We start from the raw sequence: 576,716 nt of genomic DNA, 5'->3' as shown, positions 1-576,716 counted from the left end.
CTGGCCTCTTCTCCTTTGGGGGTCAGACTCCCCACCTGAATTTCTTCTCTCATGAGGTACAATGGCCATGTGACTCCCATGATACACGATGTCCCCTCACCAAGAAGGAAGACAGTGGATGGTACATGGGAGATGCAGGCTGACAAGAGAGCCTGGTCTGTGGAGAATAAAGGGAGCATGAGGCTCTCAAACTACAACTTCTATGAGGCACTATGGCAGCATTTTGGAATATAGGTAATTCGGTTGACTGAATCTAAATATTTTGCCCCAAAGTTTGAAGTTTTCCATCGATCCTTCCCCTATCTTCTGCCCAGCTCTAGTGAACATTAAAGGCTCCAAAGCCAGAAGTAAAATAAAGTGAGTTCCAAATCTATTTTAAAAATCTTATGCCACTTCTCAGGCCTGACTCCTGACTTTTTCAATAATTGGGTTTGGCAACGTTGCCTTCTGGCCCTTCGGTCCTGATCTGAAAAGCTACAGACAGTCAATGTACCTCTGTATGGGTGCAGGATTCTGCATGTGCAGTGCAGCTTGCAGCATTGGGGCATAAGTATGCAAAATGCCTTCTTGCTAGGCAAGGAGCACAGAATGGGGAAAAATATACCAGTAAAACTGCCTGCTGCAAACTCTCACTGAAAATGTCAGCACTGCAGGACATGCCTAGTTGATGATATAACTGGTTACACTGATTTGTGCCGCCACATACAGATTTTAAATACTATTTCATGACTGGTTTTGGATATACAGCATTTTGATACCCAATAATTTCTTCCCCCCAAATCTTTCAAATTTAGACAGCATTTACAACTTCCTTGTTGTCTCTGCCCCTGCACTCCTGTTACTTACTGTCTGTTCCCTTCACTCTCAGACAGGTAACTCCTCAGCACTGTCACATGGCTTTCATTATACTAAGCTTGGCTTGTACAGTTGGGCCTGGGAGTTAACCCCTTCCTGTTCAGCTGCTCTGCAACACAAAGGAACTACTCCAGGGGTTCTCAAAGGTCGCGACGAGGTTATTACTTGTGGGGTTGCGAGCTGTCACCCTCCACCCCAAACCCTGCTTTGCCTCCAGCATTTATAATGGTGTTAAATATATTAAAAAGTGTTTTTTAATGTATAAGGGGGGTCGCACTTAGAGTCTTGCTGTATGAAAGGGGTCACCAGTACAAAAGTCTGAGAATTCCTGAACTACTCGAAGGTTCAGCTGTAACAAACATCACTGAAGCCAGCTTCCCAGTCATGTAGTGAAGGGTAACATGGGTAAATGGAGCTTAATCACATCTCCTTTTAGGAATAAGTTATTTACTCACTCCTGCTCTCCTGTGATAAGCAAATCCTGGATGCACAACCACCACAAATGAAATGCATGATATCTAGTGGCTGGTTATACTCTAACACATTAGTCGCAGAACTGGGATGTCATCCTAGCCTAAGCCCAATTCAAAATAAGGACATCTCTATTCATGCATCTTGCAACTTCCTTTTCACTCCATGCAGATAAGTGCTCACTCCCAAACAATTCCTGAAATGACGTCTGGGTGTGGTTGCTTTAGCTAATTCTTATGGAATCCTTTGGACAAGATTCTCTGGACAAGATTTTCAGATTCTAGGGCTGCTTTGTGACACTGTGGCAGCACAAAGCAGACAACAATGTTCAGCAAATGCTATGGGCACTTCCATAGTCTAAAAATATCATCACCTCGTGTAAGAGTGAGAAATATGAAAACAGAAGGGGGTAAAGAAAAAAGTACCCATCAATTGATCTGTCATTTGGTAATTGAAAGCAACAGTGTATTAAAAACAAACAAAATAGCACAATTAAATCAGTGCTATAAAAAGTATGGACAGATGAAACAAAAGCAAAAATAACTCAATGCATTTTGTAACATCTTGGGATGTCCAGAAGGCAGCAAGGGCCTTTATTCTCTCAGTTATTACAGCATGGTAGAAAACATGCTTCAATGACTGCTGTTTAAGAGGCTTATTGAGCAGATCTCAATGTATCCATCCCACCTAGGGTTTGCTAAAGCTGTGAAGGATATGCAAAGCAATACAGAAGATCCCATCCTTCGTATGTCATGGAACAAGTGAGAAGGACTTCAAGACATATCACGGACCTAGAAGAGAGGAAATGGAGTAAGAAAGGGCAGTGAGCCACATATGCATTAGTTTGCGGCTTACTACCACAGACTACACTGGATGTGAGAATGCAGTGGGGATGTGCTACACTGGGGCACCCAGGAAGGAGTTCTGGTTGACTGAACCAGTAGTCCTCTGGGGACTCTAGCATGCTTTGCAGTGACAGCTACACCATCCTGTGAGAAGGTGCAGTTTGTCCTTTGCTTTGTGGGTCACCTGCCCTGTGAAGTCTTTTCTGGATTAATGCTGACACTAACCATGTTATACTCATCTGTGCAGATGGGTAAAGGCCATAACCTGGCCCAAAACGCAGGGTCAGCTGGTCATCAGAACCTGATTGGCTAAGCCCCAGCTGTCTGTCACACTGTTGATTTTTCTATTGACCTGCATCTTGTGGAGTCATTTACACCTGTGTCAACTGAGTGTAACTCTCTGCCAAATCAGAATGGTAACATTTTACTGTCACTTGGCACAGATGAACAAGACTCAACGAGGTTTAAGGAAGTAGAGAATAGGGCCCATAATGTGGTATGATGTACTGTAACATGCAGTACCACCTATTACCATCAGGGGACTCTCTGGAGGATACAGTATTGGTTTCAGAATTTGGCTAGTGATGTCATCTATCTCTCAACACCTGGCTAATGTATGAGTCACTGAAATGAGTGTCAGCTTTTCTCTCTAGATAAAAAATGTTTATTCCCAAAAGTTCTTCACTTTTGTAATTGAATGGAGATGGTGCTGATACAAAGCAATTTCTACCACTTCAACATATCAATCTTGAAAGTGGAACTTAAGAGCCTTATCTTCTCCTGATCAGTCTCCTTGGACTATGTTCAACTTTAGAGCATTTTATAGTCTTTGTAGTCCAGTATATTGATGAAAACCCATGTAGGAAATATCAGTCAGATTCTGGTGGTAACTTGTTTTTGTACTGCTGCTATATAACTTAAAACACTTGACCCAAAATGCTAATTATAGGACACTGACAACTAATGTATGTGAGATTACCACTCTGATTTCCAGTGCACACTATTGCCAAGCAGCCCACATATTAAAAGGGTGCAGGTGTGCAATACATCTTGTTCTAATTTTGTTTTGGGTTCATCAAAACATTTATCTCTCTTTGAGACTGATATGCACAAATAGGAAAGATAGTGCTAGTAAAGTCACTTAAACTTTAAAAACTGGATGAAATGCAGATGCAGGTTTCACTACTGAGATTATGACATAGGAAGTGGGTTGGGTGCTGTAGGCAAGCAGGAATCAAATCAAATAACTTACATAACTCCATGGCTGGTGATTTCCCATGTTAAAACCATTTTTGTCAGGATGCAAAGGCAGTTGGGTAAGCCCCGCAGGCAAAAGTCTTAAAGAAGCAATCCCTGTCATTTTCCATAGTCTCCAAAAAGGGACTTATCATGAATTTTTAACAGTGTTCCAAAAGGAAGAACAATGGGCTAAATCTGGTAAAACATCGATCAATTCATGTATCCTTACTACAAGAGATATTGGGATGATTTTAAATTAGGGCAGTGAAGAACAACTGAATTAAAAATTGTGCCATTTCTTGAGCTTCTAAACAGTTAGAAAAAGATACAGTAGATTCAAAAAGAAAAAGGGAGAGGCATTTGTGAAAGACATTTTGCAGTATATAACATCTCTAGATTGGGAAGTCCTAAACTACCATTAGATTTATGACCTTCTGTTTGAACTATTGGTCTTTTCCCTTCTGATAAAAATGTTTTGATGATATGTCCATTAAAGTAACTGCATAGAATAACATTTGGCAATGACCTAAATAAGTAATTTAGTTATGGTCCTGGTATCACTGTTATTATTTCATTTTGACAAGGCAACACAACTTCACTAATTTGCTCTAATTCATAAACTGAGTTTTTAAGGATTATACTGCTGAACTGATATTCTCATTATATTTTTCTAATACTCTGGTTTAACAGTATGTTCAATTACTTCATGCTTTTTTAAGCCACTAGAAATTTCATTTAGTTAGTAGGTTAACATGGCAGAATAGGGACAAGGGGAGCACTTAAATATTTTGCCAATTTATTTTACACCTTGAGAAAATCCATTAATAAGTTTTATCAGAAGTGCTATGGGTTTCTCTGGTTTAATTAATGTTATAAAGATGAAGTTCTGATTCAGTAGGAAGTGAGCTCATCAACTGAACAAGAAATAAATTCAGCAGGAAGTAGGTTAGTTTAAACTGAATTGGTTAATTATATTCTGCACTTTGAACACCCTTTCATTTGAGGATCATAAAACAATTTACTAGCATTAATGAATGTCTATCAAACATATTTATAGGGCACCAGATCTTCACAACTCTATACAAAGTAGGCAAGTATTGTTAGAGTAGAGTAAATACTGAAAACTGCTAGTGTTTTAAAACTGCTTCAGCCACACTCATAATCCTGTTGTGTGATTTTTCTGTGAATATCTGAGCAATCAAGTTTGAATGAAACAATGTTATTAGACAGTAAAGCTTGTCAGCTTTTTTTATTTCCCATGGAAAATTTCAGTGAAAATGGGAAAAAATCATTTTCAACAACATCTTTCACAGAAAACTTTTATTTTTCAAAATAAAATAAACCCCCGAAACATTTAAAACTAAAATCCAAAATATTTTGCTTTGGAAATGCCACTGTGATGCCTCATAGGTGGTGTAATTTGGGTGCTTTGTACTCCGGTTTTCCTCTATAAACCAAGCTTGGTCGTTGGACTACATCTCCCATGATGCACCACAGTATCCCTTCTTGGTGGGGGATGCAGTGTGTCACGTAAGTCCCATGGGAGTGTATCATGGGAGACGAAGTCTGTCTGGAGGACCTGGTCCATAAAGGAGAATCTAACTAAAATTCCCATGCAGTACTATAGCAGCATATCCAAATTAAAATGTTTTGGTTTTGGCAAAATGTTTTTAGTTTGGCCAAAACCAAAGACTTGGGTTTTGGGTCTGATGTTTTTTGATGAATAATTGAAACTTTTTCACAGTGACATTCTCACTCAATGAAATTTTTGTCAAAAACCCAACTTTGCATCAAAATGAGTTTCAATGGAAACTTTTCAACTAGCCCTTGTAGAAAGCAAATTTCAAAGTCACATATGTGAAGTTCTGAAACCACATTTTAAATTCATATTTCTGAGTAGTCACATCAAAAATGACTTGCTAAGGTCACTGAGGGACTAAGTGCCAAAGCTGGAAACAGAATCCAAGACTCCTTGACTCCTAGTTCCCTTCTCTAACCACAAAGTAGGCTCTTTAAGAAAGACATGGTAATTATAGAACTACTTAAAAAAATAAAATAAAGTACCACGGCTATAATCATTTGAAACTATATCAATATGCTCTTCCTATACTTTTGTAAGGTTTTAACACCTCAAATATCAGAAAGAAGTATTACAACATACGCTGTATGTAATAGAAATGATTAAGAATGAAAGCAGAATAAAGGCAAAAGTATTCCTGCAAGCTGCAAAGTTCACACTCTAGATTTCTGGTAGTTGGGCACAATCATAAATGTTGTTTTTATATTTGACATGCTGATTTATGGAGAGAAAGAGAAAACTATATAAACTAAAATCAATAGACTTGGATATGCAGAGTAGCACTAGACAATTTTAGGTGTGCACTGTGACTTGCAATAGCAGAAGCATTGATTTGGTAACTTAGAAAGCAAAACCTTGTAAAAACCAGTTGAGGCAGAAACTTTAAAATCTGTATATCTTCAGAGAGTGCTACCTCAACCTGTATAAAAACTAGGCCATTACCACAACTTTGATGGATGGAATTTCAGATTATTTTAAATGTCATCCAACTTGTGCTAAGATTGCTAAATAGCATTCTTAATGCTGGTTACACTCTACTGATGGAGAATGCAGGTATCATGCATTTGTCTCTGGCATATCTTAATTGGCAATATTTTTCTGTTAGCTTTCCTATCTTTTTTCTTAGATATTTTCTTCAACGAAGAAAACACTTTAGTAAAATAATTATACCAAAAAAGTAACAAATGTCAAAATAAAGACAACAGAAAATACATGTAACTTGTAGTTTATAGCTTTTGAAGTGCAGAAGAAACTGGTTTTTGAGAAACTGACAAAATACTGCCAATCTACAATGAACAAACCCAACTTTATTATTAAAATATTTTTTTAAAATGTGACATTTTCCAAAGAATGTACATAACTCTAGGCAAACTCGTTGTGTAGGGCCACCTTATTAAGGTGCTTTTCAGTATGATCCCTTTAAAGACATCTACAGTGACTGGAGCCGCTGGCATACACAGAGTGAAAAAGCTGGCTGTGAGAAAGCTACCAATCAGCTAGTTGGTATTCAGAAGATCAACTGGAAGTCACCTACTGAATGGAATAACCAACCCCTAAATAGCTGGATCTAATCCATTTTACTGACAAATATATTATTAAACAATCTACAAAAATCTCTATCTAGTATGAACAGATAAACTGCCAGTGGCTGTTCATAACTGGTGTTAAATAGCGTCTCAATTTGCCAGTTGTGTATTTGCACTCAAACAGAAAACAAATTAACAAAACATGATTTTTTTTTAAATACCGCACTCCAGATATGAGCATATGTTTCTTGTATCTTATTACCTTAGTTCTACACAGTGTTGCAAGTAGAAATCATTTCTTGCCAGTATGCTGCACTCGTGGGAGGGACACAAATTGGGGGCACATGAACCCCCCATGTGACTCCTCCCCACCCTGCCCCCCATGCCCTCCCTGTCCCCTCCCCATGATCCATATCCATACCACGTTACCTGGGCGGGGGGAGGAGGAAGCTCAGTCCTCCTCCTGCTGTGCCGGAGACTTCTGCTGTACAGACCTCAGGCAGGAGGACTCAAGAGATGCAGCTGCGTGGAAGGGCTGGGTGTCAGGCTGGGTGTGGGCTCCTTCTGTCTTTCCAGTATGCTGTACCAGCAACAAATATCTTACTGGTACGGCATACCGGACTGTACCACCGTACTTGCACCACTGGTTTTACATCTGGGCTCTCTACTTAAAGTTTGTTTTTTATCAATGACTCGCACATTCAAAACAGTGCAAAGATATTTCACTTTAAATACGTTTATTTACATATATTATTTGTTGGACTTCTAGGGCCTCTCCATTTCTGCACTCTATCTTTTGATTATTACTAACTGCCTTAATGCTGGACAAATGTAAAAGTGGGAGGATTTGTCCTTGGGTACTATGTGCTGTGGTTTGCCTGTTACACGCTGAGGGTGTGTCTACACTGCAATTGGACACCCACAGTCAGCCCATGCCAACTGACTCAGACTTGCAGGGCTCAGGCTAAAGGGCTGTTTAACTACAATGTAGACATTTGGGCATGGGCTGCAGCCTGAGCTCTGGGAGCCTCCCTCCTTACAGGGTCCTAGAGCCCAGACTCCAGCCTGAGCCCAACCATCTACACCACAGTTAAACTGCCCTTAGCCTGAGCCCCACCAGCCCAAGTCAGCTGGCATGGACCAGTCATGGATTTTTAAGTCATGGGCAGCATAGACATTCCTTTAGCAGGAGTGGCATGTGTCTTCACTGAGAGAAAAAAATGGACATCAGTGCTTGCTGAAGAACTGACAGAGCTACTGGTAGAGGGAGAAATTATGTCCCACTCTTCAAATTGGCAGAAAGGAGGACGGGGACTTAAGGTGCTCCTTACACCAGTGTGCCATACTTTCACTTCATGTTCACAATGGAGAGCAGGCTCCACATAGCCATTATGCCCAATACCTTATGAAGGCGGGTGGAGACTTGACATGACCCCACTGCACCTGGGAGTGAAGCTACATGAGCCTGTTGGGAGCACATACTGAGCTGGGTATAGACCTTCATACCCAGAATCTGAGTCACAGTCTCCCTCCCCGGCTGCTGCAGGGGCAGTGCACGGGGGGCATGGATCAGTGTTCATGTTGCCCTCCCCCCTTCAGTATCTGGCCTGGGCCGGAGAAGCAAATTATCCAACCAGTGGACCAAATTCGGTGATGAATTCTGGTCACACGGCGCCTGAGACACATTGTGCATACACTAAGGAGAAGTGTAGCAACACACTGTCCCTTGCCTGGGGCTAGAATGTAGTGCATGGATTACACTACATTAGTGATTGGATTACACTAATCCTAATCATCTCACTGTTACCTTGTGCTTCTCTGTCTGTTGTGCTCACCTGTTGTCTCTCATCTTCTACTTAGACTGTGAGCTCTTTGGGGCAGAGGCCAACTTTTCATTATATGTGTGGACAGTGCCTACCACCAGTGGGGGTGTCTTGATCCCGACTGGGGTCTTTAGTTCCTATTGCAGTGCAGATAACAATGAAGAATGTGTCAAATGAAGAGGGGATGGTAGGGAGGAGGGACTAAAAGGAAAAGAACCAGAAACATGATTCGTGACCTTTAAACAGCCACATTGGAGTGGATTGTTGACAGTGAAATAATTGGACATCCTAGGCCTCCAGTGAGCAGAGGCTACCAGTTACTGTTAAACCTGCTGTGCCAGGGGATTGCATTATTTTCACATTAAAATACCGGTCACTTTAGTTGGATATTTAATTTCTTATCCTGCCCTAAAAAAATGTCTGTTGTTGACGGTTGCCATGTAAAACATCTAGGGCTATACATCTTCACTGTTGTCAGGCTACTGCACTCAGAGCTATCTGAATCTTTACATCGGAGCCTTTCTCCACCATGACACCTGCACTTTTGGACCCCTCTATCTGATAATTGGCTACAGTCTTACAAAGGGCATCAACTGAACTTTTCTGTCTGGCTACTTCAAAGGGCATTTATTACATTCAAACAAGTCTCTTCCTAATTGACAGCCTGTGTAAATGAACTGTCAGCCATGCAAGGGAGACAACTAGGGATCAGAGTGGATTCTGACAGAAGGGGTGCCCCTTGCTGAAGTAAAACCCTGCCCTATTCCTTGAGGTTAACCCCATATTCAATGGTATCCATATCTAGATTAGCTATGTGTTAAGATTAATTAGCTCCAAATTTGGGTTTTTGCCTGGAGATTTGTGTTCAAAATGTATTTAAGTTCATTATTTAATGTTTATGACTAAATCCATTGTATTTTCTAACTTGATAGCTATTGTTTTGTATGCCTACCTTGCATTCCTTTCTATTTCATGTTGCAAGATCTGTCTGATCTCTCAGGCTTCGAGAAGAAAAAAGGCTAAAGATGATGTAAATGGGCTAAGAGTGGTGGTGGCAATTAGTAGTCTTGATAAGTCTATTGGAAAGGAAACGTTTGTTTGTTTCGTACTATATTTTGTGTATTTATTGTGTCCATGCACAGGGGGAGAGGAAAAGGTGTATTCTGTGTGTCTGTTTGAACAGATGAAACCTGTGCACTCCAATCTGCACAGGCTGCATATTGGTTTCTGGGTTGATTTTAAAATGTTGATTTTTGATATATAAATGGCCTTGAGACTTCTAAGACTTCCTCTCTTCCTGTGACCTACTACTACAGCTGTGGTCAGCAGAGGTGCCTGAGCTGAAACCCAATTGGGATAAGAGAAGGCAGCTAGTTGAGTGTTCGCCATTAGGGATCTATGTTTTGGAACTTGTTTGTCAGCAACAGCCCTTGTTTGTTAACCTTGAGGGTGCACTTCAGGGCCTGCCTTTTTCCCCATGTCCCATGAGATGGCTGTCTAGTAGTGGTGGTGTGAGGATTCTTTGGGGAGTTGGATTTTCTTTTTTATGTATGTTGTTGCTAGGCTATTTGATGTGATTGGGGGTAACTGATGGGTCTGTTTTAGTGATTGTCAAAGGCTCCCAGAGCATGAGATGGGTGCATTTTGATTGCAGAGCTGTAAAAAAACAAAATAAATGTTTAAACACTGTACTATGGAATGTTTTCATCCCAGCATTGCAAAGACAGATGCCACATGGGCTGTGCAATGGCCAGATGGCAAGAATGCAATGATTTCTGTCTAAATATCAAGTGTCATGAAAGGCAACAAATACAGGGAATAAAACCTGGCCTGCTTTTTTCCCTTTTGACACAGTGTTTGTCTTGCTGTCTGGTTAAGGCTGAGTTGAGTTTTGCACTTATCACAGGAATTCAGCCTTTTTGTTTTGGTGGAAAAATACACCATTTCCTATTGCTGTCAATGTGACCAGGGCCACAGCCTACCCTCAACTGAAGGTAATCTGTAGCCTCAGTCATTTAGAAACTTTCAGATTAGAAGACAAGGCCAGGAAGTGAGAGGCTTTACGTCCTGTTGCCAGTTCAAAGAGCCTTCACAAGCAATGGACTGTCAGGCCTTCCTGTCCACATATCTAGATATTTAAGGACTCCGTTAGGGTCACTGATTTTATATTTTTGTTTTAGCTTTTCAAGACAGATATTCATTCTCTTTCCCTCTCGTCACCATGATTCTCTTTTGTGCCATGGTGAGTCTGAAAAAGCCATCCTTCACCATCTAATGCTTCAGAGATAGTGGAGTCACACATGATTTTTAAATCACCAAGATGCCAAAAGGAAAATTGCAAGGCAAAGTTTCCTGTATTAACTTGTCTAAGATTCTTCAATGCCTGGAGGAAAGAATTATACTGATGGTCTTCAGGGGATCTCCACTTCAGCTAGCTCTAGTTTGTGGTTTCAGGTTAAAGGGGCTAGCAAATCTCTGTAGAGTTATTATTTAGAGAGAGAAGCAAGAAAGAGAAATGTGCTGGGGTAGCTGATAAAAAGGTCAGGTTGCATCACACAGGGAAAGCAAAAAAGGAATTAGAGTGTAAAAAAAGAAAATTAATAGATCTAAGGGTAAATAGCTAAATTCTGAAATAAAGGAGATAATGTAGGCAGCTGGGGAGAGTCTAAAAATAGAAATGTGATAATAGTGTGAATAGAGAAAATATAAAACAGGGCAGAAATAAAAAATAAGGAAATTAAAAATGAAAAGTGAACATGTGATAAAAGAATCTAGAGGAGGGCAGGTTCAGTATGTGCATTTTAAATGACCAGGTGGGAAGTCAGGTAAATAACACCTTTGTCACTAACAACAAAGCATAGGAAACTTAAAAAAATAAACCCTGAGTATGACAGTATAACACTGTAGAGGAAAAGGTTTAAATAGCCATTTTGGATTTCAGTCTATATGCTCTTCTGAGCCAATAGCCTCATTGCTTATACTTTCCTGTAAGCTCTTCCTGTTTAATGCGACGTTACTTACAATTCACTGAAAGAAAGATGCCTCATTTTGTTACATATTATATACATTCTATAGTTTCCTTGTAATTGCAAGTTTTTTTCTTTGTGGATTGCTTTTGTATTTACTAAATATAGCTTTGCTTTTCCTAAACTTACATTGCTAGGCTGACACACTATCAATAGTAACAAATATATTGGTACAAAGAGAAACCATAAAGACTCATAAAACCACTAATGAGCCTATTTCCTGGCTTAAATGTGATGCAATGAAGGTACTGAAAGAACAAATGATTCAGTTTTTTAAAAATATTTTGCTTTTAGTAATCCATTTTGCCTTTGTGTTCCTAAAAACATTTAGTGTATGCTTAATTTGGTTTCAAAGGCCTGTCACCGCAGTCTTTATTTCACTATATAAACTGCTATGATTCATCACTTCAGGTGAAATATTTCCCCTCTGTACAAAACAAGGGATTTCATTTAATGAGTCCAAATTAAAAGTTAGCAACAGAATTAATATATTTTAAATTTACATCTCGTTTATATTCTACGTGTAGAGAAGATCCAAAGATTTTTTATTAATTAAAGGTTGGCTAGTTATGAAAGTGGCAATGTACATATAATGTCCTGTTACGAATTGTGCTTGGAGTGAGGGGTTCTTGGTTTGTTTTGATTTTTATATCAGAGATCCAATTTCATTGAAATCAAACAGTCTTTGGTGGAACATCTTAATTTGGATAACTCCATTTTAAACTCAGTTGAAGAATTTTTGATCAGATCAGAGAAGGAATAAAACACTGTCTCCAATGTGATGTTACCTTGTCAGTAATTTTCTCCACAATTTCTCCATATACATGAAAACTGATGAAAACATATTTCTATCAATAATAATCAAAATTTATGGATAGTCAAAATCAGAAAAATGCTGTTTGAGAATTTATTAGAGTTTAACTTGAGGATGTTTACTCGGTATATTTTGACACGTGAAAGTGCACATCTTGGCGCTCTCAGTGTTTAAGGGCACCTACCAAAATCCAGCCAATGCATCTAATTGCTGAAGAATTTGGATCCTGCCATCGCAGACAACAGTTCACTTTGTGTGAGCAAGTGGAAGTATTCTCTGTATATTTTATGTTTTAACAATTATAAAGCTTTAACTTTTGGAATCTGAACATCTGTCATTAAATAATTGTCCCAGTATTTGGTTTGCCCTGTCATAATTGCCTGCAACTGCGAAAATTTAAATAGATAAAAAAAGCTTAAAAATAAACATTGATAGAATCTGTCAAAATTATATATATAAAAAATTGAATTCTGCCAAGCTTACTCTTAGTGATGAATGCAAAAGTAGTGGTGAGGTGTGCTGTAAATAAAGAAAAGACTACCATAGCTCATGGTGTGAATCCAGACCCTCGCTCAAACCAGCTGGGAATTGCTTTAGCTGTCTCTCTGGCCTGGTTTTACTAGTGTTCAAGCACTGGTGGTCGATTCCCATATTGGGCTACTGAATGTCTGGCTGCATGTAGCAATATTCAGAGCAATGGTAGGCTCTCAGATCTGGAGGTTTAAATGAAATGGGGCTTCTGAATCTGAAATGATGCCTTCCCCTCTAGTTTTGGCTTTGTAAAATTAAAATGTGACTGAGATCTTGCAAACCTAAATCCACCCTCAGTTTTGCCTTCAGCACCAGGAGATTTTAAGCCTGCTTGTCTACCACTCTTTCCTTCTTGTTGACTTCAATAGGCTTTGGATCAAGCCCTGAAAGCATTTTCTTTGTTTGAGGACTAAAACCTCGGCCTCTTGCCAAGATTGCTAATTAAAACTCTTCATCAGATATATGTATTTTCTTAGGAAAATATCATCATGAGGCAGGTCAACGACAACAACATTCTTGCTATTGGCAGGATGCACTTCAACAGGGTAAATAGCTCAGATGCACTTTAAATTTAATTACGAAATTTTCCTACAAACTTCCTGCTGTAGCTTAATTTTTACTGACAGCTAATAACTGTAATGATCTCAGAACATTGCCTGCTTTGATTTTTGTTAACTTGCAGCAGATAAGAAGAGGGGGCATATCATTACAACATCGCAAATATCTGAAGTAAAGCAGTCTTCATAAAAATACTACAGCATGCTACAGGAATGGTCCAACCCACTGCTACTTATAGTAGTGAGTCTGTGTTTTGGCTCAACATGTTTTTAATGAAAATGCACATATCTTGCTCAGCAATCTGTCTGAAAATTGAAAGAGCATTTCTGTGCTAACCTGTGGAAAAAATTTGACATGTCATTTAGATTGAGACCTTAAAGTCTATGAATCTGAGTCTATTAGCTCAAGCTGGAATGATTGGAACTAGATTCAGATCACCCCAAAGTCTGAAGATGTTCTTATTTGTGGATTTGGCTTGGCTCATTAGAGATGGATTAGCTGTGAGATTTGGATCTGGCTCCAGATTTCCTCAGAACATAGGTATTTGGCTCCCAGTATTTGGTTTGAGCCCATTTCTACAGTTAGTGTTTCTGAGCCTCGTCCCAATGTCAGCCATCTTGCTGCAAAGAGTGCGGTCATTTGTGACCCTGACAGTAGGGAAGCCCAAAGAACAGCAAGGGCCTAATTTTTTGGAAGTGCTAACTACACAAATCCAGTTAACAACATCAGTGGAATCTGAGAATAGTCAGCATCTCTGAAAATCTGGCCCCATGAGACTGAAATAAATTTCCCTTCTACTTCATATTGGTTGAGCAAACACTTCCGGTGTACTCTAGACACACTTTTTGCTGGGGCAGAAACAAAGAAGCCAAGGACAGGGCAATCACAGGCTGCAGCTATACAGAGGAGAAGAAAGTTTATCTAATTTCTGTACATAGTTCTGTTCATAATAATAGTTTATCTTGACACCAGTCTGCTGAACAGTAAGATACCACATGGCACCAGAAGTGGAAAGCATAGGGTGCTGGAAGACTAAAGTAAGTAAGGGAGTAAGGGAGGTAAGGAAGTAAGGGAGGGTAACTTTGATATGGCTGCTACAGAGCTTCTGTAATTGCAAGTAACTCCCCCATCAGCCCTGAAAATAAGGGGAAATGCTGGATGTACCTGGAAAAGGTTCAAACAGCAATTTGAGCTGTATATGAAAGCTACAGGGACAAATAAGTTGGAGGATGAACAAAAGATTGCTCTGCTCTTAGCAGTGGGAGACACAGAAGCTCTAGATATATACAAAACATTCCATACAGATGGTAGTGGGGGGGGGGGGAGGAAGAGGGGGAGAGAGAGTAAAACTTTGAAGACATAATGAAAATGTTTGAGGATCACTGTGTCCTTAGGGGAGGAAAAGTTACCAGAGAGAGAGGCTCAGGATGAGACTGCAGAATGAAGGGGAAATAATAGAAGAGTTTGTCACAGATTTAAAACTAAAAAGTCAGTCCTGTGAATATGCAATATTAAAAAACATCCTCAGAACAATCTGGTTTTTAGAGTGGTAACAATAAAAAAAGTCAGTGAACGGTTACTAAGGGAGATGGATCTGACACTAAAGGGCAATTTGTGGAACATGCTACAGTAAAAGTTCCACAAGCCTTAAGAAAGAGGCTAGAAGAAGAGCGGCAAAACTTGACAGCAAATGACTTCATCTGGAGAATAGCAAAATCACAACTGATTGGGTTTACTCCTTAATAATTGTAGAGAAAAAAAGAAAAGAGGGGGAGGGGAGACTACTCTTGTGTATGGACCCTAAGGAGCTGAACAAACACATAAAAGGAGAACACTTCCACTTGCTAACACAAAGTGAACTGTTGTCTGCGATGGCAGGATCCAAATTCTTCAGCAATTAGATGCATTGGCTGGATTTTGGCAGGTGCCCTTAAACACTGAGAGCGCCAAGATGTGCACTTTCACCACACCATTTGGCAGATACTGTTTCCTAAGACTGCATTTCAGAATGTTCAGCTCCAGAAGTCTTTCTTTGTACAATGAGCCAGATGCTTGAGGGTCTAGCAGGTGTGAAAGTGTGCATTTATGACATAGTAATCTGAGTCACCACTGGCACTGACCATCAGGAATGACTGAAGAGAGTACTGGAAATCACGAGAGCTAATAACCTTAAACTGAATAAGCAATGTCGATTTCAAACAATAGAAATAACATACTTGGGAGAGAGACTGACCTCCAAGGGGAATCTTGCCTAATGAATCAAAGGTTCAAGCAATACTGAATATGTCAAGACCTGAAGATAAAAAGGGAACTCAAAGGCTGCCAGACATGTGGAATTATGTCTGCAAATTCAGACCTGACTATACATCTTGCACAACTCAGTTAAAACATCTCATCCACAAGTGACCAAATGGACATGGACACCAGAGCCTGAAAGAGCGTTCCATGGTTTAAAGCACATTCTGACATCAGCTCCAGTGCTGCAATCTTTTGACCCATTGAAAGACATCAGACTCTGCACAAATGCCTCATCATGAAGGCTGAAAGCAGTGCTATTACAGAGTCATGGAACTGACTGGGTGCCAGTCTCATATGCATCTAGGGCACTATGATAGCTGCAGAAAGGATGTACGCAGAAATTGAAAGACACTAGGTCTGGTGTATGGATGTACAAGATTTCATGACTTTCTCTATGGGGTGTAGCTGAACTTAGGGAATATATAGTGAAGAACTTGCTAAAAAAAGCAATAAATGCAACAGATCATATTTAGCACTACTCAACTATAGAGTTTACATGGCTGCAATGTGGAAAATCAGGTGATGAACTTATTTATAACAGACCTATAAATACTTTATTACTAGATGTGGGACAAAACCAAAGGATGACTGTCTGTGTTAGTGAAGAAAAGACTGGGAAAGTACAAATCAGAAAAAATAACACAATAAAGGAGCAAGACCTTTTCCACAGTTAAAAAACAAAGACTTTGTGAGAATTTGGCAAGATGGGCACAGGACACAAAGTTGCAATGACCAAAGAAGAGTTACCTCAGTCATTTTCAGTGATCACAGACGAAGAAATCATAAGCATCTGCTCAAGATACCTGACAACTTGCCTGAGACAAGGGAAATGAGATCAAACATACAAGTTGAAAATAATTCACAAACTGACCCTGTTATTGACCATGAGACTGAACAGTCTGTTACCGAGAAGAATTTGACTAAAGAGTGTTTGCAATATAGCAGGTTGGGAAAATTACTGAAACACCCTCTGAGACTGACTGAGGCATGTTAGGGTTGTGTTTAAGCAACCTGAAGAGTTAATTCATATTTAAAATATTTTAAAAAGGGAATGTAGACTAGGTCCTGCAGGAAATGTATAGATACCATATTTCCTCTACACTCTAGATGCAGTCTTTGGTTTTCTTGTGACATGCTTCCTGCTGGGCAGAAACAGGGAAGCCCAGGACAGGGCAGTCACAGGCTGCAGCTACACAGAATAGTAGAAAGCTTTGTTACCTAATTTTTGTACATAGTTTCTGTTCATAATAAAGGCTTTATCTTGACAATGATCTGCTCATCAGTAAAATATTTCAAGGTCGACGAGGACACTGCTGTCCTAGCAAAATGGCCACCACCAGAAGGATCCTCTGAAATTCTACCTGTAATTATATGATAGTTTTCCATTTTTTATGATGAAAAGTGTTCCTTAATGTTTGCTCTTTCCAAATGCTGAGCTGAGTGAAATGGGCATAATTTTGTTAAAAGAAAATAAACTTTAATTTTTCTCTAACTTTTTCATACCATGAGCTTCTATTGGATATCCTATTTAAAAAAAAATTGAATTCTGAACAACTTCCTATCAAAACATTGAGCAACAAAATTAAAGGTTTTAGAGTTTGATAATTTTAGAAAAGTTTTTGTGAAACCTAGAAATGTTAACTTTTATCCCCATATACATTCTATATTGCAAAAATGGTGAATAAATACTAACAGCTTTTCTTCCAGTTGTCAAGGTATTGGAACATCCTAAATGGCATTATGATAAAAACATTTATTTCCAGTTTAAACTCCACTAAGGGATCAAAAATGACTTAAAGTGCAGTCCTGCTTTGAAAAGTGACTCTATCAAATGGCATTGCATGTGTGCTATGTTTGTGTCTCAATGACTGCCAATACTTTATAACTAAAATATGACTTTAGTATCTGCCAGCCCTGCAAAACTCAGCCTGAGATCTGAAAGTGAAGCTGGGATCTTTCCAGTGCACCATTGCTATTAATAAATGTCAAATTGGGGTGTTAGTTATACCTTTGCTAAAACAGTGGCCTTCCCTTGATTTGGCATATGTATAACAGATTCCATTCCTTCTTGTGCATCATCAATGGAACTGTATACTAAGGCCACGTCTACACTCTGCGGCTAAATCGGCGCCACTGTGATCAATGCAGTGGCATCAATTTAGCGGGTCTAGTGAAGGCACGCTAAGTTGATGTGAGAGCGCTCTCCCATTTACGTCTGTAATCCAATTCAATGAGAGGCAGAAGCTATGTCATCGGGAGAGCGTCTTCTGTTGACACAGTATAGTGTGGACATTGCTGTAAGTCTATCTAAGATACGTCGACTTACGTTACTTACGTAACTTAACTAATGTAACTTAGACCAACTACAGCAGGGGTCGGCAACCTTCGGCATGCGGTCCATCGGGGTAATCTGCTGGCGGGCCGCAAGACGTTTTGTTTACATTGACTGTTCGCAGGCACATCCTCCCCGCAGCTCCCAGTGGCCGTGGTTCGCTCTTCCTGGCCAATGGGAGTTGTGAGAAGCAGCGACCAGCACATCCCTGTGGCCCGCGGCTTCCTGCAGCTCCCATTGGCTGGGAATGGTGAACTGCGGCCACTGGGAGCTGTGGATGGTCAACAAAAACAAAATGTCTCGCAGCCCGCCAGTGGATTACCCTGATGGGCTGCGTGCTAAAGGTTGCTGACCCCAGACTACAGCATTAGCATAGACCAGACCTAAGAGCCAATCAATATCCCTCTTTTAGCTGTGTTGCCTCGGAAGTGCAAATAGACATATAAAGTAGTAAAAATAGGTTTTGTTTGTTTGTTTGTTTTCCAGGTAACATCAGCAGAGATGACTCTGAATATCCACTCAAAACAGATCTGCGGAATAAGAGGTGCCATATTTACAAAGTCGCTTTTAAGTGTAGCACAACATTTTAATGCAAAACTACTGTGTATATATTGTCATGTATCTATGTTTTGTTTTGGTTTGTCTTCTTATTGCTAATTAAATAATTACACAGATTTCCTTTCTTGCAACAGGAATTAAATAGAACTTAAAGCAAAATATCAGACGTCTGCAAATTGAAATGGGTACTCAAACTAGCATAAGTTTTTCCTCCAATAAAGAATAAAGCTCTTGTCTTCCCTTAGTGCACTGCAAAGCTGTTACGAACATAATAAAGTATTTTAAATTTCTACAGCATTTTATGAGCTGCATCCATTATTCAGAGTGGTAAAATGAATAAATAATATCTTATGCCAACAGATTGTACTTTTTTGCTGGCAAAGAGACTATGCTAATGGGGATTGCTGTTAGCATATGTTATGAAAACAAGTATGGCAACTTGAGTTGTGAATTAAAACTCAAGCACAAAGATGCTCTGAAGGAAAGCAGCCTGAAAATTCTTTGAAATGACTTATTTAGGGCTGAGAGACAAAGTGGGCGAGGTAATATCTTTTATTGGACCAACTTCTGTTGGTGAGAGAAACAAGCTTTCGAGCTTAAACAGTTCTTCTTCAGCTCTGGTTATTCAGGTCAGCTTGTTCAGGTTATTTAGGACTGCACACTTTTTTCCCCTTTGAAGACTTGTTACCATAGTAACTCTATTTTAGACAATCAATTATTATTGTTTTGATCTAAATCAGTGTTTGACACCCAGTTTCTTTGTTATTATTATTAATATTATTTATTTCCCACTCCTTTGTGTATTCTACAGTACATTGTTGAACACAGAATTTTCACTCTTGGAGCATTTTACAATTTCTCTGGGGTTTCTGAAATAACTCAGAGCAATACTCTGGAAAAGTGTACAGGAATCTGCTCATTTAAAGGGCATATATATGGTTTTACCTTTATAATTTTCTAACTATCAATGAGATATGCCCAAGCAAATTTAAAGAGTGTTAGTTGCTTTAAACATTTGAGCAATCCTAGATTCCTCAAGCATGAATGTCTTTTACACACAAAGATGCCAGTTGCTGAAAAAACCTATTGTATACACCTCTACCCCGATATAACGCGACCCGATATAACACAAATTCGGATATAACGCGGTAAAGCAGTGCTCCAGGGGGGCGGGGCTGCGCACTCCAGTGGATCAAAGGAAGTTCGATATAATGCGGTTTCACCTATAACACGGTAAGATTTTTTGGCTCCCGAGGACAGCATTATATCGAGGTAGAGGTGTATAATAATGCAGATGAGATAGGAGCAGACCATGCTGATAAAAGGTTTAGAAAACCTGATCTATGAGGAAAGGTTAAAAAAACTGGGCATGTTTAGTCTTCAGAAAAGAAGACTGACCGAGGACCTCTTGGTAGTCTTCAAATATGTAAAGGGCTGATATAAAGAGGATAGTGATCAATTGTTCTCCATGTCCACTGAAGGTAGGACATGAAGTAATTGGCTTAATTTGCAGCAATCGAGATTTAGGTTTGATATTAAGAAAAACTTTATAACTATACAGGCAGCTAAGCTCTGGAATAGGCTTCCAAGGGAGGTTGTGGAATCCCCATCATTGGAGGTTTTTAAGAACAGGTTGGACAAATACCTGTCAGGGATGGTCTAGGTTTATTTGGTTCTGTCTCAGCGCAGTGGGGCTGGACTAGATGATCTCTCAAGGTCCATTGCAGCCGGACATATCTATAATTCTATTTTTCACTGCCCAATGTGAGTGGAACGCACACAGCAAACTGTTATAAATGCTAGAAAATACAAGAGATGTTAAACATTAATTCAATTTTTATTATTCAAAGCACTGGCGGATTACTGTAGAGGTCCACAGGGTCCATGCCCAGGGGTCCCGACCAATTGGGGGGCCCCCGCAGGCTGGAACTCTGGCCCGCCCCCTGCTCCTCCTCTTCCTCCCTCCATCCGAGACCCTGCTGCCCTGCTTCTCCTCTTTCCCCTTGAGGCCCCGCCCCCTTGCCAGGCTGGATGCAGGAGCTGTGTAGGATGAGTACTGAGCATATTTCCCCGGTGCGGAGCTGGCTCCCCCCAAGTCCCTCTCCTTCCCCGCACCCTCCCACGCAGAGGCTGTCCCCCCCGCCTCCCTCTCCTTCCCTCCTCCTCCCTCCCGTGTGGATCTGCCTCCTTCAGCCCCTCTTCTTCCCTCCACTTTACACATGGGTATGGTGAAACACACAGAGGTTAGGTGAATTGCCTACACTCAAGCACAAAGTGAATCAAGCATCACTGCTAGTTAGAGAACTCAAGAGTCCTGACTCCCAGTCTCCAACACTTACCAAAGATATTGTTTTTTTTTTTTTAAAAAACCCTCATGTCTCAGCTATTACAATATTTAGCACTTAGGCAGAGTTCTCTGGCACAATGCTGTATTATGTGTACAGACAGCTGTAGCTGTCCACACTCACTCACCTGAAACTACAGGCTCCAAAACTAGTGTCACAAGTATCAGCAGGGTTATTAATTCAAACCCAAAATTCAAAGCCAAACAATTTATTGACAAGATGATAAATTTAAGATAGCCACATTTTTAGTGCATTGAACCATTTATTTTCATTCATATTTATTTCTATGCTGCCTATTTTATATTAGTGTTTTGATTCTTTGACATGTAAAGAGACAAGGCTCCTGCCCTGAGTAGCTTACAATCTAGTATTTTTCCAATAAATATGTAGCTTATATTTAGTGTTTTTAAACTTCAAGCTGCTTTATAAAAGCTAAATAATTAATCCTCACTCCTGCTGGGAGGTAAGTAAGTAAAAATCATGTTATGATGTGGAAACTCAGACAGTGCAAAGTTGTGCAATTAGCAAAGATCACCTAGCAAGGAAGAGGACTCATTTTTCTGGCTCCACAGCCTATGCTCAGATGCTCTGACTACATCAGCTTCTCAAACCACTTAAAAAGGAAAATGTACATATCGTATCTAAGTTAAACAGGAATAATTGAAATATTTTAAATCATTACATGTTTTTCTTTATTAAACCAGTTGCAATAAGATAGGCAGTTCTAACTCATTTAAAACAATAAAGGCAGTAAAATAAAGTGCAGCAACTGTACAAGGTTCCTTTGTTGTCTTCAATAAATAGCTGTTTTATTCCAGCTCCCCGTATTTGTAAACAGACTTTTCCTTCTAGGGCCACCCCGAACCTATTCCCCTCCCCCCACGTGGAGCTGCCCCCGCCCTGAGTCCCTTTTTGGCAAAACTGGACATTTGTCTCGTTTGCTCTTGTCAACTGATGATGGACAAATGTCCAGTTTTCCCAAAAAAGTCGGGATGTCTGGGACAGGGCTTAAAAAGGGGCCTGTCCTGGCCAAAACAGGATGTATGGTCACTCTAGACTGTAGTAAGAGCCTTCCAGGCAGCTGTGGGGAGCACCGGACCCTCCACCTGTCCTGGGTGAGGAGCCGGGGTGCCCGAGAGAAGCCCCTGGCCTGTGTCTCTGCCCCCCCAGGGCATGCCGTCCAGGACAGGTGGAGGGTCCAGAGCTCCCCACAGCAGCCCAGGCTCCCTGGGCAGCTCTTACCATGGCCTGACTTCTGTCCAGGCCAGGAGGCAGGGCCATGGGAGAAAGCGGGGGAGCAGGGGGTGAGGCCCCATGGTGTGTGTGTGTGCATGTGTGTGTGGGGGGGCAATGTTCTTTGTGCCCAGGGCTGCAATAAATCTTAATCTGCCTCTGATTCTAAGCATTATTGTGAACACAGGGCAAAATCCCTATGTTTAATTTCAATAATTCTGCTCTCAGTGACAATCCTAGCAACCAATAGCCATCAGCGGGAGTTTTCCCTAAGTGAGGACTGAATAAGAATTTGAGATAATTTGTTCGTATTGAATGAATGTAACATAGAAAAGAATGAATTTCCTTTTCAACCTTAAGATCCTGAACTTACCCTCACAATAATAATATTACAGTGGTGTGTTCACCCTCATGAATAGCACCCAATTCATAAGCCAGCATACCAGGGTTTTAGTTTTAGAAATGCTCTTTTATAGAGACACGAGCTTTCATTTAGGCCTTAATTCCGCATCATTAAAGTTAATGGGAGCTAATGAGTGTAGGATAAAACCTGAAATCATGTTAAGTGTGCTAGTAAAAGATGTCACTAGTTGTAGGGTATAAGTTACTGTTTGTTTATTTTTTACTCAAACCTGTGAATATATATAAGTCCTCAGACTTTTCTCCTGGTATGGTACACTTTGAAGCTGATCTAGCTATGAATGGATAATGCATTTTTGTACAGGGTAACTAATGTAAATCAAATGATGTTCCACAAACAATGTAAAATAAATAAGAGTGGAATGCAAGACACTACCACTCTCAGCATAATTTAATAGTGCTGTAAATGTCTGAACAGCTAAATATAATGAATGAGTGAAGCACATGTGTTGATTTGACAGCATTAAGACAGTTATTGATGCAGTAATGCTGGTAATATTTCTTAAGTTTGGCATTTATAAGCTCTGGACTTTAAATCACAGCAAGATAAATAAAACATGTGATGCAATTAGATATCAGTAACAAAGTCTAATACCATCCAGTCAGCCCAGCCACTCAGTGCCTTAATGAAACCTTTGGGGAAGATAACATTTCTTTAATTATTTTCTATCAAGTTTATATATCTATATCTTGTAATGCAGTTTTGCCCTTTCTTGTAAGAGAGAGAAACAAACTTGTTTTCTTCAGTTAAGTGTTGTGTATTCACAGTAGTATTTAGGTACTATAGTGCTGAGTGCTGTAGTAAACCATAAAATACATAAACTGATACTCCAGTTCTAGTCCAACCACTGACTTTGCTCTGAAAAACTCATGTTACTTTGTATTCACTTGATCAGAATGTTTTTTCCTATTCTCTTTTCTGGATTTTAAGAAACAAATGTTTGTATTTTTTAAAAGAAATTGTAACATTTATTTACAGAAAACTGATTTTTTAAAATTTAATGTGAAGAATAACTGCTCAGAACAGCCTTGCCAGCTGGAACAGCAGGATGGGTCTGGGGTAGGTTATTATTCAGGATTAGTTGGTCCCAGATACAGTGATGGTAGGCATGTTAGAAATACATAGATAGAACAGACAGATTAGAGAGGAAGGAGATTGTGCTTCATTTGCTGTATACTGCAGTAGCATTTAGCCACACAGTTTTGAAGAAAAGGGGATATAATAATCATTTGGTTCCATATGAGGACAGAAGTAGAAAAAAAGCCAGTTACTGAAACCAGGGAAAAATCACATTTGTCTGAGTCCAGAACACACTATGGGACAAATTGTGTCCTTATTTACCATGCATAAGCCCCTCATATTCTCCCATGTGTAGTTAGTGTACTGGTAAGTATTGCTCTCACACAATCATTAGCAATCTTTCTGGACAAATCTTGAGGTGCAGGATGACTGGAAGAGGGAAAATCTGGCTCCAAATAATTTTTAAAAAGAGACAAGAAACTTGTTGCAAATACCCAGAGGATCAATATGTAAGTATTTAGGGGTGTATTAAATATGAATATGTTTTGATAGCCACTGGTCCAACTTTCCTTGGCTTTGCAGTAAAAGACAATATTTTATATTTCAAATTAAAAATGTCCCATTCTGGCTGTCATGGAGTTCTGCATGTTACCTACTGTAGCTGCCACCTCTCAAGATGGTATTTGACTCTGTCTACCCATAATCACAATCATGGCAATCATCATGTTCATGAGAATGATGCCAATAAGTCAATGAGTATATGCGGATAACCTAACACAAGGATGGTTTCTTCCCTTACTGACTATTAAGAAGAAGTGAAGCTACATCAATAAAGTGCAGTCCCGCCTAACACAATTCTTGTCTCTGTCTAGCAAGATGCTGTGATCTATTTATCAAAAGCCGTAGTCAGATAGAACAGAATGTCAGACAGTATCAATCAATTAACAACCCTGAATAAATCTCTGTAAGTGTTGTGAAAATGTCTGATGTCATCCTGACAGTCTTCAGAAACTTGTTTCCAGCCATTACAATTAAGCCAAGATAATAGCAACTTTCAGTGCTCCTGCATATCACCGGCTGTCTGGCCATTACAGAGCTGAAATAACACTACTGTGCACTTACAGCACTTTTCATCCAAGACTCTCAAAGTGCCTTACAAATGTAAATTAAACCTCACAATTCCCCAAAGGGTACCATAGAAAATGTTGTTATGCCAGTTATGGTAAACCAAGCACAGAGAAATGATATTAGCAACTTGGCCATGGTCACAGGGCATGTCAGTAAAAAAGCTAAGAATATCAGGAGTTCTGACTCCTGTTCCTCTGTTCTTTCCACAGGCTCTGAATGAAGTATCAGAAAGACACTACACTGTCTGCTAGTAAACTGCTGATAAATTCTCACACAGCAGTTCTGCTAGGGAAGATTGCATATCGTCTGTTTGATTGCTATGACTCGTCTGCCTAGGACATTATCAATCAAAGTTTAATCATCTAAGAGAGCTTATAAAGGCTAAATAATATATTTTAGATTTAGGTAAGACTAATATCAACTTTATTTTTAAAGGAAAGTTGTGCTTCTGAGTAAGTAAGTTTATTACACCTAGAAATCATGCATCACTAGACTATACGAAAATATCCTATTATCACTGCTACCTTGTCCCACCCCATCTTGCTGACCATTTGTTTGTTTCACCCACCTGGTACATCTTGTCTTTTAAACTGTAAGCTCTTTGATTCAGGTGCTGCCTGACTATATACTGTTCAAAGTCTAGCAGCATGGGAACCTGGTCTGGTTGATGCTACTAGTCCCGGCTGAAACAAAAAGAATAATAAAGTTAGTCTCTATTTCAACTTTGACCTGTGGCATATATGAGTTAAATATACTGCTGTAAAAACAAAATAAAAGTAGAGGTGGGCTGGAACCATAACCTTGATTTCAAACATCCCCAATTTGGAGATGTTTGAAATCCATATTCCAGATAAATTCTGCAGCTCTGGATTGTCTGTAGCAGTGCCTTGAAGGCCCAAATTGCTATGTACAAATGTATATTCTCCTGAAGAGATTAAAATCTAAGTAGATGTGTCTCTCGATGCTTAGGAGAAAGGAAGTACTATTAGCCCCATTTTACACATGGGGAGCTGAAGCATAAGGAGTCTATGGCAGAGCTGGGAACTGAATAGAGATCACCAAAATCCCAGTCCAGTCCCTTAACTACAAGACCATAATTCTTTTCCACTGCACTTTCTATATAATTAATCTGAAAATGTTTTTTAGCGAAAAAAAATTGATAGTTCATTTTTGTTGAAATTTTCAGCAAAAGAAATAGATTTCTCCTGGGGAAAAGCAAAACCAAAATCATTTGAAAACTGAAAACAGGTAATAGAATTTGCTTTTATCTTTTTCCATTAAAAACGGAGGCAATAATATTTTTATGTAGTTTTTTGAAAATGTAATTTAGGTTGCAATGCCAGACTTATAGTTGCCAATACAACTTCAATTATGCACCCTTGTGTATATGCTTTATGTATATTTCATGATCATTTACATTTTATTACATGATCATATACAATTTTTTCCACTGGGCCATTGCAAGATTGTGAAGTGAAGTCATTGGTCCAGAGATTGAGGCTGAAGGAGGTGAGCAACAGGTGCTGAGAGGGCAGTAATGGCAGATTGATTGTTGATGTAGGGATTCAAATATCCAAGGATAAAAGTGGGAGACTGTGAGGAGATCCATGTGTCAAAGGTGAACGTGGAGGAAAAGCAGGGGTCAGATGATGATCACCTTTAAGGAGAAGAAACAAACAACATATACAGTACTATTATTAGTTTCCCAGACACCCTTCTCCTGACGTGCTAACAGGAAGCAGGTTTTAGCTCTCTGATATGCTGTCTTACCCTGGCCCAAGCTGCAGGTTAGAGCATAAGCTGTGGGGCTGCTCTAATATGTGTCATTTGGCAACAGTCCCCAAAAGTCCATCTGCCAGCTGAGGCTAGCTGGAGGCATGCTTTCTCCCCACTTCCAACATTCCCCTGCACTAGGGCTTGTGGGGAAGGTGGCATGGGACCTGACTCTGCCAGCTCTATGGCTGCTGGGGTCTCTTCAACACTTTGGGATACAGGTGCCGCCAGTCTCCTCTTCCTTTACAGGGCCCACGTGCCACAAAGGGACTTGAAGGAGGGGTGGAGAAACTGCACAAGTTATCTTTAATAAAATGCACCTCGTGTTCCTTTGTACAGGGGAAGTGTGGGAGGGGAAGAAGATTGAAATGAGGCAAGTGGGTAAAGAAATTTAAAAAACCAGGACTATTAAAGCGTTCTCCTACTCCTGATGAAGTTAATAGCAAAACTTCCATGACTTCAATACAGCAGAAGCAGGCATAGGAAACAGTATCCTTTTAAAATGTTTTACATGGTTTGAACAACCTTTTTTTTTTTTAAACTGCTAGAATTGTTCAAGCTCTGACCTTACAGATTCAATAGTGGTCTCCCATATTCTGTCTAGACATTTACAATCCTGACATTTAAAAGAAAAAAGACACAGAAGGGAATGACTTTGAAAGTATACCAGAAATATAGAGACATGAGTCCAGACTCTGACTAGGAATCCCACAGAGTACAGAAATTCTGAAGCCATTTCTATGGTATTTCTTTGTTCCAAGTTTTTTTTAATTCACAAGTGCAGAGGCAGATTCACACTCTGAAGAGTAACTGTTTGATTTCCACACTGTGCTGTTGTAAAACATCAAATTTCAAGGACACGTATGTAGATCCCCATGAGCCCTTGTAATAGAATCAGAAGGTACAGTGGGTGTAGTGTGTGGGAACCCGGATTGTTACAGATCTCATTCCTGAGAATTTCATTTTGTTGTTGTTATACCTTTAATACATTTCATAGATGCAAAATACAGTTTTCTCACCAATTAATTTTGCCATATTCAGTTTTCCCATTTGTATCCAAGTAATGTACATTACTGAAGTGTGGCAGTCTGTGAAATCTCTTCGTGTCATCTGCTGCTCTTGATTATGGACAGATGAGAAACTTCCTAATCTGCTTTTGTGCTCTTCTGACTTAGTTTCTGTTGCTGTTCATTCTGATTTGAATTTTGTGGGTCAGAAATAACTCCTGAAAAGAATAAGTTGTCAGAACCTCTCCAGCAGAAGCCACGAGTAGCCTCTCTTAACTTCACACATATGGTATAGTCCTGTGGTTCTCAAACTGTGGTCAGTGGACCGCTAATGGGTCTATCTGGTCACATAGAGAGCTGTATTTCTAGTTTGCTATGTATTTGTATATGCTAGTTTGCCATAAAAGATCACTAAAATAGAGAAACACTTTTCCATTTAAGCAATTACTGTGGTTTTATTTTACAGGGGTGTTATTCAATAGCAAATGGAAAATAAGGCGAGGCACATGATTGTAAATTGGAGGAATGATGCTTTATATAACAACAATCTGTCTAAGTTGTGGTCCATGCTATAAAAATGTTTATGAACTCCTGATATAGGAGGTACTTGGGAGAGAGCAAGTGAAAAATTACATTTTACCTGCTTGTCACTTTCCTGTTATCAGCCATACTGATAAGATATAAGATCCCAATTTAGGGAGAGGGGTTTTGGCTGAGATTATCAAAGGCCAAACCTTTTGGGTATTTGGTTTGCAAGAGAGATCTGAAGACCTGGATTTAACTAATAACACTCTCAAGCTCTTTTAGAAACTCTTCCAGGAACAAAATTCAACCTACCATTATTGGTGAAGAAAGTCTCTCTTCGCTTGGGCCCAGCTACATGGTCATTTCCATGATCATGATCCTTTACAGTTAATTACATGATCACATGCCATTGTTTCCACAGGACTCCCGTCTTGTTCAGTGCAGGTTGTTGTTGTTGTTGGTGGTGGTGGGGTGGTCATTAGTCCAGAGTTCCAGGTGCTCTTGCTGAGCCAGAATTGTCCTTTGTAGTATGTGACCCAGCAACTTCTTGGTGCCAAGCTGGAGAGGCAGAGCTGTAACTAGGCATTTTAACGCCTGGGGTGAGCAAGCATGTTTGTGCCCCCTACTATTTTTTAAATTATTTTTCTGCCCTAGTGGCTTTGCACCCTGGGCGGCTGCCCCACTCACCCCACCCTGGTTACGACCCTGGACAGAGGGTACCAGGGATGCATAGAGTTTTTAAAGGATTCCCTGGGTCATATATGTGCATAATAATTCACTAAAGGGTGGCATGTGACTTCTCTGATGAAAGCCAGTAGCCCACTGGTGATCATAATCATTGTGATGTGTGTACGGATAATTTTTAAGGAATTGTGTCTACTAAAAATACATTTTTAAGGCAGGTAACTTTTAGGAGATGACGGGTATTGGACAAGTTCCCTTCAGGCAGGGAGTAATGGGGATCTCCCTGTGTAGTCATATGTAAAGTGGGTATTGTCTGCTTCAAAATGTATGCCTATTTGCATACTTAGCCTGAGGCAAATCAACAAGAGAGGAAAGCCACAGGAAAAAACAACCAGAAAGGGAGATCCTGTTTATGAATAAGAACATTGTTTGCACCCCCAGATATATCAGAACAGTCCAGACTCCCTGACTCCGCCACAGAAGAGGCAAGATGACAATATGACTTGTCTCATGAATGGAAGATCATAGCCAAGCTTGGCTGTAAAACTCTGGAAGGACTTTGGGTGAGCATAGCTTTATAAAACATGCAAATTGGAGGGTGCCTACAGCTAACCTGTAGAGAGAGAATGGGGCCTGTGAGGCCTAGAGGTGAGTGCATCTGTTGCCCATGGTGGGTGGAGTTGGGGAGATGACCCCTGGCAGGCACACACAAGGCTTCCTCATGCTAAGGACAGGTGGTAGTGAGGTGCCTCATAACTCAGGGTACCTCAGGAAAGCATCACATTATGTTTTACACTTATTTATTTGATATCTATTATTGATAGAGATGTGTAGTGACTCAAAAGAAAACTAAGAAAAAAGTCACTTATAAACAGAAACACATACATGTGTGTCCAACAGGCTATTGCATAGCTCAGTTCTAACACACAAAAAATTGGTTTTCTGTTGTTTTGACTGACAATTGATCTATTTTCTTTGACTACAATGAAGCCAAGATATTTGTGGATCTGAACATTTTAGCCTCTTGGGAACAAGAAGTTGATGAGAAATCTGGGGCCAACTCTTCAGATTGTATCCTAAGAAATGTATGTTTCTGGAATTTTGGTGTGTAATGCCTGGTATTTTTTTAGTATAACTTTCTCTCTTGGGCCTGGTCTACACTAGGAGCTTATATCGAATTTAGCGCCGTTACATCGAATTAACCCTGCACCCGTCCACACCAGGAAGCTACTTAGTTCGAAATAGAGCTCTTTTAAATTCGACTTCTGTAATCCTCGAAAACGAGAGGAGTAGCGCTAAATTCGAAATGGCAATATCGAATTAGGCTAGGTGTGGATGGAAATCGACGGTAATAGCTCCGGGAGCTATCCCACAGTGCACCACTCTGTTGACGCTCTGGACAGCACTTCGAGCTCGGATGCTCTGACCAGCCACACAGGAAAAGCCCCGGGAAAATTTGAATTCCTTTTCCTGTCTGGCCAGTTTGAATCTCATTTTCTGTTTGGACAGCGTGGAGAGCTCAGCAGCACTGGCAACGATGCAGAGCTCTCCAGCAGAGTTGGCCGTGCAATCTAATAGAAAGAGGGCCCCAGCATGGACTGATCGGGAAGTCTTGGATCTCATCGCTGTGTGGGGCGATGAGTCCGTGCTTTCAGAGCTGCGCTCCAAAAGAAGGAATGCAAAGATCTACGAGAAGATCTCTAAAGCCATGGCAGAGAGAGGATACAGCCGGGATGCAACGCAGTGCCGCGTGAAAATCAAGGAGCTGAGACAAGGCTACCAAAAAACCAAAGAGGCAAACGGACGCTCCGGATCCCAGCCCCACACATCCCGTTTCTACGAGGCACTGCATTCCATCCTAGGTGCGGCCGCCACCACTACCCCACCAGTGACCGTGGACTCCGAGGATGGGATATTGTCCACGGCCGGTTCCTCGTCGGAAATGTTAGGTGACGGGGAAGATGAGGAAGGAGATGAGGAGGACGAGGCAGTCGACAGCGCTTGCACCGCTGATTTCAACGACAGCCAGGAGCTCTTCATCACCCTTACCGAGATCCCCTACCAACCGTCCACAGCCCTTACCCCGGACACCGAATCAGGGGAAGGATCAAGCAGTGAGTGCTTTAAACATCTAAACATTTCATTTTAACATAAGTGGAATATTTATATTGTTAAGAATGGGCTTTTCAGTCACTCATTTAAACATAGAAACTTTTATTTATAACAAAACAGGAATATTAACTATATTAGTAATTTGTTGTTCATGATTTAGTTGGCTTAGTGAACTATTTACTCCTAACTATGTATAGAAAATCAAGTACTGTCCGGATATTCATGATTAGTCCACCACAGGACGCTCCACTCTGTAGTCCGTAATGCTGAACTTAAATGAAAAGGCGGTCAATGTGCCCGGGAATGGACAGACAGTCCTCCTGGGATAGCTCGGCATAGCTCTCCTGCAGGTACCGCTCCAGCATGCGCACGAGGTTCAACGGCAGGGCGATCTTGTTTGGTCCCCCGTGGTAACACACGTTCCCACGCCATGAGTCCATCAGGTAGTCGGGGATCAGTGCTCGGCACAGCATGGCAGCATACGGCCCAGGCCTCTGCATGCTTTCACGCAGCATCCTTCCCCTCTCGGTCTCCGAGATCCTCATGAGTGTTATGTCACACATGACGCCCTGCTTTAAATTAGGGAGGGGAATGTTAGTATTGGGACTGCTTTACAGCCACACTGTGGAGGCGGCAGAGGGGCAGCATACAGGGATCTTTCCCGGGGACAGCCGCGAGGTGGTGGGACAGGGGCAGAGCTCATGCTTCCCTGATTGCTGCCAGCAGAGAGTGGCCTTGCATTCAGTGCGAAAGGAGCCCAGTGCTACTATTACATGTTTAAGCTGCCACAAGTCTACGGCTTACCATGTTTTCCTGCAGCAGAAGTAGAGGTGTCCTGCAACGCTTCGCTGATCGCAACTGCAGGACCCCAGACACATAAGGCGAGGGCCGAAAATTCGACCTTGTCCTGAGTGCGCATGTGAAAGGTGCAGTGCATGGTGTTGTTCACAGAGAAAGACTATGCTCTTTGTTAGCAACTTCATTTATCTGTCTCAGGAATTTACTCCCTTTTTCCCATTCCCACAGACACATCTGCGACTGTCTCCCAACCCAGCCTGGCATCACACTCCCAGAGGCTAGCGCAGATTAGAAGAAGGAAGAGAAAAACTCGTGAAGACATGTTTTATGAACTTATGGAGTGCTCACGAGAGCAGGCAGCCCAGACGACACAGTGGAGGGAGAACTTGTCACAAATGCACAGAGCAGTCATGGAACGGGAGGAGAGGTGGCGCCAGGAGGACCAGCAGGCTACTCAAACCCTGCTTGGACTAATGAGGGAGCAAACGGAGACGCTCCGGCGCCTAGTGGATGTTCTGCAAGACCGGAGGCAGGAGGACAGAGCCCTGCTGCTGTCTATCTCTAACCGCCCTCCCCCGCCACCAAGTCCCACACCCCCCTCACCAAAAGTACAAAGAAGGAGGGGCGGCAAGGTCCGTTAAAACTGTCAGTCGGCCACTGCACACTGCTGCAGCAATGGAAGGCTCTCGTTCCAAAGTTTGAAAAGTCCTTTCCTACCCATCTCACACTAGCCCATGTCCAAGTTTCCTCCCCCCCCCCCTTTTCATGTGCGGTTCATAATAAAACATCTGTTTCTGTTAAGTACTGTTTCCGAGAGTGTCTTTTGGAGGGGATTCTGTCTGAAGGGGGGGAAGGGGTTTGTTACTTGGACAGGACAGTCACCTGTAGCAGGCTACAGAGGCGGGGGCAGGTCCAGCATGAGGACACATACACAGCACAGTCACCAGTTACCCTGGTCAGTCTGGGAGGCGGTTTTCTTGTTCTGGGGTGCGAGGGGGTTGATCTGTGACTTTGTGGCGGGGGAGGGCAGTTGTTGCCGCGGTCCTTATCCTGGATCACAGAGCCACGCAGCAGGGGATCTGTTACCCTCCGCCCCCTGCCAGAAAGTCACTTGGCCGACACATACATCCAGTCCCGCCCAGGACTGCTGGCAGGCTGCGTTGAAACAACCAATCCAGCACTGCGGAGCCTGTCATTCCCGGACTTTAGAAGCATCATTTGCATCAAAACACTAAGCCCGCCCCCCACCACAGTCTGCGTCCCCGGTTTAAAACATTCCCGCGAAAACAGTAAAAAAGAGAACCTTGTTCATTAACAGAACAGATTTTATTTGTTGGGAAGGTGGGGAAGGGGGTATGTAACTTGGAAGGATAGTCAACAGTAACTGGGTAAAGAAACGGGGGCAGGTTCAGCATCTGTGTCCACAAAGTAAAAAGTCACTGGAGACCCTGTTCAGTCAGGAACCTGGCTTTCAAAGCCTCCCTGATGCACAGCGCGTCCCGCTGTGATCTTCTAATCGCCCTGCTGTCTGGCTGGACGTAATCAGAAGCCAGGCTATTTGCCTCAACCTCCCACCCCGACATATAGGTCTCCCCCTTGCTCTCACACAAATTGTGGAGCACACAGCAAGCAGCTATCACAATCGGGATATTGGTCTCGCTGAGATCACAGCGAGTGAGTAGGCTTCTCCATCTCCCCTTGAGACGGCCAAAAGCACACTCCACCACCATTCTGCACTTGCTGAGCCGGTAGTTGAATAGTTCTTTCCCTGAGTCCAGTGCGCCAGTGTAGGGCTTCATGAGCCAGGGCATTAGCGGGTATGCAGGGTCCCCGAGGATGACTGTTGGCATCTCCACATCCCCAACAGTTACTTTGTGGTCCGGGAAGTAAAGACCTTCCTGCAGCCGTCTACAGAGACCAGAGTTCCTGAACACCCTAGCGTCATGAACCTTGCCAGGCCATCCAACGTAGATATTGGTAAAACGTCCCCGATGGTCCACCAGTGCTTACAGCACCATGGAAAAGTAGCCCTTCCGGTTGATGTACTGGCTAGCCTGGTGGTCCGGTGCCAGGATAGGGATGTGAGTCCCATCTATAGCCCCACCGCAGTTTGGGAATCCCATCTCGGCAAAGCCGTCTCTGATGAGCTCCACGTTTCCCAGGGTCACTACCTTAGATAGCAGTAGCTTGACGATTGCCCTGGCTACTTGCATAACAGCAACCCCCACGGTAGACTTGCCCACGCCAAACTGGTTAGCGACGGACCGGTAGCTGTCCGGCGTTGCGAGCTTCCAGAGGGCTATGGCCACTCGCTTCTGGACAGTCAGGGCTGCCCGCATCCGGGTGTCCTTTCGCTTCAGGGAAGGGGACAGCAACTCACACAGTTCGAGGAAAGTCCCCTTCCGCATGCGAAAGTTGCGCAGCCACTGGGATTCATCCCAGACCTGCAGCACTATGCGGTCCCACCATTCCGTGCTGGTTTCACGGGCCCAGAATCGCCGTTCAACAGTATCAACAAGACCCAGTGACAGCGAGATGTCCTGGGCGCTGGGTCTCATGTTCTCAGAGAGGTCGGAGCTAGTGTCCGACTTCATGCCGTCACGGTAGTGTCGTAGCCTCCTCTCATGATTGATCTGCAGCTGCCTCTGGTACAGGTGGAGGAGAAGCTGCGAGGCGTTGAGAACTGCCACAACTGCAGCGATGGTCGCAGCGGGATCCATGCTCGCACTGCTGTGGCGTCCGCGCTGTCAGTAATCAGAAAAGCGCGCGAACTGATTTCCCGCCGGTGCTTTCAGGGAGGGAGGGAGGGAGGGCTTGAGTGACGGACGGATGACGACAGGCGCCCAAAAGCACCCTCGACACATTTTTTTACCCAGAAGGCATTTGGGGCTCGACCCAGAATTCCAATGGGCAGGGGGGACTGCGGGAACTGTGGGATAGCTGCCCACAGTGCACCGCTTCCAATGTCGACGCTTGCCCCGTTAGTGTGGACTCACAAAGTCTCACAAAGTCGAATTACTGTCCTTAGTGTGGACACACACGTTCGACTTAGTAATATCGATTCCACATAGTCGAATTAACTAAAATCGAAGTACTCTCGTAGTGTAGACAAGGCCTTGGTAACGTTTGCATGTTCAGGTTCTGATTAATCACTCAGTTTCTCCAGTTTTATGCCAGTGTAAGTTAATTGACTTAATTGGAAACTGAGGTACACCAGTTTTATACCAGAGTAAGAGAATGGAAAATATAAAATATATTGTTAGGACATGCTTTGAATTGTTTTTTTTACAACAATTGCATCATAATTGAGAATGTTTGAAATGTTACTGAAATTATTTGAAAATTCTCCAGTTTTTGTTGTTTTTTGAAAATTATAATATTTTCCTGCACCTACAATAGAAAACTGAAGGCCACAAATTGGTGAGGGATTGAGACTATTTATGATATTAATTTTGTTCAGTGCAAGTTATATTTCTGTGCACAGGATTATTACTCTTATAATTGTATTTATTTATTCATTTGCAACCCGAAATAAGAAAAACAGCAGCGAGAACAAAAATAACAGGCAAGATGATGTAATGGTTTTGGTTCATTTCCCAGACACTTTCTGCAATCCTGCAGCTGCCCTCTAGTATATTATTAATGAGCTTCACAAACAAGAGGCAATGGTTACAATCAAATTGCTGAGAGTTGCACTTTGGTTACGAATTTACAAATAGTCCAGACCAAAATGGCTGTGTGTTTATTCCTTATTCAATCTGTTCTAAGGGCCTGATCCTATAATATGCTCAGTTATCATCATCATCATCATCATTGTCATCATGGCAAATCCCAAAGGGACATGGCTTCTTTGCATATTGAGTACCACGTGGATCAATCTCTGTCTTCATCCTTAAGGTTATATCTGGCTGGATATTTAATATGCTCAGTAGAGCATCTTAATTCCCATTTACTGCAATGTGTTATGTTTCATGGTATACAAACAGAGAGGTAGACAAAAACAAGATTGCAACATAATGCTGCTTCATTTCTGAGAATTCAGACCAACAACACAGTGAGAGAAACAGACTGCTCCCTGAAACAGAGGCACAATCACCACACCTTGCTTTAAATTGGCAGTCTGCTAACTGACTGTAATTGATTACTTTGTTACAGAGCCACCTTGTCTGCAAGCAGGACCAAGGAACACCCCAACCTTCTTATAAAGTGATAGTTTGCAATTCCATGTAGTCCTCGATACACCACACAATGTTTGAGCCAAACCTCTCATCTGAGAATTTGACAATGCCCCAGTGAGGCACAATTATTCCCATTTTACAGGTGGGAACCGAGCCAGAGAGGATAAAGGACTTGCCGAAGTCTGTGGCAGTGAAGAAAATTGAAACCAGGTTTCCAGAATGCCAGGCTTGTACTCTAACTAGCAGACCTTCCTCCCTAATATAATATAAACAAACATAAGCCTTCCTTGGCTGAGCCAGAATGAACTATGGTAAGCTTGTTCAGCTGGAAGTTGTTTGTGACATAAATTGTTCACTTGTGTTAAACAGACATTAATTATACTTTTCCATATTAATGTTTAATAAATGTCACTACTTTAAAAGTAAGGATGAAAGTTATAGTCAAGCACATTTAGAGAAGTATGGTTGTACATGCTTGCTATCCAATGAAATTGTAAATTACAGCAGTTCTATGGCAATATGGATTTACGTCTTCTGTTCAGATGAATGAAGCAGGACTTAGCCCTGAAGGAGGAGTCACCCTATGCAAAATAACACAATCAGCCATAATTCCAAACTTCAGTGCTGGGAAGGGAGAAGATGTGCTACTCTGACTGTACAACGTGCTGCTTCGGTCTGCTGAAATACTAAGAACAGCAAACAGAAAGTGTACGACTGCAGTGTTCTGAACTCCTGCAGTTTTATGGAGTTTCTTAAATCCCTAGCTTCTGGAGTCATGTGATTAAAGACTCTCATTTTTCATTTAAAATAAACAGTTAGTTTCTAGAGCTTCTGATTATGGAGAAAAGTTCAAACTCTAAAGGCCCAGAAAGAAAGCAAATAAAAACAATTAAAAAAAAAAGAATCTTATGATTTTTTTAATGTTTGGAGATGGCAATACTGCTCTTGGGAGTCCAATTTACTCATCATCTATGAAAGTAACTTTATTTTAACCATATAGTCTATGTGATTTACTACAGTTATTTAAAGTCATTATACTACCCTTTATGTTCTTGAAATCACTGGCAAAATTTACAGTAAAGATGCAATGCAAAAGCAAATGTTGATTATGTTATCCAAGAAAATAACCCACAGCGGAGAATGTGGATTCTGAGCCAACACTGTTCCATGGAAAGGCTATATACTAAAAGCAGATCATTTTTTACCTCATGCTAGGTTAATATAATGGGATATGCAGTCATCAGCAGGAAGGCCCTCTAAAATTATTCACCAGTTTCTGATCTAAGTTTGGCTAAAAATGTACTCATTATTCATTATTATTATTACCTGATCACTTATTTGTTTAATTCTGACAATGTGCTTCACACTACAGAAAAACACACACACACACACCTGCCACAAAATACAAACAGTCCCAGTACTGAAGAGTTTACTATCTAAATAAGATGGAATAGACAGGAATGAAAAGTCCAAAGGAGAAAGCAGCAGTTTAAAATATGTGCAGACAGTTGATCACTAGATTATATAGTTTTTTACAAAGGTGTGCAAGTTTCATCACTATGAAGCGTATATGTGTGTGTATATACATATAATATGTGTATATGTATATACACTTAACCAAAACCAACCAACCAAAACCCCCTACTCCTACAAGGTTTTACTGAGGGTAGGGGTCCTGTGGGGAAAAAATAGTATGTGACAGTGTAATTAAAAACTGTATCATAATTAGGGTTGGCAGAATTTCATTTTTATTTTTTACAATTTTGATGGATAATAGCAATGTATATTTTTAAGCATTTATTTGTATTGGTTTTAGTTTTCACAGTTGGGAGAAATTATGATGGGTGGGTAGGGTATAGCAAATAAGGTTGAGATTCAAAAAGTTAAAGCTTAACTGTGAAAACACACATTATCGACATCACATGTCCAAACATATAAAGTAAATATCCTTAAATCAAACTCTACTAAGTTGGTGAGAGAGAGAGAGAGAGAGAGAGAGAGAGAAGCTTTTGAGCTACACAGAGCTCTTCTTCGGGTCTGGGGCAGGTACTCCGAATGGCACTGCTAAATTAGGGCCTGCAGCAGAGCTGGTCCCCAGATAGCCTCATCAGTACAGCTGGCCTGCAACAGGGGGCCTGATTGGCCATACCACCAGAGTCCTCAACAAAATAGTTATAAGAATTTTATTAACATGGGTGAAACAATGCATTTCCCCAAACCTCTTTTTCAGAAATAGCCGAACCATTTTTGCTGAAAATTTCCAAAAATATTCTGCCTGAGGCAGGAACCTGGCATGGAAAATTAAGCCAGACAATTAAAATGTAGCAAAGTTGTAAGACCCTGCTTTCAGTGGCTTATTAAACAGGAAGTGTCAGATAATCTTAACTATAAGCAGTGCTACCAGCTCTGCCTATAATATATGGTGAATTTGTTTATCCTATTGAAGTCAATAGCAAAATTCCTGAAAACTTAAATGGGGCCAGAATTTCACTCACCATATTTAAAACAGAACAAAATCTAATTGGTACAAAACCTAATGTTGTATCTTAGATATTTATATGCCTCCACCCCCTTATTGTAGTATTTGAGCTCCTCACAATCTTTATATCCCTGTGAGGTAGGGATGTATTGCTATCCCTATTTTACAGATAAGAAACTGAGGCGCAAAGACTAAATTGATTTGCACGAGGTGTCAGAGGAAGTATATATGGCAGAGCAGGAATTCAGGTTCACTGAATCCTGGGCTAGCTCCCTAACTAATGGACCCTTCTTCCTGCTCTGTAGCCTGTGAACATCCCTTCGGAAGCGTGGCATCTCTCACTCCAGTTAGCTAGACCCCAAACATGATAGTTTTAACTTCTGATGATGATTCAGGGTACTTACTGAGTATGCAGTTCTTCTGACCAATGTTGACAGCAGCAACTGCAGCTCTTATTCTTTTGCTTTTTTGTAGCAGGCGGAACTTCCCCTTGAAGCTATCTGACTGCCACAGAGGCAGTATTCAGGGCCCTCTCTAGCTTGTTCTGTTACAGTGCCACAGAGCTGTTCTGTTGGGTCAGGCCTGAATCAAAAGACCAGCATGACCTGAATTTTATTCCAAGTGACGTTGGCTTTGTGGAGGAAGGGTTATGCACGTGGCATATGTTGTGCTGCTCTTGTTCAGTGGCAAGGTTTTTCGTCCTGAAGGCATTGTTGGAGCTTCCAAAGGGATCAGGCCAGAGACAAAGAATCCAACTGGCAAACGAAAGAGGATGTAAATGACAGGAACACAATTTTTGTTTTCAACCTCTCATTTTCCAAAATAAACCACAGACATATGGGAATAAGGCAAATAAATACAATTATATAAAAGTATCAGGATGTGGCTTACTAATGAGGTTCCAGAGAGATGTCTTGTCTTCCTGAAGAGTATTCTGTAATCTGTTATACATTTGACTTCTGTGCTCCAGAAGGAATTTGACAGATGGCTGCATTCATGTCAGGGGAATAAGTTGGTATTAAATGTGTCTAAAAATAGTGCAATGGTTTGGGATTCCTCTAAAAGTTTAGAGCTGAACTGTAATTCATTTAAAATGAAGAATCTCTTAGGACAGTACAGATGCATATACAGGCTAGTATAGATGCATATAAATACTTAAGTTTATGGACGGTCTTAAATTTGAGAAATATCGGCTGTTTGTTATGCAGGGATCACCAGATGACACTAATACGCATTGTCTTGCAATTTCTGCTTCTTATTGTGCAAGTGAGTTTTTAGTCTTGGAAGAGATGCTGTGATCCTGATTATACTATTGCAGTCTCTTTGTGGGAGATGTGCCTAGCAACGAGGGAGTTTGCTGTCTATCTTATCTAACTAGAGCCAATTCTTGAGGCAGAGTTGCTGCCTGAGGGTCACACACGAGTGTTTGGCTTAGATCCCTGAAAGAGGGATGACCTGCCTATCGTCTCATGCTTCAGTACTTTGCTAAAGCAGGGTCTAGGATTGCAGAGGCAGGAAAATCACACACAAGACAGGGTGATAACAATAGACTGAGTCACACTGAAAAGGTTCAGAAGCATGGGACCCAGTCCTGGAAAGTCTTATCCAAAGGCTTACATTTAAGCTTGTGAGTAGTCTTGTTGACTTCAGTGAAACTACTTGCTAGCTTACTGTTTACTGGTCTTTGCAGGATCAGGACCCTTTTAAAATGAAAGCTTAAGTTCTGAAGAATCTGGGAGTATCAGAAGGCTTAGAAGAAACAACCAGTTTTACTCTTGCAAAAATGTTGAATTATATTGATTTCCTTTGTTCTTGTTTCCCTTCGTGAAGAAAATCATGGATTAAAACAAATACAGGGAACCAATTTTCTAGTGCTAACCTTTGTTATTGAACTACATGGACTATCCATCAGGTGTATTCCAGACCCATTACACTAAGTCTTTCACACTAATTGACAATGTTCCATTAATTTCTGCTGCTGAAAGGGATTGCAGCATTCCTTAATGGTGATATTTTCCTTTGCAACTCATCCATCACTGCATCCCTCTCATTGCTGGTTTTGGTTCATTCTCTTCCAATTTTAGGAAACATACATCACAGGGTAGTAATTTATCATTTATTAGCTACCTGCCTGCATCAGGACATCTAGTTTTACTCTGATCAGAGCAATATCTTGGGTTATTTCTTCCATTAGCGCTATACCACAAAACCAATGTGTCGTCTTTTCATATTTCTGAAGCTGAAGGTTATGACATTATCAGTTGTATAATATCTGCTTGGTTGATAACACCTGCCAACTTTGTGTGTGTGCAGAACACCCTCCATGCATGAGTCTTCACTTGCTGTGTGGAATGGTGTCAACTACGTCTTTTTTCATTACTATGATCCTGAAATTCTGTTCTGCCTAAGAATGGCTATTTCTGGGAACACTATATTGTAGAAAGTAAAGGCTAAAGGGAAACTGCCTGGATGTTTGGAGCAGAGGGGTGCTAGGCTGGACAGAGGGAGGATGATCTGCCAAAAAGAGATGAGTATTCATAGAAATCATCTTTTTAAGTTTTCTGGTAACACTTCTTTCTTATGTAAAACCATAGGCAGGAAGCATCTTTTCCTGAAACACTGCTCTTTGTAAACAAAAATAGAAAATTGTTAAACAAGGCTGAAGACAGACATTTGAATCCTGAGGTTTGGTATGTAAGAGAGATACAAGTGCAAGTCTAATAGCTGTCACATGACTTATGAGTTCTCAACTATGCCACCTAAAACTTGAACGTTAATTTAGTTTCTTGAACAGTTTGGAAAACTCCCAGATTTCAATTTGCTGTTGAGCTCTAAGGAAAGTTACAAGAAAAACTATAATAGCTTCATTTGGAGTCTGCCAGGGCTTTGACTGATGCCTTAGGAATACAGCATAAACATTTATAAAATGTCTCCCTGCCTTCACACACTTCATAGCCAGCCACCCAAAGACATAGTGTATCAGTTAGCGGTATCCACTAATCCCATAAAACACAATGGCAGCTTGATGTACTGTAAATAGAATATTTGGTTATCAACAGTGAAAATACTTGTAATCTGGGGGTGAGGGAGAAGAAACCTCCACTCATGTATGGAAATTGAGTTTTGTTAGGCTCCAAAGTAATTTGGCTATCAAACTTAATTTGTAATCAATTGTTAGTGTTATTTAAAACTCATCACTAGAGAAGCCTGCTGGGGCAATAATCACAGTTGAGCAGATAATTCATAATTTGTATTTTATGTGGCATATTTTCTTCCTCCCTGTTTGCAAATGTCTGTGGGCAGATGGCAATTTTATTTATTCACTAAACTTTATTTTTCTTAGAGTAACTGAAATTCAAGTCTGGCTATTTGATACTTAACATTAGAGCTGTGTGTCTTATCATAGAACCATAGGGTTAGAAGGGATAGCAAGGATCATCTAGTCTAACCCCCTGCCAAGATACAGGATTTTCTGGATCTAAACCAGCGGTTCTCAAACTGTGGGTTGGGACCCCAAAGTGGGTCGCGACCCTTTTTAATGGGATCACCAGGGCTGGTATTAGGCTTGAGGGAGCCCGGGGCCAAAGCCCGAGCTCAACTGCCCAGGGCCAGGGCTGAAGCCCTTGGGTTTTCGCCCCCCTGCCCAGGGCAGCGGGGCTTGGTCTTGGGCTTTGGGCTCCCCCCCCCACGCGGGGCAGTGGGGCTTGGACAGGCTCAGGCTTTGTTCCCCCTCCCGCCTCCCCAGGGGTCGTGTAATAATTTTTGTTGTCAGAAGTGGGTCGTGGTGCAATGAAGTTTGAGTACCCCGGTCTAAACCATCCAAGACAGATGGCTATCCAGCCTCCTTCTGAAAACCTCCAGTGAAGGAGCTTCCACAACCACCCTAGGCAGCCTCTTCCATTGTCCTACTGTTCTTACAGTTAGGAAATTTTTCCTGAGATTCAATCTAAATCTGTTATGCATTGCCTCTTGTCCCGCCCTCTGTGGCAAGAGAACAACTTTTCTCCATCTTTTTTACGGCAGCCTTTCAAGTATTTAAAGACCACTATCATGTCCCTCCTTCATCTCCTCTTTTCCAAACTAAACACACCCAGTTCTTTCAGCCTTTGCTCATATGGCTTGCATTCCATCTCTTTGATCATCTTTGTTGCTTGCCTCTGGATCCTTTCCAGTTTATCCACATCCTTTCTATACATTGGTGAACAAAATTGGACACAGTACTCCAGCTGAGGCCTAACCAGTGCCAGGTAGAGTGGTACTATCACTTCCCATAACTTGCAGGCTATGCCTCTGTTAATGCACCCGAAAATTGCATTTGTTTGTTTTGGGGTTTTTTTTGCAATGGCATCACATTGCTGACTTATGTTGAGGCTGTGATCCACCACAACTCTTATATCCTTCTCAGCAGTGCGGCTGCCAAGCCACTTATCTCTCATTCTGTATTTGTGCATTTGTTTTTTCTTCCCCAAGTATAGCACCTTATATTTGTCTTTGTTGAATTTCATTTTGTTGTCTATAGCCCAGTTCCCCAATCTATCAAGATCCCCCTGAATTTTAGCTCTATCTTCACTTAGCTTTGTTTCTGTTCCCTTTATTGGGTGAACGTAACTCTTTAATTATGTTTCTGATGTGAATGGTTATGGAAAGGAAAACTTAAAATTCTCTTTTTGTATTTGAGACCGAAAGCTTATTTATTTATTTATTTTTAGTACTGATTGCAAATAAATAAATAAATAAATATAAAAAACCCAACCAACACCTAGGGGTGTGAACATGGCTAATGAAACATTTAAACTTATACTAATCATTGGATTGTGTTTTGCACTATTTCCCACCTCTGCTAATTCAGACACCAGAGCTGTTTTTAAGAATCAGAAATTAAGTCGATGATGTCCGGTGATAAGGGTGAAATATCACAAGGAGTCTCTTAACACTGAGCAAGGAACCCTGTTTCACTGTAGATTCTGCCTAGAACCTTCCCCTGCTGCCTGGCTTCGGACTGCCAGATTTTAAGAAACACACACATTCCTCTCATTTCACTAGCCCCCAGTTCATACACCTGTAGGGTAACAAGACAGCAAATGTGAAAAATCGGGACGGGGGTGGAGGGTAATAGGTAAAATCAGGACATCTGGTCACCCTATACACCTATCTTCCATAGAAACAGCCTTTAACAAAACTTAATATGTAACCACAAACTGTAGATTCAGATGAGTTCCTGGCTTTAGTACATTTTAAAGAAAGAGGTGGGGAATTTGATCCCTATTTCTGTCTATTTTAATCTCTATTTAGATGCTTCTACGGTGATCATCTCTGAGCACTGGTCAGTAGTTTGATATATATTTGTTAAGGTTAATAATGGGAATCTGTTACTGATGGGTTTTAAAAAGGTTTTGAGGGGTTATTTCCATTTTAATTCTATCCTTTTTTCTTTAAAATGTGAATTGAAACAAAACACCCCCTAAAAAGCTGCTTTTTAAAGGAAAACCCTTTCCTTCAAAAAATGATTCCCCCCCCTCCCCCAACAAACAACCCTTACACAGTTAGTGAAAGAATGAGGCAGAGGGGATCCTGTCACCTAGTGCTGAAGCACTAAGCCATTAGTGCCATGTTGCTGTTGTCAATCCTATCCATCCAGCACAGGCAGAAACACACCCAATGATAACTTGCTCAGTGCTAATATTAGAGAGGAAGAGAAGTATGTCATAATAGAACTGGAAGAATGAATGCTGCCAAAACCACCATAGTGATATATATGAGGCTAACCGAGTTTCAGCTAGCTGATTGGTTTAATATGAGGCAGCTGCTATGGCTAAACAATTTTAGTGAGTTGCCTGTGCCCTACAAAACAAAATGAATCTTTCCCCCCCTTAGTGACATAGTGGTAGGTATTTTGTCAAAGGGCATGCTAGGTAGTGTTGTTTTTTTAATGAGGGGCCACAGGCAGAAATACTATGTAGTTTGTCCCATATGATCTTTCTCAATTATCACAGTCTGAAAAGCTGTCTCAAAATACTCATAGATTTCCAGGTATGGTGCTACCTCAAATTAACTAAACGCGGTGAGAGACATTGAATAAGACTGGATAACTAAGGGACTCTTCAATGTAATTGATAGACATAAATCATAACAGACATGACCCTATTTCAGATGGCAGGGAATTTGGGTTAACAGAGGCTTGGATAATTGGGGTTATAGTTATTTATATTACAGCAGTGCAGCAGACTCCAATTAAGTTGAAGATTTGGGAATATTACAAAACAGCGTTACAAGGTTTAATCCTAGAATAGTTTGTTCTCAATCTATCAACTGTGGCCTCCCTATTTGGTCTGAAAAACAGCATAAGATAAGCGACAACAGTCCTGATTCTCATACTTATCCATGTTGAGTAGTACTACAGTAGTCCCATAGCTGCCAGATGAGACTACTTGCAGAGTAAGGCACTACTCCACATGTGTAAACACAGCAGACTTTGAGCCAGAAGGTATATCTCAAAGCTTTAGTTTATAATGAGTGGAACATGAATTTCTGAAATAATACTGAATGTTGCAAGATGTATGAACCAAAGCCTGAACTCCCCCATTGAAGACTGATTAAGGACTCCAGGATTTAACCATATATATGGCTAATGCTTTCTGCCATTTTACTTAAAATGATTTCTACAAAGCACAGTAACTCTATTTTTGTGTAAGAATTGGCAGGAAAATTTAAACTGCTTTAATTTAGGGCTGCATTCTAACTCTTATGTTGACTAGTACTTTACTCCACAAGTGGTCCCATTGACATCAGAGTAAGGGTATGTGAATGAAGATGTTGGAATCTGCTTTTTAAACTATTCAGTATGCAAGTAATCACATCTCTTAGTGTAAATTAGCTTTTAGAGGATGGGATTCTCCAGACTATTGATATCTTTTGTGAGAGTGGATTTCAGTCCTTTTCCCCCCCGCCCCGCTTTACAAATAAATCTTCATAATAAGCTTAAACTTTCAAAAATGATTTAGGGATAGATTTAAGGGACTCCAGACAAGCAGATTAACATCTTTGCATTAGAGGCTAGCTGAGCAACTCAAAGCCACATTCAATGGTACAAAACCAAAATTTATTCTTGTTTGTGCTAAGGTACACAGATCCCTTCCAGAGGTGCCTCAGCCTGCTTGCAGCTTGGAGGGCAGAATCAGACCTGTCAGTAGCTAGCAACAGGGGAATGCCCCACTGCCTGAAGTTCCCTCCAATTTTCTTCTGCCTCCCCAGCAGTCAGTGGCTCAAGCAGCCCTCTCTCCTGCAAAGCTTCTCTGATGAAAATTCCAAACTTTAGTTCCTATTTTTATGTAGCCCTTCTGCCCCATGTTGTGGACACCAACAACAGCTGGGTTCAACTGTCTAGGGCTTCCTCTTAAAATTAACCAACACCACCAGCTCCAGTCCCCATCCAGAAACCTGGGGAAATGAAATACCTTCCCTGGGTGCCTTTATGTTCCATGTTCTCAAGCACTGAGTCTGCATATAAAACAAAGGAAAGGCCTTATTAGTGGACACAGTGCCATCTTGGGAAAACGCAACAACTATATATATATATATATATATATATATATATATATATATATATATATATATATATATATATATATATATATATATATATATATATATATATATATATATATATAATACAGGGCCACCCGGGGGGCAAGTGGGGCAATTTGCCCCAGGCCCACAGGGGCCCCCACGAGAATATAGTATTCTATAGTATTGCAACTTTTTTTTTATGGAAGGGGCCCCCGAAATTGCATTGCTCCAGGCCCCCTGAATCCTCTGGGCGGCCCTGATATAATATAAGATGAATAATAAGTAAAACATGGTATCTTTGGTAACAGTCCTTTAACTTGGGACTCAACCACCCCCAACTCAATTTGGGACTCAACCACCCCCACAATTGACCCTCTGAAGGAGGTGTCATTATACTTCCTTTATTAGAGTAGGCTGCCCAATGGCTACTATCTGCAATAGAATGAATTTTATTTGAAGTTAAGAGTTTTCTCTTATGAGACCCATATTACACGTGTAATGACAGACAGCTAAAAGGAGATAAGTTTTTCAAGTGCTTATATACCAATGCTAGAAGTCTAAATAATAAAATGGGTGAACTAGAGTGCCTCGTATTAAATGAGGATATTGATATAATAGGCATCAGAGAAACTTGGTGAAATGAGAATAATCAATGGGATACAGTAATACCAGGGTACAAAATATATCGGAAGGACAGAACAGGTCATGCTGGTGGAGGGGTGGCATTATATGTGAAAGAAAGCGTAGAATCAAATGAAGTAAAAATCCTAAATGAATCAAACTGTACCATAGAATCTCTATGGATAGTAATTCCATGCTCTAATAATAAGAATATAACGGTAGGGATGTATTACCGACCAGGATGGTGATAGTGTCTGTGAAATGCTCAGGGAGATTAGAGAGGCTATTAAAATAAAAAACTCAATAATAATAATAATAATAATGGGGGAATTCAATTATCCCCATATTGACGGGGTACTTGTCACCTCAGGATGGGATGCAGAGATAAAGTTTCTTGACACCTTAAATGACTGCTTCTTGGAGCAGCTGATCCTGGAACCCACCAGAGGAGAGGCAATTCTTGATTTAGTCCTAAGTGGAGCACAGGATCTGGTCCAAGACGTGAATATAGCTGGACCGCTTGGTAATAGTGACCATAATATAATTAAATTTAATATTCCTGTGGCAGGAAAAACACCACAGTGGCTCAACACTGTAGCATTTAATTTCAGAAAAGGGAACTACACAAAAATGAGGAGGTTAGTTAAACAGAAATTAAAGGGTACAGTGCCAAAAGTGAAATCTCTGCAGAGTCTGTGCGCAGAAAGCATCTGAAAACAACACAGAGCTTCAAAAACTACAGTTGAAGATTCCCTCTCAGAAGATGGTCCAAGCTAGCATAACGCCATGGGACACTGTAAAATCCAGCAGTTTGCTTTGCAGATTTTTAAAATGAGCTCACACTGTTTAACAGACTAAGAAGAAATAAGCTCAGGATCAGGTTGTGCAATGTATGATTATGTGGTGATAACACCCACTTTTCATGATATTATATATGGAGAAGGCACACATACCCTTACACATTCAAAACAACTCCTTATTCTAATTCATAGATATTGCTTCAGATGCTTAAGAAATATTGGAACATGGAAGTATTAATTCCAAGAGAATGCTATCCTTGGTATCAGGCTTATGTCAAAGTCCTAATTTTTGTATGATGACTATTTTACCCTTCCATTATCTCGTTTCTGTATACTTATGCACAAACACATGGTGCCACCACTGTATCAGCTTCAGTGTTCTCCCTTCCTTTGCAACCCTTGTCTATTGATTGGTATTCTTTGTGCCTTGACTACCATGCCATACAACTGTCTGTCCTCCTGATTCTTACCTCATCTAGGACCAGTCCATCCAGAATACAGCTGCTAAAACAATTTCTCTCTCCAATTACCCTGGCTAAGTTGCTCTCCTTTTCAAAATTCTTTATTAGCTGTGCAGTGCCTTCTGCATCAAATTCAGGTTTGTGGTCTGTGACAGGTGTATAAACTCTATCCTGCCTCAGTCACTAAGGGGGTAAGATACAGAGTAGATACCTCCTCAGCTATGGCTAATTGGGCAAACCATGTACAGCTGGGTTAAGAGCCTGCAGAGCAGGCAGATGGGCTGTTCTGACAGGGGACTCTGTATCAGCTACAAACTGATAGAAAGTGGGTCAAAGGAGCTGGAACTACGAGGGACAAAGCACTGGAATGGGTTGTTGTGTTAAAGGAGCCTGGAAGCAGATGGAGGTAGGAAGTGGCACAGAGAAGCAGCAGCATGTCTGACAAAGCAGACTGTAGCTGCTGAGTTCCTATTGTGGTAGCTGGGAAAAGGGTGGGCCTGGATTCTCCTACTGGCCCACCAAGAAAAGGGTTGTAAAAGCTCTGATGAAAGCAGGCAAGGACTCTTGAGCCCAGGGAAGGGCTGGAGTCTTTAGGTGCTTTTTGGACTCTTTATTACCCTGGGAGGGGTGGGAACTATAAATGAGTCATGACAAGGGGCAAACCATGTCAGGGTCTGAGTGGCTGTTGAAAGGGGGTGCTTGAGCGGATGAAGCTGCCACACATGGCCACAAGGGCAGTGCCTGTGGCCAATGAATGACCCCCTCACCCCCTTCTTCCCATCCTTATCTTCAAGGCACTGTGTAAACCTGCTTATGCCTAAATTTTTAATTGCTACTATTCTTTTTTTACATGTAAGGCTGAGAGTCTAACTCAGGGGTGGCCAGCCTGAACCTGAGAAGGAGCCAGAATTTATCAATGTACATTGTGAAAGAGCTACAGTAATATGTCAGCAACCCCCCCCCTTAGCTCCCCCCCCACCCCGGCTCCCAGCAGCTCCCATCCACCGGTAGCTCCACCGATCAGTGCCTCCCTCTCCCTCCCAGCACCTCCTGATCAGCTGTTTCATGGCATGCAGGAGGCTCTGGTGGGGATGAGGGAGGAGCGAGGGCACGGCACGCTCAGGGAAAGGGGTGGGAAGGGGTGGAGTGGGGGCAGGGCCTGTGGCAGAGTCAGGGGTTGAGCAGTGAGCACCCCCTGGCACATTGGAAAGTTGGCACCTGTAGCTCCAACCCCAAAGTCAGTGCCTATACAAGGAGCTGCATATTAACATCTGAAGAGCCGCATGTGGCTCCGGAGCCACAGGTTGGCCACTCCTGGTCTAACTTGTCCTATTCTCCCTTAGTCCCCCTGCTTGTTACCTGTATTGTGTGTATATAGGGTGACCAGATAGCAAGTGTAAAAAAACGGGATGGGGGTAATAGGTGCCTATATAAGAGAAAGCCCCCAAAATCAGGACTGTCCCTATAAAATCAAGACATCTGGTCACCCTAATTGCATATAGCAGCATGGAGGGAAGAGTGGGAGGGCACTTGCTCCAAGTGATACTTGGACTACACTCAGGCTATGCCTGAGCCTTAAATAACAATACAAACATGTGAACAAAGGAAAATTCCAGAAGAAAGTGTTTGCAGTCTGTTACCTTCTATTAGTGCCTCCGTGTTATATAAAATCTAGAGATTATAACCAAGCTACACATTCCAAAAATAAAGAACAGAGCTGCAGCATAATCAAGGTTACTTTTTGTAACCTGCTTTGCTTCACATTCTTCCCTCTGTGCAGCTGCATCTGTTTGTCACTCGAATCCTGTAATCGCAAGGCTCACAAGCATCAGACCAAGCCATCATTCAGCAAGAGTTAATGTCAAGAGTGTGCTGGGTGTGTTTCACATAAATAATTTCTCTCTGTTATCAAATGATCCCAATACATTACCCACAACACTTTATTATGGACATATATTGTCATGTTGCTCAGCTGTTACATGGGTATAGTAAAACTTAGTTGAATTACAGGAGTGTTCTGAAGATGTTTTTCTTGCTTGTTTGCAAATGTTTTGAGAGCTTCACATAAAATGCTATATGTAAATGAGGAGTATTGTAAATAAGGGTAGTATTTAAAGGGATTAAATGAATCCTTCTTCCATTGAAGTCAGTGTACAAATTCTTTAATTGGGAGCTGGATTGAGCTCTTCCATAAGAAAAATTCTCAAGGAATAGAAATACATTGTGCTCATGGGCAAATCTAATAATTTTGTATGCGCTAATCAGATCATGTCTCAGAGGTATTTATCCCCAAGTGAGGGCTAATATTTACATAATTGTAATTTATTGCTTAAAGAGTCTCTAAAGGCACAGAAAAATATCAAAGAACTTCATATCCTCAGGTCACTGAATAATCTCTGCTTCACATACCAATGCACGGTGGAAGCATTTTTTGTCACCAATTAGGGGAAAACTGAGCAAACAATATTTAAAATTTTATAGCCAGTGTTAGTGACTTTTAGTGCATGCAATTAACATTTTATGACTAGGACTTATTAATGCTATTGCTGGGCACAATATGCAAGTTTTCTGGAGTTTCTGGTTCAATGAACTTGATGTGATTAAAGTAATTGGTTACATGTTTGAGCAGGTTGTTTCTTCTAGTATTTTATTCAAAAAGTTACTCTTATGCTGTGCTGTTTTCCTCAATGTTTTACTTCAATGAATAAGCCAGTGTGCCATAATATCAATAACCAAACCACAGAGGCAGCTAGATTGTTTGTATCCTTAAGCTATTTAACTTGTAGCAAGGCATTTTTCTTCATTTTTTTTTAGAAATATTTCTCTTGTGAGTACACACACTGCATCCACTGTAAATTAATCTACTTTTTTCAGTCTGACTCATACAGTGGTTTAATTTGAATACATATGCTTAGATGTAAGTACAATTATACTTCACATTTATATAGAGTCTGTTATCTAAGGGTCTCAGAGTAATTTAAGGCTTAAATGAATTAACTTCTCTATAGCACTGTGGTCAGGTAGAGAACTATTATCTTCACTTGAGGTATGGAAAGACTAAGGGAATTGCCTAAACTCATAAAATGAATCCGTGGAAAAGCCTGAAAGAGAACCCAGGAGTTCTGATTCCCAGTCCCCTGATAGCCATTAGACGAGTTCTCAAATGTTTTTTTCCATAGTGTGTGAGCCTCATCTTAATAAAGAGAGTGTCTCATGGACCCACGTCCCCTCCTGTTTTACAATTACATGACATCCTGTGGTAACTACAGGAACTGCTTATCTGAAAAAGTTTTATATAGGAAAGTATGTCAGGAATAGTATTTTCAGTTGTCTTATAATGGCATAGCCGGTGGATGTTAGAAAGAAACCCAGCATTATGAGGTGACCCAATTCCTGACAATTGCCAGCAAGTGTTCTGCACCCTGCTGCTGACCTACATATCAGGCTGGGACCCTCTGCACTAGGCCATTTTTAATAGAGTTCTTGTTAAACACCTCTCCAAGAAGGCTGACAGTTGACATTTTACTTTTAACTCAAATAGACATTAAAGTATCATTAGACCAATCCTCCTGTGCTTACCTGGTCCTTACTCAAGTAAGTCTCACAGTGACTTTAGTGGCTTTGACAGAGGGCAATGTAAACTAAGGGCTGTGGGATTTTGGCCTGTTGTATGTAACACATGAATATTAATAAATCTAGAATTAGGCCCCAGGTCAGGAAAGCACTTAAGCATACATCAAATCTGTCCTTGTTCAGAAAATCACTTAAACACATGTTTAAATCCTATTGACTTCAGATTAACATTAGAACACGCTTAAGTGCTTTCCTAAGTGCAGGAGTGGTGTCTTGAATCTGAATCTCAGACATTACTGAAATTGACAAGTTGAGTCCCCCAAAGAATTAGCTACCATCTTTATGATTTTTCACCTTCATACACTCAACTGCACTTTGAGAACGTAACAAACTAGTTTTTGCAGATGAAATTGCTAATGGAAAAATATTACTGCAGAACAAATACTGCCAAATTTGTGCACCAGAGACCCTGATTATTAAAATTCTGCTCTTCCAGTCAAGGAGCAGAAACACTACTATTGACTGACTGACTTGGGTTTGGTTGGCAATATATCACCAGTTAAAATGTCAAATTCTGAAGAGAAAGCTTTAGAGAAAATGTAAAATAATAGATCACATGTGTCCTCAGATGAATTTCTTTTCTGACAATCTATGAACAGAAAAACTGAATTAAGTATTAATTTCTCAATCAAGCTAAATAAAAATACTGTACATACAAGATGGCTTTTTCTGAAGTTTGAGTCCAGTGTCTTAAAGTCAACGTCAAAAGTCTTAATGGTTTTAATGGGAATAGATTTAACTCTATATTATTATTGTCAGTAACAAAGTTCTATGCAAGGAACATCAGTCAGATGCTTTCAAAGAACATCTGTCAGGTGGATTCCTTTAACCAGTATAGTCACTGATGCTGCAAAAGTTACTAACACAAAACTGCTGAAAGTGATAAAAGGCTCACCTGAACTAGCTCAGAGCAAGGGGCAGTACATTGTTACTCTGCCTTATGAGCAGCTTGGAAGGGAGATTGTGATTCAGAGAGATTAATCTCTCTATCAGTTACCCTCCCTCGCTGGGAAGGAAGTAAACTTGGTTTACACCCAGCACAGCTACCCTGGGCAGTTCTCACCCCAGTTCACGCCTTCCTACCCATCTGCAAAAAGGAGGGGATGTTGCAGCTTTGCAGCATTTACTTTCCTCCTGTGATGCTGGCAAAGGGATCATAGGGACGCCTTGTTACCACTTATTCCACTGTGCTATTTGGGCCAGAATTTGGTCCTAAACATTCACAGTGAAATTCTCGTTCTATTGATGTTAATGGGAGTCTTGCCACTGACTTTATTAGGGCCAGAATTGCACCCTCTATTATGTTCATTGCCTTTGAAGAGAAGTCAATAAGCAGACTAGATATGGTGAGGATTTGTTGTATAAAATTAAATATGTGCATAGTAAGATCAAGATCTTTGCTTATAGACGGAGTATATTTCCCCCTTTGTTTCTGTTTATTAATGTAGGCATGTTGTGGAGAATGACTACAACCCCAAAATGGTCTGGTTGTGTTTTGTTTTGACGATTTATATTCGTACTCTCAATGAATTTAATATTGCAGTAATCACTTCCCAGGGCTGAAATTTTTACACAGATTTAGTATCTAAAAAATTAACTTCCTGTGACCCATCCTTAGACTACGTCCCAAATATCTACTGAAGCATCTAGCTTTCAAAATTTAATTATTTCTGTAAAATACTGTAACTTCCATTTTTAAAAAAAGTGAAAATACTATATGCAAATTTCCTATTAGCATGCATGTCACTGTAATTGTAAATAACCAAATTCGTTATGTGTCTGATAACTCCTATTGAAGTCAATGGAAAGAGATCCTTTGATTTCAATGCATGGTGGATTTGGGCCTAAAATGTCTCTCGTTACTAATTTTGGCATATATGTTTTACTCCTGGGAGGATTCTGCACCAAAAAATTGCTTTTTTTTGGTCAAAATAATGCAATATAATCTCACCAGTTTCAATTGTTTTGGTAATTTATTTAAACTACAATACAGAAAAAAGTCACAATAACTATTCAGCATTTCCTAAACATATGAAAGTTAAGTTACAAACACTTGGTAGCTAATACCCTGCATTCCAGTTATAATCCTGGATTTTCGTTTAGATTACATTACAGAACACCAAACAGCAAAAATAAAAAATAAAAAAAATGTCATTTTAAATTGCTCAGACTTTCACACATGAAAGTTTTACAGTTAATCTTTGTTCTGGACCGGGCTGGGTACTTTGGGATATGATTGTCCTGACATTTTATTGACTGCTTGGCAAATGTTTTATTTGCCCTCAGTCTTTTTTTTTTTTTCTTTTTTTTTTTTTAAGGGGTAAGTAAAATAAATCCTGAGCTGCAATCTAACCCCATTGTGCCACTTTGGCACAGGAAAAAAGTGAGAAATCACATAGATCTTCCTAGCTCAGGGGTTCTCAAACTTCATTGTACCACAGCCCCCTTCTGACAACAAAGTTCCTATATGACCCCGGGGATGAGGGGACCACAGCCCAAGCCCCGGGTGAGGGTGGAGCAAGTCTACTGCTGGCCCTGGCAATCCCCTTAAAATTAGGTCGCAACCCACTTTGGGATCCCAACCCACAGTTTGAGAACCGCTGTCCTAGCTGATTTCCTTACTGTCATTTATAAGGCTTTACTTCACTCTGGTAATGGAGGGGCCTTAAAACTTTTACAGGTGTTATTCTCCTGGGGGAATTGACTGAGAATGGGAACAGTTAACTAACAATAGGAACATTAACAATGTTACTACTCAGGCAGGCTGCTACATTTCTACCTCAGAGAATAAGATAAATTAACTAGCAGGCAGGTGCTACATTTCTGCCTGGGGGAACAAAGCCTTCCTCGTGCATAATAAAAAGACCTCCTCCTCCACGAGTCTCTCTCGCTTGTTTGCAGGCACGCACACCCAGCCCCAAGACTGTGATCAACGTCTCTCCCGCAGGCACGCATGCCCAGCCCCTCTCCCACTGCAGTGATTTGTATCTCTGAGACTACTCCAGGCACGCTGGAACAGATGCGCTACCTGGGCTGCCGGGGAAGAGGTGTGTTCCCCCACCCCTGCAGATTTTTTTTGTATTTTTCTGTACGGGAGGGGGGAACAAAAATATGCGGGCCATATGTATTCTGCAGCCCCACAGGAGCGCAGAATTCTGTCAGGAGTAAAGTTTGTTTATAGATCTACTAGACTATACTGCAACTGTTCAAATTCTGCATTAGCAAACAGGAATTATGAACAACAACTTACAAAGTATCCCAGAACTTACCCAAGTAGAAAGGAGCCAACAATTGTGAGGCATCAAAAACCTGAGAACAGTATCTAGCTTTTATGGCCAAATCTTGGGGAAAGAGGCCCCAACTCAGGTAAATAGCCTGAGCACTCAGAAGTAATGGGAATGAGGGGCAGCATATGATGTGAGGTTTGGGTCCATGGTAGCTAGTGTGTCCCATAGGCAAAGCTGTTGCTATATGGTGCTGAGAGAATAGCAGATGCAGCATGTTATGTTTCCCGCTTCCCTCCCCCAGTGCAGAGGTATGAATCAATGGAGCTGTGCTGTTCATTCACTCACTAGTCACACATGCTAACACACTCCTGGCCTTCTCACAATTCCCCCACTGGGGCTCAGAGTTTGGCTGTGCGCTGCACACATGGGTTGAAACTCACTCCTGTACAGAGGGCCAGCACAGGGCCTATGTATCACTTAGTTACTGCTAGTTGAAACTTTCTCTTCCCCCCACCCCTCAATTTCAAAAGCTTTACCTGGAAACAGAGTTTTAAAAAAATGGAAAAGAAAATTTTAGCCAAGCTTTTGTTCCCACTTTCTGACTAACTCTGTGCTTCAGTGCTAATATGATGATGTGAGTGGTGCCTAGATCATGTGCAGGAGGTGAATTTCACCCAGGCAGCCATGGCTGTTCTCTAACTGATCACCCCACACACCATGCAGACATGTCCACTGCATTTTAGCCCTGAAGTTTCCCTACGTATAGGAGGGCAGATGGGATGTGGGAACCTGTGGGGGGATTTTCCCTTCTATTCTCAAGATATATGATTATTTCAGTCTCTCTTTTTTGCTTTTAACATCTATTTTTGCTGGTCCACTATTTGCCACTTATATCTTTGTCTCCTGACTCTTTCCATTTACCATAAGCTCTACTGAATATGATTTTTTTTTCTAATTAGAACTAAGGCAGTGCAACCCTGTTGGTTTTAGAAACCATGTTACTGTTGTGTTTTTCCCACCTACTGTACTTCCTTGCTTTGTGTCAACACTTTAAGGGTGTTTTTCAGTAAGCCCACTATGTGAGATGTGGCTGCCATGGATACGAGGAACAGAAGCTGGGAAGAAAATTGAATAATTCTGGATTTAAGCAACAGAAATAATAGGTGGATGTCCTATTTAGCTGGAGCAGGAACTGTAATGGTGAAGCTTATGTAGACCAGGCAGACATCAGCAATTAATTTTCAAGGTCCCCCAGCTGTAGTTTTATGTATATGCCATTGAATAACCTGGTTTGTTATTCATGGGAAGTAGAAATGTTTCAAGTAATTGTTCTCTTTGACACTAATTTGCTTCAGAAACTATAGAACTGGTAAGTCATTGAGAATAAAGACTTTGAATCAACAGTGGCGCCGGTTAGTTTATGAATAATGTACTTAATTGATGAACTGTGGAACATATAATATTCAGTTTCTAGGAAAGGAACAAGTAAACAGGCAAATGCATTTTTAAGTGGAATAAAAAGATCAGTATTTTGGGCAACATTGTTAAAAGTACAAGTTGTACAATATACCAGTGCTGTGCTAGGTGATGAAGGAGTCAACACAATTAATTGCTGAGTCCATGGCTGAAAACAACAGCAACAGGATTACTGTGGCAATATGCCACATGCCCACAGCAGCATGCCTGATTTCCTTTGCAAACACACATCAATAAGAGAGTAACTAGACTCTATCCTAAGGTGATGGGAGGGAAAAGGAAAATATCTGTGAACAATCCATCAGGATAGTACATTCTGTAAGATAAATCAGAGTGAGATAAAAATAATCTGATTTACCTCAATCCATTCTCATAATAGAAGTAATATTCCAAGATCCAAATTCTGCCAACTTTTCTCATTTGGAGTAGTCCTTTGCTCCGAATTGTCCATTGGTTTCAGTGTGGTTCTAAGGTATTACTCAGAATGCATAAAGGTTCTGGCTTTAAATGTGTCCCATGTTCTTCTATTTTTTTTTAAATAATGGTAGTTTATGTAGTAAAATAGACTTGACCTTCTCAGGCAATAGGTTCATTAGCACTTAGGCATTTTGTTTTGTATTTGTTCCCTTTAGGCATGCTCTCATTACTATTTATTTTTAATGGCTTATGGCTTGCCTGACAAATTTGTACTGAATGGGTCTGCAGCACTCTGCCAAGCATATCAGTACGACCGTGTGAAACTACTCATTTTGGCTTTGCAATTATTTGTAAGCCAAAACCCCCTGAAGTTTCAGTGGAGAATTCACATGAATTTGAACATTTGATCCAAGGAGAAATATAATTATTTCTGCCAGCACACAGAGCTCTTGAAAATTGCTAATTTTCCCAAGAGAGAAATTACATTATTTTTTTTCAAAGAAATTCTGACATTTCACAGCAAAATAGGGTCTTTGCTTGGCAGGCTGAAGCTTTTCTTTTGTCAAAACTGTCTCTTATTTTTTCAGAAACCAAGGAAAATTCCAGGCAAGACCATAAATGTTCTGTGATTTTTCTCAGTGATGAAAGATTATTTTTTGACATAGCGCTTATGTCTGGGACCAGCTAAAGTTCCTGTCCCATCTTCAATGAATCTCAAAGAAACTGTCATATCGGTAATTTTCAGTAGCAGTGGTTTTGCTCCATGAAAATTTGGTTGTACTAAATCAGAGGGTCTTCTGCACTGAGGCCCTGATTCAGGAAAGCATCTCTATCCATGACACTTAAAGTGAAGTACGTGTTTAAGTGTTTTCCTGAATTGAGGCCTCTTTGAGGCAGGGGTCCTGTGGGGGGAAAATATGTGACCATAGAACCATAGGGTTAGATGGGACCTCAAAGGTTATCTAGTCTAATCCCCAGTTCCCTCATAGTGTGTATGTACAAGAGGGCAGAATTAAAGTCAGAGGCCATCAAATCCATCAATTCCTAAATTTTGAGTGCTTGAACTTAAGGTTGAAAAGTTCTTTTTAAACTTGATTAAAAGTTGATTATGATTGTTGATTATTTATGGAATCTCTATCCGCATCTCACACCAATATACTGTGTTCTCATAATGCCACGAGAGATGGATGTTCACAGGAAAACCTCACTGTTAAACAGTAGCATGCTGTTACCCATACAATGCAAGCTGAATGTCAGAAAAAAATACCAAGTTCTATTAGACTGTGGAATGCCCTGCCAAGGGATGTGATAGAAGCCTCCCCATTTCTCATTTTATAAATAAATTAGCCAAAGTACTAAATATTGCTGTAGGTAACATTGCAGAAGTGACAGTGAACTGGACAAGATGGATCTAACACTGCCTCTTTCATTTTTGGCTTCTGCTAGGGGCTTTGCCACTGTTTGAATAATGTTTTCCTGATCTATGAAGAAAATATTTAGTTTAAATATCGGAAGGAATTCAAACATTGCAGTATTCAGATAAAATCTTGTGCATGATGTAGTTGGTATAAATGGTAATGCTAGTTGGCAATCTAGGTCCACAGAGATTAATGGGCATGTTTTTAATCTTCCTTGCCTTTGCTTATATTTGAATTCAGAATCACTTCTAAAGCAAGATTCCCAGCAGCATGAGCAGGGAGAGTTTGGAGGTTCAGATTCTGTGGTCTGGCTAAGAGATTCTGAGGGGAGAGGTCTGCGTTCCCTTGATCCTGGGTTCAGTACCTTAGGCAACCAGATACAATTTAGCTGCATATGGCCCCCCTGGGCCATTTTGTCAGCTGGAGATTGCATGGCATAGAGATGCCCTAATCACTCTCCCTTTCACCCAAGAATGCCCTTTACACTGTGAAGAATGCCCCTATGTGGGGGTGGGAATTCTGAGGATGCTGTTTAAGCTAGCTTTACAGTCCCTCTGTAATGTTTGTTTTACAGTGCTATGTGGCCATAGCAGAGCCAAGAATCTGACTCCATAATGGCTTTGGGTCGTTATCCTGTGAAAATAATTTCCTTTTTACTTGTGCCAACTCTGAAAACCTGAGTGCCTTAAATTAGGCATCTAAATCTAAATTCAGATACCTAAATAAGTAGACTTCCCATTAATCACTTATTTAAGTGCCCAAATGTGGATTTAGATGCCTAATGTAACAAGTAGATGATCCTAAAGATCAGGATTTATTTAAATTGTTCCTGGATGCATAAGCTTTGTCCTTATAAAGTCAAAAATGGGTGTAACCCCCATTTCCTCAAATGTGATGACATGGCTTTTGCATAATGTTTCTTATGCAAGACCATTTCTACAGTTCGTATAACTCCCCCTGAATTGTGAGATGGATCTTGACCACTCCAGCACTGAACCGGGACTCAGCAAACCTGAGTTCTACTCCTGTCTTTTCCACTGACCTACTATTATGACCTGGGGCAAGTCCATTTCAGATCTCCGTGCCTCAGTTTCCCCTCCTACCTTTCATCTGTGTTGTCAATTTATACTATAAACTCTCTGGGACAGAGGCTGCCTCTTATGTGTTCATACAATATTTAGCACAACTGGAGCCCAGTCTCAGTGGGGACTTGTAGGCTCAACTGTAATACCAATAATAATCTGTTGGAGAAGCACTTCACAGTTTCACAAGGTTAGGTCCTACGTGTGTATTGAAGAGAGATGCAGCAACATCTGTTGGATTGTAAGTAATGGGTCAGTGGGAAATTTTTAAACCTTATTGAATTGCTACAAGAATGCTTTCAGAAACCCTAAGGCTCAGTGCACCCTGAAATATCCGAAAAACACACTCATATGCTTTAATCTGAAATGGAGTCCAATAGAAATCCAATGACAATTTTTTCCTATACCTTCATATTAAAGACCTACAATTGGCTGAGCAGACAGGTAATGGGATAAAGAGTCTTTCCCAGATATATTGCTGGTTCCATTCCAGTCTAGGATGTTAGTGACAAGGGCCCACAATTATACATCCAACAATGCGTCTCCATAACTTGTACATTAGGTTACTGTGATTGCACGTGCAATTACATTAATTACACATGCAAGTGACCAGTTTGTCTAATTTGTCATTTGCATGCACGACTGCAATAAGTGGGTGCAGTAAGCGTGATCTCAATACCAGGATTGAAATGGCCTGGATGATGAACCACCTTCTCACTCCGTTGTGTCCTTTCAAGTCAGGACTGAGGTGAACTGTGGGAAAGCTTGCTCTGCCGCCTGTGCTAGTCAGGATGATATGACCATAATCTCTACGTTTTCAGAGTGACTGATGGGGTTTCAGCATGTGACTCCCCTTAAAGGGCTCCATTGTAATGTTACAGTCTGCCCCAAGTAAAGAGCAGCATGTAGCTGTACTGCCCTGAGAGGACACTAGAAACTATGTTGTGACTCAGAGCCACAGTTCAGTCCCTTGTTTCCCTTTGCTCCAGAGGGCAAGTAATCTGTGCCAGCACTTTTTCAAGGTACAGATTATTTTCAACCGCTGTAACTTCTAAACTGTGCTAGCTAGTGCACTGGGTGAGGGGAATTGGCACAGTAGAATCAAAGCTACCCATTTCCCACCACTCACTTCCCACACATTTGCACAGCAAGTCACTACCCTACTACTACTATGACAAGTGAGCCTGTACAGGAGAGTAAGGGAGCATCTGACAAATGACAAAAACTTGCCACGTGTGAATAGAAGCAGTGTGGTTAACATCCAATCTGCCACTTTGAGAAATAGGGGAAATGTTTTCCTGGTAGATCAAAGTAAATATATCAAAGCCATAGTCTATTTTCTTAAGCATTGTACTCAACAGCTTTAATGTTATTGGGTAAAACCCACAATAGCCTGTATATTGTGTAACTCTGTCCTTTACATGGCAGCCTCGGCATTTAGAGCAATGCAAATAGCAATAAACAAGTTATTTTATTGCATGTGTCCTTAGTCTGTGTAAAACTTTTTGACCATATTATTTTAATACTATTTCCATACTTCTAAGTTTTATGTAGAGTAAAAGAGTATCCAAGAATACACATGAATTTTTAATGGGAAAGAAGCATACAGGGAAGCTGCTGCAGAAATGGATTAGTATAATTTGCTAGCCTATATAGATATGATTTGGACCATAGTAGTTTTCTTTTCATTTTCTGGCTCACTTTCCTATTTGCAAGAACTGTGCCATCTAAACATCTGGCTTTGTATTTTAAAGCACAGTACTTTGCTAATATGACACTGATAACAAGTGGTCTTTGCCATTGAAAGGAAAGCCTCCTGTCAGGAAATTTAGTATGAAGAGAATTCGTTTAATAAACTTGAAACATACTAGCTCACTGTGCTGTAGCCATGATATTAAACAGTATGTAGTGAACATTGTTTCATTTCCGTACAGTTGAACATACTTCCCAGTTGCTTGTATTCTCTCTCTCCCCATTGCTCACAGTTCCGCCAGTAGATCTGAAAGATGAATACAGAGAAGTGGCTCACAATTTACTGGTAAAACAAGATGCACAATAATCTTCTAGAGCAGGGGTCAGCAATCTTTCCGAAGTGGTGTGCTGAGTCTTCATTTAGTCACTCTAACTTAAGGTTTCACGTGCCAGTAATACATTTTAACGTTTTTAGAAGGTCTCTTACTATAAGTCTACAATATATAACTAAACTATTGTTGTATGTAAAGTAAATAAGGTTTTTAAAAGGTTTAAGAAGCTTCATTTAAAATTAAATTAAAATGCAGAGCTCCCCAGACTGGTGGCCAGGACCCGGGCAGTGTGAGTGCCACTGAAAATCAGCTTGCATGCCGCCTTTGGTTGCCTACCCCTGTGCTAGAGAACTGAAGAGGGCCAGAGCCACTAACTGTGTTCAGAATGGTGGCTGCAAGAAAACGGCCAAAAAATACTTAGTATCATGTAACTGTCAAGCTCATTATGCATTTCCATGTGTATTGTTAAATGACCAGGTAGAGAAGCTGCAGCTGGGTTTTGTGCAAGAACCTTGGATGTGTGTGTGTGTGGTAAGTATGACACAATGAAATTGCTGAGAAAATGGAGCAGCGAATAGTTTATTTTAAACAAATAGGGCCTGATGCTCAGCTGGTGTGAGATTCAATGGAGCTATGCCAGTTTACACTAGTTGAGGGCTGAAACTGTTATGTAAAACTCTTTGATATGCAGACTAAATCAGCTGATGCACTGGTGGGCAAATTTACCCAGAAGTGTGCTTTCCACAATTAGCACATTTTCTTGGTTTGCATATAAATACTTTGTGTTCTATCAAGTGTGACATTGAAATAACTCTGAATTTTCTTATGCAAAAATCATGTTGCATAAAGCTGAAATTAGAGAAGGAATGAATGTGTGATGGGTTGGATCCCTTGGGAAGCCACCTGATGGGCTGAGATATCACTGAGTCTACCTGTTCTGCCAGCATGGGCCCCCTTTAACCTGTCTTGCTGAGCCAGGCTCTGAAAACCTCCTCTAAGACACACACACACACACACAGGCAGGGCCACCCAGCTTCAGATCAGCTCTGGGAAGACTCAGTTTAAGGGATTTGCTCCAGCACTCAGATGTCCACCTCCCTTGCAGTGCAGACCCAAAGATATATTATGAAATTTGCCCCCTCCCTCAATGTGGAGAGGGGTGTGCACACTTCTTGCCCTCCCCCCAGTTAGAAATTACAGAAACTGGGTTTAATAATAAATAAAACCGATTTTATTAACTATAAAAGGCAGATTTTAAGTGGTAAAAGGGGTAACAAACAGAACAAAGCAGATTACTAAGCAAATGAAATCAAACATGCAAACTAAGCTAGTTTCACTAAAGAAATTGGTTACAAATAGTATTTCTCACCCTAGATATTGTTGCAGGCAGTTTGCAAAGCTTCTGTGGTGCAGAGTTTCAGTTATATTCCTTTTCAGACTGGACCCCTGTCTCAATCTGGACTCCCCCCTTGCCTTCCCTTTTTCAGTCTTTCCTCTTCGGCAGACAGGCCATGGAGAGGAGGAGTCCTGTGTGCCTTCCTCTTCCTCCCCACCCTTAAATAGGATTTACATAAGGCAGGAATCCTTTGTTTCCCAAACTCGACCCCTCTTCCATTACAGTGGAAAGTTACAAGAAGTCCCAGGTAATGTTTTAGTATCATGTGACAAAACCACCTGACTCTGTAGGATCCCAGCATCCATGAGTCAGTGGCAGTATGGAGCGTCCACAGGAAGGCCAAGCTTTTCACAGTCTATTGTCCTCGCTGATGGGCCATCGCCCTGTCTGGCTTTTCCATTGTTGTACCTGAAGTGTTAGCAGTCACCCAAAGTAGCATAGTTGAAATACAGATACATAGTTAATATTCCTAACTTCAGATACAGAAATGATACAGGCATACAAATTGGATAATTGCATTCAGTAAATCATAACCTTTCCAATGATCTCACATGAACCATCTTGCATAAAGTATGTCTGTCATATTCATATCATAAGTATTTCTATAAAGGATATGGAATGTCACAGAATGAAGCATAGGAGAGAAGTGATGTGTGTCAGTGGGCATTATTGTGGTCAGACCCCATGCTGAGAGCTTAGCACAAGAACCTATATAGCATAAAACAAGTAACTATACAGCAGGCAATAGAAAAGTGTGGAACAGATCCTTAGCTGCTGTAAATCAGCATAACTCCAATGAAGTCAAGTCAAGCAAGTGATGCTGATTTGTGCTAATGGAGGGTCCGGCCCTATGAACATATTTTATTTTCTTGCTTGTTTTGGTAGGCAAAGGTCAGCAAAGACACAGTGGGGGTCAGCGAGCTTAGTGCTGCAATTTGTTGTAGTGTTTCCCATTACCACCTGTGCTTAGGTCACAATGACAGATGGTTTATATTTACTTTGCTGAACGTGCACTCTGCTTCTTAATGTACAAGAAGGGATCAGATAAACTCATCTGCTCATCCTGTCCCCTCCCAGTTCAGATTCCCTCGATTCTGATGATCTTTGTGTTTTGTGCAGCGTCCTAATAATCTCTTGAGCAATCAGTTGTGGTGTTTTGGATGCAGAGGATTGTAACCTAAAGTGAGCGAAAAACAGTTGGAGGCGAGGGCTTCACAGGAATGACACTTAGCAGTTGTACCAGTGGGGAAACTGAGGCACAGAGAAGTTAGATTTGCATAGTGGCGTAGCAGCAAATAGAATCTGTCTCCTGAAACCCAGTTTCCTGCACTAAATGCTAGACCATATTGTCTCCTAAATGCAACAAGGGGCCTGTCTTCCATTTTGTGCAAATGCCTTTAATAGTTGTTTAAAGTAAGAAATAAAGTATACATGATACATTAGCGAATTATGAGTTAGGCTAGTTTTTTAAGGCTTTCGTGAGTCTTTGATGGGATGTCTGTACTGCAATTAAATATCTGTGGCTGGCTTGTGTCAACTGACATGGGCTCCGGGGCTGTTTAATTGCGGTACCTGGGCTCTGGGACCCCACTAGTGGGAAGGTTCCGAGAGCCCGAACATCTGCACTGCCCTTAAACAGCGTCCTAGCCTGAGCCCTGCGAGCCTGTCTCAGGTGACATGGGCTAGCTGCAGGTTTTTAATTGCAGTTTAGACATACCCTGTGTTAAATGAATATATTCCAAATAAATATCCCACTGTAACTGCAGTGAGAGAAGACCCTTTTCCACATATTAAACACCAAAACAGAGAAAATACTACAGAAGTCTCTTTGCAAAGAAAGGAGAACTCTGGATATAGTAGAGTGGCCACAAGCATAAAACAGCTTCAGTAAAACCTTTTAATACAATACAGTTAATTGCCGATGTTTATTCTGATGAGGAAACATTTTATGTACTGATGACCGGCTAGGTTAGTAACTTTAGATTCATTACAAATGTCTAAGCTCCTTAGTCATCATGCAGCAATATTTTTTTTCTACAGAAGGATTTTGCTTCTAGAAAACCTTAAGCAAATTGTGCACCTTATGAGTGTGAGGTGCACAGAGGTAGGACAATGAGACAGAAGCAGTTGAGCAGATGGTCCTTTAATCCATTTTTACTATGTAGGCCATGATGCCTCAAGGGCTCATGATGCCCATGACTCTGCCTCGTACTGCTGCTCCAAAAAGAATGTCATGTGTTTCCCAATATGGCTGCTCCTAAAGCACAAGGGCCTGGAAGCTTGGCCATTCTCAACCCCACTGACCAGTCTAATCAGCAACCACAGGCCTATCCAGAGGGGCATGTTAACTAGTCATGTAACTGTCCCTGCCTTCCACTGGAAGGAGTACTAGGTTCATGTCCTGTCCTGCTCTTGGTATGGGGAAGGGGCAGGAAGAGGCTACCTCCATACTCTCTTCTCCTCCCGCCAACCTGTATAAGGTTGGCCAAGATTTTACCACCAACATGTATATCAAGATTTGAAATGTGAAAATACCTAAAAGAGAAACACACAGCTGCTATAGTTGCCTTTAAAACTGTCAGTTGTATTCACTATGAAATCCTAGAGCGAAGTATGGTTCCATCACATTGGGTGATGCAGATAGGAAATTACCTTTCAGTGTAACTTCTGCTGCTGTTCTCTGTCCTGAGACTGTGGCTTCAGGAAGTGCTGCATAAACAGAATGCTGCCCTGCGGGGCTGCTCCTTTGTGCTGTGTGAGCCCTGGTGCAAAACTTGTGCTCTTCTGTTCACTCCTACACACTTTTTTTATTGGGTTGTCACAAGCAGGTGAGGGCTGTTTCAACCAGGGGGAAGCTTCATTTCCATTCTTTATTCGCACCCTATTTCCAGAAATAGGAAGCACCTCAAAGGCAAGTAAATATCTGTCTAAATCATGTTTGATTGAGCCTAAAACTGTTCACAATTTAAATGAAATCCATAAGTTTTTCCTTCATAACAAAAACGGACAGAAAACATTCAAGGAAGACTGTTATGCATCCTCCTGAAATATATATTTGTGATTTTTTTATTAGAACTGACTAATAGGAAAGTGAGTGGTAGTGATTTTTCTTTTTGATGCTTTACAATACTTGTCTAGTTTTGGGGGCAAATATAGTACTGCTCTTACAGTTGCCATTCAGAAATAAATCCAACTAAGACACTACAACATTTTTTTTCCACTGGGAAAAACGACGGCTTTTTTGACTAAACAGAAACTTCTATTTTTGTTGACAGTGGTGGGGTTTTCAGTTTTTCAACACCTCCCTCTCAATTTTTTATTAGTTTTTGATTTTTTTTCAATGAATAAAAAACTCAGGAAAATTTTTTCTGATGAGCTCTGTCTTAGAGTTGGCTAGGAAGTATTATATAATTCTGCAGATAACAAACTGTGTACCCAGACAAAAGGTTTCAATTTTCCATATGAGATTGCTTTGTGAATGCATCAGTCCTCTCACAGCCTAGCTAGGAGCTGAGCCCAGGGCAGGATACATCTTTGTTTGAAGGGGTGCCAAAAACTGATTGACAAAAGGCAGAACTAACCAACTCAGGAGTTTAAAACATAAAGATAAAGAAAAATAAAAATTCAATTAGATTATTTTCCAACCTAAAATATGTATGACGTATGTTCCTGCATCTACCATAGCTCCGGGGTAAGTAGCACCGTGGTCTAAAAAGAGCAGAAAACCTGGTGGAAATGCAAAGCCCTGTCAAAAGTAAACCCATTTGATTCATTGGTGAATAAATAGTTGTATGAAATGATAGATTCCAAGGCCAGAAGGGACTATTATGATCACCTGTGTAACACAGGCCATAGATCTTCCCTAAAATAATTCCTAGAGCAGATCTTTTAGAAAAACATCCACTCTTGATTTTAAAACTGTCAGTGATGGAGAATCCACCACAACCCTTGGTAAATTGTTCCAATGGCTAATTACCCTCACTGTTAAAAATGTATGCCTTATTTCCAGTCTGAATTTGTCTAGCTTCAACTTCCAGCCATTGGATTGTGTTATACCTTTCTCTGCTGCATTAAGAGCCCATTAAGTATCTGTTCCCCAGTAGATAATTATAGAATGTAATCAAGTCACCCCTTAACCTTCTCTTTGTTAAGCTTAATCAAAATGCCATTTGGTATCAAGTCAAAGTATATTATGTCAATACTATTACCTTTATCCACCAAACTTGTAATCTTAAAAAAAAAAAAAAAAAAGATATCAAGTTAGTTTGACATATCTATTTTCCATAAACCCCTTGTTTATTTGCATTAGTTACATTACACTTATTTAATTCTTTATTAATTGAGTCCTGTAACAGCTGCTCCATTATATTGCTTGGGCTTGATGCAAGTCTGAAAGGCCTATAATGATCCAGGTCATCCCGTTTAACCTTTTAAAAACTGGCACAGCATTAGTGCTTTCTTCCAGTCTTCTGAAACTTCCCCAGTGCTCCAAGATATATTGAAAAACAACATTAATAGTTCAGTGACTCCTCAGCCAGCTCTTTTAAAGCTCTTGGATGCAAGTTATTTAAAAATGTCTAACTTTTTAGTAACTTCTGTTTAACATCCTTCAAAGATTGTAACAAGTTGCTGATCGTATCTTTACTATGGGGCCCATGTGCTCCTCTGCTGTGTGGCACAGAGGGGAACAAAAGCATGTTCTTCCCTTGAAAATAGGCCCAGGATGCAGAGAGGAGATGAAAGGTTGGTAAACACAATGCTTGCCTCTCCATGTGTACAATCCACATCTGGGTCTATGTGAGGAAACGCATCAGTCTTGGCTGGTGTGTTGGGAAGTACTCATGATCCCTAGAGTCAGGGGTGAAAGTAATTTACATTTCTTACCGGTACGGTCCAATCGCAAGCAACCCACCTCTCCTACATACTTTGTGGATCCCTCCCATTGCATGACTTAGTATTGGTAGTAGTAGTAGTAGCTTTATTTTCTATATCTGTCTGTATTGGAATAAGCTTGAAAAAGTGAAAACTCACGGTCACATTTTTCTCCTTGTCCTCCCTCCTCCTCCAACCAGGCTGCGGACACGGCTAGGCTCTGTGCTCCCCCCTGCCCCCAAGCACTCAGCAGGGGCTGCAGCGGCTCCCCTCTGGCTTGCAGCAGGGAGTAGGGGGACTGGCTGAGGGAGAAGCCTGCCCAGGACGCCTGCTGCCTGCATAAGAACAGTTTAAACTCGGCTGTTCCCTCCACTGTTCAGACCACAGGATTAGGAGCTATTTCTGGCATCCTTGTTAATTTCACTCACAGTTGGGGTGTGTGTGTGTGTGTGTGAGACCAAGGCAGGGGCAGTTCTTTTCTGCCCCCTGGATGAGGGGATCCCCAATAGTATAATACACAAAAAATACAATCAAAATCGGGAACCATTTCCAAGTTCAAATCTATCTCATTCCATCCCCAGCAGAGGATTATGGTTGTGATGTCCAAACTGCTTGCAGATCCTCTTTGAAATGTTACTGGAAACATGGAGAACATGGTGGGAAGATGTGTCATGATGATTGGGGGGTTTATTTTGGGCAAAGCAATTTTGCTAAAGCAACTAAAGATTTACAGGGAAAACAAATAGCCTGATAGACAAAACCACAAAGGGATTGGAGGGGGAAACTGGATACTCAAGGAAATTGTTGTGCCTCCTTTGAAAGAAATAGTAGTTTTCATTCCACCCTTTTTATATATTGAATTAAACACCTGAAATGTGCTTAAGACATAGGGGCGCGATCTCAGCTCTCTTTTGGTTTTGTCCGTGTCCTGCAGAGTGGGGAGGCTGAAATTGACAAAACTTTCTCTAAGTATCTTGTATATTTCATGAAAGCTATTCTAGTTGTCCTTCATTCACCCCTGCCTTCCCCTACTACTAACCACCCATTGGTGTGCCCCCTGCACCCTTTTATGTGTCTGGAAAGGAGATTAAACAATCCTTGATATCTGACTTGCTAGGAAATAGGGAGGGTCTAGGGAAATTGGGGCATGGAGCAGCTTTTATTAGCTCTGAGTTTAAGCTGTTTGTTATGCAGCCAAAAGAGGTGAAAGTAAGCCGGTGCTGAATGCTCCACTTCCTTGCCTGTACGCTGCTGCAACATTTTTTACCGGTACGCCGTACCGGCCCATGCCAGCTTACTTTCACCTCTGCCTAGAATACCATGTAGGGAATACGCTTTACTGTTGAAATGGGCCAGACTCACAGAGGCATGATACTGGGCACTTTTGAAAAGGAGCACAAAGGAAAGGAAGGGTGAAGGAGTGACACTTTACACTCAGTCCCAGGGCTTGTAACCTCAGCCAGAGTTTTTCATGCTTCTCTAGCAAATCCACAGAGTTTTCAGTAGATTTCACCTATGATCGACCGTTGTTCTTTACAGCACTAATTTCCAGTCTGCTGCCTCTTGAGAGAAGGCAAAGGGTGAGTGTGTAGCCTGTACCAGTGATTAATTGTGCAGTGTTGGTAGTCAGAATTTGTAGCTGAATAGCCATGGCCCAACTTTCTTCTGTACTGCCTCTAATCCTGCTCTCAGGAGGGAATAATCTGTCAGTTTCTCCATTAGCTGAAATTTATGCTGCTTTGCTATTAGTTTTTCTCCTTCCTTGCATTTGCTGCTGAAGGGGATGATAGGGCCCTATATTACTGAATCTCTCTATTATTTATGAAATCAACCACATCCTGGCCTAAAGTGAGGCTTACTGAGCCAAAGCCTAGCAGAAATATCCTGTGGGCAGGGTGAGGGCTACAAAGACTTTACATCATTATATTACAGGAGTTATAGTGTACGCTAAAATTTACACACACATTGATTCAAACCCATAAGCAGGCTAAATGCTATGCATTCAATGGCTAGGAATGTTCCTTGTTTGAAAATTGTCAGGAACTGTGGCCACTGACCCAAGCACATGCCATTTAGATGGCCCTACACTGAACATCCATAGGTCAATGAAGAGGTTTCATAACATTAAGAGCCTGATGAACCCCTACAAAAGCTATTGTCAAGGCTGGAATTCCAGACAGGCCATTTACATTTTAAATCTCAGTAGTTTGGTTTCTTGGTACTCTGAATGGTTGTTAAATAAATATCAAACACTATTAATCCACATTATTGACTAATTACCTGGAGTATCTTTCTTTTAAAATTTGCTAGAGGAAAGTACTAAAAATCTGAGCCAGTTGAACATGGTTTTTATAGCTCTGTGGTTCAGAAATTGCCAAAACATTGATATATTATAAGCCAAGTTGTGGCCCCGACAGCTAAATTTTAGACCTCTGTATGTGAGCAGTTTGTAGTAGAAACATTGTGTAGAACTTTAACGATAGCAGTGCCAATGGGTACTGTATAGGATTCATTTCTGCTGTCTGATTATACAGAAATTACCTAGACTTCATGCTAAAATACTGATTGTATTTCTTTTGTGTAATTTTCATTAAGAGCTCAGAGTCATGGCCTTTTCTCATACAGGAACTATGAAAGAGTGACATGAACATTTCCAGTTAGCTTTAAAAAGCTTTATAAAGATTCTCTTTGTGAGAAATATGAAGGCGATCAGAAATGGTAAAGTATTTTAACTACTGCAGAGCTATTCTATATAAAGCTCAATCTCCATCTTGCCAAGTCAAGTAGGAAGTACAAATATATCCTTTACTTCAGCCAGAATTATGTCATTCATCCTTGCCAGGAAATGGAAGAAATGTCCTGTTTAATACAAAGGGAAATATTAATTTCTCTCAGTTAGTGCTGCTGATGTCCCTGCAAGAATCTTAACTATCTGACAGCTTTCAGGTGTAAAATGTACAACTGGGGAGGGAGAAGGGGAAATCTGATTTCTGCACTGTTTGCTTTCTTGTGATGTATAAAGGTTCTTAAAGGTGTCCCTGTCCTCTGTCTCCCTTTTTCCCACAAAAAAAGTTTTTTCCCCCCATCTCTCTTTTAATGTAAGAAATATCCGGCATGTCCTATCTAATTGTCCTTGTTTTTGGTGGGGAACTTTTTGGATGACTAAAATGTGAACCAGGAGTGTTCTCAGCTCTTGATTGAAGAGGCAGTGTGTGGTGAATTTTTAACAAACAGCACTTTTTCCTTGACCACTTTCTTAAGTGATCATGTTTCACGTGTATGATTTCTCTGATGTCCTAAACCAATTTAATCTCCATTTTCTGTGATGTTTTCCAGGAAAAACAAAGTTTTCTAATGAATTTCTAATGTAAAAAGTGTAGGAAAAAATGTTTCAGGCGTTAGTTATACATAGAAAATGAACCGAAAGGGCATAACTTCTCATTTCCCCTTTAATTATGGATACGCACTTGCATCTCCATAATGTCTCCAGGTAATTTGTTAATATTTCAATATGTAGCTGAGCTACATATGGTATTTCTAAGACTCCTATCAGTGTAGTGGCTATACTTTATTTATTAATAAAGTTGGTCAATAGAATTCACACTGTATTTGAAATAGAGAAAACGTGTTTTGAGAGGTTAATAAAATGTGAATATTTGAACTGTTTTCACACTGAATCATAGATCTTCAGTGACTCACAGTCACAATCTTCTACTTGAAACCCAGTACAAACCTTGTGTAAATTATGGAAAACAGGCGGGGTAGCATAAAAACTTTACTTCCTGCTCCCCCTAGACCCTTTGCTCATTTGTAGAAGTGAACCATTTTTAAGCTCAAGAAAATTTTAGTTCACCTCTAGTCTTTATCCCACAACCCACAGCAGGCACTTCTGGAGTAGGCACTTCTAAGAGATGTGACAGTGATGAAGTCTGGTTCTTCTCATGGATAGTTACTGTGCTGGACCCTGGGGAAATGTTTGCGGGGAAGAGGGGAAATTGACCTTTCTTCCCTATGTTATGAATTAATGGAGTCCAGAGTTTGGCTTTGCAGCTGCTACTGGGGCTCTAAGACTGCAGTAGCTCCTCTCACTCTGCTGTAACCTTTTCCTCCACAAGGAGGAGCATCTGCTTAGCAAGTTGGCTCACAGCCAGCAGAGGCTGTCCACATGTGTAAGTTCTGGTCCCATTGTACTTTCTGGTGCTCATTCCTACTTCGGATAACACACTTCTGTATCACTAGTTTAACTCTAGCCAGGTTATTATCTTTATATTAGTATGACTGAGTGACTTAGGAGCCTGAGTTCCATTTTCAGAAGTGACTTAGGGTATGTCTACATGGTGGGGCAATGTGCACTCTGGGGGTGTGATTTCTAAAGTGCACTAACATGTTGCACATTAACTGGTCAGTGTAGATTCTGCTGATGTGTACTAATGGTTTCTGAGGCGTGCTGCATTAAAGTGCACTAGGGAACCTTTAGTGCGCACCAGCAGGGTCTACATGGACCAATTAATGTGCAACACATTAATGTGCTTTAGAAATCTCACACCTTCCCCTCCCCCCCCCCCCATGCAGACCAAACATTAGGCACTTTGACTTTCAATGAAACTTAGGAAGCTGTGTGTCTCACTCAATGAAAATGTTACCTGGAATGTTTGGATGGTTGGTTTGGTTTATGTGAAACTTTTTGGTGGTCTTAATCCAAAGCCCAGCATATGTATGTTCTTGTCACAACAACCATCTGAACTGCCCCTGATTGGCAAGACTGTTGGTACTTGCCAACTTCAGCAGGGTGGCCAAAGACTGAATGGGCTTTAGAGACTTACCTCTCAGTTATAGAGGTGGACCCCCAGGGCAGGATTGAGACAGATTGGTAGAACAGTTAAGGGCAGCTTGAGCTGTCATTGCTTATGTTGTCCGTGTCTTGTAGATAAATGCAGGATTTCAGTCTCCAGGGCTGTTGCTTTGGAATCATTCTGCAAGCACTAGTTTCACACGCAATATAGCAGTGTTTTTTACACACAAACTTTTCCAAGTTCATTTGGGAAACCTATAAACCATCAAACAAAATAATAATACTTACCTCTTATATAGAGATTTTCATCTATACAACTCAAAGCACTTTACAAAGGAGGGTAAGTATCATTATTGCCATTCTATAGGTAGAAAAAATGAAGGACAAAGTGAAATGAGTTGCCCAAGGTCACACAAAGTCAGTGGCAGAGCCAGGAATGAAATTCAGATCTCCTGAGTAACAGGCCAGTTCCCTATCTACTGCAAAATAATGTAATTAAAAAACCCACAAAGAGTTGTTATAATTAGTTTGAAGAAACTTGAGGAGAGGCTGCGAAGTTTACTCAATGAGTATCAACTTTGGAGAAGTTAAGCACCATCCCAGTGTAAGAAAACAAATTAATGCAACACGAACCAAAATAATATGAAAAAATTAAATACTTACTTAAATTACTTCATTTTTAAGGAGGGAAAAATACATCTAATCTGTTCTTACAAAGACCTGCTCATTTGTATATTGAGAAAAGAGACTTTTGCAGTAGTTGTGTGGCTAGATCCAAGTAAATACTTGAAAATATTAAGGGGTCAGTATGTAAATGGGAAGAATGACGAGACACAGGTTTCCTTCCAGATTAAAATGACTTGCACTAAAATACTGCATAAAATCAAATATGTGCACATTCAAAAATACCATTTTTTATTCTCCATTCTAAAATGACCCTCTTGCTTAATGTCTATACTTATAGATACATCTGCACTGTGTGTATGTGGTGGTGGGGGGTGTAAGTGGTTTTTAATAAATATTAGCATGAACTGACTAATAGTTCATTTGTATTTTTAAGCTTTGCTTGCTCTGAACCTATAATAGCTGCATTTAAATGCATAACATTTTATTTTTAAATAAGACATGGAAAATGAATTCACATCACTATATATGTTCTGCGTTGGTTTGTTTCCCACGACTCTGTAAAGAGGAAAGAATTCTCTTTTTAATCTTTATTTGAAGAATATTTTATATTTTAGAGTTTGGTGTAAGTAGGATGACCAGACGTCCCAGTATTAGGGGCTTTGTCTTTATGTGCAACTAACCCCCCCCTCTCCCCTAGGAAAAAAAAGTGTCCCGATTTTTTTCACACTTGCTACCTGATCACCCTAGTGTAAACCACACAGTTCTGTGTACAAAGATGTAAATAGAGACCGGTTTGAGACAGATTAGAAACAGACTGGATTTTCAATTTGTTTATTTGATTCTTCTATGTAGGTACAATCCAACTCACTAATCAGAAAAAGCATTCAAGGCTGGGTTCTTTAATTCGCTTAGTTAGAGCTGTGTCCACGAAAGGAGTCAGTTCGGGTTTGTGGTTTAATGAAACTCAGTGCAGGTTCAACAGACTTTCAGGAACCTGCACTGTTCCTTCTGTTCCCAAAGCTGCCCACCCCTACCTCTGAAATGTTCTTGGTGGTATCCCCAATGGGTACAGCCTTACCACTCCCCTATCTGGAATATTCCACTACCATTAAACTATGTGAGTAAAGATGCCATTACTCCTTGCTCATTATCTGTGTACTCTGCAGCTAGACAAACTTTGCAGTGAGTCCTATGATTTTCTGCAATGCGCCATGCTAAATTCTATACCACATGCAAATTCCTGTGGAAGCTTCCAATAAAATCCACACCAGAAGTTTTAATTGAATTTAATATGAATATAATCTAGCCAGCACATTATCCCTCATAATGTTCCCACCTCCACATACTTAATACAAATCTCAAACTCTGAACGTCCCTCAGTTTACAAAGTGCTGAGGAATTTTGTATTGACCACACATCATTGCATTATAGAAGCTTGTTGAGGGAAGGCAAGAGCCTTTGGTATTTGTATAGAGGGGTAGTTGGGGGCCCTGGATTCTTGTTACTTGAAGAGAGGAGGGTTTCTTGCCACCTGAGGAAATGGTTGTCTGGGGAGGGGAAAGGAGGAAAACTCCCCTCTTTACCTTCCCCTCACAATCATGCAGCTAAATATTGTGACATAACGTGGGTTCTGAAAAAAGAATTTCCTAATTTGAGGCCTGCTTCTGCTCCCATTGCACTCAGTGGGAGCTTTCAACAGAACCACTGGACCCATAGTCTAAATAAGTTTGGACTTCTCTGTTATGAGGGAGTAGTTCCATGAGAGATGAGGCTCCTAGTTCATCCCTTTCTGATCCTATTGTCTAAGCATTCAGAAAAATAATTAGTATATTGCCTTGAGAGAGGAAACTACAGTACACTGCTCTTGTGCTGATGGCTCATAGTAGAATTTGCTAGTCCATTCCGTCAGGGGTAGGAATCAGGAGCCATCTACCCTATGATTACAACTAAGTGTAGGGACCCAGTTGTAACACAAAGGTCCCCTGATCTGATTACAACACAGTTACATTTTTGTAGTGTAGATGGGACCTTCGCAGGGCTGGCTCCAGCATTTTTGCCACCCCAAGCGGAGAAAAAAATAAATAAAATAAAAAGCTGCGAGCGGCGGCACTTCAGCGGCAGCTCTACCGCCGCCGCTTCATTCTTCGGTGGCAATTCGGCGACAGGTCCTTCCCTCTGAGAGGGACAGAGGGACTTGCCGCCAAAGAGCTGGACATGCCGCCCCTTACCGTTGGCCACCCCAAGCACCTGCTTGCTGTGCTGGTGCCTGGAGCCAGCCCTAGACCTTTGCTAGGACCTTTCAAGGGTTTAGCATGGTGGAGGAATACATTAGGGTTCTGTGTACCCTACAAAATGCATCTGTGTTGTAGCCAAGTCCTGTGATCACATGGGTGAGCCATTTAGTAGGCTTGATTTTGTTGCACTAAGTCAACGTAGCAGGTGATAATGACAGAATTCACCCAGAACATTCCCAGAAATGTAAGCAATATCCCATAGACTGTTTGACAGTGGATCTTGCTATATAAGGTGGATATTTATTAAACAAATGATTTTATCAAAATATATTGTATGGTTTGGAGCACAAGAAAGTCTTGGGATGAAGTGTCTGTATCTCTAATTGGAATTGAGGTCTCATTATTTGTACTTCCATGTAGGATTATTTTCCTATAAGGAGGACAGTATGTGTTGTTTTTGTTATGACTCTAAACTGGTAGACAGTAAATTACGTAAGTTGGCTGAGACCAGCCTGCTTCTGATCTCTGCCCTGCCTTCTGATGCTGTATCTTACTCATTAAAATAAAAATCTGTAAATGGATTTATATTTATAGCCTTTAGTTTAAATGGCGCCGAAGGAGGACAATTTCCTCCAAAAACAAGATTTGTAATGTAATGAAAAACTGACTGCTTAAATTTCCAAGCAAAATGCAGACAGGGTCTCATACTTTACCATCCCTCTCCTTTCTGGAAGAATGTTTGTAGCTCCCTTCTGCTCTTGGCAAGCCCAGCTTCCAGCCAAGTCAAGATTTAGAACAACCCTGACCACTGAGATGCTCATAAACGAGCCTGATTAGGTAGTTTCTACCAGCTCAGACCTGAAATGGACCAAAAAGATGGCTGGACCCTTTACTAAGGGCTTGGCTGTGTCCATGAAAGCCACAACTATATGGGAGGGAGGTTTGAAGTTGAGCTAGACCAGTGATTGCAGGTACTGGCCAGGATCATTTAGAGAGACATACTTAAAAGCAGCTATTACACTTCAAAAATCAAAGTGAATCATTGTCTTCAGCCTCCATTTGCCAGCTAGTGAACAGGGGATTGGGGGGGTTGGGCACTTTGATCCAGCCATGCCTTGTTGGGGTATGGAATGCATCTGGCCATGCTAGCTGTCTGCCCTTTCCTGGGGATTTTTCCACTAGCCCTCTTTGGTGGTGATGAATTTTCTTTCGTTCAATCTGCCTGATTTGTTACATGTGGTAACGTACCCCAGTTTTGGAAGTGGTTAGCAAATAAACCAAAATAGCCTCTGTGCTTCAGCTGTTTCCTTCCACTCTTCTTGCCAGACTGCCTGACAAGGAATTTAAATAAAGCAATCTGGCAGCTTGCATGATTTGTGAAACTTCAAACTCCATGTCACTTTTACTAATTATTTGAAATACAAGATTAAAATAATTTAGTGGAAGAAAGTGTCTGATCTCTGCGCACACTTGTACTGGTTTAACTAACTGTATGATGTTGTACTGATTTAGTTAAACCAGTGCAGCTTTGTGTGTGGACACTGTTCTGTTGGTTTAACCCTGCTTACCTTGCTCTTGTTCATTTACTAAACTCTGTGTGTAGGTAGGTGCTGAGACTGTTTACACATCTGACTTTCTAAGCTAACCAGCTTGACGTTTTATCAAAAGTGCTGAGGTGTTGTCTCCAGTTGTGTTAAGAATCCGACTATAAGCCTTTGAGTCTTTTAACTATGAGCAGGGACAGTGGAATTAGGTCAACAGGGCAGAGGTTCTGGAAAAAGAGAATAAGCTTCCTCTATTCTCTCTGTCTCCTTGTCCTTGGTGTGAGCAGCATTTCAGGTAAAGGGAGATTGATTGTGACTCTCCCCTATTTCTGAGAATGCCAGGATCTGTTCGAGGAGAGGTAGGCCACAGGGCTGGCCCAGAACATTTTGGCATCTGAGGCGGGGAGCTCAAATGACACCCCCATGCCCCCTCACTTGGGCCAAAACTTTGAAAGGTCTCAATTCTGCCTTCTTCCTGTTCTACTCCTCTCATGGTACTGCTCTGCCAACTACCCCAATAAAGGAGAACTAACAACTTAAAATGCCTTGTTCAAAAATTCTAAGTAACACTTAACTTTCAAATGCCTGAACAGCAAATGTAACTTTTCTTGTCTGCATAGTAAACACTGGCATTTTTATCTGTTTGAATAACCAAAGTGGTGCTTTCTGTGCCTTCTTGGTTGCAAAGATTTGAACTGCTTCCTGAAGGTCCACAGTCTGGGCCAGCTCATGCTCTATTGAGATGGTTGCAAGGCCGACCAGCCTCTCCTGTGTCATTGTGGAGCATAGATGTGTTTTTATTAACTTCAGCTTGGCGAAGCTGCGTTCTCCACTGGCAACTGTTACAGGCAGTGTTAGAAGTATATGCAGAGCAACAAAAGAGGGTAGTCATCTTATTTGTGCACATATATTCCAGAACAGCCTTTGGAGTTGATCTTGCTGAAATGTATCTTGAAAGGGCTTTCAGTTCATCACCTAAATCACTCGCATCAATATTGTGCATGTCATCATGTGTCAACACTGTCTCTAGTGCCCTGCATTGCTGGTGTAGGTCTTCTTCAGGTGTAGTGAGGAGTTTTGGAATATCATACAACATCCCAAATATACTGCTGTGTTCCTTGAGCTGCATGAAAAGTTCTTCAACTGACTGTATTGCACAATCTAGCACCTGGTTAAATAATTCAACTTTGAATTGTTGTTTGGGGTCTCTTATGGGATTATCCCATGCCTCGTAATCAAACTGTCGTCTTCTTTGGTGACTCTTGTATTCTTGAATGGGTGGGAAAATAGATTCAGTGTGAAGTTCCTCTGCCAACTTCTGTGCACTCTTCAGAATGTTTTGAAATCCCTCATCTGACCGGTAAGACTGTAGATATGACTTTGCTTTGTCCAGTTGTTCCATTGCTCCAGATATATCAAGGTCAACACCTTGGAGTCTCTTGCTTACAACATTTATTTCAAACAATATGTCATGCCACAACACTAAGCCACACAGAAATTTGAACTTGTGTATGTTTCTGGTGATTCCATTTCCCTCTGCCACTGTTTTCCCATGAACAGTTCCTGTCATAGCATTATCCTCTATAATGGCAACTATGGCATCATCTCTCTTCCCAATTTGGTGTTTGATAGGCTTTATCGCCTCCACTCGACTTTCCCATCGTGTGGCACTCAGTGGTTTCAGTGTCAGAGAGGATGTTCCCAGATGTTGCTTCAAAATTTGCCATCGATGAGTTGATGTAGAGAAAAATACATAGATGCTTTGAATTACATTAAAAAATTCAGCAGCCTCATTAGAAGCTGACCACCAAGTTCAATGTATGAGAACTGCATGGGACAAAAAAAGCTTGAGGGTTTAACTCTCGGATCCGTGTCTGCACTCCTCTGTTCTTTCCTCTCATGTTGGCACCATTATCGTAGCCCTGACCTCTCATGTCAGCTATCGCAATTCCCGTATCTTCCAGATTTTTAAGATGCATATTTGTCATACCAGCTCCTGGAGTATCATCAATGTCAATACATTCTAGAAAATGCTCTCTGACAGTCAGCATTGCAGGGACATTTTCGCTAGGTTCTGTTGTTGTTACAAAACACACCATTAAAGTCATTTGTTCCATATGGCTGATGTCAGGTGTGCAGTCCAGAATAACAGAGTAATATCTTGCTGACTTCAGATCTGCCACAATCTTTTGTTTGACTTTTGTTGCCATTAACTGTATGATCTTATTTTGAATTGTTTTTCCAAGGTAGTGTTGTGTGTACATTTCTTGGGTGGTGACTCTTCTTAGATGCTCCTGGAGTACAGCATCAAACTCAGCCATCAGGTCCAGAATTTTAAGGAAGTTTCCATTGTTTGGCACATACAGCTGATCTGAAGTGCCACGTAGTGCTAGGTTTTGGGTAGCAAGCATTCTCACAATGGTAATGAGCCTTTTCAGAACATTTTGCCAGTAAAGAGACTCTGATGCAATCTTCTCTTGATGCTGATCATCTGTGGTGGCCTTTAACCTTAGTCTCATCTCAAGCTCTTTCCACCTATGGAATGCTTCTGGTGATTTGCTGCCTTCTCATGGCATGCCAGATTTCTAGCCAGATTTTTCCAGTCCTTTGTTCCTGTAGAACCCAATGTGGCTGGAACATTAGACTGGAAGAGTTTGCAACAAAAACAGTCTGCAGCATTTTGGTTTTTTGAGTACATAAGCCATGGCCTCTCCACTTTGTCGCCATTGGGGATTTCACGCCAGTAATGTGTTGGATGGAAACTTCTATTTTCCTTGTCTTTGGGGAACATGAAGTTTTTCACTTGCTGTGGCCCATGCAGTACAAGGAAGTCCCTCAGGCTACTGCTCAAGTGGGTCCACAGTCCTGGATCATCTAGACTTAAGGAACTAAACTCCGCAGCAGCTGTTTCTTGCGCCTCCACCACACTCTTCTCTGATCTATGCTTTTCTTCAGGAATGTGCATGGTTACATCCATTTGAGATGGAGATATGGATGCTGCAGTAGCTGCCAGGTTACCTGCACTCTGACTAACTGGAAGATCAGGCATCTCCTCACCACTCACATCCTCACTGGGGCCGGAAGTTTCACTGTGAATATTTGTGTCTATATATCTCAGGAGAGCTCCTTCCTGCTTAGATAGAAAAGCTTCCTTTGCTTTCTTTATTTTTCTGAATGCTGCCCCAGAGGGGTGTTTTCTTCTTTCATTCATGACTGCTGTTCTGTGCCCGCTATAGTGGCTCTCAACACTCAATTGAAGGGGACAGATAAGCAGGCTAGTAGCAGGGCCTGAGTGAGGGAAGATATCAGCGTCTTAAGGGCCTAACTGGCTCCTACTACTTCAGTTGACTGCCTGTTCTTCTCAGGTGGGTTCAGGGAAGCAGCAGGAAACAGGAAGCTCCCTGAGAAGCTGGTGTTAATCAGTCCAGGCTCCTGGGAGTGCTAGAGAGGTACATAAGAGGCTCCTCCTCCTCTCTCTCCCTGCAGCTCCTGCTGGTTTCTGTTATTCCCTCTCACCTTTTCGCCTGCCTGCCTGTTATGTCTCTTGTGCCCTCCTTCCTCCAGCACAGCACTCCACCATCTCTGTGCATCTAGAGCAGAGAGAATACATATGCACCAGCAGCAGACACAATTTTCTACACTCTGGGTCCTAGTGGTGCCCCCCGCCCCCAGTCTGGCACCTGAGGTGGCCGCCTCAGTTCGCCTCATGGTAAGGCCAGCCCTGGAAGGCCAGTGAGCCATGCATTCTGACTGCCTGGGAATCCACAAATCTATGCCATAGATGCAGCCTGAAGCTGCCATAATTATGGGCCTGGAGGTAGTGTAGCTCCATAGACCATTATGAATGTGGTTAGCATGACCTTCATTTTTACCCATTCGTTCAGAGCTTCTGCATACAGAGATGTCTACCCAGACAAACATCTGATTTCCCTACTGGCTGAGTGCTAATGTTCCTGACCCAGTTAGTGCTTGTGAGTGTGCCCAAGTTTCCTGCAGTGATTTATAATCTCTCCACTTCTTCCTGCTCCTATATAATAATCCAGACAAACAAACAAATGCTTGTATTCTGAAGCCATTATTTTTGATCTAACTATCCACTTGCAGTTCACTTACTCCAATACAGCCGAGCAGACATGGCCCTAATCATACATATCAGATCTGGTTCAGGAATTATTTATTGTCTGTGTTTTAATGTGTAGATCAGATTCTGCACCATCTTAATTGGCAGAATGGTATCTTGAATATTAATCAGGGGAAAACAAGTTAGGTCCTGATATTTTATTCCTTATATATGCAAAACTTGTATTTTTCCTGAAGAGTGATTACAGGATTAAATATATCTCAAAATATAATTGCAGACTTGCATATGGTCTTCTGCTCCTTAAAGTCTAGTGTAGTTTTAAGATCCAACATATTCTAGTTTTGTAGTCAATTTTCACTGATAAGTAGATGTCTGCTGCACTAACAAAATATCATGAAACTCCACACAAAGTTAGAAACATCAGAGTGAACTACAATCTCCCTTTTCAACTACACTACTGTGAATTGCGCCATATTCACTATAGTTCATGGTGTGATGTGACATGTACAGCAGAGCACATATGAGCCAGTATCTCTATATTCTTATTTCCTTCATATTTTCCCTTTTAAATAAGTTCTTCATAAAACACTTTTTTAAAGATGTAAAATAGATGTTAATTTTTAAATAGAATCCTTTTTCAGATCAGTTTTAGCCACATGGCTGAGAGCCTCCAAGCTTGGATGAACCCCAGTTCATCCAACCCCAGCTGTTCTAGTTGCATTATCATTATTTTGTAATGGATGTCTCTTTTTGCTGTATGTCTGGAAGCCGGTTCCTCACCATCTTCTCACAATTTGTTTTGCATCAACTCTGGGATGTCTTGTTGGATGGATAATGGCTTTGTGTCTGAGTACCTTCCATATAAATTAGACGGGCAGTAGCCAAGTCTTTTAGCAAGCTTCATGGAATCTCTAGCTCTCCTCCCGTTTGGAGATCTAGAAACTCTGCTTGGGATAGGGTTATGGTTTTGTTTGTTTTCAAGGTTATTTATTTACTTATTTTAAGAAAATAGGGCTGTTGTGTAGGAGCTGTTGGTTCTGTGAATGTCATTTGTGTTATGATGGGAAGGCCTTAACTGCTGAGGGCCTTGCGCTTTTATATCCATAAATATTTTCTGTGCCATGTCCCCAGAGACCTTTAGAGATCAATAAATACTGGACAAGGTTAATGCTAAAGGTGTCCTTTCCTCCTTGAGGCATGGTGCTGTGGTATAATGAAGGTCCTCATATCTTCGTATACATTACAATATTTTGGCTGTTCTCTTCCCTCTGTGCATTTGTGGTATGCTCATAATGCAGCACTAATTAAACTTTCCCTTGGAGACCTAAACAGTTACCTCCACAATCCTCCTTGGTTTTTGTTTCTGTCTGTAGTTAAATCTTTGCATTGAGTAAATCTCTAAAGCAGAATAACTGCAGGATCCCTTCCAGGCAACCAGCTTTCATAATAATTGAGTCTTAATTTATATTTTTTAATATAAACATGTTAAATAGACTTTCAGCAGTCAGTGTGTTTGCAGTACAATTTCCCCCTTATATTAAGGCTCCTGTTGCTAAACAGTCACTTGGTAAGGACAAATGTGTGTAGAGCACTAGGGTAACATTCTTCTGCCTGCAGAAATAATCTGTCTTTATATCTACCAAAATGGTGCTTGAAGAAGACTGAGGAACCTTACTTAAATCTGTGTCAGACTTGCATCTCAAGAATTATAACTTCAACCACAAAGCATTGCATAAAGCATGCATGGGCATGAGATTTAAGCTTGCAAAAGGGAATGGAACTCTGATTTAAAACTGAAAATCTGAGCTAAGGCCATGTTCTTAAATCCCCTGGTTCCTTCAGAGTTTGCAATCGCCAGGGTAAAATAAGGGGACAATCTCAGCCCAGATTGCCAGTCTTAACTGTGAATGGTCCTTGCCATGGTGAGTTTATCAGATCCTTAATCATATTAAAAGATAGCTGCTTATTTTTATTGAATTTATTGTTGTGTTTACAGTAGAATGTAAATTTAAACAAGATGCATCACTAGTGCAATTCTTAAATGCCTTTAGTTAAGTTCAGTCAGCTACTTACTTGGCTGGGACCTGCATGTTTACCAGGCTTTTAAAACCGCAGTACCACAGTTGGCTGAGAAGGGCCAAACTTTGTTAATCTTTATAAGTTAACTGTTTGTTTGAAGAAATTGTTGACATTGGCATGCAAGTTACAAAAGTTGTGCTAGTTAATCTTCTCTTCACTCTACTATGAGAAGACCATACTTTTCTATTTCCATTGGGGGTTTGTTTTCTCTTCACTCTGGCTTCCAGGAAAGCTTACATAACTGTCATTTTTCTCTACTGAAAAATGCTGGATGTTCCAAGCTAAAGATTTAAAATTTGTAGAGTAATTAATAAAAAATGATGAATTAATAAATATTTTCAGACAAATTGAAACTTTTCTCAAGCTGTGACTGAGAAACACTTCATCAACTCATGTTCACACCTCCCCCTCCTTAAAAAAAGCAGCTATTACTTTAAGGAAGACTGTGGTTTGCTTATATTTGCTACTGAGAAAGTGGAGGAAACTAAAATATATCTTGACTGAACTTAGGGTTCCTGCACTATGTTTGCTAAGTAGCAATTAATCTTCCTTTTGCCTTTGCTAGAAAACTTTCCTTTATCTTTTCTTGTGCTACACAGTAGAGATCAGGCTTTGTTTGAGTATGTTGTTTTAACAGTCTATCCCTTGGCCTAGTTCCCTCTCCTCACCTCCAGTCTCCATGAATATATTCCTATTGGGCCAGATCCTCTGCTGGTGTGAACTTGCATAGCTCTTCTGAGGCCCATATAAACCTGCCAGCTTACGTAGCTGAGGATCTGGCCCATTGTTTGAACAGAAGGTGGCCTTGCAGAGTCTTTATGCTATAGGTTATGCTCTTTTGTATAAATGTTTTGAACGAAATTAACACCTTCTGTGGTGGGTTGAGAGACATTCGCGGCAGCATTGTTTCTGAGAGATCATTGCTGCTGGGGAGTTGAACCCTCAGAACAGTGTAGAAGGACTGCACCTCTAAGCTAATGCTATGTGTATGATATCTCTCTGACAGGGTTTGTCACAGGAGGATGAAGGATCTCCTTTAGTTCGACTGATTATCATCTGTGTTTTGGGAACCACTGGGCCAGTTTTCTAGACTTGGCTCCACAGCGATCTGTGTGATTCATCTAGCATGGCTGTCTCTGCTGCACATTGATTTGTAACATGAGGATCCAAAGGGCTGGGAACGGTGTACTCCCTGAGTGCCCTATTCCTTCTGTGTCCTCCCCTGACAACGCTGCTTCATAGGAGATCATTATGAAGTGAACCTAGCAGAAATTACTGGGCCTGGTTTCTCCTTCCCATGCAAGGGAATGATGTAGCTCTGTACTGTTGTGAGTTATTGCTAGAAATCACAGCAATTCCAGCAAAAGAGTTAAGTATGTGCCTCCATTCTAAAAATCAAGTTGACTGCTCCTAATCAAGCTACATGTCGAATCCATTAATTTTCCAATTATCTTATCAGAGAAATTGTCTAATAGGCCTTTATTAAAATAATGAAATTCCACTATACATCAAAGATGCAGCCTTAACATCAATGATTCTCTTTAAACGTGCTGAAAGGACCATAATCCCCCTTTTAGTGATGGAATAGATCTCCCAACTTCGAAAATTCCACTTGCTAACTAATTCCATGCAATTACATTTTTTGTTCATGAGTGAGTAAAATAGCATTCTTTTTTCATTATCTTCAAGAGGGAGAAGGGGAAGTAGATTTTGTTCTCAGGCTGGTAAGTTTCATGACAGTTTTCCAAGGCTGAGATAACTCACTCTGAACCACACTAGGGAGACTCCTTCTACTTCACTTGGGAACCATGGCAAGATATCTTGAACCAATGTCAGTGGACACTCTTTGATTCCTCCTAAATAATGAACAGTCTCTCTCTTTGAAACTGAAATCCAAGTGAGTCTCCCACACTCAGACGTCCCTCTTCAGTTCCACACCAGTCCCTGTCCTCACCACAATTCTGCCCCTTGGTTCTCTTTATCCATCTATTCTCCTCTCTCTTTCTTTTTCTCTATTTCCCACCATTCCTCTCCAAAAAGTCCTGAGTCATATCCATATTTCAGATCATGAAAGAAAACCTTCATTGTACTGGGTTCTAAGTGTACATAACTGGTTCTTATTGTAAATGACATTACTAGTACAAAGCAGTAAGTCGACATGTATATAATCCATTGTCAATATTGCTGAATGTATCTAAAACCAACAAGTGAATCCCTCCTCCTTATACTTGAAAGTCATTGCAACCTTTTCCTTTTGGTAGTGATAAAAATGCAACTACTGCGCCATTCTACAGCTACTTTCATCCAAGGATCCTGAAGCACAATACAGATGTTAATGGCTGAAATCTGCCCTCACATACGCAGGCAACTCACACTGAAGTTTAGCGGAGTTGCATGCGTCCATCAGAGAACAGAATTTGGTCTTCATTGAAACACTCTAATGAGGTAGTGAAGTATTGTTATCTCCATTTTTGCAGATGGGCTAGTTGAGGAACCGACCTGCACAAGTTTGAGCAGCAAAACCAAGAAGAGAATCCACATCTCCTCCCTTTCCCTGCCATCCACTTTAACTGATAGCCCCTTATCTTTCTCCTTGTTGATAAAGAGTTTTTTAAAAAAGGAAAAAATCTCAAGCTATTTTCTCCATATGCTAATATTTTCTCACTGATGTCTTAGTAGAATTTCTAAATCTCACTCCTGAACTGAAGTCAAATTGACTGGCCTAAAATGTCAATGCTCATTATGTCCCTAGATTTAAATAGTGAAATTATGCAAACATTTCTCAGTACTTAAGGCACTAATTTAAATTAGTAAACAGTGTGTAAATGCCATCTAATAAGTCCAGTTCTTGACCTGTTTACTTTATCGGTATTTAAGAGCTGATATAACCTTTGCCGAAACCTTATGGAGAATTGCAGGAGTCTTTTTGCTTCAGTTTCCTCAGTGGTAGTTTAGGGTACCTCTGTTTATTCCCGTATGAGGAAACTGGACTGTTTACCTGTCTGATATTTCTGACTGGTAAAAGCTTCTTCCTTTTCTGAGTGCAAATGTCATAGTGCTAATCCACTCAATTTACATGCACTTATGCTGGTTTTGTGCATGTACAAAAAGTAATTCCTTTGGAAAAGTGGCCCTTATTTTACATCAAAGTTGGTAGAAAACTTGCTCAGGAAGACCTCTGCTTTTATACCATATGTGCACAGTTTGATTACAAAGAACTCCAGAGTTCTAATCTAATTCTTTGTGGCTTTGAGCAAGTCACTAGCCATCTCTGCCTCAAACTCCCCATCTGTAAAATGGGGTTCATATTTGCATACCTCACAAGAGTGTTGCAAACATTTAAGTCATATTCCCAATTACTTTTGTATGTGAAAAGTGCTATGTAAGGTTTGAAATGCAGTATTCTTCAAAATGGAAAATAAAGTTTTTTTTTTTCAATAGCCGCTCCTATTTATGTTTACAGCTTTAGTCTAATACTATTCAATCAGAGTGTCTTGCTTCTTCACAACCCTAGATTTAGCCTCAGACACATTGCATAATCCGTATTGTCCTAGGAGGTATCCCTGGAAAGTGAGCCCTAAATATTAACATAGAAATAACTGGGATTGTAGCCTTTATTTAACTACAATAATAAACATACTTCATTTTGTTACACACATTTGTATGCTAAATCTAAGGCTTTAATCATCATCATAATGTAATTCACAGCTAGGTTTTTAACAAGGACAATTGTTGTCTGATCTGATGATGTCTCAGCTGGAAAATATTTTTGTATCACTTTAAATTTCCAGTAGGAAGCTCCTATTTCTCATTAAGCCCTCTCCTGTTGTTGCCTGGTAATGATGAAGCAGAACAACATGTTGCATTTAACTAATGATTTGCTGGCCTCACTGCCAAAAAATTAATGCTGCGTCCAAATGAGAGAGTTTCTTACAGTTCATGTGACTACTTCTCTGCCTGAAATGATGAGGAGGAGACAGCTCTCTCTCTCTCTCTCTCTCTCTCTCTCTCTCTCTCTTTATGAATCATACATGACCAGGAAAAGTATTGTATCCTGCCTGCAGTCTCTGCACATTCAGTTCCCTGATTAATCCCCTGTCCCCCCTCAACATCCGTTATCTTGTAAAGGAAAATTAAAATCTATTGGTTTTAGATTTCTTGCCACATGTCTGTTGTTCTGGAGGCAACCATGTCAAAAACCACTGCCCTGGGTCAATAAACAAGGGGTTGAAATTAGTAGCACTAGAAGTATATTTTCTACAACTTCAGCACCCCCACAAAGCTACAGTTTATGGCAGGGAAAAAGGGGATCTGTAATGAGGGGGGGGAAATCACAATTCTCTTTGAAACCCATAGATTACAAGATGTTTTGGGTGCTTTCAATGAGTTAGCTATCCTTTCAGATCTTATCCAGCTAGGCTTTGCTTTCAGATTCATCTCTCTGGTATCTGAGCATCCGCATATCTCTACTGCCTTTAACTTGCACTTCAGACTATTCTGATACTCAGGGATTTTAAACATGCAACTTTTAACTTTCCATAATGAAGATAAGAATACTTCATTAACTAAATAAATTCTCCTATGATGAAAGGGGATGGTTGGAGTGATCCAGTAGTGTTCCCTTCTAGTCCAAATGACTCTGTGATGCTAATTCTATAAATACTTTGTGCTCCCAATATAGCTTTTTTTAAAATTAATTTTGCATAGCTGTGAAAAAGAACAAAACATTCTTCCATATTAAATGCAGGATGTGTACAGAATTCCTAGGCACAGAAGTACTAGAAGCTACCTCAGCCTATAAAAAGCACAAGTGCTGAGCTGGAACTCCAGGCTTCGTCTTAGGAAGAAGGAACCCACCTCCCAACAGCCATGAAGTAGTCTGCGGAAAGCACCTTTGCTTGGGCTTTATAAAGGGGAGAGGGTTTATGCCAAAATGTGAATGAGTGGATGCCGCTGTGATGGTAGCATTGAGTGTTGGTATCATGGTGGTTTTTGGGCTGTGGATCTCCCTCTTTCATTTGTTGTGGTTTAATATTTATATTCCAGTAGTGCCTAGAGGTTCCCGTCAGGGATGTGGCCCCATTACACTAGGCACTCTATGCACACATAATCAAAAGACTGTTTCTACCCCCAAAATGTTTCATTTGAGACCCTGATCCTCCAAAAACACCTGCGCATGCTTCACTTTAACCACTTGGAATAATCTCTCTGAAGCCAATGGAATGACTCCTAGTGCTTAAAGTTAAATGCATGTACATATTTTTTTTGGTAGGACTGGAGTCCATGTAGACGAGCATGTATGTGTCCTTTGTGTCTTCTCTTCTGGACAGATAAGCTTGCCAGAGATAGCTTTAATGACAAAGATAGTGTAGTTCTAGTTTAACTTGGAAGCATGGTTTCCATGACGATAATTTTTTTTCTTTTTAAAGTAATATATATTATTGCTAAGTCGTACTCTAATATCCCCCCTCCCTTTTTTCTTATAGATGGTAGTAATGTCAGTGTTAAAAACAATGATACAGTGAATATAGATATAAAGGGGGGAAAGGCCATAAGAATTTGGCTTTACTGACATACTAAGCCTGTAGAAAAGTTTAACATTTACAAAATAATTAAATCAAGAGTACAAAAATCATACTCTGTATCTCTAGTGCTGGGTTATCTGCCACCCCTACTAGTATAGTTGTATGGTGATGGTGCTTATTACACCATAGTCGTATAATCGCTGAATTTTAGTGACATGGCTATGACTCACCATTAAGAAGTCAGATTGCTAAATTTATAATCTCATTTTATAAAATTACTATAATGAATGTTTGCTGTTTACTTGAAGTACAAGAGAACATAATCTGGCCTCAACTTTTGTCCTCTCTCAATCGTGATTAAAATGTACTCTGAAATATTTTTTCCCATATGGGGGGAGGGAGAATGAACTTGTGGTGAAGGCACAGGACCGGGAGTCAAGAAACCTGGGATAAAATCTTTGCCCCATTGAAGATAGTGGGAGTTTTGGTGTTGACTTACTGGAACCAGGATTTCACCCCTACTTTTCTTTCCCAGACTTCCTGTGTGACCTTAGGCAAGTCCCTTAGGCCCTGCTCCTGCAAGAACAGACATATATGCTTACCTTTATGTACTGAATTGTCCCATTTGAAGTCAGTAGGACTACTCACAATACACATCTAAGGCCGTTATTTTTCTGATCTTCAAATTCCCAATCTGTAAAATGCGGCTAATAGAACTACTTAGCTACCTCATGTGAGATGTGAAGTTTGTTCAGCTAATGTTAATAAAGCACTTTGCATAAAGCCACGTCCATCTGAGGATCTCAAAGTATTTTTGTTCATTATATATCATTTCATTTTGTTATCTTAAGCCCTGATTCAACAATGAGCTTTAATTTTGGCTAATGTTAACTATGCAAGTAATCTTTGTGAAACTGGTGGGTCTACTCGGGTGCTTGAAGTTAACCAGATGCATTTGTGCTTTGCTGAATCAGGGCCATAAAGAAAAAAATCTGATTGGAATACTATTACATTCTATTTTTAAAATACATCAAATAACTTTAATTAAATCAAAAATTCTTCCCTACTTGGATGTTCTGCCATGAAGTATTTTATGCCAGTCATTAACGCTCACATTTTTCCTACTGAAAAAATCTAATATTTTCAAAATTGTACTAAAACTATGGAAGTGTATTAATCACAAACCTTTGTATTAAAAGCTTAAAAATCTGTATAAATTATTTTGTGCCTTACATTTGCATTAACCAGTACATTTTGTTTTTTCCTTCTGACAAATGCAGGCAAAATATCTTGATACAAATATTTGTTGTTAATATTCTTCTGCAGCTTTAAAAAAAATCTTCAAAATATTTTGACTTTTCAATGGAAGAATTTTAAATCTGAATGGACTAATCCAAATATTTCATGGGGGAATATCTAGACTGGAAAGACCCAACCTTTTAAAAATGGAATTTAATAAAATTCTAGTAGGATTCTTTTTCCTTTGTCAGTAAAACTAAATATCTAATCTAAACAAAAATAATACCTGTCACAGTGCATCTGAGGATCTCGAAGCACTTTATGAACATTCAGCTAAGTAAGCTCCAGAGCTAAGGGGCTGAGACTTGACTCTCTGTTCATAAATCAATGGCTAAACGATGAGGAAACATCTGCATGCTGCCCTGCCAATGTACATCATAAGCATGAGCTGGAGCAAACGTGAGATGTATTTTGAGCTTCTTACATACAAAGAGTATGGGTCCTTAGCGGGAAGGAAGCCTGTGTTTTTCAGCACCAAAAGAATTAGCTTAGAATCATAAAATATCAGGTTTGGAAGGAACCTCAGGAGGTCATCTAGTCCAACCCCCTGCTCAAAGCAGGACCAATCCCCAACTAAATCATCCCAGCCAGGGCTTTGTCAAGCCTGACCTTAAAAACCTATAAGGAAGGAGATTCCACCACCTCCTTAGGTAACCCATTCCAGTGCTTCAATATCCTCCTAGTGAAAAAGTTTTTCCTAATATCCAACCTAAACCTCCCCCACTGCAACTTGAAACCATTACTCCTTGTTCTGTCATCTGCCACCACTGAGAACAGTCTAGATCCGTCTTCTTTGGAACCCCCTTTCAGGTAGTTGAAAGCAGCTATCAAATCCCCCCTCATTCTTCTCTTCTGCAGACTAAATAATCCCAGTTCCCTCAGCCTCTCCTCATAAGTCATGTATTCCAGACCCCTAATCATTTTTGTTGCCCTCCGCTGGACTCTTTCCAATTTTTCCGCATCTTTCTTAGCGTGGGGCCCTAAACTGGACACAGTACTCCAGATGAGACATCACCAATGCCAAATAGAGCAGAATGATCACATCCCTCGATCTGCTGGCAATGCTCCTACTTATACAGCCCAAAATGCCGTTAGCCTTCTTGGCAACAAGGGCACACTGTTGACTCATATCCATCTACTTAGCCACTCGGTCCCTAGTCTGTAGCAGTGCATGGGATTCTTCCGTCCTAAGTGTAGGACTCTGCACTTGTCCTTGTTGAACCACCATCAGATTTCTTTTGGCCCAATCCTCTAATGTGTCTAGGTCCCTCTGTATCCTGTCCCTACCCTCCAGCATATCTACCACTCCTCCCAATTTAGTGTCATCTGCAAACTTGCTGAGGGTGCAGTCCACGCCATTCTCCAGATCGTTAATGAAGATATTGAACAAAACCTGCCCCAGGACCGACCCTTGGGGCACTCCGCCTGATACCGGCTGCCAACTAGACATGGAGTCATTGATCACTACCCATTGAGTCTGATGATCTAGCCAGCTTTCTATCCACCTTATAGTCCATTCATCCAGCCCATACTTCTTTAACTTGCTGGCAGGAATAATGTGGGAGACCATATCAAAAGCTTTGCTAAAGTCAAGGAATAACACATCCACTGCTTTCCCCTCATCCACAGAGCCAGTTATCTCATTATAGAAGGCAATTAGGTTAGTTAGGCATGACTTGCCCTTGGTGAATCCATGCTGACTGTTCCTGATGACTTTCTTCTCCTCGAAGTGCTTCAAAATTGATTCCTTGAGGACCTGCTCCATGATTTTTCCAGGGACTGAGGTGAGGCTGACTGGCCTGTAGTTTCCCAGATCCTCCTCCTTCCATTTTTTAAAGATGGGCACTACATTAACCTTTTTCCAGTCATCCGGGACTTCCCCCGATCGCCATGAGTTTTCAAAGATAATGGCCAATGGCTCTGCAATCACATCCGCCAACTCCTTTAGCACCCTTGGATGCAGCGCATCCGGCCCCGTGGACTTTTGCTCATCCAGTTTTTCTAAATAGTCTTGAACCACTTCTTTCTCCATAGAGGGCTGGTCACCTCCTCCCCATACTGTGCTGCCCAGTGTAGTAGTCTGGGAGCTGATCTTGTTTGTGAAGTCAGAGGCAAAAAAAGCATTGAGTACATTAGCTTTTTCCACATCCTTTGTCACTAGTTTGCCTCCCCCATTCAGTAAGGGGCCCGCACTTTCCCTGACCACCTTCTTGTTGCTAACATATCTGTAGAAACCTTTCTTGTTACTCTTAACATCCCTTGCTAGCTGCAACTCCAAGTGTGATTTGGCCTTCCTGATTTCACTCCTGCATGCCTGAGCAATATTTTTATACCCCTCCCTGGTCATTTGTCCAAGCTACCACTTCTTGTAAGCTTCTTTTTTATGTTTAAGATCAGCAGGGATTTCACTGTTAAGCCAAGCTGGTCGCCTGCCATATTCTTTCTACACATCAGGATGGTTTGTTCCTGCAACCTCAATAAGGATTCTTTAAAATACAGCCAGCTCTCCTGCCATTTTTATAATCTTCTCTCATTTAGATATAAAGGAGTGACTTGCTGTCAGTAACAGGCTCTTCTACTTGCTGGGGACAGATGTTAGAGGCAATGGTGGGTTTACAATGGTGCCAGTGGCGTCATGGGACCAGGCCCATGCTCAGAAGGAGCCCCGGCCTGCTCTGCTTGCACTGTGCCCTGAGACCCCGCCAGCCCGCTGGCTCTCCCCCTTTCCCCCCGTTCATCATTTGCTCCTCTCAACCAGCTGCCGGCTGGCCGAGGGCTCGTCTCCACCCCCTAGGCCCACCCGCTGGCTTCTCTCTGCCCCCTGGCCGGACCCCAGTGCACCTCTGGCTCCGGGCAGTCTCTGCTTCTCACCACCTGTAGAGCCCCGCCTGTCTCCCCGGAGCTGAGCTGCCTGGGACTGGTGCAGAAGCCTGGCCAGTTTCGGCCAGTTGGGAGGGAACAGTGGGGCTTGGCTGGGCCCCTCTAGGCAAGTGGGTCCTGAGGGAGCTCGGCTGGGGCAGGCCCTGGGCTGGCTGATTGTGCCACTCCCAAAGGGACGGAGCGATTCCCCACCTGGGGAGCAGCCCTGGCTGTGCTGCTGGCTTAGCCCGGCAGACACAGTTGCCTCCTAGCAGGGCCAGTGAGTGTGGCCAGGAGGCAGGGTGTGGGGGAGTGCGTGTCTTGGGGGTCTGGGGGGGTGCTGGGCTGTGAGGGGGTGGTGAAGATCTGTGTGTTGGGGCACTAGGGAGTGGGGGGTTCTGTGTGGGATGCTGGGCAGTTGTGGTGGGGTTGTGGGCAGGGGGCGGTGGGCAGGGGTGGTGTTGTGCAGGGCGCTGTGCATTGGTGGCAGGGTCTGGGAGGGCATAGTGAGATTGGGGGCCCTCTGGCCAGAGGGAATCGGGAGTGGGGGGTGTTCCAGTGTTGGGCGGGGGGCATGTGATGCAGCATAGACCACTGTGCAACTGGCAACTGCCGGTTTGTAAATAGTGCCCTTGCACTGGGCTGGGCGGACCATGTCATGCCCCTGGCCGGCCCCTCGCTCCGGGGGCCGGCCCCTCGCTCCGGAGACTGACCAGCCCTGCTGCACCATGCTTCATTGCCCCCATGGGAGCCCACAAATATGTTTGGGGCCGGGCCCACGAAAGGTTAATCTGGCCCTGGTTAGAGGGAGACATGATGGCATGCACTAAGGCTTGGATTCAGCAAAGCATTTAAGCCCAGGTTTATATCCCGCTGTTTAATTGGACCAATGCGCATCTTTAAAGTTAATCATGTGATTAAGTGCTTTGCCTAAGCCAGTGTTTGACACATGAAGAGAGAAAATGTGCATATGCAAATAGGTTGTGTATCCAGTTGGCCATTTGCATGTGCAAATGCCTGATTCAGGCATGTGCATAAATTAGGTGTGCACAAATATTTGCAAGTGCCTTATTTAGGGAATCAAGCACTGACTATACAAATATAGAATAAATTTTAAAAGGTCTCTGAAATATGTTGCGAAATAATGATAATTTCAGAAACTATTTTACTCAGTTTTACTATAGATGGTTTGAAGCTGTGGAATTTAGATCCAGTTCTGAATTTCCCTAACGTTAAAGGAGATTCATGTCTGGGATTCTTGATGGGGCCCTTCTAATATATTCCACTGCTGTTAATATTTATAAAGGCACCAATTTGAATTGCAGAATCAGGCATACATGAATATGACTCTCATGCAATTTTTCTTTACATAAATGAATTTAAAAAACAATTCCAAGTTTTCATCAGTACTTATAACCAAGGCGAACTTCATAATTTAAATATTAGAAACTCAAAAGCAATTTATAGTAGGAAAAATAACCCCAGGACTGCAGTCCTTGAATATCTTGTATTGCATTCAGTGGAATTTTGGGTGCTCAAGAAATGTAAGAGCCGAGCTATAATTAGCAATTCATAGGCCTGTGGAACCATACTATGTTTTTAATAAAATGTTGGTGACCTTATTCTGCCTACTTTTCAATGAGATAATCTGGGAAATTGCCATGAAGAAACAGATAGCAATGCTGGCATTTATTCTCATGGTTCTAAAAACAGGGGGAATGTAATTTTAAGGATTTAATTAAATTAACTTTATGTTTTGGGACACAATACAGACATTGTGGCCGTTTTTTTTTTTTTAATTTATTGCTTTCATGGTACATATCAATATTTTAGATTAATGAAATTTCATTTTTAACATAAAAATCCTAGACTGTCTTTTAAATTCTTCTCGGATGCTGCACTTTTCACCAAAAATTGACTAAACGTTTCCAGTCATCTACGTATATAGGCCTTATTTCAGCAAGGTATGAAAGCGTGTGCCTATCTTTGAGCATGTGAATAGTCCCATGAAATTCAGATTTAGGCACATACTCCAGCACTTGCTGAATCAGAGCCACAAAGTGGGGAAAACAGGCGATTTGAGATTTTGCAGCCTGGGTATGGCAAAAATCTGGAGACCAGATATTTTTTTTAGAAACATCAGACATTTCAGAAAACTATGAAATTTGTCAAATAATTCAAAATATTGTTTGACCAGTTCTAATCATGAAGCTGGGTTCTGGAGCTTCCCCAGCTACTTGGTATGTTAGAAATACACAAAGGAGGGAGAGGGTGGAGGGGGGGAGAGAGAGAGAGAATGGATGGTCATGTAATTAAGGCACTCGAATGGGGCTAGTGAGATCTGAGTTCATGTCCTGGCTGTGTCATAGACTTTCATTGCAACCTTGAGCAAGTAATCTAATCTCCCTGTGCCTCAGTTTCCTCTCTGTAGAATCCTTTCTCCTCACCATCCATTCTTTATCTATCTGCTGATTTAGATTTCAAGCTCTTTTGGGTCAGAGCTGTCTCCTACTGTTTGTGTTTGTACAGTGCCTGGACCAATGGGTCCTACTCTTGCCTGGGGCCTTTAGGCACCAGTAGGATGATGATAATACCAATAAAATAAATGGGAACTGGGAAGTATCCTGAGGATTTAACACATAGGCACAACTTTGAGTTAGGGAGCAGCAGCCTGGAGTGCGCCTCACAGAAGTCTGCAGTTCTCATTTTAAGCAGTTGGAAACTACTGCATTCTTTTTTTTTTTTTTTAATCCTGAACGGATTAATTTGTGAATGGACATCTTCTGAAATCAGCAGGGTATTTACTTTTCGATCCTCCTCATTAGCACTGCACACAAATGGAACTGCTGATTTTTAAGATGTAATTCACCAGTATAATCTCTTGTAAATTACTGGAAAAAAATGCAGTCGGGTGCATAATTATTAGATGCATTTCCCCAAAGCAATCTGCACATTGACTCCAGAAAGCTTTCGACCAGCTTGGAAACATGCAATTTAGTTATAGACTCAACGGTAAATATTGGTATTTGAAGAGTGCTCAGAAGGCATAATTAAGTGCAGTGTTTTAATGCCTCTGTGCTTCATTTACGCAAGTTCAACCATTGCTGTTGAATCCTGATTATGAATATGAAAGCAGCCTTTTTTCATTGAGAACTAGTTTATAATTCCAAAGAGTCTGAAATGTCATGATCATATTACGTTATTCTTGATAAAGATTGATATCACAGGTTTCCATTTATATTGACATTCTACAGAAGAAATATTGAATCGCAATGAAGCTTTAATTGGGCTAATTTCATCTCTCTCGACTATCTGTCAAGAAATGGCAGGTAATATTAGATATGCACTTGGTAATATACCTCCCAAAGCAAATTATTCACAGATAATATAATTTCCCTTCTTCCAACAAGTAATAGTGTATTAATGTGTTGCATAAAAGGTCTTAGGCCTGTGTAAAATGTAATGCAGGAACAAAGGAGAGGAAAAGAGTGATGGGGGTAGGGTTGCCAACACTCCAGGATTGTCCTGGAGTCTTCAGGAATTAAAGATTAATCTTTAATTAAAGATTATGTCATGTGATGAAACCTCCAGGAATACATCCAACCAAAATTGGCAAGCTGAGATGGGGGGAACATTAGTATGGGGGGGAGAGACTTTGTTGTTTTTGTTATTATTACTTATTGCGTACTACAGTTATTGCATGATCTGGAATAGGAAGATGTGTGAAGCAGCTTACAAAACAAATGGAAAGTCACGGGTGACTGCCCCAAAGAGTTTACAATCTAAGGCTCAATCTGTTCTGTCAGGCACTTATGCCTGTGCAGAATCCAGTTAAAGTTAGAATTGCCCAATGGACAATGGAACAAGATGAAGAGACCCATGGGAAGAGCAAATGGACCGTAAGGCAAGAGAAGGGGAAGGGACAACAGGGAGCTGGGTGGAGAGGGGCGGGGAGGGAGCTGAAAAGAGGCAAACAGAACAAGGAACTCTGACACTGAGGGAACGTTTACATTGCAATAAAAAACCCGCATGACCAAGTCTTGAAGCCTGGGTCAATTGACTTGGGCTTGTGGGACTTTGATTTTAGGGGTAAAAATCGCAGTGTAGATGTTTGGGCTTTGGGCTGGATCCTGGACTCTGAGACTCACCCCACAAGAGCTTAATGATTGGGGTTTGGTCTCAGAGCCTGGGCTCTAGCCCAAGCCTGGACATCTACACTGCAATTTAAGCCCCACAAAGTCAGCTGACCCAAGCCAGGCACAGCCATGCCATGGATCTCTTGTTGCAGTGTAGACATACTCTTAGTCACTCTATCACCTTGAGTAGGTCACTTCTCCTCCCATTTTGTGCTTTCTCCATCTGTAGAATGGGGACAATAATACATTACTTAACTGAAGTGGTGTTAGTCTAAGGGCTAGTTTACACTGGCTGCGCCCAGGGGGGTGTTTTTTCACACCCCTGAGCAAGAACAATGCAGTGCTGTAAAGTGCCAGTGTAGACAACCCCTTAGTGTTTTGTAAAGTGCTTTGAAGATTAAAGGTGCTTTGGAAGTATTAAGTGATGGTAATAGTAGAGGTGTGTGTTGCTTCCTACACAGGGCCATTTCAGAGTGCATGAACTGAAGATAGTAGCCAGGAGAGCAGAGACTTCGAGGCCTGCTGAGACCATGTCATATGCTTGGCAGTATATCAGCAAAGGAGGGGTGTCTAAAGATGAAAAAGCCCATTTAGCTTTGTGATAAGATACTGTCCCAGATGGAGGATCTGGTCCTTCCATCATGCACCTCCATTGTCTTAGCTCAACCCCTATGCTCTCAGATAGTCTTTTTTTTTTTTTGTGAGTTCTGTACTAATTTTGTTAATTTCTTTTTGCTTCCCTTCCCTTTATAAACCCCCTAACGTTCTACCTGCCTCTGAGAAAATTTCTGCTCACATAGAGTATGTACATGCAAGTCCCACAAAAAGAATGGGATTTACATACAAATAGTGAAGGGCAGAACTTTGTTCTTATACTCATTGTGGTAGGACATATACAAACACATAGTGCGAAACAGTCTCTAAAGCTATAATAAATCCAAGACCTGTAGCAAATTACACTTGAAAATAGTATTAGAAAAATGTCTGATACATTACTACTAAATGCTATGTACAAAAAGCAACCATTGTTTCCCTTTAAAGTGCAAGAGGTGTAGCTCTTGGGGCTGGGGCCTTGAAAGCCAAGGCATCTCAGGTAGTTCTCACCCTAGCTAGTCGGCTTAGTGATCAGCTAGGAGCAGGGCCGGCTTTAGCAAGTGCAGGGCCTGATTCCTGGGGCTTGTACTCACCGGGCGGCGCTCCCAGTCTTCGGCGGCACTTCGGATTGCCGGCTGGGGGAGGGGGGCCGCGGGGCTTGCCGCGCTCCAGCCAGAGCTCCAGCCAGGAGAGCGGGGCTGCAGGGCTTGCAGCGCTTCGGCCGGGGTCACGGGGCCGTGGGGCAGCCGTGCTTCAGCCGGGGTCGCGGGGCCGTGGGGCAGCCGTGCTTCGGCCGGGGTCGCGGGGCCACGGGGCTGCCGCGCTCCAACCGGAGCTCCAGCTGGGAGAGTGGGGTTGCGGGGCTTGCCGCGCTCCGGCCGGCGCTCTGGCCAGGGGAGCGGGGCCGCCGAAGACGCCGGAGCGGACTGCCGCCGGGGTGATTAAAAAAAATTAAAAAGGCGCCTAAGGCACTGGGCCCTCTTAGTCGCGGGGCCCGATTCCCGGGAAAATGGGCAAATCGGCCTAAAGCTGGCCCTGGCTAGGAGGTATGGTATATGTTACCCTTTGTGACCCAAGCAGCTAATCAAACTTTGGGGCCCTGTGGGTGTTCCAGTTAGGAGTAGACATTGGCGGTAGGTGTTCCTTAACACTTTTTTTTTATTATTCACAAAGAACGTATAAAATCCTGTGTCGCTCAACACAGCGGGAATCGAACAGCAAGAAACAACCTCTTTTGGGCTCAGCACCATGAGCAGTCTTTTCAGCCTGTACCCCTGACCCCAAAACCCCATCTCCACAGGCTTCTTCCAGGATCAGCCACATGCTTTCAGCAGCTCCTTCAGCCTCTCTTTCGCTATCTCTCACTCAGTCTGTTCTCAGTTTCTGTGTGTTCTCTCCCACACACCTGGTCACAATATCCAGTCAAACCCTCCATCCACGTGGTGCTAGTTTCTGGGCAGGCTCTCTGAGACTTTGTTTTAGGTGTGTCCCTTAACTGTCTCTTACAGTTGACTTTGATGTGTGAATGAGTCCCCATTTGTTTAAAGAGATGCTAACTCAACTCATAACAACGTTTCACCCAGCTCACAACAAGTTTCCAAGCATATTCTTCTGACTCCAGTTAAAGGCTCCATTAAAAACAGAATAGTGTGCAAGTGAATAGCATCTTCCCCGCTGTTCTTGGTGAACTTCTTTCCTCAAATCCAGTGGTTTTACATCTTCTTCCATCTCTTTGCAGATGAGTAGGTCTTCTGGAACATTTTTCTCTTGTCCTATTATTGCAGGATAAAACAGACTGTCTTAGCAGCTCCTCTCACCCACTTTGAGATGTCACAAGCCACCATTGCTAAGCTTTGTCAAACACATATTTTCGTGTAGTCCTGTCAGAGGCACCTCAGTTGTCATTATTACTCTTTTGTACTTCCAGTGAGTTGACATTCAATGTGAATTTTTCTCCTAATGATGTCTAGAAATGGTTTAGCTTCATTGGAGAGCAGATAAGGTCATGCATGCCTTACGTGAGACCAGCTGATCAATAGTGGAGTATGGCAAATACTGCAAAAAAAGGTATGCATGAGCATTCGTTGATCTAAAACCACACACTTGCTCTGCTGCTGGTACTCACAACTCTTCACAAAAATTCACTTGACTAAAAATTTGCAAGTTCCCAGAAAAGACATTGTGAATCCTCCTCTGAATATATTTTTATGCTAATACTCGCATTAGTGTAGTTTTGCATAAGTGTTCTCAATGGAAGCGTTCACATCTGAGGGCAGAAAAAATACTATGTGATTTGATTTATGTGACAAATCACTCTGAAGCAATGATCTCAGTGCTGGATTCTCACAGCCCTTCTTCAGCCATGCAGGAATATAAGGGGGAGTAATGTCGCCTTTACTCCCCGATTGGTCCCACTCAGATTGTAACTCCATCCATGCAATAGGGAGAGCAGGAGGCTGCTTGCACAATAATCCTCACTGCAAACAAGTGGCAGGAGGTGAAAGGAGCCCTGCTTCTTCACCCCCTGCTTTGCCAGCCAGACTAGCTTACTGGTGGGCATTGGGGGAATAAGCTGCTCCACCAATAGATGAAGTTACTTACTTCACTCCCACAGCAAGGGGCCAGCAGAGGAGGAGCTCTAAGGATCACCTAGCTATGTTGCTCCAAGCTATGGGAAATGTTCATGCCTGTGTAATGTAGTTAGGTTGACCTAAGCCCCTCCATAGACACAGCTAAATTAGCCTGAAGCACTGCAGCTCTGTAATGCAATAATCTAGTCCTCGGTGAACAACCTATAGGCTGGAATATATTTACATAACCCATTCATCAATACAGGGTAGGGAGGACTTTTGGCAAATATTTTGTGCAGCTCCAATCAGCACATGCTATTTTCTGCTGTTTCATGTGTTAAAAGATGCATTATGTCAACCATGATATGTGTTATTTCTAACAAACAAACAAACCCAGCCTAGCATTATTTTAAATGCTGGGAAGCAGAATAATTTATTTCGTTCAGTGCTCCCCAGGTACTTCAGAAACAGCAATATTTAGCCCTTTTTCTCTTCAAAACTATCAACTCACTAATTTATTTATTTATTTTTATTGCATTATCATGGCACCTAGGAGTCCCCATTATGCACCTGGAACTCATTTTGACAGGTGATGCACAGACACAAAGTAGTGGACAGTTCCTCCCCAAAAAGCTTACAATCTAATTTAGCCTTCTATTAATACAAAGGATGACCTGCCCTTTCTTTGCAGAAAATATTATCATGCTACCTACAAAATTTACCCCAATAAGTTTTCAAAGTCAAGCCCTCAAAAGTTAGGAACTTCCAGAATCAAGATTGTCTGTGCCAAAAGCATAAGGAATGTTCCTGCTCCCCATCTTCTCCCTGCCTGAGGAAGCTGCTTGCTTCTCCTTGGCTGAAAGATCCTTCTGTTTTCAATCTACTTGAGCCACTATGCAGAGCTTTTTCTCAGAGCAAAGCATGTGCTCCAGTATCTGGAACTCAGCTGTGCAAACCATATGGGCGTGATTCTTAAACATCACTTTGCAAATGTAACTTTTCTTTTAACCTGGTGGCTCCTTTGTCTTTGGCTGAGGACCAAAATGGCAACCAGCAACCCCAGAGACTGGGAAATGCAATGGTGTCATAAAGTCAGCCACTGTTGTCCCCTGCCTGTGTTGTGCCCTGCTGCTCCATGCACAGCTAGTCCAGACCATTGGGAGATTTTTAACATGTTGATTATCATGTGTGTTAAACACTGATTTACATAATCTCAGAATTACTAAAAACAGCCAGGCCCTGTGATTGCCAACATTAAAGCATCTTGTTTGAAAATGAACCTCATTTTCTTCAGGGACATAGGTCCTAGAGTTTAATGTAACTGATTAGCACTAGAGATATACCTTTAAATAAAATGAATAATTCTAACTAATGCTGTACTTCTGAAATAGAAGAGAACAAATATATTCAAAGGCAACATATTTAATCCCATCGTTTCTACGTATTAAAGGCTTTCATGATTTAGTAAGGGAATCTGTTTGAACTGGAAATGTATGCAATAACAGATGGGTTTTCAGCCAAGTGTGCTATTTAGTTCTTAGAGGGCACCATTATATATGATCCTGACCAGCATGATTGATGCATGCAAAAGAATTAAGCTGTAACTATTAGAACATGAAGCGTGTTCACTTATAAAACAAACAATCAAACAAAAATACCACAGCGGAGACATCTGAAATAAATATTATTGTATGCATCAAAATATGAAAACTAATCTTATTATCCGCTTGCTATTCTAGGACATTAAAAAGGCCACGATTTTCTGTTAGGAGAGAAAATACAATTTTCTTTTAAGATTGAATGCAGCAAATTTTTTTAGATAATTATGATAAATGTTCCTAACTTCAAACAGTTGGAAAAGGCACTCCAGCACTTGTCCAAAGCCAAATAAAGAGGAAAAAATCTACTATATGGACTAGAAAATACAAAAATCACAATACTACAATTATTTCTGCATCCGCTCTGACCTGTCACAGTGTCTGTCATGCATTATTCTAGTCAGTACTGTCAGGAGCTGCATTTCCTGTGGCGCAGGAGCAGGAAACGATCCATTCAGAAGAGCCAAGGGGCAGTTGAGATGTCTATAATGTGATGGATGTGGCATCAGAGTGAGTTACACATAGTGGAAGCCCAATGTTTGGGTCATTTAATACTGAACTGAACAAAATACAAGGCAGTATATGTAAAGATACCTGCTTTGGCAAGGGCTTGGCCTATATAGATGCAATAGGTCTTGTCCGTCTCTGATTTGTGAGTGCGTCAAAGTTGGTTATGGAGTATGGTGTTGAGGATACCTGGAGGAGAGTCTCAAGTTGGAGAGCTGAAGTTTAGGGCCTGCCAAGGAGGTAAAGAATCTGGGATTCATTTGCTACTTATTACACTGGTCTTTGCTGTGCATTTGAAATTGATTTAGCAATAACATTGAAAACTATATGAGTTAGTTACTCCTTGCACCAATAGTTTCCTCCTCTGCAGCATCTACCCTCTTTGCAATGGCACATGCTCTTGAATGAATGGTGGCTAGAGAGCAGTATGGATGGATGGATGAAGGTATCTCTCTGCATGGATATGCTAGGATTCATGTGTCTGGGACCACGTTTCCCCTGGGATCTCAGGGTATCTGTGCAATAATAGGGCAGTACGTCTTACCCTCCTATCCCCCCTACAGCCATTTCCTCCTGCTGGAGGGGAAGGTCTGTCTGGTTTTCCTAAGTATTTAAAATCACCGTCTTTTTAGACTACATTGTACCCCCTCAGAAACTCTTCTGTAGGAAAGTAAATACAGACCTATCATCCCTTCTCCATTATGGAAGTATCAGCTGCATTTCCAGAGTTAAGGCTGAGTTGAGTTTTGCACTTCTAAAACAGGGTTACAACCACTTCGTTACATATGAGGAATACAGCGCATCCACTGCAAAATTACAGCACTTCATCCTGCAGTGACATCATGGAGGGGGGGAGGCAGTGGAGGAAAAAGTCTTTTTAGAAATAAGTTTAATTTAATTGGTGACTACAAACATTTATGCACCAATCATAATTGTATGGTTATTGCATGGCATCACTATAGGGCAGGGTGTCTCAACTGCGCATTTCCACACCTTAACATGTTTGCATTGTTCTTGAATTTAACCTCAAGTTTGAATGTCCTGGATATGTGATGCTTGTTTTGGGGATAAGTACAACATACCTGGAATGTTTTATCCTTAATGATATGTACTCAAAGATTATATATAATGGGCAGAAAATAGATTTGACAGAGCCCCCCTGGAAGCTGATGATTGAGAGAGCCTGAAAGCAGAGAAACAGGAGTGGAAGCTAAGAATGATCAAGCCTGAGAATCAGGGAGTGGGTAAAGTCCTGGAAGCACATAAAAACATTTCTCAAAGCAGATAGAGAGACCCTGGAAAATGAAGTAAAAATCTAAATGAAATTCCAGGAATCCAATCCAGGGAGATCTTTAATGTCAGCCAATGTAAACAACAGCACCATCTCCTATTATGTAATAGTTCTTTCTGGGGACAAAAAATGGAACACGGCTATGGAAGTTTCCTATGCATTCTTAATGAAGAACATGCAGGTTCCCACTTGCACTTAGCAGGGTACCTGTTATATTTCTACTCTGGGTGAAAAAAATGTTTTTATAACCTCAAAGTAATCCCACTGAAAATACGTTCTCTGAAAGCACAGGCAGTAAAGCCTTATAGCTCACATTTAGAATCCATACCTAGGTTCATTAGACTTTAAATGATTCCTTCTTGTACTATTTGTTTCCATGTTTCCTTTCACGAGCAACAATTCAGGCTCCCAGCCAGTTGCAAAAAATTACACTTATAATTTCTTTGGAAAACACGAAGGGGACGATTCATCTCTGGTATGTTTTCCACTCAAGCTGGTCATATCAGGCATGAATTAAGTCCGATAAGAGCTTGTTGGGGTAGTGAGAGTCTAGGGGCAGTGAAACACCAAGAAAGAAAGATTAAAATATTATAACAATGGAAAGAGAAGAGACTTTTAAAACACCAAACAAAAGCAATCTGCAAACTTTACAACTCTCATATCCTGCAGATGAACGATACCCCATTTTCTCATATTCCTATCTTTCCCTTGTGTTATCTGTTAATACAATAGACGGCCCTTCTCCTCCAATTGGATACATGTTGATGGACCTTCACACTTGCACAGCATCCCATTGAAGTCAATGTGACTCCACATGGATACAGGGGCTCCTTCACACAGAGTTTATTGCAGAAAAAGGGCCATAGATTGTAAATTTCTTGGAATAAGGATTTTGTTTTATTTTGTGCGTGTAAACCATCATGCATGTTTATGGTGCCATGTAGTAAATAATAATATTACACCCAGTGTAGACTCCTTATTTAAAGCGCTGTTACAATTTGTATTGAATTTTATAGCATATAAACCTAATTAGGAGCAAATCTTCAGCGCTATACTCAGTTTCCACACAATCCTTGCTGTCCATATTTTCCCAGATGTAGAGCAATTGTGCTTTCAGTTAGAATGACTTCTATTTTGGATGAAGGGAAACAAAAGAACAAGAAGGAACAAAAGGAATTTCTCCATAACAGAGCAGTGTATTTCCTCTGTGTGTGTGTGTGTGTGTGTGTGTGAGAGAGAGAGAGAGATGTCTACATGCACATATAGACCCATATTTTCAAAGTATGCTTTCAAAGTGTGTATGCATATTTACCTCTAATTTCTATGCAGGCAACTTCCATCGCATATGCACAATTTGGGGTTTCATGCATGCGTTTGTGAGAGCATGCAATTCAACTTGCATACATGTATTGGACACTGAACATATACAAAGAGCCCATAATTAGAGCTGGTCAGAAATTTTCTGATGGAAATGCCATCAGAAAATGCCGATTTGTCAAAAGCGAAATGTTCAGAGGAATATGTTGATTTTTATTGTTTTATTGTTCAGAATTTTTTTTTTTGTTTAAATGCAATTTTAAAAGGTGAAAACACTCTCTGTGACCTTTCTGGAATGGAATATTTCGATTTTCTGTTTCAAAATTACTTTTTGTTTCAGTGTTTTAAAACTGCATTTTATACAATGTAAAATTAAAAAAAAAGATTTGATTTTATTGGAACAAAATGTTTTGATCAACCTGAAATTACTTTTCCCCCCCAGAATTTCCTTTTGTGGGAAACTTAGAATTTTTGGAATGGAAAAAGTTTCAAAATCACAGAATTTCCCATGAAATTAAAACAATCCAGTTCCTGCCCAGCTGTAGCCATAATATCAGCTAGTATGTGTCTGCGCTCTTTGTACTAACTAAAGGAGAAGTGTTGACTGGCTGTTGCAGGAGCTGTTTGCAGATCTTGGCCAAGGTGAAGGTTCTATTGCCAGGCCTGGCCTTCCATGGGGAGGGATAACAGAGAACCCCATCAGTCACTTCTGGAAAAGATGGAGTGGAGGGGACTTGAAAAGGGGATAGTAGAATATGGAGGGAAAATGTTCACAGAATAGGAATGAGAGAGAAGAGAAACACAAAATCCTAAGCAAGAGAGGAATAAAAGAGGTAAAAGGAAATAAAAAAGCAGAGATAGCACCTACATTTTTGATAAAAGATCACATAAAATTTTCTGACAGATACTGAATTAATTAAATTAATTGAATTATTATCCAAAAGTCACTTGAAAATAAAAACATCTTAATACAAACCTCATTCTTCTTTCCTATTTCCTTTTTTCCTCCTCTTCCTCTCTGGATTTTAGAGAGGAAGTTTAATTCTGGAAGATTTTCTCTTCCGTACAAAGGAAAGTGAGGGGCTAATATTAATGACTGAACAATGCTTTCTAGTCTGACATGATACCACCAACACCAGACTATATTCTGAGTACGAACTGAGATGGTCATCTGAGGTTAAGAAAAGGAATTTTCAGAAATGCCTGCCACAGGAGGCTTCCAACTTCCTAGCAGAGTAAATGGTCTATATTGGTGCTTGTCATCCTGATGTATTCTTCTGCCAAGATGGACAGTATTGAACTCTGTTCCACAGTGCTGGCCTTTTCAGACTCTGATAGAAGCCCTGGCTATCTCGGTGCTCCATCAGATTCTAGGTTCCTGGTTGTAAGGAAATTCGTACTGGAAATTGGCGCTGTTTTGTATTCCATATCCTCCAAAGTTTGTAGTCTTCCTATAGAAGCCTCTATGACGGAGAATACAGGGGATGGAAAAGAACAACATATTGTAACAGAGTTGTAAATCATCCTCTATTTGAGCAGATGGTGAGCTCTCTTCCCTTGAAGTATGCATCAGGCAGGGTTGGAAACCTGTCTTTTCACAGCTGAACATTCTTTGATACAGAAACATGGAAAAAGCTTACAAGAGAGACAGACAACTTGCCTCTTCCTTCAAACGCATGTACAGTGAAAGCACTAAACAAGGGCAACGTTTAACCCATAGTGGTAACAAGAAGTATGGAGGAGTTTGGGACTAGGAAATCTCACACAGTACAGGCAATGACATCCCGAGGCAAATGCTGATTTGTTGATATTTATAGTGGAAACCACCGTGCATATGCGCGGTGTATTGTATATGTATCTAGAGAGAGGGAGAATATACAATAGTATGTTTAGCATAAAGGTTTTATCAGTGTGTGTTTAGGATGGCTGCATTAGTCATGAGTGAGTTATACACGTGATCTAGAACAAGTATATGTCATCCAAAACAAGGGCAAATAGGTTGCAGTGCATTAGAAAAGTTCTATGTTCTAGGTGTGTGTATGTTAGATAAGCAGATGCATACTTGGCTGACCTACGTGGAATATAAGAGCCTCCTTCTCCCTTCAACTAAAAAAGCTCAAATGGTTGCTGTCTATGCATTTAACGGTGACAATTCTGTGTTCTGTCCCTGCTGGTGTTCACTTGAGGGAAGACAGGGATTACACAGACACATTTTTTTCAAATGTGTTTGTATAGTGCTTAGCAATGGGGTCCCAGTTATGTTTAGGGCATTTGGACTCTACTACAATACAAGTATGAAATAATAATAGTGATTAAACTGCTTCACTATGTGAAGTGCAGCATGTGTATACTTATTAGACCCTGTCCTCCCATGCCGGATGGCACCCGTATCAAAAATGGGAGGAGAAAAAGCCCTCGGTGGTTAGAGCTCTCGGTAAGAGAGTCTGCTACTTGGCACGTCAGTTCAAGATGTTGCATGCCATGTTTTCTTGTTTTGAACTGAAAGCTGCATGTGAATAAGCTGCCTGTGGTTTAGTCAACATACAGTTGCAAAAATACTATGTTGAGAAATAAGGATAAATATGTTACCTTTGTATACCACCTTTCATTCCAATGGGTCCCAAAGCACACTATCAACTACAAACATACTAAAGGAATCACTCTATTAACTCTCCATTTAAAATATGGCCTCTTCTGAGGTGGGAGGGCAGATAAGCCTGGAACTGCATGGTGTAGATTTCTGGCAAAGGACACTGTTAAATCCTTAATCTTATGTAAAATGCCATTGAGTCTTTAATGTTCATCCAGAGTAGATTGCATATAGGGCTTAATTCTGCAAACACTTACTACAGGGTATAGTGCTTACTACTATGAGTAGGTCCATTAACTTAAATGAGACTACTTGCAGTAACAGGGCAGTGTACCTGGTAGTTAGTGTTTGCAGGATAATGTGGTTAGTTTTTGAGACCTTGCACAGAGTAAACCACATAATATGGGAGGGTTTCAATGTATGAACAAGATAGATAATATCTCCCACAGAAGGAGGATGGACTGAGCTAACCCTGCTCTACCATTTAAAGCTGAGATTCTAGGGAATCTAGGCATTTCATAGCTGAAGCTTAAACCACTTAGACATCACTTCTTGAAGGAATTGCTAAGTGCCTTTCATGCTACTTAACAGCATCCAAAACCAGGAAGAAGTATCTGTTTAATAACTAGATTTTTTTTTCTTTAGATCTGTGAATACTGCAGGTCATTTGGTTCAAGGTGGTTATATTTAAATCCCCACCAATAATGAAGACTTAAATGTACTTGATCATAAACCCAGAGCAGGGTGCTTAAAAGAAAAAAAAATGATTCAGCAACCTTGAATGGTAGCTTAATTTATGAATACCTCTCCTTTTCAATTTGCTACATGCCAATCCATTACAATGAGCAGCTTGAGGGAAGTTCCTTTGTTTTCTTTGCTGTTATACGGCCTCCATAGGGTCAGCAGGTAGTAGTGAATTTGCTCTTCTCTTTGTGAGTTGTGAATGATCAGAATAAAACCATCATTTTGTGTGTCAGTGCACAGCCTTCTAAAAATATCAAGAAACAATGTATCTGTAGAAAAAAGAATCATCTATAATTTATGAATAGTAGCTTTGTCTTTTTTTTAAAAAAGTAAATATTTTCTTTGAATGTCAAGCCACTGACACATGTGAATACTAGGAACCCCATTTATTACACATTTGTTTTTATATTCTTCAACTGCTTACATTTTAAATGATGATTTTGTCATGTGTTTGGCTTCAGCTTTTAGTCACAGACATGAATACCTGGCATGTTAAGGTGAAGTAGGCAGTCACATACCATGTTGCTGAATGCATATGTGGTAAGGGCCAAGCATCTCATTCAAAGATGATGAGCTATACAGAGATTTCTGTGCAAGACAGTTCTGCTTTAGTGTTTTACCATGTGGCATTTGAATAGAGAAATCATGATCCTTTAATGGAAACGCTTAGAATTAGGACTGGATTTGCTACCCAGAGTTTTCTTTCTTTTGTGAATTATCCACCATAATAGCTGACCTTCCTTCCTCTTGGTATTGTGAAGAGGGATATATGGTGTCGTTCCCCCCCCCCCCCCCCCCCCGCACTTTTGCTTAATTTCTCACATTTGTAGATGCACTAACTCAATTCACTTCTAAAATGTGTTGGCTGCAAAAGCTTTTTTTTTTTTTTTTTTTTTAATGCATGTGAAAAATTGTGAATTTCTTGAGAAACTAAATGTTGTCATTTTTTGGTGCAAAATGGCAATGTTTGTTCTCTTAAAACTTCCTTTTCCTGGTAGGCTACTGAAATGTCCTTTTGACTTCTTTGCAGCCATGAGTCAGCCCACTCAATTCTATTTCCCCAACCCAACCCTCCCTACCTGGTCCTCTCCACCCTCCATGCCTAGCTGGACCCCCCGGACAAACTCGCCTCTCCTGGTACCTGCTGCCACGTCTTCCCGAGGCAACACATGGCGAGGGGGCATGCAGGGTCACATGCCCCCCTCCCCAGATTTCTGCCAGAGTTCACACCAGCAACAGCCTTTCGGTACTGTGCAGGAGGGAAGGGATGGGAGCTGCTTCCAGCTGAGGGGGGAAGGGATGACCTGGCCTGTGTCTTTGCAGAACTCATCTGTTCCCTCACTCTCCCCTGTGGCTCGAAGCAGCTTGTCCCTTCCTGCCCACACAGTGTCAAAAGGCAGCTAACATCTCCAGGCTGCTGCTGGCCACCGACATAACCCAGTCATCTACTGTCCTCCAGCTACAGCACAGGCAAGAAGGGGTTAAGCCCTCAGGATGCCTTGTGCACCAGGGCCCAGGGAACCTGACTGCAGGGGCTTCAGCGAACCCGGCCAGAGAGGTGGCTCAGCAGAGGAGGGTGCCGAGGGGCCAGAGTAGCCCTGCACTCCCTGGAGGCAGGACCCAGGATGGGTGGGGGGCAGGTGAAGAGGGTACTATGCCCCTGCCCAGGGGGCTGCTGTGGAGCCTGCAGGGTCAGGGTGCGACCAGGCTGGAAATTGCTTTCCCCCCCCCCCCCACTACCACACCCCCACACTCTAGAGTTTAGCTGAGTGGCGGAGAGGCTTCCCTGTGCCAGGGCTGTGTGGGCCTTTGGCGCACGCAAGGCTTGGCTCCTCCTGGCCAGTGCCCCAGGCCGGAGGATCTTGGGCTTTCCCAGGGTGCTGGCCCAGCCAGAGGCAGTGCGGGGGGGAAGGAGCCTGCCAGCCAGGCTGCTGGTGAGCTGAGCGCTCTGACCAGGGGCTGGCTCTCTGCACAGCACTGGGAGCGGGACACACCCCACTGGGGGGATATGGAGGAGCAGAGGGGCTGGAGAGGGGTGAAGGGGCAAAGCAGGGAGAGGACAGCGAGAGCGGGAACATGTAAAGGGCTGATGGGTGGGCAGCAGAGGCAACATGTAACCGGCCGCCACCTGGCACCTGCCTGCACTCACCAGCCACCGCAGCGCGCAACCAGTGCCAGCCAGAAACAGGATGGTGGTAGGGCCACCCAGAGGGGGGGGGGGGGGGCAAGTGGGGCAATTTGCCCCGGGCACCACAGGGGCCCCCAAGAAAATGTCGGAGGCTCCCTCTGCCTTCCCCTGGCGCCTCAGCGCGCCGCGTCCAGGAGCGGCCCTGGACAGCGCTGCAGCCGTGTGGCCTGAGCTCCTCCCACTCAGAGCCGTGTGGTAAGGGGGTGGGGCTCTGAGCTCCGGGCCGAGCGGCGGGAGCTCAAGCCCCGCTGGAGCCGCGCCGCTGCAGCGCTGCCCAGGGCCACTCCTGGACGCGGCAGCTGAGGCTTCGGGAGACGGGAGAGGCGGGAGTAAGCAGCATGGTAAGCCCCTCTGAGCTGGACACCCCCCGGACCCCACCCCACCCCCACAGCCCTGACCCCCAGCTCCAAGCCCAGCCCCTCTGAGCCGGACACCTCCCCGACCCCTCCCCCACAGCCCTGACCCCCAGCTCCAAGCCCAGCCCCTCTGAGCCTGGCACCCCCGACCCCATCCCCCCCCCCCACAGCCCTGACCCCCAGCTCCGAGCCTAGCCCCTCTGAGCCTGGCACCCTCCCCGACCCCATTCCCCCCCGTCGCAGCCTTGACCCCCAGCTCTGAACCGAGCCCCTCTGAGCCGGACACCCCCTCCGATCCCAAGCCCCCATCAGCCCTGACCTCCAGCTCTGAGCCCAGCCCCTCTTAGCCGGGCACCCCTGCCCCTCCCCAGCCCTGACCCCCAGCTCGAGCCCAGCCCCTGTGAGCTGGGCACCCCCCGACCCAGAGCTCAGCTCCCTACCCAGCAACAGTAGCGCCACCCCCAGGCAGCGACAGCCCATTGGCACCAACCATCGCCGTCACCCAGCGACAGCCCATTGGCACCAACCATCGCCGTCACCCAGCGACAGCCCATTATGTAATTGCAAATGTATACATACCATTAAAGCATTTAATGTTTTTAAATAATATATTTTGTGTATTTTCAAATTATTAAAAATTAATTTTTTGAATGTATTTCACTGGTTATTTTTTACATTTCCAAATACATGTTACTATAGTATTGCAACCTTTTTTTTATGGAAGGGGCCCCCAAAATTGCTTTGCCCAGGCCCCCTGAATTCTTTGGGCAGCCCTGGATGGGGGGCAGGCCCCGCTGGGCGAGAGCCGGCACACACCAGGGGCTGTGCTGACTGACCTGCCGGGTGAGCGGCTGGCCCCGCGCACTTAGCTTTGACCGCCACCAGTTGGCCACTGGACCCCCACCCGCAACTCACCGCTGGTGGCGGGCAGCTGGGGAGCAGGGATCCAGCCAGCAGCAGGATTTGCCCGTACTGATGCGGGGGGAGACAGTAAATACGGGACAATGTGTCCATTTTAAAGAAAAAGTTGGGACACCAGCAGGAGGGCTTAAATACGGTACTGTCCCTTTAAAAAGGGACGTCTGGTCACTCTAGAGTTGAGGAACCTCCAAAAGTGCAAAGACTTTTTTACCTTTGGGGTGGATTGGTAGTAATTTTAGCCCAATTGACATCAGTCGACATTTTGTCATTGATTTACAAATGAGCCAGCATTTCACCCATTATACCCACAATACAGTGGTGAGCTGGAGCTGGTTTGCACCGGTTTGCAAGAACTGGTTGTTAAATTTAGAAGCCGGTGTAGAACTGGTTGTTAAAGGGCCAGACGTGTGGGCAAACTCCAGTCCGCGGGCCACATCCGGCCCGTGGAACCATCCTGTCCAGCCCCTGAACTCCCAGCGGGGGAGGCTCCCCCGCTTCCCCCCCCCCTTGCAGAGCGCCTGCTGCTTTGAGCGGCATGGTAAGGGAGTGGGGCTGCGAGCTCCAGCGGGCCACGTGGCATCCATACACGCTGCCCTGAGCAGCATGGTAAGGGGGCTGGGCCAGGGCTGGGAGGAGGGGTTGGACAAGGGGCAGGGAGCAGTTGGAGGGGGCGGTCAGGGGATGGGGAACGGGGGGGTTGGGTAGGCGTGGGAGTTCCTGGGGTCTGTCAGGGTGGTGGTGGATGGGGTCGGGGCAGTCAGGGGACAGGGAGTGGGGCAAGTTGGGTAGGGGGTGGGGTCCTGGGGGGCAGTTAGGGTGAGGGGTCTCAGGAGGGGGCGGTCAGGGGACAAGGAGCGGGGGGGTTTGATGGGTTGCAGGTTCTGAGGGGGGCAGTCGGGGGCAGGACGTGGGTTGGGGTCGGATGGGTGTGGGGGGTTGACAGGCACATGGGGCTTGTACTCACCGTGCGGTTCCCTACCAGGTCTTCAGCGGCACTTCGGCGGCGGGTTCTTCACTCGCTCCGGGTGAAGGACCCGCTGCCGAAATGCTGCCGAAAACCCGGAGTGAGTGAAGACTCCCCCGCCGCCGAAGTGCCGCTGAGGACCTGGTAGGGAACCGGTTATTAGGATTTTGGGAGCTCATCACTGCCACAATACTTGTGTACTACTGCTTTTGGGTAGGGTAGGGAATTATGAGTGTAAAACCAGGTTTTGCCTAAGAGAACTGCCTTTATCCATTATGAAAAATTGCCTCAAAAGCACCAGCTATTTCTTTGTAATACTGGTGGAAACAAACATATTTCTGTCAGTTTCTTAGCAGTACAGGTTTTGGTTTTCCCTGCCTAGCTGAGCTAATGGCAGGTTTTTAAAAGCCAACACATAGCACCATTCATTTGTCAGGAAGTGTTTGGAGTCATAATCATGAGAGCAATTAACAACAGCTAGTGTTCTCAGTCAAGATGTAAAGCATAACACATCCTTCCTGTTGTGGCTGTGTTATATCCATAGTGGCTCAGGATTTCAAAAAGCAAATTGAATGCTTCTGAATAGCCACTGTTCAGAACGTTACAGGAAGTTGTTATATGGATTCTAGAGTTAATATGCACCATGTGGATGTGTGTGTATATAAACATATTGGTTGTATGAGATGTATATTCACATAACTTCTCTTCTGTATGTTAAGTGTTCTCCATCCTCCAATCAGAAGGAGATAACTGTATTTCTCTGTGATGAAATTCACCCTGCACAGGGCCATGCTCCATTTTCAATCCTAATTTGAGGGCTGAAGTGGGATAGAGTGGTACATAGGGCTTGTGCCAGCCCTTTGCACAGGGTCAAATTTCACTCACTGATTGTAGCAGGGGACTGAAAAAAAGTGTTATATGGAACAGTGACCAATTCTGTCAAGAATCTACTGAAAAAAATACTTGGTGCCAAATCCCGGGCTCAATTTAAACCCATGGGGTTGGACTAGTGAGAGTAAATCTGATCTGTTGACCACAAGCTCTACAGAAAATTTATCACGCAATAGTTCAAGAACTCCAATCTGGTTTAATCTGACTCAGGTCTAAGGAACCCTGTGCTTCTGGTGGGATGGACTCTCATTCTAAATGGGGAAAATCTACTGTAATGTGAAGTAATACACTTGGAAATACTATCTATGGACAAATCCCATGAAACCTTGAGCACTTCCCCCCCCCCTTTGGTGACATTTAATGCTTGTGTGTTTCCACTGCTGAAATCAACAGGAAGGGATGGTCAAATGCAGCTTGGCAGGGGACAAATGGTCCATTAATCCAACAGCTGGAGCCCTGAGTTTGGAGTCCGAGCACATTGTCTGCCAATCAGATTGGCACAGATTGCTTGATAATGATATTAAGACTGATCATACAGTACTGATCTTCTAGCTGACATGACCTGATCTTCTTTTAGAGAGGGTTAATTTATAATTTAGCAGTGCCATATAGAGATGTTGATTTGCATCATACAGTCTAATAGTGGGATCCACAACATGCATGTCTTACTTAAGGAGGTGTGTCTTAGAGCTTGTCCACACAGTGCATTAGTCTGCACTAGTAGGGTGTAAATTTTACTGTGCACCAGCAAGATGTGCACTAATTGTCTGAGTGAATCCTGCTAGCATTCACTAAAAGTTCCCTAGTGCATGTTAATGTAGTCCTGTTTCAAACAGTTCTACCCCATCACAGCCAGTTCATAGCACAGGTACAAAAATGTTCCTAACTAGTTGTCTCACACAGAGGGGTTGTACTGCTAGGCATCAGGTGATAACTTAATGGACAACTAGGCCTCGATAAAGGGCAGAGAGCTCAGTCTAGAAGGAACCACAGGGAGCAGAGCAATTCTTGTGAATGGGCCTGAGTTAGTCTGCAAAAAAACCAGAGACCTCAGAGAGACTCAGTCCAAGGGGCTAGTGCTCAGTGCTGGAGCTGGGGGAGAAGACTCTGGAGTAGCTGAAGAAGGACTCAGACTCATAGACTTTGAGGCCAGAAGGGACCACTATGATCATCTGGTCTGGCCTCCTGCACATTGCAGGTCACAGAACCTCGCCCACCCACTCCTGTAATAGACCCATAACCTCTGGCTGAGTCACTGAAGTCCTCAAATTATGATTTAAAGACTTAAAAGAAGATGGAGGGCAGAGCCCAGGAAAGGGTAGATTTGTTGAGAGACTCTGATTACTAGTTTGAACATTTTGTTGCCCTGAAAAGGGTTGGACTGAGATGATTCCTCAGATGGAGGGCAGAATTGTGCACAGAGACAGATGGCTTGTGTGTGGTGCTAGACTTGCAGGTTCCTGCAACATTGCGCCTGGATACAAAAAGGTGCTTTAATGGTGAGAGTTTATCATAGCACCACAACAAGCAAATGGTGGGAGAAAGGAAGTATTTTCTCCATTTTACAAATGAGGAACTGAGGCACAGAGAGATTAAATGACACGTCCAAGATCACACAGGAAGTCTGTGGCAGAGCTGAGATAGGAACACACAACTCCTCAATGCTTTGATCACAAGACCCTCATTCCTTCTTAACAGAATACTTGATTACCTATGATTCTGCAAATAAGTATGCAAGTAACTTTACACACAGGTGAGTAATCTCATTGGATGTATGCTTGCAGGACAAGGTTTCTCTGTCATTTAATGCCTTTATAGATACCTGAGTACTCATCTGAGCATCTAAATCAGGTTTTAAATGCTCTGTTGTAGTAATACCTTGCTTTTATATAGTAGTGCTCTTTTCATCAGATGAATGGATGTTTGAAAACTGATCTTGCCATCTCGTTATTAAGCTGATTTGATGAGTATATAGCTGCATACTCTGGATTAATTTGAATGTTTCTGACAGAGCACCATACTAAGATTTATTTGAGTGTGCTCGACTTATGTGAAATTTATCTACATTATACGTAAGCGCTTTTAAAAAGCCTTGACATTTTACAAAATTAGTATTTTCATTATCCTGTTACAGAATAGTCACAATATAGTAGGAGCTCAGTGTTATCAAGTACCTGTATTTAAGAGATGAAATCTGTGGTTTATTTTTAACCTGACTTGTTCAGGTTCAATTGGATCTATATCTTTTTGTCCGTACTCCTGAGGTTTTACTTATTGACTGCGTTTGATGCTTTTTCCAAACATAAAACATGAATTTGATATCTAAACTGGGCAGATAGTATTTGGACCACAATTTCCTTTGGGAGAAAGGATGGTGTTTTGGGTAAGATGCTGGTCTGAGACTCAGGAGTCCTGGGGTCAATTCATGGCTCTGTCACACATTTCCTGTGTGACCTTGGGCAAGGCACTTCATCTGCCCTTGTCTCACTTCCCCATCTGTAAAATGGGAATAATTTCCAAATCCAACTGTAGGCCAATAATTTCCAAATCCAGGTGTACCATCTGCCCAGTTTAGAGGGAGAAGGGACAGGGGGATGGATGCCTACAGTCCCCTCCCTCCCCCACATCCTTCTCCCACAGGAATAGACAAGGAATCTACCCAAGTGGTGATGCAATCTCAAGCAGCATGCCTACAGTGTGAAATCCCCCGCCACGGGGACTCTGCGTAGGGTGACCAGACATCCCGTTTTTAAAGGGAAAGTCACGTATTTACGCCCTCCTGCAGGTGTCCCAACTTTTTCTTAAAAACGGGCAAATTTTCCCGTATTTTCTGTCTCTCCCTCTGTACTGGAGGGTCCTGCTGCTGGCCAGATTCCTGCTCACCAGCCACCCTCCCACCAGTGATGAATGGGTGGGATCCAGTGGCCAACGATGCGGGTGGGTTTGCAAAGCTGGTGGTAGCGTGAAGATGCAGCGCTTGGGGCCAGCTGATTCTCTGCTGGTCCGTCAGCACAGTCCTTGCTGAGTGCTGGCTGGCACTGACTGCGCACTGTGAGCTGCGGTGGCTGGTGAGTGTGGGCAGGCACCAGACAGCGGCCAGTTCCGCGTTGCCTCTGCTGCCCCCCGCCCCATCTGCCCTTTATATGCTCCCGCTCTTGCTGTCTTCTTCCTGCTTTGCCCCTTTGCCCTCCCAGCCCCGCTGCTCCTCCATATCCCTGCCAGCGGGGTGCATCCCGCCCCCAGCGCTGTGCAGAGAGCCAGCCCCTGGTCAGAGTGCTCAACTCACCAACAGCCTGGCTGGCAGGCTCCTTCCTCCCCCCACTGCTTCTGGCTGGGCTGGCACCCCAGGAAAGCCCAAGACCCTCTGGCCTGGGGTGCTGGTCAGGAGGAGCCAAGCCCTGCATGTGCCAAAGCCCCACACAGCGCTGGCACGGGGCAGCCTCTCTGCCCCTCAGCTAAGCTTTGTAGTGGCAGAAGGAGGAGGAGAGAAGCAGTTTCCAGCCTGTTCAGACCCTGACCCTGCATGCTCTACAGCAGCCCCCTGGGCAGGGGCTTAGCACTGTCTTCACTCCCCACCCCTCTGCCCTGGGTGCTGCCCCCAGAGATCTCAGGGCTGCTCCATCCCTAGGCACCCTCCTCTACTGAGCCACCTCTCTGGCTGAAGCCCCTGCAGTCAGGTTCCCTGGGCCCTGGTGCACAAGGCATCCTTAGGGCTTAACCCTTTCCTGCCTCTGCTGTAGCTGGGGGACAGGAGGCGGCTGGGTTATGTCAGTGGCCAGAAGCAGCCTGGAGGTGTTAGCTGCCTTTTGACACTGTGCAAATGTGTGGGCAGGAAGGGACAAGCTGCTTCCAGCCACCATGGTGGGGAGGGATGGGGACAGAAGAGATGAGCTCTGCAAAGACACAGATCATCCCTTCTTCCCCCCGACCTCCCCTGTGGCTGAAAGCAACCCCGTCCCTTTCCTTCTGCACAGGGCCGAAAGACTGCTGCTGGCCACATTCTGGTGTGAACCCTGGCAGAAATCTGGGGAGTGGGGGATGTGACCCTGCATGCTCCCCGCCCCCAACATGTTGCCTTGGGTAGACATGGTGCCAGGTACCCGGAGAGGCGGGTCCGTCCCAGGGGCCCAGGCAGGCATGGAAGGCGGAGAGTGCTGGGCAGGGAGGGGAGGGCCAGTTGGTCGCCCCCCCCCTCCCCGTATGAGAGAGGTGTACCGGGGGGGGGGGTTGCCTCTCCCCGTGTATGTCTGTGGGGGTAAGGTGTATATGTGTGTGTCACCCCCTCCCTGTGTGAACCCTGAAGCCTTAAAGATAAGAAGTTAAATAAAAAGAATCCAACTACGCATTATTTCTTTTTAACAGGGGCTCTGTCCACTTGATGTTAATTTGACCATTTGTACTTCATAGTTCTGATTGATTGCCGTTGAACTCGCTTGAATATGAGTAATTTTACCAGTTGTCCCGTATTCAGCATAGGGAAATATGGTCACCCTAACTCTGAGGCATTTGTTAGTAGAAGCAGCAAAACTTCCTCAAAGACAAATTCAAGTAGTGGGGAAGAACTGGAGGCGGCTCCAGCAGATCCACAGGTTCTGAGGGCTGAATTCCCTTCCCATGGTGCAGGGAGGCAAACCTGACCCTCCTCCACCCCAGTGGCATGATCTGTTGGCACAGAATTTTGCCGTTTCCCTTGTCTCTGGCCCCTTCTTGTGGGCTGTCCAAGGAAGATGACGATGTAATTCTTATATGCAGTGTTGTTGTAGGTGTGTCGGTCCCAAGATATCAGAGAGCAGGTGATTGAGGTCGTATCTTTTAATGGACCTTCTTCTGTTGGGGAGAGAGACAAAGGTCCAATAAAAGATATTACCTCACCCAGCTTCGCTCTCTAATATAAGTCTTACACTCAGAAGCCCTAAGTCTGGGATGTTGTGTGCTCCCAGGTAAGCACCATCAGGTGGTCCGCATAGGATCCCTGTTTGTGGAATCTGGTGTTTGTTTCGAAAAGGCTCTCTCAAAATACGTTTGAAGGAAGGCTGTCGGGAAGACGCTGTGGACATTGAGAGATTGCTTTCTGAAATCATTAGGAGACTGAGGTAACTTTCTTTAATATTCGAGTTTAATGAAGCTGGATAAAGCAACACCCAGAAAGGAAACTTGAGTTTGCTGGTGTTGAGTTTCACTTTATTTTAAACACATCCTGTTTGCTTTCATACAAATCTGCTTTGCTGTCCTCTTTTCAACAGTGAAGTGGTAGCCTTGATTAGGACAATAGTTACTGAGGGCTTTTGTTGTTCTCCCCTCGTAATGTTCTTGATAATTTTAGGAAATTTACAAGCAGAGGATCCAAATAACCATCTGATTTATACAAACTTAGTGACAAATACATCAAACAAACTTATTGTACAGGATGATTTTAGTTCTGCTTTCATATGACTGCTTTGTAACAACAGACACAGGCAAGTAACCCAGAAATAAAAACTAGAACTCAGTTGTGTAGTGAACAACTGCCCCCAAGAGGACCCAGCATATATCTCTACCTTTCAGGCATAAGCCAGTCTGGAGCCCTATTCTCCAACACTAGATATAAATAGCTTACCTTGATGAATTTTTCTTTGTCATTTTCTCTGGAAAACGAACACTGCACCGCAACAACATTTAATGACATTAAAAAGTGTTAGGGTTGCAAAGTGAAGCCTCTTATGTTTATGCATTATCGTTGTTTTTAACTAGATGGTCCTATGCAACTTTTTCCATTCAGTGAATGTATAGTTATTCAATACTGCTTTTTCTCCACCTGTGGCCCTGGGTCTTATTTATAGCACACATCCACACCCGGCATTGAATACAAAATCATTAATTTCATCTTGGATGTTTCTATGGTGCTCTCACCACAGTACCTGGCATTAATTGATTTATTTTCACAATGCCCTTGTGAGATGAGATTATTATCCCTATTTTACAACTGGAGAACTGAAACAGAAATTAAGGTCAAAAGTGTCGACTAATTTTGGATGCCCAACTTGAGATGACTAGGACCTGATTTATTTATTTTTTCCAGTGTAAGTAGTAGTAGACAGCACTTTATATGTTCAAAGCAAAGCTCCAGTTGACTTCAGGTGCAGCTGTAAGTGCTCAGCACGCATGCAAATCAGGCCCCAAGTGTGTCCGGTTGAGCACCCAGTAAATGAGGAACACCCAGTTAGTAGCCACCTATGAGAAGTTTGATTTGTGACTTGCCCAGCAGCACACAGGAAGTCTGTGGCAGAGGCAGGGATATAATCCAATTCTTCTGAACTATGAGATCATCCTTTCTTTCTGCAAATCCCTGCCTCATTCACCACACACTTTCCAACTGCTGCAACAAACAAAGCAGGCATATTACAGACAACCGCCTCCTTCACAGCCATAATTCCTTCCAGAGCGCCATCCATCCTGTGAGGGAAAAATATAGTCTTCAGTTATATGACCTCATGCTATCATCATGCAGTCAAGGGAGCCCGATGAAGGTTACAAAGGCAACCTTGACTCTGGCATTTCCTAATGCTGAGTGCTTAACTGTGCAACTTCAATGTTTTTAACATAGTTTTTAAATGTAATATCTAGAGCTGTGCAAATAATGGACACTTTTCAGTTCACTGGCTGAATCAAAAAATTAATATTAATAAAAAATCATTTGGGTCAAACAAAACAGTTTGACCCGAAATGGAATGTTTCGTTTCTACTCTTTTATGCTTTTTAATTTTAATTAAATTGAAGTAAATTTTGAAACAAAAAGGAATTTCAAATAAAAAAAGTTTTGTTTTGTTTAGAAATTGGGACAATAAAACTATTCAATTCTTTCAGAATTTCCCCCCCTGACTGAAAGAATTTGGCAGACTTGATACGAACTAACAAAATGTTTTGGTTGACCTGAATCTGCATTTCTCAGTGGAAAAACTCTCTTTTTGGGGGGTGGGGAGAAGGGGAGAGTGCCCAGCTCTAGTAATTTCCTAATAATAAAAAATCCTGTATTTTCAGTTTGCTTTTTAGCACGTGGACCGTTATTGAGCCTTAATTTAAATCCTCTGCAGCGTTCAGACCTTTCCATCCACAGCACAGGCCTCTACCCCTGACCTAACAGAGTAACTGGTAGCAACAGCAGGCTGTTATCTGCTATATTCATGAGTCACTAGAAAGGGAGGAGAGAGACACTTTGCTAGTGCGTTTCACAGCTTCTGCCTCTGTCGCCTCAACCTCTGCACCTATTGACCACTTCCCTGACCTCCAGCTCTTTCCTCTTCCCTTCCCCATCAAGCCATCTTCCCCGATCCTTGTTCCTGCCTCACTTGCTCTCTCGACTCTTGTATGCTCCTCCAGCTCCTCCTCCCATCCCAGCTCCTAATCACCCCATACTTCACAGCACCTATCCCTCTTCCTTTGGCTCCTATCTTTCACCCCTCCCATCCCCAGCTCCTGCCTCCCTTCCCTTCTGCTCCTATCTAACCTCTCCTGTCCCTCCCACTGTATTCCGCCATGGGCTCCCCCCTCTGTCCTTATAACCCTGTTGCTCCTCCCTGCCAGTTCTTCACCCATCTGCTTTTAGTCAGGGTGACTTCTCCTCCTTTTCCAGGCTGCCCAGGCCCAGCGTGGGACAAATCCTGAACTGGTTAAATGGATGTAGCTCTCTTAAAGACAATAGAGCAATGCTTATTGACATGAGCTGAGGATCTGGTTCTCTCTGCTCTTGCCTAATGCTTCTGGCCATCGCTTTCTGGACAGTGCATCTCTTCCCACACTGTACCTCTTTTCGCACTGTGATGCAGCTCTGCCTCCGTGAGCCTGAACTGGACTTTTACTGTTGAAGAAAAAGCTCAGTGGCTAGAAAACCAATAGTTTTAGAACTAATCTTGTACTGCCACCTGCAGGCACAAAGGGAGAATTTCAAAATTGCCCTAAAACTCTTCTGCTTTCAGGATCCCGATGCTATGGAAGAATTTCTTCAAGGCTTCTTACTAAGCAGACTCTGCATCAGTCTCTATTTCTCTGAGTCTCATTTCCTTATCTATAGAATGGGGATGAAAAATAAGTCTGGACCATGCAGGATTAATTGATTTAATGTGTGTAAAACACTTTGGGTGAAATTAACCCGTTGGCTGGGAGCCCGCCGCACTGCAGAATTACTGTAGTACTCCAACCCAGGTGTGGGGGCAAGCAGAGGTGGAATGGCTATTGCCCTCTACTGCTTGTAGGACTCTACGCCCCCTGCATACTTACAGAAGAACAGCTATACTGAGTCAGACCAATGGTCTATCTAGCCCAGTAAGCTTTCTCTGACCGTGGCCAGTGCCAGACGCTTCAGAGGGCATGAACAGAACAGGGCAACTTCGAGTGGTCCAGTCCTAGATTCTGTCAGTCAAAGATTAGGGACACCCAGAGCATGGGATTGAGTCCTGGCTAATAGCCATTGCTGGACCTTTCCTCCAGGAACTTATCTAATTCTTTGTAAAACTCAGTTATACTTTTGGCCTTCACTACATCTCCTGGCAATAAGTTCCACAGGTTGGTGTGTGTGTGTGTGTGTGTGTGTGTGTGTGTGAATGAAGTATTTCCTTTTGTTTGTTGTTGAACCTGCTGCCTATTAATTTCATCAGGTGACCCCAAGTTCTTGTGTTATGTGAGGGGGTAAATGACACGTCCCTATTCACTTTATAAAAGCATGAATGGTGTGGTAACACCTCTAGCATATCTCCAACCCCCCTTAGTCATATCTTTTCTAAATTAAACAGCTCCAGTCTTTTTAATGTCTCCTCCTATGTAAACTGTACTTTACCCTAATCATTTTTGTTGCCTTTCTCTGTACCTTTTCCAATTATTACATGTGTGTGTGTGTGTGTGTGTGTGTGTGTGTGTGTGTATATATATATATATATATATATATATAAGATGACCAGTCCCCATCCTTATACCCCCCCACACACCTGAGAGGGAGAAGGGATTTGAACAGGTATCTGTCCCCTCTCGGGTGAGTGCTCTAACCACTCAGCTATAGGACATTCTGATGTGGGGTGCTCTGATCTCTCCTGTTGAAGCTCTTCCATGGAGGACATAGGATGGCCAGGTGTCTGTTTTTCGACTGGAAAGTCCAGTTGAAAAGGGGACCTGATGGTGTCCAGTCAGAGCTACTGACCGGACACCCAAAGTCTGGTTACTGCGGGCCGGGGAGGCACCAAGTCATCACAAGTGCCAGCCCCTACTCAGTCAGGGCCATCTCCTGTCTGCATCGGGCAGCTGCAGCTCCCAGCCCCAGCTCTGCAGGTGAGTCCCTCCCAACCCACACAGGGAGGGGGGGAGAGAGGAAAGAGGAGTGGATGAAGGGCAGGGCCTCGGGGGAAAGGGCAGGCCAGAAGCAAGGCCTTGGGGAAGAGGCGGGGCAGGGGTGAGGCCAGGGAGAAGGGGCAGGGAAGGGGAGGTTCCGGCACTCCTGCTGGAGTGTCTGGTTTTTAAATATTACAAAGTTGGCAACCCTATGAGGATAACTAATTTGAAGTTATTGGGGCAGAAAGAGAGAGAGCACAAGCATGAGTGACTCTTTAGCCTGGTGGTTAGAGCACTCACCTGGGAGACTCAGGATCCAGCATTCCCCCTGATTAAAAACCAGTCAGCTAAAACTATTCACTGAATTTGACCTGAATTCGAGAATTGTTTTGGATGATCTGAAACTTTATTTTTCAGCAAATAAACTATTGGATAAATTTCACCCTGCTCTAAGTAGGACACTGGTTACCTAGAAGTAGGGAATTCTAAAAGTGCATGTGAAAGCAAACTGAATCGCAAGGAAGGTAAACCATCAAATATTTACTTACTTAAGATTTATGAAATGGACAAAAATAAGGCAGCCATTCTAAGCCCCAGGCACCCTCGACTATAATTTATCAGGACACCTAAGCTTGAGGACACAACCAACTATTTACTGCAGTTAAACCTTACAGCAAAAGAAAAAATGCAGTCAATATCCCACCTCCACACTATATATTGCCCCCCCCCCGAGCAACATTTCCTTCCCTGTGAAAAGATGTGGCTTTCAGTGTGCCCCAAAGGTCAGCACATTGGGGATATTTCAGACCCAGTACCCAAGAGGATCTCATGGAGCTTGCTCTGCCATCTTCTCCTGCTCTAGAGGGAAAACTTTCAATGATCTTCAGCTACTCCATGGCAGTATAGTAAAGGGAGAGATGTGCTCTCTCAGGTCCTAAGTCACTGAGGCCCTGATTGAAAGCCATTGAAGTTAATAGACTTTCGTTGCTTTCCATGCAATTTGAATTAGGCCCTTAGAGCTCGATAGGACAAATCAACCTCTTAACTTCAATTGGAAACCTAGAAGCGGCTAGTGCAGATCACAGAGCACTGATGTAAAATGCTCATGGCTTGATCCTCTGTTCAACAAGAGGGCTGCCACTGTCCATATCAAGGTTGGTTTCCAAATGGGTTTAAGGTGCGTTACCCTTCAGGCTCCATTGCAGCAATCTAGTGTGAGATGACAAAGGGATCAATCACGTGGAGTGGTCCATAAGCAAGGAAAAGTTGTAACATCCTAGCCAGACAGAAGTGAAAGCAGCTGTCTTATCTACCCTAACAGATGATCATGCACCAATAAGTGGGAATCTAACCAGGCTCCAAGCTACAAACGTGTAACATACAGCAAATGCACCTTAAACCACGGAGGAAATATAATCTTTGTGATGTAATCCAGGTGTTTTCTCCAAACTACCACTATCACTGCAGCTGATCAAAACTCCAGAATTTCCATTCCACAGGAAATTCTGAGGGAGGAAAAATAGTTCTAAATTGAAATTAAAAGTAAAAATGTTGATACTTCCCACAAAAGTTCTGAAAAAAAAAGTTCTGGGTCAATCAAAAACATTTTGTTTCAATAAATCTAATTATTTTGTTTTGATTTTTTTAAAATTAGGGCTAATTGTTTTTAAAGTATAATATAAAATTGGTGATTGGTATTCTAATAGTTAGTAATTACTTGGGATTTATTTTTAATTTGTAATTGTAGCTGGAAATGAATAGGAAGCCGGTATGTTTTCTTGAGAATTGGTAATATTATCTGAGACTGACACTCCCTAATAGGTGGGCAGCTGCTTTCTGCACTAGCTATCACCTTTGAGGGATCTTTGAACATATGTCCATATAAATGTAAGTCCCATGGTTAGAAAGGGCCTAGCACAGGGGTCTCAAACACACAGCCTGTGGGCCACATGCAGCCCACGGACTTATTTCCTGCAGCCTGCCATAGGCGCCAACTCTGTGGGTGCTCTGGGGCTGGAACACCCACGGGGAAAAATTAGAGGGTACTCTCCACCCACCAGCAGCCAACCTCCCCTCCCCCCTTCATAAAACAATGCGCGCCGCATTCCCGCTTCTCTGACTACCTCCCGCCAAACAGTTGTTTGGCAGTGCTTAGGGCTTTCCAGGAGGAGCGGGGATATGGTGTGCTCAGGGGAGGAGGTGGAGAAGAGGTGGGGATTTGGGGAAGGGGTTGGAATAGGGGCAAAGGAGGGGGGCAGAGTAGGGGCCTCATGGAAGGGGTGGAGACATTTATGCTCTCATTATAACAGGAGAAGGTGCTTGTTTGACAGCAGAGTTGGGTGAACTATTCAATCATTATAGCATCATAGGGTTGGAAGGGACCTCAGGAGGTCATCTAGTCCAACCCCCTGCTCAAAGCAGGACCAATCCCCAGACAGATTTTTACCCCAGTTCCCTAAATGGCCCTCTCAAGGATTGAGCTCATAACCCTAGGTTTAGCAGGCCAACGCTCAAACCACTGAGCTATCCCTCCCTCTCCCTATTTGTGAATTGTTTGCAAACATACTAAGATTTTTACTAATTGAAGTAAAATTTATGCATTGGCTTAACTTCAGTGTCTTAAATAAGATACGTTCAAATTCAGGTACTGTATTGTACATACTTAAATAGAAATCCTATAGGCTATAAAGGTCTTCCAGTTGTTTTATGATTTTTTTTTTTAAATACTAACCATATATCAAATCCTGAGATTCAGGAATTTTACTCCGGAAAAAATTCACTTGTGCAACATCCTGCAATATACCAAGTACAAGCTGAACATCCTAAATTCCAGTTGGGCATGCTCAGCTCCTCAAAGGATCTGTCGCAACAGGAGTTTGCCAGATTTGTCCCTAATTATTTAGAGTGAAATCCTGGCTCCACTGAAGTCAACGTATGCACAGCGAATATGGGGAACTTCTGTATCACACTGAAGTTAGATGGCTGAGTCGTGGAAATGTTTTGACGTGTTTTTTTTGCACTTAGGGAGGAGATTGATTTCTTCATGAAAATGAAAAACAAGGAGGTTCCACAGCTTGCTGATTCTACTGTTATCTGCAGCCTTGTTTTTCTAACGCATGTAACTGATCACCTGAATGCACTGCACTTGAAGCTTCAGGGTAGAAAACCGGTGATAACACAGATGTATGACAGTGTTAAGTCATTCAACATCAAGCTTACTTTGTGGGGGAAACAGGTGACTGCTGGTAATTTGGTCCATTCCTCGACTCTGAATTCCTTAGGAAAAGTTGAACCTAAATCATTGAAAGAATATGCAGATATCATTTCTAACTTACACAAACAGTTTGTGCGGTTTAAAGATTTCAAGGCACTTGAACCACATTTTCAACTTTTTTCCAAGCCGTTTGCTGTGGAAATTGACAATGTTGCAGAGGAAATGCAGATGGAGTTAGTGGAGCTTCAGTGTGATACCATTTTGAAGCAGAAGTATACAGATGTTGGAATTCCAGTATTCTACCGGTTTCTTTCACAAGAAAAATTTCCCATGTTATTCTCTGCTTCTGAAAGGGTAATGGCAATGTTTGGAAGTACATATATATGTGAACAGTTTTTCTCTTCCATGAAGATTAACAAATCTGTGTTAAGGTGAAGGCTCACTGATGAACATTTGCAAGCAACACTGAGATTGGTTTTGTCTCAGGATATCAAACTTAATATTGATGCTCTGGTTGATGCAAAACGCTGCCAGCTAAGTGGCCAAAAATGAAATGACTGTCAAAATTAGCACTGACTTTTCGCATTACAGTTTTTAAAAAGTTAATACATTGACTTTTAATAGCATACTATATTACTCTTCATTTTTTTCATTTTTGACTATACTTTTGTATTGTTGTATGAAAAGATTTCAGTGATGCGGCCCTCGGGCCAATGTACTAGTCCTCACGTGGCCCTCATGGTGATTTGAGTTTGAGATCCCTGGCCTAGAAGGATGGAGCCCTCTATTGGTGAAAAAGGGGAAAACAGCTTCATTGCTACCTATAACTCCACTTTGTAGGTTGTGTTGTTTTGGTTAAAATATGTTTGGTTTTATGTGCATGTGTGATAATAAGTAATTATCTTTATTGTTTAATGTGAGGGTATAGGAACAGTGAGAAATATCTCCTAGTTGAGAGGTCACCATGAGGATACTGAATGAGAACTAAGTGTGGACCCAGTAAGGGGGTGGGGTAGAGTTGTTTCCTGTGCCAGATGCTTGATTCTAAAAAGCCAAAACGCTACAGGTCTGATGTGTTCGTGGTGTGAGGACTCTAGACTGGCAGTATTGGAGTGGTCTCCACAGCCAGGCTGGTAGAGGTGAGCTGAGCTGATTTCATGGGGCCCTGACCCACTCAGCATTAGGATGAGCGGACTTGCAGAACAATGAGACTGGAGCCAGTCAAACTGTGGAGTGCTACCCCTGGAGGCCCTGGCCACTGTTTATAACTGGACTCAAACTGGAGAGTGAGGGTATTAGGTGAAAGGAGCTGTGGTGGTCAGGGTGTTGGACAAGGGAAGAACTACCTGCTAAAGGTGACCTGGGAAAGTTAGTTATTTTTTCAAGAGCTGAAATCAAGACTCTGGATGGGGGCTCAAGCCTTTTTTTAAAGTTTATTATTCAAGAAGGACCCATTTTGAACCCTTGTTGCTGCCATCAATACCTGGCAGAAGAGTCACATAAAGCATATTGCAATAATGTATTCTAGAAGTCATAAAGCATGGGTTACTGTGGCAGGGTCTGGAACTAAAAGAAAAGACTCCTTGATGCCATCATGTGTCTGTCCATCAATTCTGGCCTCCTGTACAGCTGTCCATCTGGCTGATTCTGCTTAACAGCATGGAGTCTTTTCTGCCTAATTTCCTAGTAGTGCTATTAATGCTGTGTTTGTGGGAAGGCTGAAATGCAATACGGTACTTCCATTCCATGCTGCATGCTTCTCATTATTCTGGCATGCAGTTCTCCATGTCACACACAGTGGGAGCAGGTTGACATTGTTAAGGGATGAGGGCTTCATAACTAATAACAGAGAACACATTAGGAGGCAATCTGTTCAGATTGAGCTATTAAGCATACGAAGATCATGAATCACAAGTTCCCAGAGAGAGATGCCTTCTCAGTGTCCTGACAGGTGGGACTCTGTACAAATAATTTGCATCCTGGGCTGTTTTTTTAGTGATTTCTGCATCTTATGACAGCCACATCTAGGGGTCATTTAAATTATCTTAAGAGGGAACAGAAGTTGCGATTTGGCAGCAACACATGTCAGAAATGTAGAGCACTGCCTGGTGCCAGCTGGAACGTGTCGGTTGAGCATGCCATTTGGTGTGCACTCCTGATTCTGTTTGTGATGATAACAGAAAATAGATTGTGATAAGAGAACAAGGAATGCTGTTGCTGATGTGGCTCCTATTAGTCTGAAGCTGGACATTGGCTGTCAAATGGAGACCAGCTAATCTGTTCGGCTGACAGGTTCAGGAATTTTGACTTTGATAACTAAAATATTGCATATTAGGCATGCACCACTGGTATTAATTCTTTGATTCACCCACTGGATAGGTGAGGCATGTTTGTTAGTTTGTTGAGCATTGTTGTTTGCCTCTTAATGATGTACAGCAAATCCTATGTCACAATTTATATTTCACAAAAATTTTAGGAAGAGACATTCCTTAAAATTATCCTAGAGATGATCATCCACATCCCAGCCATAAAAGAAAACTCTAAGCAAGAGTCAAAAGCTGGTGAAAAGAAGCAAATTGCATCACCACTACTATAAAATCCATCAATATCCTTTTGTTGCATTGAACTTATACAGTGTATAGACAATGTATATTTCTCCTGTGGAAATGCTACAGAGCAGAAAGGAACTAGTACAGAGCCCACCCATTTTTAAAACAATGTTTCAAAAATAAATGTAATAATTGCTCTCATCACTATTGCCCCAACAAGCGGAAAAGATGGTGTAAAATTGGGCGCTTCCTATTTTGCTTTAAAAAGGTTTCATTCCTGAAATGCTTCACATTGATATCAGACCCAAGGCATTCAAGAGTTTGGTTTCCTCTGTAAGTGCACCAAGCTCCAAAAGGAATAGTGGTTGCATTTCAAGTTTTTGTCTATGTGATTTTGTGTTGAGGCAGGAAGCCTGGGTCTTTCAGGGGATTCTGCATCCCTACAAGCTAAACTCTGGATAGTTCTGTGTAGGAGTACAAAGAATAAAAGTGTGGGTGGGCTAGGAGAGTGGCACAGGTATAGCTGGCCCCCAGCCCAACTCAGGTGCCCTAGAAGACTGGGGCTGCTACATTTATCCACGGGCTGTAGTAGCTGCCACGGTCCCAGATGCCCTGGTGTCCTATGATCTCCCTCCAGCTTGGTGAAGGATTCTGTCCCTGAGCTCCTGCATAGGTTACAATGGTTTTGCCTATAGGAACTAAGGTTCACTCATGGCGGGAGGATTTTTCCCCATTTGTACTACAACCAGTATTGTATTATCGCTCACTCTGCAAAAGTTTCCTCTTGTATTTTGGATTGGTATATTATATCCCCAGCCGCAAAAAAATGAACATCTTTGTTAAGCTGGAGGTAAAGTTGTGAGCAGGTATCTTAAACTTCAAGGGAAAGAGCTTCCAAGAACTAGTAGTTAATGCCCCCTCCCGCCCCCCAAAAAGTGCAAAAAAACACCATTAGAGGCCCAGGAGATTCCAAGTTAAGATTAAATTTAAAATAAAATCCAGGCATGTGAAAGTCTGGAAATAGTTACAGTATGCAAACAACCTTACAAATGATACACCACACTATACTAATGATACAAGCTAATCCTAGAGTGATTATCCAATAAAACTTAGTATCTACAGCACATACGTTACTCAGGTTTCTTAAGAATTCTGGGTAACCCATTTGTTAGGGATGTTGTGCTTATTATTAATGTGTATTTTATACCACCGTGCACGGTAGGTGCTTTACTGAAACTGCAATGCTAGAGCAAACTTGGTTATTTTAATTTGTTGGACACAAAGGGCCAGATTTTTAAAGGTAATTAGACACCTGCTGATGCAGATAGTGGGGTTTTGAAAATCCCACTCTGCATCTAGGTGCCTAAATACCCTTCAACATCTGGCCCAAAGTAACTGAAATACTTGTAATAGTTATACTACTTTCTCACTGTCTGAATATTTTCTGTGAAGTTTAATATGGGACTCAGGAGCAACAACACAAACTCTGCCCCCTCTTGTTCCATATCTGTAGCACGGATGGCTCAAAACGACATGCCATGGGAACACTGGAGCACAAGCACTACTGTATCCCTTTCAGGAGGCTGATTTGTCTCGTGTACCCTCAAGTTTCACCTCACTTAAAAACTACTTGCTTACAAAATCAGACATAAAATACAAAAGTGTCACAGCACATTATTACTGGAAAATTACTTACTGTCTCATTTTTACCATATAACTATAAAATAAATCAACTGGAATATAAATATTGTACTGACATTTCAGTGCATAGTATACAGAGCAGTATAAACAAGTCATTGTATGAAATTTGCACTAGTGCTTCTTATGTAGCCTGTTGTAAAACTAGGCAAATATCCAGATGAGTTGATGTATCCGCTAGAAGACCACTACCTACCCCTGGTTGAGAACCACTGCTCTAGGGGGAGGTGGGGAGTCTTAGTGGGGAAGGATAGGCCAGTGGGTCTGCAAACTGCATGGATCTATTACCCAATAAACCAGTGTGTGAGGCAAGCAAGAGTCTGTTGCCACAACTTCTGCTGCAAGGCAGCCTACATTACCAGTTGCATAACTAACTACTGGAGGTTGGGACCAGTGATTTTGGTTCCCGAGAGCTACCAGGCACATGTTAAGCACCTGGCTGTGTGCCTGTTACCATGATTTCAGTGTCAGTATGCATGCATTTACTTACATATACAGTGAGTGCAAAATTCAGTGCTGCTCTATACCCTATGCAAACCTTGTGATTTCAATGAGATCGCACAGTATAAGGCTGCATTGAGTTCAGGCCATGGGCTGTAGTTTTTATACAAACAGCCTCATACACTTGCTTTCAGTGCCATCTAGTGGATTAAGTTCATGATTGTGATTCCTTTGTTGGACCAACATATATTTTGATGCACAGGCTTTTACTAGCATTGTACCTTCCTTGTTGCCTCATTGGGGACAAACCCATCTACAGACCGTTTCTGCTTAATTCTTAAGGGTTAAGATTTGCAGTGCAGATGAAGATTAGAGTTTGACATGCTCAGAAGATAAAATAGAATTAACCAGATTTACAGTAGTATGCAAAACATTTGGTTCACTGAACACTTTCTTGGCTCCTAATGCATAAAGGTTTAATCCTCCGATAAATGTCAGTTCACATTTGGAGATAAGTGGTCCCATACTGTCATTAGTTATGTGTCATATGCTAGATTTTGTTCTGTCTAGATTTTGCTGTTTAATTTACAGAAAAATAGCTTCCTGCCCTTCTTAAAACCTTGTGTATCTTGGATGTATTTCCTTTACATGATGCTTCACATTTTTAGACTATAATCTAAACTCTTATGATTAGAATTGTCACCTGCACCAGACCAAGAATACAAATTTGATTATGTTCTCAGTAAAAATGCATGCTGATGTCAAGTTTAAAGAATGTATAAAGAAATAGTCTGAAGTACTTTCAGGTCTTGTATCTGCCTCAAAGGCCCACTGCCATTTTTTTGGCAGGGTGGGGTGGTTGGGTGTTTTCAAACAACACTTTATTTGTTTTTTAAAACACATTTGTTTCTCCCCATTGCTGTGTGAAAGATTCTTAAACAGATCAAACTGACTGTAGAGGTGAAACAGAGGATGCCAATAGCTATGAAATGCTGTCAAATGCACAGAGTAAATCAAGTGGAAAAAATAGAGAAATAGCCTGTGCTAGTTTTGCTTTGGAACAGCAGAGTTAGAATAGATCACACTTTCTCATGGGACCATGTGTTATATTTAAAATATAGCATTTTATAAGATCAATGCACACTACCTAGTGTGCTGCTCTAAAGCGATATACTGGCAAAGCTGCAATGTGTAAACTGGAGATTGATTCCTTGGAGCTATATTCGAGGCACAATATACACCCAACAGTATGAACAGGGGACAGCACAAGGGGGAAAGCAGGGGCATAGCCCCCTCCCCCCAGTCAGCGGGGGCACAGAAAGCTCCTCGGTGCTGGGGAGGGAGAGCCAGCTCCACTGGCACTGGGGCCGTGACGGGATGAGGCAGCTCCTCTGGCCGCCGGGGGAGAGCCAGCTCTATCATCCCTGGGGCCACTGTGGGAGGGGGTGAGAGCCAGCTCCTCCAGGTCCACAGCAGGGAGAGCCAGCTCCTCCTGCAGCTGTAGGGGGCACAGAAAGTGCCCCTCCAAAAGCAGCTACATTTCTATTCCTATGCATGCCGCCGCGTGTGAATGAGCGGTGGGAATGGGCTGAGAGGTGAACACTAGAATCCATGAGAGAGGAGCTTTGAGAAGGACAGAGTGCTGCTGTCAGCAACCAGTTTGGGGTGGATGAGAGAGGGTTCAGAGAGCTGGGCCAGGGACAACCAGCAGAGTTGGTATAATCTGGATCTTTTAATCTGTTCATCTAACATACAAAAATCAGGCTCCACATACCAGCTGAAGTTTAACTGCCAGCCAAACAGAGTCCTCTAAGGACTTTGATTCGCTGTGCACTGTGTTGAGCTTGCCTTAAACCCAGTCTTGGCAACACATTGCCAAATAGAGGTGAGAGGTAAATGTCCTTGATTTGCTAATACTTCTGGAAAATAATCCTATCTTGCATTAAGGGCTAGATTCTTTTCTACAATCCAACTCCTTTGCGCCACACCACTGTAAATAGCTAGCAAAGAATTCCCCTGATCTCCCAGTTGGTGTAAAGCCAGCAGCGCTGGCTACTGTGGCAACTACCCTCACAGGTGCAGAGAATGGGAGAGGGTGTGCCAGGGATCATAGCTCTGTTCCACTCAGTCTCTGCTAGTGTTTGCCATTACCTGTAACTTGTGGCAACAGTAAGAAATAGTTCTTGGGGAACTACTTTAAACCACTCAGCACCAACCAGCCCACAGAATGAAGGAGCATTATCTGCCCCTTCTCTCTCCTTCTTTGGTGAGTGTACAATCTGATGATGCTAAAACTTCAGATTATTTTGAAAGGACCCTGACTGTTCAATTATTTGGAAATTACAAATGGCTTGTGTTCATTGTGTTTTTTCCCTCCCCTTTCTGGAGGCACTGATAGGTGCTCCATATTTAAGGTTATGCTTTAACTCTGGAGGTCCCTGGTCCAATCCCCAGCATATTAACCACACTGGTGGCTATCGTAAGGGAGGAGCAAACTTCTTTGACTTGCAAAGACAATGGGCAATTTTGCCAAATGCATGTATGTAACCACAGTAGATTCCATGTGAGTCAACATTAGCACTGCTACAGCCGCTGCTCTCTTCGGTGCCGCTACTTGTGTTGGAGAAGTGAGAAGTGCTTCCATGGGGAGCATAAAAATGAAAAATACTGTTCTCTGGCAACCAGCGTCCTTGGTTGAAACTTGCTAAATGAATTTTTACAGTCTTCTTTCGAAATGATCTTGTGGCATTTGCTACTGAAACTGCAGGAAACAAATTAAAAGCCAAGAGCATATCAATTTTTCTACTTGTGCAGCTGCTTTAAGTAAGCGTAACAGAAGGCTCTTTCCCTCTTGATGTTTGCTATTTTGATGTTGATGGTGGAGTAAACAATATTCTTCTGGACTTTTATGAAGAACCTGAGGAGCCTGCAAAGCCCATAGCGCTAGCATTTTAGATGCACTGAACCATCTAGGGCTGAGTATGAGAAATGTCATTGCCTGCCGAGCAGTTAATGTGCCCATCAATTAGGGCACAAACTTCTCTGTCTTTTGGAAACTGGAGGAAAGGAAGTTTAATATCATTCAGGTGGACTGTAATTGCATTGTTTTGCACACCACCACGAAACGCTGCATGAAGTTACTGAGTTTTGATGTTAAAAACATAGTAATAAAGGCTTTTTAAATGAGTTTGCATGCAGAGCAAAGAATGATAAGTGTCTGAAATATTATACCATAAAGGTCTTAAGTAGATTTGATTTTGCTGGTAAAATCTGTTCCTGGTAGTTAAGATGCTGCTTCTTAAGTGGAAAACTATAAAAAGTGGGGTGTTGTTTTTTTGTCTGTTTTGCAGTTAGAGTTGAAATGTGACAGACTGTGTTATCCTGGTATTCATCAAAGAGCAAGGGAATGTAATCAGCATGAAGCTAACAATTCTTGAATGTCACAGCACTGTGTGGGCCGGTAATGGTTTCTCCTGAAATGGCAATGCAACACTGCTGTAATGACAGGCACTAGGGTTAGGCAAGAACAGAGATTAACTTTACTGCTTTCATAGACAGTCCACACAAGGAGCCAGTAGGGAAGCTAGGCCGCAGGGAGCCAGTGATCATTACAGTTATGCCCTAAGCAATGGACCAAAACCTGACCTTCGCTACATCCTCTCCCCCAATCTGGCTGTGTTTTAAATGTAGCCATTCAGCGGGGTAGAGGACAGTGCCCTAATATGCTGCCAACACTGCCAGCTAGGCCTGCTGAGCTGAAAATAAATCACTTATATAATAAGTAAGGAAGGCCAGAGGTCAGGGTGCCGGCTGGAGGCCTGGATGAAATTTCCTGCTTTTTCACACACTTGCTGTGTGACCCTGCTACCTAGTGGAATTTATAACGCAAAGTTAGGCACCCAGACTCCATATACAATGCGGGGGGGGGGGGAGTTGGGTAAATCCTTTTATTAGACAGCATGGAGCTGCCTAAGGTAGCCAGGAGGAAATGTGAAAGGCAGGGGAGTGGCCTAAGCCCACCTCCTAGCAGCCAGGTCACCTCTTTCTCAAGAAAAGCCCAAGGGGTACCCTCCCACTCCATAACCGTGTGCAAGGGGTTAGATTCCCTCACCTGTGTGTAAGATTCCCAAGTTCAAGATCTTCCTCTGCCTGATTCAGAACAGGGACATGAACCCAGGTCTCCCACTGCCCAGGGGAATGCTCCAACCACTAGGCTATGGATTCTTTCTCTGCTGCAGTGGCTGTATAAATACTTACAGTGAGAGCCCCATGCAGCATACCTTCCTATAGCCCAGAGGTGAGTTAGCCTATTCTAAATAAAAATCAGGACCACACGCCATCTGCAGTGTTAAGGGACAGAGGCTGCATTTCTTATTCACAGTCCTACTAATGTAATGTCAAGGTGCCTACTCATGTGCCTATGGCGGGCAGGAGGGGAGGGGGGGGGGGACAGGATTAGCCCATAGCCTCTTTATGCTTGGATTATTTAAAACATTAACCATAATGCTGGACTGGAGGTGGACATGGATGGCATTATCCGATCTACTCTCCTTCACCAGTGCCTGGCCACATCAAGGGTAGCCATGACACTGGTTCTCCACCTCAGACTGTCACTTCTGGAAGGAAAACCCCTGAGAACAGCAGTGTAGGAACATGTCTGAGCTGCAGTCCAAGGGGTCAGCTTCCTTTATGCCCTCCTCATAGTGGACTGCTCCAGGGGCCAAATTGATTTCCTTCCCTCCCCCGGCCCTGGGGGTGTTACTTAGCCTTCAAAGTTAATTACACCAGGCTGTGTGAGCCCTGCTACTTACAGGGCCGATACAGAGACAGAGCAGCATTTGGGGGGGGGGGGGGAAGGGGAGCAGCATTCAAAACCCCTCTCATGGTGCCTTTCCAAAGGGGCAGGACTAGTGGAGACACCAGACCACCTTTAGGGATAGGTTAGGCAGTGGCCGCGTCTTCTGTCTCAGCGTGCCTCTGCTTGGACAGATCTAATGCAAGCTGAGTGCTAAATTAGGATGCACTTACAAACGATTATATCTTTAGGATGCGTCTTGCAGCACTAATGTTAAAATTGAGCCAGATTCTGCATTCAGTTACATTTACCCAACCCCAGTGACATGGAGCTGTGTGTTCTGTCAAATGATCATGTTTGTTGCCATTCCCCATCATTCTTTCCACATTCGAGCCGTACACTGCCGTACCTATGGTTTTATACCTTCCTTCCCCCCCCACCCCCGCTAAATGAACAATTCACATTAGGCTGGTGAACAGAGTCTGCTTTGTCATGCTCCTGCATCTGTTTACCTCAAGTGGGCTGTGTTGGTGTGTCAGGATACATTGTCCCCCTGAGCTAATATTGTATACTCTAGTTACTGAAAAAGCACTCAAGTTCATGCCATGCCTAAAAGGGCCTTAAAACCACAACAGTGATGTTAAAAAATATTGCCAACTTTTTGAAAACTGGCTTTCAAGTATTTTTGGTTCTCACATCATCCAGCTTGCTTCCTAATAGTCTCCTTTAAACAGTTAATTTGTATGTAAAACTAGGTGACTCAGCAAGTAAGGTAGTAAGTTCATAGTGGTACGAAGCTAGCCTTTGCTATCTAAACAGCTACTGAATGAAAATGTTAATTGAGTGGAATGTGGTGACTATTATTAGCCAAATCCCACTCACCTGAGTCCTGCTAGTAGTTCCCTTCATTTCAACACACCTACTTGTGTGACTTAGGGCTGGTCTACACTAGGGAGGAGGATCGATCTAAGATACACAACTTTAGCTACGCTATTCGCGTAGCTGAAGTCGAAGTAGCTTAGTTCAACTTACCTGGCCATCCTCATGGCGGCAAGTCGACCACCGCAGCTCCCCCATCGACTCCGCTTACTCCTCCTGCCGAGGTGGAGTATGGGCGTCGATTCGGGGATTGATTTATCGGGTCTAGATGAGATGCGATAAATCGATCCCTGATGGATCGATTACTACCCGCTGATCCGGGTTGCTTGTCATTGCTTCTCAATGGGGGGGTGGGGGGGGGAAGAGGTACACAGTGGTCTTCCAGGGAATATGTCAACTCATTTGCCTAGTTTTACAATAGGCTACATTAAAAAGCACAAGCAAGGTCAGTATAGGCTAAATTTCAGACAGATGACTTGTTTATACTGCTTTATATACTATACACTGAAATGTAAGTACAATATTTATGTTCCAATCAATTTATTTTATAATTATATGGTAAACATGAGAAAGTAAGCAATTTTTCAGTAATGTGCTGTGACATGTTTATATATTTGTCTTATTTTGTAAGCAAGTAGTTTTTCAGGTGAGGTGAAACTTTGGGGTACACAAGACAAATCAGACTCCTGAAAGGGATCCAGTAGTCTGAAAGCCAATGGCGTATGGTAACGTACGTGTACAAAAACCTATCAGTCAAATAGAAGCTCATACAAGCAATGGAATTTTCATAATAAAGATGTCTTTATTCCAAAATAATAATGTGTTAGCCAGACAACTACAAAACATCTACACAAGACTTTGGTAAGAAATATATTCGTGACTGCTTTCTCATAAATTCCACAGGAAACAAAAACTAAAAACAAATGAACAAATTTTTTTAAAAAAATTGTGTGTTGCACCTATTAAAACCTATTGTACATTTAAGCCCCTAACTTTTCTTTCATTACATGTAAAGCTTCTATAGCTCATGTTAGAAAATATAACATACACAAGATGCTACAATCTTATACGTGGGGTGTACAAAACTCTGGAGTGATACCTGTGCTTTCAGTTGAAAACTGTATAATTCATGAGTTACAAGCAAGAACCATTTAAATTTTTTATTGATTTGATATGCAGTGAATATTATGCTACTGGAAAGTTTACAGTATCAATGCAATCATTCTACATACTATATATCAGAACTTTTTGTTTTCCTTAGAAAATCAACCTATTTTTTTGTTTGTGTATATATATAGATATATATATATATTTTTTTTACAAAAAGTAACAAGCTTAAATATTTTTTTGTATCAAGGTAGAAGAAAGTCAGCAAAGTGAACTGGGAAAAAATGGATCAACAGAAAAATATGGTAAGCTGGATCTAGACCAGGGGTCGGCAATGTTCGGCACATGGCTCGCCAGGGTAAGCAGTTTATTTACCTGCTGACGCGGCAGGTTCGGCCGATCGCGGCCCCCACTCGCCGCGGTTTGCCGTCCCGGGCCAATGGGGGCGGCGGGAAGCTGTGGCCAGCACATCCCTCGGCCCGCGCCGCTTCCCGCCGCCCCCATTGGCCCGGGACGGCAAACCGCGGCAAGTGGGGGACGCGATCGGCCGAACCTGCTGCGTCAGCAGGTAAATAAACTGGCCCGGCCCGCTAGGGTGCTTACCCTGGCGAGCCGCGTGCCGAACGTTGCCGACCCCTGATCTAGACAGAAACCGCCACATCTCTAACTGCAAGCTATTTTTGTAATTGCTAGTATTAATAATGTGAAAACTCAAACATCCTTAACATTGGTGAGCCTAAGAGGAATAACTGGAAATAACAGTGAGCTGTCCTGGGAAAGGGAAAATAAAGGAAGTTGGTTATTGAAACTGAACTAGAAACACAGTGTGAGGATTGCCAGACGTTTTTCCTTATAGGCATGTTCAAATAATATCACATTTCATACATACTCGAGGTATATAATTGGATTCAGCTATTATCAGAACATTGGCAAAGGGAATAAACCTAACATTTAAAACAATTTGATGACATGGAACATACAGGAAGAATGATAGTGACTGGGAACAGAGCATCAACAATGGATGACATTTTGTTAGAGAAACTGGAGTGGCCTTCTCCATAGGTTTTGCAGTAGCATGAACAAGCCAGAAGGGCTTGCGAGGTAGCAACACCCCATCCAGGAGAAAACAAAGAACTCTCATAGACTACATGACCACAAGTTAAAGAGGCACAGATCTGAGGGTCTAATGACTACTGTGGACTGCTTGGCCCCTGTTGGTGCAGAAGCTGTTACCTACAGTAGGGGCTTGTAGAGAACAGGTGCCATGGTTCTCATTTTCATCTGTGTTTCTACTCAGGACAGCTCCTGGGAACCTCAGGGTTTAGTATGGTACCCACCCTTTCTCCTGAAGAGGCTGTCTCGTCACTTCTGCAGTATTTATGATATTCCATGGGGTCTTTTAGCTCAGATGGCTGCTTTGGATATAATAGGCCAGGCAGGTAGGGCCCATACATCTATTTGTGCAAACAGTTAGTGATCCTGATAAAATGACCTGAGCTCTGTAAAATGCGAAGTGTTTGGTTTTCAGAGGTTAGTGAAAAACCTCGTTTTCTGGTTTGGCGCAGCAAGGTTTGCACCCACTGCTGCACTGGTCTTAACTTCATTCTGGGGGCAAGAGATGCAGCAAAATGTACTAAGGTATTAGGGAAGCCCCAGCAGGGGTTTTATAGAAAGAGGATGAAGGAGCCACAGCCTCAGCCAGACACTCTAGAATAGCAGGGGGGTGGGGGAGAGAATGACACAAAAGTGGCAACAGTTCACACGAATTATGAAATTCAAAACCAGGTGCTGGATTTTGGGGCTTGTGACCAAGTATAAATGATTTGAATAAATTATCTACAGCTGGTTTAAAAAGAAATATAAAGTTTCATTTTTCCCTTCATTTCTCTCAAACTTGTTTTAAAAAAGAGTTATCAACCAACAGTCTTTATTGTCAGTGCATCATTATTGATAAATAGGTTTATAATCCCTTTCTTGGACAAAACTTAAAAATTTACCTTTATTTCCCAATTTTAAATGTTAAAACCTTAAGAAATGAAGACTGGCCAGTGCATTAGCAGGCCTGGGATCCAGCAGCTGGTCTCTGCCTGGGGATAGTACTGGATGCTTCAGAGGAAAGGTGTGAAAAATCTCAAGGCGCAATTAGGCAGTAACATACATTAGATATGAAAAGTTTCAGAGTAGCAGCCGTGTTAGTCTGTATCCGCAAAAATAACAGGAGTACTTGTGGCACCTTAGAGACTAACAAATTTATTAGAGCATAAGCTTTCGTGGGCTACAACCCACTTCTTCGGATAGAAGTGGGTTGTAGCCCACGAAAGCTTATGCTCTAATAAATTTGTTAGTCTCTAAGGTGCCACAAGTACTCCTGTTATTTTTGTAGATATGAAAAGTTACTTTCTAACCTTTGGCAGTTAGTGGGTGGCTTAGGCTGTCAGGCATGATTTTTATCTTAGCTAGTGTAACTTCAGGCCACAGTCCTATAATTCACAAATGTCTACGCATTTTACAAATCCTTGTAAACTCTTTGTTGCAAGAATCTGTCCTATGGCAGTGAATGTCACAGACTGATTATGCATTAAGTAACACATGAAAATCCTTCTATTAGTTTTCAGTTTGCTGCTCCCCGCGTCTGTGCATAAGGTATAGATGAGCACCTTTTCAACACCATTCATTGTTTTATATACCTCTTCACTAAATTATTCCTAATTTTTCAATCTCTGGCACGGAAGGACTGCCATGCCACAATCATTGCCTTTTAGACCTTCTTCTATATCCTTTTTGAGACAGTGGTGTTGGGCAGAACTGAACATCGTTCAAGATAAGGGTTCACATTGTCCGAATTTTTCCTGTGTGTGGGTTTTTTTTTTTTTTTGAATCACCACTGCTCATTGAGCAGACACTGTTACTGAGCTATCCAGACTGATGCCCATGTATTTGAGTTGTTTAAAGAAGTAAGGGGATCCTCGTGAAGAAAAATATATAGGATAGTAATTATCCAATACCAGTTTAACCCTCATGGTGGGAAGAGATAATATGCACCTTTAATATTATTGAACCAGCATTACTGAAATTATTCCTTGGCACAGTTGTGTAATCACATAGGCACTGCTTTGGATATTTTGAAATCAAATCAAATGAGACAATTCCTTCCACGCGTGAGACATGTCACTTTAACTTAGTTACGTTAATATGCATGCACCCCATGTCTGTACAGGGAATATTTCTATATGGCTATTGCATATCCACAGAGATGTTTTTATTTCAGAGTTAAATGACTCACAATGACTTACTAGTTTTATGCATTAAGGGCTAGCTGGAGTATCAAGGAGCCACTCTCAGCATACATTTGTGAGGAAATATTTATAAAATATATTTCTTGCACCAGCAAGACTAATAAGCAACCCACACTGCAAAAATGAAGACTAATATACACCATTTATATATATATTTTTTTTAAATCAAAACCATGGTTGACTTTCCATTTAGCTCAGACTCCATCACTTTGCAGCCTCGGGTTTTGCTAACAAGGGTGAACATTACATGCTCTTATCTCCTTCTTGTCTTTGCAGCTGGTAAACTGAGTGCTTTTGAACCTCTTCTTTACAGTCATGAAGCGTTCCTGAATTCCACCACCACACAGTTTGGTACATTCTGACCAAGCAGTCCATGGTCTCATCTTACAACCTAAAAATAAAAACATTTATCAATGCTATTTTAGCTAGCTTTTCATCTCTATCTCCCCTGGTGTATGGACACATACACACTCTTAATATTTTATTATTGTAGCACTAAAAGGCTCCAATCAAGTCCAGTCAAGGTCCCATTGTGGTAGGCATTGTACAAAAGACAATCCCTTCCCCCCAAAAATTTTCATCTACCTCTTTATAACCTAGATTGTAATTAGCAGGGATGTTGGTATTGGAGTTTTGCTAAAGCTTAGCATAGAAAGAGGTGCTAGCTAAGACATTTATAGCTGGATTTAGGAGCAAATTTTGCAACAGTTCAGATGCAATTGGAGCTGGAGGTTTTTAGTTCAGTCCCATGGAGTTTTTAGTCAGTATTAACTTTTTTGATGGTCTATTGTTTGTATGGAAGGACCTTACTGAGAAAGAACAAGATATTCTTAGAGCTGCACAGACATAACCTGTTTTCTTTTGGGAACGGGTGAAAAAAGCTCTCTAGTTGCAACTTGCTACTGAAGTTCAGATCTGACCTTCAATGCTGAAAGATGAAAGCCAAGAACCCAAGCCCACTGTAACTTAGTGAAAGCTTTTTCTAGACTGGAATGCTATTGCAGTCAGGGCCGGCTCCAGTGTTTTTGCCGCCCCAAGCGACGGAAAAAAAAAGAAGCCGCGATCGGTGGCACTTTGGCGGCAGCTCTACCGCCGCTGCTTCATTCTTCAGCAGCAATTCGGCGGCAGGTCCTTCCCTCCGAGAGGGACGGAGGGACCCGCCGCTGAATTGCTGCATGTGACGCCCCTTTCCGTTGGCCGCCCCAAGCACCTGCTTGCTGTGCTGGTGCCTGGAGCTGGCCCTGATTGCAGTGAAGTGCTGATACTCACAGACTTGTTCCTGTTATGAACAAAGGTCAAGCTGCCATGAGTAGCCTAAGCAATGTGGATAACACATACCTGGATACAGCTCACCATCTACATCTTCCTTGGCATGTTCACTTCTCCTTTTCTCACGGGCTTCTTTCCACCGCCTTTTCTCTAGACCTGGACCTCTCAAACATTTTCTTATTCGGCATTTTTTACGCTGGACAGTTTCTGGGCATGGAGCGCCTCCAAACTGTGGTTCCATTTTAATCATTCTCGTCCTGATCATATGACCTTTTCCACAGGATTTATTGCATTCAGACCACTTGGACCACTCGGTTAATTCACAGTCAATGGCTGTAAAGAAAGAAATACTGGCAATTATAACAACTCTTTGGGACCTAACCAGATGATGTAGAAGAAACATATGGCTTTGCCTAATGAGCTTTCATATCCAAACTACGTGAACGTGACAATGCACCCAGTCTTCAGAGTGAGTTTTGCAAGAAAACACATTAAAAATCTCTGTGCGGTCAGGAGGAAATACTTTGCACTAGCTGCCACTGCCTCAACCATCCCGGGAAAGAATGGTGCTAAGAGGTCACCAACTTTAAAAAAAAAAGAATAGTCCTGTTCCTCCTTAAATGCTCCGCTCTGGTGGCAGGAAGTAGGTTTTGACCATCTATTAGTCCATTTTCAATAGTTTTCTCTGGCATTTTGCACACCACCCCAACCATTGTATGAGTCAAGATGTTAAATAATGAATACGTTGCACCCATATAGGACCTGCTCTCCAAGAATCTCAAAGCATTTTACTAATAGTAATGCATATTAAGAATAGTCACATGATTTAAGCAAGTATTGTTATCCCCATTTTACAGTTGGGGAAACTGAGGCATAGAGCTTTTTAACTTGAGTTTTTTACAGTCCCAGAACAAATCAGTGAAACAGACAGGACTTGAACTTAGATTTCCTGAATCATAGTTCCACACTGTAGGCACAGAGCCATTCATACCCCAAAAGTCTGCATTCAGGACTTTCCAGCATTGCTTTAAAAATCAAACTCTCACTGACTGACTAACACTCAAAATGCAGAAATAATCATATTTATTCCAAAGAAGTATTTTTAAAATTATTTAAGAAGCCCTCAGTTACAAAATTGCATCATAAGAATGTGGGTGGAGGGTTATAACCAATGCTGGCTAAAAATGTAGGTAGTTTTATGCAGGGCATTATAACACTTGGCTGGCAAAAAGAGTACACTAAGAATATTCTATCACATCCATCAGCAAGGGCTTCCCCTCTGCTTTGCTTTTCTTAAGAAGTACAAAGCAGCACTAAGAGGGCAGCTGGGGATTCTGTCATGTAGGGGAATTCCCAGGTGGTGTGAGGCCACTGTATGTGGCTCTGCAGCACTTGGTCATAGTCCCCATTGGCCTAGAGATGTGGTTGGAGGAAAAGGCGTTGGACATACGACTCTCTTGTGATTGTGGGCCAATGGAGCAGCCCCTAGGGGGCTATTCTAGGTGGCAGCTCATAAGCTGCTCTAATTACACATACACACCCCAGATCAGGCAAGCAGGAGCATAGTTTTAAGCCACACTGCCCCTGGGTGCTCCACTTGAACCAAACCCAAGGCCAAACATTTTACTTGCTTGCTATTGGAGACTGGATGAAATTATGCATTTGGAAAAAAATCATGGTTTCACTAACTCTTGACCAGCCTGGCATGGAGTTGGGTAGGTTGAACTAATTTCCAAATCCACTATCATCTGAACTATTCATGGACTAAACTGTGTTTTGCGAAAGTCCCCTCACCCACATCTTGTTATTGTCTCTCATGGCCTATGTCATAGTGTCAGTCGAGTTCCTAGTGCTCAGGAGACACCATCATAAAAATCACATCAACAATTGTCAGGAAGTGACAACCTTAGTGGTGGACACAGCAGAGGCCAAGAAGGCCTGGTCCTTCCACCCTTCTAGGTTTAAGATACAGTATAAGGAAGCTGAGGTTGCTGCTTCCCATACTGTCCTTGTTCCAATAAGAAGAAGATTGTGAATGGCTGAATTTTCATTCATACAAAGAGGTCCATGGAGATGCTGTTATATTTCATAACAACAAAGATAAGCAGGGAGAATCCAGTTATATTTCCTTAAAGGGAAGAGTTAGTAAGGAGCTAAAATGTGGCATGAAAAGACAGCAAGGTGCTCATTTTTTAATAAATCTGGCGCTGTGGGAAATACATATACTTTGAGTGAAAGGCATTGCACCTGCTAAGTGCCCTCTCAATCTCACATATTAGGTGAGGGTAACTTTCCCTGGCCTGGATTATCTGTGGAGATGAAGCACACTGGGTATTTTAATAATGAGTTATTGCTCATTTAAGTAGTATATTCTCAAATATGCACATTGTATGCAGGACACACAATATGTATTTGAGTACCAGGATAGTCTGATGTAGCTCATGGAGTAGGAAACAAGAAATCCATAAAGCACACAGAACAGCCCCTTAAATATTCATAGTGCCATTTGGGGAGGCCCTGGGGTTTTTTCCTCTGCCATAGTGGATTACCCTGTGGAGCAGTTTATCTTCACCATGATGGGCCTGTTGTCTCTCCCAGCTGATTGTACCCTTTATAGGTCCTCTTAAACAGCTGTCAGACCTCTCAAAGTCCTTCACGCTGCACGTTTTCAGCATCTTCCAGATTTCATTTCCCAAGGACTCAGAGAGGAGGAGTTACAGACTCTCTCCCCATTACCCAGATGGGGTTGGACAGCCGTATAGCCGAGGGACAGGCATATCATCAGGTTCCGAGCAGCACTCAGTGGGTCTGGCACACAACCACCACAGCTCTGTCCAGGCTCCACAGCACAGACTAAGCACAGCACCAGGGGTTGATGCTTAGGCTACATCTACACTATGAGCTAGGTGTGTGATTCCCAGCTTGCGCAGACATCCTAAAAATTGTAGTGTTGTCATGGTAACATGGGCAGCTAAGGCATGGACTAGCCAGGCCGAAAGCAAACCTGCCTGAACCACATGGGTGCGTACTCAATACGGCTAGCCACCACTTGCTGCTGTCCACACTATCTTTACTGTTCTAGCTCAATGAGTGCTAGCATGAGCATATTTACACAGGCTGGGAATCACACCCTCAGCTCATAGTGTAGATATAGCCTTAGTTTGCAGAACATGTGAAATTAGCCTTCCTGTTTCAGACCGGTTCCTACACTTACGGCACTCTGGAAGCATGCACTTCTCCACTTGCTCCAGCTCCTCATTACAGTCTCCAAGCTCAGCTGCAGATTTCAGCATCCTTTGCCGGGTCCTCATCCCCTTCCCACAAGTGACACTGCAGTCACTCCATTCAGACCAAGGGGAAAGCATACAGGGAATGGTATCTAGTGCATGAAAAGAATGATTAGCAAAGATAACGAATCTCCATTATGTTGACAAGTTATTTAAACACAAAGCTTTGAAAGAATTAAATGTGAGCATTTGAAGAAGGGACGCAACCCCTATTTTTTGTATTTTGCTGTTAGCTTGCTTTTTGTTTTATTCAAGCTAACTTGATGTTCCTACAAAAGCTCAGATAAAACCCAACATTTTTTTTCAGGTTAACTATTAAAAATGTTTCTCTGCAAACTTTTTTCCACTTTGTTTCTGCAGAGACTCAATGCATGAGAATCAAAATACTTCAAGAAAGTACTTGTGGGCGCATTTGAAACTAGGAACGTCCTGTGAGAAAGCCTGATCTTGTGAAATTTATAACAGTCTGATTCCAAATCAAAGAACTCATCACAGGCTGGGAACAGTATTTCATGCTACACTTTTTGATTCCTTTACAGCAGGGGTGGGCAAACTTTTTGTCCTGAGGGCTACATCTGTGTAGGGAAATTGTATGGCGAGCCATGAATGCTCACAAAATTGGGGGTTGGGAAGAGGGGGGTAGGGCTCCGGCTGGGGGTGCGGGCTCTGGGGTGAGGCTGGGGATGAGGGGTTGGGGGTGCAGGAGGTTGCTCCGGCCTGGGACGGAGGGGTTTGGAGGGCGGGAGGGGGATCAGGGCTGGGGAAGGGGGTTGGGGCAAGGGAGGAGGTGGAGGGGTTCAGGCTCCGGGCAGCGCTTACCTCAAGCAGCTCCCAGAAGCAGTGGCATGTCCCCCTCTGGTTCCTACGCGGAGGTGCGGCCAAGCGACTCTGCACGCTGCCCTGTCAGCAGGTGCTGCCCCTGCAGCTCGCATTGGCCGCAGTTCCCAGCCAATGGGAGCTGTAGGGGCAGCGCTTGGGGCGGGGGCAGTGTGCGGAGCCCTCTGGCTGCCCTTACGTGTAGGAGCCAGAGGGGGGACATGCTGCTGCTTCCTGGAGCTGCGCGGAGTGGGGCAAGCCGCCAACCCTGCTCCCCAGCTGGACCGCCGGAGTGGGGCAAGCCCTGGACCCTGCTGCCCGGCGGGAGCTCGAGGGCCGGATTAAATCATCTGAAGGGCCAGATGTGGCCCCCAGGCCATAGTTTGCCCATCCCTGCTTTACAGCAACAGTAATTACTTAAGGCAGTGGGTTCCACTATGGAATACTTACGGGAGCCCACAGGTATTTTGCTAATATACATGTGTATAGCATCTGGCAATGATACTGTGATATTCTGAAAGCATTGCTTTGAAAAAGTAATACGGCCATAGCAGTGAATAATTTTTCTGGAACTGATATGTCATCCTTTGGGTGGAAGTGGTACCAATGCATGTTCTCTTGAGGCAGGGAATCTGGTGCAGGGAAAAGTTGGGAATGTTTCCTGTTAGACACATTCTTTGATGTGCTCAAACAAAGTGTCATGAGAGTTGTCATACTTCTGTCCATGGCAGGTGGCTCGTAGACACTTACGGCACTCTGGCATCATGCATTTCTCCACCTCGGTAGTTTCCGTATTGCACATGGATCCATCAGCTGGAGTCATCTTAATCATTCTATGTCGCTTTTTCATTCCCATTCCACAGCTAGCGCTGCATTCATTCCACTCTGCCCATTCTGTCACAAGGCAACTACTAGGAGCTATTTATAATGGAAAGAGAAAAAAATCACTATCTAAGAAATGGTTCGTTTAGTGCTTTTGTTACTGATTGGATTTTGCAAGGCTAAATGAAATACTTACAACATTCCTCATTTACAATACATTTCTCAGTTTCTTCAGTAGGTACTTTGCACATCGAGCCGTCGTCAGGAAATTGTTTCACATATCTCTCTCTAGATCGCATTCCCATTCCACAAGAAACAGTACAGGGGGACCATGTAATCCATTCAGACATCATGCAAGTGGAACCATCTAAAATACAGAGGAGAATTTCAATTACCTACATTGAGATTGCCACGCCTTTGCCCAATAAATCTCATCTACCAAGAGGTATCTACCCCCCCTCACTCTTTTCAGACTTCCATGCTTCTGTTTATCCACTCTATCTCCTGTCTCATTCTGCCTTTCCCTTCATTCCTCACTTCACTCCTTCCTTCTTGCTGTTCCTCCTTAACCTTCAAACATACACTCAAACAGCCTACTGAATTGCAATAGCGAACACAGAGGACCGCATTTTCTAAGGTGACTCCATAATTTTCCACATGGGTGTTCACAGTTTTGAACACACAAACACTTATGCATGCACTTTTCTTCAACCATCATCACTTACACCTAGAGATGGGACCATGCAGCTATAATAGAAGGTTAGGCCTCCAAGTTAAAATGCCCTCCCCCTCCCCCATTTTATCCCTCCACTCTTTCCTGTTTTGTTACCTTCATCACTACAGCCTGGGCCCATACATGGCTGAAAATCCTGGGTATCGGGACAAGGCACACTGAGGTCCAGCTGGGCTTTAAGCATTCTCTGCCTCATCCTCTTGCCCTTATCACAAGTGGAGGAGCTGCAGGCTGACCATGGGGACCAGTTTGAGTAAATGCAAGTCTCAGGGGTGTCATCTAAAATCAATAAAAAGCAGAACATGTCAACAATGAGTTAGTCTCCATTTATGCCTCTTCACTTGGTTGGTGATTGCATGAGATGTTTAACATGATTGGTTCCTTGCTTGCTAATGAAGCATTTCACTGTTTTAAGTTTCACTCAGCTGGCACCTTTGTGTGATGCAGCTCGGAATTCTTCCTTGTGTTAGGATATTAAGAAGTTTGTTTTAATTCCTCCCAGATAGTCACCTGTACTATACATTTCTAACAGATCGGACAACTGTTGCCAAACTTCTGTGGGCACCACGGTAGTTCTGTGCAGGTTGCTAGGCCAAAGAGGCGCAACATAAAGAATGGAAAACTGCATCACTGTGACTTTCAGTGGGACTTGTGCTTTTAAGTCACTTAAGTGCTTTTGAAAACCCCACTATTGTCATCAGTTCTTCAGGCATTCAAGTAAGAAATGATGCTGAGTGTGTTGTTTTTGTATATTTAATAGTCTACTAATAATGACATAAAGGCAGGAAATATACAGAAGCAGCACTGGAGGATGAAACAAAAAACTCACATAGCAGAACGTAATTAAAAAGTACCTTCTTCTTTCTCTTCTGGAACAAGATCTGCTACAATGTCATCTACATTATCAGGGATGATATTGCATTGCTCTCCCTGCAGAGAAAGAGTGGTAAAGATTTAAATTAGGAAGGTAATGGGAATAAACCAATAGGTGCTGGCAGGATGTAAAACCAGTTGCTAGAAGCTACACAGTAACACAAGCAGGGTTTGTGCTCCAGTACCTCAACGGTTGTAAAGCTACAGATTTGCAGTTATTCACGGTTGTATGCAGGGAGCCAGCACAAATCCTATAACTCACTCAATTCCAGTAGGGCTTAAATGCTGCATACACATTGTGCTGGCCTGTTTCATAGTGGGGAATTTCACCTCTAGAGAATTTAAAATATAGGCAAGAAATAGCAACAGGCTACATAGGTTGGGATTTCCAAAAGCGTATTTATACATCTAAGGAAAACCACCTGAAACACTGATATGCAAAGAGAATGGGAAACCTGGACAGAAAAAATGCACAGAGAAACCTAGGTGTGAGAGTAGAGAGCAAACTAAAATGCCTGAAATTTCATACAGTGGCAGAAACAATGTGGTTTGGGACTGCATATTCAGAGGCCTTACATCACAAAGAAGGATACTAATGGCACCTCTGAGTACACTGGTGGTGGGGTTACGTATAGAATGCAGTATACAGTGAGCTTAATAAATTGGGAGGAATTTGGAACAACATCAGTGATTAAAAGTCTGCAGATATGCTTTTGAGGGAAAATAAAAAGGGTCTATGCCCAAACCTTACTTAAGGACCTGCAGGTTTGAATCAGTGCTGATGTGGTTCTAAATTACAATGAAGACAGGAATATATAACCATCTGCAAATACTCGTGGTCTAAAAAGCAGAAAGTGGAGACATATTTAGGAGGATCCCCTATGCAATAACAGAGACAAATAAGATGAAACTAAGCCAAAGGAAAAGTAGCTTGATTATCAAGAAGCATTTCTTAACACAGGGATCCATAAGACCATGGAATAAGCCCCCAAGGGAAGTATTGGAAAGTCCATCACTTGAATCATTTAAAAGTTGGCTGGGCAAAGAACTGGAGAACATACTGTAAGGTTCCGTTCTGCATTGGCAAGGGACTAGATTATATGACTAACCACATTAGGTTTTTCATCTCTAATCTCCATGCTTCTATGAAAAAGAAGTACTAAAATATGCAGCGCTGGACGTTTCTATCAGCAGGAGGAACAGTAGATTAAAAGGGTTTCAACAGTTTAAAAAATCCATAAAATATATTTAAATTGTATTATTTCATTTTTACTGCTGTCTTTTAGAATTTTATATTGCTACCTTTCGTGCAATTCTCTCAATGACAACTCTGGCCACCACTGCTATAGACCCTCCTTCTGGATCATAAAAGGGACTCTGAGGGTGATCAAGGCTCGTTAGTGGTCTTATCTTCTCCTGAGGAATTGTAGGCTTGTTGGGTGACTGCAATCAGAAAGAAACAGATACAAATATGGATTAAAAAGGAATAAAAACACATGTATTTTGAATAATAGAAGTCAACACAATGTGATTCATACACAAAAATTAGAGCTGCTTCTGAAATGTTCAATAGGAAAATGCCCCTTTCAACAGAATGCATTCTCCCATGGCAACGAACATCCATTATGCAGTATTTCTGTAAATCTGTGGAACTGGAACTTAATAATTCTGTTCATAGTATGTGAGGTACAGTAGCATCCAGGTTACCCTACCGAGCTGTGTTGGCTCTGCTGCAGTAACAGGAGAAAAAGCAGTAAACACTTATTTTTGTCTTTGATGTAAGGCAGTTATTGCTCTGAATATATATAGGGAGCAGATCTCAAATGAGACCATAATGTTTTTATTTGTAGTCACTTTTCCATATGGAACTTCCCTTTACGTGTCACAAAGAAAGAGAGAGAAAAGAGGAGAGAATGCATCTGTGGATGGAGAGAGACAAAACCAAAGTCATCCATAGTGAAACCTCCCTTGTGTCAGTGGCTTTACACCAAAGATGAATTTGTCACAGCATGTTTAAAATTACAAATAAGAAACAAAGAACTCAATATTATTTCTTCAGCATATTTCAAAGCTTTGACTTGTTTTTAAGTTTTGTGATCCATAAATGACCCTCAGTAATTAGGTCTTTAAAATAGTAGTGGCCAGACTGAGAAACAGAACTTGACTGGAAATCCCTGGGGGGAAAAGGGCACATTGTGGGAGAGGATTTTTTTTAAATTTAATTATTTGTTGTTTCCTCTTTGTATAGAAAACTGGACAAACACTAGGACCCAAGCTAGACAACACATTGTTTAATTGTTTATCTTAGAGACATATTTAAGTTACTGCACTTAAGACGAGTTCAGGACAAATGGTGTGTTATGTTATTCGGGATGCTATTTCTTCTCTTGCAGATTAAGAACAAAATCCTACTCTTACTATTTGGAGCCATTGTGGGGAGAGAAAACATTTTTATGAACCCAATAGATGTAGAACATAAGCATTTCCCCGTCCCCTAAACATTTAGGTTGCAGTTGAGAGAGATCAGGTAGGGCGAGAATATAGGTTTTGAAAGCAAATCTACCCTACTTCCTTGCCTCTGACATTTTAAATGCATAATTGTAATTACTGACGTCCTATTTTATATTACAATACATTGTAGCCAACAACAGTTGCGGAGAGCAAAAGCTTTCTGAGCTTAAGTTACATTTGAACAGCATGTTAGGAGACAGATCCTCAACTGGCGTAAACGATAGCTTCATTGCATTCTAGGTACTTTATCTTTGTCGTCCTAACAAACGTCTTTGTTTTTATTATGTCATATACCAGGAGAGGGGGGAGAGGCTTTGTGAGCCTAAAACCCCACTCGAAAAAGTTATGAGACTAAAAACTAGGCAAAAAGTTTCTCTTTTGGAAAGCATGCTATATAAATGTGTGAAGGTCTGGACAAAAATATTCGGTGCACAAACAGGCACGCCCCATTAAAACCTATTCTGAGTCTCTGCATGCACATTCTCATTAATTGCGGTCATATATATATTGAATGCAAACTCATAGTTAATATACAAATCAAACCACCATTGATGTCTTCTGTTGATCCCTAGCTAGTGTCTGATACACTTTGAAGTTTACCTGACCATGCTCAGAATGCTCTTCAAGGTCATAACTATTTCAGAACAGTGGTGGTGTCTAATCTCAGAGAACAAACCAAATGGTTTGCTTTGCACATAATTGTGTTGCATATTTGTCCTGCAGTCTGCCTCGAGACATAAAAAACATGGAATGGTTAAAATGGAATGGTGAACGCTTTTTTTTTTTTTTCCTTCTTGGACGTTTGTTTTATTTTACATCTGAGATCAGTCAAGAGGTCAGCAATAAAAACTTTGTACGCCTGCATATTGCCATAAAAACTCTTGTCACTGAAATGGATAGTGAACTAGAACAATAGCTAGAGAAGTGGTGGAAATTTTAGTACTGACAACTGTCTTTTACCTCAACTTTGTTTTCTGACAAAAACAGAAAAAGCTTGTTAAAAATGTCCACTATACATAAAAAAAGGTCACAAGTCCAAAATATTTTTTATTAGCAAACACAATTCTGTTTGGAGCTGGAGAGTAGAACAAGGCATTATTTTAACTGTGTGAATTCTCAGGGAACATTCAGCAACCTAACCACTTTTTGGGAATTTACAATATTAAATATGAACTTTATTAGTTACTTGTCTTATGGTAATGCCTAGAAGTGCCAACTGAGATTAGGGACCCATTGTGTTAGGAACCATATAAACATATAGTGAGAGACATAACTAATAAAAGGCAAGATGAAAATAACAAGATCTTTAGGTCTTCACCTGTATGCACTGCTTTAATTACAAATTGTTTTAATTATTTATATTAAATAGCACTAGCTTTTTAATAAATTATCAGTCTATTTTTTGTAATGATGCCTTTTTATACCAGAAGCCCAGGGTTTTGGAGTTAGTGTATTTCATGGATGGTGTCATATTTTACTGTTGGAGGATGAGTATAGTTAGCAGCCAGGTGTCAGGAGAGGCATATTTTATTTCAGCAACTGATGAGTGAAAGTAATCTCCTGATTGTTTTGCTTTACCACAGAAGACAGAAATCTTCCACTTGATGAATACATTATTTTTGCTTGTTTGTTTTTCAAGACAGATTTACTATATTGCAAACATAACCATACAGGGAACAGTGTAAGAACAGAAGAACTGCAGCTGAAAAATAATTCTGGTGATAAGTGGAAAGGCAGGCCTGTGGAGGCACAAACATATAGGAATCAACAAAAAAATCTCAACTACATTTTCTTTCTGTGCATTCACTCACGATCATTTAGGTAGCCGTAGTATGATCACTCCACAACAGGATATATGAGTCAGCCAAAACTTTAATTCTTTTGGTCCTCTGCTATTCTATTCACATATTTCTCAGGAATCTTATCTCGTCCACTCACTGAGGTGTACAAGTTCTTGTCCCCAATCGTAATTTCTTTGCAAACCTTTGGGATGGTTCTTTATTCTGATCATGTGTCTTCCCCCATGCTGTTTTGTTTTCTATTTCCCCCTTTTCCAAGATTTTTATCTGTTTTCATAGCTACCGGTCTTTGCTACTGGAGCATAAAACTTTCTAGGAGATGTGGTTGGCTTTTACTCAGCTTTTGCTGTCTGAGTCTATATGTTAGCTCCATACACCATCCCAAGGATCACACAGATGCTGCAGACCTTTCTCTTGTATATCCATAGCTTGATATATAGTAATTATTTCCTTGCTGGTATGGATTTTGTAACAGTTAAGAAAATAAAAACCATACTGGTTCAGACCAATGGTCCATCTAGACCAGTATCCTGTCTTCCGACATGTATCAGAGGGGTAGCCGTGTTAGTCTGAATCTGTAAAAAGCAACAGAGGGTCCTGTGGCACCTTTAAGACTAACAGAAGTATTGGGAGCATAAGCTTTCGTGGGTAAGAACCTCACTTCTTCAGATGCAAGACAGTGGCCGACAGTGGCCGGTGCCACATGCTTCAGAGAGAATGAACAAAACAGGACAATTATCAAGTGATCCATCCTCTGTTGTCCAGTCCCAGCTTCTGGCAGTCAAAGGTTTAAGAATACCCACAGCATGGGGTTGTATCCCTGACCATCTTGGCTATTAGCCATTGACGAGACTATTCTGATATAATTCTTTTTTGAATCAAGTTATACTTTTGGCCTTCACAACATACCCTGGCAACAAGTTCCACAGATTGGCTGTGCGTTATATGAAGAAGTACTTCCTTATATTTGTTTATACTTGCTGTCTATTAATTTCATTGCGTGACCCCTAGTTCTTGTGTTATGTGAAGGGGTAAATAACACTTCCTTAGTCACTTTTTCCACACCATTCGTGATTTTATAGTCATCTATCATATCCTCCCTCAGTCTCTTTTCTAAACTGAACAGTCCCAGTCTTTTTAATCTCTCCTCATATGGAAGATTACCCATAATCATTTTTGTTGCCCTTCTCTGTACTTTTTCCAGTTCTCATTTTTTTTAGATGGGGTGAACAGAACTGCAAGCAGTATTCCAGGTGTGGGCTTACAATGGATTTATATAGTGGTATTGTGATATTTTCTGTTGTCTTATCTATCCCTTTCCTAATGGCTCCTAATATTGTGTTAGCTTCTTGATTGCCACTGCACATGGAGCAGATGTTTTCAGAGATCTATCGATGATGACTTCAAGATCTCTTGTTTGAGTGATAGCAGCTAATTCAGACCCTGTCATTTTGTATTTATAGTTGGAATTGTTTTCCAACATGCATTACTTTGAATTTATCAACACTGAGTTTCATCTGCCATTTTATTGCCCAGTCACCCAGTTTTGTGAGATCCTTTTGTAACTCTTCAGGCTGCTTTAGACTTAAGTAAATTGAGTAATTTTGTATTACTGTGAACTTTGCCACCTCAATGTTTACCCCCTTTTCCAGATCATTCCCCAACATATCATGTTCATCTATGTGTCTGATAATACTGTTCTTTACTATAGTTTCAACCAATTTGCCTGGTACTGAAGTTAGGTTTACCAATCTGTAATTGCCAGGATTGCCTCTGGAGCCTTTTTTAAAGTTAGGCGTTACATTAGCTATCCTCCAGTCATCTGGTACAGAGGCTGATTTAAGCAGTAAGTTACATAACACAGTTAACAGTTCTGCAGTTTCACATTTGAGTTCCTTCAGAACTCTTGGGTGAATACCATCTGGTCCTGGTGACTTATTGCTACATAATTTATCAATTTGCTCCAAAATCTTTTGGTTCAGGTGTGTGGATCTTCCTGGTGTCCTCTGCATTGAAGATTGATGCAAATAATTCATTTAGGTTCTCCACAACGACCTTGTCTTCCTTGAGTGATCCTCTAGTGCCTCAATCATCTCAATCAGCCCCGCTGATTGTTTGGCGGGCTTCCTCCAGCCAGGTAATTGCTTTGGTCATCCTATGTTTTTCAGTGTCCCAATTTAATTGAGTTAAACTAGCACCCTGGGATTTTTGATGGCACATGGGTTAGTGTACACACTTGTTGGGAAATTGAGTATTTATCTATCCCTAATTTTTAGTAACCTAAGTTCATTTTTCTTCGGAGAGCGGGGTCATCAGGGCACAACATCACAAGAAGTATCTAAGAGCTCAGATTTGGAAAATCAGGCACAATAAAAGACAGCAATTGCTACCAATGTCTGTTCCAATTGCCTTTCATTTTCCTATGAAAGGAATGGTTTGCCGAATACTAAGAGGTTTCCACATAGTTGTGGATTATTAGCCTTCATTCTTAACAGCTATGTTAATTAAGGTAGAGCTTATGTTTTAAAGCTATTACAAGTATTACAAATACCTCATAGGTAACCCCACTGTCGGTACCAGCATCCCATGGTATCAGATCCTGAACGACTTTCTGAACCCAGCCACAATCCTTGGTACAAAGGTCTTCAGCTGACAAGCCTACATTCCAGTCAGGACTGGGGCCTAGCATGGTAAGGAAAGACATCAGGTGACGAGTCCTGTCCACAGAAAATTCAGCAGAGGGAGCAGCTCTCCTGCAAATAAGAAACAGGAAGATAAAGTTACCCGCTCAAGTAAAGTTTGCTATTTGAGCAGCAATGAGATTTGTGCTTTAAATGGAGAAAAAATTAGTCAGCTCAGACACAACATATATCTGAAATCTAGAGATAAACAGAGATGAGATAGGGTGAAGGCACGATACAACTCTCATACATTGTATCCTTTTCAGCAGTGAGGCAGCCTTTGTGTATTATATAATGAAATGGCTCTTACTTCATTCAAGGATGTTTACGGTTTATTGTAGCTCAATGGTTTGGAATGAAGAGTTGTGGCTAGTGTCCTTTACTTCATTGTCATGTAACAAAAAACCCTTGTCAATATGTTCTCATATACCATAACAAATTAAAAACTTCAAGCAACATAGTAGGAAGTACCATGAAGTAATATTCATTTTTGACTGTCAGGATATTTTTAATCAGCAATGCACTGTGGTTTCAATTTAAAAAGTGCCTAGAAATGCAACTTAAAAAAACAATCATTAGTCAGATTTTCATGCTCATGTAAGTGAGAGATTAACAGCACTGGCTAGAGTCAGAGAATAATGCAGCCAGGCATTGTGCAAGTTTCTGCTAATATACGTCAATGATGATGTCAAGCACTCCTACTTGTCCAATCCTTGCCAAAGATTCTCTCAAGGAGAGACTGTTAATCATGTGGTGCTTTGTGCTGTAGACCAATAACTATCAAATTCCTGTTCAACTGGAAACTAAAACCAAATCTGAGCCAAAATCTCCATTCACATGTAAACAACTAGAATATTAACTCATTTTGTCATCTTTCCTATGAACAGCAACTGCTAGGTTACCTTACATATAATTAGGGCTGTCAATCGCAGTTAACTCACACAATTAACTCAAAAAAATTAACTGCGATTAAAAAAATCAATTGTGATTAATCGCACTGTTAAACAATAGAATACCAATTGAAATGTATTAAATATTTGTGGATTTTTTCTACATTTTCAAATATATTGATTTCTATTACAACACAGAATACAAAGTGTACAGTGCTCACTTTGTATTATTTTTTATTACAAATATTTGCACTGTAAAAATGATGAACGAAATAAATAGTATTTTTCAATTCATCTCATACAAGTACTGTAGTGCAATCTCTTTATTGTGAAAGTGTAACTTACAAATGTAGATTTTTTTTGTAACATAACTGCACTCAAAAACAAAACAGTGTAAAACTTTAGAGCTTACAAGTCCACTCAGTCCTACTTCTTGTTCAGCCAATTGCTAAGACAAACAAGTTTGTTTACATTTACAGGAGATACTGCTGACTGCTTCTTATTTACAATGTCACCTGAAAGTGAGAACAGGTGTTCACATGGCACTTTCGTAGCTGGTGTTGTAAGGTATTTATGTGCCAGATATGCTCAACATTCATATGTCCATTCAGCCACCATTCCAGAGGCCATGCTTCCATGCTGACGAGGCTCGTTAAAAAAATAATGCATTGATTAAATTTGTGAATTAACTCCTTGGGGGAGAATTGTATGTCTCCTGTTCTGTTTTACCCTCATTCTTCCATATATTTCATGTTATAGCAGTCTCGGATGATGATCCAGTACATGTTCGTTTTAAGAACACTTTCACAGCAGATTTGACAAAATGCAAAGGGTACTAATGTGAGATTTCTAAGAACAGATACAGCACTTGACCCAAGGTTTAAGAATCTGAAGTGCCTTCCAAAATCTGAGAGGGAGGAGGTGTGGAGAATGCTTTCAGATGTCTTCAAAGAGCAACACTCCGATGCGGAAACTACAGAACCCAAACCACCAAAAAAGAAAATCAACCTGCTGCTGGTGACATCTGACTCAGATGATGAAAATGAACATGCATTGGTCTGCTCTGCTTTGGATCGTTATTGAACAGAACCCGTCATCAGCATGGACGCATGTCTTCTGGAATGGTGGTTGAAGCATGAAGGGACATATGAATCTTTAGTGCATCTGGCACATAAATATGTTGCAATGCCGGCTACAACAGTGCCATGTGAACGCCTGTTCTCACTTTTAGGTGACATTGTAAACAAGACTTGGGCAGCATTATCTCCTGCAAATTGTAACCAAACTTGTTTGTCTGAGCGATTGGCTGAAGTAGGACTGAGTGGACTTGTAGGTTCTAAAGTTTTACATTTTTATTTTTGAATGCAGTTATTTTTTGTACATAATTCTACATTTGTAAGTTTAACTTTCCTTATAAAGTGATTGCACTACAGTACTTTTATTAGGTGAATTGAAATGTACTATTTCTTTTGTTTTTTACAGTGCAAATATTTGTAATAAAAATAAATACAAAGTGAGCACTGTACACTTTGTATTCTGTGTTGTAATTGAAATGAATATATTTGAAAATGTAGAAAACATCCAAAAATATTTAAATAAATGGTATTCTATTATTGTTTAACTGTGCGATTAATAGTACGATTGATTGTACGATTAATTTTTTCTTGCTAGTTACTATGACTGAAATCTGGCAATTCTAGTCAGTGAAAACTCTTTCTGACATCAGTGGGGGGTTTTCCTTTCATTACATGCTTGAGACCAACGCAGACTCTTCATTTTTTCTCTCTCTCCTACACCAAAGCAATCTCTGTTTTATGGGCATTTGAAGATTACAAGGTATTTGCGCTCTAATTTTTGCTACTCTTCTTCAGGCTGCCTTTCTGTGTCATTACATTTCTTCCACAGTCAGTGGGAGTTTACTTTTTCCATTGGTGCTCCCATCACTGAAAAAATGTAGTGACTAATTTGTATATTTCTCCTAAATTTTACCGTGGCTCCTTGAACCCCTAGTACATTAAGAATCATAACAGACCAAATACATGTTTCTCTATTACTTTTCTTTAAGTATATATGGTTCAGAACTCAAGTTTCAAACTTGATTGCCCACGTTAGGGTGCCCAGTTCCCCATTTGAGAACCCAATCACACATGGGTGGCCTAACATAAGAAGTGGGCTCCAAAGTTTCTTTACCTCAAGAAAATTAATAGAACAACCAAAACCAAACATATTACTTAGTCCTGAGCCCATAGAGCTGTTCATATGTGGTTGTTTTACGGTATAAAGTGTTTATTGGATTTTCTTATAGACCCCAAATAGAAAACTTTCCAATTGTTTGGTGAAATATCAGAGTGCTTTATTAAGGGGTGGATTCATATGACCTGACTCTTGTTAGGTAGCGCTCCAGATTGACTTGTCTTTTAAGGTATTATTCAATGTGAGGGAATGTATCACAATCTGGTCTGAATCAAATATTTCTGATAAAACATACCTGTAAGTCGTACGGGAGTGATCACTCTTAAACAACCTGCCAATTTCCATGGATAACTAATGAATGTTACCTGCGTATCAGAAACACCTCAATTTTCCCCATCAGAATTATGATGAATACTGAGATAATTGAGGTAATCTTATCTACTGCATTTATCTGGGGCAAAATTCAACAGTTTTAAAGGCAAGGACTATACAGTATAAATAATGAATATATGGCCATTTTGTGCACAGTTACAATATGAAACTTGTCATCTTGTCTTTGGCTTTCTTTCATTTCAGGTCCTGATGGAGGCATTCACTCACATGCCCATCAGACTCAGACAACAATGAGAAATAGACTCTGTTCTACTGATTGAAGACAGATGATTAGAAATCCACAACAAAGGATACTTCAGACACATTTTGATGGAAACCTTTTGTAAATTGCTATTCCCTGTTATAAGTTCATGGCAGTAGAGTTGGATCTTTGTTTGAATCCACTGTTAGAAAAGTAAATATTAATCATGTTCTCAAAATAATATAAAATCAATCAACTGCACATTTGAGACTAAATCAATATTGAACCTGTTTATAAGTCTTTGTGAACACTTTGCTAGTAAGATATTTGCTCTTTTCGTACAGATTTCTGTTATTTCATACTACTGTGTAATATTGTTTAATAGTAATATTTAGCACTTCATCTTCAAAACCCTTTACAAACATTAATTATGCCTCAGCTCCCCTGGGCAATGGTGTATACCTTGGAGGATTAGTATTAAAGAACAGGAATTGTGAAGATGACATAAAATGAAGAATCTAGCTAGCTGCTACTGTATGTGGAAAACTCTGCAAGATCTGGAAGGCTAATGATATTTAGATAAAAAGCAAAAAAAATCAATGTGGATGAGACAACTGTCATGCCTACACTCCTGAACAGGCTGGAATGCTGGAATATGAGGAAATACAATGAACAAAAGATTTCAACTGCAGACATGAACTGGCTGAGGGGAATACTGATTGTTTCAAGACTGCAGAAAATAAAAAATGAAGTGATAATGTAACCCACACACCACCTGGTTGTGGTGTTCTGGCCTATCTAGTGGCACCGAGACCACTTAGAGATTAATGAGTCTGCTCTACAGCCTTAGCTAAGAGCCATTTGGCTTTTAGCTCATGCAGTAGAGGCTCATGCACTAAGCTTCAGCGGCCCCAGGTTCGATTCCGCCTGCCGCTGACTGGGGTTTGTTGGTGTTACAATAAGAAAATGGCTAGGGCAAGAAATAATGCTAATACAGAAGATTCAAGAAAGATGACTACGATGGTTTGGACATGCCAAGAATGGACTTGGAAAGGATGCCATACTTGGCGATACATACTAGACCAGGGCTGGGCAAACTATGGCCCGCGGGCTGGATCCAGCCCCTCAGGGCTTTGGATCCGGCCGCCAGCACCACCTCCGGTGGGGGGTCAGAGGGCTCCATGCGTTGCCTCCAGGCAGCTCCCATTGGCTGGGAACAGGGAACCGTGGCCAATGGGAGCTTCGGAGGAGGTACCTGGAGGCCCGGCAGAGCAGCACATGCGGAGCCCTCCGCTCCCCCACCCCCAAGGCTGCAGAACTTCCGGGAGTGGCGTGGGGCTAGAGACAGGGCAGACATGCAGGGAGCCACCCCAGAGCCGCTTTAGGTAAATTTAGATAAATTCCATTGTACAATATTATGTAAGGTTGGTTGATCATTTATTATTTGCTTTTATATGCACACTGTGGTGCTAAATCCTTCCCTGACATTCTTGTACTTCATTGCACAGGATGCAAGTCCTCCATATTAGAGCCAGGCAATTTTTTTTTTTTTTTTTTTTGACAAATAGCTTATTCACAAAAAAATGCAATTTTGTGTTGACTGAAATTATTAGTGAGTTCAGGTCAGATTCAGCAAATTGTTTTCGCTGGAAAAAAATGGAAAACAAAATTTCCCAAAAAGTCAAAAAGTTTTGACTTTTTGTTTTGATACAACTCTTTCTGAAATTGAGCTAGATTCAACTAAACAAACAAACAAAGGGTAAGAAACATTTCTCAAACCAAAACAAACTTGTTTGGGGTCAAGCAAAACGTTTCGTTAGGCCCCAAATGATTTTTTTTCCTGTTTGGCCACTAAACTGAAAAATCACTTATTTGCCCAGCTCTACCACATAGTCCAATGTCAGTTACCACAATGTGTCTGCCCAGAACGTAAACCAGAGCGGAATCTGGCCACATTGTGTACGAGAATATAAGACACGACTAAGCAAGCTACCATGATAGGTCATATTATAGCTGATAGTTATTTTCTGAACAGTCTGGTGGTGAGGGAAGTCCTAGGTTTTAATCCTGGCTGTGCCACTGATTTGTTGCATTGAATTGGGTAAATCACTGTAAATTACTGTTATCCATAGAAAAATTTAGCCCTATAACAAAGAAACACTTTTTCTGTCCGCTCATTTTCAAATTAGCTTGGCTGTCCTTTTGATTTAATTCTAGGAAGTATCATGTAATTAACACATTGATAGATTGCATTAATGTAAATGTTGAACATAAAACCACACCCCCAAATTATTGCCGTGACGACTGTGTCCCAAGAGTACAGAACATGGCTCCCTGCAGAGACCACGGGGTATGTCTGAGCATTTGGCAGGAGGAACTTACTCAAGGAGATTCAGACACTTTAAAGCCAGTGTCACAATGAAAGACAATGCATCTAGTCTGAGCTCCCATAGCATAAGGGTATGCACTGGTAGAAGTACAGAAAATGCCCTTGAATATATATGGCATGTGGGAATGAGAAATGAGCCCAAACCAAAACACTTGCACTTTTGGAAAGTTTTGATCCAGATACAAATTTCATGACATGCCCCCATTATCAATGGATCAAGCCAAACCCCTAGATATGAACACCAGACACTGGGACACTACAAATCCTGATGTGAACTTTATGGCTAAAGGTCTCCCTTTGATAACACATTAGCTTGGACATTTTAAAAGTTTATCATCTGAGGTGCAGAATTAAAAGATTATCTTAAGTACATTACCAAACAACGTATTTGTGGAGCTTGTTCCTCTCTACCACTGCCTAATTTTGTCATGGATAGTTATAACTGGTAGTAAAATATTCATTGCAAATTTGGACCATATTTCAATAACATTGCCAAAGCAGTCAACATTCGTACACTATTTCTAGGGCAACTGGCATTCAGAAGGTGAGGCGGGCTACTCCAAGACATGGGTAATGATCACTGCCTATGTGTAAGTGGGGGTAATGTCTCATCTTTTTAAAGTGGAAAGTTTTACGACTTTCTAGTGACCACAAAAATAAAGATTTTTGTAATACTGACTAGAAACCAAGTCCTTCCTCTCCACAGCATTGCCAAAACATCTGAATCCTGACCTGAAGCATTTTATTATAGTGCTAATTATTTAGTGCACTAAAGCATACAAGCTGGAAAAACCAAATGTTAGCTGGAAAAGACCTATAAGGTAACCTAGTTGTTCATATGGGAGCAAGGGTAGGACTGCTGTCTGCTTTCTAGTGCTTTGGTCCTTCTAGTTTTAATTTTTTATGCAATGAGGATTCCATTACTTCCCTTGGATGGTTGTCTCACCTTTAAAAAGATCTCATCATTTAGAAGATTTTCCTGATGGTCACCCTAAATTTACTTTATTTCACTTCACTTATGAATGTAGTCAGATGTGCCTCCATGTCTCCAGAAGTGAAAAGCCAACACAATAATTCACTTCACACATTTCTAAACTCTCATCCTTACACTTCATGGGTCTGGCATTGTTATTCTTCGACGGATGATGAAATCACTGAAAGAAGAGCTTATCACATACAGTAATATAATGTAAATAGATCATTTCACAGTAAGAATCTACCATAGTTTTAACACTAAACAATCTCTGTTAATTATGTGTTCTGAATGAAGCAGATGGAACCAAAATGGTGTAATCCAGGGTGTAAATGAGCTCTCCCTTGCCATCTATTGATGTGCTGAAGGAAAAGGAGCATGCTATATTTGCATAAACACATCTACTGTGCCTAGGTGACCAATTTTGGCTGTTTGGGATTAAAGTTCACTTTAGTCTTAAATGTAGGAGTAATGAAATGTTATCCTTATTGTATGTCTTTTAGGGGGTCACCCTAAATGAAAACGTACTCGCTAAACGAGGGGTTGTAATGCAACATCCAAGTGAAAGTCAGAGAGGCGTGGGGGTGGGGACAGGTGTTCTTACCATGGCTGCTGTTGAAAGCGTTCTATATACAATTTGACCCGCCTGTGCTGGTCAGACCCAGTTCAGTGTCCTTGGTTCTGCTCAATGATTAGAGCTGAAACCACTGATGAACAGGTCTAGGGGGACAGGGAGACAATGTCACAATGCAGCAGAAGTGAGGTTCCTCATTACCCAATGACATCACTAAGAGGTGAAAACACTAAGAATTGGGCTAAGCAGTGGAACCTCAGAACATGGCATCACAGTTAGAGGCAGAGGCGGCAGAGAAGTTGGTGAACGGCAGCGAAGGTGATAGCAACAGTAAAGGCAGTAACAAGTTACAAGTGATGGCAGAGAACCCCTGACAGCAGGAGCAGCAGAGTAATTGCTTGAGTTCCCCTTCGGGGTCATCTGTTGCTGTTTCACAATGCAAGTGGGAAGTGAGACAAAGGATTACTGTCCAAGATACTGTGGGGCAAGTGTTTACTTATGGTTTGCCTCCTCTTGAATCGTTGTGGTGGTGTTTTCCCAAGTTAATGCAGAGTTCCTGCTCCCTTTTATTAAAAGTTTTCTTTTGTTATACTGACACTCCAATGGAAAATTGCAGTTACTGCTATGTGTACTAGCATTTACAGGGACACTAATGAGAGCTTGGTGAAGGGAAATGATTTTGAGTGTGGAGGAATACTGGATGGAAATATTGAAAAACAATATTAAACAGGACAAAACTGCTACACCAAAAGTATATTTTTGATGGTTGTTCTTGCTTTATTACTCTATTAGAATATGAAGGAAACAGGAGGATGAGTCTTTTGGACTGAGGGGGTATGACTTTGCTGACCACAAACAAGAAAAAGGTGGAGCTAATAACATTAATAGTTTTCACTCAGTCTTGGTATTTATTGAATGCTGAAAGTGTGCTCAAAGATGTACCAAACACAGATGGTGATACACCTCCTGCCTCAGGGATTTGAGAATCTAAAATAATATTACCTTTCATCTAAGCATTATGAGCAAAGTCAAAAGTGTGTCAGGTGCTTTTGCTGCAGCAATGGAGAAAAACTTGACAGTCTTAAGCAACTTTAGTGATGTTGAGGTGACTATGGTTCCCTGATAATTGTCACAGCCTCCATTTTGGTTGTGGCTAAAGAATGAGGCCAGTGTGAGTAAGTGGGAGAGTAGTGTGAGTAAGTGGGAAGGGGAGAATGAGACATGTAAGATTATGATAGTTGTTATTAAATTGGAAAGGACTTCCAGCTCAGGTGGCAGAGTCAAAGTCTATTGGTTTATCTGAGGAAAACTGGTTGAGCCTATGGAATGTAATCAGCTAAAAGGGGTATGTGGCAGTTTTGTAATTTGTAGTAGCTGGTGCCCCTATCTCTCTAGGGTTCTTGACAGAGCTGGATTAAGGCATCAGCATTTAGACCTATTCCTAGGAGCTCCTAGAGTCACATGACATCAGAATCTGAGATTTAATTTAAACAAAAGGTAAATTCTGAGCCCTGACAGATATGAAGAAAAACTTAAAAACATGATTTGAGTGTAACTGATGCAGAGATATCTACCTGAGTGTGCAGAGAGCCTGAAATAATAGTTCTGAGATATGAACTGCACCATGCATTTCTATGGGGCATTAACTCCAAGACCCATTATTTTGGGATGCTCAATCAACACCACGTCAGCAGAGGTCTGTGGGTGTGTCAGGAGCAGAAGAGTACAGTGAGCCCAGCCCTTTGTCTCCACAGCTAGATACGCCAGCAGTCAGGCTGTAAGTACTGGGAGACAGCCCTGCTGCCCTCCCTGCTGATCCGGAGGCAAAGGGGCCTCTGCTGCCACTCCTGAATGGGGAGTAAGGGGCCCCATTCCCCTGCCCCTCACCCTCTGTGTGGGAGTCCCTGTCACTCCAAGTGGTGAGGTGTAATCCTCATGGCGTGCCTCGTGTCCTGGCTTGCCTTCATTGGCACAGGGAATTTTTTGCTACTCAGAAAAATTTCCCCACTTCCCCAGCGTGGATATTTGAGTGTGTTGCTGTGGGTTTGGTGTGTTTTCTCCCTTCTCTGACACATTTCTGAAAAAGTTTTACAGTTTACAATATAATTTTTTAACATATGGTAGTTACAGGATGCAATGACAATATTGTCAAACCGATTCTAAGCATGAAGGGCTCATCGACTGTTCTGGTTTTACACAACTAGGAAACTGTGCATCATGTCAGACAACTCACCCAAAAGAACTACCTCAGAAACACGGATAAGATACTTTAATGTGAGCGCCCAATGGCAACTTACAAGTCCCTATTACAGCACAGACTGAAACACAACACTGAAGTAACTGCTTCGATAGCCCCTAGGAAAAGAACTTGAGCAGAGCTAAATAAATCAAAGTGTCAACTCTAGTAATGCTGTTACTAGGAGACTGCACCTCTAGAAGTCCTAGGCTGACTGTGACTCTTCACACAATATCTAATAGCGTCTTGGGAATCAGTTAGCAATACATTAGCAGTCTGCAGTAAATACTTTCTTCTGTGTCTCTTGGCAGCAAACCAGCAAGCTAAAGGTGAAAGGGTCCTCCTTACCCCACGACCTATCCAGTACCTGGACTAAACTATTTGTAAGAAGTTTGCCTCTCAGTATTCCTTGGAATGGACTTTAGAGTGAGATTAAATCTGGTGAATCATGGAATCCAGTATAAAAGCATGGCAGTAGCGACAGAAACATCACTTTGCACTAATACAACAATATAGACGCTCTGCCATTCTTCTGTAGGTGGCATGTGGGGGAATTAGCTGATCACGAGACAAGGAAAACTGCATGTTCAGTGGACACTATAAAAGAATTACCCATTATACTAGAGGCATAGTCAACAAAACAGGCATCTTTGTATTCAAATACTCTTGCTTCTTCAAGAGGACAGCCCCCAAGTGACTGGTTGAAAGAGGTGTTTATTCAGAGTGGTGGTTGATTTTTCACTAACACAAATGCCACTGTGTGAATGGAAGCACATCTCACATATTGCTGTTCTTGAACTGCTAGTTCTATAGTTCCCAGCAGCACCTACACTAAATCAGTTTTTATTGACTAAAACTTAAAGAGCATGACATCCTGGAATCACGTACCAGGGGAAAAAAACCCTCTTCATGAGAAGAAAGGAAATGAAGCAAATGAACAAGGTCTTGAATTGAGTGTAAAACACTGATCCTAAAACCCAGCAGCAGACAGAACAAATAAGGCAGCATATTAGGAAAACAGTTCAGAAAACCACGTAGAAGAAGAGAAGCATCAAAAGGAAAAACACAGAATTTTATCAGCAGACATTGACACTTAACATCAAGATAGCATTTCACAGTCACAGAAAGAGGGAGAAGCCTGCTTGGGGAATGCATTTAAGCAGAGCTTCAGAAGTTTCCAAAGCAGGTGAACTTTTAACCTGCTGAATAATTTGAACAGGGATGTGCCCCAGAAGACTCAGCAAAAGTAAACAATTAGAAAAAGATGAACATGGAGTCAATGAAATATGACTGACACCCATATAAAGAGGAAGAAAAGTATTTAATGCTAAGCTATCATCAACATTGTCTCCCACAGGCCCAACTCAAAGGAGGTAACAGTAAGGCTTTGGCAATTTTGTTTCATAGTAAAGGTAATAAAATAAGGCTGCACAAACTCTTGGTCACTTACTTTTCAGGCTTCCAAAAGGAGTTGATAAAAACATTGACACTCAAAACCATTGGACTTCAACTAGCTGAGAGAATTGGCTATACAATTGAGTGTGTGCCCATCTCATTAACACTAGCATAAAAAGGTTCTGAGAAACAGAAATCTGTTCTGAAATGAAGGCTTTGAATGTTTTTAACAACCTCACAAAATGAGGGACAGATTCTGCCACTACTATACTGAGTAACACCTCAGTCTGCAAATAGCCCCAAAGAAGTCAACGCAGCATAAGGAAGCACTGAATTGTGCCCAAACTAGGGTGACCAGACAGCAAGTGTGAAAAATCGGGACGGGGGTGGGGGTTAATAGGAGCCTATATAAGAAAAATACCCCCAAATCAAGACTGTCCCTATAAAATCGGGACATCTGGTCACCCTAGCCCAAACTTTTGTTTCCACATTTTGACGTATAATAGTGCAGGGGTTCTCACCCTTTTTCTTTCTGAGGCCCCTCCAACATGCTATAAAACTCTATGGCCTAGCTGTGCCACAACAACTGCTTTTCTGCATATAAAAGCCAGGGCTGGCATTAGGGGGTAGCAAGCAGGGCAATTGCCTTTGGCCCCAATGCACAATGGGCACCGCAAAGCTAAGTTGCTCAAACTTCAGCTGCAGGTGGTGGGGCTCAGGGTCCCGGGCTGCAGTCCCGCACGGCGGGGTTTTGACTTTCTGCCCTGGACCCTAGCAAGTCTAATGCTGGCTATGCTCAGTGGACCCCCCTGAAACCTGCTCACGGCCCCCGAGGGGGCCCCAGACCCCTAGTTGAGAACCACTGTACTAGAGTACCTACTATGTAAATATAGCGTAGTATGTAATGTGCAATATAATATACATATGGAGATTGGATACAGAATGTGATGCGGCTTCATTATGTATTAACAAATGAGGATTTTTTTCTTTATGTAGAAACTTCTCAAATATTCCCACATATCTAGTAATAAAGAGGGCCAGTTTTATAACATGGTGCGTGTTAATTTCATGTCCTCTGTAGTTTGGTCAGAAACCTCTGCAGCACGGTATTCCCTCCCGATTTCTGTTGATCTTGGTTCTGTTTAGAGTCGGTGCTTATTGTTAATTACAGCCAAAGCACATTTTAAATGTCTTTTTTGTGATATCTGGCATTATAATAGAGTACCCAGGCCAGACAGAATAAAAAGCCAAAAGAATATCCCTGTAAGAATTGTGTAGATTTTGGATAACAGACCCACTGATGACCTCATCTCTTCACTCCCCAAACCGAGTTGTAGCAGTATAGAATCCCATTAAAAAAGAAGGGTTTGTTGGCCTGTGTTTGGGGAAGAGGGCATGGATATTCTGTGGTCTAGAGGGAAATCCTGTGGATCTCAGGTCATCCAAGTGGAGGGCCAGTCCTGCTCCCACCTTAGGAGCTGTGTTTCCATTAACTCCCTGCCTACATACGCACCCTGTCTTGCTTCTGAGAAAGGAAGAGCTAAGAGATTCTTTAGGGATACTTCAAAAGGAATTCCTGCAGGATCTCAGAGGAGTGTTATTGCTCGGCTCTCCATGGCAACTGATTATGCCCCCAAAATCTGCAAAGCCCTGAGCATGTGGTGTTTGCAAGGAGGAGTTTTGGAGCTCTCCCTTGGTCAGTTTTGGAGGCACTGCAGCAGAATTTCAGATCCTTTCCTCTCTGCACATCATACAGCAGGGCAAATAGCATGGTAGGCAGAAACCGCATGTTACCTCTCTCTGTGAAAGTCATTCCTGTGCAGAGGGCCAGAACAAGGTCTATGCATCACTTAAATCCTCATGATGAGGGGTGAATTTCATCCTCTGTGATGAGCTTCATGACATGCAGCCTTCTAAAGTTTTCTTCAGCTGCCATATTTACACACAAACTACACTGGGCCATATTCTGCCACCCTTCCTCACATGGGGTAGTCCGTTCTCTGCAAGCAGCCACATTGATTTCAATGGAACTGTTCACAGAGGGTCAGATTCCGATATCCTTGCTCATACTGCACAGCACTCTGTTCACTTCCTGGGCCCAATCATGGAGTAAGGTACTACACAATGTAAGTAAAGGTGGCAGAATATGGCCTTGTCTGATTAACAGCACAAACTTTCTCTCTACTCATAGAACATAATAAATTATATCATTTACCTGGACTTAATTTGGAGGCAAGTTCCCTATTAATTAGTCTGATTATCAGTGAAAAGAAGATCAATACATGTTTTTTTTTAGAAAAGGTGCCTGAGGAATCTGTGGAAATTTGCCTTTTTCATTGCTTCCAACGGAGGTTTCAGCAATTACAGTATATTAATTTTCTGTATAATCTGTTTGTCACAGCTCACTTGGAGCAAGAGGAGTCGTGCAGTGAGCCCTTTGGAAGTCCTGTTAACAGTTAGCTGAAATTCAGTCCCAAATTGGCCAAATAAACAATTTTTCACAAGGTGCAGTCAGGTTGTGAGGCCTGAACCTGGGTATTTTGAGTTAAGACTAGGGAGCTTCTCTCCTGTCCCAGCTTCATCCAGCATTCCCCCTTAGAAGAAACACAGTCCTTCTTATCTCGCCTGATTGGTCCTGATTGGCTACTGCCTCCTTCTGGCCCTTCTAACTGCTGGAGGATCAGTCTTGTTGATTCTGCCAGTATCAGAGCCTGAGTGTCTCTCTAGGCAGTGCTTGCCCCTCTTTTTCAGGTAACACTTTCCCTTTCGGCAGTTGTGTCAGAATGGCAACAGGGGCAGAGAAGGCAGAAAAAACCTGGTACACACTGTCTCACTTTTCCTCATTACTGTTAGCCATATGGCCAGAGAGATATCATATGAAAAGTAGTACCTGGATTATAGCTGCAGGTATACAACTGATGGGACAGAATAGATCAATTTTAAGTCTAGCAGATTTAATAAATAACCAGAGAACTTCAGAAAGGAAAAACAACAAAGAGGATTAAATAATGGTTGTTGAACTCAATTCAAAACTATTTTGTCCACAGAATCTTGTGGATGGCATGTTTGCATTTTCTTTCTCACCCATTACAGTGGTTTCCTGAGGACATAAGGTTTCTGGACATTTTCTTTGCTCCAGCCCTTTTGGAAACTATTCCAATTCTAAACACACTGAGCCACATTGTGAACCCCTTGTGATGCTAGCAGAGTAGGTGCCAGCTCATGCCACAGCCCTATGTCAATTCACTTGTGTGTTAGTATAGATCAAAGTGATTGTTAAATGTATAAGAGTGTGTTTGGTGTTAAAACTTCATGAAAACGAATGGGATGTTACTTGCATTGTTTTCACTTATCTGTATCCCATTATAATGTAGTTGCAAACATTTAAATTGTGCATACCCTTGTAACTATATAACCCATCAAATGAGAAAGAAGCCTTGTGAAATGCAAATGAAGAACTTTTAACAGCAAAGCACTCATTTCAAAGCAAGTGGTCATTGTGTGTGATGATTGGAAGTCAAAGACTCAAAATGCATTCCTAACTCTGAGTCATCAAAGGAAAAACCCGTGTGTGTAGTGGCACTGTCAGCTTGTTTTCTGTGAAAAGAAGCTATAAGTATGGATTCAAGGAAAGAGCCTGTATCTCTGGACTGTTTCGGCTCTTACTGGGAAGTGTACGAGATGCAAAGCGGAGATCCCCGGAGACAATCTGGGAACTCTGAAAAGACTTTTGGGAAACTGGTAGTTTATTACACTAATGCCACCATTTAGAATTACAAAAGAGAAGGTTTCTCACCCTGTGCATTAACTGAGGTTCTTTGAGATGTGTCCCCCTATGGGTGCTCCACTGTAGGTACGGCCATGCCTCCCGTGCCTGGGATTGGAGATCTTTGGTAGCAGTGTCTGTTGGGTCGCACATGAGCTCCTCTGCGTCTCACGCTGTGAGCAGTATCTTTATATATAGCACTGTGCAGTCCAACCACCCTAAGTTCCTTCTCTATTGGAGCTCTGAAGCAGAGAGGAGGAGGGCAGGTAGTGGAGCACCCATAGGGACACACATCTCAAAGAACTTCAGTTACTGCACAGAGTGAGTAACCCTCTCTTCTTCTTCCAGTAGTGTTGCTATGGGTGCTTCACTGTAGGTGCTTGTAGAGCAGTGCCCCTAGGTGGAAGGCTGGGGCTTCAGAGTAGCATTCAATAAGGAAGAGAGGACAGTGTATCCTAGTAGGATATCAGATGCCACGTCATGAGTAATTGCATACTGTTGGCTAAATGTGTCTGTGGATGCTCAGGTGGTCGCTTTGGAAATGTCAGCGATTGGTACATTGTTGAGAAAGGCAAACGAGGTGGATAGAGAGAAAGTGGAATGTGCTTGAATTCTAGTATCAGGAGGTAGCCGTGTTAGTCTGTATCTACAAAAACAACAAGGAGTCTGGTGGCACCTTAAAGACTAACAGATTTATTTGGGCATAAGCTTTCGTGAGTAAAAACCTCACTTCTTCGGATGCATAGAGGCTTATGCCCAAATAAATCTGTTAGTCTTTAAGGTGCCACCAGACTCCTTGTTGTTCTTGAATTCCAGGTGGAGGTATTTCGTTGTGCAGTTGATAGCAAAGGTGTATGCATTATAAGTTCCACTTGGAAAGTCGTTGTTTGGAAACTGCTGCTTCCTTCGAGGGTTCAGCAGTTGATAGGAATAAGCATGACGATTGTCTGAAAGGCCGCCATCTATGGTGTGTTGCGTAGCTTCCTGCTGGTTGCTGTGTGGCTTCAGGAAGAAGCAGAGAGGTGGATAGGTTGGTTCAAATGGAAGGAGGAGGGCACCTTAAGTAGGTATTTTGGGTGCGTGTGTAATGTGACCTTGTCCTTATGAAAAACTGTACAGAGGGTATGCCATGAGGGCTCCTATTTCTCCTATTCATCAGGCAGACAGGATGGCAACGAGAAATGCTCTTTTCATAGATAGGTGAAAATAGGAGCATGTTGCCATGGGCTCAGATGGTGGTCTGGTGAAATGAGGCTGGGAATCCCAAGGTGGGTGGGATGTCATTTGTGAGGGTAGAGATTCAAAAGTCTCTTAAGGAATCTCTTCATGATGGAGTGGGTAAATATGGAGTAACCATTTATCTTCAGATGGAATGCTGTGTTGGTGGCCAAATGCACACGAATGGAGTTTGTGGATAGGGCCGATCTTTTAAGATGTAACATATAGTCTAGAATGAGTGATAAGGGAGAGTCCTATCTGAAGTGATTTGTCACCATGATAGATAATTGAGACCAAGAAGGTTGCAAAACTGGTGGGTTGTTGAAGATGGTTGCAGTGACTAGAATGTGGAGAGGCTTCTTGGGGCCTCACCCAAACCTTTAAAATTGTTTAGACGAAGGCACTTGAGAGGTAGTCCCCTGAGGTGGTGTTTGTCTGCACGTTGGAGGGGGTCTCTGTCATCGTTGTTGTACATCATTGTCGGTGTGGAGCAAAGGCGGCGGTTTGGATCTTGGGGTAGGTTGGTATTTCCCTGGACGTCTCTTTGGAGCTGATGTATATATGCCGAGAGAACGGAGAGTCGCCCTAGAGTCCTTTAGGGAATGTAGTGACTCATCCATGCACTCAGCAAATAGTTTGGAGCCCTCAAAGGGTAGATCCTCGACTGTGGTCTGCACCTCTTTGGGGAATCCAGAAAGATGGAGCCATGATGCTCATCTCATTATGATGGCTGTTTCTATGGAGTGAGCAGCCATGTCCATGGAGTCTAGGAAGGCCTGTAATGTTGTGTGGGCCAGAAAGTATCTTTCAGACACAAGGGCTTGGAATTGCTCCTTTTTATCATTAGGCAAATGTTGGCAGAATTCCTAAATTTTGGAGTAATTGATGTAATTGCATTTAGCCATAAGAACCTCATAATTAGTTATATGGAACTGGAGTGTTGCAGAAGACTGAATAGGTCTAGTCTCTTCCTGTCCCTGTCGTAGGGGGTTGTTCTGGAGTGGTGTTGATGACCCTTCTCATGTACTGCATTGGCAACCAATGAGTTAGGTGTAGAGTGAGAAAAAAGAATTTCTAAGTCCTTAGCAAGGGTATAATACTTCCTGTCTGCATGCTTACAGGCTGGCAGGATGGATGCCGGAGTCTGCCAGTGTACTTTGGCAGGGTCCAACAGGGCTTCATATGGAGACACGTACAATATCAAGCAAGTTATGTTGTTGCTCTTTGACTTCGTCTAGAGGGATCTGTAGAGTCGCCACAATCCTGTGGATCTGTTCTTGAAAGAGTCTGACGTCATCCTTCGATGTAGGAGGTTGTGGCATGATGGTCTCATTGGGGGACGAGGAGGAAAAGTGGAGTGGTGTTATAATCTCCTCCTCAGTTTCTTCCTGTTGTTCCTCCACTGTCACTGGGTTGGCCTGATGTGGTCGAAAGAGGGATGACGAAGGGGAGTGTTGGCGTGTCTGCTATTGTTTTATGGGCGGTTTGGGAAACTGTGTTCTGTACATAGCCCATGGACCCCAGCATGACCAATGTGGAGGAATTGGTCCATGAGGTTGCATCCAAGGGGGCCTATACCAGAGTCTTGGTTCGGTTCCGGGTACCAGGTACAAGTGGTGGGTTGTGTCTGTGCATGTTCTGAATATGCAGATGGTACAGAGTATATCTCCTCCTCTTCATCTTCTCTATCACTGGGGAAGGATGGTGCAGTCCTGGGGGTGAAGGGGAATATTGTCATGACTCTGGGGAAGAGGCATGAGCTATGGGGGGCTCGTTGCAGAGGAAAAGGGACTCCAGCACATCAGAGATGACCAGGTCCCTCACATATCTGAAGTCCTGCGGAACAGGCAGGAACATCAATGGCACTGGTGGGTGTTTGGCAAGTGAAGAAACTGTCATGCCAGAGGCAGAGAGTATTCTTTTGAGCATTCAATAGACAGCGTAGAAGGTTTGCTCAGTGCCGAGGGCTTCGTTGGTGCTGGGGCACCCAGTGTTGTCTTAGACGAGGTACTCAGAGCCGGTTTAGTACGTCTCGCACTGTGCTTCTTGGTCCCAAGAGTCCTGCCCCTTTATGGTCCTTGGACCTCATTTTAGCGCCCGAACCAGAGGTGCCCAATGGTCATGGGAGCTAAGTCTCACCCCAGAAGATGATGAGGCTACTGACCTCACAGGGGAGGGCTTTTTCTGAGGTGATTCCTAGGAAAGCAATGTAGCGATCCACTTCTTCCCATCTGAGCAGCAAAGAGAGGATTTTTTCTTAGATGGTCTCAGTGAGTGGGGATGGGCTGATGATTGAGACGATGGTGAAAGCCACATAGGAGAGATATCCGGGCTGGGGTCTGAAGCTGGTCACAAGGAAATCTCCATGAGGAGAAGTGTTAATTTAAGATCACCATCCTTTCGGGCCCGGGCAGCCAAGTTGATGCATTGGGAACACCTCTGTGGGACGTGACCCTCACCAAAACAGTGGATGCATCTTGAGTGGTCATCACTTACTGGAAAGGCTTCCTGACAGGAAAGGCACCTCTTGAATATGGGGCATCCTGGCACACTCCTGAGAGGGAGAGGTCCCAGTTGGGGAGGGTGGGAAAATGGGAAGCACAGTTAACGGGGCAGGAAGAGAATTAAAAGTATTTTTTTTGAGGGAGAGAAACAAATGGAAACAGCAATATACTAAGGCAATGAGGGAGAGTGTGGTTAAAGGATAAACGCTAAGAAAGAATGGCTCTGCTCACAGATTCCCTTCTAGACCAAAGGTGTTTGAGAAGGAACTTAGGGCAGTTGGACTGCACAGTGCTATTATATATAGATGCCACTCACAGCATGAGATGGGCACCCAATGGGCACCGCTACCAAAGATTTCTGATCCCAGGCATGGGAGGTGCTGCCGCACCTACAGTGGAGCACCCATACGGACACTACTCGAAGAAGAACTGTGACTCACCTGTATATATATTTTACCTGCTTTAATCTCTCAATACTCTCATTTCCTTTTCTTAGTTAATTTACTATAGAATTGGCTGCCAGCATTGTCTTTGGTGTAAGATCTAGAGTACCAATTGATCTGGGGTAAATGACTGGTATCTTGGGACCCGCAGCAACCTGATCTGGTGTGATTTTGATTAAAGTGACCTTTTAGCACAAAGTCCAGTTTGTCTGGGTGGCAAGATAGCCTGGTGAGTCTATGGGGACTTGTTTGTGACTCTCTGGTAAGACTGGTATAGTGATCCAGGAATTCACATTTGTTATTGGCTTGGAGAAATCTAATTACAGAACACACCACCAGTTTGAGGTGTCTGCCCTGTTTTCTGACAGTCTGCCCTGAGGAGGGCACTCACAGCTGAGCCACTCCAGACAGCGTGACATCTCTTGTTTATATTGGTGAGTGGATACTCACATGAGTATCCCACTGAAACCAATGTGACAATTTGTGTGACTATTTTGTCCCCTCCACCCCCCCAGTGTAAGAAAGAGGCTCGGAATCTGGCACAATAATTTTGGGGGTTTTCTTTAGTCTTTATAATCACTATTAAATTTAACCTGATGGGTCAGCTTTGATTCTGCCAAAATGAATACTGCATGCTACATATTGAATGTAGAACCACACTTTCATTCCTCTTTAGAGAAATGAAAAGGTCCAGATTCTCTAGTCTGCTAAGTTCACTTCGCACCACATAAATGAAGAAGTGGGGCTGAAAGCTTGTATACCCTTTCTAGTTAGGGCCAGACAAGCCTCCAACAATCATTCTGTTTGAATGCTAAACTCCTGAGGAGAATGTTCCTAATAAAGACCTGTATTGTGAGCGCCTTATCTTTGCCTATTTTGCTTTTATTCTTTATCAACTTGTTTTCCACAAAATCGGGTATTTTAGGTTACAATAGCATCTCTCAAAACACAAGGCAAACATATTTATTGCTTAGCCAAAACATTTTTTATCAATTTGATTTAACCTGAATATTCAGAATTGCTGCAGAGCGTTCCTTTAGCCAGGAATGTCGAAGGGACTGCTGCAATATCTACAATGCAGGATTTATTTGGAGCTACCACAAAAGTTCTCTCAGAATTTAGAACCCCCTCCCGTCTGAGGAACAATCACTTTTATAAATAGCTAAAACCTTGCAATTATATTTTATATTCTCCTGTTCCCTGTGTAATCTCTGAGGATGTCAGGCATCTCACTACCTTTATTAAGACTATAAACACTTCTCTTCACTCAACATCTAATATTTACAAAAGGCTCTTGCAGCATCTACCCTGCACAAGCTTTTTAAAAAAAACTGTCTGGGAATAGAGTCTAGAGAAGAAACGTAATTTAGGTGTTGTTAAATTAAAAGCCATTTAGCGAATGATACAATACCAAAATTTTGCACAAATAAACATTGTGTGTAAATGTTCCAGTTTGGTATGAAATTAAAAAAAGCAAAATCTGGAAGTGTTTTCTTGCTACAGTTACCTGGTGATTATTTAAAAAAAGTGTCATGAGGTAGAATTATTAAACAGGTATATAAGCATATGATAATATATACAGTATCATTCAGAAAACTGTAAATGGAAATTATTTTGGCCCAAGGAAAGACAACAGATGGTCAGGAAATAATCATACAATAGTAACTACTGATAGGAGGAATATACAAAGAAAAAGACAGAATTATATGATTAAAATTAGATTTTAATTGGATGGTCATTAATTTCCACAAAGAATTTGAATAAAGTTCTTTTATAGTGACTGTTCTTGGTTTGGTTAGGGCTTTTCTCTGTTTCCCTTCACTTCTGCCCACAATTAAATCTTGTTTTTAATGTTCAAATGTGTCAATGTAAGTTTTGCATACTGACTTTTGAATTTTAAATAAAAATTGAGTGATGGGATGTGGAACTGCCATATGTGCTTGCTGTGACAAAAATGATTGATAGGATTGTTTTCTCTCCCAACAAACACACACATACATTCTTCCTCAATCTTCTGAGACTGAATAACGCCTTTGTTGCTGTGGGTGTTGGACCATCTGTCAAACTAAAATTACACTTCTGTAACTCTCAGTAAATTGCACAACACTTATGAAACAAATTCCCTGTATGACTATGATGAACGGTTTTGTGATTAGGGTCTAATCCAGTGGTTCTCAAACTTTTGGGGCTCATGATCCATGTGTAAATGTTTATGGCCTATCGTGACCTGGTAAATAGTCTGGTGGCGCAGGCCCTGAGGTAGAGCCGTAACTAGGCATTTTAGTATCCAGGGCACGCAAGCATATTTGCTCCCCCTTCCAGAGGCAACATTGGGGGGGGGGGGTACACATGGCGTCATGTGCCTCCACATTTTTTGGTTGTGTCCCCCTCCACTCAGACAGGATGGGTGGCCCGCTGAGGTGAGTCAGGGGAAGGAGGTGACACTCCCTCCTCGACCCCTGTCCTGCTGGGCTGGCCCGAGCTACCTGGCATCGCTGGCCTGAGCCACCCCAGGAGCTGTGCACCCTGGGTGGCTGTCCTGCTCACCCCGTCCTGGTTACAGCCCTGCCCTGGGTTGGTTTCAGTCAGATCATACCCCTCCCCTGGGGGGGGAGGGGGTTGGGTCATGCTGGGCACTCACCCCATAGTGGCGGCTCCTTCAGCTCCTGTGATAGGAGGCTGGTTGGGCTAGGCTCTCCACTCTGAGCTTTGCAATCTCTGGGGTTGCAGCACCGCTCAGGTTTGGGCCTGCTCCTCTGACTAGACTAAATTTGTGTGAGTGGAGTTGTGACCTGTCTCATGGGGTTGCAGTGCCACTCACTCAAATTTTGCCTATCTGGACTCCTGTCCTCATGATGGTGTGACGCTGTATGAAATATGTGGGACACTTTATGATATTATTGACACTAGTATTATAAAAGTGCAATGACTCTTACCAGATATGCCATGTGAGGTATCTGTGAAAATGTTATCATTTTCCAAGTATGATAATAATAAATAAATTAATGGAGATATCCTATCTCCTAGAACTGGAAGGGACCTTGAAAGGTCATCAAGTCCAGCCCCCTGCCTTCACAAGCAGGACCAGGTATTGATTTTTGCCCCAGATCCCCAAGTGGCCCCCTCAAGGATTGAAATCTCAACCCTGGGTTTAGCAGGCCAATGCTCAAACCACTGAGCTATCCCTCCCCCCATATAAAATCTTGTTTATGTTTGTATCACCTTTGTATTATGAGTTATAGATCTATGTGGTATATCTGTATTTCCAAACTTGTGCTGTGTCTCTGGGTGACACCCCCAAGACAGACTGGCATCAGCAATGAACCTGCTTCATGGCCCGTCAAGGGCCATCAGCTGTACAATGAACTCATTGAAAGGGCCAGGGACTACACCTTATGACACTGAATAAATGTGTAGGAATGTAAATATTAAGAATCGGGTAATTATAGTATTTTACAGTGGCATGTGAACAGTGAAACTGCTGGATCTACAAAAGCACCACTGTAGAGATGCACAGTGTACTGTCTCAGCCTTCTGGTAACAATATATAACTGAGTATTATTTAGTATTATTAAATGTAAAAAAAATTAGGAGCTAGACTCTCTCTTCATATGTACTATTAAATCAATGGAATAACCTGGGTGTGATGGCAGCATTTGGCCCTCTGTTAAATTAGTATAACACAATATACTTGTTAGGTCTACCATAAAACAATAATAGAATGGAAATTCATGTAGTTAAATCGCTCACTTTATCTTTATTTCACCCAGAGGTGCTCATGTATCACTAAAGTCTAACTGGTGTTATATAGTGTATCATACACTTGGAATTGAAACCTGATTTGAGTGTAAATTTCCTTGCTTATATCAATTTAAAACACAGAGCGATGATTAGAGCTGCTCAAAAAATGTCAACTGTTTTCTGTGGGAAATAAAAAAAAAATTATTTAAGAAAATTTCCTACAAACATTTATTTATCAAATGGTTTGGTTTACAATAACAAATTTCCATTAAAAATACCTCAAAATTTGAAAAACCCCCAAATTTTCAAAAAGTTTTCAATGGGAGTTAGGCACTTAATACTTTTGGAGCATCTGGGCGTGTGTACCTTCAAAGCCCAATATATTTGTAAGAGCAACCACTGATGCAATAAGAAAGCATTCCTTTTGGAACATTTTCTTTAACGCAGGCTATTAAAGTTTTAGTGTCGAGAGCAGGGTATCACAGGATGATTCTTCCACTTAGGGTTTTTAAAACTAGAGCTATACTGTATAATAGTCTCAGTAAGGATGACTGTGGTCGTGCTTTTGTTTTGCATTAGCCAAATGTAAAGCTGAAACAATCATAAGTCTTTTACAGTCAGAAAAAGGTTTATGTCTTTGCCTTTGTATTATCACAAGTCACAGTGCAGAACTCTTCCCCATCTATTCTTTTGAACATCAGATAGCCCTTCCTTTATGCATCACTATATCTCAGTAGACTGGGGGTCGGGGAGAACTCTTCTATTTTTGACAACATTAAATAAACGTTTCTGCACTGGCTTCATACCAGCTATTTCTAAAATGATAAAAGGAGAAAATAGCTGAGCTAAGCACACCACTGTTGCCATAGAAACAAGCAACTCTGTCTGGCCTTGTTTCTTATAGAGCATTCCCAAACTGTGAAATTTTTTTCTTTAATACTGTACCATACAATTTTGTGAAAGGTTTCTGCATCGTATCTGGATTGACAGATATTGGTTCTTGCCAAATATTAGGTTACACTGCTCAATGTGACAGTAGAAGATAATAAGAGAGCAAAGATTTGGAAATAAGAAAAACCCAAAGCTTTCTAGAAATACAAATAAAAATAGTTAAAGTAATGCATGCTCTAGCTCTCCAATAAAAGTGAAATCCAATCATGCAAGATCCAGAAATATTAGCGGAGAGGTACCGTATATACTCGTTCATTAGCCTATTTGTTTATAAGCTGACCCCCCCAAGATGGTTAGGTAAAAATAGCAAAAACTGTATGACCCTTTCATAAGCTGACCCTATATTTCAGGGGTTGGCAAACTTTGGCTCCCAGCCGTCAGGGTAAGCCGCTGGTGGGTCGGGATGTTTTATTTACTTGGAGCGTCTGCAGGCATGGAGCCCCGCCCCTCAGCTCCCTGTGGCCACGGTTTGCCGTTCCCAGCCAAAGGAACAGTTTGGTTCACAAAGGGGGACATAGGCACCCGACTGCCACTTTAGGCACCTAAGTCCAACATTTAGGTACTAATGTCGTTCAACCCCCCACCGCCAACTCAGCTGCTGCCTAAGGCTGTAGGCACCTAAGTTAGCTGGTAAGGTACCCTAGATACCTAAATTTCTGCTGCTGAGCACACACACAACTGGCTGAGTCATGTCACCACATAGCAGCTTGGCACCTAAATCATGCCTAAAATCCATCAGGATTCACGAACTAGGCATTCCCTTCCAGGGTGCAATCTGGTAGGCAAGCTCTAAAGCCACCCAAGAGTACACCGACTGGTTTGGGCCTTGCACAAAATGAGGAGGAGAAAGATGAAGTGGTGGTGCCCCCAGCCCCTTTATATGCAGGGATTAGAACACTCACCCTGGGTGTGGGAGATCCAGGTTCAAATTCCCACTCCGCCTGATTCAGAGCAGGGACTTGAACCCAGGTCTCCCACATCCCATGTGAGTGCCCTACCCATCGGGTACCATGGTACTCTGGAGTGGGAGTCTCAATCATTCCTGTTGAAGCTTTTCTACTCTTTATTAAATACTTTAGTATGCACTGAAGCAAGGGACTGGAACTGGGAGAGGGTTCATGAGTGAGAAGCCTGAGCAGAATAGGTGCCTAACTCCAGGCTGGAGAGGGCTTAAGCCTCACACCTCTCCTCGGCATTTCCTACTGGCTAGCTTACACGGCTCCCCCCTCAGCACGTCTCTGTGTAACAGGGTGGGTTGCCCTTAATGGCTGGAGGGTTTCGGGCCAGGAAGTCTTAATTACTGAAGGAGCTGCAGCAGAGAGGAATTGGGTGACTCAACTGTAAGGGGCAGCAGGAAGAGGGGAAGTTTAGGAAGTTGTGGCAGAGACTGAGGAAAGCCTTTGGCAGGGAAAACATTGAGACCAGATGAGTTGCCCATGGCAGAGAGGCCTGGGAGAGAGAGCAGGGGAGGGACCACAATGCTCTCCAGGCAGGAAGGCCTGGGAGGAGGAAGAGAAACCTTTGTTTTGGATTTTGAGTTTTATTTGACTTTATTTTATGTTAATAAACCCAATCTCCAAGGAGGGATATTTTTGACTAAGAAAAGACCAGATGAAAAGTTTTAATTAAACAGTCCAAGAGGGGAAACTGAGGCAGGTTGCATGCTGTGTTACCCTAGGCCAAAAAGGGGCACATGGGAGGCAGCCAGCTCAGTTGCAACCTCCTGCATTGTACAGGGAGCCTGGGCACTAACTTGGGGTTTGTGAACATTTCCTATGTTAAAAGAATGTTAAGGTTGAAAAGTCAAGGACTCAAAAGTTAGAAAATTCCAGGGCAACTGTATTCTCAGTGCACAGTGCTCTGGGGATGAATCAAGCCAACCCTAGTCTTCCTGCCCCCACCTGGGGCTCCCCATCCTACTTGAAATCTTCTTCTTCTTCCTCCCCTGCTTCCACTCCCTGTCTCCTTGTCCAAGTCAATCATTGTTCCTCTATGGGCACGTCCATTGCAGAGAGAATCTTCAGAGAATTTATCTACCAAATTCTAACAAGGCTTTACTGACCATGTGCGAACTAAGATTTTTCAAAGGCTTATAACTTGTTCATATTTAGGTGGTTTTTCACTGAAGGAGAAAAAGGCATATCCCTGACATTACGGTACCCTCCTGCAAAATTTCAAGCCCTTGCTCTGAAGTATGGAGGTGCTAGAGCTGCTCAACAAAATGGTTTTTAAAATGTACATGCGTACATGATTGTATATTCAATATATATACATGTACATTCTAGAAGGATTATACTATTTTAACCAGACTAGTATAGTAAAAGCTGTCCAACTCTTGTATGTAGACCAGGCCTAAATCAGTTGGGTGATTTTGAAAATTTTGCCCTGAGTGCTTATCTGAACGCAAAATATGGTCCACAGAATGCAATATTTAGGAGTACAGGTACTGAGACCTCACTAGTTAACAGATATTCTATAACTGGATGACTGCAACCACTATATTCCATAGCATTTACTGTGCAAAACCCATATTATTGTACATTATCTATTAGACCATACTATTCATCATAGCAGAACTTGCATGGTTGTCAACCCTCTTGGATTGTTCTTGAGTGTACTGCTATACATAACAATATATATTTAACTGTATATATGTGTATATGAACGTGGCATAGAATGCCATCTACTGGCATATAAGAATAGGTAGCATTGTTCAAAAGCATGTAGGTTCAATAAAGTTGTTATGCAATTAAAATGTCTTCCTGATACAACTCTTTATATGGTGAGGACTGTCTCCAGACTGCATCCATTTTGGTGGCAGAAAAATGCCTAAATATTACTTTAAGGAGGAACCACTCAGGAAAGAGTGGTTTACTTTAAAGATCTTTCAAATTAAAAATAATTTCAAAGCAACCCACCTCCCAAAAAACCAAGCCACCTTGTAATTGTCACAAAACAAACAAACCAATCAAAACAAACCCCCCAAAACAAATAACTCTCCTGCCTGGATAGTGTAGACCAGATGAGATTCCAAATGACATCCCTTTCCACTCACCCCAGTTTGCAATATTGGCAAGTCAGTTAGAAAAAATACATAATTCAAGCAGTTTATCAGCATGAACCTGGTTTCCTCTTTTTCGTGCTTTAGCTACTAATGATTTTATGTTTTATATGCTTTTTGCTGCTTTCAGTTGCTTGTTATCAACAGGTTAGTCATGTTTGTACAGCTCTTTAATTCTTTTCCAGATGTTTTATTTTTTTTGGATGCAGCTATTATTACAGTGAAAATAATGTATTGTTGGCTTTGATGCACTTCAGGTGAACAGCAGTTACTGTGTCAGTGAGTAGCTAGTTTATTTATGACAGATTTCCCTATTGCGGGTTTGGGACCCCTCAGGAGGTCACGAGGTTATTACATGGGGTGTTGCGAGCTGTCAGCCTCCACACCAAACCCTGCTTTGCCTCCAGCATTTATAATGGTGTTAAATATATAAAAAAGTGTTTTTAATATATAAGGGGGGTCGCACTCAGAGACTTGCTATGTGAAAGGGGTCACCAGTACAAAAGTTTGAGAATCACTGCCCTATTGTATATAATGCAAGTAACATTCTCAAAACTATGGTCAACCATCTGTTGATGCCTTAATACTGGTAAGGTCCACTTATTCCAGGATGTGTTAGATGACAGTTTTCTTCATCAAATCATCACTGAACCAACAAGAGATGATGTAATTTCAGACTTGGTTTTAGTAAGTAGTGAGAACATCCTAGAACAGCTGGTACTATGAAATAACCTTGGATCAAGTGATCCTGAGTTTATTCCATTTAAATTAAATAGAAGGATAATCAGAACCAGGTTGTTAACTATGATTTTTTTTTTTCAAAAGGGCAGACTTTGGGAAATTATGGGAATTGAAGAAGTCAGCTGGACTCAAGAGCTCAAGGACTTAAATGTGGAGAAGGCTAGGAATTTCTTCAGATCAGCTGTGCAAAAAAATATCTGAAATTTGCATCCCAAGAAAGGGGAAAAAACTTCTAGGAAAAGGCTCCAGACCCAGCTGGATGAATAACCACATCAAAAAAGTTATTAGGCATAATAGGGTTACCATATTTCAGCAAGCAAAAAAGAGGACGGGAGGAGCCCCGCCCTAGCCCCGCCCCTGTCCTGCCCTAGCCCCGCCCCTGCCCCTCTCACTTCCCGCCCCCCTCAGAACCCCCAACCCTCCCCCCACTTCTTGACCCCTCCCCCTAACTGCCCCCCAGGACTCCACTCCCTACCTAAGCCTCCCTGCCTCTTGTCCCCTGACTGCCCCCTCCTGAGACCCTCCCCCCATCCTAACTGGCCCCCTAGGACCCTACCCCCCTACCTGTCCCTTGACTCCCCCAACCCTTATCCACACCCCCAGACAGACCCCTGGGACTCCCACGCCCCATTCAACCACTCCCCACCCCCTGACAGCCCCCTCCAGAACTCCCGACCCATCTAAACCCCTCTGCTCCCTGTCCCCTGACTGCTCCGATCCCTCTCCCCACCCCGCCCTCTGACAGCCCCCCCCAGAACTCCCAACCCCCCCCCGCTCCTTGTCCCCTGACCACCCCTCCTGGGACCCCTGCTCTTAACAACTGCCCTCCAGAACCCCACCCCCTACCTAAGCCTCCCTGTTCCTTGTCCCCTAACTGCCCCCTCCTGAGACCCCCCCACCCTAACTGCCTCCCCGGACCCTACTCCCTACCTGTACCCTGACTGCCCAAAACCTTATCCACACACCCCCAGAAAGCCCCCCCGAACTCCCGACCCCCGCTCCCTGTCTCTTGACTGCCCACTCCAGAACCTCCCTGCCCCTTCTCTGACCCCCTGGCCCTGCTGCTCAGACCAGCGTGCAGGGGAGGAGGAGCAGGGGGAGGAGCTCCAGACTGCCGGTGCAAACAGCCGGCTGGTGATCTGCGAATGCAGGGAGGGAGGGACGGAGTGCTCTCAGCTGCAGGGGAGAGGAGGGGGAAGCAGAGGAGGGGCTGTCTCTGGCTGTCGGAGCCCCATGTAAGTGGCACCATCCGGCCGGCTGCCCTGTTAGCCACGCGCGCTCTGCATGGGGGGGGAAGTCCGGACATTTGCAAATTCCCCCCGACGCTATTTTTAACTCTAAAAGCCGGACATGTCCGGGGGAATCCGGACGAATGGTAACCCTAGGCATAAGCAGAGAGCATATAGGGAATGGAAAAAGGGGCTGATCAGCAAGAAAGCTACAATGTGGAGGTTACAAAAGGTAGGAATAAAATGAGAATCACCAAAAGTCAAGCTGAATTAGCTCTTGTCAAAGAAATTAAAATAAATACATTTATAGTTATAAACAGAAAACAAGGAAGGATGAGGTTGGGCTGCTCTGCAGTGCGGACGGGAAGGAGATTAAAGATAATCTAGGTACAGGGTGTGGCCCAAAAACTAAATGAATACTTTGCCTCAGTTTTCAATAGCAATGATAATATGGAACATGTGCATGAAAGCAGTACAGCTGATGATGATGGGTGTCTAGAAATGGAAGTTACCACATCTGGGGGTGGAAGAAAAACTTAAGAAACTTAATGGACTCAAATCAGAGGTACTGGATAATTTTCATCACAGAATCCTGAAAGAACTGGCACATGAAATTGCTAGTCTAGTAGCAAGAATTTTTAATAAGTCTATCTATTTGGGAGTAGTACCGTATGACTGACTAACATCATACTTATATTTAAGAAAGGGAAAAAAGTGAACCAGGGAATTACAGATCTGTTAGTTTGACCTCAGTAGTATACAAGGTTTTAGAACACATTGTGAAGGTAAATGATAAAGGGGATGTAATTCAACATGGGCTTACCAAAGGTAGATCATGCCAGACTAACTTGATTCCAATCTTTGAGAGAATAACTGACTTTCTAGATAAGGGAAGTGCAGTAAATCTAATATACTTGGGCTGCAGTAAATCATTTGACATGGAACCATATGGGAAATTATTAGTTAAATTAGGGAAGATGGGCAAGCATTGTACTGTGGACAAGGAATTGGCTAAAGGGGAGAAGGTAACGGGTTGTGCTAAAAGGTGACTTGTCAGATTGAATGGAGGCTACTAGTGCAGTTTCTCAAGCATCAGTCATGGGACCAATCTTATTCAATAATTTCATTAATGACCTTGGCACAAAAAGTAGGAATGCGCTAATGAAATTTGCTAATGATACAAAGTTGGGAGGCATCATCAATACAGAGGAGAATTGGAATTACATACAGAAAGATCAGGATGACCTTGAAGACTAGAGTGATAGAAATGGAATTAAATTCAATAGTACAAAGTGCAGGGTCATAATAAGAATTTCTGCTACAAGCTGGGGGCTCATGAGTTGGAAGCGACAGTGGAGGAGAGTGACATGGGTCTATCACAGGATGACTTTGAGCCACCAATGTGATGCTGCTGTGAAAAAGGCAAATGTGATGTTAGGCAAGGCATTTCCAGTAGAGATAGTGAAGTATGAATGCCACTGTACAAGGCACTGGTAAGACCTCATTTGGAATACTGTGTACAGTTCTGGTCACCCATGTTCAAGAAAGATGAATTTAAACTGGAACAGGTGCAGAGAAGAGATACTAGGGTGATCAGGGGAACGGAGGGCCTATCCTATGAGAGGAGACTGGAAGAGCTTGGCTTGTTTAGTCTAACACAAGGAAGATTGAGAAGGGATATGGTTGCTCTCTATAAAAACATTAAGGAGGTAAATACCAGGGAAGGCGAAGAGCTATTTAAATGAAAGGACAATGTTGGCACAAGAACAAGCGGATATAAACTGGCCATGAAATAGTTATTCAGGATGGAAATTAGAAGCAGGTTTCTAACTATCAGGTTCTGGAACAGCCTCCCAGTGGGAGATGTGGGGGCAAACACCTTAATTACCTTTAAGAGAGAGCTGGACAAATTTCTGAGTATAATTGTATGACAGGGTTGCTTGTGACGGTAGGGGGCAGGGCTCAACTGCCCTGGGGCTCACCTCTGGGTTATGTCTTAAACTCAGACGTCAAGGTTTCAGCTGGCCATCGGCAGGGCTCAGGAAGGGATTCTCTCCCTCCACCCCATGTATTCTAGGAGATTTTTTTAAATCTCCTTCCTCTGAAGCATCAGGGATAGCTACAACTGGAGATGGGACACTGGCTGGGGTGAGCCAGGGCTCAGAGGTGGCACCGAGCATTCCCTCTTTCATGTGCTTGGCTGGCAGGTTCTTGTTCACAGGCTCAGGGTCTAACAGATTGCCATATGTGGGGTCAGGAAGGAATTTTCCCCTAGGTCAGATTGGCAGTGACCTTTGGGTTTCTTCGCCTTCCTTCCTATTTTCTCTCTGTGGCACTGTCTTCTGTGGACTGTAATACTTTGGTCTAAGTGTCAGTTGTTGGCTTCAGTGTGTAGATGCCAGTGGCCTGTGATATACAGGAGGTCAGACTAGATGAGCTGGTGGTACCTTCTGGCCTTAAACTCTGTGACACTGTGAGTCATTCTTTCCCCTTGAGGAGTCTCTACAATGGCTGTTAAAGTTTGCTCCAGGCAGAAATTTGACACTAGCTCCGCTTGAGAGGCATTTAGGTTGTTTTTAAAAAAAACTGTTTATGGTATAATTTACAGAACTGGTTCTTTTTTTTTTAGAAAAAAGGGTTATTCAGTGTGATGTACAGAGACAGATTTCGCTGTCACTTGTGACAAATATTAATTGCATGCATATAACTTTACTCACCTGAGTAAAGTTACACACATGCAGTTGTCTCACGTGAGTTGCAGTTACACACACTTATTGTCATTAACTAAGTACATTACATACATGAGAGAGAAGTTTGCAGGACTCGATTCTAAATCTGGAGTAATTCCACTGAAGCCAAGGGAGCTGTATTTCAGACTGACACAGAAAGCAGAATTTAACCACAGTGTGTATGTCTAAAATTATCTTTTAGGAGGTAAACTAAAATGGCAGAGGCGCTAAGGTTTGAAATGTAACTTTCTTTGCTATGAAAAGCCATGTTTCTGTCACCTTACAGTGTGCCTCATGTCTCTCTTGCTGAATGCAAATAAAATTGTATTAAAGTAGGCACGTCTCAATGAACCAAAAGGTACCATTCTGTGGCCTGTTATAATTAATCAATTTAATACATATAGGATGTGTCTTCCAGTGTATTTCTCTACTCATGGAGTGGATCCACCACAGTGCTTGACTTTGCAGTATAAATGTGTGGCCATGTGGTCTCCCTGAATAGGGCGTTCACAATCCAGCCTCCTCAAACAACAGCTTCATTACATAGAATCATAGAACCATAGGGTTAGAAGGGACGGCAAGAATCATCTAGTCTAACCTCTTGCCAAAATGCAGGATTTGTTGTGTCTACCATTCAAGACAGATGGCTAGCCAGCCTCCTTTTGAAAACCTCCAGTGAAGAAGCTTCCACAACCTCCCAAGGCAGTCTGTTCCATTGTCCTACAGCCACTCTGTATTTACTCATAGGATGTACAGAATACAGCACACCAAGTGAACAGGACACTTACAGTATGTTCTACCACTGTCATGAAAACAATGACCCTGCCTGAAACACATTTTTAAGCCCTTTTGTATTCAACACAATATGCAATTTGCAATTTGGTAACTGCTTGGCCTTCTGACAACCATCTAAGCATTCAAGAAAATTTTAGGTGGTGCAATGTGCACACTGGGTATGGTGGTCAGTATATTAAATGTGTTTCTAGGAGTACAAAGAGCTTAAAGGAAGTAAAAAGCTGGGCCTTACCTTTTATCCAAAGTTACAGAAATAATGGAGCATAAATGCAAACAATCAGGAAAAATGTCTAATACTGCAAGACTGCAAGAAAAATGGGTATTGTAAAATGTCCTGTAACATGTAACTATAAAATAATAACTTCCCCATTTCTGTGTAACCCCCAGTTGACACTCACTCTAGGTGAAATTATATATGCATGATTTCACTCTCAAATTATTAGGTGGAACAGGGTTTATAAGCAATTTGTATAATCAAATGCTAATGATATACAGTGGATGGGTGATTAAAAGGACTATGATATCAGCTTTCCTGTTTTTACTTTAGAGGAAATAATAAATAAAAATTAAAATGTGCACATTACAGCCAGTTAATTAGAGTTCAGAATAAGTCTGCATTTTACCTTCATCAGCATGCCAGTTAGTCAAATCTCTAATAAACCATTTGAAGTTGTGTGTGTGTTAAAAACACTTCTTCTCCCTATTCTAATTGTACTTCTCAGCTGGATAGTCTAAGGACTTGATTAATTGAGCAAAACAACCATTCAGAAGCTAATTTGTTCATTTGTGATTTACACTTTTATAAATTAGTTCTCTGGATAAAACATTTTACTCACTGAAAACAAAGTAAGCTTTAATGGGCAGTGCTTTGTGTTACAGTACAGCAGGTCATTTTAGCACTATAATATAACAGGAAGGTAAGAATTACATTAACTTAAACTGAGCAAATGTCCTCAGTTTATTTACTTGAGTGTTTTGCAAAACAAAACTTACTCGGCTATCAACTGTTTAAAAAGACACCATGCTACTACTGGGTAAAAAGTGTAATTTTCTATACAAATATTTTATTAGGAAGAACAGAAACTAGACTGACAGCATGGAAAGTAAAATAAATACTTTTTCCCTCATGAAGTTGTTGAAAGGAAATGTTTGGATACCCAACTGTATGAATTTTAGTTTATATGCTATGGGGAACTTGGTGCATTATAGTGAATAATTTTATTCATTGTTTAATAGAGTATTCTTAAAAGACTAATTGACAGTAGTGACTCAAAGACATTGCCAGATCTCTGGGGTATAGGCTTTGGGAATTTCATTATTTTTTACCTAAATCCTTTCAGTTTTCAAAACTGAATCTTCCCCTCTCAATACTGATTGATATAGATTTATCAGAGAACAAGAGTTGGCAGACATAGTGTAATTTTAAGTTAGATTTCCAGTAAAATGGTTATATGAGAAAACATGATGGAATGGTTTCTGCCAAGATTTGGTGAATAGGTTCATCCAGACTGAACCAGGTGGTGGCAGCAAGCTAATGAAATAAACCACACATCCTTTCGCTGGTACATAGCATCACCAGAATAATGGCTACCTAAACAAGCAATTTAGTATCATTATGCTATTGCCAGCAGGAACATAGTTCAGAAACATGGACTTCTTAAATATTTAAACAGAGCACTATCAACTCTGTTTCAGTAGTGTATCTTCCTCCTCTAGGGACAATATATTACATACCATCCCTGTAGAATGCCTTATTCAGTTTTGTTCTGTTCTCTCTCTCTCTCTCATTCACATACATTAATAAATAATTTCACCTCAGTATTAACAGTAATTAAGGTGTTTCCTGTAGTAAGTATAGGGTAATACTATGGCAGATATTGAGGTAAACTTCTCTGTTCTTGTAAAGTGGGAGACAGCATGGTCTAGGAGGGAATAGGGCACTGGAAATCAGGAGAACTGGGTTTTATTCTTGGCTTGGCCACTGACCTCCCATGTGACATTTCTGTGCCTCTGTTTCCCTTCCCACCTTTGTTTATCTTGTCAATTTAGATTGCAAACTCTTCATGACAGGAACTGTCTCTCACTATGTGAATGTATGATGTTTCGCACAGCTGGCTCCCATGTTGGTAGGGGCCCTCTAGGCGCTACTGTAATATAAATAATAATATAGGTAAAATTATCAGATTTAGTAAATGAGCATGTGAACGTACACACTCATTTTTATATATGTACACACATGCCCTGATTAGACGGACAAGGAGAAATTAATTTATCAGTCTATCTATATAAATTCTCTCTCTCCATATGTATAGATTAGATAAATTATAAAGAGAGAGAGAGACAGATGTCTAACTCAATGTTTCCCAAATTTCTGAAAGCAGAACCACTCTTCAAGGAAATGAAACCAATCATGCTTGCTCTGCAACCTCCCCATGTGCACATCTTCCTTTATACATCTCTGTTCCGTACCCAAACTCGTCCATTATCTCCTCTGGGAAACACCGGTAGTGCTTTTTATATGATACTTCCTCTCCTTTCTTACAAGCGGCGATAATAAGTAGTACAATAGATAACAATGGTGACATTTACAGCAGCATCATTGGGCATCTGAGTTAGTACCCCCTGAACAAAAGGGGCAGTTCACACCTCCGAGCTATTGTTTCAGGCTCTCTGTAAACGTACACAGTCATTAGTGCATCAGTTACACTCCTCTCACATTGGGTACATCTACATTACAGCCGCTACAGCAGCAGAGCTATGGCTGTAATGCTCAGTAATGCAGCTCTGCCACTGTAGTGCCATAGTAGTGTAAACGGTTCCTACATTGTCGGAAGGGGTTTCTTTGTTGATGTAGGCAATCCACCTCTCCAAAAGGCAGTATCTAGGTTGATGGAAGAATCCTTCCATTGGCCTAGCCGTGACTACTCCCAGGGTTAAGTCAACCTAACTACGGTGCTCAGGGTGTGAAATTTTTTCACAGCCCTGAGACACATAATGTAGCTAGGTCAACCTAAGTTTTAGGTGTAGACCAGGACATTGTCAAGGTTTTCTTTCACAACCACAACACCTAGAGAGTAAGTTTTTTAAACAAAGTTGAGACTCTGCAGAATTGACCCCCTGACCCTGGCTAATCCTTCATGGCTCCCAAAGAGGGTGCTCCACTCTTTGGGGAACACTGATATAATGGACCATCATTAAACTAGACACTGTCTCTTGATCATTAATATTCTTTCATATGGATGCTGAGAAGTAAGTGCTGGGACAGTGAACACAAAGAATTGTAAATGCCCACCTCAGGTCTGAATTGGCACCACTGAAAATTAGATCCTTTTTTTTGTATATGTACATAGGATTAACTTGCTTGGGTCTGTCTTATATTATGTTCAAACAATGCTTTGCCCAATGGGGCCCTGATTCTGACTCAGGAGGCTATATGCTGCTATAATAATCATTAATAAAAATAGTATCGAAAAGATGCACAACTGAGCCTAACAACGTTCAGTCCAACACTTTTCAAGATTCACTTGTGCTTCAGCCATTGGTGCTGAATGGTGCCCACATAATTTGAGTTCAGGCGTTCAGATAGGACGATACATGTGAAATCAAAGTAAAGGCATTATTCAGTACTCTGTCCATTGTAATCCTCAATACACAAAGGGTAACGTGCAGTGGATGAAAAGGTAGGATCGGGTCTCTAGAACAAAGAAAACTCTCACATATGCAATGATCTGAAGGAGACAGTGACTAATGGTTAGATATTATCTAATATTACAATTCAGGTATTTGAATTGAACTTGTGTTCACTGATGAAGATTTCATTTAAGAATACAAGTGTGCATATATCTATCTACCATTATCCTATATTCGACTGTGCATACGTCTCACTAACTGAGCCTCTTTATACTTGAATCAGGCTTCATAACTTCCAATCAGATAGCTTTTGCTGTTTTGGGGACCACATGATACAAGCTTCTCATAGTAGTACAAAGGAAGGCCCAGATATTAGTGAATGAAGATCAAATATTGGAAAATGGAGATTTTAGAATTTACATTATTTATTAATTCATTTATTTTTATTGCAGGAATACCCAAAATATCAGAACAGGAGACTCCTAGGACCACGCAGTTCCTGTACTTAGGGGGTGCCAAATATACTTTTCTGTTACTTCTATTTTCCCCTAACCTTGCAAACACAGCTGGCAGGCAGAAACTGCTTTCCAAGACAGACACACTGTAGAGTGAAACTGTAAACAAGAGGCACTGGTAGTGGAGTGGTTCACGGCTTGTCTCATTTTAATTTTTGATTTTTAACCCTGTGCTGGTATCAGATTGTATTGCACGTTTAATGGAATGCCTATTAAGATGAATAGTATGTAAAGATCTATCTAATGTTGCCAGATTGATGCACTGAATAAATGCTGGAATGTCTTGCAGCATTAAGGACATTATGGTGCCTTCCTGATATTTCCGTTTGTTAAAAGTAATCTTATGCTGGCCCAAGTAGGCTTTTCAGGTCATGTAGCAGAAGTCGCTGCTATCTCAGTAGGAACAGTCAGGCTCCATTGCCTGCCCCTTCCACTGCAGAGGGGGAAGCAGCAGCAGCAACACGGATAACCAGAGGGAAGAAGCAACCAGCAGTTCAGAGAAAGCTGCCAATTCTCTGCCCTCACTACAGGGAGCTCCTGCTGCTGTAAGGGAGCAGATAAAAGTAGCTGCCAGCTCCTTTGAAGCTCCCTGCCCATCTGGCTCTGTATGCTGCTTCCCCATACCTCTGTAGCTCCTGGAACAGCCAGCTGTGGAAATCACAAGTGGGAAGGCAGCCAACAGCAGCCTCTTTTGCCAGCCACGATGTGGTAAGCGGGAATAGATACTGGGGGCATGTGTAGAGCCAGGGACATCTGTGAGGGGGTGGAGGAGAGTGACAATACCGGGGAGTAGAGATGAGGAGTGGAGAGGCACACCAAGGACTTGTGGAAAAGAAGGTGGTGTAGGTTAGTATGGACATTTTGGGTTAATGGCAAAAGGAGTGCATTCAATTTGAGTAGAAGGGCCCCACTTTGTACTTGTGCTTGGGAGTCCATTCAGATATTTTTTATGTCCCTTTGCCCCATCATGTGCATGGTATTGAGTTACTGGGGACCAATGAATGAGAAGTAAAGGGATGTGAAACTTCCAGAACAGCAGCAGAACCAGATTTCATCACTAAATCAAAACTCAGGCCAACTTTGCCAAATGGTTCAGCTGGGTTGAGTTTCAAAAGAGCTTGGGCCAATTTTAAGTGAATCAGGACTGATTTATGGTTTAATTTGGGAACTGCTGGGTTTTTGGATGGTTACAACCTGAACCCAAGCGAAACCTGTCAGTTTCCACTGACTTGTGCTACCTAAGTGATTTCCTGCGAAGTGTACCTGGAAATAAATCCATGCTGGGAATGTATTCAAGTGCTCTGTTTCTCACTCAGCTAACTCTCAGTTTACCCGAGTTATCTGACCTGCAGTATAGCAGTGTAAAACTGTAGGACATTTGCAAGGAGAGAGAGGTATTGTGAGCACAGGCAGAAGCAAGGAAAGATGACAAAAAAGAAAAATTTCAAAAGCTAGGGAAAATCACCTCATTATCTGGACTTTTTGATACTGAATTTAAGACTCACTGAGTATAGCAAAGTAGCTGTAAAAGTTATTTTTGGTTCAAAGTGTGGTAGAATAGTTGGGGGTGGGAGAAAGTGGGGATATAAAGAAATACCAGAAAGACAAAAAGGAAAAGATGCAGAAGAGCATCTGCATCTCTTTCTCCAGTTAATATGGGCCTGATGCAAAACCCATTGACTTCAATAGACTTTGGATCAGGCCCTTTTTGTTAGCATCTCTCATGAGGTCCTGGGCCAACTTTTTTACTCTCTCTCTCTCTCTCTACTGTATAGTATCCTACTCTGGATGGTGACACAGAGCTGAGTGACAAGGCAGACTGTTTCAGAGATCATGCTGGTCTCTGGGATGGGAGGGAGGAATGGAAGGAGGGAGCGAGGGGTAGGGAGATGGAGGGAGGTGAGGGGGAAGGAGGGAGATGGAGGGAGGTGAGGGGGAGGGAGGGAGGGATGGACGGAAGGAGGGAGATGGAGGGAGGTGAGGGATGGAGGGATGGAAGGAGGGAGGGATGGAGGGGGTAGGGAGATGGAGGGAGGTGAGGGGGAGGGAGATGAGGGGGGTAGGGAGATGGAGGGAGGTGAGGGGGAGGGAGGGAGGGATGGAAGGAGGGATGGAGGGAGGGGGTAGGGAGATGGACTCCTCATTCAGAAGGAGGCTATCCAGGATATGTGGCATCTGAGGGGAAGTAAAGGGGTAAAATATTGAGTGAATTCCCATGCGCACAGAAAAGTGCTTTAGAGTAACCATGCTTACTCCTGTGTTGAGAATGACCTGTTTGAACTAGAAATTTCCAGAAGCCTTCAAAGACTCAGACTGAGCTAAGCACTCAGGTAATTAATAAAACTGCACTGTTCCTTCTCTCCTGGCAAACCTGACTCCTAAGTTTTTACCAAAAATTGCCCTTTCCCGAGGAAGAACCCCTTGAAAAGGGCAAAGGAAGATTAACCACAATGCTGCTGAAGGGGAATACATTGGTGTTACTTCAGAAAAGAAACCGGCCACACAATCAAGATATTGTAACATGCCATAGGCAACCAAGTGTCCAGACAATAGCAAGATGTGGCTATTCACTCAAGCTACAGAGAGAACTGTAGGATCTAACAGGATAGGCAAGAGGAAGGAGATGATGAAGTTTGTGATCCCAAGAAAAGCTAATAAGTCAAAATCATTATTAAACAAATATGACCACGGCCGTGATAGTGGGTTAGCTGTAACAGAGTCTCAAGAGGTGAGACTCAGGGGACAGAGACATTAAATAAAACACAGAGGGCTTTCATGTCAGTCGGAAAAAGAGAGTAACAAATGGAAGAGAATGCCTGCACCCCCGTCCCCTGCATTCCCGGTTCTCCAACTAAGTAAGGCTCCTTAGGGCGACAGACTGGAGTTCTCTGGGCAAAGTCACAACACCAGAAGTCCATGGACCAGGCTGTGGAGGATGAAGCTCACCTGTTGCAGGTGCTCCAGATAGTAGTAGCAAAGGCTTTCCTTGTAAACAGCCCAGGGGACAGCAGTAGCAGAGTGAGATGAAGTGGAGGCTATGGAAGGAAACTGTGAGTGGCCTTAGGTGGACATCACCTAGTTTTGGAATATGTCCCTCAGTGTCATCAGATTGTTCATTGATGAAGGCTTGCTGCTGCTGGGTGAGACTGGGTCCCTTATGGAATGAGTATAGGTGCACTATACATTTCCAGGATAGTGGAAATAGCTCCCCAGCATGGAGTCTTCATCTAGGAGAGCTATTCTCTGTTAAATTACCAGTGGTGAGTAAAGCCGGGAGTGGGGTATTAATTTATTGTAATTTGCTTTTAACTTTCATGTTTTCCTGAGTGGCATACAAAGGGAAGACTACTGGGTGGAACACACTGACTCAGATGCCTCATGGCAGAGTCACCAGTAACAACACGGAGGGAGGATTTCCGCATAGACCTCAGCTTATCATCACAAGATTTTAAAATATTTCCATCACCTTTTTCTAAACATTCAAAGAGAAGCTGTTCCTTTGAAATATTTACACATTCTCAACGTTGCTGTGTCGAGATCTGGAAAGTGAAATAGACAACTAATTTTATTGTAGGGGCTGAAGACAAATGCAGAGTAAACAGACAACTGAAAGGCTAAATCAGATTTTCTTTCAGTTTTTGTAATCTAATTTTACAAATGTTACAAATGCAGGTAAAGATGTTTGCTCATTCGGTATCTAAAAACTTGATAATGGTTATGCTGCTGGTGTGCTAAAACCACATGCTGACCAGTATTGTCTCATTGTACTTTTGTATTCCCCCATCTGTCTGTGTCCGTCTGTTGTCTTTTTTTCTTACACTTACATTGTTAGCTCTTTGGGGCAAGGACTGTCTTTTTTGTTCTGATTGTACAGTGCCGAGAACAGTTGGGTCCTGGTCCTTGACTAGAACTCCTAGGTAGTATGATAATATAGATAATAATAATTAAGTTGACCAGATCCCTTTGGTTTATTGTAAGCAGACTGGCTGCACATGTGATGATATCACTGCTCTACAGCCAAAATGCTTCTGAAATAAATGTAGTCAAACTTTACTAATTCTGGGTCACTGAGAATGAAAATGATGCTTAAAATTGTTGATTGGCTCTAGTTTTCAAGATATGCTATTGGGTCAGTATATACGACCCTTGACTTGGGAATGGCAGAGGATAAGTGAATTATAAAGGGAAGGGATCTCAATTTAAACCAGAAATGACTAAAATACATCTTTGACTGGATCTATGAATAAATCTATGACTGGGTTTGGACAGTACTTGCTTTTTAGGCAAAACAATGAATGATGCAATCTGAAGCTGGTATTGCATCATACATGATATGAATTGCATCATGTTATTCCTAGAAGTCATGGATGATGCAATCATAACAAAGCTTACATCACTCTGCTGAACAAATTGCCCTATATCAGCTCTAGAAATCATACAGTGTCGTGCTCTCTTATTTGTCAGTGTTTGATTTTGCAAAGGGACACATTTCTGTTTAGCCAAAGTGAGCAGAGATGCCTCGTACTTGTGTGAACAGTGCAGATAACTTCTGCTATGTTTGTGGTGAAGTGACTTTTGCATCACAAAAGCGCAGTATAACCACTATGGTTAAGAAAGCCTATCACCTTTATTTTGGCTGTAAAATTGGAGATCAGGACAAGAGGTGGGCCCCACACATATGCTGCAACACTTGTGCAACAAATCTTCGCCAGTGGTTGAACAGGAAAAGGAAATCTATGCCTTTTGCAGTGCCAATGATTTGGAGAGAGCCAACAGATCATACCAGCAATTGTTACTTCTGCATGGTGCCTCCAGTTGGGAAAGGTGTGTCAAAGAAGAAAAAGTGGACTGCGCATTATCCAAACATTCCATCAGCTATACGCCCAGTACCCCACGGAGAAGGACTGCCGGTTCCTGATGCACCAGAATCATTCTCACTTGAGTCAGACGAGGAAGAGGAAGAGGATGAAACTTCTGGTCCTGAACCATCAATGTCACAGGACCCACATTTTCTCCCATCCTCCTCCTCTGAACCACACCTCATAACACAAGGTGAACTGAATGACCTTGTCAGGGATTTGGAACTACCCAAGAGTAAGGCAGAGCTGTTGGGCTCCAGACTACAGCAGTGGAATCTCCTGGCAGGTGATGTTAGGGTTTCCATGTTCCGTGACCGTCAAAAGGATCTTGTCCCATTCTTCTTCATGGAAGGTGATCTTGTAGCCTGCAACAACTTCGATGGTGTGATGGCAGCCCTCAACATCATTCATGATCCAGATGAGTGGAGACTGTTCATTGATTCATCGAAGGCGAGTCTTAAAGCTGTTTTACTGCATAATGGCAATGTTTTGCCATCAATTCCAGTTGGTCATGCAGTCCTATGACAACATGAAACAACTTTTGAGGTGCATAAACTATGACCAACATCAGTGGCAGCTTTGTGGCGATTTGAAGGTTGTTGCTCTCTTGCTTGGTCTGCAGACTGGATACACAAAGTACTGCTGTTTTCTCTGCGAATGGGATAGTCGTGCAAGAGATTACCACTACATCAAGAATGATTGGCCACTCTGACAGTCATTGGTGCCTGGGAGGAAAAGTGTTCAGCATCCACCACTTGTTGAATCAAGGAAGATTTTGTTACCACCCTTACACATCAAGCTGGGTCTGATGAAGAACTTTGTCAAGGCCATTGACAAAACACAAGCAGCTTTCAAGTACCTCCGTGGAAAATTTCCAAGGTTAAGTGAAGCTAAGATAAAGGAAGGTGTCTTTGTTGGTCCTCAGATTCGTGAACTTCTTCGAGATGATGCATTTGACCATGCACTGCGTGGCAAGGAAAAGACGGCATGGAAAGCCTTCCAGTTAGTGGCAATACATTTTCTCGGAAACAACAAGGGAGACAACTACAGGTTGTTGGTGGAAAACCTCCTCAAGGCATACAAAAGCCTTGGTTGCAACATGTCACTAAAGATACATTTTTTGCACTCTCATCTAGATTTTTTTCCACCGAACTGCGGAGCAGTGAGCGACGAGCACGGTGAGCGATTTCACCAGGACATTGCAACAATGGAGAAACACTATCAGGGCAAATGGAGCCCATCAATGCTTGCAGACTATTGCTGGACAATGACAAGAGATGCTCCATTTAATGAATACAAGAGACAAGCCAAGAAGCGCCGAGTAGACACTGAATAGGACTAAACTATGTACATAATAGTTTTTTGCCTTTTGTTTCATAATAAATTTTATTTATATAACCCTTTTGCTGATTTTTAAAGTGTTACATAAACAGGACAGGTGAAATATTATCATGTAAAGCAACCATAAACACATGAAAAGACCTAGGTTTACAATTTATGATTAAAACTCTACTATCTACACAATATACATAGACATAAAATGTAAAAACTTAAATATCTTAGAAACAGTAGCCAATCAGCTGTTTTAATTGTCATATTTGAATTCAGCACATCAAAATACATAATAAATAGCACATTTTATCTCTGAAGCAGACGACTTCTCAAAAATTGTAGACCAGTGTATTTGGAAAGCTACTGTTTATCTGCTCCATGATTTATAGGTTATAAAATATCCAGCACTATAGTATCTAGGTGCATAGCAGATTGGCAAATTGTTTCTATCCCATGTCCAGTCTATGCTTTTCCCTATGATGCAGCCTAAAATCTTTAATTGAGATTCAAGGTGATACACAGTGGTACAAGCTCCCTGGCTTGCAATAATCAAACAAAGTCCCTAGGCACTGGAGTTAAGATTCAAACATCTCCTGTTGGCCCCAGCTAATGATGAGCAAACCGATCCACCTGTATTGGAAACATTCTGGTAACATAGAATATCATAGAATATCAGGGTTGGAAGGGACCTCAGGAGGTCATCTAGTCCAACCCCCTGCTCAAAGCAGGACATCTTTCAAGAGCGAAAGTTAATGGTCTTGTGCTTTGTTAGATTAACTGTGGGACAAATCCTGAAGTCCTTGCTCAGGCAAAGCTCTCATTGAAGAAATGGGAGTTTTGCCTGAGCAAGGACTTTTGGATTTGGAGCCACAGATAAGAGCAGAAAAAATGTTTATTTTGGGGATGGAATTCTGTACCCCCAAGTTCTGCTGTCATGGATTGATTATTTCACAATAATACAGCTAGCAAGTTCTGAGACTGTCTTTTTTCCCCCCATGTCAATTTGTTAGCCAATCAGACCGCTCCCATTTTTCCAGCCCTGTTAGTCACAGGATCCCCTCACTCTGTTGTGATTTTTTAATTAAAGTTGACCAGATAAATAGTCCCTCTAGTGCAGCACTCTGATTCTAATAGCGTCTGATACCCGATTCTTCAGAATACCGAAATCTGTTAATACATTTACAGCAGTCACCACTTAAAATCAGTACAGGGGAAAACTTTGGTATTTCAGGCACCAATATGTTTAACTGCTCACAAATACTGATATTATAAGGGCAATCACTGTAACGAAGTTTGTATTAAAACTTGGATAGGAAGTTACATCCTGATCCCATCAAGTGATAATCTTGCACTTTGAAGCATGAGAAGACTGATATCCCTTGCTAAAATTTGTAACTTTAATTTCTAAGGCTCTAGAGTTATGCTTACTAGTCCTATGTATTTCATAATATTAGTGTTTTATACCTTACACTAGGATCTCTTGCTGGATGATATATTGTGACATGGCTTTCTATTAGGTGACATGATGCCTTGACAAATCAGCTTTATGCCATATCAGGAAAAGACATATCATTCATGATTACTCAAGAGAAAATTATCCATGCCCATTAGTCAGTAGAAAATTAGCAATGCACGCTTGCCATGACTAGTTAGCTATGTTATGCATACTAATTGACTAAGCATTTGTCTGGCATAAGTTTTAATCCTTGCACAATCATAATCTAAATTCCGACAGAGATAATCAATAAAGGCAAATGGAAATTCTAACAATAGAAGTGTGTTAATTGGAAAGATTTACCTTCCTTTGGGAGCTGAAAGCAGATTTTAAAATGGAATTAAAAAAGGGGCACCACAACAATATACCAGGAACATAACAAAAATTATTAAAAACAAACAAACAACAGTTATTAGGGGAAGATCACCTTTGTATGGAATTTTAAAGAACAGATACATGGATTTCTTTCCCTGGAAACTGTTGCAAGGTGAGAAAGATTAACATCTGGAGAAGGAAAGGTGACTACAAGAACATCTGGAGGATGTTTTAGGAGCTTTATCATACCTGGCCATGTGACAATATGCCTAAAAATGTCTAAAGTTGTGTTCTAATAAAAATAACTGTTAATTTTTATGACGTTTCTAAGTGTTGCCTTATCCTGGTTAATATGACCAGGGGCATTATAGTTTAATTAGCTTTGATTTTTGTGTATTAATTTAATGCTTTTGAAAGATGATGGATTGACACCCCTAGAAAAGGAAATCTTCTCTTCATCCCCAACACAGGCAAAACAATGAGTTAAAAACCTACCCTACTTTGTCTATGCCAAAACCTTAAGAGTTTCTGAGCACCAAGGCAAATCTTTGCGGCAATGAGCACTTTGATACAAAGCACCATCAGTATTGGGAGGGGGGAGGGAGGGGGAAGTTGGAGGCAAAAAAAAAAAAAAGAAAGGCTCCTCTGATCCAAACAGGCTCTACTGCCGCAGAGCTGGGTGGTGGAATGAAGCCTAAGCTTTAAAGGACAACCAGACAAAAACCAGATACAAAGGTATTGGAACTCTCTCTAGGGAATCCCAGTACAAGGGGGATTCTAACTAAGAGCTGGTGAGCAGAGTAGAATTGGAGAGCTAGTAATGGTCAAAGCTGAGCTATGGGGTGCTCACTGAATGACTAAGTTAAATAAGGAACATACTAGAAGACTCTAGGTACTGAGGGCGATAATTACTCGTGCAAGACCACAGATTTATAGATTTTAGTCTGACCTCTTGCAAAAGTTAGGTCACCGGACCTTACGCGATAATGTCTGAACAAAGCCCATAACTTCTGTTTGAGCTGTAGCATATATTCTAGAAAAAATATCCAATATTAAGTCAAAGACTTCAAGTGATAGAGACTCCACCACATCTCAAGATAAGTCATTCCAATGGTTAACTCCCTTCATTGTTAAAATGTTGCCCCTTATTCCAGTCTGAATTTGTCTAGCTTTTTCTGATAGATTAAAAAGCCATCTACAATCAGCAGTCTCTTCCCCATGTAGATACTTGTAGACTTTTATCAAGTCACCTGTTAACCTTCTCTTAGATACATTAAATAGCTTCTTAAGTTTCTCACAAAAAGACATGTTTTCCAGTACTTGAATCATTCTTGTAATCCTTTTCTGAACTCTCTGCAATTTTTCAACATCATTTAAAAAGTGCAGACATCAGAACTGGACACACTATTCCAGAAATGGTCTCACTAATGCTATATATAGAACTGCTGCCACTACCTTCTCCTACTATATATTCCCTTGCTTATACATGCAAGGATCATATTAGCCCTCTGAGCTACAGCAATGCACTGGGAGCACATGTTCAACTGGTTCTTGTCATGATCCCTAAGTCCCCCATCTCGACAGAGTGACCTACACAGTTTGTTCCCTGGTGGCTTCTACATTTATCTGTGTTAAAATGCATATTTTCAAATGAGCCCACCTTACCAAGTGATCTGGGTCAGTCTGTGTCAGTGACCTCTCCCCATCACCATTTACCACTCCATCAATTTTTGTCACTTGCTAATTTTACCAGTACTGATTTTATATTTCCAGGCACATCATTAGTAAAAGATATTGACTAGCAATTGCATTGGCCCAAGCACTGATCATGTGTGGTGGAAGTTACAGAAGATCTGGGGTTCAGAAGCCTGGAGCTATTGGAATTCTACCCTGTCTTGAGCTGAGAGCACAAGACCCAAGAGCAAGAATCCTGTGAGGATGGTGGGTCAGATGCTCAGCTGGTATAAATCAGATTAGCCCTATTGAAGTCAGTGTCACAATGCCAGTGTACAGTAGCTGAGGATGTGGTCCAGTGTCTTTAATCTTTGTTTTTAGATCTCTTTTCTGAGATACAAATCCTCACGTGTTTGAGTCATTCGTTCTTTGGACACAGTGCACAAACTAGACGTGCCAGACCAAACGATACTGTGCACAAAATAGGAGAACATGTGATACTAGCACACCAGATGCCAGCTCATGCCAAGCTCCCTGGGCCTCACTGAACACTGAAAAATGCATAGCTGGGAACCAGACTGGCCTGTCTGTGTGTTAATATTGTTAAAATAGATATTAGAGTTATAAGAATGCGTTTACTGTTTAGACTTAATGAAATGCTTGCAGGGTGCTTGCATGTATTAATCTTACATACAATATCTGAATCCCATGTTTAAGGTAATATTGAATGTTTGCTCTGTAACTATGAAAATGTTTGTTAAGACTGTAAACCCCACCCCCACCCCGAGTCAGGAGAGAAACATTATCAAGTGTGAAATACTGGTTTACCACAAGAGGTGTCATCTCCTCCCCAACATAAGAAGGCCTATAGACACCAGAGAAACCACTGAGGAACATCAGTGGACAAAGGGCTTTGTTGATTGATTCCACCACACCCATGAAGAGAGATATGCAGGTGGACACATCCCATCACAGTTTGAACTCTGGGGGAGGGGAATAAAATACTTGTTAAGAAGGAACTGCATCACTTGCTGCTTGTAATTTGGACAGGGCAATATTTCTAAGCATAAGCAAGAGATTCCCAAACTATTTAGGTCGAGGTAGCCCATAAGACATATAGAGCTTGCATATTACAGCAGTGCCTATTAGCTTTTGAAACCTAAGATTTTAACTTGTGTGTGTATGTTTACCTGCTTGAACCTTGTAAATCACTCTCTTGTTTCTTTTCTTAGTTAATAAATCTGTAGTTAGTTTGTTATTAGATTGGCTACAAGTGTCTTTAGTGAGAGATCTAAGGTATAATTGACTTGGGTAAGCCCTTTGGGACTGGGAGCAACCTGAATATTGTTTTGATTTTTGGTGTAAGGGACCATCTCTCACAAAAGCAGTCTTTCCTGGGTGACAAAATAGACTGGAGTGCCCAAGGAAACTGCCTGTGACTCCATGTTAAGGCTGTTATAGTGCTTGAGGAGTTCACACTTGATACTTGGTTGGTGAAATCTAATTATAAAAACACAACTAGTTTGGGGTTTGTGCCGTGAGGTTGGCACCCATGTTGGTGAGCCATTCCAGACAGCCTGACATTAACATAGTCTTGGCAAGCTTCACATGCCACAGGTCAATTGGATAGATCAGTGTTTCTCAAACTGGGGTCGCCGCTTGTGTAGGGAACAGCTCGGGCAGCCCCTGGGCCAGCCACACCAGCTGCTGCTGGCGCACACTCGGGCCACCACGCCCCGCTCCCAGCAGCAGCAGGGGGTGAAGGCTCCGGGTGGCACTTACCTTGGGGGGAGGGAGGAGCTCCCTGGAAGCGGTGACAGGTCCCTCGGCTCCTAGGCGGAGGTGTGGCCAGGAGGCTCTGCATGCTGCCTCCACCCACAGGCGTCTCACCCACAGCTCCTGTTGGCCATGGTTCCTGGTCAGTGGGAGCTGCGGAGCTGGCTCTTCTGCCTAGGAGACGAGGGACATGTCGCTGCTTCCGGGAAGCTGTGTGGAGCCAAGTAGGGAGCCTGCCAGCCCCGCCAACCCCCCACCCCACCTTCCAGCAGCAGTGGGGGTCCTGGGCCATGTGCCACCACCTGCCTCTCCCCAGCAGCTGTGGGGGTCCTAGGCTGCGTGCAACTGCTCTCCCCCCCAACAAAGCACCCAAGATTTAGTCAGGGGCATATAGTACAAGTCATGGACAGGACACAGACTGTGAAATTTTGTTTACTGCCAGTGATCTGTACATGACTTTTAATAAAAATACCCATGACTATAACATAGCCTTAATCATAACCCAGCGCTGTTAGAAGTTTAAATTTGATATTAAGGGTTTTAAAGGTTAATTATTAACCCCAATGGGTGAAACACGGTCATATGATGATCTTGACACAAAAGACCTCGAACAGTTAGGCAAGGAGAGGGGAATATCCTCTAAAAGGAAAGCCCCAGGTCAGGAACGGAGAGTTTTGCTCATAAGTTTTGACCAGGCATCCAATTACCCCCCTGCCACAGAGACCACAGCGATGGAACTGGCCCGACTTCTGCACCTGAGAGCCCTGGTTTGTAACAGTTTGCCCTGAGGTTGGCACCGACATTTGCGAGCCACTCCAGACAGCCTGACATATATATCTAATATATTCATGAATGAACTCCATTGTTTAATATAGGCACAATCTCAATAAAACTATCTGCTTTTTCTCTTTCCCTGATATAGTTAGTAAGCCCCATACGTGCAAATAAAAAAAAAGGCCGTCATTGGCAGAATACCAAAGCACAAGACGAACTCATCTATCAACAGTACTTTTATATTGTTTCTTTGCAAAAGCAAACCATTGTGTAAGGCAATAAGTTTAGAGCAGTCTGTTAGATGATATTGAACAGGAGTCTATTGGGAGTCTCCTTTCTCTACCTACTTACACGTTCAGCGGTTGCCAGGCAGGCCACTGTGCTTTCGCCTTGATGACAGTTAAAACCTCATCGCTCTGTAAAAGAAGACAACACAATATAAAACAGTGATTGGGAGAACTTTACTATGGGAGTAACATTCTGCAATGATTTATAGCAAATCAAGGAGGCACTTGGATTCTAGATGCACCTCAGAATTCCGATGAAGACAGAGATACCTCGCTTTCCCGGCTGCTTGGGGGATGTGTTGCCCTGCTCAGTGTGGTGCAGAGAGGAGCTTACATGAACACCGAGAAGAAAGCATTCCCTTACCATCACTGCATTGCTGCCTCTCCCTCTTCTGCAGGAGCTGAACTCAACTAAGAGGGTGGAGAGCAGAATGCAGAATAGTTCAGTTCATTTCCCTTTAAGAGTGGTGGAGTTCATGATGCAAAACGCATCATGAGTTACTGCTGCTCTGGGTTACAGTTACTCTCCCCTCCATAGCTTGAATCGAACTGAGGAGGGCAATGGGTGTCCAAATGGCATGGACAAGGCCAGTCGCAGCATGGCACAGACAAGAGCTGTTCTGCTAAAAGTGTGGGAAGCTTGGGAAGAGCACAGAGACCGAACTCCACACAACAGCGCTCTGTAGTTCCCACAGACCTCATCATTCCAAAATACAGCCACTCCTGCCACCTTGAGGGGAAGACAGGAGACAGCCAGAATACTGCCCAAACTGCACATCTCTGGTGGATTCTGTTACAGTTTTGTGCAGTCCTGACCCTTGCTGAGGAACAATAACAGGAATGGTGCTATTTGTAGGGTTTAGCAATGGACACAATAGCACTTGGGGAAGGAGAATGGGATCAGAAACTCCTGAGTTGAGGGGAATGTTTTCAAAGTGGCGCTCACTGAGGAGGGCAGAAAGGAAACAAAAAGCCTTGCACTGGAAATTTGCCCTAGTCAATCAGAAACACCACAAAGATGGTTATTATTAATGGCAGAAACAGCATTAATAAAACTTCCTTATCTGGAAGGATTCGGTATTATGCAAACAATCAATGGATGCACTGTGATTGCCTGTAAATATTTAAATACAACTACTGATAGCGGTATTATCCCACTTCTCCCTCACCCACACAAACTCATAATAAAAATGGTGACGTATATAACACACCTGTGGAAACCCAGACTGTGGCTAAGCACTGTACAAAGATTTTTTTTCTAAAGCCTATAAGAATTCCTGCATCAGCAGTTTTTAAATTTATATGTAGTGTAATAAACCCAGAACAAAAACAGGAGACTGTTTTAATGAGGCTCTGGTGCACAGAGGACATCTATCAAATGTTTCTTAGAGCCTTTCCCATCTCCCCCAGGATTCCTGCCCAGTAAATTGTTTAAGAAAATATGAAGTTCACAACTCATGCTCATGATTTCTGCAGCCTTTTAAAATACTTCCCAATTAAACTAAAAAACCCGCCCATACATTACTGGTAATTGGCAGTTCCAACAGAGCTGTCCTTTCATTTTAGTGATAATCTTGCCGTTTCCTGCTTGAAAGCAATGGCGCTGATACCCCAGGCTACCTCTAATCCATATATGCCCCAGTTTAGGGAAATCAATTTTCACTGGTCATTTCTACCGCTGTCATTACTCTCGGTCTCCCTCTTTTTACCAAAGCAAAGCAATTACAGCACTGATGTGGCTTATCTGTAACATGGAAGCTGTTCAGCCCCAGGTGCTCATCCTCAACATGACCTCTTCCTCATCCTGAGAGAGCAGCTTGGACTAATCCATTTACTTTATGGAGGGATAATTTGCTGCTGTTGAACAGACATTGGCCAGACTCTGAGCTGGTGTCAATTGGCATAGCTGCATTAAACTCAATGGAGCAATACTCATGTACACCAGCTGAAGATCTAGCATTATGTGTTTAAATAAATATCAAAAGATAATGACCATCAGATTATTAGTGGGGTTAGTATAAGGAATATTGTGCTGGAAAGGGGAACAATCATGCACAGCACACCGTGCGCATTGTGTAGTAGGGAAATCTGAGATCTGCAGAAGACCACATGGCTGCAGCAGACTGATCCACCAGCCCTAGCCTTGCTCGTTCCCTACTCCACCTTCCAAAACTACTGTCATATTGGGGTAGAATTGAGCTGTGCTCTGCTTCAGGCAGGGCATACAGCCTGATCCCAAATGCACCCAGAATAGCCACACTGCTTCCACTGCATCCTGGGTCCCAAGTGCCTTCAGAAATAGGGTAGACAGAATTTCTCTGAAAGTAATTAAGGATAAGAAGTGAATAGCAGAAACTGATCAAACCAGGAGAGTTAGTATCTGGCAGATACTCACTGCCTCTCTCTGTGTACTTGTGTATATCTTGCGCTAAGGATGGAATCTCCCTTAATTCTAAATTTCCTTTGCTTTTGGCTGTTTGGCTCAACATCGTAGCACTTTTTAAATATGTGTGTTTTAATTTACATTCCTTTAGAACACATTTGCATTTAAAATGATTTACCTACATATTACACACACCAAAGGGAGTCTGATTGTTATTAGTTAAATATACATATTTGCACTTTCAAAACGGTGCACTGTTTACCCAACAGAAATCATAGCTACTTCAAGTCACTTATATAAGCAAACGCTTGTGGCACTTGCATTGTAAATGTACATAGTACAGCATACTAAGAATGAATAATGCTTCAAAATGGTAGTTCATTATTCAGAGCAGAGAGAGAGAGAGACCCGACTCAGAAGGCTTGGATTCAAACACTGCTTTGCTTCTGGGGTAGGCTGGAATCCAATCTGGGATTTGAATTTCATAGCCAGGACCCCTCTTTACAATGAATCAATACCCAGAGCCAAAGACCCCAGAATCCAACACTTTGAAGGGTTTTAAATCCAGATACAAATTAAATGGGATTAGACTATAATATAGACTAAAGGCATCCCTACTGTTTCAGATTGAGACTGTGTAACAATTATTTGCTAGATTTAATTTTTAAATAATGAGTGCAAATCATATCAAGGTTAAAGTAGTGCACATCAGAGATACTACTGATTTTTCAGAAGTTACAAAATTTTTAAGTGACTAATTTTTTTATTAAATGTTTCTGGTGATTTTTGTTGCTGTTGTTTTTAAACCTTCCTTTGACAGAGATTCTATACACAAAGAGCTAGCCAGGAGCTAGTTTTTACCAAAGGATAAGATTGAAAAGAAATAACGTTTGCAGAATGTTGTTACATTTTCTGTAATCTGAAATCATAACACAACCTTAAATGTAACATCTCCAGTATACAAATATAACCAGAGTGACAATCTTTAAAAAAGGGAGGGACTTCCTTAGTCCGTGTGATTCAGCCATATTGGTTAACACACCAAGGATTGAACCAAGGCCACAAGTCGCTAAAATATGAGCTGAAGAGCCATATTTTAGCTCTCTTGCTAGGGGCTGTAACAGACTCACATCCTCTCTGGATTGGGCACAGAGGGCAACTCTAACACATGCTCACCAGTGGGTTGTGTGTGTACACATGTCCATGGTGTAGTATACATCTTTGCCTGTCTACTTCTCCTTCTGTGTAGGATGGAAATTTGAGGGATACTTTTTAAATTCTCTTATGAGAATATAAAATGTCTGAGATTAAACCCACACATGAGTAATACAAAGAATTGTCAGTCCAAAGCAGGATTTTTCCACTCCAAAGTCTAATAGATGGCTCTGTGTTATCCCAGTGCAAAGACTTCCGTAGCGTTGTAAAATACTTTCTATTTTTGATTTCAGTATGTTCTGGCAAACATTTCCCTTGGGTTCTTTTGCATCATTTGCCCACTTTTCTTCCTGTCCTTCCTACCGTCAAAGTTTTGCTTTGATTTTTACCGTCATGCAATACCCCAAACTCATGTCAAAATGTGGAGAAAACCAGTAAGTTTTATCATCTATGATGCTTGTTGCCTAGCAATAATGCAGAAGTTTGAATAGGAAGTAATGACTAACTGTTGAAACTGCTAGATTTTGACACTTTCAGAAACCCAGATATTCTGTAAAATTGCAGACACACAAAATGCAACACCATCCGCAAGTGAAAGAAAAGGAATGGGCACCAAAATTTTTTATGGCGTTTCTGGAAATCCTTCAGGCTAAGGCTATAAAAGAAGATGAAGAAAACCTTATCTCACACTTCTGAGCATGTGGGAGACACAAGAATGTGAATCTGCATCTCTGTCAGTTGTTACAGATACCTTATTAAGTTTCCCTCTAGGTGTACTTGCTTTTAAGTGAGTTTCTTCCCCTTATATGAATCACACATTTTGTAATTGAATTTTCTTGGGTTCTTAGGCCTCAGTTCAGCAAGGTACTTAAGTATCTGCCTCATCTTAAGCATTGAAGTCAATGGAACTACTCATGTGCTTAAATTTAAGTCTTGTGTTTAAGTACTTTGTTGAATCAGGGCCAAAATAAAGTACCAGAGAGACTCACTTTGGATCAGATCAGTGGGCTTTGGATCAGGTCCTATGGCTTGGATTCAGGAAAGCCTTAAGCATGCACTTAACTCCATCCCTATTCACATGTTTCAGGACTGTGCTGAATAGAGATGCTTTCCGGAATCAGGGCCTATGTCATTTATATTCATGACTAGGAGGCTCACAGAGGATGAGAGGATGACCACATTTTGCAAATTAGCAATTAAATGAACATAAACTATTACTGCATCACAAAATCTATATAGTTAATTTAATCTGACAAGTGTAGTTTAGATATAATCATTTATAATACTTTATACTGTAGCACATTTACAAATTATACTAGAGTATGTTGACTAAAGTCATAGTGAAGTTTTCAGAATTAATAATGAACAATGCATTTGCCAGATAAAGCCTGTCTGTCTGTCTGTCAGTTCTCTACAATCAGCTAGTTTTTACAAAAATAACTGCTAATTAGCACCGTTGTTAGTCTCAGTAGTAGGAAGTATTGGGAAAGGAAACTGAAATATCCTTTCACCCCTAGAGACACAGTAATGGGGGAAGGAAATTTCTACTGCTGATGTTGTGCCTGTCCTTTGTCTAAACAGGAGTTCAGTTTCTCGATCTGCCAAAATTATCTCTTTATCATACTCTTAGGGCCTGATCCAAAGCCCTCTGAAGTCAATAGGAGTCTTTATACTGACTTCAGTTACTCTGGATTTTTACATGCAACAACTTTTTCCTACCAAAATAGCCTCCTAAAAGAAAGCTTTAAAGCAGAATTTTATAACATATGCTTCCCCTCAGATATAGAGACCCATTTTATATATATTTTTCAAGAATTAATAACTTGTATTACATCTGTTTGTCCTTGCAATTAAATGGCACCATACATTAATCCTGCACTATGAATCAACCATTGAACTAAATCACTCAATCATGTGCATTACAAAAGGATTCAGAAAATGTCCTGGATCATGAAGAATGGAAAGTGAGGCATATCTCACTAGAGTAGCATTCAGAATATAGTTTGATTTAAAGTATTGCACAATCAATGGGATTTAAAGCAACTTGTTTAAAGAGTGCCAATTAAAAATGTAGTGGAAGCTTATAGCAAAATTTTTAAGTCTTCCATTAGAATCCTACTGAATCAGAGGCGAGATTAGTAGGATCTGGCAAATTCTACAAACTTTCTCATATGCTCCTGCTGCTTTTTAATAGTTGCCATGATCTGTATCTGGTTCAGTATTGAAAAGTATTGCTTTTATGAAGCAATTTTTACTACTGCTTTTATAATATATAACATGTAATATACTATAACATTTTATTGTACTATGTAGGATTCTTAGTACTTTATAATAAATAATACTATTGGATTCAGTTCAACTAAACAAATGACAAAGCACTTTAGCAGACAGCCAAATCATCCAGTCAGATTGAATCAATTGGGAAAATGAATAAATATGTTTTGAGCCAAGGTTTCGTTTTAATGGTTTCAGACAGCAGTTGGTTGGCATTTGTTTTGTTTTAAAAGACAGGATTTCTATCTATTGCTATGGTCTATATCGCCATAGTATCTGAGCATCTCTCAAACATTAATGAACTTATCCTTGCAACACTGCTATGAGGTAGATAAGCTATCACCCCATTCTACGATGGGGCACAAAAAAACTGAGTGACTTGCCAAAGGTCACATAATAGGTAAACCTGGGTGAAATTTTTCAGCTGAAACTTTTTTGGTGAAAAATGCAGATTCAGCAACACCAAAATGTTTCATTGAACCATAGGGTTAGTAAGGACCACAAATGTCATCTAGTCTAACCCCTGCCAAGATGCAGGATTTGTTGAGTCTAAACCATCCAAGACAGATGGCTAGCCAGCCTCCTTTTGAAAACCTCCAGTGAAGAAGCTTCCACAACCTCCCTAGGCAGTCTGTTCAACTGGCTACTGTTCTTACAGTTAGGAAGTTTTTCCTGAGATTCAATCTAAATCTGCTATTCTGTAGTTTGAACCCATTGCCCCTTGTCCTGCCCTCTGTGGCAAAAAGAGAACAACTTTTCTCCATCTTTTTGTGGGAGCCTTACAAGCATCTGAAGATTAAGGGGAGAAATGACAGCAATCTCCTCTTTTCCAAACTAAACATACACAGTTCCTGCAGCCTTTGCTCACGTGGCTTGCATTCCATCCCTTCAATCATCTTTGTTGCTCACCTCTGGATCCTTTCCAGTCTCTCTACAACCTTTCTATATATTGGTGAGAAAAATTGGACACAGTACTCCAGCTAAGGCCTAACCAGTGCTGAGTACAGCGATACTATCATCTCCCATGACTTACATGCTATGTCTCTGTTAATGCAACCTAAAACTGCATTTGCTTTTTTCACAGCATCACATTGCTAACTCATGTTGAGGTTGTGATCCACCACAACTCCCAGCTCCTTCTCAGCAGTGCTGCTGCTAAGCCAGTTTCCCCCCCCCCCCATTCTGTACTTGTGTATTTGTTGAATTTCATGTTGTCTATAGCCCAGTTCTCCAATTCATCAAGTCCCTCTGAATTTCTATCCTCCAAAGTACTGGCAACCCCCCAGCTTTGTGTCATCTACAAACTTGACCAGTATGCTTTCTATACCTATGTCCAGGTCACTAATAAAAATGTTAAACAACACTGGACCCAGAACAGATTCCTGGGGAACCCCACTTGAGACCTCCCCATCTTGAGACCTCCCTCCAATCTGACATCATTCCATTAATAGTTATTCTTTGTTTGTGGTTCTTTAACCACTTAATGGTAGTTCTGTCAAGCCCACATTTCTCCAGTTTACTTATCAGAATGTCATGTGGGATTGTGTCAAAAGCCTTGCTAAAGTCCAGGTATATTATGTCCACCGCATTCCTCCGGGCATTCGGAAACTGAATGTTTTATATACATTACTCTAGTAGCTTCCCAGGTATTAAAGTCAGGCTGACTGGTCTATAGTTTCCCAGCTCCTCCTTTTCCCCCTTTTTAAAGATGGGCATTACATTAGCCCTTCTCCCGTCTTCCAGGACCTCTCCTGTCATCCAGGAGTTCATAAATATTATTTCATGAACGTGTGTTGGTTTCATCGGATGGTTTTGGTCATCCCCACAAAACAATTTTTTAAAAAACGAACAACATAGCATTAACTTTTAGATTTTTCATATCAACAACTCTTCAATTTGACATTTCCTTCAATTTAATAATAATTTTAAAAAAATTAAAAGGTGCTGAAAAATAAAAACGTTTGTGGGGTGTGGGTTATTTGCCAAAGATTTTTTTTAAAGAACTGCTTTTGGGTCAACCCAATTCTTATTTATTTATTCATTCATTCAGAATTGCCAGCAACCCAAAAAATCACCTAGATGCATAGCTCTAATTGACAGTCTGCGCCAAAGAGAGGAACTGAACCCAAATTTCTACATCCCAGGGCAGTGCCTTCACCACAAGACCATTCTTTTTCTCCACAAGACTTTAAAGGAGGTGGTGGTGAGAGGGAAGGAAGCGAAGAAATCAACACTGTGTTGTTGTACTTGTAGAAGATTCAGATACTATGGTAACAAGGACGTTATAAATATCTGGATGGGCGATGGACAGTAAGGCAGACAGATGATGGTACCCTAATCTAAGAAGAGACCAGGACACAAGGGTTTCACTATCATAAGTATACACAAAATCGCCTGTCCCCACACACAAACACAAATTACCATCTTAGTCTGTGAAAAGCCTATGTCCACTGTCCATGAACAATTTTCTTGAGTTCATGAACATATTTTTTTGTTTGATGACATAACTTTGAATACAAGTTTAGATGCTTACAATGCATGTAAAGAGTATGCAACTGTGACAGAAGCTATGCCAGGAAGTATTCATGTTTCATAGATTAGAAAAGAAAATGTGCATGTGCAAAGAGGCAGGAGGATAAAATGGTATGGTTTTTGTAAGTATCTAGAAAAAATGGAGAGAGACACATTTCTCTGAACCATGAATTAATGCAAAATCAGTGGTTAGTTAATTGATCCACAAGGGTTTCTATTGATCTTAATGGAAGTTCAACAAGGCCCTTTGGTTGAGAAAATCTATTTGTACTGTGTGGAAATAAAAACATGTTTTCCCCAGTTCAGTTAGATGTACTTTTTTGAACAAAATGAGAACATCCAAACCCAGATTTTGGAATAGAAGGAAGTTGTTCATTCAGATTTTTGAGACTGTATACGGCAATAGGATGTAGCTACTCATCACTTTTTATTCCTCAAAACTTCCCAATCTTTGTTTTTGCTTTCAAATTTATCTTGACATGCACATTAACTTATAATAACTGTGAATGTGAGATCTAGTAATGCACTCTTTATTTTGGAGAGAAGGCAGGTTTCATTAATTGCGTAAGTAGTCAGCTTAGCCTGAGTCTGCTGAGGTTTCTGAGAATTTTTGGTTCACATTGGGCACATCAGAAGATCATCACAGCCATTAACATAAATATTACATACCCTTATTTGCAAAGTCCCCTGCACGATAGTAATATGATATTACCTCTTACAGTGCATAGTGCATACATTTCCCTGTGGGTGTTGCTAAAGGTGCTGCTTCAGTTACTTCAAGCCCCAGTTCTAGGATGCAGTTTATTTTTGTATGCCGACATTTTTCTTTATAAGAGCTTAGACTCTAACTTACAAGAAGCTGCTTTTATATATTATACAGAGGAGAGCATTTATACCCTAGGGTTAAATTCTTTAGCATCACAAAAGATTTAAAAATGACTATAAAAATAGGAGACCATTGCTAATGGTTTACTATACATCACTGCTGAGATCCTTTTCTCTTTATGCATATTATTTTAAAATCCACTAGGACAACTTCAGAGCTATTGTAAGTTGTTGAGAAATCAGTGGACTTACGTCAGGACTGCATTTTACTTTGCTCTTATCTGAATTTATATGACAGTGATTTTTCTGAAGCAGGATGGAGATGCTCTTATGCCCTGACATTTTAAAAACTGTGGCACATAATAAAACCACACATCATGAATGAAGTGTGCATATATACTTGAACTGAATTCAACATTTACAACTGTAATATATACAGAGATTGAATTACTCCCTGCACAACTCAATGATGTTTAATGTATACATGTATTGCATAATGTATTGCATTTCTTTTCTCCCAGAAATAAGAAATAAAATTGATCTTAGAAACTATATGAACTACTTTTTCAACTCAAAGACACCAAAACACTGAAGGTATTTGTTTAGTGGACTTTGGAATTCCATGGAATTGCAGAAGCAGAATGACATGATGGGCATATATAAGGGAGTAGAGATGGGGGTGGAACTGAAAACCCTGAAGAAAGGGATCAGAATCTAACCCAACTCTGAATGTTTAGCACGCTAATAGGCCTTGATTCAAGAAAGTAGGTAGTAAGCATGTGTTTTGGTCTGTCCCTATTCAGGAGAGCACTTAGACAGGTGCTTAAAGTTATACAACTGCTTAAATTCTATGCTGAATAAAGAAGCTTTCCTGAATTGGGTCAATAATGCTTAGCATTTATATGACTATATATGTATGTATACACACACCTTCAAATGAAGTAGGTATTATCCACATTTTAAAGAAAGGAAGATAGACAGATCGATTAAGGTCAAAACTTTTCAAACACATCAGCATGATGTCAGGCATCTAAATTAGAAAATGTTGATCCAAGTGACTGGCCCCAGGCCGCGCAGTGAGCCAGGGGCAGAACCGAAGCTCAGATATACCTGGCTACCAATCCCAGGCCATTGTTTAGAAATGGAAATAGTGCTATAAAACTGCTAAAGCACTGGTTGAATGGATCTCCGTTCACAATACATTTAAAAATCCATAAAAAAATCAGTTCTGGATAATTTCTGGAGTGATCATGGTTTTGTGTTGTATATTATCTGTGATGACATAAAAGGAAAAGCATTTGCATAATTACTGCTGTTACATATCCCCAAATCATACATTCACTTTCAGGTATATCTTTCTCCATGACCTGTCCCTTGGGGTTTTCTTTCCATGAAGCGGATGTTTTGGGAAAGCAATGTGGGCTGAAATGAATAACAGAATTGTTGCTAAGGGCGACAGTGAAAATCTTGTGCCCTATTTTATTTCTTGTAAGCTGTTGTTATACAATATATGGGAATATATGGGTACCCTGCATCTTCTGATAAAGTGATATTTTGTTCTTACACACTATAAACCCCCCCTCCCCAGGCAGCTTGTGTTAATGATTCCTAGGTACATTGTAAATATTTCTGTTCTCATTTTCAGTTAGTGAACCAATCAGCATAATAGGAAAGTATTTATCCCCTGAGAGCTCTCCTTCATGTTTTGCTGATTGCAGGCTGCTATTCTGTTGCGTATCTTGCTTCATTCTATGTAGCCTGTCTTGCTGGGGGTGGGTTGGCTTTTCTTTCCCATCTCTTTAAGAATACAGAACATAGGCAGTATCTTAAAGTTCCATGTGCCTAAAATAGGGGCTGGGTCTTACAATGGGCACCATTGTAAAGGATAGTGTAAATTACATGTCAATAAATTGATGTAAGTGAGTGTAATTTGCACCCTCCTGCTAGTAGTTCTATCTGCCACACTTCCACATTTTCTACCTTGGCCTTTAAATTGAATCCCTTTACACAAGTTTACCAATGTGTGCACCATCCCTGAATTATTTGGCCCAGGTTGCTCTGGAGCAGGGTGGCAGTGCAATAGGCGTGTTTGTAACACATGAATGAACTATCAATGGAAACGACAGCGCAGTGAGTTGTTCCTCAGAGATTAGAAATAATGGCAAAATTGTCCTCATGGAATCACATGAAAAAACTGACCTCACCCACCCCCGATCACCTATTAGGTTCATATCCAGCTAGCTATGCCTGCTTAACCTGACTGCTTCAGTCAGATGCAGAACAGTTGTAGATTACAACATCAAAGACATCCTTGGCTATGCTATGAACCAGTCAGTTAAAACTGGATCGAAGGACCAGCAGTCATCTTAGGGAAAAGCCACAGGGGGAGGCTGGATTGTTCTGTAAAATTATTTCTGTGAACTGGGACTGAGGACACGGCTATTCTAGGATGGGGTGACAGTGTGCAGAAGACCCTCTAAGTTTGGCATGTAAGTTTGCTGCTGCTGTTTCTGGTGCTTCTATTAGGCATTAGTGCACAAGCCAACCACAGCAGCTTGGATGTAGGAGACGGCATATTTTTCCATTAAGAGCAAGTGACTTTAATTAAGGCTGCCTTGCACTTGTAAGTTCAGTGAGCAGGTGGGTTTTTCCTAGCCTTAAAAGCTTTTGTGACAAATCAGCTTAATAGTGTTATTTTCAGTCAGCATGCACAACATAAATATTCCAAATGTGCATCAGCTGCTGCACAAAGGCAATCACAACTCTTTCATTCCCCTGAACTGTAAAAACTGTGCCAAAAAAAAAAAAAAAATCCTTGACAGAACAATCTTTAACCAAAATTAAAGAACTAAATAGGGGTCCATTTATGAAATACGCTTTATTCAATCAGAAGAATGGGAATTAAAAAAACCCCAACCTTCTCCAGCTCCCCCATAATTTTCAGTTATTGCAATGAATTTCAAGGCAAGTTGGTTGTGTTTTCAGGCACCCAAGAGTGACATTTCTCCAGGGCTGTGTAGCATCATGGTCTCAGCTTTCTGTGCTAGGTCAGTGCTTAGCTCGCGCTTAGAATTTTGTGGGCAAGAGCATCCTAACCCACATTAAAACTTATGGGAGGGGGGATTTTGGGGAGGAAGCTTCTGGAGGATCCTCTCACAGCCCCCATTACAGGGGCTGGGTTTATCACCTTTCCCCCAGAAAAGACCACAGTGTTCGCCCTAAACCTTCTGTGGATCCCAGCAATCCAGGGCCAGCCACATGGACATATCACTGCAACTGCCCCATCAGTGTCTCATTCTGACAGCACCAGCTCCTAGGATGCATGTGGAGGAGGCACAGCAGACAATGTAATAGGGTACAGGACTTTATTACTTTTCCTAAGGATTCTTCAGGATCTCACTAGGGAGTGGATGATTTTTGGTCTCCCTTGGCCTATCCAGTCTCCTTCATTCCCAATCACAGACACATAGAAAGGCCTCTGCCAGGTCCAAGAATGGGAGGATTAGTGCCGCAGAGATCCTTGCCTGGAGGGGAGCATGATCCAGCCTGTGTTAAGTGCCTAAGTGACTAGACTAATCTAGAAAAGTTTGCTTCATTATCTGTTCCTTCATGAAAAGTTCCTTGAGGGCATTGATTTATGCATGTGATGGTGGCTCACAGCTCGCAGGGCAAACCCAAGTTCTTTAGTAGCCACAGAGATGGAAATTATTATTATTTTATTTCTTGGCCTGGTTGGCACGCGAATTGTTCCCCTAGATAGGCTGGCCTGTTGTGGTTGGTTGGATAAGGTCATTTCTAACACTGCCGTTGGTATGGTTGGCATCCATATCTCCCATTGCTTGGAAGGCAGATACCTTTGCTAGGTCCTGTGGCAGTTCAGTTAAATCCATGATTCATGCTTGCCATTCAGTAGAATTAATGTTAAGAATGAATTAAACAATTATAAAAGCTCTGCATCTTTAATAGCAGAAAGAGCTTGTAGTACACCCGCAACAAAGATAATTAATGTGGCAAGGCAGGGCTATCAAGGTCACCATAATGGGTAGATAGCTTTGGGGAGGGGTATGCTTAGTTGGAGGGGTGAGATGCAAAGACAAAACAAGGAAAAAATAACTGAACCCTTTAGCCACAGCACTGAATACTGAGTTAATCTGGGGACAGACTCCAGGAAACACTCTTTTGGGAATAAGGTCTGGTATGTAATAAACCAGGCACACTGCAGAAACCCAAAAGGTGTAACAGGGCTGTGAGAGGTCAAGGAAAGGAAACCTAAGATCAATCACCTTTGAGCAGGGGGTTGGACTAGATGACCTCCTGAGGTCCCTTCCAACCCTGATATTCTATGATTCTATCTGATTGGCTGATGGGCCAAAAGAGACAGAGGGGAGAAAGGACTCCTTAGTATTCTTTTTATTCACCATAAATATATTGGCCCTAGGTGGGATTTTCAAAAAGGCTTGGGGCAGTTTTGAGGGAAGTTAGGGCTTTACACTCCTTTGAAAATCTACATGGGCTTTCCAGGGTTTCAAATTAGATCTGATATGCTCACTGTTTTGTTCTAATCCAGTTTTCCTCTCTCCATTCTTAATAATCAATGGTTTAATTAGACCACTGGAGTCTTTTGAGGTAAAGTTGCTGCGGTGGTGCATCCTTAAAGGGAAGAAAACTTTTGGTTCTGCTAGGAGAGAAAGCCAGGAACAAAACAGTACCTTATCTTGGCTCACTCAATCAAAGCAAACCCATTAAGATGTGCTAACTTGATACTGGCTGCAGTCAGTAGGAATAGGGGAAAGTTGGTGGCAGAAATAGGAGTCCAATAGCATTCTTACCCTTGATACAAACATATTTCATCTCATGATTACTTTCAAGAAAATAAATAAATGACATTTCAAGCTGCTTGAGTATCAGATACAGAAATATAGTATCAAATTCTGTCCTCTGTGAAGTGCCACTGGTAATATTTTACCCACGGAATACAGAGATGGAAAAAAACCTATCATCTTGTTCATCACACAATAGTATTTTCAGGCAAACTTTTAAATTAAAGTCTTTCTTGCTCTTAGTGTCATTAAAGTAAACTCCTTGTGAGGTGAAGCTGCTGAGTGTTGCATTCATATCATCACTTTATGACCAGAACAGCTCTAAAATTAGAGAGACCCATACCGTGGTTTACATTTCCAAAGGAAGCATTTACCTTACTGCACTGATATTAAATCACCACAATATTCCATTGTTAGGGTAGGAAAATATTGTAAATTTTTTCAATGAAGTCAGGATCAAGGTCAGATAAATGCTTTCTTTTTAACTACAATTCTGTAGAACCGACTACTAATAATACACTTGAAAATTTTGTGTGCCTAAATCTAGGGTGAAAGAAATGCTCAGAATGGGTATAGCGACAGTGAATATCTTGCTAATTCCTAGTGGTTAGTTTGCATTGGCATGTACAATTGCATCTATAGCTCCATGCTTTCCAGTTATATTCTCAAATTAGGTGCACATTTTGTTTCAATTTTAGCTCCATAATCATGGTACAATAAAATGCATTGCCATGCCATGAAGCAGTGAAGGTCAGTACGTGCCCTCCAAACATTCCATGATGCTAGCGATGGCAGGGGCAAACTAACAGTTTTGTCTGTGACTCACCGTGCAAAGGGTGTCAGTGTGGCTGCTATTGATTTGCCGGTCTCTTTTGCGCTCCTATATGCTTCTAGAAGACAATCCCATTATTTTGGTATTGCCCGATGATTCTAGAGCTCGAGGGCAGCACTGAAGGTTTGTATTTAGTTTTTAAACCAGGAAGACTGCATGCAGTATTCTCTCCTTTGGTTACAAATATATTTTGCATTTTTTTCCCCTCAGCAAGAGGGTGAAATCTGTTTCTACACATGAGAACTGTGTAAAAACAAACAAAAACAACCCCACTCCAAATATTTTACCATACATGCAATGTTGTCATCTATATAAAAATCATGTCTGTGTGACTGAAACTAGGACATTCAGCACTTAAAACACTTGTCTCCACCATTCTACCACTCCTTTAGCTGTGAGGAAGTAGCAGGCTGATACATTCTGCACTAGGGGGAGTCCTGATGCCATACGCTAAACCAGTTTATTAAAAATGTGATAATGTTTTTCAAAATAAAGCTTAGAGTTGTTTTCCAGTTTACTATGCAAAGCTACAGATAATTTGCCCCACACTTGGTGGGACAGTTTCAGAGTATTGAGTAATTAGAGCTGCAAAACTTCCCTAGTTTCATTACTAATAAACTCAGACACAGTTCACTGAAAGAATCATTAAGCTACATTATCCTTCTAGCAAACTTGAGGTGATTGATGCACTGATATCATGTGAAATTCATGATTTTACATGGCTATGATGTGAAATCATATGAAACTCGCAGCTTGAAACCCTTCCCCTGCCAGGTTGCGACAGCTTATTGAGTGAAAACAAGGAAAATATTTGCACAAAGCAGAACTGCTGAGTGATGCACTGCTGTAGGAGGAAAACATTTTGCCAAAGGCTAGTAAATATGCAATTAAATGTGGAGTTGCCTGAAGTCTCCTGAACTAGTTAATAGCACTTTGCATTTTTATAGCACCTTCCATCAAGGAAGGGAACCTCCAATTACAGTAAGTAACTTCCTTTTCTTCTTTGAGTGATGGTCCCTATATGGATTCCAGACATGGGAGAGTGGCGAGCAGCGCTCAGCGTGGAGGTGGGTGCGTGGACTCGCGTGAAGTCATGGTCTGCCGGACGGCTTGGCCAACAGTCGCACCTGCCACTTCCTCAAGGATTCCCATGCCACACTTTGGTCACCCTGGCCCTGACCAACAGGCAGCAGAGATTGTCTTTTTGTCCTCGCCCCGTGTCTCCTACCAACCCTACTTTCAACAACTGCAGGAGCCATCTCGCTGCCATCCACACACTCAGTGGGCCCGTTATCCCGCCACTGCCTCTTCCGCTCCTTCAACTCTCCCACAGTGTCAATCGAAACAGCCATTTTGAGTCTCTGATCGAGCCTGAAAACCACCTCCCATACCACCCCTAGTGGTCTTCAGGGGCCATCTTGCCCTATTTGCCCACACTTGGGGCGAGATCACCACTGATTGCTGGGTACTGGATATTATTCACCGGGAGTACTCGATAGAGTTCCTCTCGTTCCCCCCTCATCGCCCGCCCCAGTGTGCCCGAGGAGACCCTTCCATCGTGACCTCCTATAAGAAGAAGTGGACGCTCTCATCCAAAAGGGTGCTATAGAGTGTGTCCCCCCTCCCCCCGTTATTAGGACCAAGGGTTCTATTCCCCCATGTCCTCCTCCAGGGGACGCGCAGCAGGTCCTTCTATGGAAATAATGAGTGGGAGCTCCACGATCCCACGCTTCATTCCATTTTCCACCAGTTGGGGGGTGGGTGGGTAAAGGGGAAGACTGTACCCTGAGATGTTGGCTCTGCATGCTTCGGAATGGGGGCACAGGAGGCAGGCATGTACCAGATCGACTGTGCCAGTTGTAGGATGGCCGCATGGATAGGGTGGGTCATGCGCAAGGGCCCAGGCAGTGGCAGGATGTCCAAGAGTTGGTTTTGTGTCTCCTAGACTTCGTCCACTATAAGGCCAAGAGCCTCTGCCACGTGCCGCAGTAGATTGTGGTACTGGTGATGGTCATCCGGAGGGAAGAGTGAAGTCAGAATTAGTGCCTCATCTAGGGACGACGAGGCTCCTCTGGGAACTGGTGGCACCGGTTGTGCAATGACCTCTTCCTCTGGTTCATCATACCTGGAGGGGGCGCAGTGTGGGCAGGGGACAGCTGGTAAGATGGCAGCTGTAGTAGGGCCACGCATAGGGGTTGCCATGCATTGGCAGGCCCTGGGGATAACAGAATCAAGGCTCAGCAGATGGGTCATATGCGCGTGGATAGGGTGGGCGGTGGCAGGGATCCGGTCTGTGAGAGTGCGTAGGTGAGAAGGAGGTTTCCGGCTTCGAGAACCACTCCAAATCCAAGGACGGATCCAGGAAGGGGGAGGTGTCAATGCTGTTGGTGCGCAGGTGGAAGAAGAGCAGCACTCTGGGAGGAGAAGAAGAGGTTCCTCCACCAGAGAGGGAAGCAGCAGGGGGTCTGCAGAGGGCAGCGGAAAACCAGTGTATGGGAGCATGAGCTCGGCCGTGGACATCAGCAGTTCCAGATGGCATGGTGTGCGGGAAGCTGGGCGTGCCAGTCTGGAAGGGCCCAGCAGTGTCAAAGAGGACAGGTGTGAGCTGGGGCAGGAGGCGGCACCTGCAGCTCGCATTGGTGTTTCAACTTATGCTCTGTCTGAGGCTTCTTGGGAACCAGATCAGCCAGGTCGGCATGTGACTTCTCACCCGACTGGGCCTAGCTCAGGGAAGCAACACTTTGTTTAGGAACAATCCCTATTAGGGAGCCGCCCTTACGCCCACATCCGTGTTTCTTATGTTCACAGTGGGGCTTTGGCAGATGCGTCAGTACCGAAGGTTCCAGTGCATGGGAGAAGCTGGAGAAGTGCTCACCGGCAGCGATGGGTGCCATAGCAGCGGATCCACTGGTCCCAGAACTGACTGTGCACATGGACGCATAGCTTCCTCCATGAGAAACTCGAGGAGGTGAAGTTCCCTACTCTCCTGAATCCAAGACGGGAACGGGCAGCAGATGGAACAGCAGGAAATGAGGTGGGCTGCGCCAAGGCAGTAGAGACACCTCTGGTGCTTGTCGCTCATGGAGAAGGAGCGCAGGCATGAGGTACAGTTCTTGAAGTCGACTTGTCAGGACATAATCCCCGGAGAGCAGTAGGGGGGATGTCTCCCTACTGGGAGAAGTCCAACAGGGGAATCTGTCTAACCAAACTACAAGAACTATATACAACGCTAACAACTATATACAGACAGATGAGACACAATGGACAAGAGTTCTCTTAGCAGAACTAAGAGCACCAAGGAACAAGGATTCCAACTCTGGCCATGTGGCAGTAAGAGGGAACTGGAGCAGTAGTGATCCGCATGGCCTCTTATAGCTTCAGATGCAGACATGCAGAAGACACTCGATGCATGTGTGGGTCAACAGACACTATTACTGAATAGTTCTGGCTTCTGGCGCATGGGGCACATGTACACCTATGTCTGGAATCCATATAGGGACCATCACTCGAAGAAGAATCTCAAAATGCTTTACAAATATTAATTAACACAACTCCCCATTTTATAGATGAAGAAACTAAGGCACAGAGAAGGTGATTAGCCCTATGGTCACACCAGATATTTGTGGCAACCTTGAGAACAGTTGAATATAAAATATTCAGAAGTGTTGAAATGGCTTGTTTTGGCATTTCATTCAATTTTATTAATTTTTTTTAAAAGGTTAAGCCTTTGCTTCCCCCCAAAAACAAACTAACGAACAAATAAAAACAAAACGTCATTTTGGGTCAGACCAAATTTTTTGTTCGACCTAATAATAAATAAATAAATGAATAAAGTTTGTGTGTGTGCGTGTGTGTCAGGGGTTCCTAAACTTGGTTCACGGCTTGTTCAGGGTAAGCCCCTGGCGGGCCGCGAGACACTTTGTTTACTTGAGTGTCCGCGGGTACGACCACTTGCAGCTCCCAGTGGCTGTGGTTCGCTGTTCCCGGCCAATGGGAGCTGTGGGAAGCGGTGGCCCGGCCTGCACTGGTTCCCGCAGCCCCCATTGTCCGGGAACGTTGAACCGCAGCCACTGGGAGCTGCGAGCAGTCGTACCTGCGGACACTCAGGTAAACAAAGTGTCTCGCGGCCCATCAGGGGCTTACCCTGAACAAGCCGAGAACCAAGTTTGGGAACCCTTGGTGTATGTGTATGTGCATATATACACATGTGTATTCACTCACACACACACACACACACACACACACACACACACACACACACACACACACACTTTTCTTTCATTTTGCAGGATTTTTTTTTTTCATGTTGGGTTGAACTATATTTTTGCATTCAGCCACAGAACCAAAAAATCAGTTATTTGCCCAGCTCTAATCTTTTTAGAACACAGCATTACTATTTGCCCAATCTCTACTTTCTGAACTCACACTCTTATATAGTATTAACCAGATCCCACCATTCTGACTCACAAACTAATGAACGTAAGTAAGGATATCTGAAACTAATCTTACCTCTTCCAAACTGACTGTTATGCCTACTAGATAGATTTTTATAGTTCAGTTTGTTGCTGGTCTTTGGACCATTGAATTAAGTACTAAAAACTCCCATTGACTTAAATGAGCTTTGGGTCAGGCCCTTTGTGCTTTTCTGAGACATGAGGAATCCTGTAATGTTGTGTGCCCCTATCCCTGATCAAATGGAATCAGCATTTCTCAAAGAAGAACTTTCCTAATCACTGGTTCTTGTGATCAGCAGGAAGTACAGGAAGCCTCAATAATTTCTACAAATTCTTTACCCCCATTCAGCTCTTCCATGACCCAAATTTCTGCTGATTTGTTCTGCACATTTTTTCTACAATAAATCACCCAGCTTTATTGGTCCCACGTGGCTGCATGCCTTTCATTTCATGCACTAAAATCCAACCTTCATATTGACTACAGCTGCTTTTAAATACACGTTATTGTCAGCAATGATTTTCTTTTTAATTATATTATATTTTAGATTACAGGTCCTATTGTTTTGTTAATGAGCAATTTAATGGCAGTTTTCAAATTAATGAAGTCTCAGCATTTGAACAGAGAGAACAGTTCATTTTCATTAATTGACAATTCTAAATAATCTCCTGCAAAATCCTTCTTGATGAAAATAGCTCCATACTTCCCAAGTCTTTTACATTCTAGAGTGAATAATCAGGACATTTCTACTTGAAGTAAATTATACCACAGGAGTGCCTTGTCTCATAGATGTCAGCAGGGTCAGTATAAGACTGAGATTATTTACCCTATTCCTGGCTCTCTCCCAAAAGCCACAGAGAGACTGTTTCACAAGTCCTCCATTTCAGCAATTGCAGAGATGTGTTCCGAACTCAATAGGAGTTTGGTACAATTAAGGATCACAGAATTGGGCCTTAGTAGCGGTTCCAACTCTGCCCTCCCATATGGATGCACAATGCCTGCTGTCTTCGGAGGAATATTTCCTGGTGCAGCTGAGAGACAAATTAATCTTATAATCAGGTGGGTTAGTATTTTCCCCAGGGGAAATCTATACCCAGTAATTAGATAGCATCCGAATTCATTTGCTGGAATTTGCTCTCTGTATTGGAAATGTGCAGCTAGAAAATAGCTGTGACTCTGCTTTTAGCCAATACTTGCTCTGCTAAAATATTTTGGGAATGCACTGTATATTGCTTTTCTGACGTATCACATCATGTACGCAGTACCAGATATTGTTGCATTATACTGCCCCTTGTGATCTCAGCATGTGTCTTGAAGCGCTATCATGGCACTAAGAGACATGATAAATACAAATGATAAAAATTATCTCCTGGTTTCAAATCAGGTAACTTTCTGTCTGTTTCCATGTGACTTTCCAAGATTAATCTGGCAGACTAAAGCATTGTAAACTATAGGCAGTGGAGGTTATTTTGCACAGTGGGGCACTATTATGTTTTATATGATATGAAGTACTGAAAAATAACAAATATATTGTAAGCAAGTATGTCAAAGAAGGAGGGATACCACTCAACATCCAAAGAACAATCAGTGCCCATAGTTCCCTGTGATACTCTGTTCACAAAATGTAGTTCACAAAAACACTAATCTGCTGTGTGATGTTCTTCTGCTTCTCACCCACCCCCTTATGAAAAAGTATTTTCTATTTCTTACAGTGAACATCTTTCCAAGGGAAGAGAGGAGGAGAAGAAAGGAAGGAAGCGGATGATATGGAGAATGACTTATTTATAAAGTGCTGGAAATGTGTTTGGCACTGCATAGCACACAACATTATTCAAGTTCCTGACCCAGAAAGTTTGCAAATGCAAAATTATATTTCAAAGGACTCTACCTCCTAACTCTCTAGCACTTAATCACACAGGAGGACAAAGGGGTAAGGAGCAATACCAGAAGCAGGCAAACCACAAGCAGGCATAATACCCACCAAGAAGGAATTAGCAACATATAGTATATGCATAGTGCCAATGCCCACCCAATCCTGCTTCTCATCCAGCTAGTGTGAGCAGCATAACCTTGCCCAGATATGACCCTGCTGGGAACTAGATGATATCCAAAAATGCAGGCAGGCCTTCCCATTTGCATTCCTGGAGGTACACAGATAAATTATGGATGCCTTCTGCACAGGTACATGGGATTTGCTTCCTGCAATTTCCCCCCCCCCCCCACGCTGTTGCATCATTAAGGGGGCCATAATATGGCTCAAATCTACTTAGTCTTGAAAGGTCATATATGCTGTTTAAATGTAAAGTAAAAACTGAAAGCAGCCACAAATAAATACTATTAAGTAGCCAGCTCACATTTTGGGCCAAATTCTGGTTTTAAATACATGTGTACAACTCCTGCTGAAGTCAATAGAAGGTGTCTAAGCATTTCTGAGGGAAGAAATTACCTTTACATTAATTAAAAATAGAGGAACAGGGTTTGGTCCTATTTAAATCTGTTGATGATATTAGAGCAGGGAGATCTCACATTATTCATTGGCTTTGCATACTCTTAGCTTTTTCCTACATGCGTTCCTACACAAAGGAGGAACGATCTATTTAGGAGCTCTGCATTCTGCAGCCCATGGTGGATTACATGACTGCACAGTACTAGTACAGCAGAACTGACTCCCTAAGAACCTACCACTCTATTCTCTTTTTCACATCACAGAATTCTCTGGGGTCCGGTCATGTTTTATTAACTAATTATTTGAAGCATTTTCATAAAGTTTAAGAAAACAACTCTAAACGTCATCATTTCACACCCCTTTTCATCACCATTTTAAAAAAATCTGCAAATTCAGCCAAGTTTTCATGTCAAGTGCCACATGCGCTTATGAAAACATAGCCAGTTATGGTGAAAACAGAGGTTCTGCAAAGCACTGAGTGGCGTGACAGGGGGATAACGCTGATTCTGGAGAGGAAAAGAATGACTTTTCTAACCACATCTCCACTTGCTTTTAGATGTTTCAGGAAGGCAGTGGGTTGAGAGTTGATATTTTACTCTCACTGGTGCTGAATTTTCGAGAACAGAAATGTACTGTAGATATTTTTAGACCTTTAAGCAATGTGGGTTCCAGGTAATACATAGAGAGCCAATTTAAACACTCAGTAAACTGTGCATTGCCAGCAGTAATTATGGGGAATTTACTGTCCACTATCACATTTTCCCTGTTTCTTGTACTACATTACATACTGAACTAGATTTATAAAGACCCGGTTAAGAAGTGTATCTTTTTTGTGTGTTCTCATGAAAAGCCGGAAGAATTTTCTATTGGTTTACTTTGGACTTTGACTGTCAGACCTCTCAGGGAGATTGAGACTCTGAAATCTTCAGCAGGGACACGCGGTAGGAAGAATTCTTTGGAAAGGGCTGTATATTTGTTTTGAAATTTATTGCAAGATTTTCAAATTTGCTTGTTCTGATTTTACTGTAAGCCTTCTTGGGAGAGTGTGGGTTATCTGGGGAAGGGAGGGGCTGTGTTTTTAGAAGAACTCAATAGGCACAGACTTTGTCACATATCAATTTGTATTCCTGTATAGCTGGAGCTTTCATTCCACGTTGTGGAAAGTGAAATGCTATAGAAGAAGACCCGTCCTTGCACAAACTTATTCTTAAATTGCTATATCAAAAATATAGGCCCTTGCGTTTTGGTATGAATTATTGAAGAAAGCCTGAGTATGTTGTCAACTTGCAACCCTAGAAGATCGTATTTTCCACTACAGGAGTGAGAGGTAACTTTTCCAAAACTATTTGAGAGAACAAAAAATCAACTGCATACATATATGGGAAGTGCAGAGTCTTTAGGAAGACGTGATAACTTAAGCTCTTAATTTTAAATCAAATACCCAAAGTAATGTGGCTAATTTCCCCACCCAGCTCACTATAATGATTTCCATTTATAAAATATCTCTATAGGGATGCACTAAGACTGTCTGAGTTTCCATAGAGCATTCTCTTCTCTATGCTGTCTATTGATCTATCAGCCTGAATTGAGTGGGACTTTCCCTAATATTATCTTCATCTATAGATTTCTCCCATCATGCCTGACTGACAGATGATCCACACTATCTCATAAATGTATGCAGAGATTCACAAAGAAGACTCAACAGTAACATACCATCAGAGGAAATTATACCCCTAAAATTGATCTTTCCAGTCAATTTTATATAACTAAGGTTATTAATGTAAAAACTTGTCAAAAGGCAACAACCCTGTCACGAGGTTCTTACAGTCCAACTGTTGAAATATAAACAGAGAACCAAAACTTGAATCACAGTTAGTCTTGGGCAAGCTAATCTAAAAAGCAGCATTCTGACAAATGATTTTACAAGAACCAATCCTCTGATTACTGAAATAACAGCGTTAGCTGGAATTAGTGGTTTTTAATAGGCTGAAATTATTGTTAAGTACATCTACTCATTTTTTATATAAAATATAAAGCTGGCTTTTCAACATAATTGGTTGCAATAGTTGAAATGCTATAATTTTGTCATATGCATTTAATCTATACAATATATTGATTTGCATATGTCAATTGTGGCTGGTTGTGTTTGGATAAAAAGGATTATAAAAAAATCCTTTGAGTGTAGATAAATGATGCCATTTTAACCAATGAAAGGAAAATTATTGGCCTCTATTCTATGGTACCTCACACAACTACTGTATAAATGACTTCATTCAAGTGTTTGTTATTCTTATTTAAAATGGTAGGTTGCTGTGACAAACTTAAAGCTTATCCAAAGGGGGCCGCTATTTTCTCACAGAGGAAATGGAAAGAATGAAGGTTTGGGTAGAGTACTTGTGAAAACTGGTACACTTAGTCAGTGACACATAGGTACATAGGGCAGGTGTGAATAGTCACATCACTCCATGCCTCTGATTATGATGTACAGCTTAGGGACAGTCCAGGCTCTGGAAGAAGCTAATTTATTTCAGGAATGTTGTCTCAGATCTAACTATATGGTGCTATTTCAGAATTACTACATGTCCACACCTAGAAACTACTATTAAGAAGAGGAGGTTGCAATGGCTTGATCATGTTAGGAGAATGGAAGGAGACAGTATCCCCAAGAATATTTTGTACGGCAAGATTCGGGATGGCTCTGGAAAGCAGGATCGCCCTTCATGGTGGTACCATGATGTGTGCAAAAATGATATGAAGCAGTTCAACATCAGTGTGGAAGGCTTGGAAGAGTGCACAGAATCCTCTCCAATCTGGAGGGAATATATGACACTGCGTGTAGCTCAATACAAAGCGGCTTTGATTCAGAGGATGGAAGCAAAGTGAAAAAGAAGAAAGCAGCGTGCTGCAATCTTGGACTCCAACTCAGACAACACATGGATCTGTGAAATTTGTAACTAGCTGTGTCACTCCTGAATTGGGCTTATCAGCCATAAGTAGATTCATCAGGCACCTGACTAGACCTTTTATGCCTCCACCATGATCCAGTGGATCGACGGTTGCCTATGTAACATGTCCAATAAGGACATGTCTGGGAATTGTCATTGTATGGGATTATGAAATGCACAGGTAGTGTTGGTTCCCAGTGAACAGGTGACACAAACTACCATAACTGGAACTAGCTTACAGTCTTGGAACAGAGGCCAAAAAATTAAGCATGGAGACTAAACAAGTCTTTTTCCTCTAAAGGATACAGTTGAGGCATGCTGGCAGAGCCACTAGGTAAGTTGGCATTACTATGCTTTCTGGAGCAGCTCTATGGAAAAATGAAGTGTTTCAGCCTCTGGAGCTGTTAATCCAGCACCTTTGAAGACCTGTAAGGGAAATGTACCAAGCAGGGTCCAGAAAACAATTCTCTATATTTTGCTTTCAGGAAAATGAACAAAATTAAAAATTACTTTCACAAAATTGACTGCAAACTTGAGCTTGTATCAATTTCCTTCCTAGTCCTCAAGATATTTTTGCTAATACTCAGTTATGGAAGCCTCCAACATCTCTCTTTTAGACTTAGGAAATGGACAAGATTAATCTACTACTGAAGATTTTTTTCTATTTCCTCAATAATGAAGGATTGTTCACAGCTGCTGTCTAATCTAGTCTAGTTTTAAATGACTGAATTTCTGGGAATTCTTTAATTTCTCTTCCTGGTAGGAGACTTCATAATCTAATAGATCTCAGAGTTAGGACATTTCTCCAGACATTCAGAACATTTTCCTTGCTCTCTTGGCTGTCATGTAGGTACCTGATGGGCTAGTGTGAAATTTCTGGAGTCTTTCCAGACCATAATCCGATGTGTGTGTCTGTGATGAAGTTACATTACAGTACTTCTAAGACTCTTGTTAGCCTTCATTGCTGCAGCTTCTGTGATTATATTCTACTGTCAGTCACTTTTAAACACGCAGGTTAATGCTTTTCTACACTGAACCACAACTCAAGTCAATATTTATTGAATACATTAATGTTTCACTAAATGCGATCTCTGATTTGATAGGCTATATATCTAATGGAATAGGTGGCCTGTTTGTTTATATGGGTGATTTACCCATTTCATCGTACATCGTATCGAGGCAAATAGAGAGGCAAATAGAAAGGAGCACAAACACTGCCAACTTAAGTGCAAGAGTGTAATAAGAAAAGCCAAAGAGGAGTTTGAAGAACGGCTAGCCAAAAACTCCAAAGGTAATAACAAAATGTTTTTTAAGTACATCAGAAGCAGGAAGCCTGCTAAACAACCAGTGGGGCCCCTTGACGATGAAAATACAAAAGGAGCGCTTAAAGATGATAAAGTCATTGCGGAGAAACTAAATGGATTCTTTGCTTCAGTCTTCACGGCTGAGGATGTTAGGGAGATTCCCAAACCTGAGCTGGCTTTTGTAGGTGACAAATCTGAGGAACTGTCACAGATTGAAGTATCACTAGAGGAGGTTTTGGAATTAATTGATAAACTCAACATTAACAAGTCACCGGGACCAGATGGCATTCACCCAAGAGTTCTGAAAGAACTCAAATGTGAAGTTGCGGAACTATTAACTAAGGTTTGTAACCTGTCCTTTAAATCGGCTTCGGTACCCAATGACTGGAAGTTAGCTAATGTAACGCCAATATTTAAAAAGGGCTCTAGGGGTGATCCCGGCAATTACAGACCGGTAAGTCTAACGTCGGTACCGGGCAAATTAGTTGAAACAATAGTAAAGAACAAAATTGTCAGACACATAGAAAAACATAAACTCTTGAGCAATAGTCAACATGGTTTCTGTAAAGGGAAATCGTGTCTTACTAATCTATTAGAGTTCTTTGAAGGGGTCAACAAACATGTGGACAAGGGGGATCCAGTGGACATAGTGTACTTAGATTTCCAGAAAGCCTTTGACAAGGTCCCTCACCAAAGGCTCTTACGTAAATTAAGCTGTCATGGGATAAAAGGGAAGGTCCTTTCATGGATTGAGAACTGGTTAAAGGACAGGGAACAAAGGGTAGGAATTAATGGTAAATTCTCAGAATGGAGAGGGGTAACTAGTGGTGTTCCCCAAGGGTCAGTCCTAGGACCTATCCTATTCAATTTATTCATAAATGATCTGGAGAAAGGGGTAAACAGTGAGGTGGCAAAGTTTGCAGATGATACTAAACTACTCAAGATAGTTAAGACCAAAGCAGATTGTGAAGAACTTCAAAAAGATCTCACAAAACTAAGTGATTGGGCAACAAAATGGCAAATGAAATTTAATGTGGATAAATGTAAAGTAATGCACATTGGAAAAAATAACCCCAACTATACATACAACATGATGGGGGCTAATTTAGCTACAACGAGTCAGGAAAAAGATCTTGGCGTCATCGTGGATAGTTCTCTAAAGATGTCCACGCAGTGTGCAGAGGCGGTCAAAAAAGCAAACAGGATGTTAGGAATCATTAAAAAGGGGATAGAGAATAAGACTGAGAATATATTATTGCCCTTATATAAATCCATGGTTCGCCCACATCTCGAATACTGTGTACAGATGTGGTCTCCTCACCTCAAAAAAGATATTCTAGCACTAGAAAAGGTTCAGAAAAGAGTAACTAAAATGATTAAGGGTTTAGAGAGGGTCCCATATGAGGAAAGATTAAAGAGGCTAGGACTCTTCAGTTTGGAAAAGAGAAGACTAAGGGGGGACATGATAGAGGTATATAAAATCATGAGTGATGTTGAGAAAGTGGATAAGGAAAAGTTATTTACTTATTCCCATAATACAAGAACTAGGGATCACCAAAAGAAATTAATAGGCAGCAGGTTTAAAACAAATAAAAGGAAGTTCTTCTTCACGCAGCGCACAGTCAACTTGTGGAACTCCTTACCTGAGGAGGTTGTGAAGGCTAGGACTATAACAATGTTTAAAAGGGGACTGGATAAATTCATGGTGGCTAAGTCCATAAATGGCTATTAGCCAGGATGGGTAAGAATGGTGTCCCTAGCCTCTGTTCGTCAGAGGATGGAGATGGATGGCAGGAGAGAGATCACTTGATCATTGCCTGTTAGGTTCACTCCCTCTGGGGCACCTGGCATTGGCCACTGTCGGTAGACAGATACTGGGCTAGATGGACCTTTGGTCTGACCCAGTACGGCCTTTCTTATGTTCTTATGTATCAAATTTTCCATGCAGTGGGCCTGATTACACTGGCATAACACTGGTGCAGCAGAGTGGAGAATCAGGCCCAATTTATTTAACTGAGTGAAATTCACATTTTACCTTTACTATTCTATACAGGTCTATAGTAGGTGTATCCTTTTCAGTGTGAGATACCCAAGTTTCCTGGATCAGCTCTATGCATCAGGATGAAACAGGACTCAATAAATAGAGATGAAACCACATGGCAGTGCAGCACAAGCAAATATAACACGGGCTTTTCAGCAAATCTAGGCTGCAATGCCCCCTTCCATTCTCCCTAGGAGCTGGGGGCACTTTGAGGATACAAGCCTGGAGGTGCCGTCTGAAGCGGCTCTCAGGGTTTTTGTTTCTGATCAAAAAGAAAACTAGGAACAGGTCTCTATTTAACTCAAGTGCACATACGCTGTTGATCAATTGTGGGAAGGAGAGGTGGGAGGGGGACAGGAAAACTTGGTTGTCAGAGGTATGTAGTAGTTTTAGTTTATGTAATGGTCTGTCTCAAGGTTATGTTTGGCAGAGTCTAAGCTTTGTCACGGATGATTGCTTGGCTTCTCATTCCCATTTCCCACTGCTGTTGATTACTGTGGGAATTACTGTGATTACAGCTGGCCACACTGTTCTCAGGTACTAGTAACTATGCAGTAGCATATTGACTTGTAGTGGTGTGAAAATGATAAGAAGCCACAGTACACAACTAACACTTCTGCCTCCAACTGGGAGGTGGACAGCAAGCTTCTTTTGCAATTGTGAATTGATCCAGGGAGTTCTGTAACAGCCAACCTCTTTATCCAGTCTTCTGCTAAGACTAAATGTCACCTTTAGAAATACAAACTTATGCTATCACCAGGGCTGGCATTTAGTACCCACACAAGATATAGCCAGGGAGCAGCTCCTGATGTTGGACTCTGAGGTTTGCTGTGGTCTGAGTGCTCTGCGCTAGCTGTATCTAACTTTAGGCAAAGAGTTCTGCCTAAGACCGGGCAGAGCTAGAAAAAGAATAGAGATTAGTTTATCCTTGGCAGACCCACTCTGGGTAAAACCAGCAGATCTTGGCTTTGAGTTCCATGGAATGGGGATTAGAAATGAGTGGAGGAAGGGGATGAGAAAAAAGAATGAGGAAGTGTGGATTCAGGAGATCCTGAGAGAAGTTGAGGTATTGGAGTCTATCGAAGGATAACCTCAGCGAGGCTCCCAAAATCCTAAAATGAACCCTGGCTATACCGGAGTCTGGCAGATCATTCTCTTCACTATGAGCTCGGTGCAGTTAGCTGAGGATTCAGCCTTTTGTATGTTGGATTTTAGCACTCTAATTCTTCAAAACACCTATTTGTATTTTTATACCTAACATACACAATTGTAGATTCTGTTTATTTTAATCCTTTAAACTCAGTTAAGAGCATCTGCAATACCGTAGATTGGACATCATCAGAGTTCCATTAAAGTAATAACCTTCAATATATAAAAGCTGTTTTAATCTTAAAAGCCTAATTTAAACATTAACTTCCTATCAGACTCTAAAAGTAAAAATGGTCCATAAGTGATATAAATATGTAACTTTTTGTTGAAAGTGAGACGTATAAGATCTAGCTTTGATAGAGCTAGGGTGCTAAAAAGAGCAGTGTTGCTGTGGAGGTGGCATGGGCTAGCCACCCGAGTACAATCCCACCTGAGACCCTAGATAAGTACTCAGGAGGCTAGCACACCACCACTGTGCGGCCACCCTGTTTCTTGTAGCACACTAGCTTGATCAAAAATAATGCTTGCACATCTACCCAAAACTAAAATTACATCTCCAACTGCAGTGTAGACACACCTTAGGAATGGAAGATAGAGAATGTCCTGTTTCAGTGGGACTAGTTATCACCAAAGTTTCAGCTACTCAAATGCCTAAACCCCTATACGTATGTTACTGACCTCATTTGTCATAGTGCACAGGCTAGAACATCTCTTTTCACTACCTTCCAGTTAAGTAATGTGTTATATTGCTGGGGGCGGGGAATAGGAATATCCCAAAAAGAAAAAACTAGGAAGATGTTCACATTTAACAAGACTTATCCAATGAATGAGAATAGAAGGCAGATATCAATATCCTAGTGCTCCAGGGCAAAGTCAGAACAGCAGTTTACTGTGTGGGGAATTCTTTTCCTTGCTGATCAAAGACAACTGAAACTCTGAATTCCAGTACAATTGGATATTACCTGGAAGGCTTGTATAACCAAGAGACCTGTAGTGGTTATCAAAACAGTAATTGTTTTTGAACTTCTGTGGTTGAAAAGTTACTCTCTAAATTACAGTACATTGATTCCCAGAGCCTCCTTTCTAGCAGTGATAGCAGCTTTGAACACATGCTGTGATCCAGAATAAAATTGGATTTCTTGCTTTCTGTTTTAGGGAGCCTTCCTAATTCAGTCATAAGCATGCTTGCAATGTTGCCTTGCTTATTGCTATAGATGAAAACACGCCAATGTTGGCATGCTAACAAAACAGAGTTTGGTGGTCCTGTCTCACTGTTCCCTTGTGATCCCTCCATCTGTTGTATCCACATCTTGTCTCTTAGCTTGTAAGCTCTTTGAGGCAGGGATCATCTATTTGTTATATGCCTAGAACAATGGGACCCCGTTTCTTGGTCGGGCCTTCTTGGCACTACAGCAGTATAACCACCACCACCACTTGGTCAATATCCCTCCTTAGAAACCCACCTTTTCAAACAATCCTACATCTCCTCTTGCCCCTAGCGTTAACATCCTTCACTTTCCCTCTTCTGCACTGGTGTCATGTGGCTTTGTAATGAGACGTGGCTGCAGGCACACATACAAACCACAATTATCAGAGGAGATCAAACCTTCTGCACTAAACATGCAAGTTTCTACCACTTGATGTAAAGGCAAAATTCATCAGTAAGTAGCAAATTCTTATCCTAGCTGGAGCCAGACACAAGAGAGTGTTTTGGTCATATGTACTGAGCCAGTATGCTACATCTTGCTTTGTGTTTCTCTTATTTTAATTCTTCTCAGCAGAGAACATGTCTTCACCTATATATGTAAAGTAGTATGTAAACATAGGGCCACCTGCATGGGCAGGGGAAGGATGTGAGAGGTAGTGAACAGTCACAGAATACTGCTGGGCAAGCTCTAGGCCAGGGGTCAGCAACCTTTCAGAAGTGGTGTGCCGAGTCTTCATTTATTCACTCTAATGTAAGGTTTCGCGTGCCAGTCATACATTTTAACATTTTTAGAAGGTCTCTTTCTATAAGTCTATAATATATAACTAAACTATTGTTGTACATAAAGTAAACAAGGTTTTTTAAATGTTTAAGAAGCTTCATATAAAATTAAATTAAAATGCAGAGCCCCCTGAACCGGTGTCCAGGACCCAGGCAGCGTGAGTGCCATTGAAAATCAGCTTGCGTGCTGCCTTCGGCACGCGTGGCATAGATTGCCTACCCCTGCTCTAGGCCATGGAGGATACTGTCCCAGTATAAATAGACCATGCATTATTTTTGTCCTATGTAACTACACTGTGTCCCAAATCCTACAGTTTTACACAGCTTGTATTCAACCCTTAGTCAGAACACCCACTGCAGTTCAACTGAGTAATGGCTTCAGGATTTGGCCGTTAGAAATCATATACCCCAGCTGCTCACCTGCGGATAGAAATGCTTGAATGTTTTATTTACTATAAATTGAAATTTAGGAGGGACGTTTCTGAAGGGAATAAAGAACAGGAGTACTTGTGGCACCTTAGAGACTAACGAATTTATTTGAGCTGAAGGGAATGCCACTGGACACCTAAATCTCCATAGCCTGTTACAGGGGGGAGGAAGATGGGAAAGGAGGAAAGGGCTCTAAAAAGACCCTTCCTGAAAAAAAATGAATAGTTCAATCAGGAGTTTTAAGTAGCTCTTAATGTATGATGAGCTGTCAAATGGTTTTCTTTTCAGATGTACTTGAACTTCCCTCAGTAGCTCCTATGTTGACCAGGCTGGAGTTTATTGGCCTGATGCTGAGTGTCCTTCACTTTCATTACACTCAGTGGGAGGCGAGGTTGCTTGGCCCTTGCAGGATCAACTCCCAAGAGTGGTGGGCCCAACAAGTATTCTCACTGTCCCGCTGCAAATTATGAAGAGTCCTTCTGTCTTACACAGTCCTACAAGCTCCTGGCAGCACGAGACTACTGCCAAGTAACAAGTACTTGCCTGATGGCATATTACTCCAAGAAAGAGGTACTTATAGTTACACTAAGGAATGCAGTGGGTGCTTTGCACATGTATGTGGGGAGGGGAAAGGGGAAATATTTTAAGATGCTGATAAAGGTAGAGGATGTTTGTGGGTCACCTTGATAATTTTATGATGTCATTGGCATGCTAGACACATTTACCGAACCCTCAGCCTTCCATACAATCCTGGGCAAAATTCTGTTCCCCCCCGCACTCCCCCCCACAAGCAGTAATAGAATCAATGCTTGAGAAATAAACAGCTTACTGTATTCAGAGAAGAGCGACAACACTTATTAAGGGGCTGGAGGCATTGGCTTAAGAAAAAAGATTAAAGGAACTAAATATGTATACCGTAGCTGGGCCAAACAACAAGCAAGGTGTGTGGGAAGGAGATAGGGGGACTCTCTAAATATGAGTAGTTCAAGTAAGTGTAAGTATGAGTAGTGTAAGCTCTGAGTGGCAAAATCTATTCCCTTCACACAGCCTGTGTATCTAGGCTGTACACTGCAGAGATTCATTGTGTAAAAGGCAGTGGCAAGGAACCCATAAGCAGTAGTTGCAGAGAAGTAATGGAGACACCCTGTAGTTATTATGAAAGCTTTACAGATGCTGTACATCACTTAAATGTGGGGGCTGGCAGGTGGAACTGTGTAGTCATGCTAGGGATCCCACACAGTGCTGTGTTCTGTGAAATGCATATGTATCTATCCCTGCTTAGCTTGCCTGCAACCTGCCAGCACACAGCCCTGCAGCAAAACAACACTGGTTCAGGTGCTTTCAAGGCTTACTATGCTATTAAAAGGGGGAAGTGGGATAGGGTTGGTTTGGGAGGCAGGAAGAAGATAAAGGCCCAGATCCTCAGTTGGTATAAACTGGAATAGCACTCGTGACTTGATCTGATTAAAATATGACCATATAGATCATTGTTGCAACCACTGTTATATATTTGCAGCAAATCTTGTACAAAATGTGGCATGTAAGATATTTATGAAAAGGTTATGATTTGCTGGTTATGATTATGCTATCTTTATGCATGTATCATTTTTGTATTTGAAGTTATAAATATTGGCTCTGTACCTGGATTTCAAATGTTTGCTCCTGGGGTAACACCCACAAGGTAGTTAGCTAGCACATCTTGAAGGGACTATTCAAATTGAGTGGCTGTAGTGGGGTGGCTGCCCCACTCCAAGGTAAAAAGGGTTAAAAGCAGCCCTGGAGAGGGCTGTGGCTTGGAAAAGGAGTAGAAGCAGCAAAGGTAGGCTAATTGGGGAGGCAGCCACAGTTGTGACTGTGCCCAGTCAGGGCCCAGCTGGCCCTGATAAGAGGACTGTGGGCCAGGAGACAGAGGCATCTCACTCTAGCCCTGGAATGGGAAGGGCTAGCTGCCTGGGAGTAACGTACCTGAAGTGGAGCATTGCTGGGGAAGGGCGAAGGGAGCTGGGGAGCTCCAGCCTGGTAAACCTCCAGGCTGCAGGCCTTGGTGAAGGCCTACAAAGGTACTGGGGCTACAAAGGTGCAGCTTGGGAATAGGCAGAGGCAGCTGGTCCTAGCCCCCTTGCTGATGATGAGTGGCCATTACAGACTGCAGTCTGCCCCAGGGGAAGGGGGCTAGATGATGATTGGCAGTAGCCACTGAGGCAAGGTGGGCATAGAGGGTTGGGAGTTCCCCTGGGAGGGGAGACCCAGAGCATGGGGGTACTGCTGGGGCAGAACCCCGGGGTAAGGGGCACCGGGGTCTCGGAGGGACACAGGGGCCTAAGGCAGGCGAGACACCGGCCAGTAGGAGACGCTCTGTACACTGGAAAAGAGCTAATTCCTGAGGCAACCAGCAGGAGGCGCCTCGCCAGTGAGTCGTTGCTTCACTACAGTGGCCCATCAAAAGGACACAACTCACAATGGACCATGGGAGATGCCCAGCTAAACTGAATGGACTTTCCTGCGGACGTTCCACCTGAAGTATAGGTAATGGCTTTCTGTACTGACTAAGCAAAAGCGGGCATGCACAGGGACTTGCCCATGTGACTCCAAACTCCCATCTTGTCATCTGTAATTTTCCACGAGCTGTGCTGAGGGCTTTGTTTGAAACAATGGGTTCCCCCCACATGGCAGAAGCTATAAAAGGCCCTGGAAACCCCTCTATTTTCCCTCTTTTCTGCTCCAGCCTCTGGACTATGAATTTATACTAATGGGAACCTTATAACCAATGGATAGAAGACCTTCCAATCATCTGGAAACAGCCAGAGACTTGACTTAAGCCAGCAGTTTATTCCATCACTGTTACAAGCCTGAACCAAGAACTTGTATGTACTTGATTCCTTTAACAAATTTTAACTCTCACCTTTCTTTTTATGAATAAACTTTTAGATGTTAGATACTAAAGGATTGGCATCGGCGTAATTTTGGGTAAGATCGAAGTTATATATTGACCTGGTGTGTAGCTGGTCCTTTGGGATCAGAAGAACCGTTTATTTGAAGAGATTGATTTTAAAGAACCACTCATCTCTAAGTTTAGTGTTTTCGGTGGTCATATAAGGACTGGAATGCCTAAGGAAACTGCTTTTATGACTTCTTGTTAGCCAGTGTGGTGAAGCAGAAGTTTACTTTTGTTGCTGGTTTAGTATATCCTATGGGGGATTAGCCACCAGTCTTGGGGGGTGTATCTGCCCCATTTCTCAGCAGTTTGTCCTGAATTTGGCAATCTCAGTTGTGGCCCACTGAGAGGCATGGTTACAGCACTATTTAAATTAATTGAGCCACACTGACTTACATCGACTGAGCAACAGGCCCACAGTTTTTAGGGACCCGAAGGGATCATAGTTTGGGATAAAATTGAAGAAAAATATATTTAAGCTAAACATCAAAGAAAGTGTCATAACAGTGAAATGTATTAAACTATAGGATGGTCTTCAATGAAAGCACTGAAGAATATACCATAGAGGACAGTCCTGCATTGGCAAATGATCGACTTAGGCCTGGTCTACACTACCCCCCAAATTCGAACTAAGGTACGCAACTTCAGCTACGTGAATAACGTAGCTGAAGTCGACATACCTTAGTTCGAACTTACCGCGGTTCAGACGCGGTCCACACGCGGCAGGCAGGCTCCCCGTCGACTCCGCGGTACTCCTCTCGCCGAGCTGGAGTACCGCAGTCGACGGCGAGCGCTTCTGGGATCGATTTATCGCGTCCAGACCAGACGCGATAAATCGAACCCAGAACTTCGATTCCCAGCCGCCGAACTAGCGGCTGGGTGTAGACCTGGCCTAAGTGACCTAGCACTTGACTTTTCCATCTACTGTCTTAGATCCAACCATGCTTTTCTTCAGTTTTTGATTTTGCTGAAGTTTCTGCATGAACACTAAGGCCTAATTTCCAAAGGGGATTTAACCTACTCTCCACTTGCACTCAAGAAACATTGCTTGCATGTAGTATACGCACCCCTAGAAACCGTTTGTACTTCATTTGCATGCGCAGATGGGGATGTGTGTGTGTGTGTATAAATGCTGGGATTTGTGTACACAAGTTACACGTGCATATGGAAGATTGAAAATGTGGCCCTGCATGTACTGTATGTATCCAGTACATGCATATGTATACATATGTATACATACATCCAGGAAATTAATTTTGGTTTGAGAAAAAAGAAGATAAAAATAGATGTACTTTATTCCTTGAAGGTTCAAAGCTTTCGTGTTGGAGTATCACAGTAAGGAACATTGTCTAGTAGCAGATCTTTCCTGGGTATAAGCATCAGACTGTCAGAACCTGTGTGAACCTATACAGTTTAGTTTGCCAACTTTTCATTTAAAATGACTTTACAATTTCCACTGAAAAACAGGTTTCAAAATGAAATTCCTCTATGGAACAATAGGAAGTTCTTATACTTTTCCCCCAGATTTCAAAAACTGTGTACCGTAGCTGGGAGCCATGTTGATCTCAGGATACAGCCAAAAGACTAAACTTTAATAAAAGGTGGTTTAAGAGCTGCACACACATGCATCTGATTTGCCCTGCCATTTGCAAGCGAGAATATGCATCTCTTGCTGATGTACATGTTACACACTGACCTTCATTACTTGACAGTACTTTAATTTTACTTCCTAACACAATAGCACATTACTCCCGAAAGAAAGAAATCATAGCTTACACCTGTCTCTCATTCTGAATAAAAATACCAACTCTCCAGCTCGAAGTTCCCAAAGTTCAACATTTTCTGAATCCATCACAGAACGGAAATTCAATTTCTCTCACTTTTAAAATGGATACAGAATGGAACACAACACTATTTTCACTTCTTTCAACTGACCTAAGACAACTCACTCATGGCTCCTTTTTGCTAGGCCATTCTATGAATTATCTGATTGTAGCCAACTCATGAAAATAAATAGCATTTTTTATTCTGCATATTCTCTCACTGCCTGCATTTGGTACGGGGCGTGTGTGGGTATTAATGTGCATGTATATATAGACAGCTAATGTTGCAAAAACGACAGTTAGGGCATATGCATATGTATACACATCTCATACACTCTGTGTCTATGTAGTGATGTTAACAAATAAGATGCATGTACTTGAACCAAACTGTCAGTTTAAACATCTTCGACAAAAATGTTTCTCTTGGCAAGAAACTGCACTCAGTCGCATATTTATAAACAGATTAATGCTGTTTTTAATGCTCTGGTTTTTTCCCCAGATGACAGGATAAACATTGAAATCTATCACTGAAGAGCCAAAATAAACCTTGAAGGAAAAAAAATAAACAGCCCCCAAATGGAAAACAAACAATTAAGAAACAGTGGAGGGGGAAAGAGAAACTCTGGGCCAGATGCTGATATCTGTTATACAAGCATAAATGGGGCGTAACTCCATTAACCTCAGTGGCCACATTCATGGCCAGACTACTGCTGCTTTACTTCAGTCCACTACCATGAATCCAAAGGGATCTGAGCAGGGAAGGATCCTTCCGACTGCTCTAATTTATGCCAGGGGCCCAGCCTTGTCTCCAGTGACCCCGGGATTGGAACGATGCAGGCATAGCTTCAAGCTGCTTTTAGCCCCATTCACTCAGATACTGTGCAGAGTCCAGTTTGGCTAGACCAGAGCATCTAGCCCAATGAATTTATTCTAGCTTTACATCAGTATCACTGAGGGCTTGGCTACACTTGCGAGTTACAGCACATTAAAGCAGCCCGGGGCGCACTAGCTCACTCCCCGTCCACACTGGCAAGGCACGTAGAGCGCTCTGACTCCGTGGCTATAGCGCTGCTGATACTCCACCTCGGTGAGTGGAATAACGTTTGCTGCGCCCCCGCTGGAGCGCCGCAGCGCCAGTGTGGACACCCTGGTCTGTTAATGCGCTCTGATCGGCCTCCACAAGTGTCCCACAATGCCTGTGCTAGCCACTCTGGTCATCACTTTGAACTCTACTGCCCTGCCCTCAGGTGACCAACAGTCAGACCCACCCTTTAAATTCTCTGGGAATTTTGAAAATCTCTTCCTGTTTGTTCAGCCAGGCGTGGAGTGCTATCAGCGACTCTTTCCTGGTGACCATGCCTCCACGCGCCAGAGGAGCCCCAGTATGGACCGATGGCGAGTTGCTGGACCTCATCAGTGTTTGGGGGGAGGAAGATGTCCAGTCCCAGAAAGGAAAGGGGCCATGACCGGGATGCACTGAAGTGCAGGATTAAAGTGAAGGAGCTGCGGAGTGCCTACCACAAAGCGGCGTTCCACGGTGGCGAGCATGTCCGTGAATGCCACAAGCAAACTCGTGTCATATGCGTTACTCGAGTCGATATCGTTGGGGCTCTCAGTGTCACTTTGGATCATAAGGAATAATTCGACTGCCAAATGTGACGTGCTGGAGAGACTCGTCAGCATAATCCTCAGCAGTTCGGGCTCCATTCCCGCAGACCGAAAGGGAAGACAGAGCACGCAATACAAAAAATGTTGAAAGATGGCGCCAAATGTAGACAGAAGAAAAGGGATTGCTGGGATGCGAACTGATGCATCACGGGGCGTTGGAAGAGGACCCAGAATGCCCGGACTCCCCACCCCCTTTCCACATGCCACAGCACCAGAATGGGAAGAGGTGCTCTATGGGATAGCTGCCCATAATGCATCGCTCCCAATGCCACTGCAAGTGCCGCAAATGTGGCCACGCCAGTGCGCTTGCAGCTGTCAGTGTGGACAGACTGCAGCGCTTTCCCTACTGCGCTCTCCAAAGGCAGGTTTAACTCACAGCACTCTACATCTGCAAGTGTAGTTATGCCCCGCGATTAGACTGAGGGCTGACATTTCTTTTAGAGTAAGGCCCTTTACACAATTCTGGCAGTGTAAAGAGGCCTTCAAGGAAGGTAAATGTAATTTAAATCCACTTTAAATCTCCTTACACTTTGTCTACACCTAATAGTTAACTAGGATTAAGGTAGGGTCTGAATTTAAAGCACATTGTGGGACATTAGCTATTCCTGAACAACTCCATGTGTAGACACACTTACTCCAAAATAAGAGTACCTTATTCCTGTTTATCTTAATCCACTTGCAAAGCAGAACAGGACAAGCTAAACAGGAACCAGGTTCTCTGGATTTATCTACACACTGCATTAGTCTGAGCTAGAGGAGCATAAATCCTAGTGTGCTCTAGTGTGTCACACACTAACTGGCTTGTGTGGACCAGTAGTTCCCTAGTGCACATTAATGTAGTTCCATTTCAAACAGTACTACATTAATGTACACAAGGGAACTTTTAGTGCACGCCAGCAGGGTCCACATGGGCCAGTTAGTGTGCAACATGCTAGTGTACATTAGAATGTACACATCCTAGGGCATATTAACATACCATGTAAACAAGACCTTTTATTCCAGAATGAAAGTGCCCACACACTGAGTTATTCAGGAATACTTATTCTTCAGTAGCTATTCTTGAGTAACTCCATTTGTAGACAAATTCTTAGTGTAAATGAGAATCTGACCCTGAATGTTGAAACTCCTCATAGTTTCAAACTAGCTGTGCTCATTAAAGCCCACATTTTCAAATATGCTCACAGCTCCCTTCTGTATGTGAGCTGTCCACACACTACTGAAAGTTTGGATCCAGGACACATGGGATGAAATCCTGATCCCACTGAAGTTTCCCTTTGACCACAAAGGGACCAGGATTTCACCTTTGCTGTTTGCAGGGACACTGCTTTTACCTAAAACCACTAAACAGTGATTTATTTTTAAACTTCTATGTATTGCCTCCCACTTCAGACACTGTGCTGTATTCTGACATCAAAAGAACATGAAAAAAAGCAAAGCCATTCTGTAGCACCCAGGAAGAGCTAGATGTCATACTGTTCAGACATCTGTTTTCCAGCCACCGAATAACGTGAGACAGTTGACTCACCCTTCTGTCTCCCACTTCCGATACTACTTTGACATTCATTGTGCTAAATGGCTCATTTATTCATTCCTCTCTTCTGACTTTGATTAGCTCCAACTCTGTCTCCTTTGTGTAAAATCACTCAGATCCAAAATGCAAATCATCCAGAACCCTACAGTGCACCTTCTCACCCACAAGTACAAAAGTGATTGCATCACCTCCACCCAGAAAAGAAATCCACTGCCTCCCCATCTGCTTCTGTATTCATTACTCAAATCACTCTTCTCATCCAGAAGACCCTTAATGATTATGTTCCATTTACCTCTGTAATTGCGTCTCTTCCTACTGCAGCTCCTCCTGCTGTGTGACTACTGTCCTCCTCCGACTTCCCAACTCGCTCCTCTCACTGAGGCTAAGGGAAATATTTAAAGTTTTCCACTGATACTACACCAGTAACCAATGTTGGAAGCCTAGTGTAAACGCTGTTGACAATGGCCATTGACTTCAGTACGGCTTGAATTTCACTCACCACTTTCAGCAATGTGTCAAGAAGATCTAGATCAGTGGATTAACCTCAAATTGATACAGGTTCATCTTAGATCAGAAACTCATTGTCTATTGATTAAGATTAAACTGTTGTGCATTGCATACAACAAAGCACATTAGTCTCTGTCATTAAAATGTAGAGGATTTTTTTCTATTATCTGTATTCTTTTGCTTCACAGAATCTCACTCTCTTTCTATCTTTTTACATTTGGTGCCTCTAATATAATTCCGCTGATTATGCTGGCCACATACGTCACTGCTGAAAGTTAAAAAGGGAATGGATTGATTTCATGTCACAGGCTGTTTGATTTTCTAATAACCTAGATTGCACCTGCAGCGGTTATAATATGGTTCAGGTATAAAATATCTAATCAGAGGTCATTTATCCCCAATATTTGTGCTGTTATTGTAATAGTCACTGTAGTGAACTCTAGCTTCCTTTTTCAATGATGAATATGAGATGGCTGTTACAGAGTGAGTAGTGCAATGTGCACTGACTCACACGCTGAATTAGAATTAAAGAAAACCTTTATACATCTCATACAGTGTTTTTTGTTAAATATCTGCCTTACATGAATCTGACTGAATTGCAAGGCAGGGAACATCATTTTTTGGTAATCAGGAGTGTTCAGGATGATAAAAAATAAACAGAAAAGGAAAATTATAATGGACTTTTATCCACTATCCTTTTAGAATGACACAGATGACATTATCCACCTTCCTACCTTGACCCTGCTTCTTGTGCTTTCTGAGGCAACCACAACCCAAGGCACTATGAGAGAAAGGATGGCCCAGTGCTAGAGTACCAAGGTTTAGAGAGCAAAGACGGTCCAATGGTTATGGCACTACACTGGGAATTGGGATACCAGGGTTCCCTGCTCAGACACAGATTCTGTATGACCTTGCATGAGTCACTTAGGATACATCTACACTGCAACCAGGCATGTAATTTCCAGCTCAGGCAGATGTACATGTGCTAGCATGCTATAAATATCAGTGTAGCCATGGCAGCATGGGCTAGCCATCCAAGTACTTCATTAAGGTCGTGGAAGGGATTATACTCAGGTGGCTAGCCCTCACCACTGCAGCTACACTACTATTTGTAGATTCTAGCTTGAAGCTAGCACACACACACAAATACACACACACACATACACACATACGAGCTGCAGTGGAGATGTACCTTTAGTCTTTCTGTGCACTAGTTCCCATTTGTAAAATGAGAATAATCAATCCTTCTCTACCTCACATGGGTGTTGTGAAGATAAATACAGTAAAGATTGTGAGGAAGTCAGATACTATGGTGATGAAGGCCATTGTAAGTACTTAAGAGAGATGCTACTCTTGAATAAGTTCTGTGTGCTTATCTTGAACATATGCATATTTCCTCTGTATCCATTTCTGTGTATTTCAGTTTCACAAAGAAAGAGCTGAAAGGGCAGAAGTCTAGCTAGCCTCAACCAATTGCTTTCCAGAGTGAATTAATTTTCTTTCTATTTGTCAATAAACTTGCCCTGATGAGGGGGAGAAAAATAGAGGACAGCTCAAAGACTTTAAATTCACACGTCAGCAGCACAATTAATCTTCTTGTCAAAGATGTAAAAAGTGATAACAATCCAGTTGAAAACAGGTTACAACTAGAGTTGCCATTCATATTCATAAATAAATATTTCATGTACCCTAATTACAGAACCTTAAACAGAATGGTTGATATATTTCTGCCAGCTTTCTGCCGCTTTATAGTATTCCATATAACAAATTATACACTCTGTGCCTGACCAGCGAAAATCTGGGGTAGCTCCACTGAAGACAATGGTATTATTCCAGATTTACACCCCAATATAACAATAGAATTTAGCTCGGTATTTTTGAACTTTGATGGTTTGGATTTTTTTTTTCCTTCCGTGTCACATGGAGGTATAGAGTAGGCTTAATACATGAAGGGCCTGATTCTTATTTACATTAACGTCTTTTTATATCTATCTGACAGTGTAAAAAGGTCTTAAAGTAGGTGTAAATTAGCCTTATTGGTTTAGAGGCCTTAGTGTAAATGAGAATCAGGTCTAAAGGGCCAAATTCACTGATGACGTTAACAACTACTTATGCCAGCAGTGAACTTGGCCCCTATGGGTTCACCCAGTGAGAGGGCCTGAGAACAGCTTAAAAAGCAAATGCACTCACGGAATTCAACTCAGAGCCACATTTATTTTTAATACAGATGTATGGCCTGTAGGCTACAGGAACCAGCACACAGTGATTTATCTTGAGCCATATGAAAGTTGAGGGTAGTAGCAATCTGCTCTAGTCTACATGAATAAAGTTTGCCACCACAATGATAGCTGACTGACCGGACTTTGGACAACCCAGCTACTATTCTTTTCCTTTGATCGGGATTCGCAATACTTATAGTTCATAATACAAATTCATACATAAAGTTTAGGGTTGCTTAAAAGGAAAAGGAAAAAAAAAAACAATAATAATTCTTACTGGAGTCACTTCCAGTAGAGCCAGGAATGACTAATATAAGCTGGCCAGCATCCGATTTTACTCATATTGAGAGAATTAAAAGGTCACTTTGCATATTTTTCCAGCTAACTATCAGGAACGCAGTTTATAGCCTTTTGTCATTTTGTGACTCTTTGGATGAAAGATTTATGAACTATAAATACCTCAGGAAATAATGAAAAACAAACATTTCCAATTCTTCAAATAATAAAAGATGAAAATATCATGCATAGTGAAGTTATTTGTCTTACCGTAGTGCTTAGGAGCCATATTCATGGACCAGGACCCCACTGTGTTAGGTGCTATAAAGTGCTCTGTATACATTTTTATTTATCTGCTGTATTTAATGATTTATATTGTAACCTACAAGGCATTATGGGCATGTTTACAAAGATTAAAAACAAAGAGTACTAGTTATTCCCACTTGTCTTAAGAGTAAGTCTAATGGTATGGGAGAACTGATCTGAATAAAATCAGAATCAATCTACCACCAACCAAAACTTGGATCAACCCCATGAGATCAAGACAATGTTTGGTGTTTTTCTTCTTGCATCACTTAATTTCCTGGTTTTGCCATAAGTAACATCCCACATAAAAGGCTATGCGTGTGCTGGCCACCTTGAAATGAAAACAGACAATAAATCTCACGGAAGAATACGATCCTGGATTTCTGACCCAAAGAGCTTTGGATAAAATCAATAAAGCAAAATTCTCTGAGGTTGTAAATCAGAGAGGCATAAAGGGCCAAGTTGTTAAATGTAAGTACTACTGGTGCACCAGCGAAACCACACATGTATGTGAAGGTGTCCATTTGTGCATTCCAGGTGGGAAACTGCCTAACCCTGGCAGTTACCATGCCACTGTGCCTTCAGCTACGGGTCATCTACATGGAGTTGTGAGTCCAGTACAAGTGGACAGGGTAGTGGATAAGAACTCAGGAGACCTGGGTTCAACTCCTTGGTGAGCCATAGGAAGTCAGTGTGACTTAGGGTGATTAACTTAATCTATCTTTCGCCTGAGTCCCTCATCTTTAAAATGGGGATAATACTTCCCTACCTCAGAGTTGTGTTGTGAGGATAAAATCATTTAGTGATTGTGAAGCACTCAGAAGGTCTCATAAGTACCTAGACAGAAATGCACGTGTATGACATTGATAATGGCTGAGAGGTAAGTTTCTGTGAGTGCATCATCTGACTGCATTTGAACAGTTGACCCAGAAAGTGCATGTAGTATACCCACCAGATATGACAGATCTCCTCTGAGAAAAAATAAATCTTATAAGTCTTCCTATTAGTCCATGTTAATGTTATTTCTCATTGCTGCTAGAATATGGATAATTTAAAGATACAGAAAATGAAAAGCTACTTTCAGCCATTCCACAACAGTGACATTAATAATTTTGTAAGCATAGCTATATCATTTATATTAATTATTCTGAATGCCATATGGGAGATTTTAGATTATTGCACAGCATAATTATTGCAGAGCTCCATTTATTATTAACAATTCTCAAACTGATTTTTTCTCAATTCAATGTTCAGTTGTCTCCTTTAAAAACGTTGTTGCCTAGATAGTTAAAGTTCCCACATCATCTTCAATATTCTCCATACTTCTCTTACAGAATACCTGGTGAATAGTACATATATTTATTTAATTATCTAAGGTAACTGTCAAGTTAACGGGGCTCACTAAAATTCTGATTAGCTATTGTGTACACAGTCCATACAGTTTTAAATGATGCATATTTAAATCTATAAATTCACCTCTGATATAAGTGCCACTAAACTGACATAAATGGAGTTATGTCAGCTGTGAATTTAGCTCAGCCTATGTATTTTGCTCAGGCTCCCTTGCTTTTATTATTATTCTACTTTAAATGTATACATATTCCTTAAAAATGGACTATTAATGCACATGTACAAAACCAAAAGAAGTTGTAATGTTCATTCACCTGCATACAAAAGATACTTTTCAGAAATAATGATATGAATGGTAATTACAGGGCAAAAGTAAAGAGATACCACGCTTGGACTCATTTCAACATTAAACCAAGTCACACAGTAACAGTTTGGTTTTACAGTGAATTCAGTGCTCATGACAGTGAGCTGACAGTGGTGGAGGCTGAGGTTTAGTCATTCACCAAATAGCGACAGCACAAGCAGTAGCAGTGCAATCTTCCCCATACCTCACCAACCTTGAACTGGCAATATTACCCAGGGTGAGAGTGTAATTCATTTCCCATGCCAGCTCAGCCTTTTGGGCAGCCTCAGAAGACAGACCAGAAAAAAGTGGTATTTTTGTACTGTGCACACCTGCCCATTAGGAACTGGACAGACACTAACAACTCATTTCACGTCTCTGAACAGTAATAATTTTCAGTGATAGTCCGTTTGAACTGGTGACTTGGAGATGAAAGGCTCCAGAGCCCATTACCAATTCCCACAAGCCTGTACCCCAATACGGTAACTAATCATCATGAATATTTACAGCAAGAGTCGGACTCAGAGTAGGTAAGGAACAGCCTGGACAGTTGTGGAGTGAACTAGTGGAAACCTCCATCTGATCTCTAGTCATTCCCTATTCTCTTCTCCTTCTGAAAGTTTATTTCTTTGAACAAATATATGCAGTTCTGCCTGTTCTACACTGATGCCGTTTCATGCATCAGGCATAAAAGGGTAAGGTTCAGAGGCTTACAACTTAGACTGCTAACTAATAGGTTTCAACTATTCTACATTTGTGGGACAGGTGACTTCCTCTTGGTAGGGGAAGAGGTAATTAATGGGGCCTTTTGGCTTGATCCCGAGAGGTACTGTACTGAACAGCTGCCACTCTCACTGAAGTCAAGAAGGGGGATTTTCTTTAAAAAATTAACAAGGCAAGAAAGCAGGGTTGCATCGTGAATGCCTCTCTCTTGCTTTCTGAGAAGGTGTTTGTGTCTCAGTGATTCAACAGAAGCGATGACTTAGGGACCTAGAGGGCAGATGAGGACAAGGAGTGATGGAGTGAAGAACTCTAGAGAAATCAGAAGAGGAGGGGAGGGAGAGAAACAGTACTTAGGAGGAGGGAAAAAGAGAGAGAGTATCCAGGAAGCCAATGGGGCAAAAGGAATATATGTCTCATGCCAACCAAGTTGGCAGAAAGTCAAGACCTGTCAAAGCAATAACTGCTGTAAAACTGAAACTGTCAGGCATAGTTATTCACTCTGTGCATGCACTAGCACCAGTGGAAACATTTAAAGCAAATCCCTAGGATTGCTGTGTCAGTTTTTAAATACTGGCTATCAAAACTCTCCCTCCAACAATATTTTTTTTAAAATCATGCTGAACTATTTGTATTTTTGTCATGTGGATGTCATTCATGGCTAAAAGGGAAACCACTCAGGCACTCTGGTGTGAAAGTGACATTGATGGAGTAAAACTCCCCTTGGAATAAAAAAAAATAGGAAATAATAAAGAACAGTGAGATCATTTAGAGGCTGCAAAGGAATATCTGCATGATTTTGTAAGAGAATACATGAAGCATTCTTCACATTGCCCTTATGTTCTGGCCCTTCTGATATGGGGTAACTTGTTTCTAGATCCACACTATTCTTCCCAAACACTGTATGTCAGAACTGATGGGAAACTTTTGGAACATGTGAAGGAAAACCAAGAGTTTTTGATAGTAAAATCATTGACACAACATCCATGAGACAATGCCTGTAGCTATTACTGACTGAGGAACCGACCTGGCAAGCTCCTCCTTGAGTGCCCGGAAGACTTATCGTGTGAGTAAGTCATACAATGTCTCTGTGCCTCTGTCTCCCCATCTACAAAATGGGGATATTAACACTTCCCTACTTTAAGAGGGCACAAGGATTAATTCATTAGGTATATGAGGTGCTCAAATCCTGCAGCAAAGAGTGTTGTAGAAAATCCTATAAACAGTAGACGTTGCCTCCAATTTCCTATTGCTCCAACCAAACACAATTTACTCACTCATTCTCAAACTAAGCAGCACAATGTGCCAGAAGATGGTGCAGCCTGCTCACCTGCCTCCCTATCTTACCCCAAATACAAGAACTGAGAGATTTCAAAAGGTAATTATAAATGGGGAATCATCATGGACTGGGCTATTTCTAATGGGGTCTGACAGAGATCTGTCCTTGGCCCAATGCTACTGAATATCTTAGCAAAGAGCTGGTAGAAAATATACAACTATTGCTGAAAAAGTTTGCAGCGGACACAAAAACTGATGGAGTGGTATATAAGAATAAGCACAGGTCAGTTTTACAGAACAATCTGGATTGCTTGGTAAGCTGGCTCTTTTGAGCAACATGCTTTTTTAATATAGCCAAATTGAAGACACTGTATCTCAGAACAAAGAATGTAGTACTGTGATGGGGTGTGCTCCTCACACTCACCCTCAAGGGGTTAACGTAAGCCAGATGGGCCAATTAACCTATTAGGCTGAAAACCAGGGGACATTCAGGCTGACCGGAAAGTCCTAATCAAGGGAAGCTTACCTGTGCAGGAGCAGGCAGGGCTTCTATCAAGCCAGGAAGCTGGTAGCAGAAAGGGGCCTGCAGTCAAACTCCCTGGGACAAGGGAGAGAAATGGATTTGGACCCAAAAGGAAGGATTTATCTAGCAGACCCAGGAGATAGGGTTTTAGCTAGAAGGGTGGAGAATATGAACCTGGGATAGGCAAGCTAGGAAGTAGTCTAGGAAGGTTTGAGCTTAGCTGCTGGAGATAGGGCCCTTGCACAGGAACCCAGAGTAGGGGACAGGCCTGGGTTCCCCTATCAGCCACTGAATGAGTTTCACAATCTGGTCAGTGAACCTGAAGACTGGGACCATTTGTTCTAGTCATTGAGGGAGTGGCTCAGCCACTTAAGGACTTCTTGGGATGGCATAGGAGACGTTGATAGTATCCCAGAAGTGGAGGACTATTGTGACTTAACTGGAGGGCTAAGCCACGAAGACAAGGTGTGGCAGCTCCTGAGGAGCAAGAGAGGGGCCGCAGAGTGAGAGAGCGAGATGACAGGCCGAGGAACCGCGAGAAAAGGGAGTCAGGCTGGCAGAGCTAATCCCCAGACACAACCAGAAGGAAGCACTCCAGTGAGTGAAGGTCCCCGTGACAAGTACACACAATAAAAGGGACTGTATCCTGGATAGCACTGACTCTGAAAAGGACTTAGGAAAGGGGTCATTGTGGATAGATACCCAAACACGGACTCCCACTGTGATGCTGTGGCTAAGAGTCTAATGTTTATGCAGGGGAACACCCAAAAAGGCAGTTACATACCTCATACATATATGCACACTATTAGTGAGTCCATTACTGCAATACCATGCCCTGTTGCGGTATCCACATTTCAAAAAAGGATGCTGGAAAATTGGATAGGTTCAGACATGGGTGGTGCAGGATCAAACCCATAGTTATTGCCCTGGAAGGGTGTGCTGAAGCAGTATGTAATGGTTAAGAACTCTGCAAAATGATTCCCTGAGTTAGATATCTCTACAATATCCAAAACCCACTGTGCAACTATAATTAAGGCAGCAAAAAATAACATGTACTTTTTAAGATAATTATTTAGTACATACAATCATAGAAATATAGGCTGGAAGGGACCTCAAGAGGTCATCTAGTCCATCTCCCTTAGCGAAAGCAGGACCAAGTCAAGTTAGACCATCCCTGACAGGTGTTTCTCTAACCAGTTCTTTAAAAATGTATAGGTCAGGTTCTCTACAAATTTTATCATTTTTGTTGATCTCCTGAGGTCTCAGCTTGTTCAGATCTTTCTTAAATGGTTTACCCCATGTTTGATATACTTGGGTTTTTTATGTTGCAGAAATTGCTATGCAATTAATATAGTAATAGTTTTAACCTCAGTATTATCCTGTGTACCATCAAACAACTCTCTCCACCTCCATCTTTCATAGAATAAATTATAATAGCAACTTTCTCATTTGCACTCTCTTTAAAATTATGAATAGATTTCAGAACCTAAACTAAAGGGTCTTCTTGGTTGGGTAATTGACATAAATTAAGAGGATAATTTCATGATATACCAGAAATATTGACAAATGTAGGTAATCAATATTTTAATTAAGCTGTAAAACACAATAGGGTATGAGTTAACAGCACAAATCTACACTGGGAGTATTGTAACTGCAAATATAAAGCATTAGAACATATATTTGGAATCAGTTTAAATTATGGAGGACAAATATATCGGCACATTGTTTACTTGCAACAGTAGGCATTAGGTGGAGGATGTGAAGTAGAATGGAGATCCTAAGCCACTTTGATGCATTTCAGTAGATTTACTTTCTAAAGCTTGTATCCACTAAAAAAAAATACCAATTGCTGATCATTGCAGAACTAAATCTGACTACAAACACAGCCAGAGACAAAGTGTGTTCAGTACTGTTCAGAAATGGCTTAATGATGTTGTAGGAAGCAGAAATCCAGAACCTGGCTTTAGTTTCAAACAACAGATTGAGTTTGTAGAGCCAGTAGAAAAAACGTTTCTCAGGACTTGTAAACTCAGCAAATTTCCTTTGGGGTCAGGGAGAGACAATGTACTTTTCACAGAGTCACTTTTTCCGAGTATGGCTCCACTTTAAATATGTAAAACAACACTTTAGAAATTCTCCTCTCACTGACACCAGATGAGGGTCCCTGCCTCTCTAACTCTGCTGACTTCAGTAGAGTTACTCCTAATTTACACAGGTCTGAGAAAAGAGACAGGCTATCAGACTGTTATGACATCTGAGCCCAATGGATTGTGCGGGTGTTATTGTCACTGCATTCAGAATTCTTATTAGCCAATCATATCACTCAATTCCCCCTGCCTAGTTTGTAAACTAATGAGACTTATGAATGCTGAGTCTCTATGAATTGTCCTTCATTGCCCTTACTAATTTCAGAATTTTCACTTAGAATTAAGTGATGAGACTCATACATTTTAAACAGAAAATTGGGCTGCATTGCAAGCACAGCTCTGATAATCACATCACAGCACCTGCCGTCTCTTTTCTAATGAGAAACCCCACCCTGTTCTAATGTGCACTTTAAAAAAAAAAGTGTAAATCTCAACTAAGCTTGTGATTTTTGACGGCAGCATTATGAAAACCCTAAATCACAAGGATCTTTGTAACAGAGAGGCTTATAATGAAGACACAGTGCCTTCTTTACAAATCCCTGTAAAATATTTTATAAGGTGGGTTCTGAGAAAAAGATTTATGCTTGGTACTATTGGCAGGAGGACCACAGAAAGGACTTACAGGTCAGGGACAAGCAGGACTCTCTCTGTCCTTCCTCATGATGCTTTCCCCCCCCCCCCCCTCGATGCCTTGCGATTTCAGGAGTGACGTTAGGCTACTGCCAAGTACTTTTGAAAAACCTACCTTGCCCGTACTGCTCTGTTCATTTTCCCTGATGATCTGCAGGTGAAATTATTGAGGCAGGAGCAGCATTTCAGTCAACTAAGGAATTCACAGCAGGTATGTGAGGTTAGCACAATGGTGTACAGTGCCTCTCTGTCCTCCATCTCTCTCCTTTCCCACATCCACACATCCTCCTAGGCATAAATTTAACCTACATTTAAAAGGCCACGCTTGGGCTTCAGTTACATGCATGCCATCATGTTAAAGGTAGTGAAGTGCAGAGGTATAAGAAAGGGCAAGATTTGGTCCCAAACACCTTGTGTACTGTGCGAGATTGGGCAGAATGGCACACAGAGAGGTAGGCAGGCTACACATAACTATTGGCTTTTTTTTATTGGAAATCTTACACCCACTTTTCTATGTTTCATACTGAAAAAGTGCATTATCCCTTGGAAAGGCTGGAGTAAGCTCTGCTGTCAGTTACAGAATATCATTCCCTCAAAGTCAGTGGGCCATGCTAGTATGTTAAATGATGGTTATTGCCTATTATGTTTGCATGCATGCACTGAGATCAGAGCCTGGACCCATTTTGTTTAGTTCAGCAATCCTGTTGCTGCCCAGCATTCCAATCTGATTCTTACATGCAAACATGTCACTGGGTAATTCTGTTGTAAGACATGTTTTAAAAGAAATGTGTTCTGAGTTGAACATCTGCCATGAACTATGTACAGGTATTTTTGATGGATAATTTACCAGATTGTGTGTCTTGTACAATACACTCTCTGAACACCAACATCTAGTCGAATGCTAATCATCTTTGTGGTGTCTGTACTGTACCTTGCTCTTTCAGTGAGTGAAACATGAAGACTATCCTTTCCAACAAAACGGGTTGGAGATTCTTTGATCTCAGAATACTCTACAATACAATGCCTATTCAAAAAAAAGTGACCAGGAAAGATGCAATTAAGTGAAAGCAGCTGGCTATGTTTCTATGCTCCATGTTTCTTGGCCAACTGCTAACTGTAAATTAATTACCTTGCTGAGTGTTAATTAGGTAATATTAGTATGTAAATACCCCAATTAATTATCCTAAGTTAATATACAGACAACTGCCTTCAAATATATGTTTTACACTACTGTATGTGTCAAATGTAAATGCTCCTATTTGCTCTTCCAAATCTTAGTTTAATTAAAACATTTTAAATATAAAATAAATCATTCTTAAAAATGAATTACAGTGTCACAAGCTAATCACTCAAGGGAAAAAATCAAAGCTAATAATCCTATGCATAATTATACTGCCAATCAGGGACAGTGACTGAAATAAATAGCTCATCGATTTCAGAATTTAAAAATAAAATGTTCATAATCTGAAAGAATAAACTTGAAATCGAATCACATGAAAATGAACCAAAAAAGGTATGGGAAAAATACATTTCTGCATCAGGTCTGTAATTTCCCAGCCAAGCAAGTCCTTTACTCTTTCACCAGGGCCCATTTTTATACAACACAGGGCTAACTGTTAAGAAGCCAAATTTTGATTGCTACCATTTCTCCTTGGCTCCCCCAGTGTTGTTCGTTGTATTTGTTTTATTCTTTTCAAAGTGGAGACTCAGTTTTATTTGTATTAAGTTTCAGTACTTAATATCGGTGTGATTTATGGGGGAAAAACAGCAAATATAGTTTAATGCTTATGAAACAAAAATCACTGGAGTCAGTATTCAAAGGGTATTTCAACTAAAAGCTTATAAAATGGATAAAAGCTGATAACAAAATCTTAATAAAAGCTCATAAAATGATTATTCAGACCTTGGCTTTTACCCATATCTGTTAAAAGCAGAAGAGATGTGTTCTGACAGTCATAAATTCTTAGCCCGAGGCACGGAGAACTCTATTTTCTTTTATGAAAATATTTTTTTTTTCAAAAATAGCAATGTAATTTTTGTTTTATGAAGGCCACCTGGGGATGGATATGCTAACCTCCTGCATCCTATGCAGCAGGTATGCTACATCTGTGTATTTATTTATATTTATAGAATTCATACAAGAAACAGATGCAGGAGGATTAACAATAAGTACAACATAAGATTGGGAAAAGAGATACACATCACAGAATATACTCAAAACACCATTTTGGAGCTGCATACTATTTCTGTTAACATCATTCAGTTTTAAATTGAGATCAACAAACATTTTTTTCCAGAAACAATTTAAGTGGGAGTTTTTCCTTTTAATTCCACTGTTGTTTTTACTCTAGCCTTTTGAGAGAACATGATCTACCACTTTCCTTATTTTACATTTTGCATACCTGCCCCCCTACAACTAGAACACACTCTCCTGAACTTAGACATCATGCTTTCATCCTTGCCTCCTTACAACACTTTACATATGTGAAACAAGAAACTACCTAGAGTCCACTCAACATCACCTGAACCCTTCATACATTCCTTGGTGCCACTGACTTCAATAGAACCAGGATTTCACCATCTGCAACTATTGTTCTACTTATGTCCCAGTCTTGCATTTCTTGCACATTTTCAAAACTTTGTATGGCTTTGAGTGTGCAAGAAATGCAAAATGAGGCCTTTAGAATGCAAAGCCCTAACTCGTGGGCTCCTTGTCTCCACTTTATTTTGCTCAGCACCTCACCCTCATTTGCTGATACGCAAACAATGAAGTAAGGTTACCTGCTTCAGCGTCTGCCCTGGTCAAAGACATGCTACCTCTTGCACTGCTCTGAAATGAGGACAAATGGGGCAACGTAATTAACAGTATTTATTCTAGGGATTGAACACATTAAAATGTTTTTCTCAAGGCATCTTCCAGCTCATTTCCTAATTGATTAAGTAAAAGCATCCCTAAAGCCTCCACAAATACTTTTTGGTTGCATTTTGTAGAAAAATTATTCAGAAAACTTACACCAGATCTATTTTTATTATAAAACAAAATTATTGAAGTAATGAGTCATCTCCAGAAGAAGCCATTTCTTCTATCTATTTATTTATTTGGAGTTGATGCTGCTAAACAGACTGATACTATACAAACCAAAATTCATATCTCCCTGTGCCCTACAATGAATACATCCCAAACCCCAGAAATCTTGTCAAACAAGAAGACTCCCTTGTTAAAATTCCATATGGAGGTGCTCAGCCCTGCTAATCGAAAATGTTTTATAACATGATTCTCCCCCCCCCCCTTTTTCCATCCATCCAGAGCTGAAGAATAACCTCCTGCTAAGTTTGCTTCTGAAATCTGTTCCCTTTTCCCCAGATGCTCCCAACCCTCTGAAGACATTTTGACAGTTCAAACTTGTAATAGGATTAGCCACTTCTTAGTGCTTCCTCGTGATCTGGGGTGGCTTTGTAGCATCCTGCCTCAGATCTGGGACTCAATATCTCACAAAAGGGTTTCTCTGTTTAATAATATCCCTCCTTAAGGTATGGTTTTATTGCCAAAAAGTTCAAAATCAACACAAAAATGTCTTCCCCTAGCCTTAACTTGGGCCCAGCTGCTCCCCCCGGGAGGTACTTCCTCAAAACTTCCCTGGTATCTCAGGGTCTTTCCTGCTTTAGCAGGTCACTCGTAGTCCTTGCTAGCTGAAGCACCTCACCTGATCTCAGGGTCTTCCCTGCAGAAGTCCCTCTCACTCTCTACGGTCTCCTGGTCTTCACCCTCCCTCGGTGACTTGCTTCTGCCTTTTATAGGGGACTCAGTTCTCCATAACCAGCTGATTCTAATTAAACCCTACATCTCATCCCAGGTGTGGCAGGCAGGGCTGGCAGGCAGGGCTGGCCAGCTCTAGGACTTTGGATCTTAAAGGGTAGGCCACCCCATTACAAGTCCTTTCCTTAAAAAAAAAAAAAAAAAAAAAGGAAAAAGGGTGTACCTTCAAAAGAGGCAAGAGGTTATTTATTCCTAGGCCTATTTCCCTACAGAAGGAAAGAAATGAGGAAGAGAATACAAATGCACATCGATTTTCAAAAGCCTCACTTATGCATGCATTTATGTTCCCTGCAAAAAGGAAATCTCTCTGAATAACATCACAAATGTCTTCTTTTCAGGCTTATTCAAAAAAGGATGACTCATTTGCTGTTTTTCTCAACCTAAATGACTCTGATATGCCTTTACAGAAATTATCAGATTCACACCTTGGAAACCTAGACTCTATCCTGAAATACCTTCCATGCTGATGTGCTCATACAAGCAGGGCCGGTTCCAGGCAGCCAAAAAAAAAAAAAAAAAAAAAAAGCCGCGATCGCGATCTGCGGTGGCAATTCGGCGGAAGGTCCTTCGCTCCGAACGGGAGTGAGGGACCGTCCGCCGAATTGCCGCCGAATAGCTGGACCTGCCGCCCCTCTCCGGAGTGGCCGCCCCAAGCACCTGCTTGCCAAGCTGGTGCCTGGAGCCGGCCCTGCATACGAGGTGAAAGTGGCAAAAGATCTCAGGGAACCTCTGGTGAGTTAGTGGTTAAACATTATGGAAAGACAATGTATCACCATATTCTGTTAATGAAATTTGTCTTGCAGCATTGACATTTTTCTGTATGAAATACTCATTGGGAGATAGGGAAATGTGTGAAAGGCCTCTTGTCATAGTTACGGAGTCAATAGGCCTCTGTTTTTACATTGGGTTTATAGCTTTTTTTAAAACAGGAGATAAAGATCCCCAGTGTGGTGCAGTATCAAACTTAATGATGTGTTACTACCACTCACTTTCACCGTGATTATCTGAAGAAGGCAGGGACAAGGAGCCAAACTGGACACCTGTTTCCACTGAGTAGATATTAGTACAATATCTATGCAGACTATCATGTATTTATGCAAACCTTTCTGCTGTTCCGTGAGCCCCTTGAGCATAAAATAGCTAAGTACTAATGGGTTAGAATTTCTGACACAACTGATATTATGGCAAGTCACTTTTATTGCAATTTAGTAAGGATTTTTATAGTATAGATAAAGTGATCAAAGTGCATAGAGATGTTTGTGCCTAATATACCTGCAAGATTCATAACACCACATCTAAGTAAGCTGAAAATACAATTTAAATACATGGTTTTATGGTCTCTGAACATACATAGTGGAGCGTATTTTCTAAATCTTACACTTTCATTTAGATTCTTCACTGACTAAATCAAGACACGGTGCTGTCTTATTGATTCAATAGCCATGAAGAATGAAAGAGCATGGAATAGAATTTCCTCCCCAACATCTATCTTAACTTGGTATTATACTTGAAGCCCATTTGTGACAGTTTAAATGTTACCAGTATTTACCAAATAGCCCGCACACAACACACACTTTGAATTGAAGAAATGTGATTAAAAAGGACTGTAGGGTCTGCATTTAGTTTTAATTCTCAGCCTGATGCAAACAACTTACATACACTGAAAATTTTAATTAGAACAAGATTTAGCCTATTATGCCTGCTCAGCAATATTAAGTAGAAAAATATATTTTCCAATTAGCATTTCTGCTTTCTCTGAGTGACTTTTACAGGATTTGGCCCCTTTCTTCTGGAACAAAAAGAGAAATGTTTCTACTAACCATTTATTTTTTGAAGAAAGTGAAAATATCTCCAAAGATGTTTTCCTAATTTTAGAATACAAGCTGAGGCAGCATGAACTGGTGGATAGGATAATTGGCTGTGAGGCAGCCCTGTGTTCTCTGTCTGCTTCACCCACTGTCCTGCTGTGTGACATTGAGCAAGTCACTTCATCCCCGAGTCTCTGTTTTCCCCCTCCCATCCTTTTTCTGTCTTGTCTATTTAGGTTGCAAGCAATATGGGGCAGGGATTGTCTTACTATGTGTCTGTACAGTGCCTAGCACAATTCTACATTTGGGGATTTAACTGGGTGACTCTCATTAATGGAAGTCATGCACCTATAGACCATTGCCTCATATTAGAATGGTGAATTATCTCTATGTCTTCAACAATCAGGCACTGTCCTCACCAACATGAACTGGGCAAATGTAATGAGGTGTTAGTTAAGCAATTTAGCACAGTGGACAGGAGCTGCACTGAACTCTTAGTGGCTGTTAGATAATAAAATTATATTTAATCCATGTATTCAGAACTCACTAGCATCCAACCTTCTGTTGCCATCTCTGTGCCAAAAAGCTTGAAGCTTTTTAGCTCCACAAAGCATTGAATGAAGAACAGAATTTTGATGCCTGAAAATTACTACCTATATGGGTCCAACAAACTAGAATCTGTAGAACTACTTTGAGAACATACCAAATGTTCCACAGTATATATTTAAGTACACCTCTACCCCGATATAACGCTGTCCTCGGGAGCCAAAAAATCTTACCGCATTATAGGTGAAACCGTGTTATATTGAACTTGCTTTGATCCGCCGGAGCGCGCAACCCTGCCCGCCCCCCCGCCCCCCCCCCCCGGAGCGCTGCTTTACCGCGTTATATCCAAATTCGTGTTATATCGGGTCGCATTATATCGGGGTAGAGGTGTATGTGAGTTCAGTGCACATAAAAGATACTGACTTGACATCCTTCCTCAGAACAAGTACAGCACAGACAGGAATTGCAAGTTTCTCCCACACAACCCAGCTTCTCTGTGCCTGAACCTTGAACTGCAGAGATCACCTTTAGAACTGAGAAAGCAGTTGACTAACAATGTCCATTTAACCATTGGCCTCTCTGCTGAGATTGCCATTACAAATACCAAATTAGCACCAGCTGTGGAAATTTGTCTGAGACAACAAAACTTATCACCAATGACCACCCATCAGATGGTACCATCAGATGGTATGCAATTTTACATCACTGACATCTTGGCTGGATTCAAACTGGGCCTGAACACCTTTTAAAAAGTGTTTATATGTTCTTAGATTTTAAGGCCAGAAGGGACGGTTATGTAAGTCTGTAAGTAAGGCAATTTTAACTGTGCCTAGCAGCTACACAAATAGATTTTTGAAACATCTCCTATAAGGTGAACAAAGATTAGTGCTAAGTTTGAACTCTCCCTGCAAAAAAGACCATTACCAACCCACCATAGATGGACACCAAATGATCTGTATTCACTCAGAATACATTGATTCCAAATTGCAAATTGTATCTCTTTCACAGACAGACACACACAAACAAACATATACACACAGAACGCTGCATAATTTTTCTATTAGTGCATGTTTAATGTAGTGAAGATATGAATAGTTGAAAAGAATTAACTAGCATGCTCTGCTACAGACATATGATCCATTATGTGACTGCTGTTCCATATATTAGTATTGAGATGATGCTACCCTTCTGCTCAAAAGACACTTAAAATTGTCTGACAAGTGATTATGTAAAAATGGCACTGTCTCATCCAACAGACCTGCTCCCTGTGTATATGCAGAGTCTTATCCACTGACTATAGCATCAAAAATAAGTTTTTTATGTTGTTCACTCATCTTGGCTCTCCAGAGCCAAAACTGAGCTGTGGATTCTATCCCATCCTGTGCCTCATCAACCAAATTATTTACTAAGTTCCCATCAGTTACAGTTGTGCAGGCCCACCTAAGGCAATAGGTTGGCACAAATGAAATTGAGGGAATAGTTTGAAGACAGTGGGTTGCACAGGTGACACTGAGGTCCTAATTTCCCAGAGGAATCTTTACTATTGTTGATGATGCATGAGATAGAAAGAACCCAGCTTGACTCAGAGCTCAGATTGAGTTTGCAGTCATGACAGCTAGAAAGACACACAAAACCTCATCCTTTTACTTATAAACTAAGCACATTCTATACAGAAATCATTGAGGGAGAATGAACATGGATGTCCATCATACCATATCTTTGAGCAGAACTACACTGTCCTGGAATGGAAAAGTCTTTCATAACATCTATCATTGTGAAGCTATGATGTAGTCTCTTTTAATATTGGAAGTTGACACTACCATCGGCCTGCCAGAGCTATTAAATTGCAAAATACATACAGTTATGTGAACGTGGTAATAGCCGTATGCCAACTCTGAGCTATTAAGTGAGCTGTGTTTATTAAACTTTTATGAACCAGCTATCTTTTTAGAGGAACTTTTCTGTATAGATTCTCCTCCCCCCCCCCCCCATTTTCAGGACTCTCATGGAATCCTTATCCTGTGAGTATTGTGCGCTTCACCAAATTCTCACACCCCATCTTTCATAAACCATTCATAGATCTATTGAAACTCTCACATAACATACTCTACCAGCACAACTGCGATCATTGCTGGGATTTTATGAAGAGTTCTTTTAGAAAGAATGCAGAGAGAATTTAGTACCAAGGATAAATATAGAGCAAGATATATGATTAAGAGAAGATTTTCTTGGTGCAAAAGAAAACAAAACTCTTCAGCCTTCAACGATGGCTGAACCAGCCTCTCTAAGTGATAGATTAGAGTTCATTAAGGGAGAGGATATATTTATCAAATGTAGGGAAAATACTGCATATACTATAACGGTCTGAAAAAACATATGTCAGGCATAATCCCTCCCTAATTTCCCCAAGGCAGTGTTGGCTCTGCACCTCCACAAACACTGGGCCGTATTGAAATCACACAGTTTAGGACTAAATAGGGCTCTGATTGGGCAAAAATTCTCCCCATTACCCCCAAAACAAACAAAAAAAAGCCTTTGGGCCAATTCAACAGACTATTCCTTCTAGACAGAGTGCTTCCTTCCTGTCTTTGAGAAAGTGTGATCTGAGCAATGGTCATTCAGCACCGAGGAAGACAAACAGACCGACCACTGGTACCTGCTACTTCTACTCTCACCATAGGTGGCAAAGTCTTGCAGCCTTATGTTCCCAAAATCAGGACCAGGATTCTGAAGTTTCTTGCCTTAATCCACACAGCCTGGAAGGCCAAATCCTGATGTCTTTATTCAGTTTTCACTTAGCCTTAATCAAACAAAATGTCCATTGAAGGTGATAGAAGCTTGCTTGAGTAAGGATCTCAGGAACTGGCCCAGACATTACAGAGGTATAAGAACCAGCTTTTCCCCACAACTATGCTAATTTTCAGAAATGGAGTTGAACAAACCCTTTTTGGCCTTTGAGTCATAACTTGTCCAATTTACAAGAGATGCTACCTGTCTAAGATACTCCTATCACACCCATTACTGTAGTATCTGAGTTCCACATATTCCTTTTAATGATTTTATCCTCACAACACCTACGTGAAGCACTCATTACTATCCCCACTTTACAGATGGGGATCTGAGGCAGAGATAGACTAATTTCAAGGTCACACATGAAGTCTGTGGCCGAACAGAGATTTGAACCAAGTCCTGTACTAATGCCTGGATCCCTGGACCACCCTTCTTCATTGCCCTCACAGGAAACACTCTAGATCTGATTTCTGACTAAGGAGATTTGTTAGAGGCATAATCACTGCCCAAGCTGGCTGGAGCACCGAGGAGTCTGTGGTGGGCACACTGTTCTTAGACTACATGACTTCACCTACTTCCCATCCACTTTGGGGGTGCTGTGCAACCCCAGTGATGCAAACAGGAAGCAGTCACCACCTTCCCTCAAGTGCATGGTGTGCAGGGCTATAAACTCCTTGTACACCCACCCCCCACACACACCCCAATCTGACCTATATTCTCTAATCCACTTGTGGATGATAATGTGACACATTAAATGGGAATTGAGAGGATATAATCTGTCAGAACAAGAGCTTGTTTACAGATCAATTGCACTAAGCACTTACAGCATGCAATCACCAATGACTCTATTTGTAGTGACAAGGAACAATACACTTGGCTCTCGTGATTCTCACATATGGGCTGTCAACAGATAAAATGACAGCAGGTATGCACATGTCTCAAATTAAAAAGCCCCAGAAGTTTTTATGGGAAAATATTATTAGGAGGCCTTAGCAGGACATTTGCAAATGAACAGTTGTTTTTTGTTTTATCTGGATACCCACAAGTATTTAATCAAGGTTCAGTATCTACATTTCATGGTGGATGATGCCATGCTCTGTAGTCACCCCCTTCTACCTCCCAGTACCTATATTTTTCTTGTTCCTCTGTTCTCCCAATGTTTTCACACACCCTGCCCCTCTCCCAATTTTCAATATCCTCTGTGTGTCCCCCCAACCTCCTCACATTCTCTCTCTCTCCCTCTGGGGACAGTCTCCCTAACAGCAGTGTCTGTCCCACTCCCAGTAGAACCTTCTTGCCTTGCTAAGAAAAGATTAGGACCACTGTTAAAAGAACTAGGTTGCTTCGGGTCATGAATCAGAAGATTCTTTGTGACTTTTTGTGGGAAACAGAGCCGATGTTGACGACAGAAGAATGGCCGCCCACAGGAGTCTTAGCCCCTATATTATTCAAGATCTACACAAATGACCAGCCACGCTACCCTGGTGCAAGGTGTTTTATTGACACAGATGATCTGTGCATCACCACACAGCACAAGGAATTTGGCATATTAGAGAGTATTTTGCTGAATACACTTGTCCTAGCCAACCAACTGCATGCAAACCCAGCAAAGATGCAAGTCAATGCATTCCATCTCAAAAACTGAGAGTCCAAACACAAACTCAACATCAGCTGCCTTGGGACAAAGCTTGCTCATTCCTTGGCATTACTCTTGATCATACATTCTTGTTTAGAGCCCACATTTAGAAAACTAAAGCCAAGGGTAGCATACAAAACAACATCCTCAGCAAGCTGATTGCATCGAAGTGGGGTGCAATCCTGTCCACACTGCAATCAACAGCACTGGTGGTTGCTACTCCTTCGCTGAATACATCAGTGCAGTGTGGGCATGATCCCTTCATGCAAAGATGCTAGACCCAGGTCTTAACACTGCCTACTGCTATGTTACAAGATGTCTTAAGCCTACCCATGTCAACAACTTCTACATCTTTTCAGGTATTGCTCCTTCTGACATACACCAGGAAGATGCTAGTAGAATCGCACACACAAGGCAATGCATAGATCCAAGATATCTGCTACATAATATAACACCAGTGCTGAGTCAACTGAAGTCATGACAAATTTTTCTTGCCACTATTAAACATCTAACATTGTCACTCAAACAGACAAGGGTTCAGTTATAGCACACAAGAGTAGATAAAATAAGAATGGCCATGCTAGGTCAGACCAATGGTCCATCAAGTGCAGTATCCTGTGTTCTGACAGTGGCCAATGCCAGTGCTTCAGAGAGAACGAACAAAATGGGCAATCACTGAGTGATCCATCCTCTATCATCCACTCCCAGCTTCTGGCAGTCAGAGGCTAGGGACCCAGAGCATGGGGTTGCATCTCTGACCCTGTAGCTTGCGTGCTATAGCTCCCACCAGTCGAGTATGTACCATCTGGTGCAGATCAGCCCTGGACTATGTTGCTTTAATCAACTCTGCACTGGAGTTGGCCAGTCTAGAGATGTGATAATCAAGTGGGACTACATCACTAGCCCAAATACCTGTGACTGCAGCAGAGAGCCTCAAAAATGAAGCATCTCCTGCAATGCCAGCTGCTTGAGGGCGAATGCTCTTCCAGTGATCTGGTGGAGTGCAATGATCAGGCAATAACATGTGCGTGGATGTGGCAGGAAGCAGTATAAGGACACGACAAGCAGAATCTATTAGGTTGCCTCTCACAGCACTACTTCTGGGACAGGGAATAGCCTCCCATATCTTCCCTACCTCAGCTCCTAACAAGCTCGAAGTTGGAAGGAGAGGAAGAAAATGTTCTTCTGTCCCCCATTCCACTGAAAGTTAAGAGGGAAATGTCCCTAGGACCGCCCCCACATAATTACATCCATGCATGCATATACCTTTCTAATCTTATTTTTCCATATAAACAATTGCTGTAGTTGCCACAGGAAGTTACACAGTCATGAAGGGGAGAGGAAGTGGTCCATGCATTCACAAACAAGGGGGGAGTCAGTTCACAAAACTATCCTTCTACTAAGATGGGGTCCACATTATGCACAAGGTTATAACACCTGTTGAGAGTACTGTGGTTGTTACCCTGCCAAGGAGATTAAAAAGGATGAGATCTCCCCTTGTTAAATCCAGTCACCTGGGTCAATGGTTTATCACTGGGATTATTTTGTGGCAAGGCAATTTCATGTTTGGCATGTGACTTCAGACCAAAGAACCTTTAGCACAAGGGTACCTTGTAAGGTTTTTTACAATAAGGCCACTCGCAATGCAGGCCTACTGAACTCTGGCCCTATCTCTGAAACAGTGTGTTACAAATCTTCTTCTTTACAACATGCACCTTCCTGGAAAGCATTTAAAAATTATTTAAAAGCAGAACAATCACTTCAGAATGAGCAAAAGTCCACCACAAAAATGAACTAGTTAATCTATTACTGTATAACCATGAGAATACATTGACAAATGAGCATATGATGCTGTTTTACATAAATTTTTTCATAGGCCAATACTTGGCGCTTTGAAAATTAACATACTGTACAAGACTACTAATAGCACCCACCAGATTTGGATAAATGGATCCTATGAGCTTTTCTCCCAAAGGAAGAGAAGGGTTTTTAGCTCTTGGTCTTTTTTTTTGGCTATTGCAGAAGGATTGTCTATGGATATATACAAATTACTAAAGACACATCAAAGAATGTTATGCTCAAAATTTTAAGCTACATTCTCAGTTATAATCAAAAAGCACGCAGCAAAAGTTGGTGGAAGTGGGGGACTGGGCTGTAAAACTCAGCTTATTATTCCTTCAATTCTAGGGCTGCTGCGTACAGAACCAGCAGCCAAGGGTTGGCACAGACTAGAGGCCTCTTCGCCACACACTCTTTCTTCCAACAGCAATGCAATGATGCTCTCTGGGCAGATATTCTGGCTATATGACCAGAATCTTCTATTAGTATCATGCTAAATACACCAAGGGATCAGGGCCCCTTAGAGTTGTGGCTATTCTTGCAAAAGAACACAGTTACAACACTCTTCATTACCCCATATCCAGCTCCTATACAACTGACTTTGGCTTTGTAACTCAAGAGCAAGTATTTTAGTATCAATTTAGAGAGGGGAAGGGAAAGCAGGAGATATTTAGGAAGGGTTGCAAAATATTCAGAACTTTGTGAGATGTTCCAATTGTCTTCAGAACATTTTTGGATGTTTACAGTTACTGAGTAATACTGATTGCTTAGAAAAATAAACAATTACTCCATTGAGGGTATTTCTTAATGTTCTATGATACAAAAAATAAATCATAGAATTCCAGCCAGTTTGCCAGCAAATGAGCTCCCCACTCCTACCCCTTCTCATGTCCTGCTCCACTCTCTTCCAGACACAGACCAAGGGGATTACTCCAGCTCTGGGGTAACATCTATGGTTACAGAAGTTGGAGAGAATGGCAAGAATCAGGTTGCTGAACTGATGTTCCCCTCTCCAAATGCTCCTGTATCCTGTTGTGGGAAGGATGGCTGAGGAAGTTGGGGGCTGGGTGAGGGATGGTTTTGACTCCTTTCTCCTTCATGACTGTCCTTGGCAAGAGTTCTTCACAGTGATCATCTCAGCCCCTTTTCTGTCTGTTACTTTCATGTGTCAATGAGGCTGCTGTTAAAGGCTTCTCTGCAGCTATTGTCAATCAGCTGTGGGCTCCCACCTCCGACTCTCTATGGAGTCAGTGAGGTAACAGCCCATACCCATGACAGCTCAAAAAAACCTCAGGAAGGGTAATGAGTACTCCATGGCTTTGGCCATTTCACAGCTATGCAGGCACTGTTGTGTGGTGCTCCATGCCCCACAGGCAGCAATGCTAGGATTTGGTCTCATGGCTGTAGTCGTAACTGTGTTAATTAAGAGCAACCAACAATCTGGTGTAATAATGTGGAAAAAGCCCTGGTACTAGCAGAATAGGGTCAGCCCCAGGAATTACATACACTCAGGGCAAATCTACACTACCACGCTACATCGGCGCAGCTGTGCCACCATAGCACGTCTGGTGAAGATGCACTATGCTGACAGGAGAGCATTGCCCACCGACATAACATGGTGTGGACTCCGCTTTAAGTTGATGTAACTTACGTCGCTCAGGGGGTTGCTGTTTTCACTCCCCTGAGCGACATAAGTTGCATAGACTTAAGAAGTAGTGTAGCCCAGCCCTCACTTTCCTGCTATTTATTTGACTAATGTATCTAATTATTGTATGGCAATTTAACTGCTATCATTTCTCTAATTAAAACTAAATGTAGACAAGGCTTTAACTCTACCAGTCCCCTTACCACTACGAGCTCCAACTTCTCCATAGCTATTCAATAATTACCACCCTGAGGTGGCCTTTAAACCAGATTCTTCTCTCTCCCTAATAATATCAACAGCACCACAAAGGATTCTAGGTGGTGTTACAACTAAATACAAAGACTGCAGTAAAAGAGAGAGACAGAGAAGAGGATTCCTAATTGTGCTATAGACTTTCCTTCTCATCACTCTTCCTTTGCTTTATCAGGTCCTTTTCATTTCTCTTTTAATAAGGGTCTCTTCCCTCCCCGTTTATCTCTCCCTGCTTTGTATCTGCGTTTCTCCCATCCCCTCTAATTTTACTGCCCATCTGTTCCACTTTGACCTCAATTCTCTCTCTAGTCTATGGCTTCATTTTTCTCTCTCTCTTGACTGCCAGGTCTTCTCTCAGCTGTCGGATCCTTTCTCTCTAATAGCTTCATGATCTCCCCTCTTTGCATTAAATGCTTGGACCGCCTCTCTCCATGCTTTGCCCTCCAAGAATGTAGAAATCAAAAGCCTCTTGGAACTCATTGCTGAGTTGTACAGCCTCTCTTGCTCAAATCTTTACCTTATAATACTCTGAACACCACTGTTTTATGGACATGTGACTTATACCAGTCCCAGAACCAATAATGTACAGTCACTTGCCCTCTCTTCTCCCCCTCCCAGCACTTGTTTCACCTCTCACAAATCCCCTAAAATATATTCCTACCCATATTAAAGGAAACTTGTCATCCTATTAGTCCGAACAGGAATCTCAGCCACCAATACGCCAACATATTGCAGATGTATGCATAATATACAATATACATTTATTCCCTTTAGGTCAGTGGTTCCTAAATTTGCTTGGTTACATTTCATCTCTTCCCCCTTGTGCTACGTCCAAGCACAGTAAAACTATTAATCCTTTTCTCTGTCCTGTCTCTCCCTCTTTTGTTGCCTATGTTCTCCTTCTCATGCATGTGTATGTGTGTGTTTTCTTTCCCCTGGTAGCTCGCTATTATCATCCCTATTGCCTAGAGCTCAGATTTTCCCCTTCCATCTCCTAAGGAGACAAGTAACTCCCACTGGAGTAAATGAGAGTTACTTGTACTCTTGGTGGGGATGGGGAACACTGGAGCCTAGAAGGCTACTTGCTGCTGAGATTGGCCATTCATTTTTGGCTGAGGCTGCATGCATCTTATGGATGAGCTGAGAATCGTGAGGGAACAGGAGTTTGGACAGGTGCCTGCTGCCTGAGCCTGCAACAATGAAAATGCAAACTCCTTCTGGCCTGCAGAATTAGACACCACAACAAGGACAAGGAGGGAAAGCAGGAGGCTTTACCGTCTTTTTTCTCATAGCCACAGAAGCATGTTTTCAGGGCAGAGCGGCTTGGGTCATGAGCTTCCCCTTCACCTCACTGTTCTTCTCTTGCATCCTCTCTCACCACTGGACTAGTCCATGGACCACTAAGGTGCACCTACCAAAAAGTGCTGCTTTAGAAAACATAAGCTTCTCCAGGTGGACATCAGTACATTTGACCAAGAACAGTTGCCGTGTCTGCAAATACCAAAATGATGAGACTCTACAAACGACGACTTACTAGCATAAATCTTTCCTATAAATAGCAGAAAATAAGCACACTAAGCTTTTGTTCCGCTCAAGGGCCTGCTCAGTTCCAGAGTTACAAAAGAAAATGTTGTTGTGGCAGAATATATTAACATTTAAATTAGAATCTCAGAATAATTAAAATAATCTAGATTTTTAAAAATATTTCTACACTGGCTGTATATTAACCAAAGGTCACACTCACCTTGAGCAAATTCAGACTGGACAATGATTGTTTTACTGCTATAAATACACTTAGCATTGTATAGAAGAGATATGTGCACTGCAAACACAGCAGAGCTGAAATGTTAAAAAGTATCCGTTCTGCTTTTCCTTCCTTTTAGACTACAAAGAGCACAAAGAGAATCTAATTAACATGCCTAGTGTCTCTCCAAAATTGAATTCAAACGCAAAGTATGCTATCAAAAGCTTGAACATCAGACAGGAAAGTAATTTGGAATGACTGAGCTATCTCCACAAATACCTTAATTTTACTCTAATGGGTCCATAAGAAAAATGACACCAAATGCAGTTAAAAGGAGTTTAACTTTAATTGCTTCTAAGTGAGAATAATAAAGTTATTAGGAATTTTCTTTAACCTTAAAGCTGTTTTACAATTGTTGAGAATGTGATTCTATAATTTGATAAATGCACTGTATCGTATAGTATCGTAGGACTAGATTTGTCTCGGACATTTTTTTCTTCAGTGAAACCATCAGCTCTTCTGTGGATCTTATAGGAATAATTATAACCTTTCAGAGAGTCCCCAAAACCTCACACAATACTGTTGTACATAGGTTTTGTATCTTTTTTTTTTTAATTGTTACAGAATTCTTCACACTGGATTCCAAACTACCATGGTAGCATTTCCTGTCAAAGCTGCTTCTTTTACTTAAGCATAAAAGACAGCAGCAATATTCTGTATTTATACATTGTTAGACTCTAAAACAGGCGTTGACAGTGTTTGTCATGTGCCTAAAGCTGGTATGTCATTTCAGTAAATACTACATGGTAAACTGCTAATCACAAAGATGAAAGAAATGAACAAGTAAATTCTGTTCCTTTCAGTCTCCTCCTTATGTGAATGGAAGGAATCAAACCACCCAGAACCAGCAGAGTAAATGAACACTTATCATCCATCAAGTTTTCGGTGTTATAAAGATGCACTTTCTGAAAACATTAAAGCAATACCGATAAGAGGGAAATATTGTTTTTAGTCTAGATTTCAAAGAAATGTTTCCAAAACCGAAGGTAAGTCTAAGGAACAGTGCCTTATCACACAGCTTTTCTATTAGCATTTCTTCAAAGACACCACCTATTTGGTCCCAGCTACAAAGACAAAATCTGCATTTGAATATAGATATTCAAAATGAAGTTGGAAATTGTCAGAGCCTCATGAAGAAGGAAAGAAAAGAAGGACATAAGCCAGAAAACTGAAATGTAGCAAAAGGAAACAATAACAAACGTGCACAGAGAAGTGGGCCCTGTGCATTAACTACTGTAGCAGCAAGAGAGAAGAAAGGGGTATGAGTATGTGTCTCAGTCCTAGACAGTGCTTCAGCTTTACCATGATACTGTAAAATAGTTGCAAATTAAAATAATTTAAGATTAACAGTGGCCCAAACTCCCATTGACACTAAGGTCAGAATGGTCCCTCTATTTGCAAAAGTCTCAGTTCTTCCAATGTCTCTATGGAACCTCTATCAGGAACTTTGGAATATAGGAACTGCCATATCAATTCAGACTAATGGTCCGTCTACTCTCAGATCGTATACTAACAGTAGTCAATATCACATCCCTCAGAGCAAGATGCAAGACACCCAGTAAGGACAATTATGCAGTAACACGTATTTAGGTGAAGTTTCTTCCTAGCCCCAGACAGTGCATGGCTGGCTTATGTCTTTCTAATACTAGGTAAAAGCATGAGGGTATATGACCATTCTTATTCAATCTTGTGTAACTGAATAGTCTTAATATGAATGTCTAACAGGAACGGCGCCAGGGTTTTTGCCGCCCTAGGTGGCAGCGCTCCTCCTCTGAGCATTCGGCGGCGGGGGTCCTTCTGCTCCGCGTCTTCGGGGCACTTCAGCGGTGGGTCCCGGAGTGAGTGAAGGACCCACCGCCGAATTTCCACCGAAGATCTGGAGCGGAAGGACCCCCCGCTGCCGAATTTCCGCCGAGGGCGGCAAAATGCCACCCCCCAAATCCTGCCACCCTAGGCAACCGCCTAGGGTCGCCTAGTGGAAGCGCCGGCCCTGATGTCTAATCCTATTTTTAAAAACAATCATAAATTATTTGCCACAATAATAGCTTGTGACAGTGAATTCCACAGGCTAATTTGAACTGTGTAAGTAGTTATTTATTTTTATCCAATTTAAATGAGCTGCCTTGTAATTTAATCCCTTGTTCTTCTACTACAAGAAAAGATCCTGAATGATCTATTATATGCCATTCATTATTTCATATTCACTGACAAAAAACTATGTTCAGATGGAGTTAAGGTTGAGAGTACCTATCAGTAACTTAAGGGCAAAAAACATTACAGGAATATACTAAAATTATCCCCCCAAAAGCATTGCAAAACAAGGACAGTTAGAGTTAAGGATTTAAAAGAAACCCAAACATATTGAGTGCCATACACAGGTAAGGCACTCAAATACTCTTCCATCTCTCCTCAAACTGAAACTTTGGGTGTTTTTTTAAATATTATATTGCACATATATTCTATGCCCTTTGATCTGGTCATAATGACTGTGATTTTGCATGTTAATTTTCTTGGCTAGAGGTTTTACCAGGAAGCTAGCTCAATCTGTTTTAAAGACACAGGATTTATATAATTCCTATAATTCATTCTTAAAATTAACTTTATGTTACATCACATGACCCGTCAGATTAATCCGTCACACTAAGCAAAATAATAAAGAGTTGTCAGGTTGGTGTTTCCCCATTGTCTTCTTTGGTGAAAATGGACGTAAATAAGTTAAGCTTCTCTGCACAGTCCTCATCCTCCAATTAATTGCTCCACTTACTTTCATAGGGTTTCTGATGTTGATATACTTGGAAGATTTTTTTGGTTTATACATTTAGCTACTTGCTCTTAAAATTCCCTTTTAGCCCTTCTAATGTTAATTGTACGTTTAACTTGCCTCTGTTTATGTTCCTTTGGGCTGGATTTCCATTTTTTGAAGGATGTGGTTTTGGTTTGAATAAACTCTTGTACAACAGCACCTAACTATTTAGCCAGACTACGCTTTCTTGCCTTTCTACTCTCTTAGGGGAAAAGATACCTACTGCTTTCACACAAATTCCAACATAATACATATTTTTCTAGATGACTTCTGAAGAAAACCTTTCAATGTATAGTATGAAAAGAGAAATATCTTTCAAACCTATGTTTTCTATAGGAGCTATGAAACAGCTTAGGCCCCAGACCTAATCTACCTTAACATTGTTACAAATTTGGTGAGGAATGTGCTCTGGATTCTAAATAGTCTTCAATAAAGTCTACCATTGAGAAATTAAATTACCATTTATATGTGGCCCCTGCGGTATTTTGCTCTGTTGCTGCAGAGATCTCTATCTAGCCTACAGCATCAACACGAGTTAACTAAACTAGTCCATTTCTAGAACTATGCCAGTATCACTGATTGCCACATTCTGCCCAGGCTCCGTTCTTTCAGAAAAACGGCATATAGGCACAATAATTTTAACATTGAGGGTGATTAACCACTGGAACAAACTACCTAGGTAAGGGGGTAGATTCTCTGCCACTGGATGCCTTCAAATTAAGACAGGGTACCTTTAGGAAAGAAACATATGCTTTAGCCTAACATACAGGGGTAACTAGGTGAAATTTAATAGCCTGTGATATGCAGGAGGTCAGACTAGATAATCTAAAGGTCCCTTCTGGCCTTAAACTCTCTGAATTTATTAAACGGGTTATGCATGGGGATTTTTTCTTCTCTGTTGGTCAGCTCCGGAGTGAGTGAATAAAACTGCAGACCTAGCCCCTCAACGCTGCCATTGATCAGGTTGGCCTGAGTAAGGACTGCAGGATCTGGCCTTTAATGGGACACTTCTGTTCTAGAAATCAGATGTATCCAGAAAAAGATATCAATAGATCCACCAAAGCTTTATAGATGGCTCTTTGCAGTAAGACAATGAGGAATATAGCATTGTCCTCTGGGCAGATGATAATTCTGTTTATCCATCAGATGCTAGTATGTACTCAAGTACATACGTAACCAAACATTCTCTAATCATAGTGCTGGTGGAAGTTTGTCTTTTACAGTAAAATTGCAAAGTTTAAACTGTGGAATTTACAAAAAAGGGTAACCCAAGCCAAAAACAAATTAAAAAAAAAATATTCCCACTGAAGCAGCAGAGAGTAGCACAATTGATCAAATTCAAACATAGCAGAAGCAAGCTCTTTGAAGCTTCATTTGGAAGCATTCAGATAAAGACGACATTGTTTACACCATGATTCCCTAAGTGTAATAAGCATGTAATAACAAGTGCTTATGCACACTCACACATGGTTACACAAGTACTTGATTAAAAAAAAACATGCTGTCATAAAATTCAGCTCCACATCCATATCATAATCAGCTGTGCCAAACCCGCAAAAAAAAAAAAAAAAAAAAAAAAAAAAAAAAAAAAAACAACGCAGAAATTGGGCTTGTTTTTGATTTAATTGGCTTGTGAGTTGCTTGCTGGCTAGTTTTTGGCTTGTAGCTTGTTGCTTCTTTTTTTTGATCGGCTTCTGGGAAAGCAGGGGCAAGAGGGGCAGGGGGGGCAGGGGGGAGAGTCAGGGGTGCACAGCAGGCCCACCACAGTCCCAGACTGCACGCTGGGGGGATCTAGTCACAGAGTGTTGGGGTTCTTAGGGATTGCCTTGTTTTGGCCTTGTTTTGAAATGGCATTAGCTTGATTTTTTGGCTTATTGTGAAAGTCGGGGTGCTTATTTACCGCATGAAAATTGGCAACTGTGATCATAATCAGTCTTCAGCCTGCAACAGCTAAATGTATGTGGATCAGTCGTACACTCATTAGAAGAGCACATCAGTTTAAAAAGTGCTCCCCCCCAACACACAAACTGTTCTGGACATAAGGAAATGGTAACTACACCCATCTGGATACAGAAATACCAGTGACTGACAATATTATGTTGTGATTCATAACATTGTTTATAAAGATATGTTGTTAACAAAAGTGCCAGGAATGATCTTTTCTGACATACGATAAAACCCAAGCAGTCTCTCTCTCTTTTTTTTAAAACAGATTTGATTTGATTTGGGTGAGTTCATTCAGAACCTGCAAGCTTGAATATGCACATGGGCAAAAGAACATTCACAGTAAATAAAAGGAAAGGACTTTTATAGAGGGGAAGGGAATGAGGGAAACATGGGCAAGCATAAGGGAAGCAATATTGTTGATCAATGATGTTCCCAGACTGTGTGAATGCAGTAAGTAAACAGTGGCCATCATAAAAACCTTTGCAGTTGTTGATTGCAAGTATTAACACTGTGTCAGTATTTGTGCAATTCTCTACACCAGAGGTTCTCAAACTGTGGTCCGTGAACCACCAGTGGTCCGCATGCTCCATTCAGGTGGTCCGCGGATATTTCCCTCTAAGGTGCGCACCTGGGTGGCTGCACACAAGAGAATGAAGGGCCACCTGCCTAATTAGTGGAGCCGCGCAGGCATGGCTCCACTAATTAGGTGTCTGGACCCTGGAGAAGACACACATGTAATAGGGAATACGGGGTAGATGGGAGGGGCAGTAGGGTGAGAAAAGGGGATGGGGGGAATTTGGGACGTGCAAGGCTGCGGTGGCCAAAGAGGCACCTTTCCCCAGCTCCAGGGCTGTGGCTCCAGGGAAAGATGGCCCTCCTTCCCAGCCTCAGCTCTGTGGCTGCTGTGGCAGGGGAGAGACCCCCCTCCTTCCCAGCCTCAGCTCGGGGGCTGCCATGGTGGGGGAGAAAGGAAGAGAACCCCCTCCTTCCTAGCCCCAGCTCGGGGGCTTCCGCGGCGGGGGGGAGAGGAAGAGACCCGCCTCCTTCCCAGCCCCAGCTTGGGGGCTGCCGCAGCTGGGGAGAGAGGGCACATCCATCACATTAGAAAGGTAAGACTACTGATATCAAAATATGAGTTGTGTGCTTTTATTTGTAGAACAAAAAGAGTTTAGTATTAAGGTTTTTTTTAATATAGCACTTTTATCCAAAGCGCTTTACAATAGTTAGCTAATGGTACAAACAACATTTGGAAAGATCATGAAGTGGTCCACCGAGACCCTCAGCAATTTTCAAGTGGTCCGCAAAAAAAAAAGTTTGAGAACCGCTGCTCTACACTAACTACATGGAATATGGCAAAAATAGCGGTAAAGTCAGTGACTTGCAAAAAAGAAGGTTTGTACAGTGACCACCATTTTAGGAGCATATAAACTGGGAATAATAAACGTCATCATCCAGCGTTGTACAATACCTACATGTTCCTCAGAAAACTGGAACAAAAAGAATACGGAAATGTTACAATTCATTTCATCACTTTTCTTTCTGTTGCGTTATATAACTGTTACCGGGCTACCTTGTCAAGCTGGAGACAAATGGAACCTAAAGCCTATAACAGCTTCAACTCTAGCTGTGTTGACGCATTAAGTAAACGATAGGAAGCTGCTGCAGCTCAAGGAGAGTCAGGGTTTTTGAGGAAGACCATTATTCCAGAAAAACACCACGTTCTCCAGTTCTTTTTTCTTTTTGAAAAGCTATCATCAATTGGCACCCTTCCTGTTCCCCATCTCTGAACACATCAATGAAATGCTGCCTGAGGATGATAAAAAGATCAAGTTGAAATGGAAAGTTACTTAAAAGTTGCTACAGGATTTTATCTCATACACGATTTTTAGCCAATTGTGCAGGTCTCTTCAGTTAAAATGTAATAAAGGGGGGAAAATAGTGCAGACAAAAATTCCTAAATATTAAGGGCCAGATTTTGCTATCATTATTCATACTGAGTAGTACCTACTCCACTGATTTTGATGGGACTATATGGAGTACGTACTATTCAACACAAGTAAAGTGGGGAGAATCTGGTCATACATACTTAAAGGCATGTTTTATATGGGCGCTCATCTGTGAATAGGTTAGAAATTAAAAAAATTGGATTAACAGCTACATTTTAATTTAATTAAAAATAAGAATATCATTTTATATACCAGAGTATGCAGGCATTAAAATGTATATAAAAAAGAGTGACTCCTGTGATCATGCTAACATCATTCAGCTCTGGTGATCAACCCCATAATTAGAGATGTGTAAAACAATTTAATATGGCCCCAGTCCATGGAACTATAGCAGGCTCACATTGGATATCTTTGTCAAGAGCCAGTGAATTTTCCACCATAGGTTATGGAACAGCTCTGCAGTGTCTGTTTCAATTCAGCAGAGAAGATACTTCATCCCACTACCAAACCCCAAATCCAAGACCTATCTGGGCTCTGTGCCCTGCAGAGAATGCATGCCTTCAAAGTCCAGCCCCCTCTTTGCTGAATGTAACCACACTGCATTACTGTCAGGGGGACCTCCACAGCCTCAGAGGTGGAGGCTGGATTTGTCCCACAAGACTCAAGATTTGAGTGTTTTCATATTGTTGAAAATCCACAATTTGTCCCATTTCCTTGATATTTATGGGAATATGCTACAAGGTTTCAGTGAAAGTGGACCACTCCTCGAGGGAAATGTTCTCTTATCAAACCAAGCAAAATTTTTGCGATTGCACATGTTCCTGCATGCACATATCACAAAAACCAAAACAAAAATAACCCCACAATATTTCTGCAGAAGGGAAGGATGAGACTATTTGTCATTTTAGCTTACAACTCACCTGAGGGATGTGCAGATATTACAATATAGCCTATCTTTTGCTATGCCTTATATATCCATTCTCACATTTATGAGGCTTCTCATTGCTCTCCCATTCATTCCCAATTCCTCATTAGGGCACAGCTATGATATATTGCACTGCACTGGCTTTACAGCTGAGAAGATGATTATGGTTTGTTTTTCATGACTACCAAAATGAATTGGAGCAAGTTCTGCATATAAAACATTATGAACTGCTAGTTTAAATTATCAACAGATGACAAATGGAAGGAATACACAGAATACAACTCTGCTTATTGTATGGAAACTAACTATTTATCAGCTGATAGATAACTTAGTAATCACTAGGAAGTCAAATTTATTCAAAAATATTTGTGTTACAGTAGCAGATGTCAGATTTTTCTTGTACTTTTCAAGATTTTTAAAAAAATGTCTGGATATACATAAAACTTGCTGCGCCGTGTTTCAAAATAGGGGAATACAAAATTGGTTTACTTCAAGCAAAAGCTAAATGGGTGGTTTTCTGGCATCCATGACATTAAGTAATACACTTATTTGAAATAGCAGAGCTAGAACTTGTATAAACATGCTTTGTTCATAAGGAAGATCATGTTCCAAAAAATATCCAAAAAGAGTCACAAAAATCACATGAAAATACCTAGCAAAGGAGTTAATGGCATAGAATTTTTCTTACCAGTTGAGACCACCTAGTTTGGCATCCTGAATCCACCACTGTCCACCACTTTGTTCTTCAGAAGAGGGCAAAATCCCCTATAATTCTCCTAGTCCACTGTGTAGTTCTTTATAAATAGAAAAAATAATCCTTCCCTTCCCGTTCTCTCTCTCTCCCCCAACACCACAGAAAGATAAAAAGTAATTCCCCTTATTAATAAAAATCATCATCATCATCATCACCATCACCACCACCACCACAGGTCTTTGAACAAATTTTATCAAGTGTGTACCTAAAATTGGACACCCTATTTTGAAAAGTTTGGCCTTTGTTTTCATACTATTCAACAGGGCAAAAAGACTGTTCAGTTTTCACTACATCCTTCATAATTTTGAAACCCTCAGTCAAGTGCCCCTCTAACGAAATGCATGAAAAATAATTACAAAGATACATTATCAAGCTGCAGTAAACACATTTCAAAATAATGTTTAAAGTAATGTGTAATAGCTCTGCTGTTCAGGTTTTTTTCTCCCCATTTCTCTCTGAAATACTTTTGAGTGAATGTAGTGTTCCTGAAACTGGGGGCTAATAATAAAACAGACCTGATACAGGCAGCTTCTATGCAATGTACCCACAACCTCTGCTGATGCACTTCAGCTATGGCTTGCAGCATCTGAGTCTCCCTTGAGCAGAGTCCATGAACTGGACCAAAAAGGCAGCCCTTTTAAGAAGTACACAAAGATCAGACCATCAAGTTTATCTTTACTTATGACCTGAGGCAAATTTGAATTCAGGCCTTAAGTGGTGAAAGGCCAGTAAATTAGCCTACTACACAATTAGCTGTCTAGGTTAGATCTATTTTCATGTCCTATTAGTAGCACATCAGCTTTTCCTTAAAAGGTATAAAAAGGTACTGTTTCTATGCAGGAACTCTGGGCCTCAGTTTGATCTAGCTTATACCAATTTTACACTGAGTTCAATGAGATTACTTCTGGTTTGCACTAGTATAAGCAAAATGAGCATCAGGCTCAAAATGTTTATTATAAAAATGAATGTTGTCGTCACCCCAGTTTACTCTGAAATAATGTTTAAACTTTTCCCAGTTATGCTTGCACACACAAAGACACACTTGCTTGCTTGAGTGTGTATACATTCAAAGGACTGGAGCCAAGAATATGTTCCTAGTTCTCACACATATTAAATTAATAGAATAAAAAGAAACAAATGGGAATTTTTCAAAGAAAGATTGTATGAATTACGGCAGCCCTTGGGTACCTCTCACCACCAGTCACCAATCTGCATGGATTTTATGTAGCTATTTATTCTGCTGTTCAGTGAAAACATATTTACCATGGCAATTCTTGCATCAAATTACCACATATGCCACCTCTGAGACAAAAAGAACTACATTTTAAAGAAGTACATGCACATACATACAAGCCAATGTCTCTTGGAAACTTTTATAAATTTTTTGTATTGTTGACAAGGGGAAATATGTATCACATTATACATATTTTTCCTCAGACTTTTATGAGCCCTTTGTTTTGATATTTTATTCCTCATTCTCTTAGTCTGACGAAGACTTCTTTAACGGCAAATAGGCAGACAATTCTATATAGACAGAATGGAAGCTGTGGGAAAGATGCAAGGCCACTTTCATACTGCTGGCAAGGGTAGGTAAGAAAGGGTGGGAAATACAGTAAAACAGTGGTTTGTAGCATTCCATTGTCATTCATAGTGGCAATTCACAACCATTCAGAATGATAATGACTAGTCATTGGGCCAGAGAGAGAGAGTGAGAATGGCTGTTGCTTGGTTCTTAGGGCTCTCTCTTGAGCTATGGGAGAGCCAAGTTCAAGTCCTTGTTCGAATAATTATTCATAAAAAGTGGAACAGCTTCAACAGGAGACAGAGGGACCCGCACCAAAATAACCAGTCACCCAGGGGCTAGGGTGATGTCCCACAGTGTGGAAGACCCAAGTTCTAATATCCCTTCTTCACATCAGACGGGGTGAGGAGGAAACTGGACCTACATCTCACACATCCTGGGTGAGTGCCTAGACATTGGGCTAAAAGTTATAAGGAGGCTACAACCTCCTCCTGCTGTTTTGTGAATGTCATCTCAGTCCCTAAGTGAAAAAAAATAGCAAAAACTATTTGGCAAATTTGCATCAAATTCAGTGAAAAAATTATTCATGCAATTTTTTTGCCTAGCTCTAATTATTAGTATTAGACATGGGCCCTAGCAATAGCCCAGAACAGAACACCATCAAACGTTAGGAGTTTGCATAGGGATCCAATCTTCACAGCTGGTGCCTTGTGTAACTGTAATAGGCTGAATAAACCCCCAGATCTGGGAAAGGTCAGATCTTGATCCAGAATCAATCTTTTTGAGTTGAATACATCTCTAATTATTTCTGTGCATCATCGGACCAGTAGAACAATTTTACTGTGCTTTGGATTTGGATTTTGTATATCTGGCTGTGAGTGTGGTTTGTGGACTCATCTTTATTGGCAGATGGTCAATAGCTAACTCCATTTTTGGAGTAATTATGTGATTGTTCTTGGTTCAAAGGCTATCATCAGTGGCTAACACACACCAGATTTTTATTTTATTACACTCTTTTCATGAATGGACATGTTGATAAAAGGAACTTGATATTTTATGTGCATGAATGGGAAATTAGGTGAAAGTGCAACATTACTTATATACAACATAGCTACGAAGGAAATATTGCCTACTGGCTTTTCCACTGCTACAATTCAACCAAATTATGTCAATACAACAAAGCCAATTGTGATCTTGCATTCTATCTCCCTCACATCAATTCCAACGGCAAAACATTGAATGCCGATTGTTAAGCCCAGTAGTACATCAGTGGACAACTCAACTATTATTTCACTGAAGAGACTATCATGAAGACAATTCTTCTCCACATCTTCCAGAAGATCACAATACATATGGTAAAGTGGTTGATAACACACCACAATCCCAAACTGATCCAATGTGAAAGAGTTATCCAAAATCAGAAAATTCAACGAATGCCTGATTTTAAAAGGCAGTTCACAAGTGCTTCATTAACACATACTGTTGGCTTATGATTCCAATATCCTATGGGTTCTTGAAGTACAAAACTGCAACACAACAAACTACTAGAACGGTCTGAAGCCAAACAGTTAGTGTTAATGGCAGATTTGGAAAAGGAATGTGTTATAGGTGGCTGCCTCACACATGGTGTTCAATACTGGTTGATGGACCACTTCTTCTAGTTAGCATGTACTTTACTTCTGTGTTTCTGGGTGCTTTCATGCTGAGTGGTGCTCATATCTTTTGCCATTTCTGTGCATAGATTTGAGTACCATGGACAGCTTTTCCTGTAATTATGCAAGAGACATATGGCAATTAGATTGTACCTGTCACAAAGTTGCCAAGCTGATTTTGTGAGGCTGTAGAGAGATGTATCCTTAGGGAATATTCACTTGATATTTCTGATGCTAATATTTACTTTATGATCATTACACTATTGAATGTGTGTGCGCCAATATGTCACATTACATTAGCAGACACAATGTCCATCCATTTCCCTTGTGACTCTGGGCCAGATCCTCAACTGAAGAGGTCCACTGATGTCAATGGAGCTATACCAATTTGCACCAGCTGAGGCTTTGGCCACCTGCCTTTGTGGCAGCTGTTGTACAGAAGTTATTCCACCTCCAAAATGAAATATCTCTGACATCTTATCTACCACTTCATCTTTTGCATCAGACATGACCTTAAATTCAACTCATTACAGAATAGTAAGATTCAGGATGGAGGTGCTTTAGTGTTTTAGGGCATGCCTATACTTTTAATATGGGGCATGTTTTGTTTATCTGTGTTACGTGATCCACAACTGTCACATGATGAATTTGAACACCATGCATCAATTAATGTTAACTTGTAACCTTAGGGCCACACATCACAGTGTAGTTTTGCAACATTCTGCAATCTGGTCAGACACCCATCCCATGGTGCATTGCTCAGCCACTGTTCTGTATGCTCTCTGGGGTTTTTCATGCTTTGCATGTGGAATGCCTACTGGAACACAATGCAATTGTGGGACTTGGGGTACAACTGAATAATTCACAATAATGCCTCTTGTTTCATTCTTGTTTTGTGAGCCATTGCCATTTTCAAGGCAAGTGCTGTCAGGCAGCAATGGAGAAACTTTGGCTAATGCTGCGATCCTCATGGTGAGGAATAGAAGTGGCTGCAGCAAGCATATCTACAACCATGCAATAAGTACTGAATCAAGGCAATGAAGTCAAGGATCTCAACACAAGATCAAGATGATGCATGAGGCATGAATGCCATAGGAGTGAGTGGATGCACTTAAAGCAGTGGCTAACTACTATGCAAAGGATTAAGTGTTGTGCCCCAATGTGACCCTGGCACATTAGATTCCTACATTAATTTCTCATCCACCATCTCATGCTGCTCCATTAAGGAATCAGGCCAATTGCTGAACCCTGCAAAGTCTGATCAGGACTAGGAAAGGCTGTGGTCTAACTGATGGCTTCAGGGAAGAGATGAAAGACGCCTCTCATCCCAGGACAAGAGTCACATTCCTTTGGGTTTTGGCAGGCTTGGGAAGAGGGATGGCTTCAGGAGAGGAAGATGTAAATGATGCCTGGGAAAAGCTCAGAGAAGAGACTTACTCAGTGAGTTAGCCCAAACAGTGTGAATTGCATCAGTCCAAGTCTTCCAGCCTTGGCTGATGGTTGAGCCTGCAAAAGAACACCAAACTCAACTTGATTTGGGGTGAGTTTGGGGTTCTATTAAAAAAATGTCATGTAGCTGTAGTTAGCACTACACAATAATTTTCATATTGAAAGCACCATACAAACATTAATTAACCCTTCCTGTATTGAACAATAGGTATCTTCTCCATTGTTGCAGATGGGGAAACTGAGGCAGGGAAATTAAAGAGACTTTCTCAAAGCCATAGAGGGAATCAGTGTCATAGCCAAGTGTTTCTGATTTCTACTCCAATATTCAGCCCACCATATCTCACCTCTCTCAAAGGATTGGGTTTTATGGCCCACACCCTTGTGAAGACCTGTCCAGCTTAGGTAGCACAAAGTAGCTAACAGGGACACTAACAATCCACCTGACATCATGGACTTCCCATTGACTTCAGAGTGAAACTGAAATAGGCCCACAGTTTTTCACCCTTTTATGAATTAGTTAAAGACTTCACAGAACTATGATTCTAAATACAACATGGCACGACAATAAAAACAATATAGTTTCTGTAATTATTCACTTCAGGTGTGAAAGTGATCCATCAAAGACCAAGACTGTCTTAACTAAAACCTAGAGAGGATTTAAAAAATCCATTTAAGTATGTTTCCTTAATGAACTCAAATAAAGTAATAAATGCAAGTCCTCAAGAAGTGGGTTGTAGCCCACGAAAGCTTATGCTCTAATAAATTTGTTAGTCTCTAAGGTGCCACAAGTACTCCTGTTATTTTTGCGGATACAGACTAACACGGCTGCTACTCTGAAACCAGAACTATGACAGATCTACACTCATAGGCTACAGCCTCGGGCATGAGATTTGGAAGCTGAAAGAATTTTAAACCCTTGGGAAAATCATGGGTCATGTGACCTGAGAGTGAGGATAAAATATGTATGTAACTGCCAGTTGCTTCTCTTCCACCAGAAAGTGAGGAGTTTGTTGGACAGAAGTGTTTTGGGAAGGAATGTGGGGGAGGGAGGGTAATTTTTCTTAGGGAATGGATTGTTAACTTATAGCCTATTTTCTTGTATGGTTGGTGTACTGATTTTCTTTCTGGAAGAGTGCAGTTAGCTGAGATTTTTTATTTCACTGAAATAAACAGGAAATTGTATTCAGAAAAAGGAGAAAAGTTTCAACAGCATGGAAAATCCACTTTGATCCGTCAGTGGTTGGAAACATTATTTATTATTATTAATTAATATTTCTATGTAATGACATAGGTTTACAAGGTGCTATACAGAGAAAAAGACAGGGGCCAGATATCTGGTCCACCCATTCTATGTCACCTAGCCTTTCCTCAGTGCAGAATCATAGGAGAAAAGGAGTTTGAAAGCCATATTTGTGTTCCTTCTATCCTGAGAGCAGCCAGAAGCCACTCTGAAGCACAATAGTTGATAATAGATCTCTTCCAGTAGGTAGCTCTTGTAGAATTATGTCTTGAAGTACAAGGTTGGTTTATCTATAGTGTTAGCTTGCATCACTACAAATGTTATAATGAGCAGCTAGCAAATGATGGTTCACAAAACATAACATGGGACCTTATCCAAACAGTGGGAGTCTTTCGAATGATTTCAGTGGATTTTGGATCAGATCCTTGGTCCCTTAGGTCCTGATTTTGGATCAGGTCCTTGTATCATACATCTATATTTGATATTATTTGTTGGTCTATATAATTAATTTGTATAGCCTAAGTGATATTTTTAGTGGCAGAACCATCGGTTATGCCATAAAATTAGCCTAATGTATGCAGCCACTCTCTACGATATATGTAATAAAATATATATTATAATGTATTTAGCTGCTTTAGTAAAAGATACCACTCTTGAAAAGCTGTATTTCTCAATCTGCATCTTCTGGAGAACCCTGCCTATAATGCTATGGCAATATATGTAAAACAGCTTATCAAACGAGTCCTGAGAACAAAGAATTTCACACAAAGAATCTCACACTGTATTTCTGTCTGTCTTATCATTCTTCATACTGTATTCTTGGCAAAATACAGCACTACATACAGGGCCATCCCTAAGGGGATGCGGGGCCTGGGACATAGGTGCTGAGTTTCTAATCTGCCGGGAGGTGCTCCCCCCTGCCCCCACCCCCACTCCACCTCTTCTCCCCCCCAAGGCCCCAACCTCACCCCGCTTCTTCCCATCCCTGCTCCGCTCCCTCCCCGCCCTGCCTCTTCCCCACCCAGTTCCGCCCCCTGCCCTCCCATGAGCACGCTGTGCCCTTGCTCCTCTCCCCTCCCCCCAGTGCCTTCTGACGCCACGAAACAGCTGATCCGCAGCAGGCAGTAGGCGCTGAGAGGGAGAGGGAGGTGCTGATCAGCGGGGTCCACCGGCGGGTAGGAGGTGCTGCGGGGGGAGAGGGAGGTTCTGGTAGAGGGGCTCCTCCTCAGCCCCCCGCCTGCCTGCCGCTCACCTCCCCGTTCCCCTGCCCGCCTCCTGCCTCACCTCCCCGCCCGATTCCTCACGATTTTATAGAAGCGCGGGCCCACCCAAAGCGCGGGGCCCAGGGCGGTCACCCCAATTCACCGTACCCAAGGGACAGCTCTGACTATATATCGGGGTGGCCAAATTTACTGACCCTTTGAGCTGCATTCAACAATCTTCAGAAATTCGAGATCTGGGGAGCACCTGGTGGGGTGGGGCTTTAGCCCTGCAGGTGGTGCCTGCTGGGTCTTGGGGCTTCAAAAGTTCTGGAAATATTGTAACCATTGAAGCGAAGAGTGTAGAAAGGTGCCAATCTTCTTCACCCCCAAATAAATCTCCAATTAGCATTGACTATGTTTAGATGAAACAATATGTCAGGAAGAATCATGGCCTTTGATTCTTCCAAGCCTTTGTTTTGTTAATGCCTTTGCAAATGTTATTTCAAAAACTAGGCTGGTGATGGTGCAGCTTTGCGAAAACTTATAACTACCAGAGCAAGCATTGTCAATGTACCAAATCCAAGTTAGTATATCAGACAAAACGGGTGAAGAATAGCAGTCAGCTGTGAATAGCAGTGAGCCAGATCTAACAACAGGTTCTGGGTGCAGAAAAGCAGAGGGAAAACACACTCACATGGCCATTTCCCAAAAACTTTATACTTTTTAGAGTCTCTGCTGAACTAACTGTGAAACATTTTTACTGTCAATTTAACTGCTTGTCTCTGGCTGAGACATTGTATGCTAAATTGCTAATACTCTAACAAGTCTCTTCCCCCACCCCCAACTCCCCTGGGGTCTTATTTACTGAAACAGCTTTCCAGTCAAGTTAGTGTCGAACTGTTCTAATGTTAACTAGCAGCCAGCAGCAAATCCATTTTCAGAAACTGCCTGAATACTGGGCAATATACTTTAAAACAAAACAAAACACACAGCCAGGGCCGTCCTTAGGCATATGCAGCATAGGCAGCTGCGTAGGGCACCATGAAATTTGGGGCACCAAATTTCCCCAAATTTCATGGTGTCCTCGGCAGCTGCGTGCTGCATACGTGGCAGCAGCACCAGCCGCGGCGACCAGTCCTATCCCTCGGCCGTCCCCTCCACAAGGGGCAGGGCCGTCCCTATGGAGGTGTGGGGCCCTGGACAACTCCCTCCACCCTGCCTCTTACCCTTCCCCCCTGCTCCGCCCCTGGCCCGCCCCCATTCCACCTCTTCCCCCAGTGACCCCAAACTCACCGGCAGCGGCGGGAAGCGGAGCAACCCGGCCCCAGCCTGTTCTACTCCGCCAGCTCCCAGGCGCGGCGCTCCGCTTCCCGCAGTCGGTGAGTGCGGGGAAAGGATCGCCCCCTGCACTCACCGGCGGCAGGAAGCGGAGAGACGCAGCCCCAGCCCCAGCCATGTCGCTTGGGTTTGGGAAAGGACCGCCCCCGGCTCTCACTGGCGGCGGGAAGCGGAGCACTGTGGCTGGGAGCTGGTGGAGTAGAGCTGTCTGGGGCCCGGCTGCTCCGCTTTCCGCCACTGCCGGTGAGTGGGGGATCCCTTCCCCCAAGCCCCATCCCCCGAGCGACATGGCTGGGGCCGGGGCGAGGGAAGTGGAGCGGGCTGCTCCCGGCCCCCCGCTAATCCCCGGGGCCACTCTTTGCCTGTGGGGCCCCCAAAAGTGGCCCCCCACAGCTCCTGCCTCCCAGACCCTGGGGGAGGGTGGGTAGACCTGGGGGGCTGCATAGGGCACCCAAATGGCTAGGGACGGCCCTGCACACAGCTTGAAAAAAATGTTCATGTCCAGAACTGGACATAGTATTCCAGCAGCAGTAGCATCTGTGCCAAATACAGAGGTAAAATAACCTCTGTAATCTTACTCAGGATTTCCCTGTTTATGCATTGAAGATTGCACTAACCCTTTTGGCCAGTGTTGCACTGGGAGCTCATGTTCAGCCGAGTACACACCATGACCTCCAAATCTTTTTCAGAGTCACTGTTTCCCAGGATAGAGTCCCCCATCATGTACGTATGGCCTACAGTCTTTGTTCTAGATTTACATTTAGCCATATTAAAACTCATTGTTTGCTCAGACGCAGTTTACTAAGCAATCCAGACCATTCTGTATCAGTGATTTGTCTTCTTCATTATTTGCCCCCAACTGTGTCTTCTGCAAACCTTATCAGTGATGATTTTGGATTTTCTTCCAGGTTATTCATAAAAATATTAATTAGTGTAAGTCCAAGAATTGATCCCTGGGGGCCCCTCTAGAAACACACCCATTTGATGATGATTCCCCATTTGCAATTACATTTTCAGACCTATCAGTTAGCCAGCTGTTAATCCATTTAATGTATGCCATCTTAATGATACATTTTCTAATTTTTTAATCCAAATGTCATGCGGTACCAAGTCAAATGCCTTCCAGAAGTCTGTGTGTTTTAGATCAGCACTATTACCTTTATCAACCACACTTGCACTTTCATCAAAAAAAGATGTCAGGTTAGTTTGACAGGATCTATTTTCCATAAGCCCATATTGATAGGCATAAATAAAGAATTATATTACCCTCTTTTGATTAAGTCCTGTATCAGCCACACCATTACCTTGCCCCGGATTTATGTCAGATTGACAGGCCTATGATTACCTGGGATATCCTGTTTTTCCTTGTTAAATATTGGCACAACATTAGCTTTAATCCAGTCTTCTGGAACTTCCCCAGTGTTCCAAGACTTACTACAAATCAACATTAATGTCCCAGTGTACTCTTCAGATAGGTCTTTTAAAACTCTTAGATGCAAGTTATCCAGATCTGATGATTTTAAAATGTCTAACTTTAGTAGCTACTGTTTAAGATTCTCCTGAGATAATAGAAAAAAGTGTCTTAATTGATATGACATCATCTATCATTTCCCAAATACAGAACATAAATATGTATTGAACATTTCTGCCTTTTCTGCATTATTGATAATTTATCATTTGCATCTAGTAATGGACCAATACAATTGTTAGGATTCATTTTGTTACTAATATCCCTTAAAATCTCCTTATTGTCCTTAACTCCGTTGTCCTTGGTGTTGTCCCTGTGACCCTTTGTTTCCCTTGTTAATTTTCTAAAATTCCTAGCTTCTGATTTATATTTATTACTATCAACTTTTCCTTACTTCCATTTGTTATATGTTATTTTTATAGTTCATAGACTCATAGACTTTAAGGTCAGAAGGGACCATTATGATCATCTAGTCTGACCTCCTGCACAACGCAGGCCACAGAATCTCACCCACCCACTCCTGTAACAAACCTCTAACCTATGTCTGAGTTATTGAAGTCCTCAAGTCGTGGTTTAAAGACCTCAAGGTGCAGAGAATCCTCCAGCAAGTGACACATGCCCCACGTTGCAGAGGAAGGCGAAAAAGCTCCAGGGCCTCTGCCAATCTGCCCTAGAGGAAAATTCCTTCCCGACCCCAAATATGGTGATCAGTTAAACCCTGAGCATGTGGGCAAGACTCACCAGCCACCACCCAGGAAAGAATTCTCTGTAGTAACTCAGATCCCACCCCATCTAACATCCCATCACAGACCATTGGGCATATTTACCTGCTAATAATCAAAGATCAATTAATTGCCAAAATTAGGCTATCCCATCATACCATCCCCTCCATAAACTTATCAAGCTTAGTCTTGAAGCCATATATGTCTTTTGCCCCCACTACTCCCCTTGGAAGGCTGTTCCAGAACTTCACTCCTCTAATGATTAGAAACCTTTGTCTAATTTCAAGTCTAAACTTCCCGTATAATGGTACTAACACCTCCTTATCTTTACTGGAAATACCTCGCCTGATGCATCCCAAGACCGCATTAGCTTTTTTAACGGCCATATCACATTGGTGGCTCATAGTCATCCTGTGATCAACCAATACTCCAAGGTCCTTCTCCTCCTCTGTTACCTTCATTTCCCCTCTAAACAGCCTTCTTTCTCAATTGTGGGTTTTAGGATGTCTAGTAAAGTATCCTTAACCAATTCCCAATTATCATTCACATTTTTCTGTTTAAATTCTACCTCCCAGCTCATTTGTCTCATAAATGTTTTCAGCTTTGTGAAACTGGCCCTTTTAAAGCACCACATATTTATATTACTGGTTGGACTTTATTCTGTGTCCATGTTATAAATGTGATCAAGTCATAATCACTTGTACCTAGGCTACTATTAATTTTTAGTTCTGTGATCAGTTCCTCTTTATCCATCCAGATGAAGTCTAATATAGATTTACCCCAGGTTGGATGCAACACTTTTTGGGTTAGGAAGTTTTGGAACAGGACCAGTAGGCAATTTGTTAGCATATAAACTGCTCTGTAGGGTGAGGCCCTCTGACCTGGGGGACTCCCTGTAGTATCAGCTTTGCCAACATGGTCTTGACCAGCCCTCTGCATGAGGCATTTTCTCCTAGAAGAGACGGAGTAGGGCAGACTCCAGTATATTGTATTGTCCTGCTATTTATCCAAGGAGCAAGCTGCTGGAAAGGTCCTTGATGTCCAGTACTACCTTTGGTAACATTCTGATGCCTTTACATTCCAATAAGTTACTGAGATTGAAAAGTGAATCGAGAAGAGGCTCCTCTGACAGATATAAAGATTTTCATGAATGCTCTCTCCCCCCACCCCAGGAGGTATCACCCTATAAGCACCAGCTCTTCCCCAGTCAACTGACACTTGCACTATTATACAGCTGGCTGTCACTGTGTGCTCAGGTTTCATTTATTTATAATGAAGATGTGCTACCTTCTTGAGACTGGCACAAGGAAATAGGACAAATCATGAGAGGTTGGCACGAAAAGCTTCATTAATCTCTCTGATAGTAAAACACCATGCTGGTATACTTACAAGTAAAACCCACAGGGTGGTGCATTGAAATGAATCCAGATAGAACTACAGTAGCACATGCTGCTTTCAAAGGGAAATAAATCTGGGGAAGCAGGGGTTCGTTCTTAGTACTTATATACCTAATGAATCAAGATGTCTGTCAGATTTTGTTCCCAAAGTGGGGAGTTCTCCTGCTGGAGCCATACTACTGTGTTTTAACATTTTGTACCTCTGCTGCTTACTTTTAAAGAAAGTTATAGGCAGGCTGTTCAGCTTAGCCTTGTACTGTTTAAACAGAGCAAGCAAATGGATGCTTTTCAAAACTCACTTAACTGGAACTGGAAACATCACTTCATAGTCTGCAGCATGTCTGCCATATTGTCATCTCTATTGCTGCTTTAAAGTGACCACCTGCATTAGCGGGAGCAGGAAATGTACACAGGGTACTGACCTTCAATAGGGTGTGGCATGTACTCTCCATGTACCAGCCCTGCACTGTTGTATGTTGTAAAGGGATATGGCTTTGAGTGCTAGACTTCACACTCCACTTTACACCCACAGACTGGAAGAAGCAGAATTGTGTTTGCCCCTGTGAAAATTTAGAGACTCACTGCCCCGTCACACTCATATAGGGGTTGCCATGATCTGGTCCTATGTACAGAGGGGAGATGTGCAAATCACATCTGCAAATCACAGGGGGTGTCTCACAAGGAGGTTTTTGATCATCTTTGTTTCATTTAGGTTTGTGCCAGTTTGCAACCCACAACTCAAAGTGGCTATCAGCTGAAACCATTGCATGTTTTCTGCCTGAGAAGATAAGACAGGACTCCTTTCCCCCAACAGGGTCAGTTTTGCATATCTCCACTCTTGGCATGCCAGGGGTACAGGTGGAGCAAGTGTAATCAGCAATATCATCTAGACCTGCTCTCAGCAGGGTTACATGACACTGAGATTAAAATGTTGGTGATAGACGTGTGTGCCAACCCTATACTTCCCCCCATAGATATAGAAAAGCTGTAATTTAGGTCTGGGTGAACTCCTCCTGCTTCCCTCCAATTGATTGCCTTTCTCCATTCCTCTGCCTCATGCAGAAGAGCAACCAATCAGAACTGCTGCTGGAACAAACATAATATACGGTGGGTAAGGAGAGGGAGAGAGGAAGTACCCAATACCATTCTCACGAGAGCAGATGGAGAAAGAAGACAGCAGAGAGATCAGCAACTCAGGGTGACTCCAATCCCTCCTTTTGTGAATATCATGTTGACTTCTCTTTTCTCCTTTTCCTCCCTTCTGCTCATTTCTCCTCTCCTCTGCAGGCCCAGGCCTGGAAGGGGGAGGAGGGTCAAGATGCAGCTACCACATCCCAGCCCTGGTCTACAGGTTGGGGGTGAGGGAAAAGGGGGAGAAAAGACGAGATCCCTGCTGCATCTGCCCTATCCTGCAAGACCTGAAGGTGAAGAACCAACCCCTGAGTTAGAAGGGGAGCAAGGGGAATCAACCTCTGTGTTGCAGATGTGCTGGGGAACAAGGAGCAGATATGTGGCTTGAATGGAATGCAGAATTAATTGATATGGGTCTAGGATCTTTGGGGTGCAGAATTGATTGGGGGCACAGAACTCACAGACTGTAGAAATGGGCAGACGTATGTCAGGCAGGTGGTCACAGAACTACTTGGCATTTGTGGGTTTTCAGAGGAGGTAGAAGCCCCCCATAATCATCAGGACTTTATGAAAATTTTGCCATTTTAATGCAAATTTTAACCCTCCTCTTTTCTCATAAGATGTTGGCAGGTACGTGCTGTTCTACTACTGCTACCAACATTGCTAAAATGGAGAGGAACTGCACTCATGCTAACACAACAGTATGATATTTTAAGGAAAAAATCAAGGTAGATTTAGCCCTGGTCATCAAACGAGACAGAATTTGAAGCCTTCTGCTCTTAAACAAAGGCTCCTAATACTTGGGCTAAAGAAGAATCTCCTTTGTTTGTTAAAGTATTAAGACAGGTCAGCTGTTAGAGATCAACAGTCATACACTCTTAAGCAGGTCCAAACTGTCCTTTTCATCACCTATAAAATGTGCATATTCAATAATCATCAACAGAACTATTCATTTCTTAACTGGCTTTGAATTTCAAGAACTAGGAATGTCAACAATTCATTAAAATTCAAGGAACAGGAGATATCTAGCTTGTTATCTTTTTGCTGAGCATATCCTTTCAATACATACAAAAGGTGTGCAAGTTCACTATCAACTTTTTTTTGTCTCATGTCATATTCCAACTATTATTAGCCCCAGCAAGATGAAGTGGATCAGAACACCAGACCTCCCACTGCAAGCATCTCCTCTCCATTATCCATACATCAAACTTTCATTTCATTATCCCTTTTCATTACGCTCATTATACTTAACACTATTACATTCAATATGAAGAGAAATTAAATAGATTCTTCAGTAATTTCTGCTGTAGTCCCAACATAATATCAGTGACATTAAATTACTTTAACATAATAAAACACCAACTTTATAACATATTACAGGTACAGATCTAAGCAGCTTTCCTATTGGGATTTATCTGTTCATTATATTAAACACAAGGTTCATTTTACATGAGTAAAGTTTTATCAATATTTTGTTTATTATATATACAAAAATCAATTTTTAAGTTTCCTAACATATCTTATGATATATCCTATAAACTTTCATTGATTCCTTCTTTATTACTTGATAATAACATCAGAGTTAGGTCACTGCATAGTAAAGAACGTAATTAATTTTATTTAATGTATCAAATCAGTTTTAAATTCTTGTGGTGCTACCAGGTTTATATAAACCACGGACATGTTGGAATTTATCCATCAACATATAACAACCTCTTCAATTATAAATCCTGGCATTAGAGCCACCCAGAGGATTCAGGGGGCCTGGGCAAAGCAATTTCGGGGGCCCCTTCCATAAAATAAAGTTGCAATACTATAGTAACATGTATTTGGAAATGTAAAAAATAACCAGTGAAATACATTCAAAAATTATTTTTTAATAATTTGAAAATACACAAAATACATTATTTAAAAACATTAAATGCTTTAATGGTATGTATACATTTGCAATTACATAATGGGCTGTCGCTGGGTGATGGCAATGGTTGGTGCCAATGGGCTGTCGCTGCCTGGGGGTGGCGCTACTGTTGCCCAGGGCCGGGTGGGGAGCTGGGCTCTGGGTCGGGGGGTGCCCAGCTCACAGGGGCTGGGCTCAGAGCTGGGGGTCAGGGCTGTGGGGGGATAGGGTCTGGGGGTGCCCGGCTCAGAGGGGCTGGGCTCGGAGCTGGGGGTCAGGGCTGTGGGGGTGGAGTGGGGTCACGGGGGTGTCCGGCTCAGAGGGGCTGGGCTCGGAGCTGGGGGTCAGGGCTGTGGGGGTGGGGTGGGGTCAGGGGGGTGTCCGGCTCAGGCGGGCTTACCATGCTGCTTACTCCCGCCTCCCCCCTCTCCCGGAGCCTCAGCTGCCACGTCCAGGAGTGGCCCTGGACAGCGCTGCAGCGGCGTGGCTCCAGCGGGGCTTGAGCTCCCGCCGCTCGGCTCGGAGCTCAGAGCCCCACCCCCTTACCACGCGGTTCCGAGTCGGAGGAGCTCAGGCCACGCGGCTGCAGCGCTGTCCAGGGCCGCTCCTGGACGTGGCGCGCTGAGGTGCCAGGGGAAGGCGGAAGTGGAGGCGGAGGCGGGGGGGAGCCTCCGACATTCTCGTGGGGGCCCCTGCGGTGCCCGGGGCCTGGGGCAAATTGCCCCATTTACCCCTCCCCCTCTGGGCGGCCCTGCCTGGCATGCAAATAGTGACCAACAATATTATTATATTATTTTCTCAGAATTTTCATTCTGTTAAGTATATTTAAATGTTTAATTGTTTGATACAATCACCAGTTCCTAGGTAACAGAGAGTCCTGTGGCACCTTTAAGACATGCATCCGACGAAGTGGGCATTCACCCACGAAAGCTTATGCTCCAATACATCTGTTAGTCTTAAAGGTGCCACAGGACTCTCTGTTGCTTTTTACAGATCCAGACTAACACGGCTACCCCTCTGATAATTGACAGTTCCTAGGTGAACATTTCAAACAAACCCACATTAGGGACCTCCTTGCAATTAAAGTTTTAAAATGGTATTTAGTTGGTGATGCTTTCTGAAATGTAATTTGCTTCAGCATTAATAGACTTTTGATTTTCTTTAGAAAATTATTGATTAACCAGAGTGATAAATACCAGAAGACACATTAAGAATGGCTAAAGTTAGGTTTGATAGGAATGCAGAGTAGAAATGAGAATTCTAAGGCTACCTTGTGTGGCAAAGAAGAAATTCTACACGTCTGTGACTCAGTACTTTGAACTATTTCTACTTAGGTACTTACATGGCCCTGGCATAGATTATGTCTAAAGGTCGACCCTTGGGGAGAAGGGAGGCACCTCACTTACTTCATGTGTCATTCTCTGAGTGACACAGTCTTGGGGTCTGGTCTTAGGGCAGAGGGTGTAGCTTCCCAGCAGTACCTGTTAATGAGTCTTCCCCCTTCTGGGTTTGGTGTATAAAACAGCCCAAACGAAAAAAAAGGAAAATCGTTCCAAGGGCCACAGGCCCCTTCCCCCATACAAAGGAGGGGAAGCAGTCTATCAGACTCCACAGAAGTCTCAGCTCCTGCCCCTGCTGCATGGCTGAAGGCTAAGTCCTAATCATGGGGTTTCAACAAAAGAAACAAACTGTCCCAATTTTCTTTCCTCAGAGGACTCAGATTGGCAGTGCTCTGAAGCTGTTCTGTAGCAAGTAACCGAGAGCCCTGCTCTGGGTAACTCTAGCTCTGCTTGTCTCAGTGCACTGCCTCAAGTGTACTGAATTCCTCGCTTTTAAGACCTGCCCCCGCCTGACAAGCAATATAAATGTAACGGGATAGCGCTACTGTGACCGCAGGAGTTCTTAACTCTTTCTTGAGTGGTGGGAGAGTTATCTGCCCTACTGCTGCAGTAGCCAAGCACCTCAGAATCCTTAATGCATTACTTCTTAGAGCACCCCTGTGAGATAGAGAGGAACTAGTATCTCAATTTTAGAGGGGAACTAAAGCACAGAGAGACACTAATTTACTTGCCCAAGGTCACATAGGGTGTTTGTAGTAGAGCAGGAAATTGAACCCAGGTCTTCCAAATCCTTGGCTAGCACCCTAGCCACTGGACAAGCCTTTCCTTGCACATATAGAATGTGCCCTAATAACTTTCTCTATTGAACTATGTTAAGCATAAGATCTACTGCTGACATCTGCTTAAAAAAAGAAAGATGATAACATTCAATCTAGCTACAGATACATATTCCAGAAGCTATTTTTGCAGGCAACCTGAATAAAATTGTGTGTGATGGAAGTATGTTTGATGTGCTGAAAATGGGCCTTGCATCCTACAAGGATGATGGGCAGTAACTAAAGAAATAGGCAAGAAATGTTCTTCCAGAATTATTTAAAAATCCTGGTAAGATAAATCTGACAATGTTAGAGTGGGGACATGAACATAAAGAGCACGAAGCCCAGAAGAACAGGCTGGAAAGATATGAGAAGTCACATAAGCAGCAAGACAAAGAAAAAGTTTGTACTGGCATTTGAAATGAATTGTGTTATTTGAAGAAACATGATCTCCCCTCAGGTGTAATAAGGTAATATGACTCCTATTGCTGAGTTTTTCAGGAGTTAATGTAAATTTACCATAGGCTTGGATCATGAATGTGAAAGTAAGCATACCATCACTCTGGCTGCTAAGAAAATGTATGTGATTACACTACTGTTTCAAATTAAGCCTGGGGTTCTTTGTAGGACTATGGTAGAAAATATGTCAAAAGCAGAGTTATGAAGCAGCGCTACTGTATGTGGATTTGCAAGTTACTTTGTCAAGACTAAGAGTCAGAGGCACCTACGTCTGTGCAGTTAGACATTATCCAAATGTGGATAATTAAACTGGAATGGGATCACTAACATTGGGATATTGACTGTTAGGAAGGAACATGAGGGGAAACTAATATTTTTCAGAAGAAGGAATCCGAAAAGAAATAGGAAAGATAAGTCATTTTAGATGGAGGTATAAGATGTTTCACTGAGCCATCTGGTGATTGAGTATGTTATGGACTTTCTGGAAAATTACTAACCTATGAAATGACTACCCAAAATGTTAAAAGCCTGTAAAATGGTGACAATGCTAGTATGGAGTATTGCATTACCCAGTCACAGACGGTATTCCATTAAAGTGAAGGAAATAAAGCTAGAGAGATGAGGATCTGATGCAAGATTGTTTTTTTTTCTTCATTTTTATTGTGTTTGTTCATAAACCAAAGAAGAAAGAAACTACACATATTACAGTACTAGTACACAGAATACAAAACAAAAAATAAAGGAGAGAACATGAGAAACAGGAATCACAGGATCCTCAAGTTTAACAAAGTTATGAAGGAAAATTAAAGCAATATGAAGGAAAAAAGAGGACAATAATGAATATAGGTAAAGAGAAAAAGATGAATGTATACACATTAGTAAGACGCTGCTGTAGCCCTACATTAAATAAAACCAAATAAAAAAAATAACCAGGAAGAAATCTGAGGGAAGATCCTTGACTGGTGTAATTCCACATAGATCCAATGAAGTTACATTAATTTATATTAGCTGAAGATCTGGTTTTAAATGCAAAAGAATCAACCCCATGTATCAGGTAAGTAGGCCACCCTTCCTCTTGCAGTCCTGCTTCCTGGTGATGTTCAGCCAGTAACAGAGGGCAAGAGTTTGGAGCAGACCCTGCCCTTATATAAAATTTCTGTCCCCTCTTTCAAGTGACTCACCAAGCAGCTTCAAAGCCTCAGTCAAGTAATTAAAGTCCCAGCCCCTGGAGTCGAACCGGGAGAACCAGTTTCCTGTAGCCTGGTCATTCTCTTTAGCAAATCCATTGATTGAATGAGACACACACCTAGTCACAAAGCACCCTAACACAAGAATGGTATTGCAATTCAACATGGCAGTAACAGTATCGAAGGAAGGTCAGACTCATGGTTATGCTCAAAATGGAGGTCACAATCTTCAAAATGGTGGTTACAATGTCAAGTGAAGGACCCAATTTGGTACAGGTTTGTGCAGATGTAACACTGACAGACCCCGGTGGTTGGCAGGTGGGATCGAACCTGGGGCCTCTGGAGCTTAGTGTATGAGCCTCTACTGCAGGGGTAGGCAACCTATGGCACGGGTGCCAAAGGCGGCATGCGAGCTGATTTTCAGTGGCACTCACACTGCCTGGGTCCTGGCCACCGGTCTGGGGGGCTCTGCATTTTAATTTAATTTTAAATGAAGCTTCTTAAATGTTTTAAAAACCTTATTTACTTTATATACAACAATAGTTTAGTTCTATATTATAGACTTATAGAAAGAGACCTTCTAAAAACTTTAAAATGTATTACTGGCACGTGAAACCTTAAATTAGAGTGAATAAATGAAGACTCGGCACACCACTTCTGAAAGGTTGCCAACCCCTGCTCTAATGCATGAGCTAAAAGTCAACTGACTGTTAGCTAAGGCTGTAGAGCAGACTCATTTTATCTCTTTTTAAGTGGTCTCAGTGCCACTAGATGGGACAAAACATCACATCCAGAAGGTGGGTTACATACTTCCCCTAGCTGAGGAAGCACGTCCCGAACTTCAGAGACTTCCCAGTTGGAATCCCGGACAAGCCCCCACTTGTAGCACTGACAGACACTGATCATTGGTTTCCGGGATCAAACCTCAGGAGCTTAGTGCATGAGCCTCTACCGCAGGAGTTAAAATCCAACTAGCTGTTAGCAAAGGCTGTAGAACAGACTCATTTTATCTCTCTCTTTAAGTGGTTTTAGTGCCACTAGATGGGACAGACCACCACACCCAGAGTGTGAGGGTTACACAGACACATATCAACTCATCACAGCCTTACACAGAGGTTTGGTCTATAGCTTGCCAAGGAGGACTGGAGTAATGTAGTTCCCATATTTAAGCATCAAAGGAAGATCCAAGAAAGAGATATGTCAACCTGATTTCATTTGTACAAGACATTGAAAAGTGTCCAGATTATTCATGCTCTATTTAGAAATATGAAGGTGGAATAATTTATCTGGATTTCAGGAAAGCTTTCAACACTGTTCTAATTCAAAAGATAGATGCAAGAAGTTACAAAGTGTCTATTGTGACAAAGTTCCTCCTCTATCTTGGTGGGTCCTGCGCTTATTGGCGGATTTTCTTGCCTCAGAGATTCTCCATGTGGGTTGGGGAACAGCCCAGAGACCTTCCCCTCTGGAAGAACCCACAGTCCAGGTCAATTGGGAGGTTTGGGGGGAACCCGGGCCCGCCCTCTACTCCGGGTTCCAGCCCAGGGCCCTGTGGACTGCAGCTGTCTATAGTGCCTCCTGTAACAGCTGCATGACAGCTACAACTCCCTGGGCTACTTCCCCATGGCCTCCTCCAAACACCTTCCTTATTCTCACCACAGCACCTTCCTCCTGGTGTCTGATAACGCTTGGGCTCCTCAGTCCTCCAGCAGCACACCCTCTCCCTCTCACTCTCAGCTCCTTGCGCCTCTTGCTCCCAGCTCCTCACACTCACACCAAAAACTGAAGTGAGCTCCTTTTTAAAACCCAGGTGCCCTGATTAGCCTGCCTTAATTGATTCTAGCAGCTTCTTCTTAACTGGCTCCAGGTGTCCTAATTAGCCTGCCTGCCTTAACTGGTTCTAGCAGGTTCCTGATTACTCTAGTGCAGCCCCTGCTCTGGTCACTCAGGGAACAGAAAACTACTCATCCAGTGACCAGTATATTTGCCCTCTACCAGACTCCTGTACCCCACTGGTCTAGGTCTGTCACATATCCCTCTCCCCTGCTCAACGCCAAGGGGTTGGGCAGCTTGGGACGCCAGACAGTGCACACGTGACAAGCCATCGGCGTTGCCATGACGGCTCCCTGCTCGGTGTTGCACACGGAACTGGAAAGGTTGGAGGGATAAGAACCATCTGGTCACCCTTGTGTTCTTCTCCTTGTTCTGCTGCATCCATTGAAGAGGGGCATGGTCGGTCACGAGGACAAATCTGCACCCGAGCAGGTAGTAGCGCAATGTTTCTATGGCCCATTTTACAGCGAGGCATTCTCTCTCCACCACTGCATATTTTTGTTCCCTTGGAAGGAGTTTCCGACTGAGGTATAGAATTGGGTGTTCCTCCTCCCCGACCATCTGTGATAGAATGGCCCCCAACCCTACTTCCGATGCATCCGTCTGCAGGATAAACTCATTGGTGAAATCAGGGGCTGTCAGTACGGGGTTACTGCAGAGGGCAGTCTGTAGGTCTGTGAATGCTTCCTCTGCTGCGTCAGACCATCTCACCAGATCAGGTCCATGGGCTTTCACTAGGTCTGTCAGGGCGCTTGCCCTTGTGGCAAAGTGGGGGATAAATCGTCGGTAATACCCCACCACACCTAGGAACGCCCGGACTTGTTTCTTGCGACTTGGTCGGGGCCAATTTTGGATGGCCTCTAACTTGTTCACTTGGGGTTTTACCAGACCTTTTCCCACAATGTAGCCAAGATATTTGGCCTCTGTAAACCCTACAGCGCACTTGGCAGGGTTTGCTGTAAGGCCAGCTCGCCTGAAGGTATCGAGGACTGCCTCCATCTTCTCCAGGTGGGTTTCCCAGTCTGGGGTATGAATGACCACATCGTCCAAGTAGGCAGCAGCATAACTGTTATGCGGGCGTAATAGCTTGTCCATGAGGCGCTGGAAGGTAGCTGGGGCCCCATGTAGTCCAAAAGGGAGGACAGTATATTGAAAAAGACCCTCTGGTGTAGAGAACACAGTCTTTTCCTTTGCGTCTTCTGCAAGGGGAATCTGCCAGTACCCCTTCGTCAAGTCTAGGGTAGTCAAGTACCGGGCATTACCCAGATGGTCCACTAGCTCATCTATGCGAGGTATGGGGTACGCGTTGAACTGGGATACTTCGTTTAGTCGCCGGAAGTCGTTGCAAAATCTTGTGGTGCCATTAGGTTTGGGCACCAGCACGATTGGGCTGGACCACTGACTGTGGTATTCTTCGATGATCCCCAACTCCAGCATTTTTTTTTACTTCTGCTTTTATTTCCTCCCTTTTTGCTGCTGGCACCCGATAGGGCCTCATTGTTACTCTGGCCCCAGGGTTCGTGACGATGTGGTGATATGTCTCGGTTGTTCGACCCGGTTTTGTCGAGAACACATCTTGGTTCCGGAAGATCATCTCAGACACCTCATTCTTCTGGACTGGTGTTAAATCGGGAGACACTCTCACCTGTTTGGAAGGCTTGTTTTCCTGGGTTAGGTCTTTTTGGACCATTGTGCATGCCTCTTGTGCATGCCAGGGTTTCAGAAGGTTAACGTGATAAATCTGTTCTTGTTTTCTGCGTCCTGGCTGCCGCACCTTGTAGGTTACTTCCCCCACGGGTTCAACCACTTCATAGGGCCCCTGCCATTGGGCCAGAAGCTTGTTTTCTGCCGTGGGTACCAACACCATAACCCGATCCCCTGGTTGGAACTGTCGCACTTTTGCCTGGCGATTGTAATGGGTTCGCTGGGCTTCCTGTGCCTTCTCCAAATGTTCCCGTACAATAGGGGTAACCCGGGCTATCCGGTCTCGCATCTGCATTACATGCTCTACTATATTTCTCCCCTCATTGGTTTCCTCTTCCCAGATCTCTTTGGCAATATCTAGTATGCCACGGGGGTGACGCCCGTATAATAACTCAAAGGGGGAAAACCCAGTTGAGGCCTGTGGTACCTCCCGGATAGAGAACATAAGGTAGGATAGTAGGGTGTCCCAATCCTTCCCGTCCCGACTTACCACCTTCCTTATCATAGCCTTGAGGGTTCGGTTAAACCTTTCTACCAACCCATCAGTCTGCGGATGGTAGACCGAAGTTCTCAGGGTATGTATATGGAGCAGCGTACAGAGGTCCTTCATTAGCTTCAACATAAATAGGGTTCCTTGGTCGGTTAATATCTCCTTCGGTAGCCCCATTCGGGCAAAGATCCCCACCAGCTCTTTGGCTATAGTTTTAGAGGCCGTGTTCCGCAGGGGGACGGCTTCTGGGTAGCGAGCAGCATAGTCCAAAACAACAAGTATATATTGGTGGCCCCAAGCCATCTTCTCCAGGGGTCCCACTAGGTCCATGGCTATTCGCTCGAAGGGGACCTCTATGATGGGAAAGGGTACTAAAGGTGCACTCAAGTGGGGACGGGGACTGTGCAGCTGACACTCCGGGCAGGAGGCAGAGTACCTCCGCACTCCGCCAGAAGAACCGTTGTAGGACTCATGCCAGGGTCTTCTCTACCCCCAAATGCCCCCCCCAAAAGATGACTATGAGCAAGACTTAATACAGCGTTCTGGTGTTTTTGAGGTACTAGGATCTGCTGTACCTTCTGCCCCTGTACTGATGCAACCCGGTATAAGAGATCCTTCTTCATTATGAAGTAGGGTACTGGTCCCTGGGTTTTCCCTTCCACGGGGACCCCATCTATTTCAGTCACCTCCTTCCTAATGTTGTCATTCCTTGGGTCTTCTGCCTGGTCCCGTCCAAAATTTCCTCTCCCGGGGCTAATCTGCCCAAGATCTAGGGGCCCAGTCTCTGTTGCCTCTACTGGTTCAGAAACATTAGGGTGGGGGGTCAGACTCAGGTGCTTCTCCCTCCTGCGTGGCCTCCTTTTCAGCTGCGCGGGTCCGCCTACCTACAAGAACGACCCTCTGGCTTTGGGTCAGTATTCGGGTTCCCAAGGCCTTAGCTGCCCTTCTTTCCCTTTTTGTCTTTCTACCCTGTCTGGGAGTGGAGAACAAATCTGGGGATATTTCAGAGAAGATTGGGGGTTGACAGTCTGCTGTGGATGCCTCACCAATTTTAGGGTCCCCATCTTTCTCCAATCCCCCTACTGGGAGTAAGTTTCCAAACCCTGGGAAGTCCCTCCCTATGAGCACCGGGTATGGGAGTTTAGGTATTACACCTGCTGCTACCTCAGTAGTGTTCCCTTGGAGCTCGATTTTTACTGGGGTGGTGGGGTAGTAACGAACTGTCCCATGGACACATGTTATCCCTGTACATTTAGCCTGCAGCAGCTGATTACGCTTCACGAGCTTCCCTGAGATAAGCGTGATAGCACTCCCCGAATCAACCAGTGCCGTGGTCCCTACCCCATTTAGTTTCACTGGTCTGGTATACATATGTGGGGTTAGTGAGACCCCCACAAGGTGGATTAGGGAGCATGGATCTGCTCAGTTCCCCAGGTTACACTGCATAGGCTCCTCAGCATTGGGACACTGTGCAGCTATGTGTCCCCACTCCCCGCAGGCATAACATCTGTATGGAGCCCTTGGCATTTCCCGGTCTCTTGGTTTGGGCAGTCTAACATCACGATCCTCTTCTCCCTCAGTGCTCCGACTCTTTGTGGCCTCTGATGGGCCTTCAGCCTCTCTCTTTTTCCACCTGGGCCCTCCTGGTGGCCCAGTCACCCAAACTTTAGGGCTTGGTGCTGTTAGTTTAACCTGGGGTGCCTCTTCCTTAACTGGTCGGGTCAGCTCCCTCGCTGTCCTTCGCCTCTCTACCAGGGCAACAACCTCGTCATAGGTGGAGGGTTCGTTCTGGCTTACCCAGGCACGAAGGTCTGATGGTAGTCCCCTCATGTATCGATCGATGACCAGAACCGCTAGTATCTCTTCCGGACTCCGGGACTCTGTTTGCAACCACTTTCATGCGAGATGGATGAGGTCATACAATTGGGACCGCAGGGTTTTGTCTTCCTGGTACCTCCAACCGTGATACTGCTGGGCCCGCACTGCTGTCGTTACCCCAGATCTGGCCAGGATCTCTGCTTTCAGCTGGGGGTAGTCTGCCGCAGCCTCTTCAGGCAGATCATGGTAGGCCTTCTGGGCCTCCCCACACAGGAATGGGGCAAGGATGCCAGACCACTGATCTCGAGGCCAGGCCTCCCGTAGGGCTGTCCTCTCAAAGGCCAGAAGGTATGCCTCTACATCATCCTCCTGTGTCATTTTCTGCAGCCAATGGCTGGCCCGTATGAGCCGCGTCCCATCATGGCTGCGATTCAACTCTGTAAGGGACTTTACCTGGTTTACCAGTTCCCGCAACATAGCTCGGTCTTGAGCAGCCTGGTCCATCAGCAGGCGATTAGTCTCTTGCTGCAGCCGCACTGCCTCCTGTTGGGAGGCTGCCTGGACACGGGTAGCCTCCTGCTGGGTCGCCGTAGCTTGTATCAGTGCCCGCACTACGTCATCCATTGTGGTGGGGAAAAAAAAAAAAAACCCTCTCTTTTTTGTTGTTGTTGTTTCTTTTTTTAAATCACCCTCCTTCTTCTGCCGTGCTGTGCACCCCAAGATCCCACTTTTGACACCAGTGTGACAAAGTTCCTCCTCTATCTTGGTGGGTCCTGCGCTTATTGGAGGATTTTCTTGCCTCAGAGATTCACCATGTGGGTTGGGGAACAGCCCAGAGACCTTCCCCTCTGGAAGAACCCACAGTCCAGGTCAATTGGGAGGTTTGGGGGGAACCTGGGCCCGCCCTCTACTCCGGGTTCCAGCCCAGGGCTCTGTGGACTGCAGCTGTCTATAGTGCCTTCTGTAACAGCTGCATGACAGCTACAACTCCCTGGGCTACTTCCCCATGGCCTCCTTCAAACACCTTCCTTATTCTCACCACAGGACCTTCCTCCTGGTGTCTGATAACGCTTGGGCTCCTCAGTCCTCCAGCAGCACACCCTCTCACTCTCAGCTCCTTGCGCCTCTTGCTCCCAGCTCCTCACACTCGCACTACAAACTGAAGTGAGCTCCTTTTAAAAACCCAGGTGCCCTGATTAGCCTGCCTTAATTGATTCTAGCAGCTTCTTCTTAATTGGCTCCAGGTGTCCTAATTAGCCTGCCTGCCTTAACTGGTTCTAGCAGGTTCCTGATTACTCTAGTGCAGCCCCTGCTCTGGTCACTCAGGGAACAGAAAACTACTCATCCAGTGACCAGTATATTTGCCCTCTACCAGACTCCTGTACCCCACTGGTCTGGGTCTGTCACACTATGCATATGGGTAGTAAGAGTTTAGAGTTTACAGCTCCATTTTCTGTCTCTCTCTCAGGGAAGGGCAGTCCCTTGCAGGCCCCCTCCTCTTTGGCAGGTGCTGCAAGAGCCCCCACTCCTTTTTCAATCTCTGGATGATGATGGGGGAGGTAGTCTAGTGTTAGTTCACTGCACTCTGAGACTGGAAAGAGGCAATCAGGAAAAGGTAACAGTACAAGGGAAAGAAAAACAACTGTCATCAGATAATGATACAAAATGCTTCCTTCCCCACTGCCCACAGACCTAGAGTTTCATTCTGCATCTATTGAAGTCAATGATAAAGCACTCAGGGTTGGATCTCTGTATCAGCTAAACTCAGTGGAGAGACTCTCATTGACATCAGGGGGCTTTGGATCAAACCTGAAAGAGTATTACGTCTCCAAAATCCACCCAAGGCCTTCAGAGCCTAGAAGTGATATATCGAACCTTAGTTTTGAACCCAGAGTTCCCACAGACCAGCATGTGGTGCAGTTCCTAGACTGGTGTATTGAAAAATGAATATAATATTAGTGAGAGTAATTCACTTCTATTGTTATATTTAGTGCTCGATGTTGGTCAAGCTTAAGTATATAGGCTTAAGTGTAAGCGTATGCTTAAGTGCTTTGCTGCACTGGGGCATGAGCCCCTCACAGGTGTTTCCAACCTCTACTTTCTATAATTTAAGTATTCAAAAGGGTGGTATTGGAATGAGCAGAAGAGAAATAGAATTAAAGAGGAGCTACTCAGAGACATATTTTTGTTGGATACATAGCAATGAATACAAGGATTAGTCTGGGATTGAACAGCTCAGAAAGGTGGCAGATGGAATAGATTGCTAAAGATTTTGGCGAAGTGTTCTTAATATCATTTGTTTTGAATTATGAAAGATAAATAGGAATCAGTGGTAGAATACCGAAGGGATTGGGAAAAGAGATGCAATGGATGAGGGCAAATAAAGTTATTTTAATTTAATTTAATTTGAATTATGGAAATCCAAATCAAGCGGTTGGTTTAAGCAACTAAGAGGGAGCAGTGGTAAGGTGTTTGTGAATAGAAATAAACAGTCAATAACTTGGTAGTAGATAGTTCCAAGAAAATGTTTGCACTTCAGTATGTTAAGCAGGGTAGAGCATGACTCTCCACTAATTGGGTATAGATATGACTGCAGGGAGAGACTGAGCAGTATGTAGTGTTGACAACTTTTGTAATTTTAATTGCAAGCCTCACAATATCTGAAGTTTTTGTAAAGCCCCATCTCTGAGTCCTGTGATTACATGAGATCCTCAGCTTTCATTTTTTTTTTCAAAAGGATGTTTCCAGTTCTCATGGTTGCAGAGAAAAACTTGAAAACATGACCCAAGTGTACCCTTAAAAAGCTCAGAAGCCAGAAGGAAAATAAGTCAAACTTGATTTTTTTTTAATCTCATTATTTTACGCCAATCATATGTATATGGGGGGCCTAACTCATAAATTATGAACATTTGGGGTTGGTAATAGTGGGCATACTTGGCGGGAAGTTGTATGGTGTTGAAAATCAGCCCTTTGGTCTTAATTCTACACCCCTAAATTTGGGATTAAAGCCAGACCTGACCTAATGGGACAGTCACCAAGATAAAGATGATGTCATGATAAAACGCTATTCAAGCAGAATGCAAAATGATTTACAGTCTGTGGCACTGGGGTCCCATGTCACTTTTCAGCAAGATAATGGCCATTAGCAGTAGACTCAAATGTGAAACGTTTAGACATAATGAAAGCCTTCAATATCACGTCTCAACGAAAAGTGCTTCTCACAGTGTAAACTTCCAAATACCAATGCTGAAGAAAATGTGGGTTTATAAAAGGTTCAGCAAGATCATGTGTGTAAAACTATGAGAGCAGTTTCCACCTATACAGTACGATTATAGCTTTAAAAAAGGAGACATTCTGGGGAAAACAACCAAGAGGTCCAGGACCAGCTTCACCAATGCACTCCAGCTGCTTTGCGTCTCTCTACGGAGATTCAAACCAGCTGTAAATCTGCTTTAAATGGCTAATTAATCTGGGTTGTGGCTGCTTTCAGTCTCTGGACCCGTACAAAGCTTAGCAGTGAATCTAGCCCTCAGCATATCTGATACTACCTGGAAAAGAACCAACCAATGCCAAATAGCTGTTAGAGAGTTAGATCCTTGTTCAAACTGAGAAGTCACAGATCAAAAAGAGTCAGATGATACAAACACAGCAGCGCTTTGTAATACTAAGAACAAGAAGCCATAGGTAACAGTTTTGCCATCAAATGCACTGGTTTTCAGCCCCTCCATAATATCTGACTTGACCAATCAAACTGATTCACCAACTTGACACAAGCCACATTGATTGAATAAGATCGCCAATACGTCTGGGAGAGTCTAAAAAGTTTATTTGTTCCTTGAATGGCATAAAGAGAAAAATGGTCATATTATTCATTCACTAAGTTCATCATTATTATTTCAACTTTGTCAGAGGTGAAAAACATGCACATTATTTTCAACTTACTCAAAAAAAATATAGCCATATTAGACCTGCATACTTAAGAGATAATGTTCATTGTTTTGGTGTATACAAAGCAATAAACAGCTTTTGAAGTTGGTTAAATGCTGAAGCAGAGATTAAGCATTTGACAACTGTAACAAAGAAGCTGTTTATTGCAAGCACTTATATTCTCAACCATGAACATTATTCCTGTTATGATCAGATAAAAAAACGAAACAACGAACCATGAAGGAAATTTAAAGGAAAAATGAAAATATAAAGTGTGTGTGTCTGGGCGTGTATGTGTATAAATTCTATGCATCTGGTTTCTCAGACTTTCCATTGTGCCACTTTGGATGCATAATTGCTTTGAAGAAGTGTCTGAAGCAAAGTTTAAAATGTAAAAAAGGGAGCACTGTTTTATGGCAAACAAGTAGTGTGATTACATATACATACAAAGATGGATAAATTTTTCAAATAGGCTGCAAATAGCAACAGAAACAGGCATTTGTATTTGCAGACTGGATAACTGTACATCCATCATGTGTGTCTAGCTACCTTATTTGTACTCCAACATTTCCATTTGCATGTAGAAATGTAGGACTTGTAGGCTCAGTGTCTGTGGGTGCAGTTTTATAGGCCCATTAGAAAATCAGGCCTCAAGCAGCAATAAAACATCAATGACATTTGCAAGGGGAAAATGTGTGGTCCCTCTAGGCTACAACTGGCTGAAATCCTTCCCCTGCCATAGACAAGAAACCTTTGACAGTTAAAGATATTTTAAATATATTATTGGTGAAATGTGAATTGTCTGCTTGCGTATTAAATTTAATGCCTGATTCACACTTTGTTTCTATAAAATGATGATGTATACTGGGTCGTTTTTCTTTTTTTTATGGATGGGAATATGTTGCATTGTATGTTCCTTCTAGGGCAACAGCAGTGCGGTGCTAATAAAAATAAGTCTTTTTTAAGTATGTGTTGAAAAGCGGATTTGTATGCATGCTACCTTCGCTGCTGCATAGAAATGCTCTGTCCATAGAACTCCATACTGTATTTTCAAGCCAGCTGGGGAAAATGTGTACAGGTACTGTATACATAGCAGAACAGAAAGAATGTGACTGATGATGTTCTGTAGCAGTTAATCGAATAAATGTTATGACTCAAAGCAACAAAAAGTATTTTAAAGCTGAAACTCAAACCTTAAATTACTCCAAAATAGTAACATGGTGAAACATATTTGATATTCTGTACAAGAGACTGATTCTAGAATACAGTAATCTAATACACAAACAACAGGATGGCTTAAAAATGATGCCAGTTTTCTTGTTATGGGTTGTATCACCACTTTAATGCTACATAAATAAAATTTTTGTGTGGTCATTTCCTTGTTGACTTCATTTCTTTCTATAACTTTTTTTTTTAAGTGCTTCATAAAAAGCATTTGAGAAGGGGAAGCAATAGACAGTAACGACTCTGCAGAAGTGTTGTGTAAATATGTATTTTATAACTTATTAAAATGTGGATTATGTGAATGTGAACCCAGGGACTTTTTAAAAGGGTGGATTATAGTCTGAAAAGACTCCAGTTGGCTCTTTTGCGTTCCGTATGGCTCAGCAGACAAATACATGTAAAGACTGCTTTTAAAACATATTCCTGTGCATAATAAATAAATAATTGTGGAAGATACTGTGATTGCATAGGGGCCACTAATTTGCTATTTTCCATTTTTACCACTGAACTTGTTTATGAGTTAAACAAGTGGAAATTAGGAAACCTTATAGCAGTAAACATACGCTTTATACATTTATAATATAAAAACAGACTAAGTGGTATTTTATTGTAAAATGATATGCTCCAGGGTTGAGACTTTATACGCCAGGTTTCAACCCACAGTAAATGTTAATGGCCATGTTTATAAGCTCTTGAAAAGTGGGGTTAATAATGGAAAAACTGACATAACCTTCATTCTAGCTGCACCAGGAAGGACTGTGATAATGATGTGAACAGTTGGAGAAATGTTTCTGAAATACAGAGTGCAGTTTCTAATGCAGTCGCTGTGCTAAATATTAGGCAATGGGCTTTTCCTAGAACTGTGTTCTGATAATGGCTTCGCTCAAGCTATGGTACAAGCATCTCATATAGCATTATCAACTGGCTTGTGGGAGAAAAGTTGTTATCTAAGTGCCATATTTCTTTCTGCCCCTTGTGAATGGATTTAAATTGATTCTGGTAAACTACAAAAGAGCCTTTTCTGTTTTCCACAAGATTCATCCCATTGTGCCTGCATTTTAGCTTGTAACAGACACATTTTATTTTAACATTTCATTCCATGAATGTTCAAAACAGCTTTATCATATAAAAACTATTTGTACAGTTTAAAGTTAAACTAGCTAAAGCAAACATTACCTGGATACACACTAAATAGAATAGGATTTTTTGGTAGGATAAGTACCTATTCAATCTGGCTAATTTTTACAGCTGTCTGTGGCTGGCAAAGAATGGAAAGCACTCCTTTGGGCATAGATAAGTCCATGCATAAAATCAGCACAAAGGGTGAAATTCACCCCCTATGAAGAGGGCCTGTTTCATACCAGCCTCTGCACATGGGTGAATTTCACCAACATTGAGTGTTCTCTCATACTGATGTGCATTTTGCACATTAAGCCATGCATCGTCTTTTACATGCCACATTTAGCCCTTCAGCTGTTTTAGCCATGCCACATACCAATGAAAATGGTATTAGATGTTAACTGTACAATACAGTAATTTCCGAGCAAGCTTTATGGTTATCATGATGTAACATGCTGTGATGCAATGTGGTAAACAACTCTCAAGCTATGGGTGGCCAAATTTCGCTCAATATTTTTTCATTCAAAAAGATGATTTCTGTCAAAAAGTAGGAGGGAAAAAAGCTTAGGGAAGAAGGACTAGAGACATAGGAGTTGGTTTAAGCACCAAATCCTTTTATATTTAATTTTGATTTCCCAGTTAACTCATGAAAAATGCCTGAAAAGTACTCATTGACATTTGGGTTTATGCATAGCAATTAATATAGTTAGGAAACATCTCTGTGATGGCAGAAACTAGCTTTATATATACAGACTATACAGCAGTACTTATAGTCCAGTAGAGTGGAAATGAAAAATGGTATGTTAATTTGTTGAAGCCTTTAAAAATAAATATTTCCTGGCCCAATACCACTAAATTCATAATGTTGTTAGTATGCATTCACAGCAAACACCTTAATGACTCAGAAGGTTGCAACAAACTAATTTAACTCCAAAGGAGCTATTAAGCCTATTAAATGTTTCCCCTCTATTGACAAGATATTGGATTTGAAGGCAACTCCATTTAATAGTACTAAATCCAACAGAATTAAACCACTTAAATGACATTAAAATACCATCAAAGGTCTCATTTCACACAAAAGCAAAGATATTCAGGGCCAATTTCAAGCCCTGGTAGAAGCAGGTATAACTATCAATTGACATCAGCCTGAAAGCTGAAACACCCTTTTAATTGTAACATCAAATTACACAGATCAACAAGCATGGGTGACAGCTTACATGCAGAGGCACATGCTTAAGTACTTACTTAACTGAGTCCACACACACTCCAGGCACGCAGTAAGTCCTAGGTACATCCATGTGTCCTATAGAAGTTTACCTTTTGACACTAAGAGTAAGGTGGTTTTACCCCAGCTAGTCTCTTTATCATAAACCTCTATCCAATTGTCAATAAAGGGCTACAAAAATGGCATGACTATGAGACGAATATGGAAACAGGGAAACAGGAGCATTGAAGAAAAGATGTACAGAAGATCTTGTGTGCTAACGTAGGTAGGTACAGTAATGCTATATCAGCATGGGAAATTAAAAATCTTTTGAATTTTATAAACCTTAGAAAAAGGAATTATTGTTTTATTGGCTCAAAATTGGTGTGGGCAATTGGGCTGCAAAACTCCATCACTGGAGACTCAAGCAGAAGGAGATATTGATGTTTTCAGGGGCTTTAATTTAAAATCAGGAATGGCACTGGGAAAGTTATCTGGCTTTATCTGAAATAGAAGAGAAGCATTTGGGTAACCCTGCTTCTCTGGTGTTTATGAGATTTGTTTCACTCTGTTTTCTACTGGGTTGGAGATTGTGATTTGGAATGAACATGTGGCATGGAAAAAGGAGTGCTGCCATGGAGAAAGAAGAATGATCTTCCCTAAGCTTTGACTGGGGAGAGTCAAAGCCCTGACAGAGTATGATCTTCTGTAATTCATGAGCCTAGCTTGGGGGAATGCTGAATATCAAGTCTCATAATGAGTTCTCACTGTAAAGAGGAAAAATACATTGCTGGCCAATCCAATTGCTTTTCTTGAAAGGATCAGGATTCAGATAGGGTGTTTCTTCAGCAAGAGCAGACTTCTTTAAATCTCCTTCCTCAAGCATTAGCGGGGGCAACCTATATAGAAATAGCTTTTGTAATGCATGTCAGTGCTTTGTTTATCAATTTCAATCTTTACAGTCAGTTGTTTGGATCCTCAACACTGGTAGCATATTTAGCCCTTCTACTTTGCAGAAACTAACTGGTGTTACATTTTCCTTTAATGTTTATCTGTTGCTGGTTGCTCCCATATCGGCAGTATATTTATCCAGTCCCATCCCCATAGGAAGTATGTCTGTTTGGTCTGCGTCAGTTTATTCTGGTTCTTCTGACATCACATTTGTTTCATTATATGTCAATATATAGGCCCAGGACCAATTGCATTTCGGTTTGCAACAGTGATGGCAGAATGACTTTTAGCTCTAGTGCCAGTAGATTCAGTACTGGCAAAAAAATTGAGAGATCTGAAACTGAAACGCAGTACACACACGGCCACACACACCAGGCCTTTCCCCTATGTATTTAAACAACCAAAACATCACTTTGTCTTTTCATGAAAACAACCTCATTTTCTCTGGCCACCATTCTTGAGTCACTTTTGAATATTACTCTGCTGCTCCTTCAGATCTTTACTGGTTGTTCTGCTCACCTCAGAACAGTCCCTGCCTATAGGGAGTTCATGCATCTCTTGGTGATAATTGTGCACACTACTCTGTCTCCTTACTCCCTTCAGACTTATAGGCTCTTTTATGCCTGCAAACAAAAGCTCTGAGCTTCAGAAGACACACAAGTAGAACTGATCAAAGAAACTACAAAACAAAACCATATTCCACTGGCATATGCAGTTCCATTCAAATTGAAACACTTCTGTTATAATACAAAATTTTTAAAAAAGTTTAAATCAAAATAAAACATTTCAATTTTGTCAAAACTAAAGGTTTTGATCAACCCAATTTTCACCCCACAATTTTCCTTTGGAGAATATTAAACTTTTCATATTTTGCTCTAATTCAGAATGACAGGATTGGTGGAGAAAGAGAGGGAAGGGGCAGCAGAGAAAGCAAGGGGGACATGGAAGACAGTGAGTGACAGACAGAAAAGGGAAACAGAAAGGGGAGAGTGAGAGAGCTATGAAAAGAGAAAAAATAAGATGAGGAGAGAACTAAGGGAGAGAAGGGGAAGGTGAGAAGACAAATAAAGATACTGAAGGGCAGAATGGCAGGGGAGGAATAGGAATAGAAATGAGACTGAAAAATGGAAACCCAGAAGGTTAACACACAGGAAAGAACACATAATTCAACAACAATAAAGATAGGAGAGAAGGAAAAACAGAATGGACAAGCAAGCCAGGTGAGATGTAGCAATTGTACTAGGGCAGGTGTCAGGGGTCATGGAGGCCTATGTATTATTACAAAAGGTGGGTTCCAGCCAAGAAGACTGCTGTATTCCGTGAGACTCTCACAGTAAATTTGGCTAGGGAGGAAGGCTGGTTCAGTGGTTAGGGTGCTAGCCTGCAATGGGTTCACTACCTTGTTCTGCCATAGGGTAGCCAACTTTGTAATATAAAAACCGGACACTCTAGCAGGAGTGCCAGAACCTCCCCCACCCTGCTCTTCCCCCCTGGAGTCCCAGCCCCTGGCCCCCAAGACCCCACCCCCTGTTTGCTCCTCTTCCCCTCCCCACCCCAGTCAGAAGGGACTCGCCTGCAGAGCCAGGACCTGTAGCCACCTGACAGATAGGAGGCAGCCCCAGATGAGTAGGGGCTGGTGCGGGTGATGACCCGGCACCTCCCCACTTGCAGTAACTGGACTTTTCATACCTTGTCAGTAGATCTGACCATACACTGTCAGGTCCCCTTTTCGGCCACCCTATATATGGCCCCATTACCATTCTAAGCACCATAAATAGTATTTTAATTATATTAAAAGCAATTGAACAATTAGGGCAGGCAAGTTTGATTTCTTCTCTCCTAGATCCAAACTCCAATGGACTTCAAAGGCTGCAGGATCAGGCCCATATCATAAAGAGCGTATTATGCTATGATGCAGGCAAAGCAGTCAGGCATCAAAGAATTAACAAAGACTTCATTTGTGTCAGACCTGAAGTATCTAACCAATATAACTGGCTTTAATTTGCCAATTTCTTTCTAGAGCATATGACAGAAATTTAATTAAATCAATCCATCTCTCCTCAAAGTTGGCTCTTACATTTTTGTCACCTCTGTACTTGCTTCTTGACCATTATTAAACTCAGTAACTCAAATAAATGTCAAAACTTAAAGGAAGTGCCTATAGTAAATGAGGCAGTTATGTTCAAGGGTTGCAGTTTGTTTAGGTTTTGATTTTTGTTTGGGCTTTAAACAAAAGATTTTGACTCTAATTGGACATTTTATGGAGACAGAATGCACCCACAGTTGACTTTTTCATAATAGATATTAAGGAGTATGCACCTAGTGCACAAACTTTAAAAATGGGTGATATTAATTGAATAATGCATATTCTAAATTTTCTTTGTAAATGTGCACACACATGACTTGTTTCAGGAAATGTTAAATTTCATTTGCAGCAGAATTTTCATTTTTGTGAATGCTGGACCCATCCGCACCCACCCCGCATTTGGTCTCCAACACAGAGAGACTGCTTTGCAGTAGGGCAGCACCGATAGAAATTGACTAATGTAGTATAAATCTTGTGATTATTACTTCAGCAAAAATGATACATTTTTATAAGTGTTCATCATGCCATCACATTGAAGCTGAATGCATCTCAAATGAAATACTCCAAACTAGGCTCAGCACAGTCTTGAGAGGAGGGAATAGTCTAAAATCCTCTGGGGTGTGTCCCTGAAGTATCACCCTAATCATTGCTGTGCCCATTGAGAATGCAGGCATTCTGTTCTGAAACGCTAAGGTGACGATGAGCATGTTATGTTTTTATATGATAGAAATTCCATCTCTGTCTTTTGGAAGAGCAATTTTATACTTATAGTTCTGAAAGATTGTGTAAGTATTTTCTTTATGAATAAATTTCCCTTATTTCAGCTTCATCTCAAGACAAACATCTGAAGCTGGAGAATTTGGGTACAGGACCCATCCTCTTTAACTTTACTGGGAGCAGCATCAGACCCATTAACACTTGTGTACTGATATTCTTTTCCACAGACCACATAGTACTCAGAAAGCACATGCATGCATAAGCAAACTAAGAAGTCTGATTTTATCTGTCTTTTGTAAGTCACACAGTGTTACTGCGATCCTCAATTGCAATTCTGCATGAGCTAAGCCCTGAGGTCCTCAGTTGTTACTCAGTCCTTACCTAGGCAGGATGCTCACTGGGCTAAAATTTGAAGTCATGATTTCAAGATCTGGTCCCTTGTTTTATTAATATTCTACAATTGATATTGTAGAGGTGAAGGGCAGTAGCAGAATAGGGAGATTTTGGCAAGGTGCCTGCTGCACACAGTCTGTAGCTTTGCTTTCACATAAAAACAGGGTTCTGTAAAATAACACTGGTTAATTTCTGTCTGTAACCAAGCAGAAGGAGAAGAGCACTGATCAGCATACCCACCATCTCTCCTCCAGACAGTGGGGAGCCCTCATTTGGTCAGTGGTCTCCTCACTATATTAGGCACTGCAATTAAGAAGTCCACAGGAGCAGGAAGCACTGAACAAAATAGAACTAATGGTATGAGAGCTGCCGTGTTTCCTCCTGTAGAACTGATGAATGAAATTGTTTTTAATTGTTCACTTTATTAATGTAACTTCATAAGTAAAGTTTTATGAATGAAACAATATTCATTCATAAAACCGGTTACCCCAATAACTGGCTAATTAACAATTAAGATGCTTGTTAAGAGCCATAGCTGTTCAGTCAGCTGCCTTTGTAAGTTTCACTATCAATCCAATTCCTGCTTAAATCACTAAGACTTGCACTGTTTCAGTATTGTAACTTCTGTTCACCATTTATTACACTTGCCTACAGTGTAACTTCTGTTCACTGTTTGCTATCCATTATACTTGTCTATATTGTAAATTCTGTTCACTGTTTGTCATATTGTAATTCAAACCCCATTTTAAAATGCTTACTCCATTTTGTAAGGGCTTGCTGCAACCTTCATTTTTGCAAATCCTGCTGTAATCTTATTAGTTTAGTTTAAATGTGTAAATGAGGTATGTATAAATGATAAAATCAACCTCCAGCCCCAGCCTGTCCTGATTAAATAGAGTTCAAACACCAACGGCTGAAGATGCAGACAAGAGCCACTGTTTGCCATATTGTAATTCAAACCCCATTTTAAAATGCTTACTCCATTTTGTAAGGGCTTGCTGCAACCTTCATTTTTGCAAATTCTGCTGTAATCTTATTAGTTTAGTTTAAATGTGTAAATGAGGTATGTATAAATGATAAAATCAACCTCCAGCCCCAGCCTGTCCTGATTAAATAGAGTTCAAACACCAACGGCTGAAGATGCAGACAAGAGCCACTGTTTGCCATATTGTAATTCAAACCCCATTTTAAAACGCTTACTCCATTTTGTAAGGGCTTGCTGCAACCTTCATTTTTGCAAACCCTGCTGTAATCTTATTAGTTTAGTTTAAATGTGTAAATGAGGTATGTATAAATGATAAAATCAACCTCCAGCCCCAGCTTGTCCTGACTAAATAAAGTTCAAACACCAACAGCTGAAGATGCAGACAAGAGCCCTAACAAAGTAAGAAAAATCCACCCTAAAAAGAAAAGGTACAATAAAAGGAAGATCAAAGCCCGGTCCGAGTCTGAAAGTCATGTCTGCAGTTAACTGGTAATCAATCACCAAACCTGAAGGCAGCGTAACACAGCAAGACCTATAGACTCTGGATTCAAACTAAAGCCTACAAAAAGGATGGGTAAGATGGAAAACTTTGGAGGAGGGTAACATTCTGCTGCCAACATGGAAGGGCATCGGTGCATGCCCAACAGAGACCCAGCTCGTCCTTGTGCCCGGCTTTCCTGGCCAGTTAGCCACCACAAGCTACAAACACAAGCTGCAAACTCAAGCCACAGACTCAAGCAGGACTGGTAACTATACAGCAGCTGCAAAACATCTAATGAATGTGTGTGTGTGTAAATGTGTGTGTGTATAGGTATTAGGTATAATGTGTGTGTATAAGGATTAAGATATTAGTTATTGGTCATAAATCAAATTGTTATCATAATAAATGTGGCATCTTTATCTTGTCCCCTTTAATAAGATCCTGCTAGTTTTTATTGGTATAACACTCCTCTCCTGAGAGAGATGACTGGAGCCACCTTCCTCAGCAGGAGGGCAGGGCAAGAAAGGAAATATGAGCTCCCACTCCCACTAGGCACAGGAAGGAGAGAAAAAGAATTGGTGCTCCTTCCAGTACTGGTGAGAAAGTGTACAGCCCATTTCAAGGAGAGGCAAAGGAAGGAGTATTTTTTGCATATTCATCCTGAAAAGCACCTGAATTGCACATAGACAGGAAGGAGTCTCTCCCTTCTAGTAGCGGGAAGGGAGAACATGCTCAACAACGAGGGCCAAAAGAAGAACTACAATAAAACTTATAATTGTTATATGAATCATATAGGAGGTGCTGGGGTTGGGAGTCTTCTAAGATTTTCAAACTCAGGATTGGCAATATTGCAGTTCTACAGCCATTTCATCTGTAATTTGCTTTAGAGCCAGTCAGAATCTGATTCTGCTGGGATTTGTACTAGGTGTGATCCTAAAATTTAATTTAAAAAGGCTCACTGTACTAAAATAATGCCTTAGCCCAATTGCATTCACTGGGCTAAAGAAGGAGCTCTACATCCAGCCGCAAAGCTGGCAGCAATTATTTGTACCATTCCTGATGTGACCATATTGTTAACCCTATTATAATTTGCAATATGACATTTCTTCTTCTCTCTTTTTTTTTTTTTATGGACAATTTTGCATATCCCAAACACAACATGGGGAGGAATATTTATGATGCAGATTAGCATCCAGATCTCTCCGATATTTTTAAAATATTGACAGAGACACAATTCAATGGTGAAAGCAGAAAAAGTCAGACAAGTGTTACATACTCCCTAGAAAACATTATCAGTTATTCTGTTCATCCCTTTAAATGTCAATAGAACCAAGCGCCCCTCAATGAGACAACAGAATTAAGAAAATACCCAGGCTCAATTATGCTTTTAACTTTAAAAGTGATCATTTCGTTTACCTCCAGAGTGCACTCAAAGATAAATGACTGCTATTAAAGTGCTGTTCTCATCAACACATGGCAGCCTTTATCTTCTCGTATACTGCATGGAAAATAGAATTATCTCATTGCTTGGAACCCATCTTATTTTCTCACGCCTCACAAACTCTGAGAAATAAAAGGCAGTATCGTCGGGTCTCGAACATTTTACAAAGAGCAGACCAAAGTTCCTCCAGCCAGAGCCTGAGAAGGACAAATGACTGAAAAGTATCAGAGGGGTAGCCGTGTTAGTCTGAATCTGTAAAAATGACTGAAAAGAATTCTTATTAACTCTTGAGTTCCCCTACTTGCCCAAAGAATACTGATAGCAGGCCTCACTCTCTTTTCGCCCCAACCTCTGAACAAAACCCTCCAGATGATTCTTAGTCCTCCTGCCTCTTCCTCCGTTTGCTCTACAGGTGGCATGCAGGCATAACAACAGAGTAATTAAAGGTAACAATAAACCACACTTATATATAGCAATTTTTACTTGGGAACTCAAAGTACTTTACAAACATTAACCCTCACCACCCATATACATGTGCTGGGTGACAATTATATCTATTTTACAGATGGGGAAATCAAAGCATCAAGAGGTAAAGTGACTTGCCTAAGATCACACAGTCAATTCGGGGGGGAGAGGGGGCAGAGGCAAGATTAGAACCTAGGAATCTTGACTCCTAATCTTGTGCCTTAACCACTAGATAAGCCACCTTTCCAAGAACTAATAGAAAAAGGAAACAAAGATTTTCTACCACCACTCCGTCCCACCTGACACTCACCTAATCTTTCTACTTCTTATGCACTGAGTTTCTCTACAAATCAAGACCGGGCCCTTGCCCCCTTTTTGATATGGGAATGTTTGTATCTCTCTCTCTCTCTCTCTGCTTCCGCGGGGAGCGAAAGGTAGTCTAGCTTGGGAGACATTTTGAGGGTCGTGTCTGCTGTATTAAAGTTCCATTAAAATTCTGTAGCCAAACAAAAGACCCTTTGATGTCAGGCTTTCTATAACACCCAGAACACAGAACTTTCACAGTTCAGCAGAGAGATGAGGAAAGGAGCACTTCTTACGCATACTTTTTGGGGGAGATTTTGAAGAATTTCTATAACCTTACTATGATAATTTTTTTATCATCTTTCCGAAGGTAAGATATTAGTCTTTAAAAGGGTATAATACCAGGAGCCAGAATTCCCAAGTTCTTTCCTGGCTTTGTCACTGACTCATTCTGTGACATTAGGCAAGTCACATCACACTGCTGCACCAATGAAGACAGTACCACCAGCGGACAGGGTGTTGTGAGGTTTATTTCATCAATGTTTGAAAAGCAGATTGCTAGCCTCAGCTGAATGGCACTCTATGAACGCAAAGTACCTCGTGGGGGCAACAGAGTGAGTGAAGAAATGGTGTCAAGTATCAGAGGGGTAGCCGTGTTAGTCTGAATCTGTAAAAAGCAACAGAGGGTCCTGTGGCACCTTTAAGACTAACAGAAGTATTGGGAGCATAAGCTTTCGTGGGTAAGAACCTCACTTCTTCAGATGAGGGTCCTGTGGCACCTTTAAGACTAACAGAAGTATTGGGAGCATAAGCTTTCGTGGGTAAGAACCTCACTTCTTCATCTGAAGAAGTGAGGTTCTTACCCACGAAAGCTTATGCTCCCAATACTTCTGTTAGTCTTAAAGGTGCCACAGGACCCTCTGTTGCTTTTTGAAGAAATGGTGCCACAGCTAAGTGGAGTGGGGGGAAAAGGTGGTTTTTTGTTCTTATTTCTATCTATTTTAAGTACTTACCCTCCCCCCAATTTTTAATATATTTATCCTCATAACACCTGTGATATAGGGCAGCATTATTCTCCCCATTTTACAGCTAGAGAACTGAGGCAGAGAGAGGCTACGTGACTTGTCAAAGGTCATATAAGTGGAGCACTGACTTGACCTCTCAAGTCCTGGGATAGTGCCCTGACTAATAGACAAACATTCTTCCTCCCTTTACTTCCCATTTGTTTTTGTTTATGTGGCAGATTGTCCTTCTCGACCTTTAAAAGTTACTTCTGGCCAGCCTGAATTTAAAGGATAATGAGAGGGCATGTTTGAGAGGAGGGACACTGGGTGTCAGTGAGGTCTACAGTCTAACATTTATCAGGTGGAATTTTGCTCTTTTCTTACCAACAACAAAAGGATTTAAAAAAAAAAAAACTTGGGCCATAAATAATCAAACAAGGAGATTGTTGCTATTCTGAGCCACCCTCCTTGCCGACAGCTTTTTCTTCTAGATGAAAGGCTAGCTTGCCTCAAACATAAAAGCAGCACTCCATTAAGCCTACAAGACCTACTCTCTTCTATTTTAAAATAAAGTTTTACAGCATCGCAAAGCTCTAATTTTATTTTACAAAAAGCATGGCTTTTTCTTCCTCCCCACCTTTTTTTCTATTATTGAAGCAACAGGCAAGGACCTTAGGGCATATAAATAAGAAAACCACTTCATTTAACTGATTGGTATTTACATTCATCATTTAAAAACATCGAGTGCTTGGGGCAGGAGAGACGATATGTAATTTAGTCAAAGTCTTCACAGCCAGGATGAATTAAGAGGCATTTACATAAATATACTTGTATATTTAACAATGCTCTACAGTACTATTTCCTTCTTTCAACAAACTTTGGAATCCTGGCCAAAAGTTACTGGAATTGAGACAAAAGGGTACTCTGCTCATAAATCAAATATTCACAAAATGAAGGTGGAAATAAAAATACTTAAGATTTTCAGTCCATTTAATTAAAGTTCCTATGAAAAGATCAGAGAGTCCCTACTGGCTCCAATACATGCTCTTTTTCTACATAGATTTATGGATGAATGGAGGGTCTCCAGTTGAGTTCTCCCTCTGAATGTTCCAAGTGATTTCTAGAAAAGGACTATAAAACCTATAAACTCTTGAGTCTCCTAAAACTAACTAGAAAGGGAGTTGACCAAATAGGTGCCATGCAGAGTAGTGAATAACCTGAAAAATAAATGCTACTTAACAGAAGCTTGGAATTTTTTTTGGATAAAATGCTAATATTTGATTAACAAGTTTTTCAGCATAATTCAGTGAAGATTAGAAGGAAAATTAAGATGCAAAGTATGGGCAAGAGATAGAATGTCTAGAGGTAGAGGACTTTCCCCCATCATTATGCCCCTGTGCTGGGGACAACCACAGTATATGTGGGAAATGGCACAGTTGCTGAGCTACTCCGGCACCATATGTGAAATTGGCTATAGGAAGGGGGCATAGAGGAGTGTGAGGGTAGAGCTATTGCTCTGACCTCATCTACTCCAGCCAGTAGAGTTTAATTGTCACAGGGAACATATTGGGTGCTGACACCTGTACTCCCCGAGAACCTCTGTGGTGAAAGAATTTTGGTTCATTCAGCTACAACACATCTGAAGCCTCCTGCTGATGGCCTAAATGGAGACCGATGGCTGAAAGCCACAGTCTTGAGTACAATGTTTAATTTCTTGTATAAATTATGTATATTTTTATTAAAGAGGAATTGATGATAGGTAAATGTAGAAATAATCACAAAGTACAACACTCAGCTCTGGATCCTAACTGCCCCAGGGTTTGAAGGGCTTACAGGCCAGAGATTTTAAATTCAACAGGTAAAGTTATCTAATACCATCACTCTTTCAGGCAATGATGAAAACATTGCAGAATTATTATTTTTTAAATGAGCACCTTTCACATGCATACATCTCACTGTGCAAGAGAGAGAGGAAGAACCTCTCCCCACCCCAAAAATCTTACACTTGAAAGACCAAATACTACTATTCTTCATAGAACCATAGGGTTAGAAGGCACTGCAAAGGTCATCTAGTCTAACGCCCCCTACCAAGATGTAGGATTTGTTGTGTCTAAACCCTCCAAGACAGATGGCTCTTTTTGAAATCCTCCAGTGAAGAAGTTTCCACAACCTCCTGAGGCAGTTTGTTCCATTGTCCTACTCTCACCAATAGTTCACTGATGTCAATGGAACTTGTCATTTGATTAAGACTAATTAGATTTGCCTCTAAATTATACAATAACTTTTAAAAATACAATGCCATTGTGACGCTGGCAGACCAGGTGCCAAAGCCCCAGGCCTCCCTCGACACTTACAAAAGCATAGCCAACCAAAGAAAGAGAGCACATGGGTAGTGACGCTGTCAGCTTGTTTTCTGTGAAAAGAGGCTATAAGACACAAGGGGAAAATTCTTCATCTCTGCCCTGTTTGGATTCTAATAGGGCAGAATAACTGGATGAGAAGATGGAGATCCCCAGGGGTATTCTGGGTAGCCCTGAGAGACTTTTAGGAAACTGGCAGATTACTAACATCTCTGCTATCATTTGGAACTACTGACTGTGACTTATTTGTACATATATTGTACCTGCTTTAATCTCTCAATAACTAATTTCTTTTTCATAATAAACTAATTAAAGGGTTATTAGCTATCGAGCTGGCTATCAGCATTGTCTTTGGTGTGAGAAACTTTACCTGGGTGAGTGACTGGTCTCTTGAGACTAGGAGTAACCTAGAATATTTGTGGTTCTTGATGTAAGTGACCATTTATCACATAGTCCCGAGACACTCCAGTCTTTCTGTGATTCTATTAGAAGACTATTGTAGTACTTCGGGAGTTCACATTTTGTACTGAGTTGGTGAAATCTAATTATAGAACATACCACTAGTTTGTGGTGTCTGCCCTGAGGTAGAAACAATGAGAAGTCCTTGTGGCACCTTAGAGACTAACAAATTTATTTGGGCATAAGCTTTTGTGGGCTAAAACCCACTTCATCAGATGCATGGAGTGAAAAATACAGTAAGCAGTATATATAACAGCACATGAAAAGATGGGAGCTGCCTTACCAAGTGTGTGTGTGTGGGGGGGGGGGGGGTCAGTGCTAATGAGGCCAATTCAATTGAGGTGGAAGTGGCCTATTCTCTACATTCACAGCAGTGAGCCACTCCAGACAACACGATAGCCATGCATTTGGTTTTTGGTGGCACAACACTATTAGGCTTTGCAGGAGAATGGAAAGAGGGAGGAAAGATAAGAAGGAATGGAGCATAAGTAGAGGAGAGGGCATGGAAAAAGATAAGAGCTGGAGAAGGACACAAAAGGGGTAATTAGAAAAATGACTTGGGAGGAGTGCCAGCTGGATAAGGAGTGGGAAGAAATGAGGCTTTAGATGCAGATCAGGATAGCACTGTACACAGCTGAAAATGTGATAATGAGAAAAATGAATATAATGCAAGAGACAAAGGAAAGCCAGTGCATACGTTGGAAGAGAGGTGTGATGTGTTCAAAGAGGAAGAGGATTTTAGCAGCAGCATTTTGAATGTGCTGGAGTAGGTAGGTGTGAGAAGCAATGGAAGCCAGAGAGGAGGTGGCAGCAGCAATGAAGGAAAAAGATGGCCAAGGCCTGGACTAGGTTTTAGCAGAAAGGATGGAGAGGGGAGATTTTATAGGAGGTAGGAAATGACTGATAGGAACTGGTACCAGTCTGACTGAAGTGGAAGGAAGTGAGAAAGGGTAGGTAAGGTTTCAAGCTTGGATGATGGGGAGTCAACTGGAATTTTCCAGGATGAAGGGAGGAAAAAGTTGATCTTCTCCCTATAATTTCAGCCCCTGGAATTGACTTAATCCCTCCCCAGACTTCTAGATGTCTAACTAAAGGTTACATCTCTTATAAATAATAAAATGTCCATGTTGCTGAACACTGAGGAGAAACTTTATCTGTAAATTCATTACACCAGGTTCCTTGGAAAGGGAATATTTCCCATTTGAAGACCTGAAATGTTACAGTTACCAGTACTAGACTTAGGAAAATAAAACGGGTAAGGAGGTCCAAAGCCAGTTAAATCCTAAGTGGTGGTATTATAATTCTGAAGTAAGGAAAGCAAATGTACAAAAAACAGGACCCAAATCTTGTACACTTGTAGCAATAGCTGCACACCAAGACACGCTAGCCTGCTACAAACCCAGACCCAGTTCTGAAGAACGTCCCCCAAAAGCTGCAGGCTTAACTGAAAACAGCTTAAGAAGTGTTCCTGTCTCCAACACTCAGGTACCCAGCTCCCAATGGGGTCCAAACCCCAAATAAATCAGTTTTACCCTGTATAAAGCTTATACATGGTAAACTCATAAATTGTTCGCCCTCTATAACACTGATAGAGAGGTATGCACAGCTGTTTGCCTCCCGCCCAGGTATTAATACATACTCTGGGCTAATTAATAAGTAAAAAGTGATTTTATTAAATACAAAACGTAGGATTTAAGTGGTTCCAAGTAATAACAGACAGAACAAAATAGATTACCAAGCAAAATAAAATAAAACACGCTAGTCTAAGTCTAGTACAGTAAGAAAACTGTATACAGATAAAACCTCACCCTCAGATGTTTCAATAAGCTTCTATCACAGACTGGATGCCTTCCTAGTCTGAGCACAATTTTTTCCCCTGGTACAGCCCTTGTTTCAGCTTAGGTGGTAGCTAGGGGATTTCTCATGATTGCAGTTCCCTTTGTTCTATTCCACCCCGTTATATATCCTTTGCACAAGGAGGGAATCCTTTGTCCCTCTCTGCGTTCCCACCCCTCCTTCTAAATGGAAAAGCCCCAGGTTAAAGATGGATTCCAGTTCATGTGACATGATCACATGTCCCTGTAAGACTTCAAGCCCTCATTCCTCCCAGCAAAAAGAACAAGGAGTACTTGTGGCACTTTGGACACTAACAAATTTATTTGGGATAAGCTTTCGTGGGCTAAAACCCACTTCATCATTCCTCCCAGCCTGACTCACAGGAAGGCCTGCAAGCAAACAGAGCCATTCACAGTCAATTGTCCTGGTTGATGGGAGCCATCAAGATTCCAAACCACCATTAATGGCCCACATTTTGCATAACTACAATAGGACCCCAGAGTTATATTTCATATTTCTGGTTTCAGGTACAAGAGTGATACATTTTTAGAGATAGGATGCCCACACTCAGTAGATTATAAACTTTGTAATGATACCTTACAAGAGACCTTTTGCATAAAGCATATTCCAGTTACATTATATTCAGACTCATTAGCATATTTTCATAAAATCAGATAGAGTGCAACATCACAATTTTACTTTCCAAAATTTCAGAACATGCAGTTTTATTATGGCTGAATACTTCATGAACAAAAATTCATATCTGTGAATAGAAACTGCATACCTCAGTGTAAAGCCTTCAACTCCCCATCTGCATGTGCAAATACAATTTACACTCACAAACTGCCTATTCTCACATTGTTTAGGATCTATACAAACTCAAGCTATTCACTGTTATTTGAACTGGGACTATATAAGGAATATGATCTTTAACATTTTAATTAAAACCTATTAAAAAGTCTATAGTAAGTAATAAAGTACAGATTGCTTCCCCTAATTTTTAACTTCCAGTATAACCGTTTTCATGAATGCACATAAGCAAAGAGAAAAATCTTTCATGGCTAAGAGCATGATTTGAAGAAAAAATCTTGGGGCTGACATCTAATTAAAATATACTTTCCCCTAATGAAGAAAGTTCTTCATCTATTACTGTATGTTACAGTGGTTCAGTGCTATATTTAAAGGGCCATTAAAATCTACCTGAAGGCAAAGTTAATCTGTACATTTGACAGATAATAGCTGCATTTTTGCAGTAAGTAGAGAAGTGCATATTTTATTTCTTTATGATATAATGACCACTCTGTTTAATCTTAATGGAGAAAAGATGAATGTGTTTAACAAGAAAATATGCTATGGGGAAATGGTAATACATCAATTACTGAGAGTGAGAAAAGTATTTAAAAATATCTGTAATATAGTGTAAATGAAAAGCTCAATAAGCATCCTTCCCCAGAGGGAAAGTTGAAGAGATGCATATATATGAAAAAATCTCTGTTCAGATTCAGCTCATTATAGATATTTTCTCTTCAGCTTTAAAGGAATGTAGCAATCACATAATTAACTTCTCAAAGGCAAGCATTTGAAACAGCTGCATGTCAATGAAACATAATAGGGTTTTCTTGTTATTTTGCTCTGGGATACGGAGTTTTTCCATCCTACCTATTTTTTATTTACAAGAATGCTGAGGTAGAGCGCTATCTGCTCTAAACGTGTTGCAAATGTAAATAGGACTCTGCAAACAGAATATCACTAATTTTTATCAAAGGCAAAAGAACAAGACAAGTGAAGAAAACAATACGTATACATAAATTCTGTCTCTGCTTAACCATAGCAATCAAATGTAATTTGTCTCATAGATATAGACACTGTTGCTCTTTAGTTTCAAGTGGAATTCAGTTCTGAAGCACATGAAGGAAAGCAAGGAGATTTGAACTTCAGATTGGTAAAATTTTCAAACACTTCCAGGAGATTAGCTTTTAAAATAATTCCATCTGTTTTGATTTGGAGCTCAATCCAGCAAGATGCTAAATGGTTTTTGAAGGGTCCTAATTGCCCCCAAACTCCCAGATGGCTAAATCCTGGGAGGATCTGAACATCTGCAGTCACTTGCCACTAAAGCTACATGAAAAATTGATGTTTTGGTTTGATGGTAAATGGAAAAATAGAATTTAAAAAAATCATTTTAGATTAACCTAAATCTTTTTTTTTCTTTAGGTTCTCTCATCAAAACAAAAAAACCCAATTTTCATTTCACGTCAAAACAAAACATCTTGTTTCATTTTGGAATGGTTGTTTGCTTGCTTTTGGTTAAATACAACTAAAGCTTAAAATGAAATGTCATTTTGTAACAAATCAAAACATTTTGTTTCAAAAATGTCGACCTGAAACATCTAGGGTTCCAGAATTTTTCTTCCCAATTTTTTTTTCCTGCCAAAACTATTTGCTGACTTCAACCCAAATTTGGGAAAAAAGCTTCAGTTGACCCAAAACTGTGTTTTCTGTTGAATAAACTATTCAGTAGCTCTACTTGCCATTCCCAGAGAAATCAGTTCGACTTGCAAGTGCTCAGCACCTCTTTACATTTGGGGTTGGATCCAATTCTTATTAAAGTCAGTGGGAGCTTTTCTCTTGAGCGGAATTAGTTCTTGATCCATTAACATATGGAAGTTGGGGGCACACAGCACCTCTGAGGATTGGATCCTTTCTATTTACATCTTCACATCGATAATGTTTCTATGACTGATGTATACAAAAAAACAAAAAACTTGTTCTCACATATGCTGGCGACTGATTGAATTAAAGAAGCCTGAATTTCACCAAAAGTTTGAATAATCAGTAACCCATGTACGGTCCAATACAAGGTATTACTTCACCTACCTTGTATGTTTTATATCCTGGGGCCAACAAGGCTATAAAAACAGTGAAACTATACAGGTGTTGTTTGCAATGTATCAGCTGATGAAAAGGGATTTAGTGCATTGACTAAGCTTGCTTTCAACCCACCTATATCTGACAGCATAAAAATAGCTCTGTAAAAACTGCAGGTATTGGATTTTACTATAGCACTTTACATGCCTTTAGTGATTTTATTGTGCTGCTTATCTTCCATCATAATCATTTTGAATCTGATATACTGTGTTGGTACAATACTGTTGATGTTGGTGGCAACTGTATTAGTATTTCACTTATTATGACTGACATGTCTAGTACCATGTAATAAACATGAGTAAGATATTATATTACAATATGATGGAAAAATGCAAATATTCTGCTGTAGTGAACTGCCTAACTGCATAACAATTTTGTATTAAAGGCTACTCATCAGACATTGAAGGAACTATTCACACAATCTAATGATTCCTTGATAAAAATTATATAAGATGTTTATTCTTTCCTGAAAGGCATCTCCGAGAATAATCTCTGATATAGCATTTCACCACGTACAGCATAAATGAAATGATCAAGATATACCCAGACTAGCAGCTGGCAGATAATTTGCCAACAGCATATGTGTTTTGCTGCTTATACAACTCTAGTAAAACATTTTTATCAGGATAATAATGAACTAAACTAAAAAAATAGAATTTTCAGAGACCATATATTAAAGGAAATCTATGTGAGATATGGAAAAAATTGTGTTCTCATCCACAGAATTTTTTTTAAAAAGCATCTCTTGTTCTACTCCCATAAGGAAGGCTACGTATGGGATTCAAACACCTGTCTACTAAAATGAATTCATGGATTTCAATTTAACCTCCAACAAAAACAGTTTGATGGAGGACAGTAAAGCACCAAGTCTTTTATTATCTCTGTATGGCTGGAATAATTAATAGTTTTCATTTGTCTACAGTACAGTGTTTTTTCACGGATGTAGCAGGAAACAGAAGCCTACGACCTCTGTTGTGAGAAATTATTTTAAGAGCTATTTGAATGTCTTCTTTAGTACAAAGGTGTGGGGCGATGTTCTTGTTCCATAGCATGCATCTGATTTACAAAAATTACTACTCTTGATTGCAGTGCAATAGTAAGTACTGATTTTGACTGTTAGCCTGATAGAATATCTCCGAAGCGAAGCATAGTGTCACTCAAGAAGGTGTTCGCCAGGGGGCATGTCTATTATCACATCTGTTTGATGAATTACAGATCTAAGAGTAGAGTTGTACAGTTTACAAAGGAAAAACAACACTTACAATTAGCAGCTTTCTCACAAATCTAGATGATTACTAAGTTACAATATCTTTTTATGCTGTTTTGTTCTAAAGGTAAAGTTCATGCATATATTTTGGGTTTTAGGCTTTTCATATATTCTGAACATAAAATTGTTGTGAATGAGTGGGTAGGGTGGAACAACAGTCACAAATAAAGCAGAATATATGAATCTGAAAAAAGTGTACTATTTGAACCTTGTAGAAATACATTAAAAGAAAATACTGAATTCTGATGGTTTGGCATATGAATCTAAGGAACAATCTAAAATTCATGGAAGTCAACTGATCTCAAAGAGTACTGGATTAGGCCCTTAGTGCATGTGTAAGATGCCTGCTGAGTGGGTAGTTAGACATACAAAATGGTTACTTACCTTTCATAACGGTTGTTCTTTGAGATGTGTTGCTCATGTCCATTCCAATTAGGTGTGTGCACACCGCGTGCACGGAAGCTGGAAGATTTTTCCCCTAGCAGTACCCGTCGGGTCGGCTCAGGTGCCCCCCGGAATTGCGCCTCCATGGTGCCGTATATAGGGCCCTGCCGATCTACTGCCACTTCAGTTCGTTCTTGCTGGCTTTACTCCGACAGAGGCAGGGCCAGCTCCAGGGTTTTGGCCGCCCCAAGCAGCCAAAAAAAAAAAAAAAAGCCACGATTGCGATCGCGATCTGCGGCGGCAATTTGGCGGGAGGTCCTTCGCTCCAAGCGGGAGCGAGGGACCGTCCGCCGAATTGCCGCCGAATACCTGGACGTGCCGCCCCTCTCCGGAGCGGCCGCCCCAAGCACCTGCTTGCCAGGCTGGAGCCTGGAGCCGGCCCTGGACAGAGGGGTAGGTGGGTGGATCTTGGAATAGACATGAGCAACACATCTCGAAGAACAACAGTTACAAAAGGAAGGTAACCATTTTTAATTCGAGTGCTTGCTCATGTCGATTCCAATTAGGTGACTCCCAAGCAGGAGCTCAGAGGCGGGATCGGAGCTCATGGGTTCGCTAAATGAAGCACTGCTCTGCCAAAGGCTGCATCATCTCTTGCCTGCTGAGTAATGGCATAATGTGAGGTAAAGGTGTGGACTGAGGACTATGTCACAGTCCTGCAAATTTCCTGGATTGGAAGCTGGGCCGGGAACGCCGCTGAAGAAGGCTGCACCCTCATGCAGTGCGCTGTCAGTGCTGGGGCAGGAACTTTCGCCAGATCAGAGCACGTCCGAATGCATGATGTAATCCATGATGAAATTCTCTGAAAAGAGACTGGGAGCCCTTTCATTCTGTCTGCTACTGCGATGAATTGTTGAGTAGATTTTCGAAATGACTTTGCCCATTCGATAAAGAAGGCTAATGCCTGGCAAACATCCAAAGAGTGGAATTTTTGTTCCCAGCTGCTTGCGTGTGGTCTGGGGTAGAAAACTGGGAGAAAAATATCCTGATTAACAACCTTTGGGAAGAAGGCTGGGTGCAGCCAAAGCTGACCCTCGTCCTTATAGAATGCTGTGTAAGGAGGCTCAAAGGTTAGGGACTTAAGCTTGGATACCCTCCTGACAGAGGTTATTGCCACCAGGAATGCCACCTTCCATGAGAGAGAGAGAGAGAGCGCGAGAGAGCAAAGAGCATGTCGCAAGTGGTTCAAAGGGGGGGTCCCATTAGTTTAGAAAGAACCAAGTTAAGGTCCCAGGCCAGGATCGGCTGCCTTACTTGAGGGTATAGCCTGTCAAGCCCTTTAAAAAAAGCGTCCAACTATTGGGCTGGTGAAGACCGACCAGCCTGCCACGCCTGGGTGAAAGACAGAAATAGCAGCCAAGTAATAAGTTTATTGATGACATTGAAAGCCCTTGCTGCTTTAGGGGTAGAAGGTAGTCCAAGATAAAAGGTATTGTCGAGTGCATAGGAGACATGTGTTTCTGCAATGACCAAATTGTGAATCTCTTATATTTGGTAAGGTAGGTGGCCCTAGTGCACGGTTTTCTACTGCCAAGGAGGACTTCTCTAACTCGGTTAGAGAAAGACACCTTCGTTGGGTTTAACCATGGAGCTTTCAAGCTGTGAAATGGAGAGATTTGAGGTTGGGGTGCTCAAGGCGGCTGTGGTCCTGACTTATCAGGTCCGGGAGCAGAGGTAGGGTGATAGGAGTTTCCACTGACAGCTTGAGGAGAGACATCTACCAGTGCTGACGTGGCCATACTGGAGCTATCAATATTACCGAGTCTTCATTTCTCTGAACCTTGAGTAGCACCTGGTGGACGAGTGGAATGGATGGAAATGTGTAAAAGAGGTGGTCCTTCCAGGGAAGAAGGAACACGTCCGCGATCAAGCTCAGGCTGATTCAGGAAGGAGCAGAACTGCGGACACTTGTCTTGTTGCAAACAAGTCTATCTGGGGAATTCCCCACTGCCGGAAGATGGTGTTCATGATGTCCAGGTCGATGGATCACTCGTGGTTGTGAAAGGACCTGCTGACTGCCAACTCATTCTGAACTCTGGGGAGATAAGATGCCTCCAGCTGTATTGAGTGAGTTATGCGGAAGTCCCCCAGTTTGAGGGCTTCCTGGCACAGGGGAGAGGAGCGTGCTCCCCCGTCTGTTATTATAAATCATCTCTGTTTTATTGTCTGTCATGACTGATACACATGTCCCCTCCAAGTGAGCTTGGAAGGTCTGGCATGCCAGACGAACTGCCCTCAGCTCCCTGATGTTGATGTGAAGTGAGAGCTCCGATTGGGACCAGAGGCCCTGAGCTCCCCTAGATGTACTCCCCAACCCATTGCTGATGCATTCGTGACCAGTGAAAGGGATGGTTGACATTTGGAGAAGGGAATCCTCACACACTCTGCTTGTGGGTTGAGCCACCATAGGAGAGACTCGAGAACCGGCCAGGAAAGAGTGACTACCTTGTCTAGACTGTCCCAGTTTGGTTGATACACCGAGGCTAGCTACGCCTGAAGGGGTCAGAGCCTCAGTCTGGCATGCTGCACTACATAAGTGCAGGCAGCCATGTGGCCGAGGAGTTTTAGGCAATTCCTTGTGGTGGTAGGGAATTGTCTGAGACCCTGTATGATGTCACAAAGAGTCTGAAAACGTGACTCTGGTAGAAATGCTCTTGCCTGTTTGAGTCCAATACTTGCACGTTCAGTAGAAGGCCAAGGTCATGGAAAGTTGCTCTTATCAGGCTCACATGCGTGTCCACTTGTGCTTTGGAGCAGCCCTTGATCAGCTAGTCGTTGAGGTATGGAAACACCTGCCCCTGACGCTTCCACAAAAAAGTGGCCATGACTAAGAACATAAGAACATGGTGAACACTTGAGGTGTCGCTGATGGACCGAAGGGGAGGACCGTGAAATGATAGCAATTATGGTTCACCATGAACTTGAGGTACCTTCTGTGAGATGGTGTTATTAAAATTTGAAAATAAGCATCCTTCAAGTTGAGAGCGACATACCAGTCCCCCGTCCCAGATCCAGGGAAGGGATAATGGAGGCCAAGGAGACCATTCTGAACTTCAGCTTCTTCATGAACTTGTTGAGGTCTCACAGGTCTAGGATGGGCTGGAGGCCACCTTTGGCTTTTGGGATTAGGAAATAACGGGAATAGAAGCCCTTGCCCTTTAGCTCCCGAGGAACCTCTTCCACAGCCCCCACACTTAGAAGTGTGCATACCTCCTGCATTAGAAGCTACTTGTGAGAGGGGTCCCTGAAAAGGGACAGGGAAGTAGGGTGGAAAGGAGAGAGGGAGCTGAACTGGAGAGAATAGCCCAGTTCTACCATGCAGAGCACCCAGCGGTCTGATGTAATTCAGGCCCACGCAGGGTAGAAATGGGATAGTCGGCATGAAAAAGAAGGGATGGTTGGATCCAGTGTTTGAACTGGTGTGTTGCCCATGGGCGGACCTTCAAAAGGCCTGCTTTTGACTGTAGGACTGGTTTGCCTGCCCAGAGCCAATGAGGGAGGAGGCTGCCTCCTGTTGTTTCTCTTATGCCTCCTAGAGTAGTCTTGCCTGTTCTGTGGCTGGTAGAATCGAGGCAGAGGCTGGGGCTTAAAATGCCTCCACTACGGTAGACGGAGTATGGAGACCTAGGGACTTTAGAGTGGCTCTTGAGTCCTTAAGGCTACGAAGCTGTGAGTCCGTTTTCTCAGAGAAAAGGATTGAGCCCTCAAACGGGAGGTCCTGGATGGTCTGTTGGACCTCATACAAGAGCCCTGATGCCTGAAGCCAGGAGCTCCTCCCCATGGCCACTGCCGAAGCCATGGTGCGAGCAGCCAAATCAGCAACATCCAGGGCTGCCTGGAGCGATGCCCTTGCCACAAGCTTGCCCTCCTCAACCAAGACAGAAAACTCTGCCCTCAAGTCTTCTGGCAAAAGCTCGGTGAATAGAGACATAGCCCCACAGGAACTAAAGCTATATCTACTAAGGACTGGCTGGTGGTTTGAAATCCGACCTCCTGGAATAGGACCCCTGGCTTTGATGGAATGCCCTGGGGGTCCAGTATGGCCATTGGGATGCAGCCTGCCATTGTGCAGGCCATGGCATCGGGGGAAATTGCTGTCTCCCCCTGTCTGACCTTGAGCATCTGCACTCCGATCTGTGCTGGCTCCGCTTGGATATGAAGGACTCTGCCTCAGACTCTGATTGGGAGGATTCACTGTAGGAAGACCATGGGGGAAGCAGTGCCCACCGGTGCTGGGTAGTGGTGCTGGGAGATTTGGTAAGAAGGAATTGAAGTGGCAGCAGGTTGGCAGGGCCCTTTATGTGGCGTCATGGAGGCATGACTCCAGGGGGTGCCTGAGTCAGCCCGACGGATACTGCTAGGGGAAAAAACTTCCAGCTACTGTGCTCATGGTGCACACACACCTAATTGGAATCAACAATTGGGGGGAGGGATAGCTCAGTGGTTTGAGCATTGGCCTGCTCAACCCAGGGTTGTGAGTTCAATCCTTGAGGGGGCCACTTAGGGGGCAAAAATCAGTACTTGGTCCTGCTAGTGAAGTCAGGGGGCTGGACTCGATGACCTTTCAGGGTTCCTTCCAGTTCTATGAGATAGGTATATCTCCATATATTTAACATGAGCAAGCACTCAAGGAAGAATTAGACTGTGCCTGGCCCTTGTATGTATTATCCTCATCCAACCACTGCTCAGGGTGGTGTGGCTCGGTACCACACTCGCGAGTTACAGCACAATAAAGGAGCCCCGGGCGCACTAGCTCACTCCCTGTGCACACTGGCAAGGCATGTAGAGCACTCTGACTCCGCGGCTACAGCGCTGCTGGTACTCCACCTCGGCGAGAGGAATAACATTTGCTGCGCCTTGGCTACAATGCACGGGCATCAGTGAGAACAAGGCATTGCATTACTGTGCTCTGATTGGCCTCCAGAAATGTCCCATAATCCCCTTAAGTCAAGTGGCCACTATTGTCATTGTTTTGAACTCCTGTAGGAATGCGGAAATGCCCTTTCAAAGCTCCGTTTCTGACAGCCGGCATGCAAGCCATTAGTGTGGAATGCAGTGTGTGAGCGAGAGAGGAGGCAGCGGTGGCGGTGGGGGGGGGGGAGGTCTGCTGCTGTCTGAACTTACAAGACAGCATGCTGACCTGCTCTCAGCCCCCCAAAAACCCACTCTCTCTCCCCCCACATACACACAACACACTCCCTGTCGCACTCCACCCACCCTACCATTTTAAAAGCATGTTGCAGTCACTTGCATGCTGGGATAGCTGCCCATAATGCACCACTCCCAATGCCGCTGCAAGTGCCGGAAATGTGGCCACGCCAGTGTGCTTGAAGCTGTCAGTGTGGACAGACTGCAGCGCTTTCCCTACTGCGCCCTACATCTGCAAGTGTAGCCATGCCCTTACTCAGGACTGCGCCTCAAGGGCATAGGCAAACCCAAAACAGATACAACAGCACAGACAACAGCAAAGAAAGCTCCCCTCTCTTCTTCCCACTGAAGCTTTAGCCTGCCAATAAATGTCTCAGTTGTGGAAGAAACTGTTATAAATGTGGACACCTGTCCACAGGATACAGGACTGAAATCAGCAACTAAATTAAGGCTGACTTTTATCTGGAGAAATGTGTTTATCGACTATTGAACTGGAATTCAGAATAAAAAGACAGAGGCATCAGTTTGTTGTGTCGGGAGTATTTGATTTTTGTAGAGAAATCAAAAAAACAAAACAAAAAATTTCAGAAGAGTACGACTCAGACCCTGTTGTTTGAAAAGTCATACGAATATGTCTCACCTTTACTGTATTCAATGTCAGAGGGTTGTTCATGTGATGGACAAAAACAGACTGCTAGCCTTTCTCCCCCTGCTGTCCCCACCCTCCCTTCATACAGAATGATTTTAAATTCTTAAAAGCTCAGGAATGATTAATAAACGTATTTGAGAAAAAGAAGTGTAGTTATGGTTTATCTATGTCTATGAGTGCTTGGAACATGAAACTGATAAGGTGGTCTTCATGATATCACTCTCCCTCCTCCTTCTCCACAGCACTACAGGGTTAGCGTAAATGTAAGAACTGATATCAAGTTTGGGTCCAACACACCTGTGCTGGAAAAACATTTGTTAGAGAAGTAAAAAAATAAAGCCAGAAGCATATAATGGAATCTGCAGACTATGTCATCAGGTTATTTATAGCTTTTTTTGTAACAGAAGTAAACCCCATTTCATACCATGCAATTTAAAATGTCATAAGTCACAAATGCAGTCAGACTTGGTTAATCCTTGCTTGGCTTGTCTGTGTCTGCTTATCAAAGATTTAAGAAATATCCAATGCCAACACCCACATGAAAAGTGAATAATTTATATGGTTTGAGTTTTACAAACTGTTTAGAATAACCAGGTCTGACTGTACTTTCAGTCTGTAATGAGGGAGCTGTTGGTGAATTTCTTGCTGTGTTCCTATGTTTTAAAAGGAATTTAAAGTAGAATGTTTTTAAAAATTCAGAAGAGTCAATTTTAGATGTTGATATTCAAGCTTAAATTACTCGACTTCTACCAAAAAGGAGAAAAATCAATGTATTCTGAACATCTAGCTTTGTATTATCTTATATGGAATATAGTACAACAAATCATTTATAAATAAATAAATAAAATAAATCCAAATCAAATCCTTTAACCAGCCCTTCAATCTATCCTTTCCAGAGATTGTACTCTTATTCTCTTTCAAGCCTGGCACATACAGTATATAGTATAAATGTTACAAGCTGGTGATGTGCCCATTACATACCCTGATTTTTCAAAGCTAAATGTCAGCATGAAGGGACCTGATAATGCAAATTTCATCATGCTTCCTATGCTGTGCTGAGCTTATTGAAAGTAACTGGTGTTTAGGGCATAGAGCACATCACAGAAAGTGTTCAGCAACTTGGGCAATCGGGCTTTTTATTCTAGCAAGATACTAAATTGCTACCCAATTGTGCTAAATTTTAAAATTGTAATTCAAAACCAGTTTTCACTGGAGAGGGAGTTTTCAGTGTTTCAGGGAGTTTTCTAGATCTGTGCAAAATATTATTTGAACCCCTTGGTAGGTGTTTGCTGCTACAGTCTAGTCAATACGGATACCTAGCTGGAGTGTGGTAATGCAGGATCTATTGACACCCAGTTCAGGTCCCTGAACTATTGTACTACCATACCCTGGCTGCAGCATATAGGGAAGGATTCTACCTCCAATTCCTGAATAGTTTTTTTCTACCCACACAATGTTGTTTCACTCCTACTTTGCATGGAAGAACAGGATTTGGTTCACAGAATAAACATCTTTACTGTACTAAGAGACCAGTGGCTGAATCAAGACTTTCCTAAATGAAAACAACTGGTTTAAAAGGAGAAAGTCAACTAGTGATGCTTCCAATAATGCCATTTAAAAGGAATCCAATGAGTTTATATTCAGAAGTTAATGACAGTGCCTCATCCATTTTTACCAGTGTGTGTATTTACTCCTATATCTGTTTTTAATCCTCCAGGCAAATTACTATTCCTAAATTCATTCACACCTCATTTTACTTCAGTGATTGACTGGAGAATTTCAAAGCAGCATAAAACCTGCAAGCACAATACTCCGTTCAGAAATCATGTTTTTTTTGCTCCTGTTGAATAACTATTTCAAATGAAGTAATCCTGATTGTGTTTCTGACTGATGTCACCAATACCACATTACAGCTCTTCCTATTAATGACTGGAAAGGCAGCCTTAGAAAAGTAAATTAAAAGTTAAATTAAAGGGTGACAAATACCTTCCCCAATACCTTGGTATTTTATGCCAGTGGATTCACCACACATAATATACAATAAGCAAAGTTTGGATTCAACATCCATAATAAAAACTAATAACTAAAAGAAGTGATCTTAAGAATCAGGAAAGCCTAGATAGGAAATAACAGAGACAAGGTTGGTGAGGTAATATCTTCCTTTGGATCAATTTCTGTTGGTGAGGGCGCTTTCCGGTGGTCCTGCAAAATATAAACCTGCTGATATATACATGCAGGTGATTGCATTCACCTTTATTTACTGATAGATGTACGATATTTTGCATAGAGTATTTTTCTGGATTTGTTTGTTTTATGAAATTCCGGTGAAAATAATCATGGGAGGTAACTACAAACAGCAATTTTCAGTTGTTTTTTCCAATTAAAATTGCAATTTTTTTCCCTTCAATTTTTTTTTTTTTAACCTTAAAGGTGACTATTTCTCCAAGCAACTAAAACAGCTTACCATTTGCAAATCAAATGAGTTGTCAGGACTCTTCAGTTGCATTTTCAAAGCATGTTCCCTCCTGCTGTTCCTTTTAACAATATTTACAATGCAACAACAGGGAGGGAGGTGTTTCTCACAAGCACTGACAGAAAGAGTTCAGTTGTTATAGCACTTCCTCAATAGCTAGCTGGAGGCCATTGGACAGGTCTTCACTGCATGCTCACCACAGGTGAAGCAAAAGTGGTGTGGTGGATTTGGGGGAGGACTATCCTCTGGGAATATTTTGGGTGGCTCTGACTGTTAAAAACAAAGGGCCTGAGATCTTCCTCCCAATGATGTCAATAGAAGTTTTGCCACTGACATTCATAAGGAAGAGCTTATCCACTGGCTAGGAATATATTGCACATGCCTATAAAACAATTTGACATGCTCAGGGTGTGGTGAATTGGGGCTGTGTGTCTGTACAACGTATGAATTCTAGTTTATACTGTGAAGTTGTATTGTGAAAAACTGCGGTAGCATGAGTTTTTCTGTGTATTTTCTGTGTATGTACATAGCTCCACCATTGCTGACAGGTCTCTGGTAGGTACATGCCAGGTCTCTGGTAGGTACATGCCAGAGAGAGATACAATGGGGTGGTGATGCTTAGGATTCAGCAACCCTATTCAGGTGCAAACACCTGAAGAATTCTTTAAAAAAAGGGCAAAGGACCTAACTTCTTGAAAGTGGGTGGGGGGAAGGCAGAAGCAGTGGAAAGTTACCCAAGAGACAGAACAAAGGAAGCTGGAGGAAGGCTGGGGATTAAATAGCAAGCCTCACAGGACTAGAGGAAACATGAGATAGAAGAGAGCAAGACAGCAGAAGCTGGGCTAGTGGCTCCATGAGGGAGAGGTTACCAAGAATGTAGCAGCATGCATGAGACGGGGGATACCCTGCCTGCCTGCACACCAGTGGTCCAAGGACTCACAAGAAAAGGGTGAGCTCTTGGGGGACATCAATGTTTAAAATGTTTGTACGATCTGTATTTTCACAATACAACTTCACAATATCAACCAGAATTCTTAAGTCATACAGACATACCCCAACTCATCTCACCGGGTTAATTATCCTACAGTGTGTGTGCGCATGTTGCCTAATGTAGTGCTTCTATAGTTCTAAGCCAGTTCCAAACTGTCTGGAGGGAATTTGTAAAATGCATGTAGTTGAACTACAGAACTCGCATTCCAAAAATAGAGGATTCAGGGGAATAGCAACATTGTTTCGGTAACCAGAGCTTCACATTAGTATTGCCAAATGGCTGCTATGACACCACAGAACTTGTGCCTCAATATTAGCAGCATTGAAGAGCCTCAAGAAAGTTCAAATTTTGTAAGTACTACCATGGTAGATTAAAATCAAGCAACTGAAAAGTCATAAGCTCACATCTTTCCCGCTGTATGATTCTGCTACAGAATAGTAATAATTATGATAACAGAATTCCGTGATAGATTCTAACAGCAGGAAAAGATGAAGCAAGATATTTTAAAAGACTTTCAAATTAGCAAATAATGTCTAGCACTCCAATTATATTGTCTTGATCAAAAGACTTTTCTTGGGTACTTTTATTTCTATGGCCTAGAGCAGGGGTTCTCAATCTTTTCCTTTCTGAGGCCTCCCACAACATGCTATAAAAAGTCCAGGGCCCAGCAGGAGAGGGAAGGAGTCAGGCTCTGGGCTGGTGGGGAGGGGGAGGCTCGGGCATAGGTGTAGTTAGACTTCTATTTTGGGTGGGCAGGGGCCAGCGGGGCTCAAGCCAGCTCAGTACGGCGGGGTCCAGGGAGGCAGCGCCAGCTCCACCCCCGACTCACCTCAGCAGGCCACTGATCTGTCTGGGCTGTGGGGGGTGGGGGGCGCACTACCAAAAATTCTGACTCAAAGGGAGGGAGGGGCTCATCTCAAAAAGTTTGAAAACAGCTCAGGGGGCGGGGGGGGGGAGGAGCTACGGGCTGTGTGCAGGCAGGGAGGTAGCTCAGGGTGCAGGGAGGGAGTCACTCAGGGAGGGCTCCCCTGCGGTCCCTGTTCCCCAAGGGCTCTGCCAGCCACGGAGCTGACTCCCCCCGCCCAGGCGGCTCTTACCAGCTGCCGCTGCATGAGCAAAGGGGGCTGGGAGCAGCTTCAACCCCCTGCATCAGCAGGAGACAAGGGAACGCCGCCGTGGCTGCCTGCTCCATGTCCCACATTGCTGGGCTCCAGTTTCCTGCCTCCAGGGCAGGGAGGGAAGGAGGTGGAGGGGGGAGTGGAGCTGCTCCAGGACTGCCTTGCTCTTGCACTGTAGGTTGGGGGGGCAACACCCTGTCCCCCCCAACTCTGCCCATGGGTTCAGGGCTTCTGCCCCATGGCACCGGGGCTCAAGGCTCCGGAATTCAGCCCTGCTGCTCCGGGCTTCAGCCCCATGGGGGGCACCAGGGATCAGGGCTTCAGCCCCACAGCTCTTGGCTTCAGCCCCACGGGAGGTGCTGGGGCTCAGGCTCTGGATTTTAGCCATAGACCCCCTGTTGAGAACCGCTGGCCTAAAGTACTAATTTTATAGCCTGCTGCTCAAATGAGTATGTAACCCACACACCTCCTGGGTGTGGTGTTCTGTCCCATCTAGTGGCACCGAGACTACTTAGCCTTGGTCTACACTACGGGGCTAGGTCGAATTTAGCTGCGTTAGGTCGATTTAAAAATGACCGCGTCCACACAACCAACCCCGTTCCGTCGACCTAAAGGGCTCTTAAAATCGACTTCTGTACTCCTCACCGGCGAGGGGAGTAGCACTAAAATCGACCCTGCTGGTTCGAATTTGAGATACCGTCGATTTGCGTCCGCACTATTGGCCTCTGGGAGCTATCCCAGAGTGCTCCATTGTGACCGCTCTGGACAGCACTTTGAACTGCGATGCACTAGCCAGCTACACAGGAAAAGCCTCGGGAACTTTTGAATTTCATTTCCTGTTTGGTCAACTTGACGAGCTCAGCAGCACAGATGACCATGCAGTCCCAGAATCGCAAACGAACTGCAGCATGGACCGAAAGGGAGACTCTGGATCTGATTGCTGTATGGGGAGAAGAATCTGTGCAGGCAGAACTCCGATCCAAAAGAAGAAATGCAAATATATTTGCCAAAATCTCACAGGGCATGTTGGACAGAGGCTACACCAGGGACACACAGCAGTGCCGCGAGAAAGTTAAGGAGCTCAGGCCAGCCTACCAAAAGACAAAGGAGACAAATGGTCACTCCGGGTCAGAACCCCACACATGCTTCTATGAACACAGCTGCATGGCATTCTAGGTGGGGACCCTACCACGATCCCACCACTGTCCATGGACACCTGAAAGGGGGGAGTCTCACGGAACACGGAGGAGGATTTTGTGGATGAGGAAGAGGAGGAGGAGGAGGAGACTGCGCAGCAAGCAAGCAGAGAATCGGTCCTCCCCGGCAGCCAGGAACTTTTCATCACCCTGGAGCCAATACCCTCCCAAGGCGGGATCCCCGACCCTGAAGCCGGAGAAGGCACCTCTGGTGAGTGCACATTTGTAACTACGTTACAGGGTTTAAAAGCAATAGTGTTCATGGTCACCTGGTTGAAATAGGGGAATTTTTGTAAGGGAACAGTAAAAGGACCCCGTTCATGCTGGGCTGTTTGCGTTTGGCTAAAATGGATCATCCTGGAGAATAGCCACACAGTGGGGTGGGGGGGTAGGTGTGTGCTGCACATCTACCCAAATACTGCAGCCCCTCCTTTTAAATGTGAAACCCAACCCATCGCTTGCTCTGGGAACGGGGGGCGCTGCAGTTTGAAAACTTTCTCACATGTTATGAAGGCATAAGAAGCCAACCCAATTTTACTCTCCCTTTTTATCTCCCCCTAGGTGCAAATGTTTCTACGCTCCTCCTATCATCTCCAGCTCTGCGGTTATCGCAGATTAGAAGGCGAAAAAAACCGCGCTCGCGCTGACATGTTTTCCGAGCTGATGCAGTCCTCCCACACTGATAGGGCACAGCTCAATGCATGGAGGCATTCAGTGGCAGAGGCCAGGAAAGAATTGAGTGAGCGCGAAGAGCAGAGGCAGGACGCGATGCTGAGGCTAATGGGATAGCAAATGGACATGATGAAGCGTCTGTTGGAGCTGCAGGAAAGCCAACAAGAGCACAGGTTTCAGAGTAGCAAGCCGTGTTAGTTTGTATCTGCAAAAAGAACAGGAGTACTTGTGGCACCTTAGAGACTAACAAATTTATTTGAGCATAAGCTTTCGTGGGCTACAGCCCACTTCATCGGATGCATAGAATGGAACATACAGCAAGAAGATATTTATACAAACAGAGAACATGAAAAGGTGGAAGTAGCCATACCAACTGTAAGAGACCAATCAATTGAGATGAGCTATCATCAGCAGGAGAAAAAAACTTTTGAAGTGATAATCAGGATGGCCCATAGAATGTGTAAGGATACTTAACATGGGGAAATAGATTCAATTAGTGTAATGACCCAACCGTTCCCAGACAAGAGCACAGACCCCCACTGTATAACCACCAATCCTCCTCCCCATGTTCCATAGCCTCCTCACCCAGACGCCCAAGAGCGCGGCGGGGGAGGCTCCGGGCACCCAGCCACTCCACTCCAGAGAATGGCCCAAGCAACATAAGGCTGTCATTCAAGCAGTTTGATTTGTAGTGTGGCTACAATAAACAATGTGGCCTTGTCCTTCCCTCCTCCCCCACCCGGGCTACCTTGTCCGTTATCTATTTTTTTTTTTAATTATTAAAGAAAGAATGCATGGTTTCAAAACAATAGCTACCTTATTTTGAAGGGGGGAGGGTGGTTGGCTTACAGGGAATTAAAATCAACAAAGGGGTCGGGTTTGCATCAAGGAGAAACACACAACTGTCACACCGAAACCTGGCCAATCATGAAACTGGTTTTCAAAGCCTCTGTGATGCGCAGCACGCCTAGCTGTGCTCTTCTAATCACCCTGGTGTCTGGCTGCTCATAATCAGACGCCAGGTAATTTGCCTCAACCTCCCACCCCGCCACAAACGTCTCCCCCTTACTCTCGCAGATATTATGGAGCACACAGCAAGCAGCAATAACAATGGGAATGTTGGTTACGCTGAGGTCTGACCTAGTCAGCAAACAGCGCCAGCGAGCTTTTAAACGTCCAAAGGCACCTTCTACCACCATTCTGCACTTGCTCAGCCTATAGTTGAACTGCTCCTTACTACTATCCAGGCTGCCTGTGTAAGGCTTCATGAGCCATAGGAGCAAGGGGTAGGCTGGGTCCCCGAGGATAACTATAGGCATTTCAACATCCCCAACTGTAATTTTCTGGTCTGGGAAATAAGTCCCTTCTTGCAGCTATTCGAACAGCCCAGAGTTCCTAAAGATGCGAGTGCCATGCACCTTTCCCGGCCATCCCACGTTGATGTCGGTGAAACGTCCCTTGTGATCCACCAGTGCTTGCAGCACCATTGAGAAGTACCCCTTGCGGTTTATGTACTGGTTGGCAAGGTGGTCCGGTGCCAAGATGGGGATAAACGTTCCGTCTATCGCCCCACCACAGTTAGGGAACCCCATTGCAGCAAAGCCATCCACTATGACCTGCACATTTCCCAGAGTCACTACCCTTGATAACAGAACATCAACGATTGCATTGGCTACTTGGATCACAGCAGCCCCCACAGTAGACTTGCCCACTCTAAATTGATTCCCGACTGACCAGTAGCAGTCAGGCGTTGCAAGTTTCCACAGGGCTATCGCCACTTGCTTCTCAACTGTCAGGGCAGCTCTCATCTTGGTATTCCTGCGCTTCAGGGCGGAGGAAAGCAACTCACAGAGTTCCAGGAAAGTGGCCTTATGCATGCGAAAGTTTCGCAGCCACTGTGAATCATCCCATACCTGCAACACTATGCGGTCCCACCAGTCTGTGCTTGTTTGCCTGGCCCAGAATCAGCGTTCCACTGTATCAACCAGCCCCAGTGCCGCCATGTCATCCCAGTTGCCACAACCCATGCTTTCAGGAACATCTGTGTCCATGTCCTCATCAAAATCCTCCTCATGCTGGCATCTACTAGCCCGGTTCTGCATATACTCAAGGATAGTGCGCGAGGTGTTTACAATGCTCACAACAGCAACAGTGACGGTGAGCTGAGCGGGCTCCATGCTTGCTGTGGAATGGCGTCTGCAGGAGAGCAGAGTTGCAGCGGAAGTGATGGATGACAATGGTTAGCAATGCGCAGATTTCTGAGAACTTGGAGAAATTTGCAATTGAGACTGAACTCATTGTGAAAAGTTTAAAGTGAATATGCCAAATGCTTAGCTATTTTTCCAGCCAAAACATGACCTGTAGCCAGTTGCACAGTGAGAATTTATTCATATGCCTCTAATTAGAAACTAAACTAACTACTGAACCAATTGCTAGTTTATTGATTGGAACATACAGCAGCAGTGTTGTTTATATAAGCCTGCAGCAATAAAACCAAGATAGAAAGGTTGAACTTCTTTTTCCACTCTTTCCTTTAGAGGAGTAGGGCTTTGTAAAAACACCAGTTGGTTCTTCCAATTACTAACATCAGACTGTCAGATAAAAGAGTGCACATTCTCTTCTGCCCCCCTTAAAGAGAATGTGCCTTCCAAACATCTGGATAAGTCATGTGCAACAGGACATTAGGAAAACTCTGCCGTTGCTGCAAGAAATTATGTTTACAATGCTTTATTTAAAATCTCTCTCAGAAACATGTTGCTTTTTGGAGAGACGTCTCCTTTCCAAATAAATACTGTAGTTTGATCTACCTTGGCATGATGCCCCTCAGCAATGACTCATATCCCAGGAAGATAAAAAATGCATGGTGCTCAAACCAGCTGTGTATCCTTGTAAATAAGAGAAACAAAACCTTTATATTGATATCACATATTTAAAAGGTGCATACACCAGGATAGAGAGGAATTGTTTCAACTGGACCAAAGATGTCCAACAGTAACAGGAATTCCAATTACAACTTCCTACCGGAGAAGTTCATTAAGCAGTGAAATAGTCACCCTCAAGGATATGGTGAAGAGCCCATTACATGGATAATTTACAGCTAGAAAAGACAAATAACTTGACAATAAAGTGAAGCCAGCAATCCTGTACTGGACAACTGAATAACTATTAATTATGAAAATCATCCTAAAATCTATTAGATTGTGGAATATTCTCCCAAGGGACGGGAAAGGAAAACCTATTGCTTGAGACTTTTTAAAGTGCGTCCAACTAAGAACTACAGTGGAAAATAGAGTATAAATGTATACTGGTGTGAGCATTCATTTATATTTTAATACATCTTGTCAACCTCCAATTTTTATGACATCACAAACCAAAACCTATGTGAAATATAAAACCAGCAGGTTGATTGATATACAATTAGATGCTAACCATCTGACACTCCTGGACTTCCACTCCGGCCAGGGATAGCCCTGGAAAACACTGCTAAAAAGTCGAATCCCAAACCCCTGGAAGTATTATGGGCTTCGGGTCAAGCCTGTTCCCAGACTGCTTGTGCTGACTGCAGCTTGCACACGAATCACTGAGGGACTGGACATGCCTGCCCTAGTTGTCAGAACTTTGGGCCTTACACCTTTCCTGAGGCTTTCTTGAATATCAGGAAGAGATTCTTCATCTCTCCTACCATTCACACAAGCACAACACGGGTTAGGCCATAATTTATGTATTTAAATTCATATAGGTACACAATCAGGAACAGATGTCTGTCACGCAGCCATCGTGGCGCAATCCTGACTTCCAACACCACCTGCAACATTTGCGGCTCGAGGATTGGACTTCTCATTCACCAAACGATACATAAAAAAAAAATAAAACCTGTGAAAGATCATCCTCAACCTCGAGGGATCGCTGATGATGACGAATGAACAAAATAATTGAAAACTGAATTTTGAGCCACGTTTGTCAGCATCTCAGAATAATTTGCCAGATTAATATAAGTGAACGGCAACAAACACCTTAGTAACCACATGCGTTACTGCTACAGTTTGGTCAGAAATATTTTGATGGAACCTTTTTCCCTTGGAGAAAGCAGTTCTGTTGAAAATTGAAATGCTTCATGAAATTGTGTCAATTTTGCCAAAATTTTATTTCAGAGAAAAAAGGGGGGGAAAGTTCCAATAAATGACTGTTTAGAATTTGTATATATATATATATACACACAAATATTAATATTAATATTAATTTTACACACACACACACACACACAGAGTAAAATGTTCAAAATGTCAAAAGAAGAACGTTTTGATCAATTTTCTTTCCAAGGATTTCAAAATTTGGGGGTTTCATTCCTAATCAAAAACAAATTTTGAGATCTCAACATTCTCTGCAACATGGAATTTCCAGTCTCTACATGTCTCAAGTTAATACATACATGCCCACAAATAGGCATCTGAATTTAGGATACAGAATACAGGTATCTCTGAAAGACAGTACCTGACCTAGGACCTACTGAAGTCAGTGGGAAGAGTGCTCATACACAATGACATTTCAAAGAGCATTGGACCACGTCCATAATGAATAACCATTTAAACTTCTATAAAGCAAAAGGAGAGAAGGCAAGTTGCATTTGCTGGCAATAGTGGGGAAGAGTTACAGAAAAAACGCTGCTGTTAAATTAGTATCTAATTATCATCTATCCTAAATTAATTAGGCAGCATAAACCAGGTCACTAAAGATCTGAGAAGTGTAAACCAACTGGGAAGATAGATATGTTCTTGTCTTCAGAACCTGTTTTAACTGCCCATGCTATGAAAGTTAGCAATTAAAAAAAAATCCCCATTTTTCTTCCAATTTTCCTTTTATTAAAGTGATCATAAATTACACACAAAATTCCATCTCAAATTCCACAGTTGTTTTCTGTCAGGTCTATTAATCACAGTTTTATTGTACTGTTAAACAATAGAATACCAATTGAAATTTAAATATTTTGGATGTTTTTCTACATTTTCATATATATAGTATTCTGTGTTGTACTTGAAATCAAAGTGTATATTATTTTTGATCATTTTTACAGTGCAAATATTTGTAAAGAAATAGTATTTTTCAATTCACCTCATACAAGTACTGTAGTGCAATCTCTTTGTTGTGAAAGTGCAATTTACAAACGTAGATTTTTTTCTTACATAACTACACTCAAAAAACAATACAATGTAAAACTTCAGAGCCTACAAGTCCACTCAGTTCTACTTCTTGTTCAGCCAATCGCTAAGACAAACAAGTTTGTTTACAATTACAGGAGATAATGCTGCCTCTTCTTATTTACAATGTCACCAGAAAGTGAGAACAGGTATTTGCATGGTACTTCTGTAGCTGGCATTGCAAGGTATTTACGTGCCAGTTATGCTACACATTCATATGCCCCTTCATGCTTCGGCCACCGTTCTGGAGGACATGCTTCTATGCTGATGACGCTCGTTAAAAAATGTGTTAATTAAATATGTGACTGAACTCCCTGAGGGAGAATTGTATGTCCCCTGCTCTGTTTTACCCCCATTCGGCCACATATTTCATGTTATAGCAGTCTCGGATGATGACCCAGCACATGTTGTTCATTTTAAGAACACTTTCACTGCAGATTTGACAAAACACAAAGAAGGTACCAATGTGAGATTTCTAAAGATAGCTACAGCACTCGACCCAAGGTTTAAGAATCTGAAGTGCCTTCCAAAATCTGAGAGGGACAAGCTGTGGAGCCTGCTTTCAGAAGTCTTAAAAGAGCAACACTCTGATGCAGAAATACAGAACCCAAACCACCTAAAAAGAAAATCAACCGTCTGCTGGTGGCATCTGACTCAGATAATGAAAATGAATATTCGTAGGTCCTCACTGCTTTGGATTGTTATTGGGCAGCATTAGCTCCGGCAAATGTAAACAAACTTGTTTGTCTGAGCGATTGGCTGAACAAGAAGTAGGACTGAGTGGACTTGCAGTCTCTAAAATTTTACATTATTTTATTTTTGAATGCAGTTTTTTTGTACATAATTTTATGTTTGTACGTTTAACTTTCATTATAAAGAGATTCACTTAATACAAGTATTGTAGTGCAATTGAAAAATACTATTTCTTTTGTTTTTTTACAGTGCAAATACTTGCAATCAAAAATAAATATAAAGCGAGCACTGTACACTTTATATTCTGTGTTGTAATTGAAAGCAATATATGTAGAAAGCATCCAAAATATTTAAATAAATGGTATTCTTAATTTTTTTAATCGCATGATTAGTTTTTTTAATACTTGACAGCTCTACTTCTAATTAATTTTAGATAAATCAGACTCTTTCTGAAAATGAAATACAGTAAGGTTTCCTAAGGTGAGTGGAATGAAGATATTTTAGAGATGAGATATCAGCTAATGTTTTCACTCAAAGAATTCCTTTTTCATCCCTTCTTTGTTCATTTATAACCCCAGAGATTTAACACATGAATTATCATACTGTACATATGAAACATCTGACAGATTGTTTTACTAAAACTTGTATGTGCTGTGGCTTCCCTTCCAGACTGCCAGAAAAAGTTTCATAAAGAGTGGCTCAGTCCCCCTCGCTCTCCCAGATTATAGTACAAAGCAACTTTATCTTACACAGGGCCATCTGCGCAAAAACATCACACAGTTTTCACAATAAAAACACGTATCAAAGTATAAGGCATGATCAGTCAATAAGAAAAGTTGACAATTCAGCATTTTGCCCTCTGGCTTTTCAAATGATGAACAAATAAAAGCCCATGGTTCACAAGCATCCAGCTAATATTGTATATCTATTATAGCACTTTTGCTATAACATATTTCATTTATAGAGCAAACCAGAGCTCTTTGGCACTTTTAAAAACTTTTTTAAATCTTTCAATAAAAAAGAAATTAAGTTGACTGTCTTGATGTGTGCATAAAAGCAAACTTCCCATTTATATAAGAAATATATATCTCTGTGTGTAAGAAATAACACAATCTGCTGCCGATACTAGATACTAGTACACCTACATTCAATCTCAGGCCTTAAACCACAAGGTACAGAGGGGAAAAGAGAAGAGAAAATCCCCTTTCATCCTTCAAGAAACATTCAGATTTTAGACAGTGATGAGCTGAGTGATGAGCTGATTTATAAATTGATGGACAGATTCAAGGGACATGTCCAAATACTCAGAAGTAACCGTGCCCCCTTGGATGTTTTATAGCATTTATTTTTTAAATGTCTATTGTAAATATAAAAAGACATGTTATAAAAACTTCCCTGTAGGAGACCCTGTTTTCAATTGCTTATAATTTGGCCAAACTTACTTTTCAGCTAAAACTTTCCATGCTGTGTTTCTGCCTGGAGGGGAGTGGCGGGGGGAGAAGTGGACAGCGGGGAGGGGTTGGAATTTTCAGCCCAAACCATTCAACTATTTCTGAGATGATGACTAGGGAAAGATACACTGTTTAGCCCACGTAAAAATATTCTTGAGACCTTTTCATTGAGCAGCTTTAGAACTGCCATGCTTTGAAGCAGGGATTTGAAATTTGGCAAGGGGTGGCCTCTATCAGGGATGCATCTTGAAAATCTGCCCAAATTTGGCCGAGTTGTAGGCCTTTGAAAATTGCTGTTTATATGCTCAGTTCTGCCTAATAGATTTTAGCAGCTAAGTTCTCCAAAGACTCTGTCTGCAAAGCCTCTGTCTGCACTGGACATGCTCCAGCCTAGGCCTGAACAGGACTTTCCCTGCAATTATAGCTCTCTGGTACCCTGGACAATCTAGGTCAGGGTCCAGGCACCAGAATTAACAACAGGGAGACTGTCTCTTCTGTGCTCTCAATAACATCCCCTGGAGCCTGGAGGAGGAAGCTGCCTGATTCAAATGCAAAGGGGACAAGAGCCACAGTGTGTGCGGGGTGGGGTTGGGGTGTCAGAAAATGGGATGGCAGTGGGGGAGCATATTGGGGGAAGAAGCTTGGTGAGGATTATTGGGAACCTCACACAAATATTGTACATGCTTGTGCACACATGCTATAGGCAGGGCTTGTACTGCCTACATTTGCCACACATCCCAGTTTTCCCAGGATTATTCTTTTTTTTTTTTTTTTGGAAGCTGTCCCAGGAAATCTCAGTCTTCCCAGGATATTAGAAGTCTTTGATTTTGTCAGTCACACCCCCGCTGGCTCCTCCAGCCCCAGCAGGGGGAGCCGAGGGGTGACAGCACCTGTGCAGAGGGAACTCTAGCTCCAAAGTGTCTGGAAGCTGAGGGGCTAGGGCAGCTCGAGAATGAGCAGGACAGGGACAGCACCCAGTGATCACCACACGGGTACTAGCAGCAAGGGTCACTGCTGGGCAGGAGCAGGGTGGATCTGGCCAGGGCTGCATCCTGCTTGCCAAGGTCAGTGCCTGGGGCAGCCCTAGCAGAGGTGGGGTGGGGACACAGTGCTCACGTCCCCAGGTACCAGCACATTGTATGGGGTGGGCAGAGGTCCTGTTTTTGGTACCTGAAAGGTGGCAACCCTACTAGTGCCACTTCTACTTAATATGGTCTAACACGTTCCATTATAAAAAACACATTTTCAATTGCTCATAACTTTGTCAAACAAACCACTAGGGCTGAAATTTCTTATGTCAGGCGTTTGCCTCAGGCTGAATCCCCCCCCCCCCCCCCCCCAGCAAGTTAAAGCTAAAATGCTTTAACTGTTATTGAAAACAAGGTGGGGGGGGGGAGGGAGGGGAGGAGAAACACTTTCCTCTATGTTAAAAAAATATCTTGCAACAATGGAGCTCTAGCATTCTCTTGCTTTGTAGAAAGGGGGCTTGAAATTTAGCGGAGGGGGTCACTCTGGCATGAGGAAAGTGCCTTTTGTCATCCCTGTTGAAAAACGGACCGAATTTAGCCAGCCCTCCAAATTAAAAAAAAAAAAAAAAAATCTGGGTTCCCACATGCTTGTTAGAGGTTATTAGCTAACTTCTCCCAAAATTCCATCTGTACTGGGCCTGCTCTAGCAGGACTTTCATTGCAGGACACCTGGACTGAGAACAGGAAACTGTCTCCCACTTTCTCAATGTTCCTACTGCTAAAGCCATGCCAGGAGGAGGAGGGGGGGAGGGAACAAAAAAAATGAAGCCACCTGACTGGCATGCGGAGGGTGAGAAATGGGCAGAGATGATGCAAGAATCACAGGATCAGGAGGAGCAAAGGGGTGGGGGAGTGGTGTACAGGAGTAGAAGGGAAGGATCCAGGGTGGGACAGATAAGAGCAGAGGAGCTAGGGTACAGGGTAAGAAGGGTCTATAGCCAGTAGCCACAATCCCCTCCAGAACTGGGATTAGAATCCAGGAATCCTGAGCCTCTACCCTCTTCTGCTATCAACAAATAATTGTGAAACCTGCAGGCAAAGTGTCATTCATTTCCCTCTAGTGGCTGGTCCAGCCCTCTACTGCTACCAGTTATTCCAGTAGCTCAAGTGGTGGAGGATTGTGCTGTGGATGGAAAGGTACAAACCTTGCTGATGACCCAAGTTGTTGACTACTTTGATTCCACATGACAGAAATTCTGTTGGGTTTTTTTCAGTTAAAAAAATAGGAAGTTACTTCAAAATAATAACAGTTAAAAGAATGTTAAAGTAGCAAGGTGAAGCACTCAAAAGTTTGGAAATGCCAGAGTTCATCGTGCCTGTGCAGCCTTCATTTGGCTCACTTGTTCATTAGTTTCATGACACTCAATCAGTGAATGTAATGGAAGGTGCTCTAGGATGAATCAGGGCTGTGTAGTAAGTAAATTAGGCAGTTGACCATAGGACCTCTGCATCATTTGTTGCAGAAGTTGGAACATGTGCAGTGAGTGAGGCAGGGAAGTGCAGAAGTGAAAGGATGGTCTCAGTGGTCTGGAAGTTGAAGGTCATGTTAGAGAACTGAATTCTATACTTGCCTCTGCCACAGAGTTTCTCTATAATGCTGGTTAAGTCATATAAACTAACTTTTCATAGGGTGTTCCTCACTGTCTGAAAATCCATTGCAAGATACAGGGGGCCAGAGCTGCAGAATTTCTCAGTATCAAAACTGCCACTGAAGTCAAAAGGAATGGTGTTTTGAACAACATTTTTGTAGCACTTTAGATAAGTGCTGTGAAAAGTCAAGTTTTAGGTGTCTCAAATTGGGCACCAAAAATCAGTAGAAATGTGACAATTTGGGTTTTCCTCTGTGCCTCATTATCTCAGCTGTAAATGGGGATATAATCATTAATCTCTCCGGACTAAAGAAATTCTTTAGTGTTTGTGAAACACTTGTACTATGGTGAGAGCAGCACGGAAACCTCCATGAAGATAACTTTATTCAGTGCAGGGTATGGAGCAGCATCTCTCCCCGCCCCCCCCCCCCCCACACACACACACACTTTTTTCCATTTGAAAATACTTTTTCAAAGTTGAGTCACGCTAGAGTTTAGGCTCCCATAAGTTCCTTGACACAATGCTGAGAGTAATTTTGCAAAAATGGTGCAGTCAGTAACCACAAGGGTAATTTATGAAACTTCTAAGTTCCCTGTGGCTGCTGCTTCTGTTCCCTTAGAAATGTGTGTCACGACCACAAGAGCGTAAGTGCTTTAAAATAATACTAATTATCATGGTGCCTGGATAGTCTGAAGTGCTGCAATGTGCATTACCTTGCACTGTGTTGACAAGTTGGGCTCTTTAGTCCAAAGAATTTGACACTGGTCTCCTACAAAGCTACAGGAATAAGACACTAAATGAAATGCCCAGGAATTGGAGAAGTTAACGCTACTTGTTTTAAAGCATATTGCACTTCTACCATTACTACAGAAGACTGACTTCAGTATTTTGAGGATACAAGTCCAATACAGATGCACTTTAGAAAAAAAGAAAGTTAAAAAAAAATTAATTAGACTAGGCTGGCAAGCTCTGCTATACTGTATCATTAATCATACTGTATACCTATCTATCTATCTATCTATATATAAAAATTACAAAATCATGCATTTTAATGGCTGGTTGAGTTCTGGGCAACTTCAGATATTCATTGCTGTTATAGTGCCTGCATTCATTAGATATGCACAGCCCCCATTGATTGCAAGGGACTGATGCATGCACTGTAGCCCTGATCCAATACGAGTGTTTTCATTGACTTCAATGGATTTCATATCAGCCCCTATTATTGTAGGTTTGTCTACTGTAGTTATTCCTTCAAACCATAACAACCATTAATGGGAAGTACCCGTATATCTATACACTAGCTTGAATAGGCTCCAGGTTATGGGGCTGACACCCAGTGACTAGAGAACTGAACATCCTGATTTTTTTTTTTTTTAAATACACAAAAAACTAAGCCAGCAGGGAATTCCTACCTCATTGTTCCCATTTCCACCTACTCTCCCCCCATTCCTCTGCCCTTACTGCTCCCTCCTTTTTGTCTTCTACCAACTCTGGACTTCACATGCATGCCTTCCTTTATCTACACGTGAAAGTCAGTGAGATTCAACACCACATGGTTTGTAAAGCAAGGAGCGAATAACTGCTTGTTGGAGGGAAGCTGATACACTACTCCCGTTTATGCCCCAAACCAATCTGTCTCAAAATACTGCATCAATACATTTAATCTCTCAATATACACATTATACATAGTATTTTCCAGTATATTCCTATTTCGCTGGATTTATACTGTGTTCTTGGGAAGAATCAAGCCACCCATGTACAACAATGGTGAAAAAGCAACACATGTAAGATCCAGGGCTTCTTTCCACTCTAATTCCCACAGAGCCCAAGTTAGGAAAAATATAGTGATAACATACTCACTAAAGGGACGGCTACATCCAATTCTTTGCCTTTTAAATGTCTCTTTATTAGATTTGTTGTGTCCCCTCCCCCCCCCCCCCATATATTCAGTCTGTATCATCCCCACTTTTCTCTGCTGCAGCTATATAACTTTAATGAGCTGTATTCCAGCTTCTTTTTTATTATTTCCTTATTATCCTTTGCTTTTAGGAAACATGCAAAATTCACTAGTAGTTCTTGGGACTTAAATATCTAGATCAAAATGGCAGATGAAATTTAACAGGCACTATTTGGAGCAATTTAAGTTTTGCTTGCAGATTGTGGTCTGAATTAGTTCTAAACTCAGGAAAATGATCTGGGTATCATTTTGAAGAGCTGTAACAGATCTGTTCAATGTGCAGTGGAGACTAAAATGAATACAATTTTAGCTGTATGAACATGGGAAATATAATATATGGAAAGTGTGATTATGCCATTATAGTAATCAATGGTACATTTTCACCTTAAATTTTGTATTCAGTTTTGTTCACCTCATCTTAACAAGTAGAAAAAAAATAGGAATCCCTTTGTTGCTGTTCTCCTAATCTGCTAAAATTGCGGACTAGGACAATTTTCTTTGGAAAGAAGAATTATCATTGTGATAGATAATGACTGAATAGGAGAAAGCAAAACTGACACCAATATTTACACTTTCCCACACTACAAGAACAAGAAAGTATGATTTCACTGAAGGCAACACATTTTTCACATTTAAAAAGAAAATGAATATTTATTCCATATACAATTTTAAATGTTCAATCATAGCAAAATTTATCTAGCCAAAAAGGTATAATTCATCCACTTAACCAAGTACACATTCCTTTTGTTTAGTACTTAGCTTTCCATTCACAGAATACTTTTACATCTTCAGATTTTGATAAAGCATGGACTTTGACAAAAGTGAACATTGAATAGTTGAAAAACTAACATATGCTACACGCCTCTTGCTGTTTTAAAGGTCTGATTTTTAATAGGCTCAGCCAATTAAAAAAAACTTGCAATGTACATCATAGTAAAAACACAGATTTATGATCTAATCTAGACTGATAGGAGACGCTGGGGATTGTTCCCTTGTTAAAAACAAATTTTGCAAGTCTTTCAAGTTTCCCATTAAAATCATGCAGTTCTTTTTCAAATCAAACAAATACAACCACCACCTATGAAACACGTGAAACTATGATTTAAGCCACTTTAAAAAAAAAAAAAAGTTTCACTTGCTCAGTACTAAAAGTGAGAACCTACGGTTTGATTCCCCCCCCACCCCCAACTTTTTAGCAAAGCCTACAGGAGAGACCTAGATGATACAGAATACAGTTTGACATATCACAGGTGGGGGTTTTGTTTGATTTATGTACTACCTGATGTTCATAATAATAATAATAATAATAGAAAAAAACCTTAAGCAAGCTCTTTGTTTCTATTTCAATCCTCTGTTCTTGTTTGTATGAAGTACTAATCGAAGAGTTTTGGCACATCTAGATAGCTGGATCAATTTGGACACCTAAAGAGTTCCTTCTGCCCTGCAAGGGAGGATATTCAGAAAAGGCTGCCATTTCTAAATATCACTGAAGTATAATGAGAAGTAGACCTTCTAGTGATGCTTGTGAATAGTGCACAATTTAGGGTTTAGTGCCAGATGACTAATAAGGTCTAATTCTGCCATCCTTTCTCGGGCAACTGGACTGTTTATTAGGAGCTTGACACAGAACAACTATGTGATCCAATTCATTGTAATCAATGGAATGATAATCATTGATTTCCTCTGAAGCAGGATTGGGCCCTATGTTCTCACCATTAGATCAACTAACTTTTAGGAATAAAGGTAAGATTTATTAAACATAATTAATTACACCATTATTTGTCATTCCAGATTTAAGGTAAAAATTATACTGCATCAGTTACTTTATTATTGTTTAACAAGGTTTTGGGTACACAAAATTTATTCACATTAATTAACCAGCAGAAAATTTGAACTGATCCATAGCAGTAATCTAAATCATTGCATTCATTTGAATAAGACCGAGCAAAGCTGGCAGTCCCTTGCAATCAGCCATTGTAATCAAAGTCTGCATATAATGAAGTAGTCAAGAGTCACTTAATTTTAAAGGGCATTAACCTTTAACCAACAGCATGTGATTTTAATCATCCCAGAAAGGTAAAGTTATAGCAAATACAACTTCTCATTTACAGACAATGAGGTAACTATATTCATAGTTTTAATTCTGAGTACACAAAAATGACTTTTCAGTGCAGTTCTACAGAATGTAGATACCTTGATATAGCAGTAGAGAATTTTCTAATTACTGTATTTGACATGTGCACCACACATGGACTTGGTACTGTAAACCACAGCAGCAATTTGTTGTTTTCAAGTACTGAAAACATTGCTATACATTTTGCAAGGTCCCATGCAAGTACACTATGCACCAGATCTGTGCGTAGGCAATATTTTTCAAGCCTAACAGCATGAAAAAGGGTTAATTTCCCAACTCTAACAATACACTCAGATAAGTATTAAAAAAGGTCTAATTAGAGCTGGTCTGAAAATGTCCATCATTCCTCTGTGCCATCTACTCACACACAGAAAACGCACCATTGTCTCCCCTCCTGCTGAACTGCCATGGTACATCATGAGAGACATAGGGCTGGTCTACACTACCCGCCGGATCGGCAGGCATCGATCCAGCCAGCGGGGGTTGATTTATCGTGTCTCATATAGATGCGATAAATTGACTGCTGAGCACTCTCCCATCGACTCCAGTACTCCACCAGAACGAGGAGCACAAGTGGAGTCGACGGGAGAGCGTCAGTTGTCAATTTACTGCAGTGAAGACACTGTGTCAAGTCGATCTAAGTACGTAGACTTCAGCTACGCTATTCACGTAGCTGAAGTGGCGTATCTTAGATCGACCCCATGTGGTAGTGTAGACAGCTTGGCCTATAGAGGCATAAGGCATCCAAACTAAGACTCCTATAAGGAACAGCAGTGGCATTTCCAAATTGAAATCTTTGGTTTTCAGCCCAAAGCTTTTTCAGCCCAGTTTTTGGTTTATCGGAGTTTGGTTTTTCAACAAGCTGAAATTTTCTGCCAAAAAGCAGGCACTTCTCAAAAGATTTTCTTTAATTGAAATCCTAGTTTTCCATCGGAAAAAAAAAAAAGTGTTTCACTGGAGAATTTTTAGCCAGCCCTAACCCTAATCTCTTTATGTACTATATTTTGGAGTTTAGAGTTGTTACCACTTAAACTCTAAGTAAATCCCATCTACTCTCTGTTTCTTGACCCTTGAAAACTTCCCCTGATAATGGCCTTTAACTGCTCATCCAACTCATATTTAAACCTGATATTAAAAAAGTCATTATGTATTGTCATTACCCTTCTTTAAAATACAGTCACATATTTAAGCATTCATGTCACAGACACACAGAGAGTATGGGGGACTCTCAAAGTCAAATCCTGTCACTTTCAGATGGTACCAGATGGTGCAGCCCTCTCTACACCAACATAATCACAGAGGGCCAATGCACACTAAAAAGTGTGTAGCACTGTCCAGAGAGTGTTTGTGGCCAGAGTGTAACCTGTATGGATTTTATATCTCCCTACACTAGCTGGGGTGAATCTAGCTCTATGGTTGTAAGTGGCACTATTCTCACGCTAGTTCTGAGCTAATCAACATTAGAGAAAGTCTATTTTGTTTGCACTCTGAGCATCTGAAAGCGGCAGTTTGTAAAAGAATTCAGACCAATATTTCCCACCCCAGTTTTCATCTGTACAGATTAGACTAGCTGACTGTACTGTACCAATCAGCTTCTGCTGAAGATGCATGTTTGTAGGATACCTTAGATTGTAAACTTTTCAGGGCAGGGGCCATCTCTGTGCTATATGTTTGGATAGTGCCTTGCACAGGGGGGCTGGGGCCTCTACTCACTACTGTAATTCAAATAATAAATAGTAATAGTGAGGCCTTAGTTACTTGGCTTTTAAATCTCATCAATAAAGGCACCTGAAAGTGTTCAGGAAACACATTAGAAATACTGTATCTCATCCTAATGATGAAATTGTGCCTGTGTACATAACTATTTCTAGGTTAACTAAAGTGCTGCATGAGACCAAGGGAGTTCAATTACTACTAGTCACCCATTTGATACCGGAAAATGTAGCCACATTTAAATCCATATCAGAAGGGATTCACTCAGGAGAGATTTTATACAAAATATAAATCCAACCATAGGGGCTACTCCTGGGGACAAAATTCTGCTGCTGAAACCACAAACAACTCTCTGTAAAGATAATGAGAACCATATGTATATATCAAATGATAGAATTCAGCCCTTAGGGCCAGATATTGCCCTCAGTCTCCACACATGCCTCACTGTCCTAGATGAGACTTCTACATGTGGACTGGTGGTTTGTTTCTCTCTCCCTGCCACAATGCAGTCTTTTCCCCAGGCGAAGAGGAACCAGCTAGAAACTACAGCCAGTAGGAGCAGCTGCCAAAGCAGGTACCTTTGGACATGGAGGACTTTCTACAGTTTTGACAGGACTTTCCCTTCCAAGTGCTGATTGGCTGTTTGCTCCAACACACTCCCCCTCCCTCAGTCTTCACCTCACTCTGCCCTTTCCTCCTCACTCGCTGGTCTTTTCTTGCCATTTAGCTGATGCTCTCATAACTATACCCATTCCCAAAAATAAATAAAAATAATGACATTTGCTGCCATCATATTGTTCTCTCTGATTGTGTGTTCTATCCCCCCCCCCCCCTCGCTATATCTGTCTTGTCTAGCTAGACTGTAAACTCAACAAGGCAGGGACCGTCTGCTACTCTGTGTTCGCACAGTTTCTAGCGCAATGGGGCCCTGATATAGGTTTGTCCTTACACAATTCCCTAATAAACACAATAAATAATCCAAGGGAATGTTTTACTTGGTTGCTTATTCTAGCCCATGTAATAAAATATAAACGGTTTAAAAGCCATTTCAAGAAGTAGACTTCATTACAGATGAAGAAAACTAATATTGATATACAGTTAAAACTCTTCTACCTTTAATGATGCTAGTGGACTGCCTGATCTATCAAGTTTTATTAGTGCAAACTTGCAAAAATGCTACTATTTACAAGTGCTCTTCTGATTTGCTGAAACAGCATTTTTAACTTGAACAGCTTTGAGAAGTTACAAATATTGCATATGCTTTGCCCACCAGAATAAGTTACAAATGGTCATGAAATACAAATTGAAAATCTGAAGGGAAAACAGGCACATGGCATACTGATTGTCTAACTAGAAAAGCCATCTTAAACATGTTCCTTTTAAGAGATTACAAGTGTCTTGACTAACCCAGTGAAAATTAATTTTATTTTTATACATCACATTTCCACTTTATAGGAGCCTTGCCAATGTCAATAACTTTATAAACAATGTAACTTGTCCTTACTCAGGCAAACCTTCTGGTTAGCTTCATTAATATTTGCCTGTGTAAGAACTGAGGGTTGTTGTGTTTTTTTTTTTAAAGTACCAGTAGAAGGCCTTCCTAATCTGTTCAGTTCAAAATTAGCCAGTGCAATGACATTGCTGTACATGTCAAATGCCAAGCAATTCAAAGTGAAAGCTAAACTACTCTTAAAGATATTCATAATTATTTTCATTACACTCACCTGTTGTCGAATTTCTTCTTCCATTTTTACTGGGGACCCCAACTCTGCAACTTGTTTAACACCTTCACTAGCATATCCTCCATATTCCCAAAGGACATAGTTCTTGGAGTGAGAACCACCAATGATTGCTGACCAATGATTAGCTCGTCCTTTAAATAATAATAAAAAGAGAATTGGTTAAAAGGGAATAGGCACACTGGCTTTCAGACTACCAACAGCCCCAATACTGCAGAAGGTGAAGACAGGCCCTGCTACCACTCCCTGGGCCAGAGCATATTATGCCCTCTCCTATTATAGTGAAATTCTGCTTAAATTGTCCAATTCTGCCAAGTCCTGAGCATCTCTTATCAGGGCCGCCCAGAGGATTCAGGGGGCCTGGGGCAAAGCGGGGGAGCTGCGGCGCTTGTACTCACCCGGCAGCGGTCCGGGTCTTCGGCGGCATTTCGGCGGCGGGGGGCCCTTCAGTGCTGCCAAAGCCACGGAGTGACTGAAGGGCCCCCCGCCGCCGAAATGCCGCCGAAGACCCAGACTGCCGCTGGGCCAGGACTCGCGGGGCATTTCGGCGGCGGGGGGCCCCTTCAGTCGCTCCGCGTCTTCGGCAGCACTGAAATTGCCCTATTTGCCCCCCGGGCGGCCCTGTCTCTTATGAGGCTTACTGATTGTTTTCGATCCCCATGAAACCCACAGTCCATGTCTCCTTAGGGAGAAAAAAAGAAACTATTTCACTATAACATGATACTTGAAAACTCCTAAATATTTAATTTATTTAACAATAAAATACACAAGTGGAGAAGCGGTCAATGTTCCAGCTGGATAGGCGCACACACCCATGCTGGCCAATTGGTATGAGCCTTTAACATTTTCACTTGGTAAACAGATGCACCTGTAAGCAATTTTGTAATTAAGCAAAACAAAAACAAATATATTCTCCTTGATTTGAGCTTCTTTCTGCAGCATAACAGGAGCCATCTCAAGCAGCCCTCTTGTGGCCCAACACGGCCCTGAGGTGTGCTGCCCACCACTCCCTCTTCTGGCTCTTGTAAGAATATCGCCCAGGCCAGAATACTTTAAATTAAGATTCCCCACTTTGTGGGGTTTTGCTTATTACGTCTCTTATGAGAAGAGAAACTTTCCCTTCACTCCTCAAGTCCAGTGCTTGTTCCCTTTGATTCAGGGATCCCTCAGCCCTCCTTCTGGGACCATGTGATGCTTTGAACAGATTTCCTCTCCTTGGGTCAGGAGCTCCATGGCCGTATGTCTGGGCTGCTAACTCACACAGGCTCTCTCTCCTTGAGTCAGGAGTCCCACAGGCATCATTCTGGGGTCTAGACTGCTAATTAAGGCCAGCTTCAGCACTCACTCAGCTTTCAACCCTGGGCTTCTGCTCCCCCTTCACCAGGGCTGAAAGTGGCCAGCAAACAGTGTTAGTCCTTCTCCCCTTCAGGAAGCTTCTCTTATCTCCAGGACTCCAGTGGCTACATTCATTTTCCCCACCTGGGTAGGAAGGCCAAATGAATCACAGGTGGGGCTGGACTCCTTACCCCTTAAAGGGCCAGTCACCCTGTGACTGAGAGCTTAAGTTCCCTCTTAATTTTAACTTTGGAACTTCCATGTAAAATATTAGAATGATACTTGGAGAACTCTTGTCTTAAGTGACCACACAAGGGATTTAACAAGAATTGTTTGCTTAACAGAGATGGTTTTCTAATAAAGATAGATCGGGTTAGAGCTTTATGATAGGAGGTTGCCTAATAAGGGAATAGGCACACTGGCTTTCAGACTGTTTGTTGTGATCTCTCATGTGAAAACTGCTTAAGGAGCCCCAGTTCCCCCAGATACACAATGTTGACCATCCTGCCCAGGCACAAGATCTGTTACCTCTTCTTCCAACCACCTCTGCTGTCTTCCTACAGAAAATACTTGCCATTCTCATCCTTCCTCTTACTCCTGTCCTCCCTCTTCCTTCCATTCTACTGGTTTTCAGTACTCAACAATAGCCCATGTCCCCTAACAAACTTTTCTTCTGCTGTGTGTAAGGTCAGGCTGAAGAATTTCCCAGACAGGGGTCAACGGTAGAGCTCAAGGTGCCCTAGTGCTGAGATACATCTCACTCCTTTGAGCCCAACCACCTCCAGTTGAGCAGCTCTAAGCAGGGCCGGCCCACAACATTTTGACACCTGAGGCAGGGAGCTCAATGACCCCACGCTTGGGCCAAAACTTTGAAAGGTCTCAATTCTGCCTTCTTCCTCTTCTACTCCTCTCATGGTACTGCTCTGCTACCTACCCCAATAAAGGAGAACTAACAACTTAAAATGCCTTGTTCAAAAATGTTAAGTAACACTTAACTTTCAAATGCCTGAACAGCAAATGTAACTTTTCTTGTCTGCATAGTAAACACAGGCATTTTTATCTGTTTGAATAATCAAAGTGGTGTTTTCCGTGCCTTCTTGGTTGCAAAGATTTGAACTGCTTCCTGAAGGTCCACAGTCTGGGCCAGCTCATGCTCTATTGAGATGGTTGCAAGGCCGACCAGCCTTGCCTATGTCATTGTGGAGCATAGATGTGTTTTTATTAACTTCAGCTTGGAGAAGCTGCGTTCTCCACTGGCAACTGTTACAGGAAGTGTTACAAGTATGTGCAGAGCAACAAAAGCATTTGAAAAGAGGGTGGTCATCTTATTTGTGCACATATATTCCAGAACAGCCTTTGGAGTTGATCCTGCTGAAATGTATTGTGACAAAGTTCCTCCTCTGCCTTGGTGGGTTCTGCACTTTCTGGCAGATTTGCTCACCTCAGAGGTTTACGGTAGTCCTCAGTTTGGCTCCTTTTGTTAGTGGCACAAACCTGCCGTTCACTCGGCTAACCTCATCACTGGCCAACATGGGGAAAAAGGAGGAGAACAATCCCTGCAGTTTCTACTGGCCCACCTAATGGGTCGGGGGACAGGCCAGAGACTTCCCCTCTGGTGGGACCCACAGTCCAGATCAACTCCTCTTATATAAAATAGGGAGTTGGGGGGGATGCGGGGAACCCAGGCCTGCCCTCTACTCCAGCCCAGGGCCCTGTGGATTGCAACTGTCTATAGGGTCTCCTGTAACACCTGTATGACAGCTACAACTCCCTGGGCTACTTCCCCATGGCCTCCTCCCAAGGCCTTCTTTGTCCTCACCACAGGACCTTCCTCCTGATGTCTGATAACACTTGTACTTCTCAGTCCTCCAGCAGTACGCCTACTCAGTCTCAGCTTCTTGAACACCTCTTGCTCCCAGCTCCTCGCATACACCTCACTAACTGAAGTGAGGTTCTTTTTAAAACCAGGTGCCCTGATTAGCCTGCCTGTCTTAATGGATTCTGGTAACTTCTTAATTGGCTCCAGGTGTCCTAATTAGCCTGCCTTAATTGGTTCCAGAAACTTCCTGATTGTTCTGGAACAGCCCATTATCTTACTCAGGGAAAAGGAACCTTCTGAATCTGGGACTAACAGATCTCTCCCATTGATCACTCTCCTGTAGCCCTCTAGCCTAGAGGGAGAGAGGTAGCGGGCTGCTCCTCCTGCTACTGGGCCCTGGGCTCTCCCTACGGCTGCTGCTGCTCCAGCTACTCCCCTGGCTGAGCCAGACCCCCCACCCCTTCTCTGTTACCTGCTTGCTTGCTGGCTGGCTGCTAGACACCCCCCCCCCTTGGTTGCTGCTGCTCCAGCTACAGCTCCTGGGGGGGGGGCTGCTGGCCCACTCCCCAGAGGAGGGGAGGGAGGGACCCCAGCCATTGCTCCTGCTGCTGTGGACACCACCACCACCACCACCTGAGAGGGGTCCTTCCTGCTGCCCACCAGACTGCCGCCTGGAGCTGGTGTGTTCGCTGCTGGAGCCCCGAGAAGGAGAAGAAGAGGTCCATCTATCAGTGGGCCAAGAAGCACGTCACCTGCCTTCTAGCAGAGGACGGCACCCCCCTCACGGATCCGGCGGAGATGATCTACGCAGGCCTTTTCTCTCCGGGTCTGGGATGAACTCCCGATGGTCAGCACGGATGACCGAGACCGGCTAGAGCTGCCTCTTACTGTGGCCGAGTTCTCGGAAGCCCTCCGCCGCATGCCCACCAATAAATCTCCGGGCATGGACGGGCTGACTGTGGAGTTCTACCGCATGTTTTGGGACGTCGTTGGCTCGGACCTTGTCACCGTCTGGGCCGAGTCCTTGGAGGGCGGGGTCCTCCCTCTTTCGTGCAGGCGAGCCGTGCTCGCCTTATTGCTGAAGAAGGGGGACCTCCGCGATTTACAGAATTGGCGTCCCATCTCGCTCCTCAGCCCGGACTATAAAGTCGTAGCGAAGGCCATCTTGCTGCAGCTAGGGTCCGTGCTGGCGGACGTGATCCACCCAGACCAGACCTACACCGTCCCGGGCCGCACTATCTTCGACAACTTGTATCTGGTCCGGGACCTCTTGGAACTCAGGTGTAGGGATGGTCTGTCGTTCGCCCTCCTGTCCCTGGATCAGGAGAAGGCGTTCGACAGGGTGGACCACGGGTATCTCCTGGGCACTCTGCGAGTGTTTGGCTTTGGGCCCCAGTTTATGGGTTTTCTCCAGGTGCTGTACGCCTCCACAGAGTGTTTGGTCAGGCTCAACTGGACCCTGACCGAACCGGTCAGCTTCGGGCGAGGAGTACGTCAAGGGTGCCCCATCTCGGGCCAGCTGTATGCTCTGGCGATCGAGCCCTTACTCTGTCTCCTCCGTAGGAGGTTGATGGGGTTGGTGCTGCGGGAGCCGGAGCTGCGGCTGGTCCTGTCGGCGTATGCCGACGACGTGCTCCTCGTGGTCCAGGACCCGGGCGACTTGGTGCGGGTGGAGGCTTGCCAGACCATCTATTCAGCAGCCTCCTCCGCCTGGGTCAACTGGGTCAAGAGCTCTGGCCTGGTGGTAGGGGACGGGTGGCAGGCGAGCTCCCTCCCACCCGTGCTTCAGGCCGTCCGGTGGAGCGCGGGTCCGCTGCTCTATCTTGGCGTTTACCTTTCTGCCATGCATCCGTCTCCGCCGGAGAACTGGCTAGGTTTAGAGGGCAGGGTGTCAGAGCGGCTCCGGAAACGGACAGGACTGCTCCGATGTTTCTCCCTTGGAGGAAGAGCACTGGTGCTCAATCAACTAGTCCTGTCCATGCTCTGGTACCGGCTCAACACCCTGGTCCCGGCCCCGGGTTTCCTGGCCAACCTCCGGACGTCGATTCTGGAGTTCTTTTGGTCAGGACAGCACTGGGTCTCTGCGGGGGTTCTCCATCTACCCCTGGAGGAAGGAGAGCAGGGCCTGAAGTGTCTGCACGCTCAGGTCCACGTCTTCCGCCTCCAGGCCCTGCAGAGGCTCCTTTATGGTGCAGGTAGTTCGGCGTGGAGCGTATTGGCGCACGCCTTCCTGCGCTGCTTCCGAGGGCTCCGACATGACCGGCAGCTCCTTTGTCTCCATCCGAGAGGTCTTCCGCGAGACCTCTCCGGGCTGCCGGTCTTCTACCAGGACCTCCTCCAGACCTGGAAACTGTTCTCAGTGACCAGGTCCGTGGCGGCCACCATGGGGGCAGATCTCCTCGCGGAGCCCCTGCTACACAACCCCCAGCTCCATGTGCAGGTGGCGGAGTCCCCATGGTGCGTCAGAGGTTGGTCCTGGCAGAAGTCACCAAAGTCGGAGATCTCCTGGACTACGACCAGGGAGACTGGCTGGATCCCCTGACGCTCGCTCAGCGCATGGGGTTCTCCAGACCTCGTACTCCCCGGCGCATCCTTCAGGAGGTGAGGGCCGCTTTGCCGCCCGCTGCTCGGGACTATCTCGACCGGGTCCTGTGAGAGGGCACGCCCTGCCCACCCTCCACTCCGAGCCCTCCAGACTTTTTCATCGGGCCCATGCCCTGTGGACCCAACCAGCCCCCTCCCCGTCCCTTCGCCATGAGCCAGCTGCACGATCTGCAGCCGGTTCTGTTCCGGACCGCGCCAAGGAAACATCTATACACGCTCGTGCTCCATGTTCTTTAATAATATTTTTTAATAAATGGAGATATCCGATCTCCTAGAACTGGAAGGGACCTTGAAAGGTCATCAAGTCCAGCCCCCTGCCTTCACTAGCAGGACCAAGTACTGATTTTCCCCCGGTTCCCTAAGTGGCCCCCTCAAGGATTGAACTCACAACCCTGGGTTTAGCAGGCCAATGCTCAAACCACTGAGCTATCCCTCCCCCCCTCTTCATGTCCTCACCCTCGCGTCTCGCCCTGATACGAAGTGGCGGGGACCTTCTGCCACCTCTGGAGGGTGAGGAGCCCCGGTGGGCCAGCCTTTATTCTACTCTGATCCCGAAGCCCACCGGGGACATCAGTTGGCGACTCCTTCACGGAGCCGTGAGCACGGGCGTGTACTTGGCGCGGTTTACCCTTATCCCAGACACCTGCCCCTTCTGCAGCGTGAGGGAGACCCTGGCGCATGTTTACCTAGAGTGCGCCAGGCTGCAGCCCCTATTCCGGCTCCTCACGGATATTTTGTTAAGATTTTGGTTGCACTTTTCTCCTCACCTTTTTATTTATGCACTCCCTATCCATCGCCCCACAAAGTCACGGGACCTCCTGGTCAACCTCCTCCTGGCCCTAGCGAAACTGGCCATCTATAAAACCAGAGTGAGGAGGTTGGCCGATGGAGTCTCCTGTGACTGTGGGGCCTATTTCAGGTCCTCCGTTCGTTCACGTATCCGGGCAGAGTTCCTCTGGGTGGCGTCCACTGGCTCCCTTGATGCCTTCGAGGAGCAGTGGGCGCTGTCCAGGGTTCTCTGCTCGGTGTCCCCGTCTGGTTCGCTTTGTTTGACCCTTTGACCTCACTCCTGTCCCTGTTCTTTTATTAGTTGTCCCCCATAATTTTTTGGTCTCCAGGTCCTGTGGACCCCCCCTTAGGCTGGGGGGGGATCCTTTAGCAGTGGGATCCCCACTTCCTGGATCCCAATAGGATCACTCTCCTGTAGCCATCTGGCCTGACCCTTCCACAGTATCTTGAAAGGGCTTTCAGTTCATCACCTAAAACACTCGCATCAATATCGCTCATGTCATCATGTGTCAACACTGTCTCTAGTGCCCTGCATTGCTGGTGTAGGTCTTCTTCAGGTATAGTGAGGCGTTTTGGAATATCATACAACATCCCAAATATACTGATGTGTTCCTTGAGCTGCATGAAATGTTCTTCAACTGACTGTATTGCACAATCTAGCACTGGTTAAAGAATTCAACTTTGCATTGTTGTTTGGGGTCTCTTATGGGATTATCCCATGCCTCGTAATCAAAATGTCTTCTTCTTCGGTGACTCTTGTATTCTTGAATGGGTGGGAAAATAGATTCAGTGTGAAGTTCCTCTGCCAACTTCTGTGCACTCTTCAGAATGTTTTTGAAATCGCTCATCTGACCGGTAAGACTGTAGGTATGACTTTGCTTTGTCCAGTTGTTCCATTGCTCCAGATATATCAAAGTCAACACCTTGGAGTCTCTTGCTTACAACATTTATTTCAAACTGTATGTCATGCCAGAACACTAAGCCACACAGAAATTTGAAGTTATGTATGTTTCTGGTGATTCCATTTCCCTCTGCCACTGTTCTCCCACGAACAGTTCCTGTCATAGCATTATCCTCCATAATGGCAACTACGGCATCATCTATCTTCCCAATTTGATGTTTGATAGGCTTTATCGCCTCCACTCAACTTTCCCATCGTGTGGCACTCAGTGGTTTCAGTGTCAGAGAGGATGTTCCAAGATGTTGCTTCAAAATTTGCCATCGATGAGTTGATGCAGAGAAAAATACATAGATGCTTTGAATTACATTAAAAAATTCAGCAGCCTCACTAGAAGCTGAGGCTGCATCACTGACCACGAAGTTCAATTAATGAGAGCTGCATGGGACAAAAAAAGCTTGAGGATTTAACTCTCGGATCCATGTCTGCACTCCTCTGTTCTTTCCTCTCATGTTGGCACCATTATCGTAGCCCTGACCTGTCATGTCAGCGATCACAATTCCCGTATCTTCCAGCTTTTTAAGAAGCACATTTGTCATACCAGCTCCTGGAGTATCATCAATGTCAATAACTTCTAGAAAATGCTCTCTGACAGTCACCATTGCAGGGACATTTTCACTAGGTTCTGTTGTTGTTACAAAACGCACCATTAAAGTCATTTGTTCCATATGGCTGATGTCAGGTGTGCAGCCAGAATAAGAGAGTAATATCTTGCTGACTTCTGCCACAATCTTCTGTTTGACTTTTGTTGCCAGTAACTGTATGATCTCATTTTGAATTATTTTTCCAAGGTAGTGGTGTGTGTACATTTCTTCGGTGGTGACCCTTCTTAGATGCTCCTGGAGTACAGCATCAGTCTCAGCCATCAGCGCCACAATTTTAAGAAAGTTTCCATTGTTTGGCACATACAGCTGATCTGAAGTGCCACACAGTGCTAGGTTTTGGGTAGCAAGCATTCTCACAATGGCAATGAGCCTTTTCAGAACATTTTGTCAGTAAAGAGACTCTGATGCAATCTTCTCTTGATGCTGATCATCTATGGTGGCCTTTAACCTTAGTCTCATCTCAAGCTCTTTCCACCTATGGAATGCTCTCTGGTGATTTGATGCCTTCTCGTGGCATGCCAGATTTCTAGCCAGATTTTTCCAGTCCTTTGTTCCTGTAGAACCCAATGTGGCTGGAACATTAGACTGGAAGAGTTTGCAACAAAAACGGTATGCAGCATTTTGTTTTTTTGAGTACATAAGCCATGGCCTCTCCACTTTGTCGCCATTGGGGATTTCACGCCAGTAATGTATTGGATGGAAACTTCTATTTTCCTTGTCTTTGGGGAACATGAAGTTTTTCGCTTGCTGTGGCCCATGCAGTACAAGGAAGTCCCTCAGGCTACTGCTCAAGTGGGTCCACAGTCCTGGATCATCTAGACTTAAGGAACTAAACTCAGCAGCAGCTGTTTCTTGCACCTCCACCACACTCTTCTCTGGTCTACACTTTTCTTCAGGAATGTGCATGGTTACTTCCATTTGCGATGGAGATATGGATGCTGCAGTAGCTGCCAGGTCACCTGCACTCTGACTAACTGGAAGATCAGGCATCTCCTCACCACTCACATCCTCACTGGGACCGGAAGGCTCACCGTGAACATTTGTGTCTATATATCTCAGGAGAGCTCCTTCCTGCTTGGATAGAAAAGCTTCCTTTGCTTGCTTGTTTTGCTGAATGCTGCCCCCGAGGGGCGTTTTCGTCTTTTACTCATGACTGCTGTTCTGTGCCAGCTATAGAGGCTCTCAACACTCAATTAAAATTAATGGAGATATCCTATCTCCTAGAACTGGAAGGGACCTTGAAAGGTCATTGAGTCCAGCCCCCTGCCTTCACTAGCAGGACCAAGTACTGTTTTTGCCCCAGATCCTTAAGTGGCCCCCTCAAGGATTGAACTCACAACCCTGGGTTTAGCAGGCCAATGCTCAAACCACTGAGCTATCCCTCCCAGCCCCCAATTGAAGGGGAAAAATAAGCAGGCTGGTAGCAGGGCCTGAGTGAGGGAAGATATCAGCGTCTTAAGAGCCTAACTGGCTCCTACTACTTCAGTTGACTGCCTGTTCTCCTCAAGTGGGTTCAGGGAAGCAGCAGGAAACAGGAAGCTCCCTGAGAAGCTGGTGTTAATCAGTCCAGGCTCCTGGGGGTGCTAGAGAGGTACATAAGAGGCTCCTCCTCCTCTCTCTCCCTGCAGCTCCTGCTGGCTTCTGTTATTCCCTCTCACCTTTTCGCCTGCCTGTTATGTCTCTTGTGCCCTCCTTCCTCCAGCACAGCACTCCACCATCTCTGTGCATCTAGAGCAGAGAGAATACATATGCACCAGCAGCAGACACAATTTTCTACACTCTGGGTCCTAGTGGCGCGCCCCCCCCCCCCCCCCCCCAGTCTGGCACCTGAGGCAGCCGCCTCAGTTCGCCTCATGGTAAGGCCTGGCTCTAAGGCAAAGTGCTCACTGGCAGAAAAGGGAGCAGTTACCCCTTACAGAGACAGAGGGGGCAGTACTGCTTTATCCTTTCATCCTTATACAGGAAAACACTGAATCAACACAAAAATCAAATGTTCACTGTCAGGAACCTAGGGCAACTTGCAAATATGTGCATTGCAGCTGCACACCTAATTTTCACATGTAGTTACTAGAACCTGCAAGCACAAATGCTATATTAGCAAGTGCACATTGCCATTTCATTATCTAATTGGCTTTTGGTTCACATAATTAAAGTAATTGTATATTCCGATTAAGAAAGTGCCACGTGCATTTTTGCCCATGGTCCCAGCTTCCAAACTGTTTGAAAACTCTGCCTAAAAGCTATTTCTGTTGAGCTTCACAGGCCTCGATTCAACACATTACTTCCCACACACATATCACTTGTGTAACACAGACAGACCCTGGTCGTCAGCAGGTGGGATTGAACCTGGGGCCTCTGGAGTTTAGTGCATGAGCCTCTACCGCATGAGCTAAAAGCCAACTGGCTCTTAGCTAAAGCTGTAGAGCAGACTCATTTTATATCTCTCTCAGTGGTTTCAGTGCCACTAGATGGGCCAGAACACCACACCCAGGAGGTGTGTGGGTTACACTTGCATGTGCACTATCTGTATACACACACTCATATGGTTATGAAGCATCTGTGTGTATAACAAGACTGCTGCTTACTGAGCCCCCCCTGGCGAAGTGGTGCCTCTGCTGGCTCCCCACCAATTTTTCCTCTCATCAGGGCCCTGTGAGAACCCACAGAGACTTTCTCTGGTTAACAGTATCCCTGCCTAGGGCTAGTTTAATACCAGAACTAGTTTACAACAGCCCAGAGTCCCAAACTAGAGTCAATTAAACAACAAAACAAAGAAAAAGTCCATACTTATCTCTGGCATTTTCTCTCACCCCAAAGCTCTTCTTCTATCACTTATTTGGGACACACATCCAATCCAAAACACAGTCAGGGTTTCTTCTTCACAGAGCTCACTGGGCTTTACCCTCCAAGCTTCCCAGTGCCATAGTCCTGCAAGGGCTTTTTTAGTTTTCTTTCATCCCTGCAATATCTCCCTCCCCCAATTACTACAACTCCCTGTGCATCCTCCATTTGTTGCAGCCACCATCTGTTCTTTGTAGGGAACTGCCTGATTCCCCTTAGGTGGGGCTCATTCCATAATCAGCCTTGTCTGAGTCCCAGGCTCTCCAGCCTCAGGGCAAGCCACTTTGTTACAGAGAGATACAAGTATAATACAATTAAATCTAGAGACTGCACCCTCCAAGTGTAGACTCTTGGTCACGTTTCTTCTGAAATCTCAGTGAAAATGTGGATAAACATGTAAGAGAATGGCAAAATTAGAGTGGGAGTTAGACACTCAGGTGTAGGGTAAATAGATAGAATTTGCCCCTGAAAACTGAAGCTAAAGAAGAATATCTTGTTAAAGATATCCAGTTGAGGGAAGCAGAGAGAAAAAGGAACAGTCCTTTGAAAGTTTCATAGGAAGTAATTACACTAGATAACAACTTGCTCACTAGGGCCATCTTATCAGTGGGCTGCAAATTTTTTCATGTGAAATCATGATAAAGAGGAGCACTTTTATGGCACTCTTACACTTGTTCTCTCTGTGCTTCTGCACATTTGCATTGTTCAGATAGCACCGGTGTTTCAAACCAGTTTCATCAAAGGGTTCTCTATGTTTACAGAGCCATAAGAATGGAACAAAGAAGCAAATTTCAATGCACCTGTATTTATCCAGCTTGTTTGTTTTAATTTCTTATAGCTCTAGAGGACCATGGAAGTCCTCCAGAGTCAGGAATGAAGGGACAAGGTGATTTCAGGGGTTCTGTCCCAATTTGTTATCTTTGTGAGGGCAGAGAGAGGGAAAATGTAAGACTTGGAACAAAAATGATAGTGAAGAAGGAGCAAAGGGACTAGATCAAGGGTCGGCAACCTTTCAGAAGTGGTGTGCCGAGTCTTCATTTATTCACTCTATTTTAAGGTTTCGCGTGCCAGTCATACATTTGAATGTTTTTAGAAGGTCTCTTTCTCTAAGTCTATAATATAGAACTAAACTATTGTTGTATGTAAAGTAAATAAGGTTTTTAAAATGTTTAAGAAGCTTCATTTAAAATTAAATTAAAATGCAGAGCCCCCTGGACCAGTGGCCAGGACCCGGGCAGTGTGAGTGCCACTGAAAATCATCTTGCGTGCTGCCTTCGGCACATGTGCCATAGGTTGCCTACCCCTGGACTAGATTAATGGGTCACAGAGTTCCAAGACACTAGAAATGGGGGGAGGGGGGAAGAGAATGAGCTGGAGGCTGGGTTGTCAGTCAGGAAGGCTGGCTGGAGCAGACGAGGCTCCTGGGGCTAAGGTAGGCTGACTGGCTGAGCTACACTATAGAGCGGGGAGATGGAAAATACAATGGTAGCAGAGGGAACGACTGGCCAGAAGTTAGAAAAAAGTAAAGCGTGGACTTGCTTGAGCTAGAAGAAGAAACAGCAGCCAGAAAGAGTAAAAAGAAAAATCTAAAATTGTTATAATAATGAAATGACTAGTCAAGGATGTGAAGATAGGGGATATAAGCCTCTGAATTGGCGGAGTAAATTTTAAAAAGTGCTGGAGACATAGAAAGAGGTAGAAAGCTACAAGGAGGAGATCTATTAATTGAATGCAAAAGCAAGGATCGAGTGGGGAAACTATTAGAGGTTAAAATGCTAGGAAAACTGAAAGTAAGCTGCCAACTGCTTAAGTATCTGATGGAGACAAGAGGAGTTTATAAATGGGGTGCCATTCGAAATGACAGAAGATGAAGTAAAGCATAGAGGATGATAAGCCGCTCATTAGCAAGAGAGAGGAGGGGAAAGAAAGCCATGAACAGCTGTGCTTGTTGCATTTAAAAGAGAAACTTTTAGGGTAACAATAGGATACCACATTTTTTAAACCAAACCATATATTCCACCCTTGGTAAGGTGCTACAGATGTCAAATGTTTGGACATGTGGCAAATATATGTAAAGGGAAAATTAGATGCAGTAAATCTGGAGGGGAGCACTCCTATGACAATTTTGTGGAAGGGACAGAATAAAGCATAAGAATAAAGAACTGTGGTTCAAGAAAGCATAGTGCGGCATATGGCAGTTCTATAGCAGCAAAGCAATCAAGAGAGATACAAAAAAACAAAAATTACAAATAGCATAGTATGTGTGCAAGCTAATAAGATGCATCTAAGACCAAAAGGGGAATAGGAAAGGAAACTCAGTAAGTAGAAAGAGATAAACGCACAATAGAATAAATCAAAGGATATGAGTGATACAGGGGGAAATAGGAGAAGACATATTATGTGTAGACAAAGAGGTTTATAGCTTTTATGACTGAGGTAATAAACTGCACATCACAGACAGGGAAAAAGAGAAAATGAAAATTATATTTAAAGCAGCAGAAAAGTACCTACGTGTTAGCAATTTATCAGTAGAGTGACTCCATGCTTTTTTAAGAGAAGGAAATAGTAAAGGATAAATAAAATGGTACTATTTATTCTTGTAATGCACATAGCCTAATTGCACATGGACAGGAACTAAATAAAAATATCCTTGATAAGGCTACTAAACCTGATAAAATTTGCATACAAGAAACAGGTTTAATAGAAAAAGTAGATTTCAGAATCCCAGGATATGGCATCTATAGGCAAAAATGGAGAAGTATGAACTGGGAGTGAGGAAAACCTTTCCTTATAATTAAGAAAAACTTAAATTTATCTTGAAATTGAGGTGAAGAAACTAAACATAAAGTAAAACGCTATTGAGATTCCAACGCAAAATAAATTTTCATCTTTGAGAACATATAATATATACAATCCCTGTGGAAAACTGGAGATTAAGGATTTGACAGATAATTGAAGATGCAGCAGGCCTATATATTTATTATATGTGGAGACAAACAACTGTAACAGAATGTGTGAAAGTGGAAAAAATGGTAAGAATGGTAAATGTCTAGACAATTTATTGATGAAAGTAATTTAGTAATACTGAATGATGGTACACCCACTTGGTTTAATGCAGCCAATGGAAATCTCTCCTGTCAAGACCTGGGAATAGTGTCCAGTAGTATAGCAAGCAAATACAGCTGCAAAGTCGATAAAGAAGATAATCACTTCCCTATCTTTATAGAATATCAAGGTAAAGGCAATGTTGAGGATGGAGGAAGGCCCCTACTTGGAATATTAAAAAAGCAAACTGGGAACTATTTAGAAGTAAATATAAATAAAATATTAATGAACAATGTATAAGGGATGACATTGTGTAACTTAGTAGTAATATAACTAAGGGAATCATGATGGCAGAAAAGTTATCTTAGGTATAGCTATCTGGTCATCCTAAAGGTAGAAAACAAGTACCATGGTGGAATGAGGAGTGTAACAAAAGCAATTAAGGAAAGGACCAAAACATATAAGAAAGTAAACAATACAATGAATAGTGAGGACTTAATGAAATATAAGATAAACAAGGCAATTGCACAAAGGGCTATTAAAAAGGCAAAAAAAGAAAGTTGGAGAAAGTACTATGGGAAAATAAATGAAGATGCTAAAACATCACAGGTATATAAGCAGATTAGGACAATGAATGGTAAGAGCAATTCATTGGTAAGAGCAATTCTACACCAGGGCTCACTGTAACAGGATGAGGGATAGAAAGCTCTTATGAAGAAAAACACAGAACCCCTAGTAGAAATATTCCACAACGTTAATAATGGTGAAAATCAGAGAATAGAAATCCACATGAGGAAAAAAAATTAGAAGAATCATGAGAACTGAAAGAGGTGGGATGAAGATAAGGATATGATATTAGTTATTAAATGAACATTTCTATATGAGGGAACTTCAAAAAGCTATAGCTAAGAGCAAAAAATCTGCACCAGGTAAGGATGGCATATGTAACAAAATGCTAAAACACCTGGATGAAGGGAATCTGAAAACACTGCTAATGCTGTACAACAGTATATGGGGAAAAACTGAGCTACCAATGCAGTGGAAACATGCGGTTGTAGTCCCAGTGTAGAAACCAGGTTAGCCGCGAGCAAGACCTGATGCATACAGGCCAATTGCCCTTACGTCATGTATGAGTAAAGCCATGCAAAAAATGAGTGAAAGATTAACAACATATCTAGAGAGAAATGGCCTTATGACAATGTGCAAAGTGGGCTCAGGAGGGGGAGGAGTCTAGTTGATCATATAGTAAGAGTGAAGATGGAAGCACAAAAATTTAGGAGAAATAAAGAATATATAGGTTTCCTAGATATCGAAAAATCATAAGATATGTTGTAGAGAGAGGGCTTATTGCATAAAATAGCATCCATGGGCATGAAAGGAAGAATATGGAGGTGGATAAAGGATTTCTTAAGTAAAAGAACTATGCAGGTCAGAATAGGGAAAGCCTACCCTAGCATATATACAATTGCAAATGGCACTCGACAGGAGAGTGTCAACAGTCCTATCTTATTAAACATAATGATAAATGAGCTCCTAAAAAGGATGAGTGCAGGAATAGGCATATCCAAGTTCGTAGATGATTGTGGCATATGGGCTCAAAACAGAAACCAGGGAATAGCTGAGAAGCAAATCAATGAGGCATTTAGGAAAAGCATGAACTGGGGAAACGTGGAGCTTTAAATTTTCAATTCTAAAAACTAAAGGAATGATATTCACTAAAAGGAAAATTAAAAAATATTGTAAACTATATATGGACAGCAAATAGGTATAGTTAAAAGCTACACATTGCTCCTCATTAGATAGCAAGCTAACATGGAAGAATCACATGGAAAATATTGTAAATAAATGTGAAGGTAAATTCAATATACTTAAAAGGCTTTCCAGAGTCACTTAGGGCACTGATATGAAAGCAGTGGTAATGCTTTATAGAACATTAATAACACCAGTCACTGAGTACTGATGCCAAATGTTTACTTGAGCCTCAAAAACAAACCTAAGGATGCTAGACACAACCAAGCCCACACATTGCATATGGTGTCTCCCTTACAACCTCTTTCTGAATAATGTGGAGAGCTGCTGGTGACATGCCTGTAGCGTTAAGAACAAAATTATTAGCCTTAACCTTTTGGGCAAAAGTCAACAGGGAAGATAGAAACATTAAACAAATATATGAAGAATACTGGGAATTCAGTGGAAAACATGGGGGAAAAAACCCCAAATACCGATGTTAATAGGATTAAAGTATGGAGAAAGGAATGAAGACAAAAGAAATACCTATAAGAAATGAGCATATATAGCCATGGGAACACACACAATAGGTGGAAAATCATGCCCCCCACCACGATATAAATGTGGAACTATATAATGAAATTAAAAGGGTGAAAGGCGAGTGAAATGTGTTAAATACAGCAAATCAATATCTATGTGATGAAATGGGGAAACATTACCAAATATTTATGGATGGATCTAAAGATAAGAAAACCAGGAGAGTGGGGACAGCATTCTATGTCCCAACACATGGAATATAGAAATCCATTAGATTATCAAATTTTGTAGCCGTTTGATGGCCGAGCTAGCAGTGATAACATTGGCATTATACTGGATGTGCAGCCTACCTTCACTGTCATCTTGTCATATTCCCTACTGGCAATCAAAAATGGGAATTCTGATAGCAGAAATGATATAATTAATGAAATATTGTTACTAACAACAAAATTGGCGCAGATGGGCATAAACATTGAAGTAGCATGGATCCCAGCACATGCGGGGATAGCAGGAAATGAGGTGGCAGACAAAGTAGAGAAAAACACTGTAAAAGTGAAAAAAATTGACAGAGATCCTCCTAAGTAAACAGGGATTTAAAAATCTTATTAAAATGAACTGAGAAAGGAGTAACAGGAAGTATGCATAAAAGAAACCAGGAGGAAAAGATTTCATGAAGTCTGCCCTAGAATCAAAAACGGTGATGTACTGCAAGAACCTGAGAGAAAGAGTGAGGTAGCTCTACTTCAAATACTTTCCTGACACTGTGGTTTAAACAGTAATTTGGCCTTAATTAATAAACTCAAAGATGGGCTGTGTGAGACATGCAAGGTCAAAGAAATGGTTAATCATATCCTCTGGCAGTGTAAAGAGTGTAATGTTAATAGGGGGATTTTGTATGACAAACTCAGGCACCTAAAAGTGGCAAAGTTTACACTAAAATACCTAGTTAGAGCATCCAGGAAATGGGGCACCATTAAGAAAGCAATATTACATTTTTTTTTAATTATGGGGGAAAAGAGAGACTAATTATATGTCATGAAATCCAGAACCTGGAAGTTACAGACTCAGAATGTGAGTCTGTTATGCCATAATATACAAAAAGAAGAAGAAGAAGAGCAAGAGAGCATTTGAGTGTGTGTGTCGGGGGGGAGAGAGAAACAATGGTAAGGGAGAGGTGGGATGCTGTAGGGGAAATGGGTAACAAATGGAGTACTCAGGAAGATGGACAGAGAATGTGATGAGGAGGCAGAGAGATTAATGGAAAGAAAGATTATAGTGTATACTGGAAGGGTGTGTGGGAAAGAGATTGAGGGAATAAGAAATAGAATCTCCCAGCATATTTATTTTGGTCTGCAGGAAAGAAGGGAGTTACAAACATAGAGTGAAAGCAGAGGGAAGAGTAGAAAGTTAGAGTAAACAAATCAAAGTATGTAATGAAGTAAACAAAAGAAATGCAAATTAAAAGAGTTAAAGGTGAAACACTGAAATCAAAAAAGAAAATGGGGGAGGAAAAGGAGTAGAAATAAACAAACACAAGGGAAAATAATCAGAACAGAATAGAAAAGAGATTAGAAATAATAGCAAAATAAACAGCAGTTCAAAATAAGGTGTTAGAAAAAATATAGAGGAAAATACAATGAACAGAGGAAGCAATTACAACAAGGATCCCCTGAAATCTCAGAAAGAAAGCTATGGAGCCTCTCAAGATGGACTTCAGTGACCTTTGCTAGAAACTGTAAATGAGTAAACACAGGCAACATTACTGAAGGCAATTGACACATCTGAGACTCAGCATGGCCACATGATCTTCAGCCATTGCCAGGAGGTGATCTAACAATACTACCAGCATAGTCTCCATACTTTGTCCAAGGCTAAAAGCAAACTTACTGGAATCAGGGAGGTCTAACGACTTCAGAGGCTTCTAGAGCTGTTTCCACCACAACTTTCTCAATAATCTACCCCACACTGGAAAATTCATGACAGGGTGATAGCTGGAGAGCCTTCAAGGTCTAGAGATGGTTTCTTGACCCAGGATCTAATAATCACTTCTTTAACAGACTGGCACCTTGTAACTCCAAAGGGAGACATGGTCAATCTGCTCCAATAATGGTCTCAGAATCCCTCATTTTCCTTTACTAGAGACACAGATCTAATTCACAGGTCATAGCCTGCAGTTCTCCCTGCATCTCCAGTACCTTAGTGAGTGACACATACTGAAACTCAGGTAGAGAAGATTCCACATCTGTTCCCATTAGGCACAAATTTGCTACCATAGAGAAGAATCTTTCAACTCAAGCAAGACCTCTATTGAGCAGACCATGCAATCTGGACAGCAATTAATCCCCACCCTTTGATTCATATGCGAGGGCAACATACTCTATCATATCCAGATTTAGGGTGGGAGACTTCCTGCATTTAAAATCAGATTCATACAAAACAGCCACATCATCTCTGTGACATTTATTTGGTTTATGTTGAACTGAATGCCCAACTGGGCCATTACTGAACCTATAGTGTTATCCAACTGTGTTTCTGTCATGCATGAGAACTCAGAGCCCTCATCCTTAATCACACATGAATGGTGATGACATTATAGTCATTGACTTTGTATTCAACACTTTCAATATGAGCAAGGTCATTGACACCCTGCATTCCTGAGAAAATTATCTGGCACGGCCAGTAAGGTGGATATAATACATTTCACATTAGTGGCTGTGATAAATGAAGGGGGTGGGGGGGTTGCTCCCTTTTATGGACAACCCTCCAGCCAGTAGCTATAAACTCCCTCTTAATAGCTGTTCTCTAATTGCTCTACCTATAAAGGGTTAAAAAGTCTCACTGCTATGCATAGGTAAAAGGAAGTGAGTGGGCACCTGGCCAAAAGAGCCAATGGGAAGGCTAGAACTTTTTAAACTTGAACAAAGACTCCCCTTTTATCTGTCTGTTGTTGCTCTCCCAGGGAGAGGCAAACAGGGCAACAGCTATGCTGTAAGAAGCTTTGGGCCAGGTATGAAAAATCCTTGATATCATACCTAGAAACTACTAATTTGAAACCCCAGATATGTAAGTAGATCAGGAAATGTCTAGGAAGATGCAATTAGGTTTATCTCTTTTTATTTCTTTATGGCTTGTGGACTCCTCTGTGCTAACCCCAGGTGCTTTTGTTTTGCTTGTAACCTGTAAACTGGACCTCAAGAAAGCTATTCTTGGTGCTTAATCCTTGTACTTGCTCTTTTAAAATCTAGCAATAGCCTGAGTTCCCAGATATATTTTCTTTCTCTTTTTTTATTAATAAAATTTACCTTTTTTAAGAACAGAATTGGATTTTTGTGTCTGAAGAGGTTTGTGCACATGTTGTTTAATTAGCTGGTGGCAACAGCTGATTTCCTTTTGTTTTCTTTCTCAGCTCTTCCTGGTATGATACCAAGGATTTTTCATACCTGGCCCAAAGCTTCTTACTTTTTAACCCTTTACAGGTAGAGCAATTAGAGAACAGCTACTAAGAGGGATTTTATAGCTACTGGCTGGCTGGGTGTCCATAAAATGGAGCTACTGCTCCCTTCATTTATCACAGTGGCCCATGTCTTCCAAGGAGTCTCTTCCCTAAATGCCATGACCAGGTCCAAAAGACATTAAGCCCCCACAACTCAAGCCCACCCTAAGTCTACTGAGCCATAATATCACTCAAGCTTCTTACCTACTGAAAGGTATCTATTGAAAGGAAGCAGCTGCCCCAGCTACATACCCAAATTAAGACCTTCAGAGCAGACTGAAAAACACTACCTGCCCTAAGCTTCTTGAAAACCCACAAAATTTTCCGCACTCTCCAATTCACCCTCATGAATCTCTCACACCCATGCGAATGAATACCTTATTTCACTCCCCCAAACTGCTCTTATCCTGCTAGTGATTCGCTAAAAAAAAACAAGGAAACTCACCTTCTCTGGAAGGAACCCCACATTCACAGAGGCCAGAGGTGAATAGACAAATTCCCCATTTCTCACTAGAGCGGCCTCAAAATTCTCAAGATGGCCAGTGGAATATAGGCAATCATCTATTGATACACCTCACTTTTCATTTGTGTGTTCAGTTCCCCCATTTACAAGCTGAAATGCAGATTTTTGCCCAGACCAATGTGTCTTAGAAATGCACTGACAATTTGGTGCTTACCATGTACTTGCTAGGTGGAGCAGGTGAAATTATTATTCTTGAATGTTCTCCATTTTCCATGATATCTGGGCACTAGCCAAAAAATCACAAATGGTGCTAAATGTCTATAAGCCACTGGACAGCTCTACGCACTAATCATTTTAGCCAGCAAAATGTAAGAAGAAATCTAATAGTTCCATTTCAATGAGCCAAATGTAATAGATACAGCATTTGGGTTCCAGAAGTATTTTTATCAAGAGCTGTGATAGCTCGTGAAAATGTGTCTGGTAAGTGTATTTGCTATTTCTCTTGTCTTATATCTATCCAAGTTCACAAGTCTAACAAGACCTTAATTAAAATCTCTTAGTCTCTCTGATACTCAAGAAAGCAAAAGCACTTAAAAAGTGATCATTCTTCTAAAAACAACCCCAAACCCCTTTTTCTAAATTTGCTCATAAAAGGGGAGATTTCCCCCCGACCAATATTGAAACCAGATAGAGAGAGAAAGATAATATTATCATTCTTTAGCTCTGCTCTTCTTCTGCTTTGGAGTCAGCTGGTGCCATCAGAACAACACACTCAGAACAAGAGTATAACGCAGTGATTTCATCCCGAGCATTGTTGTGTGGATTCATCAGCTCTGTTGGTTCCTACACATAACAATACAATTTTAAATTTAATGGAACACAAGTTCTTCAGCTTCATGGTGTAACTTCAGCTAAATCATCCCTTATTGTGTACCTAACATAGTGAAGTACTTGTGGACTTGGAAAATGATGTTTGCTTGAGTTCAAGGCTTTGTCAAATAACTTGCTGAAGCTTTTTTTTATCATAAAAACAATGCTTCTTTGGCATAAACAGTTCTTGGAGTAAATTAAAGCACATAAAATGGAGCTTTGTATGGAAATTCCTGTGTATCCAGGAAAGAATATACTACATGTTATAATAGTGTCTGGGACTTGGCTAGGTTTTATTTTATTTTTTTAAAGTCACAATTGTATAATGTTTCTCTGCAGTTCTTGTTTGCTAGTCATAAAGAATATAAATGTAAAGAAAGGTCAATGTTAAAGACTTGGAATCTGTTAAGATAAGAGTTGGCAAATAAATTAGAGGGAAACATGAATGAGAAATAGAAGTGTTTGTATCTTGTTTATATATTAGCTATACATTGCTGTTGTCAGGTCAAAGGGGAATTTTAGCTTTTTCAGTTTTTAGTTGTCATAGAAAACCAAAAAGAAACCCCCAAACACTCAATTTTCTAAATTTGCTCTTGATGAGCGAGATTTTTTTCCTACCAACACTGGAACCATACAGCATGAGAAACAGAATATTCTCCTTCTTTAGCTCCTACTGTAAATGAATAAATGGGAGGTAGTATTAATTTTAAAATAATATTCCCCTTGGGAGATCAATATGAGAAATCTTCTCCAATTAAAATGGTAGGTGATATGTAACATGATGGACAGCCATAATATATTTATAGAAACCACTGGATTGGAAATATATTTGTGAACATTTCTGTAGTGGTATGACAAATAGTGATTCAACACAGTCAATAGTGAACAGGATTTTATTTTAATGTAATAGTTGCATGGAGTCAACATTTTAAACAGCAATGTTGACAACTACTTTTCATTTTTAATACCTCTACGTGTGGACACATGAAAAATTTCTCTGATCTTCCAGAAATTTTAGCTTTAAATTTGTTCATGACTCTTCTGCCTGGGTCCAATACTGCTGCCACTGAGGTCCAATGTCAAAAGTCCCACCGATTCCAATGACTTGGTGCAAAGAGAATAGATTTGTTGTGCTTTCATAATGAGACTTTTCTAATTATATGTTAACGATGGGAGAGTCTATAGATGTAGAAACAAATAATAACTGTAGCTTTATTTATTTTGTTTTATAATCATGAAATGTAACAACATTTAATCCTCTTATTATGTGATTCCTTCCCAATAATTAGTTTGATCCTCGCGTGGTTGCGTACACTCCTGACTGACATGGGATCAAATCCAGAACTTCTAAAATACTAAATAACTATGTGTCTACATGTATCCACTGTTAGAATTAAAAGAAGAATAAAGGGACAATGGGAGTAATTATATGAAAGCGACCCTCTTTTACCAAATCATTATAAACACTGATTTTTTTTATATTGCTGTGTGGGCTGGAGTGGCTCTTAAACTTTTTTACTGGTGACCCCTTTCACATAGCAAGCATCTGAGTGCGACCCCCCCTTATAAATTAAAAACACTTTTTAATATATTTAACACCATTATAAATGTTGGAGGAAAAACAGGGTTTGGGGTGGAGGTTGACAGCTCGCGACCCTCCATGTAATAACCTCGCGACCCCCTGAGGGGTCGCGACCCCCAGTTTGAGAACCCCTGCCCTAGCTGGAGACTTTCAGCATGTTCTTTCATTTTAACTTGAAGTCCTGCCCTGCTGTGTTGAAAACCACTCTGCCACATCCATTGTAATAAAAAATAACCCTCCTTTTCTTCTCATAGAATATCCCTGAGCAGATAGCTCATATTTATTTGTTATTGAAACAATTAAACAAATATTATTTTCTATGTGAGTATTCAGCTTCTGAGCTACCCAGTTACTTGTAGTGGGTTGTACTGTAATAAGTCACATGACTGAAGGAGATTGCATTTCAGCTCAAAATTGGGTTTCTGTTAATTTTCATCTATGCATCATTGAAATTTGCTTTCCATGGACATATGTGCCAAAACATTAGATTGCACAAATATATGAGTAAAATGATGCATGAATATAGACAAAATTAATTCATTTTACAATTCTAACATATGTTTATAGATTTGATTTATTTATTTACTAGCATTCATCTAGGTCTACCCATAACATATGCTTATTGATTCATGAAGGATAGACTGAAGCATAGTCAGAACATTTTTAAGTGGTTAATGGAAGTTTTTCTGTTTGAGAATCAAAGAGGAAGAATAATACACTACAATCTCTCTATAGAAAGGAAGAAGAGAAGAAATAAGCAAAGATGCAGAGAAGCAAGTAAAAAATTGAATGAGGATATTGATATAATAGGTATCACAGAAATGTCATTGAATGATGATAATCAGTGGGACATGGTAATACCAGGGTACAAAATATATAGAAATGACAGAGTAGGTCACACAGGTGGGGGAGTGGCTCTATATGTGAAGGAAGTATAGAGTCAAATATAGTAAACATCTTAAATGGATCAAACAGTACCACAGAATCTCTACAGCTAGAAATTCCATGTTGAATAATAAGAGTACAGCAGTAGGAATATACCACCAAACACCTTATCAGGATGTTGATGGTGATTGTGAAATGCTCAAGGAGATTAGAGAGCTTCAAAAACAGAAAACCCAATAATAATGGGGGATTTCAATTATCCCCATATTGACTGGGAACATGTCACCTCAGGATGGGACTCAGAGATAAAATCTGTAGACACCATTAATGACTGCTTCTTGGAGAAGCTAGTTATGGAACCCACAAGGGAAGAGGCAATTCTTGATTTAGACCTAAGTGCTGCACAGGATCTGGTCCAAGAAGTGAATAGAGCTGAACCTTTCGGGGTAACAGCAACTATAATCTAATTAAATTTAACATCCTTTTGGTAGGGGTGGATACCAAAGAAACCCACCACAGTAGGATTTATCTTCAAAAAGGGGGAAAACACAAAAATGAGTAGACCAGTTTAGCAGAAATTAAAAGGAAGTCACAAGAGTGAAATGCCTGCAAACAACACAGAAACATTTTAAAAACAACATAATAGAGGCTCAAACTAAACATATACCTCAAAAAAACAAAAAACAAACAGTAAGAGGATCAAAAAATGTCACCATGGCTAAGCAACAGAGTAAAAGAGGTAGTTAGAGATAAAAAGACATCCTTTAAAAATTGGAAGTCAAATCCTATTGAGGAAAATAAAAAGGAACAAACTCTGGGAAGTCAAGCATAAAAGTATAATTAGGCAGGCCAAAAAAGAATTTGAACACAACTAGCAAGACACAAAAACTAACAGCAATTTTTTAAGTACATCAGAATGAAGACTGCAAAACAACTGGTGGGACCACTGGATGATTGAGGTCCTAAAGGAGCATTCAAGGAAGACAAGGCCATTGCAGAGAAGCTAAATTAATCCTTTGCATCAGTCTTCACTGCAGAGGATGTGGGGGAGATCCCAACACCGGAGCCATTCTTTTTAGGTGACCAATCTGAGGAACTGTCCCAGATTGAGGTGTCAGTACAGGAGATTTTGCAACAAATTGTTAAATAAAACAGTAATAGGTCACCAGGATCAGATGATATTCACCCAAGATATCTTAAGGAATTCAAATATGAAATCACAGAACTACTAATCTATCACTTTAAATCATTCTCTGTACCAAATGATGGAAAGACAGCTAATGTGATGCTTAGGGTTACCATATTTAAAAAATAAAAAAAGAGGACACTCCACGGGGCCCTAGCCCCGTCCCTTTCCCACCCCCGGCCCCGACCCATCCCCGCCCCAACTCCGCCGCTTCCCCAAAGTCCCCGCCCTAACTCCGCCCCCTCCCCTGAGTGCCCCGCATTCCCCCTCCTCCCTCCCAGCCACGCAAAAAGGGCTGCCCGAGCGCTACCGGCTTCACGGTTTGCCGGGCAGCCCCTAGACCCTGCGCCCCCAGCCGGCGCTTCCCCAGCGCAGCTGGAGCCCGGGAGGGGAAGCGCCCAGCCGGGGGCGCAGGGTCTGGAGGCTGCCCAGCAAACCATGAAGCCGGTAGCGCTCGGGCTTCGGGCAGCCCCCATGCCTCTGGACCCTGCGCCCCCGGCCGGGCACTTCCCCTCCCGGGCTCCGGTGGCTGCTGTGCTCCCTGAACTCCTGGGCTCTGTAAGCGCCGAGCTGCCCGAGCGCTACCGGCTTCAGGCAGCCCCCATGCCTCTGGACCCTGCGCCCCCGGAGCCCGGGAGGGGAAGTGCCCGGCTGGCGGCTCAGGGTCCAGAGGCATGGGGGCTGCCCGAAGCCAGTAGCGCTCGGGCAGCTCGGCTTTAAACAGAGCAAAAGAGTCAAGGTAGGGAGCACAGCAGCCGTGGGAGGGGAAGTGCCCAGCCGGTGGTATTTTTTCCGGACATGTTCGGCTTTTTGGCAATTCCCCCCGGACGGGGGTTTGATTACCAAAAAGCCAGACATGTCCGGGAAAAAACGGACGTATGGTAACCCTAGTGATGCTGATTTTTTTAAAAAGGTTCCAGAGGTGATTCTAGCAATTACAGGATGGTAGGCCTAACTTCAGTAGCAGGCAAATTGGTTGAAACTATACTGATGATTAGAATTATCAGACATACAGATGAATACAATATGTTGGGGAAGAGCAAACATGGCTTTTGTAAAGAGAAATCATTCCTTACCAATCCATTAGAATTCTTTGAGAGTGTCAACAAACATGTGGACAAGGGTGATCTAGTGAAGTGGCTCTCAACCTTTCCAGACTACTGTACCCCTTTCAGGAGGCTGATTTGTCTTGTGTACCCCCAAGCTTCACCTCACTTAAAAACTAGTTGCTTATAAAATCGGACATAAAAATACAAAAGTGTCACAGCACACTAGTACTGAAAAATTGCTTACTTTCTCATTTTTACAATATAATTATAAAATAAATCAATTGGAATATAAATATTATACTTACATTTCAGCATATAGTATATAGAGCAGTATAAACAAGTCATTATCTGTATGAAATTGTAGTTTGTATTGACTTCCCTAGTGCTTTTTATATAGCCTGTCGTAAAATTAGGCAAATAGCTAGATGAGTTGATGTACCCACTGGTAAACCTCTGTGTACCCCCAGGGGTATGTATACCCCTGGTTGAGAATTACTGATCCAGTGAATATAATATGCCTGGTCCCACATCAAAGGCTCAGAAGCAAAGTAAGCAGTCATGGGATCAGAGGGAAGGTCCTCTTATGGATAAGTAACTGGCTAAAAGATAGGAAACAGGGTAGGGATAAATAGTCAATTTTAAATGTGAAGAGAGTTAAATAATGGGGTTCCTCAAGGTTCTGTACTAGGAGCAGTGCTGTTCAACATAGTCATAAATTATCTGGAAAAAGAGGTAAACAGTGAGGTGGCAAAGTTTGCAGACAATACAAAATTACTAAAGATAGTTAAGTCCAAAGCAGACCACAAAGAGTTGCAAAGGGATCTCAAAAAACTGGGTGAGTGGGCAACAAAATGGCAGATGAAATTCAATGTTGATGAATGCAAAGTAATGCACTCATATGGAAAACATAATCCCAACTATACATACAAAATGATCTAATCTAAATTAGCTGTTAACACTCAACAAAGAGATTTTGGAATCATTGTGGATAATTCTCTGAAAACATGAACTCAATGTGTAGCAGCAGTCAAAAAAGCAACAGAATGCTCAGAACCATTAGGAAAGGGATAGATAACAGGACAGAAAACATCTCAATGCCACTATATAAATCTCTGGTACACCCACACTTGAATACTGTGTGCAGTTCTGGTCACCTCATCTCAAAAAAACATATATTAGAATTGGAAAAAGTACGGAAAAGGACAACAAAAATGATTAGAGGTATGGAATAGCTTCCATACAAGGAGAGTTTAAAAAGACAGACTGGTCAGCTTGGAAAAGAGACAACGGGGAGGGTGGGGGGTGGAAAGAGATACAATAAAGGTCTATAAACTAATGACTGGGATGGAGAAAGTGAATAAGGGAGTGTTATTTACCCCCTTCACGTAACACAAGGAACAGGGGTCCAATTAAATTAATAGGCAGCAGGCTTAAAATAAACATAAGGAAGTATTTCTTCACACAAAGCACAGTCAACATGTGGAACTCATTGCCAGGATTGTGAAGACCAAAACTATAATGGGGTTCAAAAAAGAATTAGATAAGTTCATGGAGGATAGGTCTATCAATGGCTATTAGTCAAGATGGTCAGGGATGCAACCCCATGCGTTGGGTGTCTCTAAACTTCCGACTGCCAGAAGCTGGGACTGGACAATGGGGGATGGATCACTCACTAATTGCCCTTCTCTGTTTTTTCCCTCTGAAGCATCTGGCATCGGCCACTGCCAGAAAACAGGATACCGGGCTAGATGGACCATTGATCTGACTCTCTATGGCCAGTCTAATGTTCTAATAAGCAGGAAAACATAATCAATTATAAGATACGTTCCACAGAAGTGAAAAGAAATAACTTGACTCATCTATTCAAAATGTTTCTGTCATACCAGCCAAATCTATGCACACAATGAATTTGAATGGGTACCATTTAGCAGGTACACAAATCATTTAATATCTCAAAAGAGTATCATTGTGAATACTGGGACTATGGCTTGTTTTATCTTCCATGTGTTTGTTTTGTTGCCCAACCAGCAAGTCAAACAAGTTTTAGTACATCATTGCAGACTTGTACTAACCCGCACGATGCTATATCTGAAATATTCTATGTTCAACTTAATAAAGCAAAACTTGAGACAGAATCAGTGTAATCAGTATCAAGGAACAATTCATATGCAGACAAATCTTTGACTGCAAAATGAAAATTCACCACATTGGGTGACAGTGATATTAAAAAGAAAAGCTACACACAAAAGCTTTAATAAAGATCATGCAGTAGATAACATATTATCAAAGCTTAAAGACCAAATAAATATATGATTTTCATCCCTAAGCCTCTTACCTGCCTTTATTGTCAATGACAATGAAGACCATATTTAAAGAACAAATGTAAGATGGAAAAGACAAAGGAGGGAACTAAAGAAGAACAATAAAAACAAACAAAAATCCCCATTTTCTATGCATGTTTTTGTAGATTTAATCTTCTACAGCTATTTGCGTTTTATTGCCATAAAACCACTGATTCTGTAGATTAGAAACTTTGCAATACTTGATTTAAGTTAGGAAAAAAAGTTTGCATTTTAAGATTTGTACATTTATCCAGCTAGCATGGTGAAAGAAAGAGGAATGCATAAATGATGCTTTACACATGCAGCCAACCTCACTAGCAGCCTGATTCGGTGCCCACTGAAGTCAATGGGAGTCTTTCCATATGGTCATGGGATTGGGAATATGCGCTGTTGCAAACTCAAGATTTTATATTGAATCTTGTGATATTTCCTGTGTTTCTAAAAAAACTCAGCATTAAGACTTATGTAATTATATGAGATTCTTGAAAAAAAGAGAGAATAAATTTCTAACCCTCATGGTTGCAAAGAGAAGCTTGAAAATGTGACCCTACAACAACACATTTCAAATATCAAATGCCAGAAGGTAAATCAACCCCATTTTTATTTTTAAAATCTCATGATTTTCAAACCAACCTCTTGATTTTTGGGGGCCCGACTCAAGATTTTTGAACACAGTGTTGGCAGTACTACATATATTCATCATAATATAGACTGTCCTTCTGTAGGTTTGTTTTATCACCTCTCACCAAGAATCCCCATGCTCCTTATTTTAACCTCGAGGTTCTACTGTAATAATAAAATAATAATACTCACGTGGATAATCTTTTGGATGCGTCTTCTCTGACCAGTTTCCATAAAAAGTTAGCCTGTATTTAGCAGTTCCACAGGCACAACAGTCTAAGATTGGTTTATCAGTCACCCCCTCAAAGGTTGAGTCTAAAAAAGCAGCAGTGGAAGCAGTTATTGAAAATGTTCAGTTGCAATTCAACAGATGACAGCAAAACTCCAATTATAAATATGAGTATCTCAGCATAACTCACAGTATTTTATTATTTTGAGTTACAATTAGCTATGGGCCAAAACTGAAACCTTGATATTTCAAAGTGGGGTTAATGATTTGGCTTCATATCCCTGGATCTGAATCTGCCACTATGGTTTTGATTCCACTTCAGGTCCAAAACTGGACAGGTTTTCTGTTTTCTGCTTTTTATTTCGATTTGGATCAAAATTTTATAAGAACAGCTGCTCTCTGATTTAGCCTTAATACTGAACCTCAGGCCCAAATCTAAATATAATCCAGATCTGAAGCCAAACACCATGTCATCAGCTTAACTCTAGTTAAAATACAACTCTCTTTTCTTTAGTGAATTAATATGAAGCCAACAGTAACAAATGGTCCTATCTGTCAGCCTTTAAAAGAGATTAAGGAGGCTCAGACTGTATTCGGCCCTTGCATGAGTGAACACAGGAAGGGAGAGTACAGGATGCCTTGTACAGGAAGCGGAGTATAAAAGCAGACCTTTCAATCTCTCTGAAAGCATGGCCAGTGACCACATACCCTCCCAGGAGTACTAGGAGGCATTGTGTCTGCTTGTGGTATAATGCCTTCTCTGCTGGACCCTGCAGCTCCACACTTTTCCCTAGCACCCAATGCAGCCCTGTGCCTTCAGGTCACAACTGAATATGATCAAAGCACAAAACTCACTTTACAGGCTCAATATGCCTTTTCCTATCTAAGGCTATAACTAGATTAGGAAGATAGGTTGTGTTTAAAAGTGTGTTAGCTGAAATGTTTTAACTAACACATTTTGAACACCTGTGTAGATAAGATTTAACACTTTTAAAAATATGTTAGCTGGTCATGATCAACCCTAGATTCCTATCCACATGGTTGCCCATGATCAGCTAACATGTTTTAAATATGACTTGTCTTGTCTACACTAGTGTTTAAAAACATGTTAGTTAAAATGTTTAGCTAATACATTTTAAACACAACCTATTTTCCTAGTATACACATGATGCAAATTTACTTCCTATTCCCAATTTCATGTCCTTGCTTTTCTACTGTCCTCTCTTTTGTCAGGAACATGAACAGCTGTCTCAGTTTCATTTATTTTGCTTGCTTGCAGTGGTCTTATTCAACATACTCACCACTCTTAATGTTAAGGGTTATTTTTAATGAGTGTAATGTGCATTCTTGAATGTATGAAACTGAACAACATAATGGCATGTGGGAATCTTGGCTAGCATCAAGGATGCCACATTTATTAAGTTCAGTTAAGCATCTTAGCACACATTCAGTTTCTTAAAAATGAAGGACATTATAGTCAGGGCCAGATTAAACTAATCCAGGGCCCTAACTTCAAGCCCCAAAATCAAATGGTCATCTCCTTAGCTTCTCCTAAACTAGACACAGCCAAAGTGGTTTCCAAACTGCTGGGGAGAAGGGGATAGAGGTGGTATCATCTTACAACAATTATCTCCGCATTTCTGCACAAAGAAATTATCATTCCTTTCCAGGAGGTCTGAGTAATGAGCCCCCTCTTCGAGTTTGAATTGCCTCAAATTAAACTTCTGTTTAAAGGCAGCTTGACAGAACGTCTCTCATAACATTTAAAATTGAATCCTACATCCTGCTACTTACCAAGCAAACTGAATTTAGGAGCTACTTGCCTGATTTCTTTCCCCTAGTTCTACGTACTTATTAAGCACTGATCCTGGGATTTTCAAAAGCACCTGATGGATTTAGGCACACAAATCCCCTTGACTTTCAAGTTTCTTTGCTGCTTTTGAAAATCTTCCCCCAAGAGAGTCTGCACAGTCATGAAGACAGTCCTTGCCTTGAGGAGTTAACATCAAGACAAACATAAAACAAGACAATAAGATAACTAAAGGAATGGAGTTATCTAAGACATTGTCTCTTTATAAATCAGACCACCCTAAAGAGGAATAATCACTTCATGTAGAAACATAGAGATAATCATTGTAAGACAATTCCACCTCTATCTCCACCTCCCTATCATCTTGGAAACACCTGCACTATGCAGAGTTCAGGGAACGATAAGGAGGGCTTGGCCCTTATTTATAAACACAGAGACTTGCATAAATGAGTGTAATTTAATGTGAGGTGTGGAAGTAATTGCCTGGTGATTGGGAGGGTGTGCCCTTCCTATAGGTCCACATGGAAGAAGTGCAAGGGTGGAAGTGGGGAAAGGATATGAAAGTAGTATGAAGGTGCTGAGATGGTGAGAAAACCTCATCAGATAGCAGCTACCAAATCTGTACCAGGACAGAGTTGTGCAGAACATCAAAGTTGAGGCATAGCAGTTTAAACTTGACACAGTGGGCAAGAAGCAGCCGATGGAATATTTCAAAGAAAGCCAAGGCAGGACCTGGTTCATCTTACCTTGTTCACATAGTTTCTTGGTAAGAGAGCCCTCATCTTGAAAATAAATAATTCGCTTCTGCACAATACTGGCCCTGTTGAAGAGAGAAATACAGCTACAATGAAACATATCTGTTCCTTAAAAGGAAGAAGAGAAAGAATGTTGAAGCAGTGAATGGGCAGTATAGGACATTCTTAGAATGTTTTGTAAAAACTGCTAAATTACAAGGTATCCCTCTCTAAAAGTCTGTCTACAGTCAGGTATACCTCAAAGTCTGTATACAGTCAGGTAGCCAACTCTTTTTTCCCCCCATGAAAATCACATTTTAAGAACTGTATTATATTAAAATTGTTTCCTCTGTGGTGAGTAATATTTGCTATCTAAACTAGTCCTGCCCCCACATATATACACACCTACAGTGCTATAGACAGAGATACAGATGGAGAGATGTATATTTTTATTTCAAGTTGCATTTGATTATGATTACATACAACAGAAACTTGAAATGATTTTGATGCCTTAAGAAAAGGTGATCAGTCATATTGTACGGAGTCTGCTCTTTTGAAGTGTATGATATTCAACTGTCACAAATTCAGAAAAATAACACCTCTAAAAACAAGCAGCTGTTTATAAGAAATCACTTGGCGTTCTGAGGAGATAAATGTTTTCTGATACACTGCAGCAATTTAATGCAGATATAATGTGCTATTATCACACAGAACTAACATAATGCTTAATTCCTCCAAAGGGCAACTCAACCTTAAAAAAAAAAACAATTTTAAAACTCATAAAACACGAAATATTTCATTAATTCTCACAGTCAAAACAAAATGTGGGTTTGCAAGCCCCAATTTGTCTTGGGATTTTGAGTCTGAATGAGATAGAGAGAAACTACTTGGAGAAAGACCATAATTCTATCTTTTATTGTGCTGCTACTATATAGTTGTATCATAGGTCCCTCCCTTGGGGTCTGATCTGAAACACCTCATTTTTAATTTGATCTTTTAAAATGTTCATTCGTATGTACAACTTTTGGTTTTAAAAAACCCTAAACATTCTACTTCTAAGGACTCCAAGGAGTCAGCACCAGCTCTTTGTCTTTTGTGAGTTTGCTGCATTAGCAGGGCTCACGTGGTCAGAGGGCAAAGCTTGACCAGACCCTCTCAGCTCCGGCCACTGGGGAGCTATGTATGTTTTTAGATGACAGCATACACGTTCAGAGGGTTTTCTCTCATTTATTTTCTTTCTATTCATGCTGTTTTATCTTGACTTCCTCCTCTGTTACATGAAACTTCAAATTAATATACAATAAATCAGGCAGAAGGTGCAAATATTTTAAGCATTATTAGTAATAATTTTTATTTCCAGATCATTCTAAATCCTATTGTTGAGCAGTTCTGAACAAGTATATTGAAATATGGGCTACTCCCTCTCTTTAAAAACAGAATGCTAAACAGTTGCCATCTGACTGTGACATGTTGCTAAAGTGCTCTGTACAAGTTATAATTGGATTTCTTTTCTTTTTAGCCCACATAATTATGTGAATTTAAATTCACACAAGCCCTGTGTCCTTTCCAAAGTAAAAACTTACAGGCTTTAGTCAAATTAAAGGAAATGTGAGAAACCATTCCTCAGTTTGGGATTACTTTGTATTTCCTTTGTTTACCCATAAGAGAACATCACCCACTTCCAGACTTATTATTACCAGCATGTTGGTATAATTTATTTAACACTTCCGCTCTTACCAAAGTAAAATGCAAAGAAAAATGGTTAACAAGAATTAATTTTCATGTCAAATGAAGGCCATATTAGTTAAAACTGCATGGGCCTGAGTCTACTCTCACCTCAATTTTACATTTACTCCACTGACTTCCACGGATTTATTCTTGATTTACCAAATAAGAGGTGAATCTGGCTGCATATGGTTAAAGCTGCTGTTAATGTAAGAGATGTGAACTTGTGCTGACTAACATCCTATTCCAGACACATCACTAGACTAAAATGTAATTGACTGTGCTTCCTTTGCCAGAATGCAAGAGGTGAAACTGGTGGAGAGTGGCAATATATAAAGGAAACACTTCATTTCACACTAAAAATGCCCAAGAGAATGGCTGATGTTCATAGACCAGGAGAGGCTTCAGAAAGCTAGAGCTTGCCTTAAATGTTGACAGGGTTGGCAACATGTACAAGCACCGGTGGGAAGGGACAATCCAGGAAAACCAACCAAGAAAGGTAAAAAAAAAAGCAGTGTGAAGCAAGGACCGGCACAAGATCCCGCCCTGCATAGAATCAGAAGATGCATGTCCAGCATTTAGGAGAGCAGTTTGTGGACATCACCTATAGGAAGGAAGACTATCCACAAGAGGGGTAGATATAAGCAGAGAGTAAATAATAAGAAATGGTTTCAGGTTAGATAAACCTAGGACATATCAATGTCTTGGGCTGAATCAGATGGAGTTAGCAGGCACTGACCAAATATGTCCATGGCAGAGAACAAAAATTTGCTGCAACATCACACTATGGTGACAGTAGTTCCACCGATCAAGAAAAAAACAAAGGAAAAAACATCTTTCTAGTAATAGCAAATGCCCAGCAGACAATGGCATGCTTAAGAAAAGGGTAGATTATCACCCTTGCTTGAATTTCTCCTAAATTACCAAAAGGACTGTTTGGAGCAAGATGCTACAATGCAGAAGAGGCTCTTTTCTCTCCGAGAGAGACTCAGTGAAACATTAAATGTCCTTAAAGAACCATCCATTGATAGAATAAAACTAGCTAATAGCCACTTAGGATGATTAGTAAAATTCAGAATAACCATCCTCTAAGCTGCAATGCATGGGCATAATTAGGGCCTCATGTGTTTACAAGATATTTTTATTCCTTGTACACGGTAGAGTGGCAAAGAACATGTTAATGACTAGGTTTCTCTTTTCAAAGTTGTGTGTGTGTGTGTGTGTGTGCGCTCCTGCAGCAGAGGCAAATATTTAAGAATATTACATTTTGGAAAAGCTATCAGACTGTTTTTTTTTCTTTTTGAACACTCTTAAAGATTAATTTTTTTGTTTTGCCTCAGAGTTGGCTCTGATGAGCATGAAATACCAGAGACACAGTTCACTTCCTTTTCCTCAAGGCTTTGTGAGTCATTATGTCTTCAGCTGTGTTTAAAATTATATACGGAGCTGATCATCTTCTCATTGAAGTCAATGGGAGTTTTGCCATTGTCGTCAACTGGAACAGGATCTGCAGATTAGACAGAGTGGTGCATGCATACTGTAGATATGCATACATTGATATGAATCCACACAGACAAGAGAGGCTATTTTATTCAGTGAATTTAATAATGGTTTTATTTGCTGTCTGGTTTAATAATCAGCATTCTAGGTCACAAACTGATTTGCTAACCAAATAGGAGCTGGTCCTTGTGTTTGTCTGCTTCAAAGTGTTTGAAATTATGCTGACTCAGCTCTAAGACCTCTGCCTCTGACTAAAGAAAGGTTTTTGCTCAAGGTTTTGATGCTGCTGTATCAGGGGAGCTGTAAGCCCAAAATTCAAAGGCTAGGTTTCTCAGAGAAGTAAGAGTGAGACACACAGGCACTTAAGCACCTATGTGGGATATCTACACTCTGAGCCCAAGCACATAAGAATAAGAGGGCATTGTACACCTTATTCACCCCTTTTCTGCCCCAGAATAGGTGGGTGGGGAGAGCTGAATACTGAGCAGAGCCTTCACTCTGCCCCTCCAATGTGCCAGCTAGCAAAGCTGACCCAGCTACGGGGGTTATTGTAATTTGGAACAGAAACAGATTACTCTGCCCCTGAACTGAGGAGGAAGCAGCAATGGAATTTGCTTCAGAAAGTTGTCCGAGTTGCATTCACTTCCAGGACTACCCCGGATTGATGTAAAAGCTTTTGCACTAATTTTAAAGGCATAATCAAGCCCAGTGGCTCTCAACCTTTCCGGACTATTGTATCTCTTTCAGGAGTCTGATTTGTCTTGTGTACCCCCAAGTTTCACCTCACTTGGAAACGACTTGCTTACAAAATTGAACATAAAAACAGAAAAGTGTCACAGCACGCTACTACTGAAAAATTGCTTATTTTCTCATTTTTACCATGTAATTATAAAATAAATCAATTGGAATATAAATATTGTACTGACATTTCAGTGTATAGTATACAGAGCAGTATAAACAAGTCATTGTCTGTATGAAATTTTGGTTTGTATGACTTCCCTAGTGCTTTTTATGTAGCCTGTTATAAAACTAGGCAAACATCTAGATGAGTTGATGTACCCCCTGGAAGACCTCTGCATATCCCCCGGGGCACACATACCCCTGGTTGAGAACCACTGGTCTAACCCATATATTTTTTAAACAAACACATTTCATTACCTTATTAAAATGAAAAAAAAACTGTTTTTATGATGTTTGTTTGTGTTTTGCAGTTCTTTCATCTCACCAATGAAAACTAGTAAAGCTCAGGTAGATAGTGCTGAAGTTTCTGGGTTAGGAAATATTGCACAGGGATGCATATTTACATAAAACAACTATGTCATACTCAGTATTCTGTCCAGCTGTATGCCACACTTGCAGCATGTAGGGGCTGGAACCTACCCCAAAGGAATACCCCTGGCATAAGAAATTTCCTAACCAGCACAGAGTTGCTGCAGTGGCTGTATGCTGTCCTTCCTCACAGCACCCAGTGCAGAGGCATGCTGGGGATGACAGACAGCGTGTGGCTTGAATGCTTTTGTTATTATCAGCTAATGTAAAAAGCCCTCACATGCTATTACAAGCTTATACAACTCAGAGCAACCCTGAAGATGCTCTAAATTGCAAAAGGAGCATTAATATGGCAGGTGCAACTGTTTCCACTAGAGATGTTTTAAGAGAAAACTCTAAAAGATCATATTGTTCTTTTTGTCAGACCACACCCCAACTGATTTATGCTTTTGTTCCTAAATCACTAGTCACTTCTGGAAACTTAGGCCAAAGCCCTCAATTCAATAAACAGCTTGACATTTTAATAAAACATACGGAATACATTTTTGAAGCATTACTCAGTGTCATGGACAAAAATGACATTTAACCAAAATAAAACTATTTTGCATAATTCCCTATTCATTACCTGAACCATACTCAAGTGCTATACATTTTCTTCTCTGAGTAACATATCAATTTGCCTCCTGATTCCTGGTAGGTGGAAATGAGGACAATAAACGTTTCACTTTCGAATGCAATATGTGGAAAGTAAACTTCCACACTTTTTCTTTATGTGAAATGGCTTGGCTTGGCAGTCTAAGAGCTATAATTGAAACAATTTCCAGTTTGGGATAACCTTTTTGATTCAAGTATGTGGCAGCAGAACTGTTAGTGCCACTCAGTAGTATTGTAAGAGCTTGGGAAACCTGTGTAGTAAGCAAAATCAGCATTTGAAAGCTTGTGAGATTTGAAAGAACTTAGATAGCTTAAATGAAAATTTAAAAGTGGTTAAATAAGAGAGACCAAACCCCAACCAGGTATCAAGAAATCATGATACATTACTGGTTTATGGATGAGAGGCTTTTTTTGCTTTTTATTATTTATGAGTTAAACTTTTTTTTGCTACATCACAATTTGTTCCTTCAACTGTTTCCTTCTCATGTTTTTTTTATTTTATTTTATTTTATCGCATTTTTGGAATTCCTTTGCCAGCTTTCAACGTACCCACAGAAAATATATTTAACTGGGCTGTTTGATGAGAGGGTAGTAGCTCCCCGCCCTTCCCCTTTTATATATAGTTTCTGAATGTTCAATTTTTAGTGCAAAAGTCCCATTTATACCAGTTTAGAAACGGAATTGGAGAACCATATATTTGCCAACTGTTCTATTTTTGCTGGGAAAGTCCTGATTTTTGTTGGTAGTGATGGTAGGGGTTTTTTTTAATGTAGTATGTAATTTAGGGTAACTACAGTGCTGGCTATGCTGTGTTATATATAAATATTACATTGAAATGATGTTAAAAGAAGGTTACGATAGCAAAGCCAAGCACTTAGAAGTTAGGAAATGACATAATATCCTGGAGGTTTACCAAAAATCTATTTATATCTTGTGGTCCCGAATTAGAGATTTTTATTTCAAATAAGCTAAAATTCACTAGAATGCACACAAAGCCACCTGTTTCAGATGCTGGCACCTGTGGAATTGTGTTCAAACTCACTATAGACACAATTCCATCTTCATCAGAATCTACCAGAGTTTATTCAGCCAGCATTGACAGAGACTCACTGCTATTAGAAACATGCTTAAAACCATTTTTCTTCTGATGTCTAGCCTAGACTAAGACATAGATTTTAAACATGGTGCTGACACAGGTTGGGCCAACCAAGCATACTTTTACTTACTTTACACAGAATCTTGTTTAAGTCGAGTTTCACTGTTTCCCTAGCTCAGTTTTTAGGCTAGTGCAGACAAGACACTGTCTTCTCTTTAGTAGCCTACTGTCAGACACAAAATAACAAAAGTCTCAGCAACAACAACAAAATTAATAAAGGTTTTTTTTCTTTTGTTTCATTCTGATAAAAGTGTTAAGCACTCCAGACCAATGTCAGGAGATACAACCAAGCAAAATTCTGCATCAAGATCAAAGAATTGTAAGTAACTTTCATGGATTTTGCTGGACTTTCACCAGTCTATTGTTGTCCCTGATTTTGTGCTTAGCCGTGCCATCATATGCACGAGCATGATTCCCACTGACTTCAAGATAGGATCTGGCCTATCATATATAATACAACAAGAAACATCTCAGGAAAAATGTTATTAAATATGCTGCAATGTTATATTTGTCCTGTGCTCAGAAAATCTCTCTGTTCTTTGCCTGAATTGTCACAGATATAAATATTAAATCTAAAACCTCCAGGATAAAAACCCATGATGAAGAGATTTTTTCTGACACTCCATGCTTTTCTTCTCAAGAAAAAGAAAGATAAAAGTAAGAAAGATTGGCTAGACCTCTTGAGTAAGCATCAAGCCCCTTCACACCTGACTCTTTTGAGCACTGCATCCAGCTGAATTATTTTCCCTGTCCAGTATTCCACACAGTAGGCACTAGGCTGTAACCCATACTCTGGAGAAGAGACATGTAGTGAGGTGGTGTGGCTCCCCGCCGCCCTGGAGGGGGAAGAGCCCATCCGGAGGCCGGAGTGGGCGGAGCTAGGGAGCTCCGAGCCCGCCCCTCAGATGGTCAGGCGGCGACCTGGAAGTATAAAAGCTCGCCCTCGCAGCTCAGTCAGGCCCCAGCCGCCGGAGAGACCAGACGCCTCCAGCATAGCTCGTGACTGGGAAGACCCCACGGCCCAAGGCAGCTGCCAGGACTGGCCGGGCCTGCCCTGCACCCGCTATCCGGAGGAGCCGCCGGACCGGCCAATCAATCCCTGCGCTGACGAACCCATGGTCTTGGATCCCCCAGAGGCCGACACCAGGACCCAGGTAGGACCCGAGGGGGAGTGTGGAAGTAGCCCGGGGGCAGCCGACCCCAGTCTGGCTGCAGCACTGCCAAAGCTTATGTCAGTGTGTTGCGGCCAGGATCCCCACTGACTAAGCAGCGGGCCTTCTGCCGCTGCTAGGGCCCCTGGCTGGGACGCAGTGGAGTGGGAGGGCCTGCGTCCCCCCTGCCACCCAACCTGTGGGTGGCAGTCTCCCCCTCTCCCAGGCCTTTTGAGGCTTGGCCCTACTATTGTTGCTCAGCCCTGACTGAGGGCCTGAGCTCCTGACTCAGCATTTGTTGCCCCGCCCTGACCTAGGGCCTGGGCTTAATACTTTGCACTATTGTTGCTCAACCCTGACTGAGGGCCTGAGCTCCTGACTCAGCGTTTGTTGCCCCGCCCTGACCTAGGGCCTGAGCTAAACACTCTTGTTTGCGGCTCAGCCCTGAGTGAGGGCCTGAGTTCCTGACACAGGCTTATTGCCCGCCCTGAGCAGGGCCAGGCTTACCGTGCTCTTCTAGCTACAGCAAGAGCTGCTGAGGGAGACCCAGGGCCGGACAAGTTTCCCCAGCTCACCGGTGTGTAGTGAGCCGGTGCGGCTCCCCACCGCCCCGGAGAGGGTCGAGCCCCGGCAAACTCTTGTACATGGCATAAAGTGTTGGATAGTGTTGGCTGGAGGACACTGTAGTGTCATTGCTTAAAATACGGTCTCCCTACATGAGACAGGAACAGACTGACTTACAGGCAACTGGGCAGTAAGGACTTTGCCATATTAATGATGCCAGAGCTGCAGAGGTTTTTCTCATGTTACTACCTTGGGACTAAACTGTGACAAGCCCTTAACCAGGCTCACAGAGAGGAGAACACTAGCGCCTGGATCCACAAAGTGATTTAGACGGTACGACTGCTAGCACCACAATGCCTACCTTTTAGGCACCTTGAAAATAACTGGAATCCACAAAGCCTGGGTTAGATGCCTAGGTTCCCCATACAATCCATCGGGAGAGAGAGATGCCTCACAATGAAATCCACATGGTGGCAAGCCATGTAAGCTAGCCAAGGGGAGAGACCAATGAGGGGGTGCATCCTAAGCCCCACCCCCTCACTGAGATTGGTGCCTATTTCTACTTGTGGTCCACAGCTGGGAACCCCTCTCCTGGAGTCAGGTGCCTTAGGCACCTAAGCTGTTTCTTGCCAGAACAGTTTAGGCATCTGTGTACCAGATTGGGCCCAACAGGCAAATCAGGTGGGAATATACCAAGTCAAGGATTGTGCTGGCATTTGTGCGAGAGATAGGCCTCAGGGCGCCTACCCGGGCAGCAGTGAACATGCCCAGAGTCAGAAATTTAGGGATCTAAGGGACTTTTACAGCAAAATGTAGGTGCCAAGTGAGTTTAGGCACCTACAGGGTTAGACGGTAGTTGAGTGGGGGTTTTGTGGAGCACAGTAGGGCCTAAAGGTGGGATTTAGATGCCTAAGTCCCTTTGTGGGTCTGGCCCTAGGAGCTTTAATGCCAATTACATGATTCATACAATAACCTGGCACAGTTGCAATCCCTGTGTATGGGGCCACAAGGGTTGTTTCCCTCAGTGTGGTTCTAGGGGATGACGGTGATGCAGAGTCAGGGCCAGGGCCCCATCCTCATCCTCAGATGAGCATGGGAACACCAGGCTGCTCAGGGAGCAGAAATACCTTAAAGAGCCCAACCTCTTCCAGTGCCTCATACCTGCTGCTCCTCACTGCCCTTATTCAGGTCAATTATTAATTGCCACAGTTGGGCCACTGCTGGTTAGCCCACCACCCTGCAGCATTGCTAATTACCCATCTCTCCAGCAATGAACTCAGTTCTCTTTACTGCATTCCCAGGGCTCAGCAGTGGCACCATTTTCTCCCTTCATAAGATTCTTGTAGACTAATGGAAATAGGACTCTTCATACATTCCCTCGCCTCCCATTCCAGGCTATGAAAAGGAAATTCATTTCATTTGCTATGGCAGTTATGTTGTACCAACAAGGAAAAGGGTGTAAAATTGAGCTCACCAGAGCCAGGGTCCAGTTAATGGAGCACGTAAACAAAAATCTAAGCAAACATTCTAATCTTTAGTGTATTTACTGGACTTTGGAAAGAGTGGAATGAGCAGAAATAATTATAAAAATACTAGAACGGCTGTGTTATTTTCCAGCTATTTTTTGTGGAGGAGAGTGTTCTGTAGAAATACAGTGGAACTTTGTTTCACGGTAGGGATTGCTGGCTCCACAGATAAAAAAAAAAAATTACACGAGCCATGTGTTATTGATGTTCATGCCCCTTGCTGATACTGATTAGTAAGAATGTAGTTGCAAAGGTTTGATTGGAAGCAATTTATCTGATGTTTTCAAAGGTCAGAAAGATTTTCAAACCTTTATCACACAGTGTAATATGGTTTACCTGAAGGCAAGTGGTACTATAAAGCCAAATTAGGGCCCACTGATTTGAGCTGGCATTAAAATGCTTCATGGTACTTACTGTTCCTGCTTGACGGAGATTTTGCTTTTAAGGAAGGGCTTGACTACACTCCCGTTATGGATATTGATGTAGTTAGCTAGATAGACCCATTGTAATGCTTGAGGTGAGGGAGAGCCCTGAATCCACTGCAACGGAATGTGGAGCCACTGCCACAAAGAGGAATGTTTTTTCCAAAGTGTAGCTGAGCAACGCCGCAGCGGCTTTGAAGAGCTACCACCATAGGGAGATGAACCTCCTGCATGTTGGCTATTTCAAGTCACCAGCAGTGGAGACTACAGGCTGCTGCACATTTGAAGAGCTGCTTCCAGTCTGGGAGAAGAGAGAACTGGTACTGAGGGACAATGTAAGGAGAGAGCCAAGAATTGGTGTTGGCAAAGGGGAAAGGGATCAAGATCTGTAATAATCTTTCTCTCCTCCTCAAAATTGTCTTTTTCTGGATGGTCCATATGTGGGAAGGAGGTTTATTCAAACTGTGCTTGGGGGCTGATCAACAGATCACTATGACTGGGTCAAGTATAATGATCAAACATTGTTGCCTAAATTAATCTACATAACAAGATTCCACTTCATTAGAGAGAGTTCCTTTTCTACTGAGCCATTAGTACTATATCGTATAGCAGGTCCTTAGAAAAAACTTTATTGCCAAGTATAAAATAAATAAATAGCTGGTATATTTTCACAAGCCCTCCTCTTACAGTTTACTATATATTTTTAATAAAAGGTTTGTAGCAGAGGACAGAATAGTGGAAGGCATTTTTAGTTCACATGGTATTTTGGCTGGAGTTGAGAGTTCAGTTGGCAAAGATGCACATGAATATTTTCTGTAAAGATTTTCTTGCCTTTTAAATCAGTATTTATACAGCTATGCAGTTTTAAAAAACAGAAAAGAACAAGAGGGTAGAAAAGTGGGCTTTCCCTACATGATTCTGCTACATCATATATTAATGAAATGTTATCATAGTGCATGTAACAAAGGCTATACAATACATTTATATTACTTTAAAACTGTGACTGAACCATCCTCTTTTATATGGCCAGGAACTGGATTTTAGGGGACATAAGGCTGGTGATTCTACAGAAAATAGAAAAGTAGGAATGAATAGAACCATATTTCTCATACTCAGTATTTTTATGGATTTTGGGAATGAGTGCTGGGAATAAAAACCTGAGAACTGAGACCATCTTCCACTACACCAGGGGTCGGCAACCTTTCAGAAGTGGTGTGCCGAGTCTTCATTTATTCACTCTAATTTAAGGTGAAATTAGAGTGGTCTTCTGCTGCTGAAGACCCCAGGCCCCCTGAATCCTCTGGGCGGCCCTGCTTCAAATGCATTCAACTTTGCCTGCTAAAGTACCAGATGAACTTCTTTATTTCATTTATTAGATTTGTCCTATATTGTACTGTGTGTAGTGAACTGCAGGTGACAGAACTGAATGCTTCAGAGGCTGACTGGTATGAGGAGACGAGCAGGAATGAACAATTGTCTGTTCCTTCATTACATTAAAGACAACTGTGAGTCTTCCTATGCTTTGTTCAGACAGACCAGTTCAATGCCCACTTGTTAACAGCTTCTGCTAAGGTGACTCTGGTGTACTAGAGGATTACTTTAAAGCACCGTGGGAGCCATGTCACAATGGCACATCTGTTATGAGTTACTCTGGAGTGCAGAGCCTTTTGTTATTTGTAATACATATCCTACTTCTCTCTCATCATATGAATTTACTTTTCAGACAACACCTGTAAGCCTGCAGCAACACGAGAAGAGGTTCTCTTTCCAGTGCCTGCCTTCATTTCAACTTCACTGAGTTCATACAGACCTTAGGGAAGTGCATGAAGAGAGACATCCTGATAAGCAAGCTGTAGGACTTTAAAAAGAATTGTTGATACATGTTGTGCATACTAACAGGCTTACTACCTCCCTGTCTGTACAGCATGTCAGTGAAGATCCCATTATCCTCACACTAAACACAGCTGATTCCGCTCGCATCTACCCATCCCAGTGTCTCCAAACCCATTGTTTTTTGTGGCATAGGAAAACTTGAAGTTTATTTTAATGTAATTGTGTGTGAGAAACTATTCATAGAAGCAAGTGCACTTTCTGATGCACTGCAAGACTTTAAACTATGTTCAGCTGCAGCCAGGGCCGGCTCCAGGCACCAGCTTAACAAGCAGGTGCTTGGGGCGGCCAAGGGAGAGAGGCAGCACCTGCGGCAATTCGGGGGCGGCAGGTCCCTCACTCCCTCTAGGAGCGAAGGACCTGCTGCTGAACTGCCACCGCCGATCGCGGCTTTTTTTTTTTTTAATTGCCACCGCCGATCGCGATTGCGGCTTTTTTTTTTTTTTTTTTGCTTGGGGCGGCAGAAATGCTGGAGCCGGCCCTGGCTGCAACAGTGATTTGACTGAGCAAGCAAATCCATTTCTCCAAGATAGCAGGGCAGAAAGCATTCGGAATGACACTGTTGAGATAGAATATATCTCTGACGAAGCAGAAAATGTGCTACCTGAAGAGATGGGTACCTGTACATCTCAGAAAGGCAGTTGCCCACCCAAGCCCAATTGAATTTATCTCTGTTATTAGAACTGTGCAAAAGTGATCTTTTCAAAAAATGATAGGTTTCATTTAAAAGTTTCTCTTTTATGTTTCAGGCTCCTATGATCTAGACAAGAGAATCTTGTGTAGGCTGGGATTTTTAAAGGAGCACACAGGAGTGAAGCACCTAGCTCTGATTGAATTTCACTGTAATTTTGAGTGTTTAAACTCTGAGACTCTTATGTTGGGGGGGGGGGTTGGTGGAAACCTGATTGAAGATGATGGGATTAACTGCCACCCTTCATTCATGATAAATGTAAGAAATAATCCTGTATGGAATGAGATAGCTAAAGAATAGCAGCCACAAAGCAAAATACAGATGCATGGCAAGGCTTGAGTAGAAGATAAACCACGTGGTCAATCGCCATGCGTTGAACCCCCAAGTAAGTGTAGACAAGGCCTGAGAGAGAAGCAGCAGCACCATATAGAGAGACTCGGAGAAGGAGTAAAGATGTTCCAGACTCAGCCAGAGAAGCACAGATGGCGTGACCCTTAGAAAAAAAAGCTAAGAGAGAGCTTTTGGGAAAGTTCTGGCTGCCATAGATTGGGAACTGTTAAAACCGGTCTCCTGATGCTTGATTCCTACTGCATTCAGGGAAACAAGACTTTCTACATTTTATGCAAACAAACACGTTTGAACCAAGGAAAAGAAACAATCTGTTAGCTCTTGAAAACGGGCTAACCAATAGGGTCAAAAAGGGGTAACAACTCCTTTGAAAATCACAGCTGTATATGGATCATACCAAGAAAAACAACTAAAAGCCAAACTCAATAGAGTTACACCAAGGATAATTTGCCCCCACTTTTTAATCACATCCAAAAAACGCAGCTACTCCCTTTAAGAATACTAGTCAAAATGGATTTTGTTGCGCCTCCTAAGCACACAGACTTAGGAATAAATACCATGGGTCAGATTCTGATATCCTTACTTATGTTCAGTAATACCTCACTCTTTAAATGTAATCACTGGGACTATTCAAACTCCACTTAAGGAGTAAGGCACTATTCAAGACAAGTAAGGATGGCAGAATCTGGCACTATGTAATGTCAGCGATTTGATTTCCATCATGAAATCAATCCCCGTTTGAAACTCTAACTATGAAATGCACTATGAAAAGCTGCTCAGAATATTCATGGCCAGCCAAACTGCCATGGGCACAGCAAAGCTGAAAATTTTGCTGATGCTAATTTCATCTGAAATTGTGCACACCTTTAAAAGCTCCAGAAATTCAAAAATAGAAAATAATGGGTGTATTTACATTTTGCATAAAATGTTTCACCCACCTACACTTGCAATGGCAGCAATCAGAAAATGCAATGCTAATTTCTCTATACAGCATTTTCTAATGACATTGACCATTACAAACATTAAGATCATATTTCATTCATAATTGTAGATATGACACTAAAACAGGGGTGGGCAAACTTTTTGGCCTCAGGGCCACATCGGGGTTCTGAAACTATATGGAGGGCCAGGTAGGGAAGGCTGTGCCTCCCCAAACAGCCTGGCCCCCGCCCCCTATCATCCCCCTTCCACTTCCCACCCTGACTGTCCCCCTCAGAACCACCAACCCATCCAACCCCCCCCCCCCGCTCCTTGTCCCCTGACTGCCCCCTCCCGGGACCCCCCAACCACTCTCGGGGACCCCACCCCCTAACCAACCCCCCCGTCCCCTGACTGCCTCCCCACCCCTAAGCACTCTCTGGGACCTCATCCCCTATCCAACCCTGACTGCCCACTCCCGGGACCCCCCAACCACTGACTGTCCCCTGACTGCCCCCTCCTGGGACCCCCCAACCACTCTCTGGGACCCCCTATCCAACCCCCCCTGCTCCCTGTCCCCTGACTGCCCCAACCCCTATCCACACCCTGCCCCCTGACAGGCCCCCCGGGACTCCCACACCTATCCAACCCCCCCCCATTCCCTGTCCCCTGACTGCCTCTGCCCCATCCAACCGCCCCCTGCTCCCTCTCCCCTGACTGCCCCCCGGGGCCTCCTACCCCTTATCGAACCCCCCTGCTCCCTGCCCCCTTACCATGCCACTAAGAGCACCAGAACTGGCAGCCGCGCCACCTGGCTGCAGCCAGCCCCGCCGCCGCGCAGTCTAGAGCACCGGGGCAGGCCGGCGGCTCTCGCAGCCGCACTGCCCGGCAGGAGCTCGCAGCCCCGCCGCCCAGAGCGCTGGCAGCACGGCAAGCTGAGGCTGTGGGGGAGGGGTGGCAGCAGGGGAGGGGCTGGGGGCTAGCCTCCCCAGCCAGGAGCTCAAGGGCCGGGCAGGACGGTCCCATGGGCCCACTGTGGCCCGCGGGCCGTAGTTTGCCCACCTCTGCACTAAAACAATACATTGCCACTGTGCTAATTCCATGTGTGAATTAACTGCAGAAGTGTAAAACTGTGAATTAACCTCCCTCACAAACAGTTATTCCTCCCCCTAACAACTAATCTGTTGAGATGGATTCATTTATATTTTTAACTGAAATGCCATTGGAGTATCCCCCAATCTGGTTAAGCACTTACAGAGGAAGTGGATTAGTGCTCCATTGGATGGTCCAAGTCTCATCCAAATGCTGAGCCTTTATTCCAGTCAATTTCTATTTGGACTGAGCTTGTTTAGGCTCCTTGGTTACAATGGTGGGGTTTTGTTTGTTGGTTTGCTTGTTTATTTGAACTCTGCTGTTGAAAAGTGATATTCACCAACACACAAACAATGTCTTCTACATGCTCCTCCATTCTTTGGGAAAGACGGTGAGGAACATTCCCCTGACCCTGCAGAAGAGGGAATGGGGTCAGTGACAGATCTTCTCTTTAATACCAGGGGCCGGAAGAACCCCCTTCACATGATAGCAGCAGGTCTGGAAATATGCAATCCAGAGACAGTGCAGGGCAGAACAGGGGAGAAGCTATGAAACCTGCTTCCCTAAACACTGGAGGATTTTTATGGAGATATCAGCATGATAGTTAATTCTGTAGCTTCTAACACCAATTAAAATGCTGCCTTGGGGTGGGAAAGGGAATCCCAAGCAACACTGGGAAGTAGTAGGCAAGCTTTCTCATGGCTGATCTGAGGAAATGAAGCTTGGTTTCACCATAGGTTTATCCCCTATGTGTCCATGTATCCCTCCTCATGGAAGGGAAAGTGTTTCAGGTAGGTTCTTCCTGGGGTAAAAGCCAGAGTTCACAGATTATTTTTCTCCTCCAGTGACTTTCTACTGCAGGAAGTGAGCATAGTGGCCAATATTATTTTAGAGTTGCTGTCATCACTCTATTACTACTCATGAGGGACCATATTCTATCACCTTACTAATGTTGAAGCTATAAGTGCTATTCAACATTAAGATGACAAAATCTGACCCTAAATTAGAAAATTAACTTTTTCCAGATAATTTTTTCACCCATCTGCAGATGTTGAAATATAAAATATAAAGCCATGCTTTATATTAAGGTTCAGTTTATAAAAGATTAATAAATGAGTAATAGATATTTTAATAAATGGTGAATCAATTGTGTTAGATTGTTGTAGAGATCAATTTGCCAATAGGGCAATAAACATATAACAGTGAATTATAATCTACAAAATGTCTTACTGATGTATTTATAACCATGCTACTCATTTTTATAACATATTTACAATAGTATAAATCATGTATTAGTCCTTTATAAATGTGACTTTAATACAAATTGTGACCAATTATGATGTTTTTTCCCTTTTAATTTTTTAGTCTGTTTAGTACATATCACTAGCTGCAGGATAACTTATGATATGGGTTGATTATATACATTATATAGCTAAATCAATCTCTCTCTCTCTCTCTCTCTATCTATCTATATATCTTGCACACAAACAAAATAAATACATAAATAAATGAATAGAACAGAATATATCAAGAAAACTAACAAGTTACAGATAGGATCTGCAGCCTTGCCCATTAAGTTCGGTGAAATTTCTGCAACTATAAGGACTGAGCCCATAAGCTGTATCTTTGAACTGGAAGCACTGTAGTCTATGAAGCTATGCTTATTTAAACCAGCTGAGGATCTGGCCCAGATTTTTGATTTAATACTTCATTAAATCCTATTAAGTCACTGGGCATCTTGCATAAGCAATACAGGATAAAACCCTTAGTGAAAAGCAAGATATGAACTTGTATAGTAGATAGTATTATTACCACTGCTGTCCAAGAGTTTTTGCAATATCATTTTTCTAGTCAATGAAACTATTCTCCTCTCATTTCCCCTGGTGTATATTGGGCATTTTATTCCACTGAAGTCAATAATCAGTGAGATCAGAATCAGGCTCACTGGCTGTAATATATAAACAGAGAATACTTTTCTGTAATTTGGAGAGTAAGAACATTTTATCCATCAAAGAGTGAATTAATTTTTTAAATCAATGTTATGTTTTCCAAAGCAAAATATTGCCTTCAAGCACTGGCATAATAAAAGACACAACATGTTCTAAATATGCATTTTTGTGCAATGAGAGAGGTTTATTTCAATCCATGTGGTTAACAAAAATAAATATTGAGTTAATCCATTCTAGAGCTAAAGATATATCAAAACACTTCTGATGTCTTCATTTATCACCCTGATTTATGTTTCAAAAAGAAACAAAATGATGAATATCATGATTATTTCTATTTCTGTTTCCTCTCAAAAGCTGACAATGGCATTGAAGTCAAATTAAACATCTGTTTATAAAACAAACCAGAGTGCTGCTGACAGCTGCTGTGGAATGGCAAATGCTTTACAGCTGTCAGGGTCCTAAATTAACAATGATTTTCATTTACAAACAGAAAATAACTAGGAAATGATAGCGTCTCTCCTTCTTTGTCTTGTTACTGGTTACAATACAGAAAAATGAAGAATTCATAAAAGACACTTTCAGAAAGGGGGGGGCGGGCGGGCGGGGGGCGTAAGGGAGGAAGGGACTAACAATTTGAGCCTGTTAATGTAGAACTACCTTTGATGGGAGCAGAATACAGCCTGAACCAAATTTTAGCACCTGATAATTTGGGGAATTTCCCACTCTTCTTATACATGACATTGTCTTTTTCCATTGTTTTCCTCATGGATATTTAAAAGTACCATCAATATGTTTTTCTTGAGGTATTGTTCATTTGTTAATTAAAAATGATTTAAGTCAAGTCATAAAAATACCAAACATGGAATAAAAGAAATAGGTCCTTAACTTTCTTTACACTATTTAGTCTTTTAAGAACTGTAAACACCTTGAACAATGGTGTATCCTAGTCACAACTGCCAATTCTTCAAAGCTGGGTTCAAAACAAGCCAACAAATTGTTTACTTCAGAACTATTCTACAGGAATTTTCAGGTACTAAAATTAAAATATAAAATAAAATAATTAACCTGGAACAAACCTGGATTTCATATGATTGGAATTCACTGTGAAATCCATAGATGAGTTTTTAAGTTCAGTGACCTCACGAATGTTCACATAGGTTTTCTGGAAGTGGAACTACTGACCATAATGGGAAAAAACCATGTGTCTTACTACTTCATGTAACTTTTCCCAGTGAACATATTTTGAACTTGAATGCAGCACCAAAGAGTAGCCTCAAAATGTTACTGAATATCCACAGGCAGCAAAAAAGTTTGTATCAATATTAGACAAAAAGTTAATGACCAAGAACAAATTTCACTCAGCTCGTCAGCAAACACAGGTCTAATAGATTCATGATTGATTTCAATTGCATTTGGGTTTCCGATCAAATGTTAGGCACACCTTTAAACTTGTTTTTGCAAGACACTAGAAAATGCAAAGACATTCAAAAGAAGAAATGATAGCAACATGTCTTCTCATGAAGACAATAAAAATAAATGATAATTAGCATCTTATATTTGCCTAATGCCTTCAGTCCCTATGCACCTTACAAACAGTTGATCAAATTTTAAGGCATGGCTCCTTATTTTGCAACGATGCAAATATTTGTGTTAACTAATCAGCACAAGAATCTATGCAAATAAGTATTTGTATGTATGTATGTATGCACGCACGCATGCATGCATGTGTCAGGTAGTAGGAATCCCAAATACCTATAGTACTCAGTTTTGCAGTGAAATACCTCCACATTCATATTTCCAGGTATAAAATGAGAGGTCAATTTGAGGCCAGCTGAAAATTTTAGCCTATATATTACATATGCTGTCACTATCAATTCCAGTAACACTGGAGTGGAACACAACTTGTTCACTAGTGTACAACGTGACAGTTTAACAGTCATGCAGTACACTAGTACATTCCCCTAATTTTCTTGAAAATTCTCCAGTGGAACATTTTTCCATAAGAAAATGCAGATGAATCAAAATCAAAATGTTCCCTGAGAAAGTCAATTGTGAAAAAATATGTTTAATATAAATTAGGACTGTCGCTTATTGCTGTTAAGTCACGTGATTCACTCAAAAAAATTAATCATGATTTAAAAAATGAATTGCGATTAATAGCAGTTTTAATCGCACTGTTAAACAATAGAATAGCAATTGCAATTTATTAAACATTTTGGATGTTTTCTACATTTTTAAATATATTGATTTCAATTACAACACAGTATACAAAGTTGACAGTGCTCATTTTATATTATTATTTGTATTACAAATATTTGCACTGTAAAAATGGCAAACAAAAAAAATTGTATTTTTCAATTAACCTCATACAAGTACTGTAGTGCAATCTCTTTATTGTGTAAGTGCAACTTACAAATGTAGATTTTTTTGTTACATAGCTGCACTCAAAAACAAAACAATGTAAAACTTTAGGGCCTACAAATCCACTCAGTCCTACTTCTTGTTCACCCAATTGCTAAGACAAACAAGTTTGTTTACATTTACGGGAGATAATGCTGCCCTCTTCTTATTTACAATGCCACCTGAAAGTGAGAACAGGTGTTCGCATGGCACTTTTGTAGCCAGCATTGCAAGGTATTTACATGCCAGTTATACTAAACATTCGTATGCCCCTTCATGCTTCAGCCACCATTCCAGAGGACATGCTTCCATGCTGATGACGCTCGTTAAAAAAATAATATGTTAATTAAATGTGTAACTGAACTCCTTGGGGGAGAATTTTATATCCCCTGCTGTTTTACCCGCATTCTGCCATATATGTCTTGTTATAGCAGTCTTGGATGATGACTCAGCACATGTTGTTCATTTTAAGAACACTTTCACTGCAGATCTGACAAAACACAAAGAAGGTACCAATGTGAGATTTCTAAAGATAGCTACAGCACTCGACCCAAGGTTTAAGAATGTGAAGTTCCTTCCAAAATCTGAGAGGGATGAGGTGTGCAGCGTGCTTCAGAAGTCTTAAAAGAGCAATACTCCGATGTGGCAAATACAGAACCCAAAATACTAAAAAAAGAAAATCAACCTTCTGCCGGTGGCATCTGACACAGATGATGAAAATGAACATGTGTCGGTCCGCACTGCTTTGGATGGTTATCGAGCAGAACCTGTTATCAGCATGGAGGCATGTCCTCTGGAACGGTGGTTGAAGCATGAAGGGACATATGAATCTTTAGTGCATCTGGCACGTAAATATCTTGCAATGCCAGCTACAACAGTGCCATGCGAATGCCTGTTCTCACTTTCAGGTGTCACTGTAAACAAGAAGCGGGCAGCATTATCTCCTGCAAATGTAAACAAAAATCAATATATTTGAAATGTAGAAAATATCTTCAACTATTTAAATAAGTGGTATTCTATTATTTAACCGTGCGATTAATCGTGATTTTTTTAAAATCACTTGACAGCCCTAATATAAATTGAAACAAAGCAAATCAGTAAGGTCAAAATGTTCCATTTCAACCTCATTGGAATAGAATGTTTCAATGTTTCATTTTTAAGTTACTTTTTGTTTTGAAATTCATATCTAATGTTATAAACAAATATACAGATTCAATTCATATAAAATAAAAATACATAAAGTAAAATTTAAAAAGTCAAAGTTGAAATTAAACATTTAAATTTTATCTATATGAAACATTTCAATTGACCCAAAATTATTTTCTTCAATTTCATTTTCCAGGATATTTTAAAATCCAAGATTTTTTTCTATTTCGGAACAGAAACAAATTTTGAATTTGTGGAATTTCCCTTGAAAGAGAAATTCCAGTTCCCGACTAGCTCTAGTCATTCCTACTCTCTTTCCAGGAGTGCAAGTTTAGAGGCCCAGTGTGAATGAACATAGCTGGATTTGGTTTGGTTTGGTTTTTTGATTAAACACATAAGTTCAGATTCACTAGTATGCTACAGCTGCTCTGCACCTCTGCAAGTATGAACCTAGTTTACAGTAGCTAGCCAGTTAAGCCAGATTTGCAGCTGTTTAGTTTCACTAGAGCAGCACAAAGCAACCAGAGCATATATTAATATTTGATGATTAATATATTTATCCTGACTGAGACATCAGATTAGTGCGTGTCATCATAAGAAAGTATATTTATTAGACATGTACTCCAACTGTCCTGGGCTCCAGTACATTTAAGAAATTATATTAAGGGCTTGTCTACACGGTGCTTTAGTCCACACCAGAGGGGTGTAAATTTTAGTCCACATGAGCTGGCCCCGTGCGGACCTGATGGAGCACACTAAAGGTTCCTTAGTGTGCAATAACATAGCACTATTTGAAATGGGACTACATTAAGGTTCTCTAGTGAGTATTAATGTTATACTGTTTGACACAGGACTACATTAATGCGCAGTAGGGAACATTTAGTGCATGCCAGCAGGGTCCAGATGGGCCAGTTAGTGCACAACATGCTAATGCGGACTCAAATTTATACCTGTCTGGTGTGAACTAAAGCATCGTGTAGATAAGCCCTAAGTCTAGTAAGAAAGTGGAACTTTTCAGATTTTGTTTTAAATGTAAGTGGTCTACAAGACATGGGGAAAGAGACTGTACATATTTCAATGGAAATAAATTTTTTATATAATTTAATGTTAAACGTGTTATTAATAAAGCAGCTATATAAGTAAAAATATATGGTCTCAAACCCTCATTGCTTATTCAGGTAAAATCCTTTTTGGCAGTTTTGCATCAGGAATAAGAAATAGGGTCATAAGGTGCAATCACAAAACAAATTCTGTATTTGATGATCCCCTTGTTGTCATATAATAAGAAATAAAAAGTATGAAAAAGAACATGTTAAAGTATTTTAGTCATTAGGCTAATCAAATAATATGAGTTAATATAGCCCCTTTCATCTGTAGACTCACAGCACTTTACAAAGATAGATAAGTGTCACAGTCCCTATTTTACCACTGAGGAAACTGAGGCACTCAGAGGTGAAATGACTTGCCCAAGGTTACACAGCATGTCAATGGCAGATATGGGAATAGGCCCAAAGTCTCCTGACTTCCAGTCCAGATCCCTAGCCAGTGGACCACACTGACTCTTTAAAAGCCCTATTTAAGGGAAAGAAAGGTGATGATTTGTGCTCATGGGGATCATTGCCCAGTGGTCAGGGTTTAGGTCCTTTCAACTGCAGGGTGGAGGGTAGGTTGGTAGTGGAGGCTGGGCCCTCCCACTCCCCCAGGCTCCGGCCCACGGCCTGTGAGGGCTATCAAAGGTCTGACATCCAGAAGTGCCTTAAGGCTGCCCTCCCTGGCCACTTCCTACCACCCCATTATAAGTTCAAAGTTCTGTCCAAAGACTGTCCAAAGTTCGCAGTCTGTGGCAAGGAGGTGCGAAAGGGGGTCAAGCTCACGGCTAGGTGCCTTTTCATGGCTGTGATTGGTGTGGCAGCTCTCTCTCTCTCTCTCTCAGGGCAGTGGCAGCCTCCTCCTGTGACTTGGCTCTTTGGCCAGATCAGTTCCAAATCTCTCCCCTGCTGGGGTAGTCCATAACACCACAAGGGGAATTCACACAAACAAACTGAGTTCGTAGGAGAGAGGGGGGGGAATGCCTCCCTCTCAGGGTGTATCTGAAGCAGGTTCTCCCTTCCCTCAGGGAGGGAGCTTCAGGTAGTTATTGTTGGAAGAGATCCTGCCTTCCCTCAGGAGCTGTGAACTTCTGGTGTGCTCTCTTCCCTGGACTGCCACCAAGGGAGCTATTCTGCTCCCTTTTAATTTCTCCTCCAGTCTGTGCATCTCTTGCAGGTGTGGCAAGGTGAGTCTGGCTGAGCTCAGAGCAACCCCTTAATCCCTTGTTGGCCAATGTGGGGTTTGCATACCTCATCACAACTACATCATGAGTTCTGGATGCTGGGAAAAGATTTGATTGGACAGATATCAAGAGAATTTCATTGTGTGCCCATGCATATGACCCCAACCAGTCGGAAACAGATAGTTTCATTGAGATTTTCGGGTTCCTTTGAACTCTATCTTAGATTTTTCAACAGCATTGGAATAGCAGAATGGGATGCAAACCCAAACAAAATAAAATTGTGTATGAAACTCATGGCAATCAAACCCCCTGGGATTCACACACTTCTAGTTTAATATCATTTACTTCCAGAGATATGGGGGCTGGGAGAAAGAGGGATGGCACACAGGAAAGGAAGCCACATGTTCCATGGAGACTGAATATTGTATCTCAAGTGCAGATACATGTTTTGAATCCTGAAGTTGTTCCTGAAATCTGCAGTATGTTTTGCTACCAGCTCAGCAAGCACACCAGATACACCATTTCCCAATGAAGAAATTTTTTTAAAATGCATGCAGTGAAGTGCTAAATCTGCAAGAGTTCTTATTTGGGAGAGTCCTTTCAAGTTGCTCAGCCCTCTGGTGGCCACTTACATCCAGAAAAGGGGAAGTTAATAAATCATGAGGAAGATTATTTATGCAGAAAAACAACAAATTCCACACTTCGTCTGAAAAAGATTAAAAAACATTCCCCTAGACATGGTTCAAAATTTTTTCCCATGAACAATCCCATGAAGAGGCCTTGATGAAGATATTTGATATGTTACAGGAAATAAGAGAAGGAATAGGTATCTTGGATTTTCATTTGTTGGTTGGTTAACTATCGTTTGGATGGCAGAAGGTGAGCAGCTAGTAAATAAAATCTTGTAAATGTTTAGTTTATCATACAAAGCACATATCATAATTGCCTGAAATCCCAATTATGTGATCCCATCAGAGCACTGCTTAAGAAAGTGTTTCTCAAACTGGGGTCGCCGCTTGTGTAGGGAAAGCCCCTGGCGGGCCGGGCCAGTTTGTTTACCTGCCCCGGTGGCCCGGGCCGAGGGACTTACTGGCCGCCGCTTCCAGCAGCCCCCATTGGCCTGCAGTGGTGAACCACGGCCAATGGGAGCCACTATTGGCTGGACCTGCGGACGGGGCAGATAAACAAACTGGTCCGGCCCGCCAGGGGCTTTCCCTACACAAGCAGCGACCACAGTTTGAGAAACACTGGTTTAAGATTTCCTTTCTAAATGGTAAATTAAATATACAATATATCTGCACCTGGCCAATATTTATTAAATAATCTGTTGCATTCAGACTCAGTCAAACTCAAATGCAAAAAGAGGAAAATATAATTCGCATCTTGCAACATTCCAAAGCATCTCTTGCATTTGCCTCTTCATGAGATTTACATGACTTGATAAACTTGAGTGACTTAGATATTAGCAAGATTTTGCATAATTCCTGCACTATTTGCAAACACATATTTATACAACAGTTTCCCCACTATTAAATTGTAATGCATACCGAGCTAAAATATGCAGGCTTTACTCCATTATGTTATATTATATCCTTCTATTGTATACACTTTCCCTTAATATTTTCCTTTTTTTTCAGATTTTAATCTGAATCTTCCCACATTTCAGATCACACTTAAATGAGACACTTTATCCTCAGCAATATACTTTATCATTCAGCTTCAGAAACCTAGGGCTAAAATTGGTTTAAGACAGTCTGTCCTCCAGCATAGCTAAGAAATGCACCTATAATCTAAGGCTGTGTCTACACTACAAAGTTTCTACATGATGTAAATTACATTGGTTTACACCGCTCAGGCACGTGTACACTTGGCTGCTTGTGTCAATGCTGTGCATACACACCACAAGTGCTTGCATCAATGGAAAATGCGGTGCATCACAGGTAGGCATCCCAGTGCGCCCTGCGCAGCCAACCAGCACAATGCCTTGTGGGACATTTTCTCAGTGCTTTGTGGGATACCAGCAATTTTCCCAGGGATTTCTGAGAACTAGGGGTCAAGTTCCCATAATGCCACTTTCTCCATCCCATAATGATCATTCCATCCCAGAATTTTAAAAGGCTCACAGTCCCATGTGTCACTTTTTGGTTTCCACCATCTCTCTGGCAGAACCCAGAGTTCAGCACAATTCTAATGACCAATGCTAATATAGGATGCACAATTTGTCTGTATCTGCAGAACTTCAGTGACTACCACTGCAGCTGGTGGTTCAATGAGGAAGAAGAAATGTTTGACAACAATGAATAGAGGCTGATGGCCACAGTGAATAAAAATGTCAGATGACTGTTGGCATTCACAGAGCAATTCTACATGGTGGATCAGTGCTTCTGGGTCGAGGAAACAAGCACTGATTAGTGGGATTACATCATACGGCAGGTTTGGGAGGATGAACAGTGGCTACAGAACTTTTAGATGCAAGAGGCCATATTTCTGTATCTGTGTGCTGAATTCACCCGAGCCCTCTTGCACTGGGACACCACAATGAGAGCGACATTGATAGTGGAGAATATTTTTTTCTTATTTTATGGCAAGAGAGGTGATTAGCAACGTTTAAATAACCAAGTCCAAGTCTGAAAGCTTCTCCGCTTCTGTGTAATGATACATATTTCCCCAAGACTCTCCTATCATCCATTTTTAAGATGTTCCACTTGCTGTAGGGACAGATCATTGCCGCTCACATGCTCTTGCTCACCCCCATTCCAAAAAAGGTTTCAATGAGTCCACCGTGTGCACAAACATGTCTGTGAGAGTATAGGCCAGGAACCAGCAAAGCACGTAAGTAGATGTTTAAACTTTAAGCATGCACTTAAGTCTGATTTCAATGGGACCTAAGCATGTGCTTAAGTACTTTGCTGCATTAGTTAGTATTGTATATGTATCCAGGCAGTGTAGACATGCTCAATAGACTCGTGGTTACGTATTTCAATGCAGAGTCTGGGAGAATTCAAGAGACTTATTGTAAACTGGGGCAAAACAGAGACCAAACCTTCAGGCTTCCGTGCTGCAACGACCCAGTGGGAGTGAGGAATTTGGCTGCAGTGTTCTGTACCAATTATGGTTATGAAATATCAGATGTAAAATAACCTGGTAATGTTAACCTTTTATGCAAAAACTGGATTAATAGTTGTGTGACAAAGCAAGGTAGTATGGGGTGGGGGTGGGGAGGCAAAATGTAAGCTAATGCTACCGACAAGCTGCCCTTGAAGTTATGCATCAAAACTAACTAGTACTCATGCCAAAGCATTTCTACTTCCCATGCTGCACTTGGAGCCTTCACTTTCCCATTTTCCCATACCACTTTTGGCTTTTCAGCTGAACAGGTAATAGGTTCAGCGCCTGAAAAAGTTTAAGGGGACTGCTGGTCAATTATGGGCCTCAGGGAACAGATTTTACTAACCAGGAAAATAAAACGCAGTGTTAAGAACAACATCAGACCAAATTCTATTCCCAGTTACACGGGTGCAATTCCAAAGCAACTTCATTAAGTCTGTAGAGTTACTCTGGATTTAGGCTGGCATAATGAGAGCAGAACTTGGCCCAGAGTAAGGTAAAAATGTATTTGTAGATTAGCTTCATTTAACAAACTGGTAACTACCTTTTCTCCTTAAGGCATGATTCTCTTTACACTTGTACCAGTGTAAGTTGAAGCCAATGGATCAGTATATGGTGTAAGATAAGAATCAGGCCCTCTCTGTCCAAAACTGGCTCAAAACCACCAGCACCAGTTGATGCAAATCTTACCAGCAAATTATCAGGATAGAGTCCTAGTTCCAGCTATACACTGAGCTGCACTCCTGCATAAACAGAAAAAAGTGGGGAGGAGGAGGGATGATTTGCCTCCTTCAGAGTTCAAGGTAGCAGAATTTCCCCTGGATGGTTTTGGCCATCCCTAATTATAATAGCTATTTTTAAACTATGTAATTTTTATGGTCTCATTGAAGCTCTCATGATTGCCAAAATAGTTGAGAAAATGGTGCCCAGCATTTGTATGGATTTGTATGGAAGCATGGGGAGGTGATTGTAAAGAAGGCTTAATGTAAACCCTATAATTTAGATGAGTTCCAAATGAAAAAATGTAAATGGTGTTAAGTTTATGCCAAAAAGCACAACAGTAATTGCTATGTATCGTACTACTGAGCACTGGATTTCAGTGCAGATGAAAGCCACATTATAATGTTAATCACCGGCTCTAACAAATCACAATAAAAGGTAGTTGTTTTTTTCTGAGGTGTTTCATTCTTCTTTTGAACTGAACTTAGAAGTACAACAGTCAATTTATCTTTTGCATCTCTAAGCAACTAGTTCAGGGAAAATTGTATTTTCTGCAGACGTTTTATTGAAAGACAGCTAATAATCAAATAGTGTTTTATTCACATTCACCAAAACATGTGTATTTAACAATGGCCCTTCCACCTGACCTTCAGTTATTCCACCCTGGCTTTGATCTTGTCAGATACTGCAAGCTTAACAGTTTGGAAATGGTTCAGTATTTGGATGAGTAGTCTATATACTGTATAAATTAGAAACCTACCTACTAAATCACCCACACTTTCTCCCTAGTCATTTTTGAATTAATATCTCAGAATTCTAATCAGAGACACTTTGTTGTTGTTGGGCTGACTTTTAGAAGCTATGTAAAACCAAGTTCCTCCTTACAACCTGTGGACGTGAAAGATCCCACCATAATTCTTGTAAGAGCAGGGTCTTAAATTATGAGGATCTGGATAAATTCCAACTCAATTAATACTAATAATTATTATTTGTTATATGGTAGTACCTAGTTGCCCTATTGTGGTAGGCACTATGCACACATATAATGGAATGATCCTTGCTTACGATCAAAGAAAAAGACAGACAAACCTCAGGTGCTGATGGGGCTCTTATAACACCATTACATTCTACACAGTTCTTAAATTAGCTTGCAACACAGTGGACAGCGTGCTGCAACGTTTTGTTGTAACTTTAAATCAGGAAACAAAACAAATTTCTGTCAAAAACATCCGGTTGCTAATCTAACACAATGCTTTTCTGAGTGATATTGATTAATTTGAGAAAATGCAGGTACCATAGTGCAGCCCAATTGACATGCTTGGCTAAAATTTAAGGATTTACCAGCATTTCAATCATGCCTCCAATATTATGTGCATAATTTCCTCCAAAAAATGTTTAGAAGACTAACTGCCTGATTTGTGGGTGAAGTCTTCTAAAAGCTATGCTTCTAAATCAGTGCAACTGGGGACACAGAGCGGTGCCCGGAATATTGAGTCTGTTTTTTAAAAATGAAGGCCAAATAGTTGCAAGGGAATGTTGTGCAGGTTAAACTACTGCTGACTCATGTGTATAAAAACAGGCATCAATGTATTGTAAATCATATTAGACTTATTATAAACTGAACCTGGTTTTACTTGTAACTTGGATCCATGTAAAAGTACTTACTTCAGAATTACACAGCCTGTACCAACAGGAGGCGCTGTCCAGAAAACATGAATCCGTGTCCGTCTTCTTGGTGTACTCTCAGTAACAGCAACAGGACAATTACTCATGAATTGTGTTTCTTCTTCATCTATAATCTAAAGAAATATAAAGATGCTTTCTATAATAAATGTGCTTAGAAAGTGTTTTATGTCAGTTTGTGTCTCCTTTAAATGGAATTACCTGTAACTATATTTTTCTAGATCACCAGTCTTTCGCAGATAGAGTTGTAAAAGTCAATTAATCTATTAAAACAAACAAAATGAAACCAGCACTAACAGAAATGTTCTCAAGTTATGGGAAGTTGCTCCTTTCTGAATATGGCTGCAAATCAACCATATAGGGATGGAGTTCCCAAACTTTTTGCCAGCTCAACCCTATTTTAATGAATTATTTCCTCCCAGGATGCCAGACAGCAAAGATGACATTTTGAAGAGTAAAATGGCATCCTCCACACAGCATGACCTCACACACACCATACATGTGAGTTCATGCTGCATGGAGGACACTGTTTTGCTCTACAAAATGGCGTCCTTTATGGCTTATGCCTCACACACACACTGTCCATGCGAAGTCATGCTCTGGGAGCAAAATGGCCTCCTCTGCACACTAGGGATCGCTGCACCGATCTGCTGGTGGCACAATCCCATTTGGGGTTCTGACCCACAGTTTGGGAACTGCTGATGTAAGATTAAGTTGGCCTTGATAATTGCAACTTCACATAAATGTTTACAGACAGAATGTAACAAAATTTACATCATTTCCACTATTTGTATTGTAACAACTGGAGTTAGTAGAGAAAACATGTTACAGTGGGCAGTTTCTCATCAAACATCTGTGTAAATCCTACTATACTCAAGGTCTTATGCCCAACACAATCAGTAAGGTGTGAATCATACTTTCATCTGTAACATAGCTTCATTCCAGATCCCAGTATCTGAGGCAATATGCATAAATTATTGCTTTATAGGGTTGATTACTGGTAAATATAAGAGAAGTGAAGTGAAGAAATAATATAATGTGACCATATATCCTTGAGCCAATTGTGATAGTAAGCTGATGCTCTGCAGGAACAGGGGCTGTGAAACAGAGTTTGAATTAGAATATGCAAGACTCTGGTTTTGATACATGTGCAAATATTTTCTACAAGGTCCTCCAGTATTTGTATTCCATGGGTTTCACTTGGAGTCTGGTGTTTGAACAAGTGCAAACTCTCAAAGACAATTCAGTTAAAAATGCCAAGTTTTGTTTGGAACCACACAATGCTGTGATTTTGAGAGGCTGCACTTCAAAATCAGAAAATGGCTTGCATTGATTTGGCCTGGCCAAGGGTGACTTCAAACTGGGTCCAGTTTACACCAGAGAGTTACAAATCTTAGCCAAACCATTCAACAAATCTTTTCTGAATTTCAAGATTGTAACTGGGCACATTTTTTGTGGCAGCAGGTTTTAATTGCTAACTTTTTGCCCAACTCTATTCACCATTGAATACATTCTGCAATTAATGTTGCTTTAACAGATGTTCTGGTACAACAGAGAGAATTTCATGTAGTGTAGAAAAGGGAATATCTGTAGTTTGAACAGATTTTCATTTAGAGGGTAAGTGGGGTCTACACTAAAACAATTGGCATCCTTGTTAGCAATCTCAAAAGAGAGGCCAAACATTGGGCATAGAGCTAGAACTCCTTTCCTTTTAGGTCAGGGTGGAGGTGCATTGGCACAATTCAGTGTGGACAACCCTCTGTTCTACTTAGTCTATAGATAAACAGATGACTTTGGATTCTAGGGCCATTACTCTTGCCTTTTTTATGAAATCTAAGAAAATAACCAAAAATAAAAAACAATGAATATATAAATCCAAGGAATGTATGTGGATACAATTGTTTTTTAATATATCTAATACCCATATATTTTGTCCATCACATTAATTGATTTGTATCACATTCCTTATGAGACACACGTCATTGCCAAACTATCCCACTAGATTTGAATTTTGTAAATTGTTAGCATGAAATGTTGAGAATATGGACTGCTGTGAACAAACATAGGTCAGGCGCTATACTGATTTGTTCCCCACTTCTTTTTGATATGATCTAATGGTCTAAGCACCAAATGGCACTCACTCAAAGCCCTAAACTGGAATCTTGGCTTTGACACTGAGTTGTATTTATCCTATCTGCTTCAAATTCCCCATCTGCAAAATGGGGAAAATAATATTTATCAGCCTTCCCCTCAGATATTCTGAGGGTTAACTGCGCAGCGACTGATTGGGATTCCCTTGCTTATGTTGCATGGCATGGCCACTCAATCCTCTTCTGCCTCACTCTCCTCCTTCAAGATGAGTCCCCTCAGCCTTCCCCACATGGGTCAGTATTGGTAATGTGACTTGGCCCTTTGGCCAACTAACTAAGCAAATTTAACACCTTCCAGAGTAACAAGAGTCCAAAGAAACCCAAATCCCAACAAACAAAAGATTCTTCCTCTTGGGCTAATCTTCAGCCCTCCTTCAGGGCTACCTTTAAGTCTTTCTCTCCTCTGAGGTAAAGGGCTGACTCCTAAGCTGCTTTCCCTGGAGTCCTTCTTACAGTCTACCACTCACTGGAGTCCCCTGCTTCCTGCAGATCCTACCTCAGAGCTTCCCACTCTCTGAGTTCTCTTAGCTCTTTTTATGAGGCTCAGATGTTCACCAGACTGTCACCTGACCCATCATGCTGGGAAGCAGCTAATTATGGCATAGGTAAGGCTCGCTCCATTTTCCATTAAACGGGTAAGTCACTCTTTGATGGTACTTTACTCTGTAAACAGTTCCATTTATTTCAATGGGAATTTTGATTGAGTGAAGAGTGTGAAATTTTGCCCAGGCTGCATAACTGGGGATAGAACAGGACCAGAATTATTAAGCTTTTCATAGTACATGCATTTTCTGCACACCACTGTAAGCTATTAATGTCATTACTTTGTCTAATGTTAGCCCACGGTGGCATTTCTTAGCAAATGGACTTCATTTTCAACTTATTTCATTATATTTTACATTTTAGCTTGTCTCCCATTACATTGTGTTTTAAAACCCAGAGAGTGTGGGAGAATAAAGACAGGGAAAGAAGAGGAATTGGATTAGTTTTGCCTAAGGGTTATGTCTCAAGTTATGGCTCTGAGAAGATGAAGTAATACAGTGCCTGCTTGGCTAAATAGGTCTGATCGTCTAGAACATGTCATTCTACACCCCATGGTGATTTATATACCTAGCAACATTATTATGTTTCAGAGGGAAAGAATATCAATCACAGATACTTGAAGCAACAACACTTGTTTAAATTTACTTCCTTGCAGTCATACTGTGAAATATATTCTATTTTTGTTTTGGATTATGCTGGTGTCTGCTTTTCATTTTATATACTGATAAAATTATGAAAAATTAAATATCATTTCCAGCAGTATAGCATAAACCCAGACTATGTTGAATTATGAATGTTAACTAATAACTAGTAAGTAAATACTATTGCATGATTTAAATAACACATCTACTCAGCTGAAATAACATTTACACAGCAAAAATGTTATGATAAAGTTGTTATAGATGAATGATTGAAAATCCCATAAACCTATATGGGAGACATGGTGAGGGAAGTAACATCTTTTATTGGACCAATTTATGTTGGTGAGAGAGACAAGCTTTCAAGCTTACACAGAGCTCTTCAGCTGAAGCAGAGCTCTTTGTAATCTCAAAAGCTTTTCTCGCTCACCAACATAAGTTGGTCCAAAAAAAGATCTTACTTCGCCTATTACCCAGGGTTATCTGAACCCAAAGCTATGGTAACCAATCTCTGTTTTTCAGGCAGTGTCAGGAAATAAATGAGTGAGGGAACACAGCACCTCCATCTGATAAATGATTGATACACACAAGTGTGCTTTTACTCAAAAATCCATATTCTTATTGAGTACAAAGCACATATTAAAACTATCAATAACCTAGAAGCACCCCAAATAGTTATCCAAAATCCAAGGTGATAGGCTGGCTGGAACTCTGCTGCTGCCACTTGCTTTCTCCTAGCTGCTGGGGAGATTAATATTATTGTCTTTTTGCTCTTAGAAAATTCAAACTTTTCTCAAAGTACACTTTCTATCTAATTTTTTATAAGTAACTTAAAACAAAGCATAACTTAAAGTAATCTTTAATAGGATGATCATTTTCTGAGCAACAGCAAAGAACTCATAATTGCTACTTATCAGCAAAGCAGCTCTAGGAAGAAACTTAAGGACACAGGCACTTAGAGCCAGGTCAGCTAACCTTGTCAGCACCTGTTTTTGTCTGTGTAAGCAAGGCCAAATTTCTTCTTGCTAAGTGGTGTTCTCACTTCCAGTTTTTGGTCACTAAGTGCACAAGATGGCTGTGGGTTATGTCAAGTCCAGTTTTCTCGTAACACACCCACCTTGTCTCTACTATCCTGGGACCAACATGGCTACAACACTGCATAAACCTTGTGGGGAATAATTTGAATGAGTTAATTTTAAATACTTTGCAGAATCCATGTTAATTCAAATTGGTGACATATACCTGACTAGCCCACAAAATGTATAGGTAATTCAAATAGCCATGCTTCAGTGTGGGAGCAACTTCTACAGGAAAAAAAAAAGAATATCTAATTCATAAAGATATTAACAGTTCTTTCCTGTTTGGTTCAATCTCTTCACATTGTTTCTAGAAAGGAATAAGCTAGAAACTAATTTAAACCTTAATCCAAAACTTGGATTTACACAAGACTTTTCTGCGAATTCAAGAAAGTTTGGTTAACTCCCTCCCAAAAATTATGTTTTCTATATATCAGTGGTTCTCAACCTTTTTTTTCATTTGAGGACCCCTTTGGAAGTCCTAGACATAGTCACCACAGGTTGAAAACCACAGTTCTATGGTAACGATAACCTTTCACGGACCCCTTAGACATAGTCAGTGGATCCCCAGGGGTCTGCAGACCACAGGCTGAGAACCACTGCTATATATCATAGAATGACCAGATCTGATCTCTCAGATCTTACTCAAGTCAATGGAGTTGAGAGCACTCAACACTTGGCAGGATTGGGCCCATGGAAGTTAAGAGATGGAACAATCCCATGCTAATATAGGCTAGTTCAGGGATCAGCAACCTTTGGCACGTGGCCTACCAGGGTAAACCCCCAGCGGGCCAGGTCAGTTTGTTTACCTGCAGCGTCCGCAGGTTTGGCCGATTACAGCTCCAACTGGCTGCGGTTTGCCGCTCCAGGCCAATGGAGGCTGCGGGAAGCGGCGGCCAGCACATCCCTCAGCCCGCACCACTTCCCGCAGTCCCCATTGGCCTGGAGCGGCGAACTGCAGCCAGTGGGAGCTGCGATCAGCCGAACCTGTGGACGTGGCAGGTAAACAAACTGGGTAAACAAGCCACAGGGAAGAGGTGTGTGTAAGGGTATGGCTTCACTGCACAGTCAACCTGAGCTCTTACCTGGGTTTCAACACAAATCTCCCTACCATCCATGCAGGGAAATCTGTGACTGGGTTTGGAGGTGTTTTAGCCCCAACTAGCTTACCCAGGTGGAGGTATAGGTTGGAGCCCGGGCTTTGGTTTAATTCTGGGTGGAACCTGCCCACTTTTCAGTGAGGATGCAGGCAAAATCACCTGAGTGCTGATATTCCTTCAATGCCTTCCCACAATTCCCCTGGAAAGACAGACACTTTATCTCACAATTGACAAGGAAAAACCCTAGAGTGCAAAGAACCCACAGACCCACATGGGCAGGTGCAGACACAGTGAGGACAGTAACACAGGTAGGGCTTTGCAGTGGAGATGCTTGCACCTGGGTGCTCAGAGACAGGTGCCATTCAAGCACATTATGGTTTATCTTCACTGCATGGGTAAAGGGTTTGAGATGAGTTTGGGGGGGGGGGTGGTGAGAGGTAGGTGTTACTATGGTACTTCGGGATGGGGAAGAAAGAAGCAGGTTTGGGAGAGAGGAGAATGAAGACAGACTGGGGGAAGGAGGGAAATAGAGCTCCCTGCAGGCTGAAAGTTGGGAGGAAGTATCCCCCATCCTTTCCTGAGAACTCTTCTAAGGTCTGGATAATTCCAATATGGATTTGTGAACACTTAGCCAATGGAGGCCTTAGAAACTTCTTCAATTTCCCCATCACTTACAAACATGTCACAGAAAGCAGAATATGCCCTTTATCTCTGCCACCTTATGTCCCACTGATCTGCCCCTACTTTGCTTTCACACCCCTCACAACATGTGCTGACAAAACTGACTTTTGGCTTGTGGGAGAATCAAGCAAGCAAAAGAAGAAAGCAAGTTTCTAAACTTTTCAGGTATCAAAATGAGCAAGGTTCATCATTCAGTTGTCATGCTTTCTGCTGAGATCATTCTCCTCCACTTAAGAATCTGGAAGTGGAAGCTGCATTATATTTCACAATGGAACAGCAATCAATGCTGGAAAGTATACCTCTAATGGAAGCTACAGCTTTGAACCTAGTTAAATTAATTAAACAGTTGTTCGGTCTGTTCTCCAAAAATACAGCGCTATTCAAGAACTGTATTAAAATGCAAAACAGCTGGTTGGGTCATTCTTAAAAGGGATGGTTTCCTGGGAAAACTGTAAATACTGTCTAAATTACTGCATTAGTTACAGCAACACTAGTCCCATATTCTATGGGCATGATGCAGGTAATCATCCTCTCAGAATAGTTATTGTAGCATGAGGATTATGCATGCTTGGAAAAATCTTTAAAGACCATGCTCAGCTCAGACTGAGCAAGGTGAAATAATTATAAGTAAGCGAAAACACATTAAGGCAAGCCAGATAGCAGCCATTAAAGGATGAACCTTTCCTCTATATATTCCTGGGTCCAAATCCAGTTTAGTTTGTGTTTAAAATTCATTTTTACCAGTTAGTCTTTTTGGTGGCCCATATGAAATGAACAGGTGTTCAATCCAGTTCCGACTGGACAAATGGAATGCATAGAAACCAACACTACTACAGATGCCACTTCCAGGAAAGACTGAGTAAGATAGGCACTTAGCTACTTTCACATCCTTAGAAATTGTTTTTCCAGATCAAAGGGCAGGAATGCTGGTAGGGGATTCTGTGCTATACCTATGTTGCACACAAATTTTAGTCCTCAGTGCAGTCAATCCAGCACTTTTCACAAGCAAGGAATTTCAGAATAATTTTTTAAAAAAAGTAAGGACAGCTAATGCTAAAGGAAGGAGATAAGGTTATAACCATGAACCAGTGTGACTAACCTGGTGATTATAATTAGACTTGGTGGATAATGCAAAAACAGTGCTCACAAACATTTCTTCAATTTCCAAATGCTTGTTGGGTTAGAGCATGTTCATGCCTCTTTCCATTAGCTACCAATGAACATTCACACACACAAGTGTATATATGTACTAATCCTATATAACCTACAAAAAACTGCCAATTAGTGAGCTGTGAAGAATAGAAAATTCCATAATTAAATATAGAAGCAGTTATATTCTGGAATGTAGACACTGGGGCAACAGAAAGTAGCTGGATTTTGAGCCTTGAACCCAATTTCCTGCACCAATCTCCATCAAAGCAAGAGGGAGTATTACACAAATGTTCGTCTGAGAAAAAACCCTGCAAAGCCTGAGGGCCTCCATAAAATAATGGCTTTGAGGGAAAGTAAAATAGAAACTTTGTCAACAAGGATTACTAATGTATATGGATCTCAATGAGAAACACCTTGACTAGCTGCAAACACTGCACAGAACCAGCAGAAAATGCCAATGGATCTGAAAGTATTGAAAATCCTGCTTATTTTACAATGCCATTATAAAACTCAGAACCTTGATCAACAAGCTGAGGTGCTAGAGAATCAAATGAGCAGAAGAAATATCCAGATTCTAGGAGTTCCTTCAAGTAAATATAAACGTGACTCAAATACATTTGTTGAAAAGACGGTTTCCTAGAGGTTAAACATCAATCGATGTAGAAAATAGCTCTAGGACCCCTATCAGACAGGATGTATCACTACAGCAATGGGGCATTTGTACTAGTGATCCCCTTTCTTACACAGGAGAAAGTGATAGATTCCTGGTCAAATTCAGGAAAAAGAGAAAATCTCTGAGGATAATAAAATCCCTATTTTTTTCTAGAATTGACCCAGATGACACATGCAAGGGAAAGAGTTGGCAGGAATAAGACACATGAAATAAAATGTAGAATTTGCAAAATAAATTATAGTTTGCTAAACTCCAGGTTATCTCTAATGGGGAACCTTACATTTTCTGGAATGGGCCAGCAGTTAGCTATTTGCTGGATAAGATCCTAAGAGAAAGTAGAACCCTTGACCAAGAATCAGGGGCCTCTAAGGGAGAATCTGCATGTGGTAAATGCTGTCTAACACATTAAAGCCAAAGAAATAATTAGTCTTAGCATTCTATTTGTGTCTTACCTTTTTTTTCCTATTAAGATTTTAATATCATTGGATACAATTGTGCCCTTAGGGAGACTGCTGTAAATCTAGAACAACATCCTTGAAGTTACTGTGGATTTAAACCATAATGTGAATTTAAACTGTAATGGAGAGTAGAATTTGGCTCAACATGTGTATAAGGAAAATATTAAAAAGGCAGTGATTACTGGCTTCAGGCTCAATCTTGCATTCTTTTTATACCCCACTGGCTTCAGGGGGAGTGTAGGGTGTTCAAGGACACTCCTTAGCTGTAATGTGAATGATTAAATATCTTGTCCCACAACCAAGGCAAATCAGAGCAAAGCTTTGAGTGATGGACTATTGTATCTGCATGCAATTCTATGCAGATGGTTAGTTCAAGAAGTTAAACTAGCAATTAGTTTTCCATACAGTGAAATTTGTTTTACAGTGGTTTGATATAGTATCTGAAGCTGTACAGGAAAATGCCATGATGCTGACAAAACAGTTTAAAAGCACCAAGTTGAAAGAGGGGTTAGTATAAAAAAAAATCTGTACTGAGGATGAAGGAAGAAAAAGCTCTGTAAAGAATAACGTTCCAATCCCTCCACTGTCACAGCATCTACTTCCATTACAAGGTCATGGGTCTGATCCTGATCTTCAGAGCCATCAATCGGTCAGTGATCACATCTCCAAAACACCAAAACAGCTGCGCTCCTTTGGAACAATTTAGTAGTTCATAAAACCCAAACAAAGTACATGAGAGCAAGAGATCAGCATTTTTGCTGAGTCTTTGGCTTTGAAACTAGGTCCCACAGGAGGTCAGTCTAATTGAGTCTGAGCAAGGGTATGTTGCAAGACCAGTTCTTAATTTGTGTCAGGGTATGCCAGGGCTGAGCCCCACCTCTAGGCTTGGCAGTTCATAGCCCTGGCACCTCTGGGCTTGCTGCGTCAGTTATGAAAGTAAAAAAATTGCTTGAGCCCCAGCAACTCTTTGCAAGACCCTTCTCTTTGAGGAAGCTTTCCCATGATAACAAGAAAGGTTGGTATACCCGGGAAAGCAGAGGGACAGAATATGCACGAAGTCCATTTGGGACCTTGCCATGCAGATCTAATTTACCTGTGATGCACTTAGATACTATGGTGATGGATCCTAACATAAAAAGATAGAAATTGTATTTTAATCTCCCACTGCACCCTAAAGACAAGTCTTCTAAGTCAGTCCAAAAGATGGGCAGAAGATGAGAGAAAGGCTTGGAAAGTTAAGAACTCCTCTTCAAACATTTAATAGAACTATGATCCAAGGAAGACCAATGGGTATGATATGCATTAGCACAAGGACAGGAAAACAAAGTACATGCTCTCTACTCCAGGACACAAGAAATGAATTAAGAATCTGCCTGTGAGAGACTCTCTAAAGAAGGGTTTGAATTCTGTCCAACTGTCCTTTTCTTCTCTAGAATAAGCACTTTCAGTTGTGTGCCTGGCAGAAAAGGCTGTGCTACATGATCAAAAAGAGAGAAATAACTGTAGTCTGAGAATCAAATGCATTCAAGTGTCCCTAATTTACCCAGCTATTATGAACCTTATATATGCTATACTGTAGCGTATGTTGTTCTTCAGTTCATCAGATTAAATGAGCAACAGAGCCACATTATGCCTACAATGGCCCTTTTCAATGTGCATTTCCAGCAACAAGAGAGGAAGAAATATGTTTAATGTGCCCAAAATATTAACTATAACAAAAGATAAGGCACTTAGCTGCCAGCTTTTCATTCTGAGCACCTTTTCCCTCTCTGAGAAATGATTCAGGAAAAGCCCTATAAAACAGCATATGACTCATTACTTAAGTCACTATATTAAGAAGATAGTGCAAGTATATTGATATGGATAGACAAAAATAACTTGAAAACACTTAGTTGATGTAAAATAGCCATTATCACAGTGTATAATATTTCTGTTTTATGAGCCAGTCTCAGTAAATTTAATCAATATTTGTAATATGCTGAATTAATCATTATAAGGTTGATGCTGAAGGAATTAGCACCAAGTGAACTGTTTGTGGCCAATCTTTGTGAACGCTATGCAGAAAACTCAAATGACATGACTCTAAAGCAGGTGTCAACCAACATAAATTTCTCTCTCTCTCACACACACACAATTCCAAAAGAGAATTAAGCATAAGAAAGGAGCCTGTTTTCTATGAAACTCTCAATAACTATACAATTGAGAATAATATGGGAACAACTGGATAATCTGATTAAAGCGACTTTACTTTCTCATATGTCCCATATTGTGGGATCGATAATCCAAAAGTTCACAGATCATAACACATTATAAGGAAATCTTTAAAGCACTACTCATTCTTATATTGTTTCATAAATATACTAGGCACAAAAGGCTGTCATTAAGCATCAGACCTAAATCTATTTTTTTCTTTAAGAAACACCTATTAGGTATGTCTACACCACAACTGGACACCCACACCTGGCCCGTGCCAGCTGACACAGGCTTGCAGGGCTCTGGCTAATGGGCTGTTTAATTGTGGTATAGGCTTGGGCTGCAGCCCGAGCTCTGGGACCCTGTCACCTTGCAGGGTCCTAGAGCCAGGGCTCTAGCCTGAGCCCGAATGTCTACACCACAATTAAACATCCCATTAGCATTCAAACAGGACATTGTTCAGAATGATTTTGCCCTTCTCTATCATCATGGCAGCCAGGCTCTGGGACCCTGTGAGGAGGAAGGGTCCCAGAACTCTGGCTGCAGCCCAAGCAAGTTAGCAACAAGAAGGTCAAGGAAAGTGTGGGCCCCTTACTGAATGAGGGAGGCAACCTAGTGACAGAGGATGTGGAAAAAGCTAATGTACTCAATGCTTTTTTTGCCTCTGTCTTCACGAACAAGGTCAGCTCCCAGACTGCTACGCTGGGCAGCACAAGATGGAGAGGAGCTGACCAACCCTCTGTGGAGAACGAAGTGGTTTGGGACTATTTAGAAAAGCTGGACGAGCACAAGTCCATGGGGCCAGATGCGCTGCATCCAAGGGTGCTAAAGGAGTTGGCAGATGTGATTGCAGAGCCATTGGCCATTATCTTTGAAAACTCATGGTGATCGGGGGAGGTCCCGGATGACTGGAAAAAGGCTAATGTAGTGCCCATCTTTAAAAAAGGGAAGGAGGAGGATCCGGGGAACTACAGGCCAGTCAGCCTCACCTCAGTCCCTGGAAAAATCATGGAGCAGGTCCTCAAGGAATCAATTCTGAAGCACTTAGAGGAGAGGAAAGTGATCAGGAACAGTCAGCATGGATTCACCAAGGGCAAGTTATGCCTGACTAACCTAATTGCCTTCTATGACAAGATAACTGGCCCTGTGGATGAGGGGAAAGCAGTGGACGTGTTATTCCTTGACTTTAGCAAAGCTTTTGATACAGTCTCCCACAGTATTCTTGCTGGCAACTTAAAGAAGTATGGGCTGGATGAATGGACTATAAGGTGGACAGAAAGCTGGCTAGATCATCGGGCTCAACGGGTAGTGATCAATGTCTCCATGTCTAGTTGGCAGCCGGTATCAAGCAGAGTGCCCCAAGGGTCGGTCCTGGGGTCGGTTTTGTTCAATATCTTCATTAATGATCTGGAGGGTGGCGTGGACTGCGCCCTCAGCAAGTTTGCAAATGGCACTAAACTGGGAGGAGTAGTAGATACGCTGGAGGGTAGGGATAGGATACAGAGGGACCTAGACAAATTAGAGGATTGGGCCAAAAGAAATCTGATGAGGTTCAACAAGGACAAGTGCAGAGTCCTGCACTTAGGATGGAAGAATCCCATTCACTGCCACAGACTAGGGACCGAATGGCTAGGCAGCAGTTCTGCAGAAAAGGACATAGGGGTTACAGTGGACGAGAAGCTGGATATGAGTTGACAGTGTGTCTTTACTGCCAAGAAGGCTAATGGTATTTTCGGCTCTATAAGTAGGGGCATTGCCAGCAGATCGAGGGACGTGATCATTCCCCTCTATTGGACATTGGAGTACTGTGTCCAGTTTTGGGCCCCACACTACAAGAAGGATGTGAGAAAATTGGAAAGAGTCCAGCGGAGGGCAACAAAAATGATTAGGCGGCTGGAGCACATGACTTATGAGGAGAGGCTGAGGGAACTGGGATTGTTTAGTCTGCAGAAGAGAAGAATGAGGGGGGATTTGATAGCTGCTTTCAACTACCTGAAAGGGGGTTCCAAAGAGGATGGATCTAGACTGTTCTCAGTGGTAGCAGATGACAGAACAAGGAGCAATGGTCTCAAGTTGCAGTGGGGCAGGTTTAGGTTGGATATTAGGAAAAGCTTTTTCACTAGGAGGGTGGTGAAACACTGGAATGGGTTTCCTAGGGAGGTGGTGGAATCTCCTCCCTTAGAGGTTTTTAAGGTCAGGCTTGACAAAGCCCTGGCTGGGATGATTTAGTTGGGGATTGGTCCTGCTCTGAGCAGGGGGTTGGACTAGATGACCTACTGAGGTCCCTTCCAACCCTGATATTCTATGATTCTATGATCCACACAGCAAGTAAACAGCCCCTTAGCCCAAGCCCTGTGAGCCCCGAGTCAGCCGGCACAGGCCATCCGCAGGTCACTAATTGTCTACCCATTGTGACCAACTGTAAAGAAAATCCTCCTCTTCTTGTTTCATGTTTGAGTTCCTAAAAGCCCTTATTACACAATAAAGTGATGGTGGAGAAGGGCAAAATCATTCTGAACAATGTCCTGTTGAAATGCTATCTGCTGATCCTCAGAATACATGGTAAATTCTTTTGAGGACTGAACTTGATTTTCTTGTCTTGGCATGTGAAGAATCAGAGTGTGCCTGCTGACTGTGGGCCAAGAGAATGCCCTGGCATCAGCAACAGAGCATAAAAATTAGTAGTAGCATAAGGGACATCAGCATGAATAAATTGCGAGAGAAGTTTTCCTTCTGGATTCTGCAAAACCAACCAGGCCCTTTGTGCTCTGCAAGATATAGTGTCTCTAGTCATTTTGATGTGTAAATTTTAAGATACATTTATTTACTGAATAATGTGTAATGGAAAAATCATCATCATGAATATCCAAGGATTTTTAGGAAAAGTCACTATGGGAAAAGTATAAGTTTGAGGATTTTAAATGATTTCTTCACAATCAGAAGAGAGAAACTCTTTAAAAAATCATGAAAGCTTATTGTGACATTATGCCCCATATTCTTCATAGAAATATGGTCATGATATGAATATGGCATAATTAAAATATGTTTTATGCAAGATGGGTCATGTGAGGTATCATTGGAAAGGTTATGTTTTACTGAATGTGATTATCCAATTTTTATGCATGTATCATTGCTGTATCTGAAGTTAGGAATATTGACTATGTAACTATTACAACTGTGTATGTACTTGGGGAACACCCACCAGACAGTATGCAATCAGCCTGGATGGGCCATTAGGAAGGACAATAGGACTTTGAAGTTACTAATCTCCCTCCTGCCTGAGAAGTTTCCTGGGATGCTGCTTTGACACTGCAGGGTCATGTGATCATGTCACCTGGTACAGGATACCATCTTAAAATGCTGGTATTTTTCTACGGGATGGGAAACAAAGGATTCCTCCCATATGCAAATCCTATTTAAGATTGAGGGGTGATTTAATCTGGGCTCTTTTTCCACTGCCTCCCTGCCCGAGACGGAAGACTGCTGAAAACACCTGAAGAAACAAAGGAACTAAATTGGGGGAGGCAGGGGCTGAGCCCAGGCAAGAAAGGTCAGCCTGTAAAAGGAATCCCTGGAGATTTAAACTGCAAGCAGTGCAATTTACCTTCAAGAAACTCTGCAAACTTCTTGAAAAAATATTTAGGGTGAGAAATTATTATTTGTAGCTAGTATTCCTGAGTGTATTAAGTTTAGTTTGCATGTTTTGTTTTAATTGCTCAGTAATCTGCTTTGTTCTGTTTGCTATCCCTTATAATCACTTAAAATACCTTTTGTAGTTAATAAACTTGTTTTTTGTTTATTCCAAAACCCAGTTTGTGCAATTCATGACTCGGGAGGTGGGGGAGGGGGCAAATTTCATGAGCTTATGCTGTACAGATCTCTATACAGCACAAGACAATATAATTGTGGGTTTACACTCCAGAGGGTGCGTGCACCAGAGTGCTGGACAATTCCCTGAGTTGAGTCTTCCCACACAGAGCTGATTGCAGACTGTGTGATTCCACAGCTGGGTACATCCTTACTTCTGTGTGTGTGTGTGTGTGTGCAGCAGGACAGGGTGAGGGATCCCAGGCTGGTGGAACGGGTGAGCTCAGTGGAACCCCAGCACATAAGGACCCTGGATGGGGGGGAGGTTCAACCCATCACATTTATGACATTCACAAACCTTTTTACAGAGATAAGGGTGTTCCAACTTGCAGGGCCGGCTCTAGGGTTTTTGCCACCCCAAGCAGCGCAAAAAAAGCCGCGATCGCGATCTGCGGCGGCAATTAGGCGGGCGGTCCTTCACTCAGAGCAGGAGTGAGGGACCGTCTGCTGAATTGCTGCCGAATAGCTGAGGTGCCGCCCCTCTCCGGAGTGGCCGCCCCAAGCACCTGCTTGGCAAGCTGGTGCCTGGAGACGGCCCTGCCAACTTGGTAAAAACTGTCTTAGTCAGTCTTTCAAGTTTACCATTTTCACAACAAGCCATTTTGTAGCTATGATTTTCTGAATGAATAAAAATAGCATTAGAACAATGCTCATAAAGTCCTCATCTAGTTGAGCATGTTTCTGTTTCTGTCAGTGAACATAATTATTTTGCTGATCTACTGGAGCTGAAACAGCTTTTACAGATGTTGCAGAATATGGTCCTTAGCCATAGGTGATAGGCATTTCATTTGAGTCCAGTTAATACTAAATTTAGGATTCAGTGGTCCAGAACTTTCATAAGCAATAAAACAATTCAGTTACAAAAAAAAAAGAGAGAGAGAGAAAAAGAGAGAAAAGTAAATAACTGAGAAACTCAAATTCACTCATCTGGTTTAACTGTAAAGTAATGAAACTATATTCTAGTGAGGAAATGTCAATTCCATTTCTAAATTCTTCATTTCATTCCTTTGACTCTAGCACATTCAACTAACAAAAGGCTATGGCCAAGAAAAATCTAACTGTTGCATGAAGTGTATGACGAACATGCCACGGGTGACAGTTGCTACATCCTAATGACAGTATTCACCAATTCTGGTGATGGTGAAATTAAATGCTACAGTTGAGAGTTTAATCCTCATCTCTAAAATGGTTTGTAGGATTAATCTTTTGCTAAGGGTAATCATTCTTTATGCTCTGTGGCCACATTTGTACATAAACACTATCCTTAGAGCAGTAGCAAGCTGTCCACAGGGATGTGAACTCTGGTGAATTAGCCCCCATAGTCTCACACAAAAGACTGGGGCTTAATCCCTCATTCACACAGTAGGCTTCCCATATGGTTTGCCTTATTCACTTAGATGGAGTTTATCTGATTACTTCCACAGTGTGCACATAAGATGGTCGAGATCTCCCAGCTCTCAATATATTATTTTGATTAATTTTCTTATTAATTTCTAGTCCCAACAAGTAAAAATCTCAAAGAAGTGCTGTCAAGTTTACTTACTTTGACAACATGGGGGGGTTTAGCAGGAAGAGTCAGAATTTCTGGGCACTATTTCTGAAGTGGTCACTGACTTGCTACTGGACCCTGGGTCCACTTTTCACATCTGTCCATTTTCCCACTTTGTAAAATGTCTGTTGTGTTGTGGAGTTTAAGTAGGGCTTATAAAATACTTGGATTGCCTCAAAAGTGAAACACTATTTTAATGCAAAGAATTTTTATATTGCATCATAAAAAACTACATTAAAGGCTCAATCCTGCATGACTCTGAGCAATTGCATTTTCAACCCCTGTTGAAGTCAATAGTAGTTAAAGAAGCTCAGTTCCTCCAGGAGTTGATCTGCACCCGGCAAGAGGAAGCACTAAGAGCACAATACAGAACTAAACAACCACAGGTCATTAAATGCCAAATTTAAGGTGATACAGGTGACTTCAGGTAAGGGGGAAATTCTATCCTAGTGGCCTAATCACACCCTACACAAAGCAATGTCTCTTTCCCTGAAGTCACCCTGAGAATACATGGACACAATCTGAAAACAAGTTTAATCAAAATAATTTTCAGAAGCCATATCAAAAAATCAGATTTACACTGTATAGTACTCTTGCCATATAAATACACTTTCTTGTGATACTCCCATTCATCTCATGAGATACCAGGAAACAACTGCGATGGACAAACCTCCAAAGAAGATTGTGCCCACGACTGTATACAATCCATTCTCACTTTCTCTGCAGAGAAAAGGCATCTATCTGAGCTTTATACCTCTGATACTTTAAGACTTTAAAGGGACACTAAAAGATTTCAGTTGTAGGTTCCCCAAATCACTAGTGCAGGGGTAGGCAACCTATGGCACGCATGCCAAAGGCGGCACGCGAGCTGATTTTCAGTGGCACTCACACTGCCCGGGTCCTGGCCACCGGTCCGGGGGGCTCTGCATTTTAATGTAATTTTAAATGAAGCTTCTTAAACATTTAAAAAACCTTAGTTAATTTACATACAAAAATAGTTTAGTTATATATTATAGACTTATAGAAAGAGACCTTCTAAAAACGTTAAAATGTATTACTGGCACGTGAAACCTTAAATTAGAGTGAATAAATGAAGACTCGGCACCCCACTTCTGAAAGGTTGCCGACCCCTGCACTACTGGTTTGTTCCCTCTGAATATCACTAGGGTGGCTAATCACTTCCCAAATACAGAGCCCCTGCCTGATTCTCCAACATCAAAAGTGTACGCTTGGGTTTGCTGGGGGTTAGGGAATAAGCTTTCTGACTCCTCCACAAACTCAGAATTACCCATTGGCTTCTAGCCTCTGAGTAGGTTTGATCAAATCTGCTCTTCTGCAGCCTTGCCGAATACACTCCAGGCTGCATCATGTAAGTGAATCACCGGCTGGACCTCCCAGTGCTCTTAAGAAGTATGCTTAGAGTCTCAGCAGACCCCAGCAATCTCTCTCAGCTGACCTCACTCCAGCACTGGCAGCCTAAAAGGTTCAAATATTATGAATCAGGACCCCAAATTCGTGATCAAAGAGCAATCAGTTGCACATACAGAAATTGGGAAATGACTGCCTAGGAAGGAGCACTGCAGAAAGGGATCTGGGGGTCACAGCGGATCAGTGTATCACTGTTGCAAAAAAGGAAAACTTCATTTTGGGATGTATTAGCAGGCGTGTTATAAGCAAGACTGAAGTAATTCTTCTGCTCTACTCCGCGCTGATTGGGCCTCAACTGGAGAATTGTGTCCAGTTCTTGGTTCAGGAAAGATGTGGACAAATTGGAGAAAGTCCAGAGGAGAGCAACAAAAATGATTAAAAGTCTAGAAATCATGACCTTCAAGGACAGATTGAAAAAATTGGATTTGTTTACTCTGGAGAAGAGAAGACTGAGGGGGACATGATAACTGTTTTCGAGTACCTAAAAGGTTGTTAGAAGGAGGAGAGAGAAAAATCGTTCTCATTAACCTCTGCGTATAGGACAAGAAGCAATGGGCTTAAATTGCAGCAAAGGCAGTTTAGGTTGCACATTAGGAAAAAATTCCTAACTGTCAGGGTAGTTAAGCACTGGAATAAATTTCCTAGGGAGGTTGCAGAATCTCTGTCATTGGAGATTTTTAAGAGCAGGTTAGACAAACACCTGTCAGGAATGATCTGCCTTGAGTGCAGAGAACTGGACTAGAAAACCCCTTGAGATCCCTTCCAGTCCTACGATTCTATGATACTGGCTTAGAAATTATGAGATTTACAAATCAATAAATGTAGAATTATTATATTTGCTTTTGGGGGTTAGAGAGTTTAGGGTTGACATTTTCATGGTCCATAGTCATGAGAGCTAGAAACTCTTTCTTTTAAAATGAAAGCTGAGATTAAAGAACCTGATTCTAGCAGCTAGGGCTTTAAGAAAGATACCAAATAACACAAGAGACACAATTATGAAAGATAACACTGTCACTTTCTCAGCCCTCTCATTAACTGCTATAGCAACAGGGATCCCGCCACTCCTCTAGTCCCCGATCTGACCCTGGGCTGTCTTTAGGGGCAGCTGCTCCTCTGTGCAGCAAGCACATGGTTCTTGCAGCACTGCAGCTCCTCTCCCAGCCCAGCAAGAAAACTGGCTATTCAGTTCTGCTCCAGCTCTTTGTGTCTCTGCACTGAGATAAAGTTCAGACTCTATCAAGCCTGTGTACTGCTATGCAGAGCAGAAACGTGGACCTTCTTACGGACAAACTTGGAGTGGCTAGAGGCATTCTATACGTGCTGTCAGTGCCAAATCCTGAGCATAAAGTGGTTCAACTTTTTGCAAAATGCCCTAATCTCAGAGAGATCTGGCCTTTCTTCAATTGCTCACTACGTTCAAAAGCGGCATTGCAAGCTCTTTGCCCATGTCATTAGGATGGACAAAAACATCCCAGCATACTGTGCTCTCAAATGCTCCATCAACATGTGAAGGAATGCACATCTTTACTCTACCTGGCAATACCCAGAGAGTCCTAGATTTGCATGGTTCAGTCAGATCTGTGAACTTCACTCTACGATGTCTGGTATGATGCCATCAACTGTGGTCACTCTGCCTGGCGCAACAGTCCTCAGTAGACTATGCACATTTGGTGATGAGTAAGGGGCCTCTCACTTTGCCTCCACCATATATACATGATAACATTTACTTATTGATTAAAGAGAACAGTCTTGTGATTGAGACTTTTTACAAGGACTCAGGAGATCTCTTTATGCCTCAGTTTCCCATCTGCTAAATGATAATCATCTTTTTCTCTCGAATTTTTTCTGCCTTGTCTATTTTAGATTGTAAGCTCTTAGAGGGAGGGACTATCACTTACTATGAGTTTGTACAGTATGGGCTCAATCTTTGGGGATTCTAGGCCCTACCATCTTACAAATAATAATGATAATTATATAGATGACATTTTCCTACAATATAATGTAAAATCATACCAAATTTTCCTATAAACTAAGTATACATAAGTAGCCACTTTTGCAGTCATGTACGTCAGAGAGAGGCCATGAAAGTCACTTGAAATAGAAAGCAGAAGGGGAGTTTTTAGCTGATCAGCATTTCTCAATTGCTTATCTTGCTTCAAATCCCCCCCCCCCCTTTTAGAAACAAATTTAGTAGAAAAAGAACTGTGCCAAGTGAACATGTCAGACTTGGGATTCCTCTAAATTAAGGAGAAAGGGATTTGGGGATTATAGCAAGTACACATTTTTAATGACATTAGCATCCTGCTTGGTGGCAAAGCTTTGAAGCAGTAGCAGCATTGGCACATGTGCAACTTGTGTTCTTCATCAAAGCCTCAATGCCAAAAAGTACACCAACTGGCACAAATAGACCCCAAACCAATTCCCCTCATTTTCAGATGACTGATTACAGAAATATAATCTATTTCAGAAAGAATTAATCTACTGGTAAAAATCACACTTAAAAACAGAAATACTGTTGATCTTGAATTACAGACTTCATTTAGTTTAATTTAAAGCTTTAATCTCCTTAAAGGGCTTCACCACTCTTTTGCATAACAGCTTGCATCAGCATCAGCTGCCAAATCTGCAATGCAGTTTGTGAAGTAGAGCCATGGCAGATAAATAATTACAAGGGTTTGTGGCAGCAGAGCATGATAAGATTTGTAAGTAATGGTAATGTGAACCCAATCTTTACATTTGTCCTCAGCTAGATGGAATCCTAGGCCTGATGACGTCCAGATTAAAGTTGAGCAAATAATTTGCAATGAATAGTTTCTCCACTGAATTTAGCTCTCCCTTTATTATTTATTTATGCTCATGCAATAATCAGGCATCAGATCATGATTTCCTCAAATTCATTCCTAATTTTGAAAGTATTCAGAAATGTTGCAACTCTGAACACTGATCATGAATAAGTTCCCTACCTGCCTGACTCAGGGTTTTCTATAGAGCCTAACACCATAGGATCTATATGTGTCTCACATAAATTAAAACTGAACACTGAGGTCCCTACTGGACTTCAAGAGATCTCTGCTCTTATACCCCTCCTGAATAAGGAGGGCTTTGCTTGGGAAATACATATATTGTGACAAAGTTCCTCCTCTATCTTGGTGGGTCCTGCGCTTATTGACGAATTTTCTTGCCTCAGAGATTCACCATGTGGGTTGGGGAACAGCCCAGAGACCTTCCCCTCTGGAAGAACCCACAGTCCAGGTCAATTGGGAGGTTTGGGGGGAACCCGGGCCCGCCCTCTACTCCGGGTTCCAGCCCAGGGCCCTGTGGACTGCAGCTGTCTATAGTGCCTCCTGTAACAGCTGCATGACAGCTACAACTCCCTGAGCTACTTCCCCCCAGCCTCCTCCAAACACCTTCCTTATTCTCACCACAGGACCTTCCTCCTGGTGTCTGATAACGCTTGGGCTCCTCAGTCCTCCAGCAGCACTCCCTCTCACTCTCAGCTCCTTGCGCCTCTTGCTCCCAGCTCCTCACACTCGCACCACAAACTGAAGTGAGCTCCTTTTTAAAACCCAGGTGCCCTGATTAGCCTGCCTTAATTGATTCTAGCAGCTTCTTCTTAATTGGCTCCAGGTGTCCTAATTAGCCTGCCTGCCTTAACTGGTTCTAGCAGGTTCCTGATTACTCTAGTGCAGCCCCTGCTCTGGTCACTCAGGGAACAGAAAACTACTCATCCAGTGACCAGTATATTTGCCCTCTACCAGACTCCTGTACCCCACTGGTCTGGGTCTGTCACATATCCCTCCCCCCTGCTCAACGCCAAGGGGTTGGGCAGCTTGGGATGCCAGACAGTGCACACGTGACAAGCCATCGGCGTTGCCATGACGGCTCCCTGCTCTGTGTTGCACACGGAACTGGAAAGGTTGGAGGGATAAGAACCATCTGGTCACCCTTGTGTTCTTCTCCTTGTTCCGCTGCATCCATTGAAGAGGGGCATGGTCGGTCACGAGGACAAATCTGCGCCCGAGCAGGTAGTAGTGCAATGTTTCCCTGGCCCATTTTACAGCGAGGCATTCTCTTTCCACCACTGCATATTTTTGTTCCCTTGGAAGGAGTTTCCGACTGAGGTATAGAATTGGGTGTTCCTCCTCCCCGACCATCTGTGATAGAACGGCCCCCAACCCTACTTCCGATGCATCCGTCTGCAGGATAAACTCCTTGGTGAAATCGGGGGCTATCAGTACGGGGTTATTGCAGAGGGCAGTCCGTAGGTCTGTGAATGCTTCCTCTGCTGCGTCAGACCATCTCACCAGATCAGGTCCACGGGCTTTCACTAGGTCTGTCAGGGGGCTTGCCCTTGTGGCAAAGTGGGGGATAAATCGTCGGTAATACCCCACCACACCTAGGAACGCCCAGACTTGTTTCTTGCGACTTGGTCGGGGCCAATTTTGGATGGCCTCTAACTTGTTCACTTGGGGTTTTACCAGACCTTTTCCCACAATGTAGCCAAGATATTTGGCCTCTGTAAACCCTACAGCGCACTTGGCAGGGTTTGCTGTAAGGCCAGCTAGCCTGAAGGTATCGAGGACTGCCTCCACCTTCTCCAGGTGGGTTTCCCAGTCTGGGGTATGAATGACCACATCGTCCAAGTAGGCAGCAGCATAACTGTTATGCGGGCGTAATAGCTTGTCCATGAGGCGCTGGAAGGTAGCTGGGGCCCCATGTAGTCCAAAAGGGAGGACAGTATATTGAAAAAGACCCTCTGGGGTAGAGAACGCAGTCTTTTCCTTTGCGTCTTCTGCAATGGGAATCTGCCAGTACCCCTTTGTCAAGTCTAGGCTAGTCAAGTACCGGGCATTACCCAGACGGTCCACTAGCTCATCTATGCGAGGTATGGGGTACGCGTCGAACTGGGATACTTCGTTTAGTCGCCGGAAGTCGTTGCAAAATCTTGTGGTGCCATCAGGTTTGGGCACCAGCACGATTGGGCTGGACCACTGACTGTGGGATTCTTCGATGATCCCCAACTCCAGCATTTTTTTTACTTCTGCTTTTATTTCCTCCCTTTTTGCCGCTGGCACCCGATAGGGCCTCATTGTCTCTCTGGCCCCAGGGTTCATGACAATGTGGTGATATGTCTCGGTTGTTCGACCCGGTTTTGTCGAGAACACATCTTGGTTCCGGAAGATCATCTCAGACACCTCATTCTTCTGGACTGGTGTTAAATCGGGAGACACTCTCACCTGTTTGGAAGGCTTGTTTTCCTGGGTTAGGTCTTTTTGGACCGTTGTGCATGCCTCTTGTGCATGCCAGAGATTCAGAAGGTTAACGTGATAAATCTGTTCTTGTTTTCTGCGTCCTGGCTGCCGCACCTTGTAGGTTACTTCCCCCACGGGTTCAATCACCTCATAGGGCTCCTGCCATTGGGCCAGAAGCTTGCTTTCTGCCGTGGGTACCAACACCATAACCCGATCCCCTGGTTGGAACTGTCGCACTTTTGCCTGGCGATTGTAATGGGTTCGCTGGGCCTCCTGTGCCTTCTCCAAATGTTCCCGTACAATAGGGTAACCCGGGCTATCCGGTCTCGCATCTGCATTACATGCTCTATTATATTTCTCCCCTCATTGGGTTCCTCTTCCCAGATCCCTTTGGCGATACCTAGTATGCCACGGGGGTGACGCCCGTATAATAACTCGAAGGGGAAAACCCAGTTGAGGCCTGTGGTACCTCCCGGATAGCGAACATAAGGTAGGGTAGTAGGGTGTCCCAATCCTTCCCGTCCCGACTTACCACCTTCCTTATCATAGCCTTGAGGGTTCGGTTAAATCTTTCTACCAACCCATCAGTCTGCGGATGGTAGACCGAAGTTCTCCGGGTATGTATACGGAGCAGCGTACAGAGGTCCTTCATTAGCTTCGACATAAATGGGGTTCCTTGGTCGGTTAATATCTCCTTCGGTAGCCCCATTCGGGCAAAGATCCCCACCAGCTCTTTGGCTATAGTTTTAGAGGCCGTGTTCCGCAGGGGGACGGCTTCTGGGTAGCGAGTAGCAGAGTCCAAAACAACAAGTATATATTGGTGGCCCCGAGCTGTCTTCTCCAGGGGTCCCACTAGGTCCATGGCTATTCGCTCGAAGAGGACCTCTATGATGGGAAGGGGTACTAAAGGTGCCCTCAAGTGGGGACGGGGACTGTGCAGCTGACACTCCGGGCAGGAGGCACAGTACCTCCGCACTTCTTCATGTACTCCGGGCCAGAAGAACCGTCGTAGGACTCGTGCCAGGGTCTTCTCTACCTTGTCTCGGAGTGGAGAACAAATCTGGGGATATTTCAGAGAAGATTGGGGGTTGAAAGTCTGCTGTGGATGCCTCATCAATTTTAGGGTCCCCATCTTTCTCCAATCCCCCTACTGGGAGTAAGTTTCCAAACCCTGGGAAGTCCCTCCCTATGAGCACCGGGTATGGGAGTTTAGGGACTACACCTGCTGCTACCTCAGTAGTGTTCCCTTGGATCTCGATTTTTACTGGGATGGTGGGGTAGTAACTAACTGTCCCATGGACACATGTTATCCCCGTACATTTAGCCTGCAGCAGCTGACTACGCTTCACGAGCTTCCCTGAGATAAGCGTGATAGCACTCCCCGAATCAACCAGTGCCGTGGTCCCTACCCCATTTAGTTTCACTGGTCTGGTATACATATGTGGGGTTAGTGAGACCCCCACAATGTGGATTAGGGAGCATGGATCTGCCCAGTTTCCCAGGTTACACTGCATAGGCTCCTCAGCATTGGGACACTGTGCAGCTATGTGTCCCCACTCCCCACAGGCATAACATCTGTATGGAGCCCTAGGCGTTAACCGGTCTCTTGGTTTGGGCAGTCTAACATCACGATCCTCTTCTCCCTCAGTGATCCGACTCTTTGTGGCCTCTGATGGGCCTTCAGCCTCTCTCTTTTTCCACCTGGGCCCTCCTGGTGGCCCAGTCACCCGAACTTTAGGGCTTGGTGCTGCTAGTTTAACCCGGGGTGCCTCTTCCTTAACTGGTCGGGTCAGCTCCCTCGCTGTCCTTTGCCTCTCTACCAGGGCGACAACCTCGTCATAGGTGGAGGGTTCGTTCTGGCTTACCCAGGCACGAAGGTCTGGTGGTAGTCCCCTCATGTATCGATCGATGACCAGAACAACTAATATCTCTTCCGGACTCCGGGACTCTGTTTGCAACCACTTTCGTGCGAGATGGATGAGTTTCATACAATTGGGACCGCAGGGTTTTGTCTTCCTGGTACCTCCAACCGTGATACTGCTGGGCCCACACTGCTGTCGTTACCCCAGATCTGGCCAGGATCTCTGCTTTCAGCTGGGGGTAGTCTGCCGCAGCCTCTTCAAGCAGATCATGGTAGACCTTCTGGGCCTCCCCACACAGGAATGGGGCAAGGATGCCAGACCACTGATCTCGAGGCTAGGCCTCCCATAGGGCTGTCCTCTCAAAGGCCAGAAGGTATGCCTCTACATCATCCTCCCGTGTCATTTTTTGCAGCCAATGGCTGGCCCTTATGAGCCGCGTCCCATCATGGCCGCGATTCAGCTCTGTAAGGGACTTTACCTGGTTTACCAGTTCCCGCAACATAGTTTGGTCTTGAGCAGCCTGGTCCATCAGCAGGCGATTAGTCTCTTGCTGCAGCCGCACTGCCTCCTGTTGGGCGGCTGCCTGGACACGGGTAGCCTCCTGCTGGGCCGCCGTAGCTTGTATCAGTGCCCGCACTACGTCATCCATTGTGGTGAAAAAAAACAAACCCTCTCCCATTTTTTTTAAATCACCCTCCTTCTTCCGCCGCGCTGTGCACCCCAAGATCCCACTCCTGACACCAGTGTGACAAAGTTCCTCCTCTATCTTGGTGGGTCCTGCGCTTATTGACGGATTTTCTTGCCTCAGAGATTCACCATGTGGGTTGGGGAACAGAGACCTTCCCCTCTGGAAGAACCCACAGTCCAGGTCAATTGGGAGGTTTGGGGGGAACCCGGGCCCGCCCTCTACTCCGGGTTCCAGCCCAGGGCCCTGTGGACTGCAGCTGTCTATAGTGCCTCCTGTAACAGCTGCATGACAGCTACAACTCCCTGAGCTACTTCCCCCCAGCCTCCTCCAAACACCTTCCTTATTCTCACCACAGGACCTTCCTCCTGGTGTCTGATAACGCTTGGGCTCCTCAGTCCTCCAGCAGCACTCCCTCTCACTCTCAGCTCCTTGCGCCTCTTGCTCCCAGCTCCTCACACTCGCACCACAAACTGAAGTGAGCTCCTTTTTAAAACCCAGGTGCCCTGATTAGCCTGCCTTAATTGATTCTAGCAGCTTCTTCTTAATTGGCTCCAGGTGTCCTAATTAGCCTGCCTGCCTTAACTGGTTCTAGCAGGTTCCTGATTACTCTAGTGCAGCCCCTGCTCTGGTCACTCAGGGAACAGAAAACTACTCATCCAGTGACCAGTATATTTGCCCTCTACCAGACTCCTGTACCCCACTGGTCTGGGTCTGTCACATATCCCTCCCCCCTGCTCAACGCCAAGGGGTTGGGCAGCTTGGGATGCCAGACAGTGCACACGTGACAAGCCATCGGCGTTGCCATGACGGCTCCCTGCTCTGTGTTGCACACGGAACTGGAAAGGTTGGAGGGATAAGAACCATCTGGTCACCCTTGTGTTCTTCTCCTTGTTCCGCTGCATCCATTGAAGAGGGGCATGGTCGGTCACGAGGACAAATCTGCGCCCGAGCAGGTAGTAGTGCAATGTTTCCCTGGCCCATTTTACAGCGAGGCATTCTCTTTCCACCACTGCATATTTTTGTTCCCTTGGAAGGAGTTTCCGACTGAGGTATAGAATTGGGTGTTCCTCCTCCCCGACCATCTGTGATAGAACGGCCCCCAACCCTACTTCCGATGCATCCGTCTGCAGGATAAACTCCTTGGTGAAATCGGGGGCTATCAGTACGGGGTTATTGCAGAGGGCAGTCCGTAGGTCTGTGAATGCTTCCTCTGCTGCGTCAGACCATCTCACCAGATCAGGTCCACGGGCTTTCACTAGGTCTGTCAGGGGGCTTGCCCTTGTGGCAAAGTGGGGGATAAATCGTCGGTAATACCCCACCACACCTAGGAACGCCCAGACTTGTTTCTTGCGACTTGGTCGGGGCCAATTTTGGATGGCCTCTAACTTGTTCACTTGGGGTTTTACCAGACCTTTTCCCACAATGTAGCCAAGATATTTGGCCTCTGTAAACCCTACAGCGCACTTGGCAGGGTTTGCTGTAAGGCCAGCTAGCCTGAAGGTATCGAGGACTGCCTCCACCTTCTCCAGGTGGGTTTCCCAGTCTGGGGTATGAATGACCACATCGTCCAAGTAGGCAGCAGCATAACTGTTATGCGGGCGTAATAGCTTGTCCATGAGGCGCTGGAAGGTAGCTGGGGCCCCATGTAGTCCAAAAGGGAGGACAGTATATTGAAAAAGACCCTCTGGGGTAGAGAACGCAGTCTTTTCCTTTGCGTCTTCTGCAATGGGAATCTGCCAGTACCCCTTTGTCAAGTCTAGGCTAGTCAAGTACCGGGCATTACCCAGACGGTCCACTAGCTCATCTATGCGAGGTATGGGGTACGCGTCGAACTGGGATACTTCGTTTAGTCGCCGGAAGTCGTTGCAAAATCTTGTGGTGCCATCAGGTTTGGGCACCAGCACGATTGGGCTGGACCACTGACTGTGGGATTCTTCGATGATCCCCAACTCCAGCATTTTTTTTACTTCTGCTTTTATTTCCTCCCTTTTTGCCGCTGGCACCCGATAGGGCCTCATTGTCTCTCTGGCCCCAGGGTTCATGACAATGTGGTGATATGTCTCGGTTGTTCGACCCGGTTTTGTCGAGAACACATCTTGGTTCCGGAAGATCATCTCAGACACCTCATTCTTCTGGACTGGTGTTAAATCGGGAGACACTCTCACCTGTTTGGAAGGCTTGTTTTCCTGGGTTAGGTCTTTTTGGACCGTTGTGCATGCCTCTTGTGCATGCCAGAGATTCAGAAGGTTAACGTGATAAATCTGTTCTTGTTTTCTGCGTCCTGGCTGCCGCACCTTGTAGGTTACTTCCCCCACGGGTTCAATCACCTCATAGGGCTCCTGCCATTGGGCCAGAAGCTTGCTTTCTGCCGTGGGTACCAACACCATAACCCGATCCCCTGGTTGGAACTGTCGCACTTTTGCCTGGCGATTGTAATGGGTTCGCTGGGCCTCCTGTGCCTTCTCCAAATGTTCCCGTACAATAGGGTAACCCGGGCTATCCGGTCTCGCATCTGCATTACATGCTCTATTATATTTCTCCCCTCATTGGGTTCCTCTTCCCAGATCCCTTTGGCGATACCTAGTATGCCACGGGGGTGACGCCCGTATAATAACTCGAAGGGGAAAACCCAGTTGAGGCCTGTGGTACCTCCCGGATAGCGAACATAAGGTAGGGTAGTAGGGTGTCCCAATCCTTCCCGTCCCGACTTACCACCTTCCTTATCATAGCCTTGAGGGTTCGGTTAAATCTTTCTACCAACCCATCAGTCTGCGGATGGTAGACCGAAGTTCTCCGGGTATGTATACGGAGCAGCGTACAGAGGTCCTTCATTAGCTTCGACATAAATGGGGTTCCTTGGTCGGTTAATATCTCCTTCGGTAGCCCCATTCGGGCAAAGATCCCCACCAGCTCTTTGGCTATAGTTTTAGAGGCCGTGTTCCGCAGGGGGACGGCTTCTGGGTAGCGAGTAGCAGAGTCCAAAACAACAAGTATATATTGGTGGCCCCGAGCTGTCTTCTCCAGGGGTCCCACTAGGTCCATGGCTATTCGCTCGAAGAGGACCTCTATGATGGGAAGGGGTACTAAAGGTGCCCTCAAGTGGGGACGGGGACTGTGCAGCTGACACTCCGGGCAGGAGGCACAGTACCTCCGCACTTCTTCATGTACTCCGGGCCAGAAGAACCGTCGTAGGACTCGTGCCAGGGTCTTCTCTACCTTGTCTCGGAGTGGAGAACAAATCTGGGGATATTTCAGAGAAGATTGGGGGTTGAAAGTCTGCTGTGGATGCCTCATCAATTTTAGGGTCCCCATCTTTCTCCAATCCCCCTACTGGGAGTAAGTTTCCAAACCCTGGGAAGTCCCTCCCTATGAGCACCGGGTATGGGAGTTTAGGGACTACACCTGCTGCTACCTCAGTAGTGTTCCCTTGGATCTCGATTTTTACTGGGATGGTGGGGTAGTAACTAACTGTCCCATGGACACATGTTATCCCCGTACATTTAGCCTGCAGCAGCTGACTACGCTTCACGAGCTTCCCTGAGATAAGCGTGATAGCACTCCCCGAATCAACCAGTGCCGTGGTCCCTACCCCATTTAGTTTCACTGGTCTGGTATACATATGTGGGGTTAGTGAGACCCCCACAATGTGGATTAGGGAGCATGGATCTGCCCAGTTTCCCAGGTTACACTGCATAGGCTCCTCAGCATTGGGACACTGTGCAGCTATGTGTCCCCACTCCCCACAGGCATAACATCTGTATGGAGCCCTAGGCGTTAACCGGTCTCTTGGTTTGGGCAGTCTAACATCACGATCCTCTTCTCCCTCAGTGATCCGACTCTTTGTGGCCTCTGATGGGCCTTCAGCCTCTCTCTTTTTCCACCTGGGCCCTCCTGGTGGCCCAGTCACCCGAACTTTAGGGCTTGGTGCTGCTAGTTTAACCCGGGGTGCCTCTTCCTTAACTGGTCGGGTCAGCTCCCTCGCTGTCCTTTGCCTCTCTACCAGGGCGACAACCTCGTCATAGGTGGAGGGTTCGTTCTGGCTTACCCAGGCACGAAGGTCTGGTGGTAGTCCCCTCATGTATCGATCGATGACCAGAACAACTAATATCTCTTCCGGACTCCGGGACTCTGTTTGCAACCACTTTCGTGCGAGATGGATGAGTTTCATACAATTGGGACCGCAGGGTTTTGTCTTCCTGGTACCTCCAACCGTGATACTGCTGGGCCCACACTGCTGTCGTTACCCCAGATCTGGCCAGGATCTCTGCTTTCAGCTGGGGGTAGTCTGCCGCAGCCTCTTCAAGCAGATCATGGTAGACCTTCTGGGCCTCCCCACACAGGAATGGGGCAAGGATGCCAGACCACTGATCTCGAGGCTAGGCCTCCCATAGGGCTGTCCTCTCAAAGGCCAGAAGGTATGCCTCTACATCATCCTCCCGTGTCATTTTTTGCAGCCAATGGCTGGCCCTTATGAGCCGCGTCCCATCATGGCCGCGATTCAGCTCTGTAAGGGACTTTACCTGGTTTACCAGTTCCCGCAACATAGTTTGGTCTTGAGCAGCCTGGTCCATCAGCAGGCGATTAGTCTCTTGCTGCAGCCGCACTGCCTCCTGTTGGGCGGCTGCCTGGACACGGGTAGCCTCCTGCTGGGCCGCCGTAGCTTGTATCAGTGCCCGCACTACGTCATCCATTGTGGTGAAAAAAAACAAACCCTCTCCCATTTTTTTTAAATCACCCTCCTTCTTCCGCCGCGCTGTGCACCCCAAGATCCCACTCCTGACACCAGTGTGACAAAGTTCCTCCTCTATCTTGGTGGGTCCTGCGCTTATTGACGGATTTTCTTGCCTCAGAGATTCACCATGTGGGTTGGGGAACAGAGACCTTCCCCTCTGGAAGAACCCACAGTCCAGGTCAATTGGGAGGTTTGGGGGGAACCCGGGCCCGCCCTCTACTCCGGGTTCCAGCCCAGGGCCCTGTGGACTGCAGCTGTCTATAGTGCCTCCTGTAACAGCTGCATGACAGCTACAACTCCCTGAGCTACTTCCCCCCAGCCTCCTCCAAACACCTTCCTTATTCTCACCACAGGACCTTCCTCCTGGTGTCTGATAACGCTTGGGCTCCTCAGTCCTCCAGCAGCACTCCCTCTCACTCTCAGCTCCTTGCGCCTCTTGCTCCCAGCTCCTCACACTCGCACCACAAACTGAAGTGAGCTCCTTTTTAAAACCCAGGTGCCCTGATTAGCCTGCCTTAATTGATTCTAGCAGCTTCTTCTTAATTGGCTCCAGGTGTCCTAATTAGCCTGCCTGCCTTAACTGGTTCTAGCAGGTTCCTGATTACTCTAGTGCAGCCCCTGCTCTTGTCACTCAGGGAACAGAAAACTACTCATCCAGTGACCAGTATATTTGCCCTCTACCAGACTCCTGTACCCCACTCGTCTGGGTCTGTCACAATATGTGTAGTAATAAACTTGCTAATAGAGACGATGAAAATGCTTTGTCAAAGAGGGAGGTCATGCAGCCACCCTTAAGAGTTCTCTCAGAGTATTTGATAGTCACTCCTATTTAAGCTGTGTTGGTTAAATTGTGATTGCATGACCTACCTAGACAAGCGCTGTGACAGGATGGAAACCCCCATGTCAAAATTTAAAACTGAGATTCCATCAATACTTGAACATGTGGGTTTGACACACTGTTTTTGAAACTCTCTTTTGCCAGAGTTCTGCACAAAGGGAACACAACAGAGGCATGAGCATTGCCAAAGCAAATTCATTTAAACACCAGGTTGATATTTGCAGAAAAGATATCCTTTCAGCTCCATCTAAGAGTGCTGATATTTCAGCACAATTTAGGGTCTTGGTTGGAGGTATACACCATTCTTTTAAAGAAACTGGAAAAGGAGAGGGAGTCTGGAAAAAAGCCATAATAAATGGAGATTTAGGAAGACATTACGGTAAAATCTTTGATTTCTTTTGAACCAAGCCTGTTACATTATAACAGAAAACATTCTGAGTGTACAGCAAACTCAATTGTAGCAAATTAGAAATCACCTTTCTTTCTTCAAGTAACTCCCTAAACTGCCATATACAGAAGATTCTTGCTCCTATGGTTACTTGTAATAAATTAAGACAACAGTATTTTAAACATTGGTTTCCAAGTATTGGAAAGCTAAAGTCTTCCAGATTCTATGGGGAAAACTATATATCTATATATCTATATCTATAGATATATAGATATATATATGTGTGTGTGTGTGTATAATTTCATCATTCATAAAGTTATCAAATAAACACATGTAATTCCCAAAAGCTTTTTAGACACTGCAGTCATATTTATTTCATCCTGTCCACTTACACTGAATGACTTCTAGTAATAATTTGAAAAAAATGTATTGTTTGCATTTGAACTTGTTCTATATACTTTGAGTTATGGCAAACGTAAGGCAGGCAAAGAATGGCTTTCACCTGAGACAGGTTCAACATAGCTCTTACTGGGTCAGCTAGAAGGCTCATTTGATAGTGCTGCTGCTGTCTATGAAAGATCACAGCTTCCATTCTGATTCTACTAATGCACAAAACAAGTTCAACTGCTGCATAGGAGACAGTTAAAATTGTTTCTATCTTCTCTAGTGTCTGTGGCCACCAACTGGCATGCACCACAGTGAATCCTCTAGTAAAGTGGATGCTTTCAAAAGTAACATGTTTCCAATTCAATGGAGCACAAAACTATGCTAAATGGTAGTGAATGAACACCCTCTTATAGTGCAGTCACTTGTTGGTGGCATAAGTTATTTTAATGCACATATGACTTTAAACTAAACTTTGACCATCTGTTGGGTCCTCTTATTGTAAAATTCAGAGAACCTAATCCATAATGATATCATAAAATACATATAAATGATTCAAATTTAACAGGGTCTTTTTTATATTCAGCACTGCAGGGATCGTTTGGGAGAGGGATTCTCCTATGCTTTTAGTTACACATAAGGCTGGGGAAAATTACATTTCATGAATACTGTGAATTTTCTAATCAGGTGGCTTTTTTCCAGGAATTCACTGAAAGACGTTGAATTTTGTTAATAAAGTCAGAATATCATAAGGAAGGATATCCAGTAACATTTATAGGAGATAAGTGAGTGAATGAATAGTATTTTCATGTCATTATGTTATAATAACATTCAGATTTAACTAATGATAATGTAAATCTAGTGCCGGTTTTAACCACCTAATTTATTAGCTACTAAATGTATTTGGTAGCAATTTGCTGCAGTGCCAAAAACACAATCAAATATTCCTAGCAACATTTTCTAACATTGAATGGGCTGGGTTGTATTCATGAACAATATATTCTCATTAGTATGAGATTTGCTGTGAAATTTTATAAATAACAAATATTTATGTAAAATATGTAAAGTCTCTTGTATTTACCAACATGAATTCCAAGGAAGAAAATGAAGTGTAACACGTGCAGTCATGAGATTTTATGGCTTTCCTTGTGCCCACACTGGCCCATGACAGCTTCCTCACAGCAGTTTTGAAGATGGGCCTTGGAGCATTTGCAGCAGTGGGGCATAAGATATAAACTTTTCAGGACAAAGATTATCTTCAAACTGTTTTTGTATAGCACCTAGCCCTGTGGGGTCCTAATCCAGATCAGAGCCTTAAGGCAAATAAAAAAAATATAAATGATCTCACTCCAGTCCCTAGGGGTACGTATATACTGCAATGAAAGACTCAGGGCTGGCCTGAGTCAGCTGACTCTGCCCTCACAGGGTCTCAGAGCCCAGACTCCAGCCTGAACCCAAACATCTACACTTCAATTGGATAGCCCCCTTAGCCCAAGTCCATGAGCCAGAGTCAGCTGACCCAGGCTCTCAGACTCGGGGCTGTGGGGTTTTTAATCAGAGTGTAGACATATACCTGGTATCCACATCACAAAGCCCACCATTAATTGACCAAGGACTGAATAGGCATGGAGACTTTACAGGAGGTCTGGATATGGGTATGTTGGTGAGGGACTTGCACTGTTAATACTCGTGGTGTCACTATTTTTATATTAATAGATGGCTTCAGTCCCCAGGGCTGCAGATCCAACAGATTTCATAAGCACTAAGGGTACGTCTACACTGCAAAGAACAGCTTGTGGCACAGAGTGTCAGAGCTGGGTCAACTGACTCAGGCTTGTGGAGCTCAGGCTGCAGTGCTAAAAACAGCAGCATAGATGTTTGGAGCCTGGGTTCTGAAGTTATATCTACACTGCAATTAGAAACTGTGGTTGGCCCATTCCAGCTGACTCAGGCTTTCGGGGCTCAGGCTAAGGGAGCTGTTTAATGGTGGTGTAGACATTCAGGTTTGGGCTGCAGCCTGAGTTCTGGGACCCTCCCACCTTGCAGGGTTCTAGAGCCTGAAATCCAGCCCAAGCCCGAATGTCTACACCACAATTAAACAGCCCCTTAGCCCGAACCCCAAGAGTCAGTTGTGGGTTTTTAATTGCAGTGTAGGCATACCCTCAGACCCTCCTCCTTCGCAGGGTTGCAGAGCCTGGGCTCCAGCCCAAGGTTGAAAAATCTACACCACTATTTTTAGCCCCGCAGCCTGAGTCTTGCAAGTCCAAGTCATTTGACCCGGGCTGAGACTCAGCGGCACTGGTCTTTTACTGCAGTGTAGACTAAGGGGCTGTTTTTTAAAGGTATTTATGCAATGAACTCCTAATGAAATCAATTGGTGTTAGGTACCTAAAAACCTTTAAAAATCTGGCCCTAATTTTTATTATCTATTTCCAAATGTAATTACAGAATTTCTATGTTTAACTTTAAAATAGTTATAGCAGAATCTGATATGTTTAAAGTGGTGGTTTACCCGAAATACAGAAATTTGATAATTATCTCTGTAGTCATTAAAATTCATAAATAAATAACATGAATACTATTTATTCATTAAAAATCAACTTTAAAATATCTTTTTATCCATTATTAACTTAATGACTCCAACTCACTTCTGCTTCTTATTGATTCAGTGGCAACAAGTTTGAACCAAAACCTTTGACTAATGCTATTGAAAGTAACAATCTTTGGCAGATTTAACTAGAATAGTAAGTGTCTCAGGTAATGATGTCTGAATAGAAACACAGCTCATTTTGCTCACATGATTAGTCCTACTGCACAAGAATATAGCTATTAGAATTTGGCCATTTGATGTCAACTTCAGTAGCCTAAATGTGGCAAGCTTCTTGCACTGCCTTTCAGCATGACAACCATGAACATTAACAAAGAAGTTGTTCCCAAGGTAGCAGGCTGTAGATATTAGGATTAGGTAGATAAAGTAGATAATACAAACTATGTCTTTCCTTGCAGATTTCAATCATATTTTGTTTTATTTTTAGTTAGAAAACTATAATAGACTGTCATTTTGCTGCATGAGGTGTCAATAACTGGACTAAAAATAGTCTTTTTAAAATTTCAGGTTCTTACGTTCCCCATCTGTACAATACCTATGCTATGGCTAAACTGATTCAATTTTGCTTCAAGTAAAAGGTTAATCAAGTGTTCTGCTTATTCAGTTTTGTACTTTTATACTATATACATGGGTCATGACCAGTGTCAAATACTTTGTGTAAGCTTGAGCACAATTTCTGATTTGAACTTTTAAAGGCAAAGAGAGAGCAGATGACTTCAGTGAATTTGTTCTTACAATGCAGCTATTCATTTGAAATAGATTTCCAACAAAAATGGGTACAAACTACTGAAATCCTTAGATGATACTTAACAATAAAAGCTGAAAATCAACTATATTTAGTCAGATGAGAGCTAATGCACCAGACAGGACTTAGATTGAGCTAGCACATATTTTAGACTGTGGGTATGTCTTCACTACCGGCCGGATTGGCAGGCAGCGATCGATCCAGTGGGGATCGATTTATCGCGTCTAATCTACTCTCCCATCGACTCCTGTACTCCAGCTCGGCGAGAGGCGCAGGCAGAGTTGATGGGGGAGCGGCAGCAGTCGACTCACCGCGGTGAAGACACCGCGGTAAGTCGATCTAAGTACGTCGACTTCAGCTACGTTATTCATGTAGCTGAAGTTGCATAACTTAGATCGATCCCAAACACACACACAGACACACACACACAGTGTAGACCAGGCCTGTGTTTGCAGTCTTTATATATTTCATTTTAGTATTTAAACTTTTATTCAGAAATATCAGCCTTTATGGTTGCATAGAAAACTTTCTAAATGTGAACTTGTAGTGCTGTCTCACGGAGTCTGCCCACAGGACAACACAGTACAGTACAATATGAAAAGATAATAGCCTTTAGGATGCTTCATAAGATTGAAACTGTTCTGAGGATCAGGTCACAAATAGTATTAGCAAGTGTTCACCTTTTTTGCCAAATGATCGATTAAATCTGGAATGAAATAGAAGATTACATTACTAAGTACCATAGAGGTACAGTACTGAGGGCCTGGGTGCGTAAATTGTATGTTGACTTCACCCATAAGTGCTGTCACTCAGTCTCTTCAAAGAGATAATGACTCAGATAATTTCATGGAAAAGTGGAAATAAGCTGAATAAATTCTGCAGATGACGTTTTAATGACAGCAAACAGAAATTAGAAATGGATAAGTAGAAAAATATTACAAATCACAGTGCTTGGGTGAACATCTGGTACTTGTTATACCCTGCTGCATTATGTAAACAATCTGTGATCATACTAAAGGGCTCCATTCACATGGCAATTCTGGTCATAACTAAGGTTGGGAATTAGCATATGGGCTTGTAACTACTGTATTTATTAACAACTGTGTTAAATTGTCCTTCAGTAATAATTATCAATGCAAATGGCTTTTAATTAGATGGAGACACTGAACTCAGGTCACTTCTACTCATCTCCGGAGACTGTCGTAAAGGCTCATATTGTTTTCTTTTTACCACCAAAACCTACCAAGCAGTTGAAAAGAGAATATGTGGAGAGGACTTTGGAAGTTCCTGACATTTTTATAAATGCATAATAAGGCATACAAAATTCTTATATCTTTATATGACTCATGACCTATTTTTCAATGACACAAGGAATTAAATCCAAGAGTCCCATCATCTGGAACATATAAATATGTGACAAATGTATAATCCAACTAGCCAGTGAATGGGTTGGCTTCAACTCATTTTTTTAGCATTTACTAGATCAGAAAAATTAATTTGTTCTTATTTATATATTCCTATCTGCTAAAGATATTCCAAGCCTTAAGTGAAACCTGTTTTGTTCAGATGTCACTAAACAAAGACTTTGATTTTGTTCTTTTCATCTGGAATTAAAATAAACTGCATGAGAACATATATAAATAAGGGGAAAAATAGTGCAATAAAAATATTGTGAGCACAGGAAATATTGTCTGTTGCTATACTAATGAAGCGTTGGTGTGCAGCAATAAAACCAGCTGTTTCCTTATTGTAATCTAGATTCCCATGTGAGAATCCAAGGCACATAACTGTGAAAGTTACAGCTGAGAACAAAATGTACCTAGAATCAATTAATTTCAACATATATATCACAAGTGTTCTAGTCATTTATAGAGAACAAAACACTATGGTATCTTAGCACTAATAAGGGCATAAACCACCACTGGAAGAAACTAGTCATGGGTCCAACAGGTGGTGCTCAGATCAGGATAAGTTTGATGGCTAGGTCAGTTTTGAGGCTGAACACAGCTATCTTCTACATCTATCTTAGGTATTTATAGAGCAGCAGTCACTGTAGTATTTACACTAGGCTTTGGAGTTGATGGTACCAAAAATCCTGTGAGTTGTACTCATGAGATTTCAGCTCAAAATTGTAGAAATCTCATGAGATCAACACTTTTTTTTTTTTTAAGATTTTGCCATCATAGGTAGAACAATCTTGCAGAATCAACAAAAATACAATTTTTGTTCAAAATTAACTCTACAATGTACACAGATATAAAACAAGTTTTACAAAACAAAAAAGGGCTGAAAGTAGTTTGTTAGTTCAACAAATAAATTAAAAACATCTTTGATTTTTTTTCAGTCATCAGTTCCTACTATCAGCAGGGGACAAATCATTTTGCAGCAGATGTGGACAGCAATTTAAATCTGGAATATGAACAGTTTAATTAGGGAAGTGTGTTCAAAGTTAAAGGAGTAGAATCATGCTAAATGGATTAAGGGAGTATTTTTGGCAGGTTTTAAAAAAATCCATAATCCCGCATTTTATGCATGGCTCAGTAGGCAATGTGCCATCTTTTTTGTTAATCAAGATTACACCTAAATCCTGATGTTTACTGATACACAACGAGAAAGAGATAGATAGAATGAAATACATAGAATTGATCCAAATCCATGTTTTATTTTGGGTGGGCCAGGATTTAGTGTGATTAGTAACAGCAGTATTTGGTGGTTTTATGCTATTTTAATCTTTTAATGGAGGGCATGCCTGGCTTTCTGATATAGACTGCCGCAATTGTTAATGATGTTGGAATTAATGTTTTGTATGTAGTCCTCAAGAAATGGACAATACTGTTATATGATGTGCCTGCATTTTAGAATTGGTGTTAGATTTTGTTCTCTTGAAATGAATTTTATACATTTTACAAATGTTGGGTGTTTAAGGCATAGCCACACTGTACATGCAAAGAAAGATTCATGTTCAAACATGCTTGATTTAGGAGATACTGTGTTGACAGCAGAACCCTAGGAGACAGAGCTCCTGAGTTCTGTTCACAGCTACACTCAAAATGTTATCTGTGACCTTGAATAAATTGCTTCACAACTTACTTTTCTGTAAAATGGGTTTATAATGCTTATCTCCATAGAGATGTGTTATGACACTTAATTCAGGCAAGCCCACTGAAATCCTCTGATGGAAGGTTCTACATAAGTACAAGAAATGCCTATTTGGGCAACACAAAAGCTATTTTATTATCCATAAAGTGTAGTCACAAGTCTGTTACATTTGATGAAAATAAGTTTAGGGACAGATTCAAAGAACTTGACTCATGATTAATAGAAACTTATTACACGTTTGATCCCATTGACTTCAGTGGAACTACAGATGGAGCGAGACAGTATTTGATGTCAGAAAGAAAATCACAATCTGGCCCTTAGAGTTCCTCCCCAGAGTCCTCCACTAATATTACACCGGTTTTCTACAAACAAATCTGAAAAATAAATTATTCTTCTTGTGGCTCCTTTTCTGACCTGTGATAGGAGGGCAACGCAATAGTATTCTAATCGTTGATGCTTTTTTCTATGCTAGCCAGGTTCATTGGCTGTTGCCATGGAATTTCAGTGTTTTATCCTGAAATTCCCAGTTTGCCACCTTAATTTCTCCCTTGCATATTCCCACCTATGGGAATGTTATTTCTGGCCCACTTGCATAAGGTCTATAATCAAACTCCTTTGGACACGGAGTGTACAGAATGGAAAAAGCACACATACTAGCGTAGAAAATGGTTGTATGTGTCTTATAGCCAAGTCTGTTATCCCAGAAAGGAAATCCCACATCTCTTTCATATTCTATAATAAACTCTTAGGCCAATTTGGTTTATTTTGCAATAGTCACTGAAATCTTTACAGCTAATCTGGAACATAATGTTTCAAAACCAGCTTAATATCCAGCCAACTTTGTGCAGACAGTTTACAGATCTTTCATATTATCAGTCAGGTTCAGAAAACAATCCCCAGAGATCACCCTTTGGGATACTAGATATTTTGAAAAAAGGGCACTTTATAATTCCACTGTCTTCACATTACATATCCTAGTACTAAATCAGATAGTCAAATCATTGTAAGTAAGTATGGATAACCTTTAAGGATAATACAACTAGGTTATTTAAAAAACCACACACACACACACACACACACACACACACACACACACACACACACACACACACACACACACACACACACCAAGAAACTTCACATAGCCAAATGGCTCACTGCTCAGTTACAGAGTGTTAATGATCACCTTAATGATAATACTGGGACTTATCAAAACGTGTGGTCAGGTTTTCTTCACATGCAGGATTGACATTTGGGGTAATTTACTGACTGCAATTTCCTGCTATATACATACACCTGGGGTTCCCACAATACTGAATCCACTACCCTAGCAACCACTCTAAAATATCTCCATGAAGTTCCCAGTAAAATGTTCTTCAATCTTTAGATAATGACAACATACAATAGGTAACTAATTTTTGTAGGAACCTTGGACTGTTGCTTAAGATGGGTCATGGTATATAACTTTTCTCTATTTCCAGGCTTTGTTTGCTCTTTTATCTACCTCCTCTGTCCCCTTTCCCCTAGCCTTCTCCTCTCTGAAAAGCAAAAAATTAACTTTAAATAAAATAGGTCTGAGATAAACAGTCTAAACCAAGTACAATCAAGTGTAATTAAATCTTCCAGTACAAGCAGAATAGGATTACTCCTACTCTTGCAATATCAGAAAAGATCAAATAGGTTATAAGAACAAAATCTGATATGTGCCTTACAAGTCATTGGAAATCATGAATAAATATTGCCCATTCCCTAAGGATTATATACCATTATATATTACATCTGCACAACAGTCTCAATAGTAACCCTATTTTTACATATTCATCAATTTCTTTTAAGTGCATCCTGTGAAGTCCTTGGATCCAGATGAGCTGTGCTGAACACAAGAGCAGAGGGTAGGAAAGAAGGTGGCTTTAATTCTCCTTCATGCTTCCCAGATACTGAGGTGGCTGGGGGCCAGTTCTCTCCCTGATGTAAATTAGAGCAGCCTCAAAGCTATTCTAATTTACATCTATTGCCCACAGCACTGACTGGTATTCTGACACCTGGGGAATGTCCTGGCATACAGACACCCCAAGATTGCCATATTCCCTTCACCCATGCAGGAATGACATAGGCACTGCTTTTGTGACTCTATGCCAGCATGGGAGTCCTTTTATGGTCCTTTTTGCCACCAAAGCAAGGCCCAGGATCTGATTCTCAATCTCTAGACAAAGGTAATTTTTTAAAAGTTTGAATAAAATCCTCTTTGTACTGTAATCTTCACTGCATGGAGGAAAAAATAGACTATTTCTGTTTTTAAAAATTGCCATGCACCTTTTCCACACTGGAAATTAAAAAAAATTGCTATACTTAAAAACATGAAATATTGTATGAAAATAGGTCTTAGTGAGTATTATGGCAAGGAACACGTGAAAGAAAAACAACTGATTGAGAGTTATGAACTGATTGCAAATTTGACTACTACACATATGCAGTAGAAAACTTTGGTATACCTCACACTAGAGAGGCACTGTGAGTGTATGCAACCTCTCATAATGCTGCACTTATCAGTGTATTTTATTAGCAAAGTAAGTGCTTATACCATTTTAAAAGCTTACTTTTTGAGGCTTACATGTAAGTGTCTGGGCCAAGTTAAATTACTAAAGCCACTTTTCACCCTTTTCTTTATAGGACTAAAAAAAAGTAGGGAAATTGAATGCAAACAATTGTTCTTGATGCAATGTTCAATTTGCAGAGTTCAAATAAGCAAAAGTCAGGAAATTCAAAATCAAGATTCACTCAGTAACGTTAACTGGGCCATGTTGCATATATGTAGTATTTTATATTCCTATTTCTCTTGGTAAATTTCTCCCTTTTAATAATTCAAATATGAACTATAGTCAAGTTAAATATTGACATAGTGTCCTTCAGACTCATGTTTTCTAACATTTTCTTATTTTAGCTGTGCAATCTTCCTATTTCATTAATGAATATAAGAAAAAAGAACATATAATAGATATTGAGCTAGTTCCTTGGCATACCAGAATATCACTCAGCTCATGAAGGGAATGGAAGACATAGGTGATTTTATGCCACCTTTATACTCCACCCACAAGCCAAGCCAAGCCAAATTGCTCCCAGCACATGTTAGAGAAGTTTCAAGGTTGCTTAATTTTCATTGACAGATAAAAGCTCCCATGGAACTGCTTCACTGCTGAGGATCACTGGAGTTTGTAATGCTCCAACCCCACACCTCACCTAAATGCCCCAAATGGACTTCCATTCAGCAACACCTCCCTTTCCCATCAGTCCCTCATCTCCTTCCTTTTCATTCAGTTATTACTATCTTACCTCCTCTGGTTCCCCACTATCTGTCCCAAGCAAGAGTCAATTTCCTATTGAGCCTACGTCAACCAATGCTTGCTGGTGAGAAGAGCAGGTCAACATTTTTCCAAACATTATGTAAAACTTATGAAAAATGTTCATGAAAACTGTTCATCATATTCCAACCTGCTCTATCAGGGAATAGGTTTTAATTTTTAACCACTGAATAGTGTAAAACAGAAGTCAGGGGCTTTTTTTCAGCTAGGTTGGACTAGGTTTGGCACATTCTGCAAAGTATACATCCTCAACACTAAACATAACCCAGTCTTCATAAAGGGCAGCCAATTCCACCGCTAATCAAAGATTAACATAGAACCATGGTATTGTCATCAAGCTGCTTTCTTCTTCCTAGAATGACACTTCTAATAGTATAAAATGCAGTGTAAGGGGGGACAGCAATTCAGCAAAAACATCCAGATGTGGCATACCATTGGACACTGAGAAAGTCTTTGAAGATTAAAAATGCAGTCTTATAACTTATGGGCTTACTTAGAGGTTTCCCCACCTTCCAAACCCCTCAAAATATATACCTGACATTTTCCATCCCTTTTATCTTTAACAGACTTCCTTAATTAGTGTGTTGGATCATGGATTTAATGACTGAATAGTCACTTCAGACTGATTTCTCTACTGCTTCTGAATTTACCTTTGATTGGGTCAAGCTGCACATGTATCTTTGTTTAATTCACTAGTGTGGGGTGAGGCTGTCATTAAAAAACCCACAACCTCATGAAACTTATCTGGCTTTATAATAAACTGGAAATTAAGTCCATGCTTATTGAAAGATTCACTACAGTTTGCAAACCTTTTGCGAGAATCTGGCAAGATTTAACATTTTGCGTCAAAACCAAGTGATAATGCATTGTTTCATATGCTTACGTGAAACCAGATGACTGACTGAGTTTCAGTCTGAGGTTCTAGAAAGAGAAATGTATGGAATACAAACCCCTGTGAAGTGAATCCCATAATTTCACATACCTCTGGGCAAGATATTTTTTCTTTGTGTCCTCATATTGGGATACAGAATAACATCATCTCAATATAACTATGTGATGATATGACACAGCTTCATTATAGTACTTTCTTTATAACAGGAATTCACCTCATTCACACAATCAACTGCCCACCACTCTTGTGTGCTACATTGTGGTTCTTTAAACACACACAGAGGAATTCCTAACTCCAAGACTCCATAAATCATGAGCCATATACAGACACATTATGAGACTCACTACCTCTGAAATTAAATGTGTCAACTATTTGACCACACAAACAACCCAACACAGCACTGTAGCTCCGCTAGTGAAAAATAACCATTTCTGTAAGGTCCTGTACAATGTGATGTAGTTTTCCAGTTTGGAACAGTGCCATGGGAACTTTAATGACCACAAATGGTCAGCACCTCATTTTTATGCTCCGTCAAATGACAGGAGCATCAGCAGCACTTAAGCCCTCAGCACCATTCTGGAGCATTGGTTCAATACAAACTCAGAGGGAAAAGTCTACCTACTAAATCACCAATGCCCCATCCTACAATACCCAGTGTTTACCTCTCTGGTTATCTATACGAATATGACGTAGTCCAACCCTACTTAGCTTGTGAGATATGAGAGGCTCACAGCAAAAGATAACTGCACATTTTCAAAACCATCTCATATGTTATAAATTTAACTTTTATACATGGAGCACTTTTAAGGACACATTTAATTCACTGAAATGTAGAGCCTGATTCTGTTCTCACACTGGCTTTACACTCCTTTGACTTCCGCTGAGTTCCTCCCAATTTACACTAGTGCAAAGGAGAAGACAATCAAACCCATACAGTTGTAGAGGGAGGACCACACCTGGAATAGTACTGTGGTGGTTGCATTTAGAAGCAGTTTACCAAAAGGGGTTGGATACACAGGGCTGGCCCACAACATTTTGGCACCTGAGGCGGGGAGCTCAAATGACGCCCCCATGTCCCCTCACTTGGGCCAAACTTTGAAGGGTCTCAATTCTGCCTTCTTCCTCTTCTACTCCTCTCATGGTACTGCTCTGCTACCTACCCAGGGCCGGCTCCAGGCACGAGCTGAGCAAGCAGGTGCTTAGGGCAGCCAAGGGGAAGGGGCAGCACGTCGGGCTCTTCGGCGGCAATTCGGCTAAGGGTCCCTGTCCCTCTCAGAGGGAAGGACCTGCCGCCGAAGAAGAAAGCGGCGCGGTGGAGCTGCCACCGATCGCGATTGCGATCGTGGCTTTTTTTTTTTTTTCCTCGCCACTTGGGGCGGCAAAAACCCTGGAGCCGGCCCTGTACCTACCCCAATAAAGGAGAACTAACAACTTAAAATGCCTTGTTCAAAAATTCTAAGTAACACTTAACTTTCAAACGCCTGAACAGCAAATGTAACTTTTCTTGTCTGCAAAGTAAACACTGACATTTTTATCTGTTTGAATAATCAAAGTGGTGATTTCTGTGCCTTCTTGGTTGCAAAGATTTGAACTGCTTCCTGAAGGTCCACAGTCTGGGCCAGCTCATGCTCTATTGAGATGGTTGCAAGGCCGACCAGCCTCTCCTCTGTCATTGTGGAGCGTAGATGTGTTTTTATTAACTTCAGCTTGGAGAAGCTGCGTTCTCCACTAGCAACTGTTACAGGAAGTGTTACAAGTATGTGCAGAGCAACAAAAGCATTTGGAAAGAGGATGGTCATCTTATTTGTGTACATATATTCCAGAACAGCCTTTGGAGTTGATCCTGCTGAAATGTATCTTGAAAGGGCTTTCAGTTCATCACCTAAATCGCTCGCATCAATATCGCGCATGTCATCATGTGTCAACACTGTCCCTGCATTGCTGGTGTAGGTCTTCTTCAGGTATAGTGAGGAGTTTTGGAATATCATACAACATCCCAAATATACTGCTGTGTTCCTTGAGCTGCATGAAATGTTCTTCAACTCACTGTATTCACAATCTAGCACCTGGTTAAAGAATTCAACTTTGAATTCTTGTTTGGGGTCTCTTATGGGATTATCCCGTGTCTCGTAATCAAAATGTCTTCTTCTTTGGTGACTCTTGTATTCTTGAATGGGTGGGAAAATAGATTCAGGGTGAAGTTCCTCTGCCAACTTCTGTGAACTCTTCAGAACGTTTTTGAAATCCCTTATCTGACCGGTAAGACTTAAGGTATGACTTTGCTCCAGATATATCAAGGTCAACACCTTGGAGTCTCTTACTTACATTTATTGCAAACAGTATGTCATGCCACAACACTAAGCCACACAGAAATTTGAAGTTATGTATGTTTCTGGTGATTCCATTTCCCTCTGCCACTGTTCTCCCATGAACAGTTCCTGTCATAGCATTATCCTCCATAATGGCAACTATGGCATCATCTATCTTCCCAATTTGGTGTTTGATAGGCTTTATCGTCTCCATTCAACTTTCCCATCGTGTGGCACTCAGTGGTTTCAGTGTCAGAGGGGATGTTCCCAGATGTTGCTTCAAAATTTGCCATCAATGAGTTGATGCAGAGAAAAATACATAGATGCTTTGAATTACATTAAAAAATTCAGCAGCCTCACTAGAAGCTAATGCTGCATCACTGACCACCAAGTTCAATGGATGAGAATTACATGGGACAAAAAAAGCTTGAGGATTTAACTCTCAGATCCGTGTCTGCACTCCTCTGTTCTTTCCTCTCATGTTGGCACCATTATCGTAGCCCTGACCTGTCATGTCAGCGATCACAATTCCCGTATCTTCCAGCTTTTTAAGAAGCACATTTGTCATATCAGCTCCTGGAGTATCATCAATGTCAATAACGTCTAGAAAATGCTCTCTGACAGTCACCATTGCAGGGACATTTTCACTAGGTTCTGTTGTTGTTACAAAACGCACCATTAAAGTCATTTGTTCCGTATGGCTGATGTCAGGTGTGCAGTCCAGAATAACAGAGTAATATCTTGCTGACTTCTGCCACAATCTTCTGTTTGACTTTTGTGGCCAGTAACTGTATAATCTCATTTTGAATTGTTTTTCCAATGTAGTGGTGTGTGTACATTTCTTGGGTGGTGACTCTTCTTAGATGCTCCTGGAGTACAGTATCAAACGCAGCCATCCACAATTTTAAGGAAATTTCCATTGTTTGGCACATACAGCTGATCTGAAGTGCCATACAGTGCTAGGTTTTGGGTAGCAAGCATTCTCACAATGGCAATGAGCCTTTTCAGAACATTTTGCCAGTAAAGAGACTCTGATGCAATCTTCTCTTGATGCTGATCATCTATGGTGGCCTTTAACCTCAGTCTCATCTCAAGCTCTTTCCACCTATGGAATGCTCAAGTGGGTCCACAGTCCTGGATCATCTAGACTTAAGGAACTAAACTCAGCAGCAGCTGTTTCTGGCGCCTCCACCACACTCTTCTGTGATCTACACTTTTCTTCAGGAATGTGCATGGATACATCCATTTGCGATGGAGATATGGATGCTGCAGTAGCTGCCAGGTCACCTGCACTCTGACTAACTGGAAGATCAGGCATCTCCTCACCACTCACATCCTCACTGGGACCGGAAGGCTCACCGTGAACATTTGTGTCTATGTATCTCAGGAGAGCTCCTTCCTGCTTAGATAGAAAAGCTTCCTTTGCTTTCTTTATTTTTCTGAATGCTGCCCCAGAGAGGCATTTTCTTCACTCATGACTGCTGTTCTGTGCCAGCTATAGTGGCTCTCAACACTCAGTTGAAGGGGACAAATAAGCAGGCTGGTAGCAGGGCCTGAGTGAGGGAAGATATCAGCGTCTTAAGGGCCTAACTGGCTCCTACTAGTTCAGTTGACTGCCTGCTCTCCTCAAGTGGGTTCAGGGAAGCAGTAGGAAACAGGAAGCTCCCTGAGAAGCTGGTGTTAATCAGTCCAGGGTCCTGGGGGTGCTAGAGAGGTACATAAGCAGTTCCTCCTCCTCTCTCTCCCTGCAGCTCCTGCTGCTTTCTGTTATTCCCTCTCACCTTTTCTCCTGCCTGCCTGTTATGTCTCTTGTGCCCTCCTTCCTCCAGCACAGCACTCCACCATCTCTGTGCGTCTAGAGCAGAGAGAATACATATGCACCATCAGCAGACACAATTTTCTATACTCTGTGTCCTAGTGGCGCCCCCCCCCTCAGTCTGGCACCGGAGGCGGCCGCCTCAGTTCACCTCATGGTAAGGCCAGCCCTGAGATTCTTGTTTAAAGTGCCTCATTTTGCTCACTTATTATAAAGTAGATTTAGAGTAGTGTGGCCTAAACTATAAACTTGGATCACTTTCAGCAATTGATCTTTATTCATGTGATTAACATCAGAGCAGGATTAGGGTCAGGCGACTGCCTAGGATGCTGGAGTTGGTGCTTGCCAGGCTCAGGGTGCTGTTTCTGTTGTTAGGGACAAAAGGGAAAATAGAATGTTTGAAATAAAATGTTTCAGGTATTCCATATGTGGATTAATTTTTCACTAACCTCCTAGAATGTTCTGGACCTTTGTAGAATCTCACAGAACCTTCCAGACATTCTGAGAACTACATTTTCCTTGAACCTCCTAGAATGTTGTCAGCCATGCCCTCGCAGGTATATAAGGGGCAGGGCATTGCCAGTCAATCAGTGAGATATAAGAGTGAAGTGAAGTGAAGTGAAGTGAAAGCCCAGCTGCGATATTGTGAACTTTGTTTTATTGTGTAATTGTGAAAGTGTACTAGAGTTTTAAGACTTGAAAAGTTCAAGCAACGACTAATAAAGGACATATTTAATGAGACGAAAGGGGTATCTATCGAACCCCTATCTATGCAACAATATAAAAGAAATACTGTTACTTCCTTTGCCAAGTCGCGAGTGGTGAACACAGCTTTTCGAAACTCAGGCTCATTAAAACATATCTTCAATTGATGATGGCCAATGAGAGACTGCCATCACTTGCTATTTTATCGCTTGAAAATGCCATTGGCCGGACCTCTCTAGCACTGTCCTTCAGTTTGTTTGGGCAAAGGCGAGAAATAAAGAGCTTTTGCACTAAAGGACTAGGGTTAGCATTCTAAAGCTGTCACCTACTATACCACTATTTAATACTGGTCCATTCAATGTTGGTGCACAGTTCAATTTCTTCATGTTAGTACATTTCAGTTATTCTTAAAAGTTTCTATAAGCTTAGAGGAAACAATATTTTTTATTTGCTTATATATGGCATGAATAAAAACAGATTTACAGATCCTAGCATGCAAATCTATCGTCTTGTATGACAGGGATAAATCATGCATGCAAACTGTGCATCAATGTTGTGAAATGGGCTACAAATGCAATAAAAATAAGCTATTAAAAAGTTTAAGAAATAAAGATGCTTCTTGCGTGGGGCCCCATTTGGTCTAGGGCCACCCCTGATTAACGTAAAGATAACCAAAAAAAGTGAAGAAAATACCCATCCACCTCCTGCATTATCCAAGTAACAGCTGTGCCATTTATGAGATCAAGACCCTGTTGATTAATGATTAATGAAGTTTGACCATATCTGCTGAGTTACTTAGCCTACAAAAGTAAATGAGCCAGAAGAGGATTTCAAAAGGGGACCCCTGCAGACTTGACCCAAGGTAGCCATTTACTGCAGCAGAGGAAATGCTTGTGATTTTCAAAGTGCTGGAACATCAACCAGATTGGAGCATGACTGCAACCATTGAAAACAGTGGTGGTGCCTTTATTCTCTAGTGAAAGATTTATTAATAATCATAATAATTCTGACTTATTCACTCACTGAAAAGAAAATTAATTGGAATGCCTGACTTTTTATAAAGTTACACAGCACTCTAGTTTGTATCCCAAATGGAATATTATTGACATCCTAGTTTAACTTGTGTGCTCTGTGACATTTTTCAGGATCTGCTCTCCACCGCCCTGCTGACAATGGGCATTGCAGATAAATAACACAGAATCCTTATGCAGATTTGTTTATTTTAAGCAGCTTACAAAGGATAAGCTTTTGCTGCCATTTTAATGTTTTTTCAAAAGGGTCTTAAAAATAAAAATTATGGCAACTCAATTTTTCGAGGATTAATATATTATCTTTTATTTTTAAAAGATTCATTTATTTTAGCTAGCATTGTTGTTTTTTCTTTCATTCTTTGTTTATTTTATGAGTGCAATAAAATATTCCCTGTCTAGTTCTCCCCTCAGTTTTGCATCATTCATTGAGATTATTCACCATCTTGTTACTCCAGTTTCATGCCAGCATAACTCCACTGAAACCATGCAACATTGCAGTGGTGAAGCAGGCCTCATTTAATTCTTAACTCTCCACGGATATGTATTTTCATACAATAATCCATGGCTGCAGTGGAATCTTCACCCGATTATACAATGTACATACAATTTCCCCTCATGTACAATATGCATTTCAATGCAGTCCTTCAGGTACAGTATGGCAATGACTTTCACAATATTAACAATGAGGTGTACATATTTGTGAGGGGAAAAAAGTATAAGATTCGTCCCATTATGGATATACTACAGACTCATATTTACGTGAATGAATATCTTGTTTCACGACTTCATTACATTTTGCACAATGTATACAAATGCATCATGTTTCATAAATTTGGTTATGATCCTGTACTGGAATCTACTAGCATGGGCTCCACGAAGTAAGTGGGACTCTTCATGGATGCCGGGGGCCACACTCACGGTCCAGAAGCAGGATCAAATCCTTTTGTCTGATTTTGTTCCCACTTTTTTTTTTTTTTTGAGAAATATCCCATTTTCTCCCATTTTAAAACAGAAGACATTTGTTGTATCTATCCTTCACACAAACTGTCTTGCACATAGTTTTTATTTCCTTTGCAAAACTTTTGCTCACCTCTGGTGACTTTACACCATAGGGCAAGACATGGTGCAAACCTGATACAGCGTTTAAAAAGTCTCTTTCTCTGATTGGTAGTATCTAGCCATGCCACAGGAATATATGTTAGTCAAATCTATACTTAAATCTTTTATGAATGCAGATATCATAGTCAGCTGCTAACCTGAGGAACAGCAGTTAATAGTATCTACGCAGGGGGAAGAAGACAATGAGTACTGTTTGTGCCACAGAAATATGAATTTAGTATGCACCACTTTTGAAATATTCATCTGCCAATTAAAACGCTGATTTCAGCTTGCCAGCAGTATAATAAAACTAATTAAACATCTTAATAATCATCCCTCCACTGAGATCCATTAGATGTTTTTCAGCTATTTAGAAATTTCTATTTGCTACCCACTTTTTACTGGCTTCAAAATTGTTCTCCATTTCTGCAAAACTGAGTGAGTTTCTGACTCTATTATGCTGCAGAAATGCACTTTGCATTGAAGTCTATGCTCAGGCATAACTTCCCACACTGGCCAGTGATGGAGAAATTAATTACATTATAGCTTCAATGCGATATTAGAAGTGGGAATACAACTAATTGTAGAAAGAGGAAAGGAACCTTTTTTTAAAAAAATGGTAATTATTAAATGAACCACAGTAATTTGTACTTCCTAACTAGTGGATTATGCTTTATTTGAATCCCCTTCTACTGTCCAAACTGAGCCAAATATCCCTTTCCATTAGATGTCTTCATAATTGAAATCTATTCCACGTCAGCAGCGTGCCTAGGAAGAGGCTTAACTCTGGGGGCCAAATTTTAGGATCAAAGCAACATAATGTATTTCTAGGTTTTTCTTGTGAACTGCACAAACAGAAGTCTGAAATCCACTGCCAAATATTCCATATATGAGGAAATAGGACAAATATTCAATATATTGAATATGCTGGTGACATTTACTGTATGACAGCACCAAAATAAATTGTAAGAGGGAACAGTGGTCTGACGTTGACATCTCTTTCCTTGTTACTTACCAAAAATAAAGTCTTTTGCATTTCTCTCTTTAAAATATGTGTTTGTTCTTGAATGCTAGTTGCCAGGATAAGTCTTTTATTAATTTATTATTATTATACCTAGCTATCCTTGTCATCCATTCTATTAACTGTGCACAATATCATCCATAATAATATTTCTATGCCGAAAATTCAGTACAAACAGCTCAACAAGGAATCTTGGACAAGACTTGCATGATTTCTGTCTAATTTAAAAATGTAATACTTATTCTTACTTTTGTGCAGAATTATCTGTCATGTAATGTGGTTTTGAAATAACTGAAAGGATGCCAAGTTTCAAAAGAACCCTAACTATTCTCTGATATCACTCAAAGGGCCAGATTGTGATATTTTTAATCATGTTAAATAGCACTTTCCCCCATTGACTTAATTGGGACTATTCACAGAGCAAGTTACTATTCAACATATCTTTATCACACTCGAACATGTAGATAGTAAGATGGTTACAACCAAAGAAACTACCAGGAAACATTAGCTGTATTTGAAAGAGATATATTGTAGGACAAAAACATGTAAGAAAGAAATATAAAAGGTGAAATGTATGGATTAAACCACCACCGTATTTGAATAGCAGGATGTCCAGCCCAAACTCTGATCTATTATGCCCTGATTCAGCAAAGCACTTAAGCACAAGCTTAACTTTAAGCATGTGATGAAGTTCCATTAAAGTCAAGGTTTAAGTGCCTTGCAGATCTCCTGAAGAGCATGGGCAGAATGCAAGTAAATTATGCTGCCCTTGCATCATGCCAAGGACCGCAGAAATGTTCATGCTTATACATCTTGCATTCTTTAATGTTAATAATGGCTCCTGTTTGAACCAACCACATGGTGGGGTGGAGCACTGAAGCCATAGGTCGGGAAGGAAGTGTCACTCACCTGAAAGGTTCCTGCATGATCTTCTTCTTTGTCTCCCTCTTTGCCCTCCTTCAGAGCAATCAGTGTGAATCCACGGAAGTAGGCTGGAGTGGCAGCAGAAAGGGTTACTGAAGCAAAAAAGAAAAAAAATAGTTGATTGTGAAATCAAGAACCTATGTATCAGTTTATTCTACAGCTTGGCCTAAATATTTGTGTTAATTTGGTGCTAATGAAAACTAAAGATTAATAGAGTACAACCAGGCAAAGTGCAGGAAGGTTCAATCCAAGTTTCCATATGCAATTCTGCCAATGCGTCTCAGTCTTAATATGAAACATTGCTGTTATTTACAACCCATGGATTTTCTTAAAAATAGACTGTCAATATGCTAAACTCTTGAGGGAATTTTGCTACAGAGGCGTAACTACTGAGGCCTGTCCCCCCTAACTCAGGCTCTTTGCTGAGCAGGGATGTGGCCCCTGACGTATACCATGTTTCCTTAATTTTAAATGTAAAATAAGAAAAAATTTAGCCAAATCTCTGAGTCCAACTGAGCGGGGTCAGTTCCAGCTTTTTTGACGCCCCAAGCGGCGAAGAAAAAAAGAAAGATAAAGCCGCGATCGGCGGCAGCCGGTCCTTCCCTCCGAGAGAGACTGAGGGACCCACCACCGAATTGCCGCCCCTTTCCATTGGCCACCCCAAGCACCTGCTTCCTTCGCTGGTGCTTGGAGCCGGCCCTGCAACTGAGCTACAAATGCCTTATCCACCAGTCAAGGTTAACTACTTTCCATTGCCCTCATCCTGGGGCTGAACACACCACAAGCATAATTTACCACTAGAATTTACCCCAGGAGACAGTTCTGCTAGCTATGGATTAACAGAGCACAGTGGACTTTAGTAAAAAAATCAAAAAACAAAACAAAAAAACCTCAAAAGCACCCTTACCAATGCCCTAGCCTGCCCAGGAATGCCCCACACTTCAAGTGTCTGTGGAGATGATTGTGCGCTTCAGAGCTGGCTTCTCTGATTTCACAATCCCTGGAGACTTCCCCTACATTGGGAGATTCCCCAACTCACCTGTTAGTCCATCTTTCTATTGTATTCTCTCCCATTCTACCTAAGTTCTTATGCTGTCCTCTTCACCCTTGTATCTGACAACCTTCCAGCAGTGCCTTATGCAAAGTGACCAACATCTGTCTCTCCATGTCTTTTATGCTTCCAGACCAGTGCAAAAGGAACAGATTTGTGGCTCGATAACTCTAAAATTCCTTTCTAACTTTCTCCAAACTTCCCAGAAAAATTCTACTCTGGGATGAGACATGGCCATGTGAAATTTCAGGGAAATTGATTTCTTTTGGGGGGAAAAATAGGTGTTTGAAAATTGGGCTTACACTGTGAGAGTAGCTTCAACTTCAACTATGAAGCAGATCCTGTCATTTCATAATCTACCTTCACACCCTTAAACTCTGGTTGGCACCATAAAGACTGAGGCAAACCCCTGATTCCTTGTGAACAATTCCCACCATCCATGCCACTACACAGTAGAAAATCCATGGTAGAATCTCTTTGACGCAGATAGGCCATTGGTGGTTGAAATGAACGTCTGAGAGTGATAGGTAAAATTTAAAGGGTTTGTATATTAGAATTTGTTCAATGTCCAAAAGTGTAGCTGCTTATCTGGAATATAGGTAGCTCTCCTTGATCTGGAAATTAGTCTAGAACAGTGGTTTTCAACCTATTTACCATTGTGGGCCACATATGCAACTCTCTATATATTTTGTGGGCTACATCTACATAATATATACTACCTATATGGCCCTGAGGATGTCACATGGGCTGCAGCAGTGTGTTGACTAGGCCATAAGCGGTGATGGGCTGAGAACAGGGCCGGCTCCAGGGTTTTGGCCGCCCCAAGCAGCCAAAAAAAAAAAAGCTGTGATCGCGATCTGCGGCGGCAATTCGGCGGGAGGTCCTTCGCTCCGAGCGGGAGTGAGGGACCGTCCGCCGAATTGCTGGACCTGCCGCCCCTCTCTGGAGCGGCCGCCCCAAGCACCTCCTTGCCAGGCTGGTGCCTGGAGCCAGCCCTGGCTGAGAACCACTGGTCTAGAAATATCACAAGGACAGAATTTATCAGATGATTTCCAGCACTATCTAGTATAGTTAGGTCAGAAAAAAGAAAAGAGTAGGTTTTTGGGAGGATTTCTACCTATCTCCTTCTGGTCAGGCACGAAGAAAGACGGATCAGAGAGAGGAACAAAAAAACCCAAAAAATTAAGTTAAATGAGCTAGTCTGATTTCTGGAAAGAGCTAGTCAATTAGAGCAGTGGTTCTCAACCTGGAGGTAGGGGGTACATCAACTCATTCAGATATTTGCCTAGTTTTACAACAGGCTACATGGAAAGACCTAGCAAAGTCAGTATAAACTAAATTTCATACAGACAATGATTTGTTTATAGTGCTCTGTATACTGTATCAGTGTTTCTCAACCTGGGGCGGGGGGGTGGTCACAATTTATTTTATAGTTATATGGTAAAAATGAGAAATTAAGCAGTTTTTCAGTAAGTGTGTTGTGACAATTTTGTATTTTTATGTCTGACTTTGTAAGCTAGTCGTTTTTAAGTGTGGTGAATCTTGAAGTACGCAAGACAAATCAGACACCTGAAAGGGGTACAGTAGTCTGGAAAGATTGAGAATCACTGAAACAGAGGAATTAATTTGAAAATACCTTTGTGAATATATGTGCAGCATTTGGTTCACTATGATCTAGGAGTTTATTGTTTTTTTTTCCAGAGAAGAGCAGAATATTGATCAACAAGTTAGCTAGTCCTGAAAATGTCATGACTTTTAGCATAATTTTGTATTCATTCAATGGAACTTAATTATCAGACTGCAAACGCTTTGGGGCAGGGACTGTATTTTCATTACATGCATGTAAAGTGCCTAGCACAATATGGTCTCAATCTCTGACTGGGCCTTCAGGCACTATGGCAATAATAATCATAATTCTTATTCTCTTGTCAGTGCAGAAGGCCAATGGGGGTGGGGGGTGGGGAGTTGACAAACTTTTGCAGCTCTAAATGATAAATGTAAATGAAACTCTAGGACCAGATTCTCAGCTGGAGTAAACAGATGCAGCACCACTGAAGTCAATGAAGTGCACCCATTCACTCTTGCTGAGGAACTGATAGAGTCTAATTCCCACAAAAATTATTGATATGTAGCAAACTTTCCCATGGATTAGTCACAATTCAAGAGAAAAATATGACTATATCTTAAATACATAGTTATTTCAGCAACATCTAAGTGACCATGAATTTGAGTAGAAAAATCCAATTGTGTGCTGACCTTGGACATAGGTAATATATACAAAATCCATTTATATCCTTGAAAAAGAACGTTTTCCACATTTAAAGTCCTATTCTGCAATTTTTGACTTACATATAGCTGTGGTCTATTATCCTGTGGATCTCACACACAACTTTTATTTCTCTTTGGATATTGAAAATGAGAATTTGAGTATGGGGCAAGATTTGAGTGACAAGGGTTATGACATAAACTGTGAGTGTAAATTACTACTTGTGGAATGATTGCCTGTATATTTTCAATGCGATTCGCTACAGATGCTGGATTTACACTGTAACACTTATGCCAACCAACCTATTCCACATAAAGACCATTCATAACATAAGCTCATAACTTGTTACATTAGAGAGAAAGAGATTTCTCACAAAACAGAGAAGATGGAATCAAGACCAAGCTGATTGGTGATTCTTTGTTTCTGATTGGTGATACTTTTTAGTTACATTAATCCTCCTAATAAAGCCCATTTGCTATTTCTGTCTCAGATTTTTCAGGTACCAAAAAGGAAGGAAGAGTGACGGTTGTTGTGGAAACGGTTTTGCCTCCCAAGGAATAAGAGAAATATACTAGTATGCACATAATGACTATGGCCCCGATTCAAACAAGGTATCAAATCTATCCCCATTCAAGACAACACTTAAATACGTACTGAAGTGTTGTCCTGAATAGGGATGCTTTCCTGTAGCATTTTACAGTAGCATTTATTGCATAAACAAGCATAGTATAGTTAATATCCAGAGCAACAATAAAGCATCTATTACATTTTAGATTCTATATAAATAAGAAGAATCAATTAGCATTTCTTTTTTATTTCCCCCCCCCCTCTGTGAAATTAGGACTTGTCACAGTTTTATGGCTGCTGATGGGAGCCTCCTACTGTATGGACACTGAACAATCCTTCAGGTGCCCCCATTTGCTTACACAATGGATCCTGTGATACAAACTGAGTTACATAGTCCACTTGTGCTTGGATGGGATGGGGCTCTTGGCCCTTTTTGTATATCCTCAGATTCCATAACCCAAAAAGGGGCAGAGGATAATGGTATCAACCACCTAATCAGCTTGCCTTGGGACTTACCTGGCTGGTATACCAGTGTTATTGTCTCCTTGTAAGCATGGGTGGGGGGAGGGTGCTTGTAAATGGCCTTTGGGAGGGCAGTTCTCCTGAAGGCGTCCCAGGAATTTCCCTTGGGAGCTGTAGAGCCACCATCTGCTCTCTCCCAGAACTGCTCAGCAACTGCTGGAAAATTCCTGCTTTTAAGTCCTTATTCTACCCTGGATATGATTGATAGGGCCCAAGGGATGGGGCCAGCATTGCCAATGGCAGCTGTTTAACCCCTTCATCATTGGTGTTGGGTTTATACCAGGAGTTCTCAAGCTTTTTCTTTCTGAGGACCCCTCAACATGCTAGAAAAACTCCAGGGTCCAGTGTGGGGAGGGGAGGACTCGGGGCTCCGGGCCAGGGATGGGACCCCTTGGGCATAGGCATAGTTTGACTTGTATTGGGGGGGGGGAGGCAAGGTCCGGCGGGGCTTTGGCCAGCTCTGTACAGCAGGGTCCAGGGTGGCAGCACCACCTCCACCCCCTGACTCACCTCAGCAGGCCACCTGCCTGTCTGGGGCTGTGCGCCGGTGACTACTCCCTAAGGGCTAAGCTGGGCCTAGAGCTGCCTGGGCAGGTCTGACTGTCTACGTGAGCAGTCAAAGGGGGCTGGGAGCTGAGGAGCAGCCACAACCTCAGGCACCAGCAGCAGATAGGGGAATGCCATGACCGCCCACTCCATGGCACCACCGGCCAGAAGAGCAACTGCCCTACACTGCCTGGCTCCAGCTTCCTGCCTAGGACCTGGCCAGAGGGCAGGGTCTAAGAGGGGTTGGGGAAGAGGAGGTGGGGGAGCTGCCCCCAGGACTGCCCCACTTTGGTTAAGGCACTGCAGTTTGGGGGGGCAACACCCTTGTGCCCTCTCAACACTGCCCATGGGCTCAAGGTTTCTGCCTGTGTCGGGGTTTCAGCCCCCGCCCGCGGCTTCAGTGGGGGGAAGGGGAGCGGAGCTCAAGGTTTCAAACCTGTACTGCTCCTGACTTCCGCGGGGTGGGAGGGAGCTCTGGGTTTCAGCTCCACACCGCTCCCGGCTGCAGATGCGGGGAGCTTGGGGCTTCAGCCCCACACCGCTCCCCACTTTAGCACCGGGTTTCAGCGGCGGGCTCCGCGGGCCCCTGCAAGGGTGGGGGGGGGGCGCAAACCCCCAGTTGAAAACTGCTGGTTTATACAACCTGTCACAGGGTTAGATCCAAAGTCTACTAAAGTCAATATAAAGGCTTTGCATCAGTATCAGTCCCTAAAGATGTGTTTTGCCATTGACGTGAATGAGGCCAGGATGTCACCCTTAGTGTTCCTGAAAGATGCTGAACAGGTAGCTCTGATGACTGAATTTATGTGTCTGTATTGTAGATACAGTGCAAACTTCCACCTACTTGTCAATGTCACCAAATTCTAACCCAGGGGTCCAGATCGAAGCGAGAAAGTAGTTCAGCCTTTATGGACCTCTCCGTCCTTGGTTGGTCTGTTGAGATTGGCAATGTGTGCCATTTGTGGTGGCTCGCTGATGAGGACACCAAGGCACTGAAAAAATGAACTAAGATCTCTAAATTAATTTCAGATAGGACACTGTGTTGCCAAAAATCACAATACTTGGTGCTTTTTTTAAAGCCCCAGCTCCTGGAGGCACCTGATTATTTGAGAAAGTAAATACAATGAGTCCAAAATGTATTACTGTTTAAAATCTTCATGATTTTTAAGTTACTTGTGATCCATTGAGGCTTAAGTCATGATTTTTGAATGCCTGAAGTTGGTAATACTGCTTGGTAGCTTTTTGGACACTACTGAGTTGGGCTACATTGAACACAGAGATGTAGGAGTGAAAGTATTTCTATCCTATTATCAGTTCTCTGACCTATCCAGTCTGGTAAGGTAACACTGCTTTACAAGATTTGATTTGAAGAATTGTTAAATAAAAAGGCTTTTTAGGGTAACTTGCATGCACATTGTGTCATTATTGGTCCTACAATATTTGTTTCTTTATATAACTGCGATTCTATGTCAGAGCTCAGTCTCATTTCATACAAGAGGTGGGGGGGTGTCATTACTTGACAGGGACTCAAGAGATAAAGGCCCTTTTTCTTGAGCTAAATTATAACACAGGTTCTATATATATTATTTTGTAGGTCATTTGGGATGATTGTTGGTTTACATGTAGATCAAATTGTTTATTGAAAATAACAGACCAAAGTAAAGACTATGTAACTCTAAGGGTGATATTCAACCTAAGCAAAAGGATTTTGTATATTTTACTTTCCTGGGGGAGATTAAATGCCAGAGGATCATTTCCATACCTCTTGGCCAAATCCTAACCCTTTTATAAGGATATACACTCACTCTCTACACTCCTCTACCCCCTACTAAATGTGATGCAGTCAGAATTGCATGGTAGGATTCTAAACGCACTTGGCTTTAGGCAAAGAAGCCACATTGTGTAACTTTCTCATTTAAATTAAGCAAAAACCTCTGTTGTATGTTGCACAAGTGAAGACAGAATAAGACACTTTAGTTGTAAGAGGTGCTTTCTACCCTAATTATGATGCCTATTAAACTCCTGAGGTAGATAAGTCAGAAGCACCCAGATTGGTGCAGAACAAGTTGTTAATAAATTCCAAAAAAGGGCGTCTTTGTGTGTGTGTTGGAGAGAGAGAGAGAGAGAGAGAGAGAAAATGAGATTCAACACTACTCAAGAGGGAAGCACTTGGAAAATCAATGCAAATGGAGCACACAATGTTTATCTGAGCTGGTCCTTGAACACTGTTTATTCTTCAGAGAAGGTGAGCAGACCTGCAAATGAAGATTCCATTAGCAACAGAAACAGCATCCAAATGGAAGGAACATTTAAATGGATTATAATAGTCTCCTCCTTGTTTTCTTCAATAGCATAACAATTTCAGGAGGGAACAATTTGCATTTCGTATGTTCATGTGAAACATCCATCTTGCAGACTTTTTTTAGGCTTTTTTTTTTTAAGTATATATTTATGGGAATAGAACCTACTCTGTCTTGTCATGTAAAATAACATTATGCAGTTTTCTAACTGAGCTAAAGCCTCTCCAGGATTAATAAAGCATCCGGGCTGGGACTGATTACTGTCAGTTACTGCTTCTGAGACTTTATTACAGAGAATAATTTTTTAAAGTTTGAGTCCCTGTTTGATTGCTTACAAGGAGGCCCAATCATGCTGTCTTTGAGAGCAATGGAAATTGTGCCCTTGACTTCAGTGGGAGCAACAGCAGGCCTATTATGGCCTGGATTTTCTAACAGGCACAATAGTTCTATGCATATGGGCCTAAACCAAGGGTAGTCAATTATTCTTTGTCGAGGTCCACATTTCTTGGTCAAGGTATATAGTCAAGGGGCAGACTCCAGAGAAACATTTTTCACACCACAATGACAATAATGATAATAATAAGTAAATAAAAAGATTTTGCGGTCTGTTCAAAAGTGTCTGGTGGTCTGGATTTGGCCTGCAGTCTGCCTATTGACTACCTCAGCCTAAACTCCAGGGCCATGCCGTAATGTGAACAATGTTGTCATGTGATCTTGGGAGCCAGAGGAGAAGATTGTGTGCCACTGGGAGAGGGAAAGAGAATGCCCTGCCATCTGATTGCTAGAGCACTAGAGCCTCCAAATAAGTATATTGACCCCTTCAGCCAAACAACTTCAGCTGGGGGAAAGCCAATGAGCCCTTGGACAAGGCTGCTTTCTTAGCAGCCAGGGAAAGGAAGAGAGGAGGAGAAGAGAGAGTCCCCAGCCACCATTGCTGCCTCTCCTCTGGGCAGCTGGTGGAGAAGGGACACATTTACTGCTGCTGATGCCTCTTCTTTGGAAAGCAGAGCCATCCAGATGCTGACCTCAGGTTTTTTATGTGGCCCTTGGAGGAGGGAGTAACCCCATGACCACAGCCCTCAGCTGCTCCTATCACGATTAGCATGATTCCTGAGGCCACCCTTGGATCATAGGGCCCTATGATGTGGTGCTCCCCTCTGGTTCCAGACCTATGAGCTACCACCATCCCAACATCTCCCTGAGCAGTACAGCCCTGTGAGGGGGATGCCAGCTGTCTGGTAGAGGGTCCATTGTCCCCTATCACTGCCACTCAGAACACTCTACAGGGCTAGCAAGCAAGACTTCTCCACCTAGAGAGCCCTCTTAGTGCCTCCTTCTGGGCAAATGGATCCTATCCCACCCAAAGACAAGCAGCAGCAGTAGGCTAGAGAACAGGAAGGCCCTAGGCCTTCTGAAAGGTGAATGACAGCTGTGATCTGGGGTCCTCTGCTCCCTACTGCACTGGAACAGCAGCAGTGGTTTCCACTACTACAGCTTCAGACTCATGCGAGTGGCCCCCTCCATCACCAACCAAAACAGAGGCACAGATCTGAAAGGATCAGGGTTACTGGAGCCCCTAGGAAGCATGCCTAGTGCCCCAGGTCACCTTAAATCAGCCCTGGGCCCATGGTAACAGCCTTTGATTAATTTTGGCTCTGCCTCAGCTCAGGTTCCCAGAGTTTTCTACAACATTGTTTCTTGTTCTCTGGTAATTTACAAAACCAGCTAAATGTCCCAGCTTTTCTCATCACACACAGTTTCTTCACTTTGTATAACACAGAAGGATATTTCTAATTTCCCAGTGGAGTCTCCTTTGAAAATGAACTCAGTAGCCCTGTGTTAAAACTTTGCATGATGTCACCACATTGTACATGAAACAAGTTACATTAACTCTTGCTGGAGCTGATAAGTATACTTACAGGAACATTTAGCTATCTTCCACCCACACTCTAGTAAAGCATTCTTGAAAGACCGTTTGCTAAGGTTTAGGTGTCATCTGAATAATTTAATCTTAAATGTCATAAGCATGTGTGCTCAGCTGAACCTTTAGTGCCACAGTATAACTTGTTAGGGACAAGAACCTGAGAGCTAATAATGAAAAAGGAATGTAAAAACATTGAACTGATTATATTGTTAATTGAGCTCTGTGTAATAAGACTTAATATAGCCACCAAATGTGTTTCAGAAATCTATTTCCCCATCTCAAAATAAAATAAAATCTTCTCAGCAGATTAATCAAACACCTAATGACATTTTCACTGGAAACAATTTACAAAACTTTATAAGAATATTTATGTGTAAGTCACTGCCCAGGAACCTGAGGTTTCTCTGTAGTGTCACTAGAACAGATACTAAGCTGACATGCAATATAAAGTCTTGCAAACTCAAGCTAAGATGTCACATGTCTGTTAACCTGTTAGTGGGAAATGTGTGTTTCTTCAAACCATGTTACAAATTGCTTACAATGCTTTAATTTCTCTATTTGAAGAAAGATCACACAAAGTAATATGCTCATCACAAGTGATGCTGTTGTGATGCTCACAACAGGTTAATCACCGTTGTGGATGTTCCCCTCTAAGAATTTAAGTCTAATGATTATATGCTAAGAGACTGTGCACATGATTTTTCTTCAGCTTGAACTCAGATTGCTGTGTTCATCCAGTGGGAGAGCATTGCTCTTAATACTGAATCTAACTAACCGGGGAAGGACAGAGAACCACCACTTGGAAGCAGCTCTGAAAAAAATATTTGCTCTCCCCAAAAGATGGTTTCACTGATACACTACTTATTAGTCTGTAATAAGAGATCAGATGTCTAACTGCATGTTCAGTTTCTTTTCAAAGTGGTATTTTCAATACCACATCAACAGTGTTTATTAAGGATGTTTATTTCCAAATAAATATTATCAGGCAGAAAAAGTGACTTGAAACTGCTTTCACCTGTTAATTATGCAGAAATGCTGAGATGAGTTTAGGAAGTTCATTTCCAGCATTATATGTGCCGTGTTCAGCACAGAATGCATCCCTAGCACTCTTATCTACAGTGGTCATTAGCACCATATCTCTCTCACTCTCTCTTTCCTGCTTGAACCATCTGTTCATATCCCCAGCAAAAACGCGTGGGGGTGAGGGGAGATAAACGCAAGTGGGAAATTGGGAAGTTAGCAGCCTCCTGCAACAGTTTGCCCTTATGCTAACTCATTAAATGAATACTCATATTTGAGGGCAAGAACAATTAGCACCGAGTTTATTAGCCTTTCCACTGCGTGCTAAATCTTGTACATTTTGCTGTGCTCTATTGCTGGGGGTGGGGGAAACCAGAGTAACAGAGGGGGAGTCCGTGTTGCACCATAGAACAAGCGGTCTCTAGACTCTTGCTGCCACTCATAAAGCTGCTAGAACACACGAAAGAAGCAGGAAATCCCCCTAAATGCCGAATGAAATATTTGGGGTGAAGTGTTACTCTGAAATACAACTCACACTCACTTGCTGTGAAAGCATCCCCACTGCAAGCGGTGTGCGGAAGTACCCCAGTTTGTCTCGATTACACACACACACACACGTCTTTTAGTTTCAGTGACACTTGTTCTACTCACCATCATTAATTATTGTTATTATTATATTGTGTAATTACAGAACTGCAAAGACTTACCCCTGTAATTGTTTCCAGGCTTGTAAAATTCAGGATCGCCTTCTACTCTCAGGCTAAATTCATTATATCCCTCTCTTCTGGTGCCTTGGGCTCGCAGAATCCGGCTGCAATATCCTTCTGATTTCGTGGCTTTCTCTAAGGTTTCATCAGAGAAACCCAGCGCCACTAAGGGAAAAGTCAAAGCCAGAAAGTGCAAAGCGAAGGGTTGTAAATGAAGTCCCATCCTCGGTGCTCCCAACAACTTTTTGTGGTGCTGCTGCTGCTGCTGCGGCTCACAACATGGACAGGTTGGAAAGGATGGCTAGGAAATACCCCCCTTGTCTCTGGAGAAAACAAGCAAGCCAGCAAGACTCTGACAAAACCGCAGCCTCTGTCAGTTTTACCCTGCGAGTTCTCCCCAGCATGGGGAGAAAGAGAGAGAGGCTGAAAGCTGCGAGATCCGAGAGAGGGAGGGAGGGAGCGAGCAGCGAGCTCTGATCTTGCCCAGATCCCGAAGTGAAGTGCTGTTTTGTTTCAGAGCTTGTGATTAGCAGCTCGGCAGTGTTTACTTAGCAGAGCTGCATTCACAGGGTTTGGTGAAATAGCAGAGCACGGGGGACGCTGCTGTCTCCAAGACATCCAAAGGGGGGATGGGGGGAGCTTCAACTGGATGGACTGAGCTAACAGACTCGAAATTAATCACCCACATTCCTGCCAAAGTCTATAGTTACTGAAGGGATAAAAAGGCTCAAAGAATTTCCTGATTCCCCCCAACACCACCTTTCTTCAAACCACCAGACACTGCAAACATTTATCGAGTTCAGCGCAGATGGCCCCAATAGCCACACACTCCCTGAAGACTTGAAAACCAAAGGGGGGCTGGGCTGCAGTTCCTTAAGTGCAAACTTTATCAGGGTCATGTATGTGAGCGATATGGGGAGAGGGATATGCCAGAAGCAGTTGATTCATTTCTACACCAAATCCTCATTCCACAACTGTATATTTTATACACATGCACTCACTCGCAAATTCTGACTTCAATTTCCATTTGGTGAATAGAAGGGCTCTTAAATAGATGGACTATCCACACAAGAGCGCCCCCCCCCCCCCCACAGATGTTTCAGGATTTACAGCAGGATGGAATTAGCTTTATAGTAGTGGTGTGGTAGGGCAAAGAGGGTCCTGCCAAGATCTGGCCCCATTGTGCCAAGTACTGCACATACCTATAGGAAGGGACACAGTCTATGCCCAGGAATAGCATACAGACGGAATAAAGGGTTTGCACATGCAGAACTGAAGTACACAGAGGTACAGTGTACAAAGGCACATTTTACACATGGTGACTTACCCAAGGTCACACTACAAGTCTGTGGCAGAGCTGGGAAGTGAACTCCTTCTCCTGAGTCATGGGCCAGTGCCTCAACTACATGACTATCCCTCCTCAGGAAAAGGCAAAAAAAACCCACCAGAGTCATGTCATGTGTGTCTGAATCCTTCTCATGCCACCATATGTTGCGTAAGACACAAACAAGGCTCTGCCATCCCTCTCTCGCCTGGGCCAATTTCTTTGGCATGCACTGGGTGAGCAAGGTTATAGCAGGCTCAGCAAATGATATGTTAGGCATGGTCTTGTCTAAAGACAACTTCCAATGGGGCCAAGAATCCATAATATTGACTTTCCAATATATCAAGGTCGATGTGGTTGGCACTAGATCTCAAATAGTTCCCAGTGAATGAAACAACAAAGGGGTGTCCTGTAAAGAGCATTTCTTGATTGCCGTCTCTTCCTTCTTCTCTCCTCCTTGCAGATAATACTCTCCTTGCAGGATCTTTTGTTTACCTCAAAATGTGGGGAAACTCTTCATCCAATTTCAGTTCACAATAGTGTTAAAAAGGGGATTCCATTTTGGGGGTTGATCCCAGATAACTAGTCTGCATAGAATAGGGGACAACTACATCTGTAACCCCATTGGGATGTTAGCCTAGCAGATTCAGGCTGGAAGTAGGAACCCTGGAAAAGTAAAGCCTCAGCTGGAAAGTAGTGTGTCCAGTTCTGGGCACCACACTTGGCAAAAGATGTAGACAAATTGGAGAAAGTCCAGAGGAGAGCAACAAAAATGATTAAAAGTCTAGAAATCATGACCTTCAAGGAAAGATTGAAATAAGTGGGATTAGTCTGGAAAAGAGAAGACTGGGAGGGGACATGATAACAGTTGTCAAGTATGTTATAAAGAGGAGGGTGATAAACTGTTCTCCTTAAATTGTCCATTGATAGGACAGGACGAGAAGTAATGGGCTTTAATTGCAGCAAGAGAGATTTAGGTTTGGTATTAGGAAATACTTTCTAACCGTAAGGATTGTTAAGCACTGGAACAAATTACCTAAGGAGGTTGTGGAATCTCTGTCATTGGAGGTGTTTAAGAACAAATTAGATGAACACCTGTCAGGGATGGCCTCTAGATAATACTTAGTCCTGCCTCAGTAGAGGAGATAGGATTAGGTGACTTATCGAGGGCCCTTCCAGTGCTACATGCCTATGATTAGATGTCCAAATCCCACTGGATTCCAGATATTGGGGAAAGGGTTCATAAAGAGCTAATAAAGAATAATTCAAAATCTGGACATGCTGCCTTCTAGTGAGAGACTATTTGATTTATTCAAGAAAGTTAAGAGTTGACTTGATCCTGCTCTACATGGGGATCTAATAGAAAAAGGTATAAGAGGATCTAGCAGTTGCAAGCTCCATAATAGACAAATACAGACTAGAAATAAGAAGTAAATATTTTTTAAAGTGAGTATGATTACAACTTACACAGGAATGTGGTAGTCTCCATCTCTTGCAGACTTTTAATAAATAAAAGCCTGATGTCTTTCTAAAAGATATGCTATAACTCAAACAGAAGCTATTGTCTTGATGCAGAGCTTACTGGGTGAGGTTCTTTGGCCTGTGTTATGCAGGGGCTCAGACTAGACGATCATAATGGTCCCTTGTGGCCTTAATATCTGTGAAACCCCAGCCTCAGTGCATGGGCCATTGGCAATTGGATAGTTGTAAGTTGTAAATACACACTCTACCGCTCTTGCTTTAAATGAATTAATAGAAATTTAGTATTTAGAGTTAAAATTTTTCCTGTTTTTTTAAATGTCCTCCTTACAGGACCAAGTGTCTAAGCCTCACAAATGTACCTGAGGCCCCAGAAGCGCTCATTAGCTACACAAGCAGGCAGCCAGCAGCTGAGGTGGTTCACCTGGCAACTCTGGAGGGGAAGCCACATGGGTGCTCTGGTTTGGACAAGAACACATGCTGTGAAAACAGTGAATGCCTCTCTGACATTCATTCTTAGCTCATTTTTATCCACCTCAGGTTTTAATAGCTCACTTCCATGAAAAGTGATCTCTGTCCAGAACAGCTGTTAGTTAGGTGATCAGGATAAAAAGGGACCTGGCCCATAGCTTTATACTAGTTTGGTCCAAGATGTGCCAGATGCAAATCTCGTGGGAAGTCCTACCAGGAGCAATTGGGCCAGAAAGGCACCTACATATTCACAGCCTAAGCACTTCCAGGACTTAGAGAGTTCAGTGATCAACCACTATAATATTAACCATTCCTCCCTTAATTTATTCAGGGATGATGGAGTGCACCTTATGAGGTAGCAAATTTATGTTTTCCAAATTTAACAGGCTATTGGGTCAGTTTCTTAATAACTGGCAGAAGGAAGTGGTGTGTGTGAGATTGAGAGAGATTAATCACAGGTGTGTCCCTCCAACCCCCATGGTAAGTGTCCTTTGTGGACCTGTTTAGTAGCAGATGCCAGTTTCTGGATCCCCAACCCAAGTTCAGAGTTAGGAGTCCTTTGGCTGGGACTTGCTGTTGAGGGCCAGCTGAGAGTATAGGCTCATCGGGGTTCACATATGGACCCTGATCCTTTGCATCCAGAAAGATTTGTTAGCTTCTAAGCTCATTTGTGCAGAGTGTTTTATGATATTGTTTACAGTGACTAGCACAGTGGGACCATGGTGTAGGACTAGGGACCCGCTGTGATACAGCAAATATAAATAATAAATAGACCTGTGAGAATAATGGATTTTTGGTTTGCTGGCTGAACCAAAAAAATTGAAAAACAAACTGGTTGGGGTAGAACGAAATGTGTCATTTGACCTGAATAAAAATGTTTTGTCTAGAAAATGTCCAAACAAAATGTTTCAATATTTTTGGAATGTTGGATTTTCTTTCCTCTCCAACCAAGAAAATTTGGTGAATTTGCACGAATTCGCACAATGTTTTGGACAACCCATATCTGCATTTTTTAGTGTAAAAAGTTTTGTCTGAAAAATTTGATTTAGCTCTAACAACAGGTGGCTAGGTGGATTCTGGCAGTTTGAGTTGGGTTGCGTTGGATTAGAAGTAGCAGGTGCTGGGTAGTCTCCATTAATACATTCTGGGGCACTGGCAGCCAAAGCTTTTGGAATTGCATTGAACCACTTACTGCAAGCTAGTTCAGTTGAGGGGAAGTTTCCTACCCCCAATGTTCGTGTTTGTTTATGCAGTGTTGTAGCCATGTCAGAAGAAAAGCTCTATGTAAGCTTGAAAGCTTGTTTCTCTCACCAATAGAAGTTGTTCCAATAAAAGATATGACCTCACCCACCTGGTCTCTCATGTTTGTTTAGATCAGGGGTGGGCAAATTGTGGCCCACGGGCCACATCCGGCCCTCAGCTCCTGCCAGGGTCGGGGGGTTGCCCCGCTCTGGTGCTCCAGCTGGGGAGCGGGGTCGGGGGCTTACCCCGCTCTGCACGGCTCCCAGGAAGCAGCTGGCATGACCCCCCTCTGGCTCCTACATAGTACATGGAGGTGTGGCCAGGTGGCTCTGCATGCTGCCCCGTTTGCAGGGACCACCCCCTCAGCTCCCATTGGCTGGGAACCATGGCCAATGGGAGCTGTGGGGGCGGCGCCTGCGGACGGGGTAGCTAACAGAGCCGCCCGGCTGCACCTCGGAGCCGGAAGGGGGACATGCTTCAGGGACTACTTGCGGTAAGTGCCACCTGGAGCCTACACCCCTGAGCCTCCCCCTGCACTCCAACCCCCTGCCACAGCCTTGATTCCCCCTCCCACCCTCCGAACCCTTCGATCCCAGCCCAGAGTCCCCTCCTGTACCCCAAGCCCCTCATCCCCAGCCCCACCCCAGTGTCTGCACCCCCCCCCCCCCCGTGCCTCAACAGCCTGCCCCAGCCCTGATCTCCCTCCGATCCTCTGAACCCATTGGTTCCAGCCCAGAGCACCCTCCTGCACCCCAAACCCCTCATCCCTGGCCCCATCCCAGAGCCCGCACCCCCAGCCGGAGCCCTCACCCCCTCCCTCACCTCTACCCCCAATCTGGTGAGTATTCATGGCCCATCATACAATTTCCATACTCCGATTGGCCCTCAGGTCAAAAAGTTTGCCCACCCCTGGTTTAGATAGTTAACGTGATCTACACTTAACTTTACAAGAGGGTGTTGTATTCATTTGACTGTTGTGTTCAGGTCAGTAATTTTTGAGTGTCCCAGTACAGTAATAGGGTTAACTAAAACATCCACATTTCCTCTTTAGACCAGCACAACTCACAGGTACTTCATCCAGGTCTGTCTGTCAGATTTATCAGTTGATGAAAACAAGCTAATACACAACTGACAAAGTGACAAGATAACAAAGTCCCCACTGCCAAAAAAGGTTTGGGAATTTGCTGCCTTCTCATATTTGATTTTCCCTTTCTTTTGTTCAGCTTGGCTTCAAAAGCAATTATCTGGCTTGAAATCATTACAAGCAACAACCAGATACATTTCTATTCAATTCGTCTTTGTTCTGAAGCCAGGTTTTTGCTTCTAACTTGATGCTCCTGTGAGGATTTGAGCTTGAACATTTAGTCCTCTTCAGCAATAATTTGGTTCTAATACAGTACCAAAGTAGAACTAATTAAAAGTTAATTAATTCATCACCATCCATTAGATCATTAACCTTACAATACATTATATATTGTTACTTTCTTCTCCCTGAACTGGCCTCTCTCACTCTCTCTCTCTCTCGTTTAAAATCTGAGCTGTTGGAAACTTTCCTAGCTAGGTACTGTACAGTGTGTCCTGTTAGAAGTTCATAATTTAACTTAGCAATGGATACTGATAAATTAACTTGCATTGCCGATAGCTATGTAATGAGTAGTTTGTGGTAGAGACATTTTAGAATATGGGCATTGTCATTAAGCATGAGCATCCTTAGGGTTTTCTATTTGTTCTTCCAATTAGTATATGTTTGCCTACAGCATTCAGCATGATGTATCAGTCAAAGACACATGCAGACTAATAAATCCAATCATCCCTGGCAAATTTAACAGAGAAAGCTCGGTATCTTCATGATTACTGTGCTGCTTTTCTTTGTGCACTTCCTGGGACGAATAATGTTGCTGTCCATGACTTAGACATGACAATTTATGGGGTAATATCACATATTCAATGGAGCTGCAATTGCTGGAGAAAACCTGCTTGCCAGGTGGGTTATCTTAACAAAACAAAGCAAAAACTTCACAAGATTTGCAGTCTGTCATACTCTGTTTCTCATGGGGAAAAGAGCTCCAAAATCTTTAAATCCAGACTGCATAAACCACTGGAGAATATATTGCAGAAGCAACCCTGCACTGGCTGGGAAAACGGCTAGATGGTCCACTAAGTCTTTTCCACCTCTAACTTCTATTCTTTCAAAGATATGGTTGGAGACTGGGTCCCTGATCCACAGAAGTACTTAGGCTCCAAAGTCCCAGTTTTAGATGCCACTGCAATCCACAAAATTCCCATTCACCTGCCTCTGAACCCACTCAATCTCACTCAGCAGCTAAGTTTTCTGGGTAAAGGTTCCCTAGGTGCCTATGTTTCTGTCTCTGAGCAGGGACACTGCTGCCTCCCTTTAAGTGTGAGATAAGCATCTGGGTGCCTAAGCCCCAGAGCAATCCACAAACCAAGGGAAGATAGGTTTTTCCTCTACCTATCTCACTCCTGGGGCCCAATCCAGTAGACTTACTCAGAGATTGACAACCAGATCAGGTCGTTTTCAAAATCAGGCCAGAAAAGGAGGTGGTGGTGCCCCCCACCTTATAATTTTCAGCCCAGTGGTTAGAGCACTCACGTGGGATGAGAGCGAGCCAGGTTGAATTCCGCTCTCTGCCTGAGCAGGAGTTTTAACAGGGGTCTCCCACCCATCAGGAGAGTGTTCTAATCACAGGGCTAAAGGATATTCCAATGTGGCGCTCCCTCTGTATCTCCTTTTGAAGCTGTTCAGCTATGTATAAATAACTGAATAGTCATTGCAACAGGGGGTTTGGAGTCAGGGTCTTCTACCTCCCAGGTGGGTGCCCTGATTACTGGATGACAGAATCATTCTCATACCCTGTTACACTCTCTCTCTCTGGCCCAATGACTCTTCAGGCAGTTACCCAAAGTGCAACAGCTTCTACAGGACAGCCTGAGGGAGTGCCACATGAGAACATCCCATATCTCAGTGGTTAGAGCACTCTCCTAATGGGTGGGTGACCCCTGTCCAATTCTTTCTCCCCCTCTAGCAGAAGGGGGCATTGAACCTAGGTGCCTTACATCCCAGGTGAGTGCTTTAACCACTAGGATAAAAGCTACAAATTGAGCAGCACAACCCCCTCCTCCCACTGTTTTGTGTGAGAATGAGGCAGGCACCTAACTCTTTCTCACACTAAAGCCACTGAACTCCAGGAGAGGGGTTCCTGGCTCCAGACTGCAAGCAGAGACAGGTACCTCCCCGCAGCCCATGCAGCTAACTCCATGAGAGAGTTGTTGGAATCTACCATTAGCTAGTTTAGGCGGCTCCCAACCTAATGTGCTGGGTTTCATGGATCCCATTCTTAGGTGCTTCTCCCCTCCCTGATTCATTTGCACCTAACTCAGGCTTTGTGTACCAATGGGGTACCAATGATTTTTCGAGGGGCCGAAAAGTTAAGCACTGCAATGCTTAAATCTCTTTGTGAATTGGCTTTAGTTAATCCCACACCTCCATTTCTTTCTGCCTTTCCTCTCTTAGGGCAAAATTTATGGAAGCCAGTGGGAGTTTTCCCAATGACTTCAATGGGGTTTGCACCAAACCCAGGGTGCCTAGTCCTACTCCCTCTAAAGTCATTAGCAAAAGCCCAATTATCTACAACAAGAACTGGTGGGTCCTCATTCTGCCAAATGTGGACTCCAAGATCACAAGCTCTCCAAAAATGCTGTTCAGAATGAAATCTGGAGACTGATGTCTTTTAAATGTTTGCTGCCTTAGTGTGCAATGGATACAGCTTGGGTGCCTCTAATACTTGGGACATTTTCTGATGGCTCAGTAGCACTGTTTTCAATTTGCTTTCTATTAGGAGCCTTGAGGGCAAAGGGCAATGAGAGTAAGAGTTTGCAGAGATTTGTTCAGCAGAAAGAACAGGAGTACTTGTGGCACCTTAGAGACTAACAAATTTATTAGAGCATAAGCTTTCGTGGGCTACAACCCACTTCTTCGGATGCATATAGAGTGAAACATATATTGAGGAGATATATATACACACACATACAGAGAGCATGAACAGGTGGGAGTTGTCTTACCAACTCTGAGAGGCCAATTAAGTAAGAGGAAAAAAACTTTTGAAGTGATAATCAAGATGGCTCAGTACAGACAGTTTGATAAGAAGCAAGTGTGAAAATACTTACAAGGGGAGATAGATTCAATGTTTGTAATGGCTCAGCCATTCCCAGTCTTTATTTAATCCTGTGTTGATTGTGTCTAGTTTGCATATCAATTCCAGCTCAGCAGTCTCTCCTTGGAGTCTGTTTTTGAAGTTTTTCTGTTTTAAGATAGCCACCCGCAGGTCTGTCATAGAATGGCCAGACAGGTTAGAGTGTTCTCCCACTGGCTTTTGAGTATTATGATTCCTGATGTCAGATTTGTGTCCATTAATTCTTTTGCATAGAGACTGTCCGGTTTGGCCAATGTACATGGCAGAGGGGCATTGCTGGCACATGATGGCATATATCACATTGGTAGATGTGCAGGTGAACGAGCCCCTGATGGTATGGCTGATGTGATTAGGCCCTATGATGATGTCACTTGAATAGATATGTGGACAGAGTTGGCATCGGGCTTTGTTACAAGGATAGGTTCCTGGGTCAGTGTTTTTGTTCAGTGATGTGTGGTTGCTGGTGAGTATTTGCTTTAGGTTGGGGGGTTGTCTGTAAGCGAGGACAGGTCTGTCTCCCAAGATCTGTGAGAGTAAAGGATCATCTTTCAGGATAGGTTGTAGATCTCTGATGATGCGCTGGAGAGGTTTTAGTTGGGGGCTGAAGGTGACAGCTAGTGGTGTTCTGTTATTTTCTTTGTTGGCCCTGTCTTGTAGGAGGTGACTTCTGGGTACTCGTCTGGCTCTGTCAATCTGTTTTTTCACTTCAGCAGGTGGGTATTGTAGTTTTAAGAATGCTTGATAGAGATCTTGTAGGTGCTTGTCTCTATCTGAGGGATTGGAGCAAATGCGGTTATATCTTAGAGCTTGGCTGTAGACAATGGATCATGTGGTGTGTCCTGGATGGAAGCTAGAGGCATGTAGATAAGTGTAGCGGTCAGTAGGTTTCCGGTATAGGGTGGTATTTATGTGACCATCGCTTATTAGCACAGTAGTGTCCACGAAATGGACTGCTTGTGTGGATTGATCTAGGCTGAGGTTGATGGTGGGATGGAAATTATTGAAATCATGGTGGAATTCCTCAAGGGCTTCTTTTCCATGGGTCCAGATGATGAAGATGTCATCAATGTAGCGCAAGCAGAGTAGGGGCGTTAGGGGACGAGAGCTAAGGAAGCGTTGTTCTAAGTCAGCCATAAATATGTTGGCATACTGTGGGGCCATGCGGGTACCCATAGCAGTGCCGCTGACTTGAAGGTATATATTGTCCCCAAATGTGAAATAGTTGTGGGTGAGGACAAAGTCACAGAGTTCAGCCACCAGGTTAGCTGTGACATTATCGGGGATACTGTTCCTGATAGCTTGTAGTCCATCTTTGTGTGGAGTATTGGTGTAGAGGGCTTAGTTCATATCACTGTCAGTCAGTGCAGTGCATCCCTAATATTAAACTCCCAATAGTTTAATTATAGTTGCCTGTTTAATAGTGCATGTGAACAGCTTGTTTGATGCTGATAGTGAAGTTTTAGTTTATAATGTACATTATAAGAATATTTGGTTCCTGACACATTGAGAATTGCAGCCTGCATATTATTAGAGGCACTCTGCAAAGCAGGACCTAAAGGTCAAAGAGAGGGAAAGAGAAAGCTTGTTAAGACCCCTCCAGGTGTAGTTTAGGGGAAAACAGATTGAAAGTTGGCAAATTGTGGTGCTAACTAGATGTCTGAAACTGCACAGAGGAAAAAGGGCTGGGAAATCTGTTCACTGCCCTAGGTGCCACATAGGCACGAAAGGATTTAAACTAAGGCTGGTTTTGAATGGTTCTTTAGAGATTAAGCTGTGGCAGAAACTTGCCTTCTAGGCTCATTTTGTTTTGGAGAGCTTTTCAGTCTAAAGAAGTCTGAGTTTCTTGGAATATTTAATCTAAACATCTCTTCCAATGCTCTGAAGTAAAAGAGTTTCTTAAATGTTCCACACCTCACTCCCCCACTAAATGTTGCCAGCTATCTTTAGGATCCCTAAAGAATTTCAATAGTACACAAAAATACAGTCAAATTCATGCTGACGTACTCCTAAAGAACAACATTACATTTGTGAAGGGAATTAAAGTGAGGTTCTACTCTGCAAAGTAACTCTGTAAAAATAAGACTATGAAGTTCTAGGTTTATCTTGTCTCAGCAATTTCTGGATTAAATGTCCTCATCTTACAAATATAAAGTTGTTTTTTCCCCCTAACTACCACTCCTGCAATCTTCCCATAGGCTTAAAGATTCCAATGTTTTTTTTCTCTTGCACATTGCCACCAGAAATGAAATTTCTACAAGCTAAATTGAGCCCTCCACTATACCTGTGCAATACCACTGTCTTCCAATTTTGCCCTTAGTAACACCTGTGCAACCCCACTGTTTTGAACGGGTTTTCACAGATGCAACTGATAAAAATTCAGTCAACAATTCTGTTGCTGATGTGCAAGATGGAATAGAATCAGCAGTGCTCACATTCTTATCTGTGTTGTTCTCTAGGGCTAAGAGGAGTAAATATTCATTTTTTGTTGTTGAAATACAAAGATATTTATCTGGATATATAAAGAACAGATTTATTGAGGAAGGAGATGCCTTTTTTATATAGTTAATTTTCAAAATAAACCACACTTTAATAGAACTGCAAAGATTACAGTTGTTGTTGAATCTTAGTGTGGGAGGCCGGGGCTCCCTCGAGTCCAGTCATTTATAATGACCTTCCCCCACAGTTCATAGCACATGAGGGGTTCTCCAAGTAAAACAAACAGCCAAAAGTAAGATCCTCTCCCCTCTCTTTCCTTTATTGGAGAGGGGAATCTGTATGACAACAAAGAAAGGCAAAGGTGGCCTGGCTATCAGCCCTTTGGGCTTAGTCTGTCAGTGGGTTTATCATCTTTTAATGGGGTCTAGCTCCAGCCCCTCCTCTTTGGGCAGACTGCTTTGTAGCTGGGCTGTGCAACTTCAGGAGTAGTGCGGCCTGCCACTGACTCCCTCTCGGCTGGCCTGTCTTTATTGACAGCAATATTTGAGGCAGAGCAGCTGTTCATAACCCCCTCCTGTAGCAGGTTTTCCCTTTTAAGCTCACCCCAATCCTGGCAGAACAAGCCTTGCAGATGCACCTCATTGGTGCTGAACAAGTCCAGAAGAGCTGGTTAAGTCTCCTCCCCCCCCGAATAGATAGCAAAACTAAACCACTAAGAGTCTATTCTATATTCAATTATCTCTTACTAATCTTTACTATTTACTTGTGATTTCACTTCATTCCTAACCTCACTGCCTTTAAGTTGCTCACAGCTGGTTAAAACATACACAGTGAACAATTAAACTTCATTTTTTTCAAATTTGATCACCATTCAAAATTATCCATTGAATGGTTCTACATGGACATATTTCAGCTAGGGATTGCTCACAATCTCTGTTTGCAATGGAATATTCCTTTGAACTATTCACCTTGTGTTATAGGTCACCTGAGTCACGTAACACAATTTCCATTCCCATATTAGTTGGGCTCCCAAAACTTGAAAGAGCCTTCAGTAATTCCAGTGCAAACAATCATGTAAATACATTTTGCATGGGAATTTGAGACACATTCTCTTTCTGAAAAAACTGTGTGTGAAGACAATTTCACTATTCAATTTTTTGCAGAAATCAGGTCAGAGATAGTCAATGAAATTTCCTGGGTTTTATCTGACTAAACTGATCATAAATACATTCCTTGCAGTATTCACTCAGCTCTAAATAGGTCTATAACATTTCCTAACCCTCTTTTCTGAATGTTTTTGATTTTATTATAAAAATTAGTGATCAGCGCTTCAGACAACCATTACATAAATCGGAGTAATATTACATAAATACCTGCCCAGAAGACAACTGCACAGTTAAACCCAAATGTCCAAATCCTATATTCCTTATGTAATCAAAACCGCTACAAATGCCCAAAACAATTACGCCTCCTGCTATTCAGAAGGTCAGACTAGATGATCTAGTGGTTCCTTCTGGCCTTAAATTCGGTGGCTCTATAACCTCATTCAAATAACACCACATATTAAATAGTCAAAAATGAGAGGGACGAGGGAAAGGATTTTTAGGGAAAGAAGAGACTAATGAAATAAAACAGAAAAATAAATGATACCATTGACAGACTTATTGATACATCTGCAGCCCAGAAATGTCTCTTGAACCAACCTATTTACAACACGCTCCTAACATACCTCAATAGTTTACTCAGAAGTTTGTATACATTATAGCTATATTCAGCAGCTTCCCCCCCCCTTTTAAAGAAAAGTGGACTTTTTGCTTTGCGAAATGGGCCCCTGCTTACTGTACCTTGTCGGAGTGAGTTTCATATATCATTAGAGGCTCTTTGAGCCTCAGACTGCCAGTGATACATTATAACAGCACGCAGCAGGGCCGGCTCTAGGTTTTTTGTTGCCCCCAGCCCTGGGCTCTCACCCCCACCCACCAGTGCCCTCCCCACCACCTGCACCCCCTGCCGCCCCAGCCCTGGGCTCTCACCCTCCCCACCAGTGCCCTCCCCCACTGCACCCCCGCCTGCCCCACCCCTGGGCTCCCCCCCACCAGTGCTGACTCCGGCCGCTCCCCCCTCGTCTTCAGCCGGTCCGGCGCTGGCAGGGTAAGGGTAAGCAGCAGGGCTCCCGGGCTGCGCCTCAGCCCAGGGTCCCTCCAGGCTCCAGCCAGGGCTCCTGCCTCCAGGACCGGCCGGGACCCGGGAGGGCAGAGCCGGGGGGACCACCCCGGCAGGGGGCTGAGGAGCCAGGGCAGGGCAGCCGCAGAGGGAGCGGAGCCCCGGAGAATAGGACGCGGGCCCCGCACGGCAGTGCCCTAGGCACCGGTCCCCTCTATAGCCCTGCTGCTGCTGCTACTCCTGGCCACCCTGCCGCAGCCCCTGGGTGGCTCGGGCCACTTCGCCCAGCCCTGGCTGCGGCGCTGGGGGGCGGCCGCCTTGTGGCACCTGCAGGCGGCTCCGTGCACCCTATGGAGTGGCCCCCAGCCCGAGTGTCCCGTGCTTGGAGCCTGCCCGGCCAGGCCACAAGGTAAGGGCGCTGCTCCCCGAAATGAACCGCAGCAGCCCCACGGTGCCCCCCGTGCACGACGTGCTGCTGCTGCCAGGGCCGGCTCTAGGCTTTTGCCACCCCAAGCAAAAAAAAAAAAAAAAAGGATGGCCGGTATGCCGCCCCTGAAAATGTGCCACCCCAAGCACATGCTTGGTTTGCTGGTGCCTAGAGCGGGTCCTGGCACTCAGCAGCAGCATTGCTATAGGTTAGCGACCACTGGCATTTCCAATATAAACTCCATTTTTCAAGGGTTTATAAAAGTCAGCCATTTTAATTTGCATTGAGCTGAAACTGGACATACACACTGTGAAGTAGGATAATATTTGTGTTTTGTTGTTCACATGATATGATAAAATATAGCAGAGGTGGGAGTGTAGCCTAGTGGATAGTGCACTGCACTGGGAGAAATGGGTTGAATTCCTGGTGTTGCCAGTGTCCTGCTGGGTGACCTTAGTCAAGTCACTTCACCTCCCTGAGCCTCAGTCTCCTCATCTGTAAAATTGGGATAATGATATTTACACCTTTGTAAAACGATTTGAGATCTACTGCTGAAAAGCTCTATTTAAGAGCTAGATATTATTTATTAATTAATATTAAAGCATTGGAAAATGGTTTCAAAGGCTTTTTTTGGGAGGGGTCACTAACAAAATATGAAAGTTTATTTTTCTTTCCATGTGCAACTCACATTCATTCCAAATGCTGTTACAGTAGAACACCAAAGTTATGTACTGACCAGTCAACTACACACCTCATTTGGAACTGAAAATACACAGACAGCAGAGACCACACCAAAAAAAAAAAAAAAAAAAGTTGAAAAAAGATTTGACAAGTTAAGGAAACTTTTTCTGTGCTTGTTTCATTTAAATTAAGATGGTTAAAAGCAGCATTTTTCTTCTGCATAGTAACGTTTCAAAGTTATATTAAGTCAATGTTTAGTTGTGAACTTTTGAAAGAACAACCATAACGTTTTGTTCAGAGTTACGAACATTTCAGAGTTAACAACCTCCAGTCCCAAGATATTTGTAACTCTGAGGTTCTACTGTAGATGTGCATACAGGCCATGGAGCTAGGACATTGGAAGGAGGGAAGAAAAGTGGACGCCACTGCCTATAAAAATCCCTCTGTACCAACTATGTTGGGGGGTTGTGCAGTTGGAGATGGTGCTTGTTTTGGCCAGGAGACATGGTAGCACTTCTCCAAGGTATATTCCCCCTAGAACTCAGCACACTTCTGGTCCAAGTTTTAAAAGATCTTTGAGGTGGAATATGTAAAAGTCAAAAGTACTCTGTAAAGGTGACAGGCAATATTGATGGTTTAGAAGTCTTTCAGAGATTTACAGGTCTATTTCTCTCTCATATCAATGGGAGGTTTGTGTCTCTTATTCAGAAAGCAAGCTAAACTATTGTATTTGAAGTGGTAATTAGACAAAAAGTGGGTAGGAAAACACATGCAGGTGATGCCAGAAGATACATGTGCCAAAATATGCCGAAGGGTAATTCAGTTCATAATTAGAGCTGAGCAGATAGAGTGAATGGTCTAGAATGGACCAGAATACTTGTCGTTACACTGAAAGCTCTCCAACCCCCGTGTAGCACATATTCTATGCAAATCTTTTCTCACTGTATTTGTCATTTGCACATCAGGGCAAAATTGCAACCTTGCAGGGCACATTTCATAGGAGAGTTAACAAGAGTTTACATTTATAACTTATAAGAACATATGACCACTATAAAATCTCAAAAGGATAAGCAACACCACTCAGCATGAATAAGATCCAATATGTGAAAAATGGTTTGCTATAAGTCTCTTACTGAAAACAATTAATGTAATGGGATTTTCCTTAAAGGCATGACCTGATGTTGAGCTTGTTGGTACAGGAAGCACACACAACAAATGTCATTCTGGCTCTAGAGGTATTACTGGTTCTAGTGGTATCCAGGTCCGCCGGGGGGGGGGGGGCAAATGGGGCAATTTGCCCCGGGTCCCGAGAATGTCAGAGGCTCCCCCCCGCCCCTGCCTTCCCCCATCCACCGCCGCGTCCAGGAGCGGCCCTGGACAGCGCTGCAGCCGCATGGCCTGAGCTCCTCCCGCTCAGAGCCACGTGGTAAGGGGGTGGGGCTCCGAGCTCCAGGCCGAGTGGCGGGAGCTCAGGTCCCGTGGAGCCATGCCACTGCAGCGCTGTCCTGGGACACACTTGGATGCGGCGCACTGAGGCTCCGGGAGAGGGGGGAGGCCGGAGTAAGCAGCATGGTAAGCCCCTCTGAGCCGGACAGCCCCCTGACCCCACCCACCCCGCCACCCTGACCCCCAGTTCCGAGCCCAGCCCCTCTGAGCCGGACACCCCCCTGATCCCCCCCCACAGCCCTGACCGCCAGCTCCGAGCCCAGCCCCTCTGAGCCGGACACCCCCCTGACCACCCCCACAGCCCAGCCCCCCAGCTATAAGCCCAGCCCCTCTGAGCCGGACCCCCCCACAGTCCTGAGCCCCAGCTCCGAGCCCAGCCCCTCTGAGCCGGACCCCCCCCGACGCCCCCACAGTCCTGACCCCCAGCTCCGAGCCCAGCCCCTCTGAGCCAGACACCCCCTGACCCCATCCCCCTGCAGCCCTGACCCCCAGCTCTGAGCCCAGCCCCTGTGAGCCGGGCAGCCCCTGACCCAGAGCCCAGCTCCCCACCCAGCCCTGGGCAACAGCAGCACCACCCCCGGGCAGCGACAGCCCATTGGCACCAACCATCACCATCACCCAACGACAGCCCATTATGTAATTGCAAATGTATACATATCATTAAAGCATTTAATGTTTTTAAATAATGTATTTTGTGTATTTTCAAATTATAAAAAATTAATTTTTGAATGTATTTCACTGGTTATTTTTTACATTTCCAAATACATGTTACCACAGTATTGCAACTTTTTTTTATGGAAGGGGCCCCCGTAATTGCTTTGCCCCAGGCCCCCTGAATCCTCTGGGTGGCCCTGGTGGTATCCTCCATTATTTGCATAGCGAACATTGCTAGAATGAACATTTTAACTGAGCCCACATTATATGCTGTCAAAGATGTTAAATATAGAGTACGGTTCAATTTAGTGGTCTGGGCTGCATGGTCCTGATCGTTAGCAAGAGCTAATGGATAATTTTTGTTAATACAAGCTAAATTCAGCAGAAGAAGCAGAAGCTGAAGCAATTATTTTGAGCCAAGGTTTTTCTTGCTCCTTTTGGCTTGGGACCTAGAGAAATGATTATCATGAGGTTTAGCTCTTGCTACAGAAATGCTCTCCTCCATCCCCCAAATATACTGGGAACATTCTGCTGTAACCTGAGAAAAAGACTCAGCTAACCACACCTAAGGTAATTTGCCCTCAAGGCTTAATTGACTTGTAGGCAGCACAAGGGAGTTTCTTGTAGTCTAATGAGTTCCATCAACCCCATGTTAAGTGTTCCTATGCAGCCACATAACCATTAAGTAGGAAAATGGCACATATTACACAGTGCCGCCATACTTTTCATTCACAGAAAACAAGGGAGTTACATGCACTTTAAATCACCTTTTTGTTCACTTTGAAAATAATGAGGACAGATTCACAACTTGTGTAAATTGACATAGTGTCATTGAAGTCAATGGAGCTATGCTGATTTACATCTGTTGCATCCTAGCCCAGAGTTTTTAATAACTAAAAAACAGAATGGTTAGCTATGCTTCCCACACCACTACAATATTTTAGTACCATTTACATTCATTTTACCTTTCTGCCAAATGCTCTGTACAGTTTGATATTTTCCCAATTACTACTTTATATATTGACAGACATCCATTTAAAACATTGCTGTATAAAACTGAGCAATTGTCTAAAGCAATTAATTGCACTGTTTATTTTTTTATTTTTTAACTATTACTGACCCAAACACATCAATGTAATCAGTTCCTTTGCTTTTCCATTTCAGTCATTACATTTGCTAATATGGGAGCAACAAGTATACAGCAGTCATTACAAAATTAATAGTTTTTAATTTCAAACTTGAAATTGGTAGTAAAAATGACCTGACTGCTAATATAATATAGATTCATTTAAAAAAAAACACAAAAAAAACAGACACTCATTTTGGGGAATTAACATAAAATCATTATTACATGAGATTAATCAATATTCCCTAGTTTAATAGCCTATGAAAGTACATTTAAATTTGAATATTTGTATCAATAACTATGTAGGAAAATATGTATTTGATTAAAGCTCTTGAAACAACCACAGTCGATCATATTTCCGGATCAAATGTGATGAGAGAGTCTTCCGTGCTCCATCAGTAGTACACAGGAAAAGAACAAATGCAAATCATAAAGTTAATGCCATGTTTAGATCACTGTAGATATTAGGATGGGCTATAAAGTCATCTTCCTTCTCAAAAGGCTAGAACCCTGGACACAAATGAAATTTTCTAATAAACTGCCCAGTGAGGTCATTTCAGTGATAACAAAAAGTGTAAATATGGCATTATTGAATTTTTTGGGAACTGCTGACACACAACCTTTGGCTTGGCACCTTTCACAACACCAGAAGAATACAGTAATTTTCCCAAAATATATTGCCTGTAATTCCATAACTTTTAGGCTCAATACTGCCCTTTAATCTCACGTGGCACTCCTATTCAGGTCTATGGAAATACTTGTTTCAGTCCAGGAGAATAGAATGCACACATTTTATATATATATATATATATATATATATATATATATATATATATATATATATATATATATATAAAATTCTCTACAGTAGCTATCATACAAATTCACTACTGTCACCCAGGGGTTAGTGATACCTTTTTCTTAAGAAGCTGAAGTAATGGAAATACAAATGGAATTGTTTGTACAGTATGTCTTGTTAGAAGTGCATGCTTCACGTTAGCAACTGATACTGATAAATTAACTTGCATTGCCGGTAGCCATGTAATGAGTAATTTGTGGTAGAGACATTTTAGAATATGGGCAGTGTCAGTGAATCAAAAAGAACCTTAACAAAATCCATCATGCTCTTCTGGTTATTTCCATCCAGTTCTACCCAATGTAAATCCTTGGGTTACATCATATCTTGGGAATACTTATTATATACATATTATGGTGTCGCTGTACAAGTGAAAATAAACAGTTGATTATGCTCCCTACTTTTTAATATATTATTTTTGTTTGACGATCAAACACCTGCTTTAATACAAAAAGCCTGTAATTTCCTTGTAATCATAGTGAACACAGAACAGGCATATTCACATGTTTATACTATGGCTAATCTTTTTTAAAGGATGGATAATTTTATGACCAATAAATATTTGCTGTTGTACACAATAAAATGAGGTAATCAAGACTAATGCATCAGGAAATCAGCTAATCTCTGCAGGGGCAAGGGGATTTTCCTATCAAAAACATGTGGCATTTCTCAACTATATGTGAATCATGGGACTTTCTGTTCACCTTTGTCTGAAACAACAGGCATAGGGTTTAGGCGTTCAGGGACCATTCTTACAGGAACTGGTTGAAAATTGGAATTTCCATCTGGTAGGAAATTCTAATAATTTGAAATATGTTTTAGTCCCAAATTGGGACAAAAACTTGAAATATCAGAATATTTCATGAAATGTAAAGTTTAGAACATTTTCGATTCAGAAATGTCAAAATATTTAATTTTGGATTGTTGAATGGAATCAAAATTTTTGTTTCAGCTTGATTCAACATTAATTCATTATGCCACCCCTCGAATCACCATGGTGTCTCATGGGAGTTGTAGTTTGGGTGTTTCATACCCCTATTCGCCTCTATGGGCCAGGCTCTCTGGCTGGACTACATCTCCTATGATCCATTGTGGCCATGATGCCCCACAGCAGTTTAAAATAGAGCATAACCACAGAGCAGCATAGGACATGTAGTCAAGCCAAAGAGCCCATCCCATAGAAGAAGATGGGGACATGAGGTACTCAAACTACAACTCCCATGAGGTGGTACGGCAGTGAGCTGGTCAGAAACAAAACATTTCAATTCAACTAAACTGAAATGTTTTGATTCTGGTTGACCTGATCCAAAATGAAATATTTAATTTTTTTTTTGCAAAATCTAAATTTCTCCATGGAAAGTGTCTATTTTGTGGAAATTGTGTTTTCTGTTAAAAAACTTTGATGCAAAATAGTGGTTCAGCTCTCATTGTTACAATACAAGATGGCAGAGTACACATATATATATCCTTTACCTAATTCTCTTACGCATATATTGTTCCTGCAAACTAGTCTTGAAAATACAGTGACTACATCCATGTGAGTTTCAAAAACATTTCCTTCATTAGAGTCTTCATAGCCTCATTTTCCATTTCTCTTCCATTCAGTGTTAACACCTTTACTTTCCTCAAGACAGCAAGTACATCAGTTTGAATACTGCAGGAAATTATTCATTGAATAAATTATTCTTTGAAGAGAGCTAGTCAAAGACTTCACAGAATTATTCTTTATGAATTCGGTTGACAAATACTGGCACAATTCACTGAATAATGTGTTCACTGAAGAATGTTTACTATCTCTGTCAGAGTTTATAGTTAATTAATTCTATAATTTAGATATTAATAGTAATTTACATATCTGTAAACTATTACTTCAACAAAAATGACATGAAATTATTAATCCATTGTAATATTCTCATTCCAAAGAGAAAACATTTCACTATAGGGCATAGTACAGTAATGCTTTTAAAATATAATGGATCAGATCAGATCTTCAGCTGGTGTACATCAGCATAGCTCCATTGTCTTCAACATAACTGCACTACCAGCAGACATTTTAGCTTATAATACCATTTTTGGATTCTGTTCAGAATTCATTGTTTGTCTATACCAGAAGGAGGACAGGAGACACTGGATATGGTTTAATCAGGCTACAACTTTATTATTAGATGTCTGGGACTACCTGGCAGATAAAAAGTCGACAGTGCAGGTAACTCCATGATTATTTCAATGTCTACCTGGGGTAGGGTGACCAGATAGTAAGCATGAAAAATCGGGATGGGTGGAGGGAGTGTAATAGGTGCCCATATAAGACAAAGCCCCAAATATCAGGACTGTCCCTATAAAATGGGGACATCTGGTCACCCTAACCTGGGGGCCTCTGCCAGACCCACCTTTTTCCATCCTGGTCCTCCAGCCAACCCATTGCTGGGACCTTACCACCCCCCCCCAAATAAGGGTTAAGGGGGGGGAGGTTAAAAAAGAAGGGGGGTTGGCTCCCTGCCCTGAACCCTCCCTCCCCCTGCCGCCATTCCACTCCTTTAACCAACACCTTCTTTTTAAGTCCTTTACCAAGCAATTTTCCAGTCACGTATCCCTTCCCTATGGAGTACCTGCCCCGGGATCTGCCCCATACTTACATAATGAGTTGTGACATCATAGCCTAACACTCTTCCCTACTCACCATAACAAAGCCCTCCCTGAACCCACTTTGGGGAAGGTGAAAAATACCCTCTCCAGCTTGGTCAATCTGGTGATGAGGAAAAAATTCCTTCCCACTAGAAAGGAGCAGCTAGCATGACGTCCACAGCAGGTCCTGACCAAATCTGGTATTTTGGCACTTCCAAAGGGTGGGAAGGTTTGTGCTGCTCTGCCTAGTCTGAGGAAAAGGGCCTTCTCCCACCAGGCTTACCCTTTATCAAGTCCCTGCTATTCCAGTCTCTAGGGGGTGAGTCAGCATTACCATGTTGACCCACTCTGCATTTACAGCAGCATCTGTGCCTCTCCCCCTTACCCCCCAAAGCAAAATACCCCTCCTCCCCACCCCCGGCAAGCCAGACAATGTCCCATAAGGTGTGGTGCAGTCAGACTTAATGGATATGGGCCTGAAATGGTTCATGCAAGCTGAACTTCTGATAAAACTCCAGAGTTGTCTGGATCTGAACTTCACAAGTCAAGTCTCTGTCCTAAACTAGACTTTTTAAAGAGAACACTGCCAAATTACACAAGAGTATGGCTTGAAATCTTGATCAGACTTATATAACTTGGGCCAATTTTTACTTGCACTATAACTGAAAGAGAGAGCAGAGTCATATATGGACAAACAACGGTATTAGTAAAACACCACTGAATGTGGATTGGGGGTGGGGGATTATCTGGTTTTCACACTGTCCTGGAGAGAGTGCTTGTTTCTATACCGTTCAGTAAGAATTTAAATACATTTCTGTTCATATTTCCATTTCCACTGAGATTTGTTCAATCTGGCACAGAAAATCATTGTTATCATCTACTTCTTACATTCACCGTTAATGACCAGAGACTTTCATCTACAAGCTGTACACTGAAAATTGTATTATTTTGTAACAAGGGATTCTTTACATTCTTAGGTTTATTCAAATTCACCATATTACTACCCCCTTAATTCCATTTAGGATCCCATTTATGAGATATGTGTCTCAATTCAGATACAGAAAAACTTGTCCTTCTTTATATCTATTGAATCACTGGAACTATCTTATAAAACTCTGTAACGAAGAGTGCATATATAGGTCCCGGGGCTTTAATCTTACTCTACACGATGGTATGTACAGAATTATGTCTAATTTGCAGCTAACTCTGTACTGGTAAATTTGGGTCATCTCAATGCTATTTTATTGCTTTCTGCTACTTTCTAAAGGGAAAATATCTTCAGGTCAGATTTTCACAATGCATGTTCCAGCCAGATGAGGGGTTTTGAAAACCACGTTCAATATTTTTAAAGAACAGCCTTTTTCAGTTTGACCATAGATAACAATTTGAAACTTAAAGGGAACAAACAAAAACAAAACAACTCCCCCCCACCCTCAGGAGTGGATTTTCTTCTTACTACATGTGGGTAATAGCATCAAGTGCTTTTTAAACCCCCCAGTTACAGACGTACAGTAGAAGTCTGATTGTATGAACACCAGTCTTACAAACAGACAGTTATGTGTATTGTTTTTCCCATCAGAAAAAAATTACATACTAAAACTGATTTTGATGAAGAACAAGTCAACATTCTTTCATGAGTTTATGCCTTCAGTGCATTTGAAATCGCTTTGCACTAATCTGCAGGACAAGAAGAAAGCGATGCAGTGCACCATATTGCAACATATTCACCCATATCCTGTAATTTTGAGGTGTTCACAGTTTTATGAACCTGTCATTTTAGAAACTCCTCAGTCCCCAGTTAATTAATTAAATAGGGGGTTTACTGTAGCACATTTAAAAACATTTTTGGCTAGATTCTGATCCCACTGAAGTCAACAGAAAAATATCCACTCTATGGTGTGCTAAATTGTGTCTTCCATTTTCTTTTAGACTTCCTCAACACTGGAGCAGTTCGTCAAAGGGACAAGAGTCACTGTGATGGGGTTGTGTCCCTAACCCATCCTCAACAGAACACAGAGACCCAGAGTTAATGTCCAAATCCACTCTCTTCCCGGGATTTGGTTTTGTAAATATGTCAGTAAACACAAAATTAACTTCAGACTAAGCTTCCTCCCTGAACTTGGCTTCCCTTCTGCATTTTCCTTCAGTACCACTGGCTCAACTCTCTAGTTCCTACTCTTTAGGGAGTCACTCCTAGTTTCCATAAATCTCAGGTGAAGATAATAAACTACATCTTCCACTGCGAGGGTTCAATAGCTTTATGTGAGTTTCTGACATCTTGACAGAAGAATTCTGCAATTAGAGCGGGGCAGCATTTACTGTCTGAAACTTTTTTTTGATGAAAACAGTTAACTGAATATTTTGCAAATTGATGTCAAATTTATCAAATTGTTTTGACTGATTTTTTTTTAATCTAAAATCAAGTATTTCAGTTAAGTGTTTTGAAACAAAGCACTTGGATGTTTTGTTTCAAAATTTACTTCACTTTTATTTTTTTAAAAACCCCTCAAAACTGACACAACCCAAATGATTTTTGTTTTTTTACTTCCTGGTTCACTGAAAACTTTTTAAAAATTCATTTTGGGTCAACCCAAATAATAATAATAATTTTCAATTTTTTAGTACAGCCAGCAAACCAAGAAATCAGATATTCTCAGGTCACTACCTGCAACCCTGTTGCAAGTCCAATGTGTATGCTTCTTTTCCCCCTATTGAGAATGTAAGGACACTTGTGCTTCCTTTGAAGAGTGGAGGAATGTTGTAAATTTTGGGAAGATAGCTAGAACCAAGACTCTTTAAAAAAATCCTTATTTAAACATGGAAATCTGTTATGCGCTGCATCAGGTTGCAGAATATGGAATGCCACAATTGCTTTTGGATGGTGATTGTGAATTATTTAAAAATCTTCTTGCAAATATATGACACATGAGGCACTTTACCAAGCTATATATATTGCATCACAGGGTACACAGAAGGGGTCACTTAGTGTACACAGCTCTGTACAAAAATTAGTCTTGAAATTGCAGCCTAGAGTGCAAACTCCTTAACATATTCTTTTGCTGAACTGACTGCAAGAATTTATGATCCTACATAGAGTCTCCTTGCAATTTAGCTAATTTTTATGCAAGGTATCAGTGTCCATAGGAAACCATTAGAAAATAGGCCACCTGAATAAGAATTACTCAAATATGCTGAGGAAAGCAGAAATACAAATAAGACTTTTCCAACACAAGAATCAGAAATTAGCTCAGAAGTTTCTAGAGGAATAACTGATCAAAAATGTGTGAACTGCTAATATCTATGTACCCTAGATTCATAACCCTTAAGGAATTAGAATGCGAAAAATGTGTTAGAAATTCCCATTTTAAAAGGTTAAAAATTTACCACAAATATTACGGAGTAAGAAGGATGAGCCAAGGAAGCCAAAGAGATGCAAGCCTTATGCAAATTATCTTGGACAGCAGGATTATGCTAGGCATGTAGGGCCAGATTGTTAAAGGTGCGGTCATGCACCTAGTGGGATTTCCCATGGGAGTAAGGCACCTTTTGTAAATCCCTCTAGATGCCTATCTGCCTCCTTAGGTGCCTAAATACATTTAAAAATCTGGTCCATAGGTCTTAATTCTCCACTGCTTTGCCCCTGTGTAGTCATTTACATCTCTGCCATGTGGGTGTATGGTAGTACAGCATTTTATATTCTCTTTGCAGAGGGATAAATAACTATACAAACTGCAAGGCTGTGGAGAATCAGGTCCCCAGTATATAAGGAGTTCTTCTAATTTCAATAAATCAATACGTTTAATTCACCCGTCAGAGAATTTGCAAAATGGTTAAAAGTTCTGGAGAGCCTGTATCTACTCCCACTATTATTTTCAAGATGCTCCTGAAGCCAGAAAAGAAATGCCAAGCTGTCCATGAATTTAACAATGCAATGAAGAAATAATTGACCTATCCACAAGTAATGAACATTGCATTCATTGATCATTACAACACCAGTCATTGAACCATGTGTAAGACTGCCCTGTTCAGTCGAGTATCAACAATTGCACTTACCAGTATGAAAAATTATACCTGTTTAATAATACATATAATGATCTGTGCCAAACATCGACATACTCACTTCTACACTTACCTCACTTGGCACCACAAAAACATGAGCTTAAAAATAATCCACAAAGCATGCAAACAGAAATATTTATTTGAGTCTTTGAATCGGGGCTTTGGAAATGAGAGAATGTTTAAGACAGTGGTTTTCCACCTTTTTTTCATTTGTGGACCCTTAAACATTTTCAAATGGAGGTGCGGACCACTTTGGAAATCTTAGACACACTCTGTGCACCCCTTGGGGCCTGTGGACCACAGGTTGAAAACCACTGGTTTAGGTTAAGATCATTTAAGTAATTTGGGAAGCCTGCAGCATGTCACTATAAGTACATGAAATATTTACTTACATAGATGATGCTGAACTCAGTTCACCATCTAGCTGACTGCCAAGGTAATTTTCATCACTGCACATGTCAAAGAACACGGCGGGAGCGGGTGGGGGAGTGCAGAAAAGGGGGAGGCAGACCGTGGCAATGGACCAGTTAGGTATTAACCAGTATGAGAGAGAGAGACTTTGATGAACATTGTCAAAGCCTACAGACAAATTCTGAAGATGGCAGACAACTATATATTCAGGTACCTAAAGCAGAGTCTTTATACTTCGTGATTACTTTAGAGAAATGCAAGGATATTGTAACAGTGAAATTACAGCTAAATATTATACCAAACATTCAAAGGTTAGTAGTTGTAAACTTTTGACTGAAAAACCTTTTACATTTTTTGGAAAGAGGAGAGGGGGCAATATTTGTAGGCACCGCCAAATACATGAACATTGGCCTTTTATTAACAGACTCAAAATAATTATGCAATATTTCTGAGGGAAACAGTTATACCTTGAAGGAACCTAGCTATGGGCCAAATCCTGCCGTCCAGTTGATTGCATCAGGAATTGACTAAAGTAAAATTGAATAAGGACCTCTGGATTTGACCCCATATGAACTTGTAAGGCAAAGTATAATGGCTATCACTAAAAACAAGTAAATTAACATTTACTTCCCACACTAACAACAGAACTTGCAGTATTTCCTTTTCTGAGTGTAAAAAATATAGTGCTAAGGGCATTCGCCTCTAATTTACACCCATTTTACACACTGCTCTAACACTACTGACTTCATCTGAGTTACTCCTGATTTTTACTGACAAGTGAGAGAAGACTCAGGTCCATAGTCTACAATACAATTAATGCTGATATTTTTCAAAGTGCCCACTGTATGCAGCCGGAAAGGATGTGAAAGGAGCAATGGCAGTGATCACTTGAAGGAATGGACAAATGTTATGCATTTTCTAGAACATTCAACAAAGCAGACATACTTGTGTCACCTACAAGCTAACTTATTTTATTTTATTAAAGAAAGTTATAAAGGCCATATATCCTCAGCCAGTATAATGGGCAGAGCTGTATTTAAATCAATAGCGCTATGCCCATTTATACCAGCTGAGGATCTGTGCAGATACGGTTATGTCTGGAGTCACCACATGGCACTACCACACATTGTGAAATGAGTGAAATTTTAAAGACTTTGTTTTGATGAAAAATACAATGTTCTGGTCCACCAAAACACTGTGTGAATTTGCAAAGAAGAAAAAAATTCTGAAAAGCTGAAATGTTTGGTTTCAACATTTTCAAAAGGAAACATTTACATTTTTCGATTAAAAATGACTTTTCATTTGAAATTTTGCTTGTCTTTTATTTTTATATATATTTTGGGTCCTGAACTTCCCCCACCCAAATTTTTTAGTTTGGCCACCAAACCAAACCAAAAAAAAAAAAAAAAAAAAAAAAAAAAATCAGCTATTTGCACAGCACCACACATAACCTTACAACTTCTTTTTCTTGGCATGCGAACACTGTTCAGTCTGTGAAGAAAATCCACAGCCCTGCAAGCAAGAGCTTCATTCACAACACAACTCTGATTCATCCTCAGAGCAGGTCCATCCTGCACACTAATGAGCCAGGGTCCTGTGGAACAAAGTAGTATGCAATCATGTAATTACAGACTGCGTCACAATGCATACATGCAAGGGGGCTGAATTAGGATTGCACATGCTTCCTTAATTCTGGCATGCCCTAACTTTTGAGGGCCTGACTTTTCAACCTTAATTTTTTAATGTAGTTTTTAAAATGTATAATTAAATTTGTTCTCAACCCTAGCATACTTGAGTTACCACGATCTCAGTAGTTTCCACTGTAGCTCTGGCTCACATGCTGATAAATATGTAGCCAGTGATATTTATGAAGTAGTCCGATAAATATATCTCATGTAATGAAAATGAATCCTCAACAGTGAAATACTGATGCAAGTTTAATACTAGATAGATTTTTCCAATGTACAGCATATAGGGGGGGATGACAGAACAAGGAGTAATGGTCTCAAGTTGCAGTGGGGGGAGGTTTAGGTTGGATATTAGGAAAAACTTTTTCACTAGGAGGGTGGTGAAGCACTGGAATGGGTTACCTAGGGAGGTGGGGGAATCTCCTTCCTTAGAGGTTTTTAAAGTCAGGCTTGACAAAGCCCTGGCAGGGATGATTTAGTTGGGAATTGGTCCTGCTTTGAGCAGGGGGTTGGACTAGATGACTTCCTGAGGTCCCTTCCAACCCTGATATTCTATGATTCTATGATTTCAGTGTTATTCTGGGATAAAGTGATATTGCCATCATGGATTAAATTGAACTAATACTCCCAAATGTCAATGGTCCTGTCTGCCAGACAACTTACTCCTAGCCCTGTTGTTGTTCATTTTGTTCCTTTGTGATGTGTGCGATCACATTCCACCTCACAGTAGCTGTGAAAATGCTTCAATTAACTTGGTAAAGAGATGGACCATTTAAAACATAATATGAATATGTTTTCCTCTCATGCATTTTGTTTTAGGGTCATTCCAATCATTAATCACCGTTCTCTTCCATTTCACAAGTGTCTCACAGAAGGATTTCATCGTTAGTGTCTTGAGGCCAAAATGAAGACAGCACGGATAGGCTATGCATCGATTTTATTGTACTATTTGCACCACCAGGTATAATTGTCTAAACTCTGAGAGGAGTCTAGTCTTTAACGTATACTCTTACTGATGAAGCAATAGATGTGCTGTGAGTACAAATTGCTTTTCCACATGAAACTTAACAGCAGGGTGCTGGCAGATGGAAGTGGAAGCAAAAGATAAGCTAAAACTGCTTTTATGACTGCAATTATTAATGTCAAGAGATATCATTGGTTAAAAAAGGAAACAGCCCTAATGGCATGTTTCAGTCACTCAGTTATGCCTTTTCCTTATCTGTAGAGATGGTATAATATTTTGCAGCACTTCTAAAACATCACAAAAGGACAATTTGTTTTCAATGTACTGAAAGAGCACGTGCTAAAACCAGTTCAGCATTGCTTCTCAAACTCATGAAGTACACAGGACACGTGAGGCCTGCAAAGATCTCTCTGCTCTCCAATTAAGAGAATTCAGCAATGTATTTTTGTTGTTTGTTTCTAACAGACCTTAGGGGTCCTACTTATCAATATTTCATTACTGTGAGTCTATTTACTAGTATCAGTGAGAGAGTAAAATCTTTTACACTGCCTAATAGTATCTGGCTGATTTAGGCTTGAGTGGATTCAAAAATGGCCAAAGAAAATCACCTTTTCTGATCCCCTAATGTAACTGCACACCTAACAGCCCTTTAATTAACAAAGCTGTGTATCAGCCTGTAGTAACTGAAGATCAGGCATTTCATCTTTTGCTGTAAGAACTACCTAAAAATAGACTAATGCTTCTTGGAACTACTTCTGCCTTCATATCCTCTTCAGCTGCATATTCTTGAGCTCTGGAGAAAAAGGACACTATGGATTGTTTCCATAGATGTGGAAAACCATCCCTTTTTGTAAAACTAAGAAGTAAAGGTGTAGAAAGTAGCTACGTTTCTATGGGACTGATGCCGCAAAAGGACAATCTCCAAAAACCCATGTGATTTAGAACAATTGCCAATACTTTATCAGTGTCCTGGCTGAAAGAAACAAAACTGAGAATTCAAACATAAGCAGAAAAGAAGAATTTCCTATAATTTATCATAATAAACACCTTTACATAATACAATGGAGGGGGGGAAGGACACTGGTTAGGCTTGATGTGAAAGCAATCCCAAATAGTGTCTTACCTATTTGACATCTGAAGAAGTGGGCTGTTGCCCACGAAAGCTTATGCTCAAATAAATTTGTTAGTCTCTAAGGTGCCACAAGTACTCCTGTTCTTTTTACCTATTTGAGAAATTATTCAAGAACACTTCATCCTAATGAAAATGTGACTTTGGCCCCTGAAACACAGCAAAGGAAAGGTTCTACTTGGATTATGATTTTTAACTAACTTAACTGATGCCCCTGGTGCTTTTTATAAATAAATTACAATTTGTTGCTTGTTGTGTTAGTTCTAGCCTTTGTCTTGTGTTCCCTCAACCATACATCCAAGAGAAAACCCTATTTCTGGGTGTAATGGAGAGAAAGTGTTGCACAATTGTAAATTACACACAATAAGGCTGAAAGTTGTGCATGAGGGGGACTTCAGGTGTATCGTATACAAGATGTTATTGACACAAAGAATTTAGTAAGATTTAAAAAGGATTAGACACCTATTAATAAAAATAGCACCTGCAAATACTCTCACTAGGCCAAAACGTTAAAGGGTAAGCGATCCTAATGTTTCAATACATAAAATAGTCATTAGCTGGGTTCTTCGGCACACCAACGCCCCAATGTAACGAACTGATGTGCTACACCCAACAGTACTAGGTATATCTCACATACGTCCAGAGCCAAAATTAGAAGCTCCAAAATAAGACAACTTTCTACCACCTGAGCTAAAGCAATTAGGCTTCTCTCAGCTTGTATAAGTAGTAGGTCCTTTATCTTGCCTTTGTGCCAAACTGCAATATAATCAAATACATCAGTGTCATAATTAAAGGGAAGGGTAACAGCTCTCCTGTGTACAGTACTATAAAATCCCTCCTGGCCAGAGACTCCAAAATCCTTTTACCTGTAAAGGGTTAAGAAGCTCGGGTAACCTGGCTGACACCTGACCCAAAGGACCAATAAGGGGACAAGATACTTTCAAATCTTGGGGGGGGGGGAAAGGCTTTTGTTTGTGCTCTTTTTTTGGGTTGTTGTTCGCTCTTGGGACTGAGAGGGACCAGACATCAATCCAGGTTCTCCATATCTTTCTAAACAAGTCTCTCATATTTCAAACTTGTAAGTAAACAGCCAGGCAAGGCGAGTTAGTTTTACTTTGTTTTCTCAACTTGTAAATGTACCTTTTACTAGAGTGTTTATCTCTGTTTGCTGTACTTTGAACCTGAGGCTAGAGGGGAATCCTCTGAGCTCTTTAAGTTTGATTACCCTGTAAAGTTATTTTCCATCCTGATTTTACAGAGATGATTTTTACCTTTTTCTTTAATTAAAAGCCTTCTTTTTAATAACCTGATTGATTTTTCCTTGTTTTAAGATCCAAGGGGGTTGGATCTGTATTCACCAGGAGTTGGTGAGAGGAAGAAGGGGGGATGGTTAATTTCTCCTTGTTTTTAGATCCAAGGGGGTTGGATCTGTATTCACCAGGAGTTGGTGGGAGGAAGAAGGGGGGATGGTTAATTTCTCCTTGTTTTAAGATCCAAGGGGTTGGAACTGTATTCACCAGGAGTTGGTGGAAGGAAGGAGGGGGGATGGTTAATTTCTCCTTGTTTTTAGATCCAAGGGGGTTGGATCTGTGTTCACCAGGAGTTGGTGGGAGGAAGAAGGGGGGATGGTTAATTTCTCCTTGTTTTAAGATCCAAGGGGTTGGAACTGTATTCACCAGGAGTTGGTGGAAGGAAGGAGGGGGGATGGTTAATTTCTCCTTGTTTTAAGATCCAAGGGGTTTGGATCTGTATTCACCAGGGAATTGGTGAATGTCTCTCAAGGCTACCCAGGGAAGGGAATCAGCTTTGGGATGGTGGCAGCGGACCAGATCTAAGCTGGTAGTTAAGCTTAGAAGTTTTCATGCAGGCCCCCACATTTGTACCCTAAAGTTCAAAGTGGGGAAGCAGCCTTGACATGGTGGCAGAGCGGTGGGAATCATTTTAAACCCAAAAGCCAGTAAGATTTTTTTTTCCTTCTAGCTGCTTGGAAAGCAGAGCTGAAGGTAGATGCATATCTTATCTCTCCTTGCCTGAAGGCAGAGGTGTTAAGTTTTTTTTTTAACAAGGGCCTTTGTTAAGAGAAGGGTTCAATCATTGAGCAAACAACTGGTAAAAGGAATTTACAAGCTGAATTGTTTTTTTTCTTTCTACCTCCTCGGAAATAGCTAGTTAGAAAGTCTCTGTTACCTCAGCAGCAGCCTGAGCTGAGTGCATCCCAGTTTCAGTCAACTGCAGAGGGGTGTGGCCCAGCACAAGAAAACAGGAAAATGACTACCAAAGAAGAAAAAGCCAAAGAGGAGGCCCACAAGAGAGCTATGGAGCTGAAAGAAAGAGAAGAGAAAGCCAAAGAGGAGGCCCACAAGAGAGCTATGGAGCTGAAAGAAAAAGAGATGGAGGAGAGAGAAAAAGAGAGGAAGCATGAACTGGAAGTAGCAAGGGTTAGGCCGGATACAACAGCCAATCCTAACAACCCCTCTCCAGGTACCACTTCCCATCCCAGAAAATTCCCCACCTACAAGGCAGGCGATGATACTGAGGCCTTCTTAGAAAATTTTGAAAGGGCCTGCCTTGGATACAGCATCACTGCAGACCAGTACATGGTAGAGCTGAGGCCGCAGCTCAGTGGACCCTTAGCAGAGGTGGCGGCTGAAATGCCTAAGGAACACATGAACAGTTATGAACTTTTTAAAAACAAGGCCAGAATCAGAATGGGGCTAACACCTGAGCATGCCCGTCGGCAGTTCAGAGCCCTAAGGTGGAAACCCGATGTGTCATTTACCCGACATGCCTACCACATTGGGAAAAATTGGGATGCCTGGATATCAGGAGCAAATGTTAAATCTACGGAAGAGTTGCCCTTCCTAATGCAAATGGAGCAGTTTTTAGAGGGTGTTCCTGAGGAAATAGAAAGGTACATCCTAGATGGGAAGCCCAAAACTGTAACTGAGGTGGGGGAGATTGGAGCCAAATGGGTGGAGGTGGCAGAAAAGAAAAAAACTAGTAGCAGTTGGAGCGAATATCAGAAGGGGCAAGCCGAAACAAAACCTTACCACCGGGGACAACCCAAGGCCCCACCCACATCCCAAGGGAAACCCCAGACGCCTTCTCACCCCACCACACCAGTCTCCATCAACCAACATCGCCCCGGTGATACCTTAGCAGGGCGATGTTTTAAATGTAATGAACTGGGACATATAAAGGCTCACTGCCCCAAGAACCCCAACCGATTACAGTTCATTACACCACAATCACACCAAAGATCCCCAGACCCAGATGCCTCTCTCATACCCTCGGAGCGAAGGGAAACCTTGAGAGTGGGCGGAAAGAAGGTTCTCGCTTGGAGGGACACTGGGGCACAAGTGTCAACTATCCACCAATCCCTAGTGGACCCCAAACTCATCAACCTGGAGGGTCCAGTGACAATTCAACCCTTCGTGTCACAGTCTGTAACCTTACCTACAGCCAAGTTGCATGTCCAGTACAAGGGCTGGTCAGGAATGTGGACTTTTGCAGTCTATGACAATTATCCCATCCCCATGCTGCTGGGGGAAGACTTGGCCAACCATGTGAAGCTAGCCAAGAGGGTGGGAATAGTCACCCACAGCCAGGCTAAGCAAGCTTTCACCCCCATCCCTGTTCCTGAGCCATCCACCAGGGCCCCGTCTGTGTTACCAGAGACCCAACCAAAGGGGGTGGAACTGGATCCCCTGCCAACGACTGCAACAGCCGTAGTGGATCCAATCCCAGAGACCCAGCCAAAGCCAGTCCCAGAACCGGAACTGGCAACACAGCCAGCGCCAGAACCATTGCCAGCACTGAGTCCAGCGCTTGCAAACCCGTCTACCGCTCCAACGCCAGAGGGCACCAGCGAGCCTGAACTGGCGGAAGCAGCAGATAACCCTACCCAAGAGGCTCAGCCAGAGCCTGAAATACCACATAGTGCACCAGCGGACAGCGGTTCACAGTCAATGGAAACAGCCCCAGCACCTGCATCGCTTCCAGAGGGACCAAGCCCCAGTCCAAGGAGGAACTGATGTCTCCAGCATCAAGGGAACAGTTCCAGGCCGAGCAGGAAGCAGATGACAGCCTTCAGAAAGCTTGGGCGGCGGCACGGAGCACCCCACCGCCTCTCAGCTCTTCTAACTGATCCCGGTTTGTTGTAGAACAAGGACTTTTATACAAGGAGACTCTTTCTGGTTGGCACCAGGAAGACTGGCATCCTCAAAGACAGTTGGTAGTTCCCACTAAGTATCGGGTAAAGCTCTTGAGCTTAGCTCATGATCATCCCAGTGGCCATTCTGGGGTGAACAGAACCAAAGACCGGTTGGGGAAGTCCTTCCACTGGGAGGGAATGGGCAAGGACGTTGCTAATTATGTCCGGTCTTGTGAGGTGTGCCAACAAGTGGGAAAGCCCCAAGACCAGGTTAAAGCCCCTCTCCAGCCACTACCTATAATTGAGGTCCCATTTCAGTGAGTAGCTGTGGATATTCTGGGTCCTTTCCCAAAGAAGACACCCAGAGGAAAGCAGTACATACGGACTTTCATGGATTTTGCTACCTGATGGCCGGAAGCAGTACCCTTAAGCAACACCAGGGCTAAAAGTGTGTGCCAGGCATTAGCAGACATTTTTGCCAGGGTAGGGTGGCCCTCCGACATCCTTACAGATTCGGGAACTAATTTCCTGGCAGGAACCATGAGAAACTTGTGGGAAGCTCATGGGGTGAATCACTTGGTTGCCACCCCTTATCACCATCAAACCAATGGCCCGGTGGAGAGGTTTAATGGAACTTTGGGGGCCATGATACGTAAATTCGTAAATGAACACTCCAATGATTGGGACCTAGTGTTGCAGCAGTTGCTTTTTGCCTACAGGGCTGTACCACATCCCAGTTTAGGGTTTTCACCATTTGAACTTGTGTATGGCCGCGAGGTTAAGGGGCCATTACAGTTGGTGAAGCAACAATGGGAGGGGTTTACGCCTTCTCCAGGAACTAACATTCTAGACTTTGTAAGCAACCTACAAAGCACCCTCCGACACTCTTTAGCCCTTGCTAAAGAAAACCTAAAGGATGCTCAGGAAGAGCAAAAGGCCTGGTATGATAAACATTCCAGAGAACGGTCCTTCAAAGTAGGAGACCAAGTCATGGTCTTAAAGGCGCTCCAGGCCCATAAAATGGAAGCGTCGTGGGAAGGACCATTCACGGTCCAGGAGCGCCTAGGAGCTGTTAACTATCTCATAGCCTCCCCCACCTCCCACATAAAGCCTAAGGTATACCATGTTAATTCTCTTAAGCCCTTTTATTCCAGAGAATTAAACGTTTGCCAGTTTACAGCCCAGGAAACAGATGACGCGGAGTGGCCTGCAGGTGTCTACTACGAAGGAAAAAAGGATTTTGGCGTGGAAGAGGTGAACCTCTCCACGACCCTTGGACGTCTGCAGCGACAGCAGATCAAGGAGCTGTGCACAAGCTTTGCACCAATTTTCTCAGCCACTCCAGGACGGACCGAACGGGCATACCACTCCATTGACACAGGTAATGCTCACCCAATTAGAGCCCCACCCTACCGGGAGTCACCTCATGCCCAAACTGCTATACAAAGGGAGATCCAGGACATGCTACAGATGGGTATAAACCGCCCCTCTAACAGTGCATGGGCATCTCCAGTGGTTCTAGTTCCCAAACCAGATGGGGAAATACGCTTTTGCGTGGACTACCGTAAGCTAAATGTTTTAACTCGTCCTGACAACTATCCAATGCCACGCACAGATGAGCTACTGGAGAAATTGGGACATGCCCAATTCATCTCTACTTTAGACTTAACCAAAGGGTACTGGCAAGTACCACTAGATGAACCCGCTAAGGAAAGGTCAGCCTTCATCACCCAGGCAGGGGTGTATGAATTCAATGTACTCCCGTTCGGGTTGCGAAATGCACCCGCCACCTTCCAAAGACTTGTAGATGGTCTCCTAGCGGGATTGGGAGAATCTGCAGTTGCCTACCTCGATGATGTGGCCATTTTTTCTGATTCATGGACAGAACACATGGAGCACCTGGAAAAAGTCTTTGAGCGCATCCGGCAGGCAGGACTAACTGTTAAGGCTAAAAAGTGTAAAATAGGCCAAAACAGAGTGACTTACCTGGGGCACCAGGTGGGTCAAGGAACTATAAATCCCCTATAGGCCAAAGTGGATGCTATCCAAAAGTGGCCGGTTCCAAAGTCAAAGAAACAGGTCCAATCCTTCTTAGGCTTGGCCGGATATTATAGGCGATTTGTACCACACTACAGCCAAATCGCCGCCCCGCTGACAGACCTAACCAGGAAGAAACAGCCAAATGCAGTTCAGTGGACTGATGAGTGTCAAAAGGCCTTTCACCAGCTTAAGGCGACGCTCATGTCTGACCCTGTGCTAAGGGCCCCAGACTTTGACAAACCGTTCCTAGTAACCACAGATGCGTCCGAGCGGGGCGTGGGAGCAGTTTTAATGCAGGAAGGACTGGATCAAGAATTCCATCCTGTCGTGTTTCTCAGCAAGAAACTGTCTGAGAGGGAAAGCCACTGGTCAATCAGCGAAAAGGAATGCTATGTCATTGTGTACGCGCTGGAAAAGCTACGCCCATATGTTTGGGTACGGCGTTTCCAACTAGAAACAGACCATGCTGCACTACAGTGGCTTCATACTGCCAAGGGGAATAACAAAAAACTTCTTCGGTGGAGTTTAGCTCTCCAAGATTTTGATTTTGAAATACAACACATTTCAGGGGCTTCTAACAAAGTGGCCGATGCACTCTCCCGAGAAAGTTTTCCAGAATCAACTGGTTAAAAATTGTTCTTGGAATGAAACATATTGTTAGTTTTTATATAATCAGTAGTATGTCTAAAGGTGCATGTGTCTTATTAACTCTGTTTTCTCCTAGAGCTCCAGGAAGAAATCACAGCCAGTGTGGAACCGGCTGTCCAACACTATCTGTGATTTGGGGGGCGTGTCATAACTAAAGGGAAGGGTAACAGCTCTCCTGTGTACAGTACTATAAAATCCCTCCTGGCCAGAGACTCCAAAATCCTTTTACCTGTAAAGGGTTAAGAAGCTCGGGTAACCTGGCTGTCACCTGACCCAAAGGACCAATAAGGGGACAAGATACTTTCAAATCTTGGGGGGGGAAAGGCTTTTGTTTGTGCTCTTTTTTTTGGTTGTTGTTCGCTCTTGAGACTGAGAGGGACCAGACATCAATCCAGGTTCTCCATATCTTTCTAAACAAGTCTCTCATATTTCAAACTTGTAAGTAAACAGCCAGGCAAGGCGAGTTAGTTTTACTTTGTTTTCTCAACTTGTAAATGTACCTTTTACTAGAGTGTTTATCTCTGTTTGCTGTACTTTGAACCTGAGGCTAGAGGGGAATCCTCTGAGCTCTTTAAGTTTGATTACCCTGTAAAGTTATTTTCCATCCTGATTTTACAGAGATGATTTTTACCTTTTTCTTTAATTAAAAGCCTTCTTTTTAAGAACCTGATTGATTTTTCCTTGTTTTTAGATCCAAGGGGGTTGGATCTGTATTCACCAGGAGTTGGTGGGAGGAAGAAGGGGGGATGGTTAATTTCTCCTTGTTTTAAGATCCAAGGGGGTTGGAACTGTATTCACCAGGGAATTGGTGAATGTCTCTCAAGGCTACCCAGGGAAGGGAATCAGCTTTGGGATGGTGGCAGTGGACCAGATCTAAGCTGGTAGTTAAGCTTAGAAGTTTTCATGCAGGCCCCCAAATTTGTACCCTAAAGTTCAAAGTGGGGAAGCAGCCTTGACAATCAGTAAAACACAAATACAAGCAGCCAGTAAATTGCCTCAGGGTATAGTATTTTGTAGCTACTAAATACATTACAGAAGCATATTATTTGCAGTACTGCACATGAAGGGAATTATTTACTGACCACAGTAACGATCAGCTTGTATTGTGGATTCTGAGGTTGCTTAGCCTTGATCTGGGTCTATCTTACTGAAGGCCTAAATTAATCAGTATTGAAGTGTTAACAGTGCAGTGGCTATCTACAGAACAAGCCTGTTCCAGTGCAGTCTTCCTGCATATTACATTAAACAAAAACCAAAAAGCCTAAGTTAAAAGAACATTAACGTTACAAAGTCAAGCATTCCACGATCTGGAAAGCATGAAAGAAAAACCCTCTCAAACCCAGAGGAAAATAACTTAATTGTGAAGCAAGTTAAGAATTTTTTTTTTAAGTTGTTAAATGATATAGACTTTAGAATGTTGAGTATGTAAGCAGGTTATGGTATTCGTGTTTTATTTTGCTATAACAAACAAATGTGACAAAAGGGATCTTACAATAAATAATGCCCCAATAGGGGATGGGTATAGTCAGATTATGTATAGTAACTTAGAGAACTAGGAAATTCTTCATGAGAGAGGACAGTAGAGGTAGAGGAAGGAAAAAAGAATATATGTTGCATTATCTTGCCTACTTCTTCCTCTTTAGAACACAGAACAATAATTACCAAAACCACCTGCATTGCCCTTTAGTACAGTGAGTGCAGGTGGAGACAGATTTTAAAAAGCAGCTTCCAAACATCTAACAAACTTTAATGAGCAGTCTGACAAAAATATAAAAGGGATATTAAAATATAATGGAAGTTGCTGCTCTCAGCTGTGCTGAGCAACAGCTTTCTGTAGACAGAACACAATTCTCAAAATATTATCAAAATTGTTATCGAGGTTTTTTGTTTCCTTAAATAACATGTTTTTGGTAAGTCTATGATGTTGGAGATCCATTTCCATAATGCTTAAGAGAATGTTTTCAATACAATTTTTGAAAAAATTCTGAAATTTCTAAAAACATAAAATGGGTCAATTTCAAGCACTTGAAAATAATTTCAAAATGTCAGTAAAATATTGGGTTTTTTTTTGGCCAGTTCTATACAGTATCTTGACATCCTTGTGCTGACAGGAGCTGATGTCATGCTATAATCAATAAAAACACATACAACCTCAGGAGAGAAGGTTGCACCCCATACCAGATAGCTTAGGCACCACAGTGAAGGTTTGCTCACTTCCTACATTCACTGTTGCTATGAAAGTACAATAACAAACAATCAATAAGGATTCTGAGACACCATGACACTTCTGGCTTAGAAAGATAGTTGGTGCTAAAGGCACTGAATGGTTAGACCAGGATATTGAAAATCAATTACAGCTGCAAATAAAACCCAAAGCAATAGATGTGGCTTATAGTAGGTACTCTGTGCTATTGTGTGTTTGCAAGTTCATACTTCTGTTCTTTATTAAAGATTTTTTTAATTAAAATAGTTTATTTGTACTAATAAGCACAGAAGTTAAGAAAGCAATAAGCAGAAACTCCAAGTTTTCTGCCCTCCATCCTGGTTATGGGAGCATATGGTGCTTTGTTACAGCATCTAAAAAAATCATATATTACAAGACTCACATACAGGCCGCATATTCATACTAAAGATTTTTTTTCTGTTCCTGTACATTTTTTTTATTATATACAGGTTTCATAAAAGAGTCCATGTGTGTAGTTAAAAGGACATCATCAAGAAGTTTGACACAATTTAGATTTTGTTTAAAACAAACTATTGAAGTGTAGAGGATTTTTTTCTCCCAAACAGAATATGAAGAGAAAAGTTTACCTCACTTAAAAAGACAATTCAATGAACATCTTCTATTGCTTATTGTGTTGTTTCCTTTCATTTTTTGCAAACATTCCCCTGGAGTGTCAAAAACCCAGCCACAATAGTGTTATCAGAAACAGAAAATGAAATTTCTTGAAAACATGCATGAAATCTCACTCTTAAATCCCACTGACTTTCACTGAGTCTTAGGAACTTAGAAGCCTAAATGCCTCAGTCACTTAGGTGCTTTTGAAAATTGTATCCATGGGTGCAATGTTAGACTGTCAATAACTCAGTCTGAACTCATTTAAGCCTCTCTGTGCCTTGATTACTTTAAAAGTAAAGCAGTGTAATACATTATCCACCAAAAAAGGGCTAGTGTAAGTAATAATTAGTTTATATTTGAAAATTTAAGCTGCTATATAAGTGCAAACTATTATTATTACTACATTTGATTATATATTATGAGTTGAAATGAACCACTTCCATGAAACATTATGGAAATGTCTGGCCAGCACATTTTAAAATAAATCTAGACGTTGTAACTATTTACCATTAACTAAGGGCTCAATTCTGCACCATTGAAGTCAATTGTATTTTTGTCACTGATGTAAAAGGATGCAGATGCAGATTGCAATTCCTACTCATCCTTCCCCCATCTGTTAAATTAATATCTTCTTGCAGGTTTATATTTTGTGTTATATTTCACTTCATTGAGTTTGTTCTATTTATATTCATGATTTCTTATGTCATCCTCATACTATCACACTTTGCACTTCATCTGAGCACCTCAACACACTTTACAAAAATGGATTATTATAATATGCCATTGAAAAATCGACAAACTATCATATGAAAATGGGGCAGGAAAAACTACTAAAATCAATAGCAAATGGATATATTAACTATTCAGGTTTTTGACAAGCAAATATTAGTGTATAAAATTAATTATTCTGTACACAAAAAAAGCTGCTACAGAAATAGAAATGTATACCTTAGTGGACACTTTGAATTGAAAATTCTTGATCAATTACACACAGAAATATGACTACGCAAAATGGTGTGTGCACACGTGTCTAGGTATACAAATCCATAGATATCTTTTTTAAAAAGAAACTTTGGGTGCCTACCCCAAGATACCTTAAAGAACCCTGATTTTCAGAGGGTGGATTCTCAGCACTTTTGAAAATCAGAACCCTCATTGTGTTTCAGATTGAGCATTCAAAAACAGAGGCAACCAAAATCACTAGTCATTTTTAAAAATACAGGCTGTGCAAGCACACGTGTGCGTACATACACATTATTTACACAAGCATGGATTGGGCCCATAGAGCTCTGTCTTATGCTGGGGTGTGGGGCTTCTCAAAGCACACTTGCTGCTTCTGTTTTGCAGTCCCCTTCTCGAATGTGCATATATGTTTTAACACAGACTAGGGCACTGGAGCAGCTACTCATGCGTTGGACCCTTCATCTGGAAGAGGTGTTACATTATGTTAACATCTGTGAATGACACACAGAATTGGGATGAAGGAAAACATATTTTTACTTGTATTCCTCTGAGTTGAATACTGCCCCAGGTAGCCCAGTATCAGGACTGCCATTGGCTAAGAGGTATCTGTGCTTTAGATCAATGTTCTCTCCCTCATGACCCATTTTCTCAACTTCCCTTTGTTTCTACAGAATAACGATGCTGCTGCCTTCACAATATAGTAATTCATTTGTTTTCTGTGGCAGCCAATTTACGAGGAAGAAAGCAGTTTTGTTAATCACACATACACACACCTTAAAGAGAAGAAATGGGAATTCAAATGGGGGCGTGCACAGAAATAAAAATTTGGTGGCTTTTGGAGGGCACTTTCTGTGCCCCCTGCGGCCGAAGGAGTGGTCTCTCCCCGCTCCCTGCCCTTTGGCTGGAGGAGCTGCCTCTCCCCATTGTGGACTGGTGCCGGTGGGGCTGGCTCGCTCTCCCTCCGTCCCCCCATGGCCAGTGGAGCACCCCTACCTTTTTCTATTTTGATCTTTACCCATACAATGTCTGACTAAATAGACAATATTTGGACATCCCAAAAGAATTAGGAAGGGAAGGAATCCTCCCCATCCCCCTCCCCCAACCCAACAGCTTGGCACAAAGTGGCTATACAGACATTCCTCTGTCATCATTATAGCCCAAGAGCTGCACCTGTGATTTAGGCTTGCAAATATATAATGGGTGCATGCACAGACAATGCTTCCACTCTGCACTAATCCCTCATACTGCTAGCTAAGCTAAATTATGGTACTCCAGCACCCTAAGCACCCACATGGCTCTGACCCCATGCCATGGCCCTATCCCTCCTTGGGCTGACTGGGGCAGTTAACAGATTGTCTGGCTATACCGAAAGGAGGACAGGAGACACCTGATATGGTTTTAATCAGGCCTCAACTTTATTATTAGATGTATGGGACTACCTGGCAGATAAGAATGGACAGTGCAGGTAACTCCATGTTCATTCATTAAGTACTTGGGGGGCTTCCACTAGCCCCACTTTTTCCATCCTGATCCCCAGCTGGGACATTACCATCCCCCCAAATGAGGGTTGAGGGGGGCTATAAGAAAGGGGAAGTTAGCCCCCAGCCATGCTAGTCATAGGAGCCCTGACCCCTCCCTGCCACGTTCCACTCCTTTAACCAACATCTCCTTTTCAAGACCTTTACCAAGCCATTTATCTGGTCACTGTATCCCTTTCCTATGGAGTACCTGTGCTGGACATCCGCCCCTACACTTATATAATGAGTATATAGCCTAACTCCCTTCCCTACTCACCATAACAAAGCCCTCCCTGAACCCACTGTGGGGAAGGCAAAAAACCCCACTCCACCTTGGCCAATCTGGTGGTGAGGGAAAAATTCCTTCCCAGCCCTGCTAGAAAGGAGCGGCTAGCACAACACCCAGGGCAGGTCCTCACCAAATCCTGGTATTTTACCATCTCAAGGAGAGGGAAGGTGGCTGCTGCTCCACCAGGCAACGGCCCCACTCCCCTGCTTAAAGGTGTGGTGCAGTCATTTTCTCAGGCTGTCCTGCAGAGTCCCATACACATCCCTGCATATACTTAGGTAATGGTTTCCAAGCTTTGCTTTGCACCCTTTCTTTAAAATAAATACTGAGATTTTGCTCTCATCAAGTGACTGCAGCACCTGAGGCCCTAGTCATGGGCTTATAGGATGAAATCCAGACTCCACTAAAGTCAATGACAACATTCCCATTAACTTAAACGGAACCCCAGGATTTCACCCATGGTGTCTTTGCCTTAATCTGACTTTGGCTGTCAAACAATGAGCCACTGGAGAGTCCCCTTGCAATGGCTTCTCACCAGGGCTGGTGCTTTCATTTAGGCGACCTAGGCGGTCGCCTACGGCACCAGGATTTGGGGGGGGCGGCATTTTGCTGCCCTCGGCGGCAATTCGGCGGCGGGGGGTCCTTCCGCGCTCCAGGTCTTCGGCGGCAATTCTGCGGCGGGTCCTTCGCTCGCTCCGGGACCCACCGCCAAAGTGCCCCGAAGACCGGGAGCGCGGAAGGACCCCCTGCCGCAGAATTGCTGACGATGACCGGGAGCACGGAAGGACCCCTGCCTAGGGCACCAAAAACCCTGGCGCCGCTCCTGCTTCTCACTGCCCGGAAACCTGTGCAATGGAATGGTAGTGGTTCTACTATGTGTAATGTTTCTGTGCTCTCAGGGAGGTGGCAGTAAAGAGTGACATTTGGCTCCCTGGAATTATTCATATAAGCAAGTACTGAAGAATCAAGCCGTAACTCAGTCAGATAAACACGATGAAGAGAGAACTAAGAGACAGAATGACATACAACAAGGAGAAAAGCACCCAGAAGTTTGGATGCTCCTCTGAACTGGTTATCTGAAGAATCAGGTGGACAATTTCAGGGCCAGAACACCTACAAGATCAGCTTCTTTCACAGCACAGCATCTTAGCATTTCGGATCTCAACCAGAACTAGAAGATTCAGAAAGAAATAATTGAGAACAGGTTATCCAAACTTCTGGGTGTAGCTCAAGTTTTAGATTAAGATTCCACAGTCCAGTTCTGCTCCTGTTGGAATCAACGACTTTTCCCAATGACTCCAATGGGAGTCAATTTGTTCTTTAGCATCATCATCGTTCTCCCTCAAGCATCACTGTATGTGAAAAGAATCTGGATGGTATCAGCCTCAAGAAAGGCTGCAGTACTGTTGTGGCTTTCAGCTGACAAATTTTACATCTTTGAAATGCTTTGCTTTACATGGAGAATCATGTAAATGTTTGCTCTTTGTCAACTACAAACATCTGACATTATTTCTTAGAAATTTATTGATGATAATTTTAAGAACCCAGAACGGATTGTTACAAGAAAATGCTCTTGCAAAATAAATACGGGGAACTGTTTAAAAAATAAAAAGCCTGGATGGAAAATAGACTATTTGAGTGAAAATAAGACTCAGACCAATAGAATAATATAAGCTGTAATGTTGTATAATGCTGCAATGTATCGATTTCCAATTTTTGTTCACAGTACACTATTGTAAGTGACAAGTGCTTTATACATAGGTGCATTGAATAGAAACTAGGCTCTTGGTTCTGAAGATTTTAAATATTAGCCAAATATCACAGGAAAAAAAAGAAAAAGGCAATAAGAGTAGCTGTAGTATTCCTATATATTTCAAACCGATATAGCACCATGATAATTACTGACCTGTGCTGTAGAGTGCCAATGTATTTTGTTTATGAAAAATAATGACAAGCTACCTTACCAGGAATGAGGATTTGTGCCAGTATGTCATGTTTTGTCAAATCCCCCGTCATCTTCATTTGTTTTTGGCTTTATTTGTTTCCCCATTAATGCAAATTATCTCAAGTTATTTGGGAACACATGCTGCTTCCTTTTAAAGTGATTCCACTGTCCAAATGTTATGATATAAGGGGGACTATTCTCCCACTGATTTCAAGAGAAGTAGGCTCAGGCCCATGGAGCCACAGGGCTTGAGCTGGAAAAATAAAACAGCTGATATTGTTCAAGAGAGGAGACTTGGTTGGGGGTAGGAGATAATTCCTAGAGTTAGTTCTGAGTTGTACTCCCTGCGTCAGCACCATGGAGCAAAACATTGTTATGGCATCCTGGCACACGCTGATGTGAGTCAAGCATGGTCAGACACTGGATTGCAACACCACTGAATTAATCAGGCAGAAAGAAATTAGTTTTAAAGGAGACAAGTATCTTGGGGCCAAATTCTTTAGTCTTTTTGCAGGTAAATCTCCTACCAGACTAAGGACTCCAGAATTTGGCCCATTGTTAGGACAGGAATACAGAAAAATGCACAATGATATCATGGGATTTTAGTGAAATATTTACTTGTTTATTTGCCAGAGCATGGCACATTTGATAAACTTAAAGAGTTTGGGAATCTGCTATGGGCTGATCTAATTAGTTTCTGACTGCAGGGAAGTTAGTGCATTGTAAAATGATAAGCTGCCTCTGCTGTCAAAGGCTCCATATACATCTCTACAACATGTTCACTCACAATTAGTGTGAGGGACAAATTTCCGTGATGCCACAAAATATCTTTATTGTTATATTGACATTATGTCTAACCATTCATGCAATAACATGGGCAATGTTATTTCTTGGGGCTAACAGCTTTCCTATGGAAAGAATGGCTTCCAGCTGTTGGGAATATTTGCTCAAGCATCTGCTAATTCAGGTGTCACGCAAACCAGAGAGGAACAGAATGTATGGATTAGCTCTTTCTAACTAATTCTAGTTCCCTCTCTTTCTCTAATGTGTGCATTTCTCATGATCCCATCACTGTAGCTTACAAGTACCATGTACACAAATTAATAGTTGCAATATAGCCACCTGAGAGGACCAACATCTCCCACTGTGTTGCTTACATCACTTTCTGGAGCAGAGTTATTCTCAGCAGAAATATTGCTGTGCTAGCCATTCTGCAGCAATTGTTCCTGAGGGAAAGTTGATTTCCTCACACTATCTATCCAAGTACTTATAGTATTGTGATGAAGGCCATATGAGCACCTGATGAGTCTTACAAAAGGGCTCACCCTGACCTCACCCTAACTTATCCACTGTAGGTCAGAAGAAGTATGTAGAAAAACACTTTTAATGGTAAATACATATATAAATTTACTTATTGGATGAGTAACAAAGAGGCAAATATTAAACTACATTTATTCTATGTATCTGTTTTCTTCTTTATTTAGTGATGTGGGCAGCCTACCAGGCCAAAGCTCCTAATCTGCTTTTAGTTCATTCTTTAACATAATTTTTCTATTAGTTTAGCAGATTGTCTCTCTCAACAACCAGGCTAGCAAAAGTATTCCACTCAGGAAGTAATAATGGCAGCTTTGCATAATCATATCAAAAACAACCAAAGACAAAACCAAGCAACAATTTAGCTTCATACCTGAAACTGGATGAAAGTCAGGTGAAAGGTTTGTCAAGGCGCTCAAAATTTTCTGCAGTGACTGGGTAAAACCTAGGAGAAGTTTGAGTCAGTTTAGGGATTTGAGTGCAAAGCATATGGAACCCTGAAACTAAACAAATTTGATGGTTTCAACTGAGTTCTACTTATGTTTTTGGGGTTTGCCAATAACTGACAATAGAGACAAAGTTCAGCTCTAGATCACAAAAGTCTACAAAATCCAATGATGTTCGGAGGCAGTGTTTTGTTTCGGGCCCATCTCTTTTCTGAAATGAAAAGCAAAACTCAAGTGCTGCAACCACACACAAAATGCACAACATGAAGGGCTTCAAATTCCCCGAGTTTCATCCAGCATTAGAGCAACAGTTTGATACCTTTACTCAAGCTGAGTGGAACCTTACTCGACTAGTAGAGTCACTGAAGAAAAAAAAAAAAAAAGAAGTTTCTGCAGAGTAAGATATTACTCAGTTTGCGTGAAGGTATCAGAATCTGGCCCTTAATAAATGTGCAGACCAAATGCATGTAATCTGTGTTTCATCTCTTTGTAGAAGGGCATAGCAGGTATTCTTGATCTGGCATAGCTGTATTTGTTGGCAGCTGTCACAGTGGGAACGTTATGAGCAATGAGTGCTAGTGCCTGTAGCTTCTAAGTGGTTTCTGGACAGAAAACAATTTCTCTTTTTTCCCCTCAAGGTAATCCTAGTCATTAAGGTTTCTTCAGGGATAATTAAGGTTGCTCCCCAGCCAGTAATGAAATTCAGAAATTCTACATTGGCCATTCAGGCCCAGGATGAATTTACTAAGCAGTCAGTAAGACTGCTTTAACAGGATTGTCAGTGGGAATTCAGGAACTGGGTTAGGAAATATTAATGAGGCATGAAAACAGCAGCTTTTAAGCAATTGGCACCATCATTGAAATGCATTTGACTACGGCAGGTTAAATAAAGAGACAATTTTGGCGAGAAGATTGGCATATTTTTGTTTTCTAGCACAAAACGCAGTTAAGATAGCTGAGTATGTTCCTGATGTGTATCTGTTGTCATATTTCCTCTCTGTCCAGTCATCAGATCGTCACCAATTATCTGATCAAACAGATATAGGTTAGACCTGGTTTCTCAACATATTTATTTTTCTTTTTTCAAATTAATACCCAATGGGCTCCATCCTCAGCTGACACAAATCCACCGTTCAATGGAGTTATATCAATTTACACCAGCTGAGAATCTGCCCCAGTGTATATAAAAGATTCTGAAATATTCCCCATCTGAGGCAACTTTTAGAAGTCAGGAGACTTCATATAACACTGGTCTACAATTTGTGAGAAGTCGTCTGCTTCAGAGATAAAATGTGCTATTTATTATGTATTTTGATGTGCTGAATTCAAATATGACAATTAAAACAACTGATTGGCTACTGTTTCTAAGATATTTAAGTTTTACATTTTATGTCTATGTATATTGTGTAGATAGTAGAGTTTTAATCATAAATTGTAAACCTAGGTCTTTTCATGTGTTTATGGTTGCTTTACATGATAATATTTCACCTGTCCTGTTTATGTAACACTTTAAAAATCAGCAAAAGAGTTATATAAATAAAATTTATTATGAAACAAAAGGCAAAAAACTATTCTGTACATAGTTTAGTCCTATTCAGTGTCTACTCGGCGCTTCTTGGCTTGTCTCTTGTATTCATTTAATGGAGCATCTCTTGTCACTGTCCAGCAATAGTCTGCAAGCATTGATGGGCTCCATTTGCCCTGATAGCGTTTCTCCATTGTTGCAATGTCCTGGTGAAATCGCTCGCCGTGCTCGTCGCTCACTGCTCCACAGTTCGGTGGGAAAAAATCTAGATGAGAGCGCAAAAAATGTATCTTTAGTGACATGTTGCAACCAAGGCTTTTGTATGCCTTGAGGAGGTTTTCCACCAACAACCTGTAGTTTGCCTTGTTGTTTCCGAGAAAATTTATTGCCACTAACTGGAAGACCTTCCATGCCGTCTTTTCCTTGCCACGCAGTGCATGGTCAAATGCATCATCTCGAAGAAGTTCACGAATCTAAGGACCAACAAAGACACCTTCCTTTATCTTAGCTTCACTTAACCTTGGAAATTTTCCACGGAGGTACTTGAAAGCTGCTTGTGTTTTGTCAATGGCCTTGACAAAGTTCTTCATCAGACCCAGCTTGATGTGTAAGGGTGGTTGTAAAATCTTCCTTGATTCAACAAGTGGTGGATGCTGAACACTTTTCCTCCCAGGCTCCAATGACTGTCGGTGTGGCCAATCTTTCTTGATGTAGTGGGAATCTCTTGCACGACTATCCCATTCGCAGAGAAAACAGCAGTACTTTGTGTATCCAGTCTGCAGACCAAGCAAGAGAGCAACAACCTTCAAATCGCCACAAAGCTGCCACTGATGTTGGTCATAGTTTATGCACCTCAAAAGTTGTTTCATGTTGTCATAGGTTTCCTTCATATGGACTGCATGACCAACTGGAATTGATGGCAAAACATTGCCATTATGCAGTAAAACAGCTTTAAGACTCGTCTTCGATGAATCAATGAACAGTCTCCACTCATCTGGATCGTGAATGATGTTGAGGGCTGCCATCACACCATCGATGTTGTCGCAGGCTACAAGATCAACTTCCATGAAGAAGAATGGGACAAGATCCTTTGGACGGTCACGGAACATGGAAACCCTAACATCACCTGCCAGGAGATTCCACTGCTGTAGTCTGGAGCCCAACAGCTCTGCCTTACTCTTGGGTAGTTCCAAATCCCTGACAAGGTCATTCAGTTCACCTTGTGTTATGAGGTGTGGTTCAGAGGAGGAGGATGGGAGAAAATGTGGGTCCTGTGACATTGATGGTTCAGGACCAGAAGTTTCATCCTCTTCTTCGTCTGACTCAAGTGAGAATGATTCTGGTGCATCAGGAACCGGCAGTCCTTCTCCGTGGGGTACTGGGCGTATAGCTGATGGGATGTTTGGATAATGCACAGTCCACTTTTTCTTCTTTGACACACCTTTCCCAACTGGAGGCACCATGCAGAAGTAACAATTGCTGGTATGATCTGTTGGCTCTCTCCAAATCATTGGCACTGCAAAAGGCATAGATTTCCTTTTCCTGTTCAACCACTGGCGAAGATATGCTGCAACACTTGTGCAACAAATGTGTGGGGCCCATCTCTTGTCCTGATCTCCAATTTTTCAGCCAAAATAAAGGTGATAGGCTTTCTTAACCATAGTGGTTATACTGCGCTTTTGTGATGCAAAAGTCACTTCACCACAAACATAGCAGAAGTTATCTGCACTGTTCACACAAGTACGAGGCATCTCTGCTCACTTTGACTAAACAGAAATGTGTCCCTTTGCAAAATCAAACACTGACAAATAAGAGAGCATGACACTGTATGATTTCTAGAGCTGATATAGGGCAATTTGTTCAGCAGAGTGATGTAAGCTTCGTTATGATTCCATCATCCATGACTTCTAGGAATAACATGATGCAATTCAGATCATGTAAGACGCAATTACCAGCTTCAGATTGCATCATTCATTGTTTTGCCTAAAAAGCAAGTACTGTCCAAACCCAGTCATAGATTTATTCATAGATCCAGTCAAAGATGTATTTTAGTCATTTCTGGTTTAAATTGAGATCCCTTCCCTTTATAACTCACTTATCCTCCGCCATTCCCAAGTCAAGGGTCGTATATACTGACCCAATAGCATATCTTGAAAACTAGAGCCAATCAACAATTTTAAGCATCATTTTCGTTCTCAGTGACCCAGAATTAGTAAAGTTTGACTACATTTATTTCAGAAGCATTTTGGCTGTAGAGCAGTGTAACATGCATAAAAGGAAGCCTATTTCTGCTGCCCTCGTATATGTATAGAAAGGCATGGCCCATTGAGACAACAGGTTCTAACAGTCAATGCTCCAGAAGAGGCAGCTCACTTCAGGCTGAAGAATCATATAATAGAACTCCTAGGCTTGGCAGGCTCCGCCTCTCTATTTAAATAAGCAAGTCACATAACATGACCCCTTGGGACCCAATGTAGATATAAATAGGCCTATGTTTTCAAAAATGGCCTGTAACTGGAAATCATTACCAATTATTTCAATTATTTTTACATGGAATTGTATCCATTTAGATGGCTCCCTACTTGACTGTACCCACAAATCAGGTAATTAAGCATCTAAATGGGTAAAGCTGCAAACAAATAAATGCTCCCACAATTTTGCCCCTACAATGTTGGAAGCTGGGTTGAAGTTCACCTAATAATCAGAGCTATGATATTTGAAAATCAGGCAAAGTAGCTTCCAAGAATAAGTTACTCAAGACACTAATGTTCTTACATTTTCTTGGATAGACATATTTTAGTTTTCCCCCTAGCCTGCATGGAATCACAAGGAAAGAGAACATTGAGGTTTTAAAGAATTCAGCATATCTTTATCACATACCCCTCCTCCCCCTCAACTTTTCTGCTCCTCTGTCATTCCTGCTTTGGTCTGAGAACTGAAGGTTGTGCACTAAATTTTTGAAATAAAGATTCTTCTGAGTGGTTCTAACTTACCCCAAACTAGGAACCAACGATCATCTCAAAAATTGAGCTTGATAGACTGACCAGCCCAGGTTTAGAAAGGATACAGTTCCACCAAAAATTTAGGGCCAAATTCTTCAGACCCTATCTGAGGCAAGACTTCCATTAAAATAAATGACAGTTTTAACCTAATTAAGGACTGTGCGCTTTGGACCTCAAACTTTTAAATGTGCATGCAGAATCACCCTCTATACCAAATTATGTTTTCACATCACTACTACACAAGCCCCTACTTTTTATAAGAAAACAACTATGTTTCTCCATCATTCCATACCCCAAATAAAGATTCAGAGCAAAAGTGCTGACCCTGAGGCCAGGATTAACATTCATGATCAGCTGTTTAAAAGTCCTCGTAGTCAAACGAGCTGATAGGGAATTGGCAAGGTCAGGATATAAATCTGCATTGAATCAAAAGGCGATGCAGCAGCTTTTTTTTAAACAATAAGAAACCATAACTAAATCTTTAATTAGTTGGCTAATAAACCAGGGAGGTCTTGTAATTACATTCACATGGTTAGAACATGAAGGATTACAATGCGACTCTAGTTATGTTTGTGGGTTAGTCTGGTAATAACGTGATTTAGTCAGTAGATGGTGCTGCTACTTTCTAGCCCTCTCCATTGATGTAACAGCCCTCTGTATATATCATTCAGTTCATAAACTGTGCTTTTGCACTTATCCAGCTTTGCAGGAAAAGTGTCTCCAGCCAAACAAGCAGCAACTCTTCTCCATTTACCTCAGTTAACTTAGGTGCTAATTTCAAAGTCTACTTCACAGAAGCTAAAAAAAGTAAAAAATGTTCTAGGTCAGTGGTTCTCAACTAGGGGTCTGGGGCCCCCTGGGGGGCTGCAAGCAGGTTTCAGGGGGTCCACCAACCAGGGCTGGCATTAGACTTGTTGGGGCCAAAGGCAGAAAGCCAAAGCCCCACCACATGGGGCTGAAGTCCACTGACCCAAGGCCCACCACCTGGGGCTGAAGCTGAAGCCTGAGAAACTTAGCTTCGCAGAGTCCCCTGTGGCATGGGGCCCTGGGCAACTGCCCTGCCGGATTCCCCCCGAACGCTGGCCCTAGCTCTTATATGCAGAAAAATGGTAGTTGTGGGCCATGGAGTTTTTATAGCATGTTGGCGGGGGCCTCAGAAGGAAAAAGGTTGAGAACCCCTGTTCCAGGTCATTGGGGCCTTCCCTCTGCATGTGCAGGGTACAATCTTCTGTCAGAGAACATAAGGCACATTAAACAGGATTCTATGTTGCTTCTAAGCCAGAAGGCAAAGAAGGCAATAATCAACTACCACTGGTTTTGCACACTGTAGTCAGACACACAACTGACATAAGCACCCTGTTTGGAAAATTCTCTCTCACTTCCACTCTCACACATTTTCTGTTTTCAGGCTAGCTTCTCTGTCCTTTTATCCACAACAGGATATTCTTGTCCAGGTTACAATGGAAGAATGAGGAATAAAAAGCCTGGGAAGATCCAATAATCTCCCTTTCATTATTAGTAATATTGCAGTGCAGTAATTTACCCCCAGTCAAGATGACAGGCAAGTGGTTCCTTCATTTAACGGAGAGTTATGCATACACAAAATCTAGCACTATTATTTCATCAGCTCTTGTAATCTAAAGCGTGGAGATCTCCAAGAAACACTTAGTTGCTGCAGGAAGTGGTGTTAATGAGTCAGAGTAGGGGGCATTCTTCTTTGGAATCAATGCAGAGTCAGTGCACCAGCACAATGTCACAGTGTTAGAGGACACTGTGCTACTGGAGGTGCTGTCTTTCACATGAGAGGTAAAACCAGACACCTGCCCAGCTGGGATCATTAAAAATCTCAAGGAACTATTCATAACATAGAGATTGGTGGTATCTAACACATCCTCGACAAATTCTAATCTGCCTACCTATATTTCCTCTGCAATTTCAAATGTAAACAATATTCTTCTTACTGTTGTATCCTAATTATTTCATACTGTTGCTGTGCGTTGTTAAGGAGTTGCAGTGTCTACCCCAAAGGTGGCTGAATTTCAGTGCGGAGTGAAGTTAGACCTATACATTGTGGGCCAGATTTTCAAAGGAATTTTAGGTGCCTAAAGATACAGATAGGAGCCTAGTAGGACTTTCAAAAGCACCTAAGTGACTTAGGTGCTTAACTTCTGACTTTCAGTGTGAGTTAGGCTTAGATGCTTTTGTAAATCCCACTAGATGCCAATCCACATTCTTTAGGTGCCTAAGTCCCTTGCACATCTGGACCATTGCGCCTTACTTAGCTCACAATAGTGTTGAGAGCTTAAAACACTACATGAGTGTTATGGAGTGACAAAGCCTGCAACCTTGTCCTGAAAACTCAGCACTTTATATGAAAAGAAAATGGGATTTACAAATAATGTTAGATTTCTGATCTGCAGAATCTCCCAGGATTTACCAAAAATCTCACAGGATTTACCAAAAACTTTTACACGTGTCTCTTGATTCTGAAATCATACAGTAAGAAACAAAAAAAGTGTCTGACAGCTTAATGTTGTTTGCCAGGTGATTAGTGATGAAGACCTGAAGTTTCCATTCATATAAATACCTCAATTTTTTGGTTGCTTATTCATGTTTCTTGATTTCCTACAAAGCTTGCCTGGAATAACAATAGGTCTTCTCATGAGATTTTTAGGTCTTCCTTCTTCTGACTGAAGTGGAAATACCACAAGAACAGTCTCTCACATTATGTTGGCCCTGCTGTTTCCAGTCACAGCTGATATCTTGAAGCAGAAATTTATAGTAAAATGAAAAATAATGGAAATAAAAGTTAACTAAAACGTTTTTGAAGTTCTAAAAATCAGTCAGTTCAGTTTCAGCTCAAGTTTAGGTGATGGTTCACTTTGATTCTTATTTTATCCAAACCTGTTTGCCCATTTAATTTCTTCAGTGCAACCCATGTGTGTCCTCTAAGACACAGTGTGGAACATTCTAAGGAAGCCTTACAAAATCATCTTTAAATGCACCAAGCCAGGCTCAAAATCTGCTCACACACTTTTATTACCACGATGAGGATGATGAAAAACTAAATATTATATGATATTTTACTTATCCATTCTCTCCCGACCCCCCAAAAAACTCCTCTAGTTAAGCAAGTAAAATTTTTCAAGGTTGTGCTAAGGTACATAAAGTAATACCACTGTATTTGTTCCACTTCATCCATGCTGTAAGGAGGTAAGATTGGATCTCAGCAGTAAGTTAAGCAATACTTATGGCATTTTCAACATCAAAGTCTGGTATATAAAACACAAAGGGTTAAGAGGTCATGCTGATGGCCAAAAATATTACAATAGGACTTAGATCGCATAAGCCAACAGATTCCATAACGGTAATGTACCCTTTAAATAGCACCCTAGCAACAAACATGAATAAGAAAGCAGATTTATCCCCTGGGATTAAAATAGGAATTTTGAATAATGAGTTTTTTAGGATATAGTGGACACAGCTGGAAGAAAAAAAAATAAAACATCTCACCTTGTGACTAAGAATGTTGGCATTTCCTAGCATTTGTATTGAACAAAGCACGTGAAAGATTATCTTTCAAGGAAGATAATACATTTTCTCATCTTTGGTTTTGTGAAAGTTGAAAAAATAATCCCTTTTTGTAAAGGGAAAAATTAAAGGTGCAAGTACTTACTGAACTGGAAAAGAAAGAAGGGTTCTGAGCTACTATATTTCAGAATGATGATGTGGATGGATTGAAAAGATAATTCTTGAGAGGAAAAAAAAAATAATTCTCCACTTTTGATAACATTTTTCCAAATTCTTTCCTGTTAAGCTTCTATTTGAAGCTGTTCCACAAAAAGCTAACGTGCATCATTGTTACCATAATATGAGAGAGAGAGAGCACAATTCTCAAAGTGATTGCTTTACTGCCATAGCAACGTGCAATCAATCCCCCACCTTTCATCATTATGTACACAGTAGCTCTACTAATAGTTCATTGTTCTGTTCAAATATTGGCACGGGCATATAGAAAATGCCAGCAACGACACAGTCTAAATACCCAGGAGCAAAAAGGTTGATATTTTAACCAAAATATACATGAGAGGAATATCATTTTGTATTTAAAAACAAAACAAAACCTGTTCACATTTCAAACACACAAACCATAATCCCACCAATTACATGATTGTTCTGTTTTATGGCACAGGTTAAAAGAATATGACGTCATGTCTGCCAATCGAGTTTAAAGAAGTTTAAATTATACCCTCTCTCAGTGCCTTTTTGTGGGTACCTGCTTTATCTATCTGCCTATTAACACGCCAGGTACTGTTCAAATGCCATTTCCAGCAGTGCCCAAAGAACACTGCAGTGAACCACGGGTATGCAATGACATTTTTAGGAACTGCTATAATGAACGTTAAACAAATGCATACCAGAAGTTCAGCGTTGCTGCCCGAGCTAGTGCCTCAGTGGGATTATACTCATGGAGAAAGCCGGATATCTTTTACACAGATTGGAAGATGGCTAAAAGGCTGAGGCTAGTAATGGAAATCACAAGATCTGCTGACTCCCTGTTGAAAAGGCCTTGGATGACCATGAAACATTTTATTTGCCTTTTTGCAGTAGTGATGCTTCAGGAGAAGAGCTTGCAATGCAGTCTGGTGTCAAACGAGTCAATGCAATCTGAGGCTAATTCATAGAGGCTTCATGTTACTGAGCAAGGAGAACATAGTCACACTCTCTCTGCAACTCTTATGAGGTTGTGTCTAGAAATGCCATTCAGTTCTGGGCACCTGAACACCAGAAAGATGTTGGCAAATTGCCAGGAAAATATCAGAGAACAAAACCAAAATGATCAAGGGAGCTGGAAGAATTGGTTTATGGGGAAAAGATTTAAAAAGATGAATATATAGATGAAGACTATGAGGGAACTGCAAGGTGGTAGTCAGGGCATTAAACACTTCTCAGGAGGCACACATGAAGAGCCTGAAGAATAGCTTCAAGGCATTACAAGGAGGTACTAATTAGGAGTAAGGGAATGACATTATCCAAAGATGCACTTAGGCTGAATATCAGGAAAAAATTCCTAGTAGTGACATTTATTTGACCATGGAATATTCTTTGCTAAGGAAAGTAGTGGTCACTCCATCATTAGAGAGCTTTAAATTGAGACTAGACAAAGAATGGAATGGTGATGTTATAACAGTAATGATAGGCACATAGAGTGTTTTTCATTTGTAGATCTCAAAAGTGGTTTACTACTACTGCTGCTGCTACTAGTAGATGGATATGTTTTACTACCCCAATTTCTATACTGATGGGAGAAATTCACCATGGACAGGAGGATGGACTAGTTTTGACTTCTAATTTTATTATTCTGTTGTGGTTCCTTTATAATTTACAGATTACACATTGTCAAAAGTGACTCTAGATCAGGGATTGTCAACCTTCGTCACACGGCCGCCAGGGTAAGCCTCCTGGCGGGCCGGACCGGTTTGTTTACCTGCCGCGTCCGCAGGTTCGGCCAATCACAGCTCCCACTGGCCGCAGATCGCTGTTCCAGGCCAATGGGGGTTGCGGGAAGCGGCGCGGGCTGAGGGATGTGCTGGCTGCGGCTTCTAACAGCCCCCATTGGCCTAGAATGGCAAACCGCAGCCAGTGGGACCCGCGATCGGCCAAACCTGTGAATGCGGCAGATAAACAAACCGGCCCGGCCCACCAGGTGGCTTACCCTGGCGGGCCGCATGACAAAGGTTGCCGATCCCTGCTCTAGATAAAGGAATGTTATAATTGTTCTAATGTTACTCAACACACCAAAGCAGTAGGAAACACAAATAAATTTGTAGAAGAAGTCACTGTGGTAGGAGAACTTTGATTGTTCTACTTCCTCCTCTGCTCATCTAACTCCAGCTTCTTGTATTTTCTGGATGTTTTGAGCACAGTATGAAAAGCAAAAGTGAAAAATGTCAGCATTAGGACCTGGATGTGAAAGACCATAAATTGTATTAAACTTCAATAAAGCTTAATGAAAAGCGGTGTTCACAGAGAGAAAATGCATTATTATTCTGATTTTCATTATGTAGTTCAACAATGCAAATAATTAAAGAATCTAAAGGAGAGACAAGCAGTTGCAATCCTTAAATATAGGTCAAGTACTATGGTTCCCATTATCAAACAAGGGCCACTCAGGACCATACAAATCCCAAAGTCATAATACAAATATACTTATAGTCTCATTCTACTGACTTCCTGATCAGGAAAGAGCTATTGACTGCACAATGGTGAGGGAGCTCAAATAGGCAACAGTAATAAGATGTGACTTCAACTGCCAGCATATAAACTGGGGAAATGTAATACTGGGGCAATGATTCAAGAAACAATTTCTTTGCACATTAACCAATTGCTTCCTAGAGCAATTAGTTTCAGAGCACGCAGAAACAGAGGCTATTCTTGACATAGTCTTAAGGAGTACACAGGTTCAAGAAGAAACTATAGTTGAGCCACAACGACCACAGTATAATTCAATTCACTATCTTTGAGGATGGGATAATACAAAAAACTAACACTACAACATGCAGCTTTAGAAAAGGGATTTATAAAATAATGAGGAAGTTAGTCAAACAGACCCAAAAATAGAAAGTGAGGAAATTAAAATGTGTTGACTCATCATAGAAGCTATTTAAGCATACTGTACCATAATTGAACTTCGGAAGGTATGTATCCCCTTAAACAAATACAGACACAGAAATGTAAGAAGAAACAGTAAGGCAATATTGCATAGCAAGATTATAATGGTTATTTGAGTCAAACAAGTATAGTTAATGTTTACAGTATAATAATGGCTAGGAGCCCCAGCAGAGATTGAGAACGCAGTGTGTTTGATGCTGTATCTACACATGGTAAGAGATAATACAAACAAAGGGTGGGACAAAGACTATGGTATGACCTCCATTTTACAGGATGGGCAACTGAGGCATGGAGAGATTAAGTGACTTACTGAAGGTCACAAAGGAAATCTGTGCATAGCTGAAGTTGAACCCAAATTGTCTGAGCCTCAAAGCTCATGCCTAAACCAAAGTCAGAACATTGTAATCCAGCCCCAGCGAGCCAATAGTAAGGAACATAAATTATGGCAGGCAAAACGTAAAATGGAAATTAAGAGGGCTAAAAGGGAATTTGAAGAGCAATCATTCTTTAAATATATCAGAAGTGGGAAGTGTAAGAATCATTTAGTTAAGAGAGGAATTAAGGAGGCTACGGGGAAAATACTCATATGTGCAAATATAACATTCAATTTTTGTGAATAGAAACAGCTTTGAAATAAATTTTCTGCAAATATACAAGCCAGTTGAACTTTGTCATTCAAATGTTCACCAAAAGTGATCTGGACATGGCTGAAACAAACGAACAAAATTTCAAAATAAATATCAACACTATTATTTTGCACTATTGAACCCTCTCTATAGAAATGTTCTTAAAACTTAACCAAGACACAAAGTAATCTACTGTCTTCCAATCGAGGCAGTACTAACATCCTCCAGATCTGCAGCTGAATCACTCAGCTCAGAAGGTCAGGACAATCATCAACTAAAACTGCTCTGTAGACTAGCCAACACAGAGTTCGGTGTGCACATTGGGCTTGTGTCACCTTAATTCCCAGACACTGTTTGTATCCAACACAAATAACTGTTTGGCAAATGCTCAGAATCCTCATCTCTCTCCTGAACTTGAGTTTCGCAGTTGGCTAATCTGTGTGCAAAAAATTAATCGGCAAAGATGAAAAAATTGCCAGTGGAATAGTAAAGTAAATACCCATAAATTAAATAATACTTTAAAGAGGACAAATAGTCATGTTACTATTACTATTACTATTACATATTACTCATTACAATTTCTTAATTTTATGGTAATGCAAAATTACTACATAGCCTATAAGAGATAAATAGCATGTATTTCCACATAATTAGTATACAAACAGAGTAATTGCATACTTATTTCTACCCTGTAAACAAAGCCATAAACTCGATAGTTTCCCTCCTGCCTGATTGCAGGGGTAATTTTGTAGTAGAAAATAATCTTTACTATAGGTCTCAGAAAATCAGATTGTCTATAGCTAAGGGACATTTATTCTTTATAAGTATTTCATTGAGCGGGTGGGCAAATATATTTTTAATATGTTGAACTATGCAAAATTTAAGTGCTGGAGATGTATATTCCTTCAGCTTTCATGCTTCCCCCATCTCACAGTTTCACAGTCCAACCACAAAGCTTTTGTGATCTGAATAAAATAGAATTTAATGCTGCAGGATTTCTTCTCATAGAACGATTCAATCTAGTTTTGCTCTGCACACATAATAGTGTGTACTGATGATGTTTATGGGGGGAGGGCTTGTTTGTTTTTAAGAAAACCTACAGCCCTTTAGAAAAGTACAATGGTGACACTCATCATCTTCCTGACCTCTGCAACATTGCACACCGTGTTGTGTTCGCCTTTGGCAACTGGAAGTGACAATCTGTACTTGCTTGACGCAGTACAATACAGACTTTTCACCACTGCTTAGAAATGTTTGCCTTAGAAAACATGTTGCATTGCATTTCAAAACATTATATACATTCATGTCTGGAAAGTGTATTTGAAATGCTTAGCAAGTGGAAATATCCTTAGTTCTTGCAGAGAAGTTCCTTTTGGGTGAAATCCACTCCATCCCCATACAGTCCCAATATTCAGGTTCTGTTCAGGTGGCATATGCAGCAAAGGAGAGGAGAAATCCGCCCTGCCCCCAAAAATCAAGGGCCAGTGTGCAGAGCTGCTGCCTTTGGGCTAGAATAAAGGCCATTGCTCCATAGCCACTATGTACTGATCTCACAGGTTTCCTGAGACCATTGGAGTTGTATACATTTCAATCCAGGGTCTTTTTCCTGGCCTACTTCTAACATGTCCCTCCATGTGCTTCTTCTAGGACCATATAACTATTGAATCACGACAAAGATTTTAGCAAAAATACTCGCCAAGAGCAGTTCATGCTCTCAGCTTATATAAATCCAGATTAAACTGGATTCATTAAGGATAGACAAATGTCAGACAATATTCAGAGGGTACTTGGAATCATCCATAATCATTTTCTTATCGGATGTAGAGCTGATTTAGAGACCTTTTCCACAGCACTCAGGGGGTGTGGAAGCACTCCTGTGTGGCCTTTGGGCCAGCAGAACCCTACATGGCCATTGTAGTGTTCAAGAATCACTATGGGCTAAAGTGGCTTGAAAGAGATCCTCTTTATTCAGTGACAGTTCCCCCATCTGCTCCTGCATAACCAAACATGGGCTACTGCAGCGCCCTTCCCACAAACTTCCTGTCTGGGAAGCTAAACCATTTAAAGATACAGTTCCCAATACAACATCTTCCTGTCCCAGCCAAAATTTACCACCACCATCACTTAATAAACAACATTGATATAACAGACATTTCAAATGCTAATAATCAACCTACTAATTAAATTTAATAGCAGTGTTCAATTAACCTCGGAGGTGTCTTGTACTATCACTTGGACTTCTGGGTTTCCCTTGAAATATCAGTACTATCATTATCAAGAGGTGGCAAGTCCATTTGTTCTAAGTCTTCTATCTTGAGGCTTGGTTGTCTTGTCCCCTTGTGGTTGTTGCCTGAGATCTTCTCTTGCAAAACAGCAAACTCAATGCCCCTTATCTCCCTCCCTTCTGGAAGCTGGAGGTATTGCTAATTCCTCCTCAGTGTAAGCCTGTCTGGAGTAACAACCTCATAAGACTGCACACAGGACAACCCCATATGACACCACTGCCGTTTGTGATCACTGATTCCCATTACAGATATGCTCTGTGTCATGTTCACTAAATGGTGGCAGCTCCTGGGAACCCAAATCATATTGCTTTTTTTGTTTAGCTTTATCTGTCTCTTTATACATTTGCAAATTCCCAGTGACACTTACATCAGCTTCTCTCATTTCAGACATTCTTGTCACCTGCAGACATTTTATTTAACTGAAATCAGAGGACATTTCATTGATGCCGTCCTGTAATTTAACAATGCTAAGTATGGATCAAGTCTGACTTCACAGCCTTTTTCAGTAGTCCCCTTATATTTTAACACCATTTTCCACCAACCCATTGAATTGCAGATAATGGGGATTAATGGTTATATATCTAAACCTGGGCTTCATTGCAAACTTCTTAAACCCATGCCCACTAAACTATAGCCAATTGTCAGATTACTGTGTCAGGTATACCATGTCTAGCAAAAAGCAGATTTGACATGCACAATCACTTGTTTAGCTGAGGTAGCTTCTAGTAAGGTTCTCTAAGAAAAGCAAGAATAATAGTCTTCAACGAGTATATAGTTTTTTCCACGCAACATAAACAAATCTATTCCTATTTTGCTCCAGGCCAATTTTTCCTGTTCCACCAGCATAGGCTCTTTTGCTTGACTTGGCCTGTATTTTTGGTGAATGTGACAAGCCTTAACAACTTCCTCAGTGTTGCTGCTCATTTGAAGCCAGTATAAAACCTCTCCAGTCCTTTTCTTTGATATTTCAGTTCCTAAATGACCTTAATGTATCCTTTTAATATATTTTTTTCCTGTCGCATTTTAGGGATCACTACCCTGGAATCTTTAAACAAAATTCCATTTGGAACTGAGAGCTTCCCCCCTGAATTGGTGATAGGGGTTGGGAAAATGCTGCAGGGTTTCATCCTGAGCTGTTGCTCCTCCAATCACAGTCTACATTCATCTGAGACCTGAAAGGTTTTGTTCTATCAAACTGACATGTACGTCTAGCTCTGGACTGTGCTCCACTGCACTTTTGTCAAATGCTCTAGAATGCGTATCTGCAACCACCAAGTCCCTCCCACATTTGTATTAAATTTACAAATTATACATTTGTAAGTGAAAAAATAATCTTTGTATTCTTGGGGGGCTATTGCCAGGCCCCTTTTGGCAATGGCAATAAGTAGTTTCTGGTCAGTTTCAGCTATCACAGGCCTCCCATAAATGAAGAGATGAAATGTTTTTTACCCCTGGACTAAGGCCAAAGCCTCCTTCTCTATTTGAACATACTGATACTTTGTTTTTATTAGTGCCCATGACACACAAGCCACTGGTCTCCAGGTAGGACCATACGATTGTAAGAGGACTGTGACACTATCCTCCTTTGAAGCATCCATGGACAACTTAGTTTTGTGATTTTTATCACTATGGTGGTAACCTACAGACTATAATAGAGTTGAAACCAGTAAGGGTGTATAGAAAGTATTTCTAAATGCCTATAGAATTTAAGAGCACATGACATTTCTGAAGAATTCTTACTCCAAACTATAAGATGTAAGTAGAGTTAGATTCCTGCTATGGAACCCCATAGAACATCTAGATTTCCTCCCGCAGGAGTGTTCCATGAGGGTTCTCAGCACATAGAACCAGACTCTTAGTTCAGTTATACCAAAGTAACTCCACTGACTTCAATACAATTTTTTGAGATTTGGGCCTTCAGAGTAATCTGATCAGAATCTGACCCAGACAACATTCTCTCTGGAGTTCTTGCCATCTGGACCAGCCTCCCTCTACATCTCCATCTAACTACAAATCTCATCTCAACAGTTATGTTTCCTCGTTTAGCTTATCCCCTTGCATGTAAATTATTCCCCATTATACTGCAAGACTGGTACAGCCAGCCACCTTTGAATTACATTGCAGCATAGGCTAATTCCCAGTCTCAGACTTACCCCCAGAAATGTGCATCTTGTACTGCCCCGCTCGTCCTGGACTATACAAGATTATATAAAGTGTGATTTTATTAATAGAAAATGATATGCACAAATCCTGTTATCCCAAATGGAGGTTCCCCAAACACTTCAACCCAAGCACACTGGTTTAGAGAAAATAATAAAACTACAGGAAGATAGATTTTAAGTGATTGCAAGTCATGAGGCTTAAAAGTCAGGAGTTGGTTACAAGAAAATGAAAGTAAAACGTGACTAATAACTAACTTAACAAGCTAAGTGAATTCAAAGCAAAGATCTCTCTCACCACATGTTCTAGAAGTTTTATTGGCAGAATCTTTCAGTCAGGATCCCTCCTCAGTCCAAACCTGTTTCCTTTATTCTTCAGGTGTTGTGGATGCCATGGGGAGAGAGAGAGAGAAAGGAGGAATAACTTGGGGCCTCTATTCCCCATTCTTATACTTTTTCCTCTTCTTTGAGAATCATCTCTAGCTGGGGTTCAGGAGACAAAGTCTGTGGAGATAGGAACCTCCAGATGTTTCTTTACCAAGGTGTGAGCAAGAAATGTACACCCTTTTTCCTGTCAAAGAATGGCCACTTAACCAGGTGATCATCCATTTGATTTCATTGACTGAGATATCAGTTTGCCTTTTGTCTCTGAGGAACTGGTTTGTGCTGCTTTTCTAAATTTAGAATACATCTCAGTAATGTCATACAGTAGAATTTTATAACTTTACATATAATGTTGCTACACATATTTTACCAGGACAATAATGATCAGCAAATTATCAGTTTCCGGTGATACCTCACAAGGCATACTTTGTACAGAATTTATCGGAGTCTTGGAAAAGGGGTGTACAGAAAGATGCAGACTGTCACAGTAGTTTCATTGATTGCAGTGGGACTTCTCACATACTTAAAATTATACAGTAGGACAGCCATATTAAAGTTCTCTTTGCACAGCAGTGCCAAGTGCTGTGTGTGTGCTCAGGCTCTAACCCATTGTCTTTCTGAGTGGTATGTCATGAAGTAACACTATTGCTCTATATCTCCAGTGGGTTCCTGAGTTTTCAAAGTTGCGGTATCCATAGTATGCCATGTGGATTGGATGGGTACTTCTGTCTCCTGTCTACCTCTAATTGCAAGTTTGCTGATTATTCTGAATCAATTTTGAACAGATTTTTGATGGTATTTATTTACGACACTGTCCCAGCCACATTCAGAGCTGAAAATGACAAGATTTTATATTATTTAGAAACACATTAAAAGGGAAAATTGTCACTTGGGGAATGCTTATTTTGAAAACAGGTTTGCTATTGTTTTGTGGATGAATAATTACTAAAATTTACAGGCCCAAACACTGGACCCAGTAAAGTCAATGGCAAAACTCCCACTGACTGTAATGGGACCAGGTTTTGGTGCCTGAAGAAAACTGGCTTCTTCTTCCGTAAGAAAAATGGCATTCATTACATGAAATTAAAATTGTGTGGGTAGTACAATGCCTACCTCTCTGCAACACGCTATTACACATACACTTTAACTTACCAGCGTGCTGCAACATCATTCCCACATAGTAAAATTTCCTGAAAAGAAGCCACAGTATCAGAAAATTAGCTTAAAAAACAAAAACACAATCCCCACAATGCCAGGTAATTATTTCCATGTGACAGTGGTAAATAACCACAGAAAGAGTTGCCTTCATTCTAGTACCAAACACAGAATTTTGTGAGAATACAGAAACCCCTAACACCACTCAATCTCTCCCTCGGCTTCCCTGCACAGCTTCAGTCCAGATCCTTCTCCAGCCTCCTCATGATTAGCTTTCTGCTACTGATTGGAAGTGTCTGTACATATATCCTCACATGCTATTGACCCTTCCAGACAATCCATACTTCATATGTGAGGAGGTACTCTCTCACTTCTGGAAGAATGGTACAGGCAGTTAATTGCTAGTCTTACCTTCAGGTCACTGGGTAAAGCTGTGAGCTAGATAAGGGACAGCTGTGTTCCAGTGGAATAAAACTTGGGGCTTTTTGTCAAGTGACCTGTATTTCACTGCGTCTCACACTGTGGAAGTAATTTTATCTCTTTGTGCCTCAGGAACCCAATCTGTACATTATAAAGCATAGTCACCTTTGTAAAGTGCTTTGAGATCTTACTCTGAAAAATGCCATAAAAGTACAAGGAATAATAGTATTTTTATTACTTCTCATGTCCCTAGGTCACATCTACTTATAGCACACAGCAGCCTTGGATTTACATTCACTGAGTGTGGGGAAAAGATTGACTAGGATAGTAGAGATTAATAGATATCAGAGAATACACACAGCATATCTGCAATGTACAGTATATGAGGGGGGGGAAACTATTTTCTGAGGGATTCGCAATACACACCCAAACATCAGAAGATCATTTACATGCATTGGATAAGGGAAGAGCTTTGTGGAATAGGAATATCTCCAAGAAAACCATAGAATCCACACAGGAGATAAACCATCCACACACACTGAATGTGGGGAAAGTTTTACTATTACAGGAGATTTCCAAACACACCAGAAAATTCACACTGTAGAGAGACCATGCACATGCCCTGACTATGAGGAAATCTTTATAGCTGAAGGAGCAGTTCAATTACACCAAGGAATCAAACACAGGAGGGGATACCATTCAAAAGGGATGCAGTGAGTGCAAGAAAAGTTTTACTCAGAAGGAAATTCCCAGTCCACACAACAGGGAGAGCATTTCCCTGCACTGAGTATGAGAAGAGCTGTACACAAGGAGATCTATACAGACACCAGAGAAACCGCAGCAAACAGTAGCCATCTCCAGAGCTCCATTTCTTCATTCTCCTTTAATCAAATGTATAAAACCAACATTAATGCATTATGAAGAGAGACACAAAGAAAGCAGAGTTCAGGAAGGTTCAAGGGTAGAAGATACTGCAATAACATTGACTCAGCCACCTTGCACGGCACATCCTGTATATTTTATTACATGCTTTTAGCAGTATAAACATTTGCAGTTCTTATATAACAAGGAAAGCAAGTAGACAGTGTTGTAGCCATGTTTGTCCCAGGATATTAGAGAGACACACGAAGTGGGTGAGGTGATGTCTTTTATTAGACCAACTTCTGTTTGTGAGAGAGACAAGCTTTCGAGCTTATACAGAGCTCTTCTTTGGGTCAAAAGACCACCTGAAGAAGAGCTCTATGTAAGTTGAAAGCTTGCCTCTCTCACAAACAGAAGTTGGTCTAATAAAAGATATCTCACCACCTCATATCTCTAAGAAAAGCAAGAGCAGAAAAAAGTGCCAGGATAACACTACTACAAGAACTTTGGCTGACAGATGTCCTGACTTTAGTCTTCTTAATCTTAATGTTACAACTAAGCTGTGGATGTAGCGAACCTATGGAACCTGGTTTTCTTCTCACTGTTACCCTCCTTCTTTCCTGCTTTCCTCATACTGTTTGAGAGATTAAATAGATGAGGTCTTAAATTAGATTGTTAGCTATCTGTAACAGGGACTGCATCTTCTTTTTTGCTTGTACAGCAACTTCATGCAGCAGGGCACTGAATATGACTGAAGTCTTTGGCACTACAGCAATACAAACTAATAAAATAAATTGTTGGAGTAGTTTATTTTCAAAAACTGAAATTGTGCAACACATCCTAAATAACTTTAAAATTTAAAGTATTGGCAGTTTTGAGGAGTCTTAATATATCCATTTTCCCCCCAGCCGACACTACCTTGTCCAGTGAAATATTTTATGTTAGCTATCTCATTAAGCTGGGATAAAGAAAAAGCATCCTATACCCATCCTAATTGGCTCTGTTTTTTAAGGTAGTTATTTTTGAAGACAAATATAGAAGCACTCTACTATAATCTCTGGAAGTGTAGAAGTTAAACAACAAAATGGACTAAGAGCATTATTATCATCATCAGGTACAGTGTACTGTACATTCAGCTTTGGTTACTGTTCATCCACCCAAGAGGCTAGGTCTGCAAGATATCCAAGATGCATACTGACCATACTCCTGTCATTAGTTCCTATTTTAAGATGAATGGAATGCTCTGAAATTAATTTAATCAGTGTAACAGGCTGAGATATAGGGAATTAATTCTCTAGAAACGACCTGTACATACCTATTGAAACTACAGCTCCCAATAAAAAAAATCCATACCAATATGCTAATGGTATGGTTTTTTGTTTGTTTTCATCTTCATCTTGCAATAGCAGCAGCCACCTTCAAACAGAACATATTCTAGGGATTGATGACTGGCTAAGATTAATGGCCTGTGGCCATCAGGTCCTCCCAGATTGTTTTCACTTCCCTCACTTCCCAGAAAAATGCCTTGTGCCCTTATGGCTGTTTAATTAGATCAGAAATTTATATTGGGAAATGCAGTACACATCTAGAACTGGATGAGATGTAGCAGAGAAACAAACAAGCAATTCACAGTGCCTGTTTTTATGGTTTGGTAGTGCACATAATTAAAAATATCTTCCCAAATATCATTTTTGTAATGGATTTGTAGAAAACATTTCTAAAATGGTGACGGTGTTAACAATAAGATCTGCTTCAAGACACTGCATCTGGGCACATGGCCATATTCCTTATAGTAATGCTCACTATGCAAATATGAGGGAATGCAATAGCTGATTTCCCAAGGTACAGAATGTGGGGAAGCGTGCTCTCATACCAAAGAGCAGGATCAAGTCCTAAAAATAAGTTATGAATAGGTAGTACATGCTGGGTCAGATTTTGTGTACAAATCTACAGCTTCCAGCAGTCTTTTGTTATACTTAACAGCAGTGGCCATCTGGAAAGCTTTATTTCCCTTCCTAGTCAGTTTGGGTAAGTTATCTAAGCCATGTTCAGACACTAAAGCTATCTCTGTAGTCTATTTGCACTTTTAGACTTCCATTGTCCTTTCAGTGAATAGGAATTCTTGTGCATAAATTCAGTCAGTAATAATGGGAGATTGTTGCATGCTGATCTCTATGCAGGAGGAGGGGAAAATACACCTTCAGCATGCAAATCTGGCATTATACTGAAGTGATATGATACTTATAATATGCCCATGCTGGATGATGTTGGAGTAATATTGTTAAAAAAAGGTCTGATGGATTCATTGGGACACTATGTAATATCACAGTCCTCAATGAGTTAATTTGCCATTTCCAGGCATATCATATTGATTTGTATGACAGCTTAGTATTGTTAAGTATAAGTGTGCGCAAATTTTTATGACAATGTAATTGATCTCTAAAAATTGCAAAAGTGTCTTCCTAAATTAGCAATACAGTATCCTCTAAAAGAGAGAGTGCACGTCCAGAGATGAAAGAACTATTGCATTAAAAAACATTAAGACAAATGCAAACCATGAAGGGTTATATTCTCTCAGATCAGACACCCCCCCCTCCCCCTCTGCACAGAAGGCTCAGAATAGCATGCAGGTGAGTGGGTCACAGACAATTTCCTCCCTTCAAAGAATAAGCAGCCATAGGGTTTACAGAAGTACCAGCCACAGAAAAGCTCCATTACAGTTATGCAAGCTGAGAATGGAGAATTCCTTCATCCTGGAAACTTGTGAAGCCTCGCTGTATGCAGTCTGCGTACTAAGGAAGTGCTCAAGGAAAAAGATTCGCATCCCACCATTATGTGGCAGGACCTCTGTGTAGTTAGTAGAGTACTTGCTTTGAAGTACAGTGAAAAACGACCTTTCAGTAGTGTGATTAAACCACTGGAATTCACTTGGTGTCAAAGTAAATGGTTCCTGAGTGTCAGGATATCTTTCAGACACCCAAGTTATCTTGTATTAAACCAATTCATGTGTATCCCTAATGCAAAAAGAGCATTAGATATGATGGAAGAAAAATGCATGCATGTCCATCAAACTACATGATACGAGAAATTCAGACAACATTGGTCCAGAAATATCAAATAACTGACACTGACATTCATTGATGCTATGTGCCAAGTTTTCAAACCTGCCTCTGAAACTGCACTCTCAAACCATCTCACTCATTCATTTCCTTCCTGCTCAGTTATTAATCCTAGCACAGCTTATGATGTTATGAAATTAGAAAGCAAGAGAAAGCAGTCCTCCTGGGGGAGAAAAGTATTTATTTTGCTTGTTAAGGAATTATTGCATGTTGTGGGTCATTTTCTTTTTCATGAATGATTTTGTAAAAAAGGAATCATGTCTTTGGCAATCATTTACACACATATACATGGTTTGTGTGCCGTTAGCTAAGGCTTCAACTTCACTATGGTCTTAATCATCCATACAAGCCATTTATTGTTTCATAAAGGTAACTACCAGGAACTTTAATCTTTAATTATCTGCAGACCACACTGGGGGGAAAAAACCCTGTTAAAATATTTGCATTTTATACATATCAGTTATTGAATGATTTATAGTTATACAAGGTGTGACATTCATCCACACACTACACACACAGTCCATCTTTGGATGGCACTGTCAAGGGAGGCATGACACTTCAACACCTTTGGTTTCCTCTCTATCTAGGTTTATAAAGCCATTCCACCATCATCATCTTACTTAAGCACCTTACAAGGTCATATTAACCTTAGTAAGCAGGCAAACAATATACAGACGTTTTCTCTTCTCACCTTCTTCCAATGGCAGAGTGAATTTTCATGACCTTTTCTCATGGAGGGGCAGGTTGTTTGTCCATTGCATAGTCATACTGAGGGTAGAAATACTAATAATGTTGCAGCAGGAATGGGCACAACATACCCTTTAAGTCAATGGTCAGTTTAAATATCAAACTAGAGATGTTCTTGGGCAGGGGTGGCTCCAGGCACCAGCACAGCAAGCACGTGCCTGGGGTGGGAAGCTGCGGGGGGCGGCCTGCCGGTCACTGTGAGGGCGGCAGTCAGGCGGCCTTTGGCGGCGTGCCTGCGGGAGGTCCGCCGGTCCCGCGGTTTCGGTGGCAATTTGGCGGCGGGTATGCCGAAGCCGCGGGACCGGCAGATCACCTGCAGAAACGCCGCTGAACCCGCGTGACCGTGGACTGCCCGCAGGCATGCCGCCAAACGCCGCCTGACTGCCGTGCTTGGGGCAGCAAAAAACATAGAGCCGCCCCTGTTCTTGAGTGTACTCCCTCCACGTATATGAGACCAGGGACCTCATCTTCCATTGACATCTTTACCAAATACTGGATGTACCAATAGTCCAGACTGCCAGGGCTATCAGTCATGTTCTGTGCAATAGCTTAAAAACTGTTGTATGCTATTCAAATTTTAGCTAGCATCATTTACATCAATAAGAATTTTTCACCGACACCTGTAATTTAATAGTTCTAGACAATGATGCTGGTGTCCAAAAGTTGTTACTATCAGATAATTCCTCAGAGGCTTGTGTACAATGAGTTAGAGGACAAATACCAACATTAGACATTAAAAATCACTTTCCCTCATTGACATTTTTGTTAGCAAACTCAGAAGGAAAAGCTAAGAATTGAATGTCTGAATGGATCTGACCTAGAGTCTCAGTCCTTTTAGATGCTAAGTGATAGTTTTCAGGGCTGCCATTTTTAGCAACGTTTCGCAAACACTTAAGTCTCTAGTATGTATTTAACAAAGACCAGTTGTATTGACAGCACTCAAGTCACCAAATTTTTCTCCTCAGGTGCATTTATCATCAGGTATAGTACACACTGTTATTGCCATTTTCTATAAATGTTCACAAATATGCACAGAATTTAAAATTAAAGGAGGAGGTTTTACTGTTATGAGAGTTAAGGAAATAAACTAATGAAAAGAAACATTACAAATTTCAAAATAAAAGTTTCATTGCTACTCTACAAGGGGAAAAATATCTTTCTTCCTGCATGTAAGTGGAAATCCTCTCTGTTAAACACTCAAATGTTGTTGACTCTCTGAACACAAGCAGATAAATTCTTGGTGACCTAGCAAGGTCACCAAACTGTAACTACTCTACAGCTAATGGTCTGTTTTAATAGTCTGTTTTATGACCTGGATACGTCAGACAACAAATTGTGTTTTTCAAAAATGTTTGGTAGGGGGAAATGGCAACAGGAACAAAGTTTAGAGCATGGAAAAAAATTGTCAAGCAAGCCTGGTTCAATAATATACATTGAAGTTAATTATACATAACAGTATCTCTGGAATGGCCAAGACATAGTAGTGGTTTCATGGAGTATAATGCCTTCCCACCTACCTCTTCTTCTCAAACTCAAGCATAGTTGGTGTACTTGAAAAATATTCATATATTGCTTGCCCTCTGTTCTTTTTTTTCTAATAGTACAATTCTGTTTTCCCACAACACCATGTATATCTCCTGTTGTACTGAAGTCAAGAATTATAGTGTCCATACAATGTTGTTCAAAATATACCTTTTGACTTGAGCAGCTGGATTCAATTGTGCTTTGTTAAAGCGTCATATTCTGATACCCATCAGTTGAGACCGATTTAAATCCTATTAAATCAGTGGGATTTGGATCAGACCCATTGAACAGTACCTTACTCTGTGATTACTCCCACTGCAGTCAGTGTGAATATTGTCAGTAAGGGTAACAGAATCTGGACATCAATAACATGAAATATTTCTGACTGCTTGGTGGCATGATTTGGTCACTCAGTCTCCACTGGCCACATGCTAAGGTCCTTCGTTTTTGCTAGAGGAGATCAAGAGGGGCTAATTTCATTTAGGACAATCTAAAAGTTTGTCATGTTGCCTGTGTTTTTCCATCTATTCAAACTTCAGATATTCTAAAACTCTATTTTTCCTGGGATACACTAATATTAGCTACACCGGTAAATTAATGCTTTTCTTCCTTGATGAATGCTTGTCCAAATCTGAAATTGCCAAATTTGGTCTGGCAGTCTGAGTTTTTAATCTGAATTTTGGCTCAGCTCTAGTATCTACACAGTCTTTACATTGGCAAATTCCCTGTGAAGTCAATAGGAGTATCCTTGATTAAGGACCTCAGGATTAGACCCAATAAACCTGACAGAGTGGAGAGTCAGCCAGTTATGCCTCTTGAAAGGATTTACAACCCAGAATTAAACTGATGAACAACTCATTTCAGTTCTGTTGCTAATCCTGGACTGTTTATAGCCACATATTAAATATGCTATTCATTTTCTAATTATGACCAAACGTAGTATGTTTGCATCTATTTCCTTCTAGTGTGGTACTATTCTGAAAAGCAACTCTTACAGATTAGTGTAAATTGGAATAAGTCTATATCAGTCTGCAAGCTCCATTTTGTTTTCTGAATGCCATTTTGATTGTAATTTGGACTGCGACTTCACTTTTGCCTTTTAACATTCATATTGTACTGTGATATCCAAAGACTCTGAGTCCACTAGTAGTGTGCTAACAGCGGAGAGCAAACAAGAGTCATTAACCTGGATGGTCTACCATTCAAATGAAAGCACCTTAGGACAATGAGGTGGCTGCAGCCCAGGGGAATCAGTTTTCCTACTCTGCACTCTAGGTGGGTTGTAACCAAGCAATGAATTACCTGACAGGGCATTTGAGGTCAGCTGACAGAGGGGGCTGGAACTTTGTAAATGGGAGCTTCTCTTACCAGCCTTTTTAGAAGAGATGAGAACCAGAAGACAAGACTAGGAAAAAAAGTGGGACTTGAGACTGAAAAGATTGACTAAAACCCAAAGCTCTCAGAGTAGGGAGCACTCTGGATGGATGGTTTTGCATGCTGGTGTTTGTTGTTTTTCCACAGCTCTATATAACCCTTTCGTTTTGTCTGTGTAAAATGTGATTGGTTTAGAAAGTCCTTTGCAAAGTCTGGGTGTCTCTTGAATTAACTGTCACATAGTCTCTGAAGGGTGAAACAAGAATCCAGAGGGTCCAAAGATTTGGTGGAACTCTGGGGAGCATGCAGTTGCTAATGGGGAGCCTTGGAAGGGCCAGCACTAGTTTCAGGGCCTAACCAGTTGGACTGCAGAGTCCCATATTTCATGAAGGGATGCTAGTTAGAGGATCTGAACATCAAGACTGTGCCTAGAAGTACAGAGCTGGAGACACTGTCCAGACCCAGCTAGCCAAGCACATGGTATCAAACATGTGTGTCTAGGACACCAGCCTGGTGAATGGCCTCACATGACAACTTCTTACTCAATAGATTTCCTCCCTATATGTATTCAGAGTCCTATCTTCTGACTTTTATAATGAAAAATAAGTTTGTATTGCTTGTTACTCATGTTACCTCTGCAGAGCCAACACAACTAAGGGAGAGGGAACGGAATTGTATTCCTTCTTGGGCAACATCAACAGAATTGTTTACTAAGTTCCAATCAGATACAGCTGTATAACCCCACTGGAGATAATTTAGCCTGTAGAACCTTTTGTACTGATGACGATGCCGAAAAGGAAAGAACCCAACTTAACTCTCATAGAAAAAAATACTTGTTAAACACTGAGCACATTTGATATGTAGTAACTGAGAAACAATAAATCTGGGATCCAATGACAACATTTCTAATGAGTCAGTTTACAGAGTGGAACCAGACTTTAAAGTATTATCAAAAGTGAAATTCACTTGATTAAGCAGAATAAAGTAGTATGCATAAATCCTAGAGGTGACAGAGTATGAACAGAAAGCCTAACACATTTCACAAAGGACACCGTAAATACCCCTGATCACTAGACACTATTAGACCAACAACTAGCCTTATCATTCCACCTAGAAAGACTCTTTGCATAAGATACCAGAGTTGCATTCTAAAAATTTCACCATCCATTGGAATCATTGATATTCCTATGTCATTCCCTCTGATATTATACACTTCATACTGTACCCACTCAAGATTGTCTTGCTCATTATGTCCCAATACTTGTTTACCAAAAATGTCAAGCTAACAACAAAATTAGAATTCAAGTTTAGACAATGCATATGATCAGGAAAAAGCCCTTATTGAATTCTCTCTCCTGGTGAGAACTCATTACTGTGTATTTACATAATGTTGTTTTGAAAGTCAGTGAAATGACAGTTATTAGTTGAACCTCAATGGCTTTCCTACTTGGGATCCAGCTATCACTCTAACCAGGTAAATCAAATAACCAACATATGAGACAGGCTGGCCAAATGAAAATATAATATTATACTTTCTGTACCTCCATGACAGCCTTTTAGGAATGCATTCCAATGTTTTATTAATATTTGTTGTGATCGTTCTTTTGGGTGCTGCAAGGCTCACGTGCCAAATCCATTTAAGATTTTTTTTTTTAAATATGCAAGAAAAGGAGTTTTCACTATGATTTCAAAGCTATGAAGTTTCCAGTTATTCAGACACCATGCCACACTTTATTGCCCCTCTAGAACCCATGGCATCCAGTGCAGATATATTTTGTTTGCTTTATGTAATGTCCTCCCCCGGAAATAAATAAAATGCATTGGTATTTTTAATCTATATCCCAACAGCTTCTGCAGAATAGAAGTGTCATTTTCATGACTAACTCCTTTTGAAAATAAAATCTGATCAACTCTAAAATCTCTTGTCCCAAAAGAACCTCATATTGCATATTTATAGAGCATGGTAGCCACTCTCAGGTCTAATTGATGATGGCTGCTAATCAAGCTCTCTATAGGACTCCTAAATAAAGGTTGTATCATGGTCATGCGCTATATAAAAGGGGCCTCCCTCAATCTCTGCTGCTGGTTCAGAAGTGTAAGCAGGGACTTTGTGTCCAGTACTCTCTCCCCTCCATGTTCCATTCATGTGGATGGCGAGCAAAGTGGCAAGGATAGTAATGATGACCCTATATTCAAATGATACCTAGAGAAGACATCACCATAAGCACATAAAGCAATCATGAATATATTCACAGATCAGGCCATCCCCTAGTGTCCCTCATCAAGTTAGCATGCAGCATTTTATAATGCAGGAAGGCACACTACTTCAAATTGGTCAAATGTCTTCTGAGCTGCAATCACTCCAGGGGAAATAGGTCAGTTAAAAATATACCCAATCAAAGCTCAATATTTATTTTTCTCAGACCCCAGTGCAAAGAGGTTATACTCCAATCACAATTCTCAAGAGTCAAGAGATTTGAAAGAGATTTCATTCTTGCATTTTTGAACAATGCTGGAAATAGAACCTGTAGTCTCAGGGATTCACAACCCACATGCCATATGAACCAGACTGCCAGTCTAACTGAAATGATTTTTAAAGAGAGCATGTATAGTTATTTTAAAATTGATTTCACTGTTATATTATCCTTAGCTTCATAGCACAGCCTCATATACATGATGAAATTGTTTGGAAATACTGTACATATCTCTCTGGTCCCATTCAGATTAGAAAAAAAATTCTAATTATACAACAAAGGTCGCTCTTCCAGTAAGAGAAAAGGAATCTATTTTCCAGTTCTTTGTCTACATAGAAGAATATTAAACACTAATTTGGAACATAATATCTATATATTATAACTAGACTAAGTCTATCTGAGACCAATCTTCCTAGAAATCAAGATTAATTCTCCCATTCCCGTTTTTTCTTTTTCTTCTTCGATAAACTATAAATTTAAGACTAAGAAGCTAAATCAAAGTCTTAGGAAAATAAAATTGTTTTATTGTTAGCTTGGTATTGCTTGTGGTGTGTGTATTTGGATGCCAGAGAGGGTTTTCAGGAGAGGGAAGGGATGAGACTATCCAGGCAAGAGTGCTGGAAGCCCCTCCTTATCCCACTGTTAGCACCCATTCTCTTAGTCACCCCCCCTAAAAGCAGCCAATAACAAGTTGCAATAAACCTGGAAAATGGTTTTATTTTAAGCATAGTAACAATTACCACTGATTACCTTTCTATTGCTTTAAAACCAACCACTCACACAAAAACAATAATTAACAAGATTTAAAACACAATATATTTAGTTTCTTGGTCCATAGAAAAAATGGGTACTTTTTTCTGTACATCACAAGGTGACTGTTAAAGAAAATGTAATATGCTTACCCCAAATAGTATAGGGGAGCCGGTGGGGGTTGGGGAGGAGACAGAGAGAGAGAGAGACAGAGACAGATCCAGTAATTGAAATGTTTCTTTGGGCACACCATTTGTGGACATATTTCATTTAAATGAATAATAAAATTAGATTCTCATTCCAATTTCTCACCTTTTCACTTGTATCTTAAGCATTTTATGTCTGAGAGTTAGACAATTTTTTCCAGTCCACTTAAGACTGTGACAAAGATCTCAAAACATAAAACAGAATAAGTTAAAATGTAAAATCAGATAAGGAAAGTGTGCCATCAGTGGGGGATCATTATGAGAGCTGGTGTCCAGAATGTCATTTCATTGACTTCACTGGTCATTGGATCAGGTCCTTGTTGAATGGCACTCAGTTACTATAATGATGGTGGCCATATATATAGACCAAACAGCTTAAACTGGATGAGTGGAAAAAACCCAAACCACAAAAATTCAGTGGCTTCACTCAGTGGTATCCTTCTAGAGGGGAAGGATGGTTTTGTGGTTAAGGCACTAGCCATTAAGTCTGGGTTCAATTAATCACTCTGAAGCCCACAGACGTCCCGTGTGAATTGGACAAGTCATTATCTCTCTGTGCCTCATTTCCACATCTGCAAAGTGGGGGCAGTAATGCTTCTTTAATTTACAATCTAAATAGACAAGATAAATAATTCAAGGCAGAGACTGTTTTACTCTTTGTACATACAATGGAGCCCCAATGTTGGTTGTGGCCTTTAGAAACTCTTGTAATAAAATAATAAATGAAAGTCAATGCAAGCTTTGGGTACACAAACAAATGCAAGGTCAGGCTTTCTCACATACTTAAGTCCTATTGACTTAATGCAGGTGCTTAAAGTTAATCATATGCTTAAGTGATTGACTGAGCTGTGGCCTCAATTAACCTTGCTTCCCCACTCATCTCTGTTTCTCTTTCAGATATTTTAATCATTCCCAAACTGGGATTTTCCTCACAAATATATACTAAACCTCTCTCATTCATATTACATAAATGAGAGATATACATGCCTGCTAGTGCATGCACACAATTATATATTGATACACACACAAATATTGTCTTTCAGCACCTGGTTCCTGCTTCCGCACTTGGAAATATTTTGAATATTCTATTTACTTAATTGGATGCTTTCAAGCACTCTTCTTCATGTGATGCTTATCAGACTTACTCACCAAACTTCACAAGTGCTGATTAATTTTGCTGTAGAATTAAATTATTACCAGTGTAGTTCATGCAAAGGCGGTAAGAAAATAACATTTTAAATGTAAAAAATAAAGTCATTTAATGTGTAAGGTGAAAATTAACCTTTAAACAACAATACAGCCTTCTCTCACCCAGTGGAATGCATGGTGACAAACAACAGCTACTATAACGTGTACAGACTGTTGAGAAAGTTACTAACTTTTAAATATTCACGCAGCAGCAGCATGGTAAGCGATCAGAATTGAATTATATTTAATATAATATTTAACTGCAGGAAAATAATTAGTCTTGTATTTAACATGATTACAGGGAACTTGAATTACTTTGCTGATGAGGCCAAGTTTTTGAAAGCTTTTTCAATCAGTTTCCTAACTAAAAAAAATATACACACCTGTGCATCTGAGATAAAGATAATGTTTCTAAATAATTCAATTTATTCAGCGCTGTCCATTTCAGAATAGATCTATTTTTTTAATCAGTTCTAAAATAATCTCATTATGGAGTTCAGTAATTGACTCACATAATATCTCATTTGAATGATTGCTTATTGACTCATTGCTATTGATTTTACTGAGTCCCATTTATTGATCCAGTGATAAATTTGTTTGTAATCATGTCCATCTGCCACTCTCACATGGTTCTCCCCACACCCTTTTCTGCACTGTAGTTTCTGCCCTCTCTCTCCCCCCACCATTGGCTCCATTTCTCTTTCTTTGTCACCCATCCACAGTTCCCATCAGCTCAACCTACTCCTCTTCCCCTCTTCATCACAATCCTCACCCTCTTCTCACCAGCACATATCCAGGTCCTATATCCACATCCTCTTCACCTCTGGTGGCATATGCCCCACCTGGCCCTCCCTCCACCCCCCACCCTGTCCACCTTCCTCACTGATTTTCGCTAACATCTCCGTCCCTGTGGTGCCACCATTTCTAAGCTCATGCCATCCCTTCCCTTCCCGCCTACCCTTCTCCTGCTGTCTCTGGAATGTCCATTCTATCAAAAGACCCACAGCCTCTTCATATCTTGCTCCCTCCAGGTCCTGGCTCTCAAAGAGACCTGGGTCTCTTCATCTCACATTGCTTCTGCAACTGCTCTCTGTTATTAGGGGTCTCCACCTTCTTGAACACTCCCCACCCTGGATCAGGCCATGCTTCTCCTCTCCCGTTCCTATTATTTTCAGCCCCTTTCTCCTCCCTTTTTCCATTCTTCTTCCTCTTTTCAACAGCACCGTGTCCAGCCCTACACTCCTCCCCACTTCCATGCTGCTGCCATCTACCCAACTCCTCCCCATTGGTCTTCTCTAGCTGACTTCTGGCCCGCTCTCTGCCTCGCCTCACAATCTCACAGACTTCTCCTCACGGACTTCAACTTGTGTTGATGAGCCATCCATCCCCAGAGCCATATGCCTCCTGGCTCTCACCTCTTCATTCAACCTGCAACCCTGCTTCAACTCTCCCACATACCAAATGGGCCATTCACTTGACATGGTCTTCACCAAGCACTGCTCTCTTGCTGATTTTCCATTGCTGAGTTCCCCCTCTCTGCTTGTCATCTGGTCTCTTACAACATTACTCATCTGCCACCTCCCTCTTGCCCTATCATTCAACCTATCTGTGACTTACAGTCCATGACTTCTGATAGCTTCTCTTCTTCTCTCAGTCCTCTCCTCCCTTTCTTCCATAGACATAGTTGTTGATTCTAACCAGGCTTCCTTCTCCTCCCCACTTGACTTTTTTGTCCCCACTCCTGGCCCAAAGGACAACCTGTCAACCACTGTTCTGGTTCATCCTTCACATCCACTTCCTCCACTACTGCTATCACACTATGGAGCATTTCTAGTGAAACTCTTGTGACCATGCTGACTGGTCCACCACAAATTTCTTCTCTCCTCCTTCAATTCTGACATCTTCCTAGCTAAACACCTATTTCTCCACCCTATATGAATCCCATGTCCACAATCCCAGTCACCTTTTCACCATCTTTGACTCCTCCTAATACCTTCCCTCACCTTCCTGCCTCTACTTCTCTCTCTCTTCACAGGATCCTGACCTTTCCTTCAAAGAAAAAAACTGTCAAATTAGTCTTTCCCCTTCCCCTCCTATAACAATCTCCTCCTTCTCCTGTGTCTTGGACTCTGAAGTTTTTTCATTTGCTCCCCTCCTTCAACTTCTCCACTTGCCCCAGTAATCCTATCCCATCCCTGGTCTCCCTCTCACCCACTCTCATCCCCTCCCTTACTCTTCTCCACCTTTTGCTCCCTTCTGGCTCTTTCCCCTCTCAATACAAGCATACTTTAGACTTTCCCTGCTACTTTTCAGCCGTAGTGGGAGAGGCAAGTGGGGTCATCTCCCTCCTCCAGTTCATCTCTAAGAGCACTGATTTCACTGTTAGCAGTTGCTGTCTGGAGTTCCTGTCCTCCAGTTCCACCCTAGACCCTCTCCAATCCAACTTCTACCCCCTTGTAGTCCAATGAAACATGTCTCTCTTGACTTCTTCCAGGCCATAGTTGAGAACCAGTACTCTATCTTCCTCTACCAACTTGACAACCTCAACCAGGCTCTTGTTCTTGATATCTTGTCATTCGACTTCTGTGATTCCATTATCTCCTGGTTGTCCTCCTCCCTCTCTAATTGTTCCTCCAGCTTGTTGTTTAAAGAATCCTTCTCACTCGCTCTCCAGCTTTCTGTGGGGGTTCCACAGGCTCTACCCTTGGTTTTCTCTCTTCTCCCTCTATACCCTGTCTCTAGGAAATCTCATCTGCAAACTAATTCCACTATCATTTCTGTGCTGACGACACTCAGATCACGTCATTCTTTGTCATCTGTGATTCCATTGTCTCCTAGTTGTCTTACCTCTCTATTCTAGCCATCTCCTGTGCAAACTATAATCTTGGTCTGTCACTCTGACATCTTCTCAAGGATACCTAGCTATCAGCTTAAGGTCATCATAGCTAAAACAGAGCTCCTAATCTCTCTCTCTCCCTGCCCTTCCTGTGCACAACACCATCACCCTTCCTGTCACACAAGCCTATCACCTGAATGTTATCTGACTCAGAATTCTTTCTAGGTCCTCACATCCAGGCTGTGTCTAAATCTTGCTGATTTTTTCCTGCATAACATCTCTAGGATACAACCTTTCCTATCTATCCACACAGCCAAACCTCTCGTTCAGTCTGTAATCATCTTGTGTCTTGATTGCTGCAAAATCCCCTCTCTGGCCTTGACAAATGATGTCTTGCCCTGCACATATTCATTCAAAATACTGCTGCAAAGGTCACTTTCCAAGCTTGTTGCTTTGACTACATCAGTCCCCTCTTTGTATCCCTCCTCTGGCTCCTCTTTCTCCATCCTGTCAGACAAACTACTTGCCTTCTCTTTCACGGCCCTTCACAGCCCATCCTCACCCTGCCTATCATCATTCATTCACTAACAAGATGCTGGCTCTCACTTCTACTAACCAAGGATGCCAATCTTCATCACCCACTTTTTACATTTTTAAACAAGCACATTTGTGCCTTCTCCCATGCAGCCTCTCACCCGCACAAGAAGCTCCCAGCAAACATCCATATAGCTACCTCATCATCATCCATCACATAATATTAAAACTTTTCTTCTCTGCAATAGCTACAAAAAACTTGGCAATGATTTAGAAAAATGGAGTGATGTGACCCCTGCCTATTACACTGACCAAAACTGGCCACTTGTTTCCCTGTGGTTCCCCATCTGTCTGTCTGTATCCATTGGTCGTCTCTTGTCATACACATAGATTTGTAAGCTCCTGTGTTTGTACAATGTAAAGTGTTTGTACAGCGCTAAGTACAACAGGGTTCTTAGGTATTAACACAATGCAAATATTATAAACAATACATTTCTCTTAAAATTATTTTGTTTGGGAAATCTTCATTTTTTCTGTTCATGAGAAAAAAAAAGTGATGACTGACTGCTGCAAAGACAAATTTGGGTAGTTCATTGTTAGAACTTGTTGGAAATATTTAACAAATTCTTGCAATTAAAACTCCCACATGGTAATACAAAAGACAATTAATAGCAACTTCTCCTTTTATTTTAAGGGATAACATTACATAAAACTGTGGCTTTCGGGGACTTTCAAAAGGCTTTGTTCTTTTCAAAGTCTTGGTAGAAAAATCTGCTATTTTTTTGTGAAGGTCACAAACTGATGTAGCTCCCTATCAATTTGTGACTAACATGGAAAGTTACCACCTATAACAACGTGACATCAGTAATGATCTCAAAATCTGCTTTTTAAAATACTTTCCATGAAAAAACTGAAGCACTTGATAGGAAAAACATTGGGACTACTGGCTGAGCTTTAATGGCCAGGGCCATTTAAAGATCGTCAATAAACTACAAGCTTCATCAGCAACTCGTCTATGACAAGCCAGAGTTACCACACCGCAAGGCAGCCAGCACTATTCTGTGTTCCAGACTCACCCACAGTCACTTTAATGCTCTTCTGAGTCTCAGCTGGGTCTCATTGATATGCAAGTAACAAGTCCTAACAAACATGTCAGCTCAAGCGCTCCTCTCATCATTATAAATTTGTTTCAGAAACATCTAAGATGCACAGCTGGATGTCAGGGGTGATCCATCTATTCTGATCTTTAAAAGTTGCACAGCCCATATATCAATTAGAGGGCACTTTTCCCATTGAAAGTAGCATTATTTAAAGTCTAGAATTAAGTCTAACAACAAGAAGTTACCAACATAAACAATAAATGTTTTATTAAAGGAATAGGTTTTTCAGAGTATATAAAGGTAAACTTTTTTTTTTTTTTTTTTTTTTTTTTAAAGTAAGAGAGAATTGACATGAAATGTGATATGAAAGCTTGCCCGGTTTCCCCCCTCACAAAATGCAGCTCACACAAAAGCATACCTAAGAAAACAATTTTAGATTTGCTCTACCCAACATTAGACATAACAATGTAACATCTTCTTTGCTGATATGAATTAAGATTAACTTCTTAAAGTGATACATGGGTTTTCAAAAGTGGAAGGTGACAAAAAAATGACAACAGAACATGAAGCTTCATCATCTAGTCAAGTTCACGTGAATAGTCCAATTCAAGATTCCATCACAAGTTGCCTCTCTCTAATTCATAGTTTTGACACACAATTGGAATGGTTTCCATACAATTATAAATGTGCTCTAGTGGGTAAGGTACTGGACTGGAAGTCGGAGACGTCGGTTCTACTCCTACCTCTACCACTGGTGTGTGACCTTGAGGAAGTTGCTTTACCTCTTTGTGCTTCTCTTCTCCCTCCCCATTTATCAGTCTTGTCCTTTAGAATGTAAGCTCTTCAGGGCAGAGACTGTTTCTCACAATATGTATGTACAGCATCTAGTGCAACAGGACCTAATCTTGGTTAAGGAATCCAGGTGCTACTGTAATATTAACAATAATGACTCTTGGTATAATAATGTCTTTAGCAAAGAATTCCACAATGATCTTGTCTACATTTTGACAATTATTAGATAAGGATGCACCAGAACATGATGTAATCGCAAGCGTAGCCAAAGAAAAAAAATTGTCAGCATTGTTTCAGAAATTATGATTAAAACCCACTCTGACAACAATTTTTGCAATGTAGATAAGGCTAATCTGTTCAACAATTTTTGGTCAGGCTATTGTATGGTGGAGATGTTAATTCTTTCACCACTTACTTTGATATCTCTGGTTTACCTTGAGCTCAGATTTTAATTAGCATCTCAACCTGGATGACACATCCTCTTCCAGGCAGCACTATCAGGATGTTCTGTCAACTCTATATTGTAGAGGATGTTACAGATGTCAACACTCTATTATTTTGTTTTACCACAAAAGATCATTCTGCATAGAAAATTGGAACACTCTATACCCTATTTGTCCTGTTAGATAAAAAAAATTGTCATTTACATCTGATTTGCATTTCCCATCTTAGTTTAAGACACTATCTTTTGGAATTAAAGGAGTGTCTGATGATAAACCCTCTTCCCCCTCCCCATGTTCTCTCTCTCTCTCCTTTTGTATTGTGCTTGGATATTCTGGAGCTTAAGAATGCTTTCTTTCTAACCCTTCATATTTCAATGTCTCCATGTATTATACAGATCATCGTTTTCTTTAAATCAAAGACACAGCACAAGAAATTTCTTAATTTAAGAGCTTCACAGCCACTGGACCATAACACTAGTTCCATTACATCCATTTAACTTGGCATAATACATACCCCCACAGTGGATCAGTGTTAGTGCCACAATTTAACTATCTCTTTCAGTTGATCTCTACAAGATTTCACATTGGGTCATGATACGCAGTCCACTGTTTATACACAACATATCATCAGGTAGATTCGTTAGCTTGCACAGTGTTTAGTAAACTGGTTTTAGGATTGGCCTAAATCACCAATTTGGGTGGATGACAGAGTTTCAGGCCCCGACTATGGGGTATGTATGATTTGTAACTAACCATATTTTGGTACAATGTATTACATTTAGGGAATGGGTCATGTAATCTCATGCTTATAACAAAAAACAAACAAACAAACAAACAAACAAAGGGAAACTGGGGGATTCCAGTTCCTCTCACAGCTAAACCTCTGACTCGTTGTGTGAGACATGGACCAAGCTGATTTGGTTGTAAACCAGGAAAAGTCCGCTGATTTTATGGTCTAAGTTACAAAAATCTGAAACCAACCAACCAACCAACGGTTGCCATCTGAGAAGAGATTTAGGGCTGGAATAATATGGGCAACATGGGGCAGAGGCTGAAGTCCAATGCAGAGTTGTGTGAGATATTTTATACAGCTTTTGCCTAGACAAGGTCTAGCACTAACCAGGGCTACTGATTTCTCAGTTCCATCTCTATCTTCCCATGGCTTTCACTCTGTCCACATTTTAATATATTCAACTAATTTTTAAAATCCCCAAGAGAAACTAATAAGATGCCTGTGTATAGCGCATCTCAGGATTTCTCGCTGTTGATACTCTATCCCCATTACCCTCTTAGCTCCTCCTTATATTCCCCCCCCCCACACACACACACACACACATTTTGTTTTTGTCTTTTCTAACTGTGCTAACCCAAATTTAGGGCCTGTTTTTGCAGATGCATGGGGGACTGGAAGGGGGGGAGGGAGGGAAGAACTAGGACCACATAAAGCACCTTCTTCCTCTTGTGAACCTTATGGTCAGAGCTCAGGGACTACTTCTGCCAAGCACCTCCAAGGGACATACGTCGTCCCAAAGTTGGATGGAAAGAGAATGACCCTGACTGCTCTCTTGCTGACACGACACCAGCACACCAGGGAAGTACGATGCATCCCCTATAAGGAGCTGTAGGAATGAGCATGCTCTCCCTGAAGGCAGGGAATTCTGGGTGCCATTTTGCTTCCCTGAGACAAAATAGTTCCCAGAGCTCAGCTTGATATGGCTCACAAGGGCCTTTAGCCTCTAAGCACTTCATGGCAGAGACTTGTCATTTTTATTGCTCATATGTGCACACACATCCTATGGCCCTGTAAAATAAAAAACATTCATAAAGTACTACCTTATCCCAACATCTCAGAGATACGTAACATGAATGCCCTGATACAACTCATTGTAATGATTGGGTCTGCTTTCTCATATCTCACTAAGTATTATTCAGTAAATTAACTTGACTTCCCCATGCCTTTCAAGGGAAAGTCAAGAAAAGTCCTTCATCTCAAGGAAAAATTGATTAATTGTCTTTGTGTGACTACAGTATTTCAATGATGCACTGTTTTGACCTTGTTTGTATGGCATATTAAACTAAGACTAAGACAAAAAGTGGGAAAATGTTCAAATATATTAGACACACGTGAATCCTTTTTGATAGGCTTCTTACATATTTTTTCCCTTGCTATTAGCCCAATTGTTAAGTCCTTACTCGGGTCCCAGTTTAGTCACCCTTACCACATTAGGCAGTATCTGATAGAGTTGGGGGAAATTTTTCAGCTGCAACTTTTCAGCAAAAAATGTAATCAGTGACACCGAAAACAGTGTTTTCCCCCCAAATTATTCATCTTGGGGAAATAAAATAAAAAATACAATTTAGAAAATGTCAAAAAACATTTTACATTTTCAGAATGAAACCTTTTGATTCAAAATGACTTTGTTTCAATATTTCCTTCAATTTTATTGATTTTTTTTTTACATAAAAATGATCAAAATCTTTTAAAAAATTGATTATATGGCCAGTAAAACTAACTTCATGAGTAGTCACAACAAGATCAATGGTCAATACAGAGCCCTAGTTAGAAGGTTGAAATGGGCTTGAAATCACAGATGGGCTTTCTGGGTGACAGAATCTGGCTTTCTGAATCTAATCAGTTTTTACTCTGTCCAATTAGGTCAAAACTTCCATGTCAGTTAAGTCAGAACTGAGTAAAGAATTCAGGATCTAGATTTAGCTCTGCTAATTGCCCACGCTATTTCTAGCCAGTCAAGTGCTTTCTAAATCACAAACCAACTTCTCCATTTTGAGACGTATATAAAAGCCATAAAATAGCTGACTTTCAACATCACAGGCTTTGCCATGACAACAGATTGTGCTTAGCACAGAATAATGACTTCACTGCTAGATCAACCAGGGGAAGAGGATAGGGTAGAAAGGCATAGGAGAGAGAGAGAGAGAGAGAGAGAGAGAGAGAGAGAATACTACTCACTCTTGCTCCAACAAACTATTAGAAATAATAGCAAAGAGAGAAGAGAAATGAACAACCAAGACAATTTCCTTTTGTCTGATTGAAATGTTGTCATCATGTTTACTCCAGTGTTTTGAGAAGTATATTGTCCAAATTGGGGTTGCCTTTCTTGACACAGCAGTTGCACTAATAAGTAAGCCAGTATTCACTTGCTGATTTCTTTAATGAAGAGCTACAAAGGTACAAACTGAGGATAAAGGCCCAAATGCTCCTCCAACCTGCACAAGAGCACATGAGAGGAGCAAATTAATGGAACAACATTATGGTTCTATTAGAGCCATGAAGTCTGCAAATTCTCTGCCATGTACTGTGGATGAATAGAGTGGGAAGTGAACTAGGCTGAGAAAGGAAGCAGAGGATCTGCGAAAATCCCAGTCACCAACACTGCAGCACAACTGGACATTTGGGGGTAGGGAGTCATGAACGTGCATCAGAGGTTAATGCTGCTTCAGGCAGCACTGCCTCCCCACTTCTCCTGCAGATCAGTCATAGTCTTGAGGCAGGTGTGACAGTCAAGCTCTTCACCCCTGCCCAGATCTTGTGCACAACCCATGGGCCACATGGCTATTTTTCCAGAGGGCCAGGTGGCAGATCGGAAGTGACATGGTAGCATCTCACCTAGTCACTTTTCATCTCTGCAGAATCCCAACATGGCTTTCTGCATTGATATTCTCTCCTCTGGACCATACAGTGGTGTGAACATTGGTGGTAAAGTCCCAGAACATGCATCCAATAATAATATTGACCCCAGCTTCTACACTTCTTTAGATGTAATCCATTGTCTTAAACAAGCACATAACTTTCATGTGACCTCTTTACTTTCCCTTCTGGTTCAATCTCAATGTCTTTCACACGTGTATTTGAATGAAAGTGGTGATAGTTATATAGATAGATACATTTTATATAATAATTTATAAGGGAAACGAAAAGACGCAGGAGAAAATAATTTTGCAAAACTATCTTAGTGTGCAAGTTGTAAGAACCACACACACAAATATCCTTAGCCGTGAGGTTTCTATATCGAGAATCTTTTCAGGCTACTCTACCAATGCCTACATTTTATATTTTCCCTTCACCAGCAGTGACAGTTCAAGTTGGAAACATTGTACTCCTGAAGGTTTTTGATGTTTAGGTTTGAAATGGTCTAAAAATATATATAGATTCTCCCAATTTCAGCAAGTCAGAATAATAATATCCCATATGAAACTAAAATGCCTGTTCAGGTTCAAACACTATTGTGTTTCATGTCTCTGAACAGCTTAAATCATTGTTTCAATTACTGGAGCCTCTGTACATCATTAAATAGATGACTTACCTTTACTCATAAAAAACATTCCTTTCTACATCAGCCATATAAGTTATTACAGGTTAAAGAAAGAATGTTCAGTACAATCATATAAATAGTCTCAGTTATTTAAAATAATTCTTTAGACTCTCTACAGGATATAATTTGATATTTGAGGACACATCAAGGGACCAGGAAAGGGGTGAACATGAAACATTCAAATATGGTAAAAACGGTACAGTTTTTACAAAGATTCTTTCTAACTGTATAAGGTCCTGAAAAGAAGTGATAATACTCATCATCTGTCAACCTTGCAGCTAAATGCCTTTTCTATTTCAAATACGCAGTTCTAGTTGTGACCTCTCTGTTTAAAAAACATAGATGGTCCACATTGGGATGTTTGGTTTTCTGAAATCTGGTTGGTCCATCTCTTGCTTTTCGGAAGCAAACTCGGGAGCCATTGAGGTCTTGGTCCCCTTTTCTCTGGTGTCACAAGATGTGAGGGTGGTTCACATAAATGGTTGAGATCTCAGCCACAGAAAAGGAACTGGTTCTAACTCGATCACTTATATCCCTGTAGAATACAGAGAGTGGGACTCATATGGAGGCTGAACCTGCCATTTGTATTTTTCACCATCAATTTTTCATCCAATTTGATGGCTGGAGTTAAGATACTTTATTATGCTGCTGCTTAAACATTGTTCTGCAGAAAGGTTGCTCTTTGGCTTCGTGACCTCAGAGAAGCGGAGGGTCATCGTGCTCCCAGTTTCGATGGATTTTTCTATTTCTGTGGCATAAATGTTGTCAGGCTGTTAAATTACATAAAATATATAAGTTGACAGCTTTCTGTGACATTCTGAACCCATTATGCTGTAAATAGACCAGAATATGGTTGGCAACAAAAATAGTTATTCCCATACTATGGTCAGTGATCAGTATCATGCAATTATCTTATATTATGACTTAAGTTACAGATTCTGAATATAAAGCAATTCCAACTTGCTTTCAGCTGGATAACTTTACTCATTGTATGTCCCATTGTGATAGGCACCGTACAAGCAGAACAAAAACATAGCCCCTGCCCAAAGCAGCTTACAATCTAAGCATAAGACAAGAAACAACAGCTAGATACAGACAGAGGAGGGAGTACAGGAACCAACATGATAGGCAGTAGTCTCTGCATACCAGCAGCCTAACCACTGTCAAGTTTTTTGTAGACATCAAGGCAAAGGAGAGTTTTTTTTGAGGAATTTTAAGATGGATCATGAGATATATTGAGGATGTTTGCAGGAGGGGCAGTGTAGTCAGGTGTGGACTCACCCCTGCGGCGCCTCCTGCTGGTCGTCTCGGGAATTAGCTCACCAGCCTCTGGAGCACCCTCTGCAGGCCAGGTATCCTGCCTGTCGTTGGCCCCCATGTCCCTCCCAGACCCCAGTGCCCTTGGCTTAGGTGCTGCCCCCCCCCGGCAGTACCCCACTCTCTCTCTGGGTCTCCCCACCCAGGGGAACCCCCACCCCCTATCCCAATGTCACCTCAGTTGTGGCTACTGCCAGTCACCATCTAGCCCCCGCGCACTGAGGCAGACTGCAGTCTATCAGCCAATCATCACCGGCAACAAGGGGTTTGGACTGGCTGCCTTTACCCACCCTCAGGCTGCCCCTCTGCAACCCCAATAACTATATGGCCTAGGACCAGGCCCTGCAGCCTGGAGAGTTGCTGGCCTAGGGCTTCCCAGCCCCCAAGGCCTTTCCCCAGCCCTCCCTCACTCTAGGTCCCCGGGTGAGCTCCCTGCAGCCAGGCCTATCTCTCTCTGCAGTCAGAGGGAGACTCCTCAGCTCTGGCTATCCTGGCCTTCTTATCAGGCTGAGTGGCTCAGTTTGGGGCATGGCCCCAGCTGCAGCCACTTCCCCAATCAGCCGGGGTTTTGCTCCTTTTTACCCAGCCCCAGCCCTCTGCAGGGCTTTTCTAACCCCTTCAGGGCTGGAGCGGGCGTTCACCCCGCTACAGGCAGCATGAGAGACAGTACATAGGTGCTGTTTGAAAATTTAACAAGGAGATGATGAAGGCTGGCATCATGGGACAATTGGAGACAAGCTTTGACAGCTCAATAGCCAATGAAAGATGATAGATTGGGTGGGAATAGGTTGGGAAGGGCTTTGAAAGTGAATTGAAGCAGCTTATGTTGGATGCAATAGAGAAGGAGGAATGCAAAAGATGGGTCACAGAGGCAAAGCAACAAGTTAGAAAAATAATATTTGCAGCAGCATTTTGAATGGACATGAGCAGGGCAAGAGAGAAGGATGCTGCAGTAATCAAGAAGTGAGATGAGAGATTGGACAAGAGGTTTAGTTGTGTTGATGGATAAAAAAGGCCGTATCTTAGATATGTTATACGGAAAGAATCAGCAACATTTAGATATACCCTGGATGTGAGGACAGAGAAAGATCCACATCAAAGATGAAGCCCAGATTATAAGCCTGAGTGACAAGCAGGCTGGTGGTGTTACCCACAATAATAGAGGAAGAAGGGTCACAAGCTTTGTTTTAACCATGTTGAGCTTGGGCTAACAGCTAGAAATTCACAAGGAGATGTAAGAGTGACAGGCTAAGATTTTAGTTTGCAAAGAAGAATACAGATCTGGAGTAGAGAGGTATATCTGTGAATCATCACCATAGAAATGGTAGTTCAATTTGCATTTCCAGATGAGATTACTCAGAGATAAGATGTAGTGGGAGAAGACAAGGGAACCTGTGGAACCCCTTTCCTCCGCCCCCAACAGATAGAAAGTGGATGATGAGGATCCTCTGAAGGAGCAATTAGAGATCCAGGAGGAAAGCCAGGGGAGGAGAGAGTCACAGAGGCCAAGACAAAACAAGATTTCAAGGAGAGGAGCGTGGCTGACTTTATTGAAGGCAGCTAAAGATCAAAGAGGATGGGACTGGAGTATTGGTTCTGAGCTTTAGCTAGGAAGAGGTCATTAGAGATTTTAGTGAGAGTGTATTCAGTGGAGTGCAACAGGTGGAAGCCAGATTTGAGAGGGTCTAGGATGGAATTGAAGGAGAGGCACTCCAAGCAGTGATTGTAGAGCATATTTTCAATGATTTTAGAGATTAAAGGGAGAAGGAAGGGTAGTCAAAGAGGCAGGTGGACTCAAGCAATAGGTTGGGTTTGTTTGTTTGTTTTCAAGATAGGAGAAACTAAAGAAAGCTTGCTATGCAAGGGGAAAGAGCTAGAGAAGACAGAAGGGAGGGGGTGAAAGTGGGCTGTATGCTGTATATCCAGTTGCATGTGAACTAATATGGGTCCCCAAAGGATTAGAAGACAGACAGTAAATAGATAGATAGGAAAAGTATTTCATTTTGCGTGTATATCACTGAAAAAACTGTGCAACAACCTTAAGATTGGAGGATATGGATGAAGAAAGGGCCAGAGTTGGGGGAAAATGTCAGAGTAGAGGAGGCAGCAGCAGTGGAGGGCGTGCATGTTAAGATCCAGATTTGTGCTGGTGGAAGCAGTGAGTTGATTGGGGGAGAGGAGCAGGTACAGCTGGTGGGAACTGTAGATGGGTGAAGGTAGCAGGGATGGGGAAATTGAGTCAGTGGAGGAAAGGAGAGAAGAGGAAGATGGATGCTCTGACGTAGAAGAGGCATTTGGTGAGAGCCATGAGTGAGTGGCAGATGGACAGCAGGAAAAGAAACTGGAAACATTGTGACGGTAACTCACAGCTCCCCTTGGGTAGTGAGGGCTCTCTGAGCTAGAGAGGAAAGAGTGATATTCTATAAAGAATAAGTGCCAAGATGTGAAGGATCAATAGCCTCTTAAATTTGTGGGCATGAATGCAAGTGTACTGACTTGAAGTGTTCAGCACTAATGAAGGAAGAGGAAGGAAGAAAGGAAATAGAAGAAGGGTTACTGAAGGTCAGACTTGAGACAAAAAGCTTATTCAATTATGCTACACAATCAGTATGTGATAGAAATGATAATGCAACCAGTTATTTTAATTCTATTGGACTGTGTTCATCAGTTGGTTCCTTGTTATCTCCCCCCCCCCCTTTGCCCACAGTCTCACACCCACTATCTCTTTCTGCTCATTCATAGTCTTTTTGATGAACATACAGTGGTGTGTCAAATGTCCCCACATTAATGAAAGGTGATCTTTGAGTTTAGGTCTGGACAAGTGCCCAAAAGTTAGACATTTATCTGAAGGTTTTAGCTGAACTATCTGAGTCTCTTTTGTCTGCAAAGCTGGCCTCCAAATCTCAGGTTTTATCAGAGTTTCTAGCAATTTGCCATCTGGTCACACTTGGAAATATTGCAAGGACTCAAAGCAGTGTCAAATAAAAGTGTCAAGCCAAACCAATCTGCAGAAGTTCAGTTACGTCTAAATGCAAAGGACCAAAGTCTTATCTGCAGAACTCCAGGAATATGACCAATGATGAACTTTGCCCAAAATATTTTACTACTCACCCGCCTTTCAAGCATTGGCATTGCTAAAGTTCACCCAGGAACACTGTTCCCTTCTATAAAAATCATGGCAGCATGTCTCAAAATGCTGATTTAAACTTTTTGCAGAATGATAAAACAGTGTGGCTGTATGTTGTATATCCAGTTACATGTGAGTTGATGTGGGCCCCCAAGGGATTAGAAGACAGTAAGTAGATAGATAGCAAAAGATAAAGGTATTTCATTTTGGGTCTACACCACTGGGGGGGAAAAAAACAAAAACAAAAAAACAAAAAAAAAACTTAACCTTCAGATTGTTCTCAAGCAATGCAACAAGGAAGTTCTTCCCCACTCATTTAACATGTTTGCCTTGAGGGAGAAGGGAGAAATATGTTCCAATATACAGTAGTAGAGTGTATATGCCAATATGACATATACATCTTCAGTATTTTATTCTAGTGCTGACAGCATGCAAAAATCATAGCTTTTGTTGCTGCCAAATCCCTTTTCTGTGCTAAATATGACCTCCATGTCTGCTTCATAGTGTTACATAATATAGGGCCAATTACATGCAAACTCCTTCAATAAATTTTAAGAACAGTAAACTTTTATGAGTCTCTTCATTAGAGATAGACCCAAGGTACAAAGAGTCCTAACTCAGATCCAAATCCACATGCCCCAAGGTCTGGATCCAGGTCCATTACTACTCCAGATGAAGTAGCCCTATCTGGCTATATAGGAGTTTCATAGAGAACTGAGGACAGGTAAAAACACTGCAAGGAGAAAACCAGAGGAAATGACATCCAAAATGGTTTCAGTAGCCATATCACCTTCTCACCATACACCAGAAGAATATATTTATACTGCACTTCCAACCCTAACTATTTGGTTTCAAGGAGATGAAGTAATCATCACCTATCTCTGTATACTATGGCTTTCCCCTAATTTCCCTGGCATATCAGGAATTAAGATCCAGCCTGTCTGCACTTCAGCTTTTTCTCACACGGGACACTGCATTACAATATTTAGGAAGCTTTTCTACAAGTTCATCACCTGAATGTTTCTATTATTGAAATCATCAGCAAAGAGGTATAAGGCTTCTAGTTAGTTATATTGCATATACACTATTTCCTGAGCTAGTTACTTTAAAGAGTACATATTTATGCTCCAGGTGTGAAAACTTGAATGAAGTTAAATTTATAACCAATCAGCAAACACGATGTTATCAAATTCTCCTTCCAATAAGGAATACACACAAAAGTGTCAGATTTTGTTTTCCAATTTACTGTCTTCAACTCACAGGGAAGAGACCAACAGCCCTCCAGTTGCCTATCTAAAATTAATGTTAGTTTAAGGAGGATCAATAATTCCTTAGCCACTAGCTAAAGAAAAAAAAAATCTTTTCATTTTTGTATCCTGCTTGCCAGTTTATTTGTCATAGGTAAGAGTGAGTGTGCATTTGGGTCTGCTAGGCTCATAAATAAAGCACAATAGTGACTATAGCAATACAGTGGGAATTGCTAAAAAGTGATGGATTTTTATGCTAGCTATATGGGAATAATTATTATAGGGAACAACACAGTTCTTATGCCCAAAATACCTTTATATGCCCCCAATTAACTTCAAATGGGAGCTGGTAGAGGCCTCATGTCAGACTATGAGTTTCAGTTGTCTCCCCTGGACATAGATTAAGTTAAACCATGCAACTTCACCATTTGATGCATTTCAGTAGGGCTAATTAATTTGCTTACTATTTTGAATAGGGATGTGTTCTAATAAGATAGTGTACTAAGTTTGGTCAAGTGGTCATTCCTGAAGCAGATTTATTATCAGTGCTCTGCTGAAATTAAGCAGCTGCGACGTCCTCCATAGGTACCCATATGGGTGATTACAGCTTTATTTTTATAACATCTTTCATATTAATTCTGCACAGCATTTTTATATATAAAATTTTTTAAAGTGATACAGACAGTGGCCAGGAAACTGTATAAATAACCAGAGACAAACAAGGTGGGTGAGGTAATATCTTTTACTGGACCAATTTCTGTTCGAAAGCTTTTCTCTCTCACCAATATTGTGCAATAAAAGATATTACCTCATCCACCTTGTCTCTCTAATATCCTGGGACTAACATGGCTACAACAACACTGCAGTTATTTAAAAGGAAAGGTAAAAACAAATACAGCATTTGGTTATAAAACAAATGACCAGGGTAAGACAAAAAAAAAACCCGAGAGAGTCAAAAGAGAAAAGAAAGTTGTGCATTTGAAGAAGAAATCTGAAAAGAGATTGAAAGTGGACGAAGCTTGGAGATACTGGAAACGATAGGGGTTACAGAGCAGAAGGTTCTTGCATGAAAAGAAATTGAAGTTAGGGAGGAGACAGCTGTCAGAGGGAGAAGGAAGGGGAATAGACACAGGCCAGGGCCTGATCCAGTCAATAAGATTAATCACCTGCTTAAGCACTTACCTGAAATAGGACTTAAACCCTGAAGGAAGCTTGAATTTTAAAAATAGGGCAATTCTGAAATGGGCGGAAATGCCTGAAGATACACTCAGCTATGTTGCTGCTACAGTAATTTCTCTCTCTAGTACCTTTTTGCAATGGAGAAAGCCTGGTATAAATTTATTTTTAAAGAACTGAGAGCTGATTGCAAAATGAAATTTCCATCACATGGGTAATTCCAATATTTATTTGGATACCAAATCTGTACAAAAAAGTCAAAATATCAAAACTTGTGAGGAAAAGGAAATGTTCCAAAAATGTTCATTTTGGAAATGTTGGAACAAGAGTTTCAACATTTTAGATCAAACTGAAACATTTTGACGTTTCCAAACTAATGATCAAAATGAAATGTCAATTCAAACCAAAACATTTCGTTTCAAAGTGATATTGCAACAACTTAAAACATCATTTGAACTGAAATGTTTTGAAACAAAAAATTTCATTTCAAACTAAAAAAAACTCTTTGTTTAATTATCAAATGCCAGTCCAGAAGTATAAAAAATTTCAGTGAAATCAACATTTTCTCCATGGAAAATGTTGATTTAGATAAAAGTCACATTTCCAATAAAAACAAAACAAACTTTTAGTCGGCAAATTTTTGGCCAATTCTATATACATTGCAGAGAACAAGAAATTTGCATATGTAAATCTCCCACATCTGCATGCTACAGCAGTATCTTTTGCTTTTGCTTAAGTCCCTTAGTTGTCCTTTCAACTAACCAACACTCAACATTTCAAACAATTTAATTTTATAAAATGTCACCCTCAGTGGCATTTATCTGAAGATACCACTACACAGGGACAAAAGACCCCCTGCTGGCCACACAACCCAAACCTCTGCAAGATAATTTTTCAACCTGGGAGCCCGAGCCCCACGAGCCCGAGTCAGCTGATCTGTGCCAGCTGTGGGCTTTTTAATCCCTGTGTAGACGTACCCTGAGTGACTTTACCCAAAATTGTAAAGCATACAGAAAACCTTGTATAATAAATGAGTTGTTTTAACACAGTATAAATAGCCAATATGGTATAATTTAGAATATCAAATGTTCAGGTAACTTTGTTCTTCAAGGTTTTGCAGGCTATGTGTGCCACACTTTCCCTGAAATAACTAAGCTATGGCTGAAGTCTTTTAACAAGACTCTTCATAAATAAATGTTCTAATTGAATATAACTGCAATGCATCTGAATCATCATGCTAACAGACTAAAGAAATGACTGCTGATAGAAAACTGAGGTGACTTCCATTTTGGCTAGTGATTCAAATGTGCGTTGGAGTGGAGAGAAACGTCAAGAAAACACCAGAAAACAATGTCTAAAACATACACCTCTTAAGGATTCTAGTTAAGAAATATATTAAGATGATCTACTCTATATTACATAACTTGGGTTCTGTTAGGGGGCTTATTCCTTCACCCTCTTACTTTCCTGGTCCTTCTCGCATGATCAGAGAGCAACAGTACCCGAAGTCCGAAGGTGCAAACAATTGGATGTTTATTGGGGTGAACTTCCAGCAAGCATGATTCCAGTTTCCTTCCTCAGTGTCCCCCTTCCCAGCTCTGACACCACAGAGCCTTGTCTGTGTCCCTGTCCCCATTTCCCACCCCCTTAGCGAAACAGGATTCCAATTCTCCCACCCCCATTCCGTTTCCATTCCCCCCCTTACTTCCTGATTGACTGCAGACTATATAGTAAAACTTGAGTTCTGCTTAGCTATACCTTAACCAATTATTTTACTGAAATTTAACTAACCAATCCTAACATATTGTAACAATTCTTTAACCAATTATATCCCACCATCTTAATTGGTTTACACCCAACAAAATTAATTATACAGCAAACAAAAACAATCACAAAGCCAGACAAAGATTATACAAACAAACAATAGGGAAGTGAAAACTACAGTAATAGAACAATACAAAAATAAAAATTTCACATCCCAGCTATTGATAAGTAAATTCTTGCCAAACAGAATGCTGTCAAACTAAGCTTCCTTTTACATCTTCTAGGCTCTTCCCTTTCTCTGGAGGTGACAGAAATATCAGGACAGGATTGTATTTCTAACAGCCCAATAGCACCTTATTTCAATGTAACTAGTTTAAAATGTAAGGATGTAACCACACACTTCCCAGCTTATGGCTGTCTCTGCTACTTAGCTGAAGGCCTTAGCCTAAGAACAGGGCCTCATACTATCACAGTAAAAAAGGCCCTTACACAGACAGACAATAATTTTAATTCTTTCTTTTATACCTCTATAACTAGCTTAGTAATAAAAATACACCTAAATTCTTAAAGTATAGGCCTTTGCAAACAGGCCTAAATATCTATATCCTAACAGGTTCAATCCAGCTAAATAGATCAGCCGCCTTCTGAGTCGCACAACCCCTGAGAATTGTGGATTCTGGTTCTGTGGGTGAGAGATCTGTTTTGGATGTTCCCTCAACACGCACTCAAATCCCCGGGTCTGTTATACAGTTGCAATTTGTGAAGCCACCAAGGAAAAAGGTCTTTCCAGATGAGCTCAGCTATTCCCGTGCTTCACAGTCTCTAATCTTAGCTTTTGTTAAGCCCACCCCACTCACTACAACAGGAGTTACTGTAAACATGAGCAATTTTCATAAATATGGACAATTGTGACTAGAGAGACTGGATGATCCATTTTCCTAGGAGTTATTATATCAAGGAAAAATAATGATTCTGCCCATCACTGGTGGATATTGTGTTCTGCTTGTTAGAATGCATAAGGAATGGAGTGGAGAATAATACAGAAAATATTATGATGCCATTTGTCATAACTATAAAGGGAAGGGTAACAGCTCTCCTGTGTACAGTACTATAAAATCCCTCCTGGCCAGAGACTCCAAAATCCTTTTACCTGTAAAGGGTTAAGAAGCTCGGGTAACCTGGCTGACACCTGACCCAAAGGACCAATAAGGGGACAAGATACTTTCAAATCTTGGGGGGGGGAGAAAGGCTTTTGTTTGTGCTCTTTGTTTTGGTAGTTGTTAGCTCTTGAGACTGAGAGGGACCAGACATCAATCCAGGTTCTCCATATCTTTCTAAACAAGTCTCTCATATTTCAAACTTGTAAGTAAACAGCCAGGCAAGGCGAGTTAGTTTTACTTTGTTTTCTCAACTTGTAAATGTACCTTTTACTAGAGTGTTTATCTCTGTTTGCTGTACTTTGAACCTGAGGCTAGAGGGGAATCCTCTGAGCTCTTTAAGTTTGATTACCCTGTAAAGTTATTTTCCATCCTGATTTTACAGAGATGATTTTACCTTTCTTTAATTAAAAGCCTTCTTTTTAAGAACCTGATTGATTTTTCCTTGTTTTTAGATCCAAGGGGGTTGGATCTGTATTCACCAGGAGTTGGTGGGAGGAAGAAGGGGGGATGGTTAATTTCTCCTTGTTTTAAGATCCAAGGGGGTTGGAACTGTATTCACCAGGAGTTGGTGAAAGGTTTCTCAAGGCTTCCCAGGGAAGGGAATTAGCTTTGGGAATGGTGGCAGCGGACCAGATCTAAGCTGGTAGTTAAGCTTAGAAGTCTTCAT

At 41.9% G+C, this 576,716-nt stretch overlaps 1 protein-coding gene across 1 annotated transcript; it reads right to left on the bottom strand.

Moving 5' to 3' along the window:
• Positions 1–139,953: 139,953 nt before the first annotated feature.
• On the bottom strand, positions 139,954–480,646 carry SPON1 (spondin 1). The gene is made up of 16 exons (XM_065403212.1): positions 480,200–480,646; positions 469,282–469,388; positions 418,020–418,153; positions 389,866–389,939; positions 387,273–387,395; positions 358,314–358,462; positions 204,046–204,110; positions 154,793–154,994; positions 149,234–149,374; positions 147,913–147,988; positions 147,155–147,337; positions 146,522–146,692; positions 146,254–146,421; positions 144,615–144,779; positions 141,470–141,733; positions 139,954–140,522 (listed from the first exon to the last, which is right to left on the bottom strand). The coding sequence occupies exons 1-16, from the start codon at positions 480,420–480,422 to the stop codon at positions 140,359–140,361; spliced, it is 2,409 nt and encodes an 802-aa protein (XP_065259284.1). The 5' UTR covers positions 480,423–480,646; the 3' UTR covers positions 139,954–140,358.
• Positions 480,647–576,716: the final 96,070 nt, after the last annotated feature.

Source organism: Emys orbicularis, chromosome 4 (assembly GCF_028017835.1).
Source record: "Emys orbicularis isolate rEmyOrb1 chromosome 4, rEmyOrb1.hap1, whole genome shotgun sequence".
NCBI lineage: Eukaryota > Metazoa > Chordata > Testudines > Emydidae > Emys > Emys orbicularis.
Note: the sequence above shows the minus strand (reverse complement) of the source record. Positions and strands in the feature narration are given on the sequence as shown.

Excerpts from the sequence above, each read along its gene's own strand:
- SPON1 (XM_065403212.1), bottom strand. The coding sequence starts at position 480,422 with ATGGGACTTCATTTACAACCCTTCGCTTTGCACTTTCTGGCTTTGACT. Across the intron at positions 154,995-204,045 it reads GCCTGGCAACCGCTGAACGT|GAGAGCTGCTCCCTCTGCTG; the intron begins GTAAGTAGGTAG and ends TCTTATTTGCAG. Across the intron at positions 149,375-154,792 it reads ACAGTGGGGTTACCTATGAG|TCACCCAACAAGCCTACAAT; the intron begins GTATTTGTAATA and ends TTCTGATTGCAG.